The 506,858-nt window shown below is 44.6% G+C and overlaps 3 protein-coding genes and 1 long non-coding RNA gene across 11 annotated transcripts; 1 reads left to right on the top strand and 3 right to left on the bottom strand.

Moving 5' to 3' along the window:
- Positions 1 to 62,630: 62,630 nt before the first annotated feature.
- CCDC51 (coiled-coil domain containing 51) lies at positions 62,631 to 139,739 on the bottom strand. Of its 4 annotated transcripts, none has more exons than XM_033925878.1 (4): positions 139,666 to 139,739; positions 71,294 to 71,756; positions 67,219 to 67,383; positions 62,631 to 64,047 (listed from the first exon to the last, which is right to left on the bottom strand). In XM_033925878.1, the coding sequence occupies exons 2-4, from the start codon at positions 71,600 to 71,602 to the stop codon at positions 63,265 to 63,267; spliced, it is 1,257 nt and encodes a 418-aa protein (XP_033781769.1). In that variant the 5' UTR covers positions 71,603 to 71,756; positions 139,666 to 139,739; the 3' UTR covers positions 62,631 to 63,264. The 4 variants fall into 4 exon arrangements, with proteins under 4 accessions (XP_033781769.1, XP_033781767.1, XP_033781768.1 ...); XM_033925876.1 differs by lacking the exon at positions 139,666 to 139,739 and adding an exon at positions 74,364 to 74,507; XM_033925877.1 differs by lacking the exon at positions 139,666 to 139,739 and adding an exon at positions 74,290 to 74,406.
- A 2,476-nt stretch (positions 139,740 to 142,215) lies between these two features.
- On the top strand, positions 142,216 to 358,508 carry PDZRN3 (PDZ domain containing ring finger 3). Of its 3 annotated transcripts, XM_033925873.1 has the most exons (10): positions 142,216 to 143,026; positions 162,060 to 162,149; positions 181,365 to 181,472; positions 334,613 to 334,866; positions 339,998 to 340,085; positions 343,909 to 344,007; positions 348,540 to 348,602; positions 350,604 to 350,705; positions 353,363 to 353,479; positions 356,220 to 358,508. In XM_033925873.1, exons 1-10 carry the CDS (start codon positions 142,313 to 142,315, stop codon positions 357,771 to 357,773), a joined length of 3,189 nt encoding a protein of 1,062 aa, XP_033781764.1. In that variant the 5' UTR covers positions 142,216 to 142,312; the 3' UTR covers positions 357,774 to 358,508. The 3 variants fall into 3 exon arrangements, with proteins under 3 accessions (XP_033781764.1, XP_033781766.1, XP_033781765.1); XM_033925875.1 differs by lacking the exons at positions 142,216 to 143,026; positions 162,060 to 162,149; positions 181,365 to 181,472 and adding an exon at positions 181,638 to 181,712; XM_033925874.1 differs by lacking the exons at positions 142,216 to 143,026; positions 162,060 to 162,149; positions 181,365 to 181,472 and adding an exon at positions 251,133 to 251,263.
- On the bottom strand, positions 223,929 to 443,622 carry LOC117351104. Its single transcript, XR_004537326.1, has 3 exons — positions 442,647 to 443,622; positions 434,464 to 434,612; positions 223,929 to 224,049 (listed from the first exon to the last, which is right to left on the bottom strand). It is a non-coding gene; the product is annotated as an uncharacterized LOC117351104 (long non-coding RNA).
- A 21,123-nt stretch (positions 443,623 to 464,745) lies between these two features.
- Positions 464,746 to 498,575, bottom strand: PPP4R2 (protein phosphatase 4 regulatory subunit 2). Of its 3 annotated transcripts, none has more exons than XM_033926324.1 (9): positions 498,281 to 498,575; positions 497,854 to 497,935; positions 486,484 to 486,654; positions 484,752 to 484,845; positions 482,334 to 482,371; positions 479,183 to 479,257; positions 476,523 to 476,666; positions 469,752 to 470,002; positions 464,746 to 467,208 (listed from the first exon to the last, which is right to left on the bottom strand). In XM_033926324.1, exons 1-9 carry the CDS (start codon positions 498,312 to 498,314, stop codon positions 466,904 to 466,906), a joined length of 1,194 nt encoding a protein of 397 aa, XP_033782215.1. In that variant the 5' UTR covers positions 498,315 to 498,575; the 3' UTR covers positions 464,746 to 466,903. The 3 variants fall into 3 exon arrangements, with proteins under 3 accessions (XP_033782215.1, XP_033782217.1, XP_033782216.1); XM_033926326.1 differs by lacking the exon at positions 498,281 to 498,575 and adding an exon at positions 498,095 to 498,268; XM_033926325.1 differs by lacking the exon at positions 498,281 to 498,575 and adding an exon at positions 492,780 to 492,889 and having other exon boundaries at positions 497,854 to 497,925.
- Positions 498,576 to 506,858: the final 8,283 nt, after the last annotated feature.

Genomic DNA, 506,858 nt, shown 5'->3' with positions numbered 1-506,858 from the left:
TTCTCCTTACTTTCATTGCTGTCAATGGAAGTAAAACCCGGATGTCTCAATCCGTCCCCTTTTTTCTGGAGCCATATGGTCACACTAAAGTGTCCTGTGGTCACGTCCGCAACCGCCTCCTCCAGCACCGGACACATCCGCCATCTTGCATCAAGCAGTCACCGCCAGGAGAGGTGCCGAGCTTCGCGAGAGTTCAAGAGATTACGTACACACGCCCAAGCCGCGCCGCCTCCGATGCTTACCCTACATTCTGGACCGTTGCCCGCCTCACTGCCGTAACCTCACGCGAGCGCTGTCCTGCGTCTGTCCGCGATTGTCCTCTCCACTCCCACCTCACAATCGCGGACAGAGCTCGCGTGAGGTTACGTCAGTGAGGCGGGTAACGTTGCGGAGCAATGGTAACATACCGAGGGCCTCAAAATAGTACCTGGCGGGCCACAAATTTGAGATCACTGCCCTAAGCCGTTCAAAAATAGCCCTGGCTTCTAAAAATCCCTTGGGCCTCCCAGAACTCCTCCACCATATACCTTGAAAAAGAGGCAAGAGCGATACCCCAGACTACCCTTATGCCTTTATTTAGCAGAGTGACCCCCGTAATACATTGCACTTGGCCAGGTCCTGCCAAGTACTTGGAATTAGAGAGTTGCGCGGAGACAGAAATCCCACCCATCCCCACCAGGATCCTCTCCGTCCCCACCCGTCTCTGTCAGGATCCTCTCCGTCCCCACCCATCACCGCAAGGAATTACCTCCATCCCCGCAATTACTTCTGACAGGATCATCAATTCCAAAGTTTCTTTTGTGTTTGCGCTGCTGTTTTCCTTGTGGAATCTCTTTGGTTGAACCCTTTTTTTGTTTTCTGTTCAGGTAATTAACTTATAAACCCTCTCTTTTACTAAGGCTGACGTGTCCATTATATTATATGGACGCACCCTGCTTCCAAAGCCTTCCATTCCTGTGGGAGTCCCGTGGGCCAGAGGGGGGTCCCCGTGGGTTAGAGGGGATTCCTGCGATCTCCGTTCCTGTGCAGACCTCTACTTGGAATGTGGAATTTAGCACATGTCATGACAGTAATGAAGGTTTATGAAGCATGATCTCATCTTCAAATTTACTGTACTATTTGCATTGTGCTAAGACAGCTTCCTTCTGGCGTTCATAAGATGTAACATGTACAGGCAACCTATCAAGGTGTGCTTGAAAATTCCTTTTAATCAGGCTTGTGGCACCCAAAACAATGGGGGATATTTCTGTCTGTTTCTACTGCATTTTCATGCTCTCCCGACTACATTTCTCGGTATTTAAAGCCAAAGATCTTCCGTCACTCCATAAAATTCACAGAACAATCCAGCTTTTGTGGTTTTCTCCTTCAACGCTGTCCTCTGGGTTCTATAAAGGTCCCGCAAATTTGGGTGTGGAAGACCGACTGGTGCCCCAAATCACTAGTTAATGAGCTGCAATAATTTAATTACCGGAGTTAGCAAGCATTGGCTCGGCCTTAATGGAGATTTGGGCACCAATCTGGCTGCGCACTGTTCTGTAAGAATGGGTGCCTTAATTGGATTGGGCGCAGCTCAAAAGGGGGGGGGGGTGTGGCCCCGGGAGGGTATGGGCAGGTCACAAAAGATGCCCGATTTGCACAGCGGGGTTCATTGGTGTGCCAAGGGTAAGTGGCACCCAGGCAGTGGTGCCCCGCCCCCACTCTCTTCTTGGCCCCCTGCCCCTTTTTCATTTTTCCAGGCGAGAGCAACAGCACGAACTTGCCGCCCGTGTCGGCTCTGCCTCCGTCGCATCCTAGGCGCAGAAGCCGGAAGCGACGTCAGGGAACGTAAGAATTGCCGCTGCTGGGTCAGACCAGTGGTCCATCGTGCCCAGCAGTCCACTCCCGCGGCGGCCCTTTGGTCAAAATGGCGTGAGTTGCCCTTGTAGTCTCATGAGACCGGGGGAACTGACAGCAGCCATTTTCGATGATGGCTCTGCACAGGGAGGGCAGGAGTGTTGGAAGATCGTTCCTTCCCCACGTCACCGCTAGACCACCGGGTAAGGTCGATTCACTAGGAGGGGGGGGGGTGTCCCGGCACCAAAAACCACGAATAGTGGAAAACGCGGGTGCCGAAGCCGCTATTAAGGAGGGAAGTGTATAGATAATGTACAGTTATAGGTTAAATTTGCTATAGTTTCAGTAGAAGATGTTTCAATACCATTTTTTTTCCTAATGTGATACATACTGGGATCTAGATCGAATATACATTTCTTTGTAAATCCATTGGTTATGTGCAAGGGAGGTAAATGAAGAGCTATGTTTTTATTGCTTTTCTAAAGCTGAGGCGTCCTTCAAGGGATCTGATCTGTGGGGGGGAAGTTGGTTCCAGTGGCTCGGACTGAAGTCTGGCAGGTTCTACATTAGAACCTCTTTTGCACCGGAGCAAAGGAGGCAGAGACGTACCCACCAGCGCACAGGATGGCTTCGTTGCATACGCTTGCCAGCTTTCTCTTTCCTGCATGATCAGAGATTTAGAGGAAGAGCTAGCAGCTTTGCATGTACAGCTCACATGTTTGGACAGTTTCACCCAGCCCCTACACTCTTTGTTAGCGTTAAGAAGGAACTTAACCTCATCCCGACAGTTTGGGCTACCTTTCATTCTGATGACATGTGACTGCTCGGAATGTGATCTCGCTGCATAATACCATTTGCCTGAACAGAGTTTGGCATTCTTACCAGGTACATTTAGGTTTCAAAACAGAAGAAATAGGTTACCCCATGGACAGTCTTTTAATACAAGTGTTTGACTGGGGGATAACACATTTTAACACTGTGACGGGGTGGGGTGGGGTGGGGGAGGAGCATCAGAAGAAAGGGGTTTATGTTTCTTAGATTCTTGATATACCATCTCTCTGTGGTACAACCCAAATGGTTTACATAATACATCCAGAGATCCCAATCTAAGTTTTCATACCTCAGCAGCAATTATCAGAGTGTCAACTGAGACAACAGGCAGCCTTCATTGCAAGCCGTCCTGGGCGCTTTGCCAGGCTCGCTCTATTGTAACTGTGCCCCTAGGTGGGGGGCAAGTATTATGAAGCATTAATACAGAGGATAAACAGAGATGCCAGATGTGGTCCTTTCTAAAGAGTGAAATATACCACTTCAATAAGTGAGACTGAAAGCCAATAAGCAAAGTTTTTCTCACAGTGCATCTGGGATATAAATTTGGAAAGTTCTGCCTGTTTATTTCTCTGTTCATCCTCCCAGTCTAGCATCTCATCTCTCTCTATTCTCCCCTCTCCTAGTCTAGCATCATGCCATCTCCTCTCCCCCTCCACCTCCATGGTACATGATTACATCCTCCCACTTTTCCATCTCCCTATACAGTCCAGAATGCTTCATGTCTAGTAGCCCAACACTTTCCTGTCCTTCCCAGCATCTCATCTTCTTTCCCCATGCAGTCCAATATTTCTTTACCCCCCTCTCTCTCCCTCCCAATAGCCCAGAATTCTCCCTCTTGTACCCTTAGTGGTTCAGCATCTCCCTTCTCATCCTGTCTCTCCTCCCCTCTCCCTTCCCCACTGCTGCTACAGACCAGCATCTCCTCTTTTTCCTCCCCTGGCAGGTCCATTTCCTCGCTACTATGGTTGGGAAGCTACAGAGGGAGCTAAGATGGGAAAGAAGTGTAGGATCTTTCAGCCTAATTCATGCTGGAAGCCTGCTGTATCTCTGCCCACTCTGATGCCGACTTCCTCTAATGGAGTGGGCGGGAACATGGCGGGCCTCCAGCTTGGCATAGGTTGAAATGTCCTGCGCTCTCTTTCCATATCAACAGTTGTTGATGAGCTTCTAGACATATGCAGCTTCCACAGGGGGAAGAAATTGCTTAGAAGAGCTGATAGGAGAGAGGAGGGATGGGAACCAACTTGACTCAGCTGACATGGATGACTCATTTTCTTGCTGAGTTTCCAATCACCCCACTGCTGTAAGCACCACAGTGGGGGGGGGGGGCTCAGAATGTGTGAGAAGAGAGCCTTGTGGGTATGTCCTGGCTACAGGGTTATTTCCTACTTCACCAGGGTGATGCTCTCCTTTTAGGAGACCTCCCTCTTCCAAGGAAGCACAGGGGCTGCCAGACTGGAGGTGAGATTTCTCTACAAGGTCTCTGTTAGGTCTCCTCTATGTACCTCTCAGTCTCTCTCAGTTCCTCTATGTCTGCTACGCTAGCCTCAAGGGAACAGACTTGTTTTCTGAGAGCTAGGAGCTCTTTGTTCTGAGGACACAAATAAAACATCTTGTCAATTGGGAGATAATTGTACACGTGACACTCAGATTGGACAGCACCTCTCTCACTACTAGACTACTATCTAAATCTTAGTATTATTGAGTTGTTTAACTAGGGTTACCAGTCGTCTGGATTTCCACGGACACGTCCTCCTTTTGAGGACATGTTCGGGGGTCTGGATGGCTTTTCAAAACCCGCCACTTTGTCCCGGTTTTGAAAAGCTTTCCAGAGAACAGGCAGCTGGGGGGGCAGGATTGGACACAAGGCTGGGGTGGCACCAGGGTCTGACGGGGCGGGGATGGATGGGACTAGGTGGGTCTAGGGGTCTGGATTTTCCAGATGGAAAATCTGGTAACCCTATCTTTAACTGAACCTTGTTAAGCTGCGAGAGAAAAAGGATGCCTGTCAAGGAAGGGTGGATGGTCTCTACATTAGCAGAAAATAAAAGAGATTACATCATCAAAGCAGTGTTTTATGGGGGGACGAGCTGCATTTGCATACCACAGTCCTCCCCTTCCTTCTCATGGTACTACGTGTAAGTCTGGTGCCTGCAACTATGGCCAACGATGTATTGGGGATGGGGTTGAGGATGGACGAATGGGGGTCAGTTTTTTCTTCCAAAACCTAGAGGGTTCGCAGGGTCAGATCAATAGGAAGAGATGATGGGAGTTGGAGAGGCCACGAGGGTTTTGTGATCTCTTACTGGCCCACTGTTTTTAACCGAGATGAATTCTTCCAGTAATACTTTGGCTTTGAAAGTGCTCCCCGAGACCCTGACCAAGTCACTTAACCTTCCACGACTTAGAGGGAAAATACTATTTAAATTAATTGTAAACTGTTCTGGGTGAATTTTGTCATGAAAAGGCGGTAAATAAATCTAAAATAATAAATATATTTGTGTGTACAAAGACTAGGGGACACTCGATGAGGTTCTAGGGAAATACTTTCAAAACCAATAGGAAGAAATTGTTTTTCACTCGGAGAAGAGTTAAGTTTTGGAACGCGTCAGGTCTAGTTCACTCTCTTCTCTTAAATATTCTCCACCCAAACGAATCTTTCTTGCCCATAGTTCTGACTGTTGGGGGATGAATTATTTGCTGTACTGTAGAACACGGGGAAATTTTCCATTCTAAGAATTCACTCGGAAACGCAAAACATGAATGGCAAATGGCACGCAGCAGTAAAACAAAACAGACTTTATTAAACAGCTTCTGCCAGAGGCACAAAATGAAACAAATCCTCCAGGAAGCTGGGGTCAATGATGCAATTAGACGTTTGAAAAAACAAATGTATAATGGTAATACATCCAGGTCTGACAAGCACTCTCCTGTACTGCAGCCACCCAAAAAGCAGTTGCTTCAGGGTGAAAGAGCAGTATTGTATTCTGAAAAATATTGTACTTGTAAAACTTCCTTTCTTATGGGGAACTGGACTCTTCTGACCCTTCTGCCCTCCGACTGGACACTCGCTGCAGTACATCAGCAGGTTAGGGTGCGACTGTGACGGTCTGGCTTGTGCAATCTGAACAACCTTGGCAAAAGAACAACGGAAATCAGATATTGCCACACAACTGTGTACATGACGAGAAAAATCTTAATATAAAGGACTGGAATTCCGGAGGCTAAAATAAACATTGCACCACATTTTTAAACAGTGTTGTGCGACGCTTAGAGGATTAGCAGATTGTTCGGTCCTGGTGTTATCTCTTGTATTTTTGCTTTCCTTTAAATAAAACAAAACTTCCAAACGCAGTGTTTATGGGGGGACGAGCTGCATTTGCATACCACAGTCCTCCCCTTCCTTGTCATGGTACTACGTGTAAGTCTGGTGCCTGCAACTATGGCCAACGATGTATTGGGGATGGGGTTGAGGATGGACGAATGGGGGCCAGTTTTTTCTTCCAAAACCTAGAGGGTTCGCAGGGTCAGATCAATAGGAAGAGATGATGGGAGTTGGAGAGGCCACAAAGGTTTTGTGATCTCTTACTGCATTGGAATTATCTACATTACTAGAATAAGCCCAACCAAGAGAAGAATGATGTGGATACGGTTCAACCAATGATCTGAAACAATGTCAAAACAGAGAATTTTGTTTCTACAAAATGGCACTCGAAAAAATAAGATAACACTCTTTTCATCTAAAGTGGCAAAATAATGTTCAGACTTTAGGAAGTTGGTTAGTTGGGCTGAGAACTTTTCAGCCCCCCTCCTATGTAATAAAAGTGAGCCAAGTATAGGACAATCAAGCCATTGTGACATCACTGATGAGGACGGCTCTTATTGGTGGAATGAGGCATTATGACATCACAATCACAGCTCTGGTTATCAGACTGAAACTCTCCACACTACCAGGGATTACTGAAAAGTTCTCAGCCCAACCAAGAAGGGAATGACGTGGATACGGTTCAATCAATGATCTGAAGCAATGTCAAAACATAGAATTTTGTTTCTGTAAATTGGCACTTAACGAAATAAGATCACACTCTTTTCAGCGTTGAGGACAGACGCAAGTGCAGAGCTCAATATCTCTCGTTTGGTAATAAATTAGGCAGCTCCTACTGACACGGCTGGAGGGGTTGGTGGTGGAATGAATTTCACAAACTTTCTGGAAACTTCTTTGGAAGTAATTACGGAGAGGACTACCCTCATTGTGACATTTGCTTTGGAATTTGATAGGGACTTAATTCTTCGGACTTATTTCAGACACATGAACGAGCAATTTTTAGGTTCAACGATTCGTTTGTTTCCTGATAAATCCCAAGTAACACAGAAAAGAAGGAAGAACTTTTTGACATACCTTGCTTTGGGAGTATCCTTTATATTAAAATTTCCTGCAAAATGTTGTGTTTCATTAGGTGGAAAACATTTCTTATTTTTTGAACCAAAGCAATTGCTGGACTTTATTGCGGCTAAGGAAGGGGGCGGAGTAATGATAAGGCCGATAGTCTCTCCTATAGTTTAAAATGAACCGGCTGCCAGCTCTCTCCTTTGCTGTCCTTATTGAAATATAAGATTTTGCCTTTCCTTTTGTTTTCTTTCTTGGTCCCTCTCCATGTCATTCTCTAGTTAGCAGTTGAGTGCCTAAGTCAGGGGTCGGCAACCTGCGGGTCTTCTCCCATGTATAGATAGCCCCCCGCCCCCGACCTATCAAAGTACCCGGTGGTCCAGTGGGGGTCTTTGTGGCAGAAGCACGTCCCACTCGCTCCTGCCTCCTTGCAGTAATAGCTCATTCAGGAACGTATTTCCTTGTTCCTGGAGGGCTGACAGTCTATTTTTCTAAGTGAGGGTTAATTGACTTGCCCAAGATCACAAAGAGCAATAGCGAGATTTGAACTGGGCTTTTTTGGTTGTCAACTTGACACTGTAATCAATAGCCCCACTAGTCCATCAGTAGCCCCACTAGTCCATTCTATAATGAACACAGCGTCCCACACACCCCCAACACAAAAAAATGAGAAAAATCTAACAAAAACCGGTCTAAGTCATAATTATTTGATCTACTCATTATTTCTCACTCCTGGGTTTTTTAACATCCACCAGACAGCACCTGAACTGGTTCACTGGATTAATACTGAACTCCACAAGAAGCATTGCCCTTAGCACTGAGGTAATAACAGTGCTCCGGACCAGAAAATGACACAGGGACAAATTTTTCCCCGTCCCGCGGAAACTCATTTTCCCGTCCCCACGAGTTCTTTTCCTGTCGCTGCCCCATTCCCGCAAGCTCCGTCCTCATCTGCACAAGCCTCAAATGTTTTAAAATCATAAGCGCTCGGGGCTTGTGCGGTTAAGGCAGAGCTTACAGGAATGGTGCAGGGATGACAGGGACAAAATCTGCGGGGACAGGATGGGGAAATTGCGTTCCTGTGGGGACGGGGACAAATTTGTCCCCGTGTCATTCTCTACTCTGGACCTCACCAAAATCATTTCAACTATCAGCCACGGCTCAGGACTTCAGCTCAAAACTCCCACACACCCCATTTTGATAAGACCTGAGGTTGGTTACTGCTTAATCTCCTGCTGGGAATACATTAGTGAAATGATGCCTCTCTGTGGGACTTTTCCATTTCACCTTTGTCTCATAATGTAACTGCAGTGTTCAGCTGTTCTTATGTAATGTAAGTCCTTAACGTTCTCATCCGTCAGTGGCTTTAAAATGTACAGTTTTCTGGGATTGGGCTCTCTATCGTGATTCCTCCAATTGCTCTTCTCCTTAGACTTCGGTTGCCAGCAAGGACACATTTGTGGTTTGAAGTGTTCAATACTGACAGTCATCGTTAACTGCCATGAGCTCGAACCAGCTTTAGTCATTTCTGAAGACAGCAATTTATATGTTGCATGTGCCAATGTGACAATCTGCTAATCCTCTCCAAATATGCATCACAAAAGCAATGCTAATTATCCAAATATACAGTATTTCTATGCCGTTTTGTCTGAGAACGAACTCAGAAACTGGAATCTGCATAAGGACAACGCTTATTTGGCAAATAAATGTTAATCTGGCTGCGCATACTAATTGCGAAGACATGAGGGCTCTTGACTTATGCATCTGTTCCAGTGAATTAAAACTAATATGCTCTTGTGCGTCTCTTACACGTGCAAATTTGAATGACAAATGTTTGGTAAACTTAGCGATTCCACTGTCTAATACAGTATGGAAGACAAAAAACACATTTTGCTATGGTGTTGGCTCCGCTTTCTTCCCTGGCCAGAAAAACTGGGTCTTAACGATAACCAACAGGAATACTCAACGCAGACAAGCAGCATTGGACTCAAACGCTGCAAACACACTAGGCTTTGAACGACAGAACTGGGCAGATATTCCTGAATGCACTAGCTTTGGAGAAGCATATGTTTGGGGGGGGGAAGGAATTCTGCCAGGGGTTTTTTAATTCCCTGCGTTGGGATATGCAGAGGTTGTCGACGGTCAAAAACTTCCTAAGGAGCCCTTTTACTAAGCTGCGCTAGCAAATGGGCTTAGCGCATCCTTTCGCAGGCCTTTCCCACATAACAGTAGCACCACTGTTGAAAAGGGCTTTTCCCCCCCCCCCCTATTTGTTGCCCATCAGGCTGTGCGCTAAGGTTACCATTGGCACACCTCCATTAAAAAACAAACAACACCACGGGATCATTTAGAGCCAGATTCTATTAGGTGCGCCCAAGTTAGACGCCACTAGGCAGATGTCTAGCGATGCCTAAAATCTGCGCACAACTCAAATTGTTTCAATTAGCTTAAATGGCGTGGTAATTGAGCACATCTTTTAAGTTAATTGATAATTTTTTTTAAACAAACCAAACCAGTTAAAAGTTCCATGTGGAACTCAGACTGGTTGACAGGTATCGCTATGTGTCCAAGTTAGGAGCTGGTCCATTAGGCCCGGTACAACCTGGCCTAATTTACCAGCGTCTACCTTTATGGTCCCTGGTGACGCTTAAGTCCGCTAAGTGTGATTCTGCAAACGGCGCCTAGCGGTTGATTGACCACCGTGCTGAGCACTGCTTACCATGTAGGTGTCGCCAGGTGCCATTTATAGAATCGAGCCCTTCTGGCCTCTTATTTAGGAGATACTAAGGGTTCCCTCATTACGGATGCAGTAGCCAATGACGCAGCGATAACGTCAGTGCCCTTGCTTACTGCGTCCACACTCATTCTCTGTCCCCTCCCTTTTGTCTCTTCCCTCCCCTCCCATTCTTCCCTTTATTGTCATTCTACCCTTCTTTCCCTCTCATTTCTCTTGACTGTCTGTCTTCGCTCTTTTGCTGCTTGTTTTAAATCTGTTTTTAACCGTTTTATATTATATATCGCTTAGTAAAAACAGATAAGCGATTAATCAAATATATTATTAAACTTGAAACTTGAAAATGTCCCCCGCACAAAAATATTCAGCCAGGCTATCTTTCCCCTCCTTTAAGTGATTTAAATCTGCTGGGAAGCTTAGTCAATCTCTTGTCTTCAAGTTGGTAGAGATTTGGAACGGACTTCCTGACTCTGTTAGACTGATAGGCCAGCTACAAGAATTTCATAAAGCCTTGAAAACCTTGCTGTTCACACAATATTTAAACGGCTTAACTATGGTATCAACGAAATGATAATACAGCTCTTACTTCTCTCATGATCTTTTTCTTATGTTCTCTAGTCTTAATTACATGTGAACCAAGTCGAGCTCCGTTGGGAGATGACCCAGTATATAAATCGAAGACTAGATTAGATTGTTGCAAGCGTTAAACCTGGATATTCAATACTGGGCCATTTCCAGTGACTGGCATCAGTAAGGGTGAGCGGCGCCCTTCCCCTGCCCCCTGTTGTACACGCGCCCCCTTCCCTTTTTAACTTCTCCAGTGTGAGCAGCGTGCCCACATCGGTGTTGGCTTGCCCTTTGACATCACTTCCTAGGCGCGGGTCCCGGAAGTGACGTCAAAGAGAACGCTGATGCCAATGCTGGAAACAACCTCGCGCCAGAAAAGTAAAAAAGGTATGGGGGCACGTACAAATGGCAAGGAAAAGAGCAGGGGGGGAACCGGGGCGGAGAGGAGGAGAGGTGCTGCGCCCTTACCAAGATGGTGCCCGGCGTGGACCACCCCCCACACCCCCCCCTTACTTTCACGCTGACATCGCTTCCTGGGCCTGGAAGTCAGAGAGAGCCGACACCAACGTGGGCAGCAAGTTTACGATACCGTTCGCGCCAAGGAAAATTACAGAGGGACGAGGGAAGGGGCAAACGCGCAAGGCAGGGGTGATTGAAAAGGAACGGGGGGAGGGGGGAGGCAGAGAGGAGAATGGTTGCCAGTGCCCCAACCAAGATGGCGCCTGGGGAGGACAACCCACACCCCACCCCTTACTATGCCACTGGCAGAAACTCATGTTATGCGCTCTGAATTCACTCACCCAGTCATTAGCAGAGGTATAGAAACTTTCAATAAACATAAACAGACATATAACCACCTCTTCCTAAAGATGACCTTTTCCATAATATAATGTCTTCAAATTAGCATACATTAGTAAATGAAGCCCTGAGTCTTTATGGCTCTCAGGACCTTTTTATCCTTTGCTTCTCCCCAGAAGCCTACAAGTTAAGATACCCCCGTTTGCAAGCTTATTTTCGATGACAGTCTTTGAAAAGATCCTACAAGATTTGGCCTTAACCCCTAGAACATTTTAAGCCATAGCATTTCCACCAGCGAGCCAGCCACTCGTCTCCCCTGCTCAGTACGGAGTAGCAAGTTCTGACATCTCTCTGCCAATACTGCCAGGGGAAAGGAAAAAAAAAAACCCAATCAATTTTGCCACAAGATAAATTGGTTTGTGGACAGATTTCTATAAGCCAAGAGAAGAATCAATTGTCTCTGACAGTCAGATTCAGACCACTTCATTCCATCTTCGACCCTTCAAGGCTCTTTCTCTTGGGGCCGATTCCAAAGTGCCATATTTATTGATTTGTCAAGACCAGTTTTCTTTATAATTGACCATGAGTTGCTCTTCTGCAGTGACTTAATGACGTTCTCCTGTGCTCTTTGCTTGCATCTTGGCTGTTGGAATGAGCACTGTTTGGCATGGGGAAGAGGGGTTGCAAACCGCATGAAAAGGCAGCTACTATCCTGATTGTGGCCTTTACCTATGCTCGTTTATTATGATACTCCGTTGCTCATCATTCTACCTAAAGGATCAAGTTTCCAAGTTTATTTATCATTTAATATACTGCCTTCAAGAATCCTATCATATACAGTAAAACCTTGGTTTACCAGCATAATTTGTTCCAGAAGCATGCTTGTAATCCAAAACACTCCTATATCAAAGCGAATTTCCCCATAGGAAATAATAGAAACACAGATGATTCGTTCCACAACCCAAAAACTTTAATACAAAATACTGTACGTACTCGTATTGCAAGACCTCGCTCATTTAGAACAGTCACTACACTCCCACAGCGTCAGAGAGAGAAGAACCATCGGCTCAGTTGTGATGATGTGACGCGTGTATACTATATCTACTCGTATTGCAAGACTTTGCTTGTTTAGAACAGTCACTACACTCCTGCAGCGTCAGAGAGAGAAGAACCATTGGCTCAGTTGTGATGTGTTTATATGTACTTGTATTGCAAGACCTTGCTTGTATATCAAGTTAAAATACCAAGTTACTTGCAATCCAAGGTTTTACTGTATAATAAAACAGTAAGATGTCCAAGTGTCTTTTTATGCCACTTTTTGGACATCTTTCATTTTTCAAAAACGAGCCCTGGTGCCTGCTAACTTATGACCTACATTTTGGTTGGACGGATCCATGCAAAGTACAAATAGAAATTTGAAAATAAAATCTCAGTGCACAAAAACCATCACTGGGAAAGTGTTGTATCCCCAGAGAAGAGATGTTGTTGACACACAACCTTCCTCCCCCCTCCCCATCTAAGCTGTTTGCAGAGCTCCTTCCCCTGTGTTAAGGTAGGGTAGGCTGACATTGGCTAGTCCAGAGAATGTCACACGTACCCATGGTCAGGATGAATAAAGGGAAGGGTAAATCCTTTTTAACATTTATTTTCCTGTGAGTCTTGTTGACTGCCTCGGAGACAGTGAGTTCAAAGCAGATGCTCAGACTTGGGATGGATATGAACTGGGGTTCCGTGGTGGAGAAGAAAACGGTGATGGAATTAAAAAAAGCGTGAGATAAACATAGAGGATCTCTAATTAGAAAACGAAGAATGTAAATTAATGAGCTAAGGCCGGTACTGGACAGACTTGCACGGTCCATGTCCCATATGTGATGATTTGGTGTAGGACTGGGCTGGGGAGGACATCAATGAGAACTCCACAAACTTGGAACATGAGGATGTTAATGGACAGACTTTAGGGTAGGTATCCAGCAAACAGGATGGTTGGTTGGGCTGGAGTGAGCTTGGACGTCAACTTCAGCATTTGGAACCTAGGACAATACCAGGTGGACTTTACAGTCTATGACCTGGAACTACCAAAGAAGAGACAAGTGAATTTAATCATGTATTTAACTAATGAGCAGACTGGATGGACCGTTCAGGTCTTTACCTGCCGTCATTTACTATGTTATTATATGTTAGATTTGGGGCTCCATAAATCTCTTCAGAACCTCAGCAGGAGATTATGTGTATTTTCTCCATAAGTAGGAATTGAAAGACATTCTAATCTAAAGTGTGATTATGGCCATTCAGATTTGACAATGGACTAGGGTTACCATATGGCTCCAGAAAAAGGAGGACAGACTGAGACATCTGGGTTTTACTTCCATTTGTTTCAATAGAAGTAAAACCCAGATATCTCTATCTGTCCTCCTTACATCCATTGCTTTCAGTAAAAGTAAAACCCGGATGTCTCAATCCGTCCTCCTTTTTCTGGAGCCGTATGGTAACCCTACAATGGACCATATCACAAATAAGTTGCTTCTAAGTGGACTAGATCAGTGTTTCTCAACTCGATCCTGGAATACCTCCTTGCCAGTCAGGTTTTCAGGATATCCAAAATGAATATGCATGAAAGAAATTTGCATAGAATGCAGGCAGTTATCCCATCTAACCCACTATGAAGGTATTGGGTGTAACATTGGGCCAGAGTCTAACTATGAAAGACCAGGTGGACTCCTTAGTTAGAAAGGGTTTTTTTACTCTCTGAAAGCTTCGGTCCATTACAGCATATTTCGATGTTTCATCATTTAGAATCCTAGTACAATCCCTTATACTGAGTCAACTAGATTATTGCAATATCGCCTACCTGGCAATTTCCCAGAAGAATATGCGGCGATTACAATTGGTGCAAAATGCGGCAGTCAAGCTAATTTTTGGGTTGAAGAAGTTTGATCACGAAACACCTTCCTACCGACTTCTACATTGGCTACCGATGGAGGCACGCGTGAAGTTTAAGTTCGGATGCTTTTGCTTTAAGGCACTATTCGGTTTAGCCCCTAAATATATAACTGACCTCTTCTCTTTCTCAAACAACAGACGTAAGAGAAGCTCACACTCGAATTTTGATTCCCCACCGGTTAAAGGATGTAAATTTAAAAAACACCATCAACATCTTCTCTCACATCAAGCGGCATTATGGGGCAAAGATCTAGAACAATTGCTTACGCCTAGTATTTATGGGGAATTTAGGAAACACCTAAAAACATACCTGTTCCTGAAGTATTTAGGCAACTGACCTGTACAATCTTACTCCACAATAACTGATCTCTAGCGCTGTTAATAACTAGCTTCTAACCTTGTTAATTCTAATTAATTTGTAACATCTTTTAACCATTGTAAACCGCATAGAACTTCAGGGTCCTGCGGTATATAAACTGTTATTATTATTACTTATTTGCACACATAATACCTGTATCGTGTTCTTTGTTGTGTTCCAAATGGGAATTAGCCAGCTATCTCCTCTATCTTGCTTTATTAGTTAAAGTAGTCTGTAAAGAGGATGGTCTTTATCCCTTTCTGGTGTCCTTTTCCAGTTTTCATTCCTTCGAGATTTTCACCACCTTGGAGCCATCGCTGAGAACATTCTTGTGTCCTACGCCAGAAGGAAAAGAGGTTTGTAGAATAGTTGAAGAGATTATTTTGAAGATGGTATGCACATTAACCCGCCCTCCAGACATGTATTCTGGTACTTTATATTTTGACTGCTCAGGAATGGCATGGGTGGGAGCCACTGGACTACCAGAGAACCTTTATTTACAGTTAGGTATAGGAGTTGGGAGAGAGAAATCACTAGACTACAAAGAAACGTGTTTTTACAGCGGGAAGGGGGATTGTACAGGAATTGGGAATGCCACTGAACACCAAGGATTTTTTTTAAATTGGGGATGGTGTTGAGGTGGTCAGATCAAGTTAGAGCATTGATTCAAGGGTGCCCATTCTCAGGTTATTGGTTTGGCATATCTTATTTCGTATCATTTTTAAACTAAACCCTCTTAAATTTCAGGGGTTTTTTCCCCATGTTGTCAACAGTGAGCAGTACCGACAACTCTAAAAATCTGAAATTAATTATTTTGAACAAAATATAAACATCACAACCCGGAAAAGACATGGGAAACAAAACAACAACAAAACTAGTTTAATGGCTGAATTCCACTTCCCCTACAGCGATCCTTTATTCTGCATGTCTGGGCATGAGTACTATATATATATATATATATATATATATATATATATATATATATATATATATATATACACAGTATATATATATTTTAATTTGATTAACAGAAAAATCTGATTATGACAATGAAATCTCTTATATCACCAATGATAAAAGAGAGTCTTCAATTCTTACTCCAGGATTTCTTTATTGTAGTTCATGAATGTGCTCACTGGAAGCCTGTTCCTTAAAATTACACCTAGTTTGTCTTGCCTCGCCTCAGACTTTGGTCCTCGCTGCCATGTCAGCTATAATTTGCAGTTTGGGAAAGTTCAAACCTACTCCAGATGGCTTGGGTCTGCCCAGCTCTTATTTTTAGGAGCTGGGCATGTCCCATTGTGAGCCACTTCAGAACTGTCCTTCAAGTTCAAGAGTTTAGGGAAGAGGGAAGGAGATTTCTCATGGTCCAAGTAAAACTCCTACAGCATTTAAACATATCAATCAAAATATATGTGGTAAGGCTAGCGTAGCATTTTGCCAAAAGCAGACCACAGTCAGGGATGTCAACATTTGTTTTGGTTTAGAAACATTCTGATGTAAATCTAAGAAACATGACTGATTTCTTTCCCTCAATTCCTTCTTTCATTCTCCTCTTTTAGTTTATTATTCTTTGATCTGTTTTCTCTTACTACTTGGAGTAGAGTGACACAGTGACAGAATTTGTCACGATCCCCGTCCCCCACGAGAAACCATCCTCATGTCATTCTTTAAGGAGTATGAATGGGCACAACAACTCACCCTCAAGCCTTGCATCGAAGAATACTGGTGTAGAAGGACTGAGATTGAGACAGACACTAAAGAATGACGCAGGATGATTTTCCACAGTACTGGGACAGACCGAAGGTCCATCAAGCCCAGCATCCTGTTTCCAACAGGAGCTAATCCAGGACAAAATTGCCTGTCAGAAACCAATATAGTAGCAAGATTCCAGAGCTGAGATTGTGATGTCATAATGCCTCATTCCACCAATGCCCAAGAGCCAACCTCATCAGTGATGTCACAATGGCTTCATTATCTTATACTTGGCTCACACAAGAATCAGAGTATGAATGGGCCCAGCCACTGACCCTCAAGCCTTGTAGCGAAGAATGCTGGTGTAGGAGGACTGAGGTTGAGATAGACACTAAAGATTGATACCGGGTGGTTTCCTGTGGTTATCCATGGGGACAAGGATGGTGACAAATTCTGTCACTGTGTCATTCTCGTCAACAGCTCTTTCCATGGACTGTCAATCAGGTTTTCAAGAGTTCCACAATAAATCTGCATAAGATTGATAAGCACTTGCTACTTCCAATATTGACAAATAGATACGATACAGATTCATTGTCTGCGGCTTTGGAGGTTGCATAGATCATTTCTGAATGCAAAAGATCTCGGACTAGGTAGTCCAGAAAATCCTTGCAATTGGATTATAATTATGTTGATATGAGAATCATATTTTATTAGGATTTTCAAAATGGGATAACGTTCTAGAACAGAATATCCCAAACCTCTTTTGGGGACCCCACAACAAGCCAGGGTTTCAGGATATTCAATGTGAATATGCATGAATTTATTTGCATTTCTCTCTTTTATGATGTGAACCTCTTTGAATCCCCTTGTGGTGGAAATAAGACGGTCTAGAATATTTAGAATATTGTGTAAAATTCTGGAGGCCGCACTTTCAAAAAGATATAAAAAGGATGGAGTTGGTCCAGAGGAAGGCAACTAAAATGGTGTGTGGTCTTCATCATAAGGCATATAGGGACAGACTTAAAGATCTCAATCTGTATACTTTGGAGGAAAGGTGGGAGAGGGGAGATATGATAGCAACGTTTAAATATCTACATGGCATCAATTTTCATGAGTTAAGTCTCTTTCATTTGAAAGGAAGCTCTGGAATGAAATGGCATAGGATGAAGTTAAGAGGTGATAGGGAATTACTTTTTTACAGAAAGGGTGGTAGATGCAAGGAACAGTCTCCCGGAAGAGGTGGTGGAGACAGAGACTGTCTGAATTCAAAAGGGCCTGGGATAGGCACGTGGGATCTCTCAGAGAGAGGAAGAGATAATGGTTACTGCGGATGGGCAGACTAGATGGGCCATTTGGCCTTTATCTGCTGCCATGTTTCTATGACCTCACAATGCAGGTGTTAACAGCCTTAGCCAATAAGGAGAGGAGGAGATAGTGGATGCTTCGGATGGGCCATTTGGCCTTTATCCGCCATCATGTTTCTATAACCATAAAGCTCTATGACCTCACAATGCAGATGTAAAGAGCCTTAGCCAATAGGAAGAGGAGATGCAAATGTTAAGAGCCTTAGCCAATAGGGAGAGGAGGAGATAGTGGATGCTGCGGATGGGCCATTTGGCCTTTATCTACCATCATATTTCTATATAAGCCAAAAAGTAGAACACCACATCCTGGATGACCAATCACATTTGCCACTTAGCTGGTTACCCGACTGGTTGTGGGCTTCCTAAAACAGGTTTGTCAGTGGCGTTGTGAGGGCGAGAGGCGCCCCTCCCTCGACTCTGCCCCCCACTCCTTCCTTGCTCCCCCTAGCCTTGCGTGCACCCTTTTCTCTTCCCTTTCCCTGTACCCCCAGTTGTTTACCACCACAAGCAACAAGAACTTCAATGTGTTTCTCGCAACCCCCATCAGCTCTCCCTCTGACATCACTAACTATGTGCGGCGCCCGGAAGTGACATCAGCATGAGACATGACATGATCGTGAGGAGCACGTTGAAGTTGCTTCTTGCGGCGGTGAACAACTAGGGGTACAGGGAAAGGGAAGGGGGCACGCACGAGGGTAGGAGTGGGAAGAGGCAGGGGGCGGAGAGGGGGAGGGGTTCTGGCGCCCCAGCCAACATGGCACCTGGGGTGGAACGCCCCTCCCTACTACGCCACTGTCTGGTCTAGAAGCCCATGCATAACGTGACCATTAATTTTTTTCCTCACAATGGGACATCCCCACGACCCTCTGTGCCCCTCCCCCCACTGATCCTTCCATCTCTCCCCCACCAATTTCGAGACCGAAATACCTTGTAACAAATGGCAATGTCAGCAGCAATTCAAGCCTTCTCTCACTGGGGGGTTCCATGTGCCGCATCACTGATGATGTCTTCAGCAACATGGCACAAGGAACCCCTGGCAAGAGAAGGCCTGAAGCAGCCTGTCTAGATTCCTGCTGACGCTGCCATTTGTTACAAGGTATTTTGGTCTCACGGTTGGTGGAGGAGAAATGGAAGGGTCAGTGGCGGGTGGGGAGAAGGGATACGCGGGGGGAGGGGGGAAGCACTGATGCTGGTGACTAGGGCTTATTGCCCTACCCTGAAAATCATGCTAGGGCCTATTTTTGGGGAAACCCGGCAGGTGGGTTGCTCTTTTTCTGAAAACGGGACATTTTGGCGTCCCGAAGCTGTGCTTGCAGACAACGGGACAGGCTCCCTAAAAACGGAATGGTCCCGTTCAGAATGGAACGTATGGTCATGTTACCCATGCATCTCATGTGGAATTCTATAGATGACAGACAGAATCTCCAGTATTAACCAGTATAGTGCTTTACACAGAAAGGAGCTCAGTTTGTTAGTTTATAAAGAAGTTCATTGTCCGCCAGTGTAAGAAAACCTTCTTCACAAAAAAATCCATGGAACAGCTTAGTAATGCAACGGGCAACTTGCCTTCAGTGGCCTCAGGCTCATGTGGGCTGTGGTTTGTTCCTAGATTTGAGTACAAATGTATATTTAGAGGAGAAAACTCGGTGAATGAAAGAACTTCATTTGATCCTTCCCCTGAAGGGTTTTGTCTTCTCTATGTAAATATTGATATGTTCTTGGAATCCCAGATTGCATTTTACATTACAGAAATTGTGAATGACCGAGGCTTTGGTATTTTCAAGTCCAAATAATGCCCGGAATAGATTCCCTCATTTCTTTCCTCTTCTTCTCATCTGTCAGTGTAAAGAATGAAAAAATAAAATAAAAAATGACAGGAAGTTGACTGAGGGAGGGAAGTTTAGAGCAGTGTATGGCACACTAGTGTGCGTCCTGAGATTTCAGGTGGACCTGAGGGTGAAACATTAACTGGCAGAGGCTGAGCAGACTTGGGGGGCAGAGGGGTTGGGCAATGGTCTTTTCCAACTGGTCTGGTTTACTCAAATTTTCAGAAGCAGAGGATTTCCTGAACACACGGCTGCTCCCGAAAGTTTGTGAAATTATGGAGAAGCTTCCTGAAGAACTTTTGCAATGAAGGAGTTTGCAGGCACATTTGGATCTGACTTGCCAGTTACTCTGTGGAAAGTGGCACAGTTCACAGGCGAGATCTGAGCTCTTAAAGGTTGGTACAAGACCAAGTGCAGGAGAGAATGCAACCCGAACAAGTCTGTCACCCAGAGGAGTGATCTGGGCCCTCGGGTTATGGGCTCCTAACTAACCACCTATCAAAAACGATTATACTAGATAGAGGTTAGGGCACAGTAGGCCCCCTGCTATTGTGAGCCATTGCCTTACTATCCCAGTGGTCAGTCTAGGGTTACCAGATTTTCTGGAACTAAAATCTGGACCCATGGCCCCGCTCCCAGGCCCACCAGAGTCACGTCCCCCCTCCCATCCTGTTCACTTGTCAGGAAGGTATCTGCACTTGCACTGGCGTGATAAGATGACACCACACGCATGCGCGTGATTCCGCCGCATCACATCCATGCACGTACAGATGCCGTCCCGACGTCGCTCCTAGCTGGAAGCTTCTCAAAACCTGGACAAAGTGCCGGGTTTTGAAAAGCTGTCCGGACATGTCCTCGAAAAGGAAATCCGAACATCTGGTAACCCTAGGTCAGTCTGCCGCTGCTCTTACAAATCCCTCTCCTGTTCTGCAAGTCAGTGCCATCCGTTACCCTTAACCCGTCCCCTCCTCTATTGCTTCTCACTTCTACTGTTCCTTCCCACACTCTCTTTAACTGTGCACGCAAAAATTGTACTGTTGAAGGTTGCCATTGAGGAGATTTATTGGACCTTTTCCGAAAAGGTTCTTTTCCCTGGGCACATAATGATAAACTGTTCTCTTGGAATGAGGCCCATTGTCTCTTAGCAACCACTTCAGATAAAGAGCGATCAAGGGCAGTGATACCATCACAACCTAATCCTCACACTCCTGTAGAAAGTCAAGGAGACAAGTGGTTGGAGACCTTCTCAATGAGATTGTTTTTCTTATCAAAACGGGATTGTGGTTTGAAGAACTGTACTGCTGGCATTTTATTTCAGACAAACCTCCACGTGGGGCTGTAATATGATCGATAAGCTGTTTGCTGTTTGCTGACTTCATCACAAATGTGGCATTTACTGGTAGGGTTACTTATGTTAGGGGACATCAAATCAGGTTCTGCAGCCATATTACAGGACTTGAAAGCTATTGAAGAGACCATCAGAGAATGGTTATAGGCCTCTTATATCAAGCTGCGCTAGAGGGTTCTAGTGCGGGTCGGTGCGTTAAATGCTCTGAATGTTATTTGCCCTTGTGAAAAGTTCTATATTGGGCACACAAAAAGGAGGGTGAAAGTGCGGATAACTGAACACTTGTCAAACATTAGATGTCAGCAACTGCAGGCTCCAATAGTATCCCATTGGGTGCAAGCTGGGCATCCCACTGATGAATTCCGTTATAGGGGTGCCAAGGGGAGGGGATATTTCCCATAGACTTCTAGTGGAGGAGCTTAGATTTATATTTAAGTGGCAAACATTGAATCCGGGGGGGGGGGGGGGGTTAAATGAGGAAATCGAATGGTTCCAACTATGATTGGTTAAGACATTTCCGTAGGGGTGGGTTTAATGTTCAGGGGAGGGCGTTTTACGCCTACCAGATTGCTAGTGGGAAATTTGACGTCAGTACACCAAGGGTTGATAAGTTTGGATTAATGGCTGCTCGGGCCTCGATCTTTCCCGTTCCGGTGGGGTTTCCCCTGTTCCTTCAGCCAAGTAAGATTTTACTAGTTCATGTTATTAATGCTATAATTTATTGAGAGTGAGATTATTAGTATGTGAAAAATTTATCTTACGGAAATTATTTATTTATATGAGGGTAACTTTCATTTCTGCTTCTTGATGACGCTGACGCGAAACTCAAGTCGAAGGGAGGCTAAGTGGTTTTATATACGCGGAGTCGTTTAAGGGGAATCACATTGAAGATCTGTACAAGCGCAAGAGAAACAAGGACACACTGCCTTTTCTTTTATGAAATAAAAAACAACTCGAGATAAGAAGAAACTGCGTGAGACAATCGCGTGTGGACAAACCCACCCGGTCTATGACATAAGAGCTGCTTTTGACGCAGAGGGAAAATTCTTTCGGTGGCTGGCCTCTTCTGTTCTTCATCACTTGTCAACGTATCGTTGTATTTTTCAATGAGGCTTATTCTTTGTTCTGGGCATCATTAACAATCAGTTTGGATGCCCGATTCCAAAGTTCCTTGAAGCCTGGATCATCGGTTCACTCTGGGGCATGTATCTTCAAGAATATTTTCGCTTTTGTTGATCCTCCTTCAGTCAAGAAATCAAAAAATGACGGTGTTCTCTGTGTTACAAGACTTTCAAAGGTTACAGGTTCCATTTCATCTGTATGCATGAAATGTCGTGGAATGTCTGGCAACGGTGGACGCTGTAAGCTGTGCACCATTCATAACTTTGTTTCTGGTGCGATTCTATCATCAAAAAAGGCTGCTAGGTGCTTGGACAGAAACCATAGATGTCTGGAAATGGTTGCGAGTGCTTGGTTGAAACAATTTTATTCGTGTGATTTCTTCAACTTCCTAATGCAAGACTCAATGGGTTGTGTCAGTATCCTGGCTTGATCACATACCACCATTGCTGACTCACACTCCAACTTATAGCTTTCTGGTATAGGTTTTCTTTGTCATAGTGATGAAAATTGACCAGTCGAAGAACATCCAGTCCACCTGGCAATCTAGCAGTTGACAGCTGACAGAATGACTTCCCAAGGAGCCAATTTTTGGGTGCAGATTGCAAACTAGACGACAACATGCAAACTAATTATGTGCAATCACCTATATACCCAACACACATGCATGCTGGGGTGATCTCCTAAATATTATCTAATCAAGCTGAAATTTGACACATGAGTAAGACATACCAAGTAGACAAAAATAAGCCTTGTGGAGACAAGGTTGATTTTTTTTGCATACTACCATGGACCACCCTATTAACAATGCACAAAATTGAATATGATTTGCTTCAAACATTGTGGCACAATGTATTTGTGTTGTTGTTGAATTGTGGGCCCTTGAGAAATGCCTGTTGGTAAAGAGGTGATAGGGATAAGCATACACAGCAACTCTCTCCCATCCATTCATGACTTTGAACACTAATCTCTTTTGTACCTCTCCACCCAGACCATTTGAATGCTATCGCCTATTTGATTGCTACTGAACTGCTGAAAACAAATTTGGAAGGCAGAAGGAAAACAAGAAAGTGAGACCTTTCCTAGACCCGCTCTGTTTTGCGGTGCTGTTTTTGGAATGGTCACAGTAAAGACTGGGATGTCTATGAGAGCGACTGCCTGTCTCTCAGTGTACCTAGCATTCATTCCACCCCAAACACTGCTGCATTCATAACCCGCCAGGACTGAGCACTGCATGCCCCATATTAGCCCAGGAAGATCCAGGAAGGGAGTGTACAGAAGGGGGGGAGGGGAAAGAGGGTGTAAAGGAAAGACTGGCAAACGGAGCAGCCAGAGAGCGCAGGAAAGGAAAGAGAGAGTGGTAGTGCAAAATGCTCTATGAGGGGTGAAGAGACAGACTGAAAAAGCCTGCTGTGACAGGTGGAGAATCTCACAATCCTCCAGCAGAGTTTAGGATTGCCAAGAAGTCCATGTCATAAGGGAAAGGCTGAGCTAGTCCTGATTTTCCCCTCTTCCTCCATGCCTCGCTATGGACACACTTAGACCAATGTTTCTCAACTCGGTCCTGGAGTACCCCTCCCCCCCAAATGAATATGCATAAACTTGATTTGCATATGCTACCTCCATTCTATGCAAATTTCTTTCATGCAAATTCATTGTGAACAACCTGAAAACCCAACTGTCGTGTGTGCCCCGAACAGTGGCGTAGAAAGGGTGAGAGGCACTCCTCACCCACTCCCGCCCTGAAAGGAGGAAGAGAGATATAGAGGTATGGGAGATAAAGGTAGACCCATTCTCCATAAATGACTCCAGCCCTATCCCTTTTCACTTTGAATCAATATCTGGCAGACTAAAGAAAGGCTTAAAAGCTACATTCCTGGGTAAACACCAGGATGAAATGATAGAAAAAGATGCTAAACCCTAGAAATCCTGGATTAAATATAAAATAAATCCCGGCAGCTATTAAATAATGAAAGAGACTGGAGGTAAATGTCATAGATCTTACATTAGTGGATGGAGAGTGAGGCAGAGTCCCACACGCAGAGCAACGTGGGTGGACCACCTTAGGGATGACTATTGAGGAGCAGTGAAAACACAGGACCGTAAATGGAAGAATGTGTCTCCAAAACACTTAACAGCACCGTCAGCAGATTAGAAAAGGGAAAAGTTACTGTATAAGACAGCCAGTTCCTGAGAAACATATGGACTCCTACAAACATTGCTTCAATACACTGTTGAAGAGATGGGTAATAGTAATGAGTTTTCTGACCCCCATAAATTATCTGGCAGACAGGCTATAGCGTGTATTAGAGATGTTATAACAGTGCCAGAGACACATCGTTCCCAGTATCTGCTGTTATCACAAGAGGAACAAAAGCAGTAGCTCCTAGAGGGTAAGAATTCCTTTCATAGGCCTCAGTCCTGCGGAATCCCTGAGCTATGTGAATGCCCAATATGTCAGCATATTTGATTTATATGCCGCATATCCTACAATTCTATGCGGATTTCCCTATCTGTCCCAGCGGGCTCATACTCTATCTAATTTACCTGGGGCACTGGGGGATTAAGTGACTTGCCCAGGGTCACAAGCAGCAGTGCGGGATTTGAACCCACAACCCCAGGGTGCTGGGGCTACAGCTCTAACCACTGCACCACACACTCCCCTCTATGCTGGGCTTTATCCTACTGACATGTGCTCTGGTATAGAATTATTTTCAAGACCTGCAAAATTTTGCAGGGTTGAAACACAGCGTGGGGGAGAGGGAACGACATACAGCTTATATGGAGTGTCATGTCTCTCCCAAGACTTCAGAGAAGCTGCATTTTGACTCTATACATGTCCAGGAGACATTCAAAGGAGCTCTCTGAAAATTATTATTGCTCATACCAGTTGCAGCAGGAAAGATTGCTGTCAAAAGACAGAATTCAATAAGAAAATGAGAAAACATGTGGCACTAGTTTTGAGAAATGCCACATCAGCTAACAAATTGCATGGGTTTCTCTTACTGATAGAAGCTGGATTGATGGTTGTGAGCAAGGTCCATTCCAATGCAGACAAGTTCAGCCTCTTATCTGGGACTGGCACAAGCTCTTTTTTGCAGGTCTAGCCGGATCTCATGGTCATAGATGATCCGTGAATAATAAAATCAGCCATGGACCACCAAACCTAAACATTCCAAAAACACTTCCCCAAACTGCCACATCTAGGTGCTGATGGCATCAATGGTTGTTGACCCATACTAAAATCAAATGTGACTTATGCCACCAGGTGCCCTCACTGCACAGCTAATCTTCAATGAAAAGGCAACAGCAAAATCTAGAAGGATGCTTGGGTGCATAGGGAGAGGAATGACCGGTAGGAAAAAGGAGGTATCGACCTCATTTAGAATATTGTGTACAATTCTGGAGACCGCACTTTTAAAAAGACATAAACAGAATGGAGTCGGTCCAGAAGAAGGCTACTAAAATGGTGTGTGGTCTTCATCATAAGGTATATGGAGACAGACTTAAAGATCTCAATCTGTATACTTTGGAGGAAAGGCGGGACAGGGGAGATATGATAGAGACGTTTAAATGCCTACGTGATGTAAATGCACATGAGTCAAGTCTCTTTCAATTGAAAGGAAACTTCAGAGTGAGAGGGCATGGGATGAAGTTAAGAGCCAATAGACTCAGGGAATAGACTTAGTAGATAAGGACAGGTTGTTCACCCTCTCCAAGGTAGGGAGAACAAGAGGGCACTCTCTAAAATTGAAAGGGGATAGATTCTGTACGAACGCAAGGAAGTTCTTCTTCACCCAGAGAGTGGTAGAAAACTGGAACGCTCTTCTGGATTCTCATAGGGGAAAACACCTTCCAGGGATTCAAGACAAAGTTAGACAAGTTCCTGCTGAACCAGAACGTACGCAGGTAGGGCTAGTCTCAATTAGGGCGCTGGTCTTTGACTGGAGGGCCACCGCGTGAGCGAACTGCTGGGCACGATGGACCACAGGTCTGATCCAACAGTGGCAATTCTTATGTTCTTAAGGAAAAGCTTTTTTTTAACAGAAAGGGTTGTAGATGTGTGAAATAGTCTTCTGGTACAGGTGGTGGAGACAAAGATTGTATCTGAATTCAAGAAAGCATGGGACAGGCACGTGAGATCTCTTTGGGAGAAGAGGAGATAGTGAATGCTGTGGATGGGCCATTTGGCCTGTATCTTCTGTTATATTTCTATGGTTCTATGTCTTCAATGATTGCAAGGCCTACATAGTTTTCCCATCCCTGGCGCAATATCTCAATGCCTTCTTGATCTCAGCCTTTAATTAACATCTAAGGCTCCTTGCAGCATATCCTAAGCTCAGTCTACCAGCTACTCCCTTATAGACACATCTCATGACCTTTTCGTTTGAACTTTATATACTTGCTTTTTGTATATCAATTGTTTCTCTGAGGTATTTGAATATCTCCATCATATTCCCTCGTCTTCCCCCTCCCCCATCTTAAACCAGTGTTTTTCACTTGTAGTCCTTAAGTGCTGTCGCCTCTGTGGCATAAATACACAGGAGGTGAGTCGCTTTCATTTGCAAGGAAGCTCTGGAATGAGAGGGCACAGGATGAAGATGAAAGGAGGAGTCAGACTCAGGAGTAATCTAAAGAAAAATGACTTTACAGAAAGGGTGGTGGATGTGTGGAACAACCGCCTGGTGGAGAAGTTGACTGTATTTGACTTCAAGAAAGCATGAGACAAGCAGGTAGGATCTCTAAGGGAGAAGGAGGGAGAGTAGATTATATGGATGGGCAGACTGGATAAGCCATATGGTGTTTAGCTGCCATCATTTACGTCCTTAAGTCTTATTTGAAGGAGGGCCTATGGAAGCCATTTTATGTCCTTTCCCTAGATCCCTTTGTTTTTTTAAATTTATTTATTTCAAACATTTATATCTCGCATGTCCAAAGTTCCAAGAGGTATACATAAATAACATACTATATATAGCATGTCATAACATACATAAATCATATCACCAACAATAATACATAAAATGTCTTCAGCTTTCAGCACGTCAACAATCTTGTCCAATCTGCTGCTTAAATATGATGAAGAGCCTTCCAAAAAAAAAAAAAAAAAAGGGGCTTTCAAGCTCTTTCTACAAGTTACGAATGTAGAAATTTCACATACTGATTCCAGAAGAGCATTCCACAACTGTGGGCACTGCCACCCTGAAAGAACGAGATCAAATGCTTGCTTTTGTTATACATCGGAGAGCTAACAAACCCTGAGGCCTCAAAAAACGAGAGGGTAAGTGTGGCGTCAATAATGAATGTAACACCTTTGGAAAGAGCATTTCCAGAATCTAACACAACACTGCGACTGAGGTCTCACCAATGGCATTTATAGAGGCAGGATTACCTCTCCTTACATCCCAGTCTTCTGCCTCTCGGTACTGCCGTGTCGATCTGCTTTGCTACTTTGAGATTGTCGGAAAATGGACTTCAAAAAGTTGTGGGATAAACACAAATGATCTTTACTTTCAAAAAATGAAAGGCATTAATTTGGGGGGGAGGGCAAGGGCAGCCAACTAGGGTAAACTTGCAGAAAACAACGTTTACATGGTTACGACTCGCAACACCATGAACAGCAGAAGTGACTGCATTGAGTCTCTAAGAAGGTAATGGGTTAACCTGTATATGGAGCATTAGTTGCAGCCCTAATATGGGAGGTACAGCTGAATTACTCCTCTGTCATATCAGCAGCATAGTTAAATCAATATTTTTTAGGTTACGGCAAATTTGTTCAATTTTCAAATGGTTAGAACCAAAATCCTTTAACATATTAATCCATTCACTGATCAATTAAAAATCGATTACTGTAACGCCTTATTCAAGAGTATTATTCAAAAAGAGATCAGGTGTTTGCAACTAATTCAAAATGCTTGTATTAAAATCATCATGAATGCAAAAAAAGTTTGACTATGGTTCACCGCTTCTTAAAAAAAATCTCATTGGCTCCTAGTATCGCATAGAATAATTTGCAAAATATGTCTGTTATCACTTAAGGCTTAACTCTATAAGTCTCCAGCTTTCATCGACAGGATTCTAATTCCCTACCTCTCCACTAGAATACTTCGGTCTAATGACCAACATTTGCTAACCGTTCTATCACTTAAAACTATTAATACTCGAAGACAATACAATTTTTCTATTGTGGCCCCTCAATTGTGGAATTCCTTGCCAATCGACTTAAGGGAAGAAAGAAATATTGACAGATTTAAGAGTCAGTTAAAATGCTTTCTTTTTAAAGATGCATTTGACTGCTAGACTTTGTAAAAACAACAAAATAAAACAAAACCAAAATTCCTTCTTTTGTATAAACAAAACAAAAACGCCTCCTTTTTGTTATTTTCCTTGTCTCATTTGCCTTCAATTATTGCATTTCTATCCCACTTACCCTACTGGTCCCGTCTGTTTTGAAAGTCATGTATTTGCTATATGAACTTTTTGTTCCCATGTATATTATTATAAACTGTTTTTAGAATTGTGCATCGCCCTGAATATATGATTGGGTGATCAATCACATTTTAAATAAACTTGGAAACTTGAGATTAACTGCATGGTGTAACCTCAGTTAAAAATCCATATTTCAGTGAGCATAGGGAATCTTCCTTGGCTTTATGGATTGTTAGTAAGCTTGGTGTTGCTAACTCATGGACGGTGACATGGGTTTGGATTACGGGATGAGTTCCAAAGAAGAAACACTGAGGCCATAAGTGGCCTATCGGTAGAGATGGCGAAGGTGAGTTCTTTAATGTGGAGGCAGCACCAGAGAACGGGTTGAAGGTCCAGGTAAAAAAAATGAGGTGAGGAGGCAGATCTGGTATTGGGGTGCATATGGGTGTTGTAAGCTTATCTACCTAAAGTGGGGGAATCTGAACTGGATGACTGAACTTTTGTGCCATCATTTGATAGGCTACTAAGATCACCCCAGCATTTCTGCTGGTCCTAGTCCATGAGGGCTATCAATGGGCCAGATTTTCAAGATATCTTCATGAATATGCATGAAAGAGATTTGCATACAACAAACACTCTCTCATTCATATTCATTAGGGATAACCTGAAAGCCTGGCCCAATGGCAGCCCTGAGGACTGGGAGTGAATCACCATTAGGGGAGTCCAGCAGAGAGCAATCCCGCGAGAACAACAGAAGACAAACTAGAAATGGGATGGGAGAACGGTCTTCCCAATACAAGAAGTAGCCAAAAGAGTCACATAAAACAATAGTTTAGTGTGTCCATCCAAATACACACTGGAAAAACAGAAATTCAAAATAAATATAATACATTACTACAACATAATATCCATGAAATACACACACAAAAGAAGATAATAAGATCAATACTTATGGGGTCCTCCTTTTACTAAGGCGTGCTGGCCCTTTTAGCATGTGCTAAACGCTAATTTGTCCATAGAATATAATGGATGCGTTAGCGTTTAGCGTGCGCTATAATGGCCAGTGCGCCTTAGTAAAAGAGGGGGTTATTGTTTTTATATGACCCTTTTGGCTACTTGTTTTGGGAAGACTGTTCCATCCCACTTCTTGTTTGGCTTTTGACTGGGAGTGAGAACGCCAAAGTCCTAAAACAGGGGTGTCCAACCTCGGCCTTCGCCAAGCCATGTTTTCTGGATTTCCCAAATGAATATGCATGAGATCTATTTGCATACAATGGAAGCAGGGCATGCAAAAAGATGTCATGCAAATCCTGAAAACCCAAATGGATTGCAGCCCTCAAGGACAGACGTTGGACAACTCTGTCCTACTGGCTCCCAACACAAGCCAGAGTACACTTCAGATTCCATTGCCTACTATTCAAAGCTATAAACGGAAACATCGACTAACTCATTCCACCTCAAACAGACATAGAAGAACCCACACAATATTCGCACACCCACCAACCAAAAATGTCAAACGAAGAAAAATGTATGACAACCTACTGGCCACCAGAGCAGCGAAACTGGACCGACAACTCACCAACCTGCTGACTTCGACCACAGACTACAAAACTTTCAAAAAAGAAACAAAAACCCTACTCTTCAAAAAATACATAAAATCATTATAACACAACCAATAATGTTCCGAATCCCGCCTACATGACCAACTACTCCTTAGCAAATTAGATAATGTTCAATCTATTCCTAAGAACTTCTTCATATCTTTTCAAGATGTACTTCTTAAGATCATAGCAATTCTTATGTAATCCGCCTTGAACCGCAAGGTAAAGGCAGAATAGAAATCATTAATGAAATGTAACGTAATGTAAACTGTTCTCAACATTTCTGCCCCTTTAAGGATGGCTTCACATTGATTTTGTATCAAATTTTCTTTCCAGTCTCTTGATTCCTCCTCAGACTTTCTCAATTAACCTCCCCTTTTGCCTACTTCATCTGCAGTGCCCACTTTGTCACTGAATATACTTATTTGTTATCACTGTGAAAATCTCGTGCATTCACGACTCAGCAGGTTGAGCGTAGTAGCTATGTCATAGTTTCTTCCAAAGCACTGGTAGGAATACAATGAGAGCTTTAATACAAACACTGGAAAGTAACCCTGTATAGCTTTCGTGCTGTCCTGGCTGAGCTCAATGCAGAGCTAACTTTGCAGAAAAAGAGTCAGAATGTGTTCGTCTCCCTTCTTACATCATCAACAATCTCAATCTGGGAACGTTCTGGAATGCTGCTTTCATTCTGCTTGAGCTGCACAAAGCAGAGAGGATGCAGCGTCTTTTCCCTCAGTTAAGATGGTTCCGCAGGAACTGAGAATAATCAAAAATCTCATCTAGTTATCACAGTGAGCAAATACGGCACAAGAGGAGTAACATTCCAGTACATGGGCATGTGAAGATGCTTCGGAAGAACTTGAGAGCTGACTGCAGTCCTTTATTTAGACTGCATTTTAAGCTCTTAGCTTCTTGAGAGTGATATTTTTAGAGGGGACTATTTCAGGAAGAAAATATGTTTGCTTTTACCAGAAGAATGTGAACTCCCAACAAACTTCCACTTAGAGATATTCCGAAACTGGTGCCTACCGCTACGTTTCGTCTATGCAGTCTCAATACTGTATGTGCATGGAGAGACAAAGGCAAGCAGTAGGAACATGAAATTGCAGGGACAGGCAACCACGATCCTCAAGGGTCACCACCAGCTGGGTTTCCAAGATTTTTGCAATGAATATGAATGAGTCTGATCTGCATATTCATTGTGGAAATCTTGAAAACGCCATTGGGTTGTGGCACTCGAGGACCCAATGGTTGCCCACCAGCCCTGCTCTACCAGAGGCGCGGTAGGTAGTGGGAGTACAACCTTTTTTGTGCGGTCTCAAGGTGGAGGGCGTGTCCCAAGGGTGTGCATAATCATTTTTCTTCTTGCAAGTGTAGTGGTTGACTTGGGGTAGTAATTTGTTAGCTATATAGGCTGGTACCATGTCATGGAAGAGTTTTTAGGCCATTACTAGGTCTTTGAATATACGTCATTTGACGATCGGCAGCCAGTGGGCAATGCGCAGCACCGGGGAGATTGGGTCTCGTCTGTAGTTGTAACCACTAAACCACTCCTTCCTCCACACAAAAGCAGAGTTCTCAACCCAGTTTTCAGTACACATCTAACCAGTCAAGTTTTCAAGATACCCAAAATGAATATGCATGAGTCAGATTTGCATAGAATGAAGTAGTGGGTGCAAATCTATCTCATAGGTATTCTTTGTGAATATCCTGAAAACCTGAGGGGCTGGGGGTGTCCAGTGACCACAGCCCTAGGCACTTATAGACAAGATATTTCTAAGACAGTGGTTTTCAACCCATTTCTCAGGGGCCACCTGGCCAGTTGGGTTTTCAGGATATTTCTCATGCATATTCATTGTGGATATCCTGAAAACCAAACATCAAGTGGCTCTGAGGACTGGGCTGAAAACCACTGACCACTTAAAAACAAGATGTTTGTAAATCAGAGCTGGGCAACCTTGGTCCTTGAGTCCACAACCCAGGTGGGTATTCAGGATTTCTCCAATGAATATGTATGAGACCTATTTGCATACAATGGAAGTAGTACATGCAAACACTGCAGATCTCATGCACATTCACTGGGGAAATCCAGAAAACCTGACTAGGTTGCAACCCTCGAGGACCAAGGTTGCCCACCCCTGTTCTAAATTGCGGCTCTGTGCAGAGACTGACTGAGACTGTGGACACGTGTGCTAATTGTAAAGGATAAATTAGAACTGCCACGTTACCCAGTTCAGTCCTGGTTTTGAACTCACATCCCCACTGCAGTGTGGGATTTGTATTGCCTGAGTTTGCCGTGCTGCAAGTCCCATAATGCACCGGGCACTTGTTAGAAATACAGGAATGGCCTGCACTCTCCCACTCGGAATGGGTTAACTTGGCAGCTCCGTGACATGGAGTCTAGATGCACCATTATAGACCTTTCCCCTGTACCGAGGCCATTCATCGTAGCTATCCCAGAACTACAGCAATTTAGTTGAAGGTGAGAAAGAAAATGGTTGGATTAGGCATAATTAGGCCCATTGGGTCTAGCTGTAGAGCTCGGGGCTGGGAGAGAAGAGTGGCAAGGAATTAACCGTGGGACACAAATTAAGTCTCCTGTGAGCCGGCAGCTTTGTTTCCCTGGAAACACATTGAATAAAACCTTGAGACTCCCCCTTTCCTGCCTGAGCTCGAAAGCTGGAGGAGTCCCTCAGATCTGGAAAGGAATGAAATTAGATTAGTTTTTGGCAGCTGGAAAGCTCCTGGTTGTCGGCTTCAGGTGAAAGCAGAGATTTGTTTTCGCTTGCACAGATGTGAGGCCTTCTCACAGCCCTCCAGGAATCAGTACGGAATGCTAGGCCTGGGAACTGGACTCGGCCTATGGAAAAATACAGAGGCTCAGTCAAGGTGGCATAAAGCTTCAGACCCTTAAATTAGAGCATGGAAAATGTTTTTTTGCCAAGGCACGCCATTCCAGGGACAAGAGGGTTTGGAAAAATCGCAATATAGTACAGTAAATGACCTTCCTATCATCTTGTCAGCTGCAATGATCACAGGGCATCTCCCATCAAACAACGCTCGAATCCGACCCTTCCTGAGGGCTGTAAGCTCAGACCTCATTCTCTACCACTGCTCTTCAAGAGATTGATATTCACAAACACTTATGCAATTGTCATTGCTTCGGCTGCATAAGTGCTTTGGAAAAACACAGAATCTAGAACACTTCCACACTCATTATTCCAGCACTGGAAACGTAGCTGGACCATCTCACCGCTCTGCACAATAGACAGATTCTAATAAATGTAAATCCTGCTCCGTTTCCAACCCTTGTCCGCTTCACTCTTTCATTTCAAGGTTGTCTACAGTTTGGAAAATAATTAATCAGTGACTTTGTAACGCAACCCTGAGGCGTTCTTGTACCTAGAGACAATCACATCCTTGGCTTAGCCTACACTGACCTGATGAAGGAACTTAGAGCTAGAGGCACTAAATATACCGACTCGATCGCTGTTGGCCGATTCTCTGGCCAATTCTCCAGCAGCGATTGATGCGCTATCAAGTTTGCATGCAAACGCAAGGGATCAATCACTCAGTGAGCGATTGACCCATGCTCAGAGCCCTAACAGCAGTGACAGGGGAAGAAGCATCCTCTTGTCACTGCTGTAATGGCTTTTTTTTTTTAATGGTACAGATGTTGTGGGTGTGTTATACATGCACAATCTGTCCAATTTTTTTTTTTTAAACCAATCTTCCCCCTTCCAGGCACCCCCCAGCCACCACCCCCTGAACCCCCCAAAAAATGGCAAGAGGGGTGCACAATACCTCCTGCCACGCAGAACACCCCCCACACCATGGCTTCTCCCTGCACCAGGCACCCCGGAACCACTGCCACCCAACCCCCCCCCAAATGGCAGGAGGGATACCCACCAGGAAGGCGTTTAGACAGGTAGGTCCGAAGCAGGAGCCTGAGAGAAGGCTTCCTGCTTCCGTTTTTAAAATGTATAGGGGAGGTTTGGGGGTGGGGGGGCGTCCGGTGGGAGGGAGTGGGCCTCCCTCATCCCATTTTTGGGGGGTTCGGGGGAGGGTGTCCGATGGCAGGAGGGAGTGGACATCCCTCGTGCCATTTTTTTGGTTTTGGGGGTGGAGGGGCATTTGGTGGCAGGAGGGAGTCGGCATCCCTCATGCCATTTTGGGGGGGGGAGGTTTGGGGGAGGGTGTCCGATGGCAGGAGGGAGTGGGCATCCCTCCTGTCATTTTTTTGAAGTTGGGGGGCACTGGCTCCAGGGTGCCTGGTGCGGGGTAGGGGGGCCATGACACAGGGGTGTTCTGCATGGCAGGAGGGACTGGACATCCCTCCTGTCACTTGTTTTGAGTTTGGGGGGGACAGTGGCTCGGGGGTGCCTGGCTTGGGGAAGGGGGGCTGTGTTTGTTGGCAGTGATTGGGGAGGGCCACTGAAAAAAAAATTTTTACACCCCCCAAATCCAGGCAGATCTGTCAGTGGTTACCGACAGGTCTAGACAAATCGGTTTTTACAATCGCTAAAACCCCATTTGGAATAGCAAACGATGTTAGTGCATCATTTGCTTGGCTAATTTGCATGACCGGATTGGAAAATGGGCGATCGAGGGGGAAAAGCATGTGGTGGGCTGTTTTGTGCATTGGGTTGGTAACAGCGATCATTGCTAAAGCTGTGAGAACAGATTTAGCGACGATCGCTGGCTTTCGTGGAAAGCCAGTGCGAACGGATTAGTTCAGCGCAGCAGACGGCGAGTCCGCCTACCACTTGTGCAACGGCTCCTATTTGCGTGTTTTTGTCAGGGATGGAAATGACATAGATCAGCTGTGACCAGCAGGAGCTCACTGAGCCTGGGGACTGAGCTTCTGCTGGGCAGCGGGTGCTCTCTCGCCTTTCCGACTGCACAAGAGCCGAGCCAGATCCCCTGCTCAGCTGCTGGCAGAACTTCATGGGCCTGTTCTTGCTGCCATGCCCTAGTCATCAGGGACTAAATGTAATTAAAGGCTAAATGTGTGTTTTAGGACTTGTTGTCTGCTGAATGATTCATGTTTATAAGAGCGCTCTGGTGTTCTTAGCCTTTGCTGCGTGTCTCCCATTGAGAAGTGATTCAAGACCAGGTTAAAAAGATTCTCTAGATAACCAGCAGGAAAGGACCAACGCTTAGCATGAAAGACCAGATTTTGTCCGCAGTTAAATCTACCTTTTTCCAGCAGCGACTGTTAAGTCGCCTAAAATCGATGATGTCGATACATGATTTCCGGATTGTGGTAATGCCCTTTATTTAGGGGTTCCAACAGTACAGTGTAAAGCAGTGTTTTTCCAACCTTTTTACACCTATGGACTGGCAAAAATAAAAGAATTATTCTGTGGACCAGCATCAGTCCATGGACTGGCGGTTGAAGAACACTGGGCTAAGTCGTGGGCCAGACCCCGCTCCATCTCTACCTAATCTCCACCCCATAATAGTACTTCTGGCTCCGCGGATGAAAATGAACTGAGGACCACGAGGTGGAGATGCGCCCTCTAGTGGGCAAGAAGGCTAGCACATGCGTGGTGCAGTGTGCAAACTTGAAACTTCTAGCAAGTTTGCTTGAAAAGCTGTCCGCGCTGGGGCTCCGTAGATGACGTCACCCATGTGTGAGAATATCATGCCTGCTTGTCCTGGGATAATAGTACTAATTGTACCACTATTTTTTCCATTCATTTTTCACAGATACACAATATAATCTTATTAACCACACATAATGGTTAACCACAAAATTAAACTACACAAAGCACACTAACAGCAGATGTAAATTCTCAAAATTGACATAATTCAATCACTAAATTCAAAAATAAAATCATTCCCCCCTACCTTTGTTGTCTCCCTCCCTCCATGCTATGCCTTACCTTCTGGCCTGCTCCCGCCTGGCCATTTTATGCCACCCCCGGTATTATCTTCAGGCTGGCTCCCTCTTCCTCACTGATGCAGTGTACAAAGCTGTGGGCAGCGGCTCCTTGCACGTCCCATGCCTCATCTGGAAGCTTTCCCTCTGACATTGCAACGTCAAAGAGAAGGCTTCTGATTCAGTGGCTTTGTGCACTGAATCAGTGAGGAAGAAGGAGCTGGCTCAAAGATAACGCCTCATCGATCGCACCGTGGACTGGTGGTTGAAGAACACTGTTTTGGGCCTGATGCATGTGCTAGCCCCGTGGACCGGCAGGAAATTTCTGTGGTCCGGCACCGGTCCACGGACCGGTGGTTGAAGAACAGTGGTGTAAAGCATTAGAAATGATCAAAAATATGGCTGCAAGGTTAATTTGCGGAGTTAAGAAATGTGACCACATAACACCGTGGTTAAAGAAATTGCACTGGTTACCTGTGCGATCACGTATCATTTTCAAAACCTTAACGTCGGTGTTCAAGGTCATCTACCTTGGGATTCCTTGGTATCTGTCACAAAGCATGACAATCTTATCGACCGCTCAGAACCTTGCGTTCTGAAGGCGCAATACGTTTGTCATGGACGGACTTCTCAAAAATGCACTATGAGAACACAAGAACTTCTGCTATTTCCATCATGGGAGTAACGCTGGGGAACAAATTAACTGGACCACTGAGGGCTTTATCTGATATTCAGAAGTTTAAAAATTACATTATTTCTAGAAGCATTTCAATAAAGGATATAAGAACATAAGAAATGGCTTTGCCAGATCAGACCCTAGGTCCATCCAGTCCAGCGACCCGCACTCGCGGAGGCCAAGCCAGGTGTTGCCTACTGAGAAACCTTGTTTACTTGTATCCCTCAATGTGATTTGCGAGAAGGTGTGCATCCAATGCTGGTTTTAAGAAAAATGTGAGGATCTATGAAATCCTGGTTTTAAGATGTAATTATTCATTTGTAATTCAAGATAAATCCTGTTTGTTTGATTTTATGCATGCTACTTTTGTAATGCCGCTTAAGAATAGGCGGTTGATAAATTTGTTTTAATACATAAAATAAAAGAGCAGGAATATCTGCACCTCAGGGCTAGCTTAACAATGAGGCAGATTAAGCAATTGCCCAGAGGGGCTTCGGGGGGGGGGGGGGGCATCAGCTGCACTGTTCCCTCAGGGACAAGAAGCAGCGTTCAGCTAACCCATTCAGACGGAGAAGAGATCATTTGTCAGGTGAATGGCTTTTGGAAATTGCCCTCATTTTAAATATTAAACGTTGCTTTATGTATATACAGGATGAAGCAGAACGTTGACAATTCTGCATTTTGATAGGATTGTTTCAAGAGGGGGGGGGCAGTGGTTGCTTGGTTTAATGATAAAACTTCAGGGCAGGGCTAGTGATCTGAAAGTTAATCCAAGTCTGCTCAAGGCTTTCGGAAAATCCGGACTCCCCTAGCCCCGCCCATCCCTGCCCCCTGCTCTTGGAGGGCAGGGAGGGAGTCCGCGCATGCAACGGAGGGTTAAGTTTTACATATATTGTATTATATGTGTTTCTATCTGTTCAAAGCATTCTACAGATATATTAAACAACTTATTTTATTCATCTACAAAACTGTTTCTAGTTTCATTCACTAGATCATTACTTCCAAAACCATGGTTTGTCACCCCAAATGGGGTTGCAAAATCCACAGTTTATGACCCCATATGGGGTCGCAAAAGCAGCCTTACTGGGTACAAAGAAAAAAAAAAAAGTGCCATCAGCCTGTGGTTCTCCCCGCCCACTAAATCTGGGGGGGGGGGGGGGAAGATCCACAGAAGACAGGCGAGATACAATAGGAGGCCCAGGATAAGCAACACAAATAGAAGGATCACAGAGATTAGCGAGTTGGGTTTAAAAAAAAGGTATGGACAAGTTCCTGGAGGAAAAGTCCATAGTCTGCTATTGAGACAGACATGAGGGAAGCCAATACTTGCCCTGGGATTGGTAGCATGGAATCTTGCTACTATTTGGGTTTCTGCCAGGTGCTTGAGACATGGAATGGCCACTGTTGAAAACAGGATACTGGGCTTGATGGACCTTCGGTCTGTCCCAGTACAGCAATTCTTATGTGAGCCAAGTACAGAATAATCAAGTCATTCTGACATCACTGATGAGTTTGGCTCTTAGGCATTGGTGGAATGAGGCATTATGACATCACAATCTCAGCTCTAGAATGTTGCTGCTATTTGAGTTTCTGCCAGGTACTTGGGATCTGGGTTGGCCACTGTTGGAAACAGGATACTGGGAAGGGTGGAGGGTAGGTGTGGCACCTGGTGCGGGGAAGGGCCTCTGTTGGCAGGAAGGAGTAGGCATCCCTCCATATGATTTTTTTCTCACATGGGGGGGGGAGTTGGCATGGCTGGAGGGAGTGGGCATCCCTCTTACTGATTTTCACTGGTGCAGGGGAGGGTTGGTCCATGGTGCCAGTTTGTCAAGGGGATGTCGGGGAGATCTGTCATCTGTGTGTGGGGAGGGGGGAGTTGTTCTTTTTTCTTAATCGGGCAGATATTGTGCATGTGTAACACACACACAGCATTTGTGCCCATAAATAAAAAAGAAAAAAAGGTTTCCTGCTTCTCAGCTGTTCGAGCTTCCTCTGCCGGCTCTGCGCATGTGTGAGAGTTGCTCTCACAGCAATCAATTGGACGGGAGAGACAGGGGTTTACGATGAACCTCCACGCGAATCATTTGCATGCAAAATCTTTAGTGCATCAATAGCTCTTTTAGAATCGGCCAAAAATCAGAGCGGACCCACATGGTCTTACCGATCCTGTTTAATGCATCTGGTCTGGAATGTTATACCTGTTTGGGGAGCTTGTTCTCACCTCCACTAAAGGCCAATTAGAGAAAGGATTCAGGAAGCTGCTGTTTGACTGAACCCACGCCACTTCTTGCAAAAAAAAACAAAAAAAAAAGAAATATTTCTGCATGTAGAGAAATCATGAAAACTGGAGTTATTACTTGAAAGGTTTAATTATGATGAGCTCTTTACGTTTTCTCCAAAACTAAAGTGGCTTCTTGGAAATTCTGCAATACAGCCTCAAAGCGTTGCATGCTGAAGAAATGTGCAGTTGCTGCCCTCTCCTGGGCTATATGGAAATTGCGTGCTGCTCTGTTTCAGTACAAAAAGAACATTTTTTTAGTCATGCGGGACAACTGTCTTTCCAATGGCAGAAGTTCTAATTAAGAGCCTTTGGGTGGTGGGAGGAGACGGTAAGGGATCCAGTTCAGAAGCTATGGGACCCTCCTTTCTTGGGCCTCCCTGCACAGGAAGAAACTACTTGGGTAGCATTTACATTACTATCATTGCCTACCATTAACATTAGGAAAAGGGTTCTTGGTCCATTCAGTCTGCCGCTTTGTGCCTACTTATTATCACCACACACACACTAGAGTTCCCTTGTGTCTCTCATATGCATGCTGGAATTGTGCCTCTGATCACTTCTGGTTCAGATGTGCCCTCAAATCAGAGTTACATAAGAGAACGGACCAAAGGTCCATCAAACCCAGTATCCTGTTTCCAACAGTGGCCAACCCAGGTCCCAAGTACCTGGCAAGATTCCAAGGAGAAAAATCAATTGTATGCTGCTTATCCTAGGAATAAGCAGTGGATTTCCCCAAGCCATCTTAATAATAAGAACGTAAGAATTGCCACTGCAGGGTCAGACCAGGGGTCCATCGCGCCCAGCAGACCGCTCACACGGCAGCCCTTAGGTCAAAGACCAGTGCCCTATTTGAGTCTAGCCTTACTTGCGTATCTTCTGTTCCAGTAGGAACTTTTCCAACCTTGTCTTGAATCCCTGAAGGGTGCTTTCCCCTATAACAGCCTCTGGAAGAGCGTTCCAGATTTCTGCCACTATCTGGGTGAAGAAGAACTTCCTTACGTTTGTACGGAATCTTTTCCCTTCTAACTTTAGCGAGTGCCTTCTCATTCTCTTCACCTTGGAAAGGGTGAACAGTCTCTCTTTCTTTACTAAGTCAATTCCCTTCAATATCGATCATGTCCCCTCCCAGTCTTCTCTTCTCAAGAGAGAAGAGGCCTAGTTTCTCTAGCCTCTTGTTATACGGCAACTCCCCCAGTCCCTTAACCATTTTTGTCGCTCTTCTCTGGACCCTTTCAAGTAGTACTATGTCCTTTTTCATGTACGGTGACCAGTGTTGGACGCAGTATTCCAGGTGGGGGCATACCATGGTCCAGTATAATGGCATGTTAACCTTTTCAGATCTGTTTGTGATCCCCTTCTTAATCATTCCTAGCATTCTGTTGGCCCCTTTTTGCCGCCGCCGCACATTGCGCAGACGGTTTCATTGACTTGTCTACAAGTACTCCCAAGTCTCTTTCCTGGGGGCTCTCTCCAAGTATAGCTCTGGACATCCTGTATTCGTGCATAATGGCCTCTGGACTTCTCTTTCAGGAACCTTTTTAAAATCCTGTTAAGCCAACCACTTTCACAACATTCTCCGGCAACGAATTCCAGAGTGAACATCTCCTACTAATGGAGATTTCGATGGGGCAGTGTGGCAGGTGCAGATGCTTGTGGCAAGGATCAAGGGTTGGATGGATCATAACAGATTAAAGTTGAGCATCCAGAAAACAAAAGTGATGTGTGCTTGGAGGGCTCTAGGGAATGATACACCGGTTGCACTTTAACTCCTGGGTAAAACTGTAGCAGTTGTAATGGAGGTAAAGTACCTAGGAGTTCTTGTGGATTCCGGTCTGACTTTTAGGGGTCATGTTCAGGCAATGGTTCGGAAGGTATTTTTTAAATTGCGTACGAGTAATCTCAGGCCATACTTGTCCGGCAGTACTTTGAAGACTGTCTTATGGGCTCTGCAGGTTGCACAGAACTCGATAATCTTGGACGCTTTTTCGACTGGGGAGGCGTGAGCATGTGTCAGAATGTTACATGATGTTGCATGGCTCAAATTGGAATATAGGATCCGTTATAAATTGTGGTTAATGGTCTATCTTTGTGTGCATAATTTGGCACCAGAGTATTTAGTGGATAACATTCCGCCACCTATTCCGTTCCGTCATTTGCGTTCTGTGGATCACGCGGATCTACATATTCCAACAGTTATGCAGTAAAGGCCAAAGGTGTCTAGGACCAGCATAGTTTCCTGTATAGGTCCCCGGGAATGGAATGAGATCCCACTGTATATACGCCAGCAGGAGAATTTGCAGAATATTAAGAGATTGCTAAAAAGACACCCTTTTTTTAAAAAAAAAATATATAGTATGGGGCCTGAATTTTGGATTGTACGATGGGGTGCTGGTCGCTTAACTCTTTCATTGTCTGCGATTGTTTTTGAATATGTATTGTTATGATAATTAAGTATTTGTTCTGACCTGCTTTGTGCAAGGTGAGATACAAATAAACTGAAATGTTTATACGATACATCATTGGCTATTAACCGACTAAGTTCCTTGTCTCTGAAACGAGAATAACCTAACAAAGTATTCGTTTTCTATTGACATTCCTTAACAGAAGGGAAAGTGAAGTATGTTAAAAGGGGTTGAGACCGTTCATGTTTCTTAGTGACCACAAATGTTTTAGGAATTTTGTTACACACATATTTTGTTTTCTACATTAATGATAGTATTTTCCAAGTTCTGCTTCTTTACTAGGTCGTCATAGTCTTCCTTAGGTTATAACCCCAGACCAGATGAGTCCCTGAAAACATTTCAGACCTGTAAGTAGGCAAGTGGGGGAGGGAAGAGCGCTGAAGCCAAACCCGAAGATGGCAAGCGATTAAATGCTTTACCACCGAGAAATTAGATCAAGGAGGGACATAGGAACTCTCCTTAACTAGCCACCATCAGGAATGACTGGCATGTTATTTAAAATATTTTCTTGCAAAGTTTTAACCGCCTGGATATACACCCATGGCAGGCATATCAAATTAAACTCATCAGAGCTGGAATGGAACATGGTGTCAAGGGCCAGGTGTTGATCTCTCTTGGCTGCTTTGTGGACAGTGAAAAGCGTTTGACCCTTCCAGCAGGCAAAAGATGTTAATCCCAATGGCATGCCCAAATTCTTCCACCAGCTGTGCATTCTGGACTTCCTAAATTTCATCGTAAACTAACATGTTTGGAAAGAAGTCTGGTCTGCTTTCTACTGTGATGGAAATAAGCCCCCTCCCGCAAGAGTCTGCAGCTGCTGGGGGGGGGGGGGGGTTAGAGAAAAATCAGTAAGTTGAAATTGTATTTTTGTTCACTTTGAACACAATTCCACAGACGTAAACTTCCTTTCTGTGATCTGTGACATTCAGGGTTACCAACATCCATAATCCTCCCCAGCTGCAATAGGATGGCCTAATTCCAAAGTTAAATTTGTAGGTCAGTTATGGGCACAGGGAAACTATTATTCCTATCACTGACTTAATGGGAATTTTTTTTTTTTTTCTTTTGATGCATACTGCTTACTACGTATGATACTATTCAAATTCTACTGTCTACTATTTAAAACCATAAACAGCGACAGCCCAACCTACCAGAACAATCACCTCATCCAAACCACATCTACTAGACATAGGAAAACCCACACTCCGTTCACGCACCCTCCAATCAAAGAAGTCAAACGGAAAAAAACTATATGATGGCCTCCACAACCAAATCTCCAATCTACTAATTATGACCCCAGACTACAAAACATTCAGAAAAGAAATAAAGACTCTATTCTTCAAGAAATTCCTGCAAACGACTTAATACCGCTACCTCCTTCCCACTTCCCGATTCCCCAAAGCAATCTCATCTACTCTTTATCCCCTCTAGAAATTACCAGATATCTTCTTCTTGTAATACCTTTTTTGTAATTCTTTTGTAATCCACCTTGAACCGCAAAGCAATGGCGGAATAGAAATCTTTAATTTAATGTAATGCAATATATCTCCAATCATGTCGCACCCCCTTCTGATCAAAGCTCACTGGCTCCCCATTGAGCACCAAATCACTTACAAAATTATGTTACTGACCTTTAAAACAAAAACTGCCAGCCAACCAGAATTCAACACACCACCCATTGTACTTTACGCTCCTCAAATCAAAACTTACTGTCTATCCCATCACTAAGATACATTAACACTATGCGTACTAGTATTTTCTCTGTTACGGCCCCTACAATCTGGAATTTGGCAGATGCGTACGATGTATGATAGTCCTTTTAAGGACGGTAATGGAAGTCTGTTCCCTTCCATTAGCCTTGTATTTTTAAATAATTTGCCCGTTTCCCCTTCCATCTGTTTTATCCTCTCCCCATTCTTTTCTATCAAATATTGTAGTTCTGCCTAGTTACACCACGTATCAGTAAGTCATTGATTGTTGTTGTATTGAAATCTGTTTTTAATGTATTTTTTATAGTTTCTTTTTTATACAATGCAAAACCACCTTGATATTTGATAAGGCAGAATTATCTAATTTTTAAGAAACCTGAAACATACGTTTGTAAAACTGTATTCTAATTTGTTAAAAATGGCTGTTCCTTGATGTTTTTTTACTATCCTGTACACCGCCTTGAACCGAAAGACTAATGCAATATAGAAATAAACATTTATGTTATGTTATCCTGGCTCACTGGACAGAATACCAGAAATTATGGAAAGACATCAAGAAAGTTCTTTTAGAAGAAAGAGAAAAACAAGAAACTCATTACAGAAAGGCTCTCGATAGAAACTCCCTCGTAGGATCTCTGAAGACTGGTATTCCATGCTTCAGGTCAGTTTGCATGAAGAGGACAGAATAAATATTTGGCAGAGGGGTACCACAACTCGCATTTGGGTATCATGGAGGTGAATCATGCAACACTTTGAATTAAAGTACTATAGAAATTATTATTAGAAGTAGTAAATAATCATAGTATACTGTCTAGCAATTTCCCACTCAGGTACAGAAAACGGGATACTGGGCTTGATGGACCACTGGTCTGGCCCAGTATGGCTATTCTTATGTGAGCCAAGCATAGGACAATCAAGCCATTGTGACATCACTGATGAGGTTGACTCTTAGGCATCGGTGAAATGAGGCATTATGACATCACAATCTCAGATACAATAGAAAATGTCCTATACAAAATGCCTATGCTTGAGGGTGGGGAAAGGGTCTGTTTTCCTCTACTAATGGTTGCAGTTGCCGTTTCTGGCTCAGGATCTGGGTTGGACCATGACGACAAAGCATCTCACCCAGAATGTGGGGGCTCAGTTTTAGATCCTCCAAGGCCTCCAGATGATCCAGTGCAAAGCCTTCTTGGAGACTAATGTAGGTGATTTTGTGATCTTAGACTAGAAACCGCCTTGGGTGAATCTCTTCATAAAGACATTGAATAAATCCCAATAAATACGAGTGGAACTATTTGTGTCCTTCAAGTCAAACTCCCAATGATAAATCAGATGATTCCATAAATCCAGGGCATTTCCGATTGATCTTTTAACCTGTATATCTATTCTGATATTTATCACCTCTTTTAGGAAAGCAGGACTGCATCTACTGAAACACTTTGGGATGTCAAGTTGAAAAGTAAAGGTCATTTTCAGTGCAAATGGAGTAGAACTTTGTGGTCTACGAGTGATTCTCACTTTTGGAAGCCTCCTTAAATCATACTCAGAATGGTAAGCAAAGCAAAGCAATCCTTCTGGGGACAGGGTGCTCATAAAATCTTTATGCCTTGTCAGGACTTTTCCAAAATTTCACGCTATGTAAAGGACATGTACAGGTGTGCCTATTTGGAATTAGAATGTAGGAATTTCACAGAGGCTGATCCAGCTCCTACTGAGTTTGAATAAATACCATGCGTAGATCAGCCTACAAGTAACAGAAAATGGGACAGAACCTTCTGCTGTTCCTCAAGAGAAAGTACATAGCAGAAGGGCAACCAGATTACCGAAAAGAAACTTCCTAAATTAGTAGTTCTATTTAACCAGCATCTTAATGATAAACTCAGTTCTCTCTTGATTCTCTTGTCATCCCCTCTTATGGTATTACCTATGGTAATGGGAAACAAGCCAAAATTGTAGCTGGGGCTTCAAATTCTATCTGTAATGATTTAGGCCCACTTTTATCAACGAGAACATGCTTCCATCTCCGTTCAGACCAAAAATCCTTGACTAAGTAACGCGCGATGAACAAATATCAGATTAGATTACATCAAGCCGTGTTAGGGGTTTTTTTTATCACCGGTTGCCGCGGTAAAAGCTCCGATGCTCATAATTCCTATGAGCGTCAGAGCTTTCACCACAGTGGTCGGCGATAAAAAAAACCCAAACACAAACCCCTAATTCGGTTTGATAAAAGAGGGCCTTAGCCTTGCCATTATCATTACAGCTTCATTTTGGCTTCTTAATGGAAATATTTCCACTCAAGAATTAATGAGTATGGTTTTCTAAAAATAATAATTTAATATTTTCACGTGTGCATGCACTCACATGCAGTTTTAAACTCTGGGAACGCGTTGCCAGAGGATGTGGTAAGAGCAGATAGCGTAGCTGGTTTTAAGAAAGGTTTGGACAAGTTCCTGGAGGAAAAGTCCATTGTCTGTTATTGAGAAAGACACGGGGGAAGCCACTGCTTGCCCTGTAACGGTAGCATGGAATATTGCTACTCCTTGGGTTTTGGCCAGGTACTAGTGACCTGGATTGGCCACCGTGAGAACGGGCTACTGGGCTTGATGGAGCATTGGTCTGACCCAGTAAGGCTATTCTTATGTTCATAATTACATATACGTTGCTTTCTCCAACCCATTTCTAGGCATTACATTTATTGACGCTTTTGTGGTTAAAAAAAAACAACAAAAAACCCAAAAGAACTGGTTTCAGTTTCTATTCTCTGCAAAAACAAGAAAAAACGTGAGCTCTAATTATAATTCTGCATAATAAAATAGGCTATATTTCTCAAGCAACCTCCAGGAGGTTTAGGTTTCCACCTCATTAAATATAAGACGATGGTTGACTTAACACAAGTTTGGAATCTATGAGTGATAGAGTGCCAGTTGTCATGTCTTCAACGCCAGGCACCTTGTTAATGTGTGCGTGGACTTTTAATGAGTCCGGAGTCCTCGTTCAAGGCATAGCGAAATATGCAAGCCCCACATTACAGAACTGATTAGCATCGGACATACAGAATTTTAAACATTTTGAATCCATCCTGTGACCTCCACTTCAGCCATGTGAAGCCTCCCCATACTCTCTTTGCATCCCTAATGACTGCTTCGCCTCCCTGCTGTTGGTTTGTCTGAGCTCTGTCCACCACATCCTCCCCCACCCACCACAGCACATTTTGTAAACTGTGGATGTTCAAGCCCAGCTGGATTACAAAGGGAGACAAAAAAAAAAAAGAACCAAAGAACCCCAGATCTTGACTTAGTTGACAGAGGCCATTGGTAGGGGCTGCTTTTCTCGACTGGGCAGGAAATAGATTTTGAGGAGAGAAGTCCTCTCTAGAAGAAGGGGCAAGTGAGCCCATTTGAATTTTCAAACAGAAACTTTCCATTAAGACAGTTGTATTCCAAATTCAGTACAAAGCAATCATGTTATGTCATCAATTTCTATATGGTACGATGCCTGAAATTTTTAAGAACATGATATCTCGTTACCAACCACAAAGATCCTTTCGTTCTATAGGTGTGGCATTGTTGAAAACAAAGGCCAACCCTAAACATCTGGATACGAATGCCAAGACTTTTACGTGTGCAGGACTGAAGTTACGCAATGGCCTTGTTGGCCAGATTAGACAATGTGGAGAGAGGAATTCCTTTAGGAAAATTTGTTGAAGCATTTTTTTGAGCAAATGATTTTATGTTAGACTGAATACGTATGTTTTGATGGTACTGATGCACTTTCTAGGCAATTGATTTTACAATATGTTAGACTAAATATGTCTGTTTTATCTTCTTATTTTTGTATGGATTCTTAACTTTTTATGTAAACCGTTTTTAAACATAGAGTATGATGGCAGAAAAGGGCTGCGGCCCAACAAGTCTGCCCACTCAAGAACCCTCCCTCAGCAAATTTGCCTCTCCCATGAGTCTGTTTTTTTAAGCATGACTCTGTAGCAACCCCACGTGTTTGTCCCAACGTCTCTTGAAGTCGAGCACGTTACTGGCCTTGACCATCTGGCGTGGAAGACCATTCCATCGATCAATTACCCTTTCGGTGAAGAAGTATTTCCTGGTGTCCCCATGAAATCTTCCCTCCCTGAGTTTTAGCAGGTGCCCTCTTGTCACCGTGGGACCCTTAAGAAAAAACATTTTTTTCTCCACTTCAATGCGGCCCGTGATGTATTTAAATGTTTCTATCATGTCCCCCTTTTCTCTGTGCTCCTCAAGAGAATATAGGCGCAGTCTGGTCAGACATTCCTCATAAGGGAGATCCCTAAGTCCCGAGACCATCCTAGTGGCCATTCTCTGGATCGACTCCAAGTCTCTTCACATCTTTCCGATAATGTGGCCTCCAGAACTGGACACAGTACTCCAGGTGATGTCTCACCATGGATCTGTACAACGGCAGTATGACTTCAGGCTTTCGGCTGATAAAGCTCCTTCCGATGCAGCCCAGCATTTGTCTAGCTTTTGCTGAAGCTTTCTCCACTTGATTTGCAGCTTTCATGTCTTCTCGGATGATTACTCCCAAGTCCCTTTCTGCAGTAGTTCTTGTCAAGTTTTCACCGTTCAAGGTGTATGTTCTGCATGGATTACTGCTTCCAAGATGCATTAATTTACATTTTTTGGCATTAAAGTATAGTTGGCAAGTACTGGTATAGAAATTTAAAAAAATAAATAAATAGTGGGGCCTATCAACAGATGGTTAACTAAGGGGCCCTTTTAGAAAAGTGCAATGAAATCTGGGCTTGTTGAATTCTAACGGGGAACTCTCCTGATCGCTATCCTCAAATTTATTGTGCTGGTTCTGTGCTATTTAGGCTCCCATATTAATCCTGCATTATCCAATTAGCACAGGCTAAAGTTTATTTGCATTTATTAGGATTTATTTACCACTTTTTTAAAGAATTCACTCAAGGTGATTTACAGCAAAAAATAAGTCAAACCTGAGCAATAGACAATTACAAGAATAAAAATATTCAAACAACAATACAAAGTATGGCATTACAATGTCATCATAATACACAATAAAACTAATGGTCAGCAAAGGGATCGGCAGCCTTTTCAAAGCAAAGAGCCAATTTATCCTAAAAATTTGACCCAAGATTTACAAAGAGCCACAATAGGTAGAGAAGGAAGTTTGAAATATTCCAGGTCTCTCGCTCTCTCTTCCCTTCCCAAGATCTAGCTTCTCTCCCCTCTTTCTTCCCTCTAACCCCTCACAGGCATTTGTACCTCTCTTCCCTCCATCTCCTGCCCGTCTTCCTCCTCCCAACCCATAGCTAAGGTTACTATAAGTGATCAGAGAGCAGATCAGTACGCTCAAAATCCTTATGTGATCATGAGACATTGTATGGGATGCCTTTGAATAAAAACCCTTCTGAGTTTAATTTGATTTCCAACCTCAATTGACACAAGGCCTTCTCTTTGTAAAGTTATTCCCTTATGTTTTGCTCCTTCATTGTTCTCTTTCCCATATCGATTGTAACTCGTCCCAATTTCCTTTCGTTTTACACTCTACCTTTGTCCGAAGTAAGTCACTGTCTCCCAAACAAATTATCTTGTCTTCCCCATTTTAATTGCACATTGCTTTGAAATTCTGCAAAGGCGATTTTATCCAATTTTTAAATAAACTTGAAAATATGGAGCAGGGCCCATTACTGTAAGGCTCCGAGATGCTTTCTTGTAGGTATAGCAGGTGTAATAAGGTCAAAATCTCAAAAAAGACCTTGTCACAAAATAGTAGCTTTCTTAAATCACAGCTTAATTTGTCCTTTTTAATATTTGTAGGTCCCCCAAAAATTATATGCAAGCACGTTCACGAAAGAAGAAAACATTGAAGCACATTTTCCCAACCATAGAGAAGGTAAATGTGTGTGATCCTTTTCCCATCATTAACATGAGCTTTAGCTCTTCTGTTTCAAGCCACTAACTATTCTGGGACCAATGTAGATGGGCCAAGCTTGGTTTTGTCTCTTTTGAACTACACCACTTTTCCTGAGCATTAAGTAAATGAGTAGGAAAGCTTCAAGCAGGGTGGTTTGGTTTTTTTTTCTCACTTTTATAACTGAATCAGTAATTGTCCTATTATAAGGGATCTGGAAGCATTCGATGTTTCTTTTGGCAGCAAAATAATCAGATTGGTTGGATGCAAACTAGAACTTGACAACAGCATTAGTACCCCAGTGAATCATTTTAAGAGTGAAGTTTTTTAATATTCTAAGACTCGAGAAACATTAGACTCGTAGCCCTTTTCTGAAGACCGAGGAGTACAATAACTAAATTAATAATGTCTCGGACGAAGTTGTTGACCTTGAAGAACATTTAGTGTGATCAGAATATAGAGCAGTCTGTTTTCGTCATCAGCAAATATGAAGAAAGACGTGGCTCGAATTCAGCATTTCAGAAAACTAGCACATTGGTAAGGTGCATTCAGCAAGTTGATCTACTGCAGCAATCCGGGCTTTGAATAATATTTGCTAGGTCTCAAGAAGCCTGCTGTGATGGTTCTCAGCTTCCCTTTGTTTATGGGTTCTCAGGTGTTGGGTTCACCGCAAACCAATGAATGCACTTTTTCAGCGAAAGAGTAGTCGTCATTTGATCATCTGTCTCACAGAAAGATCTAGGCCAGTGGTTCCCAACCCTGTCCCGGAGGTCCACCAGGCCAGTCAGGTTTTTGGGATAGCCCTAATGAATTTGCATGGGGCAGATTTGCATGCAAATCTCTCTCATGCATCTCTCTAAAGCTCCTTCCATCAGTGATATCTGAGCTGATTACTGCTCCGGGTATTAGATGCTGTCAGCTAACCAGAGCATGCTTAATTAAGAAGCATTTCTACTTGATACAGGATAACATTTTTTAACAAATAGTGGATCGTTTACTTTAGAGGAAAGGTGGGAGAGGGGAGATATGATAGAGATGTTTAAATACCTACGTGATGTAAATAAGCATGAGTTGAATCTCTTTCATTTGAAAGGAAGCTCTGCAATGAGAAGGCATAGGAAGAAGTTAAGAGGCGACAGGCTCCGGAGTAATCTAAGGAAATACTTTTTTACAGAAAGGGTGGTAGATGCGAAGAGGTGGTGGAGTGACAGATTATGTCTGAATTCAAGAAAGCGTGGAATCTCTTAAGAGAGAGGAAGAGATATTGGTTACTGCGGATGGATGGGCAGACTGGATGGGCCATGTGATCTTTATCTGCCATCATGTTTCTGCAATCATAAAGCTCTATGACCTCACAATGCAGTTGTAAAGAGCCTTAGCCAATAGGGAGAGGAGGAGATAGTGGATGTTGCAGATGGGCAGACTGGATGGGCCATTTGGCCTTTATCTGCCATCATGTTTCTATGTTTTGGACTACTGAGGAAGGCAGATTTTGCCTAAACATGGACTATATTGAGTCCTCCATATCTGTTTTACTACCAAGAACACCGGACGATTAATTTCAACTATATTGGATGGTCGGCTTTTGTTATTATTATTATTATTATTATTATGTTCTTATATCCCGCCATACCCAAAGAGTTCTAGGCGGTTTACATCCATTACATTAGGATCCGGTCTGAACCCGGATTTACAAAAATTTTGTCGGAATTGCAGGTAGCGTGGAAGGAAGCAAAGTAGTTTTAGCACAGGTTTATCGTAGTTGGGTGAGGAGATAAAATGGAGGGTGTGGGAAACCAGAGGAGGGGGGGGGAGAGGGATGTGGGGGTGGGGGGGTTGGAGTGTATGCGGGGGGTGAGGATTAAGGGTCTTGTTCGCGGAAGAGGTGTGTTTTGAGAAGTTTTCTGAAGTCTAGGTAGGTCGGGGCCTCTAGCATCATTTGGGCTAGCCAAGGGTTCAGCTTGGCCGCCTGGAAGGCGAAGGTTTTGTCGATGAATCTTTTGAGCTGGCATGATTTTATGGAGGGGAAGGTAAACAACTGGATTCTGCGGGATTTCTTGTTGGTGCAATACATGTTGAAATGTGGGGAGAGGTATTTTGGTGAGAGACCAAATACTGTCTTGTAACAGATGCAGGCGAACTTGAAGAGGACTCGGGATTCGAAGGGTAGCCAGTGCAGTTGGTGGTAGAAGGGGGTGATGTGTTCCCATTTGTTCAGGCCGAAAATTAGGCGGACAGCTGTGTTTTGAATCAGTTTTAGTCTTCTGGTGATTTTCTTTGTGGAGCTTAGGTAGATGATATTGCAATAATCCAGTATGCTGAGGATAGAGGATTGAACTAATAGTCGAAATGCAGTGTCATCGAAGTATTTCTTTATGGTACGGAGTTTCCAGAGTGCTGAAAGGCCTTTCTTGACAGTGAGGTCTGTGTGATTTTCTAGGGATAGATGTTTGTCAAGCGTGACTCCTAGTATTTTTAATGTTTGTTCGAGTGGGAAAACCAATCCTTTCACCTGGATTGTGGTGTCTTTGATTTTGTCTTTGGGGGTGGCTAGAAAGAATTTTGTTTTGTCTGGGTTGAGCTTTAGTTTGAAGGAGAGCATCCAGAGTTCTATCTGGCTGAGTATGCTAGTTATGTAGTTGAGAAGATCCTGGGATAGACTGGTTAGAGGGATGACAATTGTGATGTCATCTGCATAGATGAAGAATTTGAGCTTAAGTTTGTGAAGGAGGTTACTGAGGGAGGCGAGGTAGATATTGAATAGGGTGGGGGATAAGGGGGAGCCTTGTGGTACACCGCAGGAGTTCACCCAGCTGTAGGAGAAGTTGTCATTTTTGTGTACCCTGTAGGATCTGTTTCGTAGGAACCCTTGGAACCAGCTGAGTACCCGGTCGGAGATTCCAATGTGGGCCAGGCATTCCAGGAGAATAGTGTGGTCAACTAGGTCAAACGCACTGCTTAGATCAAATTGTAAGATCAGGGCGCTGGAGCCCCGACTGAAGAGTATGTGCAGGTGGTCTAGTAAGGAGGCGATGATGGTCTCTGTGCTGTGGTCCGTGCGGAAGCCCGATTGATTGTCGCTTAGGATATTGAATTTTTCCAGGTATGCGGAGAGTTCTGCTTTTACTGCCCCTTCCGCGATTTTGGTGAATAGTGGTATGTTAGCTATTGGTCTGTAATTGGAAGGTGCGTTGGAAGAGTCCTTTATGCTTTTTATGATTGGGGTTATTAAGATATGTCCTTGTTCTGGAGGGAAGTTTCCTGCGGATAGTAGGGAGTTGACCCATAGTAGCATGTTAGCTTTGAAGTAGATCGGAGCCGTTTTCATCACATTTGGGGGGCAAGTATCTAGTTTGCAGAAGGATTTGGTGTATTTGTTGTAATATTTGTTGAAGGTTTTCCAGTCGATTGTGGTAAGTTGGTTCCAGTTTAGGTCGGATCTAGACCCTTGGTCTGGTTTAGCTATGTCGATGTCAGGGAGGATGGGAAAGAGCTCCAGGGGATTGGTCTTGGTGGGTAGTGCTGATCTTAGTTTTAGGATCTTGGAGTTGAAGAAATCCGCTAGGGTGTTGGCGGTTAGTGTTGAATCTTCCTGGTTGTTAGTGAGTGTTTCAATGTTGTAAAGGTTATCACAACTAAGGATTGTCACAATAAACTCTTTTGTGCTAACATGAATACTGTGTTGGATTCTTACATTACATTAGTGATTTCTATTCCGCTGTTACCTTACGGTTCAAGGTGGATTACACAAGAATTGTCATGATATTAGTAACTGCCTAATGAGTGGTTTGGATATTTTTTTGATTTGCTATGTAGATAGTGTTGTGGGTGAAGCTTGGGGTGGGTCTGGTTCTGGACTGTGTTGCTTTTCTTTTTTCAAGTGGGTTTTCTTTGCCCCCCCCCCCTTTTTTGTGGGGCGGGGACATTACATCTGAGACTTCTTCTGACAAATATAATACAATACCACACAACACAATGGGGCTCATTTTCAAAAAAGATAGACGTCCAAAACACAGCAACCACCATAAATGTCTGACTAGTCAAAAACGTCCAAGTGGACATTCTCAAAACAGACTTTCTAGACATCTTTCTGGTTGTTTTGTCTCCAGTGCATCCAAATCTTAAGGGGGCGTGTTTTGGTGGGTGGGCACAGGGTGGGCTTAGCACTTGGATACTTCTCAGGCATAATCAAACCTTTAACAAAAGGTCCTGGGTTTGGAGCTAGACCTGTTTTAAAAGCGTCTAAATGACCACTGGAGGGATTAAGGCATGGCCCCCCCTCTTACCACTCAAAGATGTTAATACCCCCCCTAAATTCTAGCCTGTATTACGAGGGGATGCTGCAAAGTTCTCAGCCCTAGCAGCTTCAGATGTTAACACAGACATTTGAGCCCAGAGAGGCACTCTATGAGTTACTGCAATGGATTTCACATTAAAAGATTCAGGTACAGATGTCACTTTAATTTGCTTATATTGTATGGTGGGACTAGAGAATGACACGGGACACATTTTTCCCCGTCCCCTCGAGTTCTTTTCCTGTCCCTGCCCTATTCTTGCAAGCTCCGTCCTCAACCGCACAAGCCTCAAACACATTAATATCATAAGTGTTCGAGGCTTGTGCGGCTAAGGCAGAACTTACAGGAATAGGACAGAGACAGCGACAAAACTCGTGGGGACGGTGAAATTGAGTTCCTTCAGTGATGGGGACAAAATTGTCCCCGTGTCATTCTCTAGATGGGACCGCCAAAACCTACCTTACCTAAGGGTTACTGTTGTGATGTACAGGTGCGTTCAGTAAGTTTTGGGTGGGTTTTGAAGGGTTCACCATACAAACAGAAGCAAGTTAAAGCGACATCTGTACCTGGGGGACTTTTAATATGACATTCTCTGCAGTAATCCTTCCGCTGTGCCGAGGAATTCTGTTGTCCGTGTACAGTTTGCTAAGAATGCTAGCTTGTCTGAAAAACTTGCTTTTGCGCGTTTTTCATGTGGATGTCTTTATATTTGAGAATGGCCCAAAAAGATAAACGTACTAAAGACCAAAACATCTTCATAGGTCATTCTCAAAAGAAAAAAAAAGATAGACGTCTTGCTTTTTTGAGAATGGACATTTTCTCTACTGGATTTCTGGATGACTTTCTCAAAACATCCCAACTCAGACTTAAGACGTCCTATCGAAAATGCCCTTCACTATGTGCTTATATAGAGATTGGGCATTATTCCAGGAGCTACAATTTAAACAGGTAAAAATCTGCACCGGATTTATCAGGATGTTTGTGGTCAAAAACATACCCACTGCATGAAAGGGAGAAAATGGCCACCACATCTTTCAGTTAATAAATAAAAATGGAACACGATATCACTGACAAACATTCTGTAGATTTCACGAGTCTCATAGACGATGGCCATTGTGGGAAAACGGCTTTTATTTGTAGAACTTGCTCTGAATTTCAGTTACTGGTATTGCCCATCAGATACAAATTGGTCAGTCTGGCTAGCTGAATACTAATGAATAGATTTGACGGCGTTCCTTTCTTCTGTGGTGCATCTAAGCTTTAGTCACATGGAAATTATGACCTTTGGCCCTAGAAATCCTGGAAAAATAGCCACATAACCCGCAAGAGCATTGCACAAGCTCTCTCGTCAATCAATTGCTCTAAAGCAGTTTCCTTGGAGACCAAAAGCTGCACGGTTTGAAAGGATCCCTGAGACACACTGGTAATTGGGACCAGTGAACTCTGCCTAAAGTCTCCCACGAAAGAGGCTTGGAACTCGTCCCATCTATGTTAATGAAGCAGAGCTGCGGCTCCCCTTAGCACTGCCTGCCTTCCTGCTTTCCATTGTAACTAGGGAACTGGGTGATAAGACAAGACCCCCCCTTCTGGGTCCCTTTCACAGCTTTCAGTTGTGTTTTGCTGTGCTTCGCTGCTATTATGTTGGACTGGAAATGGTTTCTCCCTCTTCTGGCTCTCTAAAGTGTACCTCTGACCCAGTCAGAGAGAAAAAAAGCTTTATGAAAAGGGGTTTATCTGAAAACAGCATCTTTAACCCCAAATGGTGTGGTTGAAGAACGAGATGCAAGCATGGTAAACTCCAAGTCACATTTTATACACAACTCCAGTACCAGCTCCTGTGATTTTTTTTTACCCCTTCAACATCTTATTAAAAAGCTTTGAGGCAAAATGCACCAACTTCTCTAAACCACACATGGTGCTTGGCACATAACCAGAAGCTTCCAAAGTGGGCTTTCAGATTGGCCAACTGAAGAGTTGCATCTGCGTGAAACGTCAAATTCCTTCCTGGATTAACAACCAGTGATGCTTAAATTCCAGGTTTCCCTGGTGAGGAGAGTTGAAAAGTGTGAAGTCCACCCCTTACCTTACTAAAGTCAAAAGTCTGTTTAGGATTCGGCTCATGCGATGATGACTCATCGCTACGGTGAAAGTTTATATTAATTCACCTCTCTCTTGAAAGAAGCTCGAGACCTTCCCAGAAATGGCGTTACAAATCACTTTACATTAACCTTGAGTAACAAATGCCATCCCCACAGCAATGACTTGGGAGCCTCTATACTATAGACATTTTCCCATTTTGTGACTATGGGAAAAAGGCTACTGCATCCACATCCGACCCTTGGCTTGGTGACAAAACACATCCCTAGTGCTAAAATGGTAGTTTGGCACAATTATAGCATACTGAATTTTAAACAAAGGCCTAGGACAGCTAGACGCTAGATTGCCAAAGTCAACGTTGTATTCATCTGGTATTACATCAATCCCATGACGACCCTCACCACTTATCAAGAGATAGATGAGTCAAGCAATTCTTCAGTTTGCTGTAAATTACACACCTATTACCATCACAAAGATATGAGTGTTTCTCTGGAAAACATTTTATAGAAATTTGGGTATGAATCAATGAATGCTTGTTTTCCTTAGAGTAATATACGAGGGCAAATCAAAAATTAAACGCAATTGTTAAATGGCATGATAACCGGAACAGAGATAGTGAAATGCAATATACGTACTCGTTCATTGCCTGTTGAATAGTTCGTCCAAGCAAAGTGCAGCGCTTGGCCTTTAACTGTGTGGCAGCCATGAGGTCAGAAACATGGATGCTCCATTGCAAGACTGCAACTAGAGAACGACACGGGGACAAAGTTTTCCCGTCTCCATGGGAACTCATTTATCCGTCCCGTCCCTGAGTTCTTTTCCTGCCCCATTCCTGCAATCTCCATCCTCATCCGCACAAGCCTCAAACACTTTAAAATCATAAGTGTTCGAGGCTTGTGCAGTTAAGGCAGAGCTTACAGGAATGGGGCAGGGACAGCGACAAAACTCGTGGGGAGAGGACGGGGAAATATTTGGCCCCGTGTCATTCTCTAATTGCAACATCAAAGAACAACATACAGTAGTTTGCTTTTTTGGGCCAAGGGAGTGAAACCTGTGGAAATTCACTGTCAGATATTGGGACATAGCACCCCGAATCAACAAAAGGTTTATGAGTGGGAAGAACAAGTGTAACTGACAAAGGTCACTCTGGTCGCCCATCAGCATCACATTGACAGGGCGGATGCCTTGATTAGGGAAGACCGATGGAAAACAAGGTCTCAGTTGGCTGCAAATTTGGATCTGCACAATGACTTGGGATACAGGAAAGCGTGCGCACGATGGGCTCCCACACAGCTTACCAATCTGCACAAGCAACAGTATGTGGAGGTTGCGATCCAGTTCCTGAGATGGTATGAAGAAGATCCAAGTATTCTGGAGAGAAGAGTCACCAGTGACGAGACATAGGTACATCACTGTGACCTGGAGAGCAAAAGACAAAGCATGATGATGTAAAGGAAGCGGTGCTCACCTGGCTTTGGGAGCAGCCAAAAAACTTCTCTGCAGGAATGCAGAAGCGAGTTGAACGATAAAACAAATGTGTCGTCTTGCATGGGATCTAGCTAGGTACTTGGGACCTGGGTAGGCCACTGTTGGAAACAGGATACTGGGCTTGACGGACCTCCGGTCTATCCTAGTATAGGACAATTAAACCACTGTGACATCACTGATGAGTTTGGCTCTTAGGTATTGGTGGAATGAGGCTTTATGACATCACAATCTCAGCTCTGGAATGTTGCTACTCTTTGGGTTTGTGCCATGTACTTGAGACCTGGGTTGGCCACTGTTGGAAACAGGATACTAGGCATGAGGGACCTTTGGCCTGTCCCAGTATTGCAACTCTTATGTTCTTATGTGAAATGTTACTTCTATTAAACCACTTAAATATATTTTGCCTTTACTTTTTGATTTACCCTCGTATATAAGTAATTCACACTAGCTTGGAAGGAGAATTGATTGGGACTATTTATCATTCAAGATAAAGCGATAAACAAGAAGGATCACAAGATGAGGAATATGATGCTTAAAGTTTGCAAAGACATTTAGAAAGCCTTCAAGCTCAAGGTTGGATACATAGATTTTTTTGGTATAAAGCTTTAGAACATTTCAAGTCAGTTAACAAGTGGCTTGACGCTAGTCTTCTTCATGCATTACATCCAGAAAGTAATTAGTCTAGTAAAACATTTTGACTCAGCTGGGGGCAGGGGGGGGGCACAGAGATGATACGGCCAGGCTGACAGCATAGACCACTGCAGTCCGTCTCATTTATGGCCTATGTACGCCCGTATTACAAAAACCTACACTGGCTGCCCGTGGAAGTAAGGGTCATTTTTAAATTTGATTCAAAACCAGAACAGGTTCACATCTATCTCACCATTTCGAATTTCCAGGCACAACTTATACATGTTCACTTTTCCATCCTGTATCTACAAGAGATTCCTTGATAGAACATTATCATTCCAAGCAGGCAAATTGAATAAATGTTTAACCAACTTTACTTCAAACACACTTTCTTATCAAACTTTCAGGAAGTCAATCAAAACTTATCTCTTTGATAAATTTCTCCGACTCCATTTCTGCCTTGATGTATTTTTAAAACACTTCCAGAAAAATGTGATTAATCTTACCATGATAATGTGATCTCAAAAAGTTTTTTGTAATCTCGCTGTCTGTATACAGTCTCTAAACCACTCTAAACTGTGGTATTGTGGTACATAAAAATAAAGTTATTATTATTGTTATTATTAAACAAACACTTACACCCACTGATCTCACCTGCTGGATTAATGCCGATTTACCCTACATGTTACTTTTGTATCCTGGTTTTCTCCCAAAGAAGCCCCAGAGCAGTGAACGTCATAGTGAAACAGAAAAAATACCCTACACGACACGAATCAACAGTACAAAAAAACATGACATCCATGGGATCTCCGCTAACTTGGAACATGGGGATGTTCCTGGTCAGTCTTGTGGAAGATACCAAGTTTCAAGGTTATTTAAAATTTGACTGATTGCTTAATCATATATTCAAGGCAATGTACAATGCTAAAATAGTTTATAACAACGTACATGGGAACAATGCAAACACCATAGACATGACTTACGGAACAGGCAGAACCATATGGAAGGCGGGGATAGAAATACAATAATTGATAGAAAATGCGACAGTTAAGGAGAACTCCAAAAGGAAGGGTTTAATTTTTTTAATTTTAAAAGTTTTTACTACATTTTTCAAAATACAATACAAGAAATAAAAGTTTCAAGTTTCAAGTTTCAAGTTTATTATGGGACTTGATAAATCGCTTAATCAAATATTCTAAGCGATGTACATTTAAAATTTACAATATAAATCTAAAATACAGTAACAATATATTATATTACAATGCAGACAATATATTTAAGTAATAACTAAAAAACAATAAATTCAAGCATAGTTAAACAAAGGGAAAGAAGGGAAGAAATACAATTTTAAATAAAGATAAGACAATGAAAGAAAACACAAAATAATGTAATTAGAACAGGATTGATCAAATAATCATCATTCTTAAAATATAAAAGAATTATGTGAAGAAGGGATCATTAAAACGGTAAAATTTTAACACAGATTTAAATATACCCAATAAATTGACCATTAAACAGAATTTATAAAATAAATAAATTATGTTAAAAAAGCGTCTTTAAAAAGGAAAGTTTTTAACGCAGTTTTAAATTTACCCAAGTCTTTCTCATCCCGCAGCACAATAGGAAGGGCATTCCAAGTTTGTGGTGCCATACAGGAAAAAATAAATTGTCTCCTAGTATTGATAATTTTTAATGATGGAATTGTTAGCAGATTTTGTTCGCTAGATCTTAAAACAGAAAAGAAACCCCAAAACAAAACTCACCCCCTCTTTTAAAGGGGGAGTGTTGATTCAGCGGGCGCTAAAACGCTTAGCGTGCCTTTGTAAAAGAGAGGGGTCAACGTACAGCAGATCGCCCACAAAGAAAATCAGGATCAATGACAAAAATCGCTACACTGGAGAGGACCTGCCAATACCGCAGGCATCCCCAAATTTCGCATTGTGAACAGAAATCTTGAGTAGGGCTGAAAGAAATCGGAAGTCTGAAATACGAGGGATCCGGCAGTCAAAAGCACTTAAATCTATCTAGATTTCGTTCTTCCCTTTAAGGAACTCCACAATTGAGGAGCCGGGACTGAAAATCCTGCGGGCGGGATGGTTGGATAGGCCGGAGAGAGCTTGGACGGCAACTTCAATGCCAGGTGGACTTTGCAGTCTGTTTTCCTGGCGTATCAAAGAAGAAACAAGTTAATTTAATCATGAATTTTTGAGGGGTATGACTGGTGGGCAGACTGAATGGACCGTTCAGGTCTTTATCTGCCGTCATTTACTATGTTCCACTTAGAATTCTATTTATTTATTTTTTTTTTAAATCATTCTTGTAACAAACCTACTGTTTAACAGGACAAATCTGTCCAATTTCCTCCTCACCTCTCTCTCCAGGCCATCTCAAAATGCAATAAATCCTTTGGCTATATAACTTGCTTCAGGCTGCTAAATGAACCTTTATATACCATGCCAACTCAATTAGCATTCACATATTCCACCTACTCATTTAAGTGCATCGCAGCACATGAAGAAATGTCAGCTACTTACAACTCAAAACCCTACAAAGTTAAGGGTATAAGCCAGTTGCATGTCAAAGGATGGCCAGCTGGAAGAGGAGCACAGGGGAAAATGAAAAGACAAACTCCACTGTTACAGTGTGGTTAGCAACAGAGAACAGGCTACAATGTTGTGCCCTAGACCTCCCCGAGGGGTTAGTTTCTGAGAAAATAAGCTTTCACTACTCCCCGAGGGCCCTTTTACCAATTCAGCAAAATTGGCCTAATGGAGGCCGCGCTAAAGGGGGGGGGGGGGAGTGTGGTGCTTTGGATAAAGCTACAGCCTCAGCACCCTGAGGTTGTGGGTTCAAACCCACACTGCTCTTTGTGACCTTGGGCAAGTCACTTAATCCCCCCATTGCCCCAGGTACATTAGACAGATTGTGAGACCACAAGGACAGAAAGGGAAAAATGCTCAAGTACTTGAATAAATTCATATAAACTGTTCTGAGCTCCCTTGGGAGAAAAGTATAGAAAATTGAATAAATAGTATGAAAAGTCACAGCTTCTGATAACCAGAACTGGAATTGTGACATCATAATGCCCCATTCCACCAATAAGAGCCAACCTCATCAGTGATGTCACAATGGTTTGATTGTCCTATATTTGGCTCACTTTTACTACATTTTGATTTCTAGAAAGCTACAGCCTCAGCACCCTGAGGTTGTGGGTTCAACCCAACACTGCTCCTTGTGACCCTGGGCAAGTCACTTAATCCCCCACCATGGTCCCCGGTACATTAGATAGATAGTGAGCCCACAGGGACAGACAGGGAAAAATGCTCAAGTACCTGAATAAATTCATGTAAACCGTTCTGAGCTCCCCTGGGAGAAAAGTATAGAAAATTGAATAAATAAATAAAGTGCTATGTTAGTTTTGCCATCTGGGTGTCATTTTTTTTAAGGGGGTACGTCAGACGCAGAGATTTACTTATCAGCTAGCGTGCTGAAATCAATATGAAACTTTTGTTACCTTGTCAATGCCAATGCTCCATCTATTGCAGCTGAGAATAGTCAGCTCATCTCTTTTGTAAACTCTCTTTCCATGAACAGTAGTTAAGAAATGTTTCTACCGTCTTCGAATGATTGGATCTCTTGCCAACCTATTAATTCAATCATCATTAAATACTCTTATTCACTCGCTCGTTATTACATGCTTGGATTACAGTAATGCACTATACAAAGGAATCACTAAGAAAGAAAGAAAACGTCTTCAAATTATTCAAAACACTGCCATTAAAATTATTGGAAAAGCACGTAAATACGATCATGTCACACCTCTTTTCATCAATGCTCACTGGCTTCCTATAGATCATCGAATTTCCTATAAAATAATGTCGCTGACTTACAAGACCAAAACTTCTGGCCAACCTGATTTCATTAACAGGCTATTAATCCTCCATAGCCCCCATCGTGCATTGCGCTCATCTAATCAAAACTTGCTAGCCATCCCCTCTTTAAGATACATTAACACTTTGCGCACTAGCATTTTTTCTGGCACAGCTATGCTATGTTACCACCACACAAAGGACCATTTTACTAACGGCCTCTTTTACAAAGCCGCACTAGCAGCTGCGTTGCGCTAATGGCCCTGAAGCCCATAGAGATGTAAAGGGCTTCGGGGTAGAGGTCTGCATGGGAACGGGTCCCGCGGGAATCCCCCCTAACCCACAGGACTCTCACGGGCCCACGGGACTCCCACGGGGATGGAAGGCTTTGGAAGCAGGATTCGTCCATGTAATCTAATGGACACGTCAGCCTTAGTAAAAGAGGGGGTTTATAAGTTAATTACCTGAACAGAAAACAAAAAAAGGGTTCCACCAAAGAGATTCCACAAGGAAAACAGCAGCGCAAACACAAAAGAAACTGTGGAATTGATGATTCTGTCAGAAGTAATTGCTGCTTTTTATGGGGATGGAGGTAATTCCTTGCGGGGATGGGTGGGGACGGAGAGGATCCTGACAGAGACGGGTGGGGACGGAGAGGATCCTGGCGGGGATGGAGGTAATTCCTTGCGGGGATGGGTGGGGACGGAGAGGATCCTGACAGAGACGGGTTGGGGTTGGAGAGGATCCTAGCGGGGATGGGTGGGGACGGGGGAGGATCCTGGCGGGGATGGAGGTAATTCCTTGTGGGGATGGGTGGGGACGGAGAGGATCCTGGCAGGGACGGGCGGGGATGGGTGGGATTTCTGTCCCCGTGCAACTCTCTACTTCGGGACTGTTGCCACGCAGCAGCCTCTAGCATTAATTAATGTGAAAAGATGCTTGCTTTTAAGAAGTTACTCAAAACATATCTTTTTGTCCAGGCATTTCATTGAAACGAGGACTTTGTGTATTTGGGAAGACGTGTGTATTAGATCAATCATAAAGATGTTTCGCTCAATTTACTGATGTAAATGATAATGTGAAGGTTTTAGATCAGGGGTGTCAAAGTCCCTCCTTGAGGGCCGCAATCCAGTCGGGTTTTCAGGATTTTTCCAATGAATATGCATGAGATCTATGTGCATGCACTGCTTTCAGTGCACATTCATTAGGGAAATCCTGAAAACCCGACTGGATTGCAGCCCTCATGGAGGGACTTTGAGATCCCTGTTTTAGATGGATAACAAAAGTTTTAAATAAAAAATAAACTCCTCCTTTTAAAAAACTGCACAACAGGATTTTAGCGCCGATTGGCACGCTGAATGCTCTGCACTGCTCCATAGTAACATAGTAGATGACGGCAGATAAAGACCCGAATGGTCCATCCAGTCTGCCCAACCTAATTCAATCTAAAAATTTGTTGGGTGTTTTTTTTTGTTTTTTTTGGGGGGGGGGGATTTCTTCTTCTTAGCTATTTCTGGGCAAGAATCCAAAGCTCTGCCCGGTACTGTTCTTAGGCTCCGACGGTCATATGAGTTCCTATGAATGTTGAAGCATTGCAGAACATTCAACGTATCAGCCGGCACTAAAAGCCTCTTGCACGGTTTTGTAATGGGGGAGGGGGAAATTAATTGTTTTTGGGTTTTTTTAAGTCCCAACCTCCCGAAGAGCCCATTAATGCCTACTTACCGCTCCCTAAAAACAGCACTAGCGGGTCACACTCAGGAGACAAGAGCTAATTGCAGGCTCTGCTCAGCCCAACACAAATTTCTTTTTCGATCCGTAATTCATCAAGTCCCTAGGACTCAGACGCATGTCGACGACGCTTAACACATGCAAATGCATTTGAATAGTTGAATGAATGGAACCTGATTGCTAGATTATAATCACATGACCACCATCAGCCACACGGCACCACAAGAGAGCCAGACAAGAACAAGAGTGGAATTTGAAAAACCCACTAAAAAACAGTTTCAGTTATGTAAAGTGATCACATTAACTCCTTGCCAATTTTGAGAAGTAATCATTTTATTTGACATGGTTCCTTCTATACCCTTTTATTTGCCATGATTCTTTAATAGATCTGTATTAATTACTTTTTAAGAAGATGTATAATAATGGTATGGTTAACGCAAACATGGTGCAAGTTAGTGCAGTACTGTAGAGGGAATTTCTATTTATCCGTGTGCCGAGTCTCTGCTCCACATCAGACAGCTCTAAAATCATTTCATTTACAGCCAAGCCTTGACCTTTCTCTGCTAGCAAAGAAATGACCCCAGCTCTTTCGGCAGGCTTGGACTGAACTGTAGACTTTAGGGTTTGTACCTCACCAGCCACCTTGCCCAAACCCTTTTCTAGGCTACTGAATTGCTGCTGTAAAGTTTCCAGGAATGTACGCGTTTGCTTTGAGGTGGTGAGTTGTTCTTTCATTGCAACTAAAACAGGATCGCTTATTACAGGAGACCCTCGCCTTTGAGTACTTAGCACAGCCCCGGCTTTGGGTCCTTGTGATGCTGCGGTCCCTAGATGAACAATGTCTCGAAGATCAACAATGAGGTCTCCGAGATCCTTCTGCTGTAACTGGTGGACCGAGGCTTGCTCGTGGATCGCTTCCTGTAAGCTGGCTGGTCCCTTTTGTGCCTCGAGGACTAAAGATTTCAGCTCCTGCAGTCTCACTCTGTTGATGTAGGTGGAACCCAGAACCCCGATAACGGCGCCCAGCACGGAACCAAAGATGGACCAGTTTTTTGTTCTCTCTGCTCGTGTTCTCTCCTTTTCGTGACTTTCCCTCACTGCTGCAGAGAAGAGAGAGAATCTCTCACGTTCTGAATCTTCCGCATTTATGTATGAGGTTCGGAGCCTTTTCTCTTCCTGCAAAAACACACAAAAGACTGAAGTTCACCTAAAATAAATTTAGGTATAATAAGCAAAGTGGTTGGGAGTAAACACGATGCTGGTGTCTGGTATAAGTGAAGCCAACTGTAAGAATAAACAATAGTATATAAGTCTGATTTTATATCTTTTAAATCAGGGGTGTCAAATGTCGGTCCTCGAGGGCCGCAATCCAGTCAGGTTTTCAGGATTTCCCCAATGAATATGCCTGAGATCTATTTGCATGCGCTGCTTTCATTGTATACTAATAGATCTCATGCATATTCAGTGGGGAAATCCTGAAAACCCGACTGGATTGCGGCCCTCATTTTAAATGCTCTGTCAGAAAGTGATTTTAAAAACCCTATTCTGTACTGTTTTCATATACATCACTGTGCTCACAGCTAACGCTTGAATGTTTTACAGCAGATAGTCAATGTCAACAAATATATTTAACAGTCTCCCAGAAGATTCAAGACAAGTTCCTGCTGAACCAGAACATACGTAGTTAGGGCAATTCTTATGACATGCAGGTGACAGAGTTACATGCTCCTAAAGCAAAGGGACATGTGTGGCACAATGATCAGAGCTGCAGCCTCAGCACCCTGAGTTGGTGGGTTCAAACCCTGGGTGCTTCTTGTGACCCTGGGCAAGTCACTTAATCCTTCCATTGTCCATTGTGAGCCCAGCAGGACAGAGAAGGGAAAATGCTTAAGTACCTGAATAAATTCATGCAAACTATTTTCAGCTCCCCTTGAAGAATGGTATAGAAAATTAAATAAATAAATATGATGTGGAGCCCTGAAACTTCCAAGTTATGCCACGCTTTTCTTGACATTTTTCATTTCAGTGAGGCAAATGCATCTGGTAAATGGGCACAACATAGGGAAACCAAGCCTTTGTGACATCACCAATCAGGTTGGCTCTTAGGTATTGGTGGAATGAGGCATTATGACATCACAATACGAGGGGCCGCTGAAAAAGTTCTTAGCCCAACCAAGAAGAGAATGGGGAGAGTGTGGTGCAGTGGTTAAAGCAATAGCTTTCGCACCCTGAGGTTGTGCGTTCAAACCCAGGTTGCTTCTTGTGACCCTGGGCAAGTCACTAAATCCCCCCCCCCCCCACTGCCCAGGACAGACAGGGAAAAATGCTTCAGTACCTGAATCAATTCATGTAAACCATTCTGAGCTCCCTTGGGAGAACAGTGCAGAAAAATGAATAAATAAAAAACGAGTGACAGCCCCTCACCTCGCGTCAGATAAAAAGCAGTGGACCATCTCCACTATGCAAACAAAATTAGGGCACCAAAGAAATAGGACGTAAACCTTGAATGATGATAATCGTAGAGACAAGATACAGTGGATAAAACCATTGTGCACAAAGGACAACTATGGGTTTTAAAAAGAAAAACAAAAGGATCCTTTCTCAACCTATGCCCGAGTAATTCTTCAGATGGTACTGTCGGGAGACTTTCCCCATCGGTGTGTAATAAAACCAAAACCAAAAAGTAAAGTCAGGCGATACCGTCACTAGTTTTCAGAGGTCAAAATCTTCTTCCTCAGATCTTTTCAGCATGAACAAAAGACGACAACATCAAAATATATAAAGTCAAATTTTTCCAGATGTCTCAAGAGAGACTCAAAAAAGAAGAAGAGAATTCCTAAATTTGAAGCCTGGAGTGACTCAAATTGGGGGGTTTTTCTTTTTAAGATACCCATGTAAATGTGTTATTAGATATGGATCATTGAAATATGTATTTGTAGATCCTTCTCATTTGATAAGATTTATCTCAATGAAACGCCTTGAGAATGAAGTAACAACAGCTCCTATTGGAAATTAGTTCTCGTTATTAGTAGTAGTTAAAGTGCTTCTTTATATTTGTTTGCATTTAATTAAGATACTCTTTAAATTTTGGATCTAGTTTAATTTAGAGGACTTGTGTGTGATCAGGGAAGCTGTATTTTCTTTTCCTATTATAATTTGAGTGAATTATTTTTCAGATTTGAAAACTAATTTTAACAGAGATGTCTTGATCATACTTTTCTGTACAAGATGTTTATGTTTGGAATTTTATAAAATTGCATAAATAAAAAATTTAAAAAAAAAATTTTTTAAAGTGAAACATTAAAGCATTTCAATGCCGGTCTCAAGGGGAAAGGTAGGGATGGGGGAAGGGGATGATGAGAAACAGGGAAAGAGAGAGACAAGAGTAGTATAATTTTATGGTTTATAATGTGAAAGGACTTCACAGAGATCTGGACTTCCTGTCTTGCTGGAGCCAAACTATTGTATAATTTTAGGATAGTTATATAAAATTCCTCTTAGTATTCCGACGCTGCAGTGCTCTGATCTTGGACGATGTCACCCACAGAGGTGTTATCTTGGTTTGTGTTGTGGCATCTGATTTTAACATCTGTGTGAATAGATTCTTGTCTTTTTCACATTTGGCCTATCTCTGGAGCAAAGCATACTTCTTCACATTTTCTGTGATGAAAATAAAGATCAAATTTGAGGAAAAGCACGAGTATTTTAAGCCAAATGTTTCCCCCTCCCCTTGATATGGATTCTGCTGTTTCACTGGTTTCTTCCCTGTTAACCCCCTCTGTTGGGCAACAGAGAGATAAGCTTTCATTTGCATCTACCAGATACTTTTCCTATTGCATATCTCCTCCTACCTCAGCCCCTCTATTGTCTCTAGATGCAGGCTAACATGTGCGATTGCTAGCTGTCACATCTGTATGAGATTAGAATCCTACCCCCCTCTTTCCCTCAAGGAGCTGAGGACACTCCCTTGGCAATACCCCCAGTTCTGGCCTAGAAATACAAGGCAGTGTATAGCATGGATGCTGACTCTTTAATCCATTTTGCTAGCTGCTAAATGTCTATGAAAATCAAATTAACAGAAGATTATGTTTGAATCAATAAGTGAACACAACAGAACGTTCAGTAAACACAGGCCCCGAGCTACATCTCGTTGGCAGCATGTCAGCTTTGCTGACCCATCATGAGGGCAGTGTTCACTGTTATGAAACATTTGGATATTAAAGAATGATATCGCCAACACTTATTTACCTGTGCCCATTTTCAGAAGTAATGGGCTGGCTTCCTGTTTCCATATCATTTTCAGATGTGAATTTTAAAAGCAGAACAGACCTTGTCCCTTTTGCTTACCTGTAACAATCGATGTTCTTGTGTTGCCAGTTCCAAGTACTGGATGTCGTCCCTTGAGACTCTGTCCAAACGATCCCGAATCTCCTTCAGTTTGGCTTGCTGAGATTCCAGATTATCACGAGCCTCTCGCACAATCCCACGAGCTATCATAAATGCCTTCTCAGCCTAGAAGGACCACAAAAAGGCACTTATAGACAAATTATAGGGGTAGATTTGTAAATGCTCATTTGTCTACAAAAAAACTTCAAGGTTTCCTCATGATTTTGCCAAAATTATCCTGAGATTTGAATACTAGTCATTTCTCTTACAAAATATAAACACTTGCCCAGGTGGCTAGCAGGTCAGGTCAGGGGGCTGGTTAGGGTGAAGGATGCTACGGAGTCCCAATCATCATGCAATGATGACATCTAGTGGCCAGACTTTGGAATCACAATGACAATGTGCCAGTTTACAAGATTATCACTGCAATGAGTCAGCTGGAATTCCAAAGGAACATGACTTCCCTTTAATATATCAGGCTGCAAATTGTGCCAACACATTTCACTGGATTCCACAGTCACTCATAAGAGAAAAACATTCTGCTTAAGGGGATTCATTCTATCTATTCATATATGTGGTTTATACCATTCAATGCAAAAAGTGTAAAGAAGGGTGCTATGTCGGAGAAACTAGACTAGGCTCAATCTACAGAAATCATATTAAATGCTGCAGTGCCCAACCAGCATATTACCTTTGTCAGACTCCAGAAAACCAGAGCACTACATCAATGATTTTATGAAGAGAATATTAAAAGAAAACTTTAAAACAACCCAGGAACGCAAGACCTTTAAAATCAAAATGAGAAACTATTTTGACAACCCCCAGACAGGACTTAAAAATCTTGGGGCTAGATTCACTAAGCCCGCCAATCATGTTTGCAATTCACTAACCTCCGATCTGATTTAGTGAATGAGGGGAAACGGCATGCAAAGTAGAAAGGCAGCGATTCACCAACCAAAATCAGGAACACCAACTGAGCTGGCCGATCGACAAAGAAGCGACGGCTGGGAACCAGTCGCTCAAGTCCTTTCCGACTGCCCTGCTCTCTGCCGACTTCAGTAAACTGCATCTCCTGCTCTCTGCCCCGACTCTCCTGCTCGCCCTTCCCCGCAGCGCGAGCCCGTGGTTTTAACCCACGGGTTAAAACCACAGGCTCACAAAGTAAAACTTAAAAAAAAATAAAAAAAAGTTTCCAGCTCTGTATGCATGCATCTACAGGCAAAGAAGATGGCCTACGAATGTGTCAGGATCGCTCCCATTTGCATGAGGACGGGTTGAGAATCAGTCGGCCTGCCACGGATCGGACAGGATCGGTGGACTTAGTGAATCTAGCCTTTGGTCTTCTATCGCATTACAAAAATCATAAACTTATACTGCTCTGTCACCTTCTTATCATCATCCTCCATCTCAACTTACCCAGCCCTCTCTCTTCCTGTAAAGCTGTCATTGGAATGCTTTTATATTTCACTTATGTATCCTGATATTTGTCAACATTTGCTTATTTCTGATCTGAAAACAAAGGGTTACCTTCGAAAACTAATAAAAAAATGCATTAAATATTTACAGCGCTGCATATGCCTTTCAGCGCTATAGAAATGATAAATAGTAGCAGTCCAAAAAAAGGTATCAACCTATTTTCATTTATGTTTTATTTCTATATATTACCTTTAAAATTGGACTAACTCAGTTGCCACACCACTTTATTCAAGGAGCAGGAGAAAGCTGCAGTATATATAAGCTTAACAGAAGCGGACTACTTCCCTTGCTCCGTCTTCAGTCACACCTCATCTAGCTGCCTGCGATTTGAACAGCAGCTCTTTGCTTTCTCTAATTCTCCCCACATAAAGCCAAGCACAGCAGCAACCTCCTCTTAAACAATACAGTACTCCTCCGAAATCCGCAGAGGTTCTGTTCCAGGAGCACCCGCGAATTTTAAAAAAACGCAAATATTGGATGCGGTTTAGGATCGGATCGGAGGCAGGAGAGGGCTGCAGGGGCACCTATGTAAGTCATTCGGGGTATTTTCTGACCGCACTTTTGATGCCCTACATCTTTCCCTGCACGCCGCTCACAAGTAAACAACTCCCTGATTGGTCACTGTCTCTCCCATGCTCTTCTATGGTAGATCGGGAAGCGCTGTTTTCCTTCCCGTCTAGTCAGCTGCGGGCTCCTGACGCCTCACATGTCCCACATAGGTTAGCAAAGAACCCGCATTAAGACTTTAATGGAAACAGAACTTAGGAGGGGCATGATCCCATGCAAAGTCGGGTTTACTATTCTCTATGGAGCTTGTGAATTAGGGGGCAGCGGCAGGTGCCTATGTAAGTCATTGGTGGTATTTTCTGTCTGCCAGAAAGGCGGTCAGAAAATACTGCGAATGACAGTCCGCGAATCATGGGCTGCAAATATGCGGGGGAGTACTGTATACAGCTTCTTCCCGAGGGAGGTAGTGGAGAGTAAAACAGTGACAGAATTCAAGAACGCGTGAGACAAACACAGAGGATCTCCAATCAGAAAGTAAAGGGTATAAATTGAAGAACTAGGGCCGGAACTGAGCAGACTTGCATGATCAGGGTACGTACCATATATGACTGTATGATTGGGATGGGCTGGGGAGGGCTTCGGCAGGAATTATAATACTTTGGGATGGTTTAGAAAGGCTAGCGTGAGCTTGGACAGCAATTCCAGTAGTTGGAATCTAATGACTGTGCCAGGCAGACTTCTACGGCAGAAATATCAAAGAAAAAATAAACTGTTGGGCATACTGGATGGACCACACAGGTTTTTACCTGTCGTCATTTACTATGTTACTATGTTCATGAATTGAGAATTATTCTGAAAACTAATCTAGGACATGGAAGCTAAGGAGGAATTCAATAAATGGTACCAAAAATAATTGAGCACTAAGCATTGTTCTAGAAAAGGAGTATATCCTATAGTGTTCAGCACCTAACTTTCGGGAGCGATATTCACACCTACTAAAAGCTGGTGAAAATTCCAGCCCAGCTTAGGTGCACTTTGGGCAAATTCTGTAATTCCGTGCACAACGTTTTCTAATGGCCCCGGCATCCCTGGCCCTTTTCAAAAATGTACTTTGAGAGCTCAACGCTGAGCCTTATAGAATTAATGCGCAGGCAGTCGTACATGCAAATTCTAACCAATGCCAATTGACTACAATAACTGGGTGCTAAGGGCTTGTCAGTAAATTAAGTTGCACATGCAACTTTGGGCGCCGTATACAGAATCCAGGGGGTACCTATGCAAAAGTCCCCAGACCAAATGATTAGGAAACTAGGCCAGCAATTAACACTCAGATTTCCCAGCCAGCAGTGGAAGTCCAAGGTCAGTTCTTTAATACAGAGAGTTTAGCCACAGAGAAAAAAAAATTGTATTCTTACTTTCTGCTTCAAGAAGAAATTTGCTTAAATCTTTTCCAAATAAAATCTGTCCATCACTTGCACTACTTATTACAACTTTGTATGCTAGCTAATGCTTTCTTTACCTTACAGTTCAGAGCGGTTTACATCAAGGATAAACTGCATAATATGCAACGAGAGTACATCAACACTTAATTAGTAAGAAAATACACCGTGTAGATAAAGATAATCAATCAGTAAAAATTTAGACAAATTTATCAAATAAGTGGAGTCTTCAATGATCTTCTATCAGGGGTGTCCAACATTGGCCTTCGCCAGGTCAGGTTTTCAGGATTTCCCAAATGAATATGCATGAGATCTCTTTGCATACAATGGAAGCAGGGCATGCAAACAGATCTCATGCAAATTCATTGGGAAAATCCTGAAAACCCAAAGGGATTGTGGCCCTCGAGGACCGATGTTGGACAACTCTGTGAAATGTTTGATATGAAAATGAATTCAGAAGTAGATCACTTAAAGTTTTATTCCAGATACCTGCCTGAAAAGATAATGTTTTATCAAGGTATCTTTTAAACTGGCATCTTTTAGGAGTTGGAAATGAAAACAAGGTAATTCTACGTGTAACACAAATTCTATCTGAGAGAACAAAAGGTATTTACCTCCGTTACTTTTCCCTGAGCTTCTCGAACTTCAACCAGACCAACAAATTCTTCATATCTGTCCCACCAATACGCGGCAGAGGTGGAGATTCTCTGTAAAGTGCTTCTTCCCAATGCTTTTCCCACATCTGCCCATCGATGTAAAGTGCTCCCAGTAGGATCTATTAGCGACTCACTGCCAGGGCCCTTAGGAGCTGGAGCAGTATAAGCCCTTACTATAAGCAAATGTTTTTTGTTGCTACCTAGCAGTAGACACTGATGAAGTCGTATGCCATTGCTTGCGATAGAAGTGGTTCCATTAAGTTGCATTGCTTCCAAATGCACAAGTCTAGCAGCCTTACTAGATTCAATGCAGGTCAGGTTATCTTGTATTAAATCAAGATACAAAATATTGAATGTTGTTGTACATTAGCTCTTAAGATTCCTTCTTCTGATGTTTCCATAAGAACAACAATGAACCCTGCTGCAATACAGAAAACAAAATTAAGTCAGGACTGCTAACTACATTTTGTAAGTCAGAATTTTGCTATTTCAGCTATACAACAAATATTTATCATTCATGAATACTTGCTTTAAAATATGACTAATTTTTATCTAAAATTTATATAGCATTAACACAACTAGACGGCCATGTCCCACATACAGGGGAAAAACAAATTCAGCTGGTGACTTTAGCTTATGCATTCATAATCAGTGTACACCCAGTGCCATGCATATGGATATTGTTTACATGTTCCTACACATGCAATGTTGGAACAAGTAAGAAGAAAGGACCAGTGTTTCAAGAACCAAATCGTAATACAAAAACACAAAGAGACAAGTCTCTGGATGTCCAGGATAAACAATTTATTCAAACCGAACTCTTTGAAATCAGGCTAAAAGAAAACCTAAATGTAAATTAGGTATAAATTGTTTCACCGATGGTACATGCTCACAAGAAGTGAGACTCAGACCGTATACGGTCTGTGTTTCAACAAGAAATATGCCTTCTTCAGGGGTCCAAATTTGATGGACAACAATGTATGGTACCTAATGCCACAAATGAACTTTGTCAACAGATCCACATCAGCCTTTTTTGGTTTCACTTTCATTTGGAAGCTCTGCTCTGGTCACGATCCATACCTTGTTGTCCATCAAAGTTGGAGTTTTCAAAGTAGTTGCATGTGATGGACTAATGCTTCAGAGGTCTGTCAAAGCACAGCCATCCAAGCGTGATACACATAAAATTCCTTGTTCCCCATTTCCATCACAAAGAAAAAGAAAGCTCACTTATATCCATATGTAAGTGTTGTGTAACGTGCTATATAAATACCCACAGAAATATCAACAGCCACGCTTCTGAAAACCTAAATTATCAGCTAATTTATTAAGAAGTTAAAGCTTTGTTGGGAGGGGGCTTGAAGGCCTAATTTGTGGCTTATAAGTAAACCACAAGAAAATGTTGTCAACTGGAGTATCTAGTTTATTTACAGTACTTCAATTTAATTCATCTGTGGCGTAGTGGTTAGAACTACAAACCCCATGCTGCTCCTTGTAACCTTGGGCAAATCACTCCTCTCCCCCCCTTTTACAAAACTGTAGAATAGTTTTTAGCACCAGCCGCAGCAGTAACAGCTCCGACACTCATAGAATGCCTATGAGTGTCAGTGCTGTTACTGTGCTATGGTTTTGTAAAAGGGATTGGGGGAGTGGGTTAATCTTCCACTGTTCCACTGGACAGACAGTGAGTCTATTGAATTAAATCAAAATAAATAAATTAGATACACCAGTTGACAACATTTACTTCATCCAGAAGTAAAAAAATTAAAAAAAAATCACTCAATAGGTGTAAGAAGGAAATTAATAATTCTAGAACACTAATAATTTCACTATGGATTAGCGGTATATAAGAAATAAATTACATTACATTACATTATTACACCTATTGAGTGATTTTTTTTTTTAACTTCTGTATTTTCCCTTTAATCGCTCTTCTTAGTAGAGTATCAGTTTTTTGGTTTTCCCCATATATATTTGAACATTTATTTCATCAGCAGACTCGTGGTTCACTTATAAGCCACAAATTAGGCTTCCAAGCCCCCTCCCAACAAAACTCTAACTTCTTAATAAATGTTAGGCATAATAAAGGAATCACGAGTAGATTGAAGAAAGTCATAATGCTGCTTTATAGGGGCAATGATCAGACCACACTTGGAATACTGTGTCCAACATTGGTCTCCCAACTTAAAGAAAGATATAAAAATACTTGAGAGGGTGCAGAGACGAGCAACGAAGCTAATAAAAGGTATGGAGAACTTGGAATACAAGGAACAACTTAAGAGACTGAGATTGTTCTCCCTTGAGAGGAGGAGACTGCGAGGGATATGATCGAAACTTTCAAAATACTGAAAGGAATCGACTAAATAGAGCAGGAAAAACAATTATTTACAATGTCCAATGTGACACGGACAAGAGGACATGGACTGACGCTAAGGGGGGACAAGTCCAGGACAAGTATCAGGAAGTTCTGGTGGTGGACGCCTGGAATGCTCTCCCAGAGGAGGTTTTGTTTTTGTTTTTTTTAAATTCAATTTTCTATTCCGTTCTCCCAGGGGAGCTCAGAACGGTTTACATGCATTTATTCAGGTACTCAAGCAGTTTTCTCTCTCTGTCCCGGTGGGCTCACAATCTATCTATCGTACCTGGGGCAATGGGGGGATTAAGCGACTTGCCCAGGGTCACAAGGAGCAGCCTGGGTTTGAACCCACAACCCCAGGGTGCCGAGGCTGGAGCTTTGTTCTAGGATTTCAAGGCAAACTAGAGGCACATCGAGGGATCTGGGGGACTAAAATGACGCCAGGTGTACACCTGGCTGGGCCTCCGCGTGTGCGGATCGCCGGACTTGATGGTCCGAAGGTCTGATCCGGAGATGGCGCTTCTTATGTTCTAAACCTGTATAAGTTAAAGAAGAAAAAAACCATCAAGGCTCAGATTTGGGAAAAGAGGGATCTCAATACCTCTTGACCCACCAAAAGGCAGCATCCAAGTCTCACACCTCCCCCCAGACTTTGAACATGAAATTAAGAGATACCTAGAAATCTCCCGCTTGAGAAAGAAAATTAGCCATTAGCGCCGCCGCTTCTTCTCGGCCGGCCGCACTTCCGCCTTCCACGCTCCCACAATGCTGAGCGCGTTCTGAGCACGCCCTTCTGCGACGTTGCGCGGAGCGCCGCTCCAGGCCCTGCTCCGATTGGTCGCTCGGAGGTCAGCGGCGCTGCGATTGGTCAGCAGCAGGCCCCACCCCCACCCCCCAGGCTTCTACTTCCGGGGTGGTCAGGGGCTGGTTGGTAGTGCCGCAGCTAACATGTCGGGTAGAGAAGGTGCGGTGAGAGTCCGGGTTGGGTTTTGTTTTCTTTTTTTAACAGTTGTGGCGAGGAAGGTCGTAGCGTTACGGAGCTTCGCGAGCGAGGAAGTTTGGAGCCGGCCGTCTTTTGGCGCGCGCGCGCAGCCGGGGGGGGGGGGGGGGGGAGACGTCTCGCCTTAGGCGCGTTGACTTAGAGGCAAGTCCGGTCCTCGAGAGCCGGAGCCAGGTCAGGTTTTCAGGATATCCACAATAAATATGCAGGAGATAGATTTGCATCTCAAGGAGGTAGTGCATGCAAATCCATCTCATACATATTCATTGTGGAGATCCTGAAAACCTGACCTGGCTCAGGCTCTCGAGGACTGGAATTGCCTAACCCTAGGCTATACCAGGGGTGGGCAACTCCAGTCCTCGAGGGCCGGAATCCAGTCGTGTTTTCAGGATTTCCTCAATGAATATGCCTGATCTCTATTTGCATGCACTGTTTTCAATGCATGTTTCTTTGGGGAAATCCTGGAAACACGACTGGATTCCGGCCCTCGAGGACCGGAGTTTCCCACCCCTGGGCTATACCATCAAGAAGACTCAAGGCTGGAAACTGTAATGATAGGGTTACCAGACGTTCTCCTTACACAGGAAATGTGGGCGGCCAGATGGCTTTTCAAAACCCAGCTTCGAGCGAGGAGCAACATCAGGATGGCATTAGCGCATGTGTGGATCCAATTCGGTGATGTCACACAGATGCATACATGTGTGCATGTGATGTCGTTGCATCTCACCAGTGCATGCGAAGATGCCCTCCTGACAAGTGAACAGGGTGGGAGGGAGGGGCACGGGCCTGGGTTTTAGTTCCGGAAAATCTGGTAACCCCAAGTGGGGACTTTTTCATCTCTAGGACCAGAAGAGTGCAATAAACTCCCATCCTATCTTAAACAAAAAAGTTTGGGTGCTTTTTAAAAAAAACTGCTAAAATGCCATCTGCTTTGTTGTATGAAATATATAGGTTGAGTTGGTAGGTGGAGAAGAGTTGATTTGTTATATGAATATTGGGGTAGACAAAGAGTGGTGGTACTTGGCTAATATCATTGTCATGTTTGTATTTTTATGTTAAATGGCTATGTAGAAGTTATAATTTTTGTATGGTGATTGAAATGTCATTTGTGCAGATTTATTGTATATGTGATGATGTGCTCTACTTTGTGACAGGCAGATTATAAATAAAAAAACGAATTTCACTGCTGTTAAATGTTTAGGAACTGTTTCACCGTAGTTTATTAAGTATTTATGGCTTTTGTTTCTTTACTACTATTTTGCTGTTAACATAAATGTAAGTTTTATGTTGAATTATACTTGCTGTACACTGCCTTGGGTGAATCTCTTCATAAAGGCAGTTAATAAACCTTAATAAATATGTGGTTCCAATCGGAGCCTGGACTTCCTGGTACTTATGGGGGAAAAAAATAAGAACATTAGTGCTAAAGGAGGTTAGATGTGAAAATACAACCTTGTTCTCCCCTTAGGTAGGGGAACCTTTGGGAATGGGTCAGAATAGAATGCTGCAGAAATGGGCAGCTTAACAAACAGGAATAATGAAAACATTCTTCTTAATGCAGGTGGTAAGAAGAAACCTTTAAAGCAACCTAAGAAGCAATCTAAGGATCTTGATGATGTACGTGACTAAAATTTGCACTTTGTATTTAACAAGAACTACAAACCATGCCAGTTTAAGATTTTTAATGATTTGGACCATTTTAATGTGCAAGACAAATAGAAAAACCCTAGTGGCTTTTGATACATGTAGAAATTTTCTCCATAAAAAAGAGTTAGGTTAAGTTTTGACCGATTTATATTTTCTGTAGTTGTAAAGTCTGCCTTTTTATGACTTTATTTTTTTGTTCTATGTTATAACATTTTATTGAAGGAAACAAGTAAATATACAATAATGTAAAACAAATAGATATGCATTACAATTAAATTCACAATTATGATATTTCCATATTTTTTTTGTTTTAAATTAGACACAATCTATTAAGGCCTTAGAGTTGTTGATTTGATCTCCTGATTTAAATCCCTTTTTATTTAATCCCATGTGTAAACAGTAAAAAGCTGTTTGTAAAAAAAGGTACATCTAACCAGAGTGCATGAATTACTTCTTTTGGGTAGGATGACAAAGCTTTCAAAATGAAACAGAAGGAGGAGCAGAAAAAGATGGATGAAATGAAGACGAAAGCTTCCCAGAAGGGTCCCATGAGTAAGCAATTACAAAGTAGATAAGATTGCAAGGTCATATGAATAAATGTGCATGAATGCTTTGGACTGCATACACCTCTCAATTAATGTATCTAAAATTGAACATTCTTTCATTGCAGGTGGTGGAGGAATTAAGAAGTCTGGGAAGAAGTAACCTATTGATCCCTGCTCTTAAGTTTTCTTAGTAGTTGCTTTTGTGATTTTATGAGCAAGACTTCAGAGTACTGCAGCTTGAAGTAACAGCCTCTTTATTCAGATCTTTGTACATTGTTTACAAATTAAAAGTTTTCATTGTCTCCAGGTTTTACAGTTCATCTCCCTGTTGTACAAGTGAATCTAGTGGAATGTTAAAACAGCTTATAACTAAAATTGTGATCTTTAGATACAGCTCCAGTGCACTAAGAAAAATATTGCTGTTGCAAGAAAGGAAGAGTCTTTGAGTTCCCCAAATCCTGACTTAACTTACTCCATTTGCATTGTTTCTAAAACTGACAACTTATCTGTAGCTTAAATATAAGTGGCCGCTGAAAAGTTTTCAGCCCATCCAACAATTTTCCACATTTTTTGTTCTATATTTTTCTGACGGAACGACAAAAGTGGAAAATCACTAGACTAAGTGTATAGCTCTTGATGGAGAATACCCCAACTTTGTTGGTTGGGCTAAGAACTTTTCTTCTTTGCCTTGGTTCTTTAAGCATAATGTCTTGGCTAAGAAAACATTTTTATTTAACTAATGCTTCAAAAATGGTTGGCTGAATCTTAATGGAATGTGCTCAAGAAATCGCCCCTGTCTTTGTAGAAAATGTGATAAAATGGACTTTGTAATATAGCTGAATCGGGACGATAGTGAATCTTAGGTTAGAAGGATATGTTGTAAGACTTTTTGTAAGTCAGCCCTTTTGCCAATGAAGACGTGGTGGAGAAACTTTTTCCTGGCTTCTACTCTACAAAATACTTAGCTTCCAGTGGATTAGGGTGTTTTGTGTTAATAATAAATTACACTTGTGAGATTCTGGTCTCCTGTATTTTTGAGTACAAACTTTTATAGTAGCATTTAGGGCCAGACAGGAAGAGGAGAAATCTCATCCACTCATCATTATACCTTTCTCAATATTTTCTGTCCTTGAAATTGACCACTTAATGTTTTTGTATGGTTAAAGCACTTGTGACTTACCCCCTCTTCTACAAACCGCGCTAGCGGCCCCGAAGCCCATAGAGATATAAAGGTCTTCGGGGTTGTTGCTGTGCGGCTTTGTAGAAGAGGGGGCTAGTGTATGACCCAGCAAGGGTTGTCCTGGCTGTCACCAGCTTGTGCTATTTACATGTTGCATCTCCATAGGTGGGGGAAGCCACTTGGGGAAAGGATGCTTGTATTTTAACTCACTATCAAAAGTTCAAAGTGGATCACAAAAACAAATTTCAGAGAAATTAACAATGGATAAGATGCTTTCAAACAAATAGGTCTTTAAGAATTGAAAGTTTTTAATACCTTAGGTAGGCAATTCCAGAATTGAACCGACTGAGAATGAATCCCTCAAGCCAAAGGCTAGTAAAATAAATAAGAATTGGGGGCTATGCAAAGACCTAAAAGCACTTAGAAATGAAACTAAATTAATCAGGTGACGATCCAACAACCATTTTAAATATAATTCAAGTTAATCAGAATGCAAACATAAATTGGAAGCTAGTGAAGACCAGATATAAAGAAGTAGCATGATCATACGAAAGATGAAATGTCATAGCAAAAACGATTGTAATCGTAAGTAAAGTTTGACATCTACAACGAATCAAATACTTTCTTCACTAGATTGTAATAAGTCAGAATGTATGTGATTTCTTCCTGTTCTTTTGTGGTGGACTTTCATAGTGCTGGGGGGGGTTACAGCTAGTGTTACTACTTGACCACTGGCTACTAAAGCCGGCAGCACAGGAATATCAAACAGTGTGTCAGCTCAGGTTCACTCATTTCTCAGTACCCCGGTATTCTGGTTGTAGTTTGTCCCTGTCAGATTTCAGTTCACTGATACAAACTTTAAATTTTCTAGCGCTGCTAAAACCCTATTAAAATTATAAGTCAACCTGATAAGGACGGTCAAACATTGTATTGATCTTTAAATAAAAATGCCTTTAATTTAGATTTGAACCAGATCAGTGACGTTTCTTCTCTTAAATTAGTAGGCCCATCCAGTCTGCCCATCCGCAGTAACCATGATCGCTTCCTCTCTCTAAGAGATCCCGCATGCCTATCTCCTTCAGGGTCCATGGCATAAAGTGGGCTCTGCAGTATACAACATGATCCTCTAACTCAGTGGTTCCCAAACTTGTCCTGGAGGACGCCCGGGCCAGTCGGGTTTTCAAGATAGCCCTCATGAATATGCATGACAGAGATTTGCATATAATGGAGATGCCAGGAATGCAGATCTGCCCCATGCATATTCATTAGGGCTATCTTGAAAACCCGACTGGCCTGGGGGGTCCTTCAGGACAAGTTTGGGAACCACTGCTCTAACTGAAATACAAGTGAAACCCACACTTCCTAAGGCTAAGCAGACAATTTTTAAAGATTAGCGATAAAGGTATGACAAGGCGGTAGCTGCTGCCAGAAGGATGTTGGGCTGTATAAAGAGAGGTGTAGCCAGTAGAAGGAAGAAGGTGTTGATGCCCCTGTACAGGTCATTGATAAGGCCCCACTTGGAGTATTGTGTTCAGTTTTGGAGACCGTATCTGGCAAAGGACGTAAGACAACTTGAGGCGGTCCAGAGGAGGGCGACAAAAATGATAGGAGACTTGCGCCAGAAGACGTATGAGGAGAGACTGGAAGCCCTGAATATGTATACCCTAGAGGAAAGGAGAGACAGGGGAGATATGATTCAGACGTTCAAATACTTAAAGGGTATTAACGTAGAACAAAATCTTTTCCAGAGAAAGGAAAATGGTAAAACCAGAGGACATAATTTGAGGTTGAGGGGTGGTAGATTCAGGGGCAATGTTAGGAAATTCTACTTTACGGAGAGGGTGGTGGATGCCTGGAATGCGCTCCCGAGAGAGGTGGTGGAGAGGAAAACGGTGACAGAGTTCAAAGAAGCGTGGGATGAACACAGAAGATTTAGAATCAGAAAATAATATTAAATATTGAACTAGGCCAGTTACTGGGCAGACTTGCACGGTCTGTGTCGGTGTATGGCCGTTTGGTGAAGGATGGGAAGGGGAGGGCTTCAGTGGCTGGGAGGGTGTAGATGGGCTGGAGTAGGTTTTAATGGAGATTTCGGCAGTTGGAACCCAAGCACAGTACCGGGTAAAGCTTTGGATTCTTGCCCAGAAATAGCTAAGAAGAAAAAAAAAAAAAAAAATTTTAAATTGAATCAGGTTGGGCAGACTGGATGGACCATTCAGGTCTTTATCTGCCGTCATCTACTATGTTACTATGTATAGCCTCTCCTTTCCTATTCTACATGAAACCCCCTATACTGTGGTTTCAAGTTTATTAAAATCTTATTATACCGCCAAATCAGACTTCAAGGCGGTGTACAAACAATATTAAAAGTACATGTATTTAAAATTACAGAGTACCGTGGAGGTATATCGTACAAGGACTTAACAGTATACAAGACTAACGGACGAACAGGTAGAAGAGGGAAGCGGTAGAAATACATTATAAAGAAAGAACAAGTGGAATGGACATTAGGGAGGGAACTGATAACCATGAGAATCATTCAGATTCAAAGAGATAGTGTCCTTAGCAGGATGGTTAAACATTAAAAGCGTCTTTAAATAAATAGGTTTTAAGTTTGGACCTAAACTCTGAAACGCTCATGTCTTCTCTTAAATACTTTGGAGCAGCTGTACTTAGTTGATATTTAGCCTAAAATGCATATTTAGAACATACACAATTAAGCAAATGATTCCAAGATGCCGACTTTCTTCCCTGTTAAGCAGCGGTGCAGTGAGGGTGAGAAGTGCCCCTCTCCGACCCTCCTGTGCGCTTCCAACCCCCCCACCCTTGCTGTTGATCCTTGCGGTGGTTGGTGACGTCGCTTCCAATGCACAGCCCCCAGAAGTGACGTCAGCAGGAGAACCGATGGGGTCTGGAAGAGCCCCTTGTTGACCCGCCGCAAGCAACAACTTGAACTAGAGGTATGGGGGGAAGGTAAGAGGGGTGCCAGCGCCACCCGCCCCGGCTGTTAAACTGCTTTTTAACTATTGCAATAATCCATAAGAGTTCTTATGGTACATTTAAGAGCATTCAAACCATGAGCGCTATGACCAGTTCTACAGATGTCAGGCAGACCTTGATTAAAAATGAACACACAGCTGTCCAGTCAGCTCCAGGACCTGCAATATAATTTTGTGACCTTGATACTGAATGTTTTAGATCAGTGGTCTCAAACTCGCAGCCCGCCAGGTCCTATTTTGAGGCCCTCAGTATGTTTATCATAATCACAAAAGTAAAATAAAAGTTTCTTGATCATATGTCTCTTTAGCTATAAATTACATTATTATTATTATTAACACAGCCAAAAGGAAAGATTTATAAAGAGTTTTAACTCATGCAAAATTGTCATTTTTTATAATAAGACATTAACTCTTTTCTTCTTTTTTTTTTTTAATAATTCTTTATTCATTTTTGCATCTTACAAGTGAATTAAACATAATAAACAATTTCCACATATCACTTGTAATTACAATCAAATATTCTTATATGAAAAATTAAATACCCCCCTTTTTATTATCAATCCTATTTCAAATGATATACATTCCCCAACCCACCCCCACATATATACTACCCGTGTGCTATGATATCTGATCATTAGAATAGTCAATGGTCCCCATATTTTTTTTAAAAATTATGAATATTTCCTTGTTGTAACGCTATCATCTTTTCCATCTTTTTTTTTTTAAATATTTTATTTATAAATTTTTCATTCTTACAATATTTTAATTGTACATAAAACTTCAAATACATGAAAAATTGTGATTACAAATAATTCAATTTATCATATAAAATATAACCCTCCCCTTTTTTCATTTCTTAAATCCATATAATATACATTCCCCTCCCCTCCCCATTCTAATATTACCATTATTAATGTGCTATGAAATCTGATCATTGGAATAACGAGTCAATGGTTCCCAAATTTTCTTAAAATTATGAATATTTCCCTGTTGTAATGCTATTGTTTTTTCCATTTTGTATATATGACAGACAATTCCACCAAAATGTATAGTTTAATTTGGTATAATCCTTCCAATTTTGAGTTATTTGTTGCATGGTGGTGACCCCTGTCAATATTAATAATAGTTTGTTATTGTTTGCTGAAATCGGACTCTGAGTTCTCATTGCTGTACCAAATAGTATAGTATCATATGAGAGTCCTACATGATTTTCTAGTAATTCATTAATTTGGGGCCAAATTAGTTTCCAAAATGCATTTACACAGGGACAAAAAAAAAATAAATGGTCTAATGTCCCAACTTCTATTCTGCAATGCCAGCATCTATTAGATCTAGTACTATCTTATCTTTTGTAAGCGCGTAGGGGTCCATAAAGCTCTATGTAACAAAAACATTCAAGTTTGACTCATAGATGCTGACTTTGTAGATCTTAATCTCCAGGACCAAAATCGTGGCCATTGAGACTCAGAAATTGTCTGACCAATCTCTACTCCAAATATCCCTAAGTCCAGTTTTCTTGTATTTACAATCAAATATTCTTATATGATAAATTAAATACCCCCCTTTTTATCCATATTCCTTTTTTTTTTATATATTTTATTTATAAATTTTTCATTCTTACAATATTTTAATTGTACATAAAACTTCAAATACATGAAAAATTGTGATTACAAATAATTCAATTTATCATATAAAATATAACCCTCCCCTTTTTTCATTTCTTAAATCCATATAATATACATTCCCCTCCCCTCCCCATTCTAATATAACCATTATTAATGTGCTATGAAATCTGATCATTGGAATAACGAGTCAATGGTTCCCAAATTTTCTTAAAATTATGAATATTTCCCTGTTCCATATTCCTATTCCATATGCTATACATTCCCCACCCCAACCCCACATATGCCATCTGGTGGAAACAGTGAAAGAAAAAAAAAAAAGACAGTTAATGTGAATGGGCTGAAAAGTTAAAGATATTTCAAATACAATGGCGCCATCTGGTGGAAACAGTGAAAGAAAAAAAAAAGTTAATGTGAATGGGCTGCGAAGTAAAAGATATTTCAAATAGAATGGCGCCATCTGGTGGAAACAGTGAAAAAAAAAAAAAAGACAGTTAATGTGAATGGGCTGCAAAGTAAAAGATATTTCAAATACAATGGCGCCATCTGGTGGAAATAGTAAAAAAAAAAAAAGACAGTTACTGGCGCTATCTTGTGTAAATGCTTTTTTGGAAACTAATTTGGCCCCAAATTAATACATTATTAGAAAATCATGTAGGACTCTCGTATGACACTATATTATTTGGTACAACAATGAGAACTCGGAGCCCGATTTCTGCAAATAATAACAAGTTGTTATTAATATTGACAGGCGTCGCCATGCAACAAATTACTCAAAATTGGAAAGATTATACTAAATTAAATTATACATTTTGGTGGAATTCAGTTTGTCACGTATATAAGATGGAAAAAGCAAGTTAAGTTTAAATCATCTTGCGAAGGTCGTTTATTACAGACGCTAGATAATCTGATTTTTCTTGTTTTTTCTCATTGGCATTTGAAGCAATGGAAGTAAAACCCGGATGTCCCAATCCATCCTCCTTTTTCTGGAGCCATATGGTAATCCTAAATAAGAGAAACCCTCTTGACCTGTCTGATGTGACTTAACCCCCACTTCAGCTTCACTATTGACCTGTAATCTATAACTGTATTTCAGATTTGGGGCCCCCCAAGAAACCCGTGCTGCGCTCTCCCGAGCCTTAAATTGAGCAGGGGGAAGTGAGCACAGCAAACACCATTAACAGTGCTTATATCTTTTACTATGTTGTCACGCAGCCTTCCAACATCCTTGTTTAAATTAGCCGATTCCACCCCAAGAGCCAGGGAGGCGTTTGAGCACATTGGCAAAATCCCATAATTGGAGCTGCAAAATCATGCAGGTCCCGGCAACAGAAAAGGATGTGCTTAGACAGTTCTCTGAAGGCTTGGGGGCAGGGAAGTGGCTCACTTAATTGTATAAAGGTGGCGGGACACGCGCGGCAAATTATTACAGGTAAGTACAATGTTGATGTGTTCTGCCTCTTTGTCCTCGCTGTGCACTGCAGAAACTGCTTGGGAAGCATTTGTTTTCATTGATTATTTAACATACGTAATCTATAATGCACCCAGTAAAACATCTGTGGACTTTAAATAAAGTATACATACAGTAAAATCACAAATCGTAGCAACACGAAGGCAGATAAAGATCAAATGACTAGGGTTACCAGATTTTTGTACGGAGAAAATCAGATACATGGCCCTACCCCATTCTGCCTCTAGCCCTGCCCCCGCAAAGCCTCATCTTTGTTTTCCTACCTCCAGGGTCCCGTTTGGAGGGTCTCCGAGCATGCACGGATGCATGCGACATCATCCGTGCACGCGCAAAGGCCTTCCCGGCGCTGGGTTTTGGAAAGTCCATCCAGGCACTCGACCGTCCTCTAAAAAGAGAACATGTCCGGGTTTCCCCAGACGTCTGGTAATTCCATAAGTGGCCCGTCCAGTCTGCCCTACCAACCCATCCACTATCTCCTCTTCTCACACTGTCTTAAATTCAGAAACAGTCTTCATCTCTACCACCTCCACTGGAAGACTATTCCATGCATCCACCACCCTTTCTGTAAAGAAGTATTTTCTTGCATTACTCCTGTGCCTGTCACCTCTTAACTTCATCCTATGCCCTCTCCTTCCAGAGTTTTCCTTCATTTGAAAAAAAAACTCTCATGTACATTCCCATGGAAGCAAAGGCCTAAAGAACTGGCAGTGTTTCAGTTGAAAACCTGTATCAGGGGTCTAAAAAAAATTACACGGAGAGAGGGGAGCCAAAGTGGGGCATATGCCGGACTGAGGTGGGGGGGACTGAGTAATGTAGCGATTCTAGTAGGCTGCCGTCGGCCTCCGCTACGGTCCCACCCCCTCCTCTGACATCACGTCCTGTTTTGGTCTGGGATGGACCACGGCAGAGGGAATGTGCAGCGGATGCCGATGGAAGCTTCTAGAATCACATCACCAGGTATCCTCTGCAGGCCATAATTTGTTTTGAAAGTAAGACCGGGAGGCCAGAGGGAAGCTGGACGATGGTGGAGAGAAGGGGAAAACATGCCAACCATCAGGGAACCCCCTAAGGCAGCAGAGTTAAGGGTACCCACGGTGCTGATGCCTATGCAGCACTTCCCGACTGATAACCCCCCCCCCCACACACACACACACACTCAACGTGAGCTCTGACATCAGCCTCCTAAAGCAGGAGCAACAGTGGCAGTGGACGGCCAGCAAGAAGCAGCGTTTAGGACAGGCCTTTCGCAGCCAGAGCACTGCTGCTCCTGCTTTAGGAGGCCCAAAGGCATGCAGGGAGGAGGATTGGTCAGTGAATTGGAAAGCCCGATTTGTTTAAGAAAACAAATCGATTCACCAATGTGAATAGATTCAAATCAGGGAGCACTCCCAGTAACGTCCTTTCCTCAGAGCAATCTCCATGAACCACTTCCCTCCATCGTCTTCCACTCAACCAGTTCTTGACCCAGCCCATCATTTTGGGGCCCATCCTAAGTATATTTATTAGATGTCCCCCTTTTCCTTACGTTTTTGAGTTAGTCTATTTATGTCTATATTGTCCCCAAATTTTATTGATGTACAATCTTAGAAATACTGATAAGCATTAGAATCAAATTTTAAATGAAACTTGAAATGAGATTGCAAGTCTGCCAGGACAGATAGGGAAAATACTTAAGAGCATCTGATTTACTATTCAATGTAACATAGTAACATAGTAGATGATGGCAGATAAAGACCCGAATGGTCCATCCAGTCTGCCCAACCTGATTCAATTTAAATTTTTTTAATTTTTTTTAAATTTTTTTTCTTCTTAGCTATTTCTGGGCGAGAATCCAAAGCTTTACCCGGTACTATGCTCTGGTTCCAACTGCTGAAATCTCTGTTAAGACTTACTCCAGCCCATCTACACCCTCCCAGCCATTGAAGCCCTCCCCTGCCCATCCTCCACCAAACGGCCATACACAGACACAGACCGTACAAGTCTGCCCAGTAACTGGCCTAGTTCAATATTTAATATTATTTTCTGATTCTAAATCTTCTGTGTAAAACACTTTGGGTGAATCTCTTCATGAAAAGGCAGTTAATAAATGATAATCTAAATAACAATGCTGGACATATCAGAAGACTTGGTGCTAGCTAGGTATAAAATAACTTACTAATTATGACCACTAGATGGCGCTCTAGGCCATCGACAAGAAGTAGTGCATTATTGTCTAATGGATATTGCTGAATTTAAACATTTTCATGGGACAAGATGTTTCACAGTGGGAATTTAGCTAATAAGACTAACGAATAGTGTACGTAGTTAATTAAGCCCAATCAGTGTTTCATAGTGATTCACTGATTTGATGCAAAGGAACTTCATCCTGCTCCTCGGCTTTCAGCTAAATCCCAGAGTTAAGGCTAGAACCCTGCCATAAGGAGAAGTAATTTTATTTATTTATAAGAACCCAAAATAACAAACTCCTGCTATAAACATACAGTAATGCAAACAACAATAGAGTAGTTCACTATTGGTAGTAGTAGCTATGATCAAAAGTCCATTGCTTACACGTTGCCAAACAGCTCATTAACATGCAAGAGTTCAAAAAGGATGGAGAAAAAGAATTATGCTCCTTATTTTCACAGGACATCAAGTCCCACAATGGAGCTAGCACAGTCATTGGTCTCTCAAAAAACTCCACAAAATTGCTAGAGGTTGTGGTAAGAGCGGATAGCGTTTTAAGAAAGGTTTGGACAAGTTCCTGGAGGAAAAGTCCATAGTCTGTTATTGAGAAAGACATGGGGGAGCCACTGCTTGGCCTGGATCGGTAGCATGGAATGTTGCTACTCTTTGGGGTTCTGGAATCTTACTACTCTTTGAGATTTTGCCTGGAATCTAGATATTCTTTAGGATTCTAGAATGTTGCTACTTTTTGGGGTTCTGGAATCTTGCTATTCTTCGAGATTCTGCCTTAACTGTGTTGGGAAAAATACGGGTAGGGCCATGACCCCCAGTGTCCAGGTCTATTCTGCTGCTGATGACCAGACAACGAAAGAAACTATAGGAATGGTGTACAAGACGCCAAGTCTTTAATAAACAACCATAAATGTAATAAAATAGTTTGTATCCAAAAAGGTGGTGAACCGGGACCCGACACAGTCTGTGTTTCGAACAAACACTCCTTCCTCACGGGTCCAAAAGAGTATCAGATACGTTTTGGTTCCTGAACCACGTAGGAGCTCACACAGCTTGCTAAGTTGTCCACTACACTGATGTTTCCAGTTGTTATCCATAAGGTTCCCTAGTATCTGATACTCTTTTGGACCCCTGAGGAAGGAGTGTTTTGGGATGCTGAGGCTTTAACCACTGCGCCACACTCTTCCCCCCCCCCCCCCCCCCCCCCTCCAGAGATGCATGACATTCCCAGGGCAGTATTATGTGGTTCTTAGTTTCCCCGTCAGTAGCAAACAAAAGTGAATATTTGAAATTCCTGAAACTTGATTACATTTTCTGATAAGGATCTTAGGATGGTAGGGTGCTACTGTGCTCTAAGGCAGGGATCTCAAAGTCCCTCCTTGAGGGCCACAATCCATCGAGTTTTCAGGATTTCCCCAATGAATATGCATTAAAAACAGTGCATGCACATAGATCTCATGCATATTCATTGGGGAAGTTCTGAAAACCCGACTGGATTGCAGCCCTCAAGGAGGGACTTTGAAAACCATGCTCTATGGTATTTAAACTGACACAACCCAGATCGGTACATAATATAAAGAGTATCACAAATAACCATGGAGAAATTGCTGAAATAATGATTTTAGAGCCGGGCCAGTGGATCAGTGCTGTGCACAGCCCTGGAGAGAAATTGGGTTTCATTCCTGAGCCACAGTTCTATTCTCTCAGCTAGCTGGAATTAGAATTGTAGCATCAGTTTACCATGTCTGGGTGAGGGAGTCCTAGGTAGAGAATGACACGGGGAAAAATTCTGTCCCTTTCACCGCCCCGTCACCATCCCCGTTGTCCCTTTCACTGTCCCATCCCCGTCTTCAGCGTCTTCTCCTTTCCATCCCCCCACCCCCAGCACCCTTCACGCGGTCCAGCAGCTCCCTCCTGCCGGCCAGCCATGCATTTCCCTCCCTCCCTTACCCTTTTCTTGTTGAAACTGGCGATTTATATAAGGCTATGCGCTATATTACAGCTGGAGCCTTGAAGTCGCGTCGGGTTGCCTGCTAGAAAAGTCTCCTCCGATGCAACCGGAAACAGGAAGTTGCGTCGGAGGAGACTTTTCCAGCAGGCAACGCAACGCAACATCAAGGCTCCAGCTGTAATACAGCGCATAGCCTTATAGAAATCGCCAGTTTCAACAAGAGAAGGGAAGGGAAAAGGAGGAAGGGAGATGCAGGCTTCCGGATCGAACGCTCGTTCACTGCGCATGCTAACCATTCACCGCTCCACGGGGCGGTGAATGGCCTTGTCCCTGATGTCGCGGTGACCTTTTTTTTTGGTCACTGCTTTGGCAGGTTACCCACGGCTAGCCGCGGGTAACGACCACCGTGTCATTCTCTAATCCTACGCACTGTGCAACAGTATCACCTAATGACCAGACTGGATCACTATTGCAGGATCCGAGAAGGAGTATGGCCTCCAGTGACCACAACATGGTATGGTTCAACCTCAGGAAAGGTTTCACTAGATCAAACACAGCAACAAAGGTCCTCAACTTTCGAGGCACTGACTTCAAAAGCATGGGAGATTTCGTCCATCGGGCGCTGCAAAACCAAGCTGAAACCGATAATGTAGAGGCTATGTGGTCAACTCTGAAATCTACCCTACACGGAGCAACTAACAGCTATGTAAAAACAGTAAGCAAACGGCGGAGAAACAATAAACCTCAGTGGTTCACTGCGGAGATCTTAGACCTCGTTAAAAAGAAGAAAAAAGCATTTATCTCTTGCAAACAATCAGGAAAAAGAGAGACAAAAGAAGATTATCTGGTCACGTCTAAAGCTGTCAAAACAGCAGTCAGAGAGGCCAAACTCCGAATAGAAGAGAATCTAGCAAAGAACATTAAGAAGGGGGATAAATCCTTCTTCAGGTATATTAGTGACAGAAAAAGAAACGCAGATGGGATAGTACGCCTTAGGAAACCAGACGGGAATTATGTAGAATCGGATTCTGATAAAGCCGAACTACTAAATGAATACTTCTGCTCAGTCTTTACCTGCAAGGCTCTGGGTCCGGTCCACAGTTACAGACAATGGAAAGCTCGGAAGACCCGTTTCGGAATTTCGAGTTTATGCCCAGCAGCGTCTACTGTGAACTATCAAGACTCAAGGTGAACAAAGCCATGGGACCAGACAATCTACACCCCAGGGTGCTTAGAGAGTTGAGTGATGTCCTGGCGGAACCGTTATCCGCGCTCTTCAATCTTTCCCTAAGTACAGGAAGAGTCCCGTTGGACTGGAAAAGAGCTAACGTCATTCCACTCCACAAAAAGGGATGCAGGACGGAGGTTGCGAATTACAGACCGGTGGAGTCTCACATCAATAGTGAGTAAATTTATGGAAACACTAATTAAACATAAATTAGATACTATTCTGAACGAGGAGAATCTACGTGATCCCCATCAACATGGATTTACAAAGGGAAGGTCCTGCCAATCCAATCTAAGCTTCTTTGACTGGGTAACAAGAAAGCTGGATATGGGGGAAGTCCCTGGACGCGTGTACTTGGACTTCAGTAAAGCTTTTGATAGCGTCCCACACCGCAGGTTATTGAGCAAGATGAGTTTGATGGGATTAGGTGAAACATTAACTGCATGGGTCAAAGACTGGCTAAGCGGTAGACTTCAGAGGGTGGTGGTTAACGGTACCCTCTCTGAAATGTCGGAGGTGATCAGTGGAGTGCCGCAGGGCTCGGTCTTGGGCCCGATCCTATTTAATATTTTCATAAGGGACCTGGCTCAGGGGCTTCAAGGTAAAATAACATTATTCGCCGATGACGCCAAATTATGCAACATTATGCAAAAGCACATTGCCCGACAGTATGACGTGGGACCTACTCTTACTGGAACATTGGTCCTTGACTTGGCAACTAAGCTTCAATGCCAAAAAGTGTAAGGTCATGCACCTAGGCAGCAGAAATCCGTACAGAACTTACACCCTAAATGGTGAGACCTTAGCAAGGACTGCAGCAGAACGAGACTTAGGAGTGATCATTAATGAAGACATGAAAACTGCCAATCAAGTGGAGAAAGCTTCATCCAAGGCTAGACAAATGATGGGTTGTATCCGTAGAAGTTTCGTCAGCTGGAAGCCCAAAGTCATAATGCTGTTGTACAGATCCATGGTGAGACCTCATCTGGAATATTGTGTACAATTCTGGAGGCCAAATTACAAAAAAAATGTTCTGAGAGCTGAATCGGTTTAGCGAATGGCCACCAGGATGGTCTCAGGACTTAAGGATCTCCCGTATGAGGAAAGGCTGAGTAAATTGCAGCTATACCTACTCGAGGAACATAGAGAGAGAGGAGACATGATTGAGACGTTAAAATACATCAAGAGCCGTATCAAGGTGGAAGATGATATCTTTTTTTTAAAGGACCCACGGCCACAGGAGGGCATCCGCTGAAAATCAGGGGCGGGAAATTTCATAGTGACACCAGGAAGTATTTCTTCACCGAAAGGGTGGTTGATCATTGGAATGATCTTCCACTGCAGGTAATTGAGGCCAGTAGCGTGCCAGATTTTAAGAGAAAGTGGGATAGGCATGTGGGATCTCTTCAGGGAAGAAGTTAGGGGGGTGGATCATTAGAGTGGGCAGACTTGATGGGCCATCATTTTCTATGTTTCTATGTTATGTGGCCTTTGGCCATTGACTGGAGCTGGGAAGAGGATGTAACATGGGGATTGGTGGACTTGCTGAATCGCTGTTCATGGTGCCTTATCCTGGACCCAGTTCCAGGTGAGCTGAAGCCCAAAAGAGCAAGAATAAATTACCAGACCAAGGAAAGAGCCAAGTGTGTGGCACAGTTGGTTAAAGCTATAGCTTCAGCACCCTGAGGAGGTGGGTTCAAACCCACACTGCTCCTTCTTACCCTGGGCAAGTCACTTAATCCCCAGCTACATCAGATAGATTGTGAGCCCACCAGGACAGATGGAAAAATGCTCGAGTAGCTGAATAAATTTATGTAAACCGTTCTGAGCTCCCTGGGAGAACAGTATAGAAAATTGAATAAAAGAAAAAAAAAAAAAAGATGGCTTTATAAAACAGTTTCCCTCAGATTCTATAAAGAACACCCAAATCTGGGCACAGATCTCAGATTGGCACCCAAAATAATTAGTTAATGAGCTCCAATGATTTAATTGTTGGAGCTAACACGCATTTAATTGACACTAGTTATGATTTGGGCACCGATATGGGAGCATGTCCAGAGCAGAGATCCATGGCCAATTTGGGTGTGAGGATTTATATCAGATTTCTGCTGGAGTAAGTCCTCGCATCCAAAGTTATATAGAAACATGATGGCAGATAAAGGCCAAATGGCTCATCCAGAGCATCCACTATCTCCTCCTCTGCCTATTGGCTAAGGCTCTTAACATTTGCATCTCCTCTTCCTATTGGCTAAGGCTCTTTACACCTGCATTGTGAGGTCATAGAAACATAGAAACATGATGGCAGATAAAGGCCAAATGGCCCATCCAGAGCATCCACTATCTCCTCCTCTCCCTATTGGCTAAGGCTCTTAACATTTGCATCTCCTCTTCCTATAGGCTAAGGCTCTTTACACCTGCATTGTGAGGTCATAGAGCTTTATGGTTATAGAAACATGATGGCAGATAAAGGCCAAATGGCCCATCCAGTCTGCCAATCCGCAGTAACCATTACCTCCACTTCTCTCTAAGAGATTCCACCTGCCTATCCCATGCTTTCTTGAATTCATTTCATCATTCAATGCTGTTCCATAGTGTGCCGGATTTTATCGATGCCAAATTTGGTGTCAGGTCAAAAGCGCGCCGGGACAAAGGCGTGAGCAGACAACCGAGCGCAGCGCAGGGGTGCGCCAAAGAAAAAGACTTTTTAGGGGCTACGACGGGGGGTGTGGGGGGGAACCCCCCCACTTTACTTTATACAGATCGCGCCGCGTTGTGGGGGCGTTGTGTGGGGTTTGGGGGATTGTAACCCCCCACATTTTACTGAAAACTTAACTTTTTCCCTGTTTTTAGGGAAAAAGTTACGTTTTCACTAAAATGTGGGGGGTTACAACCCCCCAAACCCCCCACAACGCCGCTGCGATCTGTATTAAGTAAAGTGGGGGGGCTCCCCAACAAAACCCCCCGTCGCAGCCCCTAAAAACAGTCTTTTTCTTTGACGCGCGCCTCCGTCTTGCGCTCAGTTGTCGGCGCGCGCCTTTGTCTTCCGCGTTACCGTCTATGAACCCCAAATTTTCTGGCCCTTTGTGCATGCATGTGCTGATTTTGTCTTGTTTTGCAGTGAACAACCTGTGCACGGAGATTTATGTGCTGTTTGAATTCTAGCGGCCTCATTTTGCAGGGTCGCCTCACACCGTGCACTTATGACAAGATTCCTAGTGGCTGGAGCCTTTTAAATTAAAATATTAGTTTATGTTCCAGCTCTCTCTTTCAAAAGATTTGTTTTCATATTTTATTGGCAAGCACTTTTGCTTATCTTGGAAGAAGAAAGATAATGTGGTAGTGTCAGCAGAGTGTCTCCAGCGATTCTCTCTAGCCAACACCACTTTTAATAATCTGTAACTTTACATCAGTGAAGTTCCGGCTTATCCGAAAACCATCTCAGCAGTTTCTTAGAAAAAAAACAACATAAGAAATATTTTATAAAGCATCGGAACCAGTTTGAAAGTTATTCTAAGCTCTTAGCGGTGTCTGTCCTTCCGTCCGTTCTACAAAAAAATTAAAAGGTTAAAATACGGAAACCGTATACTATTGAGAGTCCATTATAAATATGCATCAGGGTGACATGTGGCGATTTGGAAAGTGATCAGAGAAGAGATACAGATACACAGCTCACATATATTGTGACTCTTTTTTTGATTTCTTAAGTACCGATGTTTGAATTGATTTGTTCTGGGTGTTTGAAATAAAGGACTCATGATAGTGTATACCTTCAGTATCTGAAGATTTGGACATTTGCGACATCGCATGATTTTTTTCACATTAGATTTGGGATGGGCCAAGATTAGAAAATCTCCCTTCCTCTGTTATACCGAAAACAGGTATTTCACTGCATACAGACTTATCTTCCAGAATCCTCGGTATCGTCCTGGACTCATCACTTACATTTCATGAACAGATAAATTCTTTGACAAAAAAGTGTTTTTTTTCAGTCTGCGTATGTTGAGCAAAGTTAGATCATTATTCCATCAAGAACATTCTTCAGTGTTGGTACAATCCACTGGGCTTGCCCAGCTAGACTACTGTAATTCCATTTATCTGGGCATCAAGTAGGGCAGACTAAAACGACTTCAGTTAACACAATATACGGCAGCTAAACTTATTTTCGGGAAACGAAAGTACGATCATGTTTCTCCTCTGTTGAGAAAGCTTCTCTGGCTCCCAGTCCACTTTAGGATCCAATTTAAATGTGCATGCATAATCTTCAAGCTTCTCTATGGAACATTTGATCCTTTAGTCCCCTTATATTGGAATACCTTCAGATCTTGTCATTCGAGGAATACACAGATATAACTTATTTTCCCCTCCTTTAAGGGAATTAAATCTGTTGGGAAGCTTAGTCAATCTCTTGTCTTCAAGTTGGTAGAGATTTGGAATGGACTTCATGACTCTATTAGACTGATAGGCCAGCTACAAGAATTTCGTAAAGCCCTGAAAACTTTGCTGTTCACACAATATTTAAACGGCTTAACTATAGTATCAACAAAATGATTGCAATACAGCTCTTACTTCTCTCATGGTCTTCTTCTTATGTACTCTAGTCGTGATTACATGTGAACCGAGTCAAGTTCCGTTGGGAGATGACCCAGTATATAAATCGAAGACTAGATTAGATTAGATTTCTTCAAGATTCTCTAATTTTTACAAGGTGCTATGAGTGGACAATGGGCAGTTGATTTGATGTCAGCCTAGATGTTGGCTTGCCTCCAACTTTTTGATCCCACTTCCTCATCTTCATTCACAGTGGGAATTCTATATATAGGGACTTCCATCCATTCTATCACCCAGTCACAATCCTTTTCTGTCTTCCATTCAATCATAGTATTCAATGTTTTTTGTGCTCTTTTTTGGAGGGAGGAGAAGAGTGAAGGGCTGTGGATTTTCCCCTCATCCTACTTCTGCATCCCCGCTGATCGGTTCATATGTAGCAACTGGTGAAGTGACCACCACACGTTAATCTTTGAAATAAAATATGATACAACACAAAGTGTGACAAGCTAGATCAGATCCCAAAGTAGAATGAGGGCCCACTTGCAGCCACTCCCATATCTGCTAAGGTGGTCACTTTCCGTTCTGGAGGTTCTTGCTGAAATTTGAATTTATTCCACTGAATCAGGGAAAGAGATTGATCTTCTCACATGTGCGTGATGTCCTCCATAGATCCTGGTATGGGACAGTCTAAAAGTGAAATGTCGCCAACAACTTCAAAAGTCTGAATGCTGCCGGCACTGCACATGCGTGTCTTCCCACTCGATGCCAGCTCACGGCTCCTTCAATTTAGCAACAAAGCCATGACGCCAACTAGGGGAGGTGGGAGGGTTGTGAGAATATCTGCCTGCTATCCTTGAATAACACAGGTAACACAGGTAAGTTACAGGGGATCTTTTCCAGATAAGCCCCGCCAAAAAGTTAACTCCCGCCACCCATAAAAAATTATAAAAAAGAGGCCCCCCCCTCCCGTCGGAGCCCTTAAAAAAATGGTCGATAGTTTATCCTATTTTTTGATAATGTTAAGTCTCATATTCTCTTTTTTATAATCTTTTTTGGGTGCTCCGATGGTGGGGTGTGGGGGGGGGGAACCCCCACACTTTACTTTATACACATCGCACCGCGTTGTGGGGCCGTTGTGCTGATAACTTCACTGGTTAAGGTTGCGTGCGCTGGCAAAAGGTGGCGGGGCTTAACTTTCGGCGCATCCACTTTTTCCATTAGTGGCGGGGCTTATCTGGAAAAGATCCATTACAGGTAAGTAACTTCTCTTTAGTTATAACCCACATTGATAACGTCCACCCATAGTGGTAACCAGAGTTGAAATTGTGATGTCATAATGCCTCATTCCACCAATCGGAGCCAACCTCATCAGTGATGACATCACAATATCAGCTCTGGCTACCATTAAGGAAGGATGCTATCCAGTGGCATAGTACGGGTGAGCGGCGCCTGGGCCCACTCCCCCCCCCCTGTGCGCACGTCCCCTTCCCTGTATCTTTTTAACTTCTCTGGTGTGAGCAGAATGCCCACGTTGATACTGGCTCGCACTCTGACGTCACTTCCTAGGTGCGGGTCCCAGAAGTGACATCAGAGAAAGCGCCAATGCCAATGCGGGCAGCAACCTCACGCTGGGAAGTAAAAAAATGGTACCGGGGAAGGCAAGGGGCAGGGTCAAAGAGGAGGAGGGGGGTGCCGTAATACATGTTCCCTCCCTTTTTCAGTGCTTTTTAGTTTTGTATTCTTTTAGCGGCAGCCGTCATGGTAACAGTTCCAACGGTCATAGACTTCCTATGAGCGTCCGAGCTGTTACCGCCATGGCTGGCGCTTAAAAACGCTAGTGCGGCTTTGTAAAGGAGAGGGGGGTTAGTGCAGGGGCGGGCAACTCCAGTCCTCGAGGGCCGGAATCCAGTCGGGTTTTCAGGATCTCCCCCATGCCTATGCACTGAAAGCAGCACATGCAAACAGAACTCACGCATACGCATGGGGGAAATCCTGAAAACCCGACTGGATTCCGGCCCTCGAGGACCGGAGTTGCCCAGCCCTGGGTTAGTCACTGATTCTACAGCAGCTCAGAATACAAAACTGAAAACCACTGAATATATTACGGAATTGATTGTCATATGAATTCTTTTGCAGCTCTTAAAAATACATTGGATCGGGATCAGTTTTCCGAAGCTTCCTGCTGTGCCGGAGCAGTCCAGACCTGGGTTTGATTCCCAGCTCGGAATCTTTGCTACCCGGGTCAGTGGAGGAAGGGGTGGGGGAGCCCTGCAGCATCCATTCATTGCAGCTGGAGTCCAGATTAATTAATTCCCATGATTACATGCCCCCCCCACCCCCGCAGAGAACTGTCATTAAAATCACTGAGCTAATTCAGTTGGGACAGGGAGGAGGACCTGACAGGATGCAAACGAGGATGAAGGATCGGAGCGTCACATCTCAACCTTGATTCTATCTGAGCTGGAACAGGAAACTGCAGGGTCAAAAAAAAACAAAACCCAAAAACCCTAACATCTGTCTCCATTTTGATTTTGTTGTAGTTTTGGCTAAACATTTTGACACTTGGCAACAGCATTTTGCTCAAATTCAATCGCGATGTTTCAGATTTCCAACTTATCTCGGGAATGGGGCAAATGTGATTAATCCCCGAGAGCCTGAACAAGCCCTTGTGTTTAACTAATATAAAATTAAGAATTTCTGGTTTACCATTTTATTATTTATTATGAGCTCAATATTAAAACAAACAAAAAAAAAGGCTGAGCTTCTGGATTTAGGACTCTCTTTTCAGTCAAGCATAGAAGCTTAAGTTTCAGTTGAAAAGTCACCTTAATGTGACAGCTTAAAAAGTTACACGGTACAGTCTCAATTATCCGATGTAAACGGAACCGACCCATTGCCAGATTAAGTGAAAGGTCAAATACTAGGCAGGGCCCCAGATCCAAAACAAATTGTCTCAGGGGCAAAACCTCCCTTTCTGTATGTCTTTACAGTGATGCAATGATGTTCCTACAGGTCTTTCAGATGTGCTGAATAGTTGGATTAGTGAAGGTCGGATAATCGAGACTTATCAATTTAAGCCTAGAAAATCAGGACTAAGCGCATCCCCCCGGACGACCAAGCGCCTTACAAACCGGGTAAGTCACAACCATACCTGAAGCCGTAATTATCAAGACTACGTCCAACACCACATTTAGCCAATTTTCTCCAAAACATATGCCATTATCAGGTGCCTCCAAGAACACCAACCAAGTTATCTGTGTCTTGAACCCTAATGAAATAATGTAATCCCTGGATAAGGCCAGGCTCTTCTCAATTGTAAAATGCATTGAATTCCTTCTGGGGCATATTAGCAATCCATAAGTACTAAAGTAATATCCTGAATAGCTACTGTGGTGTCTCCTGGAGAGGTCTGGAAATCCCTGCAACAGATACTGACAATGAAAAGCTGTTTTCAAATAAGAATACTTGACAGAATATACTTAATAGCCCTGAATCAACTAAAATTGTCAAACTACATTAGACATGAACATAAGAAAAGCCTTCCTGGGTCAGACCAATGGTCCATCAAGCGCAGCAGCTCGTTCTCATGGTGGCCAATCCAGGTCACTAGTACCTGGCCAAAACCCAAGGTGTAGCAACATTCCAGAATCCCAAAGAGTAACAAAAGATTCTAGAACCCCAAACAGTATCAAGATTCCAGGCAGAACCCCAAAGAATAGCAAGATTCCGGAATCCCAAAGAGTAGCAACATTCCAGAACCCCAAAGAGTAACAAAAGATTCTAGAACCCCAAAGAGTATAAAGATTCCAGGCAGAATCTCAAAGAGTAGCAAGATTCCAGAACCCCAAAGAGTAACAAGATTTCAGGCAGAGTATCAAGATTTCAGGCAGAATCTCAAAGAATAGCGAGATTCCAGAACCCCAAAGAGTAACAAAAGATTCTAGAACCCCAAAGAGTATAAAGATTCCAGGCAGAGTATCAAGATTTCAGGCAGAATCTCAAAGAATAGCGAGATTCCAGAACCCCAAAGAGTAGCAATATTCCAGGATCCCAAAGTAACAACTTTCCATACAGAATCTCAAAGAATAACAAGATTCCAGAGTCCCAAAGAGCAACAAGGTTCTAGAACTCCAAATAGTATAAAGATTCCAGGCAGAATCTCAAAGAGTAGCAAGATTCCAGAACCCCAAAGAGTAACAAGACTCTAGAACCCCAAAGAGTAGCAACATTCCAGAACCCCAAAGAGTAGCAACATTCCAGAACCCCAAAGAGTATCAAGATTTCAGGCAGAGTATCAAGATTTCAGGCAGAATCTCAAAGAATAGCGAGATTCCAGAACCCCAAAGAGTAGCAATATTCCAGGATCCCAAAGTAACAATTTTCCATACAGAATCTCAAAGAATAACAAGATTCCAGAGTCCCAAAGAGCAACAAGGTTCTAGAACTCCAAATAGTAGCAACATTCCATCCGATCTAGGGAACGCAGTGGCTTACAGACTATGGACTTTTCCTCCAGCAACTTGTCCAAACCTTTCTTAAAACCAGCTACGCTATCCGCTCTTACCACAACCTCTGGCAATGCGTTCCAGATTTACTGAAACCTTTTTCCCATTGTATTTTCATGGCAGAAATGGGCAAACTACAGCTTATGGGCCACATCTGTGCTCATGGGAGGTCACCATCTAGCCCGAGGAAGCGAGATGTATCTCACTCCGAGGTGTGAGAAGTTAGGTCTTGCTCCTTCCATGCATACACCCCCCTCATTCCAGCACTGCCTCAGAAATGGTTCTTGAGCCCAAAGGTCCGTTCACATGTGATCTATGGGAAGGATAAACCTTAGTAAATCAGGCCCACGGATCAGAAATTAGCAGCAACAGTAATCTTAAAATGTAAGTATGCAAAATTCATTTCTATTTTCTCTCCATTAGTGACAGTTCTGAAGGAAGACGGTTCTCAGCCTTCAATGCATTCTAAGCAGTTTCACTTGGGTTGGGAGCCCCTATTTTCACAAGAAGTAACCAAGCCCTAAAACTATGCCCACCAAAAACCTTTAGGGCTCCTTTTACAGTTCACAGACAACGGCGCGAAAGACAAAGGCGCGCCCAGACAATTGAGCGCAGCGCGGAGGTGCGCACCACTCAAAACTACTGTTTTTAGGGGCTCCGATGGGGGTTTTGTTGGGGAACCCCCCCACTTTACTTAATAGACATCGCACCGGCGTTATGGGGGGTTTGGGGGGTTGTAACCCTCCACATTTTACTGTAAACTTAACTTTTTCCCTAAAAACAGGGAAAAAGTGAAGTTTTCAGTAAAATGTGGGAGGTTACAACCCCCCACAACGCGGCGCGATGTCTATTAAGTAAAGTGGGGGGGTTCCCCCCCCACGCCCCCCCGTCGGAGCCCTAAAAACATTAATTTTGAGCGGCGCGCGCCTCCATGCTGCGCTCAATTGTCTGGGTGCGCCTTTGTCCCGGCGCGCTTTTGACCCGACACCCCTTTTACTAAGCCGCAGAATAGCGCATGCTAATTTGCCGCACGCCAGACCTTCACGCCAGCGTTGAGCTGGCGTCAAGTTCTAGCCTCGTAGTGTGGGTTTGGCACGCGCTAAAAACTCTTAACGCAGCTTAGTAAACAGGAGCCCTAATTGTTCAATCATTTTTTTTATTAAGTTTTAAAAATAAATGTGCATAACAAAAATCTCACAAAGAATATCATCTCAACTCAGTTAATACATTGTAGATAGATAAATTCAAAGAAATCAACAATCAATTATCAGCATTATACAAACACGATGCATTTATATCTTTTTCCCCAGATAATATTTCTTTAGAATTAATTAGGGAACAGCCCTAGACGCTAAAGGAGAACAGTTATGAAAGATTTGAGTAGAATTCTTGCAGAAAGATTTTTGTTTGGTGGTACAAGCTTTGGAAGCTGAGAATATCTCAACAAAAGGCATGTTTTTCAGCAGAAGAATGGAAAGTACAGTACATAATTCTCTCACTCCCCCCCTCCCCATGAGCATATGTTTCTCATTATCTACATATAGCGTGATAGTTTCCTTGTGATATTTCCAAATGAAAAACACATTGCTGTAACCCGGATCCTTTCATATCTCCACTGTGAGAGTGGGCAAACACCGAAGCCGGCAGCTCACGCTTGGATGGTGGATATGTCTATCATTTGCCGCAGTGATAAGGAGCAGAATGTAGTCTAACGTTCTGCGCCAGTGACAGAATTTACTTTTCCAGTCTCCATCATGAGCTCTGCAAGAGAGAATGACACGGGGACAAATCTGTCCCCGTCCCCGCAGGAACTCAAATTCCCCGCCCCGTCCCTGCGAGTTTTGTCGCTGTCCCTGCCCCATTCCTGTAAGCTCTGTCTTCACCGCACAAGCCTTGATTTGAAAGTGTTTGAGGCTTGCGCAGATGAGGGCGGAGCTTAGGCATTGGTGGAATGAGGCATTATGACATCACAATCTGAGCTCTAGAATGTTGTTACTTAGGATTTTAAAGCGTTTGAGGCTTGTGCGGATGAGGACAGAGCTTAGGCATTGGTGGAATGAGGCATTATGACATCACAATCTCAGCTCTAGAATGTTGTTACTTAGGATTTTAAAGCGTTTGAGGCTTGTGCGGATGAGGACGGAGCTTAGGCATTGGTGGAATGAGGCATTATGACATCACAATCTCAGCTCTAGAATGTTGTTACTTAGGATTTGAAAGTGTTTGAGGCTTGTGCAGATGAGAATAGAGTTTGCAGGAATGGGGCAGGGGCAGGAAAATAACTCGGTCAGGACGGGAAAATGAGTTCCCGCAGGGATGGAGAAAAATTTGTCCCCATGTCATTCTCTATTGCAAGTGTGTGTGGGGGTGGGTGGGGCTCTAGTTAAATCAATGCAAACAAAATGTTATGTAAATTATACTAAGCTAGCCTTAAAACAATCTAGTGAGTTTTTCTAATGAATCTCATCCATTTCAGTTAGACCCAGGAGTAAATGCGCATGAGTGAGTCTCTTTCATTTGAAAGGAAATTCTGGAATGAGAGGTCATAGGATGAAGTTAAGAGGTGAGAGGCTCAGGAGTAATCTAAGGAAATTTTTTTTTTTTTTTTACAGAAAGGGTGGTAGGTGCATGGAACAGTCTCCCGGAAGAGGTGGTGGAGAGAGAGACTGTGTCTGAATTCAAGAATGCCTGGGATAGTCACGTGGCATCTCAGAGAGAGAGGAAGAGCTAATGGTTACTGTGGATGGGCAGACTGGATGGACCATTTGGCCTTTATCTGCCATCTTGTTTCTATAGCCATAAAGCTCCTTGACCTCACAATGCAGGTGTAAAGAGCCTTAGCCAATAGGGAAAGGAGATGCAAATGTTAAGAGCCTTAGACAATAGGGAGAGGAGAAAATAGTGGATGTTGTAGATGGGCCATTTGGCCTTTATCTGCCATCATGTTGCAATGTTTCTATAACCATAAAGTTCTATGACATCAGAGTGCAACTGTAGAGCCTTAGCCAATAGGGAGAGGAGGAGATAGTGGATGCTGCGGATGGACAGATTGATTGGGCCATTTGGCATTTATCCACCATCATGTTACAATGTTTCTATAGCCATAAAGCTCTATGACCTCACAATGCAGGTGTAAAGAGCCTTAGCCAATAGGGAGAGGAGAAAATAGTGGATGTTGCAGATGGGCAGACTAGATGGGCCCTTTGGCCTTTATCTGCCATCATGTTACAATGTTTCTATAACCATAAAGTTCTATGACATCACAGTGCAGCTGTAGAGCCTTAGCCAATAGGGAGAGGAGAAAATAGTGGATGTTGCAGATGGGCAGACTAGATGGGCCCTTTGGCCTTTATCTGCCATCATGTTTCTAGGCTAAACTTTGGTTACAGCCAATAAGAAATTATTCAGCTCTAGCCTCATAGAAAATGTACTTCTAAAACCTAATCCATGTTAATTTTATATGTATCCCAAGGGTTCCCCCCCCCCAACCCGGGTTTTGATGTTTGCATGACTTGCTTAATTATCCCAAGAGCACGAAGTGAACTTGGATGGTGTCAGTGCGTGCAGCTCAGAATAGATCGCAATAGGAATTTCGGCACAGTGTCTTCCGCTCTGATGTGGTTTCCAGCTGTTGTGGGCAAGTGTTCAGTGATGGCGGGAGAGAGCGTGAATTAACCACTGGGGACATCCAGTGAATAACTGATGGGATTGTGGCTGGGGGGGGGGGGGGAAGTATGTGAGAGACGGCTATGCCAGCAAAGTTAATATTTTATTTTAAAAAATATATATATTAACATCTCGATGTTTCTTTTTTTTTTTTTTCTTTTATAAATAGGAATCAAATATCTGAAACCCCGCCCATCCAGTTTTTATAGTTTCCTGCATGGATTTTAAAATAAAAAAAAATCATTTTAATTCTGTATTTGAATCCACCCGTGCCTACAGGTTTCTGTTTGCAAACTGGAAAGATGCATCTGAATTGTAGGCCAAGGCGCTAACGGCTAACGCGTCCGCAGGATAACATGCACGCATTAGCGTTTGGCGTGCATTTTTAAAAGAGAGGGTTAATCTTAGGGGCTTTACCAAAGTATAACCGGCTTGATTCCTTTTTAATTTACACTGTACGGGGTTATAGGATACAGGCAAGAGAAGGCCATAAATCCCGCCCACGCCCTTTCAGTTCATGTTCAAAGACTTAAAGTATTTGGCACAGATGATCTATGTAGGAAGGTGATAGTCTAAGAGAGACAAATTCTGTTCGAACATCTGAAAGTCATCACACACACACGCATTTAGAAGAAAATCTACACGCGGATCAAAAACAAGATTAAAACCACATCTGTTTAACTTTAAACTACATTGTCTACGCAGTTCAAAGTTGTTTCCTTTTGTCTAAAAAAAGCTGCCTGGCTCTGCGTTTTCTTTTTTTTCTTTTTTTTTTAAATCTTAAAATTCGTAACCACTAACAAAGAAGTGTTTTCATTGGCCAGCTAATGTTATTTCTGAAAACTGCGGCTGCTTAGGGAAAGAGACTTAGGAAAAATATGCTTTTATTCTTCAAAAACCCACTGCCCATTCCCTTTCTTGGCGCTCGGAGAATCGGGAGCACGAGGCAGCAATGTCCCCACATTGCACGATGTCGCGAAGATACAAGTGAAACTTAAAGAGAAAAACATGGAACGCACACGAAACACGAAATTAACCCAAATGCATCGAGCAGGAGTGGAAACCAGCATTTCTCAAATGTGTTATTAATCAAAAAAAATTAAAGATGTTTTGCAGAAAGCAGATGTTTTTGATATTCTAAGAGTTCAGCATTATTTTGAGTCTTTTCACAATATAATACCAGAACTGTCAGTCCCCAAAGTTTCAGAAAGTGAAATGAAAAAGTCAGCGATTTCTGTTTATATTATCAACCACTGCCCCGCCCATATGATAAATCTAGTCTCTCTCCCCCCAAGTAGCTTTTGCACGCAGTAGAAAGAAAAAGGGTGAGTTTCCCCCTCGATCACTGAACTGGACTTTGGGCTAGAATTACTAAGGACACCGATTGTGTCCCGACCACTTTGCGCCCCGATTCGCTAACCTCGTGGCCGACCATCCTCCGATCCGATCCGACCCAGGCACGCAAATGAGGGGAAATGGTATGTAAAATAGGCAGGCAGCGATTCGCTAAGAAAAAAAAAAATGGCAACCGACTGGGCTTCTGTGTTTTGATGCAAAGCGCTGCGTGTGTCTAGTGGCACTATGTGGCACTATCACTTACTCAAATTTCTAAGCGATTACAAATTATTAAGGAGGCAGCAAAACAAGTAGACGCTAAATAAACATAACAAGTTATTGACTAACAGTATAAACCAGGGGCGTCCAACCTCTTGGCTTCCCTGGGCCGCATTGGCCGAAAAAATTTTTTTATGGGGCCGCGCAAACGCTGCAGCAAGACAGAGGAGGGAGTCGGCAAGACAGTAAACACCAGGGGGCAGCAGAGAGAGAGGGGACATGATTGAGACATTTAAATATATCACGGGTCGTATCGAGGTGGAAGAGGATATCTTTCGTCTTATGGGACCTTCGTCCACCAGAGGGCATCCGCTGAAAATCAGGGGAGGGAAATTTCATGGTGACTCCAGAAAGTATTTCTTCACCGAGGGGGTGGTCGATCATTGGAATGAACTCCCACGGCAGGTGATTGAGGCCAACAGCATGGCAGATTTCAAAAATAAATGGGATATTCATGTGGGATCTCTAATGAGGTAAGGGCAGGTGAGCAAACTCAGGGAGAAGGGTCACTAGAGTGGGCAGACTTGATGGGCTTTGGCCCTTTTCTGCCGTTATGTTTCTATGTTTCTACGACCGGGGCTGCACAAAATACTTCACAGGGCCGCAGGTTGGACACCCCTGGTATAAACAGTAAAAACGAGGGGAAATTAAGTTGTTTTCTTCTCTTAGGTAAATAGGGAGTGAGTTCCCATGTTTGAGGAGCTGTGACAGAAAAAAATGAAATGCCGCCGTGTATTAACAACTTTAAGTGAGGGCGTAACTAATAAATGTTGATCGATTGCAGTAGCAAAACATTGGTTCCCACTTGTTTTCAAAATCGTCTTCAAAATTATTCTATTAGTCCCTTGAATTTTCTGTTCTGGATGAGCAGTTTATCCTGTCATTCGGTCGATCCCTTATTCACCATCTTATACATTGCATTCACCACGACAGAACTTGTTAGTAGTCCCGACTTACGCATCACACTATCTAATGGTTGCTATATTGGATTTGGAAATACATCGACAAATCCGCGCAGGACAATTCCGCTCCGACAACTGCCCCCCCCGACAATTGCGACCCGTGAAGGATATCTGGAGGGCCCTGATTTGCTCAAGCCCCTCCCAAAGGACAGGGTCTGAGGAGTCTGAGCAAATCAGGGCCTTCCAGATATCCACTAAAAGGGTTCAAGTCAAGTTTCAAGTTTATTAATTCTTTGATTAATCGCTTAATCATAGTTCTAAGCGATGAACAATTTAAAATACATTCAAAGGGGAACAATACAATACAATACAATACAAACTTAAGACAATACAATAAGTTAAAAATTAACTCATCGAATTCATAACATAAGGTAAAAAAGGGATAATGAAATTCAATTTAATATAGGAAAGTAGAACAAAAAAGGAAAGGTACATAAGGGAACAAAAAATAAAAGCATATTAATAGAATAAAATCAATGACCTGGGTATTAAGAAATTAAATATCCCATAATCATGAGGTAAACCTAACCCTAAATAGGAAGTGAATGTTTTAAGTGTAGGGGGGGATTCTCCACCCCCTGAAAAAGACAAAATAGTATCCTGTCGGGGCACAATTGGCGGGTCACCTCCCATTACTCCCATTCATTGCGCGCATTTGTCCGTGCGCGGAAATGTCGGGGCGCATTTGCCGGGTCACCGGATTTGGAGAGGGTGGTGGAGCCATGGCTCGATTCATTGGTGTCAAATCAGCATTTAAGAGCAAAGGTGTGTTGTCAGTTATCATCGTTAAGAAGGGGAATGGTACTGTGTCCACTTCTTTTTAACATCGATTATATATTTACAGGATTTGAAATATCACCCTCCTAGGTATAAGCCAGATCAAATCTGACCTGTACCATGAAGATGTGTTGCTGCCCTAAGCCTTAGTAAACCAAGACTGATAAATGACCGCATTTGAGTTCTATGAATCGTCAAAGCGCTTTATTACATGCATTCTAATTCATTATTCATGGACCAGGGGTCAGTTCATCGGTCCTTATGGCAAAGTATTCCCATAGCAGTTGCTCCGGGATATTCCTTGTCTAGAAGATTGCCAGTCCGAGGAGAATAGCTACAGATATTTTTGGTATACCTATGTGATGTATTTGTAACTGCAGTTTACATGAACAACTGGATCTGGACTGGCCCCGAGATCGCCCAATTATGCCCCTTCATGTCCTCTTCTCCTCGAGCTCGGGGGCCACATCTATAGTATGGTATTCCCAAAAGTCATGGAAAGCCAAGGTTAGTACTGAGATGTAGGGACCTAAGAGTCACCATAGTGAGTCGTGGCATAGGTGAACCTCGCATTCCTGTTCCAAGATTTTCCAGAACCATCTATTTGACTCTCCTCCACCCGAATATTGCTTTCCCCTGTAAAATGTGCGTGTCATGGTCACTTATAGGCTAATAAGAGTTATTTAATAATTTAAATTTTTTATATAACTTCTTCTCAGCCAAAGAGTCATCCAAAAGATTACTCTGCAAGAGGCAACCAACATATACTTAAAAACCATGAGCAAACGACGCAGAACTTGTAAAGCAAAAGAAAAAAGCTTTCGTAGCCTACAAACACTCACAACGTCCGGAATCTAAAGAAACCTACCTGGCGATATCCAGAAAAGTTAAAGCGACAGTCAGAGAGGCCAAACTCCGGATGGAAGAAAACATAGCTAGGCAGGTTAAAAAAGGGGATATATCCTTTTTTAAATACGTTAGCGACAGGAAGAAGAACACAAGTGGTATTGGGCGCCTAAAGAAACCTGACGGTAACTTTGCAGACTTGGGACATAGACAAAGCAGAACTCCTCAATAACTACTTCTGCTCAGTCTTCACCTGCGAAACGACAGGATCCGGACCTCAGCTGCAGACAAAGGGGAGCTCAGAGGACCCTTTCCGGGACATGGAATTTACAGTGAGCGATGTCTACCACGAACTAGCAAAATTAAAAGGTAAAGAAAGCTATGGGCCCGGATAATCTACACCCCAGAGTACTTCGAGAATTGAGAGATGTCCTGGCAGAACCGTTAGCCGAGCTTTTCAATCTTTCCCTAAGCAAGGGGAAAGTTCCCTTGGACTGGAAAACTGCCAACGTTATTCCGCTCCACAAAAAGGGATGCAGGTCAGAGGCTGAAAATTACAGACCGGTGAGTCTCACATCAATAGTGAGTAAACTCATGGAAACATTGATTAAAAACAGATTGGACACTATTCTGGACGACGAAAGATTAAGGGATCCCCACCAGCATGGCTTTACGAAGGGAAGGTCTTGTCAATCCAATCTGATAAGCTTCTTTGACTGGGTAACAAAAAAACTTGACGGGGGAGAGCCCTGGACATCGTGTATTTAGACTTCAGCAAGGCTTTTGATAGTGTCCCACACCATAGGTTACTGAACAAGATAAACGCGGATAGGACTAGGAGAAACACTGGCTAAATGGGTAGAAGACTGGCTTAGCAGCAGACTTCAAAGGGTAGTGGTAAATGGTATTCCATCAAAAACGTCGAGAGTAACCAGTGGAGTGCCACAGGGCTCGGTCTTGGGCCCGATGCTATTTAATATCTTTGTAAGGGATCTAACTCAGGGATTTTGAGGCAAAACTACATTATTTGCCGATGACGCTAAACTATGCAATGTTGTAGGCAAGGCAACAGAACCTGACAGTGCAACCAGGCCCTACACTATGGAGTAGGACCTACTTTTACTAGAACAATGGTCCAGTACCTGGCAACTAAATTTTAATGCCAACAAATGTAAGGTAATGCATCTTGGTAACAGAAATCCATGCAGAACATACACCTTGAACGGTGAAAACTTAACAAGAACTGTTGCAGAAAGGGACTTGGGAGTAATCATCCGGGAAGATATGAAAGCTGCCAATCAGGTGGAGAAAGCTTCAGCCAAGGCTAGACATATGCCGGGTTGCATCAGAAGGAGCTTCATCAGCCGAAAGCCTGAAGTCATACTGCCGTTATACCAATCTAAGGTGAGACCTCACCTGGAGTACTGTGTCCAGTTTTGGAGGCCACACTATCAAAAGGATGTGAAGAGAATGGAGTCGATCCAGAGAATGGCCACTAGGATGGTCTCGGGACTTAAAGATCTCCTATATGAAGAACATCTGAGCAGACTGCGCTTGTACTCTCTCGAAGAGCGCAGAAAAAGGGGGGGCATGATAGAAACATTCAAATACATCACGGGCCGCATTGAGGTGGAGGAAGAAATCTTTTTTCTTATGGGTCCCACGGCAACAAGAGGGCATCCGCTAAAACTCAGGGGGAAGATTTCATGGGGACACCAGGAAATACTTCCTTCACCGAAAGGGTGATTGATCGATGGAATGGTCTTCCATGCCAGGTGGTCGAGACTAGTAACGTGCTCGACTTCAAGAGACGTTGGGACAAACACATGGGGTTGTTACAGAGTCATGCTTAAAAAAACAGACTCATGGGAGAGGCAAATTTGCTAAGGGAGGGTTCTTGAGTGGGCAGACTTGTTGGGCCACCGGCCCTTTTCTGCCCTCATACTCTATGTTACTCTATACCCTTCAGAAGAGACGTCACACCCATCAATAGCAAACACCACTGACCAGCTCAAGGATATAATGCTAAAACCTAACTTCCAATGGGCAGTAATATTAACAAGTAGAAGCCTTGTGTTTCCACCTATGCCTAAAACCTCCTTCCCAGAAATGTTGCTGTCTTGTCTGAAAGCGTGACCCGTCAAATGTGCGCAGGCACACTGACAATTGAGCCCCAACATTTGCGTGCACGACAAATGCGTTCACGGGACGTCCACCCCGACAGGATACTAGTTTGGTTTTTTTTGAAGGTTACAAAGTAACCCTCTTTTTTGAGGGGGGAACCCCCTCTCCCACTACACTTAAAACATTCACTTCCTATCTAGAAACATAGAAACATAGAAAAATGACGGCAGAAAAGGGCCAAAGCCCATCAAGTCTGCCCACTCTATTGACCCTTCTCTTTGATTTTGCTCACCACCCCCTGCCCTTACCTCATTAGAGATCCCACATGAATATCCCATTTATTGTTAGGGTTAGGTTTACCTCGTGATTATGGGAAACGTTCACTGGAAATCTGGAAGGCCCTGATTGCCTGAGGAGTCTCGGCAAATCAGGGCCTTCAAGATATCCTTCACGGGCCACAATTGTCCTGCCTTCACTTGTCCATGTGCAAAATTGTCAGTGGAATGTCCCTGCGCGGATTTGTCGGTGTACCGAAAGCGTGACCCGTCAACAGATTGGGCTTTAATGTTTTAAGATGAACTGTATGGAATTGACTATGACTGTGGAGTCATTTTTGATTAATTTTTGATATTTATTTTATGGGGTTTTTTTTTGGCATTTCGATGTGAAGGGGGGAGGGCTACGCACTTTTGGACTTGAAGTATTGTGAGCCCAGGACACAAGAAGAGATAAATACTCTTCTATCCTTTTTGAACGTGTTCATCTTGTTCATACAGAAATGGAATGCGATGATGTATTCAAGCCTGAGCTGGTAGAGTCCTGCGCTCTTATACCTAAAAGTTCGTTTTGGCTTTCACTGAGCACTATCATTAATTTAAGTTGTTTATTTTTTGATATGATCAAAAGGTGGCACGCCACAATGTAATATTTCTAGCTCTTCATTGCCTAGAAAGAGGCAAAAAGCAGACGAAAGTAACATATGGTCAACTCCGGCGGGGGGAGGGAAAACCCAGTAAGTGGCACCTACAGCTCCCGCCAACCCTTGAACCCTGATATTAAAGTTCCAGGTTCACCCTAAGAATAGTGTCCACCGATTGATTCCCCCCCCCCCCCCGAGACAGCGGGGGATTGAAATGTGTGCAAGGACGTGAGATGGAAAGAGGCTCCTCCTGACTGAAATCCATCTGCTTAGTTTGGATCGAAACATTTTACACCTCATGCGCAGAAAACGTTATAGGTGATTTCTAAAGCACGGCTTTTCAGTTCTCATATCTAATACTGAATATTTCCTTCTCTGTCCATAATAACTCACCCCTGTTAATGGGGAATTTTCCCAAGCTGCCTTCCTGCACAGTCTAAGTTTCAAGTTTCCAAGAACACAGTACAGGGGTTCAAGGAAGGTTTAGATAGGTTCCTAAAGGTTAAGGGGATTGAGGGGTACAGATAGGAGTAGAGGTAGGTTATAAAAATGGTCAGGAACTACTTCACAGGTCATAGACCTGATGGGCCGCCGCGGGAGCGGACCGCTGGGCGCGATGGACCTCTGGTCTGACCCAGTGGAGGCAACTTCTTATGTTCTTAAGTTTATTATTTCTTTGATATACCGGCTATCAAAAAAGTATCTAGACGGTTTACACAATTAATAATAAGCATTCAAACAAAAATGCAATACAAATACAATACAAAAATACAATACAATACAAATAAGCAATTAAAATTTTAAAAGAGAGAGAGAGAAAGAGGGGATTACAAGCCCAAGGGGGACTAACATGACAAGAAGGAAGGAACAAGAGGAAGTAAAAAAATGCATCGAGATAAAAAAAAATAATGGAGGGGGGAAGGAGGAGACATTTGGGAGGGATTTGCTTTAAAAAAATAATATATTCAATCCAGTGGCTTTACCTTATGATACTATTTTATTTGGTACTCTTCTGGGAGCTAAAAGTCAACTACCTGCGAGTAATAACAAGCTTCTCTTAGTAATGACAGGGGTTGCCATGCAGCTTATTTTGAGAAACTGGAAGAACTTGGATAGGTTAAGTTATTCATTTTGATGGGAAAAGCTATATTTTACTTATAAAATGGAACATTTTATACAACATGGATGATTTAAACAACATGGATGATTTAAAAATTTTATGAATGTTTGGGAGCCATTGGCTAAATATTGTAAGGAGGAATAATTTTTTATTTTGTGGACATGTAAACATACACATCCTGGGGCAGTGGGGGAATGGAAGTGGTACCGATATAGGAATTTATGAATAGTTTCATGAAGATTTTAATATATTTGTATTGGGTGGGAGGGAGGGGATAAAAATAATAGGAGCATTTGTTGTGTTTGGTTTGTAATACCCATATTTGTGATTCATTTGTTGTACAATTGTAGCTTGAAAAATCAATAAAGATTAAAAAAAAAAAAGCGTTATGGTGGAAAGAGCCTGAAATTGAGTCTTAACCAGAGAGGACAGTAAAGGCTCTAGCATTAAGAACTGAAGAGGTTTTGACCTGAACAGTTTTAAAGTGGACACTTTTCACACGCAGACCTTGCATTAGATTTCAAAGGAAGAGCACGCAAGGACTTTCCGTAGAGAACCTCTGCAGGTCCAGTGAATCCACATGCATTTTGGAATGGGCAAAATTAATCTGCAAAAAAAATAATGTGCATTAATTTTAAATGTCAATCTATGAACTTTTCTCCTGGAACCTGCCCAAAAACAATCTTCCTGTCTCGATGTAAAAAAAAAAAATTAAAAAACACCAAAAAGGTTTGTAGGCGAGACAGGGGCACATAACAGTGCCTGGAGCCCAGAAAGCACCGGAGCAGCTCCAGCTAGGGCCCCACTGTGACAGAAGCCCCAGCCAGCATTCTGAGGTGTGCAAAAGCGGTTCCAAGACCCAGCCAGACTACATGGGAAGCAGGAAAAGCCACCCTGGCACCAGCCCAGGAGAAATTGACATCAAGGGAGCAACCCCTGTCCCCTCCAGCAGAAGATGAGAAGAGGAAACACTGAACACATAAAAACATGGAGGAAACACACCCATGCGGAGAGGAGGAGCTGAAAGCACACGGAGAAAGGGAGGAGCAAGGCACAAAGAGATTTTAGGAAAGGTTCTAGGACCAAGTTCCTAATAGCACTCACTGATGGATATGATCTGTGCATAGAGATTGGAAGGGGGGGAGCCACAGAGGCTTTGGCATCCTCAAATCTGTCCTTATTTCCTCCCCGGTGAGGTATTTCTTTTCCTATCTCCCTCCCCCAGGGTGGCGATGCTCTAGAAGCATCAAGGATGGCTGGAGCAGGGCCTTCAGCATTTATGCCTGCTTAAGGCCTGGTGTCTTCCCAACGCCTCCGAAACAGGAAGCTCCGAATGCGTGAGAGCTTGCAGGCCTTGAGTACGTGCAGATCCTTAAGGCCGACCGTGATGTCGATTGTAGCGTGCCCTCCCGAGGAAGGGTGGTGAGGAAAGAAATACTTCACAGAGGACAGAGAAGTGGGAGGAAGAAGAAAGATGCTGGAGACCATAGGGTAGGGGTGGAGGAGGGGGAAGGGAAGGAGAGAGAGAGAAAAATGCTACAGATCATGGCGGAAAGAGAAATTCTGAGGGGGAAGGGAAGGAAGAAGAGAAATGCTGGATACAATGGGGGTGGGAGGGTAAATTGTGGCGTTGAAGGTGACACTGTCAGTGGGATTGAGGACAGAGCTTGGGTCCTCCAAACAAAAAGGTATTTCACTCTCTAGGGTCTGTATAAGGAGTCAGTAACATTGCTTTGGATTTCTTACTGGCATGCTAAGTTCATATAACAGCGTCAAGCGCAGGAAGTACAAATGAGTGCCAATTAAAACCATTTAAGGGCTATTAGTGGTACTTAAGGCCAGTTGATGCTTAATTTAACTATTGTTAGATGCGCAAAAGGCACTTTTCTCTAAACTGTGTGTGCACTAGTTGGAAACGTTATAGCACGAGGGAGACAGCGTTCGCGCTAGGATCCCAGCCGCCAGATGCGCTGCCAATAGCCATTCAGTGTGTAGAGCAAGCGGTGATCCAGCGTCGCATTAATCTGTTGACTCTTAATGCACGAGGGTTTTGGTATTTGGCGAGGAACCTTCGATTAGATTGTCCGTGGAAACTCCCACTCGCCTATCATCCCCAACCCCGAGATGTCCTGGCTCTCGGTCCAAACTAGATTGCAAGCTCTTCTTAGCAGGGACCGTCTAATTCCACATTAAATGCACAGCCTTTCAATGTGAACGCCTTTCAGCGCCATAGAAATGGTAAATACGGTAGTAGTAGTAGTGACCGACAGAAATAATTAGAAGTTGGAACGACTGCATCCCTGATATTCTTTCAACCTAACCAACTATTTCATTTCTCCTTAACTATTCCGATGGTATTCCGTCTCAGTGCTCACTTATTATTATAAAGCAGCACATTGTATTCTTGCAATTAACAAATTTCCTTGATCCGTTTTCATATCCTGTGCTCTCATTAGGCAAACACAATTGAGCAGTGTTACGTGCACAATGAAAGGCTGACTCCAGGATGGTTTTTGCCTTAGAATCTGAAATATAGATGACATTTTTCTTATGGTTTAACACTCAAGGCAAATAAAACGCCAGCTCTTTCGTAGGGCCGGCCACTCAGTAATGAAACCGTATATGGCTGGTTTTTCTACTACAGAGCAGTAAATTCTCCCCTAGAAATCTATTTCTAACATGTCAGGTCTCGGGGCTTACATTCTATTGCAGCACTGCTGTAAATTCCACGGATAAGCTGACAAAACGCGTTACATGTCGGTAGATGTCTCATTAAAAATGAAGAGAACCAATATTCAGAGGATTTATGCTTCTAACTGAGAGTTCTGCTCCTAAAGTGACTTCTTTGAAAGTTTAGCAGGGCTAAGTGCCCATATTTATGGATTAAAAATTCACAAAACTCTTATGTTTAAGAGTATAAAATTTGGAGTCGACGGGGGCGGATTTAAGGCAGAGACAAGGGGTTGGGAGCTCAGCACTGATTTTCAGAGCTAGGCTCATTTTATTTATTTATTCATTCAATTTTCTATACCGTTCTCCCAAGGGAGCTCAGAAAGGTTTACATGAATTTATTCAGGTACTGAAGTATTTTTCCCTGTCTTTCCTGGCAGGCTCACAATCTATTTAATGTACCTGGGGCAGTGGGGGGATTAAGTCACTTGCCCAGGGTCATAAGGAGCAGAGGGGGTTTGAACCCACAACCTTTAACCACTGCACCACTCTAGAAATCAAAGTGTAGTAAAAGTGAGCCAAGTCTAGGACAATCAAGTCATTGTGACATCACTGATGAGGTTGGCTCTTATTGGTGGAATGAGGCATTATGACATCAAAATATCAGCTCTGGTTACCAGACAGAAACTTTTCACACATTTATTTATTTATTTAATTTAGTTTACATGAATTTATTCAGGTGCTCAAGCATTTTTCCCTGTCTTTCCCGGTGGGCTCCCAATCTATCTAGTGTCCCTGGGGCAATGGGGGGGGGATTAAGTGACTTGTCCAGGGTCATAAGGTACAGCGTGGGTTTGAACCCACAACCCCAGGGTGCTGAGGCTGGAGCTTTAACCACTGCGCCACACTCTCCCCTCATAAATTTATAAACTATGGAATCTTCTCCCTGGCACCCTGAGGACCTGTTTAGACCGGTTACAGTTTAAGGCAGTGTATCTCAAAGTGTGTGCCTCCTAAGGTTCCAAGTGTGCCGCGTTACACTGAAGAGGAAGAGAGGCGCCTGGCAGCTGACATCCCTACGCGGTACGGCGCCAGCGCTGCCCGATTCGCTGAAGGCCTGCATGTTTCCCCCCCTTCTCTCTAGCGTCCTACGGTTCCCCCCCTGGCCTCCCGGTCTCACCTTTAAAGCTAATTACAGCAGCCCGCAGAGGATCACCGGTAGGTAAAATGATTTCATTGGTTCATCAAGACCAATCGGGATTTATTCAAAAAAGACAGGTTTGTGATAATATTAGGCGAACCTTACATTTAATGTGGCAAGCAAAACAAGGTCCTGAAAAGGCGGTATTGATGGCGGTTGACGCCGAGAAAGCGTTCGATCGTCTATTTTGGGAATTCTTGTGGGCAGTGATGGGGGAAATTTGGGCTTGGAGGACCGTTTAGGGATTGGGTTCGGGCGTTTTATCGGGAGCCTAGGGCTCGTCTCAAGATTAAATCAGACATATACAGATTTGAGAATTTATATGTGCTGTGAATGGAAAAAAAATTGCATTACAATTAGTAAAGGGGATGGGATCTGGGACAGAGCTTGGGTGGGCCTAGGGAGGTCTGATATTTGTTAGATTTAGGGGGTACTTAGCTTGAAGTACCGTAGTTGAGAAAAACTGCCGTAGGCAATCAGCTGGCGCCAGTGCTTCTTCTTCTCTCCGGCCCTCTTCCCTGCTGGCTCCCCCTACTGGCGTCTCGGGGCCCATCTGGAGGGCATGATGATGTCACGCAGATGCCTAAGCACGCCCCATGACATGCGTCGGTGCTTTACTGTGGCTTAGTAAAGGGACCCCTAAGTTAGGAGCATAAATCCTTTTAATATCGTGTCCTTTGTTTTTGTCACCATCTGGGGTCATGTGAACGTTCCCCCTCTTTTGCATAGCCCGATAGCATGGGCCGGTCAGTAACTGCCTCGAAGCCCCCAGGGCAGCCGCTACCGTGGCTTTGTTAAAAAGGATCCGAGAAGCAATGCTCCAAAAGCCTAACTGCTAGGCCGCTTTTGACTGCTTAGCTCCTCTGCCTAACTCTTTAGCACAAAACGCGAGTATGTTCTCCCAGTTCATCAACTTCTATTTATAGACAGACACAGTACACGACTGTTTATACAAGACAGACTCTCGTGTCTGTTCTTTCTCCTCTGTATATTTTCAGAGGAGCTCTGGCTTTCCAGATCCCCCCCCTGAGCTACCGCAGGGTCCAACACAGGGACCGAGTCTGCTTTTGTGACTGAAACGCTGTTCCTTGACGTACAATCGTATGTAGAAACTTCAAACAATTTCACCACTGAACCAAAGCGAGACGTGAAGAAGGGACTGAGAATTCTGCTGTTTGTTTAGGCTTCTGAAATGTAGAATTCATAGAGAAAATAAGCTCGGTTTAGCCTGTCAAATGCCACCTCGCTGTGTTTATTGCTATTGTGTAGAGACAATGTAAGAAACATGAAATTCGTGTTTCCTGTATTATGTTCTAGGAGTAATTGGCTGTACCACAAGTAACATTTAGGGTTAGATTCAGAAAATGATGCTGAAAAAAACCCCTCACAAGCTATTCTATAAATGGCACTCCGGGTTGTGTGCCAAACAGACCCAGAAACTCTACTATTGCTAGGTAACTATTTGACAGGACCATTGCGCCTAGTCAAAAACAGATATGTGTCATGCATCGCCTCCATTTTATGCAAATTTTATGCCTATTCATTGTGGATATCCCAACATTCCAGCTGGCCAGTAGGTCCCGAGAACCTCAGCTTTATAGCCTCGTCTTAAAAACACCCACAAAGATATGTACAGAATTTCCCTCCACCCTTGGGACCAGCATCCATGCTATTGAAAGCAGATCATTTGCAGATCCAGTGCTTTGTTTAGAATTAAATTGCATTTCTACAAATTAAATGTGGCGGCTTGTGAAGGCTCAGATTATAGCTCTGAAGTTAAAGTTAAAACAACCATCGGAACAAGAGTTCCCTGGACGATGCTCAGTTTCGCAATCCGAGATGGAAAAAAAAATGTAGTCAAGCAAGGATTGACCTTAGCTAATGTAAATACATGGAGACTTAGGAAACCAATAAAGATTTGGTCTCATTGCCATCAGAGCCCTGTTCAGATTTCACCTACTAGAGATTAGAGTTCTGATGACAGACCATTGAAATCACACTTTTATAGGCATTCGTATCCTCTGCTCTGGAAGAGCGCCCTCTGATCCGAGGCCTCAGCCGGAATAAATCTAATCTAATCTTTGATTTTATATAGTGGTTCATCCCAACAGGAGGGCTCAACTCGGTTAACAAAATATTCATAAATTATACAAGAGATTAGAACAGAAACTATATCTTATAGGCCAAAATTTTTATCTTTTATGGTTGATTATTTGAGAAAGAAAAACCATTAGTAAATTTCTGAAAGAAATATGTCTTCAGTGGATAGATGAGAGAGAACTCTAATTATAGAAGGAAGGTCAAACGTTTACGAATAAAAATGAAAATGATTTGACAAAAATTGGCCTTAGTTTTTATTGTTTTAACAGTGGGAAAGGCAAGTTTATAGTTGGGAGAGCTCCTAGAATTAGAGATTTCTTGGGAATTAAATGAAACAGAGGCCAAAGGAGAAAAAATACCATGTGTGTACGTGTGGGTTTTCGTCGTTGATGCGATGTGTGTTATATGTAATTTGATTTGATATGTAAGTATGTAATTTCTTATAGTGTGTCTGGGCCTCTTCTCCCTCAAACAGAGGAGATTGAGAGGGGACACGATCGAAACATTCAAGGTACTGAAGGGAATAGTAGATAAGGACAGGTTGTTCACCCTCTCCAAGGTAGGAAACTGAGAGGGGACATGATCGAAACATTCAAGGTACTGGAGAGAATAGACTTAGTAGATAAGGACAGGTAGTTCACCCTCTCCAAGGTAGGAGACAGAGAGGGGACATGATCGAAACATTCAAGGTACTGGAGAGAATACACTTAGTAGATAAGGACAGGTTGTTCACCCTCTCCAAGTTAGGGAGAACAAGAGGGCACTCTCTAAAATTGAAAGGGGATAGATTCTGTACAAACGGAAGGAAGTTCTTCTTCACCCAGAGAGTGGTGGAAAATCGGAACACTCTTCCGGAGTCTGTCATAGGGGAAAACACCCTCCAGGGATTCAAGACAAAGTTAGACACGTTCCTGCTGAACCAGAATGTACTCAGATAGGGCTAGTCTCAGTTAGGGCGCTGGTCTTTGACCAGAGGGCCGCCGCATGAGTGGACTGGTGGGCACGATGGACCACTGGTCTGACCCAGCAGTGGCAATTCTTGTGTTCTTATGTGTTTTGTATGATAAATGTAAATCTTTTATTTTGTATGTTGATGTGTACCTCGCCCTGGATAAGGGCGGGCGAGAAATAAACAAACAAACAGACATGTCTGTTTTCTCAAGTGTTCCCCAATTTACTAATTTGCCAATAGCTAAATGCACCTTCCCCCATTCCGTGCCTATGAATTAACTGACCATTTTCAGACTGATGTCACCTTAGTTCACAGGTAGGAACGGGCAGCCAGAAATGCAGGCCTAGATTTTATCACTGTCATCAAAATTGCACTCTCTTTGAAAGAAGGTGCGCTCAGTGGCGTAGCGAAGGGCGCTGGAAGCCGTCGGGTCTGTGTTCACGCGCTCCCTCTACCCTCTCACGGCATGGAAGACTATTTGGGCTTAAAGGGGTTGACCTCAAGTAATCCATGGGAATCTCGGGGGGTTGTGTTCTTTTTCCTCCCTGCCAGCTTGTACTGTTGGATCTCCCCTCCGCCGCCAACCAATCCCGACGCACTGATTTAGGAAGGGAGCGGGTGTAGTTAGCACCTGCGTACATAAAAAAATCTGTATCCAGCACTCATCCAATATTCGCGGTCACTCCGAGAATGTAACCCCTCCGAATTTCGGAGGAGTAACTGCACTTTTGTTTAAAAGACGGTATATTTAGTACGACAAAATAAATACTTAGATAAAACGTACTTTCCTTTTCCTAGATCCTATTTATGCCTCCAGGATGGCCTTTTTTTTTTTTTCACCACGGCTAAATCTGATAATCTCAAGCAGTGGCTCCCAACTAGAGGTCTGCACGGGAACGGGGATCACGGGAATCTTGCGGGTCCCGCGGAAATCCCCCCCTAACCCACGGGGACCCCCCTCTAGCCAACGGGACTCCCACGGGGATGGAAGGCTTTGGAAGCAGGGTTCATCCATAATATATAATGGACACGTCAGCCTTAGTAAAAGAGGGGGTTTATAAGTTAATTACCTGAACAGAAAACAAAAAAAGGGTTCCACCAAAGAGATTCCACAAGGAAAACAGCAGCGCAAACACAAAAGAAACTGTGGAATTGATGATCCTGTCAGAAGTAATTGCTGCTTTTTATGGGGACGGGCGGGGACGGATAGGATCCTGGCGGGGACGGGCGGGGATGGGTGGGATTTCTGTCCCTGCGCAACTCTCTACTCCCAACCCTGTCCTGAAGGACCCCCAGGTCAATCGGGTTTTCAGGCTAGCCCTAATGAATAGGCATGGAGCAGACTTCCATTATATGTAAATCTCTCTAGCCTGAAAACCCAATTGGCCTGGGGGGTCCTACAGGACAGGGTTGGGAACCACTGATCTAATGGAACTATGCAGCCAGATTTAATAGCCATAGTGAGGGGTCCAGCTTTCCCTCCTTAGCCAGTTAGATCCCTTTGCATAGTGTCTCCAATGTGTGTTAAAAAGTTCTTTGCTTAATTTTTTACCTCATAATTTCCTATCTTGCAATAAGTAACTTTCTTTACTTTGCAACTGCATAATTTATTTCCCTGGCTGCAAACCGTACAGCTCACAGACCGCGCAGCCACACAATGAGAATGAAGTGGATGCAAACGGGCTCTGGAACGCAAAATGCATCCCAAATCCTGTAGAAATTAATATACTATGCTCCCGAGAGCAGCGAGACCTTAAAATATAGTCGGACACACAAAGAGAGATTTTTTTTTTTTTACCATGGATTTCAACCATAGGAGATAAATGGGCCTTGACACCTCATTTCAACCAAACACAGGACCCAAGGCAACAAAGGTGCTCCATATGGCTGTGAAGGATTTTCACGGGTAGCCACTTTGTCTCTCTAGGAGAACAATACTCCTCAATAAGAACCCCATGCCGGCTTGTACCAAAGCTGGTATTTTCTTTTTTTTTAGGTTGTCACATCTCCTGTTGATTTATTCCCACTGGGCTGCAGTGGGAAGATATATGAAGTTCATGAACTCATCAATGACAAGTAAAGTGATGGTAACCATCAGGACCCAGCAGGACGACAATTATAAGGCTCTCAAGGAAAATGCTATAGCGCCTGATAGATATTATTTCTAGCTGTTTCTTTTGGGAATTTTTATGAGAGATAAAAAAAAAAAAAAAAAAGTGGGTGAAAATTAAATCCACACTCTGATTCGTAAGGATGGAGGTGCCAGTCAAGGGGGTTGGGAGCAGTTCAGATAATCTTAAGTTGAGCATGGGTAGGCAGCAGGTCAATTGCAAATTGTCTCCAATCTCCATCATAGCCAGGTTCCAACCTGGCGACCTGATTCAAAATGAATTTTCAAAATTTAGCAAATGGAAAGCCTCATTTTACATAGAACATTGAGGGAGGAACTGGGAATATCCAAGTTGAGATTTTGCTTTTCCCTCGATATTTTACAGCAAACTCTGCCGATTGTGATGCCTTTTATAAAATACATATAAGAACACCAGTAAATGTATAGGCTGGAGCATATAGCAGGCACCTTCATATAGCAGGCATCCGCTGAAAATCAGGGGAGGGAAGTTCCATAGCGACTCCAGAAAATACTTCTTCACTGAAAGAGTGGTGGATCATTGGAACAAACTCCCACTGCAGGTGATTGAGGCCAACAGCGTGTCGGACTTTAAGAGAAGGTGGGATATTCACAGGGGATCCCTAGGGGAGTGAAATCAGAGGGCGGGTATTTGGAGTGGGCAGACTTGGTGGGCTATAGCCCTTTTCTGCCGTCTTTTTCTATGTTTCTATGTTTCTATGTTTCATTTCAGAAAAGAACACATTCAGAAGTGCAACATCCCTTGGGGCTTACACAGTAAGGAAAGATGGTGCCCAAAACAGGCCGTCTGTCCCCACCCCGCCCTTACAGCTGTGGTGCATCCCTACAGCCTCACCAGTTCCTTACTTGCTGCTGCCATCGAATCATAGATGCTGCGGCAATGGTCATCACCTGCAGCTATAAGGGCTATTGGGGTGGTAGACAGGTGGGTATAGTAGGTTTGGGGGGGGGGGGGGTTCACCATGACCTGCAAGGGAGTTGTAGCGAGATGTTTTTATGGCACCCTTTTTGTGAAGTTCACAGCAGTGCCCCACTACTTGGTTGCCATGTCTGGGTGGCCAGTCCATCACTTTGCTGACCCCTCCCACGTACAAAAGATCTTGTTCTAGGCGTTTTGGACTTGGACGATTTTTTTGGATAGCAGTCTGCACGATCAAACGGCTGGATGTAGAAGTAGACGATTAAAAATATATATATTTTGGATGTATTTTTCAAGAATGGACTTTAAACGCTGCCAACTTTGGGTGTTTTTTTGTCTTTTTTTTTTTTTTTTTTTAATTATGTCGCTCCGTGTGCCTAGCTTTCTTTAAGAGGCAGCCTATTTTTCATTGATTTCCTTTTCACTCATTGTGGTTAAGAGGATGATTTAATGAGCTTTTATTTTTAGATGAACCTGAAGCAGCTTCTGCGAAACGCTGACTGGCCTCCGTCGGTTTTGCCTTTCGGTGATCGGACAAGTGAAGAAGTGCTTTGCCGACTCACCTGCGTGACCCGCTTGATATTGGCCGAGGTTCCCCGACTGCGCAAGTGGACATTCCCCGGGATTTTTGAAGAATCTTGATTGATTTTCAGATGTTTCACCAACTCAGATAAGTGGACTTGCGTGTGTATGAACTGTGTTTATGTTTAAATCTTTTTATTAAATTTAACAGATTATCAATGACAAGCAAAGATCTCCAACAGGTCCCACCCACCCAACTTCCCCTCTCCCCCCCATGGGAACAGCCACTCCAAAGTCCAGCATATTAGTTCAATAGTCTACTGCGTACCAATGGCGTTAAAGTAGAACAAAAGGGCAACCAACATCTAAGGTGCAGGGTACCACGTCTGGAATCCATGTCTGCAATATCCAAACGTTCACATCCTTGAACTGTGTTTAATATTCGTGAGTTGTAAGTTTGAGGGAGTGTGTACGATCTGCATGGGGTCAGCGTTCATTCTTCGGGATGAGCGATTAAAAAAATTACAAAAATAAAATCTTAAGATAAAAATTACAAAGACAAGTAATACATTTTTCACATAAAATCTTAAGGAGTTTCTTATGATGATGAGTGTTCTCTCGATGTGATGATCTGTCTGCATAAAATTGAATGCAGCGGGTCGGAACCTGAGGCTTTTTCTCCTCTGTAAAAGAAAGGTTCTGGAATAATTTGAAAATAATAATTGAATAGGCATTCCTCTAGAATGGTGCTTACACTGATTAACTACATTTGTTGTTATTCATTTTTGGGGGCATGGTAAATAGTGGAGTTCCCCAGGGGTCTATGCTGAGATCGCTACTTTTTAACATATTAATTAATGATCTAGAAATAGGACTAACTAGTGAGATAGTTAAATTTGCTGATGACACAAAGTTGTTATATCGCAAGATGATTGTGAAAACTTGCAAGAGGACCTTGTGAGACTGGAAGACTGGGCATCAAAATGGCAGATGACGTATAATGTGAGCAAGTGCAAAGTGATGCATGTGGGAAGGAGGAACCTGAACTATATCTATGTGATACCGGGTTCTGTGTTAGGAGTCACAGCCCGGGAAAAGGATCTAGGTGTCATTGTTGAGGATACGTTGAAACCCTCAGCTCAATGTCTGGCAGCGGCTAAGAAAGCAAATAGAATGTTAGGAATTATCAGGAAAGGAATGGAAAGCAAAGATGGAAATGTTATAATGCCCTTGGATCGCTCTTTGGTACAGATGCGCCTCAAATACTGTGTGCAATTCTGCTCGCCGTATCTCAAAAAAGATATAGTGGAATTAGAAAAGGTAGAGAGAAGGGTGACAAAAAAGGGATGGGTTGACTCCCTATGAGGATAGGCTAAAGCGGCTGAGTCTCTTCAGCTTGGAGAAGAGACAGCTCAGAGGTGATATGATAGAGGTCTATAAAATAATGAGTGGAGTGGGAAGGGTAGATGTGAATCGCTTGTTCACTCTTTCCAAACATACTGGACTAGGGGAACATGCGATGAAGCTACTAAGTAGTAGATTTAAAATAAACTGAGTATTTCTTCACATAACGTGTGAAATTCATTGCCGAAGAGTGGGGTGAAATCAGTTAGTTTAGCAGGGTTTAAAAAAACGTTTGGATGATTTCCTAAAAATGATGCCCATAAGCCATTACTGAGATGGCTTGCGGAAATCCACTGTTTATTCCTGGGATAAGCAGCATAAAATCTGTTTTACTACTTGGGACCTGGGTTGGCCAATGTTGGAAACCAGATCCTGGGCTTGATGGGCCTTCAATCGATCTCAGTATGGCTATTCTTATGCTTTTATCAAGAGAGTGAGGAGCAAGGAGCCCATGCATCTGATGATCTAGGCAAATCTTTAGTTATGCACCCCCCACCTTTGGGTCACTCAATGCCCTCCTATCCCCTAGAGAGTTCCAGGCCAATCCCCATCCAGGAATCTTTGGCAGCAGCAGAAAATTATATTTATTGGAAAATCTGAGGTAGGGAATGATAAAAAAAAGTGCCCGAAGATTGTGCAATGAGGACTGTTTACAGAAGACCATTGAAGAGACTACAATCGGAGCTGTGGAGTTATGGAGTCGAAGTTAGAAGCAAATTTTGGGTTACTGGAGTCAGAGTCAAAGATTTCATGTACGGATTCCACAGCCCTGCTTACAATCCCATTCATAACCTCCTTCGGTGAGTTAACCCTTTGGTGCTGCCATCGTTTACTGGTAGGCTATTTCAGGCATCCACCAACCTCATGTTCAAAACTTACATAGTACTTGAAAGAGAAATCTTGATCTGTCTGAGGACACAGCTTAGACCGCCTGCACTGGAGACCAAGCAATGCAGATTGCAAAGCCTTATATGTAACCCTTGCAGTCCCACCCCTGACCCTATTCAGTGAGTCAGCTTCTGCTATTGCTTCTCCAACAACTGGTGCATATTTCAGGCATCCACCAACCCCTCAGCAAGAAACTATTTCCTTGCATATCTTCCGAGTCTCTCTCATTCCAACTGCGTGCATCATTCACTGCCAAAGATTTTGTCCTTCACACCAGACCTGAATAAACCCTGAAGTAGGTCCCTCTTGAAGGATAGAAAGAAGCTACCTTCATAATTTGGAAACGGGCCCCTCCAGTCACCTGAAAGACAATTAGTATTTTATGGTTCAGATCCAGTATTTAAAGTCCATGGGTGCTGGGGTACTGTGGTGTGCTGTGCCTTGATTCTGTAGGCAAAACAGGGAATTTAATTTGTTTTGCAGAAGGCACCATAAGTCCCTGGGGCAACACATTGGCTGAAAAGGCAAGTGTTGCAATAGACTTGGAAAATTACCCTAACAGTGAATCATGCTGCAAAGCACCAGGAGATTTCAGTTCTGAGAGTAAGTAAAGTGTGGAAGTGGATGGATACGCAGCGCTTTGTAAAAACCAAACGAGGTGACTTTCCTGGGTCTCAGTGGCAGGGATGTGTTTTGTCACGCGAGAGACTCTAGTTTGAATCCCAAGCCTGGCATATGAGACCTGGGGCCATTCAGCGGTGTTCGCTGAAATTGTTGCCAAAGATTGGTCTTTTAGTGTTTTTATCGCAATACTTGGGACGTTTGGATTGCCACACGTTTGGTTTTATCATTCAACACCAAGACTCCTGAGGCAGGCCTTCTTGGACCGAAACACGAATATGAGCAAAACTAATCCACTTGGAGCAATTGCCCCTGAGAGAAGAGAAAGTTTTAAAGAGGGCAGGTACTATTTGAAGAAAAGTTCTCTAGGTAAGCAGTATGGACGTTTTTTGGAGGGGACCACTGGTATTCAGCGCTAGTGCGTGGATAATTATATAGGCTAATAGCACCACAGAAACAGCAGTCGCTAACTTGCTGGAATTGCTCTCCAGATGCTGCCAGTGGCATAGTAAGAGGGGGCAGGAGAAAGTCTGTTCCTTCCTGACCCACTTCCACGCGCATGTGCCCCTTCCCTCACACCCCTTTCATTTTCCCTGCCCGAGCAGCGTGATGAACTTGCTGCCCGTGCCGGTGTTACCTCCCTCTAATGTCACTTCTGGGCCCCGCACCTAAGAAGTGATGTCAGAGGGATAGCCATGATGTTGCTCTCGCCTGGAAAATTAAAAAGGTACGGGAGAAGGGAAGGGGGCGTGCGCGTGGCAGAGGGGTTGGGAAGAGGATGGGGGGGAGAGGCGCCACTGAGTCGGTACTCACCTTCGCTACGCCCGTGAATATCATTCCGTACCCAGTGACCAGCCAAGATCCAAATATTCTGTATCTTTCCTTCTACCAGAATAGTTTATTTCAAAATTTGTTGCACCGCTTATCATACTTCTAAGCGATGTACAGAATATAAAATAGTAAGAAATAAATTAGAAAAGAGGGTTTACAAACTGATAATACAAATCTATACGAACAAGACATTACAAACATACTGGAGACAGAAGGATAAGGAAAATAATCCATAAAATATACAGAAAAGGCGAACAGTTAAGGGAAGTTCATAAGGGAGGGAAGATCTTGTCTAACCCAACCCTGAGTTGTCCTGTCTGGCTGTCCAAATTAGATTGTAAGCTCTTCCGAGCAGGGACCATCTACTGAATGGAATATTGCTACTCCTTGGGTTTTGGCCAGGTACTAGTGACCTGGATTGGCCATTTAAAGTGCAAAAACACACTTTTGAAAAAAACACTTTTGTCCGGGGCCGGGAAAGGTTATCGATATTGTGATTGGGCCCATACTGACGTATCTCGTATTTACTTGATGTTACGTATTTTTATTGATCTTCCCAATTCTTGGTTGCTGGTCAACACCCTTTGAGCGTTAAATAGAGGGTTCTGCCATTCTATATATTTTTGTTACTCGATACATTTTTTTGGCAGTATTTTTGAGTTTTAGTGTTCCATATCTTTAGTCCAGGCAATTTGATAAAATGATGTTTCTACATATAAAGCAATATTTTGTCTATAGATGAACTTTTTAAATTACCCCCCCCTGCTTGTATAAACTTTCAGATTCGAATATCTTCCATATAATTTTCTATTTTGATGCCAAGGAAACGAATTTGCAGTTCTGGCAGAAAATCTGCTGAAACAGTGGTCTGTTGTATCCTGTTAATACCATATCAATCAAGAAATAAAATTGAACCCCCCTGTCTGTTGTCATTCTCTTGCATCACTTCAAAGACCTCAGCCCTTAAACTGAATTAAATCCTTCTGAATCCACATTCCTTACTAGCTTAGGATTCAGAGTGAAATATTTTGACTTTGCAATTCCCTTTGCATAATTAAAATTTTTTTTAAAAAAAAGAAAGAAAAAAACCATAAACATCATACAGGATGTAGTTTTGAATTTACTCGTTTGAATGCTTGCTTTTATTCCCCCAAGGGTCAAAGATTGTCTTTAAAAGAAACATTCCTTGCATTTCTCCTTATAGGTTTTGTTTCTGCAGAAGGTCTGATTGTGCAGATGTATTATTTCAGTGGGCCCTGGATTTGCCGACACATATTTTCTGCAATAAATCAGAGCAGCTGTCCGTGTTCCCAAAAGGGTTTGGTTTTTTTTTTTTTGCAACTTTGCTAACTACAAAATGTATCAGAGGTTGGGTTTCTTTCACAGAAAATGCCAGGAAAAAATGGCCGTATTTTTTCCTCTGGACTTCAAAATAAAAGAAAACATTACAGGTCTCCGGTTCTTCCTGTTCTAACTTGTAGGACTGAGAAACTTGAAGCAGAGATATGTGCTTCTCTCGAGTAAAACAACGACATTTTACAATCTATATTCCTCCTTAACCAAAACTAACCCGTTAAATGAGTTTTCCTTATGGTCTGTCGTCCAGCCCTATGCTGCAAATAAGTTTGAATCCTCAGACTCTGGTGGCTTGGGAAAATCCACTGCTTATTTCTAAGAAAAGCAGCATTCGTTTCACTACTTGGGATCTAGCCAAGTACTTGGGACCTGGGTCGACCACTGTTGGAAACAGGACACTGGGCTTGAAGGACCTTTGATCTGTCCCAGTATGGCGGTTCTTATGTAACTTGAAAATGTGGTTATTCCAGCAGGCTTCTCAGGCCCATAAGGCTTTGGACTATGCTAACAGTAAAGACTTCCACGACTACTTTTGGGGACCACTTGCCAACCGGGGACTCCCTATTGCTGCTATCAATGACATGAGCAAATCGCCAGAGATCATTAGTGGTCGAATGTCATTTGCACATTTGGAATTGTTGAGGCTTTTGCATGTATTTTCAACCCAAGGGCCAGCAGGGACCCCCTGAGAAAGATGGCTTTGTCAAAACACGGATCGGGTTGGGTCCAACGCCCCCAGCGGACTGGGTCCTAGAGGTTTTGCTAAGTTTTTCTCAATAAAGTCTATCAGGAACATCACCTTTCCACATTGTTGGTTTTGTTTATCTTGGACTTCTTCTCTGTGCATTCGACAGGGTCAATTTTTTTTTTTGCTCTTGTATGCTACTAAATTCAACAGATAAAGAGCGCCATAGAAATGGGGTAAATAAAAATTGAATTGAATTGTACATTATGAAGATCAGTTTTCCAGGCCCAATATGCCCTGACCAATGCCTTTCTTACCTGTGGAAGGCATATGTTGGAAAACAAACCTACTACAACTGCCAAAATAATTTAATTGTAGCATGTATGGGCATATTATAAATACCTATTAAAGGAAATGTAACTCCCTTTTTCTATTCTCTCAAGAAAGCAGTGTTGGCTTTCTTTCCCATCTGAGTGGAAAAAAAAACCTTCAAGGTCCTACTAGAAAAAATAGCTTTAAATATAGAAACATGATGGCCCATCTAGTCTGCCCATCCGCTGCATCCACTATCTCCTCCTCTCCCTATTGGCTAAGGCTCTTAACATTTGCATCTCCTCTTCCTATAGGCTAAGGCTCTTTACACCTGCATTGTGAGGTCATAGAACTTTATGGTTATAGAAACATGATGGAAGATAGAGGCCACATGACCCATCCGCAGTAATCATTATCTCTTACTCTCTCTAAGAGATCCTACATGCCTATCCCAGGCTTTCTTGAATTCAGACACCACCAATTCCGGGAGACTATTCTGTGCATCTACCACCCTTTTTGTAAAAAAGCATTTCCTTAGATTACGGTACCCCTGAGTCTGTCGCCTCTTAACTTCATCCTATGCCCTCTCATTCCAGAGCGTCCTTTCAAATGAAAGAGACTCGACGCCATGTAGTATTTAAATGTCTCTATTATATCTTCCCTCTCCCACCTTTCCTCCAAAGTACGCATAAAATCCTTCTCCACCACCAAAGCTCAAATGAGTCAATCTTCTTTCTATCTTATTTCCATGGACGGGCACAACCAAAACAAATGCCCATTTAAAAAAAAAAAATACATTTAGAATATATATATATATATATATATATATATATATAGTTTTTTAAATCAGCTATCTGGACGTCCAGGCTTTTGTTCGTTCAGGCTGCCAGGAAGTCTATATTTATACCCCATTTTTGACCAAAGTTTTGCCCAAGTCCCAAACGCCCAAGACCATTTGGACGTGGGAAGGGCCAGTCTTGCAATGGACTGGCCACCCAGGTATGGCAACAGAGCAGTGGGGCACCTGAGAAGACACTGCTGTGAACTTCACAAAAAGGGTGCCAAGTAAACAGACAGACAGACAACAGAACTCATTATTAACTTTCAGGAAATCGGTAAAGACCCTCCTCTTCAACTAAAGATCTCCTCTGTCTTCTCCCCCCTTACACCCCCCTCCACCCTCCTATCTCCCCCCAAAAAACTCCAATAAAACCCTCTCTTACTCTCTCCACCAACAAATTGTATCTAAACGCATATAACTTTCCTTAAACTAAACTACTGTATTTCCCCCTTCTCTCTTTCTGCTATACTCTCCCTGTACTTAATTCTCTCCAAATTCTTAAATCCAATGACTAAACCTGTTGTATTACTTATATGTCTATTTACTCTCCACTGTGTATGTTCATTTGTAGACCGTTCTGAGCTACTGGGAGGACGGGATAGAAATCCAAATAAATAAATAAATAAATAAATAAATAAACATCTCATTAGAACTCCCTTATAGGTTACGATGAGCCCCCCAAACCCACTATACCCACCTGTCTACAACCCCAATAGCCCTTATGGCTGCAGATGGCACCTATATGGAAGCAGACTTTGGGGTGGGTGGGGGGGGGGGCACATATGTTCCACCATCAATGTAGTGGTTAGAGTGGCTTGTGGGTCCTCCTCTCTATGGTTCACTAGCCCATCCCCCAGGCTATTTAAGACACTTGGGTGCAGCTCTACTAGGCTTTCCTCTACCAGGTGCTGATGTTCTGGAGACAGGTATGTACGTTTTTATTCCGATCTTTGTGGGGGTGTGAAGGGGTAAGTGAACATTGGGGGAGTTTTGGGGGGGGTCTTTACTTTGTCTCTGCAGTGCTTATCTGGTCACTTTGGATACCTTTTTGGCCCTTATACCTGTTTTTCCATCGTCTAACTCAAAACGTTTAAGTTTTGTCCAGGATGTCTAGTAAAACATTCGCTTATCCCTGCAGGACAAATAAGTCTAGGTCGGCCCCCATCCCGCCCTAGCCACTCCTCCAGATACGCCCATACAGCGAGATTCAGAGGCCTTTGTTTCTAGCAGTTATGTTTTAGTCCTTAAAAACTATCGTGTGCATGAATATTTCATACCCCCTATCGAACACTAGGAAGCTGTGGTCAAATTCCCTGGGCCCCTCTGTGATTGCCAAGTTATGATGACAGCGATAAGCTGGGGGAACATAAGAACATAAGCAGTGCCTCTGCCGGGTCAGACCACAGGTCCATCCCGCCCAGCAGTCCGCCCCCGCGGCGGCCCAACAGGTCATGACCTGCCTTAATCACCAGAAGGGGCCCCCCTATTGCCCCCTAGGTTTGTCATCGAAGTCCTATCTTCCCATCAAAGTCCTAACCCTCCGGCCTTGCACCTGCACGACCTGGTGAGCTGTCTATATTTATGCATCACCCCAGCACCTCCCTCAGTACCCCACGATCCCCTTTTCCCTCAGGAATCCGTCCAATCCCTGTTTGAATCCATGTACTGTACTCTGCCGGATCACTTCCTCCGGGAGCGCATTCCATGTGTCCACGACCCTTTGGGTGAAGAAAAACTTCCTTCAATTGATTTGAACCTATCCCCCTTCAGTTTCTCTGAGTGCCCCCTCGTACCTGTCGTCCCTTTTAGTCTGAAGAACCTGTCCCTGTCCACCCTCTCTATGCCCCTAAGTATTTTGAAGGTCTCTATCATATCCCCCCTGAGCATCCTCTTTTCCAGAGAGAAGAGCCCCAGTTTATCCAGCCTCTCGGCATATGGGCAGTTTTCCAGCCCTCTTACCAGTTTCGTTGCCCTCCTTTGGACTCTCTCAAGAATTGCCTTGTCCTTCTTGAGGTGCGGCGACCAATATTGAATGCAGTATTCCAGATGTGGGCGCACCATCGCTCGATACAGCGGCATGATGACTTCCCGCGTCCTGGTTGTTATGCCCCTCTTGATAGAAACATATAGAAACATAGAAATAGACGGCAGATAAGGGCCAAGGCCCATCAAGTCTGCCCACCCCAGTGATCCTCACTATCTATCTTTGCGGATAGATCCCACATGTCTATCCCATCTGGCCTTAAAATCCGCCACACTGGTGGCCTCAATAACCCGAAGTGGAAGACTATTCCAGCGATCAACCACCCTTTCAGTGAAGAAGAACTTCCTAGTGTCACTGTGCAGTTTCCCGCCCCTGATTTTCCACGAATGCCCCCTTGTTGCCGCGGGACCCTTGAAGAAGAAGATGTCTTCTTCCACCTTGATGCGGCCCGTGAGATATTTGAATGTCTCGATCATGTCTCCCCTCTCTCGACGCTCCTCGAGTGAGTAGAGCTGCAAATTCCCCAACCGCTCCTCGTACGGGAGCTCCCTGAGTCCCGAGACCATCCTGGTGGCCATTCTCTGGACCGACTCCAGTCTCAGCACATCCTTGCGGTAATGCGGCCTCCAGAATTGCACACAGTACTCCAGGTGCGGTCTCACCATGGATCTATATAGTGGCATAATGACTTCAGGTTTACGGCTGATGAAACTCCTGCGTATGCAACCTATGATTTGCCTTGCTTTGGATGAAGCTTGCTCCACTTGGTTTGCCGACTTCATGTCTTCCCTGACAATCACTCCCAAGTCTCTTTCTGCTACAGTTCTTGTCAGGATCTCGCCATTTAGGGTGTAGATCTTGCATGGATTCTGGCTTCCCAGGTGCATGACTTTGCATTTTTTGGCATTGAAACTGAGTTGCCAGGACCTAGACCAGTGCTCCAGCAGAAGTAAGTCATGCACCATATCGTCTGTCATTGCTTTTTTGTCTGTTGTGCTTTTGCTCACTACATTGCACAGTTTGGCATCATCGGCAAACAATGTTATTTTACCTCGAAGCCCTTCTGTCAGGTCTCTTATATAGATGTTGAACAAGATCGGGCCTAGGACGGAGCCCTGTGGCACTCCACTTATCACCTCCGACATCTCGGAGGGGGTGCCATTCACCATCACCCTCTGAAGCCTACCTCCAAGCCAGTTCCCAACCCATTTTGTTAAAGTGTCGCCCAGACCTAAAGAACTCATCTTGTTCAGCAACCTGCGGTGTGGCACGCTATCAAATGCTTTGCTGAAATCCAGATAGACGATGTCCAGGGACTCACCAACATCCAGCTTCCTCGTCACCCAGTCAAAGAAGCCGATCAGGTTGGATTGGCACGATCTCCCCTTAGTAAATCCATGTTGGCGGGGATCCCGCAGATTCTCCTCGTCCATGATCCTATCCATTTGGTGTTTGATTAGGGTTTCCATTAGTTTGCTCACTATTGAAGTGAGACTCACTGGTCTGTAGTTTGCCATATCCACCCTGGAGCCTTTCTTGTGTAGTGGAATGACGTTAGCCGTCTTCCAGTCCATCGGGACGTTACCTGTACTAAGGGAGAGATTAAAGAGCGCGGATAGTGGTTCCGCCAAGACATCTCCCAACTCCCTGAGTACCCTAGGGTGTAGGTTGTCAGGCCCCATTGCCTTGTTGACCTTGATTTTTGACAGCTCGCAGTAGACGCTGCTGGGTGTAAATTTGAAATTACTAAACGGGTCTACTGATTTAATCCTTGTATGTGGTTGAGGGCCGATTCCCGGCACCTCGCGGGTGAAGACTGAACAGAAGTATTCATTTAACAGTTGGGCCTTTTCCGAGTCCGTCTCCACATGGTCTCCGTCTGGTTTTCTGAGTCGTACTATCCCGCCTGAGTTCTTTTTCCTGTCACTAATATACCTGAAGAAGGATTTATCTCCCTTCTGGATATTCTTTGCTAGAGACTCCTCCATGCGGAATTTGGCCTCTCTAACTGCCGCTTTGACGGCTCTTGATTTGGTCAGATAATCTACTCTGGAGTCCTGTGTCCCTGATTGTTTGTAAGAGATGAATGCTTTTTTCTTCTCTTTGATGAGGTCTGAGATCTCCATAGAGAACCACTGTGGCTTGTTGTTCCTACTTCGTTTGCTTACTGATTTAACATAGCGGTTTGTTGCTTCCTGTATGGTGGTTTTCAAAGTTGACCACATTTCTTCCACGCTGTCGGTATCTGCTTGGGTTTGTAGCGCATGGTGAACGAAGTCTCCCATGTCCTGGAAATTTGTGTCCTTGAACTTGAGAACCTTGGTCAATGTGGTAGATTTCGTGAAACCTTTCCTGAGATTGAACCAAATCATATTGTGGTCACTGGAGGCCAAAGTTTCACCCACCGAGACCTCTGTGATACTTTTTCCGTTGGTAAGTACCAGGTCCAAAATTGCCTGATCCCTTGTTGGCTCAATTACCAGTTGCCTGAGTCCTGCTCCATTCAAAGAGTTTAATAGCTTCCTGCTGCTGCCGGAAGCAGAGGAAAGCGTGACCCAATCCACATCGGGCATGTTGAAGTCACCTACCAATACTGTGTCCCCCCGCAAGGTGATATTCTCTATATCTCCGATTAATTCCAAATCTAGGTCTTCTTGATGTTTTGGGGGTCTGTATACCACGCCAAGATATAGGCATTTGTCCTTCCCTCTGGCCAAATTTACCCAAAGGGATTCCCCAGTGTACTGTACATCTGTGATTCTGGTGACCTTAATGTCATCTTTAGTATATAATGCTACCCCACCTCCCATTTTGCCCTCCCTGTCCCGACGAAGCAAGTTGTAACCTGGTATGACCATGTCCCACGCGTGGGAGTCTGTGAGCCAGGTCTCAGATATCGCCACCACATCCAGGTCGGCATTCCTCATTTCTATCTCCAAATCTAGGATCTTGTTTCCCAGACTGTGGGCGTTGACGTACATAGCCCTCCATGTTGTGTGCTTGTTGTATCTCAGTGGGGACAATCCCTCTATATCAACTAGACCACCATTAGTATTTTTCGCTTGTCTCTTACACTCCCTAGACCCAGAGCTACAGCTTGTACCTATCCCGGACTCCCCATAACTGCAGTGCGCTCCTATCAGAGACTTGGTAATGTGTGTACCCTGTGGGGGTATTCCCGTTTGGGCTACTTGAGCTCCTTTAGTGCAATTTGCAGCGTGTGCACTCTCGCTGGTCCCAGAATTACAGTGTGTACTCCCTCTAGACCTAGAATTGCTACGTGTACTCCCCTTAGACCCAGAATTGTAATGTGACCCAATGCAGTGTTTACTTAGTTCAGTTCCAAAATAGTATTGGTAGCCCGTACCCTCCCCCAACTCACCTAGTTTAAAGCCCGTACCCTCCCCCAACTTACCTAGTTTAAAGCCCTGTGTAGTAGGCGGGCTAGACGGTGTCCAAGGACGTTCTTCCCCCTCTTGGTCAGGTGTAACCCGTCTGGTCCAAGCAGTCCCTGCAGTGCCTCTCCGTGGTGCAGGAACCCAAAGTTCATCTCCCTGCACCATTCCTGCAGCCAGTCGTTCACCCTCCGGACACGATCCTCCCTGGCACTGCCCTTGCCCCTCACTGGGAGGATCGAGGAGAAGACCACCTGCGCATCCATCCTCCTCAGCTTCTCTCCTAGGGCTCTGAAGTCTTCGGGTATGCTTTCTAGGGTGCCCCTGGCAGTGTCGTTGGTTCCGACATGGATGAGAATCATAGGGAAGTGATCTTGGGGCTTGATGAGTCTGCCAAGGCTAGCAGTTACATCCCGGATCTTGGCCCCCGGCAAGCAGCAGACCTCTCTTGACTGCAGATCTGGTCTACAAATCGGTCCCTCGGTGCCCCTTAGCAGTGAATCCCCGATGACCACAACTCTGCGCTTCCTAGGGGTGGGCTGACCTGTGGACTCTGGAATTGGAACCGTCTGTTCAACCACTTCTTGTACCTCGTTGTCAGGACCTTCCTGTAGCAGCTGGTATCTGTTCTTAAGGGGGATATGTGGCGTCGATGTAGAGCTGCCCTGTATGTGAGAGAGAGAAACAGAATTAGGTTTTCTGCGTTTACCTGTGGATGAAGTCACCAGCTGCCAGGTATCGGCGTCTCCAGTGACTTCCTGAATTCCGACGGTAGGATTCAAGTCTGAAGTTCTGGAAGCTCTGGGTGACTCAAGGATGGTCTTATCAGGCTCTGGTTCGGCGATCTGAGACAGTTCCTGGATTATTCCGTCGATGAAGGTCTCGTCATCACGGATACTCCTTAAGCGTTGGATCTCTTCTCTCAGACTCCTCAGCTCTATCATAAGGCTTTCATCTGGTTGATCAATTGGTTCTGTCTGAGTGGAGGCTGAAGACATCTTTGAGGGGATGGCCTCGGTCTGTACAGAGACCTCTGTCCTCTGTCCAGGCTCCCCCTCAGTCTGTACGAAGACCGTAGCCATCCCCTGGGCACTCTCGGCGACTGAGCTGCCTGTCTTGACTGAAGTCTTGCTGCCTCTAGTTCTGCCTGCCATATATAAAGGTTTTTGTATTATTAATTATTTATTTATTTATGTTAAAATTTTTTTTTTTTTTTTTTTTATAGATATGTCAGAATGTGTTGAGGTTGGAGGGATAAGTTAGGATAGAGTGGTTGGTGTGGTCCACCTGTTAAGTGTGCTTGTTAGTTAGGTAGGAGTAGAGAGTTGAAATTTGAAAGACCTGGAAGAGGGAAAGATTGAAGAAAGACTGACGTTGATTGGTAAATTGGCTAGTTGTAGGATTTTAGAGACCAGCTGAAATAGATAGCCCTTCCTTGATGCCCTTCTTGAGGCCCTTCGCAAAGGCGCTCTCGCTAAGGCGAGCGCCTTTGCCGCTCGCCTTCGCCGCGCGCCGAACGGCCGTGCGCCGTTGGCTCGAGCCCTTTTATGGGGGGGAGATCTGCTGTGACGTCCTGTTGGCTTTCTTCGAGGCTGCTGCACACTGTGCGGATGGTTTCATGGATGGATCCACTAGCACACCCAAGTCTCTCTCAAGTCCGGTGTCTCCCAGCAATCCCCCCCCCCATTTTATACTCGAACAACGGGTTCTTTTTCCCTATGTGCATGACCTTGCATTTATCTACGTTAAAGCGCATTTGCCATTTGTTTGCCCAGTCCTCCAGCTTATTGAGGTCCCTTTGCAGTTCCTCACACTCCTCCCTGGTCCTAACTCTGGCGCAGAGCTTGGTATCGTCTGCAAATTTTATAACCTCACACTTTGCCTCCGTTTCCAGGTCATTGATAAATATGTTGAAGAGTAGCGGCCCCAGCACCGATCCCTGTGGCACACCGCTCGTGACTTCCCGCCAGTCAGAATATTGGCCCTTTACTCCGACCCTCTGTAGTCTACCTGATAGCCAGTGCTTGATCCATCTATGTACATCCCCGCCCACCCCGTGGTTCCACAGCTTCCTAAGCAGCCTTTCATGTGGCACCTTGTCAAAGGCCTTTTGAAAATCGAGGTAAATGATGTCTATGGGTTCCCCTTTGTCCACCTGACTGCTTATTCCCTCAAAGAAGTACAGAAGGTTTGTCAGGCACGACCTTCCCTTACAGAATCCGTGCTGGCTTGTCCGCAGTAGGCCATTTTTCTCGATGTGCTCGCAAATGCTGTCCTTGATTATTGCTTCCACCATCTTCCCTATAACTGAAGTCAGGCTCACCGGCCTGTAGTTCCCGGGGTCACCTCTCGATCCCTTCTTAAAGATAGGTGTGACATTCGCCAGTTTCCAGTCCTTTGGTACCTCTCCAGTTGTCAAGGATAGGTTGCAAACATGCTGGATTGCGCCCGCTATTTCCTTTCTTAGTTCCTTTAGAACCCTTGAGTGGATCCCATCCGGTCCCGGAGATTTGCCGCTTTTCAACCTGTCAATCTGTTTGAGGACATCCTCCCGACTTACCTCTATATGCCCCAATTTTTCAGCCTGCTCCCCACTCATGAGATCCTCTGAGTCCGTATATTGGACGTGTCCTCGCTCGTGAAGACCGATGAGAAGAACGTGTTCAACCTCTCAGCTACCTCTTTATCCTCCTTAATCACTCCCTTCTTATCCCCATCATCCAATGGCCCCACCTCCTCTCTCACTGGTTTCTTCCTCTTTACGTAACTGAAGAATGCCTTGAAGTTTTTTGCCTCCCTGGCCAGCCCCTGCTCGTATTTCCCTTTTGCTTTTCTAACCTCTCGGTGGCATTCCTTTTGGCATATCCTGTGCTCCTGGTGATTTTCTTCCGTTGGGTCCCTCTTCCATTTCCGGAAGGACACTTTCTTGTCACTGATTGCCCTCTTTACTTCAGGTGTCATCCAAACCGGGTCTTTTGGCCGCTTGTTCTTACGGCCTTTCCTGAAACTGGGGATGTACAGTTTTTGCGCTTCCTGCAGTGTGTCCCTGAGAAGGGTCCAGGCGCTCCCTGCAGTCTCCATCTTAATGCCGTTCCTGAGCCTCCTCCCCACCATTTTCCTCATAGCAACATAGTTCCCTTTCCTGAAGTTGAGCGCAGCTGATGCGATCCTCCCCACTATGGGTGACCCCCTTTCTAATGTGAATCTGATCACGTTGTGATCACTGTTGCTTAGTGTTCCTCCCACTTCTACCCCTCTTGCAGGCCCCCCTAATCCGTTAAGGATGAGGTCAAGAGTAGCACCCCCTCGCGTCGGTTCCTTGACTAGTTGCTCCATGAAGCAGTCCCTCACAGCTTCTACGAATCCTGCTTCCCTCGTGGAGTTGGAGTGATCCGTACTCCAGTCTATCCCCGGGTAGTTGAAGTCCCCCATCACTGTTACACTTCCAGTCTTGCATTCCTGTCTCAGTTCTGCTTCCAAGTCGTGTCCTATTGTTTCTGACGCACCAGGCGGGCGATAATACAGCCCCAGCTTTATGTCTGCACTCTTCTTTCCCGGCAATTTGACCCATAGCGATTCCAGCTCCTCTGCCTTTGTTGCCGTATTGATCCCTTTATATACAGCGCTATGCCTCCCCCCTTCTTGTGGGTCCTGTCCCTCCTGTAGAGTTTGTACCCTGGCAGCGCCACGTCCCATTGATTTTCCTCTGTCCACCAGGTTTCTGTAATTCCTATTATATCCAGGTCCTCCCCCTTGGCCATGACTTCCAGTTCACCCATCTTAGCCATGAGGCTTCTTGCATTTGCGTATAAGCACTGTAGGTCCCGGTATTTGTCCTCCACCTCTGCCTTTACCTGGGCCGCCTTCCCTTGAGTCTCGGGCCGTTTTCCCGCTCCTGGTGCCACCACCTCTGCCTTTACCTGGGCCGCCTTCCCTTGGGTCTCGGGCCGTTTTCCCGCTCCCGGTGCCTCTGCTGTGCCCTCCGCCTTTACCCTTGCAACTCCCTTCCTCCCCATGTCCCCTCCACCCCTCCTCCCCGCTTTTCCCCGGGGAGTACCAGCCCCCTCCCGTGCTATCGTCCCCTGAGCCTTGGTTTGTTCCCCCTTGCCTTGTGGCTCCCCTTTGCCCTGTGGCTCCACCTTATTGCCTTCTGTTTGCACCCTGGTGCGATCTCGCCCCCCTGAATCCCCTGTTTTCTCCTTCCCCTTAGGCTTCTCCCAGCAAGTTGTTACCTGATGTTTCCCTCGCTGTCTGATCACGAGTTCCATCGCTCCCCCGTCGTCCTCCCCGCAGTCAGCCAGTTCAGCATCTTTTCTGGATACTGCTGTCCGAAGCGTCATCAGGTCAGCTGTCGGCTTTCCCCCTCTCCGTAGTTTAAAGCCCTCTCGATCTCCTTCTTAACGTTGGCTGCTAGTATTCTTGTTCCCGCCGTGCTCAGGTGCAGGCCATCCCGCCTGTAGAGCTTGCTCTTTCCCCAGAAGGACGACCAGTTCCTCACAAAGTGGAAGCCCTCCTCCTTGCACCACCTCCTCAGCCACGCATTCACCTCCTGGAGCTCGGCCTGCCTCCTTGCATCTGCCCTCGGGACCGGCAGGATCTCTGAGAATTCTATCCTCTGTGTCCTCCGTTTCAGCTTCCTTCCCAGGACCCTGAACTGGTCCTTTAGCGCAGGCATGCTGAAGTTCCTCCGGCTCACATCATTTGTTCCGACGTGGACAATTACTGCTGTCTCCTCCGTTTCGGCTCCGTCCAGGATCCTCTCGATTCTATCGGCAATGTCCTTTGTCCTGGCCCCTGGGAGACATGCCCCTGGGAAGAAAGTGAAGCTCTGTGAATGAGGGAAAGAGACAGGGGAAAATGTGGATTTGGGGGCCTCAGGAGAGATTGAACCAATATGGGATGAAGAGAAGAGTTACAGGCCGTAGGCAAATTACGGGCAATTATAGAGTTGATTTAATCATTCCGCCATTCACTGACCTCCCCTTAGTTAAAACCCACTATTGACAATCCTACCCTGCCTTCAAAAGTTCCCATCTGTCAGAAGTGACGTCAGAGAGATATACCGCCTTATCAAAATTCAAAGCGGTTTTACATAATATAAAAACAAAAAATAAAAAGGGCACGAGTTAAAAACAAATTACAATTAATATTGCAAACAATCAAACGCACAGACAAACATTAACATACCGATACAAAAATGGAGAAGGGACAGCAAGATGGTTGCTCGCACTGACGTTAAAAAGGTGTGGGGGAAGGGGGCAGAGAGGAGGAAGGGTGCGGGTGCTCCGAGCAAGTTGGTGTCCGGGGTGGACTGCTCCCCCCTCACCACACCACTGGGAGGATGGGATATAAAAAACGAACCAATAGTGAGATAGCGGCCTGAAGAGAAAGGCCCCGAATAGAGGTCCCAGGGAAAGCCTGAATGTATGTTTCCCTAGAGTTAAACTGACCTTGAGTGTTGACCTTGATTTCTATCTAAAAGGATTAACACAACAAGCACACGTGTAATGACTTTCCCCTCCCCCCCCTTTAAAAGATATTTCTTATTAGGCATTAGGCTCATCTATCTCGCCTTATCCTGAGCTGACAAGCAGCGTTTGCCATGTTATACAACCCGTTAGCTTTCAGGTTCCCAGACTGCTGCATAAGAAGAGCAAAGGCTTAGTTAGTCTCGATGCCATCCTACGTCCACCACCCAACTCCGTAAGCCAAGTCTTAGGAGTCCATTACACTCCGAGTTCTATAAATGAGCACGCGAAAACCAAACTGCAGTGACCAAATGTTTTTTTTCGACTCAGATTTCTAACACCAGACCTTGTCCTGGATGGACCCTACCAAGCAGATTTATTGTACAGGGCAAAAAACAATTTTAAACCACTAAGCAGTACATCTTGTATCCCATGAATTCATTTCCTGTGATCTTTAGAAAAAGGGAACATGGACAGGGGGGGGGGGGAAAAGTACTAGTAATCTTAAATCTCTCCAATCCCTCCCACAAAGAACAGAAACGTGGATGCCCTGTTCTTGTATATATTCTAGCTGCGAAATGATGATTATCTCACAGAGAAGTGATTTGACTAAAAGTCTTGTACGGGTCATAGTGACACTGCAGATAAGCTGGAATAAAAGAAGAGCTCCTTTGTGTGTTGTTTGTCGAGATAATAAAACCAGAATAAGTTTTAAAAGTCTTGAAAAGAAGAGGTTATCGCTACTCTGCTCCTCTCCCTAATACAATCAAGACATACCTTTGGCTCACTGCCAGCTGTCTTGCTCAAAAGCCGAAGAATGTTTATCTGGGAAGAGAATATCGATACCACAAATCTGGAAAACAAACAGAACATTTTGAGTTTTAATGTTCAATCATTTTTTATTGAGTTTTTAAAATAAAATATACCTAACAAAAATCTTACAAAGAATATCATCTCAACTCAGTTAATACTTTGTAGATATATAAATTCAAAGAAAACAACAATTATCATCAGAATACAAACGCGATAAAGTATCCCCCTTCACTCCCTCCACCCATCCCATTTCCAAATATTGCTAAAAAATAGTGCTTCACTTTATGATTACAAATGTAATGAGTTCACTACAAAACTGCCTGCTTTGACTGACAATTGCTGTATATAAGGTTCCCAGGTCATCCCAAATTTACTCTGGTTTTTATAAGATGGGGAGGTCGCCCTAGTTTCCATAATCATAAGAGCATGAAATGCTGCCCTCCAATGCCAAAATGCAGAGTGCTCAAGCCAGGATGCACCCAGGTTTTCAGAATCCCCACGGTGAATATGCATGAGAGTAATTTGCATACAATGGAGGCAGTGCATGCAAATTTATCTCATGTCTATTCATTGTGGATAGGTTGAAAATGAGACTGGCTTGGGTTAAGAACCCCTGATTTCAAGCAAATCTAGCCAGTGTTTCCCACGTCGTAACCGCTTGCCAGTCAGGTTATCCACAATGAATATGTATGAGATTGATTTGCATGTACTGCTTCCTAAGTGGTTTTACATTCCGGTACGTTATCATATTTCCCTATCTGTCCCGGGAGGCTGGGGCAATTTGTCCAGAGTCACAAGGATCAGTGAGGGATTTGAACCCACAACCTCAGGGTGCAGAGGCTGTAGCTCTAAACACTGCTCCACGCACTCCCACAGATACTCATTGTGGATATCCTGAAAACCTAACTGGCAAGGGTGCTACTCCAAGGCTGACTTAGGAAACACGGATTTAGTCCGCTTCTGTGCCTGCCTTTAGGGATGTTCATTTAGGGCTCCTTTCACAAAGCCACGGAAGCGGTTCTCCCAAGGAACTGAACGGGCTTCCTTGCATTTGCTGTGGGGGAATCACTTCTGCAGCTTTGTAAAAGCAGCCTCTAGTTTATTTTAAAATGTAGAAAGAAAGTAAGTAGACGCAAAATCGATCTGTCAGCCTACAAATTTATTTCAAACATTTATAGACCGCTTATAATTTCCGAGTGTACAAAGTTTGAAACAAACCGAAAAAGTCTTAAAATGAGCCAAAACGAACCCAACATGTTTTCACGCTCACCTCTACTTCCCTTGTTAAAAATCAGTTATTTTTTCAAAAGAAACTGAAAGAAATCTGAAAACTTAGCTGCAAATATAATACAAAAGTGCGGTCTGCAAAAAAAAAAAAAAAAAAAAAGACTTCCTGTTGCTTTTCTGTGTCCTTAGGGAAAAGGTTGCTGCTTACCCTAAACACAGTTGTTCACAAAGCCAACAAAGGAAGTCAAAACAGCAGAACGCTACAAGGGTCAGGTGTGGCAAACAGGACAGATTCCGGGACCACAGCTGAGCAGAGACTGACATTCCGGGGAGAAAGATAATGGAAATACAGCTTAGACCCTTTATTTATTTTTTTCACTCAGAGTATAATTAAGCTCTGGAACTCGTTGCCAAGGGTTGTGGTAAAAGCGGCTAGCGTAGCTGGTCTTAAGAAAGGTTTGGACAAATTCCTGGAGGAAAAGTCCATAGTCTGTTATTAAGACGTGGGGGAAGCCTCTGCTTGTTCTGGATCGGTAGCACGGAATGTTGCTGCTCTTTGGGTTTTGGCCAGGTAGTATGGATCTGGATTGGCCACCGTGAAAACGGGCTACGGGGCTTGATGGGCCGTTGGTCTGATCCAGTAAGGCTATTCTTATGTTTCGTAATGTCAAGAAACAGGGAATCTCATTTCTGCAAAATAACACTCGGAATTTAGGGAGCCGATTGGTTGGACTGGGAACTTTTCAGTACCCCCTGTATGTAATAAAACTTGACCATGTAGGACAGTCAAATCCATTGTGACATCACTGATGAAGTTGGCCCTTATTGGTGGAATGAGGCATTATGACATCACAATCTCAGCTCTGGTTACCAGAGACTGAAACTCAACCAAGACGAGAATGACAATATGGTTGAATCAATGATCCGAAAGAATGTAAAAAAAAACCAAAAAAACAAAGAATCTCATTTGTGCTAATAGGTTGGGCTGAGAACTTTTCAGCATCGCCTCTGGTATCTATATCTCTAACTCTATAGAGAGATAGACAGATATAGGCAGAGCTACCAGAGGTCAGAATCTCTTTCTTTAGGTTCTTTATAGGTTTCACTAGCGAACATCTTGCAGGGGGCACAGACCCCCTTAAAGTCACATACACTTTTTTTTTTTTAACTATTTGAGCTGCTACGAGTGGCATGGAAGCGGGGGGAAAGTCCTCCCTGCCCCCTTCGAGGGGGATTTCTGCATTAGCCTCTCGGTGCGACCAGTCGGGGAGGAGGAGGAGCCGCGCGGCTCTAATCTCGCTGCGCGTCTACTCGGAGGAAGGCGGTAGCCCGAGTTGAAGGCTGCGCCCGGGCTCAGTCGGGCCGGTCGCCCCCGCCGATCGCCATGGGCTTCGAGCTGGAGCGCTTCAGCGGGGCGGTGGACCCCGACCTCAAGTGCAACCTGTGCCAGCGGGTGCTGGAGGACCCGCTGACCACCCCCTGCGGCCACGTCTTCTGCGCCGGCTGCGTCCTGCCCTGGGTGGTGGAGCGGGGCAGCTGCCCCGCCAACTGCCGCCGGCTCTCGGCCCGGGAGCTCAACCGCGTCCTGCCCCTGAAGAGCCTCATCCAGAAGCTGGACATCAGGTGCGACCACCACGTCCGCGGCTGCGGCCGGGTGGTCAAGCTGCAGCAGCTGGCCGAGCACGCCCAGACCTGCGACTACTCGCCGGCCAAGTGCGGCCACCGCGGCTGCGCCCAGGCGCTGGCGCTCAAGGACTTGGACGCCCATATGCGCGACGACTGCGAGTATAGGCCGAGCGGCCGCTGCGAGCGGGGCTGCGGCTTGACGCTGGCGCACCGGGAGCGGCGGCCGGGCCAGCACTCGTGCGCCGAAGCCCTGAAGGCTCGCTGCGGGCTGCTGCGGGCCCGGGGGGCCGCCCTGGAGACGGAGCTGAAGAAGCGCAGCCTGCGCTCGGCCAAGCGGGAGAAGGCGCTGCTCGCCCAGCTGGCGGCGCTGCAGAGCGAGCTGCAGGTGACGGCCCTGAGGTACCAGAAGAAGTTCACCGAGTACAGCGCCAGGCTGGACTCCCTCACCCGCAGCCTGGCTTGTCCTGGCCAGGTAAGCCCAGGGGATCGGGGGTTCGCCCTTTGAAACTTGCAGGCCCCCTAGTCGGAAACTCCCTCCTAAAACTGGATGCATTAAACTCAAAATCTTAGTCTGAAACTCTGTCCTAAGACTAGCTACATTAAACTCAAAATCCTAGTCGGAAACTCCTTCCTAAGACGTTAAACTCAAAATCCTAGTCCGAAACTCCCTCCTAAGATGTTAAACTCAAAATCCTAGTCCGAAACTCCCTCCTAAGATGTTAAACTCAAAATCCTAGTCCGAAACTCCCTCCTAAGACTGGATACGTTAAACTCAAAATCATAATCTGAAACTCCTTCCTAAAACGTTAAACTCAAAATCCTAGTCCGAAACTCTCTCCTAAAACTGGATGCATTAAACTCAAAATCTTAGTCTCAAACTCTCTCCTAAGACTGGATGCATTAAACTCAAAATCCTAGTCTGAAACTCCGTCCTAAGACTGGATATATTAAATTCAAAATCCTAGTCTGAAACTCCCTCACCAAAAGCCTGGCTTCTCCCTGCAAGGTAAGCCAAGAGAATCTGATGTTAGTTCCTTCTAAGACTGGCTGCATTAACCCTTCCAAGCATTCCTTAAATTAGAAACAACTTTACACACCTGTGGTCATTTTGACTCTATCACTTATAAGCACTGAAAGTTGCTCCAGCTTAAGAATTGAGCAAATTCTCACTGTCATGGCACTCAAGTGAAACATTTATGTTTATAAAATCTATATTTAGACCTAGAGCACAACCAGTAAGGTTTCAAAAATCTTTCTTCTCTTATGTTCTAAAAATTGGCTGTTGTTAGCAGTGTTTCTTTTACAGCAAAACCTAACAAAATATTTTCACGAGATCTCTGTTGGCCATTATTTTGGAAATCCATTACGACTTTTTCCGTGCTGTATTCCACTGCTGACAGGTTAGAGGCAGAGCCGGCCCGCGAATATGAAAAAAAACGCAAATAATATTCGGACCAGTTCTGCCCTTATCCCTGACTTCCCACGGCTATTTTTAGCCCTGTAAGCCCCCCCTTAAGTCTTACCTGGTGGTCTAGCGGGTTTTCAGGAAGGAGCGATCTTCCCACACTCCTGCCCCGTGCCGATCGCTCACAGGAAATGGCTGCCTTGAGCTCCCATTGTCTCTCGAGCCACTTCCTGTGAGCAATCGGCACGGGGCAGGAGCGTGGGAAGATCGCTCCTTCCTGAAAACCCGCTAGACCACCAGGTAAGACTTAAGGGGGGAGGGGCTTACAGGGCTAAAAAAAAAAGCCCCAAAAATTAAAATTTATTTTTTGGTCAAAAATCGCGAATAACCGAATCCGTAGATACAGAATTCGCGAGTACGGAGGGGGAAGTGTAATCACGTTAAAGTAGGTTAAAACAAAAAAAATTCAAAGGAAACGCATTGTCTGTTACTATCGAAAAGGTACCTGGAATTTGTTATCAAAATGACAATTTATATACAGGGATCTCAAAGTCCCTCCTTGAGGGCCGCAATCCGGTCAGGTTTTCAGGATTTCCCCAATGAATATGCATTGAAAGCAGTGCATGCACATAGATGTCATTGGGGAAATCCTGAAAACCCGACTGGATTGCGGCCCTCAAAGAGGGACTTTGAGACCTCTGATTTATAAGTAAGCAACTAAGCTAATTTGTCAGGCTGGGGTCAAAATGACCCCAGGTGTGTACAGAAAGGTTAAACTCAAAATTCTAGGCTGCAACTCCCTCCTAAGACGGGTTAAATTCAACACAAAATCCTATTTAGCTTTATTTGTTATTGCTCTAAGTCAGGGGTAGGCAATTCCGGTCCTCGAGAGCCGGAGCCAGGTCAGGTTTTCAGGATATCCACAATGAATATGTATGAGATGGATTTGCGTGCACTGCCTCCTTGAGATGCAAATCTATCTCATGCGTATTTATTGTGGATATCCTGAAAACCTGGCCTGGCTCCGGCTCTCGGACCGGAATTGCCTACCCCTGACTTAGAGCAATAACAAATAAAGCTAAATAGGATTTTGTGTTGAATTTACCCCGTCTTAGGAGGGAGTTGCAGCCTAGGATTTTGAGTTTAACCTCTCTGTATACACCTGGGGTCATTTTGACCCCAGCCTGACAAATAATAGTTGGGCTGGCTCAGCCCCTTTCCGAGGAGGATTCAGGAGAGGAAAGCCTTTTCCTAGGTTCCTGCCGTCGCTGCCCTCCACCAAACCATCATCGCCCATAGTCCTGGATTCTTTCGTTATAGTCATTTGTTTCATTAAGTGTACTGAGTTGAAAGGTCCTTTAAATTCTGCAGAGACAAGAGTTGGTGGGAGCATCCTCCATTTTTTCATGGAATATGGCATTTTATTTTGGAATGGGAGGGGCTGACACCGGTCATGGCTTTTGCCCTGTGTCCAAAAATAGAATAGATGAACCGGTGGGCCAGCCGCAAGTGGCAGAAGTCTGTGTGTGACAGTGGCAGGAGCTTGCTTGGCTGGATTGCGCTGGATGGGGACTCTTAGGAACTTAAAATTATGGGTTTTTTTAGCGTCGGGCAGGACAGAGCTAGAGAGAGGCCCTTGTAATAGGTTGATAGCATATCACAGACCTAAAGGAGCAGGTTAATGATGCAACTTTAAAAATTACAAGTTGTTTCTTTAAGTTTCACAGATGTTCTGAAGACAGGGAGTCTGCTGAGACAGAGGGCCCCTTGCCACTAACTGTATCTAATGTCCCGGCTGCCTAGCCTCAAGACCTGTCCTTCTAAAGATCATTTTTCTGGGGGCACAAACAGATCAGATTCACTTTCACATGGAAAGTGAATCTGAAATCATAACAAAATCAAAGCCCGCGAGATGCTTTTTCTCCTCTCTGTACTTGGTCGAGTCTGGTGAGTGGTCAGAATTTTTTTTTTTTTTTTTTTTAACTTTACATATTTTCTCGCTTGCCTACAGACATGTCTGTCAGCTGCGGTGGCAGCCAGCTGGCGAGCACCGGCTAAAGGACAAATATTTACAGCTCCACAAGCTCTAAAAAGACGAGGGCCTGCCTTCTCAAGCGAGAGCTAAGGGGCAAGTTTTGTGCTAAGAGAAAAAGTGGCGTTGGCTGGTTTATGTTTCAGTCGTAGGGAATGCTGCAAGGAGAGAAAATTATTTTTTGCAATACGTTTGTTTCAAGTTTCTATAAAATTTGATATACTGGTCTGTATGGATCGATTTGTTAAGTTTGCAATTTAAAATGAATGCTATACTTTATAGGATAGGAGAAAGTAAAAGCTTAAAAGAATACAAGTCAGTTTACAATTAAATGTTAAATTTTCAAAAGCTTGGGATGTTTTATATGCCAAATCCAGTAAAACCCAAAATTAATCCACCCAAATTAGCCACATGTGACTATTAGGGGCAGAATCCCAAAAATTAAGAGGTTTGAAAAGTGGCATAAGTTGGCACTGGGATGTCCAAGTTCAGATTTTTGAAACCATTTTCCTGAGTGTCTAGCCAGGCATTTTGGCCACTGGGTGCCCACAGTTCAAGGGGGTGTGTTATGGGGGTGCTTTGGGCGGGCTAGACGTGATTGTCTTGTGGCAATAAACTTTTCTCAAGACATCCTGGACGGAACTTATATGTCTTGCCCTAGACCTGTTTTAGAAGCATCTAAGTGCCAAAAATTTACCGAAACTGACCACATGACCACTGGAGGGATTAAATAATAGCCCCCTCCCCTCCTACCCCACAAAGATGTGAATGAAACAGTACATGCCTGTCTCTAGAATTGCATGTGCTATGGGGAAGTCAAGTACAGCATCACAGAAGGGTCTGGAGTTACCTAGTGGGTTGGCTAGTGAACCATAGAGAGGAGAACGCAGGTCCATAAGCCACTCTAACCATTACACAAACCCTACTGTATTCCATATAGGTACTACCTGTAGCCATAAGGGCTACTGGGATGGTGGACAGGCGGGTATACACTTCTCCCTCGTCATTCACGGGGGATACGGGCAGAGCTGGACCGCGAATGGCGAAAAACCGCGATTATCATCCGGCTCTGACCCACCCCCACCTCTCTGCCACCTTCCCGGCCTTACCTGGTGGTCTAGAGGGCTTTCGGGGCAGGAGCGATCTTCCTACGCTCCTGCCCCGTGCAGATCGCCATGAGGAAATGGCTGCTGGGAGTTCCCGTAGTCTCTCGAGACTACGTCGGGAATTCCCTACAGCCATTTCCTGATGGCGATCTGCATGGGGCAGGAGCGTAGGAACATCGCTCCTGCCCCGAAAGCCCTCTAGACCACCAGGTAAGGCCGGGAAGGCGGCAGGGAGGAAAAAAAAATATGGGTTATTTTAAAATTAAGACTGCTTTTTTTATTTTCCCCCTCCCTAGAAAAAACCGCAAATGGAGAAACCGCGAATGGGGAGGGGAAAGTGTAGTAGGTTTTGGGAGAGTTTTGCAGGGCTTGGTGAGTTATGGTGAGATGGACATCTGGTCCCCTTTATGTGAAGCTCACAGCAGTACCATCTAAGAACATAAGAATTGGCGCTGCTGGGTCAGACCAGTGGTCCATCGTGCCCAGCGGTCCGCTCCCGCTGTGGCCCTTAGGTCAAAGACCAGTGCCCTAACTGAGACTAGCCTTACCTGCGTACGTTCCGGTTCGGCAGGAACTTGTCTGACTTTATCTTGAATCTCTGGAGGGTGTTTTCCCCTATAACAGACTCCAGAAGAGCGTTCCAGTTTTCTACCACTCTCTGGATGAAGAAGAAGTTCCTTACGTTTGTATGGAATCTATCCCCTTTCAACTTTAGAGAGTGCCCTCTCGTTCTCTCTACCTTGGAGAGGGTGAACAACCTGTCCTTATCTACTAAGTCTATTCCCTTCATTATCTTGAACGTTTCGATCATGTCCCCTCTCAGTCTCCTCTTTTCAAGGGAGAAGAGGCCCAGTTTCTCTAATCTCTCACTGTACGGCAACTCTTCCAGCCCTTTAACCATTTTAGTCGCTCTTCTCCAGACCCTTTCAAGTAGTACTGTGTCCTTCTTCATGTACAGCGACCAGTGCTGGATGCAGTATTCCAGGTGGGGGTGAACCATGGCCAGGTACAGCGGCATGATAACCTTCTCCGATCTGTTTGTGATCCCCTTCTTAATCATTCTGTTCACCCTTTTCGCCGCTGAGGTACATTGGGCGGACGGCTTCATCGATTTGTCGACCAGTACTCTGAAGTATCTTTCCTGGGGGGTATCTCCGAGTCCCGCACCGGACATCCTGTACTCGTGTATAAGATTTTTGTTACCGACATGCTTCACCTTACACTTATCCACGTTAAACCTCATTTGCCATGTCGCTGGCCCATTTCTCGAGCGTGTTTTTGTCACGTTGCAGGTCTTCGCAGTCCTTCTGCGTCTCCACTAGTAACATAGTAACATAGTAGATGACGGCAGATAAAGACCCGAATGGTCCATCCAGTCTGCCCAACCTGATTCAATTTAATTTTTTTTTTTTTTTTTTTTTTTCTTCTTAGCTATTTCTGGGCGAGAGTAACTTCGTATCGTCTGCAAATTCAATCACCTCGCTCGTCGTACAAATTTCCAGGTCGTTTATAAATACACACACATTAAAATAAAGTGTGTCTCGAATGCTGGAATGAAAAACTTAAATGCGGCAACACTATTATGTGGTTCTAGGAAATTTAGCTGATTCAGAGCTCAGTCTAGAAAGACTTTCTTCCTTTGCCGTGTCTGTGGGTAGAGAACTTAGTGAATCCTGCCCTTAATGTGGTTGACTGAGTGACAGACGTTTGGCATTCACTGCCACAGGCAAGTGTTAGATTCACATTTATAGCACATTTATTTGGTTCCAGCCCCACCCAGCCTGCTCTTGACGCAAAGCAGGGGTGTAACCAGAACGGGTCCTCCTGAGCTCCCCAAAGGATGATTTCTTTGAGAAAACCGGTTCACAGACAAAACCGCGGAAGACAAAGGCGCGCGCCGAAGAAAATGACAGTTTTTAGGGGCTCCGACGGGGGGTTTTGTTGGGGAGCCCCCACCACTTTACTTAATACAGATCGTGGCGGCGTTGTGGGTGGTTTGGGGGTTGTAACCCCCCTCATTATACTGTAAACTTAACTTTTTCCCTGTTTTTAGGGAAAAAGTGAAGTTTTCAGTAAAGTGGGGGGCTCCCCAACAACCCCCCCCCCGTCGGAGCCCCTAAAAACAGTTATTTTCTTCGGCGCACACCTTTGTCTTCCACGGTTTTGACCTGACACCGAGAAAACCTATCATTTTTCCAATTACGTTTCAGCATTTCTTCTTAAGAAGACACTCGGGGTTTTTACTTTAGCTCAGTCTCCCAGCCAGGAACAGACATTTCGAAGTTTGCCAACACCACACCCATCTGATATACATTGTTATTTCATACTGTAAGAAAGGGTCCTGCATGTGATTTCACAGCTGCTGGAAGGGCCACGGGTAAAAGAGCCAGGTCTGTGGCCGCTTATGGCTGCTGAGAACACCCCTCCTCTCTCACCAGTTGAAATCCTACTTCCTGAGCTGCTTGCAGGAAGATGAAGGAGAGTGATTTTTTTCCAAGTAAATAGCTTTTCTGACAAATTTTCACCATACCTGTCAGTAAAAGTTGAGGCTTGAGTTCGTGGGACTGTCAGCACCTATTGCTTTGCCTTGACTTCGCCCTAGGCAACCACCTAGTCTGCATTTTTGTGAGTGTGTCTATAGGCAGTAAACATGGGGATATACAAAGGGACAAAGAAGAAAAGGAGTGGGAATGGAAAGAGGAAGGGAGAAAAAGCATGGGGGACAGGGAAGGAATGTAAATACAGATGGGGAGAAGTAATTTTAGAGGGAAGAGGACCGGAAGAGCTCCTTCCCCCAGATCCTAGAACCACTTCTTTCTCCCTCTGTACTAGAGGTCTGATTGGGAATGGGGATCGTGGGAATCCCGCAGGTCCCACGGTGGTCCCGCGGGAATCCCCCCTAACCCACGGGACTCCCACGGGGACCCTCTCTGGCCCACGGGACTCCCACGGGGATGGAAGGCTTTGGAAGAAGGGTTCATCCATAAAATATAATGGACACATCAGCCTTAGTAAAAGAGGGGGTTTATAAGTTAATTACCTGAACAGAAAACAAAAAAAGGGTTCCACCAAAGAGATTCCACAAGGAAAACAGCAAAAGAAACTGTGGAATTGATGATCCTGTCAGAAGTAATTGCTGCTTTTTATGGGGACGGGCGGGGATGGAGGTAATTCCTTGTGGGGATGGGTGGGGACGGAGAGGATCCTGGTGGGGATGGGTGGGGCCGGAGAGGATCCTGGTGGGGATGGGTGGGGCCGGAGAGGATCCTGGCGGGGACGGGTGGAGCCGGAGAGGATCCTGGCGGGGATGGGTGGGGCCGGAGAGGATCCTGACGGGGATGGGTGGGGACGGAGAGGATCCTGGCGAGGACAGGTGGAGACAGAGAGGATCCTGGCGGGGATGGGCGGGGACGGAGAGGATCCTGATTGGGACGGGCGGGGATGGGTGGGATTTCTGTCCCCGCGCAACTCTCTGCTCTGTACTTCCCAAGATTCCCAAACTTTCTCCTAAGATTCCAGAACCACCTCATTCTCTCCTCTGCAGCTTCCCCCCGTGTTGCAGAACCTCCTCTAACCCCCATACTGCCCTCCAATGGTAAAATGGTAACATGGGTCTTGCTTCCTTTTGCGGTTGCAGGGCAGAATAGTCTCCTGAGATTCCAGAAACATCTTCTTCCCCCTTAGCCCTCCTTGATTCCAGAACCTTCTTTCTCCTTCCTCACTCTGGAGCCTCGTAAGATTCCCGAACCATCTCCTTCTTCCCCCCCCAGCTTTCCAAGGCGCACATTAGCACCTAATGCAGCCTACTGAAAGGGCCCCTTAATAATTTCTTGGATCTCTGAAACGGGACTAGGTTTATTCAGACAAAAATCTCCGAATCCGAGAGTTGAGGGTATTTCAGAGTGTTGAGAACGTGCTGGATTTGTTCCTCGGTGGCCTGTAAACCTGAGCAATTTAGTTTTACAATATAATAAGTAAAAAAAAAAAAGAGAGAGAGTCGGTCTCATCTGATTTTTTTTTTTTTAAATGTATCTTGCCTTTATTATAGATAACGTTGCCCTGCGCTTTGCCTCTAGGTAATTGGCTAATGTACAACCAGCTTTATTCTTCCCAGAATAATACTAGCAGGCTCCATGAAAAGTTGAGCGTCGGCTCTTTCACTCGTGTTTATTAAACTTTAATTTCAGCCGGTGAAGGAGATCCGATAAACAACCCCGCGAAAGACAAAGGCGCGCGCCGAAGAAAATTACAGTTTTTAGGGGCTCCGACGGGGGTTTTTGTTGGGGAGCCCCTCCAGTTTACTTAATAGAGATCGCGCCGGCATTGTGGGGGGTTTGGGGGGTTGTAACCCTCCACATTTTACTGTAAACTTAACTTTTTCCCTAAAAACAGGGAAAAAGTGAAGTTTTCAATAAAATGTGGGGGGTTACAACCCCCTAAACCCCCCACAACGCCCTCACAACGCGGCTCGATCTCTATTAAGTAAAGTGGGGGGGTTCCCCCCCCGTCGTAGCCCCTAAAAACAGTCTTTTTCTTCAGCGCGCGCCTCCGCGCTGCGCTCAATTGTCTGCGCGCGCCTTTGTCCTGGCGCGCTTTTGACCTGACACTGTAAGTTCCAAGCGTCTGATTTTGTTTGTCAAGACGAGATAACTCCACTTTCTGCAGCTGTACCACTTCTGGGGTTTTTGGGTTTTTTAAAATTCTTTCAGTGAAAACCTCATTCTGTAGCGAAGAATCATTAAATCCCCTTAATTTATTGCCCACCTTCCAGCACCAGGTTAATACAAGCCTCTTAATCAGAAAGATGTATCAATTGATTCTCTCACGCTGCCACACAACATCCCCCCCTCCCCCGCAGCGGGAGAGATGCCTATTCTCTCCCACTACACACAGATACCACAGGGCCTAAACAGACTATGAAGCTTTTACTGCCGCAGCCAGAGAAAAAAAAAAACACGCAAGCGTGGCTTCCTAAAAGGGGGGGGGGGAGGGTGTTATATTGTACAATAGACAAAATAATTCCAGCTTACTAAACTGTGATCATAACTGCGGTAAGGTGTACCGTGTCTTGCTTCAGAGTTTTGAAAGATTTCTCACAGGAAACTGGAGGCTCTGGCTTAAATTTAGGGCTCCTTTTCCGAAGTTGCGTTAGTACAGGGGTAGGGAACTCTGGTCCTCGAGAGCTGTATTCCAGTCGGGGTTTCAGGATTTCCCCAATGAATCTGCAGGAGATCTATTTGCATGCACTGCTTTCAATGCCTGTTCATTGGGGAAATCCTGAAAACCTGACTGGAATACGGCTCTCGAGGACCGGAGTTCCCTACCCCTGTGTTAGGGCCTTAATGCCCGGAATGGCGCACGCTAGCCATTCCGGGCTAGCCGCAAACAGGGTAGTTTGCGGCTAGCGTACCTTCATAAAAGGAGCCCTTAGACTCCTCATTCAGAGACATTTCTCAGAACAGATGTTTTAAAGAGCCATAATTCACCTCCTAGGACAGGGGTAGGGAACTCCGGTCCTCGAGAGCCGTAATTCCAGTCGGGTTTTCAGGATTTCCCCAATGAATATGCATTGAAAGCAGTGCATGCAAATAGATCTCATGCAGATTCATTGGGGAAATCCTGAAAACCCGACTGGAATACAGCTCTCGAGGACCGGAGTTCCCTACCCCTGTCCTAGGATCCCTGTTCAGCATATCTGTAACTCAAAAGATGACTTTCCTTTGAAATGCCACATCTCTTTGGTGACGAGCAGCGACCAGTTATGATGAACGACGTGGTCGAGGCCTATCTTCCAAAATTTTAGACCAGCGATTAGAGGTCTAGTTTTCTATAAAGCCGCAGTTGTTGCATATTTTAAGCAGACGTATGCTAACGGCAAGAAACAGCAAATGAGTAGTCGCATGTCTCGCCCCCACCCCCGCTCTGTCCCCAATATAAAAAGACACAGGTGATATGTGGTGATTTCCTCTTCCCCCTCCCGCAAATGCAGTAACTGAAGCTCTGATGCATGTGGGATGGAAGTAGCCGTAACAAATAAAAAGGATAGCGGAGATAGTTTTATCTTTAAACACTTATACCAAATAAAAATAGGTCTTTTAAAGCAGCTTATGTCTTGTGCAGTGTTAAAGCACAATTTCAGTGGAATTCTAATTCCATGAATCACCCCAAGGTCGACTGATCTGTTCAGGCTTGTGTAATGCTAATACTGTACCCAGAAGTGGCTAAAAAAAAAAAGGGTTATTCCTTCTCTGTTTATGGGGATGGGCTACAGATCCTGACCTCTGGCCTCTTGCTGGGCCTTATCAAGGAGATCCAGGCCAGCCCAGGCAGGACCTAGCAGGAGGGGGGTGTGTGTGTGCTAAATGTGTAAGTAATGTGTTAAAATACTGCTCCCTCCCCCCCTTGTAGTTTGGTATCCAACTGGGAAATGCCAGAACGAAGCCTGACATTCAGCAATCGAATTTAAGATGCAGATTAAAAGTGAGTGTGTCGGTCCTGAGTGACTCTGTTCCTTTCAGAGTAAAGATGCTACGGAAATTCCTTCCACGTCCCGTCTAGATCAGAGGTGGGCCCTCGGAGCTCAGAGCTGTTATTAAGAGTTTGGAAACTTTCCCCATCCAGAAAAGTACTGTACGCTAGTCCTGATTCTCTGTTTCCTTTTTAGAATGACAGTTCTGTTTGTGAAAAGGCGCTTAACTACACCGGTAATGGTGTTCTGTTTCATGCAATATTTATTCTGTGGCAAGGCAGCTCCCGCTCTGCCTTCTCATCCAGCTACAGTCAAAACCTCGGATAGTGAGTTAACGTGGTGTGTGAGAGTTTTGCAAGAGGAGCAAAACATTTTGTTAAACTTTTAGCTCGATAAACGAGCGTTGTCTTGCGGTACGAGCCTCGCGTCAAGTATGCACAATATACGCGCATCGCGGAGCGCGGCTGAACGCAAACTTGGGCACACCCCTTGAATTGGGATGCACTTGTAACGTAGGCCAACGCCTTTTGACAATCTCGCGTACTTTGTGACTCTTGACCGAATAGAGCAAAGTGCACACCAAGGGGGGGGGGGGTTCCCCTCCCGAGATCGAGTTCAAGTGCGCACATCTCACGCTGAACGCGGCTGAACGTAATAAAAGCCTCACGCGCTGTACAAGTGCGCATATCTTTCGCACTGTATTTTATACCAGTGGTTCCCAACCCTGTCCTGGGGGACCACCAGGCCAATCGGGTTTTCAGGCTAGCCCTAATGAATATGCATGAGAGAGATTTGCATATAATGGAAGTGACAGGCATGCAAATCTGCTCCATGCATATTCATTAGGGCTACCCCAAAACCCGATTGGCCTGGTGGTCCTCCAGGACACGGTTGGGAACCACTGTTTTATAAAGTTCAGTCTTTTGGTTTGTGGAATGAATCGTCTGAGATTCCATTATTTCCTTTGGGGAAATTCGCTTTGATATACGAGTGCTTTGGATTACAAGCATGCATCCGGAGCGAATTATGCTCGCAAACCAAGGTTTGACTGTATAGACCAGTGGTTCCCAAACCTGTCCTGGGGGACCCCCAGCCAGTCAGGTTTTCAAGATATCCCTCTTGAAAACCTGACTGGCTGGGGGTCCCCCAGGAAAGGTTTGGGAACCACTGGTATAGACAATCACCCTTTTTTAATCCTTCAATCTTGCAGTACAAACTGCAAAAACTAGGCTAAGGTTTCAGATTTCCGGAAAAGACACATCTAGTCTTGATTTTACCCTATGGCTTGGTCTTGTAGATCAGTTTATCATAAAGAAATCAAATCAATAAGTAGGAACACTAGAGCTAGAATATATAGCATGGGAGAGAATGAACCTTGTGCTGAAAATCTGGAGCCCGTCGGAAACTCGAAGTAGCGGAAAGTTATTTGTTAGCGTTTCATCTGACCTCCAGGTGCTGGAATCGGCGAAGTAGTTTGACTCTGAGCTTCAGAAGGAATTGCGCTCGTGCTTGCTTCAGCTTCTTCTCTTGGTTTTAAGTTGCCATTCCTTGCTATTCTGGGATTTGTCTTCTTGCACTTGACTGCTGCAAATTTCAGGACTACAAATCCCAGGAGGTTTGGAAAGGGGAGATGGAAGTTTGGCACAGGCTCGGCAGCGGTGATGGATTGCACTTAGTCAAAAAGATGCAATCTAGAGCTTAAGCTGGCCGCGAAGCCTGGCTTTCACACAAGGCAGCGCAGCAAACTGTCCATAAGGAGGTTAAAAGTGGATCTTGTCCCAGTTTTTTAAAATAGCTTTTATTTGCTGGACACTAGCTCGAGATTCTATGTAGGTCACCCAAGGCAGATGCATGTGCAAAGTAATCGGTCATTTATAGCATTTGCACCTAAATTTTAGAGTGTGTAACTCCAAAGGGAACCCCTGCGAATTTCGAGGCAGGAGAGGGTAGCTGGAGCGCCGGCGGGTGAAGCAAATCACTCGTGGTCTGCTCCGACCGCCTCTTCCTGTAGTAAAGTCGGGCTACGCCAATCGGGAGCTGCTTTGACACGCAAGCATTTCAAGCTGGTAGGCAACAATCTTGGTTAGGTAAATATATTCAGCAAGCTACGTTATCCTATTGCAGTTTTCAGAAATTAATTAAGACCACTTTGTTGGATAAGTTTATTAGTGAGTTTTATTATTGAAATTCTATTTTACAAATATTTGTATTTTTTACTGTATTACACTTCCCTATTCGTGGTGGTTAGGGGCAGAGCCTGCGAATATTAAAAAACCGTGAATAATATTTGGGCCGGTTCTGCCCCTAACCACCACTTCCCCTGGCTATTTTAAGCTCTGAAAGCACCCCCCTCTTAAGCCTTGCCTGGTGGTCTAGCAGGCTTTCAGGCAGGAGCGATCTTCCCACGCTCCTGCCCCGTGCAGATTGCTCACAGGAAATGGCTGCCTTGAGCGGTTCATAGACAAAACCGCGGAAGACAAAGGATGGGCCATTTGGCCTTTATCTGGCGCCATGTTTCTGTGACATGCATTGGTGTATGGCAACCACAGAAATACAGAAGAGTTGAGGTAGACCAGCCAAATTCGAGTTCAAGGGTATTATTTAAAAAAAAGACTCAATACAGATCTGTGTTTTGGCACAGAAATACCTCCTTCAGAAGTCAACAATTCACTGTAAACAAGTCTAGATGCATACAATAATCGTAAAGATAACTGTTGAAACACCTAAATGCTACCGCCAAAATAGTGACTCTATTTAGCATGCAGGCTGATTGTCAATGACACACTGATTCTGTTTCTCTGCTGACCTGCTGCTTTTTTTGCTGCATATGTAATAAGAACATAAGAAGTTGCCTCCGCTGAGGCAGACCAGAGGTCCATCTCGCCCAGCGGTCCGCTCCCGCGGCGGCCCATCAGGCCCATTGCCTGAGCAATGGTCCCAGACTATCCCTATAACCTACCGCTACTCTTATCTGTACCCTTCAATTCCTTTATCCTCTAGGAACCTATCCAAACCTTCTTTGAAGCCTTGTAACGTGCTCCGGCCTATCACAGCCTCCGGAAGCGCGTTCCATGTGTCCACCACCCTCTGGGTGAAAAAGAACTTTCTGGCATTTGTTTTAAACCTGTCTCCTTTTAATTTTTCCGAGTGCCCCCTTGTACTTGTAAAAAAAAATTAGTATATAAGATTGGATGCCCAAAAATACTGCCTTATGTACTAATCATCCAAATTATAACTCAGCGCGCATCGAGAACATAACAGAGAAGTTGCAGTCGCTAGTATATCGCACCAAATATGGAGAAAGACCTCAGTGTCATAGGGGGTGTCACAAAGCTCTCCCACAGACAAGCTTGTTTCAACACTTCGTTGAAGCCGACAGACACCTCCTTGGTCATAAAAACTCCAAAATGTTTTAACAAACAGTGACAATAATTCCAAATCTTCAAGGACAATTTGTCAGTCCATCATAACGCATTAACGTGGAGGGGCACAAACGATAAGTCGTATAAAAGCTCCAGGCGTCGGCGGCGTAAAACATCCAGGGAAATGTGTCGATAATCGAAAGACGTCCAGGCCAGTCGATTATCGGCACGTAACACGTCCACCAGAAACACGTCCACATGAGCTATACCGAAGCGTCCAACTTTACCTACCAAAATGTCACTCGTCCAAGCAGGACGTACAACTATTGTCGCCGCGTTCCGCTAGATGACTTGACACGCGCTGGAATAGCATAGACGTTGTGAAAGCAGGTCTAAGTCAAAACGCTACTTTGAACGTACTGAGCAAACTGATCGTATTGGTTATCGTATTTGTTCATTTGGGGCCTACACCCGCCCTCGGACCGCCCCCGGAACACCCCCAATTTGGACGACTTACGTTCGACGTTTTGCGGCGTGGGACGTGCAGCTGGCCGACCTTTGATTATGGTTACTTGTACGTTTTGCCGGGTAATACGTCCAAACCCCGACTTATGCTCTTTTTTTAGACGTTTTTCTGTTTTGATTATTACCCCCATAGTATTTAAGGGACAAACAGCAAACGTATCTGCAGAAGAGTCCGGTCTCCCGCAATGCTGAGTAAAGAAGCAGAATAATCGCAGGTTGAGGCGCATAGGTAGTCTTCGCGGCTTTAAAAACACCGCCAGCGCATAATACCTCAATCATCTTCACAACTCTTTCATTTCCAACAGGGCCCCTGTTTCACCAAAGCTTCCTCAGGACAGTTTGCTGCGCTGCCTTGTGTGAAAGCCAGGCTTCACTGCCAGCTTAAGCTCTAGATTGCATCTTTTTAACTAAGTGCAATCCATCACCGCTGCCGAGCCTGTGCCAACTTCACCAGCTGTTGCAAATATGGCCCCTTGGCGTTCTGACTGACTTAAGTCCGCTGACGTCATCACAAAGGCAAACGCCTTCGCTGTGTCATTGATAATCATCCTGCGTGCTAAATCGACTTGTTCTCGTTGACACCATTTAAAACATTCGGGGTGTGATAACACCACTCCATAAAGAGCTTAACGTTCTCTCTTTTTAAAAATAATTTGAAACAACCTTCAGAGTCCTGTCATGTTGCTCGTAGGAAAAGATTGCAGAGTTTGATCTCATGACGTGAGCTGATGTAGGAGCCGGTGACCTCTGATCTGATAGCACGGAATGCAGATTTGCTCCCTGTCCACCTAACATCTCATTAATTCTGGTCAAAATTCAAGGGTCTGTGTGTTTTCAGCTGCCTCGCTCGAAGTCAGGACAGAAGGCGCTGCTCTGCCGGAGGGCAATTGATTGCCTGCCCATTCGCGACTGGATTTTGCAAAGGCTGCTTAAAGACAACATTTCAGCGCCAAATTACCTGGGTAGAAAGTCATTTACCTGTATGAATTGGCCTTTCTTTACTCAGTTCAGTTCGGAGTAAGGCATTGCAGGGACAGGAGGGACTGGGAATTGCTTCTTTCCCATTATCTCCTGGGAATGCCTGCAGGTAGGGGGGAAATGTGGACGTCGAACAGGCAGTACAGTAAATGGTCATTTTTTGAAATTTTGGGATAGGGTGGGGTTTTAAAACAACTTTATATGTGTGGTAAAAGACCCACGGGCTGGTCATTTTGTAGAAGGCATTTGCTGCTGTGATATTTTTAAGTTCAGGGCATCATGTCCTCCTGAGCATTAATTGGGGAGGGGGGGGAGGTGCAGAAATAAATGGACATTACGGATGCTGGTAACATCCCCATGTTCCAGCCTGCAGGAGCTAATTACCGCAGCCTTCACTACATTTCTACAGATATTCCATCATTAATTACTGTTGATAATGTAGCCTTCTCTGTTCTGGATGAAATGTGTAATCTTGGTGTCATAGTTGATACTAAGGCCCGCTAACCGATTAGCGCACCTTAGCAAGAGAGGGGGTAAGTTATCAATGAAATAAGTGCAGAAAATTTATCTCGATTAAAAATCATTAGGCACCGACGTTCTCGAATATGCATTGATATATCCATGCTTTGGTTGTTGCAATGCTTTATTGCTGGTTTTGACCAAAAATCTTTTGAGAGCGCCTCAGACAGCCCAAAATGCAGCCGCAAGGGTTCTAATTAATTAGTCAAAGTGTGATTATATTACTCCTGTTCTGATTTCACTTCACTGGTTGCCCTTGGAACAAAGGATTGTCTTTAAAATACTATGTATGGTTTTTACATCTCTTAAGGGATTGACTTCTCCTATGATGGCTTCAGTGTTAAAATTACCGTATTTTTCGCTCCATTAGACGCACCTGACCATAAGACACAGCCTAGATTTAGAGGAGGAAAACAAGAAAAAATCCATTCTAAACCAAATTCTCCCTACCAGTCTCTGTACCTTGTCCCCCCTCTGGTGGTCTAGTGGTAGGCCAGGACAGGGCAGGTAGGTAGTTAGGCAGGCAGGCAGCAGGAAACCCACAGCCTCTCCCTCTTCCCTCCCTATTTTTAATTTGGCAGGGCGGGCAAGCAGGCAGGCCCTGGCCTCTCCCTCCCAGAGAGGCAGCAGGCAGGCCCCGGCCCTCTTCTTCCTCCTCCTCCTCCTCCCCCCCCCACACGTACCTCTTTTTTTTTTTAACTTCTTGCACCTTCACTCGCTGAGAGTTGGCGCACAAGGCTGGCTAGCTGGTTCCTGCTGCTTCCCCCGAGAATGACAGACGTGGCTGCCTCCTTTTCTGTTCTCTCACGGTGTAGCGGCGCACCAGGTGGCCTGCCTGCTCCCACGCCGCTTCCCGAGAGAACCAACCAAGATTCTCCCTGAATTACAAGTGACAAGCCGCTTTATTGGGATTATGACATCATCAGTTAATTCATTATTAAACATATGTAGTTGGTACATCTTCCATTGAAATTACAATTGCTTCATTAAGATCCAGTGATAAACTGCATATTCTAGCAATGTTCTATTAGTTAGTTTCAAGTCGCATGGTTTCTCACTAACCATATTTCACTAGTAATTTTCCCTGGCAACAATAATGACTCTTCCCTGTCAGCAATAGAGGGGGGTTAATAACATATTCCCTTAGGACATAATGATCTAGGACTCATCTATTTCCCAATCTTACAGGAATCTGGGGGAGGAGGGGTATCCCCAGAAGATAGGTACAATTTTTATGGAATGATGTCATATGTGCACCTAAGTTGGGCATCGGTTTTACACCAGGTTTCAATGAGCATAAATCCAGCATCCAACGTTAAATATTCTATCTTCCGAATGTCATCTTTTTTTGCAGCTAATTACCGTATTTTTCGGACCATAAGACACACTTTTTCCACTCCCAAAAAGGGAGTGGAAAAGGGGTGCATCTTATGGACCGAATACACTGCGCACCCCCCCCTCCCCCGGTACCTTTTTTAGTGGCTGTGGTCCAGCGCGGTCTCCTGGACGGCTGCCTTTGTCTTAGAAGAGCGACGCACAACCTCTGCGCTTCCTGCCTGGTCACGCCGCTCTGTGATTGGCTGCAGTCAGTTACTAACTGCAGCCAATCACAGAGCGGCGCGGGACCAGGCAGGAAGCGCAAAGGTTGCGCTGCTGCATTGTGCATCGCTCTTCTAAGACAAAGGCAGCTGTCCAGGAGACCGCACTGGACTATGGTCACTAAAAAAGGTACTGGGGGGCTTTGGGCTTCGGACATCAGACCACCAGATGCACCTATGTGTAGAGGAAGAAAAAGCAACAAGAAAGAAATATCTGAACCAAATTTTTTTTTCTTGGTTTTTCCTCCTCTAGAGGTGGGTGCGTCTTATGGTCCAAAAAAATACGGTAGATCTGTTTTGCTTTATTGTGGTAGATGAATGACTGCGAGGTAATCTATAGGTTCAGATGATATAATCTTATGATTTTTACTGAAGTATGTGACCTTTTAAGATGTTCAAACCTGAATTGTGTATGTGATACCGTGAGCCGCCTTGGATAAAGGCGGATTAGAAATGTTTTAAATAAATAAATGTGAGATTCACGCTCAACTAATATTTTACAAAGGGCCCTTTGTGGAGCTTTTCGGCACCTACCATATTTTCACGCGTATAACGCGCACACGTGTACAACGCGCACACGGGTATAGCATGCGGGAACAAGGAATTTATGTAAGAAAATTTTGGTATAGCGTGCCCACGCATATACCGCGCATGCTCCTCATTGAACTTTCATAATCCATGCCAGCGTTTAAGTCCTATTTATCTACGGTAACTGTTGCTTCGTATGCAAAATGACTTCACAAGAAATATTAGCTGAGCTATTTTAACTATCAGCAAATGCCGCCAGCAGGGAAATTACCAATGAAGTAATTTTGTTTTCCAGGTTTTCTATTGTAACGCCTATTCTATTGCGATGCGGCGTTTTCTGTCTTGCTAGCGCCCTCCTCCATCTTCCTGCATCGTTCGCTGAAAGCTGCGGGCAGCAGATCCTATGTGCCTCTTGCGGCTGACCCAGAAGTGTTCCTCTGACGTCACGACGTCAGAGGGAACGCTTCCCAGCCGCAGGAGGCGCGTGGAAGCCGCTGCCGCGGCTTTCAGCAAACGCTGCAGGAAGATGGAGGAGGGCGCCAGCAAGACAGAAAACAATTGTATAACGCGCTCACGGATATTACGCGCATGGCTAGTGCGCGGTTTGTAAAATCTTGTATAACGCGTGCATTATATGCGTGAAAATACGGTAATCATGGATGCCATTCACTGAGTATGGCCCTATATAGCACTGGTCTCCAACCCTGTCCTGGTTTTCAAGATAGCCCTAATAAATCAATTTGCATGCCTGGCACCTCTGTTATATGCAGATCTCTCTCATGCATATTCATTAGGAAAACCCGACTGGCCTGGGGGTCCTCCAGGACAGGGTTTTCAGGACTACTGCTATATAGTGTAGCTCTGGCTCCATGGCTTGCTGAGTGCCAATCAGGTGAACACAGTGTGTTGGGTTTTCCTGCGAAGGTGTTGACTTCTTTGTGTGTTTCCAAGCCTTGATGAATTCTTTTACCTATTCATTGTAGGGTGAAGAGACTAAATCCCTGACTCTGGTCCTTAATCGTGATGATTCTGGCTCTCTGGGATTTAATATTATTGGTGGCCGACCCTGTGTGGTATGTTAATTGCTGAAATGTGTTTTGCCTTTTTCTGCTACAGACTGCTTATGGGGAAATATTTGAAGAGGGACAGCTGGCAATTAGATAGTTTGCTTTCCAGGAAACTGCGTGTAAGTCTTTCAAGCTGGTATCCCATAGTCTTCTTCCCTGATCCTGCTTTCTCACTTGGAATCCCATCATTCTTATGTGAAAAGAGTACTGTTTACTGCACAAGGGTACCACCCTGTTTCCCTGAAATAAGCTCTATCTCGAAAATAAGATTAACCCCCAAAGCCCCCCCTCCCTGAATGTCCCCAACACTCCCTGACTCTATCCCTGCCCAATTTGCCAAAAAAATCGGACTTGTCGATTTAGCAACCCCCACCCCGGTAAGACCTGACATACCTCCACTCCGAGGCCTTCTAAAGCAGCAGTGGTGGCAGTGCTCTGAATGGCCTTCCCTCTGCCGCCTCACTGAGCGCTGCCGCCACTGCTGCTGTTTTTGGAGGCCTCAGAGCAGTGGTATGTCAGTATCACAGTGAGAGGGTTGGTGGGGGATCTGCTGCTTGGGGAGAGGGGGAGGTGGAAAAGAAAGAGGAAGAATTAGGGTAGAGGAGAGGAAGGGAGAGATGATTGTTGTACATAAAAAAAAATAAGCCCAAGTTAAGATCGACCCCCGAAGCCCCTCCCCCCTCTAAATGTCCCCGACTCCATCCCTGACACGAGTGCTGCCAGATTTGCGGAAAAAATTGGACTCATCGATTCAGCAACCCCCCACCCCTGCTGCTTCAGGAGGCCTCGGAGCGGAGGTATGTCAGTCTCACTATGGGAGGGTGGGTGGGGTTCTGCTGCACAGGGGGGATGGGAGGGAAGGGTGGAAAGATGCTGCACAAGGGGAGGGGAGAGAAAGGAAAGAGGAAGAATTGGGGTGGAGGAGAGGAAGGGAGAGATGATTGTGTACATGAAAATAAGCCCTAATGTGTTTTTTTGGACCCCCAAATTAATATAAGACACTGTCTTATTTTGGGGGAAACACGGTAATTGTGTTTGGAAGGAGGCTTTGCCTAATGAGAGTTGCCATTCCTGGTTACCAGATAGAAAAACTCAGGGACTCTGGAGCCGATATTCAGGCCGCAGGAGGCAGGCTAGCTAACTCTCGCAGTTGGCACTGACAGCGGATATTTGGCTCCCGGCTGTTTCTGGTGACTGGCATCTACTATCTGGTTTAATGTTTGGCCGGCTCAAACTTAACTGGCTGAGTCGATTGTCAGTGCCGGCCGGCTAAGTTTCAAGTTTAATTTTGGACTTTCTACCCTGCCCTTTGGTGAACCTTCAGGGTGACTTACGATCTGAAAAAATATAGTAGAAAGGTTAGAGAAATAAAGAGTCGGAGAGAATTATAGCGGCCAAAGCTAGACCTGCTATTTGTGTGGTCTGCTAAGGTCCAGATACATCAGAGTAGCGTCGGCATATTTAGCGCTCTGGGCCGCGGTAGAAACTTCTACCAGAGGGGCAGGGATAAATTTGACTTGTCGGTGCTTAAAATCAGTGTCTAACATGTGATATGGCCGGCTAAATTTTATTACAAACTATCCATTCAATAACGCCGCTCAACATAGAAACATAGAAATAGACGGCAGATAAGGGCCACGGCCCATCCAGTCTGCCCACCCTAATGTCCCTCCCCTACCTTTGCCCTGTGAATAGATCCCATGTGCCGATCCCATTTGGCCTTAAAATCAGGCACGCTGCTGGCCTCAATCACCTGCAGTGGAAGACTATTCCAGCGATCAACCACCCTTTCAGTGAAAAAGAATTTCCTGGTGTCACCTCGTAGTTTCCCGCCCCTGATTTTCAACGGATGCCCTCTTGTTGTCATGGGACCCTTGAAAAAGAAGATATCCTCCTCCGCCTCGATGCGGCCCGTAAGATACTTGAACGTCTCGATCATGTCCCCCCTCTCTCTGCGCTCCTCGAGCGAGTATAGCTGCAATTTGTCAAGCCGTTCTTCGTACGGGAGATCCTTGAGTCCCGAGACCATCCGGGTGGCCATTCTCTGCACCTAAGCTAACACCAGCTTTAGAAAGCTATAAGGGAGTTCAGATTCCACAATTTCATTCGAAATTGATAACGATGGTATTCTAAAGCTGATGTTGAGAGGTGTTATTGATTGGATAGTTTGCAATACAATTGAGTCAGAAAAGTTTGATAGGCGGCTAAATTTTAGCCATTAAGTGTTCATATTCGGTAAAGATAACTGGCTGAATATTACCTGTCAACTGGCCAAACACTATTAACTGTCCAGGAACAGGAGTGGGCAAATCCGGTCCTCGAGGGCCAGATTCCAGTCAGGTTTTCAGGATTTCTCCAATGAATCTGCACGAGATCTATTTGCATGCACCGCTTTTTCAATGCATATTCATTGGGGAAATCCTGAAAACCCGACTGGATTCCGGCCCTCAAGGACCGGAGTTGCCCACCCCTGGTCCAGGGAGCTGCTCCTGGCCAGTTCAATAGCACTGAATATTGAGTAGATTTTTTTTTTCCCCCCAATTTAAAATATTCTCAATGTAGTGAACCACATCTCTGGCATGGATAAGAACCATCGTATCCAAAAAAAGAAGAAAGGGAAATTAACCCCATGTGGAAATAGAATATCAAAGGAAAGAGTGGAGAAAGGACACGAATCAACCAACTGTGAGAATCAACAATTTATTAAAAAATATATAATAAAAAATATAACACATATACACAATAGTTCAGGGCTGCCCAAGTCCGGTCCTTGAGATCTACTGGCAGGCCAGGTTTTCAGGATATCCACCATGAATATGCATGAGAGAGATTTGCCTGCACTGCCTTCTTGGTATGCAAATCTCTCTCTCATGCATATTCATGGTGGATATCCTGAAAACCTGGCCTGCCAGTAGATCTCAAGGACCGGACTTGGGCAGCCCTGCAAAAATTGATGCATTCAACATATACGAAATATATGTATGGTGAGGCATAGGACAATCCTTAAATCCTCTGGATAAGAACTCTGACCGTTTCAAAGGGTTGCGCTTCGTAGGGCGGAATGGGAGAACACCCTTTTGGATTTAGGTTTCAGATTTAGGGACCCATATACTACGGCGTGATAAGCCTTAAAGTGGACTTTGCACATTGAAAAAAAAACAACGCATTGTGGCAACTTCCCTGTTTGTGCGAACCAGGTAATGAGTTTACATTCGCGTGCGCCAACTGGTCAACGCGGGAGCACTTCATGTGTCGTAAATAGGACCCAGCACTTGCAAAAATCAAAATCAAAAAGCTCTTTTTGGGGTAAAAATGGGCTCGGGAAAGTTCCACTTTAGCGTAACATAGCATAACATAGTAACGTACATAAGAACATAAGAAGTTGCCTCCGTTGAGGCAGACCAGAGGTCCATCTCGCCCAGCGGTCCGCTCCCGCGGCGGCCCATCAGGCCTATTGCCTGAGCAGTGGTCCCTGGCTCTACTCCTATCCCTATAACCTACCTCTCTACCCCACCTGGAATACTGTCTGCAATTCTGGAGGCCGCATTATCGTAAGGATGTGCTGAGGCTGGAGCCGGTCCAGAGAATGGCCACCCGGATGGTCTCGGGACTGAAGGATCTCCCGAACGAAGAACGGTTAGATAAATTACAGCTATACTCGCTCGAGGAGCGCAGAGAGAGGGGAGACATGATCGAGACGTTCAAATATCTCACGGGCCTTCTTTTTCAGGGGTCCCACGGCAACAAGAGGACATCCGTGGAAAATCAGAGGCGGGAAACTGCGTGGTGACTCCAGGAAATTCTTTTTCACCGAAAGGGTGGTTGATCGCTGGAATGATCTTCCACTTCAGGTGATTGAGGCTAGCAGCGTGCCTGATTTTAAGGCCAAATGGGATCGACATGTGGGATCTATTCGCAAAGTAAAGACAGGGGAGGATCATTAAGGTGGGCAGACTGGATGGGCCGTGGCCCTTATCTGCCGTCAATTTCTATGTTTCTATCTGTATCCCTCAATCCCTTTGTCCTCTAGGAACCTATCCAAACCTTCTTTGAAGCACTGTAACATGCTCCTGCCTACCACAGCTTCTATACCGCTTTACTGTGAAGTTCTACATGGTTTACAAAACAGAACAATGACAATCAGAAGGAACTTTTTAATTACCTGAAATCTAGTGAACAAATATGTTTTTAAGTATTTCCTATACTATTGATACGTGCTAGCGGTCACAATTAAAGAGTTCAAATCCTCATCTCAGGATGCTGCCTAGTAGGATAGAAGATGTTGGTGATATTTTTTTGAATTTGCATCCTTTAACGCAGGGGTCTCAAAGTCCCTCCTTGAGGGCCGCAATCCAGTCGGGTTTTCAGGATTTCCCCAATGAATATGCATGAGATCTATGTGCATGCACTGCTTTCAATGCATATTAATTGGGGAAATCCTGAAAACCCGACTGGATTGCGGCCCTCAAGGAGGGACTTTGAAATCCCTGCTTTAACGGGAAGGGAAAGAGAAGAGAGCGTCTGAGCGTCTAGAACAGGGGTAGGGAACTCCGGTCCTCGAGAGCCGTATTCCAGTCGGGTTTTCAGGATTTCCCCAATGAATCTGCATGAGATCTATTTGCATGCACTGCTTTCAATGCATATTCATTGGGGAAATCCTGAAAACCCGACTGGAATACGGCTCTCGAGGACCGGAGTTCCCTACCCCTGGTCTAGAACGTTTTCCGTTAACAAAAGTAAACAAATCCACTAGATATCCAGGTATGAGACCAGATAATACCTTGAAGCATATACAACCAAACTTAAATTTCACACGTGCCTCTACCGGCAACCGATGCAGTTCACGCAAAAAAGGAGTGATACGGTCAAACCTTTTCAAATTGAAAATCAGTCGGATTGCCGCATTCTGAATAATGTGCAGTGCAACCTATAGACTTTTTTTTTTTTTTTACCACCAGCCAAATAGACAATATTGCAATAATCCAATTGACTCCAAAATCAGAGATTGTGCGCAGTTTCCATAAAATATGGAAGCCTTTCCGTACCAGGGCATCAACCTGATTTCTCATTCTTCACGCCGTTTTGGCAAGGAGATGCGTACAAGAATTTTGTCTTTTCTGGATTGAATTTTAATTTAAATTCAGCCATCCACTGTTCGGTTATCGAAAATATGTCAGTTATTATATGCCTGGTATGAGATATTGAAATAGGGAGCGAGGCGGTTATGTCATCGGCATAGGATGTGCAAGGCCCCGATTTTATCATAGTTTAGAAAAAAGGGGCCCTTCATTTGTTACCTCTCCAGAATTTTAGTTTAAGACAGTTTAGATTCAGGTGTGACAAAAGAAATTACAATGGCTAGTTTTCCCTAACCTTCTCCGTTTAATACGGGCCTTATTATTCTCAGTGGAACCTATTTGCTAATAACTGTTTTTAACTGCATTAACACAGATTAGTAAATCTAGTTGTTATCTTGGAGCTGAAGCTCTGGAAGTGGAAGTGACTTGTCTGAGGTCACAAAGAGCGTTAGAGGGAGAGGCAGGATTTGATTCCTGCTTTCATCTGATTCTCGGCTTGCTCCTCTGACCACGTGGCAGCAGCAGCAGGAAAAAGCAAGCAGACGGCGGTATGTGAGCGTTTAGTTACCTGTTGTCCCTACGAGCAAGGCTAGAGTAGAAGGGACTGAGGTAGACGAACCAAAGCTAGATGAGTTGGTGTCTGGATGGACCATTTTTGGCTGTTTTCTTTTTTTTTTCCAAGCTCTGTAATTATTTGCCAGACTCTAAAATCCCAGGAGACTTACGAGCAGGAGTCTAAAAGTAAGCTCTGATCCAGACTGTCTCTCTTGGCTTAGAATGAGTTGGCAGGTTGAAAGGGGTTTGTGGTTGTTCTGTTTTTAGCATTAGTTGTGACTTAGTGGCAACTTAACGGTATCTTTCCAGTGTGAGGTATGAAGGATCGGAGATGTTATTTCTTCCTTTGACCTCCCTGGGCTCCCAGGTTTACAGGCCTTCATTTATGGTGCTCAAGGGTTTTCCTGCCCACTGCTTTCAAATTTCATTTATCCTCGGAGGCCTTTGCCCCCCCCCCCCTTATTCTGTAACGTGAATGCCGAAATGTACACATGTGCCCACTCGGATTACAGAATACTCGTATAGGGTTACCAGATGTTCGGATCTCCCCGGACGGCTTTTCAAAACCCGGCGCTTCGTATAACATGCTTAGTATGTTATAATGGTGTTATCATGCATTATCATCTCCAAAGACCATACATTGTCTCCAACTTGTGACCCACATAAGAACGTAAGAATTGCCGCTGCTGGGTCAAACCAGTGGTCCACCGTGCCCAGCAGTCCGCTCATGTGGCGTCCCTTAGGTCAAAGACCAGTGCCGTGAAACCAGCCCTACCTGCCTAAGTTCCAGTTCAGCAGGAACTTGTCTAACTTTGTCTTGAATCCCTGGAGGGCGTTTTCCTCTAAAACAGCCTCCGGAAGAGCATTCCAGTTTTCTACTACTCTCTGGGTGAAGAAGAACTTCCTTACGTTCGTACAGAATCTATCCCCATTTAATTTTAGAGAATGCCCTCTCGTTCTCTCTACCTTGGAGAGGGTGAACAACCTTTCTTTATCTACTAAGTCTTTTCCCTTCATTATCTTGAATGTTTCGATCCTGTCCCCTCTCAGTCTCCTCTTTTCAAGGGAGAAGAGGCCCAGTTTCTCTAATCCAGGGGTAGGGAACTCCGGTCCTCGAGAGCCGTATTCCAGTCGGGTATTCAGGATTTCCCCAATGAATATGAATTGAAAGCAGTGCATGCAAACAGATCTCATGCATATTCATTGGGGAAATCCTGAAAACCCGACTGGAATACGGCTCTCGAGGACCGGGGTTCCCTACCCCAGCTCTAATCTCTCGCTGTACGACAACTCCTAAAGCCCCTTAACCATTTTAGTCGCTGTTCTCTGGAACCTTTCGAAGTCCTCCAGTGCTGTGAGCGGGACTGCTATTTGTCACAGTGCTCGAAACATGACAGTCCTATGGGAGAGACCGCAGTTTGTAATTGTGCTATGATAGAGACTGCTCTACAGGTCAAGGCTGTGAAAGTGACCATGGTGTAAGAGAGACCGCCATCTGTGACAGTGCTGGAAACAGTAACACCCTCTTTTACCGAGCCGCACTAGCGTTTTTAGCGCCGGCCGTGGTAGTAAGAGCTCCGGCGCTCATTCCTACGAGTGTCGGAGCTCTTACCATTGCGGCCAGCGCTAAAAACCCTAGCGTGGCTTGGTAAAAGAGGACCTAAATAAGGGAAGGTGGCTGACAGAGTAAAAATAACATTTCTTTTGCACTTAAAAAACATTTAGGAATCTAAAACGACAGAGAGGCAGCGCCTCTAAAGGAGTCAGGGAATCCTGCTTGCTAAACATTTATTTCTGTGTACCAGTAGCGCTGTTGGAGAACATAACGAGAAATCCCTGTGCCTAGACTTGGTTGGTTGGCGAGAAAGTTCAGTCCTGTTGCCATCTATTTCACGATGTTTCATGACAGGAGGGCAAGAGTTAAAGTGAACAGTAACTTATTACAGATGAATAAATAATAATAGTTAAAAAAAAAACAACCTTCCCTCTATTGCAGGGGTGTCAAAGTCCCTCCTCAAGGGCCACAATTCAGTCGGGCTTTCAGGATTTCCCCAATGAATATGCACGAGATGTATTAGCCTACAATGAAAGCAGTGCATGCAAATAGATCTCATGCATATTCATTGGGAGAAATCCTGAAAACCCGACTGGATTGCAGCCCTCCAGGCGGGACTTTGACGCCCCCTGCTCTAGTGTCTTGCTGTAGACTGGGACTCCTTCTGTCACCGAGAGGAATTTTTTTTTTCTTTTTTTCTCCTAAACGCATCCCTTTTCAAAGCCCATATTTGATGCAGATCTGCTATATTTTTCATGTCTTATTATTTAAGACTATTAAGTCCTTACGAGCTGACATTCCTCACCGCAAACAATTACATTGGTGTCTACGGTGGTATGTTTTAGAGCTTACAGGGAATCTTATCAGAAATCTATAGAGTCTGATGGTGGCACTGGAACATGTTATGGCCTGGAAGGGGGAGAATTCCTCAGCAAACAGAGCAAGGATAAAAAGATAGATATACTTCATGCCGAACACAAAACTCGAGAGGAGCAAAATTTCTTCCTTCACACCCATCATCCAGGAAACGTGTTTTTGAGGGGAAGGGAAGGCTAGTTATTTATTCATTCGGGGGTCCTTATACTAAGGCGTGCTAGCCGTTTAAGCACGCGCTAAATGCGAACGCGTCCATTAAAGTCTATGGACGCGTTAGCATTTTGCGCATTCTAAATCGGCCAGCACGCTTTAGTAAAAAAAGGGGATTAATTTGTTTTATATCTCGTTCTCCCCTAAGGAGCTCAGTACAGGTTAACAGTGGAGTATGTACCGTGTTTTTCGCTCCATAAGACGCGCTTTTTTCCACCCAAAAGTGGGTGGAAATCTTGGTGCATCTTATGGAGGGAAGGTACAGTTTTGAAACCCTTCCCCCACACCGTTTTAAACACCTGCCCGCCATAGCCATTTTAAAACTCCCTGCTGCCATACCGTTTAGAACACCCACCTACCCGCCCACGTCACTGCCGCCACGATAGCGGCACCTTTTAAAACAGCTACCCGCCCTCTGCTGCCTCCTCCTCCTTCATCGTCGTCGCTGCAGTCCCTGGTGATCCAGCGTGTGTCCCTCCCTCGCTAGCGGTGCACAGGGAGACGTCGGCGGCAAGCTTTCCGCGCTCCCGCTTGCGCCTTCGCTGTTTTCTAAATGGCTTTGGGCCATTTTTCTTGGTTTTTCCTCCTCTACAGGTGGATGCGTCTTATGGAGCGAAAAATATGGTATTTATATAAGGTTATAAGTGGCTGACTGGAGTCAATGGTTCATAGACAACGGTGTGAAAGACAAAGGCGCGTCCGGACAATTGAGCGCAGCGCGGAGGCATGTGCCGCTCTAAATTACTGTTTTTAGGCCTCTGACGGGGGGCGTGGGGGGGGCAACCCCCCACTTTACTTAATAGACATCGCGCCGGCGTTATGGGGGGTTTGGGGGTTTGTAACCCTCCACATTTTACTGTAAACTTAACTTTTTCCCTAAAAACAGGGAACAAGTTAAGTTTTCTGTAAAATGTGGGGGGTTACAACCCCCCAAACCCCCCACAACACGGCGCGATATCTATTAAGTAAAGTGGGGGAGTTCCTCCCCACGCCCCCCCGTCGGAGCCCTAAAAACAGTAATTTAGAGCGGCACGCGCCTCCACACTACGCTCAATTGTCTGGGCGCGCCTTTGTCCCGGCGCGCCTTTGTCCCGGCGCAATTTTGACCTGACACCGGAGTCAACACACATCATAAGAACATAAGCAGTGCCTACGCTGGGTCAGACCAGAGGTCCATCACGCCCAGCAGTGGCCCATCAGGTCCAGGACCCGTATAGTAATCCTCTATCTATCCCTTTTTCCTTCAGGAAATAATCCAATCTCTTCTTGAACCCCAATACCGTGCTCTGTCCTATCACACCCTCTAGAAGCGCATTCCAGGTGTCCACCACTCTTTGGGTGAAGAAGAACTTCCTAACATTGGTTCTGAATCTGTCCCCTTTTAATTTTTACGAATGGCCTCTCGTTCTTGTAGTCTTCGAAGGTTTGAAGAATCTGTCCCTCTCCACTTTCTCTACGCCCTTCATTATTTATTATTACAGTGGTACCTCGGAATCCGAACGCCCCAGAACTAGAACAACTTGGAATCCAAACTTTTTTTAAATTAAATTTTGCCCCGGAATCCAAACGCTGCTTTGGAATCCGAACGTACGGGAACTGCAAGCGTTGCTCGGCCCAAAGTTTCCCCTCTGATGCCAGCTCACGGTGCAAATCTGAAATTGTCTTGGCGGGCCAAATTTTATTACACCGCGGGCCGGATTGTGACATGTCTGATGTAGCGGGAATTTGCAGTGAATACATTACTGCGTGTTGTTCAAATCTTACTTTTGGTCAAGTCCCCTGGTCCTCCTTCCTTACAAAGACTGCAGAAAGTTTAGTTAGTTGGTTATTGGGGGTGAGGCATATTAACCACATGTACAGATGGCGAAAGCTATGCACTTGATTTTCCGAGTGAAAAGTCCTTCCACTTGTATTTTGCTCTGGGGCAGGAAATCAGTCAAGTGAATTAATGTTTCTAAAAGAGGCTCTGCACTCCTTTCTCCCTTGACTGAAGATTCAAGGTCAGCGCGAGTTGAGGATAAAGTAGCTCTAATTTTCCTTCATGCTTCATTGTGCGGACTTAGAGAAACTCTGTGATAGTTAATGTGTCCCAGACTGACTAACAGCCCCATGTATTCTAATTATTCTCCTGGGTGAAGTGCCGTTTGCACAGGCTTGGCCGGCATGCTGATCTCTATTGCTTTATGGTTCTCTGCCTATCTTTTGTGATGGGTTGTGTAATCTGCAAGGTTTTCTGCTGTTGTTTGGTTTTGGGGTTTGTTGGTTTTTCAACGTTGCCATAAGTTACTGAGTTGCGGGGAGAGTGTGGTGCAGTGGTTTAGCTACAGCCTCAGCACCCGGGGGTTGTGGGTTCAAACCCACGCTGCTCCTTGTGACCCTGGGCAAATCACTTAATCCCTCCATTGCCCCAGGTACATTAAACAGATTGTGAGCCCACAGGGACAGACAGGGAAAATTGCTTGAAACATAGAAACATAGAAATTGACGGCAGAAAAGGGCCATAGCCCATCGAGTCTGCCCATACCAATGATTCACTCCCTGATTCTTACTCTCCTAGAGATCCCACATGAATATCCCATTTTCTCTTGAATTCTAACACGCTGCTGGCCTCAATCACCCGCTGAGGCAGCTCGTTCCAATGATCGACCACCCTTTCGGTGAAGAAGTACTTCCTAGCATCACCTCGAAATTTCCCTCCCCTGATTTTTAGCGAGTGTCCTCTGGTTACCGAGGGCCCTGTAAGACTGAAGATATCATCTTTCACCTCTATACGCCCAGTAATATACTTAAAGGTCTCAATCATGTCCCCTCTCTCTCTTCGCTCCTCCAGTGAGTACATTCGCAGTTTTTTTAACCTTTCTTCATACGTGAGATCCTTGAGCCCCAAGACCATCTTGGTAGCCATTCGCTGAACCGACTCAATTCTCAACACATCTTTTCGGTAGTGTGGTCTCCAGAATTGAACACAATATTCGAGATGAGGTCTCACCATGGATCTGTACAGTGGCATTATGACTTCAGGTTTTCTGCTGACAAAACCCCTACGGATACAGCCCATCATTTGTCTTGCCTTGGACGAAGCCTTCTCCACTTGATTGGCAGCCTTCATGTCGTCGCTAATGATCACTCCTAAATCCCGTTCCACCGTGGTCCTGGACAAGGTTTCACCATTTAGTGTGTAAGTTCTGTGTGGATTTTTTTTGCCTAGGTGCATTACTTTACATTTTTTAGCATTAAAGCCTAGCTGCCAAGTTGATGACCACTGTTCAAGCTTTTTTAGGTCCTGCGTCATAAAGTCAGGCACACTGCTTTTATTAACTATGTTGCATAGTTTGGCATCGTCGGCAAACAGTGATACTTTTCCTCTAAGTCCTAGGGTCAAATCTCCTATGAATAAATTGAATAGAATCGGCCCTAAGACGGAGCCCTGAGGTACTCCACTCATCACTGCTGATGTTTTGGAGGGGGTACCGTTTACCATCACCCTTTGAAGCCTACCATCTAGCCAATCCCTTACCCATGTAGTGAATGTATCTCCTAATCCCATCGATTTTAGTTTGTTCAACAGCCTGCGGTGTGGGACGCTATCAAAAGCTTTGCTGAAGTCCAAATATATCACGTCAAGGGACTCACCGGCATCCAGATGATTGGTCACCCAATCAAAGAAGTCAATCAGATTAGATTGAGTACTTGAATAAATCCATGTAAACCGTTCCGAGCTCCCCTGGAAGAACAGTATAGAAAATTGAATGAATAAATAAATAAATAAATAGTGTGAAGAGTTTCAGCCTCTGATAAGCAGAGCTGGTACTGTGACATCATAGTGCCTCATTCCACCAATAAGAGCCAACCTCATCAGTGATGTCACAGTGGCTTGATTGTCCTAGACTTGGCTCACTTTTACTACATTTTGATTTCTAGAGTGGTGCAGTGGTTAAAGCTTCAGCCTCAGCACCCTGAGGTTGTGGGTTCAAACCCCCTCTGCTCCTTGTGACTCTAGGCAAGTCACTTAATCTCCCGATTGCCCCAGGTACATTAAACAGATTGTGAGCCCACAGGGACAGACAGGGAAAAAGTTTAAGTTTCAAGTTTCAAGTTTAATATTCATTTGATGAATCGCTTATAACAATATCTAAGCGATGTACATTTTAAAAACCACAAGGATGTGGTAATACAATTAGAGTAACAAAAAATTAACAAAAAGTTTTAAACAAAAGACAAATAACATTGGACAAACAAGAAAGGTTGGGAAGGAAGGGAAAAGTTACAATTTTTATATTTAGAATTTAACATAAATGGGAAAATACAGTGGGTAGTAACGGGTTTTAATAGGAAAAAGAGAATATGGAAACCTGAAGTATTACTTTTCATGCATCAAAAGCATCTTGAAATAAGTATGTCTTTAAAATTTTCTTAAAAGAGACAAGGTCTGTTTCATTTTTAATAAAATTTGGAAGAGAGTTCCATAGTGTAGGGGCTTTCACGGAGAACATATCATTGCGTCGTGTTCCAATTATTCTAAGCGATGGAATAGAGAGCAGTTGTGATGAAGAGGATCTTAGGGAGCGAGATGGTCTGTAAGGGATAATCATTTTTGCTATAAATTGGGGTTCGTTGAAGCTCAGTGTTTTATATACCAAAAATAAAACTTTAAAAGTTATTCTATGAGTTATGGGGAGCCAGTGTGATTTGATAAGTAAAGGAGTGACATGGTCGAATTTTTTTGCATTGTGAATTAACTTGACTGATGTATTTTGGATGATTTGGAGACGTCTGTTTTCTTTTTGTGTTATGTTAATTAGAAGAGAATTACAGTAGTCCAGTTTAGAAATGATAAGAGAATGAACTAAGATATTGAGTGATTTAGAGTCTAAGAAAGTAGAAATGGATCGTAAAAGTCGTAATCTGTAAAAACATGTTTTAACTATTTCGCTAATATGGTTATGAAAAGAAAGATCGGTGTCAACTGTCACACCAAGAATTTTAAGTTTAGTGACCGTTTCTATAGGAGTGTTGTCAAAAGTAAATGGTATTTTTTGAAGTATGTCTCCTTTCCAAGTGAACAGCATTGTTTTTGTTTTTTGGGTGTTTAAAACCAATTTGTTATTGTTTAACCAGTCTTTTATTATTTCTAGTTTATCATTAATTGTTTTTATTTCTTCTGTGTTTTCTGGGTTGAGAGGATGCATGAGTTGGATGTCATCTGCGTATGAAAATGTTGTAAAGCCTAATGACTGTGAAATCGTGATAAGCGGGGATAGGAAGATGTTAAATAGAAGAGGAGACAATATAGAACCTTGAGGAACACCGAATGCTGTTGAGAAGTTTTCTGAAAAGGTTTCGTTGAATTTTACTCTAGAGGTTCGATCCGATAAATAAGATGTTAACCATTTTAGGACTTGGCCTTCTATTCCTAATGAATGCAGTCGATTAAGAAGAAGTTCGTGATCTACAGTATCGAAAGCTGCAGATAGGTCTAGAGAAAAGAGTGCAACAGATTTATGGTGGTCGAGAAAATAATGTATGTTATTAACGAGACCTATCATAGAGTATTCAGTGCTGTGATATTTTCGAAAACCGGTTTGGTTGGGGTGTAACGCATTGGATGATTCGATGAATTCAGAAAGCTGTTCGAAGACAAGTTTTTCGGTCAATTTCATTAAAAAAGGTATATTTGAAATTGGGCGATAATTGGATGGATCATCTTGATTGGATTTGATGTTTTTTATTATTGGTGTGACTATAGAAGTTTTCCACGCAGTAGGGACGGTGGCTGAGGAGAAACTATGATGTATAATTGAAAGAATGAAAGGGCCAAAGTAAGGAAGAAATTTTTTTAGAAAAAACGGCGGGATAGGTTCTGTAGGGGAGCATTTTAGATTTATTGATTTCAAATGTCTTTCGATGTCGTTTAGAGTAGGAATTCTGAAGTATGTACATTTGGCTGTTGGAATAAAGTTGTTTGTGGTTGAATTTTCTAATGATGATGAAATTGAATTATTATTTGAAAGTTTTTGTCTTATTATGGTTATCTTTTGGCAGAAATAATCTGCAAGTTCTTGTGCTTGTAATAATGATTTTTGGTCAGATTTATATTTTTGTTTTTTTTCCGGGTTTACTGATTTTAGAATATTGAAGAGCACAGCAGTATTTTTGGCTTTTTGAATTTTGTTGTTATAATAAGATTTTTTTGCCTGAATAATTTCACGTTTGTAGTAGAGAGAAGTATCTTTAAATTTTTGAAGGTTAGTGGGAGTTTTGAAAGAACGCCATTTTCTTTCTATTGCACGAAGTTGAGTTTTTATTTGGGACAGTTTTTTGGAGTACCATGGATTTTTTAGTTTTCTATTGATTATTGTTTTGGTGATTAATGGAATTTTAGTATTTAATATGGATTCTAAGTTTGTGTTCCAGTAATGAAGCTGATCATCAATGGTTTTGAATGGTGGGATAGTAATGAGAGAGCTGAAGATAGGCGAGATGTCGGAGCTTTCTAATTGAGAAAAATCCCTATAAGAGATTGTTTTGGTTTGAAAGGAGTGGTTTGATTTCCATTGCTGAGAGAAATAAAGATTTAGAGAGATTAGTTTATGGTCGGACCAAGGAACTGGGAGAATATTCGGGGTAGAGTGAGAAATTGATTGAGAAGTAGTAATCAGGATCATATCAAGTATATGTTGGGCTAAATGAGTAGGTTCGTGTATCAAAGTTTGCAGATCTAAGTCTTTAAGAAGTTTGATAGTGTCCGCGGTGTGTGAGTTATTAAGATTATCAAAATGAATATTAAAATCACCTAGAATGATTGGATTATTGGCAGTTGAACAAAATTCAAAGAGTAAATTATGAAATAATAATAGTTTTGAGGTGTCTATCGGAGGGGGAATATATATTAAGAGAAGATCGGTCTTATTGGAAGAATTAATTTTGAGGTGAAGATATTCAATAATAGAATTGTTAACGGATTGGTCCTGAAGTTTAATTAGATCTTTAAGAAAGATTATGGCAAGTCCACCGCCTTTGCGGTTAGGGCGATGGTTCCATATAAAATCATAATTAGAGGGGCAACAAAAGGAAAGGTAGGCTTCCTCTCCATCAGATAACCAAGTTTCAGTGATACAAAGAATGTGAAGATTTTGTTGGAGAATGGCGTCTTTTATGAGATGATATTTTGTTTTGAGTGATCTTGAGTTGATTAGGCCTAATTTTAATTTTAAGGAATTATTGTAATTGTGTGATTGAGGGGATAGCATAATTTGTGGATGAGGGGATAGTGTAGTTTGTAGTGATGTATCTGATGATTTAGGTTGAAAGGTAGGAATAGATATAAATGTATGTGGGGTTAATCTTGGAGGTTTGTGAGAGATCGGTCTATTATTTAGTAGAACTTGGATTTGTTGGTGATCCATATTTAGTAGTTCAATTGTTTGGATATGAGGCTTTAAAGTGTGTGAGAAGAGAAAGAGAAAAATCAGAACTGAGTAAATAATATGTGTGGGATGAAACATTAGTCGCAGAGAAAAAGTATTAAGATGATGATTTATAGAGGCGTCCTCAGGAGGCGACCGAAGGAGCGAACAAAGGAGCAGGTCCTGCTCCTTTTGCGTGCTCCTTCGGCGCGCGCCAAAGGCGCGCGCCTTTGCGGCGTGCGCCGCAAAGGGTCTTGTAATATAGCACATGCGCTGACCTGATTGGGGGGAGGAGTCCGGCGGGCCACCGCTTCGCGGCGGCAGAGGTAGAAAGAGCAAACAGACTGATTGGGGGGAGGAGTCCGGCGGGCCGCCGCTTCGCGGCGGCAGAGGTAGAAAGAGCAAACAGACTAAAATACAAATTAAAATCAATGAATAAAACTAAATCAAGTAAAACAGATAAAACAAAATCAATAGCTTAGTCATATAATCCTTTGTGCAGCCTGGAGGTGTTCTGAGCTCCCCTGGAAGAACAGTATAGAAAATTGAATGAATAAATAAATAAATAGTGTGAAGAGTTTCAGCCTCTGATAACCAGAGCTGGAATTGTGACATCATAATGTCTCATTCCACCAATAAGAGCCAACCTCATCAGTGATGTCACAATGGCTCGACTGTCCTAGGCTTGGCTCACTTTTACTACACTTTGATCTCTAGAGTGGTGCAGTGGTTAAAGCTACAGCCTCAGCCCCCTGAGGTTGTGGGTTCAAACCCACGCTGCACCTTGTGACCTTGGGCAAGTCACTTAATCCCCCCGTTGCCCCAGGTATATTAGATAGATTGTGGGAAAGACAGGGGAAAATGCTTGAGTACCTGAACAAATTCATGTAAAACGTTCTCAGCTCTCCTGGGAGAATGGTATAGAAGAATGAATGAATGGATAAATAAATGGTCTGCATCGCTGTCTTCAGTGCAAAGGTCGTGGTGCACCAAGACTTTCTGTGTTCAGGCATATTCCACGCTTCCAGGATATAACAGTGTTTCAATGTCATCACCCTTTCCTATTTCTTTCTGGTCCTCTGTCCTACTCTTACAATGCCAGAATAATTATTGCCGAGTACATGATGTTATGTGCCCGCATTTGCAGAAGGCCTAACAACTCATTAGGGATGGGAGTCTGAAATTTGGCATCTAAAATTCAATGCTAAGAAACGCAAGGTCATGTATTTAGGCTGCAAAACCCCTAAGGAATGGTACAGTTTAGGGGGTGAAGAACTTATGTGCACGACGGAAGAGCGGGACTTGGGGTGGGATTGTATGTGATGATCTTAAGGTGGCCAAACAGGTTGAAAAGGTGACTTTGAAAGCTAGAAGGATGCTAGGGTGCATAGGGAAGAGGTATAGCCAATAGGAAAAAGGTGGTATTGATGCCCCTGTATAAGACTCTGGTGAGACCTCTTTTAGAATATTGTGTACAATTCTGGAGGTGGCACCTTCAAAAAGATATGAAAAGGATGGAGTCGGTCCAGAGGAAGGCTACTAAAATGGTGTGTGGTCTTCGTGATAAGGCGTATGGGGACAGACTTAAAGATCTTAATCTGTATACTGTGGAGGAAAGGCGGGAGTGGGGAGATGCGATAGAGACGTTTAAATACCTACATAACATAAATGTGCATGAGTCGAGTCTCTTTCATTTGAAAGGAAACTCTGCAACGAGAGGGCATAGGATGAAGTTAAGAGGTGATAGGCTCCGGCGTAATCTGAGGAAATACCTTTTTTTACAGAAAGGGTGGTAGATGCGTGGAAGAGGTGGTGGAGATAAGAGATTGTGGCTGAATTCAAAAGGACCTGGGATAGGCACGTGGGATCTCTCAGAGAGAGGAAAAGATAATGGTTACTGCAGATGGGCAGACTAGATGGGCCATTTGGCCTTTTATCTGCCCTCATGTTTCTATATTTCTATGATGCGGGAAAATCAAATCTATTCTGTACCCTAAAACCTAAGGAAGTGTCTTAAATATGGGATGGGAATAAGGAAGAGTTTTATTCTTTCCTAGATATTTGAATGGTTTCTATTAGAATTGATTAATTTATTTTGCTTTAACTTAGCAGTTTCCTTTGATTTGTTTAGGAGTGCACCTCAATCAAAGCTGGCCTCTATTGGACTATGGCAACCCAAGACAGCCTTCCCTCCCCCCCCCCCCATTTAAAATGCCCTTCCCAACTCAGACCGTTCATAGTTATCGCAACCTTCAGCCATGGACCATTTTCCAAATCCCTGCAGTGATAGGGCTCATAGAAACATAGAAGATGACGGCAGATAAGGGCCATAGCCCATCAGGTCTGCCCACTCTACTGAGCCACCCCCAAGTCTACTATTCTAGGGATCACACTCCTGGCGACAGGTTCCCTTGGCTTAACCCACATGGGCATCCCATTTGCTCTTAAATTCTTGCACGCTGTTTGCTTCGATCACCTGCACCGGGAGCTCGTTCCAAGGATCAACCACTCTCTCGGTGAAGAAATATTTCCTGGTGTCGCCATGAAATTTCCCGTCCCTGAGTTTGAGCGGAAGCCCTCTTGTGGCTGACGGTCCTTTGAGAAAGAGAATCTCTTCTTCCATCTCGACACAGCCGGTAATATACTTAAACGTCTCGATCATGTCTCCTCTCTCCCTACGTTGCTCGAGTGAGTACAGCCGCAAATTTTTCAGCCTTTCCTCGTACGATAGATCCTTGAGCTCACGCCAAGGGAGTCTCTCTCGCCACATCTGCTGCACTTTGAGAGGGAAGGCAAGTCCTGACTTGGGACTCAAACCCAGGTCTTCTATAAGGTAGCGCAAAGCAGAGTGGTCCTGAAACAGATAAATTCATTCATGCCTCGGCCTTTTTTGTGTGAGGTTCATGCCTCAGAATTCTCTTTCAGGAAACAGGATGCCCTCTTAAAGGTTTGGACTTTTTTTTGTGGTCAGAGAATCAGATTGTATAAATACCCAGTGAAAGAATATAAGTTATAGAGTGGCTTCCTGTCTAATAATGTTTAACCAGTAAGCTATAGGTTTGTCCTTAGCTGCCGTAATGTTAGAAAACTTAACGCATTCACCTGTAACCTAGAAAGCCATTAAACGCGGTTTGTTATCTTTCAATCATAGGTCAGTATTATTTCAGACTGGATTTAATGGGGCTGGGCAGCAAAAGATAAACCAACATTGATGCAGTGTTTTCTCTCCCAGATTAGACTTGTTAATTTCCAACTCGCTTGCAAAATTGAAGGGTCAGTGAGTGGGGGGGAAAGAAGGTTTTGGACAGCCCCGCAAGATAAGTTTCAGTGTGTTTGTGTATGTCGCATGGCTTCTGCTTTCCTGACATGTCCAGAGCCCAAGGCAAACTCGGGCTGCGTTGTGTTCTGTGATATTTATTTTATGAGCCAGAGACGACACCTGGGGAAACAGAACTCCTGCACGTGACAGATTAATTTATATATAGTACATCCTGCGAGATCCAGTCTAATCGGCCTCTTGGATATTTTGCTATCCCTACAGGACAATCAAGATGGACCCTCTAGCGAAGGAATATTTGTTTCCAAATTAGTGGACAGCGGACCTGCTGCCAAGGAAGGGGGACTGCACATTCATGACCGGATTATCGAGGTATGTGAACGCGCTGGGCTGCCTCTTTAAATAGGCTAAATTCCATCCCCGGCTTTCTCCAAGGTACACAGTACTTGGCAGGAAGGAAGGGGTGGGGGTGAGGGGGGAAGGAGAGAGGGTGGGAAAGGAGACAGACATAACATGGCATGTGTGTTCTGGAAGACACGTCCTTCAAAGTACTCTTGACTGACTGCGGTGCTGGCCTCGCTGGCCTTTGGAATACCTTTTCCTCTAAATATAGTGAGTAAAGGGGGAGCCTCGCTCTCACTGTCTTGGTATTTGCAGCCTGAATTTGTTATGCTTGGGTTATGGTTTCCTTTTCAAACGTCCTGCTGAAAGTTATTTAGTGAAAGCAGCAGGGGGAAGCGCAGTCCACAGGCTCGATTGCGTAAGTCGGGACTTTTCTCCTGCACACTTGTCTCTTAACGAAACGGGCCCTAATTGCGGTTACGCCTTTCTTACTGCGTTTGGGACGTTATTGCTTTGCGCAGAGGTACATGGCTAGTGAAAAGGCTTTTCCAATACGGTGTCTTATTACAGACTGACAAAAACCGCGGCCGCGTCTCTACGTCTTCAGTGTGATTGAGTAGAAGGCAGCGCTGCTCTAGGGATTATTGATGAATTCACTTATTTAGTTTGATGCTGTGTTTAGGATCTGTAAAGGACAATTGATCTGATGAGTTTGGTGGATTTTATTAGGAAATCTTGAAAAAAATAATAATACAGCTGAATTGTCCTATGAAAGCACTTGTATGCAAGCTTTACTGAAATAGTTATTATAAACAGGATACTTTATTATGGAAAAAACAAAAGGAATTGACCCTAAAATATCCACAAAGAAGAAAATCCAGAGAAACCCCAAAAAAAAACTCTGTGGAGTGACGATGTTCCTAAATGGACTTTATTTGACAGTGTCAAAGTTCCAAAGGTACACTGAAATCATCCACATAAGAGCCTTAAAGGACCTAGTCCGCTAGGGATACAGGACCCAGCACGGTCCACGTTTCGACAAAAAGTCTTTTTCAGGGGTCCCTATAAAGGTGAGTACGTGGGAAACAATTGTGTGGTGAGCCGGAAGTGAGACACCCAAGGACCCCTGAAGAAGACTTTTTGTCGAAACGCGGACCATGTTGGGTCCTGTATCCCTAGCGGACTAGGTCCTTTAAGGCTCTTATGTAGATGATTTCAGTGTACCTTTGGAACTTTGACACTTTCAAATAAAGTCCATTTAGGAACATCGTCACTCCACAGAGTTGTTGTTTTTTTTTCTCTACTTTATTATGGAAACAGTGGTTTAGTAAAGTGGGGCGGTCCGCCCCATGTGTCCTAAGGGAATGGCACCCGTCCCCACCCCGCTCCTCGCTTCGCGTACGTGCCCCGTGGCTTTCCTCGCACTTTTTTACTTCCACAGTGTGAGGTTGCTGCCCGCGTCGGCATCGGTGCCGTCTCTGACGTCACTTCCGGGACCCACGCCTAGGAAGTGACGTCAGAGGGCGAGCCGATACCGACGTGGGCGTGCTGCTCATGCTGGAGAAATTTTAAAAGATATGGGTAAAAGGAAGGGGAACTACCGCCCCGGGCGCCGATCACCCTTACTAAGCTACTGTGGATGCTAAATTGGTTCATTATAGGGTAGAACTTGAGTTGCAATATGGTAAAAAAGAGAAAAAGTATTGATCAAATGAGTTGTTTGTAATTGGATTTGATTAATGTCTCATATTGGGCTTGAATGAATCTGTGTCTTTCTTTTTAAACTCGTGCAGAAGGATGTTATAGCAAATGTTTTTATTCACATTGTGAAAGAAGTCTGTTCATGTTTAGTGCATTTTATTCAGCTGGTTTTGGCCTGAAGTCCTGATTAGATCCCACTGTTAAAAAGATCCTTTTATTAAGTGACAGTTCCCTCTGGTTTCCGCATAGGTCCAGCTTTATCAGGGATTGGATCTGGTGCTTTCAGCCTCTAGTCACAATCTTCCAGAATTTTCCCCGTTAATTTTATTTACTAACACTCCCCCCTCTCCAAAAAAAAAAAAAAAAAAAGTTAAGACCATAATAATAACCTTACTGGGTCAGACCAATAGTCCATCAAGTCCAGTAGCCCGTTGTCACGGTGGCCAGGTCACTCAAACCTGGCCAAAACCCAAGGAGTAGCGACATTCCAGAATCCCAAAGAGTAACAAAAGATTCTAGAACCCCAAAGAGTATCAAGATTCCAGGCAGAATCTCAAAGAATAGCAAGATTCCGGAACCCCAAAGAGCAGCAAGATTCCAGAATCCCAAAGAGTAACAAAAGATTTTAGAACCCCAAAGAGTATCAAGATTCCAGGCAGAATCTCAAAGAATAGCAAGATTCCGGAACCCCAAAGAGCAGCAAGATTCCAGAATCCCAAAGAGTAACAAAAGATTTTAGAACCCCAAAGAGTATCAAGATTCCAGGTAGAATCTCAAAGAATAGCAAGATTCCGGAACCCCAAAGAGTAGTGACATTCCAGAATCCCAAAGAGTAACAAAAGATTCCGGAACCCCAAAGAGTATCCAGATTTCAGGCAGAATCTCAAAGAATAGCAAGATTCCGGAACCCCAAAGAGTAGCAACATTCCAGAATCCCAAAGAGTAACAAAAGATTCCGGAACCCCAAAGAGTATCCAAATTTCAGGCAGAATCTCAAAGAATAGCAAGATTCCGGAACCCCAAAGAGTAGCAACATTCCAGAATTCCAAAGAGTAACAAAAGATTCTAGAACACCAAAGAGTATCAAGATTTCAGGCAGAATCTCAAAGAATAGCAAGATTCCGGAACCCCAGAGAGTAACAAAATATTCTAGAACCCCAAAGAGTATCAAGATTCCGGAACCCCAAAGAGCAGCAAGATTCCAGGCTACCGATCCAGGGCAAGCAGTGGCTTCCTCTATGTCTTTCTCAATAACAGACTTTGGACTCGAGGGGGGGGGGGCATGCACCAGAATTCCCACTTGAATCCTGCCCTGAATCCAGCATCTGGGTACTACTTGTGAACAATATTTATTTATTGATTTGATTTTCTTTTTTTTAAATATTTTCTTTATAATTATGCAAATATTCACACAAGTAAACCTCGTTTAAAGAAAAATAGAGCTATCAATAAGAAACTATAATATTAAATTCTCTCACATTACATCAAAGGAAAAATCAAGCTCTTAATTAGGCCCCAATTAAATTGAGGAGGTGGATTTATTCATTTTTCTATGCTGTTTTCCCAGGGGAGCTCAGAACGGTTTACTTGGATTTATTCAGGTACTCGATCATTTTTCCCTGTCTGTCCCGGCAGGCTCACAATCTATCTAATAGTCGTGATTTCCCCCTTCAAGGGGTAGTGACTGCCCCCCTTGCATCATCTCCATTCCCAACCTACCCAGGGAATGCCGCTGAACCACCTTTGGAAAACCTGGGTCTTTGATAGAAGCACTTTTAGGTGAGTCGAAGGCATTTTTTTTTTCCTTCTAAGTAGTGATGAGGTAACTAAGGCAAGCTTTGCAGAAGGTCAGAGTCCCATGAAGCAGAGGGTTGCTCTTCTGAGTGATTCCAATGTTAATATTATATCCAGATGTTTTGAGTAAGAGATGTTTCTTAAGTCTGTTGTAGAGATAGCTGAAGTTTTTCTGTTGCCAAGTCTAAGTGATGGAATTCCATCGGCCTTATGTTTTGCAAATAAGAAGTAAACAGCTGTTCAGAATTTCTTCCTGTGCGTAGAGCAAGCGGTTTCGTTTCTTTTTGGGGTTAAGTTGCTTTCACGTCTCGGCCGTAATTTCCTAAGAATGCAATTTTTTGTTAAAGCAACTATAAGCCGTTCACCGCAACGTGTATCTCGGTTCGGGGATTCTTTTTCCCTTTGCCTCTGTCCTTTGGGTGATCATGGAATATAATAACTGTTTTCTGCTTGGCTGCCGCAGTCAAGCTTAAGTTTCCATGAGGTTTGCTGGCGAGGTCAGAAACAAGTTTGCCACTGCCTATCTGATTTCCTCCCCCGGAGCGTAGTGTGTTTGGGTCGGCAAAATGTTCAAGCAACATAAAACAGTAAAATCGCGGTGGTTGGTTCAGGAGAGGAAATTCAGTGACACGTAACTGGACCATGCTGGTGAATATCTGGTCTAACCGCCACGGCGCGCTCTGGTTAATCTAAAAATCCATACGTTAGGGCTGCAAAAATAATTTGGAGAAATGTCTAGGACAGTACAAATGTAGAAAAGTTAGCTGCAATCTAGCCCAGTCCAGTCCTTCCCTTCAAGTTCCCCCCGAGAGGCTTGCAGTTGAGCCATTCCTCATCTCGGACAGGGCGTAGCATTGAGGAAATGGGGATTGCGAAGTACGCAGCTCCTTCGGCACTTTGTAGGCTGGACTCGCAGAAGGAGCACAGGAAGATGGTCCAGCGACTAGAGTGGAGGGCGGTGGGGTAAACGGGGGGGGGGGGGAAAGAGAGAGGGCAATAAGCAGGTTTATTAATGTTAATCTTCTGAAACCTAACCAATTACTTATGACTCGGAGATGGCTTTAGTGCTTTAGACAAAGGCTGTTGGAGACAGGCAGGAAAATGAACTGTTGCATTAAACCTCTAGTCAAATCAGGCCGGATTTAGTAAACGATGCACATAGGCGCCATTAAGCTCCACGCTAAATTCTAGAAATGGCGTCTATATTCAGGTGCTAGTAGGCGCCCTACCGACATCTAAGTTAAGTAACAAATGCCATTTATAATGGCACTGTTAAAGTGCCTACTAACGCCGAAATACTCCTCACCAGAATTGCACCTATATAAGTGCTTTAGGCCGCCGAACGAAACGGGGTGTGTGGCTAATCCTGGAGGTGGCGTTAGGCACCCTAAAGCACCTTCATAGGCACGATTCATGGCTTGGATAGGCACTGCAAATGTAGGCATGGAAATCCATGGCTACCTTATGTGGGGTCGCGATTCTCTATAGGGTACCGTCGTGTGATTGACACACGATCAGCGGCCACGTTTTAGGCAGCCACTGATATTGGCGCCCTATAGAGAATCTGGGCCTAAGGGACTTTTTTTTATCAAACATTACTTAGAGTGGATTCCCATGCCAACTTTGGGCGCTAAATTTGGCAGTAGATCAAATTTTTGTATGATAAGACAGGTGTTTACTTACTTTATTCTCCTTTTAACAGTGTATGTTTTGAGAAAAATTTTAAAAGGTCCTTCCTTTTTCCAAGCTCCCACTCATTATACTGGTCAACAAGCATTTTCCTACTGGAGTTCTGTCACCTGTACCTTAACAAGGGCCACATGTCGACTCTAAATCTGAAAACAGTTTATGTCTATCACATCCTGTTTTTAAGTTATGCATCAGTTTGTGTTTATATCATTTTCGTCAATAGCGCTACCGTGAAGCGTTGGCATTTTACTGTTTCTGTAACACAATATTGTATTTTAGGACAGCTCATCGATCACATATACCGGTAATTTGAAAGTTTATACTAAAAAGTGATTGTGCTGCTTTTTTTTTACCTGTGAATTTTTATATTTTGTTTGTTTTTGTCTAAGATATTATAATTATTATGAACAGACAAGGTTGTACTAAACATCATGATAATTTTTGCTGTCTGCGGCCAATTTACTGCACAATCAGCACCTAAGTAGTACGTTTGGTTTCGAGAAAAGCGAAGCCGAAATCAAAGAAGGTGTTTTTTGTTGGTCCCGAAATCTGTGAACTGATCCTTGATGATGCGTTCAAACAGAAGCTGAACCCAGCTGAATCAGCAGCATGGGAAGCATTCGGGCCGGTTGTTCAGAATTTTCTTGGTAATCACAGATCAGAGAATTATGCTGAGCTTGTGGAGAACAGGCTGACAGCAAATCAGCTAATGTCACTTAAAAATGCACTTCTTACATTCTCACCTTGACTTCTTCCCACCCACATACTAAATATACAACGTGCCGGGTTTTGAAAAGCCGCCCGGACCCCCGGATATGTCCTCAAAAGGAGGACAGGTCCGGGGAATTCCGGAGGTCCGGTACCCTAGTTTGCAGGGTTTGAAAAGTCCAAATATACTTTTATTAAAATTTACCCCTTAGCATCCACTGGGGCCTGCAGTTCTCAGGTTATTTTCAGAGAGTTGGGGGAGGAGTCAACCGTTTATCTATAAACAAGAGCAGGTTTTTGTATTGGGATCTACAGCCAGTCTCTCCGGTATATGGCAGAATTCTCTGCCACTGCCCCTAGAATTAGTGGAATGTAAAGGCCTTTCAGAAATGACACATCTGGGCTTAGGGTTTTGAAACATTGAGGCTGGGGCTAAGAGGTCTGGACCTCGGTGTCTGCTGGCAGCTAATCAAGGAAACGGCATTTACAGACGTAGCCCTGCTAGGTTTCGGCGCTGCAATCTGTCAGCATCAAGGAACCGGAGAGAGTCCTCGGAGCGAAGGCCAGTTTTTCTCACAGCAAATGCCAGTGGACAGTTTTCAGGAAGTCATGCCTTTATCGTGACTCCTTAATTAAACAGAGCTGTCAAGTGAAGCGATAAACCATGGCAGCTTTTGAGTCAAACGCGGAGACAAGCTGCAAACGAAGGTCTTGGGAAAGGTCTCGAGTGCTGTTTTGGCCAGCAGGCCAATAATCACATGGAGTTTATTCATATTAATGAGGACCTGGACAGAGTAGATCTTTCCGGGTCCAGAGGGAGCAGGAAATGCATTCTGGTGCTGCCACAGAATAAATGCAGTTGAAAACCAGGTACCAGTTTGGCCTTCAAACTGCAACCCCCACAGCTTGGGAAACTGTTATAGAAGGCACATACCGTTTGGAGAGCCAAGTTAATTTTCAATTCTACAGAGAGAGGAAATAGCAAATGTAGGCGATGAAACAGTCGAGATCATTGTTCTTACCTGGGGAGCCTTTACGGAATGAATGTCTTAGCAGACCAAGTAACTGTCTCGCTCCTATTCCACAAATACTTAGAGAGAAAAACTCGCTGTAATGGGCACATTTGCTGGAAGAATATAATACATCGTTTAGAGTTCATTCATTACACTTCTATTTCACTATACAAAGCAGCTGTTGTAGGTGAGTTACAGGATAAAACAACAAATGAAAGTTAAAAGTGTTAAGGAAAATTGGTGAAGTCTCCTTTGTTTGGAAACCTCCTTGTGTTGCTTCACAAGGACATAAGAGCTGCCATGCTGGGACAGATCGAAGATCCATGAAGCCCAGCAACCTGTTTCTAACAGTGGGAAACCCAGGTCCCAAGTACCTGGCAGAAACCCAAAGAGTAGCAACATTCCAGAGCTGAGATTGTGATGTCATAATGCCTCATTCCACCATCAGTGATGTCACAATGGCTTGATTCGCCTATACTTGGCGAACATAAGAATTGCCATTCTGGGACAATCCAAAGATCCATCAAGCCCGGTGCCCTGTTTCAAACAGTGGCCAACCCAGGTCCTAAGTACCTGGCAGAAACCCAAAGAGTAGCAACATTCCAGAGCTGAGATTGTGATGTCGTAAAGCCTTATTCCACCAATGCCCAAGAGCCAACCTCATCAGTGATGTCACAATGGCTCACAAAAGAATATAAGAGTTGCCATACTGGGACAGACCGAAGGTCCGTCAAGCCCAGTGCCCTGTTTCCAACAGTGGCCAACCCAGGTCCCAAGCACCTAGCGAGATCCCAAGCAGTCAAACAGATTCTATGCTGCTTATTCTAGGAATAAGCAGTGGGTTTCCCCAAGCCATCTCGATATTGGCCTATTGGCTTCTCTTTTAGGAAATTAGCCAAACCTTTTTTAAACCTTGCTAAACCTTTTTAAAACTGATTTCACCACATTCTCCAGCAAAGAATTCCAGAGTTTAATTACATGTTACGAAAAGAAATATTTTCTACGGTTTGTTTTAAATCTACTACTTAGTAGCTTCATTGTATGTCACCTAGTACTAGCATTTTTGGAAAGCGTGAACAAGTAATTCACATCTACCCTTTCCACTCTACTCATTATTTTATAGACCTCTATCATGTCTAATCTAATCTAGTATTTATGAGTCACTCTATACCTGAGAAGGTTCAAGGCGACTTACTAGTCAAAGGAACTAAAACTCTAGGAACATAAGAGGGAATAACTAGGAGGAGAGTTAGAAGTGGCAGAAGCTCTATAACGTAAAATGCGTGAAGTATGAGGTTATCATTGCATATACAGTTCCCCCTCCCGATTCACGGTTTTAGGACTCGCGATTATGATTTTTTGCAATTTCCTAAAACCGGAATCACCCCCACCTCCCTGGACCTTACCTGGTGGTCTAGCAGTCTTTCGGGGCAGGAACGATCTTCCTACGCTCCTGCCCCTTGCTGATCACTCATCCAAAATGGGTGCCGTGAGTTCCCGTCGTAGTCGCGAGAGACTACGGGAACTCACGGCAGCCATTTTGGATGAGTGATCTGCACAGGGCAGGAGCGTAGGAAGATCCCCGAAAGACCGCTAGACCACCAGGTAAGGTCCAGGAGGGAGGCGGGGTGGGTCAGAGTCGGCCCAAAATTTATTATCAATATATAAAATTTATATATTTGAAATTGTCTGCATCTATGTTTTACATTTGTTCTGTAAAATCTCATTCCGTATGCCATATATATAAAATGGAGCGTGCATTAGCAACACAGAGAGGTTATTTTGGCAAGTTTCAGAAGATCTGGGGACCATTAGCAGAATTCTGTAATGAATGAAATCATTTTCCCATAATAAAACTCATATTAAGAAGGGAGGGGGGTGGGTTTCATCTTATTTATCTCATAAAATATTTGTCAATATTTTATTATAATTGTTATGTGTATTGGGAGGGGAGGGAAAAGAAGGGTTTAAATTTTAACAATTATTATACATATTAGGTAAAACAGATATTTTAGGTATTATTGTTTATAAATACAGAATAATATATTGTATTTACAGTGATACATGAAAGGAATTCAAGTGTATGTTTTATGTGATCTTTTTAAATTTCTATGTTACACTTGTTGATATATGAAAATGAATAAAAAAAAATTTTTTTTTTAAAGTATTTTATGTAATCACTTGTTATATGTTAAACTTCAATTTAAAAAAAAAAAAAATTGTAAATGAAAAAAAAAATTATCGAATTTTCAATATTTGCGGGCCGGCTCTGCCCCTAACCTCCGCGAATATTGAGGGAGGAGTGTATAACATTTTCTATTCATCGGCACTTAGGCACGCTTAAGGAGACCAGCGTGGGTGTGGTTAACTTAGGTGCCTCTGTAGACCTAAGACAGGCGCCTTAAAACTAGGCCTACAATATGCTGGCCTGCTTTTCAGGCGCCTGTTTTAAAAACAGCCACGCTGCTTAATAAATAGCGCAGAGGCGTGATTCACACACGATCGGCGGTGTTTATAGAGTCCGGGCTACTTCTATATAATGTGTACCGCAGAAAGGTGGCATATCAACTCCATGACCCTTTCTCCCTTTTCTGCTCCTTCTCCAATGTCCGTGGCTGTACCTGCTCGCGATTCTATTTGCATAAACCGTGTGTGGGTGACCTCCGCGTCCCAAACGTAATAACGGTGGGGACATTCTCGTTTGGCTCCTTCCATTCACTTGCGGGTATTGGAAAGGTTGGACCCCTGTCTCTGCCTCTGAGATGAGGGATGAGGGACTCTTGCGTATGGTAATGAAGGCGATTATTATGCAATTAAGGGAGGGAACTTGTCTAAGCAGCTACACAGGGCCTCTGAGCTCTGGGGGGACATGATTGCTTTTATTCGCTGAAGTCAACAAATAGTTTTATGCCAGCGATGTTTTCAGATGGTGAATGGAGCCCACGGAGTCCAGTCAAATGAGCTCTTTCCCTAAGTCTAAGTGTATTTTCCAGCAACTAAATCAAATGTATATCCTACGGAACTTCTGTAATATATGTCCAGCCTTCCAAACCGCCAGCTATAGTGAGCGGAAATATTTTTCCTTGGCTTGTGTCGCCGATTTTTGTGAGCGAGCCCTTATTAAGTGAAAGGAATGCAGCTGTTCTCTGTTTATTCTACAGATGTTTCACATCCTGGGAACATTTTTTGCTGCCTTGTATGGGGATGAAGGTGCTCCTGGCTGGGCTCAGCGTTTCTTCTTGCGGCCTGTTCTCCAGGGCAATGCTCGCCGCGCTCTGTCGGATTGTGCCAGGACTTCGCAAAAGTACACTTTCACTTGAAGCCCCATTGAAAGCGGCTCTGTTCATTTGCTTTTACGGTTCTTTCTAAGGGGCCCCCCTGGGAGCTCCCACTTGACGCTGCCCTGAACGTGACAGCTCGCTGGAACAGGAGGGGGGTTCCAGAAAAGCTTTCAAAGATGGTGATTTAATAACATTGGTGTTTTAATTGAGAACGAGACTGCATTATTATTAGTCACGCGTGATTTAGAATCATCGCACGACGTCTTTTTTATTCTTCTTGGCTCGATATAACGAGAATGGGAAAATTTTTTTTAACTAATGTCTGTGTGAGCTTCAGTGGCGAAGCAAGGGGGGGACAGTCTGTCCCAGGTACCGTCTTGGTGAGGGCGCAGGCATCCGCCCCCACCCCCACTTCCGCATGTGCGCTCCGCCTCTCTTCCCCCGTACCTGTGTAACGTTCCTGGCGCGAGCAGCAACCCGCGGTCACGGCAGCATCGGTTCTTCCTCCAATGTCACTTCCTGGATCCGCACCTAGGAAGTGACTTCAGAGGAAGAGCCAGCGCTGTTGTGACGCCTGCTTGGGAGTTGCTGCTCGCGCCAGGAACGTTGCAGAGGTACGGGACAAGGGATGCGGCATGTGTGCGGCTGGAGGGGGGGCAGGGAAGGAGCGTGTAGAGGTGGGTGGGGGAGGGGCTCCTCTGTCCGCTACGCCATGGGTGAGCTTTGGTTTTTCTTCTTTCTTATATATACTTTGAACAGCTGCTTCTGGCTCAGCCCAAAAAGCGGGGATAACGTTTAGATTTGAAAAGTTTTCGAAGTCATTGAGTGCTGTGACAGGCAGGTTACATTTGGTGGCTGAAACCAAGACGATGTTGGGCGTCGCTACTTCTGCTTGTTTTCCGGGTGGCTTATTATGTAACCAGTAGCCATCCTGGAAATAGCGATTTGAGACAAAAATGCTTACTTACACGCTAAGGGGGCTGACTCTACAAATGCGTGTCCTGCCACCGTCTGGCAACACGTTTTTAGGAAAAAGCTCCCCAAGGCAGAACGCCTACACTGTAGAAGTTTGTCGCGGGTGTAGGGAGATGCGTGGGCACACCTAAGCTCGCCCAAGGCTGGGCATGGGTGTGGTTTCACCCGGAAGTGGCCTTGGGTGAACTTAAGCGGCCCTAGGCATTTCCCTAGAGCCGTGACAGATGCCTGAAATGCAGGCTTGCAAAATGCCGCACGTTGGCGAGTCCTGCCGGCTCATCGGATTAGGGATGTCCTTGCCACGGTCAGCTGAGCCGCCTATCTTTGCAATCAAGCTAAGGTGTGATTCTTGCGACGGTGACACGGGTCCCGGTTAGAGCACAGGAATCAAATCCGGCCCACCTGGCTTTTTTAGGTGACCCACGGCGTGATGCGACGTCTCCATTGCCGCCCCCGGTGTTATCTTCTGGACGGCCCCCTCCTCCCTCACTGCCGCAGCCCGCGCAAAGCCGCGGGCAGCAGCTCCTCGCGCGTCCTGCGCCTGACCCGGAAGCCTTCTGTCTGACGTCGGAAAATCCGGCAACCCTATCTGTACCCCTTACACGAGGCCCAGAGACTTCCCCCCTCCCCCTTTTTACTAAGTCAAGGCCCTAAATGCGTCAACGCTGCTCCGATGTTCATAGGAATTCTATGAGTGTTGGAGAATTTAGCACTTCAGGCCGTGGCTTAGTAAAAGGTGAGGCTTGTGAATCATAGTTTAGCGATTCCTAATATTAGGTGGTGGGAGACTACGTTTTGCTAAACCAGTATAAGTCGGAGCTGCTTTAAAATGCTTCTGAGTGAGTTGGGAATCAAGTCAGACCCAGCAGCATAATCTTACAGTGGCTTGATTCAGTGCTGAAGACTAGTTTATAAAAATGTCTGGCATAATGTAAAATAAAGTGGAATAATTAACGTCATTAACTTGCTTAATGGCTCCAGGATGTTCGCTGTTGCAGAAAGAACAGGGTATCCCGGGAGACTAATTTATTAAAGCTCTTGTCCTGTCATATGTCTGTGGGGAACCTTTGACTAGTCAGGCGCTGTCTACCGATAGTTCCCACAGATGGGAGCGCCGGTGAGCGCAAATCAAAGCTTACCAGAACGCAGCGCGATAATTTGCTGTCGTGGCGGAGGATCTAACGGTGCGGCGGCGACAAAGGCGCAGTGTCAGGCTGACTGTTCGTTCTGCGACCTCCTGCGCGTCGGTCGGGAATGCGCATTTCTTTGACATGACATCGGAGAGAAGGGCCTCTCCCGTGTTCCTCCACGTCACTGGCAATTGGAAAATGACAAAATTTTTTTTAAAAAACCAAGTTTAATGTGCTGTTCATAGTGCTTGATCTTTTGAAAGAGCGTGTGCGAGGTTCCCAATAGTGCGTGCTTGCACAAACCGTCGTGCGATCTGTGTGCGCTTCAGGAGAGAGTGCGCGCACTTTCTGCGAATAGGAAATACCAGCGTATCTGTAGTGTAACATGCGCTCTGGGCCGGATTCGGTTAGGACGCCCGGTCTGGGCGGCTTTTTGAGAATCGCACAAGGGCGGCCTATATAGAATCGACGGGTTTTGAAAAGCCGTCCGGACGGCCAGACATGTCCTCTAAAAAGGGGACATGTCTGGGTAAATCCAGACGTCCGGGAAAGTGTAGTTACTTACCTGTAACGTAGGTTTTACCATTCTCCTCTTTGCATTTCCTCTTTCCCTCCCTTCCATGGATAACTGCATTCAAGATCCTCTTTTTTTTTTTTTTTCTCTCTTTTTCACTCCAGAACTCCCTTCCCCAGCCTCTTGCCATATCCAGCCACAAAGAATCGCACTATTCCAAACAGCTGGGTGACACAGATGCAGATGTTACTTGCACAGCCGGTCTCCTTGTGGCCGTCGGTGTACATTTTTATCTTCAAAACCCAGTAATCCATGAAAAAGCCAGTGAGCGTTGGCGGGGGAGGAGGTGTTTTTGTTGTTCCGTTGTGAAAAATGTCAATAAATAGTTTGAACTTTATTTATCTCTTTGTCCTGGATCTAAAATGCTGGTAAATATGTTTTATTTACTACTGATTTGGATCCAGAGCAAAAAAAAAAAGTAAGCCTAATATTACAGTTGAATAGTAGGAAAATGGAGCAATCGGAATTGAAGGTTTGATGTACCGAGTCCAAAGTAGAAACACACTTTCTTGGCACCGACAGAATTGTAACACGTGTAACCCATGCGGTGGTGTTATAAGGAGGGCTACCAGACGTCCGGGAAAACCCGGATGTGTCCTGCTTTTAGAGGCCTATCCAAAGCCCGGTGTTTGTCCGCGGTTTTGGAAGCCAATACAGCACCGGCCGCCTCTAGAGGGTCTCTGAGCATGCGCGGATGACGTCGTATGCTCCAGGCCCTCTAGAAGTGGCCGGAGCTCGTAGCAGAGGAGGCTTTCTGGGGGCGGGGCTGTAGGGCAGAAAGGGCGGGGTCATGTGTCTGGGGTTTTCTTTTTTTAAAAATATGGTAACCCTACTTTAAGACATCTTTTATACACAGAACAATCCTTTAGAAAATTGACTTCCCCTGAATAGCCAGAAACCAAGTATCTATGGATTTCACTGCTGCTGGAATGGAAGAGGAAGCCTTTTTTTTTTTTGGGGGGGGGTAACTGCTAAGGACATGGGAGATAACTTTTCAAAATTATTGGGGGTAAACTTAAACCTAATAAAATTCTCTCTCTCTGGACACAGTCAAGGGATTTGTTCAATATTGGGGGTGCTCAAGCATAGGTTTGCCAGATTTTCCGTTCGGAAAATCTGAACCCCTTAGGCCCGCCCCATTCTACCCATCTGCGCACCGTCACGCCCCTGCCCTAGCCTCACCCCAAACCCCCCCTCTCCCCGCTGCCTGCTCTGGTCGGGCAGGAGGGCATGTGGGTGACATCATCGCGTCGCCCTGCTCCACGGCAATTTTGAGGACAAAGTGCCAGGTTTTGAAAAGTCGTCCGGACCCCTGGACATGTCCCCAAAAGGAGGACCATATCTGGGGAAATCCGGACTCAAGCACCCACCAACTGGCTCCTATGGCTGGGCCCCTCTTCACAGTAAGTCAGTTCATCGGTGCTCCGAGTCTGTTCCTTGCTTCTGCCTAGGCCCCAGGATGCCTAATGCTGGCTGAAGGCGGGAGATCCGTGAATGACTGCCGACTTCAGTGGTGAGAATGAGCCTAGGCACCACAACACGTTTGGCTTATTAATTAGAAGAAAGTCGGACCCTCACAGTTGAAAAGCCACTTTGTGTTGAAGTTGCTGTGAAAATATTTGTACTGTTAAGTGTTTTAGAACCTGGTTCACTGAGGCTTTTCTTCCATTCTGTCGAAATGAACAATTTCAGGTGCTCACTGTTTCCAAGGTAAATCACTCAAGTAATTAGATGCATGTCAAGCGCAGACTGTTTGCGGAACGTAAAACTGAAAAACCTTTCAGGGCCAGGGGGGGGGGAGGTTTATGAATATCCTGCCTCGGCCAGCAGAAAATGATCCTTTTGTTCCCCTCTTTCCATGCTCCGTTGATACTCTGAAATCCCAAATTTCAGACCGCTGCTGTTCTTAATGCTGGCGTTTGTAATCCAAGATCAGCTGCACAGATCCTGGGCTTGCCTAGGATGTAGGCTCCGATGGCTGGCTTCAGAAAACAGTCCTGGCTCCCTGAGGAAGGGGAGCTAGACAGTTGGAAATCTCTTGGAGCTAATTGCGGACCGAAAGAGGAATCTGTCAGCCCTGTGGCAGAAGGAGATGTGGGGATGAGTGCTGTGTATTTTCTTTTCGGTAGGAAGTTACTGGTGTAGAACATTTTCTTACGTCAGTGTGAGGTGTTGGGTGTCTGACGGCTGTACCACAGCATTGCCGTTCCCAGCAGCTGTGGGTTTTGTTTGAGAGCTATTTTTTTCCCCCCCCCCATTCCTTCCTTTTGAGTCTCGCCTTTGCTGCCAGGTTCATAGGAGCCAGCTTTATGGGCGTTTGATCACCCTTAGTTTTTAAAAAAAACTCCTTGACTATATCCAGGGGGAGAGGTATTTTCCATTGGTCTTAGCACTCCCAATAATTTTGAAAAGTTGGCCCCTACGGCCAGGTTGTATGGGGCCATAGTCTATATCAGTGGTCTCAAACTCAAACCCTTTGCAGGGCCGCATTTTGGATTTGTAGGTACTTGGAGGGCTTCAGAAAAAATAGTTAATGTCTTATTAAAGAAATGACAATTTTGCATGAGGTAAAACTCTTTATAGTTTAAAAATCTTTCTTTTTGGCTAAGTCTTAATAATATTGTCATTTATTGCTAAAGAGACATATAATCAAGAAACTGTTTTATTTTACTTTTGTGATTATGATAAACATTCCAAGGGCCTCAAAATAGTACCTGGCGGGCCGCATGTGGCCCCCGGGCCGCGAGTTTGAAGACCACTGGTCTATATTGTACTTCAGTGTGGAAATGGGTGTACGCTGGTCTGTGGCAAGGAGCTCAGTCGACTTAGAAGCAGCTCTTTGCTCTCACAAAGAGCGTTCAGCTCCGTAAGCTCCCCCGAGGGACATAAGTCTAAAATACAACTCTCCGTGCAGCTACTGTAGTTGTCGGAGCCAAGGCTCCTTCTAGGTACACCGTCACATAGCGCTAAGGACATTGGCGCATTGACAATTCTGCTCCATCAAATGTGCGTACCGACAAGTACGCGCATGAAGGGAGGGGAATTGTTGAGGCGGAAATGTAAGTATGGTGGTGGTGGGGGTTTGTATAGAGTTAAATATGTTACAAATAATTATACATGCTATAAAGAATTGTTTATGCTACATAAAGTTATCGGATTGTTATCAAATTGTACTTATAATCTGAGGTTACTACATAAAGATAGGGCTGACTTTTATAAGATCCTATTTATGTGGTTAACCTGTCCAACTCAATTTAAATGGGAGCACTTAACCGGCTAAGTGCCGACTCCAGCCCTGGAATGCCCCCAAAGTATCTGCGTTTCAGTTTGGAGAATGTGGTGAAATCAGTTATCTTAGCAGGGTTTAAAAAAAAGGTTTGGATAATTTCCTAAAAGAGAAGTCCACGGCTTATTCCTAGGATAAGCAACATCAAATCTGGGATCTAGCTAGGTGCTTGGGACCCGGGTTGGCCTCTGTTGGAAACAGGATACTGGGCTTGATGGACCTTCCCAATATGGCAACTCTTATGTTCTTACGAGAGCACATAACTGGCTAAGTGCCGACTTCAGCCCTGGAACGCCCCCAAAGTATCTGGGTTTCAGTTTGGTGGTAACCAGTTATTTTCAGCAGCATTAAGCGATTAACTGGTGCTGAAAATTAGTGGTTAGCCCGGAACAAGCAGTTTTAACTGGCCAGGAGCCATTTCTGGCCGGTTAAATTGCTGTGAATATCGACCCCTTACTTATCGAGTTAAAGTTCTGACTATTGCTGCCAATAACAGCCGGCTGTGCCCAAAAAGCTCCACTTATGAACTGCTCCAGCACTATCGGGATTGCGCCCAGGGGGTCAGCTAAACATATTCGGCAACACCGTTTGGTTGATGCCAACCAAGATGGTAAAGGGGATGGAACTCCTCTCGTACGAGGCAGGACTAAAGAGCTCGGGGCTCTTCAGTTTGGAAAAGAGACGGCTGAGGGGGAGATATGATCGAAGTCTAGCGGTGTAGAACGGGTACAAGTGGATCAAATTTTACTCTATCAAAAATGACAAAGACTAGGGGGACACTCGACGATACACGGAAATACTTTTAAAACCAATAGGAGGAAAATTTTTTTTCCTCAGAGAATAGTTAAGCTCTGGAACGTGTCACGACTGTATGAGATATTAATGTACATGGGTTTAAAAAAAAGGTTTTGACAAATTCCTGGAGGAAAAGTCCATAGTCTGCTATTGAGACAGAATGGGGAAGCCACTGCTTTCCCTGGATTGGTAGCATGGAATGTCGCTACTCTTAAAGATTCCGGAATCTTGCTACCCGTCGAGGCACTTGTGACCTGGATTGACCATCATGAAGACGAGATACTGGTTTGACTTGGTAAGGCTATAAAAAAAATAGAATTTTCCTCTCGCTGGCGTTTATTTGGTTACCAGTTTTTCCTAACTGGATAAGGGCTTTTAAATATCAGTCCCGACCTATCTGATACTTCCAAGAATGTGAAAAAAAAAAAAATCCAGAATCAAACCAGGCCGTGTGAGTCTAGAACCTGCTGATCTTGCAAGTAAACATTTTGTAAGGATAAGAACATGAGTTTGCTCTGAACACCCCCCCCAAAAAAAAAACAAAACACCATACTGCGTCATTTATCACAGGAAATGCACAACAGTTACCCAAGAATAATCTAATCTAAACCTTAAGTTTATATACCGCATCATCTCCATGAGAATGGAGCTCGACACGGTTTACAAGAACTTAAAATAGTGGGTAGAGAAGAAGAAAAGGATTACATGAACTTATGTGTAGAAGGGGGGAGAGAAAGGGGGGAAGGATAGAGCTACAATTTGCTGAAAAGCCAGGTTTTCAGTTGTTTGCGGAATAACTGAAGGGAGCTCAGGTTCCGCAGCGGGGTGGTGAGGTCGTTCCAAAGACCTGTAATTAGATAAGGCAGGGGATCTGTCCTGTTTCACAGCGAAGCTTGTAATGGCAGAATTAATACTCGGATGGGGGTAATTCTATGAGGAGCCACATGGTTTTAGGAGGCAAGAATGTGAAAAAATGATGGTATCCAAGGGTGACCGGTCAAAAGCACGCTGGACATTGGCGCGCCGACAATCATGCCCCGACATTTGCGCGCAGGACAAATGCGCACCGCCGCTCTGACCGCTATCAGGCCTTCCCGTTTGTGCTCTGAGGAGGGGGTGTGGAGGGGGGAAACACCCACCCACCCCCGTACACTTAAAACATGCGCTCTCCTCCCTAAGCCCGGCTCTTCCACTCTGAGGGGAAGTGTGAATCGCGCTCTCGTTCGAGGGATGCCCGTGCGGTCTTTTAAGATTGTCGCAACCCCCCCCCACACACACACACACACGTGCTACACTTACAATTGCGCCCCGAAAATCCCGCTCCTTTCATGCGCGCACTTGTCGGTGCACGCATTTGAGGGAGCGGAATTGTCCTGCGCACCTACTGACTGTGTACCTATCCTAGTTATATATGTATATAAGTGCCTAAATGACCTCTTATATAGGGTTAACAGATGTCTGGATTTACCCAGACACGTCCGGGCCTCTGGATGGCTTTTCATAATCTGGCACTTTGTCCGGGTTTTGAAAAGCTTCCAGCTTGGGACGGCATCGGGAGGTGCATCTGCGGACGGATTTTCCCAAAACCTAGCAGTTTGTCTGGGTTTTGGAAGGTCCCAAGCTTGGGGGGGGGGCCGCATCTGGAGGGCCTCCGAGCATGCGCGGTTGCAGTACAATGTCGTCGCATGCATGCGACATCATCACATTGCATCTGCTCGGAGGCCCTCCAGGAGCGGTCCGGACTCGGAGGAGATGAGACAAGGTTTGTGTGGGGCTGGGGCTGGGGCTGGAATGGGTGGGGGGGGGGGGGCAGGGTCACATGTCCTCTTTTTCTCGAACAAATCTGGTAACCCTAACATGGGAGCCAGTTTTATAGGTGCTGTGGGTGCTTGAGCACCCTCAATATTGAACAAATTCCTTCATTGTGTCCAAGGAGAGGTAGTTTCCATTGGCTTTAGCACCCCCAATAATTTTGGAAAGTTGGATGCTATTAGGGTGACCAGATTTTCCGAAAGGAAAATCCGGTCCTATGGCCACGCCCCCCAGGCCGCCCCATTTCACCCCATTCCGCATGTGTCATGTCCCATACTGCCCCCCCCAGCCCTGCCCCCAGACGGCATCTGTACCTTCCCGATGCAATTTTGACGAGAAGCTTTTCAAAACCCAAAGGGCCGGGTTTTGAAAAGCCATCCTGATCCCCTGAACATGTCCAGGAGAATCCGGCCGTCTGGTAACCCTAGTTGCTATGCTTGACAGTAGGCGCTGTGTTTCCCAGAACCCAGTTTTTATGCGTGCCTGCACATAGAAACATAGAGTATGACGGCAGAAAAGGGCTGACGGTCCAACAAGTCTGCCCACTCAAGAACCCTCCCTCCTTCCTTCGGGAATCCATCTTTTAAGCATTCTTCTGGAGCGACCCCATCTGTCTGTCCCATCGTCCCTTGACGGCCTCGACTACCTGACGTGGAAGACCATTCCATCGATCAATTACCCTTTCGGTGAAGAAATACTTCCTGGTGTCCCCATGAAATCTTCCCCCTCCTGAGTTTTAGCGGATGCCCTCTTGTCGCCGTGGGACAAAAAGCTCCAGTAATTGTGTAAACACTTCCCGAGCACTGGCCTACGCGCGCAGGCAGCTTAGAAAATTTGCCACCTTTGTGAATTACTTTGACAACAGAAGCAACCGTCGTGTCCATAGAGTTTCCTAAATAATGATCTGAGTTCAGGTGGGATTTTCTTTTCCCCCTGGATGGATAATAACGAAAGAGAGAACCGGTGCTACTGGCATTGTTTTGATTTCATGCGAATGCAGCCATCCCTCTGCCTGTCACGCCGTCACATTGTGGCATGTAAACCACATTAACTGATGCATACAATTAGAAGAATTAGACAACATTCCACGAAGGCACAAGAAGGCAGGTTGTCTTGCTCGGGCAGTGAGCCACAAAAGGCCTCAAATGCCTCTTTCTTGTTGATGGTTGCATTTCAATCGTACTGGGAAGCTTGCAGCCTCGACTTTCAAATGTTGTTTTAAATAAACATTACAGAGGTCATTTTTTAAACTTCTTTTTGCACATGGAGGAGGGACGCTCTATAAACGGAGCTCAGAAATGAAGAAGCCCAAAAATTCAGTGCTAAGCGCTGCTCCAGAGTCTCTCAAAACGTGCGCCCCGAAGAGATTCCGGGTGTTCCACAAGAGATTGCAGAATTTTACTGTAACTTTCAAAATAAAAAAAAAATTTTTGAACTACAAAAAAAACAACAAAACATTCCCTTTATAAGTAAACACTACAATAGATGACATGTATGTTATGTTCAAAAGCAAGAGTCTTGTCGATATTTTGAGCATCTCTGTGTGTAAGGATACAAATTCTAGTTCTAGACAATTGTAAAGCCCTCTACATAGGTAGGTACACCGTTAAAAGCACGGTGGACAAGCACACGCCGACAAAAATGTGCCAGACATATGCGCGTCGCCGGTTCACCCTATTTAAAGCCTTATCTTTTACGCTCTGAGGGCGGTATGGGTGGGAACCCGGTGGGAACCCCCCCCCCCCCCGACTACAGTTAGAATTGCTGGCACTCCCGTTGAGGGGGGTTTGTGGGGGGGAACCCCCCCAATACACTGAAAACTCCCAGTTATCCCTGTTTGGGAGTTTTTAGTGTAGTAGTGGGGCCCCAACCCCCCCCCCTTCAGAGCGTAAAAGATAAGGCTTTAAATAGGGTGAACCGATGATGGTATATAAATTTTAAAAATAAATGAATAAATGCTCCTGCTACGTGTAGTGAATCTAAGAGAAATTTGATTAATTACAGAAACATGATATTTCTTTATGTCCAAAATTATTGAAGGTTGAACAAGGAACCTGAACAAAAAAAGGCTCTCAAAGGAAAATACGCATTACGCCGTCCTAAGTTTTTATTTGAAGACTGGAGTCGGTACATTTTTTTACAACTCTGACTCCATTCCATAAAGGCCGAGCATGCATGGAAGGGGTGACCTGCACTGCGAGTGCTCCACCGGAGGCTGCAGAGTACAGGATTGTTCCAGCTGCCGGAAGAGGCTCTCTTCAGCTGGTAGAGCCTGGACTAAAAGTGGTGGGTGAGCCCCAACTCCAAAGCGGGTGGTCCCAGGCCCACCCACCCGTGGCTATGCCACTGTTGTAAGCACTTAAACTTATCAAAGACAGGGTTGCTAGATGCCAGGATTTAACTGGACATGTCCTCTTTTGTCTAGGTTTTGAAAAGCTTTGAGATCAGGGCCGCGTCTGGAGGGCATCGGCGCATGTGCGCGCATGCGTGTGACCTCGTTGGGTCACACCAGCGCATGCGCAGATGCCCTCCAGACGCGACCCCGAAGAGACGAGGTCTGTGTAGGGCCGGGGTTGTGGTGGCAGAATGGGACGGGGGCCACCTGCTCTCTTTTTCCGGTTCCAGAACTAAAGCACGCCGGACATTGGCATGCCGACAATTGCGCGCGGGGTGTATGCACGCCGCCGGTCCCGCCACTTTAAACCGGCAACGTTACCGCTGTGAGGGAGGGTATGAGGGGAAGCCCCCCCCCAGTACATGTAGAAGTCCTCGTGCTCTCATTGGGGAGTGGTTTGGAGGTGTGAACCCCCCCCAAGTACACTTAAAACATCCATTTTCCATAAAGTTTTTGGAATTCTGGAGTTTTTCAGTGTATTGGGGGATTCCCTGACACCCCCCCCAGTGGGAGTGTGAGGACTCATACGTATAGTGGGGGGATTCCCCCCCCACCACCACCACCACCCTGTCACAGCGTTAACATAACATCATGGGGTAAAGACCTAGAACAATTGCTTTCGCCCACTACTTATGAGGAATTTAGGAAACGTCTGAAAACACACCTGTTCCTAAAGTATCTAGACAACTGATCCTCTCTTCTCTCTCCCCTCTATAGCGATTAACTTGTTCTATTGATCACTCTCTCCTCAAAAATGGATTTCCTGTCCTATTAACCCTCTTTCTTCCTCCCCTCTTAAAGTCAATCAATTTGTACCTTTGCTTAATCTTTGTAAACCGCATAGAACTTCACGGTATTGCGGTATATAAGCTGTTATTATTATTACTAGTCATTAAGCCCGTTACATTAACGGGTGCTAGAATACATGTCTGTCTGTCTCCCTTCCGCTGACTCTCTTTCTCTCTCCATGGCCCCCTTTCTCTGTCTGTCTTTCTGTTCCTCTCCCTGCCCCTGTGTCTTTCTTTCTTTCTGTCTCCCTCCCTCCCGCTGTCTGTCTGTCATTTTCCCCCATTTTCCTGTGCAGCAGCATTTCCATCCCACTTACCTATGCAGCAGCAACAGCATTTCCCTCCTATCCCCCCCTTTCTTGTGCAGAAGCAGCAGCGGTATTTCCCTTCCCCTCCAAGTCCCTGTATAGCAGTAGCAGCATTTTCCCCCACCCCCCTTTCCCTTCTCTTACCACGATCTGGCCTGCTCCGTTTGGCCCCTCCCCCTTCTTTTAGTGCCGTTGCTCTGCTCGATCTGGCCTGCTCCTGACCCTCCCACCGCCGACAAACCTCTGGGCGAAGGTGAACGCCAGTCCCAAGTCTGAGCGATCCTCCCAAACTTGACCTCCCTTACCCGGGTTGCGTTAGCCAGTGCTAATGTGTGCAAGCGGCTGTAGCACCGGCTTCTCCACCCGGACCCTGAGCACGCGCCGCGCTCCGCCCCTTAGCTACCCGGAAGTACCGGGCTTCACTCGCCTGCTCCCAGTGGGCCAAGAGAGAGGGGGGAGTGGCTGCCGTGGTGATCTGGCCGACTCCCTGGTGACAGGAGCCGCGGCGGCACCTTTAAAGTGAAAAAAAAACTGTGGCAAGGGAGCCGGCCAACTGGCAGTTCAAGTTGGAGCTTTGGTCTGGCCTGCTCCCTGCCCGCCTTGCCATATTGTATTTTTTTATTTGAAAGACGCGGCGGTGGCTCCTCTCATGATCCCCACCTGCGTCGGAAGTCTGACCCAGGCGGGGATCGTGAGAGGAGCCACCGCCGCTTCTTTCAACTAAAAAATACAATACGGCAGGGAGCAGGCCAGACTGAAGCTCCAACTTGAACTGCCAGTTGGCCGGCTCCCTTGCCACAGTTATTTTTTCACTTTAAAGGTGCCGCCGCGGCTCCTGTCACCAGGGAGTCGGCCAGATCACCACGGCAGCCACTCCCCCCTCTCTCTTGGCCCACTGGGAGCAGGCGAGTTCAGGTGAAAGGAAGAACTACATACCTGTTTAGCTCGTGGTTTTAAAGTTAGGCGGCCAGGCCAGGTCTTCAAAGCAGCTGCAGCCGCGGGTTTAAAGTTAGGCGGTCAGGTATTCAGAGCGGCAGGGGGAGGCAACCTTTTATTCAATGTCTGCCGGGTAAAGCGCCGTGCCGAGTAGAGGAAGCAAACGCCGTGGCAGGAGAGCAGGGAGTGAGTTTTTCCTATGCGGTTGTTTGGGGGGGGGGGGGGTTGAGAACAGGAAGTCGAGCAGAGGCGGGAGTGAGCTGTTCAGCTTCCCCTATCTTGGCAAACCGCTCTGGCGAAAATGTAGTGAAGTGCCGCGTGGGGCCGTAGAAAGAGCGGGGCATGCTGCAGTCTTGGCAGCCACGGACATACGGATCACGGAAGCACGCTGATAAGACTGCGCATGCGCCGCTTACGGTTTTATTATATAGATTATCATAACAGGTTTAAAGTGGCGGGACCGGCGGTGCGCATACGTCTTGCGTCTTTGTCAGAGTACTTTTGTCCTGCGCTCAATTGATGGGGCACCCTTTTTCCAGACAAAAAAATCTGGTAGTCCTAATCAGAGGACAGATGGTGCAGGCACCTGGGGTTGGAGAGGGCAAAGGGGGAGGCAGGGGGGAGTGAAGACATTTGAAAAAACAAAAACGCTCTGTTGGTAAGGAAAAGGGAATCGAATCGAAAAATCAATTTGATAGGCCGAATCGAATTGAAAAATGTTTCCCTGAGGAGTGGCTCTGGACTGGAATGCAGCGGAAGTTCTATTGGTGTCTTGGCAAAGGGGAGTTGTGTCCAGTGTCTTACTAATGGTATTGTGAAGGGAGAGAGAAGCGGGGGGGGGGGGGGGCATGTAACAACAACTTTAAAGAGTCCTCATCCCGGGGGCAGTACTATATCAGTGGGGCAGCTGTTGCTCTGATGAACGAGGTATGCTGACAGTTTGGGTCAAGCTCGGTAATAAATGGCTTCGGCCTCCGATGCATTGACTTGAGTAGAACCACACCGGAACCTATTTATTCGGAGAAATATATATATATATATTTTTTACATTGTTGCAAAAAGAGAAACCAAATTAACGGGCTTTATAGTAGTTGGATCAGGGATTTGAAATGAAAACATAAGTAGCTGATGAAACAAGGAGTCCTGTATTTACACATCTTTGAAAGTAAGCCTTTAAATAAGGGGTGGATTGTATTTGCCCGTGGTACACGTTCTTCGAGACAGAAGCCGCCCATGGAAGAGAGAGACATTATCTGGCAGTTAATGACTGACTGGGAGAACTGTTTCGCCCCCCACCCAGTCATTAGCGAAAGGAAATGCCCGATCCAGAGGTCACCCTCGCTTAAATAATCCTGCTTCTATAATTAAAGCAGTGGTTTGCACCGGCTAGAATACAGTATCGGGCATTTCTGGCAATTAAGAAATAAGAGGTCTCTTTTTGAAAGGATTCTCTCGTCCTCTTTCTGGGTAAAGGCTTTTGAAAATAGAATTTATATGTTGCAACTGCCGTTGGACACTGGGTAAATGCTTTGGGCTGACTCCCAAATTTAGATTCGAAGGGAATTATGTTTCAGAATGGAAGACTGCAATATTTCCACAGTAGCGAAAAACAAGGTACCGCAGTGCTTTTCCAATGAGGTCTGGCGGTTCATAGACAACCGCGCGAAAGACAAAGGCGCGCGCCGACAACTGAGCGCAAGACGGAGGCGCGCGCCAAAGAAAATTACAGTTTTTAGGGGCTCCGACGGGGGGTTTTGTTGGGGAGCCCCCCTCAGTTTACTTAATAGAGATCGCGCCGGCGTTGTGGGAGGTTTGGGGGGACAAAGTGAAGTTTTCAGTAAAATGTGGGGGGTTACAACCCCCCACACCCCACACAACACGGCGCGATCTCTATTAAGTAAAGTGGGGGGTTCCCCCCCCACACCCCCCTGTCGGAGCCGTAAAAATTAATTTTCTGCGGCGCGCGCCTCCGTGCTGCGCTCAATTGTCTGCGCGTGTCTTTGTCCCGGCGCGCTTTTGACCTGACACCAAGTCTGGCTACTGTATTGAAGGCCGAGGGAAATAATACGTATAAAGAAAATGTTTTTCCCATGTAACGGCAGTTAGTCTTGTCACTTCGTTGTTTTTGGTGAAGCTGAGATTTGCACCAGCCATCGGGTTGCGTGCGTTAAGGGGGGGAATAGGGGAAAACACAAACCACCGTCCCCCCTCTTTTTACAAAGCCACACTAGCGTACTGAGCGCCGGCCGCCGCGGTAACAGTTCTGACGCTCGTAGAATTCCCGCGAGCGTCCGCGCCGTTACCGCCGTGCCCGGCGTGAAAAACGCTAGCACGGCTTTGTAAAAGGAAGGGGGCGTGTTACATAATGGGAGTACACGTCGTTCTCTGTATTCGCGGTTTCGGTTATTCACAGTTTTTCGTTCCCACCCCCAAATTTACATCACAGGAAATCGCTGCTCCCAGCATTTCACAAGAGAAAATCGATACTCCCAGCATTGTACGGAAAAAATTGCTACACTTGCAGGTCAGGCTATTCGCAGTTTTTTAAGGGTTTGGGGTTTTTTTTTTTTTTTTAAAACAGAAAAACCGCAAATAGCATACGAAAAGTTATTCGCTGCCATGCTGTTCCCCGATCACCATGAATGCGGAGGGGGAAGTGTGATAAGGAGGCCAGAAGAGCACCAAGTGTGACGTGCACAGGAAAACCAGGTCACACAGCAAACAGGAAGCAGAGAGGCTTTCAGGGTCTCTGCTCTTAAAAGCTTACTGATGAACAGGCATCAAAGGAGGGATAAGCTTCAAGTGCATGGGGAGAAGCAGAGAGGTAATGAGTGGGAAGATATAACAGAACATAAAAATCCATTTCCAGACCGCATTGCCTATAAGTTCTATCCAGGGGCGGGCAACTCCGGTCCTCGAGGGCCAGAATCCAGTCGGGTTTTCAGGATTTCCCCAATGAATATGCATTGAAAGCAGCGCACACAAATAGACCTCATGCATATTCATTGGTGAAATCCTGAAAACCCGACTGGATTCCGGCCCTCGAGGACTGGAGTTGCCCACCCCTGTAATATGGTTTACAAAAGATTGGCTAGGCATACATTGTAAAAGAAAAATAGAATTAAGGTCTCAAGAACTTTGACAATAAGTGGTGTCAAAGTCCCTCCTTGAGGGCCGCAATCCAGTTGGGTTTTCAGGATTTCTCCAATGAATATACATGAGGTCTATTTGCATGCACTGCTTTCATTGTATGCTAATAGATCTCATGCATATTCATTGGGGAAATCCTGAAAACCCAACTGGATTGCGGCCCTCGAGGAGGGACTTTGACACCCCTGCTGTAAGCGGTGCCAGTCGCGTGTTAATCACCGACAGGTACTGTTTCCAGAATCGCAGCTTGACGGGAACCCAGGCGCCGGAAATGCAGGCCAGGGTTTCACATTTCCGGTACCTAGGGTCTCGTCAGAATCGCGGTTAGTGACGCCGAAGTCCGGCGCTGTCCCAAACCGTGCCCACTTCTGGGCTTCGGCATCGCCATGTTCCGCTAGCCGCCACGGACCTAAGCACCAGTCCCGGATGCTGCCTAGCGGCACCTTTTTTTTTGTTTTGTAATTACTCTTTAATTGGTTTTAAATGATGCGGATAATTGTTGCGTCATGTAGCGCAAATTAAACAATCAAGTTAGGCGGCGGAAGGATGCCTACTCAAGGGTCTCTCGTACGAAGAGAGACTGAGCAAATTGCAGCTCTACACTCTCAAAGAACGTAGGGAGAGGGGAGACATGATCGAAACATTTAAATACCTCACGGGACGTGTCGAAGTGGAAGATGATATTTTCTTTCTCAAGGGACCCTCGGCCACAAGAGGGCACCCGCTCAAACTCAGGGGCGGAAAATTTCTTCACAGAGAGAGTGGTTGATCATTGGAACAAGCTTCCAGTGCAGGTGATCGAGGCAGACAGCGTGCCAGACTTTAAGAATAAATGGGATACCCATGTGGGATCCCTACGTGGGTCAAGATAAGGAAATTGGGTCATTAGGGCATAGACAGGGGGTGGGTAAGCAGAGTGGGCAGACTTGATGGGCTGTAGCCCTTTTCTGCCGTCATCTTCTATGTTTCTATGATGGGTCATTTGGCCTTTTCTGCCGTCATCTTCTATGTTTCTATGTTACTGCTGCCTAACGAGAATACGAGCCTTAGAGCCAATTCCTGCACCAAACGTTGAGTGCCGATATAATATATATATATGCCAGTTTGAAGCCTAGTCAAAATGCCGGTGCCCCGCGACCGCTAATGTCATCCAACTCCTAGAATGCTTAAAGCTGACGTCAGCTTTATTATTCCGCTAAAAGTTAACCACAAAATTCACAAAGTTAGAAAATGCGGAGGATCCCTATCTAGCAAGAGGGTGGATCAAAGGAAAAAAACAACAGCTTGACATTCACACGTCAAAAATGGCATAGAGAGGTATAACGTGCACCGAACCGCAGATAAAACTTGAAAGAAAAGCCTAAGCGTGCTAACTTTTGGTGAATCTCTTCGTAAAAGCAATTAATAAATTCCAATAAATAATTAAAAGCACCGGGCATCAGGTGGAATCCTAAATAAAGGCAGGGAGAAATATAATCGGCATGGAGAGACGGACACAGCCTTAAATGAAGGTGTAGAAAGGTGTAAACTGAATCCATTGGCAGGTACCACCCTAAACAAAGGCGTACATTTCTAGCTACCTTACTGAGCAGACTAGATCAACCTTGCTGGTCTTTATCTGCCATTATTCTATAATTAAATGCCCCCATTTCACCACTGGTAACAGATATGAATATGTGCTGTCTCACAGCAGGAAAGTGTACACTTATGTACGTGGCATAGGAACATAATAATTGCCATAGTGGGACAGACCAAAGGTCCATCAAGCCCGGCATCCTGTATCCAACAATGGCCAACCCAGGCCCCAAGTACCAGGCAGAAACCCAAAGAGTAGCAACATTCCAGAGCTGAGATTGTGATGTCATAATGCCTCATTCCACCAATGCCTAAGAGCCAACTTCATCAGTGATGTCACAATGGCTTGATTGTCCTGTACTTGGCTCACATAGAAACATGAGAATTGCTGTACTGGGAAAGACCAAAGGTCCTTCAAGTCCAGTTCCCAATAGAGGGCAATTCAGCTCACAAGTAGCAACATTCCAGAGCTGAGATTGTGATGTCATAATGCTTCATTCCACCAATGCCTAAGAGCCAACCTCATCAATGATGTCATAATGGCTTCATTATCCTATATTTGGCTCACATAAGAATCGGAGTATGAATGGGCCCAGCCACTGACCCTCAAGCCTTGCATTGAAGAATACTGTGTAGAAGGACTGAGCTTGAGATAGATGCTAAAGAATGACACGGGATGGTTTCCTGCGGTACTGGGACAGACCGAAGGTCCATCAAGCCCAGCATCCTGTTTGCAACAGCTTTCATATTGTCTTTCACCCATTTTGTTGAGGTTTATTAAAATTATTTCATTACAGTTTTTTAAAATTACTATTTGCATTATTTTAATTGTGCCGCTTCCACCAGTGTTTCTTTTTGATTGCAATAGTCTCTTTATTGTAATATTTATTGTATTCTGTTACCAGCATAGTTGAGAGTTTCTGCTAACTATTTTTAATTATTTAATATTGGAATATGTATTGGCTTAATTATTTAATTATTGTGGTCTATGTATTGGTTATTACATGTTGTATTTTATCTTTAATAATCATTGCATTTTTTTTTTGTTTTGCTAGGGTTTCTCTGACCCTGTTGATGTACTGTGTATATTTTATCTGTCTTATCTTCTTTTCCACCATTTTTTCATTCTTATATCTGTCTTTAAGTTTTCACATATCATGTAACATACATAGTAATACAGTAAATATTGTTTCCTCTATTGATTGATTCTTTTATAAACTTTTTAAACCCTTAACTATTTTTAACTCTTTAGCATGATATTTAACTTCTCAAAGTATTGCTTTATCTATATGAAATTTATAATTATTTATTATGCAGATTTTATTGATATGTATTATTAATATTTGCTCCTTTTTATTTGTCATTATAATATGCGCTTAGGTTGTGTTAGTATGTATTGATGGATTTTTATGTTTTTAATTCAGTTGTGTATGTATATATTTGTAGACTTCTGAAGCAGGCCGGTTTGGCCGAAACATGTACCTGTCGAGTCATTCAGTTACTCGATGAATAAAGTCATTTTGAACCATTGGATGAATAAAAGGACATTTTCATAACAGTCTTATTAGGACAATTCCACTCTTGGTTTAATCCAACAGTGGCCAACCCAGGTCCCAAGTAACTGGCAGAAACCCAAAAAGTAGCAACATTCCAGAGCTGAGATTGTGATGTCATAATGCCTCATTCCACCAATGCCTGAGAGCCAACCTCTTCAGTGATGTCACAATGGCTTGATTGTCCTGTACTCAGCTCACATAAGAACTGCCATATTGGGACAGCCCGAAGGTCCATCAAAGCCAGTATCCTGTTTCCAACAGTGGCCAACCCAGGTCACAAGTACTTGGCAAGATCCCAAAAGAGTAAAATAGATTTTATGCTGCGTAGCCTAGGAAGAAGCAGTGTGGCCCATATTCTAGAATTGGTGCCTGAACTTAGGGGTTGGTAGGTACCCTACTGGTGCCTAAGTTAAGAAGGAAACACCATTTAAGAGTTCTTTTAAAAGAGATTTCAGGTGATCACTGGCGCCTATAAAAACGCTGCTGGAATCATGCCTCCAGAGGCACCTACCGGTGCCTAATGCCACTGTAGACATGGCTAACTCCGATGGGCACCTCTGTAGGCACAATTCATATCTAAGGTAGGCCCTTGAAAACCCTGGCCTACATTTCCAGGGCCTATCTTTGCCGGAAGAACAATTCTCTAAACGACACCGTCACGTGATTGGCGGCCGCTTTTAAGATGGCCTCCCACAGTGGCACCGTTTAGAGAATCCAGGCCTATATTTCACCAAAGTCCATTTTATTAACGGCTTATGGGCTTTTATCTTAGGAAATCAGCCAAACCTCTTTTTTTTTTTTTTTTTTTAATCCTGCTAAGTTAACTGCTTTCATTACATTCTCCGACAATGCATTCCAGATTTTAATGGCACATTTGAGTGAAGAAATATTTTCTCCAGGTTGTTTTAATTCTGCTACTTAGTAGCTTCATTGCATGCCCCCTAGTTCCAGTATTTTTGGAAAGAGAAAACAAGGGATTCACGTCTCCCCTTTCCACTCCGCTCAGTATTTTGTAGACCTCCAAGCTGAAGAGCCTTAGCCGCTTTAGCCTTTACCCTTTTCTGTACTTTTTCTAATTCTGCATATGTCACCTGCCTTAAACTATAGGGAGAGGAGGAGATAGTGGATGGGCCATTTGGCCTTTAGCTGACTTCAAATTTCTATAACCATAAAGCTCTGTGACCTCACAACGCAAGAATTACGAGCCTTAGCTTATAACGATAATGCTCTATGACATCACAATGCAGCTGTAAAGAGCCTTAGCCAATAGGGAGAGGAGGAGATAGTGGATGCTGTGGATGGGCAAACTGGATGGGCCATTTGGCCTTTATCTGCTGTCATGTTTCTCTGTTTCTAGTTCTAAGCAATGTAAAATTAACTTAAGTATCTTCAGGACAAACAGTGAAGGAAGATTTAAGCCTAAACTGATGTTAAAAGAATATGCAGTGTTTTCCTTTATTCAAGAATTGTTTGCATTGTCAATAGAGCAAATGTACAATATAATCCTTCCAATTATTTTGTGACTGCCTTTCATCCCTTTTGCCCTGAGAGTCGCAGTGCACATAGTCACATTTGGTTTGGTAGAATTGGGTGGGTTTTACTCCTGTTCCACTCCTGCTTTATCTCCTCAGCACAGTACGTACAGCTGTCACGGCCCTTTCTTGAAGTAACCCAGTGACATATCAAATATTTGGCAGGAGGTGGGGCTGTATTTCTAGACAGGCACAGTGGACGTGTGTCTAGAGGCACCTGCATTTCACATCATGGTTTACCCTCCCCTTTCCCCAACACGATCATCTCCCTCTTACTCCCCTCTATAGGCAGCGAAGCACTCTAGATTCCACGCCTACGGGTACAGGAGATGTATATCTGGCCTTGGCCAAAGACATGAATCACTCGTGTCCAAGATCACTACTGCTTTGTGTCTGAGCGAGCAGGGCCAGAAGATGAACAATGCCCCTGCTTGAAACCACACTCATCCATCACAGCAATGACACACTCAACCGCTTGACAGTGCAAAAGCCCTGCCCCAGAGGGGTGGGGTGGCCTAGGGTCTTAAAAGTTAATTGAGCAGAGTGCAAGGCTGAAAGTTTGCCTTGGGTGCCTAACAGTCTTGCAAGAGCCCCCCAGAAAAGCAAGAATAAACTTTTATAACTGCTGCAGGTTTTGTGCCAAGAGTTTGAGAAGAACCACAGTGACCTGGCTATATACATTGTGCTGTAATCTCCAAATCCAATACTATTAACACCCCCCACCCTTCCCAGGGTGGTGTATTCATCATTGGTCCTATCAATATTTTTCAATTTTTCTTTTTGGCTGATTTTTTTTTAATACAATGTGAGAATTAAAAGAACGGAAGAAGCACTTAACTTTAGCCCGACGGGTTATTCAACTGCTTCATGCCTTGGTTTCGTCAGGGGCCGTTAAAAGATTGGCTGGAATATGTCGAGTCTGTGCGGCTTCAAGAAAAATTAATACGACGTCTTGGAATTCAGCTTTGATGAAGCGATGTGGAGCTGCCTAATTGGAGAAGTCGCTCGGCTAAAGTTAAGTGCTTCTTCCGTTCTTTGAATTCTCACATCGTATTAAAAAATTCAGCCAAAAAGAAAAATTGAAAAATATTGATAGGACCAATGATGAATACACCACCCCGGGAAGGACATGAAAGAAACTTGAGTCATGTCCCGGGTGTATGAGGTCCTTCGTTAGGTTAACTTTGTACAAGTTTACTCTTTATGCTCTTAGTATCTAGCCTAGGCTGCACCGTTTTCATCTGAAGTGGAAAAGAGGCCGTACGATTTTGCGTACACGAGAAATGACTCATGGATTGGTCAAAATTTTGATTTTGGAACAACAGAATTTGGCTGGATTCTGAAAACACCCGTATTACTCACTTACACTTGTATTAACAGAAACGCATAAGAAGATTCTCAGCAAAAAAGCTCGGCTTTACGCCTATGCGGAAAAATCTGCCCCCAAAATTCTTGTCGCCGTGCATTTAAGACTCACCGACACCGTTCCCATTTCACGGACATGAAAAGATTGCTCCTAAAGGCCCTGCCTCGTCGGAGTGGCATTCCACATTTTGCCCACTCAAAACCAAACGACCTCGTTTGAGGACTGGGGAGAGAAGATGCTCGCCGAACGCCTCCTAAAGAGCGGTCTGCGTGCTCCTCGGTTCATAGACAACGGTGCGAAAGACAAAGGCGCGCCCGGACAATTGAGCACAGCGCGGAGGCGCGCGCCGCTCTAAATTACTGTTTTTAGGGCTCTGACGGGGGTGTGTGTGGGGGGGAACCCCCCCACTTTACTTAATAGACATCGCGCCGGCGTTATGGGGGGTTTGGGGGGTTGTAACCCCCCACATTTTACTGTAAACTTAACTTTTTCCCTAAAAACAGGGAAAAAGTGAAGTTTTCAGTAAAATGTAGGTGGTTACAACCCCCCCCCCCACCCCTCCCCAACGCCCCCACAACGCGGTGCGATGTCTATTAAGTAAAGTGGGGGGGTTCCCCCCCCCCCCGACACTCCCGTCGGAGCCCTAAAAACAGTAATTTAGAGCGGTGCGCGCCTCCGCGTTGCGCTCAATTGTCTGGGCGTGCCTTTGTCCCAGCGCGCTTTTGACCTGACACCGTGTTCCTCGGCTGATCACATTCTTAGGTCTTCTCTGTGCTTCTGATACGGTCTTCTTCTTTTTCAGACTTTCCTGGATTGGGCGATGTACATTCCTGGTCAGGAAGACGCCTGCCTGGGGCTGTGATAAGGGGCTCAGTGGCACCCTAGATTTACCTCCGTAAACTGTAAAATCTAGTGTATTACCGAGACTGATATAAAACTAATAATGATTAGGGAACAAAGGTCTTAATGGTTGTGGTATGTATTCGCTTTCTGTTGAATTGTCTAAATACTGGAGCCAGTGTTCATAATTCTGGAGGGAGGAGGGGGCCTTGTTAAAATGGTTTAACCTACTGACTGGCATAATGGAGCCTTGTACTGATTTTAAACAAGATGCAGTTCTCGTCTGTGTCCATAGTCTGCTATTGAGACAGACATGGTGTCAGGTCAAAAGCGCACCGGGACAAAGGCGCGCACAGACAATTGAGCGCAGCGCGGAGGCGTGCGCCACAGAAAATTACAGTTTTTACGGCTCCGACGGGGGGGGGGCGTGGGGGGGAACCCCCCCACTTTACTTAATAGAGATCGCGCCGCGTTGTGGGGGCAGTGTGGGGGGTTGTAACCCCCCACATTTTACTGAAAACTTCACTTTTTTCGTTTTTAGGGAAAAAGTTAAGTTTACAGTAAAATGTGGAGGGTTACAACCCCCCAAACCCCCCACAACGCCGGCGCCATCTCTATTAAGTAAACTGGGGGGGGCTCCTCAACAAAAACCCCCATCGGAGCCCCTAAAAACTGTAATTTTCTTCGGTGCGCGCCTCCGTCTTGCGCTCAGTTGTCGGCGCGCGCCTTTGTCTTTTGCCGAGTTGTCTATGAACCGACAGACATAGGGGGAAGCCAATGTTGCTACCAGTGGTATAGCAAGGAGAGGAGATGCCCCTCCACACCCTCCTCACTGCCCCCGCTCCTTCCTTGCCTCCCCACCACACTCTCACCCTCCCTTCCCCCCGTACCTCTTTAAATCTTTGTCAGGGCCAGCAGTTTTTCCAGCCTGCTGTTTGCACCAGCGTTGGGTTTCCCTCTGATGTCATTTCCTGGCCTTGCAACCAGGAAGTGATTTCAGAGGGGAACCAGGCCGGTGCGAGCCAATTGCACATAAGCATATGAAGACCCAGGACCCCCTCCTACTGGTTTCTGCTATTTAAAAGATCTGGTGCAAGTTACTGGGAAAAGCTTTCTCCAACGACCTTGGGCTTTGTTTTTTTTAATCCATGACAATCATAAGATAAGCATTGCAAAAATATGATCTTTCCTCACTTCTCACCTGATAGATACTATAACTAAGTATTCCCGAGGCTGTGGGGAGACCAGTTCGGTTTTCGCCCCTAAGCACAGCTTCACATTACAGGAGCTGAAGGAGGGCAGACTTCAGACTCCAAATTATAAACAGTGTCAGATGCAGAGTACAGTTTCTGGTTTTCATACAAGGTATTAGACGATCAAGATGTGTGATTACAAGGCATGTGTTCTCTCTTGGAGCCGACTGTTGCACGGAGCATCATCTTTGATTTGAAACCCCCTCCCCCCTTTTTTTAAGATAAAATTCAGCTTGGCAAGCTGTAAGGCATAGTTAGGGAACTTCCCACAAGAAGGCATGGTTCCCATTTATAGCACTAGATGAAACTGATTGAGGGAATACAGGGTCTTATCAGCACTATTTAAATCCAGATGGGGTCGTGTTACCTTATAATCTGGAGTGAAACTAGCAATCACCCAGCTGCTTGGATAAATTCTAAGACTGCTTTTGTGCAAAGTCTACCAACAGAATGCAATGTACGTTCCCCAGGTTTTCAGCTCACTGCATTAAAACATTAGGGCTATTCCATCGGTCCACTATGGTGTCAGGTCAAAAGCGCACCGGGACAAAGGCGCACCCAGACAATTGAGCGCAGCGTGGAGGTGTGTGCCGCACAAAATTACTGTTTTTAGGGCTCCGACGGGGGGGGGGGGGGCATGGGGGGGAACCCCCCCACTTTACTTAATAGAGATCGCGCCGCGTTGTGGGGGGTTGTAACCCCCCACATTTTACTGAAAACTTCACTTTTTCCCTGTTTTTAGGGAAAAAGTTCAGTTTACAGTAAAATGTGGAGGGTTACAACCCCCCAAACCCCCCATAACCCCCCATCGCCGGCGCAATCTCTATTAAGTAAACTGGGGGGGGGCTCCCCAACAAAACCCCCCGTCGGATCCCCTAAAAACTGTAATTTTCTTCGGTGCGTGCCTCCGTCTTGCGCTCAGTTGTCGGCGCGCGCCTTTGTTTTTCGCGAGGTTGTCTATGAACCGTCCACTATACTCCACAATATTGTCTTTTCTCAGCTTTCTTCCTCCCTTCATGTGGTCATATTCGTCCCCATTTCTCCGTGACCTGAAGTGTTTAATTTGAATAATTCCTTTGTAAGTTCCAGAGAAGAACATTGTCCAGCGCTCAAGCTGGCAAGAGTGTTGGAGTCTCCTGAGCCCGGCTTGAGTGGAGGAGTGGCCTAGTGGTTGCAGCTGCCAGCTCAGCACCCTGAGGTTGTGGGTTTGATCCCAGCACTGCTCCTTGTGACAGATAGGGAAAACACTTAAGGTACCTGAATTTAAGATCTTGCTGTACACTGCCTTGACTGAATCACTTCTTAAAGGCAGTCGATACTTTTAAATCCCAAATAAATAAGTATAATGAGGGAAGAGGGTAGAAAGGGAAGGAGGAAAAAGGAGTAGCAGTGAGAATAATTTTCCCAGTCTCATGAAACGTAGGAGGCGAGTTTTTTTGGTAAGAAAAATATGTCTTGCGTTATCATTTTTGACCCAACAATTTTCTCCTGCACTTTTCAGTTCAGTCAGATTTGGCACCAGGTCCTCGATTGAAATGAACTGAACCTTTTTTTCCCCTTCAATTGCATATCCCCCCTTCAAAAGACTTTAGTCTGATCCATACAGGGACAGCCCTTGGCTGGGAGCCATGCAAAAGATCCTATATTAGCAGCTAGTTGATAACCCTGGCTTTCTTCTCCTCCACCATGTCCACAAAAAGTGCTTAGATTGCAAATTGGATTTCTTAAGTGCAGATACATTTGACAACTGTTGTGGGTGGACGATATCCGTCTCTGGACTGAAAAGAAAAACCTTAACCCACCATTATCTTCTGGAAAGCTAAAACCTTAGACGGAGCCCAGAATTTATGGGAGAAGGCATGAATCAAAGAGAAGAGACGGCCAAAACATTGTCAAGTGGAGAAGGAACCAGTATAATAGTTTTTAGAAATGTATTTCTTGCAGAGAGGATAATAGTTCAGATTAGAGAATGACACGGTGACAAAATTCATCACCGTTCCCGCGGATAACCACGGGAAACCATCTTCATGTCATTCTCTAAAGAGAGAGGGAAGAATCAGAGTATGAATGGCCACAACCACTGACCCGCAAACTTTGCTTTGAAGAATGCTGGTGTAGAAGGACCGAAGTTGAAATAGACACTAGAAAATGACATGGGATTATTTCCCGCAGTTATCCGCGGGGACGGGAACGGTGATGAATTTTGTCACCGTGTCATTCTCTAGTTCAGATAACGAAATCCAAGATAAGATAATATCGTAGGCGTCAGAACAGGGGGGGGGGAGCCACAGGGGCCCTGAGCTCCCCAAAAATTGGCGGTCAGAAGAGTCAGTTATGGCTATACCCCCTCACATACCTCTTCCCGGCTGGCTCCTCCCACGCAGTGTCAAAGAGCGGGCCTGCCATGGAACCCTTCGTTCTGCAGCGTCCCGCCTATGTGGGAACATCGAATGGGGGAAGAGAACGCAACATATTCTTTGTTCTCGATTTGTCCTTGCTGTTTTTGGGTCACAGAGTATATAAGCTGCCCAGCCCCCCGTCTTAGTTCCCAGCTGCTGGAGTTGCTATTGATCCGGCTTTCCATAACTGGGACACATTTACTTGGAAGGAGAGTTCTAGAAGAGTAAATGTATTAGCTTGTGTGAGGTTTTGATTGTGTTTCCATAGGGTTACTAGATCTAGGATCGTGAACACCCAGACATGTGGCCCCGCCCTGTTTCTGCCCTTAGCCCCCCCCCCCACAAAGCCTCGTCTCTTCCTCCTCGACCTCCGGGCCGCATCTAGAAGGGCCTCGAGCATGTTACGTCATCCGCACATGCTCAGAGGCCCTCCAGCTGTGGCCGGAACTCGTCGAGGCTTTCCAAAACCCAAACTGCCAGGTTTTGGGAAAGTCCGTCCAGGACCTGGACATATTCAGGCTTTCCTGGACGTCTGGGAAAAAATAGATTTCAAGCCTCCAGTTCTGTGCAAGTGCAAATTTCATTATTTTGTGCATATTTTAAGGCCTGCTGCTTCTTTTTTTTTTTGGGGGGGGAAGCAGATGGACAAACTCTGTTGCAGTTGATCAAAGTCATTAGATATAGCATTCATAAAGCCATGATGTGGTGTCTTTAGTTTCTGTGGTTCTTTAAGTACCAATGGAAGATGAGAAAAACAGTTAGTGGTTTCTTTTTATCTGACAGCTATGCCAGCGTCTTGGATTCTACAGTTTGTGGGTGCATCTCAAGATAGTGCGACTCATAGCAAAGGAAAGTGCTCTCCCTAGCTTCGCAAAACAAAACAGAAAAGTGTCGAACGAACCACGGAAATCTCACAAAGTGGTAGGGCTGGAGAGGAGGAGCCTGATAGTCTGAGCAGTGCCCCGAGAATGAGGGGGGGGGGGAACCGTTTCAAATCCCACTGCAGCTCCTTGTGATCTTGGGCCAGTCACTTAACCCTCGGTTGCCCCAGACACAAGTTCAAATTGTGAGCCCTCCGAGGTCAGAAAAATATTCACCCTACCTGAATGTACACTGCTTCAATGGCTTCTGGGTGGACCTGACAATGGAGAACAAGTCTGAGAGGTAAAAAAAAAAGTTCGATTGACAGATCCTGGTCTCACATCGCTGAGCACCAGGATTTAATTCTATGAGGGTTGGAACATTTAGTGCTCTGGGCCATTGTAGAAACCTGTACCATGGCTTAGTAGAAAGGAGGGGGGTATTTCTGTTTACTGCATGCGTGCTTTATATCGGTGGTTCCCAACCCTGTCCCACCAGTCAGGTTTTCAGGCTAGCCCTAATGAATATGCATGCGAGAGATCTGCATATAATGGAGGTGCCAGGCATGCAAATCTGCTCCATGCATATTCATTAGGGCTGTCCTGAAAACCCGACTGGCCTGGTGGTCCTCCAGGGAACTGCTTTAAATCACCTGCATTCTTCTTATATGCCACTATGCCTCAAAAGTGTCTGGCCTTTGCTTTCGTGTGACAAAATATTGCAGCTACCAACAGATACACCTGCCAGCCAAGGCGGTGACTCAGAAGGCAAATTGAGTCCTCCTGATAACTGTTATAAATGGGGTGACCATAGATACATAGAGTAGAAAAGGGCCGGCGGCCCAACAAGTCTGCCCACTCAAGAACCCTCCCTCCCTCGAGAATCCATCTTTTAAGCATTCCTCTGGAGCTACCCCCCACCTGTCTGTCCCATCGTCCTTTGAAGTCGAGCGTGGTTCTGGCCTCGATCAATTACCCTTTCGGTGAAGAAATACTTCCTGGTGTCCCCATAAAATCTTCCCCCCCTGAGTTTTAGCGGATGCCCTCTTGTCGCCGTGGGACCCGTAAGAAAAAAAGATTTCTTCCTCCACCTTATTGCGGCCCGTGATGTATTTGAATGTTTCTATCCTGTCCCCCCCCCCTTTCTCTGCGCTCTTTGAGAGAATATAAGCAGAGCCTGCTCAAACGTTCTTCATACGGGAGAATTTTAAGTCCTGAGACCATCCTAGTGGCCATTCGCTGAATCGACTCCATTCTCTTCACATCCTTTTGATAATGTGGCCTCCAAAACTGAATATAGTACTCCAGGTGAGTTCTCACCATGGATCTGTACAACGGCAGTATAACTTCAGGCTTTCGGCTGGTAAAACTCCCGATGCAGCCCAGCATTTATCTAGCTTTTGCTGAAGCTTTCTCCACCTGATTGGCAGCTTTCATATCTTCCCGGATGATTACTCCCAAGTCTCGTTCTGCTACAGTTCTGGTTAGGTTTTCACCATTCAGGGTGTATGTTCTGCATGGATTTCCGCTACCAAGGTGCATTACCTTACATTTTTTGGCATTAAAATTTAGTTGCCAAGTACTGGACCGTTGTTCCAGTAAAAATAGGTCCTGCTCTACAGTGTCGGGCACGGTAGCGCTGTCGGGTTCTGCTGCGCTGCCCACAACGTTGCATAGTTTAGCGTCATCTGCGAATAATGTAATTTTGCCTCGAAGTCCCTGAGGCAGATCCCTTACAAAGATATTAAATAGCATCGTCTGGATTTCCTTTTTGAGGACATGTCCGGGGGTTTGGCCGGCTTTTCAAAACCCTGCGCTTTGGCCGGGTTTTGAAAAGCTTCCTCGAAATTGCGTCGGGCAGGAGTCAGGCAGCAGGGTGCGAGATTGGGGCATAATGGGGGCAGGGATGGGTGAAACTGGGTAAGTCTAGGGCAGGGGTGTCAAAGTCCCTCCTCGAGGGCCGCAATCCAGTCGGGTTTTCAGGATTTCCCCAAAGAATGTGCATGAGATCTATTAGCATACACTGAAAGCAGCGCATGCAAATAGATCTCATGCATATTCATTTGGGGAATCCTGAAAACCCGACTGGATTGCGGCCCTCGAGGAGGGACTTTGACACCCTAGTTATAAATGGAACACGCTTGCACGCGGTTCCTGTACATAATGTATGCAGCGGCCTGCCTTTTTCCTTTTGCGTTTCGTTTACTTTAATCCCTATCAGTAGGGTTACCAGATTTTACAATCGTAAAATCTGGAGCTATGGCCCGGCCCCCAGACCCACCCAGCCCTGCCCAAGTCCCACCCCCAACCTCGTCTCGAGCTCGGAGCCACGTCGGGTGAGCATTTGCGCATGCATGTGATGTCACCACGTTGCAATGCGCAGATGCCCTCCCGACACAGTCCCGAGCTGGAAGCTCTTCAAATCCTAGACAGAGTGCCGGGTTTTGAAAAGCCGTCCAGACAGTCCTCTAAAACGAGGACGTGTCCGGGTAAATATGAACGTCGAGTAACCCTATCTTTTTAGATTGTGTAGCACTGTTAACTACTTGTATGACTTACAGCTGATACTAGTACTTCTTATTCTCACGTCTTCATATTTTGCTCTTTTCTTTTTCACCTTACTTATTACGTTACGCATTATGGCGTTACTTTCTTTTGAAATGTGACGTGTAAATATTTTTGGAATTGTGTCACATGTATTTTAATATTATGTTTTCAAAATTTAATAAAAAAGTTCCCTGAACTAAAAAAAAAAAAAGAGCCTTAGCCAATAGAGAGAGGAGATAGTGGATGCTGCAGATGGGCAGACTGGATGGGCCATTTGGCCTTTATCTGCCATCATGTTTCTATAAAGCTCTATGACCTCACAATGCAAGTGTTAAGAGCCTTAACCAATAGGAAGAGGAGATGCAAATGTCAAGAACCTTAGCCAATAGGGAGAGGAGAAGACAGTGGATGCTGCGGATGGGCAGACTGGATGGGCCATTTCACCTTTTATCTGCTATCATGTTTCTATAAAGCTCTATGACCTCACAATGCAAGTGTTAAGAGCCTTAACCAATAGGAAGAGGAGATGCAAATGTTAAGAACCTTAGCCAATAGGGAGAGGAGAAGACAGTGGATGCTGCGGATGGGCCATTTCGCCTTTTATCTGCCATCATGTTTCTATGACCTTCAGGCTGGGTGCATGAATATAAAACAGTCGAATTGATGCCACAGAAAGTGGTAAAAAAAAAATCTGTTTGCAAGACTTATGTAGAAGTATTCCACAAAGATCTAGCCGAATCGTCAAATCTATTTTTCCACAGCTCATCTTGCATAGGCAGCATCTGGATTTCACAGTGTTGTACTCCTCAAGTCGTTGACTGTCTTTTGCAGAAAGCATTCCTCTGGCGTCTGCCGATAAGTGTTCTAACAGGAGTTATGAGCGCTGATTTCTAAACATTCCTGGACCCTTTTGCAGTTTTAACTCACAACTCTGGCTTTGGCCTTCCTTGATTAATAACGTGAGTTCTGTGCAAATTGTGACCATATGCTTAGTTTTTAGGAGTGAATTCGGGGGCCAGGACACACATGGCAGAGAATCTGAGGGAAATATTCAAAGAAATAGTTGCAGATCTTTAGAAACTGAAGCTGGCGATCAGGTTCCAAGAAAAAGACAATGCAGGCTTCAGAAATGAAAGCCATCTGCTGTCTCTTAAGCATCCTGGATTTAGCAACTAGAAAACGGAACCCAAAAAAAAAACAAATCCGACATCATTAAAGCAAACTGTTCCATTCTTGTATTGGAAGTAGCTCCAGTGGCGTAGAAAGGGGGGTGTGGGGTGGAGCGGTCTCCCCTAGGTGCGGTCTTCCCACCTCCCGCCCCTTGCCTTCCCTGTACCTTTTCACGTCCCCAGCGCGAGGTTGCTGCCTGCAACGGCATTGACGCTCTCTTTGACGTCACTCCCGGGACCCGCACCTGGGAAGCGACGTCAAAAGGGCAAGCTGACACCAACGCGGGCACGCTGCGTATGCTGGAAAAGTTGAAAAGGTACGGGGAAAGGGAAGAGGGCGCGCCTGCGGCGGAGGTGGCGAGAAGAGGGCAAGGGAGGGGCACCCCCCCAGGTGCCGCTCACCCTTATTACGCCACCGAGTAGCCCCCACCGCCTTAAAAAACATAAAAATGCCACTGTGCCCTTAAAGGGACTTTCCTCTTGCCATCCTCAGGATGATTTTAAACACGGGCACCTGTTGGGGGAAAAAAAAAAAAAAATCCCATTTTAAAACAGGCCTGCACAACCCCAAAAATGATACGGGGCTGCAACGAACTCGGAAAATATAGCGAGGGCCGCAGGGTAGTGGCCACGGCTCGAGGTGCACGGACGTTGCCGTGATGATGTCATGCGTATGCATGACATCATCACGTCAATATACGCACATGTGCAGAGGCCCTCCAGATGGGCCCTGAGGCGCCAGTGGGAGGTGCCAGCAGGGAAGAGGGCCGGAGAGGAAGAGAGGCACTGACGCCAGCTGATGGCCTACAGCAGTGTTTCTCAACTACTTCAATCTAAGTACCCCCTAATTCTAACAAATATCAACTGAGTACCCCAACCACAGATCTCCCTAAGCCCAGCCAAGCTCTGTCCCAGATCCCATCCCTTTACTAATTGTAATGCAATTTTTTCCATTCATTTCTCATATGCACAGCAGATATAAATTCTCAAAACTGACACATTTCAATCACTATATTGAAAATAAAATCATTTTCCCTACCTTTATCATCTGGTGATTTAATTAGTTTCTGGTTGGACTTCCTTCTGACTGTGGATCCAACATTTCTTTCACATCCAGCCCCATCCCCTTTGGGTCCAGCTCTCTCCGGATTTTCCAATTTGCAAATCTGGCAACCCTAGGAGAGGGGATAGGAAAATCAGTTACTAAATGTGTCTACAGAAAGAACAAACCAGGGGAAAAAACAAAACCACAAACTAAAATACTAAGAAACCAAAATGGAATTGTCCAAAGGAGAAAGATGTGCACTAAAATAGTGTCCACAAACTCATCTGATAATGTGAAGATCTTTATTCCTCCAGTATCACAATAGTCCAATCAATGATCCAATGACTCGACACGTACATGTTTCGGCCACCAGGCCTGCCTCAGGAGTATTTATGCTGGTATTGAAAAGAGTCATTGGATCATTGATTGGACTATTGTGATACTGGAGGAATAAAGATCTTTACATTATCAGATGAGTTTGTGGACACTATTCTTTGGACAATTCCATTTTGGTTTCTTTGTACTAAATCTGTCTACGTCATCCTCTACAAAGTCTGCAATTTCTTGTGGAGCTGAGGGTTGAAGGGGTGGGCATGGAGTCCGAATCCCTTCTGACTTTCTACCACCTTCCATCATCACCCACCCATCCACAAAGTCGTACTGTCATATACATACATCGTTCCGAAGCACCATAAAACTTAGACAACCATATTCATAAGGATCTGACCCAAGCAGCTATTTTTTTTAAGTTCACTTCAGATTTACATCTGTTTTTCTTTATAAAACTCGTACTGTAAACAGCTTGTGGAGGTCGCATCGGGATTTTGTACAGAGGCCAAACAGAATGAATATGCTGTAAAGATCAGAGATCAATGACAGCAAATGTCGTGTTCCAGTGCAGCTCCGAGCGTTGCAAGCCAGGACCGCCAACGTCGGACTCTATAATGTCAACTTTCTTCAATAAAGACGGCCATATTTGTCCGTTTTTACCGGTAGCCACTTCGCACTTGCTGATACACAACCGATAGCTCTCAGCCATACGTAAATATTTATATGTACAGGATATATAGATATGAGGGTTCTTCAAAAAGTTTCACACTTTTATATTTTCACGGGAAATGGTTGGAGCGGGAGAAGTGATAAGAGGGCGTGTCATAGAATGTCATGTGACCAGTCGGGCAAGCCGGCTCACCTTGCAGATAGTGATGGAATAGGAGCTCTATGAGCGTCGGAGCTGTTACTGTTGCGGCCGGCACTAAAAACCACAGTACACCGTCAATAGCGCCCGACAGTTCCTTTCTGTCAAATGCGCGCATGAAGGGAGCGGGATTTTCGGGGCACAATTGTAAGTTTAATGGGGGGTTGCAGCAATCTGTGCATCGGCATCCCCCTTAACGAGAGTGCAATTATAGTGGGGGGGTTACCCCCAAACACCCCCAAAAAGCAGAAATGGGAAGGCTTTAGGAGGAGATCATGAGTTGTAAGAGTAGTGTGGGGGGCTCATCAATGAGAGTGCGAGTGTAGTGGGGGTTCCCCCCAAACCCCCCCCCCCTAATTGCGGAAATGGGAAGGCTTTAGGAGGAGATCGCGAGTTGTAAGAGTAGTGGGGGAGTGTTCTCCCCCCTCAATGAGAATGCGAGTGTAGTGGGGGGTTCCCCCCAAACCCCCCTTCAGAGCACAAGGCATAGGGGGCAGCGCGCATTTGTCCTACACAGAAATGTCGGGGCACAAGTTTTCCAGGCGCAAGTCGGATATTGATTCTCCCCTAGAGGACTACACTCAAATCTCGTCTCTTGCAGTTGATACTTTAGAATCTAAATCACAATTTTTGCATGAGGTAAAAAACTCTTTATAGTTTATAAATCTTTCCTTAATTGCTTCTGATCATTTCAGCTATAACAGGGATCCCAAAGTCCCTCCTTGAGGGTTGCAATCCAGTCGGGTTTTCAGGATTTCCCTAATGAATATGCATTGAAAGCAGTTCATGCACCCAGATCTCATGCACATTCATTAGGGAAATCCTGAAAACCCGACTGGATTGCAACCCTCAAGGAGGGACTTTGAGACCCCTGAGCTATAGTGTGTACTGTATAGCTGAAATAATCAGAAGCAATTTGTAACGAGTTTTACCTCGTGCAAAGTTGTCATTTCTTTAATAAGACATTAACTATTTTTTTTCCTGCGGCCCTCCAAGTACCGACAAATCCAAAATGTGGCCCTGCAAAGGGTTTGAGTTTGAGACCGCTGCATTAGAACATTCAAACAACACAGATACGAGGCTAATGCTTTTCTACAATATACTGTATCTGCCAGTACATTGATGTGTGTGAGTATAGTCATTAACAAAAGAGAATGCATTCTTGATCCATTGTAATCGTAGAACGATTTCTCTACGAATGTAAAGTACCGTGACGCACAGTACACCCTCGGCGAAATCCTTCAGACCAGAAGGATGTGATTAAATAACATCACAGTCAGAGATTAACTTGCTTATTTGTGCAAACAGACGATAACGCTTTTCATATGTACTTAACTCACAAAAATAATAACTTGTGCCTGCCTTGAAGGAAGCAATCTTTAACCACACCCTGTGCAGTTTCATTAAATCGCATTCCCACCGAAGAGAAATGATAGAGGATTTAGAAACACACGTTGTCTTGTTCTCGACTTGTAGCATTCCAAAGCACTTTCGGCTAGATGATAATTATTTAGCTTGGGTGAATATTTCAGTCCTACTAAAGGTTGCTTTCAAAGAATCTTTTATGTTATTAAAAGAGAAACCTCTTGTCCTTCAGTGGTGAAGGGATTTTGCTTGGGTCTGCAAATGCCTTCTTTCCTTAACAATTTTTGGTAACGTTGCCCTGTTCAAATTCAGTGATAGGGCTTGATCCAACTAGAAACTTTCAACTGCTCGGCATGCACAGGGTTAATCAGCATTTCCGCACTCAGTTTTAATAAGTGACACCAAAACTTCATTCCGAAACATCACCGTGTAGGGGGTTTCACTTTTAACATTTACTCAGAATCAAGGTAGGCCTATTCAGGGGCGAGAGGGTGGGGGCGGAGCCTGTCCCAGCTCACCGCTGGACCACCAGGGCTCAAGGCAGGTCCGGGGGGAGGCTTGCAATGGGTCTGGGAGGGAGGTGGAGGGTGCACAGTTGGATGACTCGAATATAAATTGACACCCCCATTTTTGGGCCCTGTTTTTGGCCCCCAAATCTCAGTTTAGATTTGAGTATATAAGGTAGGGGTTTTTTCCCCTCTTTTTTTTGTACTAGGCCAAGAAATAAAATATTGCACATAGTTGGATTTCAGGGGTGTCCTAGAGCCAATGCAATGCCTAAAGCTAACACTTCACGAAGCTAATCAGCATTCTAGACAGTCCATCCACTGGTTGCCAGTAGAGGCATGTATCATCTTTAAACAGGGATGTATTTACTATAGAGTACCTTTAGGTCAAATCCCGCAATATTTGGCCAAATCGTTTTATATTTCGGCACAAAGGTGCCCTCGTAAAACTCATCCTCTTTTTACAGTTCTGACCGTTTCAGTTTGTAAATTTAAAATTTATCATGAGCGTACACTTTCCTATCAAGCTGCCACTTGGGATAAAGAGTTCAAACATCTATTACACTTCGCCCTCCGTATTTGCGGGGGTTATTGGCAGAGACGGCCCGTGAATATTAAAAAAACGCGAATAATATTCAGGCCGGTTCTGCCCCTCACCCCCGCTTCCCCCGGCTATTTTAAGCCCTGAAAGGCCCCCCCTTAAGCCTTACCTGGTGGTCTAGAGGGTTTACGGGGCAGGAGCGATCTTCCCACGCTCACAGGAAATGGCTGCCTTGAGCTCCCGTAGTCTCTCAAGCCATTTCCTGTGAGCGATCTGCATGGGGCAGGAGCGTGGGAAGACCGCTCCTGCCCCTAAAACCCGCTAGACCACCAGGAGCGCCTTAAGGGGGAGCTTACAGGGCTTAAAATAGCCTGAAAAATGAAAATAAATTTTTTTAATTTAAAACCGCGAATAAGCGAATCCGTAGATACGGAATTCGCAAATACGGAAGTGTACTATCCTCTGCTTCTTATTTACATTGTAAGAAACAATTTAAAATGCATTTGTTCCCCAAATGTTTGTGCAATTAACCGCAAACTGTCACGTTCTTTCATCCATTTGTAGCTTTATTATTTAATCTTTCGTTAACCGCATAGAACTTAACGGTTATGCGGTCTAGAAATTGCTTTTATGTTATGCAATGTTTCCCTTGACACAATCAGGCGGGATCCTTCTCTGAGAATTTGGCTACATGACAACTTACACCTTGTATGTATGAGTGTCACTGCTTTAGTAGCAACGGTGACAGACTTGGTTCAATGGTGCTGTGTCCTCTACAAAGTACGATGACATCTCCTTGACATGACGCCATGGCTTGTCACCCCTCTCACCCATTCCTTCAAATGACACTGACCTGAAGAAGGAACCTATGATGAGGTCTTAATAACATAATATAATACCTATAATTTATTTTTCCTTTATTCAGAAGATCATATGGCCACCTCCAAATGATCTCATCTTACCATGGGAGCAGCACAGCAAGGAACACGTTTGTTCCTTCTCAGTTACCAAAGATACCGGCGTCTACTTTTAACAAAACTGCTTTATTGTTTTGGGGGCTTTTTCTGCAGCCTTGGTGGGTTCCTGTTTCTTTCTGGTCTCCTACCCCCTGCTCCGTCCCTGTTGAAACGAGATCTCCCTGTTGTTCTGGGCTTTGTTTGTCTTGGCATGCTGCTCTTTCTGAAACTTTTAAAGCCAGAAAGCTGCTACAGGACGGTTTCTTCCCCCCTCCTGCCCCGTAAACTGTCCGTGAATAAAGTATGAGTGAGATCTGTTTGCTGTTCTCATGACAGAGCATTGATGTGAGTGTCCAAACGTGCTATGTGTTCGGACACGGTACGAGAGCAGTCGGTATTCTCACTGCTAATGCTCAACTCGTCATAGAACAGAGCCTCATTTTAATGGCATTTAACCAGATCCATCTGACTCACTGCGCAAAATCCAGGATATTTGGAGGACTTTAGACTACTTTTTTCAAGATCCAAACAGGAAAATAAACAAGTCCATAAGTTGGCCAACCCAAAAAGGGGAGGAAAACGGCGACAAGAGTTCAAGGAAGCGTAGGATGAACACAGAGGAGCTAGAATCAGAAAATAATAGTAAATATTGAAAAACTAAGGCCAGTACTGGGCAGACTTGCACGGTCTGTGTCTGAAAATGGCCTTTTGGGTGAGGAGGGCTTCAACGGCTGGGAGGGTGTAGATGGGCTGGAGTGAGCTTTGACGGAGACTTCAGTATTCGGAACCCAAGCACAGTACCGGGTAGAGCTTTGGATTCTTGCCCAGAAATAGCTAAGAAGAAAAAAAACCCAACTTTAAATTGAATCGGGTTGGACAGACTGGATGGACCATCTGCCGTCATCTACTATGCTACTATGTAACCACCCAAGTGATTCAAAACAGCTATGCTTTCTCTTCTAACCCTGTCTATATAATATCTGCCTATTCTAACATCCGAATATACTTTTGGTGACATACTTCCTCTTGTGTATATACTGTAGATAGTATAACTACAACTTCTTGAGACAATATCAAGTTTTCTAATTATGATGGTTAAGAGGAATGCGACAGAGGATAGTGGTAAACAGGGCTCACTCTGAGGAAAAGACCAGTGGTGTGCCCAATGTTTGATTCCTGGGCCAGTTCTTTTTAACATTTTTGAAAGTGATATTGCTGAGAGACTGCCTGGTAAGGTTTGCCTCTTTGTGGACGATACCAAAATCTGCAATGGGGTAAACCTCCCTGATGGTGTAGAAGCTTGAAGAATGATCTGGAATTTGGCAGCTAAAATATAAAGCCCAAAACCCTGAAGGAACGATACCGTTTAGGGGAACTTTTGTGCCCGAAAGAGGAGCGGGACTCGGGTGTGTTCGTCTGTGTTGATCTTAAGGCGGCCAAACAGGTTGAAAAGATGACGGCGAAGGCCAGAAGGAGGCTTGGGTGCATAGGAAGAGGTATGGCCAAGTAGGAAAAAGGAGTTGTTGATGCCCCTGTATAAGACTCTTACGAGACCTCATCCTATATAATAAAACCCTAGCCGCGCATGCGCACTCTTAACTGCGTGCTTCCATTATCTGTAGGTCTGTGGCCGCAGAAGTGCGCATGCGCGAGTCCCCAGCTTTCTTCCCAGCACTTACCTGCACTCGCCGACAGGACTGGCCGCCAGCGCTGGACTCCCTGCTCTCCCCAATATTCGGCTCCTCTCACCAGTGGCACCAGCGTCGGAAAAGGCTTCAGACGCTGGTGGGGATTAAGAGGAGCCGTGGCGACACCTCGTGGGGCGGGAAGCACCGAAAAAACACTCCCCTCCCCTTCTACTGCCCTGATTTTCCCTGCCGTGTCTCTGATGATGTCATCAGAGACGTGCCAGAGTAAATCAGGGCAGTAGAAGGCCCCGAAGCAGCGTGTGTATAGTGCTGCACACGCTCCTGGAATCAGCAGGACCGCGGAAAGGGAAGGGGGGTAAGGGAAACGCTACTGCTGCACAGGGAAGTGGTATGGGGGGAGGGAATGCTGCTGCTGCACATGGAAGTAGGGAGGAGGGGGATCGAAATGCTGCTGTACAGGGAAGTAGGGTGGGGGGAAATACTGCTGCACAGGGACATGGAGGGGGAGGGAATGCTGCTGTGGCTGCTGCACAGGGAAGTGGGGGGGGAAGAAAGACAGACAGCTAGCATCCGTTAATGTAACGGGCTAAGATACTAGTTTAGAATATTGTGTGCAATTCTGGAGGTCACACCTTCAAAAAGATATAAAAAGGATGGAGTTGGTCCAGAGGAAGGCTACTAAAATGGTCAGTGATCTTCATCATAAAGCATATGTATGCTTTGGAGGAAGGGCGGGACAGGGGAGATATGATAGACATTTAAATACCTATGTGGCATAAATGTACATGAGGTGAGTCTCTTTCAATTGAAAGGAAGCTCTGGAATGAGAGGGGGCATAGGATGAAGGTGAAAGGGGATAAATTCAGAAGGACCCTCAGAAAATACTTTTTCACGGAAAGGGTGGTGGATGCATGGAATGTTCTCCTGCTGGAAGTGGTGGAGACGAAAACTGTAATTGCATTAAAGAGAGCTTGGGACAAGTACGTAGGATTTCTAGGGGAGAGAAAGCGATAGCAGATGGAATGGATGTGCAAACTGGATAAGTCATAAACATGCTGCATCAGACCTAAACCCCCAATACAGCCTTATAGTATTACATCTGCTACAAAAACTGATTGGTTTCTTTTCAAATTGCTATCCACATAGAGCTTATCTGATTTAGTATTCCCCGAAATTTGCGGGGGTTACGTTCCTGCAGCCCCCACGAATTTCAAAAAACCGCAAATACTGTAAACACGCCTCTACATCACCTGCATCATTCCCTTCTCTGGGGTCCCGCCCTCTTCTGAGGTTGCTTCCTGTTTCCGGCAAGGCGGGACAGCTGTTGTGTCAGAGGAAGCTCCGGGAAGGAGACCAGGAAGCGACGGTGGACCACGGGGAGGGGAGTGCGGTCCCCGAATCATTGTGCTCGAGCGAGGGCAGCCTAACGCGAGTCACTTGATATCTTGGTAATGCTGGCATGGAAAACCCCGCGAATTGCGGACCGTGAACTCGTGTATGTTGATATTGGTAATGGGAACAGGTAGCTCCTTATTTCGGTAATAAGTCCCATAAGTGATTTCATTTTTCTTCCATAAAATCACCAACTTTCACAAAGCCGCCTTTACTTAACGAACCTTACAGGCGACCTCAAATTTCAGTTTTAACAAGTTGATTTTAATCCTATCACATCAACATGAAAGAAAGATGCTCTGGCAGTTAAACGAAGCGATGCAGAGGGATTATGAGGCTCTTAGGACCTTAGCCTTGGTAGTCCTTCTACCTCAATCTTGTTTAAATGTCACTAAGTACTTTTGACAGTGAATTAAAAACGCAGTATCCTATGACAAAATTAAGGTACTATCCCCGTGAAACCTTTTAAAGTTCATGCATTTTGCTGATAATATTAAACATTCTGATATTAAATCTACTGTAATATCCATTCGCTCTAACCAGTTAGGATTCGCTGTGAAGTCTAGCGTTAATAACGTGGAGCTGGGGGACTTGAGGCTGAGATCTGAATCCCACATCCTCTTGCATTGTCTGTTGGCAAAATATTAGAAATTCTCACCAGTTCTTGAGTAAGGAATCCTTTGCACTACAGATGGTGAAAGGTAAGAACCTGTATATAATATGTAAGTCCTTTGATTGTATCCACAGAAAGAAAGTGCAGGTAGTCCCCTAGTTACAGACGCCCGACTTAAGTACGACTCGTACTTAAGAACGCGGTTGCGGCTTCATTTGATTTCACTGAGCAGTATTTCCAGTGGCATAGACTCCTACATTTTCCTGTAGCTGTGCCTTAGAGGGAACAAAGTCTATACCATTAATTTATGAATTGTTTAATTTTGTATTTATACTTATATGTTATACATGATTGTAGTTATTCATTTATATATTGTACACTGTATTTATTATTTTTTTAATTAAAAAATAATTTATCTAAAAGCATAACTCGGTTTTAACCCAGGGACTGCCTGTATAGAAATAATCAAGCCATTGCGACATCACTGATGAGTTTGGCTATTAGGCATTGGTGGAATGAGGCATTATGACATCACAATCTCCGCTCTGGAATGTTGCTGCTTTTTGAGTTTCTGCCATCTACTTGGGACCCGGGTTGGCCACTGTTGGAAACAGGATACTGGGTTTGAGGGACCTTCGCTCTGTTCCAGTATGGCAACTCTTATGTGAGTCAAGTACAGCCAGTCCTCGAGTTACAGACGCCCGACTTAAGAATGACTCATACTTAAGAACGCAGTTGCGGCTCCATTTGATTTCACTGAGCAGCATTTCCAGTGGCCTAGACTCCTACTCTTCTCGTGCAGCAGATTCAGGAATGATGCATGGCCACATTAAGAACAGTGTGTGGTTGTGCGTGCTGTACCTTAGAGGGAACACCAGTAGGGACAGTCGGTCCTTGTTAGTTGGGAGCAGAAGTAAGCAGCAAGAATCTTAAAATATACAAGTTCTGAGTTACACTTCTCCCTCCGTATTCGGGGGGGGGGGGGGATGTGGGTGGACCATTTTTTAGATAACATCGTCGTTTTTATTATTGAAACTGTGAATAACTTTTCTACTGTTGTTCGCGGTTTTTTAAATAAGCCACTATCACTACCATTGAAATTCGCAACGATTCCCAGCAGCGATTTCAGGGCTTGGAGCAGGCAAGCAGCGATTCAAAGAGAGAATTTAGGGCAAATAACTACATTGGGGACCGAAGCTCGAGGGCATCCGGAAGTGCGTGGACGTCGTCATGTTGACGTCTATGCATGCACAGAGGCCCCTCCATATGGGGGCCCTGGGACGCCGGTGGGAGGGTGCTGGAAGAAGAAAAAGCGTGGAGAGAAGCGACACCAGGAAGGAGAGGCACTGGCACTGACTTACTGCCTAAAGGATGTGCCTCATGCTGCGAGAGGCATGTCCTGTAGGCAGGCAGCCGGCACCGACGCCTCTCTTCCCCGGCACACCTGGAATCTCACGTGCTGCGGCACACACTTTGCGACACACCGACTTCTTTTTGAATAAAATGATCATCTGAAAGAATTCTGATGGGTCCATATATTTTTCGTATGTGATGCTTAAGTCCTTCCCCTCCACTGTCTTTTCTTTATAAGGTAAATAGCTCCAGGTGGGACAGCGTAACAAGCTCCCACGTCTCATACGGGTAGCGGCCTCTTCTTTGTCTTCTCACTTTTCTAATGTTTCGATACTCCTTCTTGGAGGAGAGGTGTCCAGAACTGCGTCCTCCACTGGGGCTCCGGCCTGAACGTATTACATTGTAAAAGAATGACCTCTTTGTCCTTAGATCTCGGTTCCCACCATATTTCCACCTTTGATCGCTGCTGCTTGACTCTCTGCATTCATTCTTGGCTTATATTCAGTTAATGTACCATGATGTGTTCTGGGTTGTGTTACCGCTGTCTGCCCTATTTGCTTTTTTTTTTTCTCTAGAATGCCGTGGTGGTACGGACTTGGCAAGGAGGCCCGGAACCGTCAGAAAACAGACCCGAGGGCAGTGTCAAGTCAAAAAGGGAAAATGTTATTACTAAGGGAAATACATAAACCTGTTTTCCTCACAGGTTCAGTGTTCTTCACAGGAAAGCACAGTCTCACTTTCAATAGCCTACTTCTAGCGTGGCTACTCTCTTCCAAATACACTATCTTCATTACTCGCAACCAAGGGATTCTGAGCCTACGTTGGCAGTCTTCTGTTGCAGGCACTCGACCCCGGAATTCCTTCAAGCATAACCTTCAGACTTCTCTCTCAGCTAGGGTTACCAGATGTCCGAGAAAAGCCAGACTGGGCCTGGTTGCCCGGATGGATTTCCAAAACCTGGCAGTTTGTCCGGGCCCTGAGCTCGGGGCCATGTCTGAAGAGCCACTGAGCATGAGCGGATGCATTGCGATGACATCACACGTGACATCATCACGCTGCATCCATGCATGCTCGGAGGCCCAGACTCGGGGAAGAAGAGACGGGGCTGGAACGGGATGGGCCCATATGCCCTCTTTTTTTTTTTTTTTTTGCACGAACAAATCTGGTAACCCTACTCTCAGCAGACCAGGTCTGCAACCAGAGTTTTACGAGCACTGGTGCAGATTTTAGTGAGGTAATAGCAGAAAACACGCTGGGCACATGCCCATGAATTATTGCACCACCTTTGCACTTAGCACTTTTAATTTTTGCTGTTAGGGTGCGCTAAACGCAAAAACACGGCACACTTTAGAAAAAGACCACACTGGGACAGACCAAAAGTCCATCAAGCCCAGTATCCTACTTCCAACAGTGGTCAATCAAGGTCATAAGTTCCAGCCAAGATCCCAAAAGCGTAAAACAGATTGTATGCTGTTTAAGTGATAAACTTAAATTTTTTTTAAAAAAACAAAAAACCTCTCCACTATTGAATAGTCAGATAAACAACAGTTAATGTACTGGGTAAGTCCACAGACCCTACCTCCGCCACATCACAGGCATAAAAAAACCTTTCAAAATAACATTAACTGGCTGTCACTAACTGTTTTCAAACCATTGAATCACTAAGAACAAGGTTTAACATGTAGGTTCAATTTAAATAAGGTCAACGATTGTTTTGTGGCGTGCTGCCACTGCCTCAGGACCAACGAACCTAACGCCAGCTCCAACCTACAAAAAATAAAACTGTCATGTGGGATACTGGAGCTGCCAGCTTGATCCGACAAAAAAGATGAAACGAGTACTCAGTGCTCAGCAGCTCTGCTTTCTGGCGGTACCATCATGGCGTCTCAGTGTGCTAAAATGTCCCATAGGAACCAATCAGAAGCCACCTTCCCCTGATTGGTCTTCTGGCACACTGGACAGCCAATGGCAACCAGCTGTGAAAACTCCATTCTTAAAGTGGCTGTAATGAGAACACACTGACAGGCTGAGGTTAGTCAGGTAAAATAGAGAATGACCCGGGGACAATTTTTTCTATCCCGGCCCTGCGACTTCTTTTCCTGTCCCTGCCCCAGTCCTGCAAACTCTACCCTCAAATGCACAAATCATAAGTATTCGAGGCTTGTACAGTTAAGGCAGACCTTATAGGAATTGGGCAGGGAGAGGGACAGCGACAAAGCCCGCGGGGATGGGACAGGGAAATTGAGTTCCTGCGGGGACAGGGACAAATTTGTCCCCATGCCATTCTCTAATGTAAAATTGCAAAGTGAAACAAATCGGAAAAACTTAAGAGAAAGAGCCAATGTATGTTGGCATTAAGACCATTCGGTTGCACTGAATTGAGGGCGACAATACAGACTTTTTTCTTTGCGTTGGAGATTTAATCATCTCTTGCCTCCTCGGATATTGCTAGGGATATGATCAACGACAAAACATCCGAGTTGAAAGAAATCGTGCGCAAACGCAGTGCAATGCCACTCTTCTCTTGAAAGCGCTCTTGATGGCATTTTCTCGGTTGCAACAGAAATTTGCACTTATTTGGTGCTGCTAAGGCTCCCCATTCACTGAGACCCGGAGTCTATAAATGGCACGGTCGTCGTTGGCCACCGTAAAAAATGGCCGCCGATCACGCAGTGGCGCAGTGCACAGAATCACGCCTTTGGGAAAGGCGACGGAAATATGGGCCAGGGTTTTCAAAGCCTACATGTCCGGCGCCTACCTGTCATGCGAATCGTGGCTACGGAGGCGCTTTACGGTGCCTAATGCCACGTCTAGCATTTGCCACGCCTACAGTGGCGTTAGGCGTTATGAAGGACATTTGTAGCCGTGATGCGGTTGCTGGTTTTTTTGGAACGCCAGTAGGTGCCTACAGTTTTTCAAAACCACTTTTTAATCTTTTTTATACGGCGTTTTCCACTTAAGTTAGGCACCAGGAGGGCATGTCCCGGAACCTAATTTTAGGCGCCGTTTATAGAATAATAACCAGAGTCTTTAATAAAATAGTGGCATAGTTTTAAGCTGTAATTTACTATTAATTTATTTGTTTATTCTTTGCTGCTGTGTCAGAATGAGTCAGGCCTTTATAAATCGTAAACAAAATGGCAATTCAAAGGCTAGTGCAGACACGGGCAATCTACGGGCCGTTTAGTTTTTTTAATCCGGCCCGCCAAATTTGTCTAAATTTTATTACTAAACGACATTCGTTTTGCATTTTTCCTGCAATGCCTGTGTTTTCCCAGTTGGCGGCCATGTTGAAGATCTCAATGGAGCCGTCGAGGCAGGCCACGGCCAAGCGCTCCGAGCGGCCGCAGGAACGCAGACAGCGGACCGACGAGGGTACGATGCAGAAGAAAGCGCACACGGTGCTCCTGGAACTCCCTCATGGCCAGCCGCAGCTCTGCGAGACGCATGCGTGGGTCGGGCCGGAAGTGACGCCACACCATCCATCTGCTCTTGGTCTGGCCCCTCTGTCAAATTTAAGAACCCATTGTGGCCCACGAGTCAAAAAGTTTGCCCACCCTGGGCTAGTGGCTAGTGTCAGCTTACAATATCAAGCCAGTGATATTAACAGTGGCTTTTATATGGGTGCACCAGCCTTTGAATTGCCATGTACTAAAGTTTGTTTACAATTTAGAAAGGCCTGACTCTTTCTGACACAGCAGCAATGAATAAACAAAAAAATTAACTGTAAATCAGTCCTCTTCATTTTTGGAGCAAGCCAGCGAAAGCTCTACTTTTTCAGAATCTCGCCTCACTGGCTTGCTAAAATTTGGTTCATAGACAAAACCGCGGAAGACAAAGGCGCGTGCCGACAACTGAGCGCAAGACGGAGGCGCGCGCCGAAGAAAATGGCAGTTTTTAGGGGCTCCGACGGGGGTTTTTTGTTGGGGAGCCCCCCCACTTTACTTAATACAGATCGCGGCGGCGTTGTGGGTGGTTTGGGGGGTTGTAACCCCCCTCATTATACTGTAAACTTAACTTTTTCCCTGTTTTTAGGGAAAAAGTGAAGTTTTCAGTAAAATGTGGGGGGTTACAACCCCCCAAACCCCCCACAACGGCCCCACAACGCGGCGCGATCTGTATAAAGTAAAGTGGGGGGTTCCCCCCCCCCGTCGGAGCCCCTAAAAACAGTTATTTTCTTTGGCGCACGCCTTTGTCTTCCACGGTTTTGACCTGACACCTAAAATTTAACCCCTTAATTTCTCCAGGCTGTTAAATCTTGACCGGTTGGATTTAGGGGACTTTTCACCCCAAAAACTAGCTGACTTGGCTGCAAATGTGCTTACTCGGAGGAATACGTTATCCGATAGTTGCCCCAAACCAAGCAAGAGCCCTCCAAAATCTGGTCTGATTTGCACATCCAAACGCCAGCCACACTTGCCCATTGCTGTGGTTAACCTTTGGCTTGTACGTGCTTCACCTTTCACGTGTGACCTCTATTAGAGAAGGCAAACCCAACAGACAGAAGATAATGCCTTTAATTTGCCCTGCTCTCTCCGGGGAAAGCGCAATCCTTCATAACAGCAGAGTGCCAAGACATAGCAATTTTCTCCGCCTTCTGCCATCATCCTTTTCATAATTGAGATTTAATCCATGTTGACTTAATGCCTGGTATAAACCTGCTTAAGTAATCAGTCGGGTAAGGGCGAGAACAATAGTTTTGTAATGGTAATACGCTCTCTTTAAACCTATTTTTATGCACGGTTACAAAGCGTTGAGGAAGAGAGCTCCTTTTTCTGGGCTTCAAAAGAAGGAACCAAGTAGCTTCAATCTTCACGGTGTCTGGAATGAAAGCTTCAGTGTTTCGGGGATTAAACGGCAACTTCTTTAAAGGGGCCACTCGTGTGTGCTGGTGTTTCCCATTCGAGTTTCAGCCAAGCATGAACCGAAGCAGCCAAATTGGTAGCTGGTATTAAGGGAACCCTCTCTGCCACGTGCTTTTTTATTTTTATTTTTTTCTTAGGAGAGCCCTCAACTTCAGAATAGCTTGAACTTTGACCTTGGCCTTTCCAGCTCCGAATGTCACTAAAAAGTAGTCTCTTTAAGGGTTATTGTGCAAACACGGCTATGCACACTTCGTGTTTTGTGATGTCTACTAGAAAGTCCACCCAATAAAAGCCTGACATGGTGGAAATGATGACTACATTTTTTTGCTACTTTGTTAGTTCCTGCCAGAGGTGGATGAACAGTGATCTAGATCCCTGGGCAATAAGCGCCATGGACTCCCTAATCACCCATCGAAAGTGGTTAAGCTAAATGGAGGCTAAGGGAGATTGGGTCTTCTACTGCTCTGGGCCCAATGGTCAGTCCATCCCTGGTTCCTGCTTATCTATAAGCTCCGAGGAATATATCACACTCTCTCCCCTCATTCTTTAAGCTTGTGTGCTCATATTTCCAACCGGTGTACAAATTTGTGCGTGCAATTTATAGAATAAGGTCAGTTGCGCTCATAACATAATTGGAGTTAAGAGCCAATTGGGTATAAGTGGCCTTAATTAGTAGTACCAGTTAGCGGAGATGGGTGTAACTACCCTTAACACTATGCTATAAGTTGTATGCTGAAATTCTAGAATGTGTAACTTCAAGGGGGACGTGAACCTGGTAAGAGCAGATCGGGGCAGTTACTTCCTATTTTGAGCTGACGTTAAGCGCTCACACCTAAAGTTTAGTATGTAAATACAGACTTATGCTAGTATTCTAGAAAAATAATTCTGCACATCCTCCCAGTGCCTAAATTTCAAGGACATTTTGAGAATATACCCTCTATATTTCTGCTCCGTCCAATATTGTTGACCATTCAATGAAAGGACTAAAGCAGAATGAATACTTTGCTTTTTTTTTGTCATGGTTCCAACCTGATCTAGAGTGTTCATTGGGTAACTAACCTGACAGTCAAGTCAACAGACTACATACCCTTACCAGTTCCACAGTACAGGTGGCCATTTTGGTCCAGAAAATTCTATGATATCATCTTACTTCAACACTAACAAGCCACTGTGAAATGGATGGAGCCAGTTTTCAAAAGGTTTATATGCCTACCTTTGGGAGCTAAGCAGGGCCAGCCCTATCACTAGGCAAGACTAAGCAGTTGCCTAGGGTTCCAACATTTTTTGAGGGGCGTGGAGCATGATGGAACAGCTGGGTAGAGTAGCATAGCTAGCAGGGATCCCAATGTATCTGCCAGCCAAAGAGAGAACTGAGTTAGCTAGACAAAGCTGTGAGAACCTATGCTGTGACACCGATTATTCTTCATAAATCAACAAATCAATTGTTTATCCTTGAGTAATACCTATAATGGAGCTCATTGCAGAATGGTTCTGTGACATCTACAAGGATAAACAATGGAATTTGGCATGGGTATTCCCAATTTTGCACAGAAGAAAACATATTTTAGAAAATTTCCCCCTTCAGCTTTGGCCCCCGCTCTGAGGTATACGGAAGTGTTGGCAGATTGCTTGTTTTGGTTAAGGTTTTAGAAGAGTGATTGAGGGGGTAATTGTGCTTCTCTGGGGCTTCAGTGGCACCTAACCTACCTTGTGTGGCCAAAGGCCTAACTTACTGGTGGTGTCCTGAGTGATCAGAAGCAACCAGAGAAGCCAAGTGACCAGAAATGACTGGAAAAGGGGACCAAAGGAACCCAAGGACTGGAAGTGGCTAGAAGAACCAACAGACTTGAAGGACTCGCGAAGCAGTCATGAAGATCCCAAAGAATGTTATGTTATATTAATCAGGTTTTCTATGCTGCCTTTACCTATTCAGTTCATGGTCAGATTACATTACAAGAGGTTGGGTCAGTTACCCAGGAAGTTACAATGGAGAGCTTAGTTTGACACGGACATTCAAGAGTTGCAAGTACAGTTAGGTCATGGTTTAAGCAGGTCATCTTTGGCTCATCATTATGTCTCAGGAGTTGCAATTGACAGTTCAGAAATGGGCTTTTACAATTACCATTTCAATTACTTCCGGGTTGGCTCCCTGCTTTTAAAAGTTTTCTGAACCTGAGGTAGTGGTCACAAGATCGTAGTGTAAATACAATAAAGTTCAGAGAATCCACTGAGCAGGCGAACAACGCCAACCTGTTAGCACCTGAAGCAAAACTGGCGATTCTGAGGTCATTCCGAGGGCGGAGTCAACACTTGGCCAGTCAAGTGCCAATATTCAGCACTTAGCTGGCTAAGGTCACTGGATAAATAGGACACATAACCGGCAGTGGTGTTGACGATTCAAAGCCAAAGCCTGGACCTAGTCCAGCATCGAATTTCTGAGCATAACGTTGGTGGCAGTCACTGTCAGCCCAATATTGACCCCTTTGTCTTTGGAAGCATGGCTCTTTTAACTGGCTACTCTTACCTATGGAGTTTTGTAGAATGCGTTGCTTATAAGTGCGAGTCTCAACACTTATTACGTATGTAGGTAGTAAAAAAAAAAAATCATCACTTTCGACACCTGTAAGTACTGGAGCTTCCCTGTAAGGCGCTCCATGATGTCATGGTTTGTGCACGTCTATCGTTTTAAAATGTCTGCTTCTGTGACAAGCGTAGGGAAATTACATTACATTAGTGATTTCTATTCCGCCATTACCTTGCGGTTCAAGGCGGATTACATTCAAACTAAAAACAAGAATTACATTCAAAATTTGAAAGAATAGAATAAGCGATGATATAAAATTTTTAAGGTAATAAAAAAAAAAAAAAAAAACAACGTTGGGTAGAGTTACCAACTGGAAGTAGAAGTCTTTAGGAGATAAGAATGGGGTGAATTATGTGGTTTTAGATAACATTAGGTAAATAGAAGAATATTAGAGAATACTAAGGGTATAGAGAGAGTGTTGGGTTGGGATTGGTCGTGCTGGATAGGTTTTATGTGTTTTTTGGTTTTAGTATCTCTCTTGAAGGTGTTGTAGTTTGTAGTTGAAGATAACAGGGTGGTGATTTGTCTGTCCAGTTTAGCTGCTTTGGAGGCTATTAGGTTGTCATAAAGTTTTTTTCGTTTGACATTTTTGGATGATGGATGAGAGAATAGTGAGTGGGTTCTTCTGTGTCCTATATGTATTTTACAAAATGGCCTCCATTTACTGTATAGTCAGTGAAGGATATGTAAATGCTCTGTACCACGATGCCCCAAATCGCCAAAACCCCAATGAACACCTTTTGAAGCACATGTACAGATAACCGTCACAGAAACACTCTTAACTCTGTATTGTAACACCATTACAGAAGCTCATGTAAACCGCTCTGAATCGATTCCCCTGTCATTAGCAGCGGTATAGAAACATTCAGTAAACAAACAACAACAACAAAAAAAAACCCTTTGTAAACTAGGTTGAAAACTGAATGCTCTCGACCAGGACATTCCATATCTGCCCCCCGACGCCGTACGCAAAATCTGCACAGGTATGTGAATTCTTGTTAAAAAGGGGAAGCTGGGCTTGCGTAATATTTTTAGTTCAATTCTTCCCAGCCCAAAGAAACATAATTCACACTTCTGTAACAAATTTCTTTAGCAAGGAAAGGCAAAGCGAAACGTAGGCTGTATCTTGGTGACGATTGTCATTTACTGAGAAGAACTGATCTTATTTCAAAGCAACTAGCGAAGTCCAAATGTTCTTTCATTAAAAAAAAATAATAAAGGCATTCTTTGATTTAATGGAAGCACACCTGACGTTGCTTGTATCCAGCGCAAGTGGCCTGTGATGTGGTCCAATGAGGACTTAAGCCTATTTTCAAGGGTCATTGATTTTTCTGGCTGTTACTTGATCAGTTTAGAAAGGACTAATTTGTTAAATCAAGCAAGGCTTAAAACCGTGCGATGATTATTATCTTCCTGGTCGTTCTCAGCTAAACATAAACAGTATTTTGCCTTCAAGTTGTTTTCTCGCACAAAGGGAATAAGGCTTGTCCCTTTGAAGATCTTGTTGGTGACTTCTCCTGTACGGAGAGAACTCTCTTTGCTTACATTGGACATTAACCCCTCCTTTACAAACGCCGGCCGCCGCGGTGACGGCTCAGACGCTCGTAGGAATTCTATTCGCGTCGGAGCTGTTAGCGCAGCGGCCGGCGTTTGTAAAGGAGGGGATAAGTGCCCTTTGGTGATTTATTAAAAGTCGAAATGTATGCCTCCAGGGTCCAGAACATTCTTTTTATAGATGGTATCAGCAATTATGGACAGCCTGAAAATGAACATAACGGGAGGGAGGGGACCCAGCTGCAAGACTTAAGCCTCGGTGATCGTATAGCTCAAAGCCTCCGATTTATTTCAGCATCATTCATGGGCTTACGTAACGGAGCGGTGTAGAAAAACCAGACACAATCGGAGTGTGCATTCAGGCTGGGAAATTATCAGTGCGTGAAGAATCGACGATGTTGGATTTCCTGAATTAATGCACTTTAAAACATGTTTGTGTGTTAAATTACAAAACAAAAAAAAGCAATAATTCAAAATTCCACAATCAAAAATAACAAAATTCAGAACAAAAATTGAACTTTTAAACTTAAATTTAGTAATTTTAAATGTGCCCTCAATTTTTAGCATCTCCAAAATTAATCGTAGATTCAATAAATGATTGAGTCATCTGTGGAGAGGAGGCAGGACCTCAGACCACGTGTGTGTGTGTGTCACATACCGGCCAGTGGCCATTCAGCCAATACCTCTGACGCAGGCGCTTATATATTTAAAAATGTATATACCGTATAGAACTATGCAGTTAATATGTTGATTACATACATAATAATATACTGATCTTGCATAGATGTGGACAAACATAAGAAGAACATAAGAAGTTGCCTCTGCTGAGGCAGACCAGAGGTCCATCTCGCCCAGCGGTCCGCTCCTGCGGCAGCCCATCAGGCCTAGTGCCTGAACAGTGGTCTCTGACTAATTTTATAATTTACCTCTAATAATCCTGTCCCTATAACCTTACCTCTACTCCTATCTGTACCCCTCAATCCCTTTGTCCTCCAGGTACATCTTATCAATTAAACATTCAGCAGTAAAACGTTAAAACCCAAATATCCATTAGCATTGTATCTTCCAGGAAGAACAGAAAGAGCAACATTCTTCATAGGAAAGCATTAACAAAGAGCTGCGTTTTCAACATTTTCTTAAAATGAATCTTTCCAACACAAAATCGCAGTAGGCCTGGCAGAGCGTTCCAAAGTTTGACACCCAAGACCGACATCATTGACGCTCCAATTCTAACGGGAGTAATAGACATCTTCCCCATTAAACTTAATTTCGCAGTGTTTTCAGACCTTAGATTTCTTCTAGGTCAGTAAATTTCAAACGCCTCTCGTAGTACTTGTGGAGCAATAGGGACAGATGGATGACTGCAATGATCTTAAAATGCACTCTTTTCCAAATAGGCAGCCAGCGAACTGTTTCAGTGTAGGGGATATATGTGAACTCCTAGTACTCCGGGTCCATGTTATTGTACATCCCAGATTGAAATAAACAAGACTTCTCGTCATCTCACTGGCTCTTGCGGAGTGCTCGTTGTCCGCTCCCACCGTCTCCTTTGCTGTTTGGTACCTTTGGTTTGTCATCCTGTTGGCCTTTTGCTCGCAAAATGGTTGTTGCAACATTGGGTTTTCTATTGGCCCGCCTCCCGTTACGGGTGCAAGTAGGAGGAGCTACCACGGTGCAGTGGGTTATGCCAGCCGTGTTATTTCCAGTGTTAAGATGTTCCAATGCTGTGTAGGCCTGAGGACACCTGGTGAGCTATCTATAGTAATTTGTATGCGGTAATCCAGAAAATTGCCAACCAAAAAACAACAAATGCAATCCTGAACCCAATAAACAGAAGAACAGCGCTGAGGAAGCCGTGAGTAGCGCTAGAGAATCGCTGCCATGCCGGTGACTCATTTGCATTTGAAAAGGTGAGGGAAGGGGGGGTCTTGGAATGGGAAGAGGAAGAAAGAAAGGATATCCCAGCCATGGAGACCCCCTAGAGCTGTGGAACCCAGGACAGCTGCCTTGTTTGCCCACCCCCACTTCCCCCCAACACCAGCACCGCTGGGTGCCTTAAGCCTGCTAAGCACGAGAACCCGGAGGCAGTGCCTATTTCCAGTCATGGTGGTGCCTCCCTCCTCTTGTGCAGGTTTCCTGTTTGGGAAGTTGAGATTTCCAACCTTGCAAAGTCACTATTTCACTCCCCTATTCGTAGGACTGAGCCGAGACTACAGACTGGAAGCCAGATGCTTATTAGGAGCTTGAGCTTGTCTGTTCCCAAATGTACAGTACATATGTGGTGATGTTGTACCACGAAATCCAGGTGTTTCCTGTCTGAAACTGAATGGGCTTGTGGTAGATTTACTGAACCATGCTTTTAGATTTTTCATAAGCAGAAAAGCAAGATGACTTTTTTACCTGACTTTCAAAATATGAGGATGAGTGAAGTTTAACATGTTTCAAAAATATTGAGAAAGCTAATATCAACTTGAGGAAAAAATGGTTCATAGACAACGGCGCGAAAGACAAAAGCGCGCGCCGACAATTGAGCACAGCGCGCACCACCGCGCCGCTCTAAATTACACTTTTTAGGGGCTCCGACGGGGGTTTTTGTTGGGGAACCCCCCCCAGTTTACTTAATAGACATCGCGCCTGCGTTATGGGGGGTTTGGGGGGTTGTAATCCTCCACATTTTACTGTAAACTGAACTTTTTCCCTAAAAACAGGGAAAAAGTGAAGTTTTCAGTAAAATGTTGGGGGTTACAACCCCCCACATCCCCATAACGCCCCCACAACGCGGCGCAATGTCTATTAAGTAAAGTGGGGGGGTTCCCCCCCAAGCCCCCCGTCGGAGCGCTAAAAACAGTAATTTAGAGCGGTGCAGCGGCATGCGCTGCGCTCAATTGTCTGGGCACGCCTTTGTCCCGGCGCGCTTTTGATCTGACACCGGAAAAAATGAGTGCTTTTATATGGATAGGAGGGTGTTTGCTCTGCAAATTAACCGTCTTGGGGACTTTACATCACAAAGTTATTTTTTTCAGCAAAATTTGCTGACTAGTTCAGTTTGATATATCCAGATGATAGACGTGTGGTTTGGTTAGCATGCATTTGGCTCGATAGTGCTTGCAAAATCAATTGAACTCACATTAAACTTGCAAATTAATGCGAGTACAATCAATTTTGCACACATTACAAAATACTAAGACATAGTACAAACACTTGAAAGAACGTGAAAGAAACAAAGCTTGAAAATTTTAGCAAAGAGTCTGAAAAATCTGAAAATTAACTTGCTTTTTTTTTTCCTCTGCGCAGTCTGTAATAGTTAAAGTTTCCAGGAATGGCTATTCTAGATCAGTGGTTCCCAACCCTGTCCTGGAGGACCACCAAGGCCAGTCAGGTTTTCAGGCTAGCCCTAATGAATATTCATGAGAGAGATCTGCTCCATGCAAATTCATTAGGGCCATCTTGAAAACCCGACTGGCCTGGTTGGGAACCACTGTTCTAGATTAAATGAAGGTTTAAAAAAAAAAAAAAAATCTCTTCTTTGAGATCATACATTCACTTTTGAATTATAGTCCCAATTTAACTTTCTGGGCAAATCTGTTCTAATACCTTTCATTTGAATTTCAAGAATGCCCAGCTTCATTTGAAACTGAAATCAAGTTTGGCTCAAGTTGAATCGCTAAAAAAAAAAAAAATCTGAACATGGATTACACTGCGCCCGGGGATGTATAGCTGTCAAACCTACTCAATTACCATGCTAATTAAACCAATTTTTTTTTTAAAAACCTAAGGGCTCCATTTATGAAGCCGCGTTAGCGGTTTTAGCGCCACGCGGCTTTTTAACCCACGCTAAACCCTTGCCACGCGGCTGGAACTGACGCCAGCTCAATGCTGGCGTTAGCGTCTGGCGCTGCCGGCAGTTTAGCGCACGCTATTACGTGCTTGATGTCATTGCGTCACATCCATGTATGCGCGGATGCCATCTGGGGGCAGGACAGGGCGTGACAGAGGGCGGAACTAGGCAGTCCTGGGGGGCGTGGCCACAGGGTCCGGATTTTCCAAATATCTAGATTCAAAACATCTTTCCGTTATGACTGAAGCCTGTTGTGACTTAAACATCTTTCTGTTATGATTAAAAATATGTTTTACAAAGATGCTTTAGGCTTTTTTGTTGCTGGCCGCGGCGGTATTTCCTCCGACGCTCATAGGGATTTAATGAGAGTCAGAGGTAATACCACCGCAGCCAGCGGTAAAAAAAAAAGTCTAACATGGCTTTATCAAAGGAGCCCGTAGATATTAAAGTAATAAATAGTTTTCTGGCGATACTGTGAAGTCTTGTAAGAACACTTCTCCAGAAGATTCTGGCAGGGCAACATGGCTGTCTGCTCCAGAGAATTAATGCAGTATTCAGTTCTGGATTTATCTGGCTTCACTCTGTTTTCATGCCACAGAATTATACTTAAATGTCAAATAATTTCCCTTTGTGTTGAAACTACCCTTGGAGCTGACTTTAAACTTCTTTCGCATACGTCAAATCCAGCATTAGTTATTCCTGGAATGGCTCTGTCTGCGAAAGCATTTATTTTTGTTTTGACATGCTGAAATCAATGTAGCTTCCAAAAGCTAGTCAAGAGAGGTATTAGGTTCAATCAAATGGTACCAACTTGCCTTAGATGAATTATATTTTACTTTTTCTCCAGTTGTATCAGATCTGAATATCTGTATTTGGCCTCTAATAGTTGCCATTTGGTAGGCCCCAGTTTCCTTGATATAACTTAACTGGTTAAGTCTGCTGAATATTTGGTTAAAGTTATCCAGATGGGGGTCAACATTAGCCGGCGGCAGTGAGTAGTAAGTATTTCAGCTGCTGTTGGCGTTACACCTGGCTATTTGATACTGGAAAAACTAAACAAAACCCTTAACCAGTTTAGAACCCTATGAAGAGACAACTGCACCAACAGAAAAAAAAAGAGACCTCAGATTTTAGGTGACCCGTCAAAAGCGTGCCGGACTTTGTCGCACCGACAATCGAGTGTAAGACGTATGCTTGCCGCTGGTCCCGCCGCTTTAAAGCCTTACTGTTGGGGGGGGTGGAGGGGGTATGGGGGAAACCCCCCTACACACTACATGTTCAAGTCCTCGTGCTCACATTGGTGGGGGGGGAATCCTCCCACTACACTTTAAAAGTGTCAACCACCGAAAACTTAAAGGAAAACGGAAGGAGGGGGTATGTGTGGGGGTAAGATTATTCAGAATCATCCTAGGCCAGGAGTCGGCAATCTTTTTACAGCAAAGAGACAATTTATCCAAAATGTTTGACCCAAGATCTACAAAGAGCTGCAAGGTGCAGCTTCTCTCCCCTCCAACCCCTCGCAGGTCTCTGCACCTCCCATCCCTCCCTCCCTCCCCATCCGATAGCCAAGGTTCTCTCCCCTCTCCAGGCTCCGACCCTTTAATCTCCCTCCCAACCCCACAATTCCCTCCCCCCTGGGCCTACCGAGGCACCTCGTGGTCCAGCGGAGGGGAGAGAGTCTTTGTGGAAGGAGCGCGGCCTTCTCGCTCATGTCTCCTCGCGGCGGCTGTGACCTCTCACGGTGACTCGCAGTACTACAGGAAATGCCGCGAGCAGCTGCGAGAGGTCATGTGGCTATTTTAGAAGGCAGCCGCAAGGAGGGCTGCACTCCTGCCAAAAAAGACCCCTGCTGGACCACCAGGTACCTGGGCGGTAGGCCTAGGGGAGGGGTAAATCAAGGGATTGGGGGTCTGGAGAGCTGCAGCCACATGCAAGAAGAGCCGCAGGTTGCCGACCTCTGTCTTAGGCAATTGGCCCCCCTTCCCCCGATCACCCCTCTAATAATACTGTACATACTGTTAATGTATACAGCTGCTGGGTGGATCATAAGCAAAATTGTAAAATGGAAAACCTACTCATGTCTATTTTATAAGGCTTTTCCTGAGGGTTTCCTAAAACAACAAAACAAAGAGAAAAGGGAGGTCCCAACCTAAACTGCAGTAAAAAAACCAACTGAGAGCAAACAAAACAATACTGCAGATCTGTACAAGACTTAGGCAAAATTAATTGTGACAAAATAAATATATGTAAACCCTTTTACCAATCAAGGGACCCGACACGGTCCGTGTTTCGGACAAACCTTCGTCAGGGGTCCATGGTAAAAAAGGATAACAAAAAAAGTCACAAAAATTGCTAACATTTTGCTGCTACTCTACAATTTTTGTGACACTTTTTTTGGGTTTCCTAAAACAACCATAAAAAGGAAATTGCCACCATCCCAGTGAAGCATTTTCGCAGTGTGAAGTGAAAGCAGCAATTCTTCACTCCTCCGATCAGAAACATTAATCTGTAACTTTGGGTATCTTCTTTTTCAGCGATACGATATTCATACTAGTGGGTTTTTTTTTCTCTGAAAGATCTTTTTTTTTCCCCCATTAGAAGATATAGCTGAAGTTTTATTTCCAGCTGTGCGGTAGATTGGCACCGAGAGGTATAAGCCTAAAATGATAGTATTTTGCTTTTAATAGTCGCTGTTTGGGAGGCTCAGCTGTCTCGTAAGCGAGACCGAGTTCAGCGTTAAGCAGCTCCGCTCTCAGGATGAAATACGCCTCAGAGCACCCTTCAACTGCAAAGCACCAAACGATACGCCTATCCCCACTTTATACCGAGCCACTGGACTCCTTAACTTTAGAAAAGCAATAAAAACACATCTCTTCACCCAAGTCTTAACTCCCACTCACTGCCGTCAGATACCTAAACCCAACCCTGTAATGTCCTGCCTAAATTAGATTGTAAGCTCTTCTGAGCAGGGACTGTCTATTAGATGTTAAAATGTACAGCGCTGCGAACGCCTTTTCAGAAATAATAAATAGTAGTATTAGATCCCTAGCATGTGTCGAATTAGGATAAAACTTGTACAGTAATTTTGGCAAATTGTAACCTGTTCATTGTATATTATGTATGTTAACCTGTAACCCGTACTGAGCTCTTTGGGGAGGACGAGAAATAAAATAATTATTAAGTAAAATAAAAACCAGATGCTATTGCACCCTCTAGTGGTAACTTCCTAGTATTGTAGAAGAAAGCTTATTTTTTTCTTATCTGTATTCTATTAAGTGTTTATTTAATAATAATAATAGCTTTATTTATATCCTGTCATACCTTTTCAGTTCAAGATGGTATACAGCAAGTGGAGCTGTAAGGACAGCGAGGCTACATCAGTTAGATTTGGGAGGGACAGATAGACAGGTGACTGGGAGAAAAGGGGGAAGGGATGTGTAAGGCATGGTAGGTGTTGAGCAGAATTGAAGGGTCAGATAAATCTGTCGAACAGGTGGGTTTTTAGTGATTTTCCAAATGAATGGTATGTTAGTGAGTCCAGAATGAGGTCACTTAAGGTGTTGTTCCAGACCCCCCTGCTTGAAAGGAGAGTGTCCTGTTTTGAGGAATCTTTTGAATTTGCATCCTTTGGGAGAAGGGAATGGGAACAGCAGTGTTCTGCGTGAGAAGCGGGGTTTGTCCTGCAGGGGGAGGTGTTTCAGGAGGTAGGTGGGTGCGGTGCCGAAGACAGTCTTGAAGCAGAGGCAGCCGAATTTGAAAAAAAATTCTGACCTCGAGAGGTAGATAAGCTGTGCCGACACCTTCTCCAATAGGAGCTCAACGTGAGTTGCATTCAGGTGCACCAAACATTTCCCTGTCCCTGGAGGGCTAGCAGTTAGAGAATGACACGGGGACAAATTTTTCCCCGTCCCCGCTGGAGCTCATTTTCCCGTTCCTGCCCCATTCCTGCAAGCTCTGTCCTCATGCGCACAAGCCTCAACCACTTTAAAATCATAAGTGTTCGAGGCTTGGGCGGTTAAGGCAGAGCTTACATGAATGGGGCAGGGACAAAACTCATGGGGACGGGGAAATTGAGTTCTTGTGGGGACAGACAAATTAGTCCCCGTGTCATTCTCTACTTCAAGCTCTCCAGGCCAGAAAAGCCTCCTCTTTAGATAGACTCTTGATACTAAAGATTCATGACCAGGAAATGGGGGAAGCAGTCAGGAGTGGGGAGTAGAACATGAAGAGGGGGATAGTATTGCCATCAGTTTTGGGGGTTCAGATTTCTGGAGAGCGCGTTCACCCTGCTAAATGACCAGGGCTAATGTTAGATGGGTGTGAAACAGGGCAGTTGCCCTGAGCCTCCAGGCCACACGGGGGCTCCAAAACTGCCCAAATTGAAAGAAAATGCAGCCTGCCAGCTGGCTTTGGAGCCCCTCCCCAATTCCTGTCTTGAACCTCAACATGTGTATCGCAGACCTCACCATTAGCCAAGACTTATTAACATAAATGTATCTGGTATAAGTAATAGAGCTCTGGTTCGCCTGGAAGTTACAGAAAAGTACCCTAGACATTGTGTGGGGCGGTTCTGGATTTATTTTATGTTATAACATTTTATTGAAGGAAACAAATAAATATACAATAATATAATGCAAATAGATATGCATTGTGATTGAATTCACAGTTATGATATTTCCAGATTTATTTATTTTTTTTTACGTTCTTTTTTTTCAGAGCCATATTTTTAGCACAGATCTGTGAAACTGGGCAAACTTGCTGCGTTGCTTAATCTCCAGTTCTTGTCATTACTGCTCAAACACGACAAGTTGTAAGAATTACCACATCTTCAGCATCATACTGAGGTGTGAGAACGCCTTGTGACAGCACATCTATACCAAGTGTGTTGTTTGAATTCCAATCCAGTGATGCAGCTGAAGGTAGAGCAAGTGTAAGTGATATACCCCAGGTTTTCCAAGTTCTGCTACATTCTGCCTTGCAGAGAAATAGCTTGTTCTTTGCTCCGGTGAACTGAGAATGTGCTCCTGGCTCTGTTTCTGTTAGCTCCGTTCTCTGTCTCTGCGAGTGGGAGGAAGGAAAGTGACCTGAATTTGTAGAGATAACCGTTAGCCGCTGGATGATGCGATAAAGTTGAAAGATTTTGTGACAAGTGTGTGGCGCAGTGATTAAAGCTACAGCCTCGGCACCCACGCTGCTCCTTGTGACTCCCGAGTCACTTAATCCCCCCACTGCCCCAGGTACGTTAGATTGTGAGCTGAGATTGTGACGTCATAATGCATCATTCTACCAATGAATATGCATTGAAAGGAGTGCATGCAAATAGATCTCATGCATATTCATTTGTGAAATCCTGGATTCCGGCCCTCGAGGACTGGAGTTGCCCACCCCTGGGCTAGACAGAAAGGTGTATGCTTCGCAAGGGAAAGGGATTGGCGATAGCTTTTCTGCTCGAAACTTAATATTAATGCATGAAATCATATTTTCTTGAGGCTTAACGCAGAATTACCAGACTGGAGCCAAGACATCGCGTGTGCGGTTCAGTTCTTATGCACATCTGCTACCAATAAGGAATTCAGTCGGATTTATGACCTTTTGAGAATCTTTCAGGTAAATTTCCTCATTGACACGACGCCTCATATGAGTGGGTTGATGGGAAAGATTGTACAGGTCAAGAGGTAATTTTAGGAATTACATTTCAAGAACAGGATTTTGTTCTCGGCTCAGAAAAAAAAAAAAAAAAAAAAAGAAACAGTTCCAACTTAGGGAATTTTTTAAGCAGATAAATCAAGAAAAACTGTTCCTATACAGTGAATTGCAAATCATCTAACTAGGGTTACCAGATTTTCCCAAAGGAAAATCCAGACCCATGGCCACGTCCACGGGCCCTGCAACAAATGCCGCTGAAGGCAGGAAGCAAGAGCAGCCCTGCAGTAGGAAGCAAAAATGGGCCTTGCAGTACCACAGTTTGCCTTGTTATACATTATATCAAACTCTACAGCAGGTTGGACACCAGTGGAAGGTAGGGATGCTCTAAGGAAACATGGAATTAAGCATGAGGAATAGCTTAGGGCAGGGGTAGGCAATTCCGGCCCTCGAGAGCCAGAGGCCAGGTCAGGTTTTCAGGATATCCACAATGAATACGTATGAGATGGATTTGCACGCACTGCCTCCTTGAGATGCAAATCAATCTCATGCATTTTTATTGTGGAGAATCCTGTAAACCTGACCTGGCCTCCGGCTCTCGAGGACTGGAATTGCCTACCCCTGGCTTAGGGTAATGCAAACAGGTGGTGTTATCCAGGCAGTGTGATTATACTGGACATTCTTCAACACTTTTGGGTGTATCTTACAGATTTTTGGCTGCTGATCACAAAAATCACATTAAAAATTATGTAACATGTAATTAATACCTGACGCCAAGATTAAGGAAGGCATTTTTGTCGGTTCACAGATCAGACACGTCATCAGTGACGAGAGATTTGAAGATCTGTTAGCTGGGCCAGAGAAAAATTGCCTGGAAAGCATTCAAGGAGGTCGTTGAGAATTTTCTTGAGCACCAATCTATAGTCAGCTGGTTGACAAAGTTCTTAGAGCGTAAAAAACCATGAAGTGCTAACATGTCACTGAAGAAGCACTTTCTACATTCACACTTGGGCTTCTTCCCCGCAAATCTTGGCGCAGTCAGCGACAGACATGGCGAAAGGTTTCACCAGGACACTGCCGCTATGGAAAAAAGTTATCGGGGCAACTGGAATCCATCAACGCGGGCTGACTATTGTGGAGCACTGCAATGAGATGCACAAACGAAAATCAGCAGGAAGACACTTTTGGCCGTGGCGAACTATCACAGCGTATCAGAAACACTGTGCATTAAAACATGTTACAGTCAATTAAAGATACCATCGTGTTTCTCAAAATTCCTATGTGATACAGTCAGTGGGAAATTACTTATTTGTGTTTATTTTGAAGGGGGTCTGTCATAATCGCCAGTTTGTTTATAGGGAGCAAAACGTTTGGGAAAAAATTGTTGTCCAGTGTTATCAAACACAAATAAATCTGTGTATCTGCTTTCAGTTTCCATAGAGAGAACAAGAGGGCACTCTCTAAAGTTAAGAGGGGATCGATTCCGTACAAACGTAAGGAAGTTCTTCTTCACCCAGAGAGTGGTAGAGAACTGGAATGCTCTCCCGGAGGCTGTCATAGGGGAAAACACCCTTCAGGGATTCAAGACAAAGTAGATAAGGACAGGTTGTTCACCCTCTCCAAGGTAAAGAGAACGAGAGGGCACTCTCTAAAGTTGAAAGGGGATCGATTCCGTACAAACGTAAGGAAGTTCTTCTTCACCCAGAGAGTGGTGGAAAACTGGAACGCTCTTACGGAGTCTGTTATAGGGGAAAACACCCTCCAGGGATTCAAGACAAAGTTAGACAAGTTCCTGCTGAACCAGAACGTACGCAGGTAAGGCTGGACTCATTTAGAGCACTGGTCTTTGACCTGGGGGCTGCCGTGTGAGCGGACTGCTGGGCACGATGGACCACTGGGTCTGACCCAGCAGCGGCAATTCTTATCTTCTTATGTAAACATTGGCCAGAGTTCTGCATATATGCTGTTACTGTATACCCAACAGCTTTCCTCAGCTGGCGTGATCAGTTTACTGTTTGTCAATGGACCAGAAGATGGCGCCAGAAGACAGGAAACATTCGGTCATGGTCTTCGTTTTCTTTAGAGTTTAATACATATATATAGTGCAGAAGAAAAGTGCAACACAGTAAGAGCAAAATGACCGCTAAAATTAGATCACCTCTATATAAATGCTATGTAAATTACTCTCCTAAGCAGTTAAATCCTGAAATGTTTCATTCTATAAGGTAATTTTAACTCCTGATTAAATTGTAAGCTCTGTTGAATAGGGACTATCCTGTCTCTTACATGGTTAATATAATGTACAGCGCTACGTGTGTTTGGCAGCTCTATAGAAAGATATAGTGGTGCTAGAAAAGGTTCAAAGAAGAGCGACCAAGGGGATAAAGGGGATGGAAAGACTAAAACGGTTGGGGCTCTTCAGCTTGGAAAAGAGACGGCTGAGGGGAGACAGAATCCCAAGTGGAGTAGAACGGGTACAAGTGGATCGATTTTTCACTCCGTCAAAAATTACAAAGACTAAGGGACACTCAATGAAGTTACGGGGAAACACTTTTAAAACCAATTGGAAATTTTTTTTCACTCAGAGAATAGTTAAGCTCTGGAACGCGTTGCCAGAGGATGTGGTAAGAGCGGATAGCGTAGCTGGTTTTAAGAAAGGTTTGGACAAGTTCCTGGAGGAAAAATCCATGATTTGTTGTTGAGAAAGACATGGGGAGAAGCCATTGCTTGCCCTGGATCGGTAGCACGGAATGTTGTTACTCTTTGGGGTTCCGGAATCTCAATAATCTTTGGGGTTCTAGAATCTTTTGTTACTCTTTGGGGTTCTGGAATGTTGCTACTCTTTGGGTTTTGGCCAGGTACTAGTAACCTGGACTGGCCACCGTGAGAACGAGCTACTGGGCTTGATGGACCATGGGTCAGACCCAGTAAGCTGTTCTTATGTTCTTAGTAGTCATAGGCATCGGAATGGGGGAGGCCACAGGAGCCCTGGCCTTCCCCCAAATTGGCGGTCGATGGTTGGAGTCCCAATTCATGACGCGTCCTCATGCAAATTGGGGCAATCAGAGTCATGCCCCCAACCGACCACTCGGATGGCTAGAGAGTGATCCGGACGCATGTGCAGGCCATCTTCTTTGCCTGTAGATGGTCTACGCATGTGCTTTTGTTCACACACAGCAAAAGTACATGTGTAGACCTGATTGGCTGAGGTGCCCTGGCCCCTCCAAAGGGAGGAGCCTGAGGCGCCTCAGCCAGTCAGTGCCTTAGGCCTCTCCCCGTTTATCAGATGATGCGCTGGGGCAGGGCCTAAGGCCGCTATTGGGCGGCGGCAGGCAGCAGAGTAGGAGCAGGAGGAGGGTCCGGGCACCCCTCCTGCTCCCGAAGATGTTGGGGAGCCTTACCCAAGGAGAAGGAGGGACTGAGCACCGCTCCTGCTCACAGCTTTTTACTGCCGGGGGTAGGCTGTGCTGGTCGGTGGGGGGGGGGGAGGGCTGTGCTGTATGTGTGCAGCATTTTTTTTTTTTACGCCGATGGCAGGAGGGTGTTGGTATCCCTCCTGCTTTTTTCTCCTTGGGGGGGAGGGGAGGCAGGGCAGGCAGGAGAGATCGTGGCCTGGGGGGGGGGGGGTGTCGGGCGGATCTCCGCAGTGCAGGCCCCCTTTAAAACCACGGTCTTGCACTGCAGGGAACGGCGTCAGAGAGCAGGGGAGTCCAGGAGCAGGCAAGAGAGATCCGGGCTGGGCTGAGCCCTGACAGGAGGCTGCTTCTCCTGTCACTACTGTCAGAGTCTGCGCATGAGCGGGGATTGCTCTGGCCGTGGGTAGGGGGCACGGTTTGGAGGTTTAGTGAATCCTCCTCTTAGTTTCTCCAAACAGTTGAGCCAACAACCACCCAGGCTTTTCCGGCCTACCCAACACGTGCTCACAACACACCCCTTGGACAGTACGCACGATGTAACATATGTAAAAAGCCACCCAAGTGTTCTCAGATGGCCTCAACAGTTTATTGAACGTGGAATTTCAAGTTATTAACCAGGAGACGGAAGATCCCTAAGAGAAACATAGCCGGGCCGCTTGCTCTTTTGTCAGGTTCTGCGCCGTAATCTCATTAAAACTTGTGCGGTCAACACAAAAGCAGTAATTTACCTGGTGCTGCAGATTCGCTGCACATCAAAAAGATATTTGATGGAAGAGAATAATCCCATTGTACACCCTTCAGCGCACATCTAACCCAGCTAATTTGATTTGTTTAATTAAATGCATTCTGTGAAGATGTCTCCGGGTTTTATCAGCCTAACGGAGTTTACAGGTTTAATTTAAAAGGCAGGCTTGCCCTTTTGCCATTTCTAAGTAAAGTTTAAACACGGATCGGAAAACGTGCGCTTGTTATTCTGTACAAATTTGAGAGTGGAGAGTTGGGACTTTCCTCCTCCAAATGGCATTTTTTTTTTTTTTTTTGCCACTGAAGGGTCAGTCGTGGGAGAACAATGAAAAATTGAACCCAGCACCTTGGTTTTCTGAAAAAGGAGTGGGAAATGAAGGTTCATAGACAACGGCGTGAAAGACAAAGGCGCGCGCCAACAACTGAGCACAAGATGGAGGTGTGCGCCGAAGAAAATTACAGTTTTTAGGGCTCTGACGGGGGTGTGGGGGGGGAACCCCCCACTTTACTTAATAGACATCACACCGGCGTTATGGGGGGTTTGGGGGGTTGTAACCCTCCACATTTTACTGTAAACTTAACTTTTTGCCTAAAAACAGAGAAAAAGTTAAGTTTTCAGTAAAATGTGGGGGGTTACAACCCCCCCACCCCCTATAACGCCCCCACAACATGGCGCGATGTCTATTAAGTAAAGTGGGGGGGTTCCCCCCCACACCCCCCCCCCCCCCGTTGGAGCCCTAAAAACAGTAATTTTGAGCTGCGCACGCCTCCACGCTGCGCTCAATTGTCTGGACATGCCTTTGTCCCGGCGCGCTTTTGACCTGGCGTTCTGGTGGCTGGATCAGAAAAATACCCTAGAATCTCTATGAGGTGGGGATAACTTTTAGCGAAAGGGATTGAGACTTGTAAACTGCCTTTTTGTAGTGACACAATCACACCCAAATGGCTTGATTCACTAGGCAGACCGATGGTTGTACCGATCGGTTTGCGACCCCTTTGCGACCAGATTTCCCTTTGGCCCGTTTCACTCACCTCTCCTGCGATCCGCTTCCGATTCGTGCATGCAAATGAGGGGGAAACGCATGCAAAGGTAGACAGGGACACGATTCACCAAATAAATTTTTGAAACCGACTGGGCTGGCTGATCAACCCATGAAGCGACGGCTGGGGACCAGTCGAAAACGCCTTTCCGACTCCTCCAGCTCCATTGAAGCCCCGAATCTCTCCTGCCTGCTCTGCCCGAATCGCCGCCCTGCTCTTCCCCGATCTCTCCTGCCCTTCCCCGCACTGCGAGCCCGTGGTTTTAACCCGCGGGTTATGTTCAAATGATTTTTATTATTTCAACCAGAACATACAAATAGAAGTTGCATACAAATCCAAAAAATAACAGTGCAAGTTCACCCCCTCCCCCCCCATCCCTCCCTTCCCTCCCCACCCCAAAAGTCCAATGCCACTATCATGGCTGAGAGTGTAAGATAGTCTTAACAATTCAAGAGTCTACTGCGAGCATATGGTGTGAGGTCCTGCCAGAAGCATTCCCAGGTCTGACAGAATTTGCGGCCCGATCCACGATCTAAATCTCCCACTAGTCTCCGCTCCAGCGTCGCATGAACAATCATCAACGCTCTCCATTGAGCGTAGGAAGCGGGATCTCGGGACAGCCAATTAGTAAGAATTGCTTTCTTCCCCATCAAAAGCACTCTAGTGACAAAAGCTGACATTTTAACCCGCGGGTTAAAACCATGGGCTCGCTGGGCTACAAAAAAGTTTTTAAAAGTTACAATAAAAAAATAAAAGTCACAGCTCAGAGGGGTCTTGATGCATGCACAGACCAGTGGGCTCAGAATCTGCCTAATCTGGGGCAGTGGAGGATTAAGTGACTTGCCCAGGGTCACTGGGATTGAACCCACAACCTCAGGGGGCCGAGGCTGTAGCTCTAACCACGGCGCCACAGTCTCCTCCAATACAATATTAGAAGTGAGCCAAGTATAGAGCAATGAAGCCAGTGTGACATCACTGATGAGGCTGGCTCTTACGCATTGGTGGAATGAGACATTATGACATCACAATCTCAGCTCTGGAATGTTGCTGCTATTGGGGTTTCTGCCAGGCATTATGACATCAGGGAAAGGGATTGGGCCTTGAATATCACCTTTTACAACTACACTCAAAGTGGTTTCCACACAGATACTTCCTGCTTTTTCCCCTATCTATCCCGGTGGGCTCACAATCTGCCTAATGCACCTGGGGCAGTGGAGGATTAAGTGACTTGCCCAGAGTCACAGAGAGCATTTATTTGGCATTTGCAATCACAGAAATTCCAGTGCTCAGAGTATTTATGTCCTATTGTTTTGTTCCTCTGCACAAAATTAAAATGCGCACATGTACAGCGCTGTGTACGCCTTTCAACGCTGTATAAGTGATAAATACTAGTAGCACTTTTTCACAAATAACGTCATGTACAGAGAAAAAAAAATACTCACCTTAGACCTCAAGTGCCGATTCTAAAAACGTACCCCCGATAGGCAGCGGAAGTTGCCCTTCCATTGCCTAACTTACCCTCCTCTTTTTTTTTTTTTTTTTTTTTTACAAAACTGTGAAAGTCGTTTTTAGCGTGAACTCGCAGGCCTTGAGCATGCGCAGATGCTCAGGCCCAGCAAGAAGAGGAGGCCGGTCTTCGGGCGGGGGGATGCCCAATCGCAGCGGGGGGGGGGGGGGTGCCGGATCGCAGGGGGCGCCGCTCGCAAATCGAGGCACACTCGGTTTCCGAGGTGCAGATTTTGCGAATGTTTTGCTCGTCTTGCAAAACACTCGCAAACCGGGGCACTCGTAAACCGAGGTACCACTGTACATTCTTACATCCCTAGAAGGCCTCAACATTATGTAATACTGCAACCTTCTTAGACCTTCTGTGATAAATCAGTAAAAATGTACTAAAAGTGAAGGAAACAGCTATTAGAGTGGCTATTCTGAAAATATTTGTGATACACAGTATTTAAAATTGCCAAAACTCTGGTTAATGATGTCTTCTGTCACATAAAATTCAGTGGCAGGCCGCAATTCAGCCTGTGGGCTGCCCATCTTTATGTTAGATAAATAATGATTCCCTCCCTCCCCCTCCCCCAAGAGTTAGGTGAATGTAGGGTTACCAGATTTTACTTCCATAAAATCCAGACTCATAGACCCGCCCCCTAGGTCCGCCCAGTTTCACTGAGCCCCGCACCATTATGCCCACACCACGCCCCAGCCTCACCCCCTAGCTCCGCCCCCTCACGCACAAGTGCAGCTGCCCCCTCCCGACGTGATCTGAAGAGGAAGCTTTCCCAAAACCCGTCCAAAGTGCCTGGTTTTGAAAAGCCGCCCGGACTTTCCAGGTAAATCCGGACGGCTGGTAGCCCTAGGATTGCAAGACTAATTATGGCAGAGATTTACTACCAAGCTGGAAAGAAGGAAGCTTCTTAAGATCATTCTGACATCTTATCCTTTTTATAAGAAAAAAAATGTATGAGATCAAATCCCTAAGATAGTGGCAATCCACTACTAATATCACTTGAATTTTACCTTTTGAACTTCGATGCTTCGTTTCCACAGATATATTGATGCCTTTTATTCAAGACATCTTAGGATTTCTGCGGGTTTCCTCATTTGATACTGCTGCTGGGCTACTCGGCTTTGATAATTGCTAACCTCTGCTCGGTTAATGAGTTTCACTATCTATAAAATAAAATAAAAAAGCCTTGTTGTGCACTGGGGCCTGCTGCTGAGTGACCCTGAGCCCGACCTCAGCCAGACTCAGTTTCAACGTAATTGGAAAATCCAGCAACCTGTATGGATCAGAATTCAAAATCTTCTGCATTCTACGATCTCTAGTCTGGATAGAGTTAGCGAATAATTTGCAGGAGTTGTAATGGGTTAATATTTCTGGACAACAGAGAGTCGGTAAGCCGTAAAAGCACTGGAAACGCGCCAATGATCTGTACGCGATTGACGTGCCACCAAGTAAGCAGCAGAGCACAAATCACCCAACCCTGAGAGTCTACTGTATTCTAGAATATTCCTGTGGTCCCCAAGTCTGGCCAGTAGGTGTTGCTGTTGAGCGATGGTTGATGCCCCCTTCCTCCCTTCGGTTGCTCTGGCCTAAAACGCAGAGTCCCAAGCGTTAAAGCGGAACCTATCCTGAGTCACCAGGCCAACCTCTTCTAAAAATTCTTGCTTTGGAGCATATTAAAGTAGTATGAATGATATTTTAAATTAATCAATAGATTCTGCTCAACAGTTGCAACGAAACAGTGAAAATATGTAATCTGTTGGGCTTTCTAAAGGCTCCAGAATTGAGCCCAGTGTATGCAATCGTCTGCATTCTGCCATCGTCTCATTGGCATGCGTGTGTCAACAAAGCTATGAATTTGAGAGTATATCTCTTATTTATTTATCGACTGTGGTGGTGGGCACACTGGTGCACTATTAAATAATTGGACTGCTTTGTTTCTGCCAGGAATATTTAAGTCACTGAGAAAAGATATGAAAAATTCAGTGCATCCAGCACGAGTGAGCGAAGAGATGTGACTGAATGGTTCCGACTCTTACCTCCTTCTTATAAAGCTTGACGCTCATATAAGGGTGACTCGTCAGAACCGCGGAGGACAATCCCGTGCTGACAATCAAGTGCAGGACAAATATGCCGCCGCTTTGAGGCCTTCCCTTTTGCACTCTATTGGGGGGGGGGAACCCCCAGTACACTCAGAAGTCCTTGTGCTCCCGTTGGGGAGTGGAACCCCCCACTACACTGAAAACTCCCGAAGAGCAAAAACATGGGAGGTTTCAGTGTACTAGGGGGTTACCCCCCAAACCCTCCCCCCAATGGGAGCACGACCAGTTCTAAGTGTAGTCCGGGGGTTCCCCCAACGCCCCCCCTCAGAGCGTAAAACGGAAGGCGTCAAAGCGGCGGAAGCGCGTATTTCTCCTGCCCTCAAATGTCAGCGGCGGGATTGTCGGCACGCTTATGACGGTGTACCCAGAAAAGCAGCGACAGCCGTGAACTTGCTGTGCTCTTTGGTGTGTTGTTAGAGTGCAATAATGAAAGGTCCTCCATCCAGTGGTGTAGAAGGGGGGGGAGCGGTCCGCCCCTGGCGCCGTCTGGGTGGGGGTTCCAGCACCTCCCCCGCTCCTTCCCCGCATGCACCTCCAACCCCAAGCTGCTGCTCCCACCAGCTCGTGCTCTTCCTCTGATGTCACTTTCTGGACCCGTGCCTAGAAGTGACGTCAGAGGAAGAGCCGACGCGAGCAGCAGGTTGGGGTTCCTGCTCATGACAGGATTATTTAAGAGTTACGGGGGAAGGGAAGGGGCACGCATACATGTGGGTTGGGGTGCCACTGCCCCAAGCACCTCTCATCCTCGCTACGCCACTGCCTTCATCCCTGGCTTCATACGTGCCTTTTGCATCTTACTCTTGTTGCACATCTAGAATCATTTTTATACTTCCGTACTAATTGACATACTTACAATACGACAGGACGTACATACATTGTGATTTGTCATTCTTACTATACAATGTGTGAAGCACAACCCCAAATATCTACTTGTACAGAGTGTCTAGTTCCAATATCCATATCTCATATTCCTCAAGACAGTGTAAATTTGCCATATGTATACAGTACTCCCCCAAGATTCGCGGGGGCTCCGTTCCAGGAACCCCCGCAAATCTCAACAAACCACGAATATGGTTTTTCACAGGGGAGCCTGAAGAGGGCAGCGGGAGAGCAGCCGGAGCGCCGCCAAGTGCAAGAAATCACTCGCGGTACGCTCCGACCGCCTCTTCCTGCACTAAGTCGGGCCTTATCCAATCGGGAGTTGCGTGTCAAAGCACAATGCGCGGCAGCGGCAAAGAAAGCAAATAGAATGTTAGGCATGGTAAAGAAAGGAATCACGAGTAGATCGGAGAAAGTTATAATGCCGCTTTATAGGGCAATGGTCAGACCACACTTGGAATACTGTGTCCAACATTGGTCTCCCAACCTAAAGAAGGATATAAAACTGCTGGAGAGGGTGCAGAGATGAGCAACAAAGCTAATAAAAGGTATGGAGAACTTGGAATACGAGGAACGACTTAAGAGACTGAGATTGTTCTCCCTTGAGAAGAGGAGACTGCGAGGGATATGATCGAAACTTTCAAAATACTGAAAGGAATCGACAAAATAAAGCAGGAAAAAAAATTATTTACAATGTCCAATGTGACACGGACAAGAGGACATGGACTGAAGCTAAGGGGGGGACAAGTCCAGGACAAATATCAGGAAGTTCTGCTTCACGTAACGAGTGGTGGATACCTGGAATGTCCTCCCTGAGGAGGTTGTTGCGGAATCAACCGTTCTAGGATTTAAAAGCAAACTAGATGCACATCTCCTTACGAGAGGCATAGAGGGATATGGGTGACTAAAATTACGCCAGGTGTACACCTGGCTGGGCCTCCGCGTGTGCGGATCGCCGGACTTAATGGACCGAAGGTCTGATCCGGAGATGGCAGTTCTTAGGAGCAGAGCGTGTTGTAAATCTGAGGAATCCTCTCTTGCACATGAAACTTTGCACCGAAGACTATTAAATCCCCGAACCAAACCATTTAAATATTATATGCCTGTAAAAATGAGGTATAAGCTGCTGTCATATCAACATTTTTAAAAAATTCCAGATAACACGGCCTAGGTTATAAACATTTCCCTTGATAAATAAGTCATATGAGGTGCTTTTGTTTTTATTAGTGTTGAGCGTGAGCGCCGAACGAGCCTGCAGAAGGGAAGCATAAATTCTCTTCCTGTTGCATCCCTGGAGTAGCTTTATATTAATAGATGTGCTGGTTGTAGCTCGAGACCGAGCTCCTTAGTGAGTACACAGAATAAATCAGTGCAATGGGGAAGGTCATCTTTCTGGCAGCTGTGGGGATTACGGGGAGAATGAAAGATTCTTCTGTCACCATTATCAAGTTTTTGCTAGCCCAAAACCACCAGTCCCCCAAACCCCAGAGCGTCCCGAGCTGCAAGTGCACCCAGTACAACGCACTACCTAGCTTCTAAGCCACACCCACTGCACCATGGCCCCACCTCCCTTGCACTCTGGGTGGCTGCCTGCAGCTCCTCGCGCAGCCCTCGGGATGGTTCTGCCCAAACCTACCTGACTGTTGGTGTAATCCAAACAGGTTAATCGACCTGTTTTTTTTAAATTTTATATACCAGGCAATATTGGGGAGATATTCAGCCAGTAGCAGTCGGTGTGTTTTTTGGGGTTTCGGCTACCTTTATACCTGGATATTCAATGTCCGGGCACTGGCATAAACTATCTAGGTTTGTGCGGCTGGCTATTTATTCCCTTATTGAGATATTCACTTAGGGGTCCTTTTACTAAGGCTAATCGACGCGTCCATAGAATATAACGGACACGTTAGCATTTACCACTCGATAAATCGGCTAATGCACCTTAGTAAAAGAGGGGGTGAACCGCCTAAGTGGAACCAGACAAAACAAACGGCAGTGAGGCTCATATTCAACCTGAAAAAAATTCAATCCCATCACACCTTTATGCCCCAAAAAACTTCATTGGCTGAAAATTGAGAGCCGAGTACTTTTCAAATTCGGATGTCTCTTCTACGAAGCTCTGTAGGGTCTACTGCCCAACTGGCTCGCCAATTGGTTCACATTCGCTAGACCCGGACGATCTACTCGACCTCAATCTTTCTTCGCCTCTCCCTCAAATAAAGGATGCACCCGTAAGAGATTCATCAACAGACTCCTTCCCTGCCAAGCAGCCGCCGAAGACCCCGAATGGAGCCAACTGGTCAGAACATCAACCTCTTATGTGCACTTCAGTAAGCTCCTAAAAATGCTCTTCTTCCCCAAACAGGACGACCTGCCTTAAATTTTCCACGAGGCAACTGCCCGAAGATTTAAAAGTACAGCGCCGGGAGGAGGTGGGTGGGGAGAGTTGGGCGCTGGAGAGAGGGCGTGTCATAGCATTCCGTTGGGGCTAGGGAGGAGCTCATGGGTTTCCCCATAACCAAACAGCTTTCCACTGCCTATGCATTGGGTGTAGGTACCCGACAGCTTTTAGCTTGGATTTGAATATTGCTAGAGACATAGCATGATGTATCGACTCTGGCAACCTGTTCCAGGCATACGGCGTGGCAAGAAAGAAGGGATGGAGTCTGGAGTTGGCAGTGAAAGAGAAGGGTACAGATAAGAGGGACTTACCCAATGAATGGAGTTTGCAGGGGGGAGCACAGGGGGAGATAAGTGAGGAGAGATATTGAGGGGCTACAGAGTGAATGCATTTGTAAGGCAGTGCGAGGAGTTCGGAAACAGATGGGGAGCCAACGAAGTGACCTGAGGAGAGGGGTAATGTGCGCATGGCGGCTCTCACGGCATATGGGTCGGGCAGCAGCATTTTGAACGGATTGAAAGGGTGAGAGACGGATGCGCGGGAGACCCGAGAGAAGGACACGGCGGCAGTTTCAGCGCGAGGTGATGAGAGCGTGGATAAGGGTTGTGGTAGTGTGTTCGGAGAGGAGAGGTCAGATTTGGGTAATATTATGGAGGGGGGAGGCGACAGGCTGCCATCCCTTCTTCTCCCTTTTCCCCTCCACTTTTTCCTAACCCTGTGAGTAGGATATACCGCCCTGTCATATTTTAATTTCCTTGAATTTTTAGATGTGCCCTGCCAGCTGGAGCGGTATAAAAAAACCCTCAAATAAACCATAAACTAGATAAAGTTGTCCAAGTGACAGAGTGCCAGTGGAAGAAGCAGGATTTGAACCCAGGGCTTCCCTGGTTCTCAGGCCGTGGCTCTAACCTCTAACCAAAGTCCTCTCCCTCAGGCTATATGTTTATACATTGCGGATAATTCAGCGGTGCCTTAATTCAGTCCTAACCATCCCTAAAGTCTGGGTCTGGGCGCTGCTATATTATGCTATTATCATTAGTCAATTTATCCATTTCCTTTCCATCTAGCCACAAGCTACTGTGGCCAATTTGTAGCCCGACCGACCTCGATGTAGATTGTTCAAAATTGCTCCATCTGGAGGTGATTCTCTGCCGCTTTTCTTGCATGTAAAGGATGTTTACACACACAAAAGGGTTTCCCCAAAACTCAAGCCTAATCTAACCTAATCTGACATTTATTCCCTGCACAAATATCAGCTTACATCCCAAGAAAACCCTTTAGTTATATACGGGGAATTGCATTAAAAATAGCAAAAACTTATTAAAATAAACCCCCAATAAGTGAATAAAATGAAAACCTTAAACCCAAGAAACACATTAGTAATATATAAGTATTACATCAGGGTAGCAAAAGCTATATATAAAAATAAATATTGATTCAACAAGGTACAAAAACACCTTAACATTGTAACATCATGGCAGTTAAAGGGCCCGTCCAGTATGCCCATCCACAGCATCCACTATCTCCTCCTCTCCCTATTGGCTAAGCTCTTAACATTTGCATCTCCTCTTCCTATAGGCTAAGGCTCTTTACACCTGCATTGTGAGGTCATAGAGCTTTATGGGTATAGAAACATGATGGCAGATAAAGGGCAAAGGGCCCATCCACAGCATCCACTATCTCCTCTTCTCCCTAAGAGATCTTGTGTGTCTATCCTAGGCTTTCTTGAATCCAGACACAGTCTCTGTCTCCACCACCTCTTCCTAGCGACTGTTCCACACATCTACCACCCTTTCTGTAAAAAAGTATTTTCTCAGATTACTCCTGAGCCTCCCACGTCTTAACTTCATTTTGTGCTCTCTGATTCCGGAGCTTCTTTTCAAACGAAAGAGATTCGCCTCATGTGCATTTATACCATGTAGGTATTTAAACGTTTCTCTCATATCTCCCCTCTCCTGCCTTTCCTCCAGAGTATACCTATTGAGATCTTTAAGTCTGTCCCCATACACCTTATGAGGAAGACCATGCACCATTTTAGTGGCCTTCCTCTGGACCAACTCCATCCTGTTTATATATTTTGGAAGACGCAATCTCTAGAATTGTACAGAATATTCTAAATGAGGTCATCGATACCTCCTTTTTCCTATTGGCCATCCCTCTCCCCATTCACCCTTGCATCCTTCTAGCTTTCACCGTCGCCTTATCAAATGAAAAAGTTTTCAATTTCTTTCAAAATCGCTCATAGTTTGGTTCCACTCTACTAGGCGTCGGAAGCTCATTCCATATAGAGATTGCTCAGAAAGAGAACATAGAATCAAGTTGCTGTTTAAAACTTAGGAGGGGGGGGGAATTCATCAGTCATCAGTGTGTGCTACGCTTTAAGACGGGCTATTTTTCCACAAGTTGTGGAATCGCATAAAATAGGACCCTGTGCTAAATTAGCATGACTTCTGGATTCCCCCACCCCCCTTAATCCTATAATAGCTCATACGAGTTGCACTGTTTCCTCTAAGCCGGGGTGTCAAAGTCCCTCCTCGAGGGCCGCAATCCAGTCAGGTTTTCAGGATTTCCCCAATGAATATGCTAAACTAAACTAAACTAAACCTTAGGTTTATATACCGCGTCATCTCCACGGAAGTGGAGCTCGACACGGTTTACAGGTATTAAAATAGAGAAAGGAACTCCAATGGGAGGAAGAAGGGCTGTTAGATAGGAAGGAAAGAGGGCTTTGAATAATGGGGGATGGGGGGGTGGTTACATTTTGGAGAAAAGCCAGGTTTTCAGATGTTTTCTGAAATGTTGGAGGGAGGTCGAACTCCGAAGATGGGCGGAGAAGCTGTTCCACAGCTCGGTGATCCTGAAGAGGAGGGATCAATGAATATGCATGAGATCTATTAGCCTACAATGAAAGAAGTGCATACAAATAGATCTCATGCATATTCATTGGGGAAATCCTGAAAACCTGACAAGATTGCGGCCCTCGAGGAGGGACTTTGACACCCCTGCTCTAAGCTGAGTGGGTGTCTTCCACTTACAGTGCTGCCAGTAGGGGGTGCTGTTTTAGTATCATATTTTCAATAGTGAGGGGCAAGCAAGCAAGCCCCTCCCCTCCCCCCCCCACATACACACTGGCAAACATGCATTTGGAGGACCCCTGTTCAACTTAAAAGGATCAGTCGCCCCATGTACCCATTTTATTAATATAACACAATTCTTGAGGGCCGAAAGTGGCTTGTAGCATATCCCTAATGAATATGGATGAGCTGTATTGTCCTATACTATATTTAGTGTATGGAAATCTCTTTACCAGGGATATCCTGAAAGTTGACGGGTTGGTGACCCCCCTGGATTGCTGTTTGACATCCCTTCTGTAGTCCATATAAGAATAGCATTACTGAGAAGGACTAATGGTCCATCAAGCCCAGTAGCCTGTTCTCACGGTGGACAATCCAGGTCACTAGTACCTGGCCAAAACCCATAAAGTAGCAAGATTCCAGAATCCCAAAGAGTAACAAAGATTCTGGAACCCCAAAATAGTGGCAACATTCCATGCTACCAATCCAGAACAAGCAGTGGCTTCCCCCATGTCTTTCTCAATAACAGACTATGAACTTTTCCTCCAGGAACTTGTCCAAACCTTTCTTAAATCTAGCTACGCTATCCGCTCTTACCACATCCTCTGGCAACGCGTTCCAGAGTTTAATTATTATAATTTTTTTCTAGAAATGATGAAAATTTTGTATAAATAAGGAAATGAAAAACGGTTGCAGGAGCTTTATGTTGTATTTTTAAAAAAAATTATTATTATTCCTTTGCATCGTTGTTTGATTCCCATCCAAACTATTTATCAACAAACTTAACTAATGTCAGCAGGTCAGGAAACAACGGCGAAATGAATTCTGCCCTTCCCGCAGATTCCCTCTAACGTTGCAGGCTATTTTCTTGTCAAAAAAAAAAAAAAGTCTGACCCACCGACGCTACTGATGCAAAAAAAAAAAAAAAAAAAATTCTACAGTTCCAAGCCATTAGTGAAATCTGGTGCAAAGAAAAGGCAAATCGGAAGAAGGCTCTTCATCTCCATGGTTACCCTTCCTCCGAAGGCCGGTTCTGTGCCATGAAACATACTGGGACCCTCTGAACAGTGGCTCTGTAGCGCTCCAGCAGAGGCTTGGAAGGGTGTCTCGAAATGGGCAGAGATTGTTAACGGAGGATTCCCGCGTCGTCATCTCTCTCCGCAACTGGGTTCCTTCCATCCGGCTGACAAGTCGAAATGTTATAATTTACAGACCTTCTTTTTTTTTTTTTTAAGACAGTTTGCTTCCCTTTAATTGTGTATGTCGGTCCCCTCCCAGATTGACAGCCAAGAAACTGCATGTTTGAGAGGTTTCACACCCTTCAATTTCTGGTTTAGCCTGATGCGATGGCACCTTTTAAAAAAAAACAAAAACCAACAACCCCACCTCCCTCGCCTTATAGTTAGAAAATTCTCATTAAGGTGATGGGTGTCTCTGGCATATAGCAGCCTACAAGAAGCCTCAAAAAGCATGTGAAGTTAGCACTAATGAGAAAAAAATCAGGTTTGCTGATCACAATTGGAAGATATTCCAGAGCAAAGCCAGATGGGTCCTGAAAAGGTCCCCCCATTCCCCCCCTTTTCATAGGCTATGTGTTAATCTCATGAGGATAGCTGAAGGCCGAGACCTCGTTGCAGCAGGGTCTCAAACATTCAGAAAGCGGATGGTTTGTTAAGATTTTACACAGCACAGCTCTGCTACAGACTTGCTAACATCATATTTAAAAAACCCCAAAATATTTATGTAGGACCACTTCGATGCCACCCAAGGAAAAGATATTCAGACAGTTTCTAAAAGATTACAATATGTGACCATCTCGGGGAAAAGATAACTAAAGTCTCAGATTTGAAATGTCGAGACTGGCTGATTTTTTTCATTCATGTCATGGGTCCAATGAGCAGACTGCAAAAGTTACACGTTTGAAGTCCTATAACTTTTTTTTTTTTTGTTTCTCACCTAAAAGTATGGGGTTTGGGCTCTCGTGTTACAAAGTGTTCGCTTCAGTAGGATTCATTAAAGTCGCGTTTTTTGATTTAGGTGGCTTTAGACACCTTTTCCCATAGATGGGTGTCATAAAAAAAAAAATAAAGAATAAAACATGACATCAAGCTAGATTATTAGCCAGATATAACAAACACACATGCATTCATACACTTACATAAGAAACACATATCAATATTTAACTATAGAGAGAGCAGTGGTTCCCAAACTTTTCCTGGGAGAACCGCACCAGTCAAGTGCTGATTTTCAAAGCTGACTTTCTGGACATCTTGCTAGGCTTCTTAGCCGCCATGTGTCCGTAGTTTGAGGTGGGGGGTGTTGGAGGCGTGCTATGGGCAGGCTTAGTACTTGGATGTCTTGAGGAGATAAACATTTCCCAAGAATGTCTTGAATGCAACTTAGAATCCAGAGCTAGAGCTATTTTTAACTGACCAGATGATTACTGGAGGGATTAAATAATGATCCCTCGCACTCCCGTGGTCACTGACCTTCCTCCCACCCCACAAAGGTCTGAATGAAACAATACATACCTGTTTCCAGGGTATAGGAAAGCCTAGTATAGCAGCACACAGGTGTCTTAAGCCTGGTGGGTGGGCTAGTGAACCATAGAGAGAAAGACCCAGGCCCATAAGACATTCTAACCACTACATTTATGGTTGAAAGTGTGAGGCCACCAAAAAAAAGTCCTAAAGTTGGATGTCCTGATGACCAAGACATTCAAATAGGTCATTTTCCCCCCAAAAAATTGGACATCTAGTGGTTTTAAAAATGGATGTTTCCTATCTTGTAGGAAACATCCAAAGTTGGACTTAGACGTTTTATCAAAAATGCCCCTCATAGCGTGTCTAGTGGTGTCAGGTCAAAAGCACGCCGGGACAAAGGCGCGCCCAGACAATTGAGCGCAGTGCGGGGGTGCGCGCCGCACAAAATTACTGTTTTTAGGGCTCCGACGGGGGTGTGTGGGGGGAACCCCCCCCACTTTACTTAATAGAGATTGCGCCACGTTGTGGGGGCGTTATGGGGGGTTTGGGGGGTTATAACCCCCCCCATTTTACTGAAAACTTCACTTTTTCCCTGTTTTTAGGGAAAAAGTTAAGTTTACAGTAAAATGTGGGGGGTTACAACCCCCCAAACCCCCCATAACGCCCCCACAACGCGGCGCAATCTCTATTAAGTAAAGTGGAGGGGGGTTCCCCCCACACACCCCCGTCGGAGCCCTAAAAACTGTAATTTTCTTCGGCACGCGCCTCCGTCTTTCGCTCAGTTGTCGGCGCGCGCCTTTGTCTTTCGCGGGGTTGTCTATGAACCGTGTCTAGTGTGTGACCTACCCGATGAGTAAGTAACTTTATAAACTGTATAACAGTCCCTGCTATCATAAATGTAAATAAAAAACCCCAAACTATATAATTACTGTATTGTTAAAATCACCCACCAAAACAAAGAGAACTGCAGACAGATGTACAAAGATGCAGGCTGAATTTATTGAAACAGAATTTATGAATACGGTTAATGTTACCACCTTGAACCAAACCAAAGGACCCGACACGGTCTGTGTTTCGGTAAACACACCTTCTTCAGGGGGTCCCAGGTGGCTAAGGTATCAAATAGAGCCGCAAACAAAAAACTTAGCCTGTGCGAGGAAGAACACAGCAATAAAACAATCGCTTTAAAAATTCCACCGTAGCTCTACCAGAAAGTAGGCATGGTTAGGGACGGATTCTGGGTGGATTTGGGGCATGGTTTGACTTAGGCTCATTCAGTTAGGCCAAGAAAACCCTGGCCTAAATGGGAGTGCGCCTAAGGTGTCAGCGCCTACCGGCCTCTAAGACTGCTTAGACGTCCCTACTAGGCACGGTTCTATAAATGGCGCCCGGCGGATGATTGACAACTGCATTCAAGAGCACCTACAAGTTACAAGCACCTTGAATGCAGTTGTCAATCATCCGCCGGGCGCCATTTATAGAACCGTGCCTAGTAGGGACGTCTAAGCAGTCTTAGAGGCCGGTAGGCGCTGACACCTTAGGCGCACTCCCATTTAGGCCAGGGTTTTCTTGGCCTAACTGAATGAGCCTAAGTCAATAAATGTTAATAAGTGTTTATAAGTTTATAAGTTAATAAGTGTTTATAAATTCTGTTTATAAAATCAAGGCCTAAGTGTTCCCACATTAACTGTAGTGACAACATCAATCTCATGCAAAAATGCGTTAAGCCTAGATTCTACCACACTTTAGTAAAAGGACCCTATAATGTATAGTTTTATGCATTAAAGAGAGAAAAATGAAATTATTCTTACACACGTCATGAAAGTTATGTACAGAAATATAATCTGAGGTTCGATGATCCCATGAACCATTTCACTGAGTGAAAATTTCAGGGTTCTTTTCCTAAACCATTGACGCTATATCAAAGAATTCATTCATAAAGACGATATAATAAACCGTGGTGGCACTAGATATCTTAGTCTACATTCCACCACTCTATTCTCATTGCTCTTCAAGAGATGAATGAAACCATCCAGGTAGACAGTTCCTTTCCCCTTAACCTGTGCATCTGCCCATAGCAGGGCTTCAGGGCCCAGATCTGCTCATCCTCTCCTCTGCTTGCATCATTATCCCGGATCATCTTTAAGTGGTCCTTGACTCGAAATCATTTAATCTTTGGGTTTTTCTCCCCAAAACTGGCTTTGTACACACTAGACAGAATCATCTGCCAGGTGTTCACGAGCTGCTAATGAGCCCGTAGGATGAGTTGCTTTAATGTGGCACATCTGCTCTTAATTAATCTTCAGTTCAATTAGTATAGAACAAGTTGGATGCATATCAGAATCAATTTTTGACTGTCTAGAAGAGGCAAACGGAAGCTAGTTGGCTGATAGTAGACGGCCAGCCAGCTAACCCTCCCCCACGCGGAATATGAAGAACTGCACACAAGGTCCAAGGGAGTGCTTTCGGAAGAAGAGCGAGAGAAACATTTGCCGAAACAAAAGCAAAACAAACCTGGAAACCTTGCCAGCGATGTCTGACAAATGGTTTTGGTCTGGATGTGAGCCGTCACCCGAAGCAGGTGGCCATGTCAGTTCTTCGCACAGATTTCCCTAGCTTTGATTTCCATCGTCGTCCTTCTGACATCACTAATAATAATACAGATGCCACCAAAAAATCCCTCAGTCAGTTTCATCGCCACACACTTATTGCCAGGTTGCTCTGGAAAAGTGGCAGTTTTGCCACGAACACGGGTCCACGTAGAGGGGTGTTTTGGTGTTCACATGGTTGCATTGCCGTAAGTTTGCAATTTATTTAGCGTCCTGAGGGTTTTCTATGCCTAGGATGTCTGTGAAGTAGAGCCGATTGTTTGGCACTCTCTAAATCTGAGGCTTTTTCCTCCGTTAAAAATTCCTTTGCCACATTTAGATCGTTATGGGCGCCCATACAAGTGTTTGCAGATAGTAATTGAATTATAGTGATAGAATGGAGATGTTTGCATGCAGATATGGATGGATGTTGGTTTTTCACCCTCTGCAAATGGAATTGGAGGTGGGGGGGAGGGTTTCATTTCAAGGATTTTGTCTTTTAATATCCTAAGCTTTGTGCTAATAAGTGTTACGAGCAATTTAATATGTTTCTCCTGCGTTATTGTATGTTACTATATGAAATTTCAATAAAATTTTGGAACTGAAAAAAATAAAATTCCTTTGCCTTTGGAACCTGAGCACAGTACAGGGTAAAGCTTTGGATTCTTGCCCAGAAATAGCTAAGAAGAAAAAATTTAAAAATTTAAATTGAATCAGGTTGGGCAGACTGGATGGACCAGTTGGGTCTTCAACTGCCGTCATCTACTATGTTACTATGCCTGTGAGCGGTGCCACGAGTGACGTTAGTATTTTAGCGGAGTTATAGTGTAATAGTGATAGGTTTGTTCCTGTGCTCCTTTTCGGTTTTTGGCTTTATTTTTCACAGTACATTTTCAGTCTGTATCTGCTCCTTCAGTATGGCAACCCATTTTGTATTTGAGGTTTAAACATGCGATTTTTTTTCTCTTTGTGATCCTGTGGCAGCGATGCTCTGTTTACAAGGTCATGAACCACTTTGCCTGCGCCTTGCTATAGTTCCCAGCTTATTCTCTTCGTTTCACCTGAAAGACGCGCCCTTTTCCACCCCCCCTTTTGCTGTGCTTGGCAAGCGCGTGTTTATATTTTTTTGAGGGGGGGACTTGTCTGGAATGGAGAGGTCTCATGCTGTTCTTCTCTGCTTTAATGGCCTGCTGTCCTCTAGTCTTACAAGAGCGCAGCATAATCATAAAAGCAGCATTCACAGAAAGCTCTTACCACAAATGAAGTTTGGATTGAAAGAAAATTATAGGCCTTCACAATTTAAATGCAGCCATCCCTATTCCAACCTCATTTCTACAGATGAAGAAGGGACACAAAAGGATGCACTTATTATCTGCGAGGATTGTGTATGTGCTGTGTTGGGGAGGGTGGAGAGAAGGAGGAAGGTACTTGAAAAATTTATTTCGTTTTACTAGTTTTAATGAAGCCAGATAATTACCTGTTGTCAGAGGCTGCATCATTTTTTTTTCCTGTATTGAGCTGTTTTAATGATTGGTTCCTTATCACATTATCCCCTATCATGGGTTAAGCCATAGTGCCCGTTCCAGCTTTATTACGTGGTACATCTTTCCCTAGCTCTGCTTGAATATCTTTTCCGGTTCACAGACAACGGCGCGAAAGACAAAGGCGCGCCCAGACAATTGAGCGCAGCGCGGAGGCGCACGCCGCTCAAAATTACTGTTTTTAGGGGCTCAAACGGGGGGGTTTGTTGGGGAACTGGCCCGCGCTAAAAACCTCTAGTGCATCTTGATAAAAGGGGCTGTAAGTTGGGTGCAAATTGCAGCTCGATACTCTAGAGGAGCGCAGGGAAAGGGGTGACATGATTGAGACATTTAAGTACGTCGCAGGTCGTGTCGAGGTGGAAAACGACAGGGACCCTCGGTCACAAGGAGGCACCCGCTCAAACTCAGAGGAGGGAAATTTAGTGGTGACACCAGGAAGTATTTCTTCACAGAAAGGGTGGTGGATCACTGGAACAAACTTCCGGTGCAGGTGATCAAGGCCACCAGCGTGCTCGACTTTAAGAATAAATGGGACATCCACGTGGGATCCCTACGTGGGTCGAGCAGCACTCAAACTTAATGGGGTGGGTCAGTAGAGTGGGCAGACTTGATGGACTGTAGCCCTTTTCTGCCGTCATCTTTCTATGTTTCTATACCTAGGTCGGCTAAGCGTGCCAATCTATCCAAGGTGTGCTGAAGCGGGACAGAAACGGGGGGGGGGGGGGGGGACATGAGTGAACCAGGGGCTTTCCCTTAAAATGCACAGAGTGTGTTAAAATTTGGGAGGCCCGTACCCAACTAGAGTGCTGGGATTTAAGCCTCGTCTCTTTGCGCCCAAAGAAGAGCACGGATCCCAGTGCTATTCTATAAAGGGGGGCCAGTCCCAAAACACGCATTACAGAATGCTATTCGGTGTTGACTTTTTTTGGGGGGGGGAGGGGTGAACTTTAAGCGCCATTTATAGAATTTTCCCCTCAGCGTGCAAAGTAACGCGCATAAGATATAGAATGTCAGTTAAGCATGTAAATTAGGTGGGAAAATAATCAACTATCGTTGGCGTTATTATGCAGTTGCACGCCTAAGAGCACTTTGGACCAGACGCACTAAAGCCAGCGATCGTCACTAAACCTGTTTTTTGACAGCTTTAGCGACGATCGCACTTGCCGACCCGACACAGAAAACGGCTCATTGCGCGGTGTTCTGCACGAGCGCTCATTCCCCGATTCAAAAATGCAGATAAGCTCATTAGGTATTGAAATGCCATGTAAGCTGGCAGAGCGATTGATGCTCTAACGTGGCTTCCCGATGTACGGAAAAAAAAAAGGTGATCGCTTTTTGCGATCAAAAAAAAAAAAAAAAAAGCTACCGGTCGAGACCAATTGCTTACCTGCCTAACCTTAGTTTGGTCCATTTTTTTTTTTTAAATGGGCGTAGATGCTGTGCATGTTACGAGGGGAGGGGCCTCAGGCATCTGAGTAAATCACATGATGCACCGAGGAAGGAAGGCCTTAGGCTCCTCCCTCTCTGTTTATGGGCGTTGACTAACTCCATACTTACATCCTGGACTCCTGATGAAGGCGCACTCGCCGAAACACGGCCCGTGTGGAGTCCAGTGCTTGTTTAGCCTATATTGGTTGCCAATAAAGTGTGGTTCGTTCGAAAAGCAGGCCCTCTCCGCTTCTTCTTTTGGACTTCTTTGAATCAACTTTAAATGCCCCCTTTTACAAAGGCAATTATCGTGGCGGGCTTCGGTAATCACTCCTAACGCCCAATGGGCGTTGAAGCATTTGCCACGCAGAAGCTACTGTTGCGCCATTGTAAAAAAGAGAGGGGAGGAAGGAGTTAACTAATGTGTGTTAATATGTTTTCGTGCCCCTTATATTTTACACACATAATTTCAGACATTAAATAAATTCTGAAAATCAGCCAAAAAACCCTGAAAAGGATCTGAAAGCAAACAGAAAATTGCTTCTGTGGCAAACTTCTAGTCTGTGTCACAGTCTGTTGCACTATTATATTGCAAATATAAGCACAGAAGTACAATTTTTATTTCCCCCTCCCCCCCCCCCCCGTTATTAGGAGAACCATCAGTCGCACAACACCGCGGGTACAGCGTGCTCTCCGCTATACCTCAGAGCCCAAACAAACCTAACTTGTCACGTTTCTGCTTGCACACGTCAGTCTTTCATTTTTTTGTGTGTGTGTGTGCAACTATAACTTGATTTGTGGTCAAAAATAGTGATAATAATTTACCCCAAAACACTCTGAAATTTAAACAGTATATTTTTAAAAGCCATTATAACCCCCTCCCTTTTTAGAAAACCGCTCGAGGTGTTTTTTTTTATCGCTGGCTGCTGCGTTAAAGACGGTGTCAGGTCAAAAGCGCGCCCAGACAATTGAGCGCAGTGCGGAGGCACGCGCCGCTCTAAATGACTGTTTTTAGGGCTCCGACGGGGGGTTGTGGGGGGTTGTAACCCCCCCACATTTTACTGAAAACTTCACTTTTTCTCTGTTTTTAGGGAAAAAGTTAAGTTTACAGTAAAATGTGGAGGGTTACAAACCCCCACAAACCCCCCATAACGCCGGTGCAATGTCTATTAAGTAAAGTGTGGGGGGGTTCCCCAACAAAAACCCCCGTCGGAGCCCCTAAAAACTGTAATTTTCTTCGGCGCGCGTCTCCGTCTTGCGCTCAGTTGTCGGCGCGCGCCTTTGTCTTTCGCGCCGTTGTCTATGAACCGTTGAAGACTCTGTTCTGCTCCAAAGCTCGTAGTAACTCTATGACCATTTGAGCAGCGCACAGCGTTCATCGTGCTGGCCGGCGCTAAAAACCTCTTGCGCGGTTTTGTAAAAAAAAAAAAAAAAAAAAAGTGGGGTGAGTGAGTGAGTGGGGTTTGGTGAGTGTGTCCGTCCACTATCCGTGAAAACCACCCCCACTTCTCTACAGATAATGAGCGGATGAGTTAGCCATCGTCTTGACGAGGTGCCCCATATCGTTATCTGCTTCAGGGGCCTTTCTCCATACAGTCGACTCCGGTTTAGCGCACGCTTCGGTTATCCGCATCCTACCACCACGGTCCCATTTTTTTTTTTTTTTTTACATTAAAGTCAATGGACGTAAACTCCGGATATTTGCAATTTGGATAAGCACACAATCCGCTTATCCGCATGGATGTCTCTGTTCTTTCACGTCACCTTCACTCCGGTTAAATGCAAATCATGTTCTGACTGGGAGGAAAACCAGTTGGCAGAACAGACTGGCCACGTTGGCTGGGCTTCACGCAGCGCTGGGACCGCTGGGAAAGTGAGCGCTCCGCTTCCACTCAAGCGGTAGGGCATAGCTTTCCTGGACTTTAGGCTCCAGCAGCCCATGCGCCGTATTTAAACTGAGCCGGCTTAAGTACAGTCTCCTCCCCCTATTAAGCGCAGACTCTGTTTAAGCGCACGTGGCGACCCGGTCCGAAGGCTGTGCACTTAAGCGGAGTCGACTGTAGTGCTCTTGCTCTCCGCTCAACATTCTCGAGTAAGGGCTTCAAAGAAGGTTTGGATAGGTTCCTAGAGGACAAAGCGATTGAGGGGTACAGATAAGAGTTGACGTAGGATGTAGGGATAGGAGTAGAGATAGGTTATAGAAATAGTCAAGGACCACTGCTTAGGCAATGGGCCTGATGGGCAGCCGCGGGAGCGGACCGCTGGGCGAGATGGACCACTGGTCTGCCTCAGCGGAGGCAACTTCTTATGTTCGTAGCACTAGAAGGGTCCTTCAAGGGGGTGACGTTTGCAAGCAAAAATCTGCCATGTTAAGCTCGTTTGGGCTTATTATTCATCATTCATCACAGCGTGAGGTGTGCCAGAGAGCGTGGTTTTGAGTGCTAGCCGCGGTGGTAACCGCTCTGACGCTCTGACCGGTTAAATATTTTAAAATACAGTATTTTTGCTACTTTTGTAAGTTTCAAATTCAATAAAGATTATTGAATACAAAAAAACAACAACAGTATTTCTACGCTGATATATACAAATAATAGTGCAACAAACGGTGATATGTGGTCTATTTTTTATATATATACACAGGAGATTTGATATTGATCGTAATATATGATAGGCACAGAATCCTGGCCCTTATGTTCTAATTTTATCTTGTAACTTGATTTGTCTCACCTTTACTTTTAAACCAGAAAATGGTTTTCGGATTTAGAGCTCGGCAATCTGACATCGTAGGGGCTCTACCAAGGTACAGATTTTATTATGAAAAAGTCACATTGTTTTCTTCGCTGAGAGAATATAGGGCGAAAGTAACCGGCCAGAGGCAATTTATTTCACAGAGTGATGAGGTAACCGTTAAGCTGCCATAATGAAGATTGAAGGTTTAATAATGGCAAGTGTTACAAATTTGTTTTTAATCATTCCTAAATTGATTAGTTGCTTTCACCCAAATGCCTGGTCATTGAATGACACAGTGAACGACAGAAACTCTTGTGGTCAGAGTTTGATAAATGTAACTTTGGTACGGTGGTAATTGAGTTATTGAATTTGCCCGTCTTCCAAATGAGGTTTGCATTGTCTTGGCCATATGTGTTTAGGGCCAAAGAAAGGTCATTAGGCGCTTCTGACTGGGGGCATGGTTGGGTTAAAGTGATTTGGAGCAGCCGGTGTCACCGTGGTTAGTCAATTAAAAGGAATAGCTCGGTGCAGAGCTTCGGAGAAGCATGTCGACTGGTCAGTTTGGGAGGTCCCATCGGGCTGTTTAAAATAGTCTGAAACGTCTTGTAAGTAAATGTCGACCTTATGCCTCAGGCCTTTTAGCCACTGACTAATTGTTAATTGTAAATATAAGCCGGCATAGAAAGCGAGAGAGAGAGAGAATTACGCCCACTGCCCGCGCTCGGCTAAAAAAATAGTTCAGCTATTTTTACCCGAACCAAATTTAACCCAAACCAGGTCGCCCAGCAAGGAATAAGAGAAGACCAGATGAAAAATTCAGCATGAGATGCTTATTCTTTAAATCAATGGTTCCCACTTCCCAACCCTGTCCTGGGAGGCACCCCCATCCAGTCGGGTTTTCAAGATATGCCTCATGAATATGCATGAGAGAGATTTGCAAACCCTCCCAGTGTTCTAACAACTAACCCCCTTCTTTTACTGTGGCGCGCTAATTGCATGCGTCAGCGTTTGGCGCTCGCTAAATCGATTAGCGCGCCTTAGTAAAAGAGGACCTAAATAATTAGCTTCTGATCTAACAGCGAGAGGAAGCCCAGTAGAAGTGGTGCTTGGGTGTCTTTCAGTCTTTTCAAGCCGCTGCAATCCTGGGTCTTCTCAACCGAGCAAGCATCGCGGTGGAAAAATTGAAAACCATGCTCACGTATTTGTTAAATTGTCAGAGCTCTCACTGGGTCGTTCTCCAAACAGAACTACCATACAGTAATGTTTTGTTTGGATTTGATTTTTTTCTTTCCTTTAAACAGTATTTAATTTAGGGGCAATATTTCCCAAGATCTGTGAAAGCCCCCCCCTGCTTCAATCAATAATTATTTGATGAACATCTAGCTCCGGGATATTGTGCTGACTGATAAATGATAATTATAGGAGTACCTGGCAGCTCCTGTGAATGACTAAAGCGTTCATATTTACCCAATTAAATCGCTATAGCTTGGAAAGCACCTGTCATCCGACCACTGGTGTTTGCAGAACAGATGCATAGGTTTGAAAGAGCTCTCTGTGGGCTAATAAAATCGTGGCATTTGCCCCAACTATATTAAAACCATTCCTTTTTGATGAAGGGTTGATTCACCTTGGCTCCCAGTGAGATTGACCTCTAGACCGAAAGTGCATGCAGTTAATCCATATTTGTGTATGCCTGACTCTCGGTCAGCTTTTTACAGAGGTGGAGCTGGTTTCCTCATCTGCTTCCATAGACAGTTCAGACTGCTCTTGCTTCCAAATAAATACATGTGCCCTGCAGCACTGTTCCCTTTAAGCTTTGCAGGAATACTCCACCTACAGTCCTGCCAGTGGGGGGTGCTATTTCACTGTCACATTTTCAATAGTAAGGAACAGGCAGTACTCCAGAGAATCTGCCTGTCCCTAGTGATTGAAAATACAATATTGAAACACTGCCCCCGGTGGCAGCAGTGCAGTTGGAGGACTCTCACTCAGTCAGAGGAATCAGTGCCTGCAGCTCCTCATTCCCTATCCCCTGTTCACTCTCACTTCACCCTTCCTCAGCCTCTGGTCATTCCTCCCCATGAGAGGTCGCCTGAGAGACAGATCTGCCCTGTCTTTAAAGGTTCTGGATCCTCAGAGTCCTTGTCTCTGCTCTCTTACTTAAGGTGAAGACCATTGCCCTCACAATTTTCCCCCCTGAACTGGGTGTAACATCCCGTTTCTCCCATTCTGGTCACTGGGGATGTCATACTTCTTTCTTTAGGACACTCGAAGAAGTTCCAGGGAATTACTTTTAAAACCAATAGGAGGAAATTTTTTTTCACTCAGAGAATAGTTAAGCTTTGGAACGCGTTGCCAGAGGATGTGGTAAGAGCGATTAGCGTAGCTGGTTTTAAGGAAGGTTTGGACAAGTTCCTGGAGGAAAAGTCCATAGTCTGTTATTGGGAAAAACATGGGGGAACCAACTGCTTGCCCTGGATCGGTAGCACGGAATGTTGCTACTCTTTGGGGTTCTAGAATCTTTTATTACTCTTTGAGATTCTGGAATGTTGCTACGCTTTGGGGTTCTAGAATCTTTTATTACTCTTTGAGATTCTGGAATGTTGCTACGCTTTGGGGTTCCGGAATCTTGCTATTCTTTGAGATAAGAACATAAGAATTGCCGCTTCTGGGTCAGACCAGTGGTCCATTGTGCCCAGCAGTCCGCTCACATGGCGGCCCTTAGGTGAATGACCAGTGCCCTATATGAGTCTAGCCTTACCTGCGTATGTTCTGGTTCAGCAGGAACCTGTCTAACTTTGTTTTGAATCCCTGGAGAGTGTTTTCCCCTATAACAGCCTCTGGAAGAGCGTTCCAGTTTTCTACCACTCTGTGGGTGAAGAACTTCCTTACGTTTGTACGGAATCTATCCCCTTTTAACTTTAGAGAGTGCCCTCTCGTTCTCTCTACCTTGGAGAGGGTGAACAATATGTCTTTATCTGCTGTCTATTCCCTTCATTATTTTGAATGTTTCGATCATGTCTCCTCTCAGTCTCCTCTTTTCAAGGGAGAAGAGGCCCAGTCTCTCTAGCCTCTCATTGCACGGCAACTCCTCCAGTCCCTTAACCATTTTTGTCGCTCTTCTCTGGACCCTTTCGAGTAGTACCGTGTCCTTCTTCAAGTACGGCGAACATTGCTGGACGCATTATTCCAGGTGGGGGCGCACCAAAGCCCGGTACAGCGGCATGATAACCTTCTCAGATCTTGTGATCCCCTACTTAATCATTCCTAGCATTCTGTTCGCCCTTTTCGCCGCTCCTGGGAGCTCTCTCCGAGTACCGCACCGGACATCCTGTATTCGTGCGTATGATTTTTGTTACCGACCTGCATCACCTTTATCATGCATCATGAATCCTTTATCCCCGGCGACGGGACATCCACCCCGACACAATGTGGTAGTGCCAAATATCTAGAGTAGACTTTTCGGTCTACCTGTTATGGTCCCTGTCTGGGCCTGTTCCAGTCCATTATTAGATCTCACCTTTTCGAGGCTGTTTTAGAATTTTCACCACTTCTTATAGGAAATACATTGGCTGTAGATTTGGCTTTATCATATACTAGTGTTTAAGCCCGTTACATTAAAGGGTGCTAGAATATATGCCTGTCTGTCTTTATTTATGTTTCTCTCCCTGCTCCTGTCTCTTTCTTCCTTTCTTTCTGTCTCTCTCCCTCCTGCTATTTTTCTCTCTCTCTCCCTGGCACCCTTTGTCTGTCTGTCTTTCTTTCTGTCTGTGTGTCTGTCTCTCTGGTCCCCTGTCTTTCTTTATTTCTGTCTGTCTCTCTCCCTGGCCTCCTTTGTCTGTCTGTATTTCTTTCTGTCTCTATCCCCCCCCCTACTTTCCTTTGCAGAAGCAGCAGCGGTATTTCCCTTCCCCTCCAGGTCCCTGTGAAGTAGTAGCAGCATTTTCCACCCCCCCCATTCCCTTCTCCCCCCCCCCCCACACTTTCCTTTGCAGAAGCAGCAGTGATATTTCCCTTCCCCTCCAGGTCCCTGTGAAGCAGTAGCAGCATTCCCCCCCATTCCCTTCTCTTACCATGAGATGTCCTGCTCTGTAGGCCCCTCCCTTCTCTTAACGCGATCTGGCCTGCTCTGATTGGCCCCTCCCCCTTCCCTTCCCGCAGGCTGGCCTGCTGCGGCTGAAGATTTTTTTTCAAATTTAAAAGTGCCGGCGGCGGCTCCTCTCACGATTCTCGCTGCCGCTGCTGCTGATCCTCCTCTAAAGAGCAGCCTGCGATGGTGGCCGGCTTTAGCGAACCTCGCAGGCCGCTCTCCAACCTCGGTAGCACGTTCCCTCTGACACAATCCCATGCGTCAGAGGGAACGTGCTACCGAGGTTGGAGAGCGGCCTGCGAGGTTTGCTAAAGCCAGCCACCATCGCAGGCTGCTCTTTAGAGGAGGATCAGCGGCGGCGGCAGCAGCGGCGAGTGAGGGCGGGAGCTGTGTTCCATGCTGAGGACGCGGGCAGGGATAGAGCTTGCCTGGCTTCCATGGTGAGTGAGGGCGGGAGGAGGGGAGTGGCCAGAATGTTCCCTGCCGCCGGGTTAGCGGCCACAGATCACATACCATAGCGGCAGGGAACACGAAATCCTAAGTGTGCATGTGCGCTTAGGGTTTTATTATATAGGATGTTTGTCTTAACGAAACTGGAAGTTCCACAGAGTGGGGGACTGTCTCTTAGGTGCATTTGTCAACTCGGGAAAGCCACTGCATTCCTACGACTGTAAACAATAAGAAGCAAATCTATTCCTCGGGGGTTCCTGCTGGTGCTGGGTACCTGTGACCTGTACTGACCACTGCCGAGAGACAAGACGCTGGACTCCGCTGACCTTTGACCTGACCCACTGAGGCACATCTTATGTTCGTACGTTCATATTTTTTTTTTTTGTTTCCTTTAAATGCTACTCATTTATCAGCTGGGCCTGATGTAGAAAGGAGAGAGAAATGACTCCTTGTGGCAGCGGCCCATAATATATAGCATAATTATTGCGGGTAACGGCTCTTTAGAATCTCTTATGTCCAGTCTATACGATGCACTTACGTTGGCGATGCTGTGAAAACCAAATCAATAAGGGATTAAAATGTAAGAAAGAGGGATGGTGTAGCAGAGCATTACTTGTTTGCCATCTGTAGTTAAAAGGTCTATTTAAGTCGTTTTAAGAACCGAAGAGTGGATTGCCTTGTGTTAGTTATAACGCAGGCAGCTTTAATGTTGCTTAAAGAACACCCCATCCCCCATTCCCGTGGCCGAAGAGCTAGTTAAATCCAAAGAAATCCCTTCCCTTGGGTGCTGTTTTTCATAGCAATTGAGGGGGGAAACGATCGCGTCCTGATTATTGTGTGGTCTGAAGCAAGAGAAAGAGCTGTTTTGGGGGTGGGGGGGGGTTCAAATTTTATTTTAAAGTGTATATGCAGGAATAACAGCAGAGCAACTAAAGCGCTTACAAAACGGTACAAAATGCTGCGAATCAGTTGTTAGGCCCGGCCCGTATCCATGATCACGGAACGCCTTTGTATTTGGAATTCCACTGGTTACCACTGGAATTTAGAATTAAATTTTAAGATTTTGATGTTAGCATATAGAGCTGTTTTATGCACCTAGGCATTTGCTGAGATCTTTGAATGATAATAGAGCACCGTATTTTCACGCATATAACGCGCGCGTTATACACGATTTTACAAACCGTGCATAACCACGCGCGTTATTTTTTTTTTACATTCTGATCCGGCATTCCCCCTGCAAACCGGCATCCTCCCCCCCCCCGCCCGCACGCGTCACCCCCCCCCTCCCCCGCGATTCTACATCCCCCCCCAGCACCGCAAATACAACTCTTACCCGATTGGGCACCGGCACCAGCACCAATGCACAGCAAGTGCCAGTGCCCGAAGATCCTCCCTCGTTGAGTTGGGCTGGGCTGGGCTGGGCGCACCGCGGTGCGAGAGAGATCCTCCTTCTTCCTGCGCCGGGCTGGACTAGCCTTTGAGCATTTGCGCATGCTCAAAGCCTTCTGATCTCGCCCTCTCTGAGATTATCTCGGAGAGAGCGAGACCAGAAGGCTTTGAGCATGCGCAAATGCTCAAAGCCTAGTCCAGCCCGGCAGAGGAAGAAGGAGGATCTCTCTCGCACCTCGCGGCCCAGCACAGCCCAAACCAACGAGGGAGGATCTTCGGGCACTAGCACTTGCTGTGCATTGGTGCTGGTGCCGGTGCCCAATCGGGTAAGAGTTGTATTTGCGGTGCTGGGGGGGGGGATGAAGGATCGCGGGGGAGGGGGGGGGACGCGAGCGGGGGGGGGAGGATGCCGGATCAGATTATCTCGGATCAGTGGGGGAGGGGGTGACGCGAGCGGGGGGGGAGGATGCCGGATCAGATTATCTCGGATCAGAGGGGGAGGGGGGGTGATGCGAGCGGGGGGGGGGAGGATGCTGGTTCGGAGTAGGCAGGAGGAGTTTTAACATGCGCGGTATACGCGTGTGCGCGCTATATTAACATTTTATTACATAAATTTGTGTTCCCCGCACGCTATACCCGTGTGTGCGTTTTACACGGGTGCGCGTTATCTACGTGAAAATACGGTAGTTGTTCCCCCATATTTCAAAGGCTCATCTTGCCTCGGCTACAGATGGTGCATTTAAAAAAAAATAAATTTAGATCAAATATTATGGAACAGGTTGCCGGTGGAATTGAGAAAGAAAGAATCACTCCAAAATTTTAAAAGACATCGAAAGGCACATTTTTTTTTTTTCAAATGGCCTTTTTAAATTGATGAGCTGAATTCGGGGCTGCAATCTGCATTTATATAATTTTATATTTTTTTTTACAATTTTTACTTTTTATTAATTCATTTTTAGTTTTGTTAATTTGGTTGTAATAGGGTACTGCTATGTATTAGAAATGTTAATGTCTTTCATTTTCTTCTTCTGTCCTATTTAAATGGAGTTATTTTCATAAATTTGGTTGAGTTGTATTGTAAACTGCTTTGAGCCTTTTTGGCTGTATATGCGGTATATAAAGATTTTAATAAACAAATATAAATTCTATAAAATATTCTCCTTTATATACAGTGGTACCTCGGTTTACGAGTGCACCGGTTTGCGAGTGTTTTGCAAGACGAGCAAAACATTCGCAAAATCGGCGCCTTGGAAACCGAGCGCGCTTCGATTTGCGAGCGCCCCCTGCGAACCGGCACCCTCCCCCCCCCCCGCGATCCGGCACACCCCCCCCGCCGCCATCGGGCACCCCCTCGCCGCGACCTGAGATCCCACCAACCCACCCGAACCCTCTTCTTACTTTTCTGTAGCCTCCGCAGCGGCACCGGCATCAGCATGTCCTGTGCGTGCCTGAAGATCTGCTTCCTGTGCTGGGCCTGAGAGTTCACGTTCGATGTGAACTCTCAGGCCCAGCACAGGAAGCAGATCTTCAGGCACCGGCATGCACAGGACATGCTGATGCCAGTACCGCTGCGGAGGCTACAGAACCACACACTGTTCTTAATGTGGCCATGCATCGTTCCTGAATCTGCTGCAGGAGACGTGCAGGAATCTAGGCCACCGGAAATTTGTTCAGTGAAATCAAATGCAGCCACATCAGCGTTCTTAAGTATGAGTCGTACTTATGTTGGGCGTCTTTAGCTTGAGGATTGCCTGTATTTCATATTTGGTCCAAAAAATGTCTCTTTGAAATGAAACAAATTTGGTTCTGCACATTCGCTTCGGGTCCAGGATGCCTTGAGGAAAGTTTTACATTCATTTAAGCCACCTCAAAATTGTCCCCTCCAAGATCAAGAACTGCACCTCTGTTGTTATGTGACATGGTTACGTGAAACAGACCTTTTGTTAGGTTGCCTGTCATTTGAGATGACGCTCATCAGGTTTTTGAGCAAATAACGTAATTCACAATAAATCTCGCAGCTTATGCATTTATAATACAATTACAGTATGAATTAGGAATGTTCCAGCCAGCAGCTTACTCTTCGCTAATTCTAATTACACTTTAGAGGAGTTCGTCTGTAGTGTTAAGTAAAAAGGGAACCGAGAGGCGCAAATTTAAATCTCCGAACCTAAGCTTAATGGTAATGGAAGCAGATGGGAGAAAGAAGCAATTACCTTTCGCTTCCCGCCACCTGTCACAAATGAACCATTGTGCTTCCACACTCAAAATGAACCTTAATCACCTATAATAGACACTTAACTCCCGGTCAAAGCTCTGTCATCAACGTGGAGCACTGCTTCGAGTTTCCCCGCTCTCGAGTAAAAGCAAAAGAAGTTGTCCGGTGAAAATGTGACCTGCGAGGGCTCCATGGCCAGATTTACGTGACTCCCAAAGGCCTTATCCACCCGAGCTTGCAATATTTCCAGTGTCGGTAAAGATACTTCGTCATTCCAATCATTGGTTTTTCCTTAGGCTACGCTCCGTGGGTGGCTTTTCAACAGTTTCCTGGTCGTACTTTCTTGAGCGCTTCAAATCCACCCTGAAAAGCTGTGGCATGGCATTGACTGACCTCCTCCCCTCCCCCCTCAATCAAATATGGCGGAATCAGAGCTGATCGAACACCTTTAAATATCATTCTGTATCTCCTCCCTTCCCTGTCGATCGGCGAGAATTATTTTTTAAATTTGCCTGTATTTATTGCAAAATATTATTTGGTCTTATCCCAAGTGACCTCGTAGATCACTTTGATGTGGTAGACAACGGTCGTTCCTTATGTAATGCCATTTTATTTTCCTTCCCTTCAATAATAGTTTACGTATACAAAAGATTTCTTAATAGGGCCTTATCTTTTCAGGCAGGGGAATGGACTAAAAGCTTTAGTGGTTTGATTTTAAATTCCACGTCTTACCAAGCCTTTAGAAGATCATTAATAACTTGTCTGTTTGATAAATATGTGTAATTTAGATAAGTTAATTACAGTACTCCCCTGAAATTTGCGGGAGTTCCTTTCCAGGAACCCCCGCGAATTTCAAAAAACCCACGAATGCGGTTTTCCGCCTTTCAAAAGGCAGGGGAGGCAGAAAATGGCAGCTGGAGTGCCAGCGGGTGAAGACAATCATTCGCTGTATGCTCCGACCGCCTCTTCCTGTAGTAAAGTCGGGCTACACCGATCAGGAGCTGCTTTGACCCGCAGCTCCCGATTGGTGCAGCCCGACTTTACTATAGGAAGAGGCGGTCGGAGCAGCCCGCGAGGGAGTGAGTCCGTGAACCGCGAATTCGCGGGGGAACACTGTATACTGTAATGTCATTTTTTTTTTCATGTCGTATGTATTTCAGTTTAACGGCGCAAATTCGCTGTTTTATACTTTTATTCCTTATTGTAAACTGCACTGAACCGTGAGGTATTGCAGTATATAAATAAAAACTGGAGGTATTATTATTATTTGCTGGATGGGAACGACGAGTGAGGTGATTAAATTTGCAGATGACACTAAATGATTCAAAGTTGTTTAAACACATACGGACTGTGAAAAAAATTGCAGGAAGATCTTAGGAAATTGGAAGATTGGACGCCTAAGTGGCTGATGAAATTTAATGTGGACTATTACTAATATCATATCTATAGCACTACTAGCTGTTGCCACCTCCATTACAGTACTCCCCCAAAATTCGCAGGGGTTCTGTTTCAGAAACACCCGCGAATTTTGAAAAACCGCAAATGCGGTTTTGAGTCTATAAAAAGGCAGGAGAGGGCAGCTGGGGCACCAGTGGGTGGAGTAAATCATACCCGGTATGCTCCAGGGGGAAGAGGAGGAGGAATCGGCTGTGCAGAAGGCTGATTGGCTGACTGGGGGGGGGGAGAGGAGGAGGAATCGGCTGTGCAGAAGGCTGATTGGCTGACCAGGGGGGAGAGGAGGAGGAATCAGCTGTGCAGAAGGCTGATTGGCTGACAGGGGGGAGAGGAGGAGGAATCGGATGTGCAGAGGGCTGATTGGCTGACCGGTGGGGGGGGAGGGGGAGAGGAAGGGGAATCGGCTGTGCAGAAGGCTGATTGGCTGACCGGGGGGGGGAGAGGAGGAGGAATCGGCTGTGCAGAAGGCTGATTGGCTGACCGGGGGGGGGGGGGAGAGGAGGAGGAATCAGCTGTGCAGAAGGCTGATTGGCTGACCGGGGTGGGGTAGAGGAGGAGGGAGGAATCAGCTGTGCAGAAGGCTGATTGGCTGACCGGGGTGAGGGAGGAGAGGAGGAGGAACCGGCTGTGTAGAAGGCTGATTGGCTAACTGGAGGGGGGGAGGGGAGGAGGAATCAGCTGTGCAGAAGGCTGATTGGCTGACCGGGGGGAGGGGGGAGAGGAGAAGGAGGAATCGGCTGTGCAGAAGGCTGATTGGCTGACCGGGGGGAGGGGGGAGAGGAGGAGGAGGAATCGGCTGTGCAAAAGGCTGATTGGCTGACCGGGGGAGGGTAGAGGAGGAGGGAGGAATCAGCTGTGCAGAAGGCTGATTGGCTGACCGGGGGGAGGGAGAAGAGGAGGAGGAATCGGCTGTGCAGAAGGCTGATTGGTTGACCGGAGAGAGGAGAGGAGGAGGAATTGGTTGTGCAGAAGGCTGATTCGCCGACTCGCTCCCTGTATTTTCTGACCGGAAGAGGCAGTCAGAAAATACCGTGAATAACTGAGTCTGCGAATCGTGAATTCGCAGGGGAACACTGTAATATGCAAATCTGCCTCATACATATTTATTAGGGCTATCTTAAAAACCCAGCTGGCTGGCGGTCCCCCCTGGACAGATTCGAGAACCACTGTCATAAAGTGCAGTGGAACATTCTGCCGGCTAAATTGTCACCTATTTGTCATTTTAAAAAGTGTTTTAACTAATCACTAATTATAAAACATGTTTAAATTTAACAATTTTAGGCGCTGTATAATAAGTTAAAAAAAAAAAAAGCCAAACTTCTGTATATTATCTATACTGGTAGCTTAATGATAGAAAGGGGATCAGAGAAAAGAATCCGGGTTCATAGACAACAACGCGGAAGACAAAGGCGCGCACCGACAACTGAGCGCAAGACGGAGGCGCGCACCGAAGAAAAGTACTGTTTTTAGGGTCTCCTACGGGGGTTTTTGTTGGGGAGCACCCCCAGTTTACTTAATACAAATCGCGCCAGCGTTGTGGGGGGTTTGGGGGGTTGTAATCCCCCACATTTTACTGTAAACTTAACTTTTTCCCTAAAAACAGGGAAAAAGTGAAGTTGTCAGTAAAATTTGGGGGGGTTACAACCCCCCAAACCCCTCACAACGCGGCGCGATGTGTATTAAGTAAACTGGGCCGTTGGAGCCCTAAAAACAGTCATTTTCTTTGGCGTGCGCCTCCACGCTGCGCTCAATTGTCCGCTCGCGCCTTTGTCCCGGCGCGCTTTTGACCTGACACCAAGAATCCGTTAGCTGTCCCTTTAAAAACTCCATTCAAAGACCAGCGTCGGTATCGCCCCCGGCTGAGACGCTTCCTGATGACAGACTGGAAGAGTCTCCTCGGGCTCACGAGATCACATTGAGCCCCGACGCACGAATCCCTCCTCCCAACCCTCGAGCCGCTAGTTCCCCGGGAGTGGGGAGGCAGCCGGAAGTCGGCTTGGGCCCCCTCCCAGAGGCTGTGGGGAACGGCGAGAAGAACATCAATCCAGGCTCACAGGGATCGCAGTTGAGCCTGAGTGCACACGAGGAGATTTCCATCTTAGAATCAACCCCGACACAGGAGATACGGAGAGGAGAAGGTCCCTCAGCTGGTGAGCCTAACTTATCACTATTAAACTTGCAGACATTTAACATAGTGAAACCCCAAGAAGTTACATTGGAGGCTTTGTGGGATCTGATTGCTAATTTAACTAAGACAGTAAATACTAATCATCTTCAAATAGAGGGAAAAATAAAAATTCAAGAGAAAGAAGTTTCTCAGATAAAACAAGACTTGGGAGAATCCAAATTAGATACTCAAAGTATTAAAGATCAACTTAAATCTTCCAAATTGCTTCAGGACACTCTAATTAAGGATAATATAAATTTAAGAAGAAAGATAGAGACATTTGAAAATTTCTCCAGGAATAATAACTTAAGATTGATTAATTTTCCACGGATCTCGACAGTGACTCCAAGAGAAATGTTAAAAAGGTATATGCTGGAGATACTGGAAGTATCGGAAGATTTAATGCCTCCTTTCACCCAGGTCTATTATCTACCTAATAAAACTCAAGATCTTCAAGAAGAAAAAATTCAGGGACCAATTGATGTATCAGCTTTGCTTGAATTATCTGATAAAGAAGTTGCTACACCTGCTACATTGATTGTGACCTTGGCTATTACGATGGATAAGAATTGGCTTCTGAGATTATTCTTTAAAAATAAAGAGAAAAAGTTTCTTGATCTAAAAATACAGATGTTCCCAGATTTGGCAAGAGATACACAAAGACGTAGAAAGGAGTTTCTAATATTAAAACCTGGTGTTTTGGCTCTAGGGGGAACTTTTTATCTTCGTCATCCCTGCAAGTGTATAGTTCACTATAATTCCCAGAAATATGTTTTCTTTGAGCCAAACCAGCTAACGGCCTTTCTCTCCTTGTCCCGCCTGGAGAAGGGGTAAGAATGAGGGCTTCAATAAATTAGACGCCTGAATATCAGTTTACCATGTACAGCTTATCTTTAATGAAATAAGTTTCTTTTAGTTCTGTTCAATATACATCATGGATCATAATTGTGGACTTGAGAGATTATACAAAAAAAAATTTTCATTTTCTATGTAAATTTATGAGGTTTATTTCTTTGTTCATTTGATGTAATCACTTTCTGTACAAGATTTCATCTTGAATTGTAAATTTGAAATTTATAAATAAATAAAAAAAAAAAAAAAAAAAAAAAAAAAAACTCCATTCAAAGACCATGGTTCAAAAGCTAAGCCAGTGGTCTTCAACTCAAATCCTTTGCAGGGCCACATTTGGGATTTGTAGGTACTGGAGGGCCTCAGAATAAAAGAGTTAATGTCTTATTAAAGAAATGAGGCAAAACTCTTAGTTTATAAATCTTTCCTTTTGGCTAAGTCTTAATGATAATATTGTCATTTTATTTTACTTTTGTGATTATAACAACATACCGAGGGCCTCAAAATAGGACCTGGTGGGCCGCATGTGGCCCCCGGGCCACGAGTTTGAGACCACTGCTCTAAAACATTTCAATCCACCTTCTCTACTTTAGAGAATGACACGGGGGTCAAATTTTTCTCCCTCCCCGCAGGAACTCAATTTCCCCCATCCCCGCGAGTTTTGTCACTGTCCCTGCTTCATCCCTTTAAGCTCTGCCTTATCCGCACAAGCCTCGGACACTTATGATTTTTAAAGTTTTTGAGGCTTGTGCAGATGAGGACAGAGCGTGCAGGAATGGGGGCAGGGAGGGGGGAAAAATTTGTCCCCATGTCATTCTCTGCTTATTAAGGTACCTCACCATCCATTCTGAGCTAACTTTATTCCAGTTTTTAAACTGCAAAACAGAAATCATTCTTCGAACCTCAAAATGCTATGCCGTACTCCCTGCCACTGATGCCAGCATCCCAGTTGGCATCTGGGAGCATGGCCTCTGACTGCAGCGGTGTTCTCAAAGCCCAGGGGTTTGCGCTCTGGATGTCATCAGCGGGTGGAGCATGGAGATCCCGGCCAGCCAAGATCCTGAGATTTTAAATTTGAAGGAGGCAGGGGTGCAAAGGAAATGCCTTGTATCAGATATTGTATATTGTGGATAATAGACTTCTTTAGACCTTTTTCTCTACTCTGTGGTCAATTATCACACTATTTAACCAATTTTTTTTTTTTAAATTTACTAGGTGTCCACGATTAAGGCACTGTTTATAGAATCTGACCCATAGTCGGTTTTAATTTGCATTCCTTCCTTGTATAAAATTTCCAAACTGAATGCGTGGTAATGAACCTACTTCCCTAGCTAATGATATAGAAAACAGAAATCCCCTGAAAGCAGCCCTTATGGATTGATGGCATTGCTTCCCTGTACGTAATTGAGTTGTACTCCTCATATGGTGAGTGCACTCCTGGGGCAGGGGGAAAAGCACAAGCTTTCAGTCTAGGTCACACATCCCCGAGAGCAATGGCCGTCTTTAACACTGCCACATTGGAGAAAGCCGTAAATGCTTCTCTGAGCATTGCCTGGCGTCGTTCTGGGTATCATGCCATGTGACTTTCTAACAAATCTCTAAGCACGAACCGTCACATGCCAGAATCCGCTATTAATCCCTGCAGTAATGCCATAGACTCTGCTGGCTGCAAGTCATACGTTGCAAGAGATATCCAGCGCAAACAGATCAGTAAGTTGCTTATTTATCTTGAACACACAGGGCTTTAAAAAAATAAATAAATAAAATCCACAGTGAGTCTCATACTGAACTCTGGTAAGTCATTCGTTTCACATCTCTGCAGTGTGCTTCTTAGAACGTGGTTTCTCCGGTGTACAGTCTTGTTGGGCGGTAGATGCATTGCACGGTAAAGGTTATCGTAACTCCCTTTGGGAATAATTTGATAAAGGATTTTCCATGGGGAAAGGCCTTTAATAAAATTGCTCCTTTGAGTTCGGCAAATAAAACGATGCACATTGACGAGAAGGCATAGGCACGTTCAGAAGTGGAATTTGGGAGGAGAATGGCTGAAATCAAAATTTTACATGCGTATTTATGAAATATGGGGCTGATTCTATAAAGAGCTTCTAAAGAAAGGCGTCTAGCTTAACCTCACCCCCCCACGCCCCTTTTTATGAAGCCACGTTAGGCTTTTTTTTAATCACCAGCTACAGCAGGGAGTGTGTAGCGCACTGGTGAAAGCTATAGCCTCAGCGCCTTGAGGTTATGGGTTCAAATTCCATGCTTCTTGTGACCTTGGGCAAGTCACTTAATCCTCCACTGCCCCAGTTACATTACATAGATTGTGAGCCCACCAGCACAGATAGGAAAAATGTTTGATGTACCTACATGTAAACTGCTTGAGTGTGGTTGTAAAGCTACAAAAAGGCGGTATACAAGTCCCAGTCCCTTTCCCTGATGTCATAATGCCTCATTCCACCAATAAGAGCCAACCTCCTCAGTGATGTCACAATGGCTTCATTGCTCTATACTTGGCTCACTTCTGATATTGCATTGCAGGAGAGTGTGGCGCAGTGGTTAAAGCTCCAGCCTCAGCACCCTGAGGTTGTGGGTTCAAATCCTGCACTGCTCCCTGTGACCTTGGGCAAGTCACTTAATCCCCCTATTGCCCCAAGTACATTGGATAGATTGTGAGCCCACCGGGATAGATAGGGAACATGCTTGAAGTACCTGTATGGAAACCACTTCATAAAGGTCCCTTTCCCTGATGTCATAATGCCTCATTCCACCAATAAGAGCCAACCTCATCAGTGATGTCACAATGGCCTGATTGTCCTAGACTTGGCTCACTTCTGATATTGCATTGGAGGAGAGTGTGGCGCAGTGGTTAGAGCTACAGCCTCGGCACCCTGAGGTTGTGAGTTCAAATCCCACTCTGCTCCTTGTGACCTTGGGCAAGTCACCTAATCCCCCATTGCCCCAGGTGCATTAGATAGAGTGTGAGCCCACCGGGACAGACAGGGAATAACCACTTAGGCTACGAGTGGTACATAAATACGAAAAATGAATAAATATTAGCTCCAGTGCTCATGGGAATTCTAATACCATGGCTGGTGATAAAAAAGCCTAACACAGCTTGGGGGGAGGGGATTAATTGGCAAAATACCCTTAACTACCTCAATAATTGGTTAAAAAATGATTTAATTGGCAGATAGGCGCCTATCGACATCTAATGCCTAAGCAGGCATTTCTATGGCTAAGTAAGATTCGCCAAAAACTTAAGACGCCTGAAATATAGGCCTTTAAAACCCTCGCCTACCTTTCGGGCACCTAGATTTTCACATAGGCGCCGCTAGCCGCGATTCTGCAAAAGGCGTCCAAGTGCGACTGACAAGGGGCCAGCGCCATTTTTCTAGGCACCGTCTACAGAATCAGCCCCTTACCGAACCCGGCCATTTCTATGTGGTTTTTGGATTGCATTATTGTTCTATTCTTGGGTTTTAAAAAAAATGTCGCCTTATCTACAGTTTTATGTTTTAACTATATTTCTGTGTACGCTGTCCACCAAGTAGCAAATAAATAAATCCTGACGAAATAGCACCTGGATTGTGGCCCCTGGCCTAACTGCTAATACAAAAAAAAATATGCACTTCAAATCACAACTCTGCCCAAGTCCCGCCCAGACATTTATTTGCAGCAGCAAGGATATGCAAATGGGATTAGCTCACTGCGCATAGCCGCTTCCTCTGGACTAGGGTTACCAGATTTTATGTCACTAACATCCAGACCCCCCCAGGACTGCCCCGATCCACCCAACCTCGCCCCGTTATGCCTCAGCCCCACCCCCGCCGCCTGTTCGTCGGGCAGGAAGGCACCCGGGCAGGCGTGGATGCGATGACGTCGCCGCGTAGCATCAGCGGATACCTCCTCCCGACGCGATTTCTTTTCATAACCCGGACACGTCCTCGGAAATCCGGACTTCTGGGAACCCTACTCTGGACCACCACTGCTTCTTCACCAGTGTTGCAAATGGCAGCCATTGCAATGTGATACCATAGTAACATCGTAAAGGACAGCAGATAAAGGCCTGTATAGTCCATCCGGTCTGTCCAACAGTCAAACTCATTCTCAAGCCAACAAACCAGTAATTATTCATTTTACTTTGCTAAGTTTCAAAATAAGATGCCTCCCCCCTCCCCAAGTTCTGTACTCGGTCGATTTGAATGTGGTATAAAATGCTTTATAATTGCTCTTGATCCTTTTTGATGGGACAGATGGGACGGAGACCATAGAAGTCTGTCCGGCATCGGCTACACCGCCCCACGCTGCCCCTTGGGTGGAGTTGCCATAATAGCTAACTCTATCCCCCCTCCCACCATCCATCTGACCACAAACCGTAGAAGTCTGTCCGGCATCATCAAATTTAATGATCTCACGACACTGCCCCATGACTGGAGTTGCCATAACAGCTAACTCCAGTCCCCTCCCCTCCCCCCGATCCGTTTTGTGATATACAGGACACAGACCGTAGAAGTCCGTCCGGCATCGGCTACACCGCCCCACGCTGCCCCTTGGGTGGAGTTGCCATAATGGCTAACTCCAAACCCCCTCCCCGTCCCCCCGATCCGTTTTGTGATATACGGGACACAGACCGTAAAAGTCCGTCCATCTGGTATAATTAAACAGATGGCAAAAATAACAACTCGTATAACAAGATCTATCTTTGAGACAGTTTCTTGGTACAATATTGTCCTTTCTTGCTCACCTAAGGAAAGAGGTTTTAACTTTTGAAAGCTGTTCCAAAAACATTTAGGGCTCCTTTTTTACCAAGGTGCGCTAGCGGTTTTAGCGCTCGCTAGCCCGAAAATCTACCGCCTGCTCAAAAGGAGCCCTTCAAGTTGGTTCAATGGAAAGGTACCCCCCTTAATTCCCATTTTATTTTATTTTTATTTATTTTCCCAAATACGAAATAGCTGACATCCTAAAATTCCATTTTTGGTTCTTGGCTGCTGTTCTGAGCGACCGATTTCCCAGCGCCAGCGGGAGACCGTTGGCACTGGGAAATCGGTCGCTCAGAACAGCAGCCAAGAACCAAAAATGGAATTTTAGGATGTCAGCTATTTCGTATTTGGGAAAATAAATTTGTTGCCTGTCTTGCACTGGTACATCCTATCAATGTGACCAAAGTGTCACTCGTCTCCGTTGGATTAATCAGTGTGTTCTTTGATCCATAACATATGCTCTCTGCAGAGGTTCCAAAGTTAACATATTCAACATTTGGGCTCTGGCAGTTGAGCCTTCGTCGTGATAAGCTAGAAGGTAGCTTATTCGAGTTTATCAAACATAAAAAGAGTCGCTCATGAATTGAATCAGTCGGTGCATAACTTATGCAGTGTGTGTCTCATTTTAACGGTCTCGGGATAAGCCCTGTAAATTGATGTCTAGCCATGAGTATTTAGACTCTGCCACTCTTCAGACTATCGTAATGCGATTTTGTGCACTTTAGTGGTTTAAAGCTGAAATGTAATACATTTATGGGTCGGCATTCAAATGCTACAGTCAGAAATGTTTTTTAAAACAGTTGCTACAAAATCCTGAGTGGAGTAGAACGGGTACAAGTGGACCGATTTTTCACTCCATCAAAAATTACGAAGACTAGGGGACACTCGATGCAATTACAGGGAAATACTCTTAAAACCAATAGGAGGACATTTTTGTCACTCATAGAATAGTTAAGCCCTGGAACGCATTGCCAGAGATTGTGGTAAGAGCAGATGGCGTAGCTGATGTTAAGAAAGGTTTGGAAAAGTCCATAGGCTGTAATTGAGAAAGACTTGCTCTGGATTGGTAGCATGGAATGTTGCTACTCTTTGGAGTTCCGGAATCTTGCTTACTCGTTGAGATTCTGGAATGTTGCTATTCTTTGGGTTTTGGCCAGGTACTAGTGGCCTGGATTGGGCATCGTGAGAACGGGCTACTGGGCTTCATGGACCATTGGTCTGACCCAGAATGGCTATTCTTATGTTCTTACTAGTTTTTTAGCCTGCGGCCCTGTGAAATATTTTGCGCAGCCCTGGTCGAGGGCAATGCAGTGTTTTCCTCTGCTGCCCCTGGGTGTTTACTGTTTGCCGACTCCCTCCTCTGTCTTGTTGCAGCGTTTGCATATTTGTGCGGCCCCAGAAACATTTTTTTCAGCCAGTCCAGCCCAGGGAAGCCAAAAGGTTGGACACCCCTGCATTAAAGGGTGCTAGACTTAGGCATTTCTTTCTCTTTCTCTTTCCGTCTGTCTGTCTTTCTTTCTTTTTCTCTCCCTGCCCCCCCCCCCTTTCTTTCTGTCTTTCTTTCTGTCTCTCTCCCCCTGTCTGTCTTTCTTTCTCTCTCTCCCTGGCCCCCTGTCTGTCTGTCTTTCTTTCTTCCTGTCTGTCTGTCTCCCTGCCCTCTGTCTGTCTGTCTTTCTTTCTCGCCCCTCTATCCAGCAGTAGCCCTTCACTCTTACTTTTACCTCCCTCCTGTCCAGCAACACCCCTTCCCTGCTCCCTGTCCAGCATGCACTAGGCCGGCCCGCCTCATACATTATCGAAGTGGGCCGGCCTTGCAAATGCCCCGCGGCTGCTGCCGCTGCTGGTCCGGGGGTGAGAAGAACAGGCGTCCCAGCAGCGGCAGCGTAGTTAGAAGGCAGAAAGACAGCCGGCGTTGGAGATTGGGGCAGGAAATCAGCCAAGGCAGGCACTGCACATGCGCGGCATGGAGATTGAAGTGTGCATGCGCGCTAGAGGGTTTTATTATAGCGTGACTATGTGGACCAGGGGTCTCAAACTTGCGGCCCGGGGCCAAATGTGGCCCGCCAGGTACTATTTTGCGGCCCACGGCCTCTACTAGTGCTCGCTCTTTGCAGTGTCCTCTGGCTTCCCCCTTGCCTCCCACTCTTACCTTCAGATAATTACCGCGGCCTGCAGAGAGGATTGCCGGTGCTGCAGCGATCCTTGCAGGCTGCTGTGGTCCTCAGCAGCATGTTCCCTCTGCCGCAATCCTGCCCCTGACGTCAGAAGAGGGGCGGGACTGCGGCAGAGGGAACGTGTTGCGGAGCCCGATGGCAGCCTGCAAGGAACATTACAGCACTGGCGATCCTCTCTGCAGGCTGCGTTAATTAGCTGAAACTAAGACTGGGAGGCCAGGGGGGAAGCTGGAGGACGCTGCAAAGAAGTGGGGAACATGCAGGCCTTCAGGGGAGGGGGGGAAGATTTATAAACTATAAGGAGTTTTACCTCATGCAAAATTGTAATTTCTTTAATAAGACATTAACTATTTTTTCTGCGGCCCTCCAAATACCTACAAATCCAAAATGCGGCCCTGCAAAGGGTTTGAGTTTGAGACCGATGTGGACGGATAGTGGCTGAACACTGCCAACTCTCCTTAGAGTTAGGTGGAACGCTCATTCTCAGCCCGCCCTCCTTCCTAGCACTATCTGGATAGTGCTTCTGAAAAGTGACAGATAGGGGCAACTCTGTAACTGGGCCTCTCCATTTAGCTTTCCTGAAAATGGGCGGCAAAAGCCAATTCTTTAATGGCATGTCGACTCCTAGCTTTCATTATGGAATTCTGGTGTAACCCTGAGAAGCTCAGACATATTTTCAGTCATGCTGAAGACAGCAGTATTTAAACTGGGGAATATATGATCCTTAATCTAATACAGATTGCTATGATACCACCATCAGTAGCCTTATCCTTGTTTGGACTGGACCTCAGTTTTAATGGTATAGATTATTCTTTGAAAATGCATGATTTTACAGTTCTATGAGAAGGTAGGTAGGAAAAAAAGAAATGTGTTTTTGGAAAAATGTACAAGTTTCCTTTAGAGACGGACTCTTGCGAGATCTTCAAAGGGTTGCATTGCTTACTGCATCAAATTCGCTGTGTCTGTTTATAATGAGATTTGATTGGTATTCCTTTGTTTTTCATTTAAACAGAAAGCCCTCTAGTTGCAAAGTGTCATTTGGCTTTTAAATGCACAAATACCACAGTTAGTTTTCAGCAGGTTACCAAAATAATTATTTTTCCCAATATGTGAGCTCCCGCCATAATTCAGAAATCAGTATGCACCCTCCGAGAGTTCGTCTAATAGTGGATTAAGAAATCCGAGGTCGCCTTTTCTCATTTCCCTATGAATATAAAATTGCTAAGACCCTGGGTAGAGAAGGCAAGTTCAGAGGGGGTGGGTGGGGGGGGGAAAGACAAATTTTTAACTATAACCATTGGGACTAAAATAATAGCTTGCAATGACCAGATATGAATATTAATAAGACAGCGAGCCACGCATCCCGTGCCAGATTTGACAGTTTAAAGGATCTGTTAGTTAATTAGGGGGTGACATGGCACGGAAGTCCCCCGGCTGCGTCCTGCCTTCTGTCTTTCGCTTTAAACTCCCCTTTTTGACATTGTTACTTTCAGTTTCACTTGCTCGACACGCCATGAACCGTGCACGTTGCAGGCTTTAATTAACTGCGGTCTCTTCTCGTTTCTGCCGCGGCCTGACTAAAAGGCAGGATTCAAAAGGAACGTATTTTAGGGGGTTCAGAGACCCCCGTCGTGTGTGCTTGTTACCTTGGACTGTATCAGACTCTAAATCTGAAAAATGGCTTTAAAAAAAAAAAAGGACCTTACCAATAACAAGGCTTGATTTTTTTTTTTTGCGTGCAAATGTTCTTTTTTTTAAGGGGCAGCTTTTAATATTTATAATTGGACAACTGGAAGCCCCACTGGCATCACCCCACTGCCTGTAGTTTGAAGTGTCTCTAGCAAAAACTAATAACCCAGAAATAACGGAAAGTGACAGAAGAGGCTAATTAGCAGATAGGGAGTTTTATTTTGAAATAAAATATTTCAAGGGTTTTCCTTGTACTCTTAACTCGGGGCTCCTTTTAGCGTTTTTAGGGCACGCCCCGGATTAGTGCGCGCGCCCCGAAAAACTACCGCCCGCTCAAGAGGAGACGGTAGCGGCTATCCCGTGCGTTAAGGCCCCAACGCACCTTCGTAAAAGGAGCCCTCAGCGGCTCTCAAACGCTGTGCCCCGAAGGGATTCCAGAATTTGACTTTATTTTTTTAAAATCCCCTTCCTAAGTACACACCAGAATAGAGTACGTCTACGCCCCGTACGCGAGAGTCTGTCAATGTTACGAGCGTCTGTGTGCGTAAGGAGGCAACCGCCCAGACGGGCGTCGTTCTGCGACGTGATTGGTCCTTGAAAACTAATGGCAAGTCATTTTCGTTTTATTTTTTTAAACCCATTCAGATAAAACGTATTGTTGTAAATACATAAACCGCAACGCGTCTTGGTTGTATCCGAAAGGCTCCTTGTACGAACGTGCGTTAGGGCCTTAACCCGTGGAATAGCGTGCGCTAAATTGCCCCGCGCGCCAGGCCTTAACGCCAGCATTGAGCCGGCGTTAGTTCTAGAAGCGTAGCGGGTAAAAGGAGCCCTAGGTTATGTTACCCTGTCACGACGACGTTCTATGTACGTTGACCTGTAATCCATTTTGGACTTGTCGGGGAGGACGGGATTTTAAAACGAACTCCTTGCACGATGCGCGTTAGCGGCTTTATCGCACGCACAATTTTAGCACGCGCCAAATCCCCCCCCCACGCTAGCCGAAAAACTGCCGCCTGCTCAAGAGGTGGCGGTAGCGGTTAGCGCGGCCGGAAAATTAGCGCGTGCTATTATGCTCGTTAAACGGCTAACGGCTTCGTAAAAGGAGCCCTACGTAGAGGAGGGGCAGGAACCAAAATTATAACTTAGAAACATAGAAAGATGACGGCAGAAAAGGGCAACAGCCCATCAAGTCTGCCCACTCTATTGACCCACCCCATTGAGACTGAGTGCTAGTGACCTAGTTCCTTAACTCGACCCTCGTAGGGATCCCACCTGGATGTCCCATTTAGTCTTAAAGTCGAGCACGCTGGTGGCCTTGATCACCTGCACCGGAAGTCTGTTCCAGTGATCTACCACCCTTTCTGTGAAGAAATACTTCCTGGTGTCACCATTAAATTTCCCTCCTCTGAGTTTGAGCGGGTGCCCTCTTGTGACCTCTTGTCATTTTGTGAGCATGTGTGCCTGAGTACCCAGGGAAGCCACGCAAGCTTCTCCTCCGACTTTTTTAAATTTTTTTTTTTTAAAGCAATAAAACTCTAGTTCGGATGTTCCCACGTTTTAGCCGATCCGCACACATCCTTTCCTTTAGCTGTGTCTTTAGCAAGCTATATGCTTTCTGGTTGTGGCGTCGCAGGACAACCCTTCCTGCCTATACCCCAGAGGAAGAAATTCCCACGAATAAGATCACAGGCCTAGAGTTTCACACCAAGCTGCGGTTCAAAGGAGCAAAAACTTTGGATCAGGAATAAGGACAAAGTAGCCCGTTCCGGCTGTTCAATCGCGGCGAGTCACAAAGGGTAGAAGGTTAGAGCTCATTATTAACATTCTGGCATTTTAATTTTCATTTTAAGCCAAAATACGTCAGAGTCGCATTTAGTTTTCAGAGCAGAAAGTCAACGAAAATTGAAAAGTGAAATGTTCTAATTTACTGAAGCCAAAACAAAAAAAGGGCCGGTGGAAACGGATGTTCTTGATCTAAAAGGTCTTTAATAACGAATGTTCTTCTCGGAGAAAAGCGATGCACGGCAATTCGTAGAGCGCACAGCAGAGAATAGCGGCGCGGACCCGACACGGTCCGTGTTTCGGTTGTGGGGAAACCTTCTCCCGGGGTTCAGTCGGAACTCACCGTACGATTAAAGCATGGATTGAAGCATCCGATAAAATGTGAAAAAGATCGCCGAGCGCTAACGGCGTTGAGTGCGTCGCACGCTAAATCGGGGTCAGAAATACTGAACGCCAGCTTGGCCAAGCAGTGTCTGGTAAGAGGGCCTTTATTGTCCCTGACGTAGGCCTCATTGGCACCGAGTCCTGAAATTGCCACGTGGAAGACAAAATGGCCATAAACTCGTCACCTCGGCAAGGGGGACAGGCAATTAAGGCTTTTTTTCCCAGTTAATTTAGCTTTAAAAAGTTGGTGGCTGATAACAAAAGAATACGCAGAATCCTGAAAATAGAAAAATATAAGAAAATAATCTAAACATACGGGACTCAGTTCTATAAACGGCCCCCCCCCCCCCAATTTGGGTGCTGATAAAAATTGCCAATAAGGCTATTTTCTAAAAGCGCTCAGAGTTGGTGCCACACCCAGTTTTGGAAGTGAGAATTTATGGCAACTAAAACCTGGTATAAATTCTTGCACCTAAATTGTACCCTTCTGATAGATTGTGAGCCCACCGGGACAGATAGGGAACATGCTTGAAGTACCTGTATGGAAACCACTTCATAAAGGTGGTATACAAGTCCCTTTCCCTGATGTCATAATGCCTCATTCCACCAATAAGAGCCAACCTCATCAGTGATGTCACAAAGGCTTCATTGCTCTATACTTGGCTCACTTCTAATACTGTATTGGAGGACAGTGTGGCGCAGTGGTTAAAGCTACAGCCTCAGCACCCTGAAGTTGTGGGTTCAAATCCTGCACTGCTCCCTGTGACCTTGGGCAAGCCACTTAATCCCCCCATTGCCCCAGGTACATTAGATAGATTGTGAGCCCACCAGGACAGATAGGGAACGTGCTTGAAGTACCTGTATGGAAACCACTACAAAAAGGCGGTATACAAGTCCCAAACCCTTTCCCTGTGACTTTGAGCAATGCCCCAGGTATAAAAGATGTATCTGTCTAAAATATGTAAACCGCTTTGATTGTAACCTCACAGAAAGTGGTAGATCAAGTCCCATCCTCTTTACCCTTTTTGTGGCTTCTCTACAGTCCCTCCTCCCTTCCCCCTTTATCTGCAGCATCAAACAATTTCTTTTGCCATCAACTGACACGGAGCGCATTTTCAACCAACCTGAAAGGTCCGACCCGCCTCCCAAACTCTCTAAACCGGGCCGTAACCCCACTGGCCCATCCCACTCTGCTGCCTATGAACCTAAATACAGTACTCCCCCGAAATTTGCGGGGGTTCCCTTCCAGGAATCCCCGTGAATTTCGAAACAAGAGGCAGGAGAGGGCAGCTGGAGCGCCGGCGGGTGAAGAAAATCACTCGCGGTCCACTCCGACCGCCTCTTCCTGTAGTAAAGACGGGCTACACCAATCAGGAGCTGCTTTGACACGCAGCTCCTGATTGGTGTGGCCCCACTTTACTAGAGAAAGAGGCGGTCGGAGCGGTGACGGGTCAAAAGCGCGCTGCAGGAAAACCTTTTTTTAAAGGGCTCCGACGGGGGGTGTGGTGGAACCCCCACTCTACTTAATAGGGATCGCGCTGCCTCGCACTGCCATGTTGGGGGGATATAACCCACCACATTATACTGAAAACTTAACTTTTTCCCTAAAAATAGGGAAAAAGTTAAGTTTCCTGTATAATGGGGGGTTACAACCCCCCAAATCCCCCCCAACGCCAGCGTGATTCCTGTTAAGTAAAGTGGGGGGGGTTTCCCCACCAACACCCCCCGTCGGAGCCCTTTAAATGAAGGTTTTCCTGCGGCGCGCTGAATTGCTGGTATGCATTTCTCTCACACGCTTAAGACTATGAACCGGTCGGAGCAGACCGCGAATGAGCGAGTCCGTGATTCACAAACCGCGAATTCACGGGGGAACACTGTATTGCTCAAGAAAGTTTACGTCTAGCCTAATGGTTCGTGCTGTGGCTCGAAAGCAGGGGAGCTGGGTTTGATTCCCACTACAGTGAGCAAGGCCCGCAACCCTCTGCTGCAGTTGTTATGTTTGGTTTTTATGACAGAATTTTGGGTTTTTTCAGAAGCTTGTTTTTATGTTTTGATATATTTACCATGAGGTTAGACTTCTGTGATTTGGTATTAATTGGCCAGCCTAAGAAACATCACTTGCAAATTATTTAAACTCCAGCTGTACAGTCAGTTAAAAACATTTCTACTGGTTACTGATGGAGGCAAAGATCGGGTTTAAAATCCTTGCAATGAAAAAAAAATCTCTTTGACTCTTTTGGTATATGTTCAGGTACTTGTGACCTGGTTTGGCTGCTGTTGGAAACAGGATACTTGGCTTATGGACCTTCAGTCTGTCCCAGTATGGCAAGGCTTATGTTCTTGTGACCTGTAATCCTTTGAATGGGTTGAATCCATTGTATCTGAGAGATGAATTGCAGCTGCTTTTCTCCTTTGAGGGATTAGAGGTCATCTTTAAAGGGGCTTTCAAGGATCCCTGAAAGGTCAGAAACCAGATTTCACATCAAGGCATAACTCTGCTTTTTCTGGAATAGGCCCCAGACTGTAGATTTGACTTTCAGAAAAGGGGCTAAAATGGCCACGCGGTCTTCCGATTTCCCCGACTGGCTCCATCTCCTCCTAATGGGTGAACAAATCCTGTTCAAATATACTCTAGAGGAGTACACAGACTATGTACAGAAAAAGTTAGAACAGCTATTTCAGGAGACCGTTTGGTTTCACTTATAACGGTCCTGAGAGATGCTGGATCCTGTGAGAATAGTGAACCCACACAGAAATGTGCAAAGTAGGGCCTTTGAAGGAATGATGAATTAACGTCCCAGAGTGAAGACATGAGACTGTTGTTTGATGTATGACTAAACAACTGCAAACAATCCAAAATACAGCTCTGAGACTCATTGAGAAAACACGACCATACATCAACATGACCATACATCAACTCACAATGGCTACCAATCCAAGAAAGAATTAAAGCCTTAAACGGAGACAGCCCAACCTACCTGAACAACCGCCTCATCCAAACCACCTCAATCAGACATAAAAAAACACACACCCCATTCACACACCCCTCGATCAAAGAAGTAAAACGGAAAAAATTATACGATGGCCTCCTGGCCACTCAAGCAGCTAAACTAGATAACCAAAATCTCCAATCTACTGATAACGACGCCAGACTACAAGACGTTCAGAAAAGAAATAAAAACTATACTCTTCAAGAAATTCCTGAAACAGCCCTAACTTCAAACTTACCGTCCTTCCCCCCTCCCTCTTCCCGCCACACAGAAACTACATAACCTACTCTTTACCTCTCTAGAAAGGACAAATGTTCTTCCATTGTAACCCACCGTTTTTTTTATCTCTTTGGAACCGCAAGGTAATGGCGGAATAGAAATCTCTAATGTAATGTCTGTTGGAGCCAGTTCTCAATAAAGAGTTGACTTATGTCCTGCTGGATATGGTGAGAGGAGAACTTTCCCCAAAACGCCAGAAGATACAAAGGAAGACATCCACAGTGCTGCTTTGGATTTAAAGGGATAAGCTTGGATTAACATTCAAGAACAAAGGGGGTCATTTTATTAAGGTGCACTAACCGGTTTAGCGCGTGCTGAAGATTGGCTAATCTTTAGCGCACTCTAAATCGATTAGCATGCCCTAATAAAAGGATCCCAGTGTGCTGTATATCAATGTATTGGATATGTTGCTTAGTGTACATTTTCTTGTAAATACTGTTTTCTTGTAAATTGAAAAACAGTATTTGCTGTTTCAGGAGAGGAAAAATAAACCAAGTTATAGAAAAAGGGGCTAAAATGTAGCTCTTTCTGCAGTATTATGAGTTTTGAGCAGTTACAGTTTACGGTTTATTTAGAAGATCATCATAGCAAGTTGCGAATACATATGAGGAAAGACTAAAACGGTTGGGGCTCTTCAGCTTGGGAAAGAGACATCTGAGGGGAGATAGGATTGAAGTCTACGAAATCCTGAGCGGAGTAGAACGGGTACAAGTGGATCGATTTTTCGCTCCGTCAGAAATTACAAAGACTAGGGGACACTCGATGAAGTTACAGGGAAATACTTTTAAAACCAATCGGAGGATATATTTTTTCACTCAGAGAATAGCTGAGCTCTGGAACGCACTGCCAGAGGATGTGGTAAGAGCGGATAGCGTAGCTGGTTTTAAGAAAGGTTTGGATAATTTCCTGGAGGAAAAAGTCCTTGGTCTGATATTGAGAAAGACACGGGGGAAGCCACTGCTTGCCCTGGATCGGTAGCACGGAATGTCGCTACTCTTTGGGGTTCTGGAAACTTGATACTCTTTGGGGTTCTGGAATCTTGCTATTATTTGAGATTCTGCCTGGAATCTTGATACTTTTTGGGGTTGTAGAATCTTTTGTTACTCTTTGGGGTTCCAGAATCTTGCTACTCTTTGGGGTTCCGGAATGTCGCTACTCTTTGGGGTTCTGGAAACTTGATACTCTTTGGGGTTCTAGAATCTTTTGTTACTCTTTGGGGTTGTAGAATATTTTGTTACAAAATGTGAGGACAAAATGTGAGGTTATCAAATTTGCTGATGACACCAAACTCTGCAGCAGGGTTAGAAACACGGAAGACTGTGAAGACCTGCAAAGGGACCTAACGAGATTGGAAGACTGGGCAAAAAAGTGGCAAATGAGTTTTAACGTGGAGAAATGCAAGGTCATGCATGTAGGGAAAAAGAACCCGATGTTCAGCTACAAAATGGGGGGAACACTTCTAGGGGTGAGTAACCTTGAGAGGGACCTGGGGGTGATGGTCGACACATCACTGAAACCATCGGTGCAGTGTGCGACAGCCTCAAAGAAGGCAAACAGAATGCTGGGCATCATCAAAAAAGGTATCACAACCAGGACGAAGGAAGTCATCATGCCGCTGTATCGCGCAATGGTGCGCCCGCACCTGGAGTACTGTGTTCAATACTGGTCGCCGTACCTAAAGAAGGACATGGCGGTACTAGAGGGAGTGCAGAGGAGAGCGACTAAACTGATAAAAGGTATGGAAAATTTTTCATACGCTGACAGGTTAAAAATGCTGGGGCTGTTCTCCCTGGAGAAAAGGAGACTTAGAGGGGACATGATAGAAACCTTCAAAATCCTAAAGGGCATAGAGAAAGTGAATAGGGACAGATTCTTCAAACTGAGGGGAGCCACAAACACTAGGGGCCACTCGGAGAAATTGAAGGGGGATAGGTTTAGAACAAATGCTAGGAAGTTCTTTTTTACCCAGAGGGTGGTGGACACATGGAACGCGCTTCCGGAGGATGTGATAGGCCAGAAATCTGTACAGAGGTTCAAGGAGGGTTTGGATAGGTTCCTGAAGGAAAAGGGGATAGAGGGGTACAGATAGAACTTGAGGTAGGTTAAAGAAATGGTCAGAAACCACTTCACAGGTCGCGGACCTGATGGGCCGCCGCGGGAGCGGACCGCTGGGCAGGATGGACCTCTGGTCTGACCCAGTGGAGGCAACTTCTTATGTTCTTATGTTCTTATGTACTCTTTGGGGTTCCAGAATCTTGCTACTCTTTGGGGTTCCGGAATGTCACTACTCTTTGGGGTTCTGGAAACTTGATACTCTTTGGGGTTCTAGAATCTTTTGTTACTCTTTGGAATTCTGGAATGTCGCTACTCTTTGGGGTTCCAGAATCTTGCTATTCTTTGAGATTCTGCCTGGAATCTCGATAGTCTTTGGGGTTCTGGAATCTTTTGTTACTCTTTGGGATTCTGGAATGTCGCTACTCTTTGGGTTTTGGCCAGGTACTAGGGACCTGGATTGGCCACCGTGAGAACGGGCTACTGGGCTTAATACAATTGGAAAACATGAATGCATGTTAATTGATACCAACAGAGCCATCTGACAGCTCACCCAACAAACCTGTTTTTTAATGGATGCCACTAAGAATGGCTTAGATCCAACCATATACCGATGACCAGCCTCCGCTCTTACAGTAGACCTGCCTCACTTGAGCCAATTGATAGCTTGTGGTAAGTTACATTCAAGCACACAAATTATATCACTGCCCAAGTGAATTTACAAACATAAGAGCACAAGATTCGCCATGCTGGATCAGGTCAATGGTACATCTAACCCACTATCCTGTTTCTAACAGGGGACAATCCAGGTCACAGGTAGCTGGCAGAAAGCCAAACAGTGAGACTCAAAAACAAGAAACACGGATCCTGATCAATCAAAATCCTGCCCAAAATGAAATAATTGCAGTACATAGGGCTGAAGGACATTTCTTAAATCACTTTATATTATTTAAAATAGGTAAAAATATATTCCTTTTTTAAATAAATTTAATAATCTAACTGAACAAATATTATATTTGTACAGAACATACGCCTGCTTACTACGCCCTCAGATGAAAAACTAGGAGGATGGTATATCATACAATGTAAACAGATTTCAGTGCATAGGACTAGAGAATGACACGGGGGAAAAAATTTGTCCCCATTCCCGCAACCACCGCCCCTGTCACCGCCCCGTCCCTGCAACCACTGTCACCGTCCCTGCCCCGTCCCTACTATCCCCGCAGCATCCATACAAGCCTCATTACTGCAATATTTAGCTTATTCCTTCCTTATAAATCATTTGGGCTGCTCTTCAGCATGATATCGGGTTGCTTGCTGGACTAATTTGGTTAGAATTTTGCTGTGGTTGTAGTGGAGGGAAGGTGGGTGTGGGGGAGGATGAAGGTAGGGTTACCAGACGTCTGGATTTCCCCGGGCATGTCCGAGCATCTGGACGGCTTTAGTTGCACTCCAGCCCCGACCCGAAGAGACGAGGTTTGTGTGGGGTGGAGTTTTGGGGGCGGAACAGGGCAGGATTATGCGTCCTCTTTTACCAGATGGAAAATCTGGTAACCCAAGGCGAAGGCTGTATAAGGATGCAGACTGGATGGACCGTTCAGGTCTTTATCTGCCGTGATTTGCTATGTTACTATGATGCTAGGCTGTATAGAACCAGTAGAAGAAATAAGGTATTGATGCCCTTGGTGAGGCCTCACTTGGAGTATTGTGTTCAATTTTGGAGACCATATCTGGCAAAGGACATAAGAAGACTTGAAGCGGTCCAAAGGAAGGTGACGAAAATGATAGGAGGTTTGCGCCAGAAGATATATGAGCAGAGACTGGAAGCCCCGACTATGTACAGTATACCCTAGAGCAGGGGTAGGCAATTCCAGTCCTCGAGAGCCATAGCCAGGTCAGGTTTTCAGGATATCCACAATGAATATGTATGAGATGGATTTGCATGCACTGCCTCCTTGAGATGCAAATCTATCTCATATTTATTGTGGATATCCCGAAAACCTGACCTGGCTCCGGCTCTCCAGGACCGGAATTGCCCACCCCTGCCCTAGAGGAATGGAGAGACATGAGAGATATGATTCAGACGTTCAAATACTTGAAAGGTATTAACGTAGAACAAAATCGATTCCAGAGAGAGGGAAAGGGTAAAACCAGAGGGCATAATTTGAGGTTGAGGGTTGGTAGATTCAAAAGTAATGTTAGGAGATTCTTCTTTACGGAGAGGGAGGTGGATGCATGGAATGCGGCTCCTGAGGGAGGCGGTGGAGAAGAAAACGGTGACAGAGTTCAAACAAGTGTGGGATGGACACAGAGGATCTCAAATCGGAAAATAATGGGTATATTTTGAAGGAATTAAGGCCAGTACTGGGCAGACTTGCATGGTCTGTGTCCCGTATATGGACATTACGTTGAGGATGGGCTGGAGTGAGCTTTGATGGAGATTCCAGTAGATAGAACCAAAGCACCCTACCGGGCAGGGCCCAGAAATACCTAAGAAAAAGGACCATTTAAATTAAATGGTCAATTTATGGAGCATGTAGGGTTGGGCAGACTGGATGGACCGTTCAGGTCTTTATCTGCCATCATTTACTATGTGACCAATCTGGCAACGTAGTGTTAAAGATTCCGAGTTGATTTGTGCCTAAATTGAAGAAAATAAAGTTGTGAATTTAAAAAGAAAGAAAGAAATTAGATGAAAACAGTCTTTTAGGAAGTTATTTTCTCAGTGCTTTCAGGCCGTAGCGCCTAGAAGTTCGACTGGCTGTACAAGCAGCAAAAAGTAAGATCTACAACTTCAGCAGAAACACATTTCTTATTCCTAATGGCCTTGACGAGGCTTTACAAGTTCTAAGAAAAGCATTACGAACTTCATGAAAACCATCGGTGGCCTTTGCAGCTCTGTCTCGTTATTGGTGACCTCTGACCCTCCCTTTACTGAATCTGAAATGCCAAGCTGACAATAAGGGGCACTTGTCTAGTATCGCCAGCCCCGTAAGGCAGAGCAATGTTAATGAATAATAACACTTATCATCTTTATAGTACTGCTCTCCAGTGGTGATAAGCATTTAGGTGGAAGACTCTGTCCCTGCAGAGCCTGCAGACGTGAAAAGGCGATTCTGTAAGCTTTCACCAATAGTTCACCTAGTTTGTAGAATAATTATGCTAATGCATGTGATCGGCATCAGTAATTGGCAGTTACATATGTAGGTGTTAGGCTCTGTTGCATAATTAGTGCATCTAAATTGCTTACGTGAGTAAGAATGGCCATACTGGGTCAGACCAATGGTCCATCTGGGCCAGTATCCTCCCTCCAACGGTGGCCAAACCAGGTCAAAAGTACCTGGCAGAAATCCAAAGAGTAGCAAGATTCCAGAGCTGAGATTGTGATGTCACAATACCTCATTCTACCAATGCCTAAAAGTCAACGCCATCTATGATGTCACAACGGCTTGATTGCCGTAAACTTGGGTCAGACCAATGGTCCATCTAGGCCAGTCTCCTCCCTCCAACGGTGGCCAATCCAGGTCAAAAGTACCTGGCATAAATCCAAAGAGTAGCAAGATTCCAGAGCTGAGATTGTGATGTCACAATGCCTCATTCCACCAATGCCTAAAAGTCAACGCCATCAGTGATGTCACAACAGCTTGATTGCCGTATACTTGGGCCACATAATAACTTAAGAATAGCCTTACTGGGTCGGCATTTCTTTCCATCCCCCCCACCCCCCGGCGTCTACCTTTAGATTTTACAGCGGTGGCGGTAATTCACAGAGCGGCCCTGCTGACTCTGGCGCTGGATTGTCCATCAGCTTCTATCATTGTTATAGATCTCAGCTCCTATTGAAATTAAACATGGCTCACATATAACTTTGATTAAAGAGAATGCATACATCTATAACACTTTTTTTTTTAAATCACTTTTTCTGCCATTTTTGCTATATATTTCTGTAAACCATTTACTTTTATAATCTCTAGTATTTTGAAAGCTATCAAGACTATAAAAAGTATTTTTGATCCTGCTTTCCCATCATTTCTGCCCAGGAGGTAAATCAAAGCCTAGAAACCTGGATGTGTCGTCTTCAGGCCTAGCTCTGCAGGAACTGATAACAAGTCATCAAGGAGATTACCCAGCACGGGAAGGTCTCTAGGTCTGAGTCAGTCAGGAAGGGGGAAAGGGGGAATATCTCGAGCATTTGTGTCATGCTGTGGTGAGTTTAGGTAACTCCTGGAACATAAACACCGAGGGCAATTTTGTGCCAGGCTTCCTAGGTGATACAACATATAGAGAGGTCTCTGTAAAATACTGGGAGTAAAGCAGTGAAAATTGCAGATAATTTAAAGTCACACACATTTGCACCTGCCCAGTAGCTCTAAAAGTAGATAAAATACAGGCCAGAGGTATTTGTTAGAGTTAAAAGAGAAAATTCAAAATGATTTAGCAATTTTGGAAGATTGGTTTTTTTTCAATTTAGGCTTAAACCCAACCAGGGAAAACCAAAATTCATGGTAATCTAATCTAATCTAATCTAAACCTTAAGTTTGGTAAGGAGTGGAGGAGTGGCCTAATGGTTAGCGCAGTTGCCTCAGTACCCTGAGGTTGTGAGTTCAATTCTCCACTGCAGCTCCATGTGGCTCTGGGCAAGTCACTTCACGCTTCATTGCCCCAGGTACAAAATAAGTTCCTGTCTAAAACATGTACACTTCTCCCTCCTTATTCGCGGGGGATAGGGGCAGAGCCGGACCGCGAATGGCGAAAAACCGCAAATATGCGGCTCTGACCCACCCCCGCCTCCCTTCCGCCTTCCCCCGGCATCCCGGCCTTACCTGGTGGTCTAGCTGGTTTTTGGGGCAGGAGCGATCTTCCTACGCTCCTGTCCCGTGCAGATAGCCATTAGGAAATGGCTGTGGGGAGTTCCCGTAGTCTCTCGAGAGACTACGGGAACTCCCCACAGCCATTTCCTAATGGCTATCTGCACGGGGCAAGAGCATAGGAAGATCGCTCCTGCCTCGAAAACCAGCACTCCCAACCGGCAAAGCGCACTAACCCGCAGGCCGGAATTCAGCTCCTGCGCACTACTACGGACAGGCGCATGCCCGTTGCCCGAACTCAAACAGCCAGAAAACAATTGCTCCCTCGTTCCCCGTGCCACCGATGCCTCTGTGTCTACAGCGGAGCGACTGTCCCGAACGAGGCCTACACAAAATGGAACACAAAGGCCAAATGACTCACCCAGCTATCCTGCACGACACAGCCAGGTAAGGCCGGGATGCCGGGGGGAAGACAAAAATATGGGGGGGGGATTCCTCCTCCCCCCCCTCAAAAAAAAATCGTGATTATGTGAAATCGTGAGTAGGGAAACCGCGAAAGGGGAGGGGGAAGTGTAAACCGCTTTGATTGTATAAATCACACGGAAAAAGCAGCATACAAGTCTCATCCCCAATTTAAATTGTTTACCCATTATACTTCTCCCTACATATTCGCAGTTTCAGCATTCACCGTTTTGATTATTTGCGGTTTTTAGCTTGCTGGCTCCTCTCCCCCCCTCTCAATTATGTCACCTGGCATAGAGAAATCGCTGATTCCAAGCGTTGACAGAGAAAATCGCCAATTCCCAGAACTTTCTTCACCGTGTTTTGCCTCTCCTTCAGGAACGGACCAGGTCTCCCACCATGTTATTCACGGTTTCACCATATTCACGATGGTTTTTAATAGAAAACCGCGAATAACATATGAAAAAATTATTTGCAGTTTTTCTCTATTCGCAGGTCTGTTAATCCCCTATCACAGTGAATACGGAGGGAGAAGCGTAATAGCATGATGTAAAAACTAGAAAATGAATTCAAACATTTAGGGGTAAGAATTGATATAATGATTTCCTTTGCGTAAAGGCAGTTTCTATTAATATACGAGTAGGTCCCTTTGGAAACGTAGGAGGATTAGCAATTATTTTGAGCTTGCTGTTTACCAAATAGTGGTACGATCATTTATATTGGCACACGTAGATTATTGCAACTCAATCTATGAAGGATGTAAAGAAATTGCTAATATTACAAAACACAGTGGCCAGGTTGATATTTCAAGTATCTAAGTTCGATATTATGCACTGAGAAAAGTCAAAGCCAAAAGTCATCACATTGGATTAGAGCTGAACATAAACAAGACAAAAAACGTGAACAACAAGAAAAATGATGAAGATTTTGAGCTTGAAGACAATAGAATAGAAATTGTAAAGGATTTCAATCTCCTGGGCTCTTTCGTAAACAAAGACGCAATTAGCAGGGAAAAAATACTCCACAGAATAGCACTTGGTCGCTCTTCAATGAAGGCTCTCGACAAAGTATTCAAAGGCAAGGAAATAACACTCCAAATGAAGATCAGACTTGTCCATGCACTCGTTTGCTCAGTGGTCAATTACGGATGCGAAAGCTGAACACTACGGAAACAAGACAGAAAGAAGATTGATTCATTTGGTGCTGGACAATGATTTTATGTGTGCTCTAGTGTAGACCACCAGAAGGGCTAACAAATCGATTCTGGAAGAGATCAAACTGGCTATGTCACTTGAAGCCCAAATGATGAAGCGACAACTGTCTTATTTTGGTCACACCGTCAGAACAGAGAGCTCACTGGAGAAGGACATCATGTTTGAGAAGATCGGAGGAACCAGGCAAAGAGGGCGACCTGCAATCGAATGGCTGGACACGTTGAAAACAACCATGAGGAAGACATTGGATGACCTTGCTAGACAAACGCAAAACTGATTTCTTTTTAGATCTGTAATTCATCAAGTCGCTAGGCCTCAAAAACGAGTCGATGGCACCTAACACGTTTGATAGTGTATCTCCTTATCTAGTTCAATTGCACTGGCTGCCCACTGAGGCCGAGTAAATTTCAAAATTTGTACAGTGATAATTTTGATACTCTATGGCCAAGCCTCGACTAGGAATTATGAATCCTTTTCCCAACCATTTTTGTTTGTTCATCACCTGAACGTGTCAAATATAAAATATACTCCACATACACTCTGAATCACAGCATTTCAAGACTTCAGTGGGTGCCACTGCGTAGCAAAAGTGTTTCAGCACGCAGTCTTATCGTACCACTCTCATCATCGGTCTATATTCTTAGCATTATCAATAACTTATTTGGGGGATCTTTTATTAAGGCACGCTAACTGTTTCAGTGCGCGCTAAACACTAACGCGTCCATAGACTATAATGGACATAGAAACATAGAAGATGACGGCAGAAAAGGGCCATAGCCCATCAAGTCTACCCACTCTAATGACCCGCCCCCCTTGATTTTACCCCCCTAGAGATCCCACATGTGTATCCCATTTCCTTTTAAAGTCTGGCACGCTGCTGGCCTCAATCACCTGAAGTGGAAGTTCGTTCCAATGATCGACCACCCCTTTCGGTGAAGAAAAACTGATTTTCAGCGGGTGCCCTCTTGTGGCCGAGGGACCTTTAGGAAAGAAGATATCATCTTCCACCTCGATGCGGCCCGTGATATATTTAAACGTTTCAATCATAACTCCTCTCTCTCTCTTTACGTTCCTCGAGTGAGTATAGCTGCAATCTGTTCAGCCTTTCCTCGTACGGGAGATCTTTGAGCCCCGAGACCATCCTGGTGGCCATTCGTTGAACCGGCGTGTTAAAACAGCTAGTGCCTTAGTAAAAGGACCCCCTAGATTTTACACTTTTCAAAGTAATTTCAATTTATACTCATCTTTTTTAACCGTATAGTAACCAAAGGCTAGGGGATCTCTCTCTGACACCGTAGCTTTAGCAAGGATTTTTCCTGTTAAGAAAACAGCCCATTCAAATGCCATATTTAACTATCTTCCCCATCTTTATAAACTCATAAAAGAAGTTCACCTTATTTAGCTGTTCCCATTGTTACTGCAATCCAAACGACGACAGAACATGGCTACGACGTTCTTATTACGTTTCCCCCAGCCAATCACAGAATTATCCCAGCCTATAGCATGAATTATTTAAATCAGCGTCATCCAGTCTAGCTCTAGATCAGGGGTGTCAAAGTCCCTCCTCGAGGGCCGCAATCCAGTCAGGTTTTCAGGATTTCCCTAGTGAATATGCATGAGATCTATGAGCATATAATGAAAGCAATGCATGCAAATAGATCTCATGCATATTCATTGGGGAAATCCTGAAAACCCGACTGGATTGCGGCCCTCGAGGAGGGACTTTGACACCCCTGCTCTAGATTTAACCCAGATGGTACCATCATATTAAAAATCCACTCCTGCTCTTTACAATGTAATCCATATTCAGAATTTCCATCCTCCAATCCTACTTTATATTGGGCCATAGCCCTCCATTTAAGGTCTGTGATGTTTTTTTTTAATCTAGCCAGTGTTGGACCAAGGAAGCTTGAATATTCCCAGTAGTGATATGAGATTTATGTTCATTTAACCTAAGTTTAATACGTTTGCTTGTGCGACCAACAGACAACAAATCACAGGAGCATTTAGTAATATAAACCAGTGGTTTCCAGCCCTGTCCTGGAGGATCACCAGCCAGTCAGGTTTAAACCCGACTTTCTGATGGTTGTGAACCACTGATATAAATTAGAACTGGAGCATATATTTGAAAAGTTTGCAACAAAACTATTTCCGGTTCTTGGGACAGACCGTGATGGGTCTGGCATAATTTTAGCACGCCATTGGAAAGCTACTGTGTTTCCCCAAAAATAAGACCTACCCCGAAAATGAGCCCTAGCATGATTTTCGGGGTAGGTCTTAATATAAGCCCTACCCAAAAAATAAGCCCTAGTTGGGATTCGCTGGCAACGCTTCCCCGTCCCCCGCCGCTGCACAGCCGTCCTTCCCTCCCATCCAAACCGCCAAGCCCTACATACCAATACCTCCCTCCAAATCAACGTTGGGCTGGCAGCACTCTAAACAAGCTGCTTCGGCCTTGTCTGCCAGTGAAGTCTCTCTGCCGCGTTACTGATGACATCATCAGTGACGCGGCAGAGGGAATTCACTGGTGGACAAGGCCGACGCTGATTAGGAGGGAGGTACTGGTATGTAGGCTCGCTTGTGGTTGGCGGGGTTCAGATGGGAGGGAAGGAAGGATGGAGGGTCAGCAGGGGTTCGGCTGCAATGCACGGGCGGGAGGATGCTCAAGGGTTCTGCACAAGGGATGGGAGGGAGGGAAGATGCTGAACATGTGGGGGAGAGAAAGCAAAGAGGAAGAATTGGGGTGAAGGAGAGGAAGGGAGAGATGATCACGTACATACCTCAAAAGTAAGACCTAGTGCATTTTTGGGGCCTAAAATTAAGATAAGACACCATCTTATTTTCAGGGAAACACAGAAAAAAAAAATCTCCTTTTGTTTTGTCTCGCTTATAAGTAACCATAGGAGTCTGAGAAAATAAAATATTCAACTGTAATACATTTCAATGTTGCTTAATAATCTCCCACTTAGAGGTGAAGATGGAAATTCACAGACTAATACATTTTCTTGTACCTCATCTGAGTGCCCCTGAATCAAAAGATCTCTTTGTGCAAACCTCACTTTCAGATACGCTTGTTTGATCGCCCGAAGTGGATAACCGCATTCCTTAAATCGTTCTTCTAATATCACCACTTCATCTTTAAAAGTCCTGAAACTCTGGGCATGTTCTTCTCATCCTATAGAACTGGCTTATGGGTAAGTTTTATATTTACGATAATATGGGTGAAAGCTTGAGAAATTAAGCAGATTGTTCTCAAAGATTCTTCGCAATGATTGATGGTTAAGAGCGCGTTAACCAATTAATGTCCAGACATCTTGGCGGTGCACCCAAATTTGGGCGTCCTACGTAGAAACTAGAGACAAGCTGCAAGGGACATACGGCATATGTGGACAGAGCTATGGGTGCATCTCCAACATAGCACGTAACTTATTAAAAAACGATCAATTATGCACTTTGCACGATCCATTTTCACCTGCCATTGACCTGGCATAAATGATCACGTCTAAATTTTGCTGCTCATTCTGGAGGAGGTGGCAATGGTGCCACCTAGACCCAGAGGTGACAGAGAGGAGCAGTCTTGCACCAGCATCTTTTGAGTGACGGCCTTCACATACTGAGCAAGCGTGTGACATTAGGTGAAGGGATGTGTCAATCTAACTGAGCCTTGCAGAGAGAGGGGGCGCTGATGGCTGTCAGTTGGGGGGGGACACACAGGCCAATGCTTTGTGCTTTACTTCCTGCTCCCTCTTCCATTCAAGGAATATGCAGATGTTCTTCTGGGACACCTAAGGCTGATCCTTTTACTCCGTGTGATCGGATTAAAGACCCAGAAGGCAGCTGAGACAGATTTTATTCATACATAGAGAAAAAGGAAGGATGTTAACAGCATCCCGCTTTGGCTGACGGGGTGCGTGGGAGAAGTTCAGAAAGTTACCGACTTCAAATAAGGCACATTGAAGAACATCCAGAATCTGGTTCTGATTAAATTGGATCGTATTGTCAACAATCCAGCCTAATAAATCTGTTTCGAAAGGGGAACAAGTGGTTTGCAAACAGCTGTTGGTGCTGCAGTGTATCTTCATAGCACCTGGTGCGGGCACTTTACAATACAGCTGGTGAAGTGTTTTGCTTTTCTTTACGTGTGTGAAACCACTTCTGACGGCACAGTCTGCTTCAGGGAGGAATCCGAGAATGAAGTGAAGCTGTTCCTACGTGACATTTAATGCATCTGAGTGGATTTGCAAGGCATGCTCTTCAGCCTCATAAAGCCAGGCTTTCAGAAGTTAACAGCGCGACAGGACACTTTTCCAAAGACCTCTTCTGTACCTTATGGCTTCTGCAAAACAATGAGGATAAGAGTGGGGGGACCAAGCTTGAAAGCATCACTTTATATCCAGCAAGAGCTATTGTCTGAATCAGTCTGCAAAATGCCTTAGCAAAAAAAGGAAAAAAAAAAACAAACAACCCCAAACGGTTTTAGAATCTGTAATTCTTTGCCAAACGGTATTTAACAGTGAACGTAAATATTTTGCTATGCCAAATTTGATGCTTATTTAAAGCAAAGATAAGAAAGGATTTGCAGTTGTCTGAAACGCCGCTGCAAGTTATCCTGAGGGACTCCAGCCAAATGCTGTCGATTCGTAATTACTCCAAAATGGTTTACAAAACTGTTAGGGTCTTTGAGTGTAGCCTGCCAGGGAAGCGCGCTGGCTTGTTAATTAGAGAAATTTCAGCTGTCAGAAGCGGCGATTGTAGCTTCTGTATCACTGTCTGGTATGAATAGTCAATGAGACCTGGTTAATATGCATGAGGAGCGCCGGTATATAGCCTTGTGCATAGGGACAGGGCAGAGCAGGCTGGCTGAAGCTGCAGAGACAGCTAGAGGAGCAGGAGGGATGCTCTGGCTCTCCCCTCCCTGTGCTGTACTGGTCGGCTCACCTGCAAGGTTTCAAGGATATCTCCATCCATGCCTGTGAGCCTGAGTCTCCTCGCTCTGGTCTCTGGTAATTAAGGAAGACCGCCTTTCGCCCTTTGGCTCAACATCATGGGATGCCGCTTGTGCACTTTGCAGAAGCAAGAAGAGCAGTACAAATTACTCTATGAAGTTTGCCAGGTAAAGAAACCAGTCTTGGTGCTATTTCAGATTTCCATTTTGTCAGGTCTCGGTGTTTTGTTTCTTGGTGATCTGTAGGAAAGGGAGAGTCAGTTACAAGTTGAAACCTTTTTTTGTTTCTGCTTGCATACATGCAAAAAAAAAACCTAAACAACCCCCAACCCCACAGTAATACCAAAACTCATGCCACAAAGCAGGGCTTCCCCCCCCCACTCCGGTGCACGTTAAAGCATGACATCCGAGACAGGGTCGTGGCTTGGTCATACACGCTTTGAACAAGTTGAGGAAGGCTTGTGCGGTGACTGATGGGCTACAAGGTTTTGTGTCTAGCTCCTGGACACGTCTTTTCACAGGTCTGTAGACCCGAATCTTTAATATTTTTGAGTTGAGAGCACGTTAAGTCTTAAAGCTTCTGCGCATCTTAAAAAAAACCAAACCAAACCACGTAAAGGTTTCTTTATATCAGTTTCTATAAACGTGTGAGCTTGAGTGTTTTGAGGCATTTTCTGATCATTGTATACGCATGATAACTATTTAATCTTTGGCTAAGGGTGATCAAGAACTTTAGCTCATGAAGTAAGGAAACTGCGTCAAGCAAATAATTCATTCTCTCTTCCGTGGTCAGACTTTTCCAATGCTGGGCATGTCTGCTTGTCTAGTATGAAATAATAGTTTGTAAATACGCACGGTTGCACTCAAAACTCAACGCCAGCAATCAGTGTATGATATGTACAATTATGCTAATGAACTGTACAAAAAAATAGGACGTGCTTTCTGTCTGCACACCTTAACAAAATTTAGGGATCCTTTTAGGAAGGTGCGCTAGGGTTTTTAGGGCACGCACAAAATTACCGCGCTCGGGTATTTAAGGCCCTAGCGTACCTTTGTGAAAGGAGCCCTAAACGTACACAAAATTGATTTCACACATGATAACCTAAGAAGTAATATGCAGGAAAAATAAGTGACCCCTGTTAAAAAGTGTTACCGTATATTAATTTAAAAAAAGCAAAACAAAAAGTCTGAAAATTTGGAGAAAGGTCTGAAAAATCAAAAAAAAAAAAAGATCGAAAATTGTCTTTTCCGAGTTCTTGTAAATTTGTGAAGATCTTTTCTGAAAAATATTTGCGACATGGAAAATATAATTACTGTTATAGACTTGTTTAGGCTCAACTGTTTGATATTCCATTGCATTCATTTCCGCTGTCTACAGCAGTAACTGTAATTTATGCTTTTACCAGCAGAGGGTGCTGCCTCTTATTTTTACAAGAGGGTGCTGGAAAGTTCTCAGCCCGACCGAGGAGAGAATGACGCGGCTACAGTTCAATCGATGATCTGAAACAATGTCAAAACATAGAATTTAGTTTCCGCAAATTTGGAACTTAACGAAATAAGATAGCACTCTTTTCAGCTGCAGTGGCAAAATAACGCTCGGAATTTAGAAAGTTGGTCAGTTGGGCTGAGAACTTTTCTGCCCCCTCTCATATACGTGAGTTAAAGTAATTTTTTTAACCTATTATTTCAAGATAATATCAGCTTAGATTCTGTAGTTAGAACTGGGTGCGTAGAATTAATAATACTATAAAGATTTTACCTATTTTGAGATAAATCCAAGGAAAACTTCCTCTGAGAGGATAGCAGCATCAAGACAAAAGCAATAACTCAAGTACAAGTCGTACTTAAGAGCATAGTCTCAGCCTCATTTGATTTCACTGAGCAGTATTTCCGGTGGCCTAGACTCCTACACTTCTCCTGCAGCAGATTCAGGAATGATGCATGGCCACATTAAGAACAGTGTGTGGTTGCGCGTGCTGTACCTTAGAGGGAACACCAGTAGAGACTGTTGGCCCTTTTGTCAGCTGGGAGTAGAGATAAGCAGCAAGAATCTTAAAATCTACAAGCTCTGAGTTACATGCAAATCTGACTTAAGAACAGCTTTAAAAACGCAACTCGTTCTTAACCCGGGGACTGCCTGTATAGGAACAATCAAGCCATTGTGACATCACTCATGAGGTTGGCTCTTAGGCATTGGTGGAATGAGGCATTATGACATCACAGTCTCCGCTCTGGAATGTTGCTGCTATTTGAGTTTCTGCCAGGTACTTGGGACCTGGGTTGGCCATTGTTGGAAACAGGATTACTGGGCTTGAGGGACCTTCGCTCTGTTCCAGTATGGCAACTCTTATGTGAGTCAAGTACAGCCAGTCCTCGAGTTACAGACGCCCGACTTAAGAATGACTCATACTTAAGAACGCAGTGGCGGCTTCATTTGATTTCACTGAGCAGCATTTCCGGTGGGCTAGACTCCTACTCTTCTCCTGATTCAGGAACGACGCCTGGCCACATTAAGAACAGTGTGTGGTTGTGCGTGCTGTACCTGAGAGGGAACAGCGGTAGGGACAGTCGGCTTTTTTTGTCAGCTTTGAAAACGTAACTCGTTCTTAACCTGGGGACTGCCTGAGGTGCGTCTTAGTCCAATTTTAGACATGTCCTTCAAGAGGTCCAAATATTAGGGCATCTTAACGGCCTAGCAACGCAGACAAGAAAGGACAGTTGCTAGAGCAGGGTAGTGGGAATGATGGGATGGACCCAATGCTGGGGTTTACTATCTCCCTCTTTTACTAAGGCGCCCTAGCCAATTTAGCGCACGCTAATGCATCCGTAGAATATCATGGAGGAGTTAGCATTTAGCGTGCGCTAAAACGGCTAAGCGCGGCTTAGCAAAAGGACCCCTATTTTATTAAAACTTACACTGCTTGTTCTTACAAGTTCAAACGGTTTACAAATATCTTAATACCGTATTTCCCCGCGTATAGGCCGCCCCTCTGCATAGGCCGCATCCATGGATAGGCCGCAGAAAAGGGTGGCCTATGTTTAAAAAACGGAAGATAAGCCGCCTCATGGTATTAGCTGCGGCTTATCTTCTGGTACCTCCCCTGCCTTCTAAAATCTTTCCCCCCCCCCCCACCCCTGGTACCTTTTCCGAGCCCCCTAGATGGCGAATCTCCAGCGGTGCAGGGAGCCATGATCTCCTTAGCATCCGGCCCACCCCCGCACCGCCTGCCGAATGGCCTTCAGTTCTTGCGAGAACTGACGTCAGTCACTCAGCAAGCGGTGCGGGCCAGATGCCGTCCAGGGGGCTCCGAAAAAGGTACCAGGGGTGGGGGGGGGGTTGATTAAAAATTTTTATATAGGCCACCCCATATAACTAGGCTGCACCCCATACACGGGTTTGTAAAACCCATGTATAGGCCACAGCCTATATATGGGGAAATACGGTATATAGAAAACAACGCCATGTTAAAATAGGTCAGACCTGTACAAAACAAAAGATATATAGACATTCAGATGCAGATTCTGAACTTCATGTATTCATTTTAAAATCACAGAATTCTCACTGAAAGACCCATTTCCCCAAATATAGACAAATTATTTCTGACCAAACAAAATCTTGCCCAAATGCTTCACGGAAATAAAAAGTTCTCAGCATACTTCTAGCCTGAATTCCCATGGTAAATGATTCCATAATTACGTATTTGAACAATCCCTTATATGCCAACTAGGATTTTGAGATCAATTCAAGATGACAGGTTGGTTCATCTTTCAGCTTATAGGACAAGATGGGAAGTCATCGAGGAATAAAGCATTTTATTTTTTTGCCCCACAAATAACTGGGTTGTTGGAGAAAAAAATGTTCCATGTGTAAGAGCCAGAGTTGTAAAGTGAATCCTGTAAAAAAAAAAAAAAAAAAAAACCCCAAAAACACTGACAACCAATGAAATTGCAAATAAAGTGGGGTAACTTATCAAATTTCTTTTTGAAACCCAGTAATTTAATAGCAGTATTTTGAGTCTTTTGCAATCTCTTTAGGTTCATCTTTGAAAGACCTATTTATGTTATCGTATTTTTCACTCCATAAGACGCACCTGACTTTAAGAAGCACCCTACAGTTAGAGGAGGAAAAAACACCAAAAACATTCTGAACCAAATTCTCCTTGCCAGGTTCTGCTCCCAACCCAATACTCCCTGCCAGGCTCTGTACCCTGTCCCCCCTCTGGTAGGCCAGGACAGGGTACAGGGCAGGCAAGCCTCCTGCCCTTCTCTCCGGCTGACTCTCGAGTGGAAGAGTCAGAGCAGCGCAGAAGGCTGGCGTGAGGCTTTTGTCCCTTGCCGCTCTGTGAATGGCTACCGTCAGTTCTCGCCACTCATTTCTCAGTAGTAATTCGGGAAGAATTCTTTTCGGAGATGGTTCATGACCAGCTGCTGATCATTCTTCATGAATTATACCAGCACTTTTCGGTGTAACCTCCCCCTTTTCTTAAATGTGTCTGAAAATGTTACAGGTAGTAACGTCATATTTAAGAAAGGGGGAGGTTACCCGAGTGTTTTCTTTCTGGTCTTTCTACGACAGGGGTGTCAAAGTCCCTCCTCGAGGGCCGCAATCCAGTCGGGTTTTCAGGATTTCCCCAAAGAATATGCCTGAGATCTATTTAATGAAAGCAGTGCATGCAAATAGATCTCATGCATATTCTTGGGGAAATCCTGAAAACCCGACTAGATTGCGGTCCTCGAGGAGGGATTTTGACACCCCTGTTTCTATGACCTATAACTTAATTTCTTAAAACAGCCATCAGGGAACAAACAGAAATACAAAAGAATGGCCATACTGGGACAGACCGATGGTCCATGCACTCCAGTATCCTTCTTCCAACAGTGGCCAATCCGGTTCATAGACAACCCCGCGAAAGACAAAGGCGCGCGCCGACAACTGAGCGCAAGACGGAGGCGCGCGCCAAAGAAAATTACAGTTTTTAGGGGCTCCGACAGGGGGTTTTGTTGGGGATCCCCCCCAGTTTACTTAATAGAGATCGCGCCGGCATTGTGGGGGGTTTGGGGGGTTGTAACCCTCCACATTTACTTAACTTTTTCCCTAAAAACAGGGAAAAAGTGAAGTTTTCAGTAAAATGGGGGGTTACAACCCCCCAAACCCCCACAACGCCCCCACAACGCAGCGCGATCTCTATTAAATAAAGTGGGGGGTTCCCCCCCCCACACCCCCTCCGTCGGAGCCCGAAAAACAGTAATTTTCAGCGGCGCGCGCCTCCGCGCTGCACTTAATTGTCTGCGCGCACCTTTGTCCCGGCGCGCTTTTGACCTGACACCGCCAATCCAGGTCACAATTACCTAGGCAAGATTCCGGAATGCCAAAGAGTACCAGGATTCCCCAAAAGTCTCTTAGGCCATTCATATTTCCTGGCTTAAATAAGAACATGGAAATCTCTCCTGCCCTGTTTTTTTTTTTTTTTTTTCTGCAAGTTTTCAAACATTTGCTGGGAAGAATTTGCAGGAATTATGTGTAGTCTCTGTTTATTATAACTGGGAGAATTAATGCTTCAATAAATGCCATTGCAAAAGGTCCGGTAAAGCCGTCTCCATAAGTCCTTGTAAGTAAGAGCACAAAGAGGATTATTATATAGTAAGTCCCGGTCTTTATCCCTTCCTCATCCGTAGATAATTCAGGCAGATCCTCTTCATTAGGGGCTTTGGCGCTCTGCTCTATAATTTCTTTCTTTGGGCCACTGTGAGCTGAATAGAGCGGAACAATGGCCTTCCCTTTTAGTAAACGCTTATTTTATTCCAACTTTAATCACATGATGAAAATAAATCGGGACATTTTGGCCCAGATTCTATAACGAGCATCTTTGTCGGCGGCCCCCTTAAAATCAAGCGACAGTGCCATTTATAGATTTGCGCCTTCGGGAAAGGTAAGCGCCGGAAATGTAGGTCAGGGTTTTCAAGGCTACATTTCCAGCGCCATTGGCATTAGGTTCCATAAAGCGTTTCCATAGGTGCGATTCCGGCGCCGTTTTTTTTTTTTTAGGTGCCAGCATTCGCCTTGAAATTTGTTTTAAGGTTGCTTTACAACTGCGTTTTTGCTGGCGCCTAAGTTGAGACGCTGTTTGTAGAATAGGAGCCGTGGAGGGGCATTTTCAAAACATACGTCTTAAGTCCGATTTGGATGTATGGCACTAGACGTCCAAAGTCGGCTGTAAGAGAACGCCTATTTTCGAAAGGCAAACCACCATACGTCGAGAAATTTTATTTTTTTTAAATCCTCTATCTGGACGTCCAGGACGTCTATCTTTATACCACATTTTTGAACAAAATTTCATCCAAGTCCCAAACGGCCAGAACAGGACCATTTGGACATGGGAGTGGCCAATCCTGTAGTGGACGGGCCACTCAGACATGGCAACAGAGCAGTGGAGTACCTTAGAGGGCAGGGTGCCAGATAAACATCTCACCAGAACTCCCTTATAGGTTACGATGAGCCCCCCAAACCCACTATACCCACCTGTCTACAACCCCAATAGCCCTTATGGCTGCAGGTGGCACCTAAATGGCAGTAGAGTAGGGTTTTGGAGGGTGCACATAAGAACATGAGAATTGCTCTACTGGGACAGACCAAAAGGTCCACCAAACCCAGTATCCTGTTTCCAACAGTGGCCAACCCAGGTCCCAAGAACCTAGGCTAGATCCCAAGTAGTAAAACAGTTTCTATGCTGCTTATCCTAGGAATAAGTAGTGGATTTCCCCAAGTCCATCTCAATAATAGATTATGGACTTCTCTTTCAGGAAATTACCCAAACCTTTTTTAAACCCTGCTAAGCTAACTGCTTTCACCACGAATTCCAGAGTTTAATTACACCATAAATGTAGTGGTTAGAGTGGCTTTTGGGTCCTCCTCTCTATGGTTCACTAGCCCACCCCCCCAGGCTATTTTTAAGACACTTGTGTGCAGCTCTACTCTAGCTTTCCTATACCAGGTGCTGATGTTCTGGAGACAGGATGTATGTTTATATTCTGATCTTTGTGGGTGTGAGGGGGGTCCATGAGCACTGGGAGAGTGTGGGGGTGTCTTATCTGGATGCACGCAGTGGTCATCTGCTCAGTTTGGGCCCCCTTTGTGGCAAATAGACTCTTCTAAAACAGGTCTAGTTCCAAGCGTTATAAGTTCCGTCCAGGATGTCTTGCAAAATGTTTGATTCTCGCTGCAAGACGTCCACGTCTAACCCACCCTTGAGACTGCCCATAACATGCCTCCGCCACGCCCATCTCATGCTCTGAACGTACAGAGGCTGGAACGCCTCACTTAGATGTACAGAAAGACGGTTTTGATTATCAGCACTCGGATGTCCTGGCGATTAGGATTTAAGATGCTTTTTGGGCGTCTATGTCTTTTGATTATGGGCCTCTTAGGGATGCTTTGTGGATTGTGTGCTTACCACTGCAGTCCAAGTGATCAACTTGTATAATATAAACCTACTAACTTGACATTCTGAAGACAACAGACATGGATGAGAGAGAGAGAAGGTTATCCATTCCATCTACTTCTCCGCTACCATGGATAATAAAGTCTGCTTGACTCTCAAATTATGTGATTTCCCGATTCTTGCAAAGCAGCTGTTCACTTGCAGCTGCTCTATTTTAGAGGGGCAGGAAAGCACCTGCGCTCTGGAACTACATTCTCTTCCAGTTTTGTTTCTTTAGCTGAAATGTGTGCACCCGTACCATAGCAGGGAAAGAAGAGCTTTTTTTGCCTATTTATTTATCATTTCATTTTAAAATCGCTTTATTAGTTTTTAATGCAACAATACAAGGAAAGTAAATACACGTGTGGAACGATGCTTTAAGAACAATTATTCATATAATTGTGACAAAAGAAAAAGAGTCACTTAGAGGCATGAGCCAGTAATTAAAATCATGCTTACTTTCATGCACTGACTTTAAAGACTTGCCTCCCTAAAAACTGATTTTAGTTTACAGAACAGTCCAGATACTTTCACAGCCCCCCCTGGGACTTTGCATTAGCGCTCCAAGTGGGAGCATGAGTGCTTGTTCCTTGGAGAATAGCCAAGGGACAAAGGGCTAGATTCACTAAGCAAACCGATCGTGTACCGATTGGTTTGCGACCCGATTTTCCTCCGACCCCATTCACTAACCTCTGTGCCGATCCGATTCTGAGCCGTGCATGCAAATGAGGGGAAAAGGCATGCAAAATAGGCAGGCAGCGATTCACTAAACAAAAATCTTGAACACCGACTGGGCTGTGGCCGATCAACAAGAAGTGACTTCTGGGGACCAGTCTCTCACGTCCTTTCCGACTGTCCTGCCAGCCCTGCGGCCCTATTCATTTTGTCAAGTTCCAGTCACATGGCTCCGTGACGTTGCTCTCCATCGGGGACGACTTTTTACTGCATGTTCGCGATTGCTCAATCCAGCGCCAGTGCTCAATTTAAAATCCAGATTGCTTAAACACAAGAGAAAGCAATTGAACCGAATGTTTGTGATGTAAACATTGAAGAACCTGGTTAGGAAAGTTTGTTCGCGGCTGGTCGAAAAGGAACAATAAAGTTTAATGATGGTTCCTAATCTATCGTGGTCACAAACTGCATTAGTATGACCGGGTGGAGGCCCTGAGCACTTTATCAATATTTATAGTCATATATATTAATTAATACTGTGGATACAATACACAGAGCATTATAAAAATATTTTAAAAATATAAGAGAGTGGCCATTACAAGTTGTAGTAGGTATTAATATCGTGAATGCTCAAACTGAGATATATGCCTTACAGATTTGGGATCGTTGTTAACAAGCATCCGCCATATGGCTCTTGAGTGGCTGCCTAGGTTGAAGTAGACTTTTTATGGCTCCATAATGAATGATGCAGGCTGCAATGATTTTACAAAATACGAGTCCATGTGCTAAATTGGATGCAGACAGATTATAGGGGGAGGGGTCCTGACGAGAAGAGTGGTTGGGTCAAAGCCTGAAAGAAAAAAAAAAAAGCAGGGTGGTACAATAAAAAGCCACTTCAAAAGTATGATTTGTTGGGGGGGAGTTTTAAAAGGAGAGAACAGATGTATCCCCTCCTTAATTGGCACCGAGGAGGAGACCAGGTTTCTGGCTATTTTAAATAATGCGCTTTAATCATTACTGCCTTGCCATAAACTGGAACATTTAAATTAGAGAATGACACGGTGACAAAATTCATCACCGTTCCCGTCCCCGTGGATAACCGCAGGAAACCATCTTCATGTCATTCTTTAAGGAGAGAGGGAAGAATCAGAGTATGAATGGCCACAACCACTGACCCGCAAGCTTTGCTTTGAAGAATGCTGGTGTAGAAGGATTGAAGTTGAGATAGACACTACAGAATGACAGTGTCTGGTATCCAGAGCAGATATTGTGATGTCATAATGCCTCATTCCACCAGTGCCTAAGAGCCAACCTCATCAGTGATGTCACAATGGCTTCATTATCCTTGGCTCACATAAGAATCAATTATGAATGGCCACAACCACTGACCCTCAAGCCTTGCATTGAAGATTGCTGGTGTAGAAGGACCGAGGTTGAAATAGACACTAGAAAATGACATGGGATTATTTCCCGCGGTTATCCACGGGGACGGGAACGGTGATGAATTTTGTCACCGTGTCATTCTCTAATTTAAATAAACTGCTTCTGGAGTCCCAAAAAAAAGCAAATGAACTGCCCTCCCCCTTTTTAACAAAGCCACATTGCGGAGCAGCGCGAGCAACGGGCCAACGCGGCATGTCGCTCGCGCTGCTCGGCAGTGTGGCTTTGTAAACGGAGGGGAAAATGAAGGGACTGGTAGAAAAAAAAAAGGTGAAGTCCTTTGGGACATTGACCGCGCCTTGCCCTCACTCAGACACGTGGCCCCGCCCCAGGCCGCTCTCGGGCCCTGCCTCGTTCCGCCTCCCGGCCCCACACATACCTCGTCTCTTCGGGCCAGGTCTGGAACGCATCTGCCCACGCGTGGAGGCGGCGTGATGACGTCGCACGCGTGCATTTGATGTCACCACGTCGCTTCCGTGCACGCGTGTGATGTCTCCGCGCCGCGCCAGACTTGGCCCCAATCTTACCAGCTTATCAAAATCCAGACAAAGTACTGTATATATATTTGTAAGGAGTTTTTATAATGAGACTGAGGCAATAGGCAGTAGGTGGGCAAGAGAGAGATACTGGTGGCAACGTCCCTTTTAAGCAGCATCGGAATCTGCTGCCCGTGTTGTAACCATGGAATTGGCAAAAGCCAAAGGAAAACCCAACAGTGCCTCATTTTCTTATCAGTTGACTCGCATTTTACAACCTTCCGTCATATGCCACATCCACACATGCCAGACCATTTTCGAACTTTGAATGGCACGCTTTTCGCCATCCTGTCCTGTAGCATCTCATTGCCCAGATAGATTGTGAGCCTGCCAGGACAGGGAAACATGATTGCGTACATAAATAAATTCATGTAAACTGTTCTGAGCTCCCCTGGGAGAACGGTACAAAAAAATTGAATAAATGGTGTGAAAAGTTTCAGCATCTGATCAGCAGAGCTGGAATTGTGACATCATAATGCCTCATTCCACCAATAAGAGCCAACCTCAGTGATGTCACAATGGCTTGATCGTCCTACACTCGGATCACTTTTGCTACATTTTGATTTCTAGAGTGGCGCAGTGGTTAAAGCTACAGCCTCAGCACCCTGAGGTTGTGGGTTCAAACCCACGCTGCACCTTGTGACCTTGGGCAAGTCACTTAATCCCCCCATTGCCCCAGGTACATTAGATAGATTGTGACCCCACGGGGACAGACAGGGAAAAATGCTTGAGTACCTGAATAAATCCATGTAAACCATTCTGAGCTCCTCTGGAAGAACAGTATAGAAAATTTAATGAATAAATAAATAGTGTGAACAGTTTCAGCCTCTGATAACCAGAGCTGGAATTGTGACATCATAATGCCTCATTCCACCAATAAGAGCCAACCTCAGTGATGTCACAATGGCTTGATTGTCCTACACTCGGATCACTTTTGCTACATTTTGATTTCTAGAGTGGTGCAGTGGTTAAAGCTACAGCCTCAGCACCCTGAGATTGTGGGTTTAAACCCATGCTGCTCCTTGTGACCTTGGGCAAGTCACTTAATCCCCCTATTGCCCCAGGTACACTAGATAGATTGTGAGCCCACTGGGGCAGACATGGAAACATGCTTGAGTAACTGAATAAATTCATGTAAACTGTTTATTTATAGATCTTCTCTGTGGTGTATCATTAAGGCAGGGGTGTCCAAACCTTGGTCCTCATCAGGTCAGGTTTTCAGGAGTTCCCAAATGAATATGCATGAGATCTATTTGCATACAATGGAATCTATGGAAAATATGAATAGAACGAAAAATCTCCGCTTAATCAATTTCCCAGTAACTCATTTATTGTCAACTGAAATTTTATTAAGGAAGTTTTTTAAAGAAATACTGGGATTGGCAAATGCGGAAAATTTTCCAATAAATAACTATTATTATATTCCTCAAAAAAAAAAAATAGAATCTGCCCAGGAGGTGGACCAGTTGGTCACGACAGAAGTAAATTTGACTGAATTTTTGGAAGATACTCAGGATGTGATCCAGAGTCGGTCCACCCTGGTGATAACATGCATGAGTGAGATAGATAAGATGTTAATAATGAAACTTTATTTTAAAAACAGGTTAATGAAATTTTGTGGTTAGGATTTTTCCAGATGTCTCTAGAGCCACTCAGTTAAGAAGGTAAGAGTTTTTGAAGTTAAAGGTTAGAGTTTTGGCTCTAGAGGCATCTTTCTACCTGAAATTTCCTTGTAAATGTTGGGTAAAGCTCCAGGATATTGAGTATGTTTTTTGGGACCCCATTCAATTACAACAATTTTTAGTTATGAGAGAACAAAAATGATTTGTTTCATTAGTTGAGAAAATAGAGGAGAAAAATTAGTATTCCAATTAAGTAAGGAATGGTTCAAGGTTCGTTGAGATGAACTGAGAACTATTGTCCTTTATCTTTTCTTGAAAATTTGTTTTGTATAGAAATTGTAACAAGTTTCCCCATAATGTGGGCTTGAAAAGGAATTATGTATGTATGAATGATTATGTATTGCTTGAGAGATTTCCTTTTTTTCCTTTTGAATTATTGGATATTATAAGTATTCAAAATTATAATAAAATTAAAACAAAAAACAATGGAAGCAGTCCTTGCAAATATTTGTCCAGAGGAGATGAGCAAAGTGGAAAGATGAACAAAACCTACCTGAGATAAGCTGAGGGGATTGTCCCTTATCAGGTAGTTAAGGAATAACTAAGGAACTGCGGGCCCCGTGAAGAATTTTGCGCGGCCCTGGTCGAGGGCAATGCAGTGTTTTCCTCTGCTGCCCCCTGGTGTTTACTGTCTCGTCGGCTCCCTCCTCCGTCTTGCTGTAGCGTTTGTGTGGCCCCAGAAAAAATTTTTTCGTCCAATGCAGCCCAGGGAAGCCAAAAGGTTGGACACCCCTGTGAGCATCCCACAAGGAACTACATTAGAGGAGCCTTGCGGTGTTTTTCCATCATCATATTCTCCATTTCTGTTTTCATATGTTATATACTGTAAGGAAGACTTTGTTGTCTGTGATCGTTTTAATTGATAAGAGCTGCAAATGACGTATCGCTTTCACCGATATTTGGCATTGCATCTGGTAGCCTAGATAAGAGTCTGATGCCTTCAAGAAGGGCAGCGTAAACTTGCTTTAGTATCAGTTTGCAGAGATTTATGTCTCTGTCCTGAGTGCAGTGCCTCGTCCCAGGTACACAAGGCTTCACGACAATGGAAATCTATGGCTAGAAGGCTGGGTATTTATAGCAGATCTGCTTTCATCTACTGGAACGCGAAGGGGCAGTTTGACGCTGATTTTCTTCCCCCCCCCCCCTTTACGTCAAGGCCGCTTTTGCCAAGGTTGGAAAGAGGCCGGTTTCCATATTTAATGGCCATTTGCTAATTGTGCAATTAGCGTCCGACTGTCGTAAATATTACCGCTTGGGCCCTGAGGTCCTGGATTCTCCGAAAGGCGCCATGGGTGGCGGCCACCTTTAAAAAGCGGTTGCTGATCGCGTGTCAGTCACGCGGTGGTGCCGTTTAGAGAATCGCACCCCCGGCAAAGGTAGGCACCAGAAATGTGGGCCAGGGTGGGGGGGTTTCAAGGCGCCCGCCTTGGACACTTTTGCCATGCCTGCAGTGGCATTACGCGTCATAAAGCGTCTATGTAGGCACGATTCCGGCACTGTTTCTAAGTGCTTGGAAATATCATTTACAAGCACTTTACATCGCCATTTTTCTCTTAACTTAGGCGCCAGCAGGGACCCTACCAACATCTAAGCTAAGCCATCATTTATAGAGTATGGGCCTTGCTGCCATCCGGCAGCTCTTCCTCTGATGTCACTTCGTAGGCACGGGTCCAGGTTGCACGCAGCTTGCGCCTTGCAATATAGTTATGGCGTCTGTTTCTTCAGTAATTCTGAATTATGGATGTGGGAGTTTATCTCCCAGCCAATAAAGGGTTCTTTGACATTACAAAAGAAGCCGTTTATCAATATTTTCATGGCACGGGTTGTACTGTGACAAATGGTGTCAAGGACGCACGACAAAACCGAGGGGTAGAGTGTAAGAGGACATGGTGTTTTTTCCCATCTTTGTCCAATAAACAAGCATGTTTTGGTAGTGTTTATCAGTGAAAACCAGAAGCCAATTAGTATCAAAGGAGAATTCTAATGGTTCTTTCTCAGAAAACCACGCGAGTTGCGACGATGCATTTTTTAAATACCATTTCAACTTTAAAACTGCAACACAAACCTACTCACCCTCCACCCTATCCTCTCCCCATACACAGCAAAACTTTTTGCATTGCTGGTGTCTTGGTTTATTGAAGATTGTGTGGTGCGGTGGTTGAAGCTACAGCCTCAGCACCCTAGGGTTGTGGGTTCAAACCCCGTGCTGCTCCTTGTGCCTCTGGGCAAGTCACTTAATCCTCCATAGCCCCAGGTACGTTAAGATAGATTGTGAGCCCACCGGGACAGACAGGGAAAATGCTTGAGTACCTGACTGTAAACACCGCTTAGATAACCTTGATAGGCGGTATATATAAAAACCTAATAAAAACAGTGCAGTAAAGTAAACTTTGGACGTCACCAGACGGACATTTGTTTTTCCTCAATGATATATTATAACTTGAATGTGGAATCACAAACAGAACTTGAAATGAAATATATGTGGTGAACCACAGATCCTGCTTTCCAGGACAGAAATTTGTCCTTTTGAGGAAATGTCCGTGAGTCCAGACGGCTTTTCAAAACCCGGCACTTTGTTTGGGTTTTGGAAAAGCTTTCCTCCACATCGCGTCGGGCATGCGCAGATGCTCTCCTGCCCGATGAGAGCAGACAGCGGGGGAGGGGGGAGCAGGATTGGGGGGTGTGATGAGGCGGGGATGGGTGGAACCGGACAGGCCTGGGGACAGGTCTAGGGGTCCAGATTTTCCAAACGGAAAATCTGGTAACCCTAAATTTGCTAATAGTTTGTTTTTGTGCATTTTTCCCTTGGCTGTTTCGGGGGGGGGGGGGGTCCCAGAAATGGTCCTAAAAGATAGACACACTGAGCTGAAAAACATGGAATTTTTTTTTTTTTTTTTAAAAGGCTGGATGTTTTTCTTATTTGAAAATGCCCCTCCACATCAGTTTAATATACGAGCAAACATGAGTTGATTAATACACATTAAAAAGTTCTAATAAACATTTTTTAAAAATATTTGAATATTTAAAAAAGACAAAACTTGTGAAAAAAAGATAGAATTCAGTTATTTCCACTAATAGTGATAGGCTGTCGTTGAAAATGGTTTATACCAGGTCAAGTCAGTTTCAAAGAAAAACTTCCCTAGAAAGCAATTGTGAGTTTGATAGGAAACAAAACCACTGTGGAGAAGGTGATGTTATTGAAAATACAGTCCAATAAACCACATGAAGAGATACCTGGGACCCAAGTTGTTGGCGACCATGGACCCGTGTTTCGACAAAACTGAATTCCTCAGGGGTCCCTGGAGCTCCTAATGCAAAAACGCGTGGATCAAAGACTACAAACTCTTTAAGAACAGTTCCTCGGGAAATGCGAAAGATGGCAACCCAAGATTCTGAAAATTCCTCTCTCGCACTGACTGCAGTTTCTCTTGTACGGTTGCTGTATAAGGAGAATTTGTGGCTGTCCTTTCTAGCCAGTTATTAGCTGACTTAGCATGGCTTCTACTTCATTGCAATGAGTTTGTAGTCTTTGATCCACGCGTTTTTTCCTTAGGACCTCCAGGGACCCCTGAGGAAGACAGTTTTGTCGAAACACGGGTCCACAGTCGCCAACAACTTGGGCCCTAGGTATCTCTTCATGTGGATTATTGGACTGTATTTTCAATAACATCACCTTCTTCACAGTGGTTTTGTTTTCGTCAGACTTCTGGTGTTGAGATAAGATGAAAAAAAATGTATGATACGCTGAAGGAAAAGGTTCCAAAAGTGGGGTTATAAATAATAGAGGTAAGGGCTGTAGAAGTTTGGAGGAGCAACTTTCATTTTGAATGAGACTACGGAATATTGTTCACGGCTTTGATGTTTTTCATGTTCTACAGCCTAAAAACTGCAGGTATTACATTACATTACATTTGTGATTTCTATTCCGCCTGTGCCTTGCGGTTCTAAGCGGATTACAGTTAAAAGAGATCAGGACATTACCGAGAGAATTACATTACAACGATTTAAGTAAATTACATGTTGTGGTATAGAAATACAAGTATAAGATATCTGGATTTATCGATAGAATAGCTTGACAGGGTTCAAGTAGTTACAAGGTTCAGTGGGGAAAACAATATAGGCAACTGAAGAAAGATACCTAACTTTGAAGGAATCAGTTGAGTGGATACCTAAGGGAGATGCTTATTTAGGAGTTTGGATATTTTTGGTAAATGAGGTTCAAGGGGATGACTAGTGTGTTATTTGCTGGGGAGAGTGCATGTGTGATTGGGGAGGGGAATATTAAGTAAGGACATGTTTTTTGAAAAGAAATGTTTTGATTTCTTTCCGAAACACTTTTTTCAATAAACATTTCTCACTTCTTAAAGATGTTTTTAGTCCATACCTTAGGCCAGGGGTGTCAAAGTCCCTCCTCGAGGGCCGCAATCCAGTCGGGTTTTCAGGATTTCCCCAATGAATATGCATGAGATCTATTTGCATGCACTACCTTTCATTGTATGCTAATAGATCTCATGCATATTCATTGGGGAAATCCTGAAAACCTGACTGGATTGCGGCCCTTGAGGAGGGACTTTGACACCCCTGCACTATCGTGTGGTATAAATAAGTCACATACCACATTACTCCACTTTCGTTAACTTTTCACTCTGGGTCACAAACGTATGTTTGATGCATCAGCCTTCCATTCCTACAGGCACTGGAGTGTGCTAATTCTACCTTCTTGAATTTTTTTTCCTACAGGTAAATGGAAAAGATTTATCTCGAGCAACTCACGACCAGGCCGTTGAAGCATTTAAGACCGCCAAAGAGCCAATTGTGGTGCAGGTGCTCAGGAGAAGCCCCCGCAACAAAATGTTTACCCCTTCGCCCGAGTCGCAGCTGGTGGACGTGAGCACTCAGACCGACATCACCTTTGAACACATCATGGCTCTGACGAAGATGAGTTCGCCTACCCCAGCGGTCACAGTTCTAGATCCCTACCTCTTGCCTGAAGAGTAAGTAGTCTGAATCAGTGTCTTCAGTGTTGGTCAGACTTAAGTATGTTTCTCTGAGTCCCTGGCAAATATTATTCCTATCGACTTTGAGCTTTGTTCTAAATGTTTGTTTCCTTGGCCTGGAAAGTGCTGGGAGTTTTTTTTTTTATGATTCTTGTTCCAAATGTAATAGATGATATACTTTTCACAGCATTATTTCATCGTCTTCATGTTCTCCTTATATTAATACGATGAACAAGAATTATTCGAAAAGGGATGGTTTACAGGAATGTTATAATGCTTCTGTATCGCTCAATGATGCGACCTCACCTTGAGTATTGGGTTCAGTTCTGGTCTCCTTATCTCAAAAAAGATATGGCGGCACTAGAAAAGGTTCAAAGAAGAGCGACTAAGATGATAAAGGGGATGGAACTAGAGGTCTGCACGGGAACGGGGATCGCGGGAATCCCCCCCTAATCCACGGGACTCCCACGGGGACCCCCCTCTGGCCCATGGGACTCCCATGGATACCCCCTTCTAGCCAACGGGATTCCCAAGGGGATGGAAGGCGTTGGAAGCAGGGTTTGTTCATATAATGGACACGTCAGCTTTAGTAAAAGACGGGCTTTATAAGTTAATTACCTGAACAGAAAACAAAAAAAGGGTTCCACCAAAGAGATTCCACAAGGAAAACAGCAGCGTAAATACAAAAGAAACTGTGGAATTGATGATCCTGTCAGAAGTAATTGCTGCTTTTTATGGGGACGGGCGGGGATGGAGGTAATTCCTTGCGGGGATGGGTGGGGACGGAGAGGATCCTGACGGGGACGGGTGGGGACGGAGAGGATCCTGGCGGGGATGGGTGGGATTTCTGTCCCCGTGCAACTCTCTAGATGGAACTCCTCTCGTATGAGGAAAGACTAAAGAGGTCCCTTTGCAACTTCCTGGGTAACTGACCCAACCTCTTGTAATGTAATCCAACCTTGAACTGAAAGGCGGAATAGAAAACCTGAGTTAACATGACATAACATTGCATAATACACTTTGTTAGGCCTTGTTCATTTAAAAAAAAACAGGTCTAGCCCACAACGTCCAAATAGTGGCCCTGGACGTTTTGGAGAATGTTTGATCGTCGCTGTAAAACGGCCAAGCGCTAAACCCACCTCTAACACGCCCCCTAAAAATTTAGATGCACTGGAGTTAAAACAACCAGAAAGACGACATCTAAAAAAAAAAAATCCGCTTTGAAAATACCCACTTGGACGTTTTAACTAGAAAGACGTCCAAATGCAGGTTCGATCTCAGCACCGCTTCTTGTGATCCTGGGCAAGTCACAGAACCCTCCATTGTCCCGGGTATCATAGTTAGGTTGTGAGCCTGCGGGGACAGGTAGGGAAAATACTTAAGATATCTGGTTTTAAAAATTTGTTCTCCGAGATAGTGCGCACATCTTTACTGTAATGTGGCCTCCAGAATTGCACACAGTACTCCAGATGAGGTCTCACCATGGCCCTGTACAACGGCATTATGACTTCAGGCTTTCGGCTGACGAAACTTCTGTTGATCAGCCGAAAGCCTGAAGTCATAATGCCGTTGTACAGGGCCATGGTGAGACCTCATCTGGAGTACTGTGTGCAATTCTGGAGGCCACATTACAGTAAAGATGTGCGCAGAATTGAATCGGTTCAGCGGACGGCCACCAGGATGATCTCGGGGCTCAAGGGTCTCTCGTACGAAGAGAGACTGAACAAATTGCAGCTCTACACTCTTGAGGAACGTAGGGAGAGGGGAGACATGATCGAAACATTTAAGTACCTCACGGGACGTGTCGAAGTGGAAGATGATATTTTCTTTCTCAAGGGACCCTCGGCCACAAGAGGGCACCCGCTCAAACTCAGGGGCGGAAAATTTCATGGCGACACCAGAAAGTATTTCTTCACAGAGAGAGTGGTTGATCATTGGAACAAGCTTCCAGTGCAGGTGATCGAGGCAGACAGCGTGCCAGACTTTAAGAATAAATGGGATACCCATGTGGGATCCCTACGAGGGTCAAGATAAGGAAATTGGGTCATTAGGGCATAGACAGGGGGTGGGTAAGCAGAGTGGGCAGACTTGATGGGCTGTAGCCCTTTTCTGCCGTCATCTTCTAGGTTTCTATGTTATGTCAAGTCAAATGCCGATAAACAATAGTTAAGTTGTGATGAAGCTATTCAATGACACTTAACCCGAGGGTAGGTTTACCAGACGTCTGGATTTGCCCGGACATGTCTGGGGGTGTCCGGACGGCTTTTCAGAACCCGGCACTTTGGGTTTTTGAGATCGAACCTGCATTTGGACGTCTTTCTAGTTAACTATACTCGGTTCAACTCTCCGGGTACAGTACTTGAATTTCAGGCAGACCTGGCTAACTTCGTAGGTGCCACTAAACATTTGCCAGACGATATTCAGAGCGAGCTAACCGGCTGAGAGCAACCAGCGAAAGTTAACTGGCTTGTTGGCGGCAAACCGGTCGTGTTCAGCAACATGTAACAAGTTATTTGCGCTGAAAATGACCGGTTAGCACCGAACTTCAAGTTGGCTATGTCGGGAGCAGAGTGTGGTTAGGTGCCGATATTGAGACTAGCTGGCCAGTTTTGCTGCATAAATAAGAGTGTATAAATATACAATCTCCTCCCCCCCCCCTCTGATTTTATGAAGCCGCGTTAGCGTTTTTTTTATCGCCGGCCGTGGCGGTAAAAGTTCCAACGAGAAGTTTTACCGCCACGGCTGGCGATAAAAAAAACCTCGCTAATACGGCTTCAAAAAAGGGAGCCTTTATGTGCTAGCCCATGACTGGTTATTGACTTAACCCGGCGCTCGACTCGGTTTACAGCGGTTAGATAGGATGAAGAAAAATTTACAATGATTAAATAAAAACTAGAGAAGGTAATAGCAAAGTTTCGAAGAGATTACCGTATTTTCACATAGATAACGCGCACCCGTGTAAAACGCGCACACGGGTATAGCGCGCAAAAAACACATATTTATGTACATAAATTTTTATATACCGCGCACACCCGTATACCGCGCATGCTGCCCGACTCTCCTTTCGCCCGCCCCGACTCTCCTCTGGAGACCCTGACTCTGTTTTTGCCCACCCCGACTCTCCTTTCCTCCTTGAAGTCCTGTCCCTACCCTGAAAGCCTGATGCCCCCCCGACGTCCGACTCACCCCCCCGCAGGACCGCTCGCACCCCCACCCCGAAGGACCGCTCGCACCCCCACCCCAAAGGACCGCTCGCACCCCCACCCCGAAGGACCCGCTCGCACCCCCACCCCGAAGGACCGCTCGCACCCCCACCCGAAGAACCGCTCGCACCCCCACAGCCTCCCCCTCCTCCCCCATGGAGAAGCTGTCTACCTTGTTTCCGGATGCCAGCGAGCCCAGCTGTTTCCTCTGCCGGCGGTCCCGCCCCTTCTCTGAGCCCTGCTGTGCTGCTTTTTCTTCCGGCGGTCCCGCCCTTTCTCTGACATCAGAGAAAGGGCGGGACCACCTGAAGAGGAAGCAGCGCAATACAGGGCTCTGAGAAGGGGCAGGACCGCCGGCAGAGGAAGCAGCTGGGCTGGCATCCGGAAACAAGGTAGACAGCTTCTCCATGGGGGAGGGGGGGAGGCTGTGGGGGTGCGAGCGGTCCTTCGGGTGGGGGTGCGAGCGGTCCTTCCGGGTGATGAATCGGGCGTCGGGGGGGGGAAACTATGTAAAAAAAAATTTTGTACAACGCGCTCACACGTATAACGCGCAAGGGTATGCGCGGTTTGTAAAAACCACGTATAACGCGCGCGTTATATGCGAGAAAATACGGTAGTTTTCAAAATGTTTGGCGAAAAAAAAAAATTTTTAGAGATCTGCGGAAGGATCGGAACGAACTGGGGCTTTTAAAATAGCACAAATTCCAACGCCGAAGCCCATACAGGGCCCGGCCCTGAATTTTCAGTTTTACTACCGGTGGCTCAGTATCAGGGAGGGGGATTTGGATATTTGATGCAGGTTCCCAGATAGGGGCCAGCAGTAAATATCTTAGGTTTAATTTAGCTTGCGGCAGCCGATATTTAAAGAAATCCTGATCACCGCTGACTGAGTAGTGGCTGCTGTTCAGCTGTTTAAATAGTCCAATTTTATGTAGATTGTGTTTTTTTAAAAACTATGAATACCACACACTGACAAATGTCAGACTAAATAGTAATAATAATAGTTTTGGAGGCACTGGATAGAAAGAAGTAGTGCAAGACAAACTGACGTGAAAATGAATTTTGCTTAAATACTTGAAAATTAGAAGTTTTAATTGTGTCTAGTGTTCTTAAAAGTTTTATCATCATTTCATTATTTTTTTTTTTTATATTGTTTTTATTGAAAATGGCACGACGGCCCAGACAGGCAAATACAATCAATAAAATAACAGTAAGAACCAAGATTTATTGTCTGTAGCTCATGTAATAATTGACCGTACTGGTCTCAGACTGCTTTTGTCTACAATGGATATTACAATTTTTTGTCACCTTGCTCTCATCTGCTGTATCCAGCCCCTTGATTAGAATAGCGGAATATAAGTTCTGAAATTAGACCAAAACAGAGACTAGTTCCTCAAGGTTTGGCGTGCTTTTTCTTTTCTAATACTACTCGAATGGGTCCAGAGAAGAGAGACTATAATTGTTGAAGGACTGGAGGAATTGCCATACAGTGAGAGATTAGAGAAACTGGGCCTCTTCTCCCTTGAAAAGAGAAGACTGAGAGGGGACATGACTGAAACGTTCAAGATAATGAAAGGAATAGATTTAGTAGATAAAGACAGGTTGTTCACCCTCTCCAAGGTAGAGAGAACGAGAGGGCACTCTCTAAAGTTAAAAGGGGATAGATTCCATACAAACATAAGGAAGTTCTTCTTCACCCAGAGAGGTAGAAAACTCTTCCAGAGGCTGTTATGGGGGGAAACACCCTCCAGGGATACAAGACAAAGTTAAACAAGTTCCTGCTGAACCAGACGTACGCAGGTAAGGCTAGTCTCAGTTAGGGCACTGGTCTTTGACTTAAGGGCTACCATGGGAGCGGACTACTGGGCATGATGGACCACTGGTCTGACCCAGCAGCGGCAAATCTTATGTTCTTATGTTCTTAGGCATTCATCGGAACATGGATTCTATGACCCAACTGACTTCCTGGGAGTTCTTCAACAGGAGATGGACAGAGATGAGCTGGAATTAGAGGTAAATTGGGATATCGTTAATGCTTTTAGGAACAATGAAATCTCTATTATACAAAATGTCAACTCCCTGAGATTTGGTCCAGAGTGGTTGGCATTTTCAAAACTGGCCCCTGCAGGATTTTAATACCCAGCTACTTAATGCTGGTCTTTGAATACTGACCTGCTGTGAATATCCAAGCAGTGGCATAGTAAGGGGAGGTGGTGGGGAGGGGGTTGCGGACTGCCCCGAACACCATCTTGGTTGGAGTGCCGTCACCTTTCCGTCCCCCACTCCTCCTTGCCGTGTCTGCGCCTTCACTTCCCAGCCCCATATCTCAAGTTCTTCGCTCAACCTTCTGCTCACCCTCTGATGTCACTTCCGGGAACAGGAAGTGACATCAGAGAGAGAGCCAAGACCGGCGCAGGCAGCAAGTTGGAGATGCCTCTTGCACCGAGGTAGTTAAAGAGGTATGGGGGAAGGGAAGGGGTGCACGCAGATCTCCCCTCACCAAAACCAGCTGCTTTGCCAAAATATACTGCCCCTCTCAGTTTAGTTTAGGCAGTCCAGAATTCTGGGTGACAGTCCTTCTAAGCGATGTACATGATAAAAACATTACAGCAGTTATATTACAGGTTAAAATCTAGACAGAATTGGACAAGGATTAACTTGATACAAAAGAGACAGGGCAAAACTAGATAATGACACGGTGGCTGCCGAAACGGAGAGCAAAAAGAAGTGGTCGGCCGCGGGTACGGGGAGTTTTGAGATGCATCCTTTTCACTTATTCCTGGGTAAGCAAAATCAAATTTCAGCTCAGCCTGTTCCTATCTCAGTTGGGAATAAATGACAGTTCTCACCTAGTTAAGGATACCAGATGTCCAGGTTTTGAAAAGTCGTCCAGTCTCCCGGACATGTCCTCGAAAAAAAGGATGTGTCCGGGCAAATCCGTACATCTGGTAACCCTAACTTAAAACCATGCTATATTTACAAGTCAGTCATTGCGTCGCCTAAACCTACACATTCTTAATTTCGACTTTGATGTACTGCAGAGCGAGCAGCTCGTTGATATCAGCAGCTGAGCATTAGAAAACTATCCGTGAGTTGCTAGCGGGCCCTAAAGAGCTTTGACGAATCTTGGGCAAATCATAGAGACTAAGATCAATAGATGGGCCAATGCAATAACAAAGGCTTGACTGCGTTGCTTTTTTTTCTTGTTTACCCCTGGATAAACGTGGTCTAACGGACCACAAAGGTACTTGTTTCATTTATTGTAATGGGAATGTCGAAGGCAGCGAGAAAAATATCGGATCACAGCCTTCTGGGCTTCAGTAGCTCTATGCATGCTCTGAATTTCAAATAATTATGTGGGGCTCAGCCAGCCAAGCACAAAAACTCAAAATACCAGCTTTTTCAACTTCCCATGGTTCTCCTTAAACCATGGCTTTTGAGCCTTCTCTGCTCAGGGAAATCTCTTAATGGAGGCTCTCTCCTGCCCACAGGTACCCTTCTGAATGAATCCCAGACTGGGCATATGAAGCTCTTCCTGGCTGAGTCCCATCCCATGACATCAGAAGGGTAGCCTATCTATGCAGTTCAGCGCCACCTGCTGGATGAAGGATGACCTACACAATGCATCCAATGCATCTTGGATCTTGTAGTTTACCCACTAACAGGCCAGCATCCTCTGCTGCCCATTGATAAAATAACATCACTCGTGAGGGAGAATACCTGACTCCCTCACATCCGCAAAACGTTCAAAGTCGAAAGCAAACAAACAACCATTTTCGAAACTGGCAACACCACAAAAAGTCCAAATTTTGTTTTTGAAAATCCCCAACTTTATTCACCATTTTCGATCACAAAACTGTCCAAGTTAAAAACGTCCTAATGAAGACCATTTAGACTTGGGAGAGACCAGCAAGGCAGCTGGGCTGACAATGTGGGACCATGATGCTACCACACAGTAAATCAGAATGTAGGCAACTACATGTCTTTATCTAGACGCTCACATGACATGCCTCTTGAACATGTGAATATACAGAATACCAGCGCTATAACAAGTCAGTGTAACCTTACATCCCCTCCCTCATTCTATAAATTTTTACAACAACTTTTGCACTCACTTCCAAATTCCGTATATGACGCCTTAAGTTGTGCATGCAAATGGGTACGCACAGGCAATTTGCACGCACAACTTAATGAACAAGCCTAATTGGCACTGATAATTGGCAATAGATGCCTATTAATTGACACTAATTAGCATTAATTAGAAGTTACGCGTGGAATGTTGCAACTATTGGGGATTCCGCATGGAATGTTGTATTATTTGGAGATTCCGGAATCTTGTTACTCTTTGGGATTCCGCATGGAATGTTGTATTACTTGGGGATTCCGGAATATTGTTACTCTTTGGGATTCCGCATGGAATGTTGTATTACTTGGGGATTCCGGAATCTTGTTACTCTTTGGGATTCCGCATGGAATGTTGTATTACTTGGGGATTCCGGAATCTTGTTACTCTTTGGGATTCCGCATGGAATGTTGTATTACTTGGGGATTCCGGAATCTTGTTACTCTTTGGGATTCCGCATGGAATGTTGTATTACTTGGGGATTCCGGAATCTTGTTACTCTTTAGGATTCCGCAATGGAATGTTGCTACTCTTTGGGTTTCTGCCAGGAACCTGTGACCTGGATTGGCTACCTTGGATGCGCGTAGCTACTCGACTCAGCACGGAGTTTCTTCTTGGATTTGACGTGGAACTTTTGTATGGTACCAACCAGTGGGGGGGGACTCCTGATGCAGCCGAAACGCGGCCCTCGTCGAGTCCGTGTTCCACGTTGAATTTGTTTTACGTTTAATTGTGTCCATTGGATTTTACGATTGGTTACTAATAAAGGGGGTCTTTTACTGAGGCGCGCTAATGCGCCCATTATATTCTATAGGCGCGTTAGCATTTAGTAACCCCTCCCCCCCAAAGTGGGGTTGAAGACCAGGCACACTCTGTTGAAACAGAATACAGGGCTGGACAGATCGTTGGTCTGACCCAGTATGTCTATTCTTATGTTCATATTTGCAGTTGATCCCGCCTCCAGTGATTCCTTTCTAGATCTTAGACCTAATTAAAAGCAATAATTATAACCCCCCCCCCCCCCCCTCTTGGCAGCTCCCCGGCTGCTTGTTAACCGCGTTGCTTCCTTTAAACACTGCTGAATGTAGTTTTGTGTTCTCTGAATCTGCCGCAGGCTCTTTGGTGCGCCGCCCGCAGAGATGTCTCAATTTGCATTTTCCTGTTTACCCTGTGTTTTATAAATACCGCAAGGCTTTAAATTTAGTGTCTGAAACAAAGATTGTAACAGTGGTTGAACAGACCGATTGTTTGCTTGCCTTCTTTATTCTCGCCTGCTTTTTATTCAGTCTTTCAAAGTTACAGCGCTCTGAACAAGGCCGCTCATAAATATATGTTGAAGAAAGCCTCTGAGCCGTGCTTTGTGGCAGTGCTGGTGTACGAGTGTCTTCAAGTTCAGGGGGGGGTTATTGAAATAATACCTTTTGGAGCATGTTAACATTTGCTGTGTGAACGGCAAGTAATTTTTCTTTTGATAGATCAATAGCGGGACTATTTTGAAAATGACTTTATATCGACTGTAGGGTCAAAAATGCCCCTGTTATTGATCCCCTGATACATAATCACTTTTAGCTTAGCAAGTTAACCTATACAAGCGCGGAAAATGAAAAGAGGCCCAGGATATATCATTTAAAGAAAATATTTTCAGCGCTTCTGACAATTGGTCTCATAACCTTCCTGATAGCTCATTTTTGATGTTCTCTTTCCCTGGTCTAGGAAGTGGACCTGCATAGGATGAACAGCCAGGACAAGCTGGGCCTTACTTTGTGTTACAGAACAGATGACGAGGACCAGACAGGAATTTACATAAGCGAGGTACTTGGTGGGGATTTGGGGTACTGAACAGTTGAAACCTATATACCAGTATGCTCTTACAGTTATATACATGGTTGTACCAGTTCAATAAGTTAATTGTGTTAAAAGTAAGGCATTTTTCTTTTGGAATAAAATGGCAGGTAAGAACATTTGACTCGCCAAGTCAGTCAAATGTCATTCCTGCCTTAGGGGAAGTTGGAGAAAGACAAATAACTCATCTTGCCTCCATTGGTCCCCAGTTACAGATGCGATGCAAGTAAAAAATTGGTTAGGCCTTGAGCCTAGTGCTTCATCCATTTCACTGTCTGCCAGGCCATAGATCCCATGAGACCACCGACTTTCCCTTCACATCTTTGCAACACATAATCAAGCTAGGGAATCTGTTGCCAGAAGATATAGTAGGATTCAAAAGAGAACTGGTCGAGTTCCTGGAAGTGAAGCCAATAAAAACATAGTACATGAGGGCAGATAAAGACCTGAACTGTCCATCCAGTCTGCCCATTAGTTATACCCATTAAAAATACATGATTAAATTAACTTGTCTCTTCTTTGATATTTCTGGGTCACAAACTGTAAAGTCCACCTGGTATTGTCCTAGGTTCCAAATGCTGAAGTTGACGTCCAAGCTCACTCCAGCCCATCCAACCATCCTGTTTGCAGGATTTCTACCCTAAAGACTATCCAGTAACATCCTCATGTTCCAAGTTAGTGGAGTTCCCATTGATGCCCTCCCCAGCCCAGTCCTACACCAAATCATCACATATGGGACACAGACCATGCAAGTCTATCCAGTATCAGCCTTAGCTCATTAATTTACATTCTTCGTTTTCTAATTAGAGATCCTCTATGTTTAACCCACACTTTTTTAAATTCCATCACCGTTTTACTCTCCACCACTTCCCTCAGGAGGGCAATTCCAGGCAACTGCCACCCTATCCGTGAAAAAGAATTTCCTAACATTGATCCTGAGTCTTCCTCCTTGCAACCTCAAATTGTGCCGTCTAGTTTTACCATTTTCTCTTCTCTGGAAAAGATTTGGTTCTATATGAATACCTTTCCAGTATTTAAACGTCTATATCATATCTCCCCTGTCCCTCCTCTCCTCCAGAGTATACATATTTAGGTCTTCCAGTCTCTTCTCATACTTCTTACCATTTTCATCGCCTTCTTCTGGCCCGCTTCGTCTTTTTATATCCTTCACCAGATATAACCTCCAAAACTGAACACAATACTCCAAGTGCGGTCTCACCAACGACCTATACAGGGGCATCAACATCTTCCTTCTTAGAAACATAGAAACATAGAAATTGACGGCAGAAAAGGGCCACAGCCCATCGAGTCTGCCCATACCAATGACCCACTCCCTGACTTCTACTCCCCTATAGATCCCACGTGAATATCCCATTTCCTCTTGAAATCCAACACGCTGCTGGCCTCAATCACCTGCTGAGGCAGCTCGTTCCAATGATCGACCACCCTTTCGGTGAAGAAATACTTCCTAGCATCACCTTGAAACTTCCCTCCCCTGATTTTCAGCGAGTGCCCTCTGGTTACCGAGGGCCCTGTAAGACTGAAGATATCATCTTTCACCTCTATATGCCCTGTGATATACTTAAAGGTCTCAATCATGTCCCCCCTCTCTCTTCGCTCCTCCAGTGAGTACATCCGCAATTTTTTTAACCTTTCCTCATACGTGAGATCCCTGAGCCCCAAGACCATCCTGGTAGCCATACGCTGAACCGACTCAACTCTCAACACATCTTTCCGGTAGTGCGGTCTCCAGAATTGAACACAATACTCGAGATGGGGTCTCACCATGGATCTGTACAGTGGCATTATGAATTCAGGTTTTCTGCTGACAAAACCCCTCCGGATGCAGCCCATCATTTGTCTTGCCCTGGACGAAGCCTTCTCCACCTGATTGGCAGCCTTCATATCATCGCTAATGATCACTCCTAAATCACGTTCCACCGTGGTCCTGGACAAGGTTTCACCATTTAGTGAGTAAGTTCTTCTGCTGGTTATTCCTTTTTCTATATAGCCTAGCATCTTTCTAGCTAAAATCACTGCCTTAGCACACTGTTTAGATGCCTTTAGATCCTCAGACATAATCACTCCACGGTCCCTCTCTCCATCAGTGCTTATCAGCCTATCACCTCCCAGTACATATGGTTCCCTCAGATTACTACCCCCCAAATGCATCACTCTGCACTTCTTCACATTGAATTTTAGTTGCCAGATGTTAGACCATTCTTCTAACTTTTTCAGATCCTTTTTCATGTTTTCCACTCCCTCTGGGGCGTCCACTCTTGTTACAAATCTTGGTATCATCTGCAAAAAGGCTAATCTTACCTTCTAACCCTTCAGCAATGTCACTCACAAACATATTAAACATAATCGATCCCAGCACTGATCCCTGAGGCACTCCACCTTTCCCTCCTCCGAGCAAATTTCATTAACCACCACCCTCTGGCATCTGTCCGTCAACTAGCTTCTAATCCAGTTCACCACTTTGGGCCCTAACTTCAGCCCAAGGAGTTTGTTTAAGAGCTTCCTATAAGGAATCGTATCAAAGGCTTTGCTGAAATCTAAGTAAATTACATCTAGCACACATCCTTGATCCAATTCTCTGGTCACCCAATCAAAGAATTCAATCAGATTCATTTGGCACGATTTACTTTTAGTAAATCCATGTTGCCTCGGATCTTGTAATCCATTAAATTCTAAGAAATTCACTATCCTTTCCTTCAGCAATGTTTCCATTATTTTTCCAATAACTGAAGTGAGGCTTACTGGCCTGTAGTTTCCCGCTTCATCTCTGCAACCACGTTGGTGAAGAGGGACCACATCTGCTCTTCTTCAATCCCACGGAACCTCTCCCGTCTCTAAAGATTTATTGAACAAATCTTTAAGAGGACCTGCCAGAACCTCTCGGAACTCCCTCAATATCCTGGGATGGATCCCGTCCGGTCCTATAGCTTTGTCCACCTTCAGTTTTTCAAGTTGTTCATAAACACTTTCTTCTGTGAATGGTGTGGAATCCATTCTCAGGTGTAACTTTGCTCACCAATCGCAGCCCTTTGCCATGTTTTTCTTCTGTGAATACCGAACAGAAATATTTGTTTAGCACATTTGCTTTGTCCTCATCATCTTTCAGCCACATAATTCCATTTTTTGTCTTTCTCCTTTCACTAATATACCTGGAAAAAAATTTTGTCTCCCTTTTTTATATTTATAGCCATTTGCTCTTCCACTTTCGCCAGACTTATCTCTCTCTCTTGACTTCTTTTAGTTTCATCCAATATTCCTTTCTGTACTCCTCTTCTTGAGTTTTTTTATATTTCACGAACACCAATTCTTTTGCCTTTATTTTTTCCGCCACTAGTTTGGAGAATCATATCGGTTTTCTTTTTCTCTTATTTTTATTTATTTTCTTCACATAAAAGTAGCTCTTTTTATTGCACCTTTCAGCTTGGATCGCTGTTTTTCCACGTCTCTTATGTCTTCCCATCCAATAAGCTCTTTCTTCAGGTACTCTCCCATGCTACTAAAGTTAGTACATTTGAAATCCAGGACTTTGAGTTTTGTGTGGCCATCCTCACTTTGGCTGCTATATCTAACCAAACCGTATGATGATCGCTACTTCTCAGGTGGGCCCCCACTTGGACATTAGAGACACTTTCTCCATTTGTAAGCACCAGACCCAGTATCGCTTTTTCCCTCATGGGTTCCGTCACCATTTGACTGAGCAGAGCCCCTTGAAATGCATCCATGATCTTCCTACTTCTTTCCGATTCTGCAGACAGGGAACTTTCCACAACAGCACCTCCTCTTTCTTTCCCAACTTTTGTATATCTGTAATCAGATCTTCGCTGCGATTGAGTCGGAGGTCTGTAGACAACACCCAAGTGGATAGAAGTTCCATCTTCTCTTTTCAAAACAATCCAGATCGCTTCTTCCTTTCCCCAGGCCCCCTGCATTTCAGTCGCTTGGATATCTGTCTTTACATGGAGAGCTACTCCTCTACCTTTTCGTCCATCTCTGTCCTTCCTAAAAAGATTATAGCACGGTATGTAATGTCACGGTATGTTAGCGTCACATCCATGATAGCAACAATATCCAAGTTTGCCTCTGTTATCAGGGCTTGCAGATCCTGATTTTTGTGGTCGTTTGCGGTCACCGCTTTCCAGCTACTATTCCTCAACAATCTCAATTTTTGTATCGTTTTTAATTTTTTTTGTAAAATAAAATAAAATTTTTATTATCCAGGTTGACGTGGATGAGCCATTGTCCATACCTCGATGTCCTTTTTGGGATCTGCTGGGTACTAGTGACCTGGATGGAGATGAAAGGTTGAGCTCAACAGACCTCGGTCCGACCTAGCATTGCTTTCCTTGTGTTCTTTTTCTGGGACGTCCACTGTAGAAGTTTAATAGCGGATGATCTGGTTCTACTGTATGCAAATTGACAATGTTGTCTTTATTGGGCCAGATCGGCATTAACGGTACTATAAAATCTTTTTCCTCTACTAGATTGATCCAAACAGCATTGCCGCTAAGGACGGCCGCATCCGAGAGGGAGACCGTATTATCCAGGTACTTTTCTCTAAACTTGATGAAGACATGTACAGGCAGTGGACTAGAGAGGATGAGAGGCACCTGTGGCAGTGGCACCCCTCCCCTGTCCTGTTCTCTGCTCCCCCCCGGCTCCTTTCCCGTGCCCCCTGATGCACACATCCCTTCCCTACCATGTACCTCTTTCAACTTCCCCAGCGAGAGCAGCAACGCCAGTTTGCTGCCTGCATTGGCGTCGGCTCCCCCTCTGATGTCACTTCCTAGGCACGGGACCCATAAGTGGCATCGGGAAGGAGAACCGACGCTGGCACAAGCAGCAGTTTGGTGTTGCTGCTCGCGACGGCGAATAGATAGAGGTACGGTGGGGGGAGGGAAGTGAAGGCGTGTGCGGCAGGGGGAAGAGTGGGAAGGAGCGGGGAGGCAGAGAGGAGGAGGGTTGTTGGTGCTCCCACCAAGATGGCCCCTGGGGCGGACTGCCCCCCCTCCCCCGTCTTTACTCCGCCACTGCAAACAGCTAAAGTTCAACCAGAATAAAATAGTAAGAATTTTCTTATGTACACTTCCCCCTTCCCATTCGCGGTTTCGGCAATCGCGATTTCACCCCAGTTTAGCCTTCCCCCCGGCGTCCCGGCCTTACCTGGTGGTCTAGCGGGCTTTCGGGGCAGAAGCGATCGTCCTACGCTCCTGCCCCGTGTAGATCGCCAATAGGAAATGGCTTTGGGGAGTTCCCGTCGTAGTCTCGAGAGACTACGGGAACTCACGGCAATCATTTCCTATTGGCGATCTGCACGGGGCAGGAGCGTAGGAAGATCGCTCCTGCCCCGAAAGCCCGCTAGACCACCAGGTAAGGCCGGGATGCCGGGGGGAAAGCAGGAGGGAGGCGGGGGTGGGTCAGAGCCGTACCAGAAGATATTCGCGGTCCGGCTCTGCCCCTATCCCCCGCGAATTCGGAGGGAGAAGTGTAAACACAGACTTAGAAAAATAAAATAGTTACTGATGATAGTTAATAACACAACTGATTTGTCAGCTTTTGACATCTAGAGACCTGACCTTCCCCCACCCCCAATAGAAATGTATCTTTGTAATAACACAACTGATTTGTCAGCTTTTGACATCTACAGAGACCTGACCTCCCCCCACCCCCAATAGAAATGATTTGCAGGTTTTAACATCTACAGAGACCTGACCTTCCCCCACCCCCAATAGAAACGTATCTTTGTAATAACACAACTGGTTTGTCAGCTTTTGACGTCTACAGAGACCTGACTTCCCCCCACCCTCAATAGAAACGCAACTTTGTCATTCTCTAATTTTAGGGAGCAAGGGGGAGGGGGAATTAAGTAAACAGTGCTCAAAAATTGGCATCGGAAAAAAATCTGCATTAAGGCCGGATTCTATAAAAATCGTCTAACTCCAAGACGCCATTCGGCATAGTTGTCAATCAACCACTAGGAGCTGTTTATAGAATTGCGCCTAGCGGTACCTAAGCATTTTTAAGCATTAAAATCCTTAGGCGCATTCCATTTACGCCAGGGTTTTCTTGGCACCTACCAGCACCTAAGTCAAACCATGCCTAAAGTCTACCCAGAATCCGCCCCTGACCACACATACCTCAAAGGTTGGAGGCAGCTGCTCACTCCAAGAATGTTAAAGAGGTATGGTGGAAGGGACACACGTGAGTGGCAGGGGGAAAGGGGCACCACCACCCCGGGTGTCTCTCACCCTTGCTAAGCCACTGCTGGGACAGGAGCCCTGTGCCTGGGCTCTTGATAGAAACTCTGCAGTCGTGGACCCAAGTCTGGCCACTAGGTGTCAGCATTATAGGATGACTCCCTCCCCATTCCCCACCAACACCGCTTGTGTCTGCTCCATCCCCGGTCCCGTCTGACCACAGGAACAAAAACTTTAGCTAGGTATTGAACTCGGGTCTCGCTACATGGCCCCCCCAAAATGCATGTTTTTAAGCTGAGCTGCTTTCTTTTACTCCAAAGTAACGTTCTTCATTGGAAATTTACTTTTCAGATTAATGGTATAGAAGTACAAAACCGGGAGGAAGCAGTAGCCCTTCTTACAAGGGAAGACAGCAAGAATATCTCTTTACTTGTTGCAAGGCCAGAAATTCAGGTAAGTTTATCTCTGAGGTTAAGAAATTAACCCCCCCTCTCCCTTTTAGAAAGGCATGGTAGCAGCTGCCACGTGGCAAACACTCCAACGCCCATTGAATCCCTATGGGTGTCACAGCGATAGCCACGGCCCGCCGCAATAATCACCTTTGTAAGAGAGGCAGTGTTGGAAAGAAAGCAAAATCCTTTCTCGTCTCAGGGAAGCTTGAACATGACAATATTCTAGTCAATTATAGTCTGGAACGCTGATTTTCGCTGTCAGAATTTACACAACTTTTGACCCATCCGCTCAGCTACTTCCATGAAGCCTCCTGCAGCCCCTCCCACCACTATCCCGCTCCTTGGACCACTGGGGGCATGTTTTGTAGCACCTGAATAGTGAATTTTGGTAATAAAGGTTCCATACATTTATAATTGCTACAATACTTCTAACATATAAGCTTTGCAAATGAACCATTTGCCCCGAGGCCAGCATTCAAAGGCTTTGAGAGCTGAGTTCCTACATTGGCCACTTTGAAAATAGTAGAATAGTGCTTAGCATTTTTGAGGGAGAGGGCGCCAATTCTTTTAGGCACTTTATATAGAATCTAAATGCATATTAAATTGATTTTAGGTGCACTTGCTTAATTTTAAGATGCCTTACGCTGGAATGTGCACTAATGAACGCACATGGCTAGCAAAAGAGTCTGCAAGACTGAATTCAATGGTTGACTGTTTGGGAAATTTGCAAAGCTAGATCTATAAGAAAAGGTTAGATAAGTTCCTGCTGGACCAGAACATACACAGGTAAGGCTAGACTCTAGTAGGGCACTGGTCTTTGACCCGAGGAACGCCGCGTGAGCGAATTGCTGGGCACGATGGACCACTGGTTTGACCCAGCAGCGGCAAATCTTATGTTCTCCAATTTTCTCATTTGTACATCTCTACGATTTCTACCGACAGAATTAGGGTTACCCGATGTTCAGGAAAACCCAGAGATGTCCTCTTTAGAGGACTTTCCAAAGCCCAGCAGTTTGTCCGGGGTTTGAAAAGCCCCGACGAGCTCCGGCCGCCTCGGGAGGGCATCTGAGCACGTGCGGATGATGACGCACACATCCGTGCATGCCCCAGGCCCTCCAGACGCAGCCGGAGCTTGTCGGAGAAGAAGAGAGGAGGTTTATGGGGGCGGGGCGGGGCTGGAGGCTGAACTGGGAGGGGCTGGTGCAGAACGAAGCAAAGCCAAAGGCAGAACTGGGCAGAGGGGCAGGGCCGCGTGTCCGGATTTTTGCTGCCCAAAAATGGTAACCGTAGACAGAATGATATGACAGAAGGACCTCATTTGTCAGCATAAGTCTGGCCTAGGAAGTGACGGAGGTTTGGGGAGTTTTACTCGGATATTTGCAAGGCAATCTGATATGCCATTAAAAATTACATCTAGGAAGGAATTTAGGATGGGGGTGTTTCATTTGTGGCTTGCATTTTGAGTTGTGAAAAGCACTGCATGGAAATTTGGGGGGGGGGAAAATAAAAGAGTTCTTCATGGTAAAATGTCCTTGATAGATACATGTAAAGAACACACTTTGACCTGTAGAAAGGCGGTAAAGTACATCTTTTACATAAATATAAACACCAGAGACCTCCGTCCTCCCTCTCCAAATTATGATGCGATTGCTCCTTTCCATGTTTTGCAGCTCCATCTTGGACTAACATATAATGTCAAAAGGCCCAAAATCTGGACCCGTGGCCACGTCCCCCCCCCCCAGGCCTCCCAGTTCCATCCCAGCCCCACCCCTTTAATCTGTTTGTGTGTTGGAACGGCATCCGCGCTGATGCGACGCCATGAAGTTGCAAGCATGCGCTCATGGGACACGATGGCATTGCGCATGGGGTGTGGGACGTTCGTGGATGCTATCCCGACATCGAAAGCTTTTCAAAACTCAGACAAAAGTGCCAGGTTTCGAAAAGCCGTCCAGGGAAATCTGGAAACCTAACCCTACCACGACAACAAGAGGGCATCCGTGGAAAATTAGGGTAGGGAAACTACGAGCTGACACCAGGAAATTCTTTTTCACAGAAAGGGTGGTTGATCGCTGGAATAGTCTTCCACTGCATGTGATCGAGGCCAGCAGCGTGCCTGATTTTAAGGCCAAATGGGATCGTCACGAGGGATCTATTCACAGGGCAAAGGAAGAGGAGGGATCTATTCACAGGGCAAAGGAAGAGGAGGGATCTATTCACAGGGCAAAGGAAGAGGAGGGATCTATTCACAGGGCAAAGGAAGAGGAGGGATCTATTCACAGGGCAAAGGAAGAGGAGGGATCTATTCACAGGGCAAAGGAAGAGGAGGGATCTATTCACAGGGCAAAGGAAGAGGAGGGATCTATTCACAGGGCGAAGGTAGGGGAGGGACATTAGGGTGGGCAGACTAGATGGGCCTTGGCCCTTATCTGCCGTCTATTTCTATGTTTCTATGTACCAAAATATGTGTTAGTATTCTGACTTCTTTTATCACTGAGGTGAAAACAGATTGGAACTCCCCCTCCACCCCCCCCCCCCAGGCATTCAGGATTCATTCCCTGAGATATTGGCCAGTTCCCGGTTGCTCCTTAACTGGTACTAAAGGAGGAAGCCAGGCTTTGTTCGTTTGACGAGATTTTGTCTTGATTCATTGTCACACAGCTGGATGAGGGATGGATGGACGATGACAGAAACGATTTCCTCGACGAGCTGCACATAGACATGCTGGAAGAGCAACACCATCAGGCGATGCAATTTACTGCCGGCATGCGTCAGCAGGTAAGAGGATTTGCCGGTTCGTAGACAACCCCGCGAAAGACAAAGGCGCGTGCCGACAGCGCCAAAGAAAATTACAGTTTTTAGGGGCTCCGACGGGGGTTTTTGTTGGGGAGCCCCCCAGTTTACTTAATAGAGATCGCGCCGGCGTTTTGGGGGGGTTGTAACCCTCCATATTTTACTGTAAACTTAACTTTTTCCCTAAAAGCGGGGAAAAAGTGAAGTTTTCAGTAAAATGTGGGGGGATTACAACCCCCCACACACCCCACAACGCGAGGCGATCTCTATTAAGTAAAGTGGCACGCCCCCCTCCCCGTCGGAGCCGTAAAAACAGTAATTTTCTGTGGCGCGCACTTCCGCGCTGCGCTCAATTGTCTGCGCGCGCCTTTGTCCCGGCGCGCTTTTGACCTGACACCAGATTTGCCGACACCGGGTTGTCAACACGCTCTGTCCTATTAGGTCTTCCGATGTGGAATATGCACTTACCGGATTATTTTAATGAAACTCTGAATCCGTCAGGATTAGTTTGGGCTATGTAAAGGCTGGACTGCCCCCCTACTCTGGCTCAGGCTGAAGGACACTGCAGAGCAGAAGGCAGCTTTGAGTCCACAGACTGCCAGAGGGAAGGCAGCTGCTGCCACAATCACCCCTACCAGCCATAATGCGAAGGCAGTGTATCGCTAATGTGTGCCTCCAGAGATTTCAGGTGTGCCCTGGCACATTGGGGAGCAGGAGAGGCACTGGCCGACTGACTACAGGGCGTGCCTCTCGTGGCGAGAGGCATGTCCTGTAGACAATCAGCTGGCATCTCTCTGGCCCTCTTCCCTGCTGGCGTCTCAGGGCCTTCGCGCGTGCACAGCCGTCGACATGATGACATCACATGCCGTGACGTCATCACGGCTACGTCCACGCACCTCCGGATGCTTCGAGCCACGGCCACTACGTTTAGTGTGCAGCGGCTCGAGAAAGTTTGCTAAGGGATCATTGCGGAAGACTTGTCCCCCAGCCTTTAGGGCAGGGGTGCTCAAAGTCAGTCCTCGAGGTCCACAACCCAGTTGGGGGGTTTCAGGATTTCCACAATAAATATGCACGAGGACTATTTGCATAGAACGGAGGCAGTGCGTGCAGACTGATCTCATGCATATTTATTGTATAACCAAAAACTATATAAAAGAGGGTTTTCAATCAAAATTTCACTTCCCGTTTAACCAATACTATTGTTATTAATTCACTCTTATGTCATGTTTCATGACATTATAAAATCATCTATTGATTCATTAATAAATACATGTGCCATATTCGTTGGGGGAATCCAGAAGACCTGACCGGGTTGAACACTGACATTGAGCACCCTTGCCTTAGGGCAGGGGTGTCAAAGTCCCTCCTCGAGGGCCGGAATCCAGTCGGGTTTTCTGGATTTCCCCAATGAATATGCATTGAAAGCAGTGCATGCAAATAGATCTCCTGCAGATTCATTGGGGAAATCCTGAAAACCCAACTGGATTCTGGCCCTCGAGGACCGACTTTGACACCTGTGCCTTAGGGTCTGGTGAAAAATTCAGACCCCCCCCCCCCAGGGGGAGGGAAGGAATTGGGATTGAAAAGGTAAATATTAAATCCCGGCAACTGCAGGATCTGCAGGGCAAGGAAGATGCCCTGTGGATCAATTTGGAAAGAGGGAATGGTGAATATATTTACATTGGTGTGATATACAGGCCTCCTTCATCGACGGAAGAAGTAGATAGAGATTAAATAGTAGACATTCAGAATAGATCTAAAAAAGGAGAAGTCGGATGCTGGACGTTGATTGGGATATCCCTATTGCAGGGTCTTCTAGAAGTAGGGAGACCCTGGATTCTCCACAAGGAGAACTGTTCCAGCAGTTGGTAATGGAACCTACGCGGGATGGGGGGGGTCATACTGGACTTAGTGCTTACAAACGGGGAAATGCAATCGACACAGCAGCACAAAAACAGGCCGACGATCGTTTCATGGCCATCCAGGCTATCGATTCGCCCTGAAGCAGTGGTTATTGGCCATCAAATGATCGTCGGCCTGTTTTTGTGATCAGTGGCTCTTTATACCACTATTTATTCTTGGCTATTTTTTTTTTATGCTCCCACCTGCCAGCATTTAACTTTCGCGAAAGTTGTTTTGTCTAAAGGCTGGAAGAGTGCGGGGTAAAACCTCTCCGTTGATCCGAGGCTTTTCTTTCGTTTAAGTGCTATACTTGTGTCTGTGGCATATACGGTGGCTCTGCACTGGAGTGACATTTTGTGCTGCTGTGTCGATTGTATTTTCCTCCAGTCCTCTTTTTTTTTTTTTGTTGCTAAAATTGGATTTAGACATCATATTGAAAATGCCCTTCTAAATCGACCCCTGATGCAGCCTGATGGTGAAACAAAGTTAGGTTGTCTCTCACAAGGATTCTTAATTCAAAAAAACACAGCTTTATGTGTTTGTGGGGTTTCTGTTTTGTTTTGTGCACAAACACATATTTTTTTCATATTTGGACCCTAGTTATACATTTCCAGGCTCATCTCCTAGTGTGATTTAGTCCACAGTCCACCCACATCTTCATTACTGTGCTAAATAAAATTAAAACTGTGACTTTAGGGTCCTTCGAAGCCAAATACGTATTATTCTTCATTGTAGCTAAACTTTTACGCTGCTTTTCATGTACGGCCATTTTGTTCCCACTTCAGTTGTAAAACAACCCTTTTTTTCTCTCATTTGTTCTTAGAAAAAACTTGAAGAAGATGGCGGTACTACAGATACAGCCACGATTCTGTCTAACCAGCACGAGAAGGACAGCGGCGTGGGGCGCACAGACGAGAGCACTCGGAATGACGAAAGTTCGGAGCAGGAAAATTTAGCCGATGACCACACCACTTCCACGAACGCTCTGGGAAGCCAGCAAAAGCCGATGTACAGTCAGGACACGCTAGAGAGCGGAGAGATGCAGTTCAGCAACGAGTCTTTCATCTCGGCCGACTGTATGGATGTGGATTTCCTTGGCATCCCGGTGGACGAGTGCGAGAGATTTCGCGAGCTGTTGGAGCTGAAGTGCCAAGTGCGGGGGGCCAATCAAGGCAGCCCGTGCTTCCAGAGCAACCCCGCAGATACTCATAAAAGCGACCAGGAGAGCGTCGACCGGGAGTTAGAAATGTTGAACGAAGAGCTTCAGAACATCGAACTGGAATGCCTGAACATTGTCCGGGCTCACAAAATGCAGCAGCTCAGAGAGCAATACAGGGAGTCGTGGATGTTGCACAACAGCGGGTTCCGGAACTATAACACGAGCATCGACGTCCGCAGGCACGAGCTCTCGGACATTACGGAGCTGCCGGAGAAATCGGACAAAGACAGCTCGAGCGCCTACAACACCGGAGAAAGTTGCCGCAGCACCCCTCTGACTCTGGAAACGTCCCCAGATAATTCTCTGCGCAGAGCAACGGAAGCTGTTAGCTGCCCGAGCGGCGAGGGAGCAGCTGGCGCTCAGCTGGTCCACAGCCCTTCCCAGACAGGTTTACCCCCTAACCCTGAGAGTCGGGACGCTAATCCTGCCAAACACCCTTCTGCGAAAGAGTCTGGCCTTAGCAAGCAAATGGAATGTCAGGAAAAGGGAACGACGGAAGCGAACAAAAATTCCCCCAAAGTAGCTGCCTCTTTGACGACCCCTTACCCTCATTCACCCTATAAGCATGCCCATATTCCTGCCCACGCCAAGCATTATCAGAGCTACATGCAGCTAATTCAGCAAAAATCCGCCGTGGAATATGCCCAGAGCCAAATGAGTCTGGTGAGCACGTGCAAAGATCTGAGCGCGCCCAACCCTCTGGAGCCGCGGATGGAGTGGAAAGTGAAAGTGAGGAGCGACGGGACCCGGTACATCACCAAAAGGCCCGTGAGGGACCGTCTGCTGCGAGAACGCGCCCTGAGAATCAAGGAGGAGCGCAGCGGGATGACCACGGACGACGACGCAGCCAGCGAGATGAAGCTGGGCCGCTACTGGAGCAAGGAGGAGCGGAAGCAGCACGTGCGCCGGGCCACGGAGCAGCGGAGGCGGCGCGAGTTCATGATCCAGAGCCGGCTGGACTGCTTGAAAGAGCAGCAAGGCGCCGAAGACAAGCGAGAGATGAACATCATCGACCTCAGCCACAAAAAGATGATGAAGAAAAGGAACAAAAAAATCTTCGATAACTGGATGACAATCCAAGAGTTGTTGACCCACGGCACAAAATCTCCCGACGGGACCAGGGTGTACAACTCCCTCCTGTCAGTGACTACGGTATAGTTGCAGTCCCCGGCTATTTGTAAATAAAAAGACAAAATCTACCAGTGAGGTAGAAATTCCTGCCTCATTAAATGTGGCACGCTTTTTGTACATATATAAGATTTTTAAAATACAGTCTTTGTGTAAATGATCTGAAATACTTAAATATCCAACTTTGGGTGTCCAGAACTCGCTATTTGAATTGGAGATGACGAGTCGGCCATCCTAATTATTCAATGCAATATTATTACCGTAAGCAGAGCTTTTTTGAAAGTATTGTTTTTTACCTGTTACCTTTTACATAAAGCTTTTTAAAAGCCCAGAGCATCCTAAACATAGTTTGCACAAATAGTATATACCACAAAACCAGTTGCCAATATGAAAAGTATTTTTTATCACCTTGCGTTTTGTAATCTTACTCAGCCGTGTGTGCTTTTCCATACGGTCCTCTGCCCTTTATATTTACTGTGGGACTTCCTGCAGTCCGCGAATGATTTGCAAAAGATTTGGTTTCACTTGTAATATCAAAACTTGTATCAACAGACTTTATAAGGATCAACATTTAAACTATTTTTTTTTTTTTTTTCCTTTTTGCTATTTCTGTAAATAAAATTTATCCAGTGCAGGATACACTGTTCCGTCACTTTAAAGGAACTCAGAGCATGTGTGCAAACATCCGACTGTTTTCATTGAATTTGCATGTACAGAAAATTTGTTTATAAGATTAAAAAAAAAAAGAATAACAAAAAAAAAAAATGTATAATTTGAGAATATCGCTAAACGATTGCTTTGGTGGTTTTGTGTTGAATTTTAAATAAGCAATTTCTTCCCCAGTTGCAAATAGGTTCAAACAGAATGAGCAATTAAGATAAGGGGGGGAAAACAAATTAATTTTTATATCCATTAAGGTTTGATAGTAAAGCATGGGCCTGGTGGACGCATGCACCAGCCTTCCAACGGAGGTGGTGGAGACGAGGACAGTATCTGGATTCAAGAAAACATGGGACGCACACAGAGGGAATGGAAGAGGTTGTAGAACTGAACTGGCGATGGTTCTATGTTTTTCCTGTGGCTTCCTGTGGATGGCTAGTCCAGGGGTGGGCAACTCCGGTCCTCGAGGGCCGGAATCCAGCCGGGTTTTCAGGATTTCCCCAATGAATATGCATTAAAAGCAGTGCATGCGCATAGATCTCGTGCATGTTCATTGGGGAAATCCTGAAAACCCGACTGGATTGCGGCCCTCAAGGAGGGACTTTGAGATCCCTGCTGTAGAACATTAACACACACACACACACCCTTTTTCTAAGCCGCGGTTTCTGCCGCAGCTCCGGCTAAATGCTGCTGCATATCGCAGTTAGCACCAAACCCAGCTATGCAGGGGGCGGAGTCAGCCCTAGGCACTTAAGCGCTGATATTCAGCTGTTAAGCAGCCAGGTTTATCATCTAAATCAGTGGTCTCCAACTCCAAGCCTTTGCAGGGCCACATTTTAGATTTGGAGGTACTTGGAGGGCCTCAGAAAAAAAGTTAATGTAATTTCATATAAATACACACAATATAATCTTATTCACACATAATGGTTAACCACAAAATTAAACCACACAAAGCACACTGTATGCTTCTCAATATTCATTCCTACCAGAACACAGATGGCCCCCTATGGCCAGGGGTGGGCAATTCCGGTCCTCGACAGCCGGAGCCAGGTCAGGTTTTCAGGATCTCCACCATGAATATGTACGAGACGGATTTGCATGCACTGCCTCCTTGAGATGCAAATCTATCTCACGCGTATTTATTGTGGAGATCCTGAAAACCTGACCTGGCTCCGGCTCTCGAGGCCCGGAATTGCCCACCCCTGCCTTGTGCAAATACGGGACCAAAAACTAAAAGTACTAATATATACAAACTAAACCCTAAGATTCAGAGAGAAAGAAACAAATGCATTTCTTCCTGAGCAGTGCAAAATATGGTGTCAGGTGAAAAGCGCGCCGGGACAAAGGCGCGCGCAGACAATTGAGCACAGTGCGGAGGCGTGCGCCGAAGAAAATTACTGTTTTTATGGCTCCGACGGGGGGACGTGGGGGGGAACTCCCCCACTTTACTTAATAGAGATCGCGCCGCGTTGTGGGGGTGTTGTGGGGTGTGTTTTTAGGGAAAAAGTTAAGTTTACAGTAAAATGTGGAGGGTTACAACCCCCCACACCCCCCACAATGCCGGCACGATATCTATTAAGTAACTCCCCGTCGGAGCCCCTAAAAACTGTAATTTTCTTCGGCGCGCACCTCCATCTTGCGCTCAGTTGTCAGCGCGCGCCTTTGTCTTTCGCCGAGTTGTCTATGAACCCAAAATATAGGCAGCAGATGTAAATTCTCAAATTTGACACAATTCAATCACTAAATTGAAAATAAAATCATTCCCCCCCTACCTTTGTCGTCTCCCGCCCTCCAGCGGGTGTCTTACCTTCTGGCCGGCTCCCACCTGGCCGTTTTATGCGGTCCGATGCCCCCGGTGGGATCTTGTGGCCGGCTCCCGCCTCCTCACAGCCGCAGTATGCCCGAAGCCGCGTGCAGAGGCTCCTCGCGCGTCCTGTGCCTGCAGCGGAAGCCTTCTCTCCCCTTAAGCCTTACCTGGTGGTCTAGCGGGTTTTCGGGGCAGGAGCGATCTTCCCACGCTCCTGCCCCGTAAATGGCTCGAGAGACGACGGGTGCTCAAGGCAGCCATTTCCTGTGAGCGATCTGCACGGGGCAGGAGCGTGGGAAGATCTTAAGGGGGGGGGCATTTCAGGGCTTAAAATAGCCAGGGGAAGCGGAGGCTAAGGGCAGAACCGGCCCGAATATTATTCGCGGTTTTTTTAATATTCACGGGCCGGCTCTGCCCCTAACCCCCGCGAATACGGAGGGGGAAGTGTAATTGCATATTCCACATCTGTATGGAAAAATCCCAGTTCGTAACTGTACGTCTGTATTACTCATATCGAAACAGAAAAATGAAGGTGCAAGGCCCTGACAAAATAAGCTTTTCTTTTGTTGAATGAACATTATCATCTATGCACACAGTCTGGCAAACCCTGGCGCACACCATCCGGATTGTACTGCTTTAGTAACTGCTCGCTATTAAGTTCCGGTAGAATCAGTTTAAAAGGTAATTGTTCTCAATTTGCTTCAAATAAGCCCTTGCTCAAACCCTCAAAAGCACCCTGCTGTAAGAGAGAGCTGAAAAATGAGTCACGAGACCCTGACGGCTGATCAAATCTAAAGTATGCAAATGGATTCTTCATTTAGCTTAAATTTTGAATGTGTCTGTTCCCCACCCCCCCCCTCTTTCCCCACAAGCTTTAGAACTGTGCAAATAAGACAGGTTGACGGCATGTTAAGATTTCATTCTGTGGACTGAAGCCCCTAACCACGTCTCGGGGGGGGGGGGAAGCTCTGCTGTCTTAAATCCTAGTGAAAATGTGAGGAAGAGGGTCAAACAGAGCAGAGAGACTATAAGAAGAAGCAGGGTCAATAAAGAGAAACTGGATTTTGCTTGGGTTCTCTGACAAGGTCACTGCGTTTGTCTCCAAGACCACACACCATTTTAGTAGCCTTCCTCTGGACCGACTCCATCCTTTTCATATCTTTTTGAAGGTGCCACCTCCAGAATTGTACACAATATTCTAAAAGAGGTCTCACCAGAGTCTTATACAGGGGCATCAATACCACCTTTTTCCTATTGGCTATACCTCTTCCCTATGCACCCTAGCATCCTTCTAGCTTTCAAAGTCACCTTTTCAACCTGTTTGGCCACCTTAAGATCATCACATACGATCCCACCCCAAGTCCCGCTCTTCCGTCGTGCACATAAGTTCTCCACCTCTCTAAACTGTACCGTTCCCTTGGGTTTTTGCAGCCCAAATGCATGACCTTGCATTTCTTAGCATTAAATTTTAGCTGCCAAATTTCAGACCAGTCTTCAAGCTTCACCAGGTCTTTCTTCATGAGATCCCACGGCCATAGGTCTGGATTTTAGTTCCAGAAAATCTGGTAACCCTGCCCTGGGCAGTCTCTCCCATCCCCACCAGTATGAGCAACATGCCTAGGTGATCCAGGTCTGCCACAACAGTGGCGACATGTCAACCTTGCTTGGGCTTCAGAGTGCCACCACCGTAGCTCACCCAAAAGCCAAAATATGCCTGGACCCAAGGATTTTGGATAAAGGATCTTGTACCTGGACTGAATTTGCTCTACCTGGAGCTCAGATTTTGAATGGTTTCAGTTATATCATTGTCTAGCAAAGGCGGGAATTTTTATCAACGGACCAGCCGTCTCTGCCAGCATTGTGTACACTCATCTTTGCTGGGAATCTTTTAGCCTCTAAATTTTAAGACGTTTTGCTCTCATCCCAACCTGATTGTGTGACCAGAACCATTAAGTTATGGACAGGGGAACTGCACTGTTCGCGCCTCCCGAGGCGGGCCTACCAGCCAATTGGAAGCTTCCTGCATGCAGCGCTCCAGGAACCTTCCGATGTAACTTTTTACATATATCCTTCTTTGACCTATTCCTTGGAGACTCCATTGTCCCATCCCCACTGCGTGTTTTCATTTTGCTGATTTTGTGGTGTTTTCTACCGGGTTGCTGGAGCCTAACGCATCCTGCCGTAAAAGTATGTCACGGAAATGGACTTTAAGCCGTATTCTATAAATGGCACGCCACTCAGAGAATAGTCCTTTGTGCAAATTTATTCAATGCCAGCTTTTTTTCAGCACCATTTACTGAATCTAGTCCTGTACGTGAGCGGTGTCCTTTCCGACCCAGAACACCCCCCAAAATAGCCACGTTTCATTTGGGTCCTAACCGCTGATTTTCAGCGGAGATACCGGGTAAACGCTGCTGAAAATTAGTGAATAGCGGTCAGCAGATAGTTAAATGATTTTGAATATCGGCCAGAAAGTTGCTGGGAAAAAGAAAATGCCTTTAGAACATAAGAACAGTCTTTACAGAGGCCAATCCAGGTCACTAGTACCCAGCAAGAACTCAGATAGCAACATTTCATGCTACCAATCCAGGGCAGCACAGAAAAATAACCCAAATATTCCACAGTGAGATTGGAATCCCCAACAAACCAAAGAAGACGTTGGAATTGATGTTCTTGATGCAAATATGACATACATCCTCATAAAATTACACATACATCCACATTGGGGGGGGGGAAAAATGTCAAAAATGTTTCTTGAATATCGGTGGAATACAAGTTTCAAGTTTATTCCATAATTGATATATCGATTCATAGACAACGGCGCGAAAGACAAAAGCACGCGCTGACAATTGAGCGCAGTGCGGAGATGCACGCCGCACAAAATTACAGTTTTTAGGGGCTCTGACGGGGGGTTTTGTTGGGGAACCCCCCCAGTTTACTTAATAGACATCGCGCCGGCGTTATGGAGGGTTTGGGGGGTTGTAACCCTCCACATTTTTCTGTAAACTGAACTTTTTCCCTAAAAACAGGGGAAAAGTTAAGTTTCCAATAAAATGTGGGGGGTTACAACCCCCCACACCCCCCACAACGCGGCACGATATCTATTAAGTAAAGTGGGGGGGTTCCCCCCCCACGCCCCCCGTCGGAGCCCTAAAAACAGTAATTTAGAGCGGCGCGCGCCTCCGCGCTGCGCTCAATTGTCTGGGCACGCCTTTGTCCCGGCGCGCTTTTGACCTGACACCGATATATCATCTATCAACAACGTCACATACAATACAGACAAATCAAAACCTATCAGCAACCAGCGCTTGCTCACAAGTGTCATAAAGTCTTAATGCCCAAAATAAGAACGTCTTCAATAATTTCTTTAAATTGTTCAAATTTCCCTGCTCACGTATATACCGAGGGATCTCATTCCATGCCTGTGGGCCTCTACAGGAGAACATGTTTGCCCTAGAAGCCTTCAAGCGTAATTTGTTTGACAGGGGCGGGAAACTACGAGGTGACACCAGGAAATTCTTTTTCACTGAAAGAGTGGTTGATCGCTGGAATAGTCTTCCACTACAGGTGATTGAGGCCAGCAGCGTGCCTGATTTTAAGGCCAAATGGGATCGGCACATGGGATCTATTCACAGGGCAAAGGTAGGGGAGGGACATTAAGGTGGGCAGACTAGATGGGCCGTGGGCCCTTATCTGCCGTCTATTTCTATGTTTCTATGACAGGTGGCACAAAGAAATCGACACGATCCGCAGATCAGAGTTTCGGGAGCAGAACATATAGCAGAATACTGTGTGGAGCAGTGTTAGAGCTACAGCCTCTGCATGCTGAGGTTGTGGGTTCGAATCCCGCACTGCTCCTTGCGACCCTGGCCAAGTCACTTAACCCCCCATTGCCCCAGGTACATTAGATAGAGCGGGAGCCCGCCGGGACAGTTAGGGAATAATTTGTAATCCGCATAGAACTGTAGAATATATGGAATATAAAATTTAAAAAAAAAAAAAAAAGTTAAAATAAAAGTATATATATGTTCAGTAAAATAAGACATAAATGTACAGAAACAAGAGGATCAAGGGTTAGATAAGCGCAAAATACATTGAGATAAAGCGGGCAGGGAGAAAACAAAAGACGGGGAGGGGATGACGCTTCTCAAAAGCGGTTGGCGTTCATTACTGTGCATGGAGTGTGTAGATTAGATAAAGTAGTGGTGTAGTTCGATGCAGCGCCAAGCAGTGGCTTCCCCCGCGTCTTTCTCGATAACAGATTATGGACTTTTCCTTCAGGAATTTGTCCAGACCTTTCTTAAAACCAGAAGGCCAGTAAATATGTACAGCTGCCGGCTTTGAGCTTGCTTGGGTTCACGTTGTCTGAGAAAGAGGCCCCGCCTCGCCCAAAAGCACCAGTTCTTATTTATTTATTTTTAAAAAACATCTATACCGTTTAAGGCCTAAACGGTTTACATACTTAAATTTATTTAAAAAATAAAAACAGGCAAACGTGAACAAGCAATCCTCAGAAAATCAGCAACAGGAACACTAAAGCCAAAAGATGCTTTTACAAACGATACTGAAAAAGTTCCCAAAAGTCAGCAGTCGTCAATATCTAGAAAAAGGAATTCACAAACAACTGCGTTTTATGAAGCAATTAGTCCCCTCGTGCAGATATCAGCTGTAATGGCTTCACTGAGGGCGAGAGGGAGGCTTTTGGATTCTTTTTTCCACAAAGGTTCCTTCAAGGTTCATCGAAAAAGGCTTTGATCTTTAAAACCCTGACATGGACCCCAGCACCGTTACATAAAAAGAGTGTTAAAACAAAACAGCAAATAAATGACCACGTACGCCTGTGAACCAAGCCCAACGGCACTTAATTTTTTTCCCCCTAATTTAAAAGAGGAGATCACGCACATTACAGACCAGAAATAGAATGAGACAGGGCTGGATGGTGCCTAGGGACCTCTGGCTGAACAAGTAATTACGATTATAAACTGAAAGTATGTAAATTAACTTACTATAATTATCTGTTTGTGGCCTGGAAATAGGTTACAGGATATCTTGTTAGGAAAATTACTGGAGTGCCTTAAAGCAACGCAAAAAAAGTAAGTCATATGCAATTTAACATTTACAGAATCCGCAGCCATAATGTACAGAATCCATCGTCAAGGGGCGCATTGCTGTTTCAGACTCCAGACGGAACAACGTAATGATCCAAATTAAAAGTTAACGGGCGCATTGCTGTTTCAGACGGAATAACGTAATGATGCAAAGTGCCTTATTTTTTTGTTAAGGTCTTGGGCTGTCCGTAAGATGAACTCTTGTTTCAAGGATTTATTCATAAAACAAAGGAAATAAGATAATACTTTTTTTTATTGGACTAACTCAATGCATTTTATGATGAGCTTTCAAAAGTAACTCATCATAAAATGCATTTAGTTAAATAAAAAAAGGTATTACCTTATTTCCTTTGTGTTTTAGTTTTATTTCTATATATTACTTTGGAAAGTTGACTAACAGGGCCACCACACCATTTCACTCAAGGATTTATTCGGAACGTGTCTAAAAAAATAAGTGCAAAAATTAGAAATAAAAGGATTAACACAAGTAAGAGAAAGTGATGTGGTGCCCAGGTGCTTCCATTTACAGACAGCTACGTGTTTAAAGCTGTTCTCAAGTCGGGTTTGGATGTAACTCAGAACTTGTAGATTTTCAGATTCTTGCTGCTTATCCCTTACCAGTGGCCGTGTATCGTTCCTGAATCTGCTGCAGGAGAAGTGTAAGAGTCTAAGCCACTGGAAATGCTGCTCAGTGAAATCAAATGGAGCCGCCACTGCGTTCTTAAGTATGAGTCATTCTTAAGTCGGGCGTCTGTAACTCGAGGACTGGCTGTACTTGACTCACATAACAGTTGCCATACTGGGACAGAGCGAAGGTCCCTCAAGCCCAGTATCCTGTTTCCAACAATGGCCAACCCAGGTCCCAAGTACCTGGCAGAAACTCAAATAGCAGCAACATTCCAGAGCTGAGACTGTGATGTCATAATGCCTCATTCCACCAATGCCTAAGAGCCAACCTCAGCAGTGATGTCACAATGGCTTGATTGTTCCTATACAGGCAATCCCCGGGTTAAGAACGAGTTACGTTTTTAAAGCTGTTCTTAAGTCGGATTTGTATGTAACTCAGAACTTGTAGATTTTCAGATTCTTGTTGCTTATCCCTTACCAGTGGCCGTGTATCGTTCCTGAATCTGCTGCAGGAGAAGAGTAGGAGTCTAGGCCACTGGAAATGCTGCTCAGAGAAATCAAATGAAGCCGCCACTGCGTTCTTTAAGTACGAGTCGTACTTAAGTCGGGGCATCTGTATCTTGGGGACTGCCTGTACTGGATTTAAGAACAGATAGGACAATACTCGGTCCATGCTAGTCAGCTCTTTTATTTAAACAACAGCTGCTGCAGGCTTTTTATACCTAGATATTCACCACCAGGCCGTTTCCGGCAGCCGATGCGCCTTATCCAGGTCTAATGCAAGTGCCAGTGCTTATCCGAATACTGGCAATATTCAAGCCTGTACCCGGATAAAGAAAGCACTACTCTCTCTTGTTGTCCTTCCTTTTATCGAGCTAGTTACCACTTTAGCAGACTAAATATTACCACTAACCAGGTAACTCCTTGCTCTCCTCAAACCTGCCACTGTCTGGAGAGTTGGGTAAATTGCGCCGAAAATCCAGATATAACCCAGTGAGTGGGGCTTCTCCAGGAGAAACCGTAAAACCAAGAAAAAAAACCCAGAACCGATGTCCTCGAGCAAGCAAGTTTATTCCAACATGCTATATGACCAAAAAAAAACCCAAACAACCGCTTCCCTCGGACACAATTTTTCCGTCAGCAAGATGTGGCAGAGGGACGACCCAGAGCTGGATGAAAACGGCCTGCTTCGGGTTACCAGACGGTCCGGGTTTTGAAAAGCTTCCCCAGGCCTAGGCTTACCAGATTTTCCGTTTGGAAAATCAGAACCCCCTTAGACCCGCCAAGTTCCACCCACCTCTGCCCCCATCGCGCCCAGTTCCACCCTAGCCCCGCCCCATTGCCCGTTCCGGTCGAGCAGGAGGTCGTACGCGCATGCGATGCATTGATGTCATCGCGTCACCCTCCCGCCCAACAGCGGAGGAGGCTTTCCAAAATCCAGACAAAGTGCCGGGTTTTGAAAAGCCGTCCGGACCTCTAGTAACCCTTCCTAGGCCTGCCGTGCATGCAGCTGCCACCGGGAAGCAGGGTAATATTTAGAGGGCTGTGGGGGATGGAGTAGGGAGGGAGAGAGGAGAGGGATCAATGCTGGAATAGAAGCTTGAGAGAGAAGGGGAGAAAGCTTAAGCTTTGGCAGTGGGGGGGAGGGGTGGTGCTGTTGCTCTCAAAGTTGGCTCGGGGTGCCGTAACCCTTTGAGCCGGCCCCGATTTAGGATACAATGGATGCCCAAGCAGGGCTTAATTTGTAAATAAAAAGGAAGAGGAACTGTGAGGCTGGAAGAGGCTTGGGTGGGCCAGGATCAGGGGGATGAATTAGAAGAAGCGACTGCTCTCTGCTTTGCTGTGCTCCAAGGGGACTGGATAAAAATGTGGACCTGGCGGATCTTAACCACCCACAAAAATCTTCTCACCTCGGGGGGGGGGCGAGGAGGATCCGCGATGGTCCGCGGGAGTTAACACGAGGATCTCCGCAAGGTTCGCGTCTACCCTCACCCAATCCCAACCACAAAGAGAAAAAGGAATCGGCCAAGCGTAGACGTTAAAACATGGACCCCCGCGAAACTAAAAGTGCACGGCCTTGAAAAGAAAGCAGCCCTGGTGTGGGTTCCCCCAGGGATCCTCGAATTTGAACTCCCCCGGACCTCACGGTTCTCGCTCACTCTACAGACCCTTGTTTTATCTCACGGATCCCGCTGGAGGGGGTAAGATGAGGATACATGGGGCGAGCGGCATCCGTGAGGTCCGTGGGAATTAAAACAAGGACCCCTGCAGACCCCCATTCCACGGCCACTTTCTAAGGTCTGTGGAATCCTCATCTACAGTTCTGTCAGAGATAAACTGAAATTACAAACCGCAGCTGTCAAAACTGAGGTCAGCAGAGTTTTTAAAGATCCATGAGGTCCATGCTTTACCCAGTCCTTGCTCCAAGCTCACTATCTCCCTTCCTCTTCCCTGCTTGCAAAGGAGGGATAGATCAGAATTCCCTTGCATCTGGAGTTTGAAAATAAACAGTGGGACTGTGTTCCAGGCTATTTCCCCCCCCCCCCCCCCCGAAAAAAAAATTAAGCCCTGTGCCAAAGAAAAGCAGCAGCAGATACAGTTGTGGAGGGAAAGGGACAAAAGCTGTAGGTGATGATTGATCTCGAGATTTATCAAACCTTTCATGTGTGTTGCCCAGGAAGCAGGTGAGAGGCTGCATTGTAGAGCTTAACAGTCATAAAATGCTGCGTGCGTTTTAATTATCATGCTCCAAAATTACTGTCTCAGCACGGATTATCGAGATTATAATCAAGCTAATTACTGCACATGTTTTGTAAGCAGTTTTTGCTCTCCGAGATGGGAGGAAAACAGGTTCTGCACCGCTAATGTGTACAGTCTGTATTGGTAATTGTGTAGGGCTTTACATTTTCTGGTTTCAGTCTTGCCTGTTTTCAGGATTTTGGATTATAGATTTGATTATTTATCTTTCCAAAGCCAGGCACAAACGGAGTTACAGTTCTGGAACTGCAAATTCTCTCTCTTCCCAGGGGGCTTTACGAGGGGCCGCCGAAAAGTTCTCAGCCCAGCCAACAAAGTCGGGCGAATCTACCGTTGAGGGCTGTCCAGGGATTTTCCACTTGTTTTACATGTGATGGGGTAGATTGGAAAAATATGGATGCTAAGCACCAAATATGTAACAACAATTGCACACAAAATTGCCATCATACAATAGAATGTAATTTGACGAGGAGTGGCCTAGTGGTTTAATGAGCTGCCTCAGCGCCCTGAGGTTCTGAGTTCAATTCCCACTGCAGCTCCTTGTGAGTCTGGGAAAGTCAGTTAATACTTCATTGTCCCAGATACAAAATAAGTACCTGTCTAAATATGTAAACCACTATGATTGTAACCACATAGAAAAGGTGGCATATCAAATCCTTTACAACCAAGCTATTGTGACATCATTGATGAGGTTGACTCTTATTGGTGGAATGGGGCATTATGACATCACAATCTCAGCTACCAAAGACTGAAACTCTTCACACTAAGGGGAGAAATTAACATCACAGCCCACTGGGAGTAGAGGAGTGGCCCAGTGGCTACAACAGCTGCCTCAGCACCCTGAGGTTGGGAGTTCAATTCCCATGCTTTGATTGGAACCACAATTAAGGTATTGTGACATCATTGATGAGGTTGACTCTTATCTGACTCTTATCTGAGCTCTAGAATGTTGCTACTTAGGATTTGAAAGTGTTTGAGGCTTGTGCAGATGAGGACGGAGCTTAGACATTGGTGGATTGAGGCATTATGACATCACAATCTGAGCTCTAGAATGTGGCTACTTATGATTTTGATTATGATTTTAGGCATTGGTGGAATGAGCCACTATGACATCATAAGCTCAGCTCTGCTTCCCAAAGACTGAAACTTTTCACACTACTACTATGAATTATTTCTATAGCATTATCAGACGTACAGAGTCACAAAGAAGAAGACAGTTCCTGCTCAAAAGAGCTTACAATCTAAACAGGCAAGATAGGCAAACAGGATGTCATAGATACAGTTAAGGGGAACGGTTAATCGGCTGGCTGGGTTGGAGGTCAGAGGAGTAGAGTTAAGGATTGAAAGCTATATCAAAAAGGTGGGTTTTCAGTCTGCTTTTAAAAAAGGGAAGGGAAGGTCTTGAACGTCTCGATCATGTCTCCCCTCTCCCTGCGCTCCTCAAGCGAGTATAGCTGTAATTTATCTAACGAAGAACGGTTAGATAAATTACAGCTATACTCGCTCGAGGAGCGCAGGGAGAGGGGAGACATGATCGAGACGTTCAAGTATCTCACGGGCCGCATCGAGGTAGAAGAAGATATCTTCTTTTTCAGGGGTCCCACGGCAACAAGAGGACACCCGTGGAAAATCAGAGGCGGGAAACTGCACGGTGACACTAGGAAATTCTTTTTCACCGAAAGGGTGGTGGATCGCTGGAATGGTCTTCCACTTCAGGTGATTGAGGCCAACAGCGTGCCTGATTTTAAGGCCAAATGGGATCGACACGTGGGTTCTATTCGCAAAGTAAAGGCAGGGGAGGGTCATTAGGGTGGGCAGACTGGATGGGCCTTGGCTTATCTGCCGTCGATTTCTATGTTTCTATGAAGGGGCTTGACGGACAAACTCGGGTAATTTATTCCAGGTATAGGGAGCAGCTAGATGAAAGGAACAAAGTCTGGAATTGGCAGTGGAGGAGAAGGGTAGAGTTTAGAGTGACTTATCTGAGGAACGGAGTTCTCTGGGAGGTATATAAGGAGAGAGAAGCGAGGAGAGATATTGAGGGGCAGCAGAATGAACACACTTGTAGGTCAGAAATAAGATCTTGAACTGTATGCGGTGGCAGATAGGTAGCCAGTGACATGACTTAAGGAGAGAGGTAATATGAGCATAGCGAGGTCGGTAGAAGATGAGTCGCGCAGCTTGGGGGAAGGGTGACACCGAGGGATACCAGTTAGGAGTAGATTGCAGTAATCTAAGCTTGAGGTTACAAGACCTTGGACAAAGGTCCGGGTAGTGGGCTCCAGGTCTAATGACACATTAGATACAAGGCTGTACCTTTAGAAACAGATTCTGATAATGCAGTACAAGAGAGGATATGCTAAGGATACTCAGGATGGGAAGGATAAAGCCAGGTACAAATTGCCCTGCGCTAAAATTACTGTTTTACTCAGCATGGCTCATCGAGATTATAATCAGTACTGGTTGGATGTGTTTTGTAAGCAGCTCTTCCTGTCTGAGATGAGAGGAGAGTAGGTTGTACTGTTTATAATCAGTATTTGGAGTTGCAGAGGCTTTCATTTTTTCCCATATTCGGTCTCGTCTGTCTTCATTATTGTTACCCCTTCTTCTCGGAATGTTGAAGAGTTGTCCACTAGGTAATATCAACACACTAGGTAATATCAACAATTGTGTTTCATTATCGTAACCTAATATGTGCTCAGAGACCTGGAGACTCTGTGAGATATTTATCTCCGTTGAAATCTCACCGACCGATCACTGCATATAATGTGTGAAAATTCATCAGCTTGCATAATCAAAGGTTGAAAAACGGAAGATCAGAAAGTTAAAGAAACGTATGCACGACTATTTCTGAAGAATTAGGAATTGACGAAAACAAGAGAATTGGTCCAATGATCTCCACAGACAAATCCAAGAAGAAGAAACAATCAATGTGGAGAAATGATGTTCTTGAGATGGACTTTATTAATATTAAAATAATATTAAAACTTGACAAGCCACATAAAAACCTCTAGGACGCAATGTGGAGAAATGATGTTACTGAGATGGATGCACGTTTTTATGTGGTTTGCCACGTTTTAATATTATTTTAATATTAATAAAGCCCATCTCAGGAACATCATTCGGTAGGCAGTCACTTAGCAAGGGTGAGAGGCGCCCAGAGCGGTGGTGCACCTCCCCCACCCTCGTCTCTGCCCCCTTGCGCCTTCCCCGATCCCGACTGCTGCGTGCACCCCCCCCCTTCCCTTCCACCTCTAGTTGAAGTTGCTGCTCGCGGCGGCGGTCAGCAACGTGCTCCTCGCAACCCCGTCGGCTCTCCCTCCGACGTCACTTCCTACGCGCGGAACCCGGAAGCGACGTCAACGAGAGAGCCAATGGGGTCGCGAACAACAACTTCAACTAGAGATATGGGGGGAGGGGGCGTGTGTGTGTGGAGGGGGAGAATGGGGAGAGGAGGAGGGGTTCCGGCGCTCCCGCCAACGCGGCGCCCAGGGTGGACCCTTCCTATGCCACTGGCGGTAGGTGCTGCTTTGCTAGGCACTTACTGAGTTAAACGCCATTTATGGAATCTGGCTCCAAGTGCCTTTAGGACAACATAGTATGCAACATTTTGCCATTATAACAAACCAGTCGTATAATCCTATATTTTGCCATTCATGTAAGAGTAAAACGGACAGATATTGAAAACGAGTTGAATTCCTAAATGTAATGATAGAAACCTTCAAAATCCTGAGGGGCATAGAGAAGGTGGACAGGGACAGATTCTTCAGACTGTGGGGAACCACAAGTACAAGGGGTCACTCGGAGAAATTGAGAGGGGACAGGTTTAGAACAAATGCGAGGAAGTTCTTTTTTACCCAGAGGGTGGTGGACACATGGAACGCGCTTCCGGAGGTTGTGATAGGCCAGAGCACACTACATGGTTTCAAGGAAGGTTTAGATAGGTTCCTAAAGGATGAGGGGATTGAGGGTTACAGATAGATGTAGAGGTAGGTTACAGAAATGGTCAGGAACCACTTCACAGGTCACAGACCTGATGGACCTCTGGTCTGACCCAGTGGTGGCAACTTCTTATGTTCTTATACATTCAATTCTCTATACCGTTCTTCCCAGGGAGCTCAGAACAGTTTACATGAATTTTTTCAGGTACTCAAGCATTCTAATGAATTATGTTTATGCTTATTTAAGATTTGATATACCGGCTTCTGCATTTTACTAACCTAAGCGGTTTACAAAGTATCAACCTCAAATGAAATGAGGTACTTGAGAAAAACTACCCTTTCTGCCCCGAAGGCTCACCATAAAATAAAATATGTAATACATTTCTAAGATCAAAAATCAAAGAAATAGAAAATTAAAAATAAAATAAAACAAATGTAAGAGATAGAAAAGTCTCTGAAGTGGCCTGATAGCAAACAGTCATATTTTAGTGCAGGTGTTAATACAACTCCTGGAACAACGCACTTCACGGATCCGCCACAGAGCTTGAGAGCACTAAAGAAATTAATATTTCTAAAACACAGCCACTAAAACTGTTCTATGAAATAAAGAAATCCAAATCAATACAAATTAATGCAGATTGTGGTCCCCATTCCATTCTTCAATTCAAGAGAGCCATTTGAAAAAAATGTGCTTTTAAATGTCTCTTAAAATTTTGAAATGATTCTTTCTTCCTTAATTCTACTAGTAAATTTCTTATGCAATTGGCACATAAGTGTTGCAGAAGGGGGCGTGACCATGGGCGAGGGGTGGGCGGGACCGGGACATTCTCAAAATTCCGGCACAGTTACAGAATGCCGGGGATATGCGCCCAATTTGCGTGCCAGCATCGACATCAGATTTCAGCAGGCGTAAGTCTTCGTGTCCAAAGGTGGGCGTAGGAATCCACGCTAAGCGCTGTTCCATACCGAGCACTCCGTTCGGATCACCATCTACAGAGCAGCGCTTAGTACGGATTCTTCCTGGCGTCCAATCTTGAATAAACAAACAACAGAAGTCCGACAGGACGAGAACCCACGAATTCAAAATCACACAAAAAAACAGTGGGAACAAACAATGCACACTCCCCAAAAAATCAAGAATGTAAAAAAAAAAAAAAAACCAGACTTGTTTATTCCAGTACAAAGGGAAAATCATCAGCTGTGGACCTGACAAAGTACTGCCCCTAAATTCATAACCGACCTCTTCTCCTTGTCAGCCAACAGACACAAGAGAAGCTCCCACACTATGAACACTTTCTCTCACATCAAGCAGCGTTATGGGGTAAAGATCTAGAATAACTGCTCTCGCCCACCACTTACGACGTATTCAGGAAGCGCCTCAAAACTCACCTGTTGTTGAAATATCTAGACAGTTGACCTGCTCCTCTCTTTCCCCTCTTCAATGGGTCTCTTGTCCCATCCCCCTCTTGTTGACCAATCCCCTAACTTCTCTCAACTTGTACTTCATTAATCTTTTGTAAACCGCATAGAACTTAACGGTAGAGGTCTGCACGGGAACGGGGATCGCGGGGATCCCGCGGGTCCCGCGGGGATCCCGCGGGTTCCCCCCCTGGCCCACGGGACTCCCACGGGGACGCCCCCTGGCCCACGGGACTCCCACGGGGATGCCCCCCTGACCCACGGGACTCCCACGGGGACGCCCCCTTGCCCACGGGACTCCCACGGGGATGAAAACAACCTACCTAAATTCTGGCGATGCAGCTTACAAGTCTGGCGTCGCGTCGGGAAATAGCCATGTTGAGCAGTGAGCTCAGCACGTACACAGATGAAAGCCTTGCTTGCTGATTGGTCCGGTGGCCCCGCCCCACCGTGCCGCCGGACCAATCAGCAAGCAAGGCTTTCATCTGTGTACGTGCTGAGCTCACTGCTCAGCATGGCTATTTCCCGACGCGGGCATTAGGCTGTTTTTTGTCATTTCGGGTGGGGGATGGCAGCGGCAGCAGCAGCCTGAAAAAGAAATCATCCTGGCCGGGTTCGGTGTCATGCTCCGGAGCTTCTACAGCCTTCCTATCTCCCTCTCCCTTCTACCTGCGGCTCTCTTCGGCAACTCAGCAGCAGCTTCTGACGTCGGGGCCTACCCTCTGCGAGTCCCGCTTGTTTCAACTTCCTTTTTCCACAAAGGTGGGACTCGTAGAGGGAAGGCCTCGATGTCGGCAGCTTGTCTTGATCACCGCTGCTGACGAGTTGCTGAAGAGAGCCGCGGAGCAGGGGGGTGTTGCCAGGTGCAGGTAGAAGGGAGAGGGCCAGATGCAGGACTCGTGGGTGAGGGAGGAGAAGAGAGAGGGGAGAGAAACAAAAGGAAATATTTCATACTGGGCTGGGCCGGAGTGGAGAGAGGGTGGAAAGATTCTGGCTACAGGGTGCATTAACAAAGGAAAAGGGGGGAAAGCTGAAAATGGAGATAGTGACACAAAGAAGAGAAAGGGTAAGCAGGACCTTCTGAATAAGGATAGAGATACAGAGGGGACATGAAGAGGAGGTGAAATAGAGACATAGAAGTAATGCTGAAAAAGTGTGTGTGGGGGGGGGGAGATAAAGACATTGAAAGGGCAAATGGTGAATATGGGGTAAAGACAAGGACAGAGACAAATGAAGATTCTGAAAAAGTGGTGAGATACGGATATAGGTGAGATGGACACAAAGAAGGGTGATGCTGGAAAATAGGTGGAATGGTAATTCTAACAGACACAGAAGGGAAATGCTGGATCAAGGAGAGATGGGGCTCAGGCTGGATGGAATGAGGAGAAATGCCTTGTTGGCCCGGAACTTCCTCTCCTACGTCAGAATTGACGTCAGGGAGCGGAATGCTGGTCAGCGCGACGCTTCTGCAGGGAAAGCTTGGGACGGCGGTGGCTTAGGGGCTATTCTCCGATGGCTGTGGCAGCAAACCGAGTGGCTTGGGGGAGGGCACGGAGAAAGAAAGAAAGGGGGCAGACAGAGAGACAGAAAGAAGGGGGAACAGGGAGACAGAAAGAAAAAGTTGGGGGAGAGAATGAGGTCTGGAGGAGAGGAAACATACAGGAGGCTGAAAGAAAGGAAGAAAGATTGGATGCACAGTCAGAAGAAGAAAGTGCAACCAGAGACTCATGAAATCACCAAACAGCAAAGGTAGGAAAAATGATTTTATTTTCAATTTAGTGATCAAAATGTGTCTGTTTTGAGAATTTATATCTGCTGTCTATATTTTGCACTATGGCTCCCTTTTACTAAACCGCAATATTGTTTTTTAGCGCAGGGAGCCTATGAGCATTGAGAGCAGCGCGAGGCATTCAGCGTAACTCCCTGTGCTAAAACCTACTATTGTGGTTTAGTAAAAAGGGAGGGGGTGTATTTGTCTATTTTTGTATTTTGTTACCGAGGTGACATTGCATAGAGTCATCTGCCTTGGGAAATGTATATGGCAGATATCTTTATTTTGTGTTCAAAAGAAAAGGAAATGCATTTCTGGTTTTATTTCTACAGTGTTGAAGTACTTGTTGGCCCTTGCTGTGACTGGTGGGGATCCCCAAGCACCGCCAGCAGAGGACCTCCTCTAGAGATGGTCAGAACTCCCCTCCACCAAGCGCAGCAGTCGCTGGCAGCATCCATGAGCCACTGAGGTGCCAGCATCTGTGACTCAGGGACGCTACTGCTGCCTGCCAAGCTTGGCAAAAGGGACCCCAGGCCAACTGCAAAGGAAGTCCTCAGCTGACAGTTTGTGGGTTCTCATCAGCTGAGTATTTATATTTTATATTTACATTAGAGGTTCTGGTAGAAACCCATTTACAAAGTATGTATTCTTCCCAATTAATATTTCCAAATTAATAGTCTCTTTGCTTATTTGTAAATGGATCTCTACCAGAGCCTTTAATTCAGTAGCATAATTAAATAAAATAACTATTTCTGAAGTTTATAGGGAAGGATGGTGACGGAGGGGATTCCTCGCGGGGACGGGTGGGGACGGAGGGGATTCCTCGCGGGGACGGGTGGGGACGGAGGGGATTCCTCGCGGGGACGGGTGGGGACGGAGGGATTCCTCACGGGGACGGGTGGGGACGGAGGGATTCCTCACGGGGACGGGTGGGGATGGGTGGGATTTTGGCGGGGACGGGTGGGGACGGGTGGGATTTCTGTCCCCGCGCAACTCTCTACTTAACGGTACTGCGGTATATAAACCAGGGCTGTGGAGTTGGAGTCGGAGTCGAGGAGTTGGAGTCGGAGGAAATTTCAGGTACCTGGAGTCGGAGTCAGAAGTATAAAAAACTGAGGCGTCGGAGTCGGAACATTTATCTACCGACTCCATTTTTGAACTTGGCATACCAATCACGAGCGATTCTTTCAGCTATAGCACCCACTATATACACAGCACAAATGTTGCGAGCAGCTTCTGCGGCCTTAAAACCTTGATTAAAAGCAAAAAGAAGGGGGTGTCGAAAAGGGGTTATTGCTTCTAGGTTGCTTTAGCCCAGGATCAGGAGAAGGGCTCTTTTGTGAACCTAAAGGAAATGTGAAGACAAAATCCAAGACAGATCTTAGCACCGTTGCAGGCGTTAACATTGAGCAAATCAGACAGACTCGAGCTCCTTCATCTGTTATCACGGTTTCTATATGAATCAAATATTTCATTTCAGTGAAGAACCAACACTAGAATTCAAGTCTGGAATGGCTCCCATCGCCTCAGCCCCAACCCCCTTCCATTTCTATATTCTGGGCGCCTGAAAAATCTTCGTTTTTCATGGGATAAAGATGCTTTAAATAAATCACTTTAAAAAGCAGTTTTATAGGGGGTTCCTGTGTGTTTATAATTTTAACTTTAATAACAGGGGTATAAATATATATTTTTCATTACGTTTTGACTGTTCTACTCCTCATCAGCCACGCACTGACCGAGATTACCATTTTGACTGTAATTCCCTCATCAGCTGCAAAGTGACGGAGATTACCATAACTCTTCCCGGGAAGCCATTAGGATTATGGTCCATAGGTCACCCTGTCATGAGCCAGACCAAGTCAGAATCCTAACGAATAGAGAGAGAGAATGTGGGCTCAGTTCTCTGCCATCTGCACAAGGCAGAAGCGCACCTCAATTAATTCTCCGTTCCTCAGGATAAAATTACATTTTCTACTCTAACTGAAATATTTATCCTTATAAAAGAAGAAATGAGCTGATAGGCATGCTAGATTAAAATGTATATACTATATAAATGGTGGATACTAAAGATTATAAAATTATTGATCAAGCATTAGAGTGGTGTCACAAGGGCAAGGACCACTATATGTCAATGTACTACCAGAACTGAACGCAATACTCCAGATGAGGTCGCACCGTAGAGCGATACGGGGGCATTAGAACATTCTTAGTCTTGTTAACCATCCCTATTTTAATAATTCCTAGCATCCTGTTTGCTTTATTGGCCACCGCCGCACATTGGGTGGAAGGTTTCATCATATCATCTACGATGATACCCAGATCCTTTTCTTGGGTGCTAATCCCCAAGGTGGACCCTAGCATCCGGTAACTGTGATTCACTTTGCATTTGTCCACATTAAATTTCATCTGCCATTTGGACGCCCAGTCTTCCAATTTCCTAAGGTCCACCTGCAATTTTTCACAATCCGCATGCGTTTTAACAACTTTGAACAATTTGGTGTCATCTGCAAATTTAATCACTCGTTGTTCCAATTTCCAGATCATGTATAAATAAGTTAAATAGTACAGACCCCTTTGGCACTCCACTGTTTACTCTCCTCCATTGAGAAAAATGACCATTTAACCCTACCCTCTGTTTTCTATCCGATAACCAATTCCTAATCCACAACTGAACTTTGCCACCTATCCCATGACACTTTAATTTTCTCAGGAGCCTCTTGTGAGGAACTTTAGCTGGATCCTCACTAAGCATAAATTCCTTTCATGGCTTCCGCACATGTACCAACATCCTGTCTTCGAACAGAAGGGTATGGGAGCCCAAACTGTGCGTGTAAAGAAGTTTTGTAACAGCAGAGCTTTCCAGTCACATTACCAACACACTACAAAGATTTCTTTAGAAGATGGAGTTTGCGTTGATTGTAACCCAGCCATATTGTAAACATAAAGGATAGGGATTCTCTCTTGGATTAATCAAGATGACCCAATGCTGTAAAGATATACAAAAACACACTGTCTACTCCATGGAGCTCTCCGTCTAGTCAAGATAAACACCCTTGATGAACAAAAGTATAGGAAATTGTTTATTAATGACCTGGTTAAAATGAAGGCGACTAACATTTAAAAGGGCCAGTAGGAGACTCTCCAAAAACTGGTCAATGGTTGGGTGATGCAGAACTGAGGGAATAATCTTCTAATTGAAAGAAGTTTTAAATGCTAATAAAAAAAACCAAGTGTGTTGGTGGGGTGGGGGGGGGAAGATGCAATACTGATTTCTGGTTGCTGTATCTAAAAAAAGATATAACGGAATTAGAAAAGGTACAGAGAAAGGCGTCAAAAATGATCAAAGGGATGGGACGACTTCCCTATGAGGAGAGGCTAAAGCAGCTGGGGCTCTTCAGCTTGGAGAAGAGACGGCTCAGGGGTGATATGATAGAGGTCTGTAAAATACGGAGTGGAGTGGAAGGGGGTGGATGTGAATCGCTTGTTTTCTCTTTCTAAAAAAATACTAGAACTAGGGGACATGCGATGAAGCTACTAAGTAGCAGATTTAAAACAAACCGGAGAAAATTATTTCTTCATACAATGTGTAATTAAACTCTGGAATTCATTACCGGACAATGTGGTGAAATCAGTTCGCCTGGCGGGATTTATAAAAGGTTTGGATAATTTCCTAAAAGAGAAGCCATGCGTGGATGCCCTCCCGACCGATGAGAACAGGCTGAGGGGGGGGGCGAGGCGGAACCGGGCGGGCCTAGGAAACGGGCCTCTGGGTCCGGATTTTACATAAGCAAAATCTGACATCCCTAGCAAGCGGGTATTCCAGGACTCACTTGGGAAACATTGCTGTATATGAATTTGGGCAAGAAAAGGAGCCAGTCAAGCTTCAGCCAGGGACGGTCAGCAATTTTTCCAAATGCTAACTTTCGCATTTATTTTAAAATTTATACACCACCTAAAACCTGGGCAGTTTCCAAAAGAAATGCCTTATGCAGGTCCTGGCTGACTCTCGGCCCTGACTCTCATTCATGTGTCTAAGCCTCCGGACAAGGAAAAAGCCCCCTCTCAGCCCCCCTCCCCCAATACTCTCCTTCCTACCCCCAACTTCCCAATCACAATAGAACCCCCCTCTGGAACTGCCTGTACTCCTTGGCAGTCTAGATCAAGGGTAGGCAATTCTGGTCCTCGAGAGCCGGAGCCAGGTCAGGTTTTCAGGATATCAAGTTTCAAGTTTATTAGCATTTGATGAATCGCTTATATAAAATTTCTAAGCGATGTACAATAAATATGCAGGAGATCGATTTGCATCTCAAGGAGGCATTGCATGCAAATCCATCTCATACGTATTCATTGTGGCGATCCTGAAAACCTGACCTGGCTCCAGCTCTCGAGGACCGGAATTGCCTACCCCTGGTCTAGTGGGACAATGGACTGGGAGAGGGTTCCTTTACTTGTCAGGAAGGGAAGGATGATCAGAACTTGCCAGGGAGGTCGATCAAAATTTGCTCGCAATCCCTTCCTTAAAAATAATTAATACGCGAAGAAACAAGATTTTCTCAACTTAATGTACCACAGCTATGGAATACGCTGCCTTTCTATCTTAGAGAATAACAAAATCTTCATCGTTTTAAGAGCTCTCTTAAGTCCTTCTTAAAATATATGATGTTTCTTTTTTAAAGAAACACAAACCCTAGAAGGCTCAGACACCTTCCCTACCAGCCCCTTTTAGGCTTCCCTTGCTTGTTCTATCCTATAATTATTGTATTTCAATCCCTGCTCCGACTGTATCATGTTGGTCCATTTTGTGGTCTGGTCTATGTCTTAATTTGTAATATTGCATCCCGAGTTTTTAAGCTGTACATCGCTTGGAAGTATTGTAAGCGATACAATCAAATTTTAAATTTTTTTTCAAAATGGCTCTCTCCCGAATTGAAGAATGGAATGGGGACCGCAATCTGCCTTAATTTGGATTTATTTACTGCATATAACGGTTTCAGTGGCTATGTTTTAGAAATGTGAATTTCTTTGATGCTCTCAAGCTCTGCCAGTGGCGGATCTGTGAAGTGCGCTGTGCCAGGAGCTGCACTAAAGTAGGACTGTTTGCTACCAGGCCGCTTCAGAGACTTTTCTATCTCTTAAATTTGTTTTATTTTATTTTTAATTTTCTATTTCTTTGATTTTTGATCTTGGAAATGTATTATATGTTGTTGTTGTTACTTATTTTTAGCTTATCAGGTAGTTTAGCCAGATTGAGAGCCTTCTGGACAGATAGGGTCGTTTTTCTCGGTGTCAGGTCAAAAGCGCGCCGGGACAAAGGCGCGAGCAGACAACTGAGCGCAGCACGGAGGCGCACGCCGAAGAAAAAGACTGTTTTTAGGGGCTACGACGGGGTGTGTGGGGGGAACCCCCCCCCACTTTACTTTATACAGATCGCGCCGCGTTGTGGGGGGTTTGGGGGGTTGTAACCCCCCACATTTTACTGAAAACTTAACTTTTTCCCTGTTTTTAGGGGAAAAGTTACGTTTTCACTAAAATGTGGGGGGTTACAACCCCCAAACCCCCCACAACGCCACCGCAATCTGTATTAAGTAAAGTGGGGGGGCTCCCCAACAAAAACCCTTGTCGCAGCCCCTAAAAACAGTCTTTTTCTTCGACGCGCGCCTCCATCTTGCACTCAGTTGTCAGCGCGCGCCTTTGTCTTCTGCGTTACTGTCTATGAACCTTTTTCTCAAGTACCTAATTTCATTTGAGTTTGATACTTTGTAAACTGCTTAGGTCAGGAAAATGCAGGAGCGGTAGATCAAATCTTAAATAAACATAAACATAAATAAAACCTGAAACCTGAGGAAGGAGAGGACATCAGAAACATCACGGCCGGCAAAGTTAGGGCTACTGTTTTTGCGGTCCTATAAACCCAGGCTGTCCTGCCTGTTTAAATCGTCTTAAATATCAACTAGTATGTTGTTCTCAAAGGGATTTCAGAGGTGGTGAATATAAGGATCAGTTTAGTTTAATTTGCCCCCTCCTTGCCGCGGAAACAGCTCCAACGCTCATAGAATTCCTACGAGCGCCCGAGCTGTTCCCGCCCCGGACGGCGGTAAAAACGCTAGCGCGGCTTTATAATGGAGGGGGGTTAGTTATGTGAGCAATCATTTTTCAGGACACAATAAAAGTTCTCTTCCCTGATCCCCCCTCCCAGCCCCCCAAGCTTTATCAAAGAGATCAAGTGCCCAGAGAAGTCCAAGAGATCAGAGAGCAGCTGGAATTGCGCGTTCCCCAAGATGCCATTGAAACGCTATCGAAGATACGTTGTAGAGCATGAACATATGCCCCGGGGGAGCGTTTCAACACGCTAGTCTTGAGCTGTGCACGTAAAGCGACTCATTTATAATTAAAATCCAGACATCAGGGGTTTCCTTCCACAGTGTATTACAAATTAACAAAACACAAATATCTGGTTCTTTGATTAATTTTTTAATTAAAAACTTAACCCAGAGCTCTGTGTGACAGCAGAATACAAATACCAGTTTAACTCGCCTCGAACTCTGTTTATAAGTTGGGGCTGAGGAGCCTTTTATTCTCTCATTTTAAAGTAGATTGTAAATTTTTATGTGACTAGTACATTGATAAATACTGGTATATAGAAAACTGCCATCCACATGGTTAAGTGCATAGGGAGCGGAATGCTTTTTTTGTTTAGGGGGAGGGGCCGCAAGCTCCGCCCCAGACTCCGCCCCATAATAGTACTAATTGTAATATCATTTTTTCCATTCATTTTTCATATATACACACACAATATAATCTTATTAACAATATATAATGGTTAACCACAAAATTAAACTACACAAAGCACACTGTATGCTTCTCAACATTCATTCCTACCAGAACACAGATAACCCCATGCAAATACAGGATCAAAAACTAAAAGTACTAATATATATATAAACGAAACCATAAGATTCAAGACTCTGCATGCAGTAAAACCCCAGAGAAATAGAAACACATGCATTTCTTCCTTAACAGTGTAAAATATAGACAGCAGATGTAATTTCTCAAAACTGACACAATTCAATCACTAAATTGAAAATAAAATCATTTCCCCTACCTTTGTTGTCTGGTGATTTTGGTTTTCAAATCATCTTTCCCAATCTCTGGCTGCACTTCCTTCTGTCTGTATCCAGGGCCGTGTTTCGGCTAAAGAAGCCTTCTTCAGGGGTGTATAAATGAAGTCCAGTAGATGGCGCCAGAATACAAATAAAACCAAAAAAGGAATACTCTTGATATTCTGTTACGGGCCTGCTGCCTGACACGATACCTTGAAACGCAAATTTGTAGAATGCTGCGGGCTTTCGCCTAAGCTGACAGATGTCGCTGGACTTCATTTATGCACCCCTGAAGAAGGCTTCTTTAGCCGAAACACAGACCAGGTTGGGGTCCAACCCGAAAGAAGATTGAGAGATTCCTTGTTATGCCTGCATTGTTTTATGTAGATGTTATTTATATAGTTTTAATAAATTGATTGTCCCTGAAGTTGACTGGACTGTGTCCTTTCCCCACTTCTTTTTTTGGTTTACATTTTCACCCGCGGGGTTGTACGTTTTCCTTTGTATTGCGGGATCCAGAAAAAGGAGGACAGATTGAGACATCCAGGTTTTGCAATGGAAGTATAGCCCTTTTTCTGGAGCCATATGGCAACCCTAAACAAAAGCTAATCTATAGTTGACATTGCCTTATTGTCATATTTTGACATCTTGCGTCAAGTACAGGAGCCCCCCCCCCCCACACACACACACATAAATGCTTTGCAAACTGTTTTATTGTGCTGGCGTTCAGCTTAGAAAACAGCGTTTCAGAGCCATTCACTGACGCTCTATTGAGTTAGTGTTGAATACAAACTATTTGTCATTTAATGTACTCTGACAGAAAAAAAAAAAACCCCAGTGCACAGGCCTTTCCCTTGAAATAGTCATCATTTCTCCTAACAAAATGAAGAAAATTGAAATGAACTGCTCGCACTAGACCAAGCCACAAATTAACACATTTTCTCATAAGATCCAATTGCAGCTGAGGGCAGGGCCTAGTTAGGTGACCTTCCACAAGCCTTTGAAGAGCTGGCTCGTTGAATCATTGTCATCATGACGTTTAGTATTTTTATTGAATTTTCATTCATTTGCTTTGATGTATTGGAATTAATTTTTCTTCTTATACATTTAGAGCAGGGATCTCAAAGTCCCTCCTTGAGGGCCGCAATCCAGTCGGGTTTTTAGGATTTCCCCAATGAATATGCATGAGATCTATGTGCATGCACTGCTTTCAATGCATATTCATTAGGGAAATCCTGAAAACCCAACTGGATTGTGGCCCTCAAGGAGGGACTTTGAGATCCCTGATTTAGAGGCAACTAGCTGATGCCCCGGCGTTGCACGGGTATTTAATTATAGCAATAACACTGTAAATGGATTCAAATAAAGATACTTTATAGTGGTGAATGAAAGTATTTTTTTACAGCTTAATAAAAAGTACAATATTCAAATTATAAAGTGAAATATTTGACAAAATGAATACAATACAACTAACGCAAAACGTGATTATAAACAACAATTTTAGTTTCACCTCCTGGAGCAAGAACATATAAATTATTGGGTGAACCCACCCTTGAGCAAGCAAAATAGAGTTGTAGGCCGTGAGACCCCCAGAACATATCACCCCAGGTAGTGAGGGATCTGCATACCAAGTTTCGTCCAAATCGGTCAAGCCGTTTTTGAATTACAGTGAGAATGGCAGCTTTTTACATTTTTTCCATTGACATGAATGGGTGAAATCTGATTTTCTGTTTGTAGCTCCGCCCACATGTGCAGGAGGGCCGCGAGACCCCCAGAACATATCAACCCAGGTAGTGAGGGATCTGCATACCAAGTTTCGTTCAAATCGGTCAAGCCGGTTTTGAATTACTGTGAGAATGGCAGCTTTTTACATTTTTTCCATTGACATGAATGGGTGAAATCTGATTTTCTGTTTGTAGCTCCGCCCACGTGTGCAGGTGGGCCGCGAGACCCCCAGAACATATCACCCCAGGTAGTGAGGGATCTGCATACCAAGTTTCGTCCAAATTGGTCACAGTGAGAATGGCAGCTTTTTACATTTTTTCCATTGACATGAATGGGTGAAATCTGATTTTCTGTTTGTAGCTCCGCCCATGTGTGCAGGAGGGCCGCGAGACCCCCAGAACATATCACCCCAGGTAGTGAGGGATCTGCATACCAAGTTTCGTTCAAATCGGTCAAGCCGTTTGTGAATTACTGTGAGAATGGCAGCTTTTTACATTTTTTCCATTGACATGAATGGGTTAAATCTGATTTTATGTTTGTAGCTCCGCCCACGTGTGCAGGTGGGCCGCGAGACCCCCAGAACATATCATCCCAGGTAGTGAGGGATCTGCATACCAAGTTTCGTTCAAATCGGTCAAGCCGTTTTTGCGTGATCGTGGCACATACACACACACATACATACACACATACATACCTCCGATTTTATATATATAGATTTCAAAACATTAAGGCATCCCAAAAAAAAACGGCAATCAATCAGAACCAGGACATCCTAATCGCCAGGACGTCCAAATGCTGATTTTCGAAACTGGATATCTTGCAAGGCATCCCAACTGGATATCTGGATATCTTGCAAGGCATCCCAACCGCTGTGTATCCAAAACTAAAAGGGGTGTGTGGGGGATGGGGTGTTGGAGATGTGTTATGGGCAGGCTTAGGCTAGGACATCTTGCGGTAATAATCGGACCTTTCCTAAGACATCCTGGATGGAACTTAAGACGTTCTGAGCTAGACCTTTTTTAAAAGGTATCTTAGTGCCAAAAAGGTACCCAAACTGACCAGTTGACCACTGAAGGGATTAAGTAAGAGTTGCCACTGGAGACAAAACCCACAAAACATTTCCCTAACTCCCCGAATACAGTTGACTTGCTAGAGGATGTCAGGCCTGTGTCAAACTAAAAACTCAGCTTCTCAGACAGATGGTTGTTCTGTAGGAGAAAGCATCAGTTATGTCAAAAGGACCCCGAGCATCGTTTGCAGACACCGAGGTGCGCTGCTTCACTTCTCGACACCCCAGTGATCAATAGAGTCATTTTTGTAACAAATGACTGGAGATCCTCAAGAATGCTGCAAAGCCTTCACCCCGAGTGATAGTTAATGATGCTAGCAGTGCGTTTTCATATTATTTTCCCGACGGTGTGTTTTAAGTGTGGTGTCTGAAAGCTCACTGAGGGGAGCAGATAAGCAGGTTTCTTTGCTGCCCGATCTAATTTGTCACAGAGATATGTCAACCGAGACACCTGGATTGTGTGCAGGTAAATACAACCTTCTGGTCCCTGCCAAACCAGGAGATATTGTAGAAAACAGGACACGAGGAAGGAACTTTTATGGATGTCGTAAGTTAGAGAAAAGTCTTCAAGGTCACAGGAGCTCTTCTGCAGACTTAATGCATTCTTATCGAGAGTGAAAATATCATGTTTTCCCCCCTCGATCGCCCATTTTCCGATCCGGCCATGCTAATTAGTAAAACCCCATGCAAAATAGGCAAGCGATCGATTCACTTACATTGCTTGGCTATTTCCCATCGGGATTTAAGATCCTAAAATCCCAACTGCTGTAGACCTGTCAGTAACTGTGTTAACGACAGGTCCGCCGGGGAGGGGGGGGTCCTTTTTTTTTTTTAACGGCACTGATATTTTGTGTGTATTACACACGCAAAATATCCGTCCCATAAAAAAATATTAAAATCCCCCACCACTGGCCCTCCCCCAACAAACAAGCCCCCCGACACGTGGCAACCCACAAATGGCAGAAGGGATGCCCACTACCTCCTGCCACCAGACCTCCTCCCCCCCGCGCCAAACTTTAAAATATGGCAGGCAAGATACCCACTCCTTTGCGGGATTCAGTGCCTTTTTAGAGGTCAGTTTCCTGGAGGAAAAATACATAGTCTGTTATTGAGACAAGAAATCCATCGAAGGAGTAGGTCTTCAAACGAACCACACTTCAATAGCAACCAATATGGCATGTACAAAGTATCATCTAGCCCAGGGGATAAGCAATTCCGGTCCTTGACAGCCACAGGCAGAATATGTACGAGATGGATTTGCATGCACCGCCTCCTTGAGATGCAAATCTATCTCATGCATATTTATTGTGGATATCCTTAAAACCTGACCTGGCTCCGGCTCTCCAGGACCGGAATTGCTTACCCCTGATCTAGATTAACAGCGGACTTGACACGGGCCAAGTTTCGGCAAATGTGCCTGCATTAGGAGTCCATGCTAGATGTAAATCAATGCTTCTGAATCTAATCAATGTCCACGTTAGACGTCGCCAAATCCTAAAATATACTTATTCACGAAGTCCGGCTAAAATACGGCCTGTGTCAAGGCCCATGTCTAGATCAGTGTCCCTCAAACTTTTTTTTGAGCTCTGGCACACTAAACGGAGCAAATGTTTTTCACGGCACATTATAACTGAAATTATAAAGTTGCAAAACCAATAAAAAAATGAAACCCTCCACCCCTCCTTTTTATAAAACCATGATAGCAGTTTTTAGTTCAGGCCGCCGTGCTACCTCCGACGCTCATAGGAACTCTATGACTGCTGGGAGCAGCGGCAGGAGTAAGGCAGATTAAATGTGAGAATTTTTTAAATTAAAGTTCTTTAAGCTATGTATGGGTAACTGTAACGGCGGTGAAACTAAACTAGATAGAATAGAATTGCTAATCAACGCGATGGATGTGCTTGTTTTTGAGTGCAAATTAACTCAAAACGCGGCTCGATAGTTGACAAGCAAACACGTATTTCATCATCTATCTGCAGGCATTCTCTTTTTTTTTTATTTAATTTCTCTCAGATTCAAACGGTAACAAAGCCTTGATTGCTTTGTTGCTCAAGCTAGGATAACTACTGCATTAAAAAACAAACAAACCCAAAACCCTAAAAATAAAACCAAAATTACTTGCCGTTAATTCTCAAGGACTAATCACATCTAAGAATGATTTGTCTGGGAAGTTGTATCCTTATGCACACAGATGCTCATAACATTGACAGAGTCTTGTGCACGTGACGTATATTCTAGTGTATACTTATGAAGGGAAGTTTTAAAAATAAAGTAAAAAAATATATATTATGGAATCTCTCCTGGCACGCCCGGAATCTCTTCGGGGTACACCCCTGTGCCTTGGCACACAGTTTTGAGAGACACTGATCTAGATAATACTTTGTGCATGCTATATTGGCTGCCATGAAAGTGTGGTTCATTTGAAGGCCTGGCTTCAAATCCTCCTTCGTTGGATTTCCTGGGATTTGTGCAGAGTGGACATTCTCTGTAATTGAGACAGGCTTGGGGGAAGCCATTGCTTGCCCTGGATTGGTAGCATGGAGTGTTGCTACTATCTGGGCCGTTGTGAAGAAGGACTAGATGGACCATTGATCTGACCCATTAAAGCTATTCTTATGTTCGTACGGAGGCAGAGCTGTGTCTTACAACATGGCTGGAATTCAGTACAGAAAAGCTTATCGTCTCGACGTGGCAGCTGGGCTTCAACGCTAAGAAATGTAAGGTCATGCATCTTGGTACCAGAAATCCATGCAGAACTTATACCTTGAATGGAGAAACACTGGCTAAGACTTCAGAAGAACGGGACTTAGGAGTAATCATCAGTGCAGACATGAAGGCTGCCAAACAAGTAGAGAAGGCCTCATCTAAGGCAAGGCAAATGATGGGATGTATCAAAAGAAGTTTCATTAGCCGCAAACCTGAAGTCATAATGCCACTTTACAGAACCATGGTGAGACCTCATCTGGAGTACTGTGTGCAATTCTGGAGACCACATTACCGTAAAGATGTGCTTCGGGCTGAGTCGGTCCAGCGGATGGCCACTAGGATGGTCTCTGGACTCATGGGTCTCTCATACGAAGAAAGACTGGGCAAGTTGCAGCTCTATACTCTGGAGGAGCACAGGGAAAGGGGTGACATGATTGAGACGTTTAAGTACATCACAGGTCGTGTCGAAGTGGAAAACAACTTATTCTTTCCCAAAGGACCCTCGGTCACAAGGGGGCACCCGCTCAAACTCAGAGGAGGGAAATTTAATGGTGACACCAGGAAGTATTTTTTCACAGAAAGGGTGGTGGATCACTGGAACAGACTTCCAGTGCAGGTGGTCGAGGCCACCAACGTGCTCGACTTTAAGAATAAATGGGACATCCACATGGGATCCCTACGAGAGTTAAGGAACTAGGTCATCAGCATTCAGACTTAATGGGGTGGGTCAGTAGGGTGGGCAGACTTGATGGGCTGTGGCCCTTTTCTGCCGTCATCTTTCTATGTTTCTATGTTTCTATGTCTGCATCCATCTGCGGTCAACAGTGGCCACCAGAAGAAAAGTATCCAGCCTCAGTGTCACAATGAAAACCAATACCATCGCAGCAATGACTGAAATAATCCACTAGGATCTAGAAAGCAATCATTTGGACAGGAAAAGCTGGGCAAATATTGACCGTTTCTTGTATGCCGCTTTCAGGAGATAGCTGATAACAGTTGCGTAGTTATTAACCAAGACAGTTCTTTGAGCTAGATGTGGTGCAGTGATTTAACACCTGAAGGTACAACTTTTTTTCCCCCCCGACTCCAAAATTTACTACTCACCAGTGGCCCTTGCATATGTCCAAGCAAATCAGATTAGATTTTGCATGTCAATTTTATGCTTGTCATCTACTGGATTTATGGTTTTAGCTGCACACCATGCATTCAATGAACTAAAACTCTGAGCCATTTCTTACTTTGTCATTTTATTTTACATGACAGAGGCTGGTATTAAATTACTGGAAATTACCATTAGAAGAAGCTCTTTCTGGTAAACAGAACTATAAGTGACCTACAGGGCTGGATTTAGATGAAAAGAGGCCCTAGGCTATTCCACTTATGAGGCCCTTTCACCTCCCATTTTTAAGTTTGTAAATTACATGAGAGATAATAAAATACATCACCCGGGGCTAAGACCAATTCCCCTCCGGAGCCGGGAAAGGGGTGGGGGGGGGGGGAGAGGAGCAGCGGGATCCGATCCGGAGCTGGAGCACGTGTGCAATTCGGATTCCCCACCCCCGGCTGAATTTTGATGAGTCGCTGGCGCAGGCGCCGTGAGGAGTGACACAGAAGCACACCTCACGCCACCAGGACTCACGATATTTCAACAGCGCATGCGCGCTCTAGGATTTTATTATTTATGATATAATCATGAAAATATAAAATAAAGCACGTAATATACATTTTAAAATATGCAAATTAAAGCATATGTTAAGAACTTACTTAGAATTCCGCGAAATGAAGATATTGTCACAAAAAAATTTTTCAGTAGTCTATAAACACTTCACTAAAGTATTGAACCTACTGAACTCAAAAGGCGAGAATCAAATGATCGTGTACGCAATCCTAAAATAAGAATCTTTTCTAATAACATTAAGACGTGTTTCATATTATCGAAGTAACACGAATATAATCGAACGTCGGGATATCAATAGGTCTGTTCGTTTGTCTGTTCCAATCTACACCAATCTGCACTTTATTGATGCAAGAACAAACCAGAGCTTAGTAGCAAAAGGCACGTCAATATTTGCCATAGCAATCAGTGAACGTATGAACTATACTTTGGTGCAATCTAGTATATACAATGAGCCAAACGCGTTGATCTTAACCCTTTCAGGACCAAGGGACATATTTGTCCCATAACTTTAAAATCCTATAAATTTTGATTGGGATAGTCTACAGTTCTAAATTTGATATGTACGGATTCCATATGATACTGCCTTTATGTAAACAAACTGGTTCCGACATTCATTCATTAGCGTCGTTGCCAGATTGACGAGAAGATTCACTTGCCACACTGTCCATAAGCCAGAAGTGTGATTTTTTTAAAATAAAAATAATGATATTTCACAAAAAAAATCAATTTTTTGGCATCTGCAAGCCCTTTTTACCATAAAAATGTCGTCAAAACCACAAAAATTGGCCTACGATCCTTATGGTCCTGAAAGGGTTAACCAATACATTTTTATGTTTGTTTATTAGTCATATGAGTAGAATTTCTCCTTATTTTCGGTTCAGTGTTTTAGTGTTCACTGTTTTTAGAATAGTGTAATTTTAATTTTGCTAACAATTTGAATGTAGGCCCCTCTTGATCTTAAGGCCCTAGGCTGAAGCCTAGTTAGCCTATAGGAAAATCCGGCCCTGGTGACCTAGCTTTAAAAATTGCACCACCGCTGGGTTCGATTCTAGGGTAAAGTCTTCAGTACAAGGCTCAGCTATTGGAAGGGGTGTCAAAGAAGGGCAGCTCCAGTAGATGGTCTGGTCCCATTTTCACCTATAGATGGGCACAAAGTATGTGGGGAGGACTAAAAGGAAGCTTTATGACTATCTGGGGTCAGGGCTTGATTTAGCAGCGGGAGGAATGGAACAACATTTTGAAATGTGGGTTGTTTTTTTTTAAATTGTAAATGCTTGCAAACATAGCAACATAAGCCCCCAAACACATTTTAATCGCATACAATACGTAGAGTGGTACTTCTCAATACGGTCCTCAAGGGCCAGTTGAGTTTTCAGAATATCTGCAATGAATATGCGGGAGATAGATTTGCGTACCAAGGAGATCGTGCGCTCTGACCCAGGGGAGGCAAACCAATACTCCATAGGTCTTGGTGTAGCATAGACCTCAACAGAAGAAGAGAAAGAGAAAGGGAGAAAAAAAAGAGGGGGATGGAAGGTAATATCTCCCCCTCCCCACAAAAAAGGATACTTGTGCTGATAATTCTTCATCCACCATTCCGTCATCCCTGAGTGTCCCTTTTATCCCTTGGTTATCTACCAGTCTGATTCTTTTCCTGATCTCTTGACTTCTAATCAGTGGCCTAGTGAGGGTAGGAAGCCCCTCCCCTCACCGCTCCTTCCTGCCCCTCCCCCCCCCCACGTGCTTCTGTAAACCTTCGCCCAAGCGAATGGCTTTTCCAGCATACCACTCGCACCAGCGTTGGGGTTCTCTCCCCCCCCCCGACGTCACTACCTGACCCTGCGACCAAGAAGTGATTCAGAGAGCAACCAGGCCAGCGCAAGCAACAGGCAGGAAAAGTTGCTCGTGCTGGCGAAAATCTACAGAGGGATGGGATGGGGAGGGATGGCACGAGCGTGGTGTGGCGGGGCAGGGTGGAGAGGTACCACCCCTCCCTTTACTACGCCACTGCTTCTAATATACCTAAAAAAGTTGTACTATATGTTTTTACCTTCAATGCCATCTTCTTTTCAAGGTCTCTCTTTGCCTTCCTTATCAGCACCTTGCAATTCACTTGCCATCACTGGCGGTCCGCCCCAGGCACGGTCTTTGTAAAGGGAACAGGCACCTGTCCTCCTCTCCACCCCCACATCCTCCCTCCTTTCCCTTCAAAAGAACACAAGAATAGCCTCACTGGGTCAGACCAATGGTCCATCAAGCCCAGTAGCCCATTCTCACGGTGGCCATCCAGGTCACTAGTACCTGGCCAAAACCCAAAGAGTAGCAACAATCCAGAATCCCAAAGAGTAACAAAAGATTCTAGAACCCCAAAGAGTATCAAGATTTCAGGCAGAATCTCAAAGAATAGCAAGATTCCGGAACGCCAAATAGTAGCAACGTTCCATGCTATTGATCCAGGGCAAGCAGCGGTTTCCCCCACGTCTTTCTCAATAACAGACTATGGACTTTTCCTCCAGAAAAGAGTCCAAACTCTTCTTAAAACCAGTTACGCTATCCGCTCTTACCACAACCTCTGGTAATGTGTTCCAGAGCTTAACTATTCTCTGAGTGAAAAAATATTTCCTCCTATTAGTTTTAAAAAGTATTTCCCTGTAACTTCATCGAGCGTCACCTAGTCTTTGTCATTTTTGACGGAGTGAAAAATCGATCCACTTGTACCTGCTCTACTCTACTCAGGATTTTGTAGACTTCAATCCTCTCTCCCCCTCAACACAAAGTTAAGTTTTTGTTACATTAGCCACATTCTTTCCTGATAAATAAGGTTATTCTGAAATATCAGAATGTTTTACAAATTTATTCTTGGTTTTCAGAAAAAAAAACAAAAAACAACCCACCTAGATTTTCATTTCAGAAAATAAGAAAATTGTGGGATTAATTCGTGCATTCTACTATGCAAGCCTCATTATTAGAATGAAAGCATTTTACCGTGGGCAGTCTGTAGTGTGCCCACATGCTTTGGCAATGACTGAATTTTTGCTTCCATCTTGACATTTTTGTTTCCAGTTTTAAGACATATGAGAAGGCAATCCTGCCCTTGATTTATATCAGTAAACCTTTCACCCTCAAGAGTGCACATCCAGATTACGAGATTTGACAGGGGGGTATCATGCAGAGCGGAGGCACTGGCCGTGCGTGGCGGTTTATCTGAGCTTGGATCCTAAAATCCAGTAGCCTGGTGCGACAGGCTGCTAAGCACAGTCTCTTCATGTCACGAGGACTGCACATTTCTGTCTCGTTTGTAGAAAATTAGCAATGAAATGGAAGACACCCAAATCACTGTCATAAAACGTTACTGTGGCCGAGGCTTTGGTTTAGCACCTTTCATAAAAGTTGACCTTTGTGGGTCTTTTATTTCCCGTTTGCTCTTTCCTGGATTCACCTCTAATACATTGAGCCTCCCAGGCAAACAGGAGGAGACACAGCTCCTCTTCCTGAGGCGACCTGTCTCAAGGCAGAACGCCTATTGTTTTTCAGATAAAATAAAAAAAGAAAAGAAAATTACCATTATTGCGATCTCCTCATTGGACTAATGTAACACATACTTTCAAGTTTACCATCTCGGTTGACATATAGAAGGTTCTAGAATGTCGGGTATAATCATTCTAGAGACATCCATGGGTTGGGGGGCGCATGCTTTAGCATATAAAGACCTCTTATATGAACGGATTTTCATTTTCCATGTCCAGGAGTGAAATTTAGCATGTAGTCCTCTATTTAGATTCCTTATTCATGAGCTGCAAGTTTTCTACACAACATATTTGCAGGGGTGGTGAACATATACGCACAACAGGCTGTGTACTATGCATTGGGCACCTGCTTTGTAAGTGTGCAGTTCTCGGGTGATTTATAAAAGCCTTCATGAGCACATGCTCAAGGCCTTTATATCAGTGTTTCTCAACTCGGTCCTGGAGTACCCCCTTGCCAGTCTTAGTCCCTCTCCTTTATCTCTTATTGTAGTTCCTTTCCTCTTAACTCTGTAAACCGTACCGAGCTCTGCGCTTACGGAGATGGCGCGGTATACAAACCTAAGGTTTAGTTTAGTTTAGGTTTTCAGGATATCCACAAAGTATATGCATAAACTTGATTCACATACACTGCCTCCATTATATGTAAATTTCTTTCATGCATATTCACGGTGGATATCCTGAAAATCTGTCTGACAAGGAGGTACTCCAGGACTGAGTTGAGAAACACTGTTTTATATAGCTACTCTCACAGGAGGCAAATCTATAACAAGGGTGTCTCCATTGTTATCAGGAAAGGAATGGAAAACAAAGATGAAAATGTTATAATGCCCTTGTATTGCTCTATGGTTCAGCCGCACCTTGAAGATGTGTTGGTTAAAGATAATATATTACTCAGGAAGAAGTTGGAAGTGCAGGAGAATAATGGTCGAATAAATAACTTGAGATTTATAAATTTTCCAAGAATCCTGTCAACTTCTCCTAGAGAAATGGTGAAAAGATATTTTATGGAAATTTTGGAAATTCCTGAAAACTCCTTACCTCCTCTTACAAGAGTGTATTACCTACCTGCTAAGCCCAAATCCAAAGAAGAAGAAAAAATTGAGGAACCCCGGGAGAGGTCAATGGACATTTCGGCAATACTGGAACAATCAGATAGGGAACTGGCTGTTCCAGCTACTCTCTTGTTGTCTGTTGCTTTGGCTCCAGACAAAGATTGGATATTGAAACTTTTCTTTAAAAATAGATCCAAAGACTTCCTGGGGCAGCATATTCAGATTTTTCCTGATGTCTCTAGAGAGACTCAGAAAAGAAGGAAAGAATTTTTAATTCTAAAACCTGGAGTGACTCAAATAGGGGGTATTTTCTTTTTGAGATATCCATGTAAATGTGTAGTTAGATATTTATCATTTAAGTATATATTTACAGAGCCATCTCAACTGATTAGCTTTCTCTCAATGAAACGTCTAGAAAAAGGAATAACAACATAACAACGTCTATGGAAAGTTAGTTCCCTGCACTTTAGTCAGATAAGGATTTTTCTTATTTAACTAATTTGAATTATATATGTTCTACTCTTAATTATGGATCCAATAATATTGAGGACTAGTGTGAGATCAGCTAGATTAGAAGTTCCTTGTAGTAATATTAATTTTGGAATGTTAATTTAATATGTTGTTTGATCTCACTTTACTGTACAAGATGTATACGCTTGGAAATATTGTAAAAAATTTTATAAATAAATAAATAAAAAAAAAAAATGTTTGCAGTTCTGGTCGCCATATCTTCCCCCCCCCAAAAAAAAAAAAAAAAATGATAAAAGGGATGGGACGACTTCCGTATGAGGAGAGGCTAAAGCGGCCAGGGCTCTTCAGCTTGGAGAAAAGACAGCTCAGGGGCAGGGCCGGATTTAGATGAAAAGAGGCCCTAGGCTATTCCACTTATGAGGCCCTTTCACCTCCCATTTTTAAGTTTGTAAATTACATGAGAGATAATAAAATACATCATTACTGTGATATATATCAATATGTTAAATGAAACATGTTGTTATTGGTACTAACCTTTATAAAAAATGTGACACGGATAACAAATTAAAAAAAGTCGAGAACACTTATTTGGACATTTATTCTCAGCACCATATATAGTACTTGTAAAAATAACTAATCAAACATAACACACAACATTGCCCCTTCCTATGTCCATAGTGCCCCCAGTGCGTTCTTCCTCACCTCACCCCCCCTCCGATGCCCGACTGCCTCCCATCCCCCTTCCATTGAACACCCCCCCATGCCATCCTGCCTGCCTGCCTTACATTAAACCCCTGCACCCCCCCCTCCGATGCCAGCCTGCCTGCCTCCCATCCCCCTTCCACTGAAAGCCCCCACCCCACCCCCAATGCCAGTCTGGGCCGCCCTGTCCTGACGGATCCACGTTTTGCCTCTCTCCCCGCGGGGCTGGGCTTTGCCCAGTTGTTTCCGGACTGACATCTTTCCCTCCCCGATCCTCCTCCCAGGGCGAGAAAAAGAAAGGGAGAAGCCGAGTCGGCGCCCCGTTGCGGCCGGAGCCGGTTCCGATCCCGAAGCGTAGAATTTCTCCTTATTTTCGGTTCAGTGTTTTAGTGTTCACTGTTTTTAGAATAGTGTAATTTTAATTTTGCAAACAATTTGAATGTAGGCCCCTCTTGATCTTGAGGCCCTAGGCTGAAGCCTAGTTAGCCTATATGAAAATCCGGCCCTGCTCAGGGGTGATTATGATAAGAGTCTATAAAATAATGAGTGGAGTGGAAAGGGTGTGAATCTCTTCTTCCCTCTTTCCAAAAATACTAGGACTAGGGGACATATGATGAAGATACTAAGTAGTAGATTTAAAACAAACCAAAGAAAATATTTCTTCACACAATGTGTCATTAAACTCTGTAATTAGTTGCCAGAGAATGTGGTGAAATCAGTTAGCTTAGCAGGGTTTAAAAAAAGGTTTGGATAATTTCCAAATGGAAAATCTGGACCCATGGCCCTGCCCCCAGGCCTGCCCCGTTCCGCCTCAACCTGCACAAGCAATGAGCGACGTCGGATGGCATTTGCACATGCGCTGGTGTGACGTGGTGATGTCATGCGCATATACATGACATCACCGCATTGCATACGCGCGTGCGGAGATGGCCATCCCGACGTCACTGCTAGCAGGAAGCTTTTCAAAACCTGGACAAAGTTTCAGATTTTGAAAAGCCGTCTGGATCCCCAGACATGTCCTCGAAAAGGAGGACATAGCCGCACGTCTGGTAACATTAGGATTGGAGGATTGAAGCTAGCGAGCTCAAGGGACCTGACAGATACCCTTATGCAGGTCCTTGCTGAATATTGGTTGGAACTGCATAAGTGTACATCTCTGGTCATGCCCTGATAGTCAATGTCGGAGCCCAGCAATGAATATCCAGATCTAATTTAGCAGTCAGTGCTTTAAAAAGTGCTAAGCTCTGCCAGTTGAATTTTGACCAGCAATTTTTCCCACGAATTTCCTAGTCTCTCCTTGTTGCTACTCAAGTGTAATATCTACATCTTCCTATGTGCATATGTGTTCATAAATCTTCATCTTCCTCTCTCCCTATTGGCCTGATTAAGCCCCAAAATAATGAGTTACACACAAGAAGAAAGAAACCTCTAAATATAATCTAGAAATTGAACCTTTGTCCCCTAAAAATGCTCACATTTTTATTTTAAATCCAAAGCATAAGACCCCCAAGCAGAGCCCAGAAACAGGCAGGTTGAGTTCCTGAAGCATTTAACCGTTACAGTAAATCTTGATCGCACGCCCTCTTCCTCGTCTTGAAAAGCTGCGCCGGCACGGGACATTATAAATGCATATTTCAATAGCTGCGATAATTGATGTAGAGGGTTTCGGCATAAATATTTTGGGGGTCAAGCCATACCGCATTACACAAGCAGGCAACTTACTTCGGGCCCGCCCCCTCCCAGTGACAAATGACGACTACCGAGTTGCTTAAATTCTAATCTTCCATGCACTGTCTGAGAACAAGTACAATGATGGAAAAGTATAAAGAAATAAAAAAACAGGTTTACTAATCCTCTGATGAGAAAAATGTTTGCATCAGGTCTGTAATATTTATGCTTCTACAACCCGTGAATTGATAAATGGATGCAATTATGGTGTACAGCAGAACAAAATATATTGAGACATTCAGCGTTGGAACCCTTTTGCATAACTAATCACCGGTTGCGTTCAATACAGCACGGCCCATAACAATTATTCTACGTGATACATAGCAAAGAGATAACTATTGATCACATTATATTTATGATGCCCTCGATAATGAAATCAAATTTGGAAGTCTTTAATTCGTTATTGCTTTTAATAATGATTTAAAAAAATTTTTTTATTGCAAGTAACACAAAAGGTTACAAAAGTGTATATTTGTTTCATGTCAGTAGAGCAGGGCAGGATTAATTCTTCAGTGGGCCCTAAACCCCCACCCCTGCCCCCAACTGCGAGACTGTACCTCCGGGCCCGGCTCCAGGTATCCAAGTAGCACTGCCTCACTCCTTCCTTTTTTTAATATTCAGTGCAGGCAAACTTGCAGTCTTGAAAAGACCACTGGCCAGCAGTTCCTACACGCTGCCGGCCCAGAAGCCTTCCCTCTGATGCAAAATCCCAGCATCAGAGGAAAGGCTTCATGATCAGCTCCAGGCAGTGTGTTGGAACCCGCTGCCTTTTGAAGATTCCAAGTCCGGCTGCACTGAACAGTGAAGAAGCCAGTAGGAGGCAGTATTTGAATGTCTGGAGCTAGGCCTGGAGGCAGGTCCACTGATGTCATCGGAGTAGGCAACACACCGGGGCCCCCCTTGAACTCTTCGGGCCACTTTTAGTCTCAGCATAGGGAGGGAAAAGCATTAGGATCCGTCAGCGCTAAATTGTCATGGCGGTCTGTCAGAGTCATGACCTATGCCGAGACTAAAAGGAGCAAAATTTTGTCATTTCACAAGCTACCAAAGTGGCCTGGAGCTTAGGGGAGCTGTTTCAGGCCCTGCTGATCTGGGTTCAAGATCGGCTTGAACCAAGCAAAAAAAAAAACATTTTCCTGCCGCAGCTCTGGGGTAAAACGCAGACCTCCCTTAGCTGAAGTGTTTCCTCAAATTAATTTAACAAGACTGTCGGCACAGATCCGTGGGGGTCAGAAAGAGCAACATTTACAGCGGTGGGACAAGGGGCTAAAACGCAGACCTGCAGACATGAAATATGAAACCTCGGCTGTCAATAAATGAAGATTTTTAAGGACGTGCAGTTAAGATCCGCAAGGTCCGCGTTTTACCCCTTCCCTGCTGATTTTAACTTAAGCCCCAAGCTGGTTTTCTCTAAGTTAGGCATTATCACCCATCCTGTGTCAATGAAGGTAGTTTGCAATCTAATTACATACTTAAGACCAGGGCAGCTTCTTCCAGACTGTGCTCCTGGTAATGTGTACAGTAAAAACTTGCATGTATCAAGTTTCAAGTTTATTAAAATTTTTGATTAATCGCTTTGTCTTTTTTCAAAGCGATGAACATACATATATATAAATATAATTAGTTAAAATTACAATATTAAAAACAAAAATTAAAACATTAATTATACATGACCGTAAAAATAAATGTAAAAGAGACAAAAAACATGACACGACATGAGTATAGGGAAAAAAGGGATAAGAACTACAAAATATAATTAAAAGAAGGTTGGGTAAAAACATAAGGTAGGAATTTATTTTCTTTAAATATTGAATCATTGTGTTCCAGATTATAAGTTATTAATCAAAAGCGTCTTTGAGGGTAATTATTTCAGTTTCACCAGTACGGTGTACTTCTCAGAACCTGACATCGCCCAGCATGGACTACTGCAATGTGATGTTCAACGGTCTCAAAGCAAAGAACTTACACCGTGTCCTACGCATCCAAAATGCATCAATCAGACTTCTGAAGAAATCTTCAGGTACACGACCACTTAGCCCAGGCTCTTTCATCAGCCCACTGGCTACCCATAACCATAAGGGCTTGATGCTGGCGTACAAATCCCTGCACAGTATGGCGCCAGGCTACATGTCAACCAAACTCACCCCATATGTATCAAACAGACCTCTCCGCTCCCAAGAAGAAACACGCCTCCAGACACTCTCAGGCCGTGCCCTACAACTTCAAATCACTAGACGCCGATCTACTCCCACTTCCTACCAAGCCACTGGAACTAACTACCCCCACAGATCAGATCTCTCGAAGGGCTCATGAACTAATCTCTTGCCTACAACCATATGTTTAAAAAGAGAAATGCAGATTGTAACCTGACCATCTCTACTTGGCATACCAGGACATTCACATTGTATTATAAATATGACATTTTTAACCATTGATTGTATGTTATGCATGTTTTAACCTGTAAACTGTCTTGACTACCTATTACATAGAAACATAGAAGATGACGGCAGAAAAGGGCTACAGCCCATCAAGTCTGCCCACTCTGCTTACCCACCCCCTGCCTATGCGTTCTGACCTCGTTTGGGAGAACGGGATAGAAATCAAATCAAATCAATACATAGCACAGGCCAACGACAAAAACTTTTTTCTTGGTGCCATGGATTTTTTGACCTGTTACTGGGGTTATATGGGGCGCCGATTCAGAAAATTGCATTGGCTGGACCGCATCAGCTCTAGTTTCTTAGATATGGTTGAATTTACGCCTTTGGGATGGTACAGCCAAACATGATCATTGGGCACAAAAAGATTGGCCTCCGAGGGAGGACAAAATATAATCAATGAACCTTTGGTGGCATAAGATAGAATCCTACTGCCAACACTACATATTAAGCTAGGTCTGATGAAACAATTTGGAAAGGCTTTGAATAAAGACAGTTCGTGCATTGAATACGTGGAGGGGCATAATCAAAAAAAGCATCTAAGTCCCCTTTTGGCCTAAGTCCCTAAACGTTCAACCCAGAAGCAGGGAAACTGTCCATAACCAAAGCAAACGTCCATGTTTTGATTATGGCCTTCCTCTGCCTAAACGTCCAATCTCCACTACGTCTAAATGTACACCCACACCACGACTACACATTTTAGCCATAATGAAACAAAAAAACGCCTAAGCCCCAAATGTCCAACAGAAGGGCTTTTAGGCGAAGGAGGAGCCAGTCCTTCGCCTAAAAGCTGGATTCTGTAACCGGTGTCTGTCAAAAACAACACCGGTTACAGAATCCCCCCTCCCCCACAACGATCCAGGCAGGAGGGTGCCCAAGCCCTCGATAAATCTTTAATTTTGTCATTCGGGCTTGCCAGAAAGAATTTGGTTTTGTCAGAATTGAGTTTCAGGTTAAATGGAATCATCCACAATTCAATTTGCTTTAAAATAAAAGACAGATGATTCTTTATCTCAGAAGTCAGATTAGTAAAAGGAATAACTATAGTGATATCATCCGCATAGATATAACATTTTACTTTTAAACTTTGCAGTAAGTTCCCTAAAGAGGCAATGTAAATGTTAAAACAAAGTAAGCGACATGGAGAACCCTGCAAGAGTTTACCCGACATATCATTGTAGACTTGATACGATCGTTTACCCAAAAAAACCTTGAAACCATTTCAACGCATTACCAGAAATTCCATTACCCAGAACCAATTAAGGAGACTGCAATTAATCCAAAATACTGCAATAAAAATGATAACAAACTCCAAAAAATATGATCACGTAACACCGCTTCTGAAAAATGCCCTCTGGTTGCCTATTCCTCACCGCATTGCCTATATAATAGCCACATCTCCCTCCGTATTCGCTGTGATAGGGGATTAACAGCCCCGCGAATACAGAAAAACCACAAATAACTTTTTCATATATTATTTACGGTTTTCTATTAAAAACCATCGTGAATATGGTGACACCGCGAATAACATGGAGAGGCAAAACACATTGAAGAAAGTGCCGGGAATCGGCGACTTTTCTCTGTAAATACTTGGAATCAGCAATTTCTCTATGCAAGCTGACATAATTTGGGAGGAGGAGCCAGCAAGCTACAAACCACAAATACGGAGGGAGAAGTGTATTAACTAACATTCAAAATTCAAACAAAACACACTGCCCCACTTTCTTAGACAGACTCTTAAAACCCCACTGCCCTCCAAGAGCCTTACGCTCAAGCAAGCAAAATTCACTTTCAGTGCCCTCATTAAAAATCATTAACGCTAGACCAGGGGTGCCCAACGCGTCGATCGCGATCGACCAGTAGCTCAGGAAGGCAACTCGAGTCGATCGCACTCGTGTTGCCGTCCTGATCTACGGGCCGATCAGCCTTCCTCTCCAGTGTTCTCCCTAGGGCCTTTTAGCTGGGCGGTCCGCCCAGCTGTCATCTGCCGCTGCTGAACATTTAAAAAAAACACCAAAAAACGGCTTGGAGATTTCAGCCCCTAGCGAACTTATGCTTCGGGCTCTAACGTGTGTGTGCCGGCTTCTCTTCTCTTCCCTCCGAAACCGGAAGTTATGTCCGGGGGGGGGGGGGAGAAGGGAAGCTGGCACGCACATGTTGAGAGCCCTGAAGCAAGCGTTCGCTACGGGCTAATGCGGGAGACAGGTTAGTGAAGCATTTGTTCTTGTTTCTGCCGGGTCCTGCCTACTTTCTGTTTCCGCGAAGGCAGGACCCGGCAGCATTTCCCCCAATAGGTTGATCACGATCTTGGGCTGATCAGCCTTCCTCTTCCCGATGGCAGAATTGACGTCGGGGAGAGGAATGCTGGTTAGCCGAAGCAGGGAGAGCTTGGGGCCTGTTATTGGTGGTGTTTGGGTCCTGGTCCCCGATGGTAATGGCAGTGGCAGTGGCTTGGGGAAGGGCAGGGAGAAAGAAAGAAAAAGGGCAGGCAGGGATACAGAAGGAAAGAAGAGAAACAGAAAAAAATGAAAGGGAGGCAGAGAGAAAGAAAGGGCAGGGAAGAGGAAGGAAAAGTTGGGGGGAAGGAATGAGGTCTGGAGGAGAAGAAGCATACAGGCTAAAAGAAGGGAAGAAAGATTGTATGCACAGTCAGAAGAAGAAAGTGCAACCAGAGACTCATGAAATCACCAGACAAGGTAGGGAAAATGATTTTATTTTAAATTTAGTGATCAAAATGTGTCTGAATTTATATCTGCTGTCTATATTTTACACTAAGGTCCCCTTTTACTAAACCGCAATAGAGGTTTTTAGCGCAGGGAGCCTATGAGTGTCGAGAGCAGCGCTGGGCATTCAGCGCAGCTCCCTGCGCTAAAAACTGCTATCGTGGTTTAGTAAAAAGGGAGGGGGTATATTTGTCTATTTTTGTATGGTTGTTACTGAGGTGACAGTGCATAGAGTCATCTGCTTTGACCTCTTTGAAAAAACCCCGGAATAGGAATGATAATTAACATTTTCTATGAGTACAGTGTGCTTTGTGTTTTTTTTAAAATTTTATTGTTGGTAGATCATTTTGACTTGGTCATTTAAAAAGTAGCTCGCAAGCCCAAAAAGTGTGGGCACCCCTGCGCTAGACGTAACGAAATCTTCTCAATCACTGCCCCCCAATTATGGAACTCGCTTCCAGCCCACCTTAGAGAAGAAACCTCTTTAGACAGATTCAAGTGTTCCTTGAAAACTTTTTCATTTAAGGACGCGTTTCAAATTTAAGAACATGAATCCAATCCTGCCCAAACAGAATAATGCTTATTCCTTTGCCCTCCTCTAAAAGACTTTGACCTTGTTGTGTCCCCAAACCCTTTACTTTTTCCAATATCGCTGTCTGTATAAAGCAGTGGTCTCAAACACGCGGCCCACAGGCCGCATGTGGCTCTCCAGATTTTATTTGCGGCCCACGGTCTGGAGGCGATCATTCTCTTCCTTTTGGAGCAGCAGCCGGCTCGTTCGTTCAAAGCCGCGGGTTGGCGGCTCCTTGCGCTATCCACTCCTGCATCGGAAGCCTCTCTGATGTCACAACATCAAGGAAGGAAGAAGAAAGAAAGAAGGAGGGGTGGGGACAGGGAGCCAGAAAAAAAAGCAAAAAATGGGGCACGGAGGAAGGAAGGAAGAAAGAAAGAAGGAGGGAGGACAGGGAACCAGAAACAAAGCAAAAAATGGGGCACGGAATCAGAGAAAGACAGACATAGAGAAAGAAAGAAAAAGTTGGGGGAGGGAATGAGGTCTGGAGGAGAGGAAGCATACAGGAGGCTGAAAGAAGGGAAGAAGTATTGGATGCACAGTCAGAAGAATAAAGTGCAACCAGAGACTGATGAAATTACCAAACAAAGGTAGGAAAATGATTTTATTTTCAATTTAGTGATTGAAATGTGCCAGTTTTCAGAAAGAAAAGATATTGAACTTTAAATGTGGATGCTGCAGAAAAAAATAGAGTACTTGGAGGGCCGCAGAAAAAATAGTTAATGTCTTATTAAAGAAATGACAATTTTGCATGAGGTAAAACTCTTTATAGTTTATATATCTTTCCTTTTAACTGTTAAAGGAAAGTTTTATAAACTATAAAGAGTTTTACCTCATGCAAAATTGTCATTTCTTTAATAAGACATTAACTATTTTTTCTGCGGCCCTCCAAGTATCTACAAATCCAAAATGTGGCCCCGCAAAGGGTTTGAGTTTGAGACCACTGGTATACAGTCTCTTCCTCTGTAAACCGCTCTGAACTGTTTGTGGTATTGCAGTATATAAAAATAATTTTTTTTTTTTTTATAAGCGTTTTTATCAAATTTTAAATAAACTTGAATGCTATTAATTAATAAGAAAGAAAATATATCAATTCCACACACACACGAAACATAAATACTTATAAAATAAATAATAGTGATCGTCATCCAGCTGGTAAGAACGTGGCTTCAAAATTTGGCTAGGTACAAGTGACCTGGATTGACCACCATGAGAATGGGCCACTGGGCTTGATGGCCCAGTAAGGCTATTCTTATGTTCTTAAAAGCCACCACTGCCTCTTGCCAGTCTCTACTCACAATCTCCCACTGAGACGTTGATAACATAGTAACATAGTAGATGACGGCAGATAAAGACCCGTATGGTCCATCCAGTCTGCCCAACCTGATTCAATTTAAATTTTTTTTTTTTTTTCTTCTTAGCTATTTCTGGGCAAGAATCCAAAGCTTTACCCGGTACTGTGCTTGGGTTCCAACTGCCGAAATCTCTGTTAAGACTTACTCCAGCCCATCTACACCCTCCCAGCCATTGAAGCCCTCCCCTGCCCATCCTCCTCCAAACGGCCATGCACAGACACAGACCGTACAAGTCTGCCCAGTAACTGGCCTAGTTCAATCTTTAATATTATTTTCTGATATAGTAACATAGTAGATGATCTAATAAGATGTACACAATGTGGTCGGCCAAGCCAAAAGTCTTGCCAAATACTGCCGGAATCCCCTGGGAAAGAGTTAATTAAAGATCACAAGGATTCCTTGGGGGTGTGTTTCATAAATTAATGATTATTATGGCTGAGGGCAATCAAAGGGAACAACACGAGACTTTTGGCTCACCTGACTGCCAGTCTGATTTAACAAGTCTTTTTCCAATTGACACAGACACAGCTAAACATATGAGAAGCTGCAGTAAATCAAGCTTTTTAGCTGTTCTTTTGCTTTGAGGTTAAAGTACATTTTCTCCTATTCATTGACATACAAAATTATACACCATACAAAGTTAAAATCATAAACGGTGTGTTTCCTCTCTGAAAATACATACAAGACTATTTTAATCAACGTAGAGACCTTTTTGTCGATACTATAGCACTGGTATAATGAATAGGGTTACAAGACGTCTGAGACCTCTTTTTAGAGGACTGTCCGGGGTCCTGAACGGACTTTCCAAAACCCGGCAGTTTGGCCGGATTTTGGAAAGCCCCGACGGGCTCCAGCCCCATCCAGAGGGCTTCTGGACATGCACGGATGACGTCACACACATCCATGCATTCGGCAGGTCCTCCAGACGCGGCCAGAGCTTATCCGGAAGGAGGCTTTGTGGGGGCGTGGCTGGGGGGGCGGGGTCACGTGTCTGCAGTTTCCAGAGGGAAAAATATGAGAACCCTAGGGATGAGATTGATTTCCATACAAGAGGGATAATTTTGTATCAGGGCACCTGAAGAAATGTGAAAGATGTGCCTATTTGATGCTTCTATATAAAGGCAACAGAGAACCTTTATAAAATAATGATCCAGAAGCAGATCCAGTACAGCAAACGTGCACATACAGAGATATACACTGCTCCAAGGCAGCTAGAACTGAAAGGTATTGGCGGTATAGAAGACACTAATGTAATATAAATGTGGGCATGCACATTTTCACCCAGATTCTACGTATATCACCCAAATTTGAGTGGAGATCCCAGATTTGTGTATAAACTAGTTAGTCAATTAGGGGCTAATAATCAATTATTGCACTTAATAGATACTTAATTGGCAGTAATTAGGAATTACACACAGATCTGCCCTACGCCCAGTTCTAAAACATGTGCGCCTAATTTTCCTAATGTGCAATCCAAAGGGGTGTGGCCATGGGAGGAGCATGGGCGTTCCCAGAATAGCTGCATTTGAGCACCTGACCGCCACGAGTTGGGCGCCGGCATTTACGCCAGCTTTTGGCAAAGTGGGACCCAAAGTTTGGCGTGAAATGCGCGCTAAGCAGCCATTCCATAAAGGATGCTGCATGCAACTGCCCGTTCTAGAATATTCCCAGTAGAACAGGCGACGCCAACTTCCCAGAGCTTGGAAAGCGGAAAACAAACGGCGAAGGAGACTCTTGGTGTTCAATGCCTTTTATTACATGAAAAGACTCGACACGATCGTGTTGCAGGGTAGGATTAACCAATAGGCCAAGTAGGCACGTGCCTAGGGCCCGAAATGGTCAGGGGGGTCCGATGAAGGAGGGCATCAACATTGTTTTTTTCCAAACGGCGAAGGGCCCCTCCAGCATCGAACGACAACACGGGCTCCCTCCCCAATCAGCAATGTGGCCCTCCCCCATCGACGGAAAGTAAGACAAGCAAGCAACGTGGGTAAGAAAGGCAACGGGAATTGTAATTTTGCAAGCGGCGCTGGTCGCCCAAAGCGTCCCTCTGACGCAGTTTCCTGTTTCCGCCTGGGCGCATGGTGGGGTGGGGCGGGGCAGGGGGGCCCAGTGTACTTGTGTGCCTAGGGGCCCTTGACGAATTAATCCTGCCCTGCTCAGGAGTCTCTTGAATCAGGTTGGTTGTAAGATCGCTATCCCTATAAGTCAATATCGGAAAACGTGAAAAATGGCTCCGCAAATTTATGCACAATTTCCTCCAAAGGAGCAAAAAATTTTTGCCGTTTTTAGTCATCTCCACTGTTTCTCTTTCTCTGTTACTGTCTGTGTGTTTGTTTCTCTGTTTGGGTCCAGCTTACTGATATGTATTAATTCAGCCGCCTAATGTCGAAAAGCCCGTTTTCCATGTGTAGAAAAGGCTCGACATGCAGAGAAAAAACATGCAAATCCGTCTCCTGCGTATATATCATCAATATCTCAAAACCCTGACCGGCTGGGTAAAGAAAGAAACGACAGCTCAAGTGGTCGAAAGTGGGCAAGTGGATTGACAGCCCAAGCATAGGAGACAGACATCAGCATTTCAAACAATCTGATTTGGGTCGAGTCCCAGAAAGAACTCTGATCTGCTCTAAGTCATACGGCTGAGCTCGGTAATCGAGAGGCTTGCGAACGGCACAGAATTAAAGCCGTTCGGACTTCAATCCTAATAGGAAGCAGAGAAGAAAAAAAAACCAACGTGCGATGGTATTATTTATCGCCTTATTTAACTGTCATTTAAATTAGTTTCATTCAAGTGATGGAGCTGCTTACGTGGAAGGAACTACAAAATAAAGTGGAAGCGTCTTCTGTTGTATTTTTTTTTTCTCCAATAACTAAAGCTGCGTCTTCTGCAGAGATGAAATGATAATGGATTTTCTATTCATTGGAGGGTCTTAGAAAGTTCATCTTTCCCTTTGTGGAAAAGACCCCCCCCCCCCCCTCTGTATTTGTTGCTCTCGTGTAATCAAATTCATTGCTTTCATAGATAAGTCTGGTTTCCTAATACTGCCTCCAGGACCTGCTCCTGCTGTAGGGAAGGTCGTCGGATGATGCACTGGTATTACCAGACAATAACTATCCCATTGTCTGACAACCCCCACTCCGGAAGGAGCATCGTTGCCTCTGTAATCCGCTGTCATTCATTTTCAGTCAAGGAACATGAGTCGTTAAGACACAACACAATCAACCAGGGAAGGAAAGAGCCTCCATGTATGCAACAATCAAACATGACCCCCTCGTATCTGGGTCCACTGGAGGAGTAATTGTGATAGTTAGGGAAAGTTACTGTTTCTGGCCACAACGTCGTTGGAAAATATACGCATACATACAGAGGGCCAGATTCTGTTCATGAGGCCTAACTTTCTAGGTGCCTACCGTGCACCTAGCATGGGCGCCAGATATTTTGGGGACCTCATGTGACCAGAGCTGGCGTGCAGTCCGAGCATCAAGCCCTTCTGTCCACCTCCCTCCCTCCCCGCCACCTTCCCACACCGGCGTACCGAGGAGGTGCTCCGAAGGCTGGCGTCGTAAACTTCTTCCGCCGGCGGCAGCGTTCACAGTTTGCTGCTCTTGCCGGCGTCGGGCCTTCCTCGCTGCCGGGTCCCGCCTATTTCCTGAAGAAACACCGTTTTGCTTTGACAGTATAATGCCTCGACCCTGGTGAAGTGGCTGAAACATGGATTCATGTCGGGAGGGGTGTCGTTGAAATTCAGATACATGAGATAAGTCACGAAAAGATATAATCATTGATTCTAAGCATCACTTAATAGGAAATATTACAAGTACTGATGCAACACTCATGGATCAATGAAGAATTGAACTGTGTTTGAGTTATATACTCGATCAGCCATTTGAAGATCCTAATGAATACTGATATCCACCAATAAAAGATTTACAGGGTTCCCACTAAAATACTCCTTGATTTTAAATGGTTACAAAATCAAAACTTATTGGAATATGTTCATAAATAAGACGACAGCAAATACAAGTCCCCAAAAACACAGTTAGCAAGATCTTACACAATCGCTTGCACTTTCACCCTTATAAGCTGCAAATTGGTGCAGAAGTTACAACCTTCAGACAATGCAACGCAACAAAAGGACCAGGTGTTCCTCGAGCGGCCCCCGAGATCACCGGACATTACTGTTTGTGACTTTTTCCTTTGGGGGTACGTGAAAGACACAGTGTACGTAACTATGGACGACCTGCAGGAACGCATCACTGAAGCTATAAACGCGATCGCGCCGGATATGCTTCGGAGAGTCCGGTCCGAGCTCGATTATCACATCGATGTTTGCCGAGTAACAGGTGGGGTGCCCATCGAGTGAATGTAATAAACAGATACCATACCAGTGTTTTTGTGGGCACGCTGTATATAAACATATTATTTGTGCATATCTCTGAAGGCTTCACTAGGGATATGGTTGAATTTGTTGCGACTGTTTGACAATTTTTTGAATGGGGCAAGGACAGGAAGGGAAAATGAGTTCCGGCGAGGACGGGAAAAAATTTGCCCCCATGTCATTCTCTACTTGGGAGAAAAGTATAGAAAATTGAATAAATAAATAGTGTGAAAGGTTTCGGCTTCTGATAACCAGAGCTGGTATTGTGATGTCATAATGCCTTATTCCACCAATAAGAGCCAACCTCATCAGTGATGTCACAATGGCTTGATTGTCTTAGACTTGGCTCACTTTTACTACACTTTGATTTCTAGAGTGGTATTGTGTAGAGAATGACACGGGGACAAATTTGTCTTTGTCCCCGCAGGAACTCAATTTCCCCGTCCTCGTGAGTTTTGTCCCTGTCCCATTCCTGTAAGCTCTGCCTTAACCGCACAAACCTCGAACACTTATGATTTTAAAGTATTTGAGGCTTGTGCAGATGAGGACGGAGCTTAGGCATTGGTGGAATGAGGCATTATGACATCACAATCTGAGCTCTAGAATGTTGCTACTTATGATTTGAAAGTGTTTGAGGCTTGTGCAGATGAGGACGGAGCTTAGGCATTGGTGGAAGGAGGCATTATGACATCACAATCTGAGCTCTAGAATGTTGCTACATATGATTTGAAAGTGTTTGAGGCTTGTGCAGATGAGGACGGAGCTTAGGCATTGGTGGAATGAGGCATTATGACATCACAATCTGAGCTCTAGAATGTTGCTACTTATGATTTGAAATGGTTTGAGGCTTGTGCGGATGAGAACGGAGCTTGCAGGAATGAGGCAGGGACAGGAAAAGAACTCGTGGGGACAGGACGGGAACATGAGTTCCTGCGGGGATGGGGAAAAATTTGCCCCCGTGTCATTCTCTAGATGCCAAAATTCTAAAAGAGATAATGAGGTCCTGCAAACACCACATCTGTCACATGGACCATAATGTCCCTCCTGTGGGTTGTTGGGTTGTTTTTTTTCCAAAGAACATTTTTGGATATTTACTTTACAATCGGTTAAACCTCAGGACATTCTTTTGCTTATCTTTAGAATTTAACAATGGATTGGGTAACTGGAACCCTCTGATGCCAAGGCCAGGACTGTATCGTTTATTAAACTTGATATACTGCCTTAATTGAGGCACAATTCAAGGAGGTTTACAATAAAATCCTATCCTATCCTATCTTTAACATCTCCTCACCTGGTAGCTCTGTCCGGAACCCTCAAACGCCCCAGGAATAAGATCAAATAACAACTGAAATAGCCAAATACCCATTTATTTATTTTTATATTCATATACCACTTATAGCCTAAGTCAGGGGTAGGCAATTCCGGTCCTCGAGAGCCGGAGCCAGGTCAGGTTTTCAGGATCTCCACAATAAATATGCAGGAGATCAATTTGCATCTCAAGGAGGCAGTGCACGCAAATCCATCTCATACATATTCATGGTGGAGATCCTGAAAACCTGACCTGGCTCCGGTTCTCTAGGACCGGAATTGCCTTCCCCTGACCTAGGGCAATGGGGGGATTAACTGACTTGCCCAGGTTCACAAGGAGCAGCGTGGGATTTGAACCTACAACCTCAGGGTGCTGAGCCTGTAGCTCTAACCACTGGACCACACTCTCCCCACAACTCTTCACAACTTTTCTATAATCTAGCACACTCGGGACAAATCTTTGGAGGCACATGCGCTAACTTTATACATCAGCTTCCAAAGAGTCTCATTGTATGCGATAAGCTGTATATACATCCCTGTGTATAGGTAAAAGGTGAAATTTGGGCAATGAAAACATCACAGGAATGTTTCGTTTGTCACCTTCTAAAAGCAGGAGAATGTTGCTCATTTGTAAAGGGGCCCTAATCATGGAGAGATATTCCATTAAGAACGCCAAAGAACTTTTATTAACCCTCCCCTAGGAATTAACCAGCTTTGCCAGCAATATGGAAAAAAAAAAAAAAAAGTCTCTGACGGAGCTTTGTCAGGCTTTGATGGATGTTTGCTCTCTTTCCTCCTGTGTTATTGCTTTCATACGGCACCGGGCTGTAGGGACATTGACTTTATTAGACCCCGCGCCGCATCTGTCTCCAGGCCCTGAGGCTAGAATGCCATCGCTCACGACAAATCCTCTGCCTTCCAATTATATTAGAAGGTTAAATGTATATGTGTGGCGTTCGTATTACGCGTGTCACTGAGGATTTCAGCCCTCCCGATCCATCCAAATTTGGGGAAGCTGATCTATGCTACAAAGTGTCATTACAAAGCCTGCAACTTGGCTTGACTTTATTCTCTGGGCCGTTCAAGGCTGCGATATGGTCAGACTCCAGCTGTGTTATTCGCTTTGTGTGGGTTTACGGTTTTAGGTGGTGATACGGGTCAAGGCGACACATTAGTGTTTGCACGGTGCCAGATGCATTTGCCTTGCCAATAGCTTCTTCACTGTGTATACAGACTGCTGAAACCATACGGGTCCCATTAGGTAGGACTAGGAAGTCATCTCGGAGGGAGGGGCAAAGAGCAGCTGCAGTCAGAGCAAAAGGGGCAGTTTTTCCTAACAGAAAGGGTGATTAATTTTCAGACTGCCCATTTACCAAAGTTATTTGGGGAGGAGTGGTATTGGGCCAATCATAATTGTGTGTGTGTGGGGGGGGGGGGAGAATAAAGGAGCCTGTATCAGGGCAACTAAAGAAATGTGAAACATTAAGGCAATTCTTATGTTCTTAAGTGAGCCAAAGTATGGAACAATCAAGCCATTGTGACATCATTGATGAGGTTGGCTCTTAGTCTTTGGTGGAATGAGGAATTATGACATCACAATCTCAAGCTCTGGAATCGTATTTGTGACCTGGAATGCCACTGTTGGAAACGGTGTCAGGTCAAAAGCGCGCCGGGACAAAGGCGCGCACAGATAATTGAGAGTAGCATGGAGGCGCGCACCGCAGAAAATTACAGTTTTTATGGCTCCCACAGGGGGGGCGTGGGGGAGGACCCCCCCACTTTACTTAATAGAGATCGCGCCGCGTTGTGGGGGCGTTGTGGGGGGTTGTAACCCCTCACATTTTACTGAAAACTTTAGTTTTTTCCTGTTTTTAGTTAAGTTTACAGTAAAATGTGGAGGGTTACAACCCCCCCCAAACCCCCCACAACGCCGGCGCGATCTCTATTAGGTAAACTGGGGGGGCTCCCCAACAAAAACCCCCGTCGGAGCCCCTAAAAACTGTAATTTTCTTCGGCGCGTGCCTCCATCTTGCGCTCAGTTGTCGTCGCACGGTTGTCTATGAACCGTTGGAAACAGGATACTGGGTTTAATGGCAACTCTTATGTTCTTAAAATCTACACATGTAATTTTCTGCCCTGAACAACCTTGGCCCACATGAATATTACCCTGCTTATCTAGAAGCTTTGCGCACAGTGGCGTAGCGAGGGTGAGAGGTGCCCCTGGCAGTGGTACCCCTCCCCGCCCTCTTCCTCACCCCCACACGTTCCTTCCCCGTACCTCTGCAACGTTACTGGCATGAGCAGTACCTCCCAACCTGCTGTCGAAACAGCATCGGCTCTTCCTGTGATATCAATGCCCGAGCGCGGGTTCAGGAAGTGATGTCAGAGGAAGAGCCGATGCTGGCGCCACAACAGGTTGTGGAGGGGGTGGTTGCTGCTCGCGCCAGAAACGTTACAGAGGTACGGGGAAAGGGAAGCAGCGCGCACGTGTGGCAGCGGGGGTGGGGCATGTAAACGACTAGATTTCTGGCATTTGCAAACTAGAAAGCTCTTCCTAGAATTACCCCATGCTGTCGATCAGTGCTTCTCAACTCAGTTTTCAGGGTACACCACGTCCCATCGGGTTTTCAGGATATCCACAATGAATATGCATGAGGTAGATTAGGCACATCCTCCTTGGTATGCAAATCTATGTCATTCATATTCATTGGGCATATCCTGAAAACCCGATGGGAAACAGTAGAGCACCCCACCCCCCACCACCATTTGGCCATGCTCTAACACCAAGGTGTCAAAGTCCCTCCCGGAGGGCCGCAATCCAGTCGGGTTTTCGGGATTTCCCCAATGAATATGCATGAGATCTATTTGCATGCACTGCATAGCTATCTTTTTGCATACCCAAGCATAACCAATTGTAAATATAAAACCTTTCAGGACAGAACTTTCATTCATGCACCAAGCAAATAAACAACAACATTGGCTAGACAGTTACACTAATAAAGCCAAACTGACATATAATGCCTTTAGAAAACTCATAAAAACTACCCTATTCGACAGATACATCACCTAAACAGAACCTCACCGAGTACTGTTTCTTTTCACAATGACCTCTGAAATCCTAATTCTTGCTGTTTCTGAACCTCTAAACAAACTGTATATTGTAATTTTTTCCTTTTTTCAGGAAAGCTGCGATTTTTCTTTACATGTCCGCTCCGAAATTCTTAGCAAACATTATATTTTGTAATTTTGATTTCTAATAATCTCTGTACTCTGCACTCCTTCTACATATTGTAAATCGCTGACTGTCCAGCTCTCTTGAATGTAAACCGCCTAGAAGTCGCAAGATTGTGGCGGTATAGAAGAATAAAGTTATTATTATTATTATTGTATGCTGATAGATCTCCTGCATAGTCATTGGGGAAATCCTGAAAACCCGACTGGATTGCGGCCCTCCGGGAGGGACTTTGACACCCCTGCTCTAACACATATCCAACGTACAGCAACAACACAGCCGAAGCGCCTCACTTTCCCGTCTTCTATATATAAAGCATCACCGTTACACTCGCATCCAGTACGCACCCACTCCTACCAATGCTCTCCGAACTGATCTCACTTTCTGTGGCCTTCCAGTTTTCATTCAGCATTTTGAAGAACCTCCAGGATCTCCATGTTCTGTGCCCGTACCATACCATTCTCATGACTTCGTTTTGGTTACGCGCTCTCTTTCTCAGTTGCCTCTCTGTTTTTATCCCACAAAGAACCACAAAGAAGAAATTTCCAGAAGAGAAAACATACATAATTCTTTTAATAGCCCACTAATCCCCCTTCTACTTTTTGGTACTTCTATCTCAGTTGGCATCAGGCAGGGATCTAGCACCAGGAGGATTTTCTCCCTATCTCTGTTCACTATGGCGATGGTTCTAAGCTAGGGGCAAGAGGACCGTCAGGAAAGTGGAAGACTTGGCTTGAGAATACAACTGGAGACCTACACAGCCGAGTCACTGGGCCAGTTCTGGACGGAGGTTTCGATTAGCCGTAAACCAAAAGCTGAGGGTAACACAAATAACTTTTCAGCGTTGTGTGCGAGAGATGGGCGGTGGACCTGAATGTGAAAGGTCTTTGTCTTGAATAATGAAGGAATTTTTAGATGTTTGGTAAAGTGAAAAGCAGTTCTGAATCACAGGCAAAATATAACACAATTACGGGATGTCAAAATGTCACGGATGAGTCAACAGCAGCATAAAGCCGTGGAAAAAAAGAGAAGCGATAATGTGTCTTTGTGCAAAACGCACATTAACAAGGGAACCTGGAAATTTATTCTCTACAATAAAAGATAAAGACAGTAAATATAGCACCAGTGGCGATACACGGCTGCTGTAATACCAGCGAGACCGCTTTTAGGGGCTGTATAAAATCCAATAAACCACCAGGCACAGGCAGTGCAGGTCAGAGCGTAAGAGAATAGAAGATAACTTGAAAAATACCTTTGGTATATCCAGGACAGCTTGCTGATGGGTTGGTAGCTCTTTCTTACGAGAGAGTTTGTTAGAAAGTCTAGAGATACAGAAGAAGCAAGAGCAGGTCCTTCGTCACATGGTTGCACCATCTGAGTCAAAGGTGAGAGTGGAACTATTCATATAATCAGAACTTCACAAATTTTAGAGAAGGAAGTCTCAAGATAACATGCAAAACAGAGATACACACACACACAGTACACAGTCAAACGCGCGCAGGTCAACTGCACGTATGACAAATTGCACACGGGTCAATTGCGCGTGTGACATATTGCGCACGGGTCAATTGCGCGTGTGACAAATTGCACGCGGATCAATTGCGCATATGAGAAATTGCACGCGGGTCATTTCCACGTTTGAGAAATTGTGTGCGGGTCAATTGCGCGTGTGACAAATTGCACGCGGGTCAATTGCGCGTGTGACAAATTGCGTGCGGGTCAATTGCATGCATGACATATTGTGTGCGGGTCAATTGCACGTATGACAAATTACACGTGTGATAAAATTGCGCGCGGGTCAATTGCGCGTGTGACAAATTGCGTGCGGGTCAATTGCATGCATGACATATTGTGTGCGGGTCAATTGCACGTATGACAAATTACACGTGTGATAAAATTGCGCGCGGGTCAATTGCACGTATGACAAATTGCGTGCGGGTCAATTGCACGTATGACAAATTGCACACGGGTCAATTGCGCATGTGACAAATTGCGCGCAGATCAATTGCACGTATGACAAATTGCGTGCAGGTCAATTGCACGTGTGACAAATTGCGCGTGGGTCAATTGCGCGTGGGTCAACTGCACAAACCACACGCAGAAGACCGCTTTTTGTGGATCAAACGCATGCGCCACATGTGAGCATCGCATGCATGCGGCATGCTCGTGTGCGTGGCGCACATTTGTTCCGCACGTACTTACTGTGGCACATTTTCCTGCGCTTTTCCGTGGCACATTTGACCAGCAATCATTTATCGTTAGCCCAATTGCTCTGCGTGCAATTGTCGGCACGTATTTGACTACGCACGTTTGTCTTGCATGTATTTGACTGGTCACTCCAGAACATACGCAGGTAAGGCTAGTCTCAGGGCACTGATCTTTGACCTAAGGGCCACCGCATGAGCGGACTGCTGGACCACTGGTCTGACCCAGCAGCGGCAATTCTTATGTTCTTACATAAAGATAAACTAAGGATGAATTAATATGACAAATTACTATAAATCTTTATATTAATATGCAAAACAAAAATACACACAGATACACATTCATTCATACACACAAAAAAAACAGATAAACAGGCAAAACACCTCTTTAAAGATGCCTATGAACAAAGTATCCTTATTTTACTCATCTGAATCCTCCTCCTTACTGGCCTCTCCCTTCCCACCTTCTGTGATTTCCCTCTATCTACTTTTGTTATAAATGTAGTTCTCCCCACCTCCCTTTTGTTCTTATTGTAAGTCTGTTTTTTCCGTCATGTTTTGTCAGTCGTCGTTCGTTCATCTCTTTTTATTACTCTAACACGCCTAGAAGCGTTTAATCAAATTTTTAAAATAAACTCGGAAATTTGGTCGTGCAGATATTACCATACTTCGGGTCGTAAAAACCCCGGATGCATGGCTCTGCCCTGTTCCATCTCTGGCCTTGCCCCAGCCCTGCCCAGTTCTGCCTTTGGCTCCGCCCCCTGTCCCTCCCAGTTCTGCCTCCAGCCACGCCCCCACAAACATCCTCTCTTCTTCCAGACAAGCTCCAGCTGCGTCTGGAGGGCCTGAAGCATGCGCAGATGTGTGCAACGTCATTCGCACATGCTCAGAGGCCCTCCAGCTGCGGCTGGAGCTGCCGGGTTTTAGAAAGTCTGTCCTGGTTTTCCTGGCATCTGATAACCCTACCATTGTTCCTTACGGATGGGAAACGCAGCTTATTCTTCACAATATTTAAATTTACATAAGTATGACATGAATGAAATGCTTTAAAACTGATTCTAAAAAGGGATCCTTCCTTAAAGCTGTTCGTGAACAGAGAGCTATGATAACCTGCTCAACTGCAGGACAATAGTGGACCAGTGCTCTCTGTACCCCAAAAGGAAAATATATCCTAATTGTGAAAAGTTATTACGTGGTATGAGCATTGGTCTTAGTGACCCTCCAATCTCTGCCAGTTCCTGTCCTTGAATCAGCTTTCTGTGTGCTGTCCTTTGATCCATTAATAGAGCCATAAAAACGGAGGAAAAACCAGTTCATGTGTGCCCTTAAATTCTTTTTTATTAGTTTCAAATTTATTAGGTTTTTATATACCACCTATCAAGGTTATCTAAGCGGTTTTTACAATCAGGTACTCAAGCATTTTCCCTATCTGTCCCGGTGGGCTCACAATCTATCTAACATACCTGGGGCTATGGAGGATTAAGTGACTTGCCCAGGGTAACAAGGAGCAGTGTGGGATTTGAACCCACAACCCCAGGGTGCTGAGGCTGTAGCTTCAACCACTGCGCCACACACTCCTCTTCCAAAGATGGCACTGTAGTATCTGACGGTGCTCTGTGAGGGCAGTTCCCATCCACACCGAGGTAAAATGCATGTTCAAAAGCAAAAAATTTAAGAGGATTTGTTTGCTGGATTAGTACCAGTGCGGCAGGCTGCCATGCAGAATACCTGAGCTCTATTCTCAGACCACGTTTTGGGTTCCTTGGATTGACCAGAATGGAGAATGCTGCGGAGGCCGTTTTCACAAGTTCCTTGGGGAGGAAGGGTGGGGAGTGGAGGGCTTTGCAATCATCAGATGTAACAACAATGTTAAGTTTGTGGCTATCTGTGATGCTGGACTAAGGAGGTCTCGGTCAATGTTCTCGCCAAGCTGAGTGGGAGTCCTCCAACTGCACGGTTGCCACTGAAGGGGTGCTCTTTTCAGTAGAGAGGGATAGTCAAGTTTTGCAGGATTCTAGTGGGCACACCTCTCCCTAGCAATTGAAAATTCAATATTGAAGCAGCGCCCTCTACTGGCAGCAATGTGGTTGGAGGACTCCTGCTCAATTTAAAGGGAACAGTGGTCAGAGTACCTATAGATACAGAGGAAAAAGCCCCGTTTGCAAATGAAGACTCAAGGAGCTATCACCCAACAGAGGTACAAAATGAATTACCAGGTCAAAACTTCTAAAAAAAAAAAAAAAAGAAACTGCCCTAGCCACATTTCTAGGAAGATTGGATGGGCCAGGATGGTCTCCTGCTTCCAAACTTTCTTACTTCTATAAAAAGATAAGTTAAAAAATTGTCGCAGACTTTTTGGATACAAAAGTTGCTATGAGATTGACAACTTTTTAAAATCTACATAATCTGCACATGGGAAACTATTTAATAAATACAGAGCAACGAGGAACCGTGAGATTGCCCTAGCAACTAGAGAGTTGCGCGGGATTTCCGTTGTCCCCATTCCTGTGCAGCTCTCTACTAGCACCTTGAACTTACATTTAATAATAATAATAATAATAATTTTTATTTTGTATACCGCCATACCCAGAGAGTTCCAGGCGGTTCACAACAGTTAAAATCGAAGTACAAACATTGTAGTCATTGACGTTAACAGGTTGAAAGCATACAATATAAGAAAAGGAAGTAATAACAGGCCATAAGTGGATGGTTATAACAATCCGAAGGAAGTGATAAAGAGGAAAAAAGTAGTAAAAAGCATTAAGAATTCAGTCTGTGGAATAATTGCGTTTTGAGCTGCTTTCTGAACTCCAGGTAGGAAGAGGCGCCAAGCGCAGTTTGGGCGAGCCAAGAATTTAGTTTAGCCGCCTGAAAAGAAAAGGTTTTTTTTTTCAAGGAACTTTTTGAAATGGCATAATTTTAATGAGGTGAAAGCAAACAGGTGTATTCTGCGGGAGGTCTTATTGTAATTTAAATTGAAGTGGGGGTTAAGGTAACTCGGTAACCATCCTACCTCTCATCTCCGATTATTCGTTATACCATTTCACGTTTTCTTCTTTCACTTGATGCCAATCGTTTAGTACACCCTGGCCCAAAGCGAGCACAACTACAAAATCAACAAGAAATTTGCCTTGCTTCTTTGTTGCACCTAAATTATGGTACAATCTCGTCCTCCACGTATTCGTGCGGAACCAACTTTTGTGAAATTCGAGCCTTGTTAAAAGCTCACCTGTTCAGCCAAGCATCTGATTTCACAGACTCTTGATTACCATTCCCACAGTTTTTTACCTTTTCCTTGACTTTTACCCCAATGGAGACATGTGGAAAGAGACAGATTTGTGACGATCTTCCTTCTGGTGAATGTTCGGTGTGATTGCTTATATTTCCCTGTCAATTATTACGGAGTTCTTTTCCTTTTATTTATTTATTATTATATTTTATGTCCACCGTTTTGATCCATGTATTAAAAAAGGAGGAAGGAAGACCAAACGGCAGCCAGTGTGGTTAACGAGTGAGGTAAAGGAAGCTATTAGAGCTAAAAGAGAATCCTTCAGAAAGTGGAAGAAGGATCTGACTGAAAATAATTGTGAACAACACAAGGAAAGTCAAGTCAAATGCAAGGCACTAATAAGGAAGGCGAAGAGAGATCTTGAAAAGAAGATTGTGCTGGAAGTAAAAACACACAGTAAAAACATTTTTAGGTATATTAGAAGCAAGAAGCTGGGAAGAGAATCAGTTGGACCGCTAGACAACGGAGGGATAAAAGGGGTTCTCAGGGAAGACAAAGACATTAGCGGAGAGATTAAATGAATTCTTTGGCTCGATCTTCACTGTGGGGGAGATACCGGTGCCAGAAATTGAATTCAATTCTGATAAATCAGAGAACCTCATGCAAACCTCTGCAACACTGGATGATGTAATGGATCAATTTGACAAATTGAACAGTAGCAAATCACCTGGACCGGATGGTATACAACCCAGAGTGCTGATAGACTTGAAAAATGAACTTGCTGCACTATTGTTAGTAATTTGTAATTTTTCTTTGGCCTTGATATTTATCTGCAGCCATTTTCTATGATTAGCACTGAATATTTCTTCCTAGTATAGTGCAATAGAAATGTATATAGTTTTGAAAAATTCCTATCTTATCTCTGTCCCATGTGAGAAACTCAGTGATTAAGAAGGAAATGAGGCTGTATCCCATCCTAGTCTTAAATTTATTTTTTTTTCACTTCTTTGGGGATGTTCTTTTCATGGTGACTGGCTGAGTCAATGAGCCTGGGAGGAAGTATAAATTACAGCTATAATAAAAGAAATCTCACTATAAATAGTGCTTTTCCAGCGGAAAATGTTTCATAAAACAAATGCATATGTTATGTTTGCGCTTTGCTGGGGGAAGAAAAGGAAGAGGGGGGGCCCCCACGATAATTAAATCTTTCAGATGAAACAGATGCAGACAAAAGACGGCTGCTTCAATCGTAGGAAAGACAAACAGGATAAATCATGATTACAACTTGTGCCGTCTTTGACCTCCTTGTAGGCTTCATGGTTCAAAGGTGACATTGCATTGCGTATTTATTGCCTGGCCAAGCCATCAGTCATTGCTCTTCATTTTGGAAGGTGTGGGTCGGACATAAACAGATCCCCCCCCGCTCACGGGAGCAGCTTTATGCATGCAGAATTTATCTTGAAATCTTCTTTAAAATGAGGCGGTATCCTTAATTTGTCATCCATTTGTCTTCTTTCAGTGCACTGTGTAGATAACTTGCTTTTTATGGATAATGAGAAATGACATATAGAGGCGTGCAAGAGAATAGGCCGAGCTAGGATATTGGGCTGAAAGGCAATTTCAGCTTCATATATCAATTAGAAAGATATCGCATGTGTCTCAGCTGTGAAAGGGGCTACGTAAGGTGGTGTTTGACATCTCCGCGATACAAAAATGACAGTCGAGGCATCCTTCTGAATTACTGACACATTTTCAAACTTAAAACCTGAGCATGCGTCTTGCATTTTCATGTTATTCTCTTCTTTTGATGGGGAGCATGAAGACAGGTCTGGCAATTTGGTGTCGGATGGGCTGCGGAGGGCATTAATGGGAACTCCAGTAACTCGGAACATGAGGATGTCGCTGGGAAGACTTTATGGTGTTTTTCCTGCAAATGACGAGCTGGTTGGATAGGCTGGAGCGAGCCTCCAACGGCGGTTTGGTGTGGGGATAGTGAAATGTCAGTTTATGTTTGTATTATTTGTATGATATTTGCTGCTGTCACTTTGTAATGTATTGAATTGTAGTGCTTTTTTGGTATAAGTCTATATAATAAAAAGAACTTTCCAGTAGTTGGAACCTAAGGACAGAGCTAGGCGGACGTTATGGTTTATGGCCCAGAAAAATACATTTAAAAAAAAAAGACAAATTTAATTTAATCATGAATTTATACGTTCAAGTTCAATTTATGTTTGTTTATTAAAAACTTTACATAACGCTAATATGAGCCAAAAAAGGATTCACGCGGTTTACAAGGTGTCAGGTCAAAAGCGCGCCGGGACAAAGGTACGCGCAGACAATTGAGCGCAGCGCGGAGGCGCACGCCACAGAAAATTGCTGTTTTTAGGGCTCCGACGGGGGGGGCGTGGGGGGGAACCCCCCCCACTTTACTTAATAGAGATCATGCCGCGTTGTGGGGGCGTTATGGGGGTTTAGGGGGTTGTAACCCTCACATTTTACTGAAAACTTCATTTTTTCCCTGTTTTTAGGGAAAAAATTAAGTTTACAGTAAAATGTGGACGGTTACAACCCTCCAAACCCCCCATAACGCCGGCGCAATCTCTATTAAGTAAACTGGGGGGGCTCCCCAACAAAACCCCCCGTCGGAGCCCCTAAAAACTGTAATTTTCTTTGGTGCACGCCTCCGTCTTGCGCTCAGTTGTCGGCGCGCGCCTTTGTCTTTCGCGGGGTTGTCTATGAACCGGTTTACAATATAGTAATTTTGGAAAAGAGCTCCCATAGAAAAGGAAAGAAAAAGATAATAAAAGGTTGTTGAGTTGTTGTTTTTCTATATACATAATCTAATGTAACAATCAATTTATCAATAATAAATTTAATTAACACAAACTCAAAATGTTATTAAAAATAAACAGAATACAAACTGGAGACCCCAACTCATTCCTTCAATTTAAAAAAAGCCAGTTGAAAAAAGGGTGCTTTTAAATGTCTTTTAAAATTTATATACGGTTCTTCTTCTCTCAGTTCTATAGGGCAGACTGTTCCGCAGCCGTGAAACCAACCTCCTCTTTTACAAAGGTGCGCTATGCGCGCTCGCTAAATGCCAATCATGTTATCCTAGGGACGTGCTAGCGTGCCTTTGTAAGAGAGGGCCCAAATTTTAAAAATGCACCATCTCTAGTGGAGGCATGATGGGCCATTTTGGGGATATACCGCCAATATAAAACCAAGGTTAACAATAAAAGGGATTTTAAAAAAAAAGGGGGCGGGGCATTAAAACAAGCAAACAAACCATCACTAACAGAGCAATGCGACTGAAAACAAGAGGAAAGAAATTACAAGAAATTCTTAGGTCATAAAGCTGTGAAGGGAAGGAAAAACCAAAAAGAGGGAAAAAGAAAAAAAAAAAAAAGAAAGAGCCTAAAAGACTAAGGCTAAGCGTTTTGGTGCACGCTAAAAATCATAGCACACCTTATATAAGAGGGGGTAAAAGTTATGTTCTCCCATACCTGTTTAGCTTCCCTGGTTTTGAAAAGCCGTCCGGACGCCCGTGAATGTCCTCTAAAAAGAGGACACGGGCAGGTAAATCCGGACGTATGGTAACCCGGTACGCCGACAAATCCGTGCAGGACAATTCTGCTCAGACAGATGCGCACGGTCAAGGGCGCGGACAATTAGCGGCCCCTGAAGGTTATCTGGAAGGCCCTGATTTGCTGAGAGTCCTAAGGCCCCGTCCCTTGGGAGGGGCTTGAGGCGCCTCAAGCCCCTCCCGAGGGACGGGGCCTGAGGACTCTCAGCAAATCAGGGCCTTCCAGATATCCAGTACAAGGGTTCCCATAATCATGCTGTAAACCTAACCCTAGATAGGAAGTGGGGGAGGGGTTACTTCGAAACCCTCATAAAGACAAAATAGTATCCTGTCGGGGTGGACCTCCTATTCAGTGTGCGCATTTGTCGTGCGCAGAAGTGTCCGTGGGCGATTGTCAGTGGGCGTTTGTCCTGCGCACTTTTGACGGGTCACCGGTAACCCGACCAAAGACAGAATAGCCTTTTGTGCCGTCTTGTCTGGTCACTTAGTATTGCCAGTATCTGCATACCTCCCAGCTGCCCCCGGACTACCCCTGTATTGGCTGCTTTTGATTTAAGCTGCCAGAGCTGAGCCCAGTTAAGAGCCACAGGCCCTCTCCGTGTGGTTTAAGTGGGTGCCACTTAAACCACATTGAATATCCACCCCTTCCCTCCCTCCAAATTTTATCTTTTCTTAAATTTGGCCCTTGGCTACCACCATCTACCGTAAAGGGCTTCCAGTCGAAAGTTAAACCTAATGAGTTAAGGGTCACGCTTAAGTGGAACAATCAAACTGAGGCCTCTCCCCTTCTACAGCCAATGCCAACATAGTCATAATTACAAAATTCTACCCCGCAAAACCACAAAACAAATCAATAGATTTCTCTCACACACTCTTCTGAGAGGTTAGGGCTCTGGTCTGTGACCTAGGGGCTGCTGCGGGAGCGGACTGCTGAGTACAATGGTCCACTGGTCTGACCCAGTAGCAGGGCTGTGGAGTCAGTAGATAAATGTTCCGACTCCGACTCCTCAGTTTTTTGCACTTCAGACTCCGACTCTGACTCCAGGTACCCGAAATTTCCTCCAACTCCGACTCCATAGCACTGGTTAATTTTCAGATCGTTAAAATGGAATGTCAAGTTGAGAGAAATGAGCATTTTTGACACCCCCTTCTTTTTGCTTTTAATCAAGGTTCTAAGGCCGCAGAAGTTGCTCGCAACATTTGTGCTGTGTATATAGTGGGTGCTATAGCTGAAAGAATCGCTCGTGATTGGTATGCCAAGTTCAAAAATGGAGTCGGTAGATAAATGTTCCGACTCCGACGCCTCAGTTTTTTGTACTTCTGACTCCGACTCCAGGTACCCGAAATTTCCTCCGACTCTGCCTCCTCGACTCCGACTCCACAGCCCTGCCCAGCAGCGGCAATTCTTATGTTCTAGAACAGAATGGTAGTGAAATATGCTTCTGTATTATACTAATTTTTCTGGCAATCCAACGGCAGGTGCCATTCCACTAAGCTACAGATTCTAGATGGAAACAATTATACTTGTTCTTCTCGGGAAAATTACTGCCATAAAGCTTGTGTCAACACACTGGAACATAATCTGTTTCCACAGACAGTTATGTGCGCTCACTGCCATGTACGACAGTGAATTATCCACCCAGGAGTGAACGTTTCCAACTCGACGGTCTCGCTATTGTGCGTGGAAGCAGCTGTGTTCCCCTCTTTCCTCGTGTACGCCGTAGGACCGACGATTAGGAAGATTTTCGGATATGGTGAAACGGAGGGAGGTCTCATTTTCTCTCCGCTGGTGTAACCTGCAATCATTTCTTCACAGAACAAATTGCAAACGCTACCCCTTCTGAGACTCAAAGAATGCAAGACTTCACAGCTTGGAAAATTCACACATGCTTATAGCCTAGGCAATACGATTGCAAATCGGCAAACCTTTCTAGCACTGGCATTATTACAATCAGAGAGACATGGTTCAATTACTCCCAGGAACTGGGGCAGAGCTGGAGCAGGCTATAATCTATTCAGTGTGTTCTACAAACCTCTGACTCAAGTGGAAGAATTAGGCATAGATCTGGTTCAGAACATCCAAAAGGAGGGAATGAAGGAGGAGATGAAGCTTCCTTGAAATCGCTTCGGGCATCAGCGCATGCCCTCCTACCAGATGAGAGCAGGCAGTGAGGGGTGGACCTGAGGCAGGACTGGGGTGGAATAGAGGGGCAGATTCATTTAAGTGTGAGAAGAGTGATTGTTGAAAAGGTCCTGTGGATCTTGGAGTTGAAAGAATCCTCTCCCTACCTCTTATGAGTTTAAAGCAGGGATCTCAAAGTCCCTCCTTGAGGGCCGCAATCCAGTCGGGTTTTCAGGATTTCCCCAATGAATATGCGTTGAAAGCAGTGCATGCACATAGATCTCATGCACATTCATTGGGGAAATCCTGAAAACCCGACTGGATTGTGGCCCTCAAAGAGGGACTTTGAGACCCCTGGTTTAAAGGTAAGAAAAGAGTTTACCCCCTTCATCTGTACTAATGCTTCTCAACCCAATCCTCGGAAAACACCCAGCCAGTCAGGCTTTCAGGACCCCCCCCCCCCACAATGAATATGCATGAGATGAGATGCATAGAGCGGAGGCAGTGCATGCAAATTTATCTCATCCATTTTCCAAAAATACTATGACTAGGGGACATGCGATGATGCTACTAAGTAGTTTATTTTTAAAACAAACCAGAGAAAATATTTCTTCATACAATCTGCAATTAAATGCTGGAATTTGTTTCCGGTGAAATCGGTTAGCTTAGCAGGGTTTAACAAAAGGCTTGGATCATTTCCCAAAAGAGAAGTCCATAGGCCATTATTGAGATGGCTTGGGGAAAATCCACTGCTTATTCCCAGGACATGCAACATACTACTTAGGATCTAGCTAGATATTTGGAAATAGGATACTGGATCTTTGGTCTGTCCCAGTATGGCAATTCTTATGTTTTTATGTTCTTATCCAAAAACTTGACTAGGTGTCTCTGGAGGACTGGAATGAGAACCCCTGATCTATACTGTACAGTGTTTTATATACAAATTAATAGAAGATACCAGGATGATCTTAAACCTGGAACACCCAAAGCTACAATTGATTTGATGACATACTAGTATATTCTAAGACAGGGATCTCAAAGTCCCTCCTTGAGGGCCACAATCCAGTCGTGTTTTCAGGATTTCCCCAATGAATATGCATGAGATCTATGTGCATGCACTGCTTTCAACGCATATTCACTGGGGAAATCCTGAAAACCCGACTGGATTGTGGCCCTCCAGGAGGGACTTTGAGATCCCTGTTCTAAGACAAGTTCGTGATTTTATGCATGTTTATATGTCCAACCTTGCTGGATACAACCCCCCCCCCCCCAAAAAAAAAAAACCAAAACCAGAGGACCCCTTTGGAAAAGTTAGTTCTGCAAAACGATTCATAGTGCGGTTATAGAAATCTCCCCTAAAGGGGTTATTGGCAGTATTTACATTTTTTTCCCACTAAATTATCAAGTGGAAATCCAATTGTTCCTAATGGCATTTGCTCTGCAAGTCTCCTGGTTTCATATATGAGAAAAAGGTTATTATCCATTCTCAGTAATTAAGAGAGTGATGTTACATAGATTCATTATTTTTTGGATGGGGAAAAAAAAAAAAAAAGCTTCATTATGCAGGAAAATTACAGCTGTAAAACGCCTACAACACAAAAGTGAAATGGTGTTTATCAACGTATGCCTTAAAATAGGTGTCGCGCCGAGTGCTTCTGTATCTGCGGCCCCGGCAACTGCATCTTTTTTTGAGTCTCGCATCAAATAATCACATTTCCTCGCTTGCCTCAAAGCAATGAAGTAATTAACCATACGAAAATAATTGGTTCAGAAAGATGATGACAATTTAATGGCATTCCACTATTTGCGCTTAAGTTTTACTGTTTCAAAGTCGTCAAGACAATTATTTGCAGCGTAAGCACAAGGTAGCATGACCAAGAACGGAATTCTTCAGCTCGTTTCCGTCCCTTCCTCGTGGCTCCGATCATTAATCTATTCTGCTGGTGGATAAAGAGACCTCGTGGATCAGAACCCAGTTGCTTTTATTCACCTGGAACGCAGCCGCTATTTGGATCATTTAATGACAGCTAGTGCTCGATAATGTACATCATTTCCAGCAAATTATGCACGCCAACATTAGCACCTGCTGTTAGTATATTTGCATGCAATGGAGGCCATATATGCAAATGCATCTCATGCATATTCAGTGTGAGGCTCTTGAAAACCGGACTGGATTGCGGCACAAGAGAGCTGGGGTTGCCTAGCCCTGCGCTTGGGGATCCTCTAAAACCAGGTTTGCCAGATTTTGCGACTGTAAAATCTGGACATTTGGCCCCGCCCCCCAGCCCTTTCCCCCAAACCTCTTCTCGAGCTCAGAGCTGCCTTTGGAGGGCTTCCGAGCATGCACAGGTGTGATGCAATGTCACCTGCAAGCATGCATGCGTGTGATGTTGCATCCGCTCATGTGCCGATGCCCTCCAGATGCAGCCCCGAGCCCATAGCTTTTCAAAACCCAGACAAAGTGCCGGGTTTTGAAAAGCCGTCCGGTCGCCTGGTGAGTCCTGTAAAACGAGGACCTGTCCAAGTAAATCCAGAAGGTCTGGTAACCCTACATATGGCTCCAGAAAAAGGAGGACGGATTGAGACATCCGGGTTTTACTCCGTTGAAATGGAAGTAAAACCCGGATGTCTCAATCCGTCCTCCTTTTTCTGGAGCCATATGGTAACCCTATCTAAGACAGGGGTTTTTAACCTGGACCTTGGGACATCCCTAGCCAGTCAGGAGACAGGACGCAATAACTAAACACGTGATCAGGACAGGCCTGGAGAAAATCTTTGGAAGGTTTCAAGCATGGTTGGTCTAGTAGCCAACAAAGAAAAGACAGAACTACTTCTCATAAGCAAATGGGGAGGAAACAGCCCTGGCTTTCAAACAACAGTAAATGACAATACCACAGAACCATCCAAGAATGGGGTGTGAAATCTAGGTGTACGGCTGGATCTGAGCCTAGACATGACAACACAGATCCGGAGCATGGTCAAAAATGCTTATGGATTAGAGGCTGAAACCCTACCGCTCCCACCAAGCAATGTCCAAAGTAGTCATATCTTTGATTAATGCAGTGCAGCCCTGCCGGCTTCACCAAAATACATGATCAGACAGTACAAAACACCGCAGCGAGGTTTTTGCTAGGTAAATCGAGATAGACGAGTGCCACACCACTACTAAAAGAGTTATACTGGCTCCCAATTGAGAGCAGGGTGAAATTGCTACTACTATTTATTATTTTTATAATGCAGTACACTTTAACATACAATAGACAGTCCCTGCTCAGAAGAGCTTACAATCTTATTCAAAATCTTATTGCCGACACACAAAACTGTTCACCTCTCAGAACCGCAACACCTAGCAGCCAGGCTCCAAAACCATAAACCCCACTACGCGCTCTGCGTTTGAGCCAAGAGTCCTTACTACAAATCCCTTCCTTCAAGACATCAAACACAAAAAAACACCACTGCCAGAATGTTCTCGGTAAAGGCCCCAATGTGGTGGAATGCCCTACCGAAGGAATTCAAGCTAGGAAAGGACACCGGAAAATTCAAGAAAGAGATAAAGACCATCCTTTTCTCAAACTAATTAAACTGGCAGCCAAGTGGTATAAATTCATATCTGACTATATGAATAAAAAAACAAAAACAAGCTTGAGAGACATTTGGAGCATTGAGATTATGGATTTGGACTTGGAGGATGAGATGTACAGCGTCAATGTCTATGAGACAAACATAGAAGTTTCTGGACAAAAGTTGGACTGTTCTATGTCTAATAGATGCTGGTACTGTTATCTTGACGTAGGGACCCTGGATCATTTGTTATTCTATTGTCCTTTGATACTCAGGTTATGGAGATCTATATGGGGGCAAATCAACTTGATACTGGAATCCTTAATTCCATTAACCTATGAGATGGTAATATGTGGGACACCATTAAAGACCAAACCTTCATTAGATAGGCATAGGAGTACGATCTTTATGATTATGACTGGGAATAGCCATGCAAATGGTCACTAAAAACTTAACCTCCCAAATATAAAATCTTTAGATCCTAATGGATTTTATGTGATCCCATCCTATATGTTCCTCCCCAAATGTTTCCTTTTTATTTTTTTTAATTAATTAAAGACTGTAGTCCATCCTATTTACCCTTTTTGTATTAGTTTGTATTAGAACTTATATGATTTGTATGTAATGTCATATTTTGTCCACCCATTTTTTATTTTTATGCATTGGAAAATTGTTATACGCATTGAAATATATGATACCGCGTAGATAACAAATCTTATTAAACTTGAAACTTGAACTTGAAAAATTGCGACAGATTCCATTTTACCTTTTGGTGGGAATTTCTATGTTTATACTCTAAATGTGAGAAAATTAATTCGGAAACATTGTGTCATAATAAGCAGTTTAAATTAACATGGGGTCCACTGACAAATTTTGTTCATTCTGATTAGTTGAATTATACCTTTATTTTCCCTTTTAGATTGCATATCCAGGATGGGTGGAAGGGAGGGTTATATACCTAACAAGTGTTCTCTGGGATTTTAATTTCATGTATAATTTAAAGCATTTCTTTTTGTTCTCAAACGAGGGTGGGAGGGAGGAAGGGGATAATTATTTTGCATTGCAAGTGCTATCTCTGACGATAACTGTATGTATCATTTGAAAGCACTGTTCTAGATTTGAAAATCAATAAAGTTTAATAAATAAATTAAAAAAAAACAAACTACTTCAACTGAAATTATAAAGTTGACAGAGAAAGGAAACTAGAACTTCCAGGGATGCATGGAAAAGTGGCATACCTAGCATATGTAGCTATAAACTACACAGATGTATTGGAACCCAATGTATATATAAGAAACTCTTCCAAAGGGAGACAAATGTGGTCATAAGATGTTCTAAATACAGTTGTTGCAGAAGCAAAAAAGAAGACATACCTAGCATATGTGACACCAGGGGGCCCATCATTTGAACCCACAACCTCAGGGTGCTGAGGCTGTGGCTTTAACCACTGCACCACTCTAGAAATCAAAGTGTAGTAAAAGTGAGCCAAGTCTAGGACAATCGAGCCATTGTGACATCACTGAGGTTGGCTCTTATTGGTGGAATGAGGCATTATGATGTCACAGTACCAGCTCTGCTTATCAGAGGCTGAAACTTTTCACACTATTTATTCAATTTTCTATATCATTCTCCCAGGGGCGCTCAGAACGTTTTAAATGAATTTATTCAGATACTCAAGCATTTTTCCCTGTCTTTCCTGGTGGTCTCACAATCTGTCTAATGTACCTGGGGCAATGGGGGGATTAAGTGACTTGCCCAGGGTCACAAGGAGCAGAGGGGGTTTGAACCCACAACCTCAGGGTGCTGAGCCTCTTGCTTTAACCACCGCGCCGTGCTCTATTCTGTTTAACATGTTATATGATTTTGGTGCACCTAATTCCCTGGAGTTTGCTCAGTGTGCATTGTCTGGCAAGGCAGCTGAACCACCAAGCCAATCATCCACTTAGGATTTAATGGGCCCCACCTAAGCAGCAGGGGCTTCCACAGGCTTCAATTTGGACAAATTAAATACTCCAGAGGCTTTGATTTCTACTGTGCCGCAGACGTCAACATTATCTGCAAATTATTTCTTGTGGAAATATTTGTTATTCTCTGACAAGCAGAATCGGTATCTAATTCTCAAGCATTAGCGTAGGAACGCCTCCGTTCAATTACGCCTGTCACCGTTAAGATCATTTGCAGCAGAAAGGCTGTCTGAGGCCCTGGGAAACCAGAGTGCATTTGAAAATAAATGTGTACATTTTACGCTGAGCTGAATCCTTAATTACAGCATAAATTTCACCTTCACGTTGCTAATTTTTTTTTTTTTTTTTTGCGTTTTGCACCATTTAAAGCCTGCCATTTACTTTCTCAATTAGAGTTCCTTGCAACAGCTTCACTGTAGTTTCAGTTCTCATCTTTATTTTCAATTTGTTTTATAAGAATGATTTATTCTGGCTCGACCCAACTTTTTCCTGGTAAGAGATGCTAATGTGGTTCATCCTACCATGCCACGTACTCTCGCCCATCATGTAATCTTCTACCGTATTAAGGCCTAGATTCACTAAACGGACCTGCCGATCCGGGTCTGTGGGGGAGGGGCTGATTCACGATGCATCCTCATGCAAAAGAGGATGCTTGGAATCACACACCCCCTACCCCCCGCCCAACTGCAGGGATCGCTGTAGATCAGGGATCTCAAAATCCCTCCTTGAGGGCCGCAATCCAGTCAGGTTTTCAGGATTTCCCCAATGAATCTGCACGAGATCTATGTGCATGCACTGCTTTTAATGCATATTCATTGGGGAAATCCTGAAAACCCGACTGGATTGCGGCCCTCAAGCAGGGACTTTGAGACCCCTGCTGTAGATGGTCTCTGCATGCTTTTATTTATTTATTTATTTTTACTTTTCTTTTTCTTCACGAGCCCATGGTTTTAACCCACTTTAAACCCGCGGGTTAAAACCATGGGCTCGCAGTGCAGGGAAAGGCAGGAGAGTCAGGGCGGCGAGAGGAGGAGATTCGAGGCGGCAGGAGAGATTCGGGGCACAAGCAGGGCGGCAGGAGAGATTCGGGGCAGAGAGCAGGGCGGCAAGAGGAGCGTCGGAGCAGGAGAATCCAGGCAGAGAGCAGGAGATGCAGTTGGAAAGCACGGGAGCCACTGGTCCCCAGCCGTCGCTTCGTTTGTTGATCGGCCAGCCCAGTCGGCGTTCCAGATTTGTTTAGTGAATCGCGGCCTGCCTACATTTGAATGCCGTTCTCCCCCCCTCATTTGCAGGGGCGGATCGGATCGGGAAAGAGGTTAATGAATCGGGTCGGAGGAAAATCGGGTCACAAAGGGGTCGCTAAGTGGTCAGCCCTACGTCCATTCCAGTGGTATAATGTATAGCCACCACCGATATTTCTAGTTTATTTAGGTATATCTCCTCCTTTAATAAGGTGCGTTACAATACCCCATTCACAGTAAGTATTACTAACAGCCATAAGTCACACATGTATAAGTTTCATCAACAAATCATACTAATTACCCAGTAAAAATGCTCATCACCCTTCAAGTTTCAAGTTTATTAGTGTTTTTGATTAATCACTTAATCATACTTCAAAGCGATGAACATAAATAATAAACATTAAAATTACAGTATTAAGGAGTAAAACAATACTTAACATAAATTTAAAATAAAACAGGACTATTAAAAAACTTTACAGACAAGAAAAAGGGGAAAAAGGGAATAGAACTACAAAATATTAAAAATAGAATAGTCAGGGAAAAAACACAAGGTAGGGGATGTAAAATTCAATAATCATAATCAACTCAATAACTAAATCCAAGAGGGAAAACTATCAATCAAAAGCATCTTTAAAAAGAAATGTTTTTAAATTAGTCTTGAATCTATCGAGGTTGTGTTCTCTCTTGCTTTATTTCACAAAAAAAGATGACTCTTAAAACAATCACATCTTTCTGCTTTCTAATATACAATGGAATGGCATTGCACGCTCCCAATTCTTGTGACTGTCAACCTTGCTTGCTGTGTAGCAGCCCCTAATATTAATCTCTAAACATGAGCAGCAGTGCCAAACAGGATGAGGAAAGACCCACACATTAACCACCAAATCTTTCCCTGCCCTTTAAACACCCCAAAGCAGTTAAATAACAAATTTATAAGTGAAGACGTTTCCGCAGTGCGACGACACGAGCACGAGGAGCGGACAGAACTCGCCAGCGCTGATTAGCGGCTCAAAAGACGGGACATAGGCCTCGCCTGAACCCACACACCATCATAGGAAACGTCCCAGGAACATGTAACTCTCCAGCTTGAGCAGAGCGTAAACTACGGATATACAGTTGATCAATTATCCCGGAGCCATTCCATGAAGGCAAAGGTAAGTTATATCGTATTCTAAAATCAATCTTCAGCCAGCAAAGATTCACATAAAAATCAGACACGCGGACAAGTTTCCCAATACCATACAGAACGCGAATAATCGAGTTTTGTGCAACTTTGTAGCGCATGAATCGCGCTCTTGGGAACATCCAACAGAATCTGCGCCATCTCTTTGGAATAATATTCCTGTCCACTTACGGGAAGAGTCAATTCTTAATCATTTTAAAACAAAACTAAAAACATTTCTTTTCCTTGATGCTTTCGAGACCTAAATGCCCTTTTTAGGGCTACGTAGTTTTAATTAATCATTATTATTTTTTAATTTAGTTTTTGGGGTGTTTTTTTTTTTATACCCTCCCTTTTGTTTTTTCCCTATATGTTCTCTTTCTTACTTGATAAATTGTAGTTCTGTCCTTCCTCCCTCTTGCTTCTGTTTGTCTTTTGAATTGTTTTCTATGTTTTGAATTATTTCTGTTGTTTCCAAAGGATGTATAGTCACCCCATATATGTTTTTTTAACATAATGTTCACCACCTAGAAGGTTGATGGGGCAGTTTATAAAATTTCTGAATAAACTTGAAACTTAAATCAAATTGCAATAGTCCAAACTGGGGAACACTACAGATTGCAGAGTGCGCTTAAAATTGGCCCCAGAAAAATAAGATTTAAGATTGCTCAGCAATCGTAATTTAAAATAAATCTTAACCACAGCAAGGATGCGAGGTCGGAAGGACAAGCGGGCATGTACAGTGGCACGTAGGGTCCCACCGTAGTATGTCTGACCACGCCATGTTTTGTCATGCAACGTTTGCCACCAGTGGCATAGTAAGGGCGAGAAGGCGCTTCTCCCCTGGCTTTTTCTTTTCTTTAAATTTATATTTTATTAACATTTGTTATATAAATAACAAAAGATCAAGAAAAAAACTAAAAACAATTTGAAGGAAACAACTTAGAATTCAAATTAAAACATCAATCAGGCCGCTCGATGCAGACAGTAAAAATTTGTATAGGTAACAAGGTTCATAGTCATTCATGCGTGAGACTTCGGCGCGGCGACAATTCGGCGCAAGACACCAGTGTGCCGCCTAAAAAGTGACTTTTAAAGAGCTCTGACGCGAGGTGTGAGTGGGGAACCCCCCCCCCCCCCGGTTTACTTCATACTCTTTGAACTGCTGTTGGGGGGGTTGGAACCCTCCATTATAGAGTAAACTGAACTTTTTCCCGATTTTTTAGGAAAAAGTTAACTTTTCTCTATAATGTGGGGGTTGCACCCCCCTTCCAACAGCAGCGCAAACAGTAAAGTGTGTGTGTGGGGGGGGGTTCCCTCCACACCCCCCATTGGAGCTCTTTAAAAGTCACTTTTTAGGCGGCACGCTGATGTCTTACGCCAAATTGTTGGCGCGCTTTTGTCCCGTCACCGGTAACAATATATAATCATCCGTTACAGGCAAATGGCCAATTCCAATATGTCACTAATCTTCCTCAGCACCTCAATTAGTATCTGAAACTTTCAATACAACTTTATCAATCAAGAAATTCTCCAATTGTGACGGATCCACAAAACAACAAATTTATCAGCTTTATCATTTACAAGACACTTTGCAAGGGAATTTTAGAAAGAAACTAGCTCCCACTTTGCTAAAACTGCTTTCTCCTATTTTATGTCTGTCTGGACAATAACTCTGTATTGTAACACCTTTTACAGAAGCTCATCCAAACCGCTCCGAATTGACTCCCCAGTCATTAGTAGCCATACAGAAGCTCAGAATTAAGAATACTTGAATAAAAACTCAGTTCTTACCTGAACGGTGGAAACACTGTGGCCCGTCTCGTAACTGCTCCAGTCATTTTACTCTGTATTAAATGCATCTTCTAAAACTGCCGCCTCCAACTTCCCTCGACCCCTCCCAACTCGAGTTTCACGAATTGGAGCTTCTTCAGGCGGGGACACTAAAGTAAAATTTTAAAAAAAAAAACAAAAACACATCATAAACCCTCAGTGTGTAAATAAACTGAACCCCTTATCAACATACACTTGCCTTGCTCGAGATTATTCTTTAGAACGGAGCCAGCTCACCCGTTCGCGGGGGTTCATAGACGAAAGCGCGCGGGACAGTTGCGCGAGGAGGAAGCCGCTAAGACAAATGCGCGCACGGCGTCGGCACGCCAGATTAAAAGGTAACTTTAGAATGCTCCAAGAGGGGGTGTGTGTGTGGGGGGGGGAACCTCCCAATTTTACTTAGAAGTGTTGGCGCTGGGGGGTTTGGAGGGGGGGAACCCCCCCCCCCCCATTAGAGAGGAAGTGTAATTTTTCCCAGTGTTTTAGTGAAAAATTACAGTTTCCTCTTAAGTAGGGGGATTCCACCCCCACCCCACCCCAACGGCAACATTTCTAAGTAAAGTGAGGGGGGGATTATCCCCCACCCCCCTTGGAGCACTTTAAAGTTACCTTTTAATGCTGACGTCCTGCGCTCTTTGTCCATGCGCGATGGTCCGGCCGCTTTAGTCCCGTCCCGACTCCACCACCCGAACCCGCAGACGGCACAAGCGGCCAACGAATAGAGCGGCCGCTCTTTAGTCAGCAACGCGCTGACGTCCAATCAAGGCGTGGCCCAAATGAAAGCCACATCCGAACTAGAAGTTTATTATGCTTAAAGGTGACTAGTTACCGTGAGTTGATACAGCATCACCTTATTTACAGTTTTGGTTTTCCTTATCTTTTTGAGTCGTATTATAGTCGCCATGCTACCTTTTGGTCATATCATGTTTTTTTACCATGCTTTGTTAACTCTGTTTTGCCATTTTTGTCAGACAAATGTATCGCAAAGCTGTCTTTTAACATACTATCCCCTTTTTTCACTAAGATTAAAAAAAAAAAAACAAATAAAAAAGACACTTCAAGATTTGGAAGCCCCCTTGGGTAGGTACGTATATCTCTATTATCTACATCTGATTAGAACAAATTCAGAACCCCAAAGTCAAAATGCAGCTTATAAGATACGTAAACTTGGAGTATTTTTTTTTAAATGTGTAAAAAAACATGTTTTATGTATATTTTCTTATTATCTTCTTTTTCAAGGGTCCCGCGGGAACAAGGGGGCATCCGTGGAAAACCAGGGGCGGGAAACTGCACGGGGACACCAGGAAATTCTTTTTCCCTGAAAGGGTGGTTGATCGCTGGAATAGCCTTCCACTTCAGGTGATTGAGGCCAGCAGCGTGCCTGATTTTAAGGCCAAATGGGATAGACACGTGGGATCTATTCACAGAGAAAGGTAGGGGAGGGTCATTGGGGTGGGCAGACTAGATGGGCCGTGGCCCTTATCTGCCGTCTATTTCTGTGTTTCTATGTTTAAAACCATTACCCCAGTAGGGAAAAACACCACGCCTCCACCTAGGAACTTTTCCTCCTTCCAATTTATAAATGCAATACACCGTACACAAGTCAATATCTATTTATTTACATACACCAAGCGCTTCCACTAGCACAGGGGTAGGGAACTCCGGTCCTCGAGAGCCGTATTCCAGTCGGGTTTTCAGGATTTCCCCAATGAATATGCAGGAGATCTATTTGCATGCACTGCTTTCAATGCATATTCATTGGGGAAATCCTGAAAACCCAACTGGAATACGGCTCTCGAGGACCGGAGTTCCCTACCCCTGCGACTAGCATCAAAGAAACGAGGGGGGGAAAACTGAGCTCAGATATCAGGGTTGAAACACCAATCCAGTCGGAGGTGCTGTATTTTTTTTTTTTTATTCCCTGTAGATATCATCTCTGCTCAGCAACAAACAAACAAAATAAAAATAAACCCCCACCTAAATTGTTTTCAGACAATGTAACTAGATGCCTTGAACCCCCAAAGCGCTAAAATATGTGTCCAGCTGGGCCATTGGCTTTGCCCCGAGGCTTCATTGGAAACCATTATTGGATCAACAAGTAAAAACAATATTTTGAATATATGTCAGAATTATAAATTCAATCAATCAAACAATATATAACTCTTTGATACAGACAGTGCAAGGTAATAAAACAGTGCTTATACACAGAACCGGAATAATAATCAAGGGTGGAAAAAGCCTCAGACGACCATCCACACAAGGGATTTAAGGTGTTCAGGCTATCCCTCATAGGCATTTAAAAAAAAAACCCACCCCTGACAATGTAAACCAGGCTCTGTGCGGTACAAAACAAGAATTAAAGCTTTAAAGATAGATGAAAACCATCAGCTTATCGCACAAGACCGACCGGTACACCAACGATGGCCAGCGTTTCACATTAGTGCTGCCTCAGGGTGTAACGGTTCTGATCGATGACTTTAAACCGGGACTCTCTCAAGTGTCTCCAAGCACAAAGAATTATATTCGAAGAGAATTATAAATTCAAACACAAGGAAAAGGGAGACTGGCTTTGCCCAATGAAGCAAACAGAAAAAAGAGCAAGGCTGATGTACCTAAAACAACCAGGGTAAGCTGTATTTCTATAAATATTGCTATATATAGTTCCAACAAGGATCTAGATTTCGGCAGAACAACTGCCTTCTTCAGGGGACAAGACAACTGAAGGAAAAATCCATAGTTTGTTATTAAAACATGGGGGAAGCCTCTGCTAGCACTGGATCGGTAACACAAAATGTTGCTACTCTTTGGGGTTTCGGAATCTCGCTATTCTTTGAGATGCTGCCTGGAATCTTGTTACTCTTTGGGGTTCTAGAATCTTTTGTTACTCTTTAGAATTCTGGAATGTCGCTACTCTTTGGGGTTCTAGAATCTTTTGTTACTCTTTGGGATTCTGGAATGTCGCTACTCTTTGGGGTTCTGGAGTCTTGCTATTCTTTGAGATGCTGCCTGGAATCCTGATACTCTTTAGGGTTCTAGAATCTTTTGTTACTCTTTGGAATTCTGGAATGTTGCTACTCTTTGGGGTTCCGGAGTCTTGCTATTCTTTGAGATGCTGCCTGAAATCCTGATACTCTTTGGGGTTCTAGAATCTTGTTGTTACTCTTTGGGATTCTGCAATGTCACTACCCTTTGGGGTTCCCGAATCTTGCTGTTCTTCGAGATTCTGCCTGGAATCTTGATACTCTGTGGGGGTTCTAGAATCTTTTATTACTCTTTGGGGTTCCGGAATCTTGTTATTCTTTGAGATTCTGCCTGGAATCTTGATACTCTTTGGGGTTCTAGAATCTTTTGTTACTCTTTGGGGTTCCGGAATCTTGCTATTCTTTGAGATTCTGCCTGGAATCTTGATACTCTTTGGGGTTCCAGAATCTTTTATTACTCTTTGGGATTCTGGAGTGTTGCTACTCTTTGGGGTTCCAGAATCTTGCTATTCTTTGAGATTCTGCCTGGAATCTTGATACTCTTTGGGGTTCCAGAATCTTTTGTTACTCTTTGGGGTTCCGGAATCTTGCTATTCTTTGAGATGCTGCCTGGAATCCTGATACTCTTTGGGGTTCTAGAATCTTGTTGTTACTCTTTGGGATTCTGCAATGTCGCTACCCTTTGTGGTTCCCGAATCTTGCTGTTCTTCGAGATTCTGCCTGGAATCCTGATACTCTTAAGGGTTCTAGAATCTTTTGTTACTCTTTGGGATTCTGCAATGTCGCTACTCTTTGGGTTTTGGCCAGGTACTAGGGACCTGGATTGGCCACCGTGAAAACGGGCTACTGGGCTTGATGGACCATTGGTCTGACCCAGTAAGGCTATTCTTATGCTCTTATACTTTATGATTAAGCTTAATGGCCGTGCTTTGAAGTGATAACCGATATCTTCGGCCTTGTGTAATTTCATACAGTTCCTGAAGTGCTGAGTTTGTGTGCAAAGGAGATGAGAGACAGCAGCATTCAGGCGTGTTCGGTACTGTTGCATCTGCCCTCAGTGGGTATTTCATGCTTTCATCATCTGCTGGGAAAGATGAATGACAGCTCTCTCTCTCTCTGGCATTGTTAATATGGGTCTTTTAATCCTGTATTTTCTCACCAGTGCACTACTGAGAAAACCCATTTAGTGTCAATTTAAATAGACAGCAGAGTATCCTTCCTTATCTAAGCAATATCGAAAGTATTTAATGTGATGTATAAGTATTTCAAGGAGCCAGGATACATCTTCCAATTTGCTCATGTAATAGGCCGGCTGCATTTTGTAACAGAAAGCAAAACAATAGCTCAGTGGGCGAGCAGTGGCCTCACTTTTATATTTCCTGAGGCCTGCCGCTGCTCGACTTTCCAGAAATGCCTGGTCAATGGCATTTTTTGCCAGATAAAAAAACCCAAGATAATAATATACTGTTTCCCAAAAAAATAAGCCCTAGTTAAGACTGACCCCCAAAGCCCCCCCCTCCCAAATATCCCCGACACTCCCTCACTCCATCCTTGACACTAGTGCTGCGTGATTTGCTGGGGGGGGGGGGGGAAAAATCAGACTTGTCGATTCAGCAACCTTCACCCCTGCTGCTTTAGGAGGCCTTGAAGCGGAGGTATGTCAGTCTCACGGTGGGAAGGTTGGTGGGATTCTGCTGTTCAGGAGGGATAGGAAGGAAGGGGGATAGAAATATGCTGCACAAGGGGGGGTGAGAGGGGAGGAAAGATGCTGCAAATGGGAGGAGGGTGGAGAAAGGAAAGAGTAAGTTCTAGGCGGTTCACATCAAGAGAAAATTAAACAAGAATGGGGGAAGGAAAGGATACCCCCCACCCCCCGGGCGTCATTCACCCTTGCTATGTCACTGCCTAGAGCCAGTGACAGACACAAAGCCTCAGAGCAGAAAATAAGGTGTGGGCTCCCATTAGGTTTCAGGTTTTTATTAAAATTTAATAAAAGCGCTTATAAAAAGTTTCTAAGCAATTTACAGTATAAATAAAATATTCTTTGAAACGTATAAACAAAAGACATTATTCATGACAGACTTTAGGGGAGGATAGAAGGCAGAACTACTGTACAATTTAGATAGGAAAGCACACAAAAAAAGGGAAAAACACCAGGAATGGGTCAGAAATTACCCAGAAGCAATTGCCAGTGTTGATCAGGCCTAGACTAGGATTAAAGAAGAGGGTTAGTCTACCTAAGGTTTCCTTATACGAAACTGCGATATCAGTTCCTATGAGCGTCGGGAGCAGCGTGGGCCATTCAGCGTGGCTCCCCGCACTATCGCAGTTTCGTAAAAGAGGGGGGTTAAATATTTTGGTTATCTGTGGAACACGGTTGTGTAAAGGAAGTATTTGAGGGAGCAATTAAGTTTCTCCTGGGTAGATCCTTCTCTAAGGTAAAGTGGTAGATGATTCCAGATGTGGGGAGCGGTAATCGAGAAGATTTCTGTACGTCTTGTGTTTATTACCTTTAAACAGGGAATGGAGAAAAGGTGTTGATTTGTGGATCGGAGAGTCCTCGGGATTGAGTACAGAATTATGAATACAGTACTCCCCCGATATTCACGGGGGTTCCATTCCAGGAACACCCCCCCCCCCTGCAAATATTGAAAAACTGCGAATGCGGTTTTTCACCTGGGGAGGCAGGAGAGGGCAGCTGGACCGCTGGCGAGTGAAGGAAATCACTCGCGGTCTGCTCCGACCGCTTCTTCCTGTACTAACGCAGCCCCTCACTGGTGCAGCCTGGCTTTAGTACAGGAAGAGGTGCTCGGAGAATACCGCGAATGAGTTGAAACCATGAACCGCGAATTCGCGGGGGGAACACTACTCGAAAGATCTGCCTTGATGATCTCAATCATATTTACTAAGGTAATCCTGAGTGGTTTCAGGACCCCAGGCCCTGCTTGACCTCTCCCCCCAAAACATCAGCCCTAAAATTGGTACCGTTCACTCTTTTCTACTGAACTGCTATTAATGTCTGTCTGGATATTTCAATATGCCGTTCTTTAATTATCTCATTTTAGCAGAACACTAAAAAAATATATATATAAATAAGTAAAGTTCAATTAATTTATAATTTAATACAGTGCATAAAACAGAAAATGCCAATAAAAGCCATAAAGCCAGATGCATGAATTATAGCACCGGTGGGTCTTAAAAATGTAACATTCTGAATGTCATCTCTCCTGGTATCAATTTCGTCTCTAGCACCCAGAACAATTATCACAGTAGTTGCTAATCTTCCTCATGTATGCTCAGACTAATTCTACATCTTTTTGCTCATACAAAGGACCCAAAATGTACACATCCGGCAGGAGTTGGACAAAAAATATTGCCAAACTTTACCAAGCTAGGGTTACCAGATTTTCCTTCAGGTAAATCCGGACCCTTTGGCCATGCCTCCCAGGACCTAGCTCCGCCTCTGTCACGTAACATCACCGCGTCGCTTCCACGCGTGCACACATGCTCTTTCCTGAGGCGATTTTGTCAGGAAGCTTTTCAAAACCCGGACAAAGGGCTGGGTTATGAAAAGCCGTCCGGACCCCCGGAAGTCTGGTAACCCTATCGCGAGGAAAGACTACAACAGTTGGGGGTCTTCAGCTTGGAAAAGAGACGGCTGAGGGGAGATAGGATTGAAGTCTACGAAATCCTGAGTGGAGTAGAACAAGTACAAGTGGATCGATTTTTCACTCCGTCAGAAATTACAAACACCAGGAGACACTTGAAGTTGGTGACCCGTCAAAAGAACGCAGGACATTGGTGCGCCGACAATCTCACCCCGAAATCTGCGTGCTGGACAAATATGCACTGCCCTATGTCCTTCCGTATTGCCTTCACATTTGTGCTCCAAGGGGGGGGTTGGGGGAACCCCCCAATACACTCCCACTCTCATTGATGGGGGTGTGGGGAGAACCCCCCTTTCATGTACAACTCTCAGCCTCCTCGCGCAAACTCCAAACTTTCAATTTTCCACTCTGAGGAGGGGGGGAGCCTCCCCACTACAAAGAGGGGGATGCTGACGTGCACCATTGCCACTAACACCCCCACACTCCACTTACAATTTCACCCTGAACAGAGGAAAATAGGGTGGCGCGCAGATGTCAGGGCGGGATTGTTGGCGTGCCAATGTCCTGCATACTATTGACGACGTACCCTTGAAGTTCCAGGGAAATACTTTTAAAACCAATAGGAGAAAATATTTTTTTCACTCAGTTAAGCTCTGGAACGCGTTGCCAGAGGATGTGGTAAGAGCGGAGAGCGTAGCTGGTTTTAAGAAAGGTTTGGACAAGTTCCTGGAGGAAAAGTCCATAGTTTGTTATTGGGAAAAACATGGGAGAAGCCACTGCTTGCCCTGGATTGGTAGCATGGAATGTTGTTACTCTTTGGAATTCTAGAATCTTTTGTTACTCTTTGGGGTTCCGGAATGTTGCTACTCCTTGGGTTTTGGCCAGATACTAGTGGCCTGGATTGGCTATTGTGAGAACGGGCTACTGGGCTAGAAGGACCATTGGTCTCATCCAGTAGGGCTTAGTGGCATAGTAAGGGGGGGCGTGAGGGAGTGGTGTGCCCTGGGCACCACGTTGGTGGGATTACCAGCACCTCTCCTCCCCTCTGCTCCCTCCGCCTCGACCCACTCCTCCCCTTGCCATACGCGCGCCACTCTTTCTCTTCCCCCAGTGCCTCTAGTGGTTCACTGCCGCGAGCAACAACTTCAACGTGTTCCTCGTGATCGCATCCGCTCTCCGCCGATGTCACTTCCGGTTGCCCCGCAGAGGGAATTGCATCAGAGGGAGAGCCACCAGGGTCGCAAGGACCGCATTTACGTCATTAGTCGCGGCAGTGAGCAACTGGAGCTACGGTGGAAGGGATGGGAGCACGCTCGCGGCAGGGGGAAACCGGGGGAGGAGCGGGTGGCAGAGATGAGGGCAGGGGCACCTCTCACCCCCAGTACACCACTGGTAGGGCATCTCTTACATTTTTCTACAGAGCAGTTTTGTTTCGCCACCCAAATAACTGGCGTAATCTAAGCATCTGTTCCCTTGGCAAAAATAAACGATAAAGATCTGAAGTTCAGCAAAATTATTTTTTATTTTTTCAGCCGTTCTATAGTTCACTCTTTACCTGGCATGTGGCATTTCAAGCACTCGTTCTACGGTGCTCGATTTGGTCGTGTTTTATGAAACGACGAAGCGCAGCTGCTCTAAAATCCCTTTTGTTTTGCTTACTGGGCACAATTGGCTTACGCTGAAATGTCAACTCGATGGGCACAACCTGGTCCTGATAATCTGGCCTCAAGGGGTGGAAGCAGGCCTGGAGATTGGCAAGACCCCCCCTCTGCAAAAGCTGTTCACAGCAAGGAAATCAGCCAATATTCCGACCTTCTTTGCAAAAGGATGTCTGGCAGCAAAATCTGTTCGCCTGAGCTCTGTACAAGCAACCACAAAAGCAAATCCTTCTCACCTTTCTCTGAGCTAGAATTGGGGACAAATAATCCAGATGCTGCATTCTGAGTCCCTCTGAAATGCGGACAGCTCATGAGTTCCTTCTGCCTTTAGCTCCCTTAGAGAAATTTGGGTAACCCCTTGGTGTATGTCGAGACGGAGGTTCCCGGATTCAAAAATCAGCTGGTGTCTTTGCTACGTCCCAGTCTCAACACAGAGGTCATTTTCAGTTCGCATTTTTTTTTAAATACTACATTTTTTTTAAATACCGCGCGATGCTCAATTGTTCACAGTCGGAGAAAAAGAGCGCGATTCAGTACGCGCGGGTTGGAGAGTCTGCTCCGCTTGATTTATGCCTATAAGTCGCGGCTTCCCCAAACTGTCCTTGCTGTGATCTGAAGCCAAGTTGGGTTTCTAGGATATCCATAATGATTGCCCAGTGGAATACCAAGGAATGGGGGGGGGGTCGGAATCCACCCCGGGCGCAGGCCATAAGGGGGGGTTGCTTCAATATCAAGAGCTTCTTCCCGGTAGCAAGAGTCAGGCCTTCCTCTCCGCCGGGTCCCACCTACTTCCTGTTTCCGCGGAGGCGGGACCCGGAAAGGAAAGAGCAGCAATGCTGCGCTGCCGACTGGAGGGTGACAAAGAGAGAGGGAGGGAGAGAAATGCTACGCCCAATTGGGGGGGGGGGAGAAGAAGGGAGGGAGAAGGAAATATAGTACCATAGTAGATGACGACAGATAAAGACTCAAATGGTCCATCCAGTCTGCCCAACCCTACCCACTCTTTAAATTACTGACTTAATTTCTTTGAATTTATATAGCTACAATGTATTAACTGAGGTGAGATTTTTGTTATGTATATTTTATTTTTAAAACGCAATAAAAATTATTGAACATTAAATTACTGACTTAATTTAAATTTTGAATGTTAAAAAAGGCACCTCAGTCATCACCACTTAGGTGTGCATAATCTCATAGTATCAAAGAGTTGCTCACTCTGATATTATTAAATAAACATTAAATTAAGAGCTTTTATGTACACTGTGGAATCCTGTGGCTGCATTTTGCATTCTCTAGTGTAGAAATCAGATGGGGCAGTTTTCTCATTGCTAGTTGCCTTATTTGAGGTGTTTTACCCAACCAACTGTGCAGTGAGCCAAGGAGAAAACAATTTACAGACTTCTCATGCAACAGCCACATGGATGACTTTCAAAAGGCATTTGCTTAACTCTTGGGTTTGAGCCCCAGAGGCCTTCAAGTCTTCCTCTTACAGGAAAGCTAAAATGCAGCCCCTACATATTGCAAGCAGTTTCTATGAACTGGAATAGCAGCAAAATGAACTGCATTATTAAAAGAGAATGGTGGCTTTTGAACAATGCCAGCTTGGCGACTGAATTCAGCAGTATTTGACTTGGTTTGTAGGTGAGAGGCTGATATGGACGGATGGGGAGAGGGACCGTGGGGTGAGGATCCGAAGGCGACGAAACAGTGTGACAAGGCGGTGGCTGTATAGAGAGGATGGAAGGATGTGTTGGTGAGGCCCCACCTGGAGTTCTGTGTTCAGTTTTGGAGGCTGTATCTGGCTACGGAGGTATAAAGACCAGAGAAAAGCGGCGAAAACGGTATGGGACTTGTGCCAAAAGATGTACGTGAAGAGATTGGAAGACCTGAATATGCATACTCTAGAGGAGAGGACGGACAGGGGAGATATTTATTTATTCCATTTTCTATACTGTCTTTCCTGGTGGGCTCCCAATCTATCTAATGTACCCGGGGCAGTGGGGGGATTAAGTGACTTGCCCAAGGTCACAAGGAGCAGCCTGGGTTTAAACCCACAACCTTTAACCACTGCACCACTCTAGAAATCAAAATGTAGTAAAAGTGAGCCAAGTCTAGGACAATCAAGCCATTGTGACATCACTGATGAGGTTGGCTCTTATTGGTGGAATGAGGCACTTTGATGTCACAGTACCAGCTCTGGTTATCAGAGGCTGAAACTCTTCACACTATTTATTTATTCATTCAATTTTCTATACTGTTGTTCCAGGGGAGCTCAGAATGGTTTACATGGATTTATTCAGGTACTTGAGCATTTTTTCACCTCTGTCCTGGTGGGCTCACAATCTGTCTAGTATACCTGGGACAATGGGCGGATTAAGTGACTTGCCCAAGGTTATAAGAAGCAGTGAGCGTTTGAACCCAGAACCTCAGGGTGCTGAGGCTGGAGCTTTAACCACTGCGCCACAGTCTCCCCAGATGTGTAAATACTTGCAAGATATTAAGATAGAAACAAATCTTTTCCAGAGAAAGGAAAATGGAGGCAGATTTAGGAGTAACATTTAAGAAATTCTTTTCCACAGAGAGGGTGGGGGACGCCTGGAATGCCCTCCTGAGGTGGAGGAGACAAAAACGGTGACGGAAGTCAAAAAAAGCATGGGATGAGCACAGAGGATCTCTCATGAGAAAATGAATGGTCAGTACTGGGCAATCCTGCACGGTCTGTGTCCCATATATGGTGGGGAGGGCTTTGACAGAAGCTCCAGTGACAGGTTGGTTAGGATAGGCTGGAGTGGGAGCCTAAAAGGACAGTACCAGGCGGACTTCTATGGTCTATTGCCCAGAAAGATTGCAGAAAAGACAATTTAATCATGAATGTAGAATGAGTGTGACTATTGGGCAGACTGGATGGGCCGTTTCAGGTCTTTATCTGCCGTCTTTTACTATGTTACTATTTCTATCCCATGCATTTGTTTTAAGCCACATTTTAGATAAACAGCATATAAATTAATCAATCGATAGATTTGTGTCAAATTCTGTTAGCCCTCATTGGCCAAGCTGTATATTTTGGGGTCATTTTCAGTCCACATGGACTTCTGAAGAGGGCATTTGCCGAAATATGGACCATGTAGGGTACTTTTATCGACATTATCCTCTCCCCACCCCCCTTATAGAAAACTGTAGCACGGTTTTTAGGGCCAGCTCTGACGCTCCTAGGAATTCAAAGAGCTTCGGAGCCATTGCCTGCCACGGCCGGCACTAAAAACCGCACTATGGTTTTTGTGAAAGGGGGAGGGGAGGGGTATATCATCATTGTTTAAAGACTATGACCATATGTTTTAGACTTTTTATTGTTTCGAATAAAACATCATTTTTATCTCTCTCTTGGAATTTCTTTCTATATCAATCCAGCTACATCCTTGTGTTTTTTTCTCTGTCCACTGTTTCTCGACAGCTTTTTGTACTGCGGACCTTCTACTCCTTTTTTTCTTTGGCCAATCTGGTCTATGCCACCATTCTAGAGCAGGGGTGTCAAAGTACCTTCTCGAGGGCCGCAATCGTCGGGTTTTCAGGATCTCCTCAATGAATATGCATGAGATCTATTTGCAGGCACTGCTTTCATTGTATGCTAATAGATCTCATGCATATTCATTGGGGAAATCCTGAAAACCTGACTGGATTGCGGCCCTCGAGGAGCGACTATGACACCCCTGATCTAGAGCCATTTTAACCAATAGGTATGACTAGGCTAGGCTGTTGCCTAGGGCAGCAACTGCTGGAGCATGACAAAGAGCAGCTGCAGTCACAGCAAAATACCAGGTCCTGACAATCCAACCAGCTCAAAGAACCCACTGGAAGACACTTTTATCTGGGGAGGGGGGGGGGGGGAGATAAGCAGTGCTCATATAGCCCATTACCTGGGTAGAGAAGCCAAGTTTCACTTGTTAGGAGTCAGTTGGAGGCTTCCACACTCTTTTGAGTCCCTTCTGTCACTCGTTAGAGCCTCAATTCCAGTGCACTCATCCGAGTCTCTGTATTTATGAGAGGCAAGTCCAAAAGAAGAAAGCAAGTGGCCAAAGCAGCAGGATGAAATCTAACCACATCCACTATGCCAATGCTCCCTCTAAGGCAGGGGGGTGTCAACGTCCCTCCTCGAGGGCCGCAATCTAGTCAGATTTTCAGGATTCCCCCAATGACTATGCACGACATCTATTTGCATAAACTGCTTTTATTGTATGCTAATAGATCTCCTGCATAGTCATTGGGGAAATCCTGAAATCCCGACTGGACTGTGGCCTTCGAGGAGAGACTTTGACACCCCTGCTCTAAGAACTGACTTGATGTCAGCAAAATTTTTCCTCCATGAGCGAAGGGCTTAGTTGACACGAGCGACATAATTTCTGCTACATTACGAACAATGGCTATCAAGGGACCAGTGGCAGAGTAACGGGGTGTTGGGGGGGGTGGTCCATCCTGGGCGGGGTCTTCCATGAATCCCTTGCCTTTTTTATTTCCCTGGCGTGAGGTCGCTGCCCGCATTGGCGCTGGCGCTCTTTCTGACGTCACTTCTGGGACCCGCGCCTACGAAGCGACGTCAAAGGATGAGCCGACACCAACGTGGGCGTGCTGCTCACGCCAGAGCAGTTGGAAAGGTACAGGAAAATGAGGGCACAGCTGCACGGGACCAGAAGTGAGCAACCATGTAAAATCAGTGAGCCAGACTCCAAAAATGGATGAGCGATTGCTCACGTGCTCATCTGTGTGTGTGAAACCTACGTGGCAATTTTATTTCAACCCAGATAATTTATCCATCTTGCTTCCACCCCACTGATACCCTTGAAAAAGTCCTATAGGAAAGTAAGGGGGTGTGGGTGTGGTTATCCGAAAGGCAATGCTACACTAATCTTTTTCCAGATTTATATCCGCCTTCATACTCAGCAAATCTCACTTTTTTTCAGAATGGGTTAGCCTAGGAATCTATGCCCAAGTAGATGACGTTTAAAAACTGCCCTCCCTGGAGGTGATTTTATAAAGCCATTCATGTGCTTAGGTGGCACCATTTGAGCATGAATGATGAGTGAAAAAGCGCGTGCCATGACATAATGACACATACATGATTGCCGGTGAAGCGTAGGGTTTCATGTTAATTCATCAAACCTTGCATGGCCAACCACCTTAGTATTCGAAACAAGAAATGTCTTTATGCATCACTGCACTTAGTCACAAGTCTAGAAACATAGAGGGGCATTTTCGATACGATGTCTAAGTCCAGACTTTGGATGCTTCCCGCAAAACGTCCGTAATTTCACTTCCAGAAAGGTCCATTTTCAAGCATGCTGGATTGTCCACATTTTGGAGGGGAAAATCGTCTAGTTGGACGTCTTGGCCACCGGGTCGTCTAGTTTTATTCCCCATTTTTGACCACAATACTGTCCAAGTTGAAAACGTCCACATGAAGCCCATTTGGATGTCACTTCCGGGACTCGCGTCTACGAAGCGACGTCCATGCCCTGTTCGCTAGATTCTTAAGTAAACTAAAATTTCTTCACTTAATTTGTCACTAATTTTCTTTTGTAAACCGCACATAACTTGACAGTGGTGTGGTATAGAAGTTAATTTTTATGTTATGGACTGGCCACACAGAACAATGGGGCACATTAGACGGCACTGCTGTGAACTTCACATAAACAGTACCAGAAGTAAACTCCCCCCAAACCCACTTGTCCACCACCCCAATAGCCCTCATGGCTGTTTTCCAGAAGAGCAAGCCATTTCTGGCTTCTATGATCCCAAAACTCTTAGCTCAGCAACCATTGTCTGTGTTTATCACTCTTGTCATGAAAATGCTTTGCTGATGTCTTTTCCAAAATGGGTTTTTCCCTTTAATTGCCTTTTTTTTTTTTTTTTGCCTCTTTGTCCCATCGGCCTGGCAAGCATGGAAATAACTCATGTTACCACTTAAGAAGTGCTTCATTTAAATCCCCTTCTGGCCATTTTCTTATAGCAAGTATGAGCTAAGGCTTTTCAGCTCATTTCTTTCAGACAGAGGTATCCCCCCCTCTCTTAATCAACAACCTTGCGTTCTCACATCATGCCCGACTTCTTTTCCTAAATGAAACCTCTTTCTCTCCCTCCTCTATCCTCTTTTCCACCAAGCCACACATAGTAGTCTCACACAAACACATCACGCTCGCTTCAAAATCCCCATTAGGCTAGACAAGCGCACGGTACTTTCAGCGTTAAAAGGATAGTCCAAATCACCAGTTCTCTTAAGATTTAGGGCCACGTCTTTCCAGGCAGAAAAAAAAAAAATCCAATAACAGCCTCTCTCCTCATTTTCCCCTAGAGCCTGGGCAAAAGTTTATAGTTTCCAGTGAGTGCATCAGCGCTGTCTTGCCAGCCCTATTCCAGATGTGCATTACAACCAACCCACGGAAGGGGATTATGGAGCCTGTAACAGACAACCTGGTGTGTCTTGACTTTTCTAGGAGAGGTCAGCAGATAAAAGAACACGATGGCATATGAGTAAATGCTTTTTTTTTTTTTTAATTTCTTTTAAGTTTTTCTCACGCATTAATTAGCCAAACCTTTTGGCTTACCTCAGTTAAATGCTATGTCTGCTCAGAACCTCTTCTCTGGGACCTCCCTCTCACTGAGTCAGGTCTGGGCAGAAATACTCCTCCCTGAGTCCCACCACCTCTGACTCAGCACTGTGCCAAGCAGTACAGGGCACTCTGGGACCCGTAGTCTTTTGCACTTGTCCAGCGCCCTCTGCAGGCCAGGTGCATAATAACAGTCTGATGTAGGGAAAACCCCTCACTGCCACAGAGCCAAACAAGGATTTAAAAAAAACCCACAACTGTATCTAGATGAAGAAAAAGCAGTTTATTACAAAAAAAAGTCCAATATTTGCTTTGTAAGTGTTCTCAACTCTAGGCAATGTGAAATGGTATACAGTACTCCCCCAAAATTCACGGGGTTCCATTCCAGGAACTCCCACAAATTAAAAAAAAAACCCACAAATGCGGTTTTGCATCTGTCAAAAGGCAGGAGAGGGCAGCTGAGGCGAGTGCAGAAAATCAGTTGCGGTATGCTCTGACCGCCTCTTCCTGTTACTAAAGTCAGGCTACACCAATCAGGAGCTGCGTGTCAAAGCAGCTCCTGATTGGTGTAGCCTGACTTTAGTACAGGAAGAGGCGGTCAGAACATACCGCGACTTACTGAGTCCATGATTCACAAATTTGCAGGGAGACACTATTAGGACCCAACATGGTCTGTGTTTCGACAATTCTTGTCTTCATCAGGAGTCCATATGTCCAAAAATCATTAGTTCAGGCTTCTATTCTATCGATTCTTGACTACTATAATATAATATACTTAGTGTCTCATAAAAAGATTTGCTATAGATTGCGTTTAATAAAAAATATGGCAGTCTGTTTGATTTTTGGGCTAAAAAAAGATTGACCATGTAAGTCCTTTCTATCAACGGCTGCATTGGTTGCCTTTCGAGGCAAGAGTCTTGTTTAAGTTTGGTTGCATTTGTTTAAAGGCATTTTTTGGCTTAGCTCCTAAATACCTTTCTTCACAGTTTAAACTATATAATTCTACTAGGAACATAAGAACATAAGCATCGCCTCTGCCGAGTCAGACCATAGGTCCATCGTGCCCAGCAGCCCGCTCCCGCGGCGGTCCTCCAAGTCAAGACCTGTTAGTGATCTTTTACTTAAAACATTTTGCCTTGTATAGTATCCCCCTTTCCTTCAGGAATTCGTCCAATCCTGTTTTGAACCCCATAATCGTACTCTGCTCTACCACCTCCTCTGGAAGCGCGTTCCAGGTGTCCACCACCCTCTGAGTGAAGAAGAACTTCCTAGCATTTGTTCTGAATCTGTCTCCCTTCAATTTCTTCGAGTGCCCTCTTGTTTTTGTTGCCCCCGCCAGTCTGAATAATCTGTCCCTCTCTACCTTCTCTATACCCTTCATGATCTTGTAAGTTTCTTTCATGTCCCCTCTAAGTCTCTTTATGTACCCAACTTGTAAAATCTGTTCGATATAAGAAATTTTTTGTAAGGACGTTTGCTTTTCAAGCAGGGAAAATGAGTTCTTGGTCGAGTTCCCTTATTCCCCAAGCTGAATCTTACTCTGCTTTTAGAAAGGTGCTAAAGACTAAATTATTTTGAAAAATTGTGAAGTCTGATGTGTTTCCTTTTTAACTGTTTATATACTTCACTGAATGTACAGTCTTCTTCGTGTAAACCACTCAGAACTTATGGCAGGGCGGTATATAAGAATAAAGTTTATTGTTATTATGTCAACAATGCACGAGACAGAACTCGGCAACGTTCACACAGATTAGGGTTAGCTGACGTCCAGATTTACCCGGACGTGTCGTCTTTTTAGAGGACATGTCCGGGTGTCCGGATGGCTTTTCAAAACCCAGGTTTTGAAAAGCAGATCGTGTCGGGAGGGGCATTTGCAGATGGAATGTAGTGATGTCACATGCATGCATGTGACATCACTGTGTCACACGCACGGATGCCCCCCGACAAATAACAGGCTGGGGCATGGAGTGGGCGTAACTGGGCGAGCCTGGGGGCAGGTCTATGGGTCTGGATTTGACGTAAGTCAAATCTAGTAACTCTAACAGACGGTGCTTGTTACAGCAGCCAGGAATTTTTTAATAAACTGCTTTTTCTTCCAGGATTTTTTTTACAAATTGTTTCTCTTTATCCAGCAACAGTTTGGGTTTTTTTTGTTGTTGTTGTTGTTGTTGTTCTGCTGTTGCCTCCAAATTCTCCCCTATTTTTGGCCAAACAGGGATAATCATAAGGAACAGCAGGAGTAGCGCAAAGCTTTCAGCACTAGAAACCACTTTAGTGGTTTTTGAAAGGGAGGGGGTGGGGGTGGTAAGAGTAGAAGGTCTAGTGATAAGACAGATATATCAAAGGTTCGGTGGACTCTGCTTTGCTTTGCAACAAGTTTGACCTAATGTCTCTCAATAGATGCTTAAAAAATTAATGCAGACAATAATCCGGAGGCAGCAAGCATTAAATTGTCATTAATTGATATTTGTTTGCACTCATTGCAATGAAATGTTCTACAATTAACAAAGCCTGGGAGGCAAAATACTTACCTATTCATTAACAGATAAATGAGCGAACAGTGGCCATAACTAGAGCTCTGTTACAGATATGAGATTGCTCATATAGTTTTGCATTTTTCATACACCACTTTAAAAAAAAAATCCTCATAATAATTGATGCATAGTGGCTGTGTTTTTCCTAAACATGGGCTGTCAACTTTGCCTTCTTCGAAATGCATCACAGGATGGGATGATGCCAAATTGTAGCTGCTCCATTATGAAAAAGATTTTAATGAGGAGTTATTTTAAAAACACATAGCGCCCTCTGCTGTTCACTTATAAAACACAAGGTATTATTCTATGCCTTTGGATACTGATTTCTCAAGCACGGGACAGAAAAAATACCCATTGCATGTAAATAGGAAGCCGCAGTTTCTTCAACTTTATAAATTCCTTTTATACTTGTTTCACCATTCTGGGAAGAGCTTCTTCGCAGCTTTGAAACAATGACCACCATCAAAGTGTATTCTGTAATTTTCTGGTGCATTCATGCATTGTCCATGGTATCTCATTCTATTCTGACTTGATAAAGAGACTGGAGATGTCACAAACCAGTCACACATGAACCGAGTTGATCCACTATAAAGGGATCACTTCCACCTTGTTACCAAAATCTGGTAACCCTATGCAGTTAAAAGCTTCTAAATAGGCAAATACACTTAACAGATAGCAGAGTATGAGTACTCTACACTTTGTGGTTACCAAATAGCGCAGCATCTCTCCCTCTCCTCCTACCTACCTACCACCCACCCATTCAGTATGGCTTATTCAACTCAATATACCACCTTTCCTGGAAACATACTAAACAATTTATTTTCTTTTAAGTTTGATGTGGAAGCTAATGGAAGGCCTTGTAGCTAAACTCCTCACTAACTACCTAGAAAACCACAATTTGCTCCACAGTCTGGATTCAGAACCAACTTCAGCACTGAGACACTACTAGGCTCCCTTCTGGACACAACTAGAGAACACCTCAGCACAGGCAAAAAATGCTGATTATACAACTAGATCTCACCGCAGCATTTGACCTGGTAGACCACGACATCCTGCCAAAAAAGCACAGTTACTTACCGTAACAGGTGTTATCCAGGGACAGCAGGCAGATATTCTTGACTGATGGGTGACGGCACCGACGGAGCCCCGGTACGGACACTTTTAGAGTGATTGCACTCTAAGAACTTGGAAAGTTCTGGAGACCGCACCGCGCATGCGCGAGTGCCTTCCCGCCCGACCCCGACGCGCGGTCCCTCAGTTAAGATAAGCCAGCTAAGAAGCCAACCCGGGGAGGTGGGTGGGACGCAAGAATATCTGCCTGCTGTCCCTGGATAACACCTGTTACGGTAAGTAACTGTGCTTTATCCCAGGACAAGCAGGCAGCATATTCTTGACTGATGGGTGACCTCCAAGCTAACAAAAAGAGGGATGGAGGGAAGGTTGGCCATTAGGAAAACAAATTTTGTAAAACAGATTGGCCGAAATGTCCATCCCGTCTGGAGAAAGCATCCAGACAGTAATGAGATGTAAAAGTATGGACTGAGGACCACGTAGCAGCTTTGCAGATTTCCTCAATGGGCGTGGAACGAAGGAAAGCTACAGATGCTGCCATAGCTCTAATTCTATGTGCCGTGACAGAACCTTCCAGTGTCAGTCCGGACTGAGCATAGCAGAATGAAATGCACGCAGCAAGCCAATTAGATAGCGTACGTTTAGAAACAGGACGTCCCAATTTATTCGGATCATAGGACAGAAAAAGTTGGGGAGATGATCTGTGGGGCTTAGTGCGGTCTAAATAGAAAGCTAAAGCCCGCTTACAGTCCAAAGTATGAAGAGCCTGTTCTCCGGGATGGGAGTGAGGTTTAGGGAAAAAAACAGGTAGAACAATAGATTGGTTGAGATGGAACTCAGAAACAACCTTAGGGAGAAACTTTGGATGTGTACGTAGAACCACCTTGTCGTGATGAAAGACAGTGAAAGGTGGATCAGAAACTAGTGCATGTAGCTCACTGACCCTCCTGGCAGAGGTGAGAGCAATAAGAAAAAGTACCTTCCAAGTGAGAAACTTGAAAGAGGTAGTAGCCAAGGGTTCGAATGGAGGCTTCATCAAGGCGGAAAGAACCACGTTCAGATCCCAGATCACCGGAGGTGCTTTGAGAGGTGGTTTCAGATTGAAAAGACCTCGCATGAATCTGGAGACCAGGGGATGAGCTGAAAGGAGTTTCCCCTGGACCGGCTCATGAAAGGCCGTAATGGCACTGAGATGAACTCTGATGGAAGTAGACTTGAGACCAGAAGTAGACAGAGAAAGCAGATAATCCAATAGAGGTTCCACTGCAAGAGACTTGGGGTCATGATGATGTAGGAGACACCAAGAAGAAAATCTCGTCCACTTTTGATGGTAACATTGTAGAGTGGCTGGTTTCCTGGAGGCGTCCAGGATGGAGCGAACAGGCTGAGACAGCAAAAGATCAGTTGAAGTCAGCCCGAGAGATACCAAGCTGTCAGGTGTAGAGACTGCAGGTTGGGATGGAGGAGGGTTTCCTGATCCTGTGTAAGCAGAGATGGAAACAGTGGAAGTAGAAATGGATCCCTGGAACTGAGTTGAAGTAGAAGGGAGAACCAATGTTGTCTGGGCCACCGTGGAGCAATCAGGATCATGGTGGCCCGTTCCCTCTTTAGTTTGAACAAGGTCCGAAGCATGAGAGGCAGAGGAGGGAAAGCATAAAGGAACAGATTGGACCAATCCAGAAGAAATGCATCCGCTGCCAGACGGTGAGGAGAGTAAAGTCTGGAGCAGAATTGGGGCAACTGATGATTGTGAGGAGCTGCAAAAAGGTCCACCTGAGGAGTGCCCCATTGTGCAAAGATGGACTGTAGAGTCGATGGGTCGAGAGTCCATTCGTGGGGTTGGAGAACTCTGCTGAGCTTGTCCGCTAGGAAGTTCTGTTCTCCTTGAATATAAATCGCTTTCAGGAATAAGCGGCGCGAGGATGCCCAAGACCAGATTCTCTGGGCTTCCTGGCATAAGAGGCGAGAGCCCGTTCCCCCTTGCTTGTTGATGTAGTACATGGCCACTTGGTTGTCTGTGCAAAGTAGAAGGACTTGAGGAAATAGAAGGTGTTGGAAGGCCTTGAGGGCATAGAACATTGCCCTGAGTTCCAAGAAATTGATGTGATGCTTCTTTTCCTGGGGAGTCCAAAGGCCCTGAGTTTGGAACTCGTTCAGATGGGCTCCCCATGCATAAGGGGAGGCGTCGGTGGTGATGACCAGATGATGAGGAGGCAGATGGAACAGAAGGCCCCTGGAGAGATTTGAGGATATCAACCACCATTGCAGAGACTGACGAAGAGACGATGTCACAGATATGTGTCGTGAGCAAGAGTCTGTCGCTTGAGACCACTGGAGAGCCAGGGTCCATTGGGGAGTGCGCAGGTGAAGCCGTGCCAGGGGTGTGACATGAACTGTGGAGGCCATGTGACCCAAGAGAATCATCATCTGCTTTGCCGAAATGGAGTGCTGGGAGAGCACCTGCTGACAGAGCGATTGGAGGTTGTGAAGACGGTTGTCCGGCAAGAAGGCTCTCATCTGGACCGTGTCCAGTACCGCTCCAATGAATTGAAGTCTCTGCGTAGGCAGAAGGTGAGACTTGGGTATATTGATTTCGAACCCCAGTAGTTGCAGAAAAAAGATGGTCTGGTTGGTGGCCAGAAGAACAGTCTGAGATGAAATGGCCTTGATTAACCAATCGTCCAGGTAGGGAAAAACCTGAAGGTGGTGGGAGCGTAGAAACGCTGCCACCACTACCAGACATTTTGTGAACACTCTTGGAGAGGAGGCAAGACCGAAGGGGAGCACTCTGTATTGGTAATGACAGTGATTTATCATGAAGCGAAGGTACTGTCTGGAGGCCGGATGAATTGGAATGTGAGTGTAGGCCTCTTTGAGATCGAGAGAGCATAGCCAGTCGTTGTGATCGAGGAGAGGATAAAGCGTAGCTAGAGATAGCATCTTGAATTTTTCTTTGACCAAACATTTGTTGAGATCTCGCAGATCTAGAATTGGTCTGAGGTCTCCTGTTTTCTTGGGGACTAGAAAATACCGGGAGTAGAATCCTTGCCCTCTTTGGTCCAGAGGAACTTCCTCTATGGCGTTCAGAAGTAGGAGGGACTGAACCTCCTGACAAAGGAGGGCAGATTGAGGAGTGTGCAAAGCAGACTCTTTTGGTAGACTTTGGCCCGGAAGGGTGTGAAAGTTGAGAGAGTAGCCGTGGCGGATGATGTTGAGGACCCACTGGTCCGAAGTGATAACTTCCCACCGGCTGAGAAAGAAAGACAGTCGTCCTCCTATCGGTTGAGGGAGGAGAGGAGATGGTTGAACGCTGGCTATGCCCTCGAGTATTAAGTCAAAAGGGCTGGGTCGATTTTTGTGGAGGAGGCTGCTTAGCTGGTTGTTGCTGCTGAGGCCTAGGTGTTTGCCGCTGCTGTTGACGCTGCCTCCTAGGTTGCTGAGTGGAAGGCTGCAAGGGGCGAGCCACAAAACGCCGCTGATAGGCCGTTTGCTGTCTGAATGGCCTAGAAGGTGGAGGTTTCTTCTTGGTCTTAAGAAGGGTATCCCAGCGGGTTTCATGAGCCGAGAGCTTCTGGGTCGTTGAGTCCATAGAATCTCCGAACAGCTCATCCCCCAAACATGGGGCATTAGCCAACCGGTCTTGATGATTAACATCAAGCTCAGAGACTCTGAGCCAAGCCAAACGGCGCATGGCTACAGATATGGCTGTTGCTCTAGAGGTAAGCTCAAAAGTGTCATATATAGATCTTACCATGAATTTCCTGAGCTGGAAAAGAGCTGAAGAGCACTGATGAAAAGCCTCACGATTCCCCACAGGAAGGTACTGCTCAAAGGAAGCCATGGTGGTAAGGAGATGCTTTAAATAAAACGAAAAATGAAAAGCATAGTTACCAGAACGATTAGCAAGCATCGCATTCTGGTAAAGTCGCTTACCGAATTTGTCCATGGCTTTACCCTCTCTGCCAGGAGGGACAGAGGCATAGACACTAGCTCCTAAGGACTTCTTGAGGGTGGATTCTACAAGAAGAGACTCATGAGAGAGCTGTGGTTTATCAAAACCAGGAATAGGGATTACTTTATAAAGGGAATCCAATTTGCGAGGGGCTCCCGGGATAGTAAGAGGAGTCTCCAGATTCTTGTAAAAGGTCTCCCTCAGGATGTCATGTAAAGGGAGTTTCAAGAATTCCTTTGGAGGCTGGTCAAAATCAAGAGCGTCCAAAAAAGCTTTGGACTTTTTAGACTCAGCCTCCAAAGGAATAGAAAGAGAGTCACACATATCTCTTAAAAAAGAAGAGAAAGAGGTGGAATCAGGTTTGGAGGAAATATCCTGCAGAACAGGCTCGTCTTCCTCCGATGAACACTCCCCTTCTGACTGAAGAGGTTCTTCAGAGTCGCCCCACAGATCAGGGTCTCGAACATGGGGACCACGGTCCCGAGACTCAGGGGTGGATGGTTCTCGGTGTCGGGACTTCTGTACCGACTTACCAGACCTCACCGACGCGGTACCGGGCGATGTTATCGGTCGCACCGGAGCCGATGTCTGTACCGATTGATGATGAGACCTAGGCTCCGGTGCGAGGACAGGCATCGATGCCGATGAGGTCAAGTGTACCGGTACCGAAGGAGTGGATGGTGACACTACAGACTGTTCCACGATCGGTACCGGTTGCTCAGTGGGGACCGATACCGGAGGGCTCGGTGTCAGGAGAGCTGGAAGGAGTTGTTTGAGCTGTTCCTTCAGCTGTACCTGCAAGATGGCCGCAATGCGATCATCAAGTGAGGGCACCGGTACCGCTTTTTTCTTCTGCGGTACCTGCGGTGCTGCTCGACGCCCCGGAGATGAGGAGCCCGATGTCGAGGGACTCACCTCAATAGGGGCGGAGCGCTTCCGCTGGCGCCTCACGGTCGGCAGGATTGGGCTCTCTGCAATGGAGACCGGAGGACGTTCCAGCGGGGAAGGCTTCTTAGCCGGCTTACCTGCATGCTGCGACGCCGACGCGGTTTCGCGTGGCGTCGATGAGGTGGGTGCCGACGAAACAGGTACCGAGACCGGCGCCGAAGACGCGGGGTCGGACATGTCGGTGCCGAAAAGCAGTCTCTGCTGTATCTGTCGATTTTTGAGAGTCCGCTTTTTCAAAGTGGCGCAGCGGGTGCAGGTAGAGGCCTGATGTTCCGGACCCAGACACTGAAGGCACCAGTTGTGCGGGTCTGTCAGGGAAACAGGCCGTGCACACCGCTGGCACTTCTTGAACCCGGGCTGGGGGGGCATGAACGTAAAAACGGCTTCTGCCAAATCGAAGGCCGAGGCCTCGATGATGGCAGTAGGCCCCGCCGGGTCAAATCAATAAACTTGACAAAAACGAGAGAAAATGTTTTTTTTTAAAGAAAAAAGGGAAGGGCAAAAAGAACCCGAAAAAGTTTACGCGAGCGGGAAGGCGAATGAAAAAAATATTTCAACAGCCGTTGAAAATGCGACTTCTTAGCTCCGCGGAAACTAAGAAACTGAGGGACCGCGCGTCGGGGTCGGGCGGGAAGGCACTCGCGCATGCGCGGTGCGGTCTCCAGAACTTTCCAAGTTCTTAGAGTGCAATCACTCTAAAAGTGTCCGTACCGGGGCTCCGTCGGTGCCGTCACCCATCAGTCAAGAATATGCTGCCTGCTTGTCCTGGGATAATACTAGATACAATAGGAATCACAGGCAAAGTACACACATGGTTTCAAGGATTCCTACAATCCAGGACCTACAGAGTAAAGACAAACAATGAAAAATCAGAACCATGGTCAAACCCCTGTGGCATACCCCAAAGCTCGCTATTATCCCCAACACTCTTCAATCTCTACATTGCATCCCTCGGCACTTGCCTAGACAAAATAGGCTTAACCTCCTATAGCTATGCAGATAACATCACCATTCTCCTTCCTTTTGATCAGCCAATGCCCACCATGACAGACACACTACACAGAACTCTAGAATCAGTGGCAAAATGGATGAAAGACCACAAACTAAAAATGAACCCAGACAAAACAAAATTCATACTTCTCGAAAAAAAATAAAACCCCAACCATAACAAACCTAGTAATAAACTCAATCACATACCCCATTCAACCCACTCTAAAACTTCCAAGAATGACGATAGACAGATGCTGCACCATGCAACCACAAATCAACAAAACAATACACAAATCATTCGCGGTCATGAGAAATCTAAGGCAAGTTCGAAAATTCTTCGACAGAAAACAATTGCAGCTCATGGCCCAGTCCCTAGTCCTAGGTCTCCTTGACTACTGCAACATCCTCTATCTCCCCTGCCCACAACAATGATAAAACAACTACAAACAGTACAAAACACAGTCCTGAGACTAATCTATTCACTAAGAAAACACGACCACATCACCGAGACATACCTCAACTCACATTGGCTCCCAATTCAAGCAAGAATACTATTTAAATTCTACTGTCTTATTTAAATCCATAAATGGTGACAGCCCAGCCTACTTGAACAACCACCTAATCCAAACTACCACAACCAGACACAGGAGAACCCAGACACCATTCACATACCCTTCAATCAGAGACATCAAATGGAAAAAACTGTACGATGGCCTTCTAGCCACACAGGATGCAAAACTAGACTACCAACTCTCCAATCTGCTAATCGTGACCCCAGACTACAAAACTTTCAGAAAAGAAATAAAAACCCTGCTATTCAAGAAATCCATGAAGACTAACACTGTATGAAACATTTCAATCCTCTGAAGCAACCCGCTCTACTCTGTAACACCTCTGGACATGTCCAGAAATCCTCTTCTGTAATCTGCTTTGAACCACAAGATGATGGCGGAATAAAAATCACTAATGTAATGCAAAAGATAGAGAGGCTCTCAGCCCACCACAAGCCATCGCCCCCATTTCCTTCCCCTCTTCTGGAATACAGAAAGCATGTGGATTCAGCGCATGTCAATACGCTTCTCTCCTAACACAGGACTTCCTCTCGGGAGGTGAGGGCAGACATCTAACGGTGCTTGACCTTCAAGGCCCTGCACCACACCAAACTCAAAGTCTCTCCCCCACTTCCTGTCACATAGTATCCTAAAATTACATAGAGAAAACAAAAAATTTGTGCTCTTCTCAGGAGTCCCACTACATAGTGGGGCCAAAGGCAGAAATCTGAGAGGGGATCATAATGCCCTTCAGTGCAGCAGGCTGCACTGGTTAGATTAAGTCAAATAGGCTACATCAGATGTGCAAAAATCAGTAGCTACTTTTAGGTTATAACAGAGAGGAGATGAAGAGCAAGCCTACCATAAGCTAAAAGAGAGGTAGCAGTAGATCTGAGAAACTGAGATCTTTAATATCGTGACATAGAAGCGAGATTCACTCCTGTCATGGAACACAAAACTAACCCATATAGAGACGCTTATTTATTTATTTAAAAAATTTCTATCCCGCTTATATACTAAACGGGTTACAATTGTCACATATATAAGAATAAAAACAAATCCATAAAATTCATCATACACAAATCAAAACAGGACACATTACATCAGTCTTTACATAAAAGGTATTAACATCTGCTCATTATAAAATACTCAGCGAAAATTAGTAGCTGTTCCCTCTCTCCTCACCCCCCACCCAATTGGCTTCCCTTTCCAACCTGCATAGCCTACAGTCACTGCTAACAATATTTAAAGAAATCTCTTTCGTTAGGCCGAGCAACCACATTGTATTCTTTGATAAAACCTTCCCTGGCAGACCACTAAACCAATTTCTATGACTTGGTCAATAAAGAGTTATGAGCTAGTTGGGATTAATTGTACAATTTGCACACAGCCCCAATGGAAATTGAATTAGAGCTATTGGTAATTTTCCCAACATGGCTCGATACAGATAACTGTTGACCTGTAGTCTTCGCAGATGTCCCAAGAGAAATACAGTGGACTAAAATGTGAGGAACTCATCTGATTTGGTGGTACAAGGTAAGAGTTGATTAAACTGGATAAACAAAATGTTATTAAATTTGCTCTATATGTGGAAGGAGATACAATATTACTTAAGTGCAAATATTAGTCCAATAGATACGAGTTAACATTCACATAAGCTGTGATGTAGAAAAACTCTGACCAACCATGACTCGTATGCTTAATTGTATCTTACAAACACTACTTGAAAGAAATTTTTTAATATAAACATACTCCATTTTCAGGTTTTCATGTCAATGTATGGATATATTTTATATATATTATATATAGTATAAATAAAATACGGTGAAACCTTGGTTTGCGAGCATAATTCGTTCCGGAAGCATGCTTGTAATCCAAAGCACTCGTATATCAAAGCAAATTTCTCCATAGGGAACAATGGAAACTGACGATTCGTTCCACAAACCAAAAACTTTAATACAAAATACTGTATGTACTTGTATTGCAAGACCTCGCTCATTCAGAACAGTCATTACACTCCCGCAGCGTCAGAGAGAAGAACCATCGGCTCAGTTGTGATGATGTGACGCGTGTATACTGTATGTACTCGTATCGCAAGACCTTGGCTTGTTTAGAATAAAAGATTAAGTTTCTTATCTCTGCTAATCTTCCTTCTTGTAAATCTCCTCTGGAGGCTGAACACTAGGGTTCTTGCATCTTCTCCAGCCTTGGCTGCAGGACTCACAAACAATTTTTGTTGCCACCCTCTTAGGATACGTCCCTGGATACGTCCCACGATTCTCAGTAGGTAGCAAAGCCAGGCAGATCAAGCACAAACAGAAAACACAAGAAAAGAGAGAGAGAGGGGTGCGGGGACTCCCCGCTACAAGTCAATTCTGCTCATGATAAATAAACACAATCAACAAATGCCAAAAAGGCCAAAATTTGTTAAACAATAAATTTGAGCAGGTATAACTGCAACACTGAGTAGCATTTTGCCAAAGGAGACAGCCTGAAGATCAGAAGGGGCACCACTCAGACACCCCTCCGACCCCTTAATCTTACATAAAAGGACACACTTGTAATTCTTAGAGAGGCCGATCAAAGACAGAAATCCAGTTTACCAGTTACTGAAGAGGCGACCTGCGAATTGGACAAATAAACAGGCAGGGGTTCAGCCTCCAGAGGAGATTTACAAGAGGGAAGATTAGCAGAGGTAAGAAACCTAATCTTTCATTCTTGTAGAATCCCTCTGCAGGCTGAACACTAGGGACGTATCAAAGCAGTCCCAACTCTCGAGAGGGGGGGGGGGGCCGATGAGTCTGCCGCCAGAACGGAAGCGTCAAAAGCTGTATCACACTTAACCACCACATCAAATTGGTAAAAGAAGAGATTCCGTCTGAGAATTGCTGAAAGCACCTGGAGCCACAAAAAATTATAGAGCTCAGATTCTCTGGAGGTTTGCAGTCTGCTGTCAGGTACAGATTTTGGCTGACAATCTGCCACACTGGCTATGAGATTGTCTAGCCCCTTTTCAAACATTTGTTCCTTGAAAGGAAATCTGCTCAGGGTAGCCTTAGAGGCAAAATCTCCCGCCCATTGCCTGATCCAGAGCATTCTGCAGGCTGAGATCTAATAAGCCAAACCTTTGCTCGTAACTCTGATGTTGTAGAGAGCATTGGCTAAATGAGCCACTCCAACTGATAGAAGCTGGGGTAAAGGCTCGCCCTCTGCCAGCTCAAGACTCCACAACATGTCAAAGGAAGCTGCTGCAGCCGCTTTGATTTCCTAAGGCCAATTCTTTGAATTGTCTTTTAAGAATCACATCCACTCTGTGATCCTGCATATCCTTTAATACCTCGCCTCCCTCATTTGGTAAGGACGTACACTTGGTTATCTATGCTACCAAGGAATCTACCTTGAACTAAGCGAACAACTATGGACACTTGTGTGCCATCAGATACAGCCAAACCATTGTCTTGGCTACTTTAAAGGACCCATCAGAAGCATCCCAATGCTCTGTGTGACCAACATATTGATTATCAGGATGTCAGAGAAATGAAGACAGGACTCTCACTCCGCTCATTATAGAGCAGGGAGCAGAGGGGACCTATTGGGAGTCCTATTTTAACTCCTGCAGAGAGTCAATGATAAGTACAGAGTCGAGGGACTAAATAGGTAGTAGACTGTGGGGTCATCTTGATCGAGAGCTACCACTATATCTAATGCACATGTACCTGCCTGTGATCCTGCATCTCCCAACAGGGAGGACTGGCTCTGTGACAGTAAGTGCATAGAAATAGACCCTTCATCCATTGAATCTCCCTCGGAAAGATCCACAGAATGCTGGTCAGACGCCCCTTGGGGATTTTGGTCATCCAGAAAGGCTCTCCACATTAGACTGACAAATTCTGGAGAAAATGCCATGTCAGGCAGCGTGGAGTCTCATCTAGACAACTCCAGCTTGCGTCTCAGGCTCTGCGCCCCTGCGTTTAGGATGACTGCCATTCTGGGACTCTGGAAGGGATTTACTCCCAACCAACAAACCCACCGATCATTCCTCAGCCCTAGACAGCAAAGGGGAGGCTAAGCTAACCATTCCTGCCTCCCCTTCACATACTGCGTGGCACAAGGGTGCTCTTTGGATACCCATCCAGTGCAAACCTAGTATGAATTAGAAGTAAAGGAGTCTGAGGCAAAACAAGGTGATTTGAAGCTTCTGGAGAACTTTATCAAAAAAACCAACCCTGGAAAATCCAAGATGGCCACCGCAGTGTTTTGGCACCAAAAACCAGCTCTAAAACGTTTTAACTAAAATTAAAAATTAAAAAAGAGTGATTTTAGGATTTTAGAGGTGGGGAAAACTAAGGGAAGGGTTAGAAACCTGAATAGGCTTTAAAGATACCCTTGATTTTCCTCATAGACTGCAGCGGGAAGAGTGTGGCACAATGGTTAAAGCTATAGCCTCAGCTCCCTGAGGTTGTGGGTTCAAATCCATGCTGCTCCTTGTGACCCTGGGCAAGTCACTTAATCCCCCCATTGCCCCAGGTACATTAGATAGTGAGCCCACCAGGACAGACAGGGAAAAATTATTGCGTACCTGAATAAATTAATGTAAACCGTTTTGAGCTCCCCTGGGAGAACAGTATAGAAGTAAATAAATAAATAACAGTCTTACTCACTGTGACCTGTGCTGAAAATGTGCTGCAGCCTGCCTCAATTCCAAAGGTAGCTGGATCGTGGAGAAGAATTCACTGCCTCAAACGGACCACTATTCCAGCGCTGAATCTTCAGACCATCAGATGGACCTGTGTCTAAATAAGCCTCGAACACCCGCAGACACGAAGGGGGAAGTAGAAGTGAAAAACAGACAGTGACTGACAGCCTGCACTCAAGCTCCTGCGATGCAGCAGGCGAGCAATGCTACAAGGGAACAGACCCCAAAGGGTTCTGCAGGCTGGATAACAAGTACCACAGAGGGACTGGCTCATCAGCTGCAGACATCAGTCTGCTTCTCCTCCACGTAGGCAGAGCTGAACCCTCGACTAGGGGAGTTTTTGGCATCAAAAGTCAAAATATTGCAAAAAGACTGAAAAAATAAAGAAATAAACAGAGCAGATCTAGCTTGCGGTCAGAAGGAAAAACTGAACGGGGAGCAGAGCCCTCTAGTGGAGGATTCAAAAGCTGGACTAAACACCTGCATGGTTTGTGAGCACTGGGATATTACCCATCCGTCTAGAATGACACACCTATTGCACTAGAAATATAGACCTTGGGAACGAGAACAGACAGCATTTCCTAGGTTTCCTTTACCATGAATGCCACAGTATGCTCATGAAATGCAATCTTGGTTATAAGAATATCAGATGGTATAGGTGCTCAAAGAATAGGTTTATTGACAATTTCTCACAAATAAACAATCTAAAAAGGAACCAACTTTTCAGAAATTTTAACAAATTAACTTTTTTCCACTAGCAAATTATTCCCCAAGACAGAAAAGCAAAATGCACTACAGTTTCAAACAAAATCTTAGAACAGTTCCCTAATTTCAACATCTACATTGCATATTTCCTTTAACTTATGTTATTATGGTTACTCCTGCTGTAATAGACTTAGCAGTGTTTGATTTTGTTGGATAGGGAGAGCAGGGAAAACAATGATTGGCAAATATCTTTTGGCTGCCATGCCTACTTCAAACCAGATGTGCCAGAAGTTTACTAATATGTTACCTTATATGTGTACAAACTGAGCATTCAGTATATTGCAAGAGGTTTAGCAATTATCCCCCCTTTTACAAAACCGCTCAAAATATTTTTTGTGCCGGCCGGCGAGCTGAATGCTCTACGCAGCTCTAACGTTCATGGGAACTCTATGAACATTCAGTATGCCGGCCAGTGCTAAAAAAAACTCTTGTGTGGTTTTGTAGAAGAGTGGTGATAAATTAGAACGTCCATATATGAAATATATATCTAAACACACATACACACAGTACAAGATGGTTTGCCCCGTTTTACAGATCACGTGTGTAGTTCAGGCATCTAATTATGAACAAAAAGGGGAATTTTGATAAAAATGCACTCAAGCATTTTAAAACATTTATATTTATTGCTTTTATATGAATACTGTATTGAAAGCCCAATCATTCAGTTTACACACGAATTATACACTGTTTCACAAAGGCAGTGGACACTTGTTACAATACAAAACCTACTTTACAGAAATTTTAAAATTCTAAATATCAAAAAAGGTACAGCTGAAGAAACAGGTATAAATTTGACAGCCAGCAATTGTAATGGAGAAGTTGCACTTGGCAAGACTGAGAGCTTTGAAAATGTTATGAGCTTAAGAGGAGGAATTGTGCTTTGTGCTGGTTTGAAAAACGTAACAATGCTAGCTGTCAAAGTAGCATGTCCAAAAATATTTAATTCACTTCAAAATGTTATACAAATTATGGTGATTTCAAGCACCCCTAGAACTTTCAGTCATTTAGCTCAGGTACATAACTAAGGTAATATATTAATTAACTCTTCAAAATACAGTGGTGTATTGCACACCAGTATTATTTGCATACTTTAGAATAGCTTTGGAAAGAAATTTTAGTATTCACAAGGTTCATTAAATGCACGTCAGGCAGAGTACGTATTCCAGTCTTTTGGGATGTTCTCTGAGGTTTCCGCACATCGGTTCTATTAACTGAAAACCAATTTCTCCAAGAACAATGCACTGCTAACCAAAAAGCCTTTCTTAAGACAAACCAAAATTTTGACTCAAGCACCTCAGAAGTATACAAAAGATCCCCCTGGAATGTGTTTAACCTGGTATTTCGAAATTACTCAGATCGCCAGTATTCCACACAGACCAATTTTACTGCATTCCCTCCTTTCTAGCGATCTCAGCTCCCAACAGAAAGAGAGAAAATATTGGAGGGGGGGGATCGCCGATAGTAGCAGAAAAATAGAATGTTTCCCTTTGAATGGAATTTGTATATACATGTGTATATGTACATTTATAAATACACACACGCATATGATTTTCTTTCACTGAAGACTTGATAGTTCACAGTCGGGTTAATAAAAATCTGAAGACCAGCATGAAACCCTAATGTTGAAACTACGACCAAAATAGGAAATAAACTGCTCTAGCCGTCAGAAAGGACAAGACAAAGACATCTTGCATACATACAGCTAACTGTGGTAATCTCCAAAAAAGTTGTCAAAATTATAACCTTCCAGTTTAAAAACTTTAATTCTAAATAAAAAAAACCAAAAACAAAACAAAAAAAAAAAAAGGTCTATACATAAACCACTGATTTGACCAAACCAAAAATTCAGCGGTAAGCAGGACCTGAAGCAGCCAGGATTCACAGTTCTTAGCACGGACGGCTCTTTCAGGTTTTATTCTGCAGAGTTTTGTTTTGTTTGTTTTTTACAACCTGCTTCTCGTGTAAAACTATAGGTCCACTCATTACATAAAATTTTTTTATACAGTGTAAAACCAGAGCCATATGGAAAATATCGCCTCTAAGTGGACTTAGTCTTGCTCCATAGGTTCTTCTGCAGCGTCTGTGGTTTCATCACTGTTTTCCATTGGCGACTCTAGGGGGATGTCAGCAGTTTCTCTGGCAAAGGTTCCCTGCTCTTCAGTGGCCCTGCAGTCAGTGCCACTACTAATGGCAGACGTGGTATTTCCGCTACCTTGAGAAAGTAAATCCTTCTCCACGTGAGACTGGTCCGATTCTTCCATTCTGCTGTTTTCTTCATTCACAGTTAAGGTTTTATTAGTATCTTTCCTGTGATCTTTTTCAGAAGCCATTTCTCTCGATAACACGAAAGACACTGAAAATAGAGAAATGGTAATTAAAAGTCCATTTTACACAGAAAGATAACCTAATTCAGGCAACCAGGTCAGGATGTGCTCAATTCCAGCAGTCCTGCCGAATGTGACTTTTTTGTAAACCACACATTAAAAATGTAATACTTTGTGCATTTACCAGCAAGTATAGCCATCTTACAATTTAATGAGCACAAAGAAAGCAATATTAATTCAGCATTTTCCATATTTAACATCCAGTACTTACATACAAAAATGATAATTCTGCTACTTTCACATGTGCAATGTCTAAGCACTTACCAATTAATTAGCAAAGCCACAATTTTTGGGTTTTGTTTTTTTTTATTTGGAGACAGAAACACAAAGGGGGGATTGAGCAAATTACTCTCTTAATCCCTCATGTAAAGCTCTATGCAAAAACTAGCTTTCGAAAAAATAAAAATAAAATCTGTGCATGTCTCAGAGCTGGTGCTAGAATTTAACCAACTAGGGAAGATGTTTAGATCTTAGGCATGCCTCTGCCATGTCCCCTTGAAATCTCTGGATTCAAGAAAGCGTGGGACAGGCACAAGGGATCTCTTTTGGAGAGGAGATAATGGATGTTGCACATAGGCCAACTGAATGGGCCATTTGGCCTTTATCTGTCATCAGGTTTCTATGTTCTCCGTTTCCCACATAAACAATGGCTTCCTGAAATCATTTAGCAGTGTAAATGCTGCTCTTTACACATGGAGATACTTCTAAAAGTGAGCTAAAACTGTGAAAGCATCATCTTAACACAGCCACACCAAAAGCTGAACTTGCTGAAATGTTTTGCAAACGTGGTAAAATCATATTTAACTGGACATATTTTTCAGAAAGTTTTTAATTTGTCTGGGTTTACAACACTCTGAATATGTATAATCTACCTCTGTTGTAAAGCACCGTAATCACAAGAAAAGATCCTTTTATAAAGATGATTTAATTCCGAGTTCTGGGCATTATCCCCTATATATCACATGCTTCCTGCTGGTGTCCATAACCTAACAAACAGCGGGTGAGGAAGTGAGATTAGTACTCAATGGCCTTTATGATTCAAACACTGTCTCTAATAGTAATACCCTGTGGTGTTTAACTCAAATTACCACAGAGTAATACTAGATGTGATATGGATGAACCATGTTTTTTTGCAGTTGTTAATTATACTGCAAATCACCTTTTTAAAAAATTACTGTCCAAACATAATAGTTCAACATCTGTACTGTGTGATTAAGGTATCATAATTCAAAAGTTGCCTTCAAGACCATCATATATTGGATTTATAAGCAAATATTTAATTTACTTTTGTATTGTGGAGATTTAATATTCCTGTGTCAGTGGTAGTTCAAGTTTGATCATGCATAGAAGAATTATTCCCAGATTAAGTGCAGTATATTGCTACTGTACAATCTGGTCAGCATTGTGTATTCTGACAGATGATCAGAATTTTCATTTCAAAGTATATAAATTGAACAATAACAGTTCTTTGTGAATTCTGATGTGCTCAGACCCCTACGATAGCCCATAGATAACGTTAAGAGCCCTGGGGAGCCATTATTACAGCATCTTTGTTCCCATATGACCACCTCTCTAACATTCAAGAAGAATTTTTTGTATACAATTTAAACATGTAAACACTTATCTTGAAAGTTGAAAATCCAAAGGTGATCTTACGCAGTCCTAGTATCGTGAGTGCAACTGGGCTACATAAGACCACCTTTGGATTTTCAACTTTCAAGATAAATGTTTATATTTTAAAATTGTATACAAAAAATCCTTCTTGAATGTTAAGAGAGGTGGTCATATGGGAACAAAGATGCTGTAATAATGGCTCCCAGAGCTCTCACGATATCTATGAGGGCTATCGTACTGCCATTATACAGATCCATGATGAGACTTCACCTGGAGTATTGTGCCACATTATCAAAAGGATGTGAAGAGAATGGAGTCAATTCAGTGAATGGCCACTAGGATGGACTCAAAGATCTCCCATATGAAGAACGTCTGAACAGGCTACGCTTATATTCTCTCGAAGAGCACACAGAAAGGGGAGACATGATAGAAACATTCAAATACATCACGGACCGCATTGAAGTGGAAGAAGAAATCTTTTATCTTACGGGTCCCACGGCGACAAGAGGGCACCTGCTAAAACTCAGGGGGGGAAGATTTCATGGGGACACCAGGAAATACTTCTTCACCGAAAGGGTAATTGATAAATGGAATGGTCTTCCACGCCAGGTAGTTGAGGCCAATACAACGCTCGACTTCAAGGAACGATGGGACTGTCAGGTGGGGGTCGCTCCAGAGGAATGCTTAAAAGACGGATTCTCGAGGCGGGAGAGTTCTTGAGTGGACAGACTTGATGGGCCGTTGGCCCGTTTCTGCCGTCATACTCTATGTTTCTATATTTATCATAGGCATCTGAGCACATCGATATCACAACATATGATATTTATATATTGGATTTATAAGCAAATATTATTTAATTTACTTTGTATTATGGAGATTTATCTTACTATGTTAATACCTGTGTCAGTGGTGGCACTCGTTAAATGCTGTCGGCCACAGCCAGTTGCTCTCTCTTTCTCTGGGGTGTCTGCTATCATATCTGAAGAAACGTCACTAGATGAAGGCGGGCTATCTGCTTCCCTGTCTTCCTCATCATCAAATTTAAGTCTTTTCACTTCATGTTCTTCTGTCTCTATTGGGTCTTCTTCTGCGTGTTTGTTTTTTACAGTATTTCCATGAGGACCTTCTGCTTCACATGCTGGCGATTCGCTAATTAAATAAAAGAACCATTTTGTTAAAAAATAAACAAGATGTTAACTAATAAAATGTCATGAAAAAATACCACAGATATCCAAACATGTCTTGTGTATGCCAATTTCAACTGCTCTCATCTTTTGGGAATATGAGCTAAAGTGCTAAGTTGGGCCAGTTTTAGCATTAATGTATTTTCTCCGTTGACAGATAATGCAGATATTAGAATGTTAGAAGAAAATACAACATAAGGAGAAATTAGGTTCTTACCTGCTAATTTACTTTCTTTTAGCTTCTCCAGACCAGTAGAGGTTAACTTTACGAATGGGTATATATCTAATCATGACCAGCAGGTGGAGACTGAAAACAAAACTTTGGGACAGTATATCCTAGCCCCTCCTCTCTATTTCCCTCAGTCTGCCGAATAGCCAAGCAGAACCAAGAACTGGAAAACAACAGAGAGAAAAAACAATACTCCAAAAGGAGTAACAAATAACATACCCAAAATGCTGTTGGAAAATGCAGAGGAGAAATTCCCGAAGGAAGAATGTCCCCACAGCTCGCCAGCTAAGCCAGCCGAGCCACAGCCGCTGTTCTTCAATTCTCCCCGGCCCTAGAAAAATACTAGAACCCGCAGCAAAAACCAAAAACTGCCCGCGCAACAGCCCCAACAACAACAACAACAGACAGGGTGGGGACCTCTACTGGTCTGGAGAAGCTAAAAGAAAGTAAATTAGCAGGTAAGAACCTAATTTCTCCTTCTTTAGCACTCTCCAGACCAGTAGAGGTTAACTTTACGAATGGGACGTACCAAAGCAGTCCCTCTCACGGGCGGGACCCCCGAAGGGCCGATACCAGTACACGCTCACCGAACACCGCGTCCCGACGCGCCTGCACATCAACCCGATAATGACGAACAAAGGAATGCAAGGAGGACCAAACCGCAGCCTTACAAATATCCACTGGAGGCACGAGCGACGACTCAGCCCAAGAAGCCGCCTGACCCCGAGTGGAATGAGCCTTGAGAAACTCCGGAACAGGCTGCTGTTTCAGAAGATAAGCGGAAGCAATCGTCTCCTTGATCCAGCGCGCAATAGTAGCCTTAGAAGCGCCCGCTCCCCGACGAGGACCCGCCAGGAGGACAAAGAGATGATCGGACTTCCGGAATTCCTGGGTCCGCTGCACATAAGAGCGAAGGACCCGACCGACATCCAACTTGCGCAGCTGCCGTTGCTCAGAAGAGCCCTCCCGACCACCCAAGACCGGGAGAACCACCGATTGATTGACATGAAAAGGAGAAACAACCTTCGGCAGAAAGGAAGGAACAGGCCGCAAGACGACCCGCTCCCTAGAAAACTCCAAGAAGGGAGCCCTACAAGAGAAAGCCTGCAGCTCAGAAACACGCCTAGCAGAAGTAATGGCCACCAAAAAGACCGCCTTCAAAGTAAGGTCCTTCAAAGAACAGTCGTCCAAGGGCTCGAAAGGCGGACGCACCAAAACAGAGAGAACCAGATTAAGATCCCAAGAGGGAACCGAGGGCCGTAGGGGAGGCCTAAGCAACTTGGCCGCCCGCAAAAACCGAATCACATCAGGAAGAGCCGATAAACGCTGACCTGACACCAACCCTCGAAAGGCCGACAGGGCCGCAATATGAACCCGGAGAGAAGACCAAGCCAGGCCTCTATCCAGGCCATCCTGCAAGAACTCCAGAATGTTAGGCAGATAAGCGCGAAAAGAGGTCACTCCCCGCGCCCGACACCATTCCTCAAAGAGACGCCAAACCCGCACATAAGCCCGAGAGGTAGAAAGCCTCCGGGACCCCAACAGTGTAGAGATCACCTTGTCTGAATATCCCTTCTTGCTAAGGCGACCCCTTTCAAGAGCCACGCCGTAAGACAGAAGGGAGACGGGTCGAACATGGGAATGGGACCCTGCATCAGAAGGTCGTCCGAGAGAGGCAGAGGAAGAGGATCCGCTACCAGGTGCCTCACCAGATCCGCATACCACGGACGGCGAGGCCAATCCGGCGCCACCAGCACCACCAAACCCGGATGGTGAACAATGCGAAGAAGCACCCTGCCCACCAGCGGCCAAGGAGGGAACACATACAACAGCCCCTCCATTGGCCACTGCTGGACCAGAGCATCCAGACCCTCGGCCAGACCGTCCCTGCGACGACTGAAGAAGCGGGGCACTTTGGCGTTGCCACCCGTGGCCATCAGGTCCATCAGGGGCTGCCCCCAAGCCTGCACTATCAACTGAAACGCCTCGGCGCCGAGACACCACTCTCCTGGATCTAGAAAGTGACGACTGAGGAAGTCTGCCTGAACATTTTCTACTCCGGCTATATGAGAGGCCGAGAGGTCCAGCAGATGGGATTCCGCCCAAACCATGAGCAGAGCCGCCTCCTGCGCCACCTGAGTGCTCTTGGTGCCCCCCTGACGATTGACCTAAGCCACCGCCGTGGCATTGTCCGACAGCACTCTGACCGACTTGCCCAGCAACAGGGAGTGGAAAACCAACAGCGCCAGACGGACCGCTCTGGTCTCCAACACGTTGATCGACCAGGCGGCCTCCTCCGCGGACCAGGTGCCCTGAGCTGAGTGACCCAAACACTGAGCCCCCCAACCCAGGAGACTCGCATCCGTCAGGAGCACCGTCCACTGCGGGAGATCCAGACCCACCCCCTGAACTAGGTGAGGGGTCTGGAGCCACCAACGCAGACTGCAGCGCGCCAAGCCTCGCAGGGGGACCGGAACATCCATCCCGTGCCTCTGGGGAGACCACCTCCGGAGCAGAGCATACTGGAGAGGACGCATGTGGGCCCGCGCCCACCTCACCACGTCCAGGGACGCCGCCATCGACCCCAAGACCTGGAGGAAATCTCGCGCCCGAGGACACCGGGACGCCAAAAGCAGGCGAATCTGAGATTGCAATTTGCTCACCCGGCCCTCTGGGAGGAAGACCCTCCCCAAGGAGGTGTCGAACAGCACCCCTAGGTACTCCAGACGCTGAGCCGGGACCAACCGACTCTTGGAAAGGTTGACCACCCAGCCCAGCGACCGGAGAAACTCCACCACCCGAGCAGTAACCCGGGAGCTTTCCTGCAACGACTTTGCCCGAATTAACCAGTCGTCCAGGTAGGGGTGTACCAGGATGCCCTCCGACCGCAAGGCTGCCGCGACGACCACCATCACCTTGGTGAACGTCCGAGGAGCCGTGGCCAGCCCAAAGGGAAGCGCACAGAACTGAAAGTGCCGACCCAAGATCGCAAAGCGCAGGAAACGCTGATGAGAGGCCCGAATGGGAACATGCAAGTAGGCCTCCGTCAGATCGAGAGAAGTGAGAAACTCCCCCGGCTGAACCGCCAGAATGACCGACCGCAGAGTTTCCATACGGAAAGAGGGAATCTTGAGAGCCCTGTTGACCCCTTTCAAATCGAGGATGGGCCGAAAGGTCCCCTCCTTCTTGGGCACCACAAAGTAAATGGAGTACCTGCCCGTGCCCCACTCCGGAGGGGGCACCGGAACAACTGCCCTGAGATCTAGCAAGCGCTGAAGGGTCTGGCGAAAAGCCTGCGTCTTCCCCGGAGTCTGACATGGAGAAGCGAGGAAAAAAATCCGGCAGAGAGCGGGCGAACTCCAGGGCATAACCGTCCCGCACCACCTCCAGGACCCACTGATCGGACGTGATCTCGGCCCGTTTGGGGAAAAATTCGCGCAGCCGGGCCCCCACCGGAACCAAAGGGGGCGCCGGCAAGGCGTCATTGTGCAGGACGGGAAGCGGGGGAACCGGCGGAGGGATTCCCTGCCCCCTGACGGGCCCCCCTAAAGGGCTGCATGCGCTGGAAGAACCGACCCCGGGAAAATCCCGGAGACTGGAAAGAAGCAGCCCCACGCCCAGGGCGATACTTGCGAAAATCCCGCAAACGCCCCCGGGCCGCACCCCCCCGAGACGCCGGACGGGCACGGTCCTCCGGCAGACGGGGAACTTTCGAGTCCGACAAAGTCTGAATCAACTTATCCAAGTCCTCTCCAAACAAAAACGACCCCCGAAAGGGAAATTTAGTAAGCTTAGCTTTGGACGCAGCATCCGCCGCCCAAGCGCGCAGCCACAACACACGCCTTGCGGCCACGCCAAAAGCCATAGACTTAGCCGAGATCCGCACCAAGTCATATAGAGCATCTGAGAGGAATGAGGCCGCCATCTCAATCTTCGCTACCTCCTGATCCACCAGAGACCAGTCGTCAGACTCTCGATCCAAGACCCGCTCCGCCCACCGAAACACGGCGCGAGCGACCAGTCCCCCACAAATAGCCGCCTGGACCCCAAAGGCAGAGACCTGAAAATTTTGCTTAAGGATGCTCTCCAATTTGCGCTCCTCAGAGTCCCGCAAGGCAGAACCGCCCTCAACAGGCACGGTATGCCGCTTGGAAATTGCCGAGACCACCGCATCCACGACTGGCGAAGCTAACGTAGCCCGATCCCCTTCCGGAATGGGATACAGGCGAGCCATGCTGCGCGCCAGCCGAAACGGCGTCTCCGGCGTTTTCCACTGCTCCAGAATAATATCCCGAATATCCTGATGCATAGGAAAAGAGCGGGAAACGGAACGGATCCCCCGTAACAGGGGGTCCCCCACACGCGGAGTCTCCGGCGGCGCGTCCTCAAAACGCAAAACCGAAGAAACCTGCTGAATAAGGTCAGGCAGCTCATCTTTCTGAAAAAAGGCGCACCACGGACGCCTCGTCACTGGAGAACGGGAAATCCGACAACCCGCCGCCAGCTTCCGTCCCCTCCAGAGAGTCCTGGAACTCCTCAGAAGGGTCCAGGTCCTCCTCCAGACCGACCCGTTCCTCCGACCACAAATTCTCGTCCCACGACACCCGCGGACGCTTGGACAAGGGAGGCGGCGGAGGGGACGTCACGCCAGACGAAAGAGGCAAAGCCGCAGGGAGCGCGGAGGAAAACCCACCCCCCGAAACCCCCTGGGCGCAACCGGGACCCCCAGCCGCCTGAAAATAGGCTCTGTATAAAGAAAAGAAAAATTCAGGAGAAAAACCCCCCGAGGGTCCCAAGGGACTCCCTGCCACAGCAGGGGACCCAGCAGAACCTTGCCCCTGCATAGTCAAAACAGGGGGAAGGTCACCTGAGGTGGAAGACAAAATGGAGGGGCCAGACAGAGAAGATGGCGGTTTTCCCGCCAAAAAAGCTCCCTCCATAGCCTGAAGCGGCTGAGAAACCTGAATAGTCTCAGCCGCTAAAGCAGGCAAGCCGGCATCAGCTGTCAAAAAATCAGCTGAGAGGGAATCCTTCGGGGAATCCCTCCGTGGGCGGTTGTGGAAGACCGGGCTTCCCCACTGCTCCAAGCCGACTCGCGAGGCACCATCGGCGGGGAGCTCTGGGCGCCTGCAGCCGCTGCCGACGGAGCTCCACCACCTCACCGACCCAAACCGCCGAGTTCAGGCCGGCCGCGAGTGCCTCGCGGCTGGACTAAAATTGTGGCCTACTCCCCCGGAGAAGGGCACAATTGCTCCATACGCGACCTAGCTATAAAAAAGTGCTGGTTACATGAAAAAATACAGTAAAATACAGTTTTCTTAAAGGGAAACAACCCTTCAGACCAGCACTACCTCAGGATTTTTTTTTTTTTTTTTTTTTTACAGAACAGACTCCACAGGCTCTCGAAGCAATATGCCTTGCTTGACTTAGGGGGCAAGGCTTACTGCTGAGGCTCCTCTAAAAAAATGTGGGGAGGTGGAGGAAGTGGGGGGAGGGACCCCGCTCGTGACCCGCCGGGTTTAACACCCCCGAGGTCGGACGAACCCCCAAACAGAGTCCGCCCAAGCTCCGTCCGGCTAAAAACAGGGACAATAAACCCCCTAAACAAATTCCAACAGCCCTACCAAGGGAGATGGGTACAGATCACTCAACACCTGCTGGAGACTGAAAGAAGACTGAGGGAAATAGAGAGGAGGGGCTAGGATATACTGTCCCAAAGTTTTGTTTTCAGTCTCCACCTGCTGGTCATGATTAGATATATACCCATTCGTAAAGTTAACCTCTACTGGTCTGGAGAGTGCTAAAGAATATGCTGTTACAATCTCTACCTTTATAAATATCCATATGCACATAATGATTGGGCGAAGTCTGTCGGCAAATGAGCTTGCAATAATGCATATGCACTTCCTGCTGAAAGACTTGTGACTCAGGCTACAGCTGTCAGTCCTCAGATGCAAGCAGGCTGGAAAAGTCACTATCACATGCACCAACTCTATGGACAGTGGACTCTGAAGAGGAACACCGTTTCAGGACAATTTGAGCAGCTTTGCAGGGCTGGGGAAGCAAAATGCTTGTGCAGGATTAAGTGGCAAGGGGAAGTGCTTGGGGCAAGCAGCAGGAGCAGGGAGAACTATTATCTGCTAAATTCCACCCAGCGTCAGATAGTAAATATGAAAAAGTGGCAGAAAATTTTAAAGCCAATAAAAAGCAAACAATTAAACAGCTTGGCGATTAAGAACTTTAAACAAGTGACCACCTATGCGTTTTTCCCTCTGCTTGTTGCAAGCTTGATTCTTTGCTTTCTGTACCATCGGGCAAACCATTTGTAGTCATTGGGTTTGAAAGTGTAAGTTTCGGTCGACTCAAAGGCCTTGGGGTTCCTGGACCATTGATGTTTGACCTAAAAATTGAAAGAGATTATTTTTCATCATTCACTGTAGTCTCAAGTATTCATTTGCACTATCTTACCTCCATTATTATTTTTTTTTTTTTTAAATAAAAAAGCATAGTCAGCAAAAAAAACCAAAAACAAACTAGCATGTTAAAGTTGAAATTTCATCTTAATTGTTACATTTCCTTTCCTTGAATCTTGTTAGCCTAGCCAAGCCAGACTTATGTGTTATGCTCCCTTACCAGCAGATAGAGGTAACAAATCTGAAGATTTGAAATTTAAAGGAGAGGAGAAGGGTTTGGGATTTGATCTACCACCTTTCTGTGGTTACAATCAAAGCAGTTTACAAATTATATATAGGTACAGTAAAACCTTGGTTTGCGAACACAACTCGTTCCAGAAGCATGCTTGTAATCCAAAGCACTCTTATATCAAAGCAAATTTCCCCATAGGAAATAAAGGAAACTCAGACGATTCGTTCCACAACCCAAAAATTTTAATACAAAATACTATATGTACTTGTATTGCAAGACCTCGCTCATTTAGAACAGTCACTACACTCCTGAAGCGTCAGAGAGAGAAGAACTATCGGCTCAGTTGTGATGATGCGACGCGTGTATACTGTATGTACTTGTATTGCAAGACATTCTTTGTATATCAAGTTAAAATTTAATAAAATGTTTTGCTTGTCTTGCAAAACACTTGCAATCCAAGGTTTTACTGTACTTATTTTGTACCTGGAGCAATGGGGGGTTAAGTGACTTCCCATAATCACAAGTTGTTGCAGTAGGAACTATTGCCCTAACCTTTAGGCTACTCCTCCAATCCAGGAACTTTCTGGTACACCAACACAAAAGCAGCTCAAAGAACAGGAAGAGAACAGAGAAGAAAAAAAAAAAAAATCAACATTCCTCCTGAGAGGGAGAAGTCAGTGAAAATTACCAGTGAAGGACAGACTAAGGAAGCTACCATATAGTCCGTTATTGAGTCAGACATGGGAGAAGCCACTGCTTGCCACAGAATCAGTAACATGGAATGTTGCTACTCTTTAGATTTCTACTTGGTACTTGTGACCTGGATTGACCACTGGGCTGAACCAATATGGCTATTCTTATATAGATGTGAACTCTGATCCCCTCTGTAGAGAACTCTGCCACCATCACCACCTTGGTAAAGGTCTAAGGGAGCCCTGAATTAAAAACACTCTCTTGATACATAAACAAAGGAAGCACTTGTGAATATTCTGGATTGCACTATGATGACTTAAGACAGCATTGACTATGACGACTAAAGGAACAAAGGAAGCACTTGTAAATATTCTGGATTGCACTATGATAACTAAAGACAGCATTGACTATGACGACTAAAGGAACAAAGGAAGCACTTGTGAATATTCTGGATTGCACTATGATGAGTAAAGACAACGTTGAATATGAGACTAAAGGAACAAAGAAAGCACTTGTGAATATTCTGGATTGCACTATGATGAGTAAAGACAGCGTTGACTATGATGACTAAAGACCTATAACAGTCTTAAAGGTACAACCTTTCTTGGGGTTCACAAAATAAAATAAAGTAGCAGCCCTGTTCACATTCCTGGGGGGGTGGCTTCTAGAGGCAGGGAAAGAGACAGTGTTTCTCTTACTGCTGTTTGGAATCTGTATCAAGAAATTGGAGACAGGTCTTATGAATGAGTGAATAGTCCTGACAAACTACTGAGGACCCACTTATCTGAGGTAAGGTGTCCCACTTCCGATGAAAAAGTCAAAGTCTGCCACTCCTGAATCATTAGGGCTCGTTGGCCCCTCTTGCTATAGTACCAACAGAAGTAAAGAACCCTTAACCTCCCTGCCTTCTGGGCTCCCTAAAGGGCTGGCCCTTTTGCTGGCTGTGCCTAGACCTCAACCACTATCAAAGAGCTATACTGCAAGACCTGAGGAGTCTAGCCCATAGGAAAGCATAATCAATCCTGTTGCATCAGTCCACTTGCTGGAGGCAGAAAAATACTAGAAGATTCCTTGCTTCACCTCTCCTTAGAAAAAAATATCATCAGAACCTTGAAAGTTCTCTGCTGCCATCTGCTGGTAAAGAGTCCTGAACTGGTCTAGCATAATAAGGAAACTGTTCTTTAGCAAGGCAGTATCAACCAAATCCAAAATTATTTAATTTACAAGCAGCTAAAGTTTCTGAACTCTTCTATATACACAAAACAAAAAGGGACATTACTTCAAAGTCACATATCAGATTCAATCCATTCGCTTGACTCGGAATTCAAGATAAAAGCAATACCCTGGTTGCAAAGAAGTGCAGCACTTTTATACCAAGCAGGGATCCACTATGCAGCTGAGAATCTGATGTCTGCATACTCCTTCACAATGATAGGAAATGGGATATAGCACATATACTGCTTTTGCAAAATTAGTGTTTCCTCAAGAGAAGTCTATTGAAACCTTTCATCTCAAGCTAGGTGATGAAATTTACATTAAATTTAAAAAAAAAAGTCACTTTTTAATGGTTCAGTTTACCTGTCAGTATAACTTGGTGAGTTCCCTGGAAACATTACACCATTCATTCTGTGTACATTATTGGAACTATTCTTCCTACAAAAAAAAGGAAATATCAAAAAAGTAAAAAAATTACAAATCACACTGCCATAAGAAAGCTATTTTTTGGAAAATGGTCTGCATATCTTATATACAGTATTGCTGTTTCATGAAGTAAGTCAAGACCCCCATTTTCCCCCCAAACAAGGAGGAAAAATGGTTGACTCCAATATAAGATGGGCAGCTTAATATTCAAGTGTCCTGCCCTGCACGGATCTGCATCTCCTGTCAGGCTCTGCACCCAGACACCTTCCCTCCCTGACAGGCTCTGCACCCTGACAATCATACCTCCTCTCTGCCGATATCTTGCATGCCACCGCACCTTCTGTATGACCTGTGTACTTAGAATCCCTGGTAGTCCAGAGGTGCAAGCTTTCTGTGCTCCAGACCTACTGCTGAGCCGCTCGCCGCAGCCATTCAGGAAGCATGTTCCTGCTCGGTACAGCTGAACTGCCAGAACTGGCAGCAGTGACCAGCTCAGCAGTGGGGCAGGAGCACGGAAAGCTTGCTCCTGCCCACTACACCTCTGGACCACCAAGCATTCCAGGTAAGTGGGTCATATGGAAGGCGCGGCGGCATGCAGGATATTGACAGATGGAAAGGGCGGGGGGGAGGGGAGACATAGGGTACATCGTGGCCTGGCGGAGGCCTGCAACAAGTCTGGGATGAGGGTGGATGGTTGCTGGCCCGAATACAAACTGAGACCCCCATTTTCAAAAATCTGGTTTATATTCGAGTATCGGTACCTAATTTAAAACGCAAACTGGAATTCATGCTTCTTACAGACACAGCCTTAGTAGACCACTTAAAGATGTCTATCATATTTTATGCCAAGGTAATGGGTACAGCTACAGGAGCTGTAATGTAAACAGCTTCTACCAAACAGCTGAACTATAGCACCCCCTTTACATGCAAAAGTTCAATATTTTAAGCAACATGATGCTATCTGACAAATTTATAGGAACATATGTAGGAAATGTCCCAAAATGTAAACTGAGTAACTTTGCATTAATAAACCTACCTGCCATGTCTTAGGTTTTAATTCTAGCCTTCATGTGTGTTGGAAAGTGCATACTTGAGAGTTCACAGTGGAGAGGTAGCAGTGGGTCAAAGCTCAACCATAAATCGATGAATACAGCATGCAAGTATTTCTTGTACCTTTTTATTTATAGTTTGTATTATAAAAACTATGCTTTCTTCCACTCACCCCAGGCAGCATTCATATAACAGAAACACTTGACTATGATGGATTTCTGTGTAACAAATATTAGACCTTCACACAATCACTGCCTGTGTCCGATTTATCAGCCAGAGAATCACACACTAGGCTTAACCACAGGGATCAAACAGGGAACCACACTTAGCCTTCTTTCCCCTGATGAGTGGCATTTTCTCTTTTCTGCTGCTTAAAGTGCAGGTCAATGTGCAGTTTAAGGTACTTGATTTATTCTAAGGTAACTTCTTGGTGGCAAGATAATATTGCTATAGTGCAGGCCTAGCATGTCATACACTTTAAAATTTGGCTTAAGAAGGGATGCGTCCATACTGTCCCTATAATTACTCCTGGGGGAATTCTGCGAAGCACAGACACAGGCAGCTCTGTTCCTCTTCTTCCCTTCCAGGGTGTATCAAGAGGAGGAGGAAGTGAGCTGCTGCACAGCACGTCACTTCCTCCTCCTGTGCCCAACTTAGACCTGACTGCAATCCCGCGGTTCACATAAACAGTCAGGTCTAAATCAGCACAGGAAGAGGAAGTGACCTGCTGTGCAGCAGTTCACTTCCTCCTCCTCTTGCCACACAAGCTTAGCTCTTGAAGGGAGAGAGAGGAGCAGAGTCACTGCTGCCAGGCTGAAAAGTAAAAAACCTGAGTGTGGTGTCAGGGTTAAAACTGGATCTAATGCTTCCCACTAGAGAATGACACGGTGACAAAATTCGTCACCGTTCCCGTCCCCGCGGATAACCGCGGTAAACCATCTTCATGTCATTCTTTAAGGAGAGAGGGAAGAATCAGAGTATGAATGGCCACAACCACTGCCCCGCAAGCTTTGCTTTGAAGAATGCTGGTGTAGAAGGACTGAGGTTGAAATAGACACTAGAAAATGACATGGGTGGGCTAGATAGACAGCAGATTTGCTCCAATAGGTGGTACATAATCACAGCCAGGGGAAGGTCTTGCAAGACAAAGAAACTTTCTGTATAAAACCCCCATGCTTTGGCAGAGTTTCTTTAGAGAAGCACCGTACTTACAGAAGTTTGCTAGCAATCTGTGTGATTTTTTTTTTTTTTCTCTCCGTTGTATATGTCAAGACTAATTTATTTTTGATTTGCCAAATGCTGTTATAATACTTATTACTAAAATAAAAAGTTATCTGCTTGGGAATATAAAATGTAAGCCTTTTGTTTTTCCTTCATGACTGATCCCCAGTGAGGTAAAGTAAGCAGCCTTTATTTCACCAGCTTTTCCCCTTTTCCATGGAGTATGCAATGGGGGACTGGGGGCAGAGTAAAGGGGTGAATATTCCATGGGGGAGAGTTGGGTCAGATAAAAAGGGGGAGAAGAGACTTAAGGGGCAGTCAGAATTGTGAGTCATGTTGGGATTTAGAGGGAAACAGAACTGCAATTGGAGTGAGAAAGGGAAGGCAGGAAGGAATTTCAGGCCCTATGATAGGGGAATTCTACATAAAGAACACTACAAATAAACTTTGCACAACTTGAAAATATTGTGAACAGAATTTTCAAAACTTTTGTGCAGAATTCCACCAGGAGTATGTAATGCATAGTTTTGAGGAACTTAACAAGTACTCTAACCATGAATAGATATACCTAATTCTTTTCTGCCCTTTTAGTCAAATTGTAATTGAATCACAAGAACTCAAATATGGATTACTAAACAACAAACATTATGCAGAAAAAATGTACAGTGCTTTGGAAAATGCATAATTGTTACCCAGCTTGTACAAGTCTTATTATTTTGTTTATCTGCAAGTATCCCTTAAAAAAAATGTCAGCAAGTTGTGAAAAATAGAAATTAACAATCCAAAAATATTAGAGATCAGTAATATTGTTACTTACTCTGAAGATGGATATACACAGCTCACTACCATAACATTCTGTAACAAATTTGAAAGGAAAAAAAAAAGAGTTGGTTAAAAAATTAGAAAAAGCTCTCTCAAGGTCATAAGTGGCAAGATTTCATACACCTCTACCTCATGTATCCTTGTTGCCTGTGGTACCGTGGAAGATTCAACAATGGTCCTCTCTTCAAAAGGAGTAACTAAATGCATTTATGACTAGCTTTGGTGATCCGTCATACCTTCATTTGATCAATGCAGAATGATTTAAGAATGGCATTACTTGCATATAGAAGTGATTTACAAGTTGCATTTCAATGATGGTGTGCGACTGCTATTTGATTTTAACTCATTCTGCACTAATGTAATGAAGGGAGCAGAGCCACGTTATTTAGAATGCTAAAGAGGTCTTATCTTGATTGACAACCTTTATTACTGCATAATCAAGTGACAAATATGACAATCCAACTACATCATTCATAGGGTATCTAACACCCTAAATTAAGCTTTGCACTTCCCTGTCGACCAGATACCCAGCATCTCTCCTTCCCCTTGCCACTACCCAAGCAGGTGTTCAGCATCGTCCCTTCTCTTGCTTACCCAGCATCTTCCCTTGCCACCCATCCTCCGATAGCACCTATATACTGCTGCATCTCTGCTCTCTGTCTCCTCCCCCCAAAAAAACTCTGCCACTCTGATAGCAAAGCTGGCTATGATTATTTAAATCTTAAACTAGGAAATATATATATATATTATAATAAATTAAACACTCTTAAGTGTGTATACCTCTACTTCAATGCAAAAAGAAAATGGGGTCTTATCAGTAGACAGTCACAGAAACAGGACCGCTTGCCTTCCCTCTGGATCTCCATGATGACTTATGTCCAGCAGCGGCAGTAAGCATGATGCCTTGAGTTGGTGAAGTACCACCGCCTCCTCTGGGGGCTTTGATTCAAGCTGGAAACCTGTGCATAATACTGCATTGCACAGTGTACATCATCTGTCATAGCTAGCAGAGCACAATCTGCCTCCTCTGTATAGCTTCGGTCGCAGAGAAGAGACCACCTTTTGCATATCATTCGGCAGGGCAGAACTGCGATGCAGCAAGACAGCAACAGGAAAGTGGTGTGGGCTTCACATAGGGAGGAAAAAACTTACACTCTCCACTTTCAAAGGGATCTGTAATTTGGCCACGCTACACCGTAATCTGAGGTATGTGATGCAAGTAAAATTGCTTCTTCACCTCCCGATATTCCCATCCTTAATCTCTCTCTAGTAGCTGAAGTCAGCAAACAAGACTTTAGTATTTTGTTATTTGAGATCTTGATTGTTGCAAACTTTATAAGTTCCCTATGATGAAAATGCAATAATATACAAAGGATAATGTGAGGCTGAGCGCTATATGGGCACCTGTCATGCCTTTTCTATAACCATATTCTGTAGCAGCAGCTGGTCAGCAAAGATATACCATAGTACAGTTACAACAAAGTCCAGACATCTCCCCTGCAGGTGTTCCAATAAGGTAAATATTGTTCCCTTGAGAGCAGCATTCCAGATCTTTAATTTTAATGAAAGCTTTCTGCAGAGCCTCCCTTGTGCTAGTTGATTCTCTTCAAAGCTCAGTCATCCTATGCCAATTGTTCTTTGTGCTCAATCCATCCAAGTAGCTCTTGTAGTTCAGAGCAAATGGCTCCTCCCTCGCTCTGAAGGTTGTTCAGTTTGCTATTAACAGTGCTGCTGCCAAACTGGATTTTCACAAGTACTATAAGGCCAGCATGGTACCTGCCTTTCACCCAATATCAGACTTACATTACCACTGTTTTCCTGGAAATTGCAGCTTTTCATGGCTAGGAGCTCATTACCATCTTGTGGGGCCATGTACTCCACCATTGTGGGTTGCTGTGATCCTCTGCCAGTTTTAACTGCAGTTGCAGGTCTGGGGACTCACTTCTCTTTCACCTTACTCTTCATGCACTTAGGAGACCTTCTATAGTGAGTCACAGTATAATATCCATTGGGACCATGCAAAAAAATAATCAGTAGTGAGGCGAGGCCGGAGAGCTCTGCAAGGCACATCTTTTCCTCAAGCAGCCATCAAGCGACTCCCCCACCCCCAACCTGAAGTCATAAATTTATAATGAAACATTCTGCTTAATACACTGTGCACCAGCATATACTTGGTAAACAATGCTCCCCAGAATCATAATGAGAAGTATGGACATCTCAGCCCAGCATGCCACCAAAATTTTATATGGAAACAGAAAAATGAAGGCAGATAAAGACCATATGGCCTATCTAGTCTGTCTGCCCATCCGTAACATCTACTCCTTCATCGCCCTTAGAGACCCTATGCACTTATCCCATAGTAATTACAGGGCCAATGGTATTAAACATTAGATTGAAAAGAATTAAGCACTACCTTTTCTACTCCTCTGAGAAACTTTTCTGTCCCCGAGTAGTTCCTTCTAGGGTCCGTTAGTAACTCACAGAGTCGCTGTATAGTGAAAGGAATTCTACAACAAAACAAATATTGGGTACAAAGGAGTGAGCAGCAGTGTTCTGTGTATAAAACGCAAATGATAATCGAGCAAATTGAACGATTCTATAAAAAGTGATTCAAGCAGCTCAACAAAGGGCAATCCAAGGCTGTTTTGCTTATTTTCTCACAACCATATTTTATATACCATGGATATTTCATGAAAGCAAGAATCACCATAATGTAGAGCTGTATACATAGTAAATTTTCACTGTGTTAAATAGGCAGTGAAATACTTCCTTCCGATTGACAGTAAATGAATACAGTAGATATAAGCAGGGCTGTGGAATTACAAACGTACCAACTTCAGCTTCAAAATAAGAATTTAAAATTTACTATATATTATAATGTATCACTTTATACTTTTCTAAAGTAGTGGTAAACCTAAGTTATATTTACCAGCACTTTGGATTCAATACAAAAAATTTAAATCCCAATACCAGTAAAAGCTGGAATCTGACTCCTCTATTTTTCTGCTGTTCGAGTCGAAGATTTGGTGTACCGACTCCACAGCCCTATATACCAGTCTGTTCGGAGCAGATATTTAGAAGGCTATTAGTGTTCTGAACCCTCAAAGATGGACACCAGAGGAGCATTTCCTCAGATTAAACAACATTGGTACAAAAGGTTTCCAAGGCGATTGTCATTAATAGAAGTACCTCTCAACTTCAATGGTCGTAGGCATCACTAACCTATACCGACTCCTCTGCTCTGGTAGTAAGGTTCAAACAAGATTTCCTTTCCCATTTACTTCTTTCCATCCTTCAATCAAACAACTTTTTCAAGTATTCCATCTTTCCCAACATCTCTCATCTCACCTCTTTATTTTCAATCTTACTTCTCCATTGCTCAAATCCTTTCCGCATTTCCCATCCACATCACCTTCTCATTCTTTAAAACCTTCTCCCCTGCCTGTCCTTTTAAGCTTTTGCCATCTCTCCTTCCCCCCACCTCACACTCTCTTAATTCCTGCCCTCCACCCCCCAACCTGCAATCTCAGGCTTATGTCGCTCTCCTACCGCCAGTGTACATCCTTACATCTGTATCCTCCCTCCTTGTCTATGCCTTTTCCTAGCATTCTTTACAGATACCATGCAGGATAGTCACCAGGCTAAAAATTGGTCACCATAATCATCTGATGCTCAAGATTTCAACAGCAGTGCCTCACGCCAACTGCTCTTACCACATCGTCTGGTAACATCTCCGGGTTTAAGAAAGATTTGGACAAGTTCCTGGAGGAAAGTCCATAATCTACTATTGAGCTATATACTGTACAAGGAAAGCCACTGCTGTCCCTGGAATCAGTAGCATGGAAGCTTGCTACTCTTTGGGATTCTGCTAAGTACTTGTGACCTGGATTGGCCACTGCTGGAAGCAGGATACTGGGCTAGATGAACCATTGGTCTGACCCAGTATGGCTATTCTTATGTTCTTACAGGCACAAAACCCATCTTGAATTTGAGGCTATTATAAATACACAAGAAAGTTAACTTACTATTTCAGATATGTGAAAAATAACTGCCGATTACTTTTTTTTTTTAACTTAAAATAAAAAAAAAAGATGACAACTCATGAACATTTACTGTGAGCAACTTGATTAGTAGAAAGTACCTACCCATTAAATCCAGTGACAATCTTTAGAATTCGCTCTTTCATTTCCTCAAAGGGAATATATTCCACATTAGGATTTGGCGGTCCTCTGGGTTCAGGGGCTGCAGTTCTGAAATCGTCCATCACTTTCTCCAGTTTGAACATAAAGTAACTTTTGAACTGTGACCACTGAATCCTGGAAATAGAAAAGGATTTTTTATTGCTTTGTTACCGAAATCAACATCGACTTTACCTTAAAATGATTTATTATAGTGGTCTAAGGAAGACAGTACATAATTTTGAGTTTAATTGGAGGTTTTTCCTTTTTAGGATTTTCTTTCTGTATTTCTTGAGCAAGAGTTAACTTCTGAAATATGTTAAATTGCCATAAAATATACAGTGGTGCCTCGCATAATGAACGCCTCGCACAACGAACGCTGCACACAACGAACTTCATGTCTTGATTCACACAACGAACTTCGTTTCACACAACGAACTTCACACAACGAACTTCGTTTCACACAACGAACTTCGTTTCACACAACGAAGTCGCCCGAGCTGCCGATGTATTGCATCCTTCCGCGCAGGCACTGCAGGCAGTCGTTAGTCACTGCGCTTAACTGCCCTCTCTCACTGTATACAGTCATCCTTTTAAGATAAACTCAATATTTTTTATATATCATGGCTTCTAAAAAAAGCAGGAAGGTGATTTCTGTTGAAATGAAACGGGAAATAATTAGAAGGAGTGAATGTGGGGTAAAACAGTGTGACCTCGTCAAAGAGTTTGGCCTCAGCAAGACCACCATTTTCACCATTTTGACAAATTTATCTTTTTTTATGTCATCTTAGCATATTTTATGCTGCAGAACGAATTATTTTTTTTAACATGTATTGTTATGGGAAAACGCGTTTCACATAACGAACTTTTCGCATAACAAACTTGCTCCTGGAACGAATTAAGTTCGTTGTGTGAGGCACCACTGTAAATATAAAAACCATAAAAATAAAATGATTTATTAAGCTAACGAAACAAGCTATAGAGACAGCACATGGCAAAAAAGGGATGCAGACATAATGGCTCTAATTTTATAAAGGGTGCCTAATTCAATGAGCAGGACTTAGGCGTCCAATCTAAGTGGTTAATAAGCCATTTAAGGGTCTTAATTGGCACTTGGGCATCCAAAGGATGTTGACATCACTTTGTAGGCGCCTCCATAATTCAGTGGATGCCCATCGGGAAAACTCACACCTAACGAAATAGGCGTGGAATGAGTGATGATTCAATATGAGCGTCCTTCAATTCATTTACGTAAGGCTGAGCAACCTAGGGTGTCCATTTTATGCCTACATTATAGGCGAATAAAAATCAGGTCTACTTTTGAGCTTAGTTTGGATTTCAGCTAGGTCTGAGTTCTATGGACGGAACTTAGGCACAGATTGGATGTTCTTAATATGATCTGCTAAATAGCTCTTTGGGTTTTTATTTTGCTTTATTAAGCTCAAAATACATTTAATAAGGCACCACATAAACAGGGCACATCAAAACAGATATATTGCATGCAAAACCTTCTATTTTTGTGGACAAACAGCAATGTTATTTGCTAATTAGAGGAAAACATCCATTAACTGAAGCAGAGCATATGAAAAAAAAACCACAGCTTTAGGTTTTTTACAAAAAAGCTACCCTTTTTTCTGACTGAAGTGCTTCAATCAGCTCATTCTTGAAAGCAAGGAAAGCACATGAAAAAAATACATAGATCTGAGAGCACTAACCCCCGGAAGAAAAAAGCCTCAGGTTTTCTTTTTAGGTACTTGCACATCCCCTTCGGAAGTTTTTTAAGCCAATGATGTGGATGTAGGAGGTTTGAGCTTTTAGGTCTGCCTAAAAAGAAAACCTGAGGCTTTTTTCTTCCGGGGAATAGTGCTCTCAGCTCAAAGAGTGGAGTTTGTATTAAGTTAAAGTAATATTTTTATTTTTTTTTTTAACTTTTTATTTATAGAATTTTCATTCTTTCAATACATGAATCACATATTATAAAATGTATAATAAAATATATATGTATGTACAAATTCATATCATAGATATTCATCCCTTTCCCCTATTAATTGTTTTTCCATTTTTCTTTCATATTAATATCTATATTTCCCACCCTAACCCTATATTACTATTATCAATGTGTTAAGATTTATTACCCACTCATACCACATTAAAAAATACATAGATTGCATACATAACTTAATTTGCAAAAGCTTAAAAACTGAAAAAAAACAGACACAGACCTTAGCATGGCTTCTACTTCATTGCAAATGAAGGTGTGCAGCTGCACAATGCTGACCTCATTGTGAGATCATCAAGGTGCACCTGCAAGGTAGAATGCCACAATTAAAATATATGTTGGTATTTGAACCTATGACCTCTGGAAGAAGGGAACAGGGCTTTTACCCATTGAGCCACCAGACTCATGAAATCACCAGACAACAAAGGTAGGAAAAATGATTTTATTTTCAATTTAGTGATCAAAATATGTCAAGTTTTGAGAATTTATCTCTGCTGTCTATATTTTGCACCATATTTGTCCATAATTGGCATTCTAATAACATCATAATAATAAAATATTATAACATTAAAGACATTGCTTGGACGTCTAACTCTCGCCTAAAACCTGATTCTCTAAAGGATGTCTCAAAAATTGGACATCTAAACAGTGCTGAGCGTCGCTGAGCGCGAATTCTACAAAGGCCTATCTTGCAGAATCAGGGCCAATATGTATGAGATAGCTTACATATAAACAGTGTCCATAAATATTCTTGTAAAGAGTGTGCTAATTTTCAATTTCTTTTAACAATAAGAATTCAAGATTGATATCTGAAAACTGCATCATTCCTTCAGAGATAAAACCAATTAATCAAAATTTCCAAGAACTCTGTTACTTTAAGATAATGAGACAGTCGGGAAACTGAGGAAAAAATAAAAGCCATCAAAATTTTAGGTATGCAAGTCAAATACATTTTAATATCAAACTCATTCAAGACAGGAAGATTTTACTCATTTTCCAATAAAAAGATTTGTTCTCATTTGATATATCCAATATTAAATAAGCTTGTATTAATACAAGTTAAATGCTATTTGAAGGTGGATCTAGCACACCATAGCAAAAACCTCTAGAAGAAATCCATGGTGAATTAAAATAAGAGCTGGCTTACCACATAACTGCACAAATATGTATCTACCTTGTGTATTAAAGAAAATGACCATAAAAGAAATGGCAATAAAGCAAGCTTTTAATAAAACAGACAATAAAAAATAAATACAGTTCTAAAAAGAAAATCTGCTTCTGAGTATTGATGAATATTTCTGGTTAATTTTTTTCACTACTTTAAGCATATATATTTGTGAATTAATTATTTTGGATAAAAAAAATTACACTAAAATTGTCACTTTCTTCCTGTTTGTCAACATTATGGGGAAGACAGAGAAAAAAAGGCAGCTTTACTGCTTTGTCAGTTTCCAAATGAATTTAGAATGCTTTCCTACAAAAAACAATCCACTCACATCTGCAGAAGAAACTAGTGTTATTCAGAGTTGGACTGACACTTCAGTAGTCTCTCAAGCCAGATATTTAATTGACTTCCACCAGTTTACCAGTGACTGGTTCAGTCTTGAAACTCCACCAGAAATCTGAGCCATTTTCTAAATGTGGCATCTGCTTCTGGTGACAAAAAAAAAAAAAAAAAGCGATTGATCCAGGGGTGCCAGTCAGTATCAGACTGCTAGCAAGCTTGTATTGTGTTGCAGCGAGAGAGATACCCATTCTCTCCTGCTGCATCACAGCACCCCTCCCTTGAAGCGGCGGCAAACATCCCTCTTCCCCCCCCCTGGAATGGCGGCAACACCCCCCCCCATACAGCAGGAGAGATGCCTCCAAGAAATACCTTATAACAAGCTGGCAGTGTCAGAAGCAATCTAGACAGGCTGCTTTGCGGCCTATCTTTCGGGCGTTCCTCTGCTGTGCTGACCAAACAAGAACCGAACCTTTGGTTCTTCTGGTTCCTGGAGAATTTATCTAGAACCTTGAAGGCTCTCTGGTTAGAGGCTCCTGTGGAATACTAGCGAGAGCACCGTGACCCACAAAAGGACCCCTGGTTCTGGCCTCTGGCTGCTCAGGGTTTGCTGTTTAGTAAAGATCTTGGACAGCAATCCTGCATACTGGCAATAAGATCATCCTGGCGCTTCCCAAACAGCACCTGTCCCCTATCAGATGCCTGCTCAGCGACGCTTTACAGGTTGAATAACTGCCCACTGTCTGATCCAAAGAATACAATGTACGGAGATCGAATATGCTGAGATTGTTTCCATTACTTTGATTATATCAGAGTGCATCTGTTACATAGTCTATTCCAACTAACACCAGATCGGTGTCTCCTCTTCCATGCATCGGGGGTGGTTGTTGGGTTTTTTGGTGGAATGGCAGGCCATTACTTCAGACTGCTGGATCCTGGAGGCTCTCAGAGATGATTACAAACTGGAGTTTCTCTGTCCTCTGACCGTTTTCTGCATTCACCTGCTGGACACCCAGAGAAGGTGGTTCGGGGCAGGCCACAGTCCACAGACTTGCATACTAAACCTCATTTCCAAAAGGTTAAGCACATATTAAGCACACAGGAGCACCTAATAATGGTGTGCAGCTGGCTGGAGTAGCATTGTCTGCTCTGCTGTTTGCCGGTTCTGCTTTTTCTAAGCATCAGAACGGCTCTATTGAGCAACTCTTAACAGCTTTCAAATCCACGCTGAGGGTGCTCCCCCATCTAAAATATTTAAATTTAAGTATATTTTCAGTTTTGAAGTGTGGAGGCCGGAGAATCATATTGTCTGTAATGTCCCAGGGCATACCCTACTTATATTATTGTGTCTTTTAAGTATCTGGCTTTCTTTGGGTCATTTTTTGTAGTGATGCGCAATCTTGACCAGGGGGAGGGAGGGGGTGTTTTGTGATATTTGCTTCATAAGACGCACCCTTATTTCCACCCACTTTTTTGGGGAAAAAAGTGCATTTTACGGAGTGAAAAATACGGTATATCTGATTCAACTGAAAAAGGTACCCAGTAAAATCTGTACCATGAACACACTGAACTTTTACTTCCTCAAAGAACCATAAATTAGTTGGAAAATAAGCATTTAAATTTATAAACACCTAAAAATAGAAACCCTAATTATAAATGTATATATATATCCATCTCTCCATTGTCTATCCAACAGAGATCTCTACACAATGTCACATCATTAACTTCATAGTATCTTATTTTACAGGCTCTCTATCATTACCAAATGTCACATTTAATCAAATATGTAAGCAAAAGGATGCTCCAATGATCTCTTACAATTTTGGTGTTCAAAGTTTCAACTTCAGCAAAATCGTAAAATTCTATTACACTTTACTTCAGACATCAATCTGTTAATTGCCATCAATGCACAAACTTGCCGGCTAGTGATTCCTAGGAATAGCATATTATACTAAACACTTTCTCGTTCTATAGCTGTGGGTAAAAGGAAAATCAAGGATCTCAGTTTCCTGTCCAGCATATAAAGCTCACATTAACCCCTGAAATTTATCAGCATAACCATCTTCACCTGATAAGTCTTTTGCTGAAATAAATGTTTCCTTCTGTGATATAATCTTTCCACAAAATTCCATGTAATACACCATACAGCAAGCAACAGAATGCTGAATGTATTCGCAGGGGTTAGGGGCAGCGTCGTCCCGCGAATATTAAAAAACTGCGAATAATATTCGGGCCGGTTCTGCCCCTAACCCCCGCCTATTTTAAACCCTGAAACCCCCCCCTTAAGCCTTACCTGGTGGTCTAGCGGGTTTTCAGGCAGAAGCGATCTTCCCACGCTCCTGCCCCGTGCAGATCGCTCACAGGAAATGGCTGCCTTGAGCTCTCGTAGTCTCTCGAGCCATTTCCTGTGAGCGATCTGCACGGGGCAAGAGCGTGGGAAGATCGCAACTGCCCCGAAAACCCGCTAGACCACCATGAACGCCTTAAGGGGGAGCTTAAAGGGCTTAAAATAGCCTGAAAAATGAAAATGCATTTTTTGGTTTAAAACTGCGAATAAGCGAATCTGTAGCTATGGAATTTGCAAATACAGAGGGGGAAGTGTAAGTTATTTTGTTTCCTGCACACATATTACGAGGATGAATCAAAAATGAAAGGCAATTGTTAAATTACACAATAACTGGAACCGAGCTAGTGAAATGCAACATATGTACTCGTATATTGCCTGCTGGATAGTTCGTCCACGCACAGTGCAATGCTCACCTTTTAGTCATGTGGCAGCCACGAGATCAGAAATATGGATGATCCATTGCAAGACTGTACAATCGAAGAACTTGCAGTAGTGCACTCTCTTTGGGCAGAGGGAGGGAAACCTGTGGAAATTTACTGTCAGATATTGACTCAGTATGAACACAGAACCATGAATCAACGAAAGGTTTATGAGTAGGTTAAAGCGGGAAGAATAGGTGCAACCGACAAAGGTTGTTCTAGTCACCCATCAACATCACGCACACAAGAGCACATTGACAAGGAGGATCGTTTGATTAGAAACATGATGACAGATAAAGGCCAAATGGCCCATCCCGCCTGCCCATCTGCAGTAACCATTAACTCTTTCTCTCTCCGAGAGATCCCACTCTTTTGAATTCAGACACAGTCTGTCTCCACTACCTCTTAGAAACATAGAAGATGACGGCAGATAAGGGCCATAGCCCATCAGGTCTGCCCACTCTACTGACCCACCCCCAAGTCTACTATCCTAGGGATCCCACTCCTGGTGACAGGTTCCCTTGGCTTAACCCTCTAAGGGATCCCACATGGGCATCCCATTTGCTCTTAAATTCTTGCATGCTGTTTGCCTCGATCACCTGCACCGGGAGCTCGTTCCAAGGATCAACCACTCTCTCGGTGAAGAAATATTTCCTGGTGTCGCCATGAAATTTCCCGCCCCTGAGTTTGAGCGGATGCCCTCTTGTGGCTGAGGGTCCTTTGAGAAAAAGAATCTCTTCTTCCATCTCGATACAGCCGGTAATATACTTAAACTTCTCGATCATGACTCCTCTCTCCCTACGTTCCTCGAGTGAGTACAGCCGCTCTTATGGGAGACTGTTCATGCATCTACCACCCTTTCTGTAAAAAAGTATTTCCTCAGATTACTCCGGAGCCCATCACCTCTTAACTTCATCCTATGCCCTCTCGTTGCAGTTTCCTTTCAAATTAAAGAGACTTGACTCATGCGCATTTACATTACATAGGTATTTAAATGTCTCTATCATATCTCCCCTCTCCTACCTTTCCTCCAAAGTATACAAATTGAGATCTTTAAGTCTGTCCTCACATGCCTTTTGATGAAGATCACGCACCATTTAGTAGCCTTCCTCTTGATCGACTCCATCCTTTTTATATCGTTTTGAAGTTGCGACCTGCAGAATTGTACACAATATTCTAAATGAGTTCTCACCAGAGTCTTATACAGGGGCATCAATACCTCCTTTTTCCTACTGACCATACCTCTCCCTATGCACCATAGCATCCTTCTAGCTTTTTCCGTCCCCTTTTCAACCTGTTTGACCACCTTAAGATCATCACATACAATCACACCCAAGTCATGTTCTTCTGTCATGCACTTAAGTTCTTCACCCCCTAAACTGAACCATTCCCTCAGATGTTTGTAGTCCAAATGCATGACTTTGCATTTCTTAGCATTACATTTTAGTTGCCATATTTCAGATCATTCTTCAAGCTTCGCTAGGTCTTTCTTCATGTTATTCACACCATCCAGGGCGTCTACTCTATTGCAGATCCGCAAAGAGGCAATCCTACCTGACAGCCCTGCAGCAATATTGTTTATAAAATGTTAAAAAGAACAGGCCCAAGAACAGAACCTTGAAGCACACCACTGGTAACATCCCTTTCCTCAGAGCAATCGCCATTGATCACTACCCTCTGTTGTCTTCTACTCAACCAGTTCCTGACCCAGTCCATCACTTTGGAACTCATGCTGAAGGCATTCAGTTTATTTATCAGACGTCTGTGTGGAACACTGTCAAAGTGTCAAAGGCTTTGCTAAAATCTAAATACACTACATATATCACCCAGTCAATGAAATTGATCAATTTGTCTGACAAGATCTACCTCTAGTGAATCCATGTTGCCTCTGGTCCTGTAATCCACAGGATTCCAGAAACTTCACCATTCTCTGTTTTAAAAGCATTTCCATTAATTTGCTTATCATAGAAGTCAAGACTTACCAGCCTGTAATTCCCTACTTCTTCCTTACTTCCACTTTTGTGGCGAGATAGACCACATCTGCCCTTCTCCAGTCCTCCGGTACCACTCCCAACTCTAGAGACTCATTGAAAAGGTCAGTCAACGGAGCCACCAGGACTTCTCTAAGTTTCTTTAGCACCCTCGGATGCACATCATCTGGCCCCATCGTTTTGTCTACTTTTATTATAGCTAGCTCCTCATGAAAACAACCCTCTGAAAATCGATCAGGGTCTATCACTTCTCCATCCCTATTCATGTTTGTCATCTGTGGTCCTGCTCCCAACGGATAATAGTGTCTCAATTGGCTGCAAATTTGGATATCAGCTATGGATCTGTATTTGCCATAATGCATGGTGACTTGGGATACAAGAAACCCTGTGTACGATGAGTTCCGAAACAGCTTACTGATCTGCACAAGCAACAGTGTATGGAGGTTGTGACCCTGTTCCTGCAGCATGAAGAAGATCCAAGTATTCTGGAGAGAATCGTCATTGGTGACAAGATGTAGGTGTATCACTGTGACCCAAAGAGCAAAAAATAAAGCATGATGAAGTAAAGGAAGCTGTGCTCACATGGCTTCAGGAGCAGCCAAAAACTTTTCTGCAGGAATAAAGAAGCTAGTTGAACGATACAACAAATGCGTCATCTTGCATGGGGACTACATGGAAACATGATATGTTCAATTGCTCACAGTTACTTCTATTAAAGCCATTAAATGTATTTTGCCTTTACTTTTCGAATTACCCTCATATATGCCATAAACAATTCTATAGTTTATGCCAGTGTATTGCAAACTGTGTGAAGCGAGAGGCATGTCCTGTAGCAGTCAGCTCCTCTCGGTGTGTCTTCCCTTCCAGCACCCCCCACTGGCAGTTCAGGGCGCCTGTCTGTCTGAAGAGCCTTCGTGCATGCGTGGGCATTGACATAACGACGTTACACATGCAAATGATGTCATCGCATCAATGTCCATCCGTGCACTTCTGGATGCCTTGAGGCACAGCCATCACATTAGTGTGCTGTGGCTTAGCAAAGTTTGCGAGACACTGGCCTATGCAGAAATGAATATCATTTTATCCAGTTATACTCACATCAAAGTCCAGCATTTCTTATAGGAAAAATACAGAGAATTCTATAGCAATAATACCTGAAGGTCCAAATCAGAAGAGACTAGAATGCTCAGATGGCAGCAGCACAGCGCCCAGGCCATGTAGTCACTGCATGGGAAAACTTAAGATGATCAGTGTGGGGTGGGCCCAAGGCTGGGAGATTCCACAAGGAGCCAGGCTATATGGCCTCAGGGCCAGGATGATCACTCAAATGAACTAATAGAGTATGTTGAGACATGTAAATATTTTTAATAAGGTGGGGCAGAGGCTATAAACCTCCAGGTAGTATTAAAAGACTAATGATACCAAATCCCAGCCTGGTTCTGAGTTAACTGGACAGAAAAGGAGCAAGCAAGAACTGATAAGTCATTTTTTTTCCAAATGTCAAAGAGTGTTGGAAAAGGTAGTACACTTTATTTTTAAACAGACAGGCATCAATATTAATAAAAAGACAAAAACAGAAAACGTGCAGTGCTTGGAAAAAACCCCCAACACATTCAAAATAATATGCAGACAACATTTATCTGTACTGTCTAGCCTCCTTTCAAATATTTTAAAAGACACGATTTATTTTCAAAGATCACGATCAATTACAGTACTACAAATGACTAAAAGTTTTGGTTCACTGCACATAAACCTTGTAATCGTAAACAAAATTCAAGCGGTACTTCTTGGAACCAAAGCTTTTTCAATGGAAATGAACGAACGACACAAACGTTGCAGCAGCAGCTGCTGCTGCCTTAGCATAGACGACACAGGCTGGGCAGTCTGCCTTTGCACAGTAGGCCTCTGGAAGCAAAGGCAGGGATGGCCTAGCAGAAGGGAGCTGCCACAACTGACTCAAATACGGAGGGACCAGCCAAACGAATGAACTAAAAGTAACGCCAGCCCAGGAAATAATCATTTAAAAAAAGGCCAGATTTGCTGAAAACTAAACCGACAACGAGAGCAGAGGGGGTTTAATGCAATTGAAAAGAGCCATATCATTTCATATAGAGGCGGTTCCCAGTTTTATCTGAAACGAGCCATGAAAGGAATGTGGGCTGCTAGTGAACTTATGATTTCTGAAATACAGATCTACTGGATGCCTTAAAGCAACACATTCCCTTTGAACGGAAGAAAATGTGTGCATACAAGTTTCACACGCCTTCCCCCCCCCCCCAAAAGTCAGAAGTAATAAGCCAGAATGGAGGTACTTTCACTTTTCCTGCACCAGCTTTCCTACGGATTTAGCAAATGATGTCATGCTGCAGGCAGGCCTTAGAAGTCTTCACACAAACGAAGCATTTCTGTCTTTCTCCCTCCCACCAAGCAAAGCCACAGAAAGCTGCCAAGTCTCTTCTACTACTACTAAAACATCACTGGAGGCATTAACGTACGCAAACTGCATTTTCACTATAAGCGAATTCCCTTCTGTTTCCCCCCCCCACCCTGGCAACAAAAGCTTCCCCCTCTCCCAAATGCATGCAAAGCTTCAGTTTAAGGATAACTGCTTAGAAAAATGGCATTTCCAACTGAAAACTTGGCTTTTCACCAAATTGTAACTCTCTCCTCCCCCCTCCCTTTTTCTTCCCTTCTACATATAAGTTCCTTTTCCTTCTCGACCTATATTTTTAAGTTCTTGTAAACCGTGTCGAGCTTCATATATAAACTTAAGGTTTAGATTAGAGCAGAGAAAGGTCCTGGCGTTTTCCCATCCCCCCCCCCCCCCCGAATTAATGAAAGTGAGGGATCAGCCAACTCTCCCACCTAAGTAACCAAACTTCGGGCTGCCGGATACATTATGTAGGAAGCTGCAGACCGAGTTCATCAGCTGCTCCGCCGGTAAGTGAACCGAACAGATCGGGGGGTTAAAGGGCACTGAACCCCCATCCCTAACCCAGCGTCGGATGCGGTTATCTGCCTGTCACTTGGTGCCCTCCCCTCCCCCCCAGGCCAGCAAAGCGCATTCAAAGACTCACATCGTCTCTCCGGTCTTGGCGACGTGACCGAGGAATTCGTCCAGCACGGGGCACGCTTCCTTCTTCCCCCTCTTCTCGAAATCTGCGGGACACAAAGGTGAGAGAGTTCAGGGCAAGCGCAGGACACCTGCCACGGTCGGCGAGGGGGGGGGGGAGAGGGCACACGGGATAAAACTTTGCAGAAAGTCCACTCCGGGGAACGAGCGGGGGGGGGGGGGAGCGCGCGCGCCGGGTTAGTTACCAGCATAGCGCGACCGGGCTTTAAAAAAAACAAAAAGTTTGCAGGAGGACGAGCTGACGCCCAGGGAGCAGCGGCGGGAGTCGCCCACCCTTGGCGCGCGCGCGCTTGCGCGAGAGAGGGGCTCGCGGCGGTACGCGCCCCCCTTCCCCCCCCCCCACCGCCGGCTCCCAGGTCGCCCCCAGCCACCTTTCAAAGCCTCCTGAAGTCCGTCGACGTCCATGTCTCTTCACAGGTGAGGAAGCCGGGTGCGGGGGGGGGAGAGGGAGGGTTTTCCACAGGATTTGATCTTTTTTTTTTTGGTTTTGTTTTCGTCCCGGAGGGGGGAGTAGTGTCGCTTCTCCCGCGCGCGCGCCTCTCCCTCCTCCTCCCCCCCTGCCGAAGCCCACAGGAAACGGGCCGCCCCGGGCCACCTCAGAGACAAAAATCAGCACTCCAACATGGCGCCCGTGACGTCACCCGCGCGGGGGCTGCTGGGGCAGGGAGAGCGCGACGGCGACGCCGAACGTCTGACGCGTGGTGGGAGGGGCGGGCGGAATGGGGTCCGCCCGTTGGCTGCTGTAGCCGCTAGAGGGGCGCGAGCTGCTCGCGCTGCCTAAAAGGTCTGGGCTGGAGCGTTCGCAGACCTGAATTGGCAGATTAAGAAGGAAGTTGAACTGTAGCACCGGGGAAAAAGCTTGGGCGGGCCAGGGGCAACGGGAATTGGTCTCTGCTTTGCAGCAGAGTGGCCTGGTTTCTCTGGAGTCTGAAAAGAAACGGTTGAACTGGGTTCTGCTCGGTTTCCCCGCAAATGAAGGGGCTGGAGGGAGGGAAAAACGGCTAATTTTAAAAAATATATATATATATTCATTTGTGCATTCAATTTTCTATACCGTTCTCCCAAGAGAGCTCAGAACAGGTTACAAGTTTAATATAGGTGTTGTATATTTTCACAGTTTTGATGTACTGGCTTCCTGGATGGAAGGGAGAGAGGGGGCAGACAGTGGGTGGAAGAGGCATAGCAAGAGGGCAGATAACATGGAAGGGGGTAGAGATTGGGCAGAAGATTGAAAGGGGAGAGGTGGCATAGCGAGGGAGAGAGGCGCTCCTCTCCTGTCCACGTCTTTCCCCCCCTCCCCATACCTCTAGTTGTTCACTGCCACGAGCAACAAGAACTTCAGCGTGCTCCTCACGACCCTGTCAGCTCTCCCTGTGACATCACTAGGCGTAGCACCCGGAGGTGACCAGTGGTCGAGACTAGAGAGTTGTGCGGGGACAGAAATCCCGCCCGTCCCCATCAGGATCCTCTCCGTTCCAACCCATCCCCGCCCGTCCCCATAAAAAGCAGCAATTACTTCTGACAGGATCATCAATTCCACAGTTTCTTTTGTGTTTGTGCTGCTGTTTTTCTTGTGAAATCTCTTTGGTGGAACCCTTTTTTTGTTTTCTGTTTAGGTAATTAACTTATAAACCCCCTCTTTTACCAAAGCCTTCCATCTCTGTGGGAGTCCCGTTGGCTAGAGGGGGGTCCCCGTGGGTTAGGGGGATTCCCGTGGGATTCCCACAATCCCCATTCCCGTGCAGACCTCTAGTTGAGACTACACGGTCACAAGGAGCGCATTGACGTTGCTTGTGTCTGTGAACAACTAATACGGGGGGAGGGGGCTGCATGTGTGGGGAGAAGGAGTTCTGGCGCCCGGGGTGGACCATCCCCCCTTACTACGCTACTGCAGGAGATCGAGGGCAGACAGTGGATGGATGGCTATTTTCTCAATTAACGTGCTTCTTCCAACCATTACAGTGGTATTGTACAGATATTGGAATTTTTCTGCTATGGCACAATTTTGGAACAGTGGCCTGGGGTTCTCAGATACTCAACAGAGTGAAGTATTACAGGCTTTGTCCTTGGACATGGAGGAGATGCCCTTGGGTGATATGGATAAATGGATAGAGTTGTTAACTAAACACAAAGACCTATTAAATTAGAATTCCACAGCATCTTCTTAATAGGCTATTCTAAACAAGAATTTATTCCTAGGGGCTTGCGTATGACTAGAGCCCCTAGGTTATTTGAAGATAACCCTAAATTTGTGGACCACTGGAATAAGATTTTCAATAGGTGTTCATTAGATTTAATGCTCCTGTTGATTAAAACAGCACAACCTAAGATACAGCAATTTGAAGGAGATCTTAGTGCTTTAACTGCTGTGGATAGTAGCGAGGATAAATTGACTAACTAAGCAAAAGAATGACAAATTTAAAACTGAATTACGCTCCCAAAAATTTAAAAGTATCAGAGGGACCTTTGGTTATGTCTATACATGGATGAGGAAGGAAAGCAATGACCAAGAAAAGAAAAAGACCACTAAGTTTCAGCTGTCCTTTAGTGGTAGCGAGGATGGCTCACAGAAAGATGATACAGATAGGGATAACATGCAAGAAACGAAGAGGCCAGCGAAGCAGGAACAGAGGGAGGGTGAGGACGCCCCAAACCTGGTCTCAGACTCGGCACAATCAATTGTGGTAAATATTTCAAACCATGGTTTGATGGCTATGGAAGAGGTATTATTGAAATAGGGAGTATCATTTGTACCTGCAATGGACCATCAGCCATTTCAGTTCTGTATAGATCTGGAAAAATTTATGTGGAAGCTTCAATTAAAATTGTATTTTCAGAAAAAGAAGGTGAACTTAATGATAGATCAGCAGTATAGTACAAATCTACATGGATTTCTTTGGACCCAGTACTAGCTGCCTTTAAGAAAGCCATTTTGAGTGATGTTAAGCGATTGAAGAGTTCCCCCATGAGGTTTAAGCATAACCTAGGGAAGGAAGAACGTTTGGCTTTAAAGACCTTAGAATCTGATTGCTTTGTAGTCATCAATAGAGCTGATAAGGGCGGAGCTGTTATCCTTTGGGATAAAATACAGTGTCTTAATGAAGCATAGTCTCAGCTATATAATGTTGGCAGTTATGTCCCTTTAACAGAAGACTCCCTTCTACAATTTTTCAATTTGCAGGGGATGGTAAAAAAGCTGGATTTATCACTGATAAGAGTTTAAATTTCTGACTTCTCATAAAATTCCTATATTTTACCTCCTTCCAAAAATCCATAAGAATTTACAATATCCACCAGGCTGTCCGATTGTGTCAGCGAGAGATTCTCTTCTGGAGAGGGTCTGTAAGTTTATAGACCATCATTTACAGCCCTGCTTTTCAGAAGTTAAGTCTTCTTTAAAAAACACAACACTTTTTTTTTTTTTTTTTTTTGCAACTTTTAAGTCAGTGGGAAGAGAGGTTGGATGAAAATATGTGGCTGGTGACTTTTGATTGTTTGTTCTCTTTATGCGTCTATCCCACAATTGGAGGCTGAGCAGATTATTGGGGAATTTATAGACTATCGAGTATGCCCCCATATTATCTCCACAGAGTTTTTAAGGTCTTTGATTCAACTGGCAATAGAAAAGAATTATTTTTGGTTTGAGCACCATTTTTTTTTCAACAGTGTTCAGGTGTCGCCATGGGTGCTTCCTTTGCCTCCTCGACGGTGAACCTATTTATGGCCCATTTTGAAGAAAAATGGATCTATGGGTCAACCCATTCAAGGTCCATACTTGTGCAGATACGTTACATAGAATATATTTTTTGCTTATGGACAGGCTCTTTGGAAGATCTAAGTTTCACCAATATTTGAATTCCTCTCCTGCAACAATCCGCTTTGAGATGCAATACGATTTGGTCTCTATACCCTTTCTGGATGTATTGGTGACTACTGTATATTCAAAGTCAACGGATAGGAATTCCCTGCTGCAGTTTAAAAGCTTATCTATTACATGCAGCCTTATGGAATATCAGCTTGGCATTAGTTTTCCAGTGTTTTTTTCTTTCACTGCACTCCAGCAGATAAGCACTATATTTTTGTCATTCCGGCACGGGCATTTATTTGATCTTTGGCTGCTGGACACCCTGCTTTTTAGGAGTTGGGGGTACAGACTGTTATATATATTTATACGTAGCATGTTTTTATTGTGCACTTATCACTCAAACACTAAATTGGGCAAGGTCCAAGGATGTTACACAGTTGATACCCTTTTGGGTTATTATTGTGGCAGCTGAGCCTAGGGGCTGGTGTCCCCAGGCCGCTGTGTTAACTGAGGACCTGCCCTTCACTTAAAATAATAAAAGGATGGTTTTTGTTTCTTTTTCAGTCTGTGCCCCTTTCTCCTTATTAGCGCTAGGGGAGGGAAGATTTTCTATTTTTTATTACTTTGTCCTCTTCCCTTTGTTGGGTTCTCTTTGGAGCAGTTTAAAAGCATGCACCCATATCCCATGAAGACGAGTATCCCCTTTGTCCAGTTTTTAATGTATAAAATAATTTGTAGTTCCAGTCAAGAATATGGGCAACGGGCAAGCGAACTGAGACAAAAATTCACATCGCGGATACCCACGGGGAGTGGTGAATAAGGCTTGCAAGCGGGCACTATACAATCCCTGGGAGTGTTTGCTGTCTTATCAGGAGAAGGGTTGACATGATGACGTGCTTACCAGTCATGTAATCTCCAGCATATTGTGAAACGCCATGCTCCTATGCTATCTTTACATCCATGCTTCTCAGCAGATTGCTGTTCTCTTTTGAGCAAAACAGAAATTTGTCTGATTTCCTATATACCCCAATATGCTACATGCTGAAGTGGAGTTGTCAACAGCATCTCTGGGGCACTTTAAATGTGGGCGTGGTGCATAATGTGCCCTATTATGATGGAGGTTCAGACATTCATTCATCCTGTTACAAAACAAGAGTATGCACTGAATAACCAAATTACTTGTCAATCTGAGGGAGTTATCTATGTGGTTTAGTGCCCATGTCCCCTACTATATGTGGGGCAAACGTTGTGGGCCTTAAAAAGAGAGACTGTTAGAGCGCAAGTCATGCATTGCTACCTCCAGAATAGAAGAGCCGCTGGGTTCTCATTGCCTGTCCTCCGGCCATGCTTTTTTTGAATTACAATGTTCTGTTCTGGAGGTCTTCAAATGTTCAGTGAGGAAAGGAGATTGGTCTAGATACAAAAGTCATTCTTAGTCATGAGAAACTTAAGACAAGTTCAGAAATTCTTCGAGAAAACTCAATTCCAGCTCATAGTTCAGTCCTTAATACTAGACCTACTTGACTACTGTAATATCCTCTACCTCCCATGCCCTACAACCATAACAAAACTACAAACTATCCAAAACACAGCACTAAGACTCATCTACTCATTAAAGAAACACGATCACATTACAGAAGCATATCTCCAATCGCACTGGCTTCCGATCCCAGCAAAAATGCAATTTAAATTCTACTGCCTACTATTTAAGACTTTATACGGAGACAGTCCAAACTACTTGAATAACCACCTCATCCACAACACCGCAACCAGACATAGAAAAATCACACCCCATTCTCATACCCCCAATTAAGGAGGTCGAACGGAAAAATCTATAAGATGGCCTCCTGGCCACTCAAGCAGCCAAACTAGACAACCAAATCGCCAATCTACTGACGGCATCCCTCAACTACAAGACTTTTAGAAAAGAAATAAAGACCATACTCTTCAAGAAAACTCTGAAAAAAGAAATAATACCGCAAGTCTCAAACTCCACCTCTCACTAAAGCCAACTAACCCAAACAAATAACCTTACCCATTTCTTACTCTTTTTGAAAATGACCAATTTTTTTTTTTTTTGTAAGTTCTTGTTGTAATACATCTTGGATAATTCTTTTGTAATCCGCCTTGAACTGCAAGGTAATGGCGGAATAGAAATCCCTAATGTAATATTTACGACAATGTGAACACCGGTAGATATACAATTTGAATTCCTGCCTTGAATGGTCAGCGTTCTTCTGAGCAGCTGATTGGTTGGTAGATCGTGATGATGGGAGGAGCCTGATGTATAAACTTCGCTTCCGGCGTGTCAGTGTTTGCCAGCGCCATGCTTAATATTTTGGATTGCTAACACTGCTTATTTCAGATGAATTGGAATTAAACCCCTGACGCAGCAAGGGAGCGAAGCAGGGATCATCCTTGTCGGGTATATGGGACAGTGGAATTCCCGTATGACAGCCTGTAAGGACGTCGGTGGCTGGCATTCGTTTGCTGAAGGCTTGTGGATCCACAGGATCAGATAAATCCCAGCTTTACTATTTACTTGGAAGTGGTGATTTATACTGTGCCTTTTCAAATGTTTATCCTGGTGGAAGTTGCCTATGATATTCATCTAAATATATTTGCCTGAAGGTTTTTTGAAGCAGTAATACATTCTGTCAGGTTATTGGACTTATTTTGACAACAGTGTCCCCTACGGGGCAGTTATCAGAGTGAGAGTGGAGGTTTTTTTTCTTTAAAACCCATGAAGCATAACTGAGGATTTTTCTCCTCTCATTCTATTTTTATTTTTGGATTTTACTTTTGGATGATTGGCATCTGCTAGGAGCATTTGTTGCAAGTAACTTTTGGAGCACCCAATTTGCCAGCTTTTTTGATCTGTGAAAACATTTCTTCATCTATCTGCTCATTCTGGCCAGGGGGACAGTATAGTCAAACCCTTCTCACATGAAATTTCTATCCATATGGATTCCACACCGATATCTGTGTTGCTCAGAATGTTTTTCTTTGATTCAATTCCTTCTTTAACATATAGCGTAACCCCAAGTTGATCTGCTCCATCATTGATATAATTTGTATCCAACAAACTATAATCTGTGTTTACAGCTATCCCTGAAAGTTCTAGTTTCCTCTCTCTGTCAGCTTCTTAATTTCAGTTGAAGTAGTCTGAGAAAAGGACAGTCTATCCCTTTCTTGAATTTTCCGGTGCCCTGTTCTAGCTTTAATTCCTTCGGTAGGGCATTTTACTGCATCGGGGCCATTACCAAGTACATCCTTGCCCTGGTGCTTTTGCATTTGATGTCTTTGAACGAGGGTATTTGTCGTAAGGACTTTTGGCTCGAACGCAGAGCACCTAAGGGTATATGGTTTTGCTACGTATTGCGGTTCTGAGAGGTGAACAGTTTTGTGCATCAGCAATAAGATTTTGAATCTCACCCTACTCTCAATCGGGAGCCAGTGTAACTTTTAGTAGTGGGGTGGCACTCGTCTTGATTTACCTTGTATTATTTGGATCCGTCTGATCGTGCGCACGCTAAATGCTAAGACATCCATTATATTCCTATGGGCATCTTAGCATTTCGCACATGCTAAATCGGTTTGCGCGTCTCGGTTAAAGGACCCCTTAAACAGGTCCGAGAATCCCACAGTAAATTTAGGGCTCCATTTACAAAGCCATGGTAGAAAACTCTACCGGCGAGGTAAATGCTCCAACGCTCATCAGAATTCTTTGGAGCATTTACTTTGCCAGACCACGATAGAAACTTCTACCGCAGCTTTGTAAAAGCCGGCATTAGTTTGTGTTGCTACAGCGAGGAACATTGTGCTTTCCCTAGAGTGCACAGTGTCCTTGGCTACAAGCAACACAGACAATTGGGCCTGGAAGTTTGCATAGGCAATTTGGGCAGCTGCCCAGAACGCCATAACCAGGCCTGTTGCATTGCATACCATAATGGCAAGACTATTTTCCAGCTGGTTTCATGTAGTCCAGTATTACATTTTTTTCTAGCTTATATTTAGTGAGCAAAGATCATCTTAATAGCAGAGCATTAACTTCTAAAATTGTCAAATATACTCCATTATAAACCAAGATTTTGGAGCAAAAAAAATGGCTCAAAAATGGTTTTCTTGGTTTATATTTGAGCCTCATTTGGATGATGGTGCTTTTTTTTCTCCCCTCCCCACCCAATGACCAACAATGCTATCCTCCACCCCCTTCCCATGACCGGCACAACTATCTCTCCTCCCTCCTGATGACCAGAACTGCTATCCCTACTGATAACCATTGCTATGTCCTCCTCCCCTCCCCTCGATGCCTATATTCCCCTCCCCCCCTCATTGACTGACACTCCTATCCTCTACCTGTTCCCCCTCCTGCCCCAGACCAACATCTCACTTACAGTCCCGATGCTCCGGAAGTCGACACTCTGAAGTGGGCTGAAGGGCCTTCAGCATCTGCACATGCTCAAGACCTGCTGGCTACCACCCTCTCTGGGATGCTAGAAGGGAGTTAAGCAAGCCTTGAGCATGCACAGATGCTCAAGGCCCTTCACCAGCCCAGCACAGAGCATTGGTGTCGGCTTCCGGAGCAACGGGTTGTAAGTGTGATGTTGATCTGGGGCAGGAAGCAGTGGGTACTGAAGGATAGGAGTACCTAAGACGGTGGCCTCCTCTGTACTTTTCTTTGGCACAGTCCACCCTCCTTCTGAAGCAACTTCCTGTTTCCGCTTGGGTGGATTGCAGCAAAGGAATGGTGCAGGGAAGGCTGCAGGCAGCAAGAGGAAGGAGATGGTGGCACATGGATAGTTAGAAGGGGAAGAGAAGGAACACAGATTAAGGGAAGGGAAAAAGATGGGGCACATGGATGGAGGGAAGGGGAAGAGTTGGATAGATTTGATATGGAGGCAGAAAAATGGAAGAAAACTGAACATGAAAATCAGTGCCAAAGAAGAATGTAGTGCAAAAAGTGAAGAACAGGAAAGAAACAGGAAATGCATAAGGAGGCCTTGGAAACAGAGTTAAGAGCACAGATGGAACAAGTTGACCAGAAAAATAAAATGGAATACCATAATGTGGATAAAAAAGATTATGGATAGTCCTACCTTTGTTATGGTAGGACTATCCATAATCTTTTTTATCCACATTAT

Source organism: Geotrypetes seraphini, chromosome 17 (genome assembly GCF_902459505.1).
Source record: "Geotrypetes seraphini chromosome 17, aGeoSer1.1, whole genome shotgun sequence".
Classification (NCBI taxonomy): Eukaryota; Metazoa; Chordata; class Amphibia; order Gymnophiona; family Dermophiidae; genus Geotrypetes; species Geotrypetes seraphini.
This window is presented reverse-complemented; position numbering and strand designations above follow the sequence as displayed.

Bases quoted from the DNA above. Each gene is read 5' to 3' on its own strand.
- CCDC51 (XM_033925878.1), bottom strand. From the start codon at position 71,602: ATGCAACTTAATGGAACCACTTCTATCGCAAGCAATGGCATACGACTT. The intron at 67,384-71,293 runs GTAAATACCTTT...TGGTCCTTCTAG, and splicing joins CTCAGGGAAAAGTAACGGAG to GCTGAGAAGGCATTTATGAT. The intron at 64,048-67,218 runs GTAAGCAAAAGG...GTGTTTTTGCAG, and splicing joins AAGAACATCGATTGTTACAG to GAAGAGAAAAGGCTCCGAAC.
- PDZRN3 (XM_033925873.1), top strand. From the start codon at position 142,313: ATGGGCTTCGAGCTGGAGCGCTTCAGCGGGGCGGTGGACCCCGACCTC. The intron at 344,008-348,539 runs GTACTTGGTGGG...TTCCTCTACTAG, and splicing joins CAGGAATTTACATAAGCGAG to ATTGATCCAAACAGCATTGC. The intron at 350,706-353,362 runs GTAAGTTTATCT...ATTGTCACACAG, and splicing joins TTGCAAGGCCAGAAATTCAG to CTGGATGAGGGATGGATGGA.
- PPP4R2 (XM_033926324.1), bottom strand. From the start codon at position 498,314: ATGGACGTCGACGGACTTCAGGAGGCTTTGAAAG. The intron at 486,655-497,853 runs GTGAGTCTTTGA...TTCTATTTCCAG, and splicing joins GCCAAGACCGGAGAGACGAT to GATTCAGTGGTCACAGTTCA. The intron at 467,209-469,751 runs GTATTAACATAG...CTCTATTTTCAG, and splicing joins GAGTGCCACCACTGACACAG to TGTCTTTCGTGTTATCGAGA.